This window comes from Dermochelys coriacea, chromosome 23 (assembly GCF_009764565.3).
Source record: "Dermochelys coriacea isolate rDerCor1 chromosome 23, rDerCor1.pri.v4, whole genome shotgun sequence".
Classification (NCBI taxonomy): Eukaryota; Metazoa; Chordata; order Testudines; family Dermochelyidae; genus Dermochelys; species Dermochelys coriacea.
The window spans coordinates 11,531,457-12,102,362 of NC_050090.1; the positions used below are offsets into that span (position 1 = coordinate 11,531,457).

The 570,906-nt window shown below is 51.4% G+C and overlaps 11 protein-coding genes, 5 long non-coding RNA genes and 1 pseudogene across 28 annotated transcripts; 6 read left to right on the forward strand and 11 right to left on the reverse strand.

The window, feature by feature from the left end:
• The first annotated feature begins 26,670 nt into the window (after positions 1–26,670).
• Positions 26,671–33,621, forward strand: LOC119846926. The gene is made up of 3 exons (XM_038381170.2): positions 26,671–26,766; positions 27,257–27,378; positions 31,013–33,621. The coding sequence occupies exons 1-3, from the start codon at positions 26,755–26,757 to the stop codon at positions 31,719–31,721; spliced, it is 843 nt and encodes a 280-aa protein (XP_038237098.1). The 5' UTR covers positions 26,671–26,754; the 3' UTR covers positions 31,722–33,621.
• A 14,608-nt stretch (positions 33,622–48,229) lies between these two features.
• On the reverse strand, positions 48,230–89,750 carry LOC122457243. Its single transcript, XM_043501226.1, has 3 exons — positions 89,727–89,750; positions 49,459–49,580; positions 48,230–48,851 (listed from the first exon to the last, which is right to left on the reverse strand). The coding sequence occupies exons 1-3, from the start codon at positions 89,736–89,738 to the stop codon at positions 48,245–48,247; spliced, it is 741 nt and encodes a 246-aa protein (XP_043357161.1). The 5' UTR covers positions 89,739–89,750; the 3' UTR covers positions 48,230–48,244.
• A 15,235-nt stretch (positions 89,751–104,985) lies between these two features.
• CHMP2A (charged multivesicular body protein 2A) lies at positions 104,986–116,596 on the reverse strand. The gene is made up of 7 exons (XM_038381190.2): positions 116,433–116,596; positions 108,674–108,759; positions 107,621–107,816; positions 107,176–107,355; positions 106,803–106,933; positions 106,083–106,144; positions 104,986–105,797 (listed from the first exon to the last, which is right to left on the reverse strand). The coding sequence occupies exons 3-7, from the start codon at positions 107,786–107,788 to the stop codon at positions 105,676–105,678; spliced, it is 663 nt and encodes a 220-aa protein (XP_038237118.1). The 5' UTR covers positions 107,789–107,816; positions 108,674–108,759; positions 116,433–116,596; the 3' UTR covers positions 104,986–105,675.
• Positions 116,597–119,097: 2,501 nt separating this feature from the next.
• On the reverse strand, positions 119,098–130,272 carry UBE2M (ubiquitin conjugating enzyme E2 M). The gene is made up of 6 exons (XM_038381166.2): positions 129,839–130,272; positions 128,168–128,262; positions 127,511–127,549; positions 127,012–127,115; positions 124,479–124,542; positions 119,098–119,929 (listed from the first exon to the last, which is right to left on the reverse strand). Exons 1-6 carry the CDS (start codon positions 129,945–129,947, stop codon positions 119,789–119,791), a joined length of 552 nt encoding a protein of 183 aa, XP_038237094.1. The 5' UTR covers positions 129,948–130,272; the 3' UTR covers positions 119,098–119,788.
• Positions 130,273–139,060: 8,788 nt separating this feature from the next.
• On the reverse strand, positions 139,061–462,894 carry LOC119846933. 3 transcript variants are annotated; one of them, XM_038381181.2, is made up of 4 exons: positions 143,195–143,658; positions 141,542–141,697; positions 140,981–141,102; positions 139,061–140,522 (listed from the first exon to the last, which is right to left on the reverse strand). In XM_038381181.2, exons 2-4 carry the CDS (start codon positions 141,551–141,553, stop codon positions 139,928–139,930), a joined length of 729 nt encoding a protein of 242 aa, XP_038237109.1. In that variant the 5' UTR covers positions 141,554–141,697; positions 143,195–143,658; the 3' UTR covers positions 139,061–139,927. The 3 variants fall into 3 exon arrangements, with proteins under 3 accessions (XP_038237109.1, XP_043357162.1, XP_043357163.1); XM_043501227.1 differs by lacking the exon at positions 143,195–143,658 and adding an exon at positions 142,065–142,630; XM_043501228.1 differs by lacking the exons at positions 141,542–141,697; positions 143,195–143,658 and adding an exon at positions 462,835–462,894.
• TRIM28 (tripartite motif containing 28) lies at positions 160,237–214,929 on the reverse strand. 3 transcript variants are annotated; one of them, XM_038381112.2, is made up of 18 exons: positions 214,494–214,929; positions 183,322–183,434; positions 180,608–180,740; positions 179,671–179,806; positions 178,176–178,292; positions 177,454–177,568; positions 176,780–176,926; positions 174,711–174,825; positions 173,686–173,813; positions 173,139–173,285; positions 165,105–165,141; positions 164,570–164,603; positions 164,159–164,372; positions 163,677–163,978; positions 163,368–163,488; positions 163,000–163,074; positions 162,551–162,685; positions 160,237–161,442 (listed from the first exon to the last, which is right to left on the reverse strand). In XM_038381112.2, the coding sequence occupies exons 1-18, from the start codon at positions 214,714–214,716 to the stop codon at positions 161,221–161,223; spliced, it is 2,514 nt and encodes an 837-aa protein (XP_038237040.1). In that variant the 5' UTR covers positions 214,717–214,929; the 3' UTR covers positions 160,237–161,220. The 3 variants fall into 3 exon arrangements, with proteins under 3 accessions (XP_038237040.1, XP_038237039.1, XP_043357100.1); XM_038381111.2 differs by having other exon boundaries at positions 173,422–173,813; positions 214,494–214,886; XM_043501165.1 differs by having other exon boundaries at positions 164,570–164,606; positions 173,422–173,813; positions 214,494–214,886.
• LOC119846935 (zinc finger protein 391-like) lies at positions 251,953–258,402 on the reverse strand. Of its 4 annotated transcripts, none has more exons than XM_038381186.2 (3): positions 258,291–258,402; positions 255,184–255,257; positions 251,953–254,170 (listed from the first exon to the last, which is right to left on the reverse strand). In XM_038381186.2, the coding sequence occupies exon 3, from the start codon at positions 254,041–254,043 to the stop codon at positions 253,378–253,380; it is 666 nt and encodes a 221-aa protein (XP_038237114.1). In that variant the 5' UTR covers positions 254,044–254,170; positions 255,184–255,257; positions 258,291–258,402; the 3' UTR covers positions 251,953–253,377. The 4 variants fall into 4 exon arrangements, with proteins under 4 accessions (XP_038237114.1, XP_038237116.1, XP_038237112.1 ...); XM_038381188.2 differs by having other exon boundaries at positions 251,953–254,385; XM_038381184.2 differs by having other exon boundaries at positions 255,184–255,260.
• On the forward strand, positions 268,249–295,525 carry LOC119846953 (zinc finger protein 501-like). The gene is made up of 5 exons (XM_043501259.1): positions 268,249–268,557; positions 268,992–269,118; positions 271,250–272,106; positions 278,863–278,871; positions 294,385–295,525. Exons 2-5 carry the CDS (start codon positions 269,019–269,021, stop codon positions 294,892–294,894), a joined length of 1,476 nt encoding a protein of 491 aa, XP_043357194.1. The 5' UTR covers positions 268,249–268,557; positions 268,992–269,018; the 3' UTR covers positions 294,895–295,525.
• Positions 300,607–308,350, forward strand: LOC122457250. Of its 2 annotated transcripts, XR_006276725.1 has the most exons (4): positions 300,607–301,395; positions 301,581–303,289; positions 304,245–304,343; positions 307,815–308,350. It is a non-coding gene; the product is annotated as an uncharacterized LOC122457250 (long non-coding RNA). The 2 variants fall into 2 exon arrangements; XR_006276724.1 differs by having other exon boundaries at positions 301,581–304,343.
• Positions 316,124–324,552, reverse strand: ZBTB45 (zinc finger and BTB domain containing 45). Of its 2 annotated transcripts, none has more exons than XM_038381120.2 (3): positions 324,419–324,552; positions 320,357–322,042; positions 316,124–318,191 (listed from the first exon to the last, which is right to left on the reverse strand). In XM_038381120.2, the coding sequence occupies exons 2-3, from the start codon at positions 321,855–321,857 to the stop codon at positions 317,644–317,646; spliced, it is 2,049 nt and encodes a 682-aa protein (XP_038237048.1). In that variant the 5' UTR covers positions 321,858–322,042; positions 324,419–324,552; the 3' UTR covers positions 316,124–317,643. The 2 variants fall into 2 exon arrangements, with proteins under 2 accessions (XP_038237048.1, XP_038237049.1); XM_038381121.2 differs by lacking the exon at positions 324,419–324,552 and adding an exon at positions 323,555–323,726.
• Positions 324,991–326,526, forward strand: LOC119846960. The gene is made up of 2 exons (XR_005290039.1): positions 324,991–325,323; positions 326,240–326,526. It is a non-coding gene; the product is annotated as an uncharacterized LOC119846960 (long non-coding RNA).
• LOC122457251 lies at positions 337,268–350,026 on the forward strand. The gene is made up of 3 exons (XR_006276726.1): positions 337,268–337,436; positions 346,984–347,140; positions 349,907–350,026. It is a non-coding gene; the product is annotated as an uncharacterized LOC122457251 (long non-coding RNA).
• LOC119846955 lies at positions 374,914–380,522 on the reverse strand. The gene is made up of 3 exons (XR_005290033.2): positions 380,441–380,522; positions 376,248–376,336; positions 374,914–375,039 (listed from the first exon to the last, which is right to left on the reverse strand). It is a non-coding gene; the product is annotated as an uncharacterized LOC119846955 (long non-coding RNA).
• SLC27A5 (solute carrier family 27 member 5) lies at positions 380,108–416,668 on the forward strand. 3 transcript variants are annotated; one of them, XM_038381126.2, is made up of 11 exons: positions 380,452–380,675; positions 388,428–388,480; positions 389,599–389,808; positions 392,385–392,543; positions 395,597–395,721; positions 398,359–398,553; positions 399,168–399,258; positions 406,250–406,448; positions 407,955–408,052; positions 414,397–414,527; positions 415,318–416,668. In XM_038381126.2, the coding sequence occupies exons 1-11, from the start codon at positions 380,593–380,595 to the stop codon at positions 415,492–415,494; spliced, it is 1,521 nt and encodes a 506-aa protein (XP_038237054.1). In that variant the 5' UTR covers positions 380,452–380,592; the 3' UTR covers positions 415,495–416,668. The 3 variants fall into 3 exon arrangements, with proteins under 3 accessions (XP_038237053.1, XP_038237052.1, XP_038237054.1); XM_038381124.2 differs by lacking the exon at positions 388,428–388,480 and having other exon boundaries at positions 380,115–380,675; XM_038381125.2 differs by lacking the exons at positions 388,428–388,480; positions 415,318–416,668 and having other exon boundaries at positions 380,108–380,675; positions 407,955–408,124; positions 414,397–414,452.
• A 16,948-nt stretch (positions 462,895–479,842) lies between the features above and the next one.
• LOC119846944 (epididymal sperm-binding protein 1) lies at positions 479,843–491,651 on the reverse strand. The gene is made up of 5 exons (XM_043501681.1): positions 491,585–491,651; positions 488,785–488,937; positions 486,865–487,257; positions 484,888–485,064; positions 479,843–480,351 (listed from the first exon to the last, which is right to left on the reverse strand). Exons 1-5 carry the CDS (start codon positions 491,649–491,651, stop codon positions 480,197–480,199), a joined length of 945 nt encoding a protein of 314 aa, XP_043357616.1. The 3' UTR covers positions 479,843–480,196.
• A 25,302-nt stretch (positions 491,652–516,953) lies between these two features.
• LOC119846958 lies at positions 516,954–525,381 on the reverse strand. 2 transcript variants are annotated; one of them, XR_005290037.2, is made up of 3 exons: positions 525,227–525,381; positions 521,804–521,843; positions 516,954–519,442 (listed from the first exon to the last, which is right to left on the reverse strand). It is a non-coding gene; the product is annotated as an uncharacterized LOC119846958 (long non-coding RNA). The 2 variants fall into 2 exon arrangements; XR_005290036.1 differs by lacking the exon at positions 516,954–519,442 and having other exon boundaries at positions 521,757–521,843; positions 525,227–525,286.
• A 32,123-nt stretch (positions 525,382–557,504) lies between these two features.
• On the reverse strand, positions 557,505–563,506 carry LOC122457321 (annotated as a pseudogene).
• Positions 563,507–570,906: the final 7,400 nt, after the last annotated feature.

Here is a 570,906-nt window from a genome sequence, read left to right on the forward strand (position 1 = left end):
CCAGTATAGATAAGCCAGGCAAGGCGGATTAGTTTATCTTTTGCTTTATGTGAATTTTCCCTGTGATAAGTGGGAGGTTTATTCCTGTTTTCTGTAACTTTAAGGTTTTGCCCAGAGGGGGATCCTCTGTGTTTTGAATCTGAATACCCTGTAAAGTATTTTCCATCCTGATTTTACAGAGATGATTTTTACCTTTCTTTTTTAAAAAAAAAAAATAAAATCCTTCTTTTAAGAACCTGACTTATTTTTCCATTGTTCCAAGATCCAGGGGTTTGGGTCTTTGACGATTTTGGAACCAATTGGTTAAGATATTATTCTCAAGCCTGCCAGGAAAGAGGGGGTGTAGGGCGTGGGGGGATATTTTGGGGGAAGACGTCTCCAAGTGGTCTCTTTCCCTGTTCTTTGTTTAAAACGCTTGGTGGTGGCAGCATACGGTTCAAGGACAAGGCAAAGTTTGTACCTTGGGGAAGTTTTTAACCTAAGCTGGTAAGAATAAACTTAGGGGGTCTTTCATGAGGGTCCCCACATCAGTACCCTAGAGTTCAGAGTGGGGAAGGAACCCTGACAGGGGGTCATGTTCTTGATTGGAGCTTGACATACACAAAGGGGGCATGGAGGTTTAAAATACAGCTTGTGGTGCCCTGGGGACTGGCAATTCTAGATTGGTGTACACTTGGGGAGAAGAATGGGCTTGTAGGTTGAAGACTGGAGCACACCCCAGGGTGGGTTTCTAGGCTGGAGCACCACCAGAGATGGGGATGGGGTTCTACATTGGAGCACACCCAGAGATGTGGCTCTAGATTGGAGATTTTAGCACATCAAGGGATGGGGTTCTAGACCGGAACACACACTGGGGTTCTAGGTTGGAGTGCACCCATGGATCAGGTCCTATATTGGCACATGCTCATGAATTGGGTTCTAGATTGGAGCACTCCAAATAAATTGGTGTTCTAGACTAGGGCACCCATCAGAATGATGTTCTAGATTGGTGTTTGGTAGCTAGTTGGGACGTGTTTCTGTTACACTCAGCGAGCCAGAAGCGCATGCACTGCAAGAGAGACCAGTGGAAGAGCAAGCCCCACGCAGTTCTCAGCCCGCTTCATCGTGTCTCTTCCCAGCCAGGCAGGGGTTGTTTTCCGGGTCTGTCACAGCGCAGTCCCGGCAGCCGTTGTTGTCGCAGCGCAGCAGGGGCACATTGAGCAGCCAGTGCCAGGCCTGCAGCAGGTCCTGGTGGGTCACGTCACGCTTCATGTCGTAGTCGAAGATCTTCTGGAACACAAAGGCCGTGTAGTTGTTGTCGATGTCCAAGAAAGCAGCACTGGTCATCCCAACAATGTTGGAGATCCCGGCCTCGTGCAGACACTTGGTGGAGCAGAGCGAGTTGAAGGTGAATAAGATCAGGCAGCTGTTCTGGCCGTAGGTCCTGCCATGAGCTGGGTCACAAGGCTGTTTGGGCAGGAGAACACACACCACTCGCTGTGCTCCGTGTATTTCCCACTCGGTGTATTCACATTCAGTGGCCGGTTGGCCACGAAGTTCCCAAGGGGCGGGTTGTACAGGAAAGTGGTGGGGGCTGTTTCTCTGAGCTTCATGCAGTCACAAAACCATGTGTTAGGGCTTGCTCCCCACTTTGAACTCTGGGGTACAGATATAGGGACCCGTATGAGAGACCCCCTAAACTTATTTTTACCAGTTTAGGTTAAAAATTCCCCAAGGCATGAATTTTTCCTTGTCCTTGGACGGTATTCACTGCCACCACCAAGTGAGTTAGACAAAGATTTAAGGAAAAGAACCACTTGGAATTCCCCAAAATATCCCCCCAAGACCCTTTACCCCCTTTCCTGGGGAGACTTGAGAATAATACCCTAACCAATTGGTTACCAAGTGAGCACAGACCCCAAACTCCTGGGTCCTTAGGATACTGAAAATTAATCAGGTCCTAAAAAAAAAATTTTATTATAAAGAAAAAAGTAAAAGAATCACCTTTATAAAATCAGGATGGAAGATAACCTTACAGGGTAACAAAAGATTTAAAAACACAGAGGAACTCCCTCTAGGCTTAGTTTTAAAGTACAAAAAAAAGCAATAAACCTCCCTATAGCAAAGGGAAAATTCACAAGCTAAAATAAAAGATAATCTGCCACCTTTCCTGGCTTTACTTACTATCTTAGGCCTGGTCTACAGTACGCGGTTATTTCGGAATTAGCCGAGTTACTTTGAAATAAAACTGATTCCATCCACACGACCAAACCAGTTTTTTCGATTTAAAGGGCTCTTTAATCTGATTTCTGTACTCCACCTTGGCAAGTGGAGTAGCGCTAAAATCGAGATCGCAGTTCTGGGTTACAGGTACTGTGGACGCAATTCAATGTTATCGGCCTCCGGGAGCTATCCCAGAATGCTCCCTTGTGACCGCTCTGGACAACACTCTCAACTCCGATGCACTAGCCAGGTAGGCAGTAAAAGCCCCAGGAACTTTTGAATTTCCTGTTTGGTCACCATCAGCACAGTCCACCATCACAGGCGACCATGCAGAGTCCACCATCACAAGAGACCACGCAGTCCCGGATTTGCAGACAAGCTCCAGCATGGTCCAAACGGGAGGTACTGGATCTCATTGCATGTTGGGGAGACGAATCTGTTACGGCAGAACTACGTTCCAAAAAAAGAAATGCAAGTACATATGCTAACGTCTCCAGGGCCATGACGGAAAGAGGCTACTCCAGGGACACAGAGCAGTGTCATACAAAAATCAAGGAGTTCAGGCAAGCGTACCAAAAAGCCAGGGAGGCGAACGGGCGCTCTAGGTCACAGCCCCATACATGCCACTTTTACTGTGAGCTGCATGCAATTATGGGAGGTGACGCCACTACTACCTGACCACTGTCCATGGACACCTGCAAGGGGGGAGTTGCACGGAGCGATGAGGATGAGTTTTTGGAGGACAAAGAGGAGAAGGACAGTGCACAGGCGGCAAGTGGCGAATCCGTTTTCCCCCGCAGCCAGAAACTATTCTTAACCCTGGACCCAATAGCTTCCCCCCACTCCCAAGGCAGGCTCCTGGACTATGACCCTGGAGAAGGCACTTCTGGTGAGTGAGAGTTGATCGGAGCCACGCGGTTGGGGGTGGGGGGAAACCCAGCCGCGCTGGGCTGTTCACGTTTAGTTTAAAGGGCTCATCCCTGCTCAGAGCTTCATCGGAGCCACACGGTGGGGGGACAGGGGAGGGTGTTGTGTGAAGCGATCATCCCAGAGAGCCTGCAGGCCCCCTTTTATATGGCAAACCCACCAGGCATTGCTTGCTATGGGAAAGGGGACCCGGCAGTTTTAAAGCATTGAAATGAATGCAGAAGAAGCAGAACCCCGCGTGCCCCTAGGGCTTACCATGGCTGCCTGCCAGCTGAATTCAGTTGCCCGGCCACATGTGATGGCTTACTCACACCAAAGTGGCAGGCACTTCAGTATAAGAGGCAAAATGCGACCTTGTACAAAAAGAACATGTGCTGTGTACTATGAATTGCCTGTTTCACTGAGAAAGTGTTCCCTTTCTTTTCTAAAATGTATCTTTTAAAATACTATCCTCCCTTTTTCTCCTCCTACAGGTGCAAATGTTTCAACGCGGCCCCTATCTACTCTGTCCCAGAGGCTGGTCCAGATTAGAAGGCGGAAAAAATGAACTCGGGACGACATGTTCACCGAGCTCATGCAGTCCTCCGGCACTGATAGGGCCCATTTGAATGCATGGAGGCAAACAATTGCGGAATAGCGTAAAGCACTACATGAATACGAAGAGAGGAGAGACGCACGCGATGAGAGCAGCCAGGATGCTATGGTCAAGCTCATGGGGGAGCAAACTGAAATGCTCCGCTGTATGGTGGATCTAATGTGGGAAAGGCAGCAAGACCACAGACTGTCGCTGCAGCCCCTGTATAACCCTCCCTCCTCCCCAAGTTCCATAGCCTCCTCACCCAGACGCCCAAGAACACAGCGGGGCAGGGGAGGCTACGGGGACCCACACACTTAACCCCAGAGGATTGCACAAGCAGCAGAAAGCTGGCATATCCAAACTTTTGATTTGGTTTTTGGACTTGTCCTTCCCTCCTCCTCCACCCCCCTAACCCAATACCCTCCCTCCCCCGTCTACCTTCTGATTTCTCTCAATGTTTTGTGCAACAAATAATAAAGAATGATTTTTAAACAATTGTGACTTTATTTCCTTTCATATATAGAGGGGACAGGTAGCTTCAAGAGAAACAAGCACAACTGTCACACCGTACCCAGGCCAGTCATGAAATTGGCTTTCAAAGCTTCTCTGATGTGCAGCACACCCTTCTGTGCTCTTCTAATCACTCTGTTGTCTGGCTGGGCGAAATTGGCCACCAGGTGAGTTGCCTCAACCTCCCACCCCACCATAAACATCTCCCCCTTACTTTCACAGATATTGTGGAGCACACAACAAGCAGCAATTACAATTGGAATATTGGTTGTGCTGAGATCTAACCGAGTCAGTAAACCACACCAGCGCGCTTTCAAACATCCAAAAGCACATTCTACCACCATTCTGCACTTTCTCAGCCTATAGTTGAACTGCTCCTTACTACTGTCCAGGGTGACTGTGTATGGCTTCATGAGCCATGGCATTAAGGGGTAGGCTGGGTCCCCGAGGATAACTATAGGCATTTCAACATCCTCAACAGTAATTTTCTGGTCTGGGAAGTAAGTCCCTTCCTGCAGCTGTTCAAACAGACCAGAGTTCCTGAAGATGCAAGTGTCATGCACCTTTCCCGGCGATCCCACATTGATGTCGGTGAAACGTCCCTTGTGATCCACCTGTGCTTGCAGCACCATGGAAAAGTACCCCTTGCGGTTTACGTACTGGCCATCCCAGTGTTCCGGTGCCAAGATGGGGATATGGGTTCCGTCTATCGCCCCGCCGCAATTAGGGAACATCAGCGCATTAAAGCCATCCACAATGGTCTGCACATTTCCCACAGTCACTACCCTTGATAGCAGCTGGTCAATGATTGCGTTGGCTACTTGCAGCACAGCAGCCCCGACAATAAATTTGTCCCACTCCAAACTGATTCCTGACTGACCGAGCATTGCAAGCTTCCACAGGGCAATGGCCACTCGCCTCTCAACTGTGAGAGCTGCTCTCATTTTGGTTTCTTTGCGCTTCAGGGCAGGGGACAGCAAGTCACAAAGTTCCATGAAAGTGGCCTTACGCATATGAAAGTTTTGCAGCCACTGGGAATCATCCCATACCTGCAACACTATGCGGTCCCACCACTCTGTGCTTGTTTCCCGGGCCCAGAATTGGCGTTCCACGGCATGAACCTCACCAACCACCACCGTGATCTCCCAATCGCCACATGCCTTGCTTCTAGGAACGTGTATGTCCATGTCCTCATCACTATCGTAATCATGCTGTTGTCGCTTCCTCGCCCAGTTTTGCAGGTACTGCACATACTGCTCGATAATGCACGAGGTATTTACAATGGTCAAAACTGCAGCGGAGATCTGAGCGGGCTCCATGCTTGCCGCGCTATGGCGTCTGCACGGGTAATCCTGGAAATAGGGCAAGAAACGTAGGAGAGCAGAGTGGCAGCATAAGAGGTGCTGTTCGGTTCACGATAGCCGAAAAAAGGCGGGAAATGGTTGTCTTCTGTAGCTTTCACGGAGGTGGGAGCCCAGGACAGGTAACATGGAGAAACTCGGTATCGCAGCAAAAGTGGGAGAGCAGAGTTGGCGGCAGAAGCTGTGCTGCTTGGTTCACGATGGCCGAGCAGAGTTGGCAGTGGAAGCGTTCGATGAGGACGAGAAAGAGTAGATATTATAGACATTACATAGAAAGACGAGAGGAAATATGAGGTGGATTCAGAGTACCAGGAGAGAGGCGGTGCACCGTCTGCTGAAAGCAGTATGGAGTCTGCACACCAAAAAGGCGCAAAATGACTGTCTGCTGTAGCTTTCACGAAGGGAGGAGCGACTGACGACACACACCCAGAAACACTAGCGAGAATGTTTTTGCCCCATCACGCACTGGGAGCTTAACCGAGAATTCCAATGGGCGTCGGGGACTGTGGGAACTGTGGGATAGCTACCCACAGTGCACAACTCTGACATTCGATGTTAGCCTCGGTACTGTGGATGCACTCCGCCGAATCCACACGCTTTAGTGGGGACACAAAAGACCGAATTTATAAAATCGCTTCCAAAAATTCGAATAGAATAATTTTGAAATAATTTCGTACTGTAGACGTACCTTTAGTAATTCTGGATGCTTTTTTACGTATGACTTTGGAAGATCTATTTTCCCTGTCCTGGTTCCTTGCTGACCCGGAGAGAACAAAAGAACACCAAAACAAACACTTTCCCCCACAAATTTAAAAGTATCTTCTTCCCTTGTTGGTCCTTTTGGTCAGGTGCCAACCAGATATCTAAGCTTTTTAACCCTTTACAGATAAAGGGGGGATTTTATAGTACCCTTAGCTGAATGTTCATAACACCATGGCTTTTGTCTTTTAAAGTATTTATAAGAGCATGCTAATATAGTTTTATTCCTAATAAACATTATTTTGTTGCAGTAGTTAGCAGCTTCAAATAACAAGGGGGGGGCAGGGGTTTACAAATTTTTCCTTTTAAATTTAAAAAAGTGGCCAAATTTTTGTATAAGCTGCTTTCTTAGTTTCGCCCAGTATAAAAGCCTGCTAATATAGCTTTATTGCTATCATGCATTCACATTCACATGTTACAAAGTTCACATTAGAAGAACTCCTTACAGCTAACGTCAAGTTTTGTCTGTCTGGTTTTTGTCCTCTGGTCAAGTCATTTGGGCAAAACTCTGAAAAGCAAACTAGCACTTTTTGAAAGAACTGCTTTAAACATGTCTTTTTATGTTTTATTTGATTATTGTAAAACCCCCTCCTTGCCCATGATGGTGTATCTGAATTTTCACTAGAAAGCACATCTGGTCACTGTTGTTTTTTCATGTTAGCAAAAAAAAAAAAATTCCCAGGCTGGAGGCATAAGGCTTTCTCTTAATCTACAGCATCTCTCTCATGGCTTGTGGTCTGACTGAAGGTTTTTGTTTTTAACCCTGCTATGTCAGTCTTTATCTTTATGTTAGAACAGGTTCCTCTCATTGTAAAAGTTGTATCATTTCTTTACAGAATTTTTTCCTGTTAGCAAACGAATTAAGAAAAGCCTTTGTTTCTTCAGGGTCAGTGTTTATCTTACATCTTCACACTGTTTGAAGGGGTGGGGGTGGGGGGCCCTTGTTGTAAAATGTAAGATGCCATAGTACAGCGATAGCCAATGAAAGTTAGCAAAGGACAGAGCCCCCACCCTGCATCGTCCCAACCCCCGCACCCCAGCCCTGCTCTGAGAACCCCCCAAATTCCCCCTCACTGCTCCAACCCCCACCCGATCCCCAGCTCTGAGTCTGGGCTGGTTGTCACCAACTGGGCCCCGGCCCATTGAGTAGGTCAATGGGGCACGAGCTGGAGCGGGACAGTTTATCAAAGGCAGGGGCCAGGCGCCAGCCTCAGGGCCGTGAGAGGAGGATTTGCCTCTCCGCACACATCCGGGTGGGTGGGACAGAAACGATGTGCAGCCGGGCAGCTGTTAGCAGGTGGATCTGGGGGGGTGGCCCACCTGGCGATTCCATAAGGGGAGAGCAACTCCAAGGGACGCCCAGCGCAAGCCAGGGAGATGCCGTCCAGCAGGAGGCTCCTGGCTTGGGGCTCAGTTGCCCTGGCCCTGTGCATGGCAGCCCCAGGTAATGTTTTCCCCCTGGGTAGCCCCAGGCTGTGCCCCTGGGACCCTCATCTCACTGCTGCCCTGGGTGGGGGCTGGGGGAGAACGAACACACAGGGAATCGCCCAGAAGCTTTTCCTTCTTGTGGAAAAACTTCTGCTCTGATTTATTGATCTGCTGGAAATAACTGAGTGTGTCTGAAAGGCAGCTGCAGAGGGCATCCAGGGGGCAAATACAGGGTCCCTACACAGGACAGGGGGAGCGCAGTGCAGGGCACAGGCACCCCAAGGGTAGTTCAGTTGGTGACATAGCTGCATCCATATCCCACCCCCTCCATCTGTACACAGAAGGGGAGAAGCTGAGAGTACTAATTCCTAGCTGCTATAGAGATGTCTCCTCTGTGGTTTTCAAGAGCTTTACATAGGAGGTAAATAACATTTCCCCCTTTTTACAGATGGTGAAACTGAGGCACAGTTTTGCCTGCAGAACCAGGATTAGAATTCAGGTTACCAGAGTCCCGCAGTAGCACCTTCCCCACAAGCCCCCTTGACCTCTCAAGCACTTACTCCTTCTCCTCTCAGCACATCCTCTTCTTCAGTATGTAGCAACCTCTCTGTTCCTTATCCTCACCCTGTTTCACTTTCAGGCTGAATCACTTCCCCTTTATTTACAAGGGAAGATCACACTGGTCATGCACGGGGGAGCTTTGGCACATGACCACCAGCAAAGGGAAGTCCTGCGATCTGAAGCAGGAGTCCTGGCAGTCTCCACCTCTCACTCCGATCTCATGGATTGCACAGCGGTCATCCAGCTCGATACCAGTTGCTGCAAGGAAATGGCTCCTGCTCCAAATCATAGAATCATAGAACTGGAAGGGACCTCGAGAGGTCATCTAGTCCAGTCCCCTGCACTTATGGCACGACTAAGTATTCTCTACACGATCCCTGACAGGTGTTTCTCTAACCTGCTCTTAAAAATCTCCAGTGATGGAGATTCCATAACCCTTGTCCCTTGTCCAAACTTTTCTGGGACCCTAATTCATTCTCGCTGAGGAACGTTCAATTTAGCGATCACTCACTTTCTCTCGCTGACTCGCTTCCCACTCACAAGAACAGCTATCGCTCCTTCTCCTGCAAAATGCACCACCCCGCTCAGTGCAATGGAACAACAGAGTGCCTATGATTCCACACACACGCATGCACAGAAGGAAGGCAAGCAAGCAAGAGAATGTGTGAAAGCGCTGTGTGGCATAAGACAGTGTTAAGATATTAAGAAATCAGGCTATGTAATACTAGCAGACAGAGCAGAACTAGATCCAGGGGCTGGAAGTTGAAGGGAGACAAATTCCGACTGGAAAAATGAGGCCCGGTAACTGCGTAACCCTTATGCAGCAACCAGGGCCAGGGGCAATGTCTAGGGGTTCCTCTGAACAGGACAAAACAGAACCAGCTCAAGCCCCCACCCAGTAATCTGGGGAAACTAAACCTCACCCTGGGCACCTGGAAGAGGCAATAATTCCCCACTCGCAAGCTCCGAGTCTGTGTGTAACAAAAGAAAACTTATATAGAAAGGGAGAGGGAACCCAGCGTTAATTTGGGAAAACACTGCAGTCGCGATTGAAAAGCCTGCAAACCACAAGTGAATACCTGCCCCCAGTATCTTGGGCAGTGCCCTTTGCCTCAGTTTCCCACCTTGCGGTGTGAAAGTCTGGCCGATGAATATCCTTTTAACACGCCACTCCCCTTTTCCCTCCGCTACGCCCCACTCACTGGGACCTTTGCTTATGCAAAGCCAGCAAGGTCCCAGAATTCAGGGGTGCATTCATGTGGGTTCTCGCCCTACCCCTAAAGGGTAGGAATGCCACTGGTGCTGCCGTTATCTCTGCCGCCACTGGCCACTCACTGGAGCCTTTGCCACTGATCTCTGTCACCTTTCCCGCTGCTCATCACTGCCATCTCTGCGGCTGCCGGCTGCCACCTGTAGAATGCCACCTCCTGAGGGTTCCCCCCTTAGCCCAGCTGTGAGTGATTTCACCTCAGCACTGCTGGATCCTCTGCATTATTTGTCACTGCACCCTATCCCTGCAGGGGGCCTAAGTCTCAGCCCCATAAACCTGTTCACCAGCCATTTCAGCTCTAGTAATCACTAAGCAGAAACAAAGACCCTCCACCAAGTCTGAGTTCCCAACTCCAAACACTAAACAAGCAACTAGGACAGAAAACTCTTAAAACAGAGCCAAGAACATCAACACCCTACAACTCTGACTTTCACATGGCTTTGGCATTACTGTTTCCTGCGTAGCTAGTGATGTTACACTTAGGGTGACTCCCACAATCAGCTGTTGTGTCTGGGATCACCTAAGTCGAGTAGGCATGTCTATGCAAATATGGTCTGCTCCAGAGGTCTTTTCCCCCAGTTCATCACTAGATGTTGGGGGAGAGCTCATTCAGACCCTGCTTACTTCTGTTTTCCAGGAAGAGCAATTAGCCTATGGAACACTTTTCCGCATGATAGAGAATCCACCACAGTCCTAGGTGTCTATACAGGGAGACCGGACGTCTTTCTTAAAGATCTGCTCCAGCTCAACTATAAGCTACAGCCTGAATGCAGGAACCACTGTGTTATTCAGGAGGGCCGACTAGCTGACCAGAATGGTCTCTTCTGGCCTTAACATCTATGAATCTATAAAGGTTTGAGCCACGTGAGTTTGATTTGGCCACGAGTCCAGAAAGAAGAGGCAGGAGTTAATGCTTTTCATCCCAAATCCATGTTGACAAAACCTCACCCACGCAACCCACCCCAGCGTTGAGTATCTACCTGCCATACGTCTGGCGGGAGGTAGGTTAGGCACATTTCAGACAGTTTGTGGGTGTCTTTACCTGGGATTTTGCTGCTCAGTCACAGAGGCACTTTTGAATCTCCCACCCGAAGCTGGTGCGACCCTTTCTATCTCTGCCTGTGAAACCTGCGCGCCATGTGACCAACTGCAGCATGGGGAACAAATACAACGAGTGCATTTAGAGAGGAGATTGGGGGGCAGCATGAGCGGTGTGTGAACCTCCCCTTCGGAGGTTGAGTGAGCCCCCAACAGTTTCAGGAGAAAGGGTGGGGCCTGGGGGTGGAACATGGGCTGGGCCACAGCCTGGGTCTGAGGAGGCTTAGCCTGCCCTGGCCTTTGATACCTGCTGCCCATGGGGGGCAGTGAAGAAGGGGAAGGAGAAAGGAAGAGGCACATGGGGCAGAGAGAAAACAGGAGCGAGAATGGAAAAGGAAAAACAAACCCTGCGAACAAGAGACAGAAAAAGAGAGGAAGGGAAAAAAGACAGAGAAAGCAACAGCTGGGCTGAGGGGCCGTTCTAGCAGCAGAGTCAGGGAAAAGCTCAGATTCTCAGAGCCTGGAGAGTGTCAGGATCCTCAGGGTCTGTTATTTTTAATTGCTGTCAGTCTCTGTCCCTGCATTTGCTGCCGTGACCATGGCTCTGGTCTGGGAGTCAGGACACCTGGGCTTTAGCTCTGACCCAGTCAATGACTTCCTTTGTAAGCCTGGGTGAGTCATGTCCCCACTCTCTCCCTCAGTTTCCCCTCTCACCCCTTGTCTGTCTCATCTATTTAGATTTTGAGCTCTCGGAGTCATCAGCTGTCTTGCACTGTGTGTCTGTGCAGCTCCTAGCACAGGCTTGATCACAGCCAGGGTCTGTGCAGCACCTGGCGTATTGGGCCCTGATCTCGGGCGAGGTCTGGGCAACACCCGGCACACTGGGGACCCCAATCTAATATTACTACTAAATCCTGAGCTCAGAATCTGGGGCCAATTCTAACTGCAGTCATTGGGGTGACCCCAGATTGATTCTGGAGTAACTGCCATCAGGATCAGGCCTGTGTTCCATGCTGCAGGTATGTCCCTTAGCATTTCTGGTGTAAATCCTCTGCACTAACGAAATTGCTCAGAGCCGGTTTGTACGGGACAGGACTGAATGTGGGGATTAGACCAGTCCTGAAATGCAAAGGAAGAATGCCCTGCGTGTGCCCAGGTAGCTGACTGGGGATTTCCCTGCTTCCTCCTTCTCAGGCTTAGGACAAGATGCTCAGCTGGTGTGAACTGGCACCACGCTACTGGCTTCAGTGGATCTGTGCTGATTTACACCTGCTGGGGACATGGCTCATTGACTCCAGCATGGCTTTGGTGGTCCCTTGAAGGGCAGTCTAGTCCCAGGCAACTCCAATGAGCTAATTTAAGGAGATTTAGCCTATCTAGGCAGATCACTGCATCAGACGTCTCTGGGCCTGCTAGAAGGCCATCCGGACGGGCTCCAGGGAGGTGTCGGGAGAAAGGAAAGTTCTGCTAAGGGAAGGCTGCTCCTGGAGAGCCCAGCCCCAAGGCGGAGAAGGGCTGCACGTCTCTGAGCAAAAGGAAGAGGTTTTATTTCAGGGTTATTTGTATGTAATAAAGTAGAACCCCAGCAGGGAGTGTGTTTCTTACTCCCTTTTGGACTGTGTGGCTTTCTTACGGGGCCCTGAGAACAGGGAAACTGAGGCAGGGAGTGCAGGCAGTGCCACCCTAAGTTAGCAGGGCTACTACAGGGCAGCCATTCCCTGAGACAGGCTCCAATAGAGTGGGGCTGACTGGCACCAGCTGGGGGATTGGCCCCCATTGACTCCAGTGGAAGGACCCCAATTTCTGTGTATTTATGCTGCCCATCAAATTGGTATCTGAGGATTTAAGAGCCGAACTCTGTGTCTGGAAACCCGAAACCCTCCGGCTCAGCCGTGAAGGGATCAAATGGTGTGTTGGCTGCATGTGGGTCACGCGAAGACCCGGTGTTTCAAGACAAGGGCAGCTGGAGGAAATGCAGCCATTTCCTCCAGGAAAGGCTGGGGAAGCCCATTAGATCTGCACCTTTTCCCCAGCCTCAGGCAGACGAACAGACACTTCCGGCCCCTCACATCGTCACCTTGGGGCAATCATGGAGAATGCAGATCCCCCATAATGTCACCCCAGGGCAGTCATGGGGAATGCAGGGCCCCTCACATCGTCACTCCGGGACAAGTCGTTGGGAATGCAGGCCACCCCACAAAGTCAAGAGGGTCCTTACACCTAACGGAGAAACAGTTGAAAACGCTGATTATTTCTTGAGGGGTTTTTTTTTTAAATTTCATTTTCTTCTAAACATCCCAGGAACATTTGTCAGTTCTTGGATGAAAACTCAAAGGTGACTATGATGATACAGTCAGATTTCAAAACTTATGGTTTTCTTTAAAAAACTGGATTTTTGAAAAAAAAATCTGTTTTCAAAAAAAGCTTTTTTTGCTCAAAAAGTTTTGGAGTCCAAGGAAAGTTGTTTTCTTTAACCACCTGCCTTTTTTTTTAACCAACCCCCCAATTGTTTTCCAGCAATAAGTTTTTGATTTTTGGTTTCTGGTTTTTCACAAAAAATTGGAAAATTTTCACTGGATTACAATGTTTGTTTTGATGGATTTTAAGCCAGTCTTGTGATCTGGGGCCTGACCATGGGAGAGCTCGGGGCGGCCAGGCTGCTGGCACTGGCGCAGTGTGGGCTTGACTGGGTACCCATGTAAATCTCAACCAGCACATCTGAGCCGTGGCATTTCTCTGGCAAGCCCATGTTCTCTGAACATGCCACTCCTCTGCAGCATGATCCCCAGAACCCCCCAGTCCCTGCCAGCATGAGGCTGCTGCCCCCCCTCTGCCCTCGGCTGTTCAGTTCTCACTTCCCACAGCGTCCCTGGTGTGGCTGACTCAGGCCGGGCGGCGGCTACTTTCTCCAGCACACAGGTGATGAGCAGGGGTGCTGATTCCTAAGAGCTAGTACAAGGACAGCCTGACCCCTCATAAAGATAAGGAGTGTGGACAGGATAATGGACATGGATGTTTTGTTGAACAAGCAGGTGCAAGGTACAGGACACTAACGCAAAGCATGTGGAGTGACATATGTAACTTGCTTGGATCAATGTATAAAAGGAGATGTCATGGGGGGGCATCTTTGTACTAGTCTAGGGGACGGCATCCTGGTTCGCTGACGGAGCCGGTGTCTTCCCAAACCACCCCGTTACCTTCAGGCTTGGTGTCATGCTCGGTGTCAGCTGTGGAATCTGTAGGGCAAGAATGAGAGTTGTTATGAGGAGTCATGATGGCTAACCTGGGGCAGAGGTTCAGATCCACGCGCTGCGCTTAAGTGTGTTTGAATGAGCAAACAGCCTAGAAATCGTTTTCTGGTGTGTAAGTCCAGACGGGGCCGTTAGCTCGTCTGATCTGACCTCCCGTGTGACATAGGCCAGAGAATTCTCCCCAGTCCCCTCTATCGAACCCCGTAACTTGAGTTTGGCTAAAACATCTTCCACAAAGGCCTCCAGCCCGGATCCAAACCTGTTCCCTCACTGGGAAAAAACTGCCTTGTTTCTAACTGGAACTTGTCCGGTTTCAGCTTCTGGCCATCGGTTCTCGTTTGGCCTTTCACTGCTAGATCAAAGAGCCACAGGTGCCGACTCAGTGGGTGCTCTGGGACTCAAGCACCAACAGAAAAAAGAATAGAGGGTGCACTGCTCACACCCACCAGCCACAGTGGTTCCGGCCCCGGGGGCTGGCTGCCGATCAGCTGTTTGGTGGGAGGGAGATGTTCAGGGGAGGGGAGATGGAGAGAAGAGAGCGACAGGCAGGCGGGAAGCCTCAGGGAAGGGGTGGAACAGGGGCGGGATGAGGCAGAGCGAGGGCGGCACCTTGGGGGAATGGGCGGAACGGGGGTAGGGCCTTGGGGTGAAGCGGGGGTGGAGCACCTACCGGGAAAAATACAAGTCAGTGCCTGTGCAAAGAGCCCTGGAGGCCCCAGTATTTTTTCTTTAGTATTTTCTTTATGCCAATTCCAAAGTGCTCCTACTGACCCCGCAGCGGAGCTGTGTCCCTGCAGCTACTAAACAAGGACAGCGTCTAGTCAATAAATCAGCTGCAGGGGGACTATATGGCTAGAGGCCCTTTGTAACCGAGCTGTAGGTGATTGATCTGCGTCCCTGACACTGACGGGGCAGTACGTTGTGCTGCCCGCATTGGCTGGCTGTGGACTCACCAGTCACATGCAGGAACTGGGGAGGGCTCAGAAGCGAATTCGCCTCTAGGTTCCGATCACCTTTGTGCTGATACAGACAGGCAAAGCTCGCGGAGCTGTTTGCCCTCATGTCATAGCGCAGGTTGTAGGCAAATTTGCCTTCCTGTATTGGCTGGACTGCAAGATCCTTCCCATCTTGACAGAATGTAGCCCGGGTAGAAGGAGAGAAAGCAGGTACTTTACACTTCACCATCACGGTGTCCCCGGGGCGACTGGCCCCCTTGTCTAGAAGTATCTGTGAGGCTGGGAGATCCCCTGGAAAACACAGGAGCAGCTGTTGATAACAGATTGTGTATGGAGGAAGGGTGGCTTTGTGGGTTAAACAGTGGACTCAGGACACCTGGGTTCAATTCTGGGTGCTGTCACAGAGTCGCTGTGTGACCTGGGACCAGTCACTGCATTGCTCTGCCTTCAACTCCCAATCTGTGACATGGGGCTAATCTTCCTTCCTTGGTCTGCCCTGTCTACTTGTTTCCCAACTGGTTAATGACAGTTCACTCAACCCCTGTCTCTGTGTTTCGAGAGATGGCTACAGATTGCAGCAGGCTGCTCACTAGTTAGTGTTATGCTCCCCGCACACGCAGAGGAGTTAGATAAAACCATGATTCCTCTGGCTGGAAGGCTGCAGCACAACATGGCTTCATTGCTTAGAATCCAGGATGATAACACCCAAAACCAAATCCAGAGAGAGACAAAGCAGGCTGCTCCCCCAGGTAGGGGGCCTCAACTCCCCCAACCTCTCTGTCTGCAGAACTCACTCTGCTTCCCTGCAGCAAAAGCAGGACCAGGAACACTGGAGAATTTAAAGAGACAGTTTACACTTTTAACACAGCTTTCTCTACCCCTAGACTGTTAACAGGTCATTCAGGGTTTCCTCTATTTCTGCAGTGACTGGGGTATAGTGGATTTTCTTTGTCTTGGAGGTGAATCTCTGAAGTGGGGCCACCTGCTGTGTGTGTGGAGTCCCAACCTGGCATGTTTCAGGGGCCTTCACTTCACCAGACAACTTCCTCCTGGCTGTGAGGAGCTGCCAGTTCACATCCTGGTCACACTCGTCCTATTGCTGATTGGGAAGTGGATGGGGAGGGAGGGGGCTGTATGGTGAAGGCCTATGGACCTATCTCTGTCTTCCTCCCAGCTCTCTAACCATGGAAGTGTTGGGTCCAGTCCTGCAGGCCAGACAGGCTCAGGATTTCCTGCTCCTGCCTAACCCACTCTGCAATCACTGCTGAGAGCATCTGCTCTCCTCTCTACCTAGTACATCCCCAGCCCTGCCCCCCATGGGACCTCACGGTTTATCTTCTGCTGGCAGGCAGGGGACGCTCCCCCCATTGCACAGAGGGGGCACTGAGATACAGGCTGGATTAAGGGACTTTCCCAGGGGCACACAGGGAATCTGTATCAGGAATTGAACCCAGATCTCCTGAACACAAGTGTAGCACCCTACCCACTAGGCCACCCTCCCCAGCCAGGCCCCACTTGCGCTGCCCTTTCAAAGCCCAGCCCTGCATGTATCCATTTGAGCCAAGGGATGAGTTCCCACTAGCCGCAGCTGGACCCATCACAGGCAGCCGGGCTCCAGAGCGACTCAGGCGAGCAGGGCTCGGCTCCGGCCCTTCCCAGCCAGCCAGCGTCTCTATGGCTGCCTCTCTCCCGGGCTGCAGGTGTGACAGGAACACACTCACCTGGGGAGCTGCAGATCTTGGCCATGGCCAGAGGGAGACCTGTGACAGGAGGGAAGGGAAAGGGGTGAGAATGTGATGAGGGCTGTGTGGGGATCCCAGAGCGGGGTGCATCCCAATGAGAGCACCGCGGCCGTCTTAAGGAAAGTAGGTGAGAGGGCATATCAGGGAGGGTAAATCCCCCGCTGATATCCAGGGCCAGGCCCTACACCGCTGGGTCCCTGAACAGCACTGGGCTCTGGGAGAGCCCCAGTGACCCTGCTCAGGCTACCTGTGAAGTCAAGGGGTCGGCATCTGGCCCCATGTTCGCAAGATCATCCAGGGCTCATCAGAACCAACAGAAAAGCTCCTGCTGCGTCTAACGGACTCTGGATCCAGCCTGTCTCATTGGGGTTGGCTGGAAAATTGCCACTCGGCTTGGTTTTCCGTGCCTCGGAGATGGCCACCCTGGTTACCTGACCAAACATTGGCGTGATTTGTACCTAAAACCAAGGGTTTAAAACCACAGGAACTGCTAGAGTGGGCCAGAACCGAGGTCCACTTACTCCAGCATCCTGTTTCTGACAGGGGCAGCACCAGACACTGCGGAGAAAGGTGCAAGAAATTTGCAGTAGCAGCTGTGGGATAATTTCTGCCACTAAAAGTTCCTTCTGATCCACAATCAGTTACGGGCGGGCTCATACCCTGGCTAGTGTTGCTCAAAAATGCCAAATATTTTTGCAGGAAACATTGAAAAAAAATCATTAAAAAATTTCCACCAAAAAATTCAATTTTGTATTTAAAAAATCCCCAAATCTCGGGCATTTGAAGACCATTTTTTGGGTAGAAATATTCAGCATGCTGCAGAAATGTTTGCGTTTGGAAAGCTGAAGGCTGAAAACTCTTACTGAAAAGTAACATTTTGTACCTTTTGGTAATACATGGTGGGATTTGGGTCACATCTGGGGAAGTCAAATTTTTGGTTGGGGGATTTTCATTTTTAAAAAAATCAAAAATTTGTGCCCAGAGTGGGAATGTTTGGTTTGCTCAGAAAGCCATTTTCCATGGCAACTTTGTTTTGACAGAGAAGCATCCCTCAGCTGGAGACCGAGAGTGGGAGTGGCTGGGGCATTTCTATTGACTTCCCTTTCACAAGTTACGATGTTTGCCTAAAGAAGCAAGCTACCAAGCTTACATCAAGCTAGCAGCATCTCCAGCAGTTCCAGATTCAATGCTCACAGAATCAGCGGGTGCTGCCCCTTTTGCCCCCAAAGCGATGGATAGCTACAATGTTTTTTTTCTCCCTTTATATTTTCCTAAGTCCATTGTCTTTGCCTCCAGAGCCAGGAAGACCTCCTGGGGGTTTCAGACTCCAGTGTGTCCCCCATGGGCTCCCCAAGTGGTTTCCTCCATGGCTGCATCGCTTGATTGCCTTGTTTACCTTATATGTAAATGTACTCTCACTGTCTCTGGCTTATAAAGCTTGATCCCAACAGATACATCCACATTCCTTTGTCATATTTGAGGAACACATTTCCAGAACATGTGTAATACTGTATACACAAGCTGTCCATCCACGATGCAGTGATATTCATGACCAGTGTGTCAGCAGTTTTTCTATCACATTTTACAAGACATGGTTAGGCTCCAGCTGAGGGATGTTTTTCCGTCAAAATAACGCTGCGATGGAAGTCAGTTTTCTGGCCAAACCAAATGTTCCCACTCTGGGAGATTTTGATTTTGATTTTTTTTAAACTGAAATCCCCCCAACCAAAAATTTGACTGCCCCAAAGACAGAAACCATGTTTTATTTGGTTGTGTTGGTAACTATTTTCTCTTTCTGTTCTCTCTGCTTATGCCTCTTAAGTCTCTGTGCTTTCTTAGTCTCCATTTTACCATAAACCATTTCAGTGCTGTGTTCAAGGGGCCAAGTGTGTCTCCCCCACCCCTGAAAAAGCCCCCCCAATCCTAATTAACAGACCCCCACCCCCAACAATGGCCCGCGATCCCGACCTGCAGCCCCAGCCTCATTCATAGGTTTTAAGGCTAGAAGGGAGTATTAAAATCATCTAGTGCAGGGGTACTCAATTAGTTTGTGTCAATGTCCAAATGTCTTGGTCAAGGTATAGCCAAGATCCAGACTCCGGAGATGATAATAGTAATAATAATAATAATAATAACAATAATAATAATAATAAATAAAAAGATGTTGGAGTCTGTTCAAAAGCAGATAGTGGTCCGGATTTGGCCCATGGTCCACCTATTGACTAACCCTGACCTAGCATGACTTCTTGCATCACAAACGCCAGCAAATCTCCTCCAGTGATCCCTGAATCCAACCAGTCCTCACCAAGAGGAGCAATAAACAGTTACACCTGCTCTGGTGGTAGTGCAGAGGGGGCCCTGTGCGTGCTCAGGGTGAACGTCAGGAAGGACGGCTGTTTCACGAATCAAAGGGAGCCTCCGTTGTAAATGCAGCTCGTGCCCCATCACTACCCTTCTCCCAGCAGCTGGGTGTCAGGGATGAAGCCAGTAGCAAATAGCCTACCCCACAACAAACCTGAGAGAGGGGAAACAGCTCCAGCGATGGTTGAAACCAAGGGCCAGATCTCCAGCTGGTGTAAATTGGCCCTGCTCCATTGGAGTTACCCCAGTTTACACTGGCTGAGGAGCTAGCCCAGAAAATCCAGCTGCAATGCAGCCACAGCAGTGGAAAGGTGACAATGCCCAAGCTGCATTATAACCATGAAGACATTCGCTGTATTGGAACGTGCTTGTGCAACTTTACACCGTAATAGCATCGTGTGCAGCCCTGTGTGCATCTTATACAGAACATCCCAGCCTGAGAGATGCTCAGCTGGGGCCTTCATCTCAGTGGGTGCTTTGGCTTTGCTCAGAACACCCCTGCCTTTTAATTGTACCAGGGATGGAGAAATCCCCAGACTGGATGGTCCCGGGGTCCCTCTAGCCCAGGATCCTGTCTCTGACAGCGACAGCACCAGATGTGGTAAAGCAAAGGGCAAAGATCCCTGCAGCCCTGGGCTAACCTGCCCCCAAAGAAAATTCCCACCCAGCGCCCAGCAGCTACCACTCAGCACACCCCTGCAGCAGACAGGCCTTGTGTCCTTTCCCAAACGCCTGGGTATTGTTTTAATCTTCACTGCGCTATCTCTGGACACTCTTGTTCTCCACAGACATAGGGAGAAATGGTGTGATAAATGAAGGGGAGGGGGTAGCTCCCTTTTATGGACACCCAGCCAGCCGCCAGTTAGCTATAAAATTCCTCTTAGTAGCTGTTCTCTACTTGCTTTACCTGTAAAGGGTTTAAAAAGTCCCCAGGTAAGGAAAGGAAGTGGGCACCTGACCAAAAGAGCCAATGGGAAAGCTAGAATTTTTTTAAATGGGGAAAAAAAACAGACACCCTTGGTGTCTGTTGTGGTTCTCCAGGAAAGAGAGACACAGAGCAGCAATGCTGTAAGCAGCTTTAAAACCATGTATGAAAAAGCATCAAATCATACCTCAAACCTACTTACCTGAAACCCCAAATATCTAAGTAAATCAGGGAATGTCTAGAAAGATGCGATTAGGTTTCTCTCTTGTATTTCTTATTGGTTTGTGGACTCCTCTATGCTAACCCCAGATCCTTTTTGTTTTGCTTGTGACCTTTAAACTGGACCTCAAGAAGATTATTCTTGAAGTTTAATTTTTGTAACTGTGTTTTTTAAATCTAATAAAAGCCTAAGATCCAGATGTATTTTCTTTTTTGTTGTTGTCGTTTTTAATAAAATTTACCTTTTTTAAAAACACGATGGGATTATTGTGTATCAAGAGGTCTGTGCACATGTTGTTTAGTTAGCTGGTGGCAACAGCTGATTTCTTTGTTTTCTTTTCTCAGCTCTTCCTCAGAGGGGGAAGGGTGAAAGGGCTTAAGGGTATCCCACAGGAAGGAATTTCCAAGTGCGCCTTCCTGGGTTCCCAGGGGTTTGGCATTTGGGTGGTGGCAGCATCTACCCATCCAAGGTCAGAGAGAAGCTGTAACCTTGGGAGTTTAACACAAGCCTGGAGCGGCCACTATTAATTTTTAGAATCATTGAGGGCCCCCATCTTCCGCACTCAAAGTGCCAGAGAGGAGAATCAGTCTTGACACTCCTGATCACCACGGATCAGCTGTTCAGCAAGTGGGAGGCACTGGGGAGCAGGGGGCGAAGGAAGGGTGGGGCACACTCAGGGGAGGGGTGGAACGGGGCAGGAAGAGGCGGGGCGGGGACAGAGTGAGGGCAGGAGGAGGCGGGCAGGGGTGGAGCCTTGGGGGAAGGGGTGGAGTGGAGACAGAGCCTGGGGCAGAGCGGGGGTCGAGCACCACGGGGGAAATGAGAAAGTCAGTGCCTGTGGTTTTACAGTAATAAAATAAAACGTAAAGACATGTTAAAGCTTTTTAAACAGTTAGCGGGGGTCTTTAAAATAGAGTGGTGGTTTGTTTTTTAAAGTTATGCCTAAACAAAGTGTCCAGAATACAAAAAGATAACCTAACAAAAAACACTCTACCTGTAAATTGTAAAGAAAGCTTTTAAAGTTCAGGATACAGTTAACACCCCACACACACACACACACACACGTGATGGGTTTTACAATAAAAAAAAATTAAAAGTCAAAAGCCACAGCCATAGAGAACAGGACAGGGGGATAAGAGAGCTGTCCTGAGTTTTAGGGGAATATTGATAACTGATTGAAATCTTTTTTTTTAGGTTTTGTAGTTTGTGTACTACAAAAAGTTTTGTAGGCAGTAAAGAGTCTCTATTAGTTGTTAAGTTTTAGCATGGGCAAGCATTTCTCATTCAGAAACACTTTCCCTCTATGAGGAATAATCTCCCCCATCCAACGGACTATCAGAAATAATAAATAGGACCTGAGACATTGCTGAAATCAAAGGTGTCATGATCACTAAAGTCCTAAAGCAGAAGGCCTGGGGGAAAATGAAAAGGTACAGCTGACGCAGAAGATGGTATGATTTAAGGGCAGTTCTGGGGCTACTTTGCAATGGCCCAGATGCTCCAAAGGCCTATATCCCTCATGCACGAGCACCCGGGGCCCTTGTTAGAGGAACAGGCAGTCCATAAACCTTTTGTTGTTGCTGACAAACTGTAACCTAACTACAAGTATACTAGGGGGGCAACTTACTTCCTTTTGACAACCTCCCCGACCCCCTTATGCCCCTTGAGCTCCATAAAAACATGCTTCACACCATCATTTTCAACTGACATTTTATTTAAAGCACTCATCTTTATTTTAAGTTTGCAGAAAAAAAGTTTGCAGAACTACAATTCATTTGCAAACTTAACACCATCAATTTGGGCTTAAATAGGGACTGGGAGTGGCTGGCTCACTACAAAAGCAATTTTCCCTCTCTCGGTATTGACACCTCCTCAGCAATTATTGGGGAGTGAACCACATCGATCCTGACTGAATTGGCCTTCAACATTGGTTCTTCACTTGTAAGGCGAAAAGAAAAGGAGTACTTGTGGCACCTTAGAGACTAACAAATGTATTTGAGCATAAGCTTTCGTGAGCTACAGCTCACTTCATCGGATGCATCCGATGAAGTGAGCTGTAGCTCACGAAAGCTTATGCTCAAATACATTTGTTAGTCTCTAAGGTGCCACAAGTAGTCCTTTTCTTTTTGCGAATACAGACTAACACGGCTGCTACTCTGACACTTGTAATGTAACTCCCTTCTCTTCATATGCCAATATATATTTATGCCTGTATCTGTAATTTTCACTCCATGCATCTGAAGAAGTGGGTTTTTTACCCACAAAAGCTTATGCCCAAATAAATCTGTTAGTCTTTAAGGTGCCACCAGATTCCTTGTTGTTTTGATTATATTTAAAACATTCTCTTTACACAAGCTACCACTAATTTCTTTAATTTTACAGTTTACGTCATCTAAAGACCAGTTCACGCAGTTGTGACTCCTCTGATTGGGGGCATCTATGACACACCCAGGGCAATCCTCAATTTCCTTTTCTCTCGGGCACTGCTTGATGATTTTGTGCACAGGAATTCGTATAATTGCACACGTAACTGTTTTATGAACTAGCACATGCTCAATACCATATTTCTTGCTCAATGTTAGATAGTACAGACCTATTGAATAAGCATCTCCCTCTCTTTCAACATCCTGTTGAGCATCTGTCTTTTGGTCTGGGCAAAAACAGATTGGGCCCAATCTGTTTGTCCCTTCAGAGCTGTCAGTGTCCAGAATCTCCAAATCCTCTGAAGAACCATTGCTCAGCTGCTTAAAAAATTACAGTAAGAAAGACGTATAAGGCATCTTTGTACTTTTTCATAATGTGTTTTTAAAACATTTTAAACTGTGTGTCAAGAGACCCCTTCAGCATGCAGCTTAAAAAAAACCCCAAACAATATGTATCTGTGGAGGCTTGAGCCAAAAGGTTCTAGCCAACCGAGCACCGGTGACCAGGACCCCGCCAAACCCCCCTGAACGTTCTTACATGTAACATACCTGCACCTCGCCTTCGTACATCCCTTTGCTTGAATTGTTTGGGTTCTCCTGGTTGGGGTCCAGAGTCTCAAGCAAAACTTGGCTCAGCGATCTGGCCTCATGTTTCTCCTCCACGTCATTCTTGTGGTCACAGTCGGTGGCAGCTCTCCCTGTTTCCCCACTTCCATGACCCATCTCAAACACCGTTTGCGTCAATAATATGTTTGTTTCTTAAGGTCCCACAACGTCACCATATAACACCTTTTCATGAGCAGTTTGACTGCTGGTGTTGGCCAGGGCCTTGCCATCTTTAATCAACAGTCTTCCTCCTCACCCTCCTTTAAATGGCTCATCCTCTTTCATACAACGGTTAGCCAACAGTTTAGGGCTAACATTTCAGAAGTCCATCTATCTCTTGATATAACTTTTATTGATATAAATTTTATTGTCAATTTTATAAGCTTGATATAACTTTTATTGTCAATGATGGGGATATACATTCACTGTTTCTCCTGTTTTGCAAAAATCTAAACTTTAAAAAGCAACCTTTTTTTGAGAGAAGTAGAACAAATGTTAGCAAAAGAATTAAGAAAAAGGCTTATCTTCAAACCAGTCAGACGGGAGGTGGCGGGTGAGGGAGGCTGGGAGGAGGTGGCTCTTGTTTTAAAATCTTGGTATGATATGATTGTTTCAAGAAGAATGCATCCTATGACGTAGCTGTAGAACAGCTTCTGATTAGTCCAACCAAGAGGCTTGGTTTGCTTCCAAGGCTCACCTATCATTTCACTAGGGGCAGCTGCTAGGGGTAAACTGTTCCTCTCTCTCAGCCAGCCATGGGCTGTCTTTTCTCTCCTTTAAAATCTCTTTGCCCTGCATTTACTAAACTTTATCTCAACCTAAAAAAGAAATCTTTATTTTCTTATTTTTTTAAAGATTCATTTTCTCTCAAAACCCAGCCAAACATGTCAAAACACATGCACACAAGTACCTCTGACATTCCCCAATACAAAAATAAATAAATAAGCTGTTCAAAATGGCCGACAGCACCAAAAGTGTACATGACCAGAAACAGGACGGGGGGGGGGGCATAAACCATTAAAAGTACATGGAAGTCTGTCAAAAATACATGGTGATGAGTGCTATCGAGTGGTTCACTACTCATGGTGCAGGAGGCCAACCAATGGGGAAATGGAGAGGGATTAAGCAGACAGGGCCTGATCCCAGCTGGTGTCATTGGTGTAACCCCCTTGATTTCAGCACCAGCGGGGGGTCTGGCCCGTAATAATCACTCCCCTCACTCCGATCCGAGGGCAGTGACACGAGCTTGGCAGAGTCTGGGGAGTTACTTCAACCCCCACAGGAAATAAATCCCTGAGAATCATTTCCCTGAAGGACTCACACCCAAACTACCCTGCTGGAAGAGAGACCGATGGACCCTCGGGCTCAGGGCCCAAACAACACACGCGACCCACAGACATGGCCTCACTAAGGAGAGTCCATGGATCAAAAGCAAGGCCGGAGTCAATGGCCCCAGTCCAGATCCTAGTGTAAACCAGTGTAACCAGATCCTAGTGTAACCAGATCCTAGCGTAAATCCTGGTGTAAACCAGCCCCACTCCCTTGGAGTCAGTGGATCAGATCCCAGCTGGTATAAACTGGTCACACTCCCTTGGAGTCAATGGGGCCAGCCCCCAGGGTTCTGGGAGGTTTGATGGCACTGTATGATCTACACTTCCCTGGGCTTTACATGATCAACTATAAGGAGCACAAGGAGGTCAGAGTGGACACCATCTGCCCATGTGTTATCTGCTTCACATCAACTGTGGACCCTGAGGGCATGAAACTGGAAACAGCAGCTTCATGCTGGGGGGGCAATTTGGGGAGGGGTGCATGCTGTGCCCAGGGGCTGGGTAGATGGCTGGGTTCCCATGCCCAGAGGGAGGTATCGGGGGGAAGGGCTGCACCCTGAGGGGTGTCTGGACCCTGAGGCTGGGGCAGTGTCTGGCCTCCAGTCAGGCTTCAGGAGCTTCCAGTATCCCTGGGGTGTGACGCACAGAGACTTAGATCCTCTCACAATAGCCCTGCTGGATGGCCAGGGAGGGCGCTGGCTGGGCCCTGTGACAGATGCCCCACCACCATTCCCCAGGGCGCTGGCTGACTGGGGAGGGGCAGGAAATGGTTCCCCTGCTTCTAGCCACCAGCCCTTCTCCCAGGGATGACGGGGCTGTGGGAGGGGCAGGGATGCAGCCAGCCCAGAGCTCAGGGCTGGCCAGCCCGTGGCCTAGCTGGTGGCCCATGTCTCTGCCCTCACTGTACTCTGGCTCCTGGCAGTGCAGGGTTAAAGGGCCATTCTCCAGCCAGCCCCATGCCAGTTGCAGGCAGCCCTGGAAGAAGGGAGGGGGCTCTGTCAGGACCTGGCTGGAAAAGATGCGGAGAGTGCCTGTGGAGCCCGGCTGAAGGGAAGGGAGCAGCCTCCCAGCCCCACTGATCCCAGCCCAGGAATTCCAGTGTTGCCTGCTCCCCAGTGTCCAGAGGGGAGGCAGCTGGCTGGGACCCACAGCCAGAGCAGGTGCCTGATCTGCATCCTCAACTCACCCCGCGTGGGGACGTGTCTGCGGGAGAAGTGGATCTTTCACGTCATGGGGACAGCCAGTGGTGCCTCCCGGGGCAGCAACAACAATGCGGCCTCCATGTTTGAGACAATCTTCCACCCTGACACCCCTGCCCTACTCCTGCCCCATGGAAACCCTGCTGAGTCCCCCTGCCCCCCACCTCTTCGCTGGGCACAGGTGAATAGGGCCAAGGCATTAGCCCCACCCTGGTTCCAACAGTGCACTAAGATAATTCCCAAATCCTGCTCCAATGACCCCTGCCCAGGAAGTGCCCTCAGCTTTCTCCACCACACGCTGCCCGGGGCATTGCTGGGCCACACGCTGCACCCAGGAACCACAGGGTGAAAGGTCCCATTGGTGCTGCTTGGCTAAAGTGCTGACATGTTCTTCAGTCTAACTCAGCCCCAGTCAAAAAAATCCATGCAGCCGGCGAACGGGGTCAGCACCTTCCTCTGCTTTCACTTCTGCAAACTCCAGGGCAATTTGGGCCCCTCGCTGTTTGGATTCAGCTGATTCAGCTTCCTTATTTGGGCCAGATGACACCCACTTAACCCCATAACAGCACTAGTCAGGGTGCGCGCTCCTCAGGCCAGAGATTTTCTGATGGTTGGTGTGATGGGGACCTCTAGCCAGTCCACCCCAAGGTGCAGATGGTCTGGTCTGGTCTGGCCCTGATCCTGGTTTGCTGCTGGGCCCCAGCCCTCCCCCACCCCCGTGAGAGTCTATTCACCTCAGTTGCACTCCCCCCCAACTCCTCGCCCCCCCAGCCCTACTTCCCTAACCCCCCATTAGTGGGCCGGGCCAGCTCAGGAAACAGGTCCATGTTCAGGGCAGGAGCCGAGCTCTGCAGCAAACCAAGGGCCCAGATTGCCCCCCTCTGGCCCAGCCCAGCAGCTGCTGTTGGCACAGCTGGGAATTGGAGGCTGCCTCACCCACCCTCACCCCTCCTGCTCTGCCCCCTGCTCCACAGGGTCAGTGGGGCCAGGGGAGGGGCTGAGCGAACAGTATAAAGAGGAGCTGGGAGGGACTCAGCTGAAAGCCCAGCATTGGGGATCTGTTGTGAGCATCTGTCAGTGAGTGACGGCACCCCCTGCTCCTGCCCCATGGAAACCATGGTGAGTTCCACCCCCGAGCCTCCTCCTGCCCCATGGAAACCCTGGTGAATCCCCCCCCACCTCCTCCTCCCCCATGGAAACCCTGATTTGTTCCCCCCCCCCCAGCCTCCTCTTTCCCCATGGAAACCCTGGTGAGTCCCCCTTGTCCCGCCCCCACCTCCTGGCCCATGGAGCTCCAGGGGTGACCCCTCTTCCCACCTGCCCCCTGCCCCAAGTAATCCCCAGTGGGTCCCCTCTGTCATTGATTTAGTTGGGGATTGGTCCTGCTTTGAGGAGGGGGTTGGACTAGATGATCTCCTGGGGTCCCTTCCAACCTGGATATTCTATGATTCTATGATTCACCTACCCCCCACACCTCATGAAGCTCCAGGGGATTCTTCTCTGCCACATCTCCTGTGGGTAGTACAGCAGGGACTAGGGGATGTGAGTTGGGGGGCTCTGGGTTTGTGTCTTGGGCTCGGGGACACTGACACTTTGGAGTGCTGTGCAGGTGCTGGGATGGATGCCCAGGGCTGGACTCCTGCTGCTGCCCCTTCTCCTCTGCTTCGGGCCAGAGACCGCCAGGAGCATCAACCCAGCTGCGCTCAGAGTGATTGTGAATTATGTTGATAGGTGAGTGAGGCCCCAGTGGGGCATTTCCCATCTGGCTGTGACCCCTCTGTCCTCCCTGGGGGGCAAGCGAAGGGAAAGGGGGGAAGATGCTTCACATTTGCCCTCTGTGGCTTTCTATCTGGCACAGATGGCTCAGTCCATGGTACAGCTGGGAGGGGGTGATTCTAGAGGTACAGGAGGAGATGGAGCCGAGAGCTGGGAAGGGTGATTCTGGAGGAGCAGAGGGGAGATGTGGGTCTCATTACTTGCATGAAGGGCTGGTTAGAAACCGGAATTCCAGTTCCCTCAGAAATTCTGAAATTTCTATTTTTTTTCCCTTATGAATCAGAACTAAAATTTGAAATCTTCCACGGAATGGGAATTCCAAATTTTGTTTTGGAAAAATTGAAAACAGATTTTGATTTGACCATACCTAACTATTTCAATTCAATAAGTTCATAGATTCATAGATACTAAAGTCAGAAGGGACCATTCTGATCATCAAGTCCGACCTCCTGCACAACGCAGGCCACAGAGTTCAAATGTTTCCATTTCAGCTTTAGCAGCTTGACTTTAATATAATATAATATAACAATCCAGATGTTTTCACTGGTATATTATAAACAGTAATATAACATAATATAACAAAAGTTAAAAAAATAAAGTCCTAACCAAATGTTTCAATCTAAACAAATTGTTGTGATTATTTTTCATCAAAAAATTACACAATTCCACCCCCGCCCCACCCCTCCTGCTCCTGCCCCGCCCCCATTCCAACCCTTTCCCCAAAGTCCCCACTCCAACTCCGCCCCCTCCCTGTCCCTATTCCAACCCCTTCCCCAAATCACTGCCCCAGCTCCTCCTCTTCCCTGCCTCCTCCCCTGAGTGCACCGTGTTCCCGCTCCTTCCCCCTCCTCCCGGAGCTTGTTACACCGCGAAACAGCTGGGAAGTAGGCAGAGAAGCAGGGACGTGGTGTGCTCAGGGGAGGAGGCGGAGGTGGGGAGAGGAGGGGGAAAGGAGAGGGGAGCTTGGCTGCTGGTGGGTGCAGAGCACCCCCAAATTTTTCCCCGTGGGTGCTCCAGCCTCGGAGCACCCACAGAGTCGGCGTCTATGCATGAGAGAGGGAGCTGGAGATGGGGCCCATCACAGCTTGGCTGGCTCATTTGGGCACTGGCTTGGCCAGAGTGGACTATGGCTGAACTTCTGCCGCTCTGTGCTAACCTAAGGCCTGTCAGGTTCTGTGGCCAGGTGATTCAGTGGTGCTGAAGGGCTAGTCTTGGATTCGGGGAAGCTGTGGGCCCGCTGCATGGAACAGTTCTTGGGGCCTGGCCAGCCATGGGGGTCACTCCCAGGGGACTGGTTCCAGGCTGTGGCATAGATCAGACCCGGTGACTCCACGACACCATGTAGTCTCCTTAGAGAGAGAAGCGAGGAGGAGCAGTCCTATGGGGATCCAGGCCGTGCTGTGTCTGTGGGCATCTGAAGCGCTTCCTGTTTTCCAATTTTTATCAAAATCAATAGGGTTCTGCCTCTTGAGGCCATGAACAATCCCGTACGCTTTGTAAGGGGTGGGGTGTGTTGTTCAAAAGGGATCACGTGACACCCAGACAGACAGAGAAAGCGAGTAATGCCACCCATGGTGCGTAGGGTCCAGCATCGCTCGGCCAGTAATCCTTGCTGGTAAACTTGGCAGAGGAAGCAAGCACTGGGGAAGTGTAAATAATGGTGGGGACTGGTCAGTTCTACAGAAAAACCCTAGATCACCGGGTAAGTTGGCTTACTCAGACAACAGGTGTTTTAACACAGCCCAGTGCCAGACACCTAGGAGCAAAGAGCGCCGGTCACAGCTGCAGGACTGGGCTTGTCTCCTGGAAAGCAGCAACTCTGCGAAGCATCCAGGAGTCACGGTGGAAGCCAACAGAACATGAGCTCCCAGTGCAATGCTGGAGCTGAGAGGGCAAAAGCAATGCTTGGTTGGATGAACAGGAATATTGGGTAGCAGAGAGGAGGCATCACCTCTGCATACAATGTTAATGACACCATTATGGGATACTGCATCCAGTTCTGGGGTCCACGCTGCAAACAGGATGTTGATTAATTGGAAAGGGATCGGAAAAGATGGATCCAAGTCTCTTTATCTCCTAGAGAGAGACTAAAGGAGCTCAGTTTATTTGGCTTATCACAGAGAAGGCCAAGAGACATGACTTAGAATCATAGAATATCAGGGTTGGAAGGGACCTCAGGAGGTCATCTAGTCCAACCCCCTCCTCAAAGTAGGACCAATCCCCAACTAAATCATCCCAGACAGGGCTTTATCAAGCCTGATCTTAAAAACCTCAAAGGAAGGAGATTCCACCACCTCCTTAGGTAACGCATTCCAGTGCTTCACCACTCTCCTAGTGAAAAAGTTTTTCCTAATATCCAACCTAAACCTCCCCCACGGCAACTTGAGACCATTACTCCCCTTTCTGTCATCTGCTACCAATGAGAACAGTCTCGATCCATCCTCTTTGGAACCCACTTTCAGGTATTTGAAAGTAGCTACAGTCAGCTCTCCTGGATTCCTTTCCCCCTCATATTATTCTCCCAGGGGATCCTGCCCATCAGTTCCCTGAGGGAGTCAAAGTCTGCTTTTCTGAAGTCCAGAGTCTGTATTCTGCTGCTCTCCTTTCTTCCCTGTGTCAGGATCCTGAACTCGACCATCTCATGGTCACTGCCACCCAGGTTCCCATTCACTTTTGCTTCCTCTACTAATTCTTCCCGGTTTGTGAGCAGCAGGTCAAGAAGAGCTCTGCCCCTAGTTGGTTCCTCCAGCACTTGCACCAGGAAATTGTCCCCTACACTTTCCAAAAACTTCCTGGATTGTCTGTGCACCGCTGTATTGCTCTCCCAGCAGATATCAGGGTGATTGAAGTCTCCCATGAGAACCAGGGCCTGCGATCTAGTAACTTCCGTGAGTTGCCGGAAGAAAGCCTCGTCCACCTCATCCCCGTGGTCCGGTGGTCTATAGCAGACTCCCACCATGACATCACCCTTGTTGCTTCAGAAGGGTCTATAAGTATCTACATGGGGAGGAGATTTCTGAGAGCAGAGGGCACCGGCACCGACTTTCATTTTCCCCACTCTGCCTCTTCCGCCAAGGCCCCACCCTTGCTCTGCCTCTTTCCACCCCAGCTCCGCCCCCTCCCCCAGTGCCTCCAACCCACCGCTGAACAGCTGATTGGCAGGTGGCTGATGGGTGGTGAGCACCCACTATTTTCTTCCCATGGGAGCTCCAGCCCCAGAGCACCCATGGTGTCAGTGCCTATGGCAGAGGGCGCTTCGGTCAAGCAGGCAGAGGCAGAACGAGATCCAGTGGCTGGATGCTAAAGCGAGACAATTTCAGAGGGGAAATAAGGTGCAATGTCTAACCCGTAGAACAACTTACTAAGGGACGTGGTGGCTTCTCCATCACGTGGAGTCTTTAAACCATGGCTGGGTGTCTCTTTCTCAAACATCCACCCTAGCTCATACAGGAGTTATGGGCAGGGATCCCTGGGGCAAACTCCCTGGGGCCTGGGCTATGCAGCTCAGACTAGATGTTCACAATGGTCCCTTCTGGCTTTAAACTCTATGAATCTGTGACCCAGATTCTCTCCTCTTTCCCCCTGAAAGGTTTCGCCCCGACAAGGACGGCCAATATGCAGTCGCGGTGAGCCTGCCCCAGGCGGCGTGTAATCTCCTCGAAGAGCAGCAGCTGAGGGTGTACCTGAGTGAGGCAGAGCTGAACGAGATGAAGGCTAAACTCAACAGCAAGGAGCTGTTCGAGGGCCAGAACATCGCAGCCGCCCGGCACAGGTTCCAGAAGAAGAACTCCACCCTGCACTCTGAGTTCCTGCTGCTCAGCCCAGACCAGAACAACGTCAGCGCTGTCTCCCGCCTCCTGGACAAGACCCGGGGCCAGGAGGCCTGCCCAGAAACCCATGTCCCGGGCAAGGAATGCGGCAACAACTGCTACAAGAAGTGGTCCCCAGGCGAACCCTGTAGTTGGAACAGCTGCCTTATCTTCTTCACCAAGAACTCGCCGTGCCTGGGCATCTGCCTTAACGCCTCGAGCTGCTTCTACATCCGGGACCTCATGGATGGGGTCTTCGGTGCCATCAACAACAACTTCCGGGCCTTGGCCTTCCGGCAGGTCTACCAACCAGACAAGGCCCAGAAGCGGAAGGCATTGTGGGAAGCCTGGCAAACCGTCCCAAACGCCCCGATGTACAAGTGTGATAACAATGGCTGCGCCAGCTGTGAGGAGAAGAACCTCAGCCAGAACCCCTGCCTCGAGGGGGTGCCAGAGATGAGAGCCAAGCCACAGAGAGCCCACGGGTGATGGGATCCCAGTGAGGATGAGTTGGCTGGCTGGGACACAACCAGTCAACACACCAGTCAATCCGTCTCCCTAACGTGCCCCTCTGTCTCTCTGGCTAACACACCCGCCTCTCTGTCACACTCCCTATCTAGCCATTGCCATAGATACTGGGGGGGCTGCAATCCCTCCCCTTTGCTCTCATTTCTAGGGTGCCCACCACCCTGGTACAGCAGTCCTGGATTTTCCCTGAAATCTCTCTCGCTCTCTGGGGCCGCAGCCCCATCTGTGTCATGTGGGTGCAATTCCAGTGTGGCGCACTGAGTCCAAACAGGGGTGGCATGGATGGGACAAGTCAGTGGATGAGGCAGACCCGGGGCACAATTGGAAGGGGCGGAGGTGGCAGATGGGAGATGGGATATGGCGAGGGGTGGGCCAGATGGGGGATGGGACATGGTGGGGGGGGGCGGTCAGGTAGGGGATGGGATGTAGCAAGGGATGGAACAGATGGGGGATGGGATGTGAGGTGAGGGGCAGGGCAGGGCAGAGGGGGGATGGGACGTGTGGGGAGGAGCGGGAAATGTGGGATAGAACATGAGGCTGGGCCAGACTGGGGTGGGGGATGGGAGGTGGCGAGGGCTGGGCAGACTCCAGACTCCAGGGTTAGCATATTTGAACTTTCAAAAAAGAGGACACTCCACGGGGGGGGGAGTGTAGCCCCACCCCCTAGCCACTCCCTCCGACTTCCCGCCCCCTGACTGCCCCCCACAGAACCCCCAACCCATCCAACCCCCCCGCTCCTTGTCCCCTGATCGCCCCCTCCCGGGACCCCTGCACCTAACGGCCCCCCGGGACCCCACCCCCTATCTAAGCCGCCCTTCTCCTTGTCCCTGACTGCTCCCTCTTGAGACCCCTCCCCACCCTAACTGCCCCCCTAGGATCCCACTCCATACCTGTCCCCTGACTGTTCTGACTCCTATCCACACCCCCGCCCCTGCCAGATACCCGGGGCTCCACGCCTATCCAACTGCTCCCTGTCCCCTATCTGCCCCCCGGATCCCATGCCCCTTCTCCAATTCCCTGGTCCCCTTTCCGTGCCACTTAAAGCAGAGTGTCCGGCTCCGCACCCAAGGGAGCGCCCAGCCCAGCCCGAACGCTGCCGGCGGCATGCTGAAGCTGCAGGGGAGTGGGGAAGTGGGAGAGGGGCTTTGGCTGCCGGAGAGGCCCCACGCGAGTGGCTCAGTCCAGCGTGGCCACCCTGTCAGCTGCTTTTTGGTCTTTAAATAGCTGTCCGGGGCCTCACGTCTCTATCTATCTGCCCGGCACCCATACCTCTGTCCATGTGTCCGGCTCTCTCCAGCCCTGTAGGGCTAACCAAAAACAGCACAATCAGAGGATGTGGGAGGAGGCAGAACACGTCCGTCTGTACTTCAGCGAGAGTGGATTTCTCTGTCTGTGCCAGCACAATGTGACAAAATGAGACAGCTGGGCTCTGGCCCATTGACTTCAAGGGATCGGGGCCATTGACTCTGGACTTGCTTTTGGCCCATGGACTCTCCCTAGTGAGGCCATGTCTGTGGGCCGTGTGTGGTGTTTGGGTCCGGAGCCCGAGAATCCATCAGTCTGTCTGTCAGCAGGTTATTTTGGGTGTGAGTCTTTCAGGGAAACGATTCTCAGGGGTTTAGTTCCTGTGAGGGGGGTTGAAGTAACTCCCCAGACAGCACCAAGCTCGTGTCACTGCCCTGGGATCGGAGTGAGGGGAGTGACTATTATGGGCCAGACCCCGTGCTGGTGCTGAACTCAAGGGGGTCATGCCGATCACACCAGCTGGGATCTGTCCCTGTCTGCTCAATCTGTCTCCATTTCCCCACTCCAAGGGGGTGAAAAAACAAACCAGCCCCTGACCCGGCCTGCACACACAGCCCTGACCAGCAGGGACCCCAGACCACAGTGCTGCCCCTCCAAACACCCCAAAATAGAGTAAAGCTGGCACAAGCCTTTATCAACAGAAACCTGACTCCTCCCTCTACCCCTGCCCCACAGCCCTTGGTGAGTGCCCCCCACTGCCTTAGGGGAAAGCCTGGCAGTGTGTGACAGAGGAGCACCCCCTCTTGGTCACTCAGCAGATTGCTATGAGGGGATCTGGCCGCTGGATCCTGAATATGAAGAAAGCCCTGACTTTGTCTCTGTCTTGGGGTCCCCAGGCACACTCTTGGGGTGCAGACCCTCTGCCTAGCACCCGCCCTGACAGCTTAGACACATGGTGCCCTGCCCAGTCCCTGGAACTAAAACCATGGGCAGAATCCAAGATTCCTGGTTACCAGTATGCTACTGCTTACAACTGAATAGTTGTGTAACCCAGTGAGACAACATTTGTCAAGTCGTTCTCCTGTGGCTGGTCTAGGAAGATGCTAGTTATTACTCCTTGAGCTCAGATAATAAGGGCCTAAATTAGGGAGCTAAAATATAAGAGGTTCAAATGTTGCTACTGATCTACATAGGGATGAATGTTCTTTTCATTTTACAGCACCGAGCATAATGGTTTTGTACAATGCCTAGCACAATGTGGCCATGGTCCCCCTGCCACCCCACTACCCCAGTGAGTGCACCCCACTTTCCCCAGGTGAGTGTCCCCACTCCCTTAGGGGAATGACAGATGGTGCGTAGCAGATGAGCGCCCCCTCTTGGACACTCCCCAGATTGCTGTGAGGGGACCCAGTTGCTGGATCCCAGAATCTGAACAGACCCCAGGTCTGGGCCTTGTCTTGGGGTCCTCAGGCACACACTTGGGGTGCAGACCCTCTGCCTAGCACCTGCCCTGACAGTGTAGACACACGGAACCCAGCCCAGCACCTACAACTAGCGGTGACCCCTCAAACTCTCCTGTAGCTTAACACCCCCCTGGCTGAACTTCACCCAAAGGTGGGAGCCCCAGAGGGTCCCTCTTCACCAGCCCATCTGAGAGGTGCAGCACTGACACACAGACTCTTTGCACAGATGTCTGACACAGACCTACCCACCCCTCCCAATCTGGCTCAGGGGGCAGGGAATGGGACCCAGAACCTTTCTCCTATGGGGTACAATGTGCCAACCACACCTTCAGCTGCCACATCCCCCTCTCTGCTCCCCAGGATAAGGGGCACAGACCCAGCCCCCAACCCCAGCCTCAGGGGAGAGACGGGGCTTATAAAGCATAGACCTACCCCAAACCAGCCCTGCTAGGAGCTAGCACTGCTCCCATGGGGTCAGTGGGGCTGGGACCCTCACCCCACAGCTGGGCTGGGCCTGGCAGGATCCAGCACCCTCCGAATGGGATCAGTGGGGCTGGGCCTGGGGCTGAGGGCGGGGAGGCACAATTGTTGGTGATTTTATGTGATCAGTGATTTTAAATGTTTAGGATAAGGTTTTTTAATATGGTTTCCCCTCATCCATATGGACTTTTTTCAGAGTAGCAGCCATGTTACTCTGTATTCGCAAAAAGAAAAGGAGTACTTGTGGCACCTTAGAGACTAACAAATTTATTTGAGCATAAGCTTTCGTGACCTACAGCTCACTTCATCGGACTTTGGTACTTTTCAATATGGAGTCAGACTTTCAAAATGGCTCTCAGCCACAGAATCCATTTTGTCCCCAAAGGTGGGAAAATTAAGGCACCAAAGGTGTGGCGCGAGGCGCTGGCTCAAGCCAGTAGGAACTGGCTTGGAACGGCCATCACCTCAGAACTGGCCATCCGGCAGCCGAGACCCAGCGTCCCTCCCCAAAGGCCGGCGTTCGGCCGAGGGTAGCAGGTCCTGGACCCACCGCTCGCTGCCGTCTGCCCTGCCCAGAGATGACACCTGACTAGCAATAGGCTAGACTGGGGATTTGTTATAGTCTTGTTGCCAAGGGAGGGGTATATTGGGTCTGAGCTTCAAACTCCTTTACTGCCGTCCACTGGTTGCTGAGTTTTATGTGTTTACTTGTGGGTTTTCCCCGTACCCTTTCGTGTCACCAGCCCTCCATCCACCGCTTGCTTGTTTCAAACATAACTTCCCGCACCACACGTGGGAGGGAGGGTGGGACACAGGAGCTGCTTCCTCAGGTCATAGGCGCCAACTCCATGGGTGCTCCGGGGCTGGAGCACCCACAGGGAAATATTAGTGGGTGCTCTGCCCCACTGGCAGCCAAGATCCCCGCCCCACCCCACCCCACCTCCTCCTCCTCCCCTGAGTGCGCCACGTCCCCACTCATCTGCCTACCTCCCAGCACTTGCCGCCACCAAACAGCTCTAGCTAGGGAGAGGAGAGGAGCGGGAACATGGTGCGCTCAGGGGAGGAGGCAGGGAAGAAGCAGGGCAGGGATTTGCAGAAGGAGTTGGAATAGGGGCAGGGCTGGGGGCAGAGGGGGGTCGAGCACCCACCAGCGCCAGTAGAAGTCAGCGCCTATGCCTCAGGTGATAGGCCCTGATAACAAGACCAGGAACCCATATCTGTACAAGGGAAACAGAGAGGCATATTGGGGTTCATTTGGTTTTGATTCTTCCCTGGATACACAATCACTGGGAACAGCAAATTCTCACCTAAAACCCTTGCTAGAAACCAAACAACTGAGAAACAACCCAGAAGAGTCTTTTCTTGGGGGGGTGGGGAATAAGCTGGGCTGGGGAAAGGGGGGGATGGGAGGTGGAATAGGTGGGAGGATGGGGGCCGAGGGTGGGAGGGGGATGGGTCGGGTGACAGGGGAGGTCTGACCACAGAGACCGATTACTCGGGCGGCTGGGCTGAGCACCCACCGCACAACTGCAGCCGCCCTGCTGTTTACAGGCACTAGCACGGGTCTGTCTACACGAGCTGCGTCTTGCTTCCCAGTTGCTGTGGAGACAAACTTCCCCGTCGTGTCAGTCACCTGTGGACCCTGGCTCTGTGCACACACTGGTGGGGTGTCGTTTCTGTGGCTGCCTTCAGATTTGGGCTGGCTGTTAACAGCCTTATGAAGCGCACAAATGTTATAGAGCCAGGTTAGAGAGGGGCAAACTGTGGCATCCAGACAGGAGGGGACCTGCCAAAAACAGCGGCAGAACTATGGCTAGAACCCCGGCGTCCTAGCACCCAGACGCCTGCATAGCCCCCAGGATCATTCTTCCCACCCACTTTCTACAGCGGTGTCTGGTCAGTGCCCTGAACAAACGTCAAAAAAGCAAACCGTAACCAGGGGCTGGAATCTGTCTGGGTTAGGTGCAGCGGCAGTGACACCAGAGCTAGGGTTGTGTGCAACACATTTGTGTGGCAAGGATGGTTGAATATCTCGTGTTGCTGAGGGAGTTTTAATAAAAAAAAAAACTTGGGTTGTCATTTTTGGCCCATGATGGACTGTCTGGTGAGTTGATTGTACAATTTGAGGGTCTGGAAAGTTTACGATAAATTATTGAAAAATGGATGTATTGGTGATGTGTGTGCATGTGTATGTGTGTGTGTGTATGAGTGTGCGTGTGTGTGTGTGCGTGCTATGTCATTTTTCTTCATACTCCTTGTAATGAGGTTAGCCGGGGGTCGTCTCTCTCTGGGGCAGCGGGGACCCCCAGCACCTCACTATACTCCTCTAGCAGCAAGATCCCATCATAGATATGGTCCACATTTGCATATAGCATCATTCACATACAAGGTAAAGTACTTTAAAGTGATCATGGTAAATTTTGTACCTCAGTTTGAAGGTGCCAAATTTTAATTTGATGACAAAAATGCAGTGTTGGAAAAATGGCTAAAAATGAGCCAGAGGAGGAGCAGCCCAGGGCCCAGAGCTCTAAAATGACAAAATCTATTTTGATCTGCTACAGGCTTTGTTTAAGTTTGTTAGCATATGTATTGTGCTGTTTTATGTTGGTCAGGAGTCCTCAGGAGGGGCGGGTTGGGGGGACGGAAGGTGTTTAAATAAAAATTTTTATTCTGTTTCTCCCCATTGGTCTGAATTATCCATGACATTCATACTGCATAACATCAAGTCAAAATCTTTAGAGGAATGCCTCTGCTTGCACTGACCAGAGGATGTTTGGATTCTGATATCAGCCCAGTTCTGTCAGGAATCAGGTGTTGTTCCCAGTGTAATTAAACATAAAATTCTTCTTTGCAGCCAAACTAGTCTAACATGCATTTTGTTAACTGGAACTGGAGCAGCAAAACGAAGAAAAAAAATGCCTCATTTTCCAGCTTTGTGGGTGAGAGAACTATAAGTGAAGATTATAATGCCAAGAACTTTGCTGAAAATATGTTCCTCATCTTAGCAATGGAGCTAAGACTTATCACACATCTGGCCACCTTTATTTGAATGAAGCTCCTTCTGATCTGACAGCTCAGGCATTGTCAGTTTCATCCAGAACAATTTACAAACTTGGAACCTAATCCTGTAAACAGTTAATTATTTGATCAATCCCATTGAAGACAATGGGACTATTTGCATGACTATGGACCACTTTTGTGGTAAGAGTTTCAGGAGTCTGTTCCTATAAAGGAAGTTGAATCTCACATTGAAATGCAATGTTTGGGTACAATACCATAATGCAGTTTAGGTTACAGTTCTACTTAAAATTTGTCTTTTAATAAGTCATACATATACTGAAATAGCTCCTCACCCAACTCCCATATTCCATACAAACAGACTGAAATACTACATATTTGGGGGGGAAGTGAGTAGTTAAGCATGTTGATGTTTGTATATACAAACACCCATTTCATCACTGTGCTAGAAAATACAGTGGAACTTAATTTTCTAGGGAATTTGAAGAAAGTTTAACAGCCCCAATTGTTTTCTGTGTTAATCAGTGTGAACCTGAAATAATTACATGGCTTCTAAGAGAAAAGAATCAGTCCACACTTACTGAAAAAAAATACCTTCCACCAGGTGTTCAGAAGAGTGCTACAAGACACATACATAACCTCATGAGCAGAAGGTGGAGAGGAGACCCTCCCACATTATGACCAACAAAAATAAATAAATACATACATATATAAATAAATAAATAAAATCTCAAAGAGGCAGAGGTTCACAGATTTGCAAACCAAAAAACCTGTGTCATGCTTTAAACCACCTCAGCATGTACCAGGTTTATGAATATTAAAAAGTTTACTGCAAAGGAACACAGAAGCCCTGAATGTGTGCCAGTATATCCTCACTGACTAAAGGTGCAGTCACACCTGAACAACTAAAAATCAACTTTGCCCTTTTAGGCTAAACAGAGTCATGTCACTGGCTCCTTTTCCGTTGTTACATAACAGATAAAAAAACTCCAGTGGGACATGGTGCTGGCACACAGGGTCTCAGGTACATGGTGTGATTTTTCAGCACAGGCACTGACTTCCCCGCTTTCCCCTGGGTGCTCGACCCCCACTCTGCCCCTGGCCCTGCACTTGCCCTGCCCCTTCCCACCCCTGCCCTGCCCCCATTCCAACCCCTTCCCCAAAGTCCCCACCCCAACTCCACCCCCTCCCTGCCCCTATTCCAACTCCTTCCCCAAATCCCTGCCTCTTCCCTGCCTCCCGCCCAGAGCGCACCACATTCCCACTCCTCCCTCTCCCTCCCAGCACACTACCAAACAGCCCAACAGGAAGCTCTGGGAGGTAGGCAGAGGAGTGGGGACACAGCGCACTCAGAGGGCAGGAGGGAGCTTGGCTGCAGGTGGGTGTAGAGCACACGCTAATTTTTCCCTGGCCCCAGAGCACCCATGGAGTCAGTGCCTGTGTTTCTCGGAATCATTTTTGGGAATAGTCACGTAGGTGAAATAGCTGGTACTTATGATTATGCTATTTCTGTGCATGTATATTCATCTTGGTAACTGAAGTTATGAATATTAGCTCTGTTTTCTCCGTTTCCTCCTGTGGTAACACCCACAAGGTATTTAGCCAGCACATGAAGGGACAAGTCAAGTTGAATGGCCCATTAAGGAACACTTAGAATCATAGAATATCAGGTTTGGAAGGGACCTCAGGAGGTCATCTAGTCCAACCCCCTGCTCAAAGAAGGACCAATCCCCAACTAAATCATCCCAGCCAGGGCTTTGTCAAGCCGGACCTTAAAAACTTCTCAGGAAGGAGATTCCACCACCTCCCTAGGTAATGCATTCCAGTGTTTCACCACCCTCCTAGTGAAAAAGTTTTACTAATATCCAACCTAAACCTCCCCCACCGCAACTTGAGACCATTACTCCTCATTCTGTCATCTGCTACCACTGAGAACAGTCTAGATCCATCCTCTTTGGAACCCCCTTTCAGATAGTTGAAAGCAGCTATCAAATCCCCCCTCATTCTTCTCTTCCGCAGACTAAACAATACCAGTTCCCTCAGCCTCTCCTCATAAATCATGTATTCCAGTCCCCTAATCATTTTTGTTGCTCTCCGCTGGATGTTTTCCAATTTTTCCACATCTTTCTTGTAGGGTGGGGCCCAAAACTGGACACAGTACTCCAGATGAGGCCTCACCAATGTCGAATAGAGGGGAACAATCACGTCCCTCGATTTGCTGGCAATTCCTCTACTTATACATCTCAAAATGTCATTGGCCTTCTTGGCAACAACAGCACACTGTTGACTCATATCCAGCTTCTAGTCCACTGTAACCCCTAGGTCCTTTTCTGCAGAACTGCTGCCTAGCCATTCGGTCCCTAGTCTGTAGCAGTGCATGGGATTCTTCCATCCTAAGTGCAGGACTCTGCACTTGTCGTTGTTGAACCTCATCAGTTTTCTTTCGGCCCAATCCTTTAATTTGTCTAGTGCCCTCTGTATCCTATCCCTATCCTCCAGCATATCTACCTCTCCTCTCAGTTTAGTGTCATCTGCAAACTTGCTGAGGGTGCAATCCATACCATCCTCCAGATCATTAATGAAGATATTGAACAAAACCAGCCTGAGGACCGACCCTTGGGGCACTCCACTTGATATCAGCTGCCAACTAGACATGGAGCCATTGATCACTACCCGTTGAGCCCGACAATCTAGCCAACTTAGCTCTAAATGGACCCTGGAAAACACCTGTCTAGCCTTAATGGACTTTTCCTGTGAACGTTCTAACTACAATGTGAGTGGGGGTGATGGACATGCGACTTGCCCATGTGACTCCAAATACTAGCTTTCACAGTGAGAACAGATTTTCCTTCACTTGGCAGAAGTTAAAAGGCTTGGAAACATCTCCATTCCATGCTTCTTTCCTGCTCCGGACTCTTTCTTGCTCCAGCTTCTGGACTATGAACATATGCTAATAGGAGCATTCTAACCAAGGGACTGAGGACTTTAAGATAATCTGGAGTCTTCATATTTCCTTTATACTTTGCAGATGGTTTTATGAGTTGGATAGGGTACAACGACTGTTCTAGCCTCATGATTGCTGATTTCTCCCTTGCCTTGCAATGGACAAAGATCAGATGTCTGCTGACTTCTTCACATGAGTCAGCAGCCTTTGATACCTGTGTTATAAGCAACATAGCCCTTGCTTGAGTGGTTTTGTTCTTTCCTCTCCAAATATCAAAGCCTGTTCCCATTGAACTCAATAGCAAAACTCCTTTTGATTTCAATGGAAACAGGATTTGGCCCCCAGAGATCAGAGAATGTGATTTTGATCAATTGCTTATCTGTCCAGAGACAGTTCTCATGAACATTCTGCCAGGCTGATTTTGATTGACCTTCCTGTATGTCATGCTAAGGAAAATAATATAGGGTGATCAGAAAACAAGTGTGAAAAATCGGAACGGGGGTGGGAGGTAATTGGCACCTATATAAGAAAAAGCCCCAAATATCAGGACTGTCCCTATAAAATCAGGACATCTGGTCACCCTAAAATAATAAAAAATTTTGGGCTATAGTTCTATCAAGATGTCCATGGCACACACAGTTCAATGCCTCTTTTCCATCAAACTCAGATGGCGCAACATCTTTGCTTTCCTAGTGCCTGGCGGAGAGCAACACTTAGATAAAGGCAAGCTGGCAGAAGCTTCGTCTGGACATAAGGGAGGCACTGACAGTGTGTTAAGGGAAAGTGGGTAATTGTCCTTCTTATCCTTCTTTCATTTAAGAAGTTTTCAATTTGGGGTGCTGCTGGATCCTCAATGACACCTGGAAATACAGGTGGCACCAAGGGCCCAAAGCATCATTTTACAACTGATGCAGTTGTAAAATTTTAGACAAGTAAGGGGGGGTGCCAGAGGGGAGAGTGTGGGGGAGAGTGTGGGGGCCCTGGGCTGGGGGTGGGGTGGGGCAGGGGGGAGTCACATAGAGGGTTACATGGAGAGGTCACGTGCCCCATCCTTGTGTCCCTCCCATGAGTGCACTACTGGCAAGAAATGATTCCTACTTGCACCACTGGAGCCAGACTCCATGAGGGGCTGCCCTTAGGGAGCCAGCACCTCCAGGGGATGACGTGAGACCCTCCGACGCACGGACGGAGATGGGAGACCTGGATGCATAGACAGAGACATGAGGCCCCAGGATGCTCAGAAGCTTTATTGGCAGCAATCACAGGGCAAAGAATCAGCAAAAAGCATCACCCGCAGAATGGAACAACCTCAAAGTAGCCCCCACTGAGAGAGCCCCACACTCTGAGATTCCCACTGCCTCAGCGTGGCTATGGTCCATGCCCAGGAATCCCCCCACCACCGTTATCTGAGTAAGGGGCTCCCCCCCTCTGATCCAGCCCCACGACACAGTCACCAGACACAAGGTGCCCTGCTCTCGTACAGGGATGGCAGTTGGGTTCTAGAGCAGAGTTCTGAGATCACTGGGTGGATGTGGGTTCTAGACTGCAGCTCGGAGATCACCGAAGGATGGGGGTCATGTTCTTAATTGGAGCTTGATATGCACAAGCAGGTGATAAAGGTTTAGAATGGAGCTTGAGGTTCACTGTGGGGATGGCAATTTTGGATTGGTGCACACTTGGGGAGAAGGACGGGCTTCTAGATTGGGACAAACAAACAGGAATGGGGCTCTAGATTGGCACTTGGTGCCCAGTTGGGACGTGTTTCTGTTATGCTCAGTGAGCCAGAAGCCCATGCAAGGAGGACCAGTGGCAGAGCGAGCCCCATATGCTTCCTGGCTCACCTCCACCATTTACATAGAGTCATAGAATCATAGACTATCAGGGTTGGAAGGGACCTCAGGAGGTCATCTAGTCCAACCCCCTGCTCAAAGAAGGACCAATCCCCAACTAAATCATCCCAGCCATGGCTTTGTCAAGCCTGACCTTAAAAACTTCTAAGGAAGGAGATTCCACCACCTCCCTAGGTAACGCATTCCAGTGCTTCACCACCCTCCTAGTCAAAAAGTTTTTCCTAATATCCAACCTAAACCTCCCCCACCGCAACTTGAGACCATTACTCCTCGTTCTGTCATCTGCTACCACTGAGAACAGTCTAGATCCATCCTCTTTGGAACCCCCTTTCAGATAGTTGAAAGCAGCTATCAAATCCCCCCTCCTTTTTCTCTTCTGCAGACTAAACAATACCAGATTCCTCAGCCTCTCCTCATAAGTCATGTGTTCCAGTCCCCTAATCATTTTTGTTGCTCTCCGCTGGACATTTTCCAATTTTTCCACATCCTTCTTGTAGTGTCGGCCCAAAACTGGACACAGTACTTCAGATGAGGCCTCAACAATGTTGAATAGACAAGGAACGATCACGTCCCTCGAACTGCTGGCAATGCCCCTACTTATACATCTCAAAATGCCATTAGCCTTCTTGGCAACAATGACACACTGTTGACTCATATCCAGTTTCTCGTCCACTGTATTCCCTAGGTCCTTTTCTGCAGAACTTCTGCCTAGGCATTCTGTCCCTAGTCTGTAGCAGTGCATGGGATTCTTCTGTCTAAATACAGGACTCTGCCCTTGTCCTTGTTGAACCTCATCAGATTTCTTTTGGTCCAATCCTCTAATTTGTCTAGGACCCTCTGTATCCTATCCCTACCCTCCAGCATATCTACCTCTTCTCCCAGTTTAGTGTCATCTGCAAACTTGCTGAGGATGCAATCCATGCCATCGTCCAGATCATTAATGAAGATATTGAACAAAACCAGCCCAAGGACCGACCCTTGGGGCACTCCACTTGATATCAGCTGCCAACTAGACATGGAGCCATTGATCACTACCTGTTGAGCCTGACAATCTATCCATCTTATAGTCCATTCATCCAGCCCATACTTCTTTAACTTGCTGGCAAGAATACTGTGGGAGACTGTGTCAAAAGCTTTGCTAAAGTCAAGGAACAACACGTCCACTGCTTTCCCCTCATCCATGGAGCCAGTTATCTCGTCATAGAAAGCAATTAGATTAGTCACGCATGACTTGCCCTTGGTGAATCCATGCTGACTGTTCCTGATCACTTTCCTCTCCTCTAAGTGCTTCAGAATTGATTCCTTGAGGACCTGCTCCATGATTTTTCCAGGACTGAGGTGAGGCTGACTGGCCTGTAGTTCCCAGGATCCTCCTTCTTCCCTTTTTTAAAGATAGGCACTACATTAGCCTTTTTCCAGTCATCCGGGACCTCCCCCGATCACCATGAGTTTTCAAAGATAATGGCCAATGGCTCTGCAATCACATCCGCCAACTCCTTCAGCACTCTCGGATGCAGCACATCCAGCCCCATGGACTTGTGCTCGTCCAGCTTTTCTAAATAGTCCCGAACCACTTCTTTCTCCACAGAGGGCTGAGCACCTCCTCCCCATGCTGTGCTGCCCAGTGCAGTAGTCTGGGAGCTGACCTTGTTCGTGAAGACAGAGGCAAAAAAAGCATTGAGTACATTAGCTTTTTCCACATCCTCTCTCACTAGGTTGCCTCCCTCTTTCAGTAAGGGGCCCACACTTTCTTTGACTTTCTTCTTGTTGCTAACATACCTGAAGAAACCTTTCTTGTTACTCTTAACATCTCTTGCTAGCTGCAACTCCAGGTGTGATTTGGCCTTCCTGATTTCACTCCTGCATGCCCGAGCAATATTTTTATACTCTTCCCTGGTCATTTGTCCAATCTTCCACTTCTTGTAAGCATCTTTTTTGTGTTCAAGATCAGCAAGGATTTCACTGTTAAGCCAAGCTGGTCATCTGCCATATTTACTATTCTTTCTACACATCAGGATGGTTTGTCCCTGTAACCTCAATAAGGATTCTTTAAAATACAGCCAGCTCTCCTGGACTCATTTCCCCCTCATGTTATTCTCTGTCGAGGACTCGAACCCCAGACGGCACGGTTCGTTGTCTGACCGGAGAGAGACAGGCAACACCAGCAAGGTCCGAACACAAAGCTCTTTATTGAAGAGTGAACACAACAATAGAGAGCAGCCTTCTCCAAAGAGAACCAGCAGCCTCTAGGTAAAACTAATACGTTTTTATAGACAGTTCCATCGCGTCACAGATTTATTCATGAAGCAGCCCACCTCCCACCCATGTTAGTTAAAATCCTCTTTCTCTACTATGCATGCATGTTTACCCGCTTATTGTAGATAACTTTTAGCAAATTGTAATGCTTCACTAACTTTCTTATCGGTATGGGTATCGAGGAGTTAAGAACAGACATAACACAAAAACAGGGAGTGGAAACAAACCGTTCCCAAAACATCTGGTACAAAAATGCAGGAATGCAAGCTTCCCCTTTTTTTCTCACTCCCTGCAACTTAAACAAGTATTCCTTCATTCTACTTATCTCCTTCAGGGACTTTCCCAGCAACTTTTATTGACCTGACTTAGGTTCGGTTGGCATAACTGCTTCATGTTCAGTTTCCCTCACCTAACAGTCCCCCCTTTGTCCCCAGAGTGCCATAGGGGAATTCTTAGGACATACTGGCCACTGTGGGTAGTGATTTAGAGCTATTCACTGGTTGTTAGGGCACAGCTTGGTACCCATCCAACAGCCACATCTTAACATAACATACAAAACTATTAGGCCACAAATAATTACAACGACACTGCAAAGCAAGTTATGTAACCAGCCACCTATGTCTGGAACCCAATTGAACAAATTGCTCCACCATGAGTTGACTCGCTCTCCTCCATGGTCTTCTGCAACTTGTATAAGACGGTTTGCTCTTTCCCATGTGGCATTATAAACATCCAGAACATATACAAGGCATTCTTGCCCAATTAACGCACATGTTCCTCCCTGAGAGGCCAGCAAAATATCTAATGCCAAGCGGTTTTGGAGAACCATCTGCCTTAGTTTTTTTTTGTTCGGTTGCCAAATCTACCAAGGCATCGACAGTAGTATTTTCCATTATCTCCAGCACTCCCTGAAGTCTCATGACTCCTTCCCCAATACGCCAGGTGGCACCTCCACAGGCGAAGACAAACCCCGCACAAGCACCCATCCAATCATTTAGGGCACACCACGTAAGGGGGCGAGAGTCCTTAACATCTTCCTCAGCCCCTCTTACATTTCGGATTTTCCCTTTAGGAAGACGTGCACGATATACTACAGGTGGTTCTAATCAAGCCAAATAGCAGGATTCACTCCATGAAGGAGGGAGGGCTAGGTATGCCTTGTTACCACACACCCAGTATACTCCAAAAAGGGTAGGAGTGGCTTTGGACCAGGTATTATTAATAACTTTGTACCATCCGGTCCAAGATGGGAGGACGGAGAATTTAGCCGCGGAGGCGTTAGCAGAACATAAACACATAGTATGAGTTTCAGAGTAGCAGCCGAGTTAGTCTGTATTCGCAAAAAGAAAAGGAATACTTGTGGCACCTTAGAGACTAACAAATTTATTAGAGCATAAGCTTTCGTGCATCCGATGAAGTGAGCTGTAGCTCACGAAAGCTTATGCTCTAATAAATTTGTTAGTCTCTATAGTATGAGTTGGCAGGTTATACTCAAGCGTGCAATTTATAATGTAATGCTCAATCAACTTGCGATCATTATACAAAAAATGTTCTTCCCCATGCAGACTACACTTGTTACCCGTAAATCTATACCACGTGGAGGTGCAAGAGGTTGCCCCATCCAAGAGAGAGATATTAGGACCTCTCTTACTCCCAAAATGAGTGCCATTAAAATAGGCTTTGCACTCACAATTACCTATAGCTATTTTCCTTTCTTTTAAGAGGCACCATTGACCAACTCGTTTCCAAAATATTAGATACCTGCTTTCAGAGATGCCGGTATCAGCCCAGGTAATATTTAAATTGCCTGAAGAATCCTTCCAGGACAGGGTCCAGGTCATATTCATTGCACTAAGGGGAATAGGAACCATAGGAAGACCTTTTTGGCTATCTGCTGGTATTAATGAGCACACCCAGCATGAAGTGTTTTGTAAGGCTGGCATATGAGCTTTCATTTCATAGGCAAGATGTTAAATGTGTTAGGACTGTGTGATTCTATAGTCTCAACTCCCTGTACCACCAGCAAAGAAAGATAACAAATAAAAAACAGATTAAAAAACAAGAACCCAGCCTAGAGAACGGGGCCATCCTTCCCTGAGAGGACACTACCAACTCAAGGTCTTTTTAGCTGCAGTCGGAGTTTCAGGTCGCCCAAAGGGGTGGCAGTCCATTTGTCCTGAGCACAGATGTCGTCTGCTTCTGATTCACCCAGTTCACGGTGGGGGTGAACGTGCGTAGCTCCCTCAAAGTCTGACGCCATCTGCTTGTGGGGAACCTTTTTCCAGGTCAGGTTCTCTAGCGGTGCTCCTCTTGACTCTGGTATGATGGATCCAAGTGGGTAGCTCGTTCACTCGGATAGCTGTAGGGCTCACCAAAAGGGTTTCAAAGGGTCCTAGCCACTGCAGTTGAAGCGGAGTCTTCTTATATGCTTTTACCCACACAGGATCACCTAGTAAAAAAGAATGAACAGCTTCCCACAAAGGTAAGGACTGGGAGTGTGCAGAGTATTGTTGCAATGTCACTAGATGTTTCTGCAAGTCTTTTACATAAGTCTCTGTGGCTTTGGTCATATCAGTATCATTGGGAACTGATATCAAAGGAGCGAAGGTCAGGGATACATGTTCAAACAGGATTTCGTACAGTGCCAGTTTAGTTCTGGCACTCGGAGTTGTTCGAATGGTATAGAGAGCCAGAGGAAGGACTTTAGTCCATCTCATATTGAGTTCCCGGCATAATTTGGTCAAAAGATTTTTTAGAGTTCCGTTCATCCGCTTCACCTGGCCTGAACTCTGGGGATGCCAGGGAGCGTGAAAGGCCCATTTTGTTCCTACCACTTTGGTCAGTTCGTTACAAATCTTTGTGGTGAAATGAGTACCTTGGTCTGAATCAATTATTTCGGGGGGGGCAAATCTTGGTATAACTTCATTAAGTAACACCTTACATACAGTAGTTGCAGTCGCTCGAGCGGTGGGAAAAGCTTCCACCCAGCCAGTGAGCTGGTCTATTATGACTAATAAAAGCTGCTTTCCTTCAGAGGGAGGTAAATCAGTAAAGTCAATCTGTACATGCTGCATAGACCTATGAGCCCACCTGCGCCCCCCAGGTGGCACTTGCTTATTTACACCCCTTGGATTACATTGCTGACACAGAGCACACTTTTCTACTGTCCTTCTAGCTACTTTGTGAAGTTCTGGGGAAACAAACTGTCTTAAAATAATCTGGGCCATTTTATTTGCTCCCAAGTGTGTGAATCTTCCCAGCCAGGCAGGGGTTGTTTTGGGGGGCCACCAAAGCGCAGTCCCGGCAGCTGTTGTTGTCGCAGCATTGTAGGGGCACGTCATGCACCCGGTGCCAGGCATCCCGCAGCTCCTGGGGGGTCACCATGGGCCACGAATCGTTAACAAAGATGCTCTCAAAGACAAAGGCCTGGTAGTTGTTGTCGATGTCCGAGAAGGCAGCGCGGGTCATGCCGAGGATGTTGAAGGGCCCGTTTACCACCAGGCACATGCTCGTGCAGGGCGAGTTGAGGGTGAATAAGATCAGGCAGCAGTTCGGTCTGCAGGTCCTGGCCTTAAGCTGGGCCACCCAGCTGTTCTGGCCCCCAAAGAGCAGACGGCACTCGCTGTGCTGCCAGTGAGTCCTCTGATGTCTAAGCCGGGCCACTACGATAGGCCCGTCATTCCGGGTGTACGGCCTACGTTGCCTAGCAAGCGCCCCATTCATGGCATTCAGCGCTTCCTCGGGCAGCTGCTCCTGCAGATTGGTGGGTTGGTTACACGTCTCATGGGGCAGGCTCACGACGAAGGCGTATTGACATTTACCTAGTGTGAGGGGCCTGAGAGGGAGCAGAGCACAGCGGGGTCAGGGGACCCAGGGCTCCCAGCAGCCAGGAGATGCCAAGTAAAAGGGAGAGAAACAGGGATAGGCCCCCCACATACCCTCCTATCTCAAGGCTCCATCTCCCACTACACCCCAAAATCACCCCTCCCAGCTCAGGTCCCCATCTCCCCCCTGCACCCCCAGAATCACCCTTCCTCTGTTCTGGGCCCCATCTTCTTATACCTCTGAGAATCACCCCTCCCAGCTGTAGGCTCAGTCTCCCCCCTGTACCCCAGAATCAGCCTCTCCCAGCTCTGGGCTCCCTCTCCCTCTGCATACCCCAAATCCCCCTTCTCCCAGCACTGGGCTCAAATTCCCCCCTGCACCTCTGAATCACCCCTCTCCAGGACTAATCTAAGTCAGGGGTGAGTTCATCACTCAGCGTGCTGGGTGCTCTCCAACTACGGTCGGTCTGGGCAGAGCCGGGCACAATGGGCCCCCCTGACCTTGCTGGGTGTCTCTACAAGACAGTGGGATACAACCTGGGCCGTTCTCTGTTGCTTTTCACAGCTGCGCTACAGGGGCAGGGAAGGACAGAGACAAACCCCAGTCCAGTCACTCACCAGTTCATACAATCCATGATCACTCTGAGCGTGGCTGGATCGATGCTCCCGGCGGTCTCTGGCCAGAAGTAGAGGAGAAGGGGCAGCAGCAGGAGTCCAGCCCAGGGCATCTGTCCCAGCACCTGCACAGAACCCCACAGCACCAGGACCCCGAGCCGTGGGCACAAACCCAGAGCCACCAACCCACATCCCCTAACTCCTGCTGTGCTATCGACAGGAGAGGGGGTAGGGGATACACCCCTGGGACTCCATGGGGCAGCAGGCCATGGGGGAAAGAGTGGAGTCATCAGGGTTGCCATGGGCAGGAGGGGAGGCATGAAGCACTCCCCTGGTACTCCGTGTGGCAGGGGATGTGGGGGGCAGAGGGGACTCACCTGGGGCTCCATGGGGTGGGTGTGAAGAGTCCATGTCTCTGCTGACAGATGCTCACACTCACTCCTGGTGCAACAGGCTCCCAGCCCTGCTCTGTGTGGCCCCAGACAGACCAGGCAGAGCACTAGGGCGGGGCTGCTAAAATCTGGGGGCAGGGAACATGGTGAGGAGCTGAACAGGAGCTCTGAAAACTTCCTCCTCATCACAGCTCGACAGCAGCGTGGGACAGGGAGTCATTGCTTGGATCAAACCTTGGCAAGTTATCTCCCTGGGCTGGCACATCCCACACTGCACTGAGGAAACTTTATGGGACCTCTGCAGTCAGCGCCCAGACACTGTATGGAAAGGCAAAGACATGCCCACATCCAGGAAATGTGGGGGCCAGACCCCCACCTGTTGTAAAGCAGGATCGGTGCTTTGCAGTCAATGGGCCCAGGTCCCCAGCTGATGTCAATTAGCCCCACTCTATTGGAGAGAGAATTTTGGTAATATGTGTAGGTGTGCCTCAGTTTCCCTCTGGGCTTTGCCTTGCTCTTCTCGGCCTATAAACAGTTCTTGGGGCAGAGCGAGAGACACTAGGTGTCAGGTCACACCGCTGACTGGAGTGGAGCCAATGGGTCAGTAAAAGGCCTCGCTGAAACCGACCCAGATCAATGAAGAAGCTGGAAAGACAACAGGCTAGCAACCAACAAGCAAGAGGAAGGGGATTTTTCCCACCTCTCTGAAGGGAAGTCGGGCAAAGACCCCAGCTGGAGAACCGAGGGGAAAGGTGCCAGCTGGCTGGGTGAAGAACCAGCCTTTGCAGAGACACACACACACACACCGGGAACTCAGGGCAAAGGGACAGAGACAGAGCCAAGGTGGTTTTGACAGTTGCATGGTTCAAGGCTGCGTGAGCCAGGCTGAACTCTCTCTTAATCTCTGTCTCTGACAGCCTGAACAGTGATTACACTGACCAGGTTGTGTATTGGGGGTGACCTGCTTTTGTCACAGATGACAGGTTCTTTTCCTGGGCAGCTCCTTTACAGTTAACTGAGAAGATGGAAGCTGGTGAAACACACCCAGAAATGGTATTTAATACACACTGTATCCTGGGCAAGGATCAATACACAGAACGGTTAGAATAAGCACAGTAAAGTAGGTTCCTGCATGGCTCGTACTTCCCGTCCTGCATTGCGCATACTTACAACTTATGGAGACTGCTGGAAGCAGGGATGGGGGTGGGGGGAAGAAAGTGACGCCAACCAGAAGGGAGGTCCTGATTCCGTTTACACTGTCTCGGAGACACGACGAAGCCAAAGAAATGGGAAGTGCAGGTGGTATTTTATACCCTTCCTTGTGGTAACAGCATGGCTATGAACCATATTTGATCCTTAACCGTGATTATAATAAGGTTATTAGCTGGCCCGATCCATATGAGGCCTTTGGGGTGTCTGTAATTAAGCATCAAGCATTAATATTCATGATTCGCAACACTTATTTCTTAATTCCTTATTTCTTAATTCCTGTATGTAAATGTGGTCTAATGGCTTAGCCATTGCATGGCAACCTAATTGCTAAAGGGCCCAGCACGCCCGTCTTGCAGAATCCTGTGGTGTACTGGACCCATTCGTGGTTACCTGTTTGTCCCTCAGAAGGAGAGTGAAAATATCTGACCTGGGATAGGTCATCTCCTTAGATCTACAGTATTCAGCTACCTCCCAGCCTTCAGTATAACTCCCCCACTCCAGCCATGGAAAATTGCTCTGCCAGAATTTTTTTGAGCAGCTCTATTATTTATTCTTAATTTTCTAGCAGTGCTTAGAAGCCCCAGACATGGATGAGCACGTCAGCACTAGGCACTGTACATTATTTATTAGGTGTGTTACGGTGTTATGCTTTCTTCCCATTAGGATTTTGGCCTACAATGGCAGCACCTGGGAGCCCCAGGCATGGACCAATGCCCCATTGTTCTAAATAAAATGCTGTACATGATTTATTAACGGTATTACAATAGTGCTAGCAGTCCCAGTCATGCCACGGGACCCCATTGTGTTAGGTGCTATACAAACTCAGAACAGCTCCATCTCACCCCAGGATCTCAATTCCCCCAGCCCTGAGACTGTCAAATACAGAAAAGCAACCCGCAAAGACACGGCAGATGATTCCTCTGTAGCAGGTGTGACGCTGGCAGACCAAGTCCCAGCTTGTGCCAAGGTCCACATGTCTCAGCTGAACTGTGAAGAATACCGAGCTGGGCTCAGTCTGGCTCACCTGTGCATTGGTGCTGATTGTGTAGGTATTAGAATTCCAAACTTCTGTTTGGGGTTTAGACTTTATTGAGTGCTTGTGAGTTGCTGGTGCATTAATCTCACTTATAGCATCTGTACCCATAGTGTACAGGAATATTTGAGCGCAATGGTGCAAATCACCAGACAGGAGAAGTCTCCAGCAGAGGGTGTCACATCCTGCCCAACAAGAAAGGTCCATGGACACCTATGGACCATTGTGGGTCATTAAAAGGGACAAAAGGCATTGGTTGTTCTGCCCTCCCTCCTCCCCCCCACGAAGATGATTCATAAAAGTGAATTCCTCCCATCAGGGGAGTTTGCACAAGGGAGGAAGGGGTTAAAAATCCCTGACAAGAAGTAACTGGATTTCAATGCTGGCAGACAAGGTTTTCATGCCATAAGCAAGATATCTTCAGCTGCTTAGCTCTGGTTCGCCTTAAAGGCAACCTAGAGCTTGCTTTTTATAAAAGCTTCTATTACCTTTGGAAATTTTAGATTGCGACTCCTTTGTGTATCTATGTTCACCTGCTTCAACCTTCAAAATAACTCTCATGTTTCCTGTTCCTAGTTAATCAATCTGTACATAGTTTATTATGGGATTGGCTCACAAGTTTTGTCTTTGGTGTGAGAGCTAAGATGTTCTTGTCACATTCTCTGAGCAGGCCCTGCATCTAGGCACAGCCTGACTTTGCTTTATAGTAACAAAGCTTTGACCACAAGTTTTGCCCAGGCCCCAGGCCTCTGATAGAAGGGCTTATATTTCAGGCTCTCTTTCTATTACACCTATTATGTCAATATCCTCATTTAATGGGAGGCACTCTAGTTCACTCATCTTATTATTTAGACTTCTAGCATTTGTATATAAGCACTTTAAAAAAATTGTCACTTTTTAGCTCTCTGCAATTTCCTGATGTACTCTTTTTCATTTGACTGGTTTGAGAGTCGTAGCCATGTTAGTCTGTATCAGCAAAATCAACGAGGAGTCCTTATGGCACCTTAGAGACTTCAAAGTGGGTTCTAGCCCACAAAAGCTTATGCCCCAATAAATCTGTTAGTCTCTAAGGTGCCACAAGGACTCCTCGTTATTTTTTCATTTGACTGTTTCTCATCAGATCCTCTACCCTACTGTATCATCTTCCATCCTCTCCTCCTTACTAGGACACAGAGAGTCTCCATTAATAGATCCTCCCCTAAGGGACGTCTCTCTCTGAACCACATGCTCCTCCGCTCCTGTTGGCTTCCCCCAGCCCTTAGTTTAAAAACTGTTCTAGAACTTTTTTAATTTGAAGTGCCAGCAATCTGCTTCCATTTCAGGTTAGATGGAACCCATCCTTCCTGTAGAGGCTCCCCCTTTCCCAAAAGTTTCCCCAGTTCCAAAGAAATCTAAACCCTTCCTCCGTACACCATTGTTTCATCCACAAATTGAGACCCTGCAGTTCTGCCTGTCTAACTGGCCCAGCGCGTGGAACTGGAAGCATTTCAGAGAATGCTCCCATGGAGGTCCTGGACTTCAATCTCTTACCTAGCAACCTAAATTTGGCCTCCAGGACCTCTCTCCTACCCTTCCCTATGTCATTGGTATCTAGATTCATAGATTCATAGATACTAAGGTTAGAAGGGACCATTCTGATCATCTAGTCTGACCTCCTGCACAATGCAGGCCACAGAATCTCACCCACCCACTCCTATGAAAAACCTCACTTATGTCTGAGCTATTGAGGTCCTCAAATCGTGGTTTAAAGACTTCAAGGAGCAGAGAATCCTCCCTCAAGTGACCCATGCCCCATGCTACAGAGGAAGGCAAAAAACCTCCAGGGCCTCTTCCAATCTGCCCTGGAGGAAAATTCCTTCCCGACCCCAAATATGGCGATCAGCTAAACCCTGAGCATATGGGCAAGATTCACCAGCCAGATTCTACAGAAAATTCTTTCCTGGGTAACTCAGATCCCATCCATCTAATATCCCATCTCAGGGGATTAGTCCTATTTACCCTGAATATTTAAAGATCAATTACTCACCAAAATCACATTATCCCATCATACCATCTCCTCCATAAACTTATCGAGTAGAATCTTAAAACCAGATAGATCTTTTGCCCCCACTGCTTCCCTTGGAAGGCTATTCCAAAACTTCACTCCTCTGATGGTTAGAAACCTTCGTCTAATTTCAAGTCTAAACTTCCTGGTGGCCAGTTTATACCCATTTGTTCTTGTGTCCACATTGGTGCTGAGCTTAAATAATTCTTCTCCCTCTCCTGTATTTATCCCTCTGATATATTTATAGAGAGCAATCGTATCTCCCCTCAACCTTCTTTTAGTTAGGCTAAACAAGCCAAGCTCCTTAAGTCTCCTTTCATAAGACAAGTTTTCCATTCCTCGGATCATCCTAGTAGCCCTTCTCTGTACCTGCTCCTGTTTGAATTCATCCTTTTTAAACATGGGAGACCAGAACTGCATACGGTATTCCAGGTGAGGTCTCACTAGTGCCTTGTATAATGGTACTAAAACCTCCTTATCCCTACTGGAAATAGCTCTCCTGATGCATCCCAAAACCACATTAGCTTTTTTCACAGCCATATCACATTGGCGGCTCATAGTCATCCTATGATCAACCAATACTCCAAGGTCCTTCTCCTCCTCCGTTACTTCTAATTGATGCGTCCCCAGCTTATAACTAAAATTCTTGTTATTAATCCCTAAATGCATAACCTTACACTTCTCACTATTAAATTTCATCCTATTACTATTACTCCAGTTTATAAGGTCATCCAGAGCCTCCTGTATAATATCCCAATCCTTCTCTGAATTGGCAATACCTCCCAGCTTTGTATCATCCGCAGACTTTATTAGCACACTCCCACTTTTTGTGCCAAGGTCAGTAATAAAGAGATTAAATAAGATTGGTCCCCAAACTGATCCCTGAGGAACTCCACTGGTAACCTCCCTCCAGCCTGACAGTTCACCTTTCAGTATGACCCGCTGTAGTCTCCCCTTTAACCAATTCCTTATCCACCTTTTGATGTTCATACTGATCCCCATCTTTTCCAATTTAACTAATAATTCCCCATGTGGCATGGTATCAAACGTCTTACTGAAATCTAGGTAAATTAGATCCACTGCATTTCCTTTATCTAAAAAATCTGTTACTTTCTCAAAGAAGGAGATCGGGTTGGTTTGGCACAATCTACCTTTTGTAAAACCATGTTGTATTTTGTCCCATTTACCATTGACTTCAATGTCCTTAACTAATTTCTCCTTCAAAATTTTTTCCAGGACCTTGCATACTACAGATGTCAAACTAACTGGCCTGTAGTTACCCGGATCACTTTTTTTCCCCTTTCTTAAAAATAGGAACTATATTAGCAATTCTCCAATCATTCGGTACTACTCCTGAGTTTACAGATTCATTAAAAATTCTTGCTAATGGGCTTGCAATTTCAGGTGCCAATTCCTTTAATATTCTTGGATGAAAATTATCTGGGCCCCCCAATTTAGTCCCATTAAGCTGTTTGAGTTTCGCTTCTACCTCAAATATGGTAATATCTACCTCCATATCCTCATTCCCATTCATCATGCCTCCATTATCCCTAAGATCCTCTTTAGCCTTATTAAAGACTGAGGCAAAGTATTTGTTTAGATATTGGGCCATGCCTAGGTTATCTTTAACCTCCACTTGATCCTCAGTGTTTAGCGGCCCTACTTTTTCTTTCTTAGTTTTCTTCTTATTTATATGGCTATAGAACCTTTTACTATTGGTTTTAATTCCCTTTGCAAGCTCCAACTCTACTCGACTTTTAGCCTGTCTCACTTTATCCCTACATGTTCTGACCTCAATAAGGTAGCTTTCCTTGCTGATCCCTCCCATCTTCTACTCCCTGTATGCTTTCTGCTTCTTCTTAATCACGTCTCTAAGATGCTTGCTCATCCAGCGTGGCCTACAACTCTTGCCTATGAATTTTTTCCCCTTTCTTGGAATACAGGCTTCCGATAGCTTCTGCAGCTTTGATTTAAAGTAATCCCAGGCCTCCTCTACCTTTAGAGACATAAGTTCTTCAGGTTTCAGAGTAGCAGCCGTGTTAGTCTGTATTCGCAAAAAGAAAAGGAGTACTTGTAGCACCTTAGAAACTAAAAAATTTATTAGAGCATAAGCTTTTGTGAGCTACAGCTCACTTCATCGGATGCAACTGATGAAGTGAGCTGTAGCTCATGAAAGCTTATGCTCTAATAAATTTGTTAGTCTCTAAGGTGCCACAAGTACTCCATTTCTTTTTATAAGTTCTTCAGGGCCTCTTCCAATCTGCCCTGGAGGAAAATTCCTTCCCGACCCCAAATATGGTGATCAGCTAAACCCTGAGCATATGGGCAAGATTCACCAGCCAGATACTACAGATAATTCTTTCCTGGGTAACTCAGATCCCATCCATCTAATATCCCATCTCAGGGGATTAGGCCTATTTACTCTGAATATTTAAAGATTAATTAATTACCAAAATCACATTATCCCATCATACCATCTCCTGCATAAACTTATCGAGTAGAATCTTAAAGCCAGATAGATCTTTTGCCCCCACTGCGCCCACTTTTGCCCCCACTTCCCTAACTAATTTCCTTAATTTTTGAACGTCAGCCCTTTTGAAATCAAAAACCCTAGTTGCAGATTTATTTTTGTTAATCCTTCCGTTCAGTTTGAACTGAATTAGCTCATGATCACTTAAACCAAGATTATCCCTGACAACCATTTCTTCTATGAGGTCCTTACTACTCACCAAAACCAAATCTAAAATGGCATCCCCTCTAGTCGGTTCAGCAACTACTTGATGAAGGAATCCATCAGCTATCGCATCTAGGAAAATCTGAGCCCTATTATTATTACTAGCACTGGTCCTCCAGTCTATATCTGGGAAGTTAAAGTCTCCCATGATCATGCAGTTTCCATTAGTATTTACTTTTTTAAAAACATTAAAAAGGGCTCTATCCATATCCAAATTAGATCCCGGCGGTCTATAGCACACCCCAAGCACTATCATAGGAGAGGCTCTACTACCTACATGCACCACAACCACCAACTCCTCCCCAGCATTGCACATCAGTCTATCTAGATGTCTCAAGAGAGGGGTGAGCAAACTTTTTGGCTTGAGGGCCACATCTAGGTGGGAAAATGCAGGGCCATGAATGTAGGGCTGGGGCAAGAGGTTGGGGTGCAGGAGGGGGTTCAGGGCAGGGAGTTGGGGTGCAAGGAGGGATGTGGAGTGCAAGAGGGGGCTCAGGGCAGGGGGTTGGGATGCAGGAGGGGTGCAGGGTGTGGCAGGGGGCTCAGGGCAAGGGGTTGGGGTGCAGGGAGGGGTGCAGAGTGCAGGAAGGGGCTCAGGATAGGGGGCTGAGGGCTCAAGGCAGGAGGTTGGGGTGCAGAAGGGGTGCGGTAGAGTGCTCAGGGTAGGGTGTTGGGGTGTAGGAAGAGTTCAGGGTGCGGGCTCTGGCCTGGTGCCCCTTACCCTGAGCGGCTCCAGGGTGGCAGTGGCGCGCAACAGGGCTAAGGTAGGCTCCCTGCCTGCCCTGGCCCAGCGCTGCTCCCAGAAGTGGCTGGCATCACGTCCCTGCAGCCCCTGAGTGGAGGAGGGCAGAGGGCTCCGCGCACTGTCCTCATCTGAGGGTATCTCCCCCAAAGCTCCCATTTGGTACGGTTCCCTGTTCCCGGCCAATGGGAGCTGCGGGGGGTGGTGCCTGCAGGCGAGGCAATCCCACGGGCCGGATCCAAAGCTCTGACGGGCCAGATCCGGCCCACGGGCCATAGTTTGCCCACCCCTGGTCTATCTAGATGTCTTGAGAGGTCCACAACCTTTGCACCAGGCAGGCAAGTCACTATGCAGTTCTCCTGGTCATCGCAAACCCAGCTATTTATGTTTCTAATGATTAAATCGCCCATAACTATTACCTGTTTCTTGCTAATAACTGGAGTTCCCTTCCCTGGAGAGGTATCCTCAGTGCGAGAGGATACTACAACACTGTCTGGAAGGAGGGTCCCAACTATGGGATCATTTCCTTCTGCTCCAATTGGTTGTTCTCCTTCCCTGAGACTTTCATCCTCCTCAACAGCACAGAGGCTGTCAGACCGGGGGTGGGACTGTTCTACTGTGTCCTGGAAAGTCTCATCTATGTACCTCTCTGTCTCCCTTAGCTCCTCCATTTCAGCCACTCTGGTTTCCAAATCCTGTACACAGTCTCTGAGGATCCAGAGCTCCTTGCACCGAATGCACACTTGCGCCACCTGCCCATGGGGCAGGTAATCATACGTGCTGCATAGGGTGCAATAAACTGGATAGCCCTCACTCTGTTGCAGGACTTCTAAGATAGGAGGGGCCTTGTTAACACATTGGCATCACACCCCCACTTCTAAACCCTCGTATAAACACAGCGTGATCCGCACAAAGCCACTCCAGGGCAGGCAACCATATTGGCTAATTACTTTTGGAAAATCGAGGCCGCCACTCATGGTGGGCAGTGGGGTGAAGGAGCAGGGTTGTTAGATCCAGGGATGGACGATAGCGAGGCTGGGGATGTGAAAGGGACTGCCTCAAGCTGCGAGAGCTCCGAGCATGGAGCAGCGTAGCTCCCAAGGACCGATGTGTCTCTCAGGCAGCCATTGTTCTGCAGTTGGCCGGGAGACCCTGTGCTGAGCAGGCATTTGAGAACAGCCCCCAGCAGAGCACACGGGGCATTCATGGAAGGAGACACGCAGTTGGCGCTCTGGATGGAAAGCAAAGAGCGTCCCTCTATTTCCCTCAGGGGCGATGGGGTAAATCATGCCTTATTTACAGACTTTGACTGCACCAGGGCAGGGTGGCACCCCACAGTCTATCAGGGGTGCATTTCCTCATGGGCAACAAGAGCTGGTTTTCCATGCTGTCCATGCCATAGTATAGTTTGCATTGATGGCAAACCGTGAGATGTGAGGAGGTTGGGTAATTAACCATTGGAGCGATCTGCTGAGGTTCGTGGTGGATTCTCCATCACTGGCAATTTTTAAACCAAGACTGGATGTTTTGCTACCAGCTTTGCTCTAGGAATTGCTGCGGGGCCGCTCTCTGACCTGTGTGATACAGGAGGTCTGACTGGATAATCTCAGTGGACCCTTCTGGCCTCGGGACCTACGACTCTCAGGGTTTGTCTTCACTGCTGAACCAACCCGGGTGGTCGGCCCCTTGCTCCGAGTGCGCAGGTGTGTCCGTGCACACTGCAAAGCCACCTGTGAGTTGCTGCATCTCAGTGGTGCTGTGCTAGCCCAGGGGAGGAGCTGGGCCTTCAAAGGGAGCCTCCGCTGGGTCTTAGTGCTCTGCTGCTCTCTGAACGCTCTCGCAATGACTTGGGGGATAACATCGCTGGCCTTTCTGGGCCCTGTGTGCCCATGCTCTGAGCACCCTTCACTCTGGGCGAACGAAGTTTATGGGCAGTTCATTTCCATGGTTTTCTTGCAAATCGCCCCTCAGCTTCCCCAGGTCCCACACCCCAGCTCTAGCCTGCCCCGGCCTCTGCCTCCTCGGTCACCCCGGGCTCAGCAGGCCCTGACTGCATGAGACTCTTTTTGCTGCCGCAGCACCATCTCCTCATCTCCTGTCTCTGCCTGTCCAGTCCAGCCCACTCTGCCCCCCCCCCAGCCTGCACCCCACCCAGGGGCAGGATCAGCCGGGGTCGCACAGGTCCAGGAGCTGGGGAAGGATGCAGGAGCATGGCAGGGACTGATGTGGAGTCAGCAGGGGGCACCTTTTGGTGGGTCACAAATGGGGGGTACGGAGGTGGGGGTAGGTGGAGCCTAGCTAAAGCCTTCCCCCCATCCCCCACTGCACTGCTCTGACCCCCTTCCCACACATCCCTGCACTGCTCTGACCCCCCTTTACATCCGGGGGTGGGAGAGCCTGGAGCCCCTTCCCTTGGCCTGGGGCAGCAGCGATGGAGAGAAATTGTGGGGGGTATCAGCGGGGAAGGGAAGGGAAAGGCCCCAGCTTCCCCACTTTTGTCTCTGCTCCCTCAGTGAGTTGGGACCCCTGGAGCAAAGGCCCTTTGAGGATGGGCCCTTGTTCACTGAGGGATCATAGGAAAACAGCACTTTTCAAGACTCAGTTCCTGGGCAGCTGTTGAACTGGGATTTTCAGAACCCAGTGGTGCTGGGATGGTCCCTTCCCCTGAATAAGGGTCCTGGTGCCAGAGCATGGCCCGATGGGGTGAAGGTTAGCCCAGGAGGAGAGTCCCCCCCCGCACCAACCCCCACACCCTGAGTGCTGCTCAGCACCCCCCACACACACACACATATCCCTCTTCATTGCCCCCATCCCCATTCCCCAGCTTGGCACCTATAAAGTTACAAGAATCTGAGCATGTGGCTGAGTCTGAGCTGGTTGCCACCATCTGGGCCCTGGCCCATTGAGTGGGTCAAAGGGGCACGAGCTGGAGCAAGGCAGTTTATCAAAGGCAGGGGCCAGGCGCCAGTCTCAGGGCTAGGAAAGGAGGATTTGTCTCTCCCCACATATCTGGGTGGGTGAAGCAGAAACAATGTGAGCCGGGCAGCTGTTAGCAGGTGGCTCTGGGGGGCGGCCCACCTGGTGATTCCATAAGGTGATTCCACCTGGAAAGCGACTCCAAAGGCCATCCAGCACAAGCCAAGGAGATGCCATCCAGCGGGAGGCTCCTGTCTTGGAGTTTGGTCGCCCTGGGCCCTGTGCATGGCAGCTCCAGGTAACGCCTCCCCCCTGGGTAGCCCCAGGCTGGGCTCCCCCGGGACCCTGGTCTCATTGCTGCCCTGGGTGGGGGCTGGGGGAGAACCAAATGCACAGGGGAATTGCCCCGAAGCTTTTCCTTCTTGTGGAAAAACTTATGCTCTGATTTACTGATCTGCTGCAAATAGCTGAGCCTGTCACAAATACAGCTGCAGAGAGTGTCCAGGGGGCAGATACCGGGTCCCCGTGCAGGACTGGGGAAATGCAGCACAGAGCAGGGGCAATAGCTAATGGGTGTGCAGCTCCAGCACCTGAAGGCAGCTCAGTGGGTGAGGCAGCTGCCTCTGCACCAACCCCAAAATGGAGAACATGGGAAATGGAGAGTAAAAACTTCTCATTGCATTATACAGCGATGTCGTAGCCATGTCAGTCCCAGGATAGGGGAGGTAACAGATTTTATTGGACCAGTCTCTGCTGTTGAGAGACACACACTTTGGAGTTTACATGGCCCTCATATTCAAGTCCAACTTGCGCAGCTTGACACTTGTCTCTCTCACCAGCAGAAGCTGGGTCAATAAGAGATGCTACCTCACCCACCTGGCCTCTCTGACTGTTCTATAGACTCTCCTCTGCAGCTTTAAGTCCTTTACACATAGAAGGTAAATAACAGATTTGTCATATAGGGAAACTGAGGTACAGTCTTGCCCAAGGTCAGCAACAGTATTAGAACGCAGGTTCCTAGCCTCCTAGTCTAGCACCATCTCCACTAACCCACTCAAGGGGTCATGGTTTTTCCTCCAGTGCAGCAATGCCCCCCACCCCCTGTGCATAATAATTAAATGGCAAAGAAGTTAGGGACCCACTGGGGTCAGCTGTGCCACTAGGCGGATGCAGGGGCTCCTTGCTGTGAGATTGTCAGCAGTGAAGTGGGAGAGGAGGGCAGCAGGTAAGTGAATGTAAAGTGATGGTCTTGTGTGCCCAAGGGTGAAGGAGCTGCAAAGGGCAGAAGGAGCTGTCACGTTTAGTAGCTGTGATCATCTTTCTGTGGCGCAGGTGAAGGGTTTGAGTGCAGGAAGCTGCTGGTCAACGCTGGACGAGGACGTAGTCTCAACCTACTTACCATGGTGGGCCTCATATGCAACTCTGTGGGTTATCCTGAGCTGGTTTGCCAGTGCCACAGTCCACACCTCCTGCTCTGTTCCCCTGAAGGGCACAGTGTCATTCTGCACTGCGTTAATGCCAGGGAAACAGCCCCACTTGCTGCAAGGAAATGGCCCCAGCTCCAAATGCTTTGGCCAAGCTTTCCCGGGGCACCAGTTAATCCTCTCCTGGGAGCGTTGTGCTTAAAGATCGTTGGCCTTCTTTCCCTCTCTCCATTTGCATGAATATCTGTCGCTCCCACTCAGCACAATCAGACAGTGATTCTCCCACAATTCCATACTGTTCAGATACACACAGAAGAAATGAGATGGGGCGGGGAATGCGTGGTAGTGTCACAGATATCAAGGTATTTAGAAATACAGCTGTCTAATCTAGCAGGCCAAGGTTTAGCCAGATCCACTGGCAGGCAGCTGAAGCTACATAAATTCCAACCGTAAAGGAGGTTTATAAAATGTTTTGCAGGATGGGTAATTAATCACTGGAACAACTTGCCACATGGAGACTCTCTAGGTGTCTTTATCTGGAGACTGGATGTCTTTCTCAAAGATCTGCTCCCGCTTAACTATAAGCTATTGGCTGGATGCAGAAACCACTGTGTTATACAGGAAGGCTGACGAGATGACCAGAATAGTTTCTTCTGGCCTTAACATCTATGAATCTATAAAGGTCTGAGCCACGCAAATTTAATTTGTCTACATTAGTCCATAAAGAAGAGGCAGGAGTTAATGCTTTTCATCCCGAATCCATGTTGACAAAACCTCACCCACACAACCCACCCCCGCCTTGTGTATCTCCCTGCCACACATCCCGTGGGAGGTAGTTTAGCAAAGTTTCAAGGAGTGTGTAATGTTCAGAAGTTGGTGACTTCCCCGGGGACTTGCGCTGCTTAGTCATGGAGATGCTACTGAATCTCCCAACCAGGTCCGATCCTTCCTATCTCTGCCTGAGAAACCTTCCGGTCATTAGACCAACTCCAGCAGCATCCCTGGGGAACCAATGCAGCGGCTGCATTTGGGAAGAGAGGCGGGAGGGAGAGGGAGAGAAAACAGGATTGAGGATGGAAAACAAAGGCTGGGAAAATACCCATGAGTGGAAAAAAAGACAGAAAAGGGGGGGGTGGGGGGGGACAGAGAGAGAGACAGTCAGCCCGGCTGCTGCTAATGGGGGCATCAGGGCAGGGGGAAAGCGCAGATCTTCAGAAACTGGAGAGCATTAGGATCCTCTGGGCTTGTTATTTCTAATTGTCTGTCTCCATCCCTGCTTGCGCTGCCAGGACTAGGGCTCTGCCCTGGGGGTAAGGACACCTGGGGTTCAGCTCTGACCAATCCATGACTTCCTTTGTAACCCTGGCTCAGTCATGTCACCGGCCTGTGCCTCAGTTTCCCCTCCCATGCCTTGTCTATCTCATCTGTTTTGATTTTAATCTCTCTGAGGCATTCCATGTTTTTCCATTGGCACAGTGGGGCCCCGATCTCGGCTGGGGTCTGTGCAGCACCCGGCACAGTGGGGCCCCAATCTTGGTTGGGGTCATTCTAAGAATAAATCCTGAGATGAGAATCTGAGGCTGATTCCAGCTGCAGTCATTGGCATGACTCCAAATCGACTCCGGAATAACTACAATCAGGATCTGGTCCCTATTTTCCAAGATGCAGTTATATCCCTTAGCATTTCTAGTGTAAATAATCTGCAATAACAAACCAGATCAGAGCAAGCATATAAAGAACAGGGGTGAATTTGGACATCAGACCAATTCCTTCATGGGAACAAAGACCTTCCTGTCTGTACCGGTATAGCTGACTACTAGCTGCTTTTCCCCTCTCCAACTTAGGGCTAGATTCGCCACTGGTGTAAATTGGCATCGCTCCGCTGGCTTCAGTGGATCTGTGCTGGTTTACAGCAGCACAGAATCTGGCCTTTTAATTCAAATGAAGCCAGAGCAATTTATACCTTCTGGGGATTCTAGCCTAGTGACTCCAGTGAAGCAAGGTGGATTTACACCACTTGGGGATCTGGTCCATTGACTCCAATAGCACGTGCCAATTTATATCACTCGTGGTTGTGATTTGTCTCTCTCGATCTCTCCCCATTTCACTTTCTGTCTCAGTCTCTCCCCCCTGCGCCTTCCCCTTTATTTACAAGAGATGGGACCAGAAGCAGACTGCGCTGGTGCGTGACTATCACAAACTCCAACACAGACGGCAGGTGGAGGTACTGCAGCATGACGGGTGAGTCCTGGCAGGTTTCACCTCTGTCAAGGTTCCTTCCCCACTCTGAACTCTAGGGTACAGATGTGGGGATCTGCATGAAAAACCCTCTAAGCTTATTTTTACCAGCTTAGGTTAAAACTTCCCCAAGGTACAAACTATTTTACCTTTTGCCCTTGGACTTTATTGCTGCCACCACCAAGCATCTAATAAATATATAACAGGGAAAGAGCCTGCTTGGAAACGTCTTTCCCCCCACAAAATCCTCCCAAACACTACACCTCCTTTCCTGGGGAAGGCTTGATAAAAATCCTCACCAATTTGCATAGGTGAACACAGACCCAAACCCTTGGATCTTAAGAACAATGAAAAAGCAATCAGGTTCTTAAAAGAAGAATTTTAATTGAAGAAAAGTAAAAGAATCACCTCTGTAAAATCAGGATGGTAACTATCTTACAGGGTAATCAGATTCAAAACATAGAGAATCCCTCTAGGCAAAACCTTAAGTTACACAAAAACAGGAATATCCCTTCCATTCAGCACAACCAATCACACATTATTTTCTCAGCCATTTAAACAAACAGAATCTAACACATATCTAGCTAGATTACTTACTAAGTTCTAAGACTCCATTCCTTTCTGTCTGCAGCAAAAACAACACACAGACAGAGCAAGCCTTTGTTTCTCTCCCCCTCCAGCTTTTAAAGTATCTTGTCTCCTCATTGGTCATTTTGGTCAGATGCCAAGGAGGTTATCCTAGCTTCTTAACCCTTTACAGGTGAAAGGGTTTTTCCTCTGGCCAGGAGAGATTTTAAAGGTGTTTACCCTTCCCTTTATATGTATGACATGCCCCCCAAATCACAGGTAGGGTGAAATGCTGGCTGTGATTCTTCCTGGAGCTCTAGGAGAAAACAGAGTTAATAAGACACATGCACCTCTAAATATACTACCAAGTATATAAAGACTAATACTTCTTACCCCATTCCCCTGCGTGATACAGCGGCCTTTCGGCTCAGCCAGGGAAACAGCCCCTGTTCGCTGCAAGGAAATGTCCCAGCTTCAAATCTTCTGGCCAAATTTTTCTGAGACGCCAGTTAATTCCCTCTTGGGAGAGTTTAATTTAACGATTAATCGGTCGCTCTCCCTCTTGCCACTCATGAGGATATCCACTGCTCCTTCGTGTGCAAAAATCTGCTCTGGCTCGGCCCAGTGACAAAACGGTGCTCTCACAATGTCACACACATGTGTCCCGAAAACACACACATGGACACGCGGGGCAGGAATGAGAGAGGACACATGCTGCGAAGACATGTGCTATAAGACAGCGTTAAAATATTGAGAAATAAGGCCCTGGGAGACTAGCAGACAAAGGCAGAGCCAGAGGCTGGAAGTTGAAGCTAGACAAATTCACACTGGAAATAAAATGCCATTGCAGCAGGGGGACTGGACCCTGAGTCTCCCCTGGGAGTGCTCTAACTACAAGGCTACACAGCCCTCCTTCCCCCCGGTTCAGTCCTTTCTTGCTCACACAGAGGGGGGATTGGACCTGGGTCTCCCATGTCCCAGGTGAGCGCTCGAAACCCAGGGCTAAAAGTTATGAGGGAAACACCCACCACCACCTTCTCCAGCTGGGCTCTGAATGGGGCCTTAGCCAGTCCCCATGCTCCCAGCACACCCAGCAGATTGGGCCTGAGGGCAAATCATCCTGGGGCTGGCCCATCTCTCACTGGGGGTTGGGGGGCAACAGGCAGCCAGACATCTGGAGGGAGGTAGCACGTGCAGGCCCAGAGGCAGCCGGGAGGGCCTGGGCAGCCTTCACAGTGCAGATGCTGGGGGCAAGCGAGGCCAGGTGCCTACACCGGTAGGAGGCAGCTGCGGCGGGGGGCCTGCTGTGACACCTAACGCTGGGGTTTAGGTGCCCATGTCCCTTTCTGGATCTGGGCCAATGGCCCCTTCTGGCCTTCAAGTCTAGGGCTCTGTAAAGGCTTCATCCACATGGGTTTGACTCGGCCACTTCTGTGTTTGTGCAGCACAATGGGGTCCTGGGCCATGATGGAGGCTCCCAGTGCTACCGAAATACTCCTAATATATAATGTACAGCACCCAGCACAATGGGGCCCTGGGCCATGACAGGGACTCCCAGTGCTACCGTAATACCCTCATATATAATGTACAGCAACCAGCACAATGGGGTCCTGGGCCATGGCGGGGGGTTCCCAGTGCTACCGTAATACCTCTTGTAAGTCTCTGCTTGCTCAGAGTGGTGCTCTGTCCCCCTCTAGTGGTAGCTAGGCCCCCTGCAGAATGATGAGCCTGCTATTGTCTTGGCTAAGAGACAGGTGTCTTTCAGCTCATGCGATAGAAGGTCCCAGGTTTGATCCCCACTGCCAACACCCTTGGGTGGGTCAGTGTTACACTCTAATATATAACGTACAGTGCCTAGCACAATGGGTCCTGGGCCAAGAGTGGGGCTCCCAGTGCTACCTTAATATACTTGTTCAATAATGTACAGCACCTAGCACAATGAGGTCCTGGCTATGATTGGGATGCCTAGTGCTACCATAATACCCCTAGTAAATAATATACAGCTATTATCATTCCAGAAAGGGGAAAGTGTTTTTCACCCCAAATTCATGCTGACAAAACCTCTCCTCCCAGCCCTGTGTGTCATGTAGGAGCTACACATTTGGTGGGAGGTATTTTAGGAAAGTTTCTGAGAGTTTGTGCTGATCGGGAGGGTGACTTTCCCTGGGATTCTGCTGCTCAGTCATGGAGGCACTTTTGAATCTCCCACCCTAGGCTGGTCCAAACCTTCCTATCTCTGCCTATGAAAACTTCCTGCCCGTAGACCCAACGGCTGCAGTCTGACTACACTGCATATTGGAAGAGAGACCAGAGTGGAGGGTGTAGAAGAGGAGTCTGGGGGTGGGGGGTGGAATTGCTAAAGCAATTCCAGCTGGAGGGCGAGGCGGGGGAAGACCCCCCATCTTCACAGACTGGGGAATGTCAGGATACTCAGGGGTTGGGGTTTTTAAGTTATGTCAGCCCATGTCTCTGAGCACGGCACTGTGGGGAATCACTAGCCACGCTGCATGGTGGAGAGGGAATGATGCGCGGAGGTGACCCCAGGAAACTGACCAACTGCAACCGGGCTGAAGATATTTGCCAGGCACAGGATGTAGGTGATGATGTGCAAGGTGCTGAGCTGCTAACGCATTACGAGAGCTCCAATGAATGACAGAGCCCATTTCCCCCGGCTCCAGTCTGCGACTTTGTGTTCTGTGGCTGAGTTCTTAGCAGGGCCTCTTGGCTCCAAGATCCTGCAGCCGCAGAACTGGGCTCCGGACTCTCAGCTTTCATTTAAAAAGGGGACCCGAGTGTCAGCAGTACAGTGCTGCTTGCCTGCATCTGCAGAGAGCCTGGAACTGTGGCTCTGAAGCGGGAGGGGGAACTGCCCCATCCATCTAAAGGGCAATTGACTCTGAAACCTAATGATGGCATGTTGAAATTGAAGGGGGAGGGATAAAATAAACTCTCCCCCAGCACAGCTCCTTCAGTCAATGAGCAGAACATGTCCTTAGCAGAAAAACACTCTGATTCCTTTCCTAGCCGAGCTGACATCTCCCCCTGGCCGTGGTACCAGTCAGTGTTTCTGTCTCCCTCAGATTACGACAATGGAGAAGCGTGTGTTTTCCCTTTCACCTACAAGGGCAAATGCTTCTCTGCTTGTACCAAGTTTGACAATCTCTTCAGGAGGTTCTGGTGGGCCACCACTGACAGCTAGTGCACGGACCACCAGTGGGTTTTCTATCCTGACTGAGGAGGGAGAAGGAGGAGCCAAAGGGATGGGCAGCGCCAGAGCCATCAATGTCCCGTGACACCATTTCGACGGATGGGGCTCCTGGATAAAAACCCAGGCCGAGAGTCTCAGAAGCGACGAGTGATTTTGGAGGCCCATCTGGAGACACCTTCAAAGGGCAGGTGCTCGGCGCTTGTGGAAGATCAGGCTCCGTTTAAGGTTGTGAGCAGCTGCCCCTTTAAGGCCACACAACTTGGGTGCCCAAAATCCAGACACTGGTTTGCCAACCCTGAGACCCAGCCTGGGCTGTTTTGTGTGATCAGCGCATCACTCTGGCTGGGGCTGGCCAGCCTGGTGCATTTCCCACTTTTCGCTGCCCTTGAAAATAAAGGCTCTTTCCGGGCAGTGTCTTTGCTTTGTTTCTACTAATGGCGGCCTCTGTTCACCATCTCGGCAGGCCCCGCCACCTTCCTTCCACCCTGGGGAGACAGGGCCATGGGCACAGGGCAGTCGCTGCTTAGTAACAGGGGGCAATGGTGTCTGGAAGGGGATCGCTCTGGGCACCAGGGTTTCAAGCCACAGCAACACCCCAGAGCCAAACAGAAAATGAGTCTGATTAAGTCTGAAGAAACAAACCTCCAGGCCGAGCTGTGAGTGCCTGGCCTTTGGCCCAAGCGGTGCACCAATATCCAGGGCACGGCTGGGTGTTTCTGTTAGGAGGAGAAATGGATGTGTGGGAAGATTCTTGGTGTGATCTTGTTTGTTCACCAAAGTGTGCCACGTTCCGTTTCTCTGACCCCAAGGAAAGAAACGGCAGCAGGCAGCTTCCAGGCTGCAAAATCCCCACGCCTGCACCTCCAGCGAGCTCTGTGCCCAAGCAGCTCTGTCTCGGGAACAACCCTGGGCCTGGCACCTGCTGCAGTTGCGACCAAGAGGAGCAGCGTTGGGGCCAGCGACTGCAGGGCAGCAGCCCAGGACACTGTCCTGAGTGGAGAGAGAGATAACGAGAGGGCAGCTGGCGCTGGGGAGGGGGCTCGGGATCTGCCCAAAGGGGCAGTAGAGGAGAAGGAGGCAAAAAAGAGGCGTCATGGGGGTGATAAGGGGGTTTGCTGAGGAAGCTGGACGTTGAAGGGCCACATGCAGGAGCCCGGCCCCGAGGGACTCAGATCCCACTGAGGTTGCCCACTGGGGCGCCAGCAGAGGGACCCAGCCTGGGAGCTGGGGGAGCAGATGCAGGGGAGGCGCTGTTGGTGGCAGGAGAGGGTTGCGCTCAGCATATTATGGGAGCCAAGGAGTGGGGGGAGAAGCCAGACGTTGCAGCCGGGGGGCAGAGCAGCTGATTCCCCCTGGGACAGCAGGGTGGAGGGCCTGAAGAATGTAGTTGATGGGGGTTTCCAGTTGGCTCATCCCCGGAGCAGAGGCTGGTTGGTCCTTGGGCTCTGTGACTCCTGCAGGACATGGGAAATGGACGGTTTGCTCCACTGTGTCCCCTCCACTCTGCCCCTGTGCGCCGTGGGCAGAGCCGGGGGTACCGCGTCCACAGCTCACCACTTGCAGGGAGGGGCGGCTGGAGGAGCCGTGGGCTCAGCTGGGGTCACTCAGGGCAGCGCCCAGGTCTCCTGCCGACTGGCACCAGCTCTGGGTCAGGCCGCCTGTTCCACTGGTGGGGATGGGTACGGGCTCTAAAGGAGACCTCCCCATAGGATCCCTAGGGAATGGTGCCCCCTATAGGATCCATCGGAATTTGTGCCCCCGTTAAAGGATCCCATAGGAAAGGGGCTCCCAAACTGTGGGCTGCGACACAGTCCTGGCTAGTCCCCTGTGGGCAGAGTTGGGGGGCACATGGGGGACATTGGCACATGTTGGCAGAGTGGCAGTTGGCGATGGTCCCCTCTCAGGGCTGGAGGAGCCCAGCGCCCCCGGTGGGTGACAGAGGGCGAAGCGGAGCTACCAGGCGATGGGCGGAGGGTGAGGAGAAGGAGCCAGCCGGGAGAGGCAGCTGCTTCTAGCGTGGCGGGATGGTTCACAGCCGTTCCTGCTCTGATCCAATGCACCCCGCAATCCGTGGCCGTCAGGCCACCCTGGAGTATCAGGCCCCCCAGGGATCAGGGCTCGGTGGTGGGTGATCAGGACCAACAAGGAAATGGCCAGGCCCAGCCTTAGCATCGGCTGCTGCCCGGCACCAAGGCCAGCCTTAGGATATGGCAGCCTAGCCGGGGAGGAGACTGTGAAGCATCCTGCAGCCAGGGGAGGTTCCCGGGGGTGGGTCTGACCCGGCTCCGGGAGCGGCCGCACAGGGGAAGGGGGAGCCCGTCCCGCCCCAGCCCAACCAGAACTAGCAGCTGGAGCCCGGCGCACAATAGGGGCCCCCAGCCAGGGTGTCCCAGGCTTGGGAACTAGGGGTGTGGCAGGAGCTACAGTGCCCCCAGGTTTCACTGGGCTTTTGTGGGTGCTGTCAGAAGGATGCGAGAGTCCTGGAGCTCGGCTGCACCCGGGTGATGAGAGCGGGAACTGTGCTTTTTCACACGGCTTTTGAACACACGTGGATGGTTTTCAGTTTCCTTAGCTAGGGGGGAAAGTTTGGGAACCCCTGTCATTGGATGCCATAGAGAATGGTGCCCCCTATAGGGGCCCCCAAGCCCTTGAGCAAGGACCCCGCACTCACTCTCTCTGAAGTCTCAGGGGTGGGGTCTTATTCCCAGTGAGCCCCATTCATGTGCCATTGCTCCCCATGGATCATTCCCGGGCTGGGTCAATGGTGACTCCCACTGACCTGCGCCAATTCCTCAAGCGCAGGATCAGGGCCCAGAGTCTGAACCCGTCACACTTGCAGGATGGGCCCTCAGCTCCCCACCACATGGCATCATCCGTGCGGTGTGGGGAGGGGCTGCACTAGAGACTGGGGCCCCTGCAGGCCGGGACTGTGTCTGTGTTCAATTCACACCCCCTTGGCGTGGGGAGAAGCGGAGGTATTGCATAGACAGGGGCAGAGCCCCTGCAGGTGTCAATCAGCCCCGCTCCACTGGATTGAACCCCGCCCCCCATGTCCAGGAGGCCCCCTAGTGGCCACGTGCGATAGGGTGAAGCGACACAGGGGGTGAGGAACGCACGGTTCCGTGGGCAAGTCTCCGATGCCAGATCCCCCATCTGATGGGAGCTGGGCCAGTCCACAGGTTGCTCACCATCCTGCTCCTGAAACGGGTGCGGGGCACGCGGTGCTGGGCAGACGCTGCCAACATGGAGCCTCAGGTGCCGCTTGCTTAACTGTGTGCAAGACGGGGCTGCCTGTGCCCCAGGGCCAGGCCAGAGGGCAGTGAGGCAGAGACACCGTTCAGGGGACGTCCTGGCCCAGACAAGCAGTTAAAACCAAAAGGTTAATTTGGAGGCGAGCTGGGGGGAAATCTCTGCAACGTGCCAAAGATTCTCTCTAGTTCCAACCCGAATTGCTTATGAAGCCAAGCGGCGCCGTGTGCACTGAAGATTTTATTCAGCTAACAAGCAAAGAAAAACCAAATCAGAAGGACACGGCGTGGAGAGGAAACTCCTGCAAACCCTCTCCAGCTAACGAAGGGTCCAACCAGCCCTGCCCCAAACCAAGGGCAGAGCACGGCTGGTGACGCAAGCACACGGCAACGCTCGCGTTAAATCGTCTGCAGCGTCAAACCACGGGGCGAACACGGCCCAGGGCCAGTCCCTTAATGGGCAAACGGGCAACCAAAGGGGGCTGGCCACACACCAAAGCAGTGACACTGGCAGCCGTGGGGGAGACAGACTAGCACAGAAACCACATTGGGTTTCGCCTGTCTACACAACAATCCCAGAGGGCAGTTGTTGCTTCCTCCGTCCCTGTTAGCCGGGGGGCTGATTGGTCCCCCCCAGACACAGGACAGGCTTCACCCATCGGGGCCTCTCTCTCCCCTTGGTCACCACAGGGGACTCAATCTGTGTCTGGGCCCAGCTTGGTGCCTCACTCTCTCCCCTCTGGCGACTGGTCTCTTGGTAGGAGCTGGCTGCCGGCTGGCTCCATCTCTGTGCAGGATTGGGGCCAACACCAGCAGGGGCTGGAACAAAGGGGCTGCCAGCCAGAGACCTTTGCTGTGAATGGCCAAGGGAAGCAGAGGCAGAGATGTGCAAGCGCCACTGGCCCCGAGCGTGACACAGCCACCAGTGACTCGAAGCTCCCTCCAGCCCAGGGCAGGTGAATTCCCAGGACAAGCTCCGGGGCTTGGGGGAGCTGGGATGATCAGCCGGGCCCTCGCCATGGCAGTGCCAGTGCAGCAGCAGAGTTCACAATTCAGTCCACGCCAGTCCCTCACAGTGCCCTCGGGTCTGCCCAGGCAGAGCCACATCCCCAGACAACCAGGCAGCAGGGCCCAGCTCTCCATAGAGGGGGGCACTGTGGGTCTGTGTGAGTGCAGGAGCTGGAAGTAGGAGGCGTGTGGCTGCCAGGGGGAGCAGGACTGGGATGTGCGGGATGTAGGCAAGGGGACAGAGACAGGAACAAAGCCCAGCAATATACAGGCTGCGAGGGGCTGGATTTTAACACCCTTTTCTCTAGGCTTTTGCAGCTCCGGGTGCAGGGGGAGCTCTGGAGTAGCCACACAGCCACGTCACGCATGTTAATGGCTGGATCTTGACTGGCCCATGGATCTTCTCGCCCAGTGTCTCTTCCTCTCCGTCCAGCCCTGCTCTGCTCCCCGCCTGCCAGCTCTGGAGAAAGGCGGGGGGGGGCAAGGCCAGGGCTGGGGTCTCTCTTGTGTCTGCTGATCGCCCATCTGTAACAAGCCAGAGCAAAGGGAGGCTGGATTAGTGCAACCATTCGGCCTGTCCGGGGAGCCCCAGCCCCAGGGGAATTACAGCCCCATACCAGGGGCTACAGCCGAGACTTGGGATCCTGGGAGCCCAGCATGAGACACGGCAGCATTTATATCAGGGCAGCGCCCAGGGCTCCAACCAAGATCCAGGACCCACAACGCCAGGCGCTGCACAGACCCATGACAACAGACAGGCCTGGACCAAGCAGCTCAGAATCCAAATCGACCAGACTGATACCAGGGAGGAGGGGAAACTGAGGCACCGCTGGGGCAGGGACATGCCCTTGTTCATCCAGTGGGGGCAGGTGGAAAAGCTGGGAACAGAACCCAGGTGTCCTGCATCACAGGCCAGGGCAATGCTTTCTGTCAATCCAGCCTTGCTGAGGCATCTCAAATTGGGCGCCCATGATCCCGGGTCATTTGGGGGAAATATCGTCAAAGTTACAACAGGTCAAAGGGAGCTGGGCAAGGGGGTCCCTAATCAATGACATCCCCCCAGAGCATACTGCGCCCCCTCACCAACACACCTAGCCCCTGGAGCTCCCATCAACCCCCTAATCTACAACACTCCCCGCAAATAGCTGGGACCCCACAGAGTCATGCAGGGCCCGCTGTGGGTCACCCAGCCCAGCTCCCACATGCCATGGGGCCCGGGCTGTATCAGAGCCCTTCCGTAGCCTGCCCTGCCACTGGGCCACACCCTGGGGGGAGAGGTCAGCAGGGCTGAGGGAGCTGCACCCCCCATCCAGACCCATAGCCCCCTCCCCTAGTGCCTCAGGGTTTGCTCCCCTCCACTGGGGTCGGCAGTGGGGACATTGGGTCTTGTGAGTGATGGCAACAAAGATGGCCACCACCTCCCGCTGACAGGGACAGACTGTGCAGGACCCACCTAAGGGGCTCTGTGACCCCCATAGTGTGGGGAAGGGGACACGGGGGATGTGCTGACCCCTTGGGCCCACAAGCAGGGAGGCCCCGACCCCGCACAGGCCGGACATCAGTGGCCAAGCAGGTGGTGCTGGGCCAGTCACCTCCATGGACTCTGGCCCAGGCCTCCCCAGCCCCACAGGGGATCCTTGCACCTCCCCGGCACTGTTTACATGTCCCCCCACAGAGCAGCAAGGGGCACAGCATGGTGCTCATGCTGCCCCAAAGTGGGTTTTGCTGCCCCAGATGTTGCAATGAAGGGCCCATGGAGCGGCAAAGGGGGGGTCTGTTAACTCCCCACTTCTGTCTAAAGATCTGGCTACACTAGGGGATCCCAGGGGCTGGGAAGACTCACTCCATGGGCTGTGGAAATGCTGGAGCTCAGTGGGGGATGTTTGTCAAACAAAAGGGGTTTCCCCCCTCAAAAATGGCCTTTTTCTGCCCCCAAAATGGCTATTTTCACAAGACACCTGGGCCTGTCCAAAGTTTCCTTTTCTGCAAAAACTTCGGTGACTTTTGCCATCAAGATTCCGACAGAAGACATTCCCAGGATCCCACAGTTATCGGAAACCGGGACATGGATCTTTTTCACGGGCCAGAAAGCCCGGCATTTGGTAAATGGCGAGAACCATTCCTGGGAACATTCTGATGAAAACATTTTGCAAAAACTTTTGGGGGAACCTCCCCCCTCCAAAGTCGGCCCATTTTCACCTTGCAAAACAGGAACAACAGGAAAACATCTGCATTTTTTTCCACCCCACCCCCAAGGCTGGGCCTGTTGTGTTTAACAGCTCAGTTCTCAGCCACCCAAATGTCCTGGGATGTGACACTCCCCAGTTGCACTTTCCAGTCTTTCTACTTACCGTACTGCTCTGGCCCCATTGCCACAGCTCACAAGGTATTTCACCTCCTAACTCCCTGTGAGGCAGGACAATTAACCTCATTACACAGGTGGGGAAACTGAGGCACATAGCTGCTATGTGACTTCTCCGCATTTGCACAGGAAGGGTGCAGCAGAGCAGGGAATTCATCTCATAGTGACCAAGTCCCAGGCTAGTACGTAACCACTGGGCCACCCTTCCATGCAAGATGCCAACTGCAGTTCTGTGCAGAAACTCTACTGAACTCAGAGCTGGGCATCTCACTCCCTATGGACACCCCGGCCAAGTGTTGCCAAGGGCTGACCAGCCCTAGAGGGTGCTGGGTCCCCATAGGCCAAGCCAGGCAGAAAAGCCCCATGTAGCTCTGCTGTGCTTCTCCCTGGCCCCTACCTGAGTCCAGACAGTACATGCGTTTCTGGTCCACATCGTAGTTTCTGGTCAGAGAGCACCAGGGCCTCCCACTGGCATCCCCATCTGCCGTGCAGCCCAGGTAGGTCCGGTTCTGATAGGTGAACGGGAAGGCGCAGAGAGCCGTGGAATTGCCAGCCAGTACTGGGAAGATAGAGAGGGGAGGGGGCAGTGTGGTGCAGTGGTTAAGTCACCGCATTCAGAGCCAGGACTCCTGGGTTCCCTGCTGGGGACCTTGGGAAAGTGACTTCCCCTTTCTGTGCCTGTCACCTCTCCTGCCTGTAGGTCAATTAGACTGTGAGCTCTTTGTGGCAGGGACTGGCACTCACTCTGTGTCTGTGCAGCAATGGGGCCCCGACCTCGGTCGGAGTCTGTGCAGCACCTGGCACAATGAGACCCAGTGACATAGAGGCCCATCAGGGACGCACTGCCGTGGGTCAGCAGTGCCTGTCAGGCCTAGTGTACTCACTACACCTCACACACCTGGCAGAATCTATAGCTAACCAGTGTCACGGGCGGATCACATACAAACAGGCAACATGCTGATCCTGAAAATCGTTGCATGGGCTGTGTACAAAAAGTTATAAAGAGGGGCTGGAATGATGTTCCTCAGATGTGTTTGGCAAGCAATGAATAAGCCCTAGAGTAAGGAACGGGCATTTGCTTCTCTGGCCAGCCTGCTCCTCAGGCAGAGACAATGACGGTCCATTTACATATAAGGTAAACAAAGCCATCAAGCTACCAAGCCGGGGAGAAAACAGCCCAGCCTCTGCAGGAGAGAGAAACTGGCTGGGCCCACATTGCACAGAATACATTGCAAAGATTTTCAGGACTATAAAAAGAAGGGGAAAGAACCCCATGGGGTTATCCGTGACTGGGCAGACACAAGAGGCTGGGGCTCCTGAGTCCTTCAGCTAAAGGGGTAACATCTCTGGGAACTGAGCACAGATGAGAAACTTGCTTAGGAAAAGATCATAACTGGCTGACATTCGGTTCTAGCCTGAGAAGAATGTTTCTACTGGTGTTTGTTCATGAACGTTTCTGTCCTTATTCTTTCAGCTTGCCACCACTTAAACCCATGTCCTTTACTTCATAAACTTGTTTTACTCTTACCACAGAACAGCTTGGTGTTTGGATTGACTCAGAGGGTTTGTCAGTCCCAGTTAAGCCAATAAGCGGCTGGGTGCTGTCTCTTTGATGGAGCAGCGAATCTGATCAGATTTCGTGTGTGCTACCATGAGAGGCTGTGAGATTTGGACTGGCAGAGTCCTGAAGAGTTTGCTGGCAGGGCAGATAAGCCGGTTGGGGAGCTGACACACAGCTTAGCCACAGCAGAGTAGGGTAACAGAGAGGCTCACAGTTCTGGGAATCCCAGTTGGTTGTCAGAGGCCCTGAATTCGATCAGGGTCTGTGTAGGGCCTGGCACAATAGGGGTCCCTGATTTCTGTCAGGGTCTGGATGGCACCTGGCACAATGGGGCCCCTGTTCTCAGTCAAGGTGCGTGCAGCGCCTGGCACAATGGGGTCCCTGATCTCTGGTTTCAGGTGCTTCTGCACAGTAAGTTACCAGACAAATACTACATCAGTGTGAACATGCAAGGTTGTACCAGCCTGTCCGCAACCCCAGATCCCTGTCTGTCTAGTGCAAACCCTGCTCCGGGAGGGACCCTTGTGCTGTTACACCTATAACACCCCAGAGCCGCCCTACATGCCATGCCTAGGGCAACGGATCTGCCTCACCCCGCTGAGCTCCTGGGCACGGTTTGGGATAGGGGGCCGTATTGTGTCAGGCAGATTCAGTGTCACCAGACCCACACATTCAGCAATGGGGACTCTGGCCCCCAAAATTACAAGGTTGTTAACAATCAGTGGGAGTGTCTTTTCCTTTCCTGACTGGTTCCTGGGCTGTTCTTCCAGTGCCAGCTTCTCCCTGCAGCCCCAAGGGACAGAAACCTCATTTCTATGTTTAAACTGAAAGTTGAGCTTCCCCCATAGTCACAGGATTCCAGGATCTGGGGTTTGACAAACACATATGGCTGCCTTTATATTCTGGGTTTGCCCAGCGCCAAGCATAGTGGGGTTCTGGGCCATGGCTGGGGCTCCCTGTGCTACCGTAACACCCCAAATAAATAATGTACAGCGCCCAGCACAATGGCGTCTTGGGCTGAAATGTCCCCGACAGCCTTGCCCAGCACCCAGGCACACCTGTACCAGGAGGAGGGTGTGGTGGGGTTCCCAGCTGGGATTCTACCTGGGGTGGCTGTGAGGTGAGTGGCCCCTGACCTCCCTGCACTGATCCCCTCCTTTCCACCCCACTGCCCATCCTTACAGGTATCAGTGCAGTAGCTCCAGCGCCGGTCCCGGTCATAATTCCCAGTTGTGGCACACCAGAACCTGCGTGGCTTGGCAGCCTCATCGGTGCAGGTGTAGAACACTCGGCCCCGGTACACAAAGGGGAAGACACAGGGCTGGCCACCCGTGTTGCCTCCGGAGAGATAAGCACTGTCATAAACATACAGCTAATGATAACATAAAATCCTTCCTGAGCAGCTGTATTGAATCCTTACCTACAAAGGGTTAAGAAGCTCAAATAACCTGGTTGGCACCTGACCAAAAGGACCAATAAGGAAAGAAGATACTTTCAAATCTGGGGGGGAGGTTTTGTTTGTGCTCTCTTTTGTTGTTTCCGCTTTGTATGGAGAGAGATACCAGGCAGGAAAAACATCTCCTGAAAACATACCTGAAATGAGCGTCTAAGATTAGAAAAATTGTAAGTAAGGGCAAGGCAATGCATAAAATTATCTTTTGTTTTAGCTTGTGAATTTTCCCTATGCTAAGAAGGAGTTTTATTCCTGATTTGTAACTGGGAAGCAGAGTCAGAGGGGAATACTCTGTGTTTTAAATATTTTTAGTTACCTGTAAAGTTACCTTCCATCTGGATCTTGCAGGTGTGATTCTCTTACTTTTTTTATAAATAAAATTCTTCTTTTAAGAGCCTGATTGATTTTCAGTGTCCTAAAAGCCAAGAGGTTTGGTCTGTGCTCATATTGTAACCAATTAGTTGGTATATTATTCTCAAGACTCCCCAGGAAAAGGGATGAAGAGGCTTGGGGGATAGGCTCCAATTGACCCTTCCCTGAATTTTTGTCTAAATCACTTGGTGGTGGCAGCAATACCGTCCAAGGACAAGAAAAGGAATTTGTGCCTTGGGGAAGTTTTTAACCTAAGCTGGTAGAAATAAGCTTAGTGGTCTTTCATGCGGGTCCCCACATCTGTACCCCAGAATTCAGAGTGGGGAAGAAATCCTGACAGGGACAAAGAGGTGTCACTGCTGCGTGGGGGGGCTCTGCAGGGCTGCTTTCAGTGCTACGCCTCTGGGGAACCCTGCAGAGATCAGGGCCGCACTATGCAGATACAAAGCCAGAGACTGTCCCAGAGAGCTTGCAGACAAAGGGCAGGAGAAGAAACTGAGGCATGGAGACGGGAAGAGCCTTCATCCCCAACCCACCCTCCCCTCCATTAGCACAGCAGTGCTCACCTGGAGGGACTGGAGCATCCCTATCAGAGCTACTCTGCCACTGATCCACATCCCCTCACATGTGTCCCCTCCATGACAGCAGCTTCACGTCACCTGATCCCAGCCCTGGCAGGATCTGAGAACAGCCCATCGCCTGGGGATCCTGGGGCTCTGGGGATGCTCTCTGAGGTCACTGCTGAGATTCCTAAGCAACATCCCCTCTATTGCCCCCCTGCCCAGCCAGCCTCTGGGCATTGCAGGCTGAGGCTGGGCAGGGCTGTGCTCGTTCCATTACCTGCAGCACGTTCCCACCTTGCGAGAGCTGCTGCCCTCAGCTGCATGGCACAAGCAGGACACACGGCGCCAGGGACCGATGCACACGGTTATTACAGATGTGCATTGCTGCAGTGTCCAGAGGCCCGGCCAAGATCAGGCCCCACGCTGCTGGCCGCGGCACGGACATTGTGGAAGTGGATCTGGGTAAAATACCTTTGACCGAATCTTTTTTTCTGCGAAAAATGCCAATTAGGGTCGACCAAAATGTTTCACGAATCCATGTCCACCTTGGCAGGTTGTTTCCATCAGGCAAAAGACTCTAAAAGATTTCCCCTGAGAAATGTCTTTTCATTTTAGTTTTTAATTTCAAAATGCTTGAAATTGAAAAGAAACAATTTGTTCGACCCAACAGGATTTTTTTTTTAACTTTTTGATTCACCAAAACTTTCAAACATTTATTTTTTTGGATGGACCGAGAGAAATTGTTTGTTGAGTTTGGGATGAGGAAGGAACAACAGATGCTCCTGTGCGTGGGAAGACAGAGAGCAACCGAGTGATCACTGAGTCCAGCATCTCTAGGAAACAGCGAATGATTGTCCGAGAAAAATGTGGCTGAGTTTCCTGGAGCTGAGACAATTTCCTTGTAGGACATAGGTTTCTTTGGCCTAGAGCCTGAGCGGGAGGTGGAGGGACACAGGGGTCACACCCAGGGACATCTCCACTCGCTTTGTTTCTCTCTGCTTCTCACCTTTTGATTTCAACAAAAAAATCCCGCCTTCCACCCTTACGGGTGTGGAGAGAACCTCCAAATAATGAACTGAGTGTGACCAGTGCAGAAACTCTGCCTGAGTCTGCTGAGAGCCTGAGCCCCTCGCTGTGAGAGGGGGGAGCTGCCCTGAGTGCGACTGACACAGCGACGCTGCCTGAGTCTGCAGAGAGACTGAGCCTGTCGCTCCGAGGAAGGGGAGCTACCTCCAGCGTAACTGATGCTGCCTGAATCTGCAGGGAGCCTGAAACCACAGCTGGGAGAGGTGCAAACAGCCCCGTTCCCCTCAGTCCAGCCCCCTGGGCTCTGCAATTGATGCATCTCCCACCATGCTTTGTGTCAGCTGGGGGTTCTGGCCCTGCAGAGGGAGCCGGGGAGCCAGAGGGTGCCCCCCACCTCAGGACGAAGGGGGAACGTCCCAGCCCTCACCCGTTTTATAGCAGTGCTTCCAGTGGGAGTCCTGGTCGTAGCTGGCGGTGGTGGCGCACCACAGTGTCCTCCTGGCCCAGCTTCCGTCCCGGGTGCACGTGGGGTACGATCGCCCCCAGTAGATGAAGGGGAAGACGCAGGCGGCGCAGTCTGAAATGGGGAGAGGAAGCAGGTCAGAGACATGGACACAGAGTGGCAGGAAGCACCGAGCACTGGGGGTGCGGGGCTGGTCTCTGCTGCAGGGAACACGAGGTGGGGGCTAATCTGTGCCAGGGGGAGCATGGGGGGGCGGGGGTCTAGATGGCGCCAGGTGGATCTCGGAGGACAGGGCAGGATGCTCCTTCGGTGCCTGGTGGAAGATGCAGGCAGGGGGTCCGGATGCAACTGGCAGTTGCGCCCAGTGGCCCTACATTGCCCATGCCCAGCATCCAGGCACTGTGCCCATCCCCTGCACCCCCCGCTCAAACATGCTCCAGGATCCCGTGTCTGCCAGTGAAACACGCTTGCTCCCAGTCCTGCCTCCATGGGAGGTACCCGGATGCCAGGGTCTCCCACACCGGAGCGATGGCCAATGAAGGGCAGGCCTCCCCGCCCCCATGTTACCCCCCACCACCACCCAACCGCACCCAGGTGGCTCCATTGCGGGCGCCGCATCACGCAGCTCCAAGGAGCCGGGTCTCACCTTCCAGCGCCCTACAGACGGGCAGGAGCAGCCAGCCACAGGCCAGAAGCCTGACACCAGAAGGCATCATCCCAGCCTGCACGGAGCCTGTTAGAGCCAGAGACACTCCCCCTGCAACCTGCTAGAGCCAGAGATGCTGCCCCCACGAGCCTGCTAGAGACAGAGATGCTGCTCCTCCCCAGAGCCTGCTACAGCCTCCCCAGTGCCACCGTCTCTATCGCTCCCAGCCGCATGGCACAGGGCGTCAGCCCCTGAACCCGCTGAGCAGGTTCTACCAGGAGGGCGGCTCCTTCTCCCTGCCCGAGTCCCATGCTCACTGCAGCCACAGCTAGAGGCAGAGCTGGGGAGCCAGCCAGGGGCAGGAGGGATGCAGGGAGCCCAGCGACTGCCCTAGAGACCAGAGGGGCCCAGACACCTCCACTGAGTCAGCCCCCCAATTCACCGCCCTGGCCCTGACTGCCCTGGGGTCACAGCCAGAGCCTGATCTCTGTGCCCCCAGAGTTAATCCAGAGCAGGCTCAAGGATGTGGGGTGGCCTGGTGACGAGGGAGGGCACAAGACCTGGGGTCTGCTTCAGGACCCTGCCTCAGTTTCCCCATCTGCACATTGGGGATTGTGACCCTGACCTCCTTTGCAAAGAGCCTGGAGATCTACTGCATACGAGCAAGGGATTATTATTGTTTAGCCGAAGGATCAAAGCGGGAAAGATGCCCTACCATAGGAGCCAACTCTGAGTAATACTTTGTAATTATTGGACTGAAACATTTTACTGTATTACAAAATACTAATCAGAACGTTTCCTTCCAAGGAGGGGGAAATGTTTTAGTTTGAATTTAGCATTTCGATTCTTGTCATTTCAACTCTTACATTATATTGAAATCTGAATTTTAATATGACAGCTAGATATTACTGTATATTACAGTTTAATCTTCAAAATTATCAGAACGCAACATTTTGTTAATTTAATTACTGTGATATTTGTATTTTAAATTATGAGAAAGCCCTATTTTGATCACATAGAAATAGATTTCTGTGCCATTCTTGACACAATCCAACATTATCCAAATGTTTCACTGCTTCTGCTTTGACATCTTTCAGCATTTCCATTCCAAGAGATTTCTGAAACATCGATTTTTCGTTGGCATTCGTGCTGACAACAGATTTCTGAAATGTCACATTTCCCTTGAAGTGGCCATTCTGCTTTCCGTCTTTCTCTGCACGTAGAGTCATAGATCCCAAGGCCAGAAGGGTGATCTAGGCTGAGCCCTGTACAGCACATAACAGGGAACGCCCCCAAAATCATTCCCAGAGCAGATCTTTTAGAAAAACATCCAATCTTGGTTTTAAAATTGCCAGTGATGGAGAATCTATGACTGGCGCTGGGTGCATGGGGTGGCCCTGTTCCTCTTGCTGTCCTGAAGCCAGCCCTGGTTGGTAGAGGTGCCTGTATCTGGCCCATCCGGCAGCACGGTAACTGACCTGCTCCTGTTGCACCCCCTTAAAGCCAATTGTGACACCACACGTGGGGCCTGCCTCAGTTTCCCCTCACTTGTGAAGCAGACTTTCAGGTACCAAAAAGTGACCCCTTTGGAGGGGACCAATGCAAACAAAACTTTCATCCCAATGTCCCTAGGAGGTTGTGACAGGGGGAAGGGGAGACTCTGCAGGCGTGGGGCTGTCAGTTACATTTCCCTGTCCCAGACGGTCCACCCTAAGGCCCCTTCACTCCTGGATCCTGGTGACAGATAAACACCGGCTGGTTTGGCAAAGGCTGTGCTGTGTTTCTTCCAATCCCTGCAGAGCGCGGTGTACTTTCCAGAGGGAAAATCTGCCCCTGCTGAGCACCAGTATGGAATCCACACATATGTGCCAGGCTCCAGTCTAGAACCCTCTCCCCCTACCGAGTGTGTAAGCTTCCAGTCTAGAACCCGCCCCTCCTGAGTGTGTGCCGGGCTCCTTTCTAGAACCCCAGCCCAGCCCAGCCCAGCCCATCCCTGCGTATGCTCTAAGCTGCCCGCTAGAACCTCTCCCCAGCCCAGAGTGAGCTTGGAGTGAGGATTCCCAGCTGGAGCAGCTCCATTGACATCAGGGCCAATTGTCATCCTCTGGGACCTGCCCAATGTCCCATTTCATTGCTTGGTGCTGCTGGTGCAAACAGTGGCAACGCAATCTTGCTGAGCAACAGATGGGCGCATTTGACCTCCTGTCCTAACCCCAGCTATCTGTGGCCGGCCCGACAGGCTGGGAGAGAGCCGGACACATGGACAGAGATGGGGGTACTGGACACATGGACAGAGATGTGAGGCCCCAGGATGGTCTGGAGCTTTATGACCCTTGCTCATGAGGCACAGAATTGGCAACTTGACTCCATCACCCCCAGCATGAGACAAAACAACCCCATCCGGACCTGGCCAACGCTCCAGCCTGGAGTCTGCCCCGGCCCTTGCCACCTCCTATCTCCCACCCCATCTTCCCCGCCCCTCGCCACCTCCCATCCCATTCCTCATCTGCCCCAGCCCTCTTGGGACTGGGAGTGGCTGTCGCACTACAAAACCAATTTTCCCTCTTTTGGTATTGACACCACGTCATCAATTATTGGGAGTGGACCACATCCACCCTGACTGAATTGGCCCTGTCAACACAGGTTCTCCACTTGTAAAGTAACTCCCTTCTCTTCATGTGCCAATACATATTGATGCCTGTATCTGCAATTTCCACTCCATGCATGCATAAAAAACCGGGTTTTTTACCCATGAAAGCTTATGCCCAAATAAATCTGTTAGTCTTTAACGTGCCACTGGACTCCTCGTTTTTGCGGTTACAGACTAACATGGCTACCCCCTGATACTTAGAGGATGAAGGTCTACAGAGCTAACTCTGCCCCCGCAGGTGACACCTGTGCTCCCCCAAGCCCATGTTGTGTCTGCCCCGAGCAAGATTCCTTCCCAGTACATGGTAGCTAAGGCGAAGGTGCAGTGGGCTGGGAGCCAGGAGCTCTACTCCCATGTCTGCAGTCTAGTGCACATCATAGACCTTGGTAAATAGCAGGGCCCTGTTTCTCAGTCCTGGTTGGCAGGCAGCTATGAGCCCCCAACCGTCTCCAAATCAGCTGCATAAGGCCACTTCAGGCAAAAGTGGGATGAGAACCCAGCTCTCTAGCGTGGCAGACTCCAGCCTCAGACACAGCCTTTCACAGTGAATGTGCCATGTATATGTGCTGTTGTTAGCCTTTTTAACCACAATCACAGTCCCCTCCCACAGCCAGAGGAAGAACCGAGGAGCCCCAATCACCAGTATTCTTCAGCTCTCCAGCAAATCGCTGTCTATCCCAGGGGCCAACTGTGTGTCACATCCCCCTCTGGGGGTGACTCCACATAAAAGCTCCGGATTGCTCTAGTGGTAACGCTCAGTCCTGCAGAGCTGATGGACCAAAGCTCACACCAGGCTGATGATCCCCAGGGGCACCTGTGTCAGTCTCTGATCTTCTTAAACCCACCCTCCAAGTGTATTTCATTCTCCCAGGGCTCAAAAATCCCCTTACCCAGGCTGGAGCCCTGAGAGCCTAGAACCGGCCAGTGATGGCACCATGTGTGACCCAGCCCAAGTGTCCTGCACTGCAGCCGTTTGCTGCTCAGGGTTCGGGGGCAGGGTGGTCCGGAGCCCCGTGTCCCCTCACTGCCCTTTGCTTTGCCTTTTCTTAGGCCTGGGGGGAGGGCTCACCTCTCAAAGCTTATTGCACTCTGCCAGCAAAGCTGATTCGGCAGCTGCCCAAGTCCAGCTGCAAAACATGCAGAAGGCCATTAATAATCCCGGCAGCCCGTACAACCCAGGCCAGGGGAACATCCCGGCTGCCGCGGTGAACGGTCTGCCCAGCACCGTGTGGCGCTGGCTCCAGGGCAGCTGGAAGAGCCCCTTGCGGAAGCTCCTGGCCTGGACCTACGAGAATAGCAGCTGCCTGATTTTCTTCACCCTCGACTCGCCCTGCGCAGGGAGATGCCTGCGGAAGAACGGGCCCTACAGCATCATAGATATGGTGAGCGACACCTTCCGCCCCCTTGACAACAACTCCAAGGCCTCTGTCTTCCAGCAGATCCACAAGGAGGCCATGACACCCCAAAGGCTGGCACTGGCTGCAATGCGTGCCCCTGCTGCGCTGAGACAACAACAGCTGCTGGGACTGTGGCGGAATGAGGCCACCGCTTGCCTGGACAGGAGGTGAGCCATGGGGCAGCAACTGCACCAACATGCGGCTTCCCTGCCAGCAGCCTCCATCATGTCACAGAGGAGTGGGGGTGCCAGGGCAGGCAGCGCGGGTGGGGGGGGATTGCTGGAAGATGGGGTACAGTTGGGTGGGGATGGCAGGGCATGGGGCATCGTCAGGGGGATGGCAGGGCAGGGAGCACAGTTGAGGGGATGGGAGATGGCAGGGGGGCACTGTCGGGGGGATTGGGGATGGCAGGCCAGGGGCACCATTGAGGGGATGGCAGTGGGGGGGGCACCATCAGGGGGATGGGGGTATGGCAAGGTAGGGGGAACCATTTGGGCATGATGGGGTATAGCAGGATGGGGGGACACCGTTGGAGAGTTTAGGGTGATCCAGAGGTGGAGGTGGTGGCACTTTTCTTCTTACAACCTGTGATTTTGTTGAGTTGAGCCACTCCAATCTCCCCTCCGTTTTGATTAACACCAATAAAGTGTCCGAGCATCTTGGGCCCTCGCATCTCTGGCCGTGTGTCTCGGCTTTCCAAGGCGCGCGAGGACTCCCATTCTCCCTGGCAGTGCCCCCTTCCTCAGGCCAGGCCTGGGCCCCCATTTTTTGCCTGGGGCTCTCCCTGAGCCCAGGCCCCCGAAGCCAGCTGTCATTTATCAGTCGCCAGGATCCAGGACTGAAGGGGGCTTGGGGTGGGTCTGGGACAGGGACATGTAAGTGAGACCCCCATGCCAAGTGGGCACACTATTGTTCTAACGCAGGTCTAATGCAGGGCAGGTTGTAAGTGCCAGGAAGGGTAAGAATACAGGAAGGGCCAGTCTGGGTAACAGCTGGGGCCGGGCCCCCAGGCACCACCCTGTCCTTCGGGGCTGTGACATACCAAAGTACAATCCAGACTAATGAGCAGCTGTGTCACCCCTGTCCTGCACCCTTGGGTGCCTTACAATGCCTTGCTGAAATAGCTCCCACGCAGGCCACTCACGAACAGCCTCCAATATGCAAGCCCCACCTTGAGTGTCCGTGTGTAACTACAGCCTGCCAGCAACACCCTGGCTCTCACCAGCCCTGGTTATACTGCAGGGTGACCCCGACGCACCCCCAGTGCCATATTTCCCCCAGAAAGCTATGTCTTGTGCTGTCCAGCCCTCTCCTGGACAGCACAAGTTCTATTCAGTCCATTGTTCCTTTCAGAGAATAATATGCACACAACTCGTCACCCTCAATGGAGTTTCCCAAACACTTCAATTTAAACACACCGGATCAGCTAAAACAATAACGTTTATTAACTACAAAGAGCGAGATGGTAAGTGAGTACAAGTCAGACATGGATACCAGAAAACTAAAGATAAGACGTTTACTAATCCCTAACATAACAAACTACATCCGGTTCAAGCAGAGTTTCTCCCCGCATGCGTTCGGCAGTCTTACTGACCCAAACCCCGGTCAGGAGCCCTCTCCCAGAGTCCAACAGACGCTTCCTTTGTTCCTACCGGTGCCGTGAATGTGCTAGGCAGGGAGAGAGAGTGGGGTCCTTGGGGTGTTTGTCCCTCTTTTTTATACTTTCTGTCCCCCTCTTGAAAAACATTCGCAGCTGGGCACGAGGAGACGAAAAATCTGTGTGGAAGGATGTTCCCTGCTGGGGGGGGGGGGGTTCACCTGTTTGGCCTGCCTTTGCCTTCCCTTCCTGCTTGCTGACTCTGTTTACTGCTTAAGTGCAAATTAAGCAGCACACACATACCTTTGCTGAGGACAGACTTGTTTGCCTATCTCTGTCTGGGACTCTGTGGTCTGGCACATGTGTTAGTAACGCCATACAGGCCTGACTTCACATGCCATGTTCCCACACGTACTTTCCCAGGGCAATAATGACCAACAACTTACGAATGTTTACAGGACTCCTTACAAGCCAGACTTGGGACAAAGATGGTTACAGTTGTGTGTAGGGTGTGAATACAGCGGTGTAGTGTCACCAGAGCTCCTGGTGCTGCCCAGTGACTGATGGCCCCATAGCAAAGGTGCTGAACATGTGGCTGGGGGTGGTGGGTTTTGGGGGGTCACACAGCATCAGGGACCCACTGAGTGTCTGACACACCTGGGGAGACCGTCGGTCTGCATGCCCCTTCTGCGCCCAGGTAGTGCCCCCGGGGACAATGGGGTTGGATAGGTCATGCCCCTTGGTGGCTGTGTTGGTGCCTGGGCCCTGTGGATGCTCACCCAGGGAAGGGGTTTATAGCCCAGCCCGGCTGAGCCGAATGCTCCATCCCGCACCGAGCTGCCAATGTCCCCAGCCCACTTCTCCCACTGGCGCAACTGCGGCTTCAGAAAAACACAGCCCCATGCGGCCATGAAGGTGGCAGAAGAGCCATGGGACCGGCAGCCTCCAGCCCAGGAGGGACCATCCTCTGGTGGCCTTGTCTGTGGCAGGGAGCTGGAAGTGAGCAAGGGCCTCCCTCTTGAGCTCTTCACCCTTCCTCTGGGGGCAAAGGGACCTCCCTGCCCCTGGTCCCAGCCGTGTGACCCCCTGGGAATCTAGCTGGGATCCGGGTTACAAGGAGGGAGCAGGGTGGAGCAGAGGTCCCCAGCAGGGCAGGAGGGGGTAGAGCAGCACAGCAAGGGTGTCTACGGGGGGATGCGGAGAGGGTATCTGTGGCAGGTGGGAGAGAGCAGGGGCAGAGGGGAGAACAGGAGGGTGGGCAAGGGGCATGGGCGGTGCACACTCTGCCCTGCAAGGGAAGGTCAAGAGATGCCGGTGTGGTGCTCTATATCCCTTTATTCACCAGTGCACACTATTACAATAATCTTTGTACAAAGATGCCTTGGGAAGTATCATGTGGAAATTCATAACCGACTGGTTAATAGTGTCCTGATAAAATATGTGTGGCCACATTGTATGTGAAGTTATCAGATTGCACCGTATAATGTGACTGAGACATATTCCAAGACTGGGGAGTGGCCAGACCAGTTCCTCAGGAACAAAGGACAAGCTGACGCCTCAACCAGGTGTAAACAAGGTCAATGGGTCATCACCTGCTAAATGGCTCTTCATTGGCAGGAGAAGGGACATGGGCAAAAAATGTCCATCTTAAAAAGATACACTTGGGGTTCCCATCCATACAGACGTGGTGTCTCCTAGACCTCAGCTGGAGCTTCTCGAAGAAGGGAAAGAGCTGTAAGAAGGAAGGGTCGAAGCCCCCAAATAATTCCTCCCTTTCACTCCTCCCACAGCAAGAGGGATTTTGCAGCTAACTGGCTGGCTCGGTGTCCATCAAAGGGAGCTATCCGCCACTTTATTTATCACAGATGGGTTCATAGATGGACGGATGGATGGATGGGTTCATGGACGGACAGATGGATTTACGGATGGATGGGTTGACAGACCGATGGGTTCATGGATAGACGGTTGGATGGACAGACAGATGGACGGATGGGTTGATGGATGGATGGGTTGATGGATGGATGGGTTGAAGGACAGATGGGTTGACGGAAGGATGGGTTGGTTGTTGATTGATTGCATTGCAGCTTACATTCTCCTCCCACCTTGATGCCCTCCCCCATGGGCTGTGTTTGGGGCTGGGTTTTTCACTGATGTTAGAGAGAGGTTCCTGTTGACATTCTTCTCCTCGCAACTGTGGTTGCTCTTGTCATCGCACTGGTACAGGGGCAGGTTACAGAGCGTGCACCATGCGCTCCATACAAACTGCTTCCCCCTGTATCTGTCCTGACTGAACATCTCCTGGAAGGCCAAAGTGCGGCGGTCACTGTCTATGGCGCCAAAGATCCTGTCCATGAGTTCCTGGATGTGATTGTCATCCTTCAGGTCCTTCCAAGGCGTGGGTCACCTGGCACTTGATCTGACCCTGGGCCTTGTCCAGGAGGTGAGAGACGGGGCTCATCCCATTCTGGTCCAGGCGGACCATCAGCCACTCGGAGTGCAGGGAACGTTGGCCACTTTTGTCAGGTTTGGAAGTGACAATGTGATCCCCCTCATACAGAAGGTCCATCTCCAGCTTGGATTTCATCGCCTGGAGCTCTGCCATGGGCAGGTATTTCTGCAGCTCACTCGGGCTGGTGCCTTTGCACATGGATTGCAGCAAGGAGATGGCCACCGCATACTGAACAGTGGTGAGGGATGGTGACGGGGCGATACCTGGGGGAGAGGGGGGTTGGGGGAGTCTGAGCCCAGGGGTAATCACATACCAAGCACAAAGCTAATTAACAGGAACTGTACAGACACCTCCATGGACCCCAGACATTCATCCTCCCCCTGCAACCCCAGAAACTCTCCCTCCCAGCTCTGGCTCCCATCTCCCTCTGCACCCCCAGAATCACCCTTCCCAGCTCAGGGCCCCATCTCCCCCTGCACCCCCATAAACTCTCCCTCTGGGCTCAGGCTCCATCTCCCCCCTGCACCCCCAGAATCACTGGTTCTGAGGCAGTGGCTCTAGGTAACCCTCTGATTCCAGCAGACACAAGGGGTCCCTGCTGCTCCCTTTGTGGCTAGGGGAGCGGGGCAGGACCGAGACATGCCCCCCTCAGGCTGGTCACTCACTGATGGACGTGATCCACGATGGCTTTGAGTGTGGCTGAGTCGATGCTCCCGGCGGTCTCTGGCCCGAAGCAGAGGAGAAGGGGCAGCAGCAGGAGTCCAGCCCTGGGCATCCACCCCGACACCTGCACAGACCCCCAAGGGGTTAGCACCCCCAAACCTGGGGCACAAAACCAGACCCCCGACCCACATCCCCTAGCCCCTGTTGTGCTACTGACAGGAGAGGGGGCAGGGAAGTGTCCCTGGGCAGGAAGGAGATACCAGGGTTTCCATGGGGCAAGAGACGGTGCAGGGAGGGACTCACTAGGGTTTCCATGGGGCAGGAGCAAGGGGACAGGGGGACTTATGAGGTTTTCCATGGGACAGGAGAAGGTGGGGGACTCACCAGGGTTTCCATGGGGCAGGAGCAGGAAGTGCCATCAGGAGAGTACTTACAGAGGCTCACACCAGATTCCCAGTGATGGGCTCTCAGCTCTCAGCCCCTCTCTTTATAGACCCATTCTCCCTCCCCCCACCCCAATTCTGGAGGGGGCGGTGCCCACTCCGGCTGTCCCTGTGCCCATCCCAGGGGAGGCAGCCCCAGGCGCCACTCATCTGCTTTATTCAATATTGCCTTTAAAGGAAACCCCATGGGGCTGAGCCAGGAGCGATGGAGTACGCAGCAGGGACACACCCCCCCCCCAGAATGACGGTGGGGCCTTAGCATTATCCCCAGCTGCCAGGCTGTAACTACTGGGGTGGGGCCAGCAGACAGCGCCCCACTTAAATGTAGGGGGCAGCTCACCTCTTTCCCAGCAACCGGCTCAGGCTCTCTGCAGACTCCGGCAGCTTCACTGCATCCATCACACACAGGGGATTTGACTAGTCTTGGAGTGATTGTCTCAGCCAACGAACGGGGATGGCAGGTGGCGAGGGCCGGGGTAGATGTGGGATGGGGGACGGGGCGTGGGGGCATGGCGAGGGCCAGGGCAGACGGGGCCTGGGAGATGAGAGGTGGCAAGGGCCAGGGCAGATGGGGGATGGGGCATGGTAAGGACCAGGCAGACAGGGGATAGGAGCTGGTGAGGGCCAGGCAGGCTCATTGGCCCCAGCCAGGTGGGTCTGGTTTGTCTCATGCTGGGGTGAAGGGTGAAGTTGCTGATTTTCCACCATGTGAGCAAGGACCACAAAACTTCAGCACATCCTGGGGCCTCACATCTCTGTCCATGTGTCTGGCGCCCACATCTCTGTCCGTGTGTCTGGCTCTCTCGCAGCCTGTCCAGTCGGGCACAGATGGCTGGGGACAGGGCAGGAAGCCGAATGTGCCCATCTGTCACTCAGCAAGATCAGGTTGCCGCTGTCTGTGCCAGCAGCACTGTGCAATAAAATCGGATGTCGGGCAGGTCCTAGTGGGTGTCAATCGGCCCCGAGCCATTGGAGTGAATGGGGCAGGTCCCAGCGGGTGCCAATCGGCCCCGAGCCATTGGAGTGAATGGGGCAGGTCCCAGCGGGTGCCAATCGGCCCCGAGCCACTGGAGTGAATGGGGCAGGTCCCAGCGGGTGCCAATCGGCCCCGAGCCATTGGAGTGAATGGGGCAGGTCCCAGCGGGTGCCAATCGGCCCCAAGCCATTGGAGTGAATGGGGCAGGTCCCAGTCGGTGCCAATTGGCCCCGAGCCATTGGAGTGAATGGGGCAGGTCCTAGTGGGTGCCAATCGGCCCCGAGCCACTGGAGTGAATGGGGCAGGTCCCAGCGGGTGCCAATCGGCCCCGAGCCATTGGAGTGAATGGGGAGGTCCCAGCAGGTGCCAATTGGGCCTGAGTCATTGGAGTGAATGGGGCAGGTCCCAGCGGGTGCCAATCGGCCCTGACATCAGTGGACCTGCTCCAGCTGAGAAGACGCCAAGCTCACCCTGGGCTGGGGACAGGTTTTAGATGGGAACTTAGAGCAAACGCAGGGATGGGGGTTCTCGACTGGAGTCCAGTTCTCGCTCAAGGACTGGACAGAGGTTCTAGGCTGAAGCCAGGTCCCCATGCCAGGATGGGTGGTGTTCTAGATCTGAGGCTGTTACATATGGGCATTGGCGGGGTTCTAGCGCCAAGGCTGACACACACTTGGGAATGGAGGGAGCTCTAGATTAGAGGCTGTCACACACTCAGGAGGGGGCGGGGTTCTAGATCCAAGGTTGCCACCTACTCAGGGGGGCGTTTTAGATCCAAGGCTGTCTCACACTCGGGGGGGCAGGGGTTCTAGATCAGAGGCTGCTACACACTTGGGAGGGGTGGGTGGGTGGGTGGGAGGTGGTGGGCGTTTCTTCTTGCAACACATATCATTTTGCTTAGTCCCTCCCACCCCGTACGATTAACACCAATAAAGTGTCAGAGCATCCTGGGTCCTCCGGTCTCTGTCCGTGCATCTGGCGCCCTCGTCTCTGCCCGTGTGTCTCGCCTTTCCAGGGCACGCAAGGCCTCCCAGTCTCCCTGGCAGTGCCCCCTTCATTGGGCCAAGCCTGGGCCCCCTTCTTTTTGTCAGGGTGACCCCCGTGGCTCCCCTTCTCCAGACAGGAACCTCTGGCACCATCCCCCCCCTTGTTCTCTCCGGGGCTCCCCATGAGCCCAGGCACAGATGTCCCCCCTCAGCAGCCAGGTGCCCAGCAGGGACTGGCAGAGACGGAGCACAGCCTTTGCCAAACCAGCTGGCGTTTATCAGTCACCAGGATCCAGGCCGCACCCTGGGAAGGGGGTTCATAGCCCAGCCCGGCTGAGCGGGATGCTGCCACCCCACCCCCCGCCCACCCCGAGCTGCCAACAGCTCCAGCCCAACTTTCCCCACTACTGCAACCACAGCTTGAGAAATAAATGGCCCTTGCAGCCATGGTGGCCTTGTCCCTGGCAGGGAGTGGGGGGGCAAGCGGAGGCCTCCCTCCCAATCCCCTCACCCTTCCTCTGGGGGTGAAGGCACCTCCCGGCTCAGCCCTGTGACTCACGGGGAATCTGGCCAGGATCCGGGTTAGAATGAGGAGCAGGGCAAAGTGGGGGTTCCCAGCAGCACAGGAGGGCAGGAGAGAGTGACTCTGGGGCAAATGTAGAGCAGATGTCTCTGGCGGATGGGTGGAAGTAGGGGGCAATGGGAGAGTGTCCAACATGCGGGACGGGGAGCTCAGGATTTGGGGCAAGATCCTTGTCGGGAAACAATCCTTGTCCCACGGATCACAGATAAGTCCAGTGGAAAGGTCTGGCAGGGCCGCGACTGCCCTCGGGGCGTATCTGCTACATGGGTGGGTCCCCTGGGGCATATGGCTCCAACCACCAGTCATCAGCAATGTCGCCTTTCCCCTGCCAGCCACAATCCCAACCCACGCTCAGTGGCCGAGCCTCGCCCGCCAGTCACATCGGGGTTTGGCCTGCTGGTTCAGGTGACCCGAGGCTCATTTCGTCCCATTTGCCTCCTTCGGTCGATCCCTCAGGCCAGTCCCATGCCCCATATACGGCTTCTGGGAGCTGAAGACACTTGCAACAGAGATCAACCGGGAATCGGGATCTTGCCCAAACTTCAGCCTCTGTGTCACAGACTCGGCCAGCTGCCCACAGGCTGGCTCCAGCATCTTCTCCGCAGAGGCTCCGGGGTTCCCAGTGTGCTGAGAAGCGCATGGGTGACTGCTCCTGGCAGCCGGCGGTGAGGGCTGGTTGGTGGCTTTTTGATGCCCAGAATCGTGCACAGATCTTGAGGGGCCGACTCTCATAGGGCCCAGTGAGTGAGTCATCGACTGATTTTCCAGAAAGTTTCTTCGCTCTCAGCAGTCCACGGCTTCCTGAAAGCTGTGCCCGCATGGGAGTCCTGATCCCGGGGGGGGGGGTTCCCCTGCTGGGGTATCCGCAGGACGTGGGGAAAATACCTTATGAACCTGCGGTGACAGCTGCAGAATCCCAGAAACGACGGTGATCCCTGTTCTTCAGGGGCTCCCGGTGCTGCCCAGAGAGCAACGGCCCCATAGTGAGGGGCTGAAGGCACAGCCAGGGGGAGGAGTTGGGGGTCACACAGCCATCAGAGGAGACCACGGTCTGCACACCCCTTCTGTGCCCAAGTGGTGCCCCTGAAGACTATGGGGCAGGGCAGGTCTTGCCCCTTGGTGGCTGTGCTGGTGCCTGGGTCCTGCAGGTGCTCTCCCCAGGGAGGGGGTTTATAGCCCAGCCTGGCTGAGCATGACACTCCCCCTTCCTCCCCTGCCCCTCCCCCATCGGGCTGGCACAATCATGGCTTGAAAAATAAGCGGCTCCTTGTGGCCTTGATGGTGGCGCAAGAGCCGTGAATCGGCAGCCTCCAGCCCCCACGGGAGCAGCCTCTGGCGGCTTCAACTCCAGCAGGGAGTGGGGAGCAGGCGAAGGCCTCCTTCCTGAGCCCTTCCGGCACCTTTCTTTGGCCCCAGCCCTGTGAGCCCCCAGGAGAATCCGGCTGGCACCCAGGTTAGAACGAGGCACCAAGCAGGGTGGAGCTGGAGGGAGGTGGAGCAGCAGGGCGAGGGCACCTCCGGGAGGGATGTGGAGAGGGTGTCTCTGGTGGGTGGGGGAGAGCAGGGCTCACCGGGTAGGCCAGGGTCAGGGGGAAGAGCAGGGGGCAAAAGGAGAGCGGGTGGCATGAGGCAAGGCAGGGGGCAGAGCAGGGGCGCAGGGGAGAGGAGGGGGCACAGGGGCTGTGCAGGTGTTGCTCAGTCTGCCCTGCAGCCCCCCAACTTGACCCAGGGAAGGTTGGGAGATGCCAAGCATCCAGACACCCCTCCCTTAACCCCTGAGGGACCCTTCCCCCAGCCGGCTGGAGCAGGGCCACAGCCACTGGCCAGGGCTCCAGAGTGCTTGAGTCCTTGGGGAGCCAGGTGCCCAGGGGCCAGCAGGGGGAATCGGGGCTGGGGCGGCTCCCCGGAGGGATGGGGTGATTCCCCATCGCTGGGGCTCCGTCTTGCTCTCACTACAGCTACACCCAAGGCCTGGGCTGGACACTGGGGGGACAGGCCCTGGACACAGGAGTCCGGCTGGATGGTCTCAGCCTCATCCTGGCTGTAGACCCCGCGCTGAAGGCAGGATGCTGGCTGGGCTCCCCACCAGCCCCCCACCCTCCAGGAGCTCCCGGTGCCATCCCTGCCAGCGACGGCCTCATGGGGACGGGCTGGACGTGTGACTGAGGGGAGGCCATTTGGGGTCAGGCCTTGGGAGGGAGGCAGTGAGCCCCTAACAACCAGGGAGCCATCAGGCTGCGTGTCCCATCTGCACCCAACCAGCACCCCCACCCCAGGGAGACTGCGAGTGGGAGCCAGGTCCCCACTGGGGCCAATGGGGCAGGGTGGGTCATGTCACTGAGGGGGCAGGGCTGGGGCCTGTCCTTGTGGGGTGCTTACTCTGGCAAAGGGGTTCAGGGCGTCCCCGCTGGTCGAGCTTCCCCCACTGTCACAAATGCAGCTTGGGAAATAAACAGCTCCTTGCGGTGGTGATGGTGGATCAAGAACTGTGGGGCCGGAAGGCCTCACTCCTGAGTCTCACACCCATGTCTGGGGGCACACAGCACCCCCCCCTCCCATCCACAGCCTCAGCCCTGGGACCCCTTCCAGGGGAATCCAGCTCAAATGGGCTTTAGCCTGGATCAGAACTAGGGAACAAGCCAAGCACCTCACACGCCACGTACCCAGCATGGCCACTGGGGGCACTACTGCCCCCTCCCCCGTTAGCACAAACATTCACACTGCATGTACCCAGCATGGCCACTGGGGGGCACTGCAGCTCCCCATCAGCACACGCAGCATTCACACTGCACGTACCCAGCATGGCCACTGGGGGGCACTGCAGCTCCCCATCAGCACACGCAGCATTCACACTGCACGTACCCAGCATGGCCACTGGGGGGCACTGCAGCTCCCCATCAGCACACGCAGCATTCACACTGCACGTATCCAGCATGGCCACTGGGGGGCACTGCAGCTCCCCATCAGCACACGCAGCATTCACACTGCACGTACCCAGCATGGCCACTGGGGGGCACTGCAGCTCCCCATCAGCACACGCAGCATTCACACTGCACGTATCCAGCATGGCCACTGGGGGGCACTGCAGCTCCCCATCAGCACACGCAGCATTCACACTGCACGTATCCAGCATGGCCACTGGGGGGCACTGCACCCCACATTAGCTGTGGCTGTGTGGATGGCAGTGTTGCATAATCCCCAAATGACTCAGCTGTTCATTCTGCCCTGGGGGCGCCAAGGCCTTTCCTGTCTGTGCCAGGATCGCTCCCCTGCTGCGCCTGGCTCTGGGGGTGTGGCGTGCCTGTGCCATGGCCCCACCTGGGATGCAGGGCAGGGGGGAGCAGGGCAGAGGGGGTGGCGTTGGGCAGCATGGCCATCCTGCCCTGAATCTCGCTGGCTGGGCACAGCTGGGGCTGGTAGGGTGTGGGAGGGGTCTGGTTTTGGGGGCTGGTTGTGGGCACCCTGCTGTCCCTGGTGGAGCAGGGGAGGTGTCCCAGGATCAGAGACAGGGGTGGGCAGCAGCTCCCTGGGGAGTACGGGAGGGAGCCCCAGTGCAAGGGGTCCGTGAGCCAGCAAATCCCAGCTCACTGGAGCGTGCAGCCCCACAGCCACACATGGCCCTTTCTGTGACCAACCCAGCCCCAGTGAGTTGGGCTGAATCCCCCAGAGCTCACCGAGAGCCATCCAGGCCCTATCACACCTCGCCAAAACCCGGCCTTCCCTGCCATCTAGACCCTCCTGCACACATCAGACAATCTGCTGCACACACACACACACACCCAACACCCCCTGCACACACACCCTGCAACACCCTCTATGCACATACACACACACTTGAAACTCCCTGCACACAGACACACACACCAACCCGCTGCACACATCACAATGCCCTCTTGCACACACACACACAAACACTCCCTGCACATACATGCTGCAACACCCTCTATGCACACACACACCAACATCCCTGCACACATGTTCACAAACCCCTGCACTGCCTACACTCCCACACACAAACCCCCCACAACACCCTCTGCTCACGCACAGCCCAACACTCCACACACACCCCAATACCCTCTGCACACACACTCACACATTCCCCCACAACACCCCCTGCACACACACCAACACACATGCACACCCTCTGATGAGGAGGGTGCCCTTTCCAGCCCCCTCCCCACCACACACCCCATCAGTCCCTGTTCCCACAATGCAGAGGCTGCCCCACTTCAACCCAGCAAGTCCGGCCCCGCCATGGCCTGCAGGGCTCTGTGTTTCCAAGGGAGGGGAGATGGGGGGGTGGCCTCTGCGCCATGGAGGGGGAAGGAGTATCTGGGGGTCAGGGCCCCAGAGAGCCGTTGGGGTCGCCACCCTCCAGGATTGTCCTGGAGTCTCCAGGAATTAAAGATTAATCTTTAATTAAAGATCATGTGGCGTGATGAAACCTCCAGCCCAGGTCCCAGCTAGGTTCAGCTGGCGGTGAGAGGGGAGGGCAGGGTGTGGGGGGAGGCGTCTGGCCCAGGCTAAGCTGCTGTGCATTAACCCCGGAGCAGTTATGACATATCTCAAATACCCGAGCACGATCCTCCACCCCCTGCCGCTGCCCGGGTACCGCTCCCACCCTGCACCCAGACGGACGGACAGACACACGACTCAGCATGTCCGACAGCCCCAGCCCAGGAGGGGCCCCCGAGGGGGGAGCTCCCAATGAACCCGAGGGGCAGCCCCCCTGCGCCGAGCTCAAAGCGGCCGTGGAGAAATGGTGAGTCCCAGAGCAGCTGCCACAATGCGGGGTTGTGTTCAGGGGGGAGCACTGCCGGGCAGGGAGGGAGGGGGCTGGCACCCTGTCCAACCTGATCCACGGGGAGCCACTGCAAGGAATGGGGGGCAGGGGCTCCATGCAATGGGGGCAGGGGGGATTAATAGGGGTAGGAGTGGCAGGGCTCAGTGGGTCTGTGATCAGTGGGGCAGCAGGGTGGCTCAGTGGAGTGGAGCCAGGGAGCTCAGTGGGGCAGAGGGGCTCAGTGGGTTAGGGGATGGAGGCCTTAGTGGGGCAAGTGGGGCAGGGAGGGTTCAGTGGGGTGAAGGTTCAGGGTTTTAGTGAGGCAGGTGACTCAGTGGGGTGGGGGAGGTAGAGCTCATTGGGGTAGAGGTTGGGGGCATTTGTGGGGCTGAGGGGCTCAGTGGGGTGGGGAGATTCATTGGAGCTTACTTAGGAGCTGGTGGGGGCAGGGGAGCTTAGTGGGGTAGGGGTCTCACTGGATTGGGCACAGGGGGTCTCAGTGGGGTGGGGGCAGAGGTCAGTGGGGGCTCAGTAGGGCGGGGGCCTCAGTGGGGCAGAGCATCTCAGTGGATTGGGCACAGGGGGGCTCAGTGGGGTTTGGGCAGGGAAACTCTATGGGGGTCTCAGGGAGGTGGGGATTTCAGTGGGGAGGGCACAGGGAGCTCTGCCATGCACTTCATGCCCAGTGCCCTGGTGTGTGGGGCGGGGGCCCAGCCCAGGGGATGCAGACGGGTGGGAGTTGGTGGGGTCCTGGCTCTGCGGTTCCCCAGGCCGGGATAGGCAGAGCTGGGCCCTTGGCTCAGGCCATGTGGTGCACAGACCGGAAGGGAACGGCAGGACCTGGCCTCGGGCGGCCGGCCTGGAGGCAGCTCTGTGGCCCCAGGCCTCCCCCGCACCCCAGGAAGCAGCCAGCCCATCACCCCTCTCAGCATGACCAACCCCACAGGGAACGTGGGGGCTTCCGTGGGGCAAAGGCCCTTCCACTCGGGAAATTGAGCCCCAGCCACCCAGCAGCCTCAGGCCCCAACCCCACCCCACCAGGCCCCACCCATCCAGCCCCAGACATACGGGGTACGAGGGGTGTAAGAGAGATGTGTAGTGACATAGACAGATTGGTTGGGGGGGGGTTAGTGAAGGGGGCTGACAGAGGGGAGTGAATGAGGGGTGTGAATGGGGAGCCAGTGCCATGGGTGTGCATTGGGAGCGGTGCTTTGTCAGAAGGTGTGAATGTGGGGGCCTCGTGGGGAGGGGAATAGAGGCAGCTAGAGGCAGCAATAGACCCAGTGGGGTATTTGGGGTTGGATGACTGGAGGGGTGTATATGGGGATGGAGGGAGGGTGTGTATGGAGATGGATGAAAAGGAGGGCTGTGTATGGGGATGGAGGGAGGGATAGAGGAAGGGCTGTGTATGTGGATGGAGGGTTGGCAGCGGGATGGTGTCTATAGGGAGGGATGGGTGTGTATGGGGATGGAGGGGGGTGTATGGGGATGGATGGCAGGATGTGTATGGGATGGTGGGGTGAGTATGGGGATGGATGGCGGGATGTGTATGGGGATGGATGATAGGGTATCTATGGGGATAGACGGCAGGGTGTGTATAGGTAGGGCAGGATGTGTATAGGAAGGGATGGTGGGGTGTCTATGGGGATGGATGGCGGGCTGTGTATGGGGATGGATGGTGGGGTATCTATGGGGATTGATGGTGGGGTGCATATAGGGATGGGTGTGTCCCCCCCCCAGGTGCATCCCCCCCTGGTGCTGTCAGTCCCATCACCCCCTTCTGCTTCCCACCACACTGTCAACTAGAGACGGGGGTGGGGCTCAGTGGGGAGCGGCTCAGCGATGGCTGGACTGGGGCTCAGTGGGGCTGGGAGTTCAGTAGGGATTGGACAGGGGCTCAGGGGGCCGGGGTCTCAGCAGGGGTTGGACCAGGGACTTGCGGGGGGAGGCAGGGGTCTCAGTGTGGCAGGAGGCTTGAACAAGGGCTCAGTGAGGGGCAGGGGGCTCAATCGGGATTGGGCAGGGGGCTCAGTGGGGGTGAGGCAGGGGGAAGGGGGCTCAGTGGGGAAGGGGGTTCAGTGGGGGTGTGGCAGGGCACAAGGGGCTCAGTGGGGGTTGGCGGGGGCTCAGTGAATGTTGGGCAGGGGGCTCACTGGGGGCTGGCAGGGGGCTCACTGGGAATGGAGCAGGGGGCTCAGTGGGGGTGAGGCAGGGGGCAGGGGGCTCAGTGGGGGTTGGCAGAGGGCTCAGACAGTTCCCACCCCCCTGGAGTCAGTCCCTCGGGGTCACAGGCCTAGGGCAGTGGCTGTATCACTAAGCCCCCTCCCGCCCCCCACCCAGCCATGCCCTGTCCCCATTCACCCCACTCCCCACCCCCACAACTGGCCTTGGGCTGCCGTGCCCATCTCTGGCCCCAGAATGTCCCTGCTCCCCCCTCCCCCCGCAGGGGAGCAGACCCCGTTGCCGGATCCTCATCCCCAAATAACTCCACAGCTAATGCTGCCATGGGGGGTTACAGCAGGGACACACTGACCCTATGAGCGCCAGGAAAGTGGGTAACAGAGCCCAGGGCTTCACGGGGAATGGGGGCATCACAGCAGATGGGGATGCCCCCCTCCAGGCCCCAGAGTAAGACTGGAGACCCCCAGGGGGACAAGCCAGGACTCCTGGGTTCTATCCCTATCTGAGGGCAGTGGGGGTCTAGTGGTTAGAGCAGGGAGAGCTGGGAGCCAGGACTCCTGGGTTCTCTCCCCAGCTCTGGGAAGGGAATGGGGGCTAGTGGTTAAAACTGGGGGGCTGGGAGCCAGGACTTCTGAGTTCTCTCCCGGGCTCTGGGAGGGGAGTGAGGGCTAGTGGTTAGAGATCGGGGGCTGGGAGCCAGGACTCCTGGGTTCTCTCCCCAGCTCGGGGAGGGTTCCAGTGGTTAGAGTGGAGAGGGGGGAGGCTGGGAGCCAAGACACCTGGCTTCTCTCCCTATCTCTGCCCCCATGTGACGTTGGGCACATGCATGCCCCCCCTTTGGGTTGTAATTGGGGCTGAGCCCCCCGCAGGGTAAGGCGCTTTGCTCGCGGCGCTGCCAGGAGTTATTACTATGATTTATAAATCCCCCGCTCGCGTCTCCTACAGCCGGGCTGATCCAGCCGGCGGGCTGAACACAACCCCCGGGTGCTCCCTGGTCTGGCCCAGGCCACACTCCACCCTCCCCCATGGGGTGTCCCCAGCCAACTCCATCACACTGAGCCCCGCTGCGCCCCACCCCGCATTGGCACGCAGGCCACAGAGCCAGCTGGGCGATGCCTCCCCCAGCAGCACCTTCCATCTCCCAGGCCCGGCTAATGTGCTCGACAGGGGCGTGCCGTGACCCAGCACCAGGCACCATCTGCTCTGCAGGGCCAGGGGGAGCGAGCGGGTGGCACTGAGGAGGCTAGTTAATTGGTGTGATGGGGTTAACGTGGCCACCGCACCCTCCCCCATCCGGCAGCTCCACCTGGGATGCACCCAAGGTCACAGGGGGGACGGGGGCACCATAGACCCCAGGAGTCGGGCCTTCCACTTGCTAGATTCCCTCCTCTCCCCAAGCTAGGGAGAGAACCCAGGTGTCCTGGCTGCCAGCCTTCCTGCCTCTAACCACTAGACCGCACTCCCCAAGCCAGAGATTGAACCCAGGCCTCCTGACTCCCAGCCCACCACCCATGGCCGCTCCTGCTCACACACACACTGCTTCCACCCCATCCCCCAGTGTCAGCCACCCCCCAACCCTGGCGCAGTGGCTGCGCTGAGACACGGCCCCACAGGGCAGATGCCCCCCATGGCTGGCACCCGCTAGGACACGTGGGGACAGCTAAACTGCTACCAGCACGGCCGCCAATGACCTACATTCAGCTCTGCCACCCTGTTCCCATGGCAGCAGGGAGCGGGCATGCCAGAGGAGGGGGAGGGAATGGAGGCTTGCCCCACGGGGCCCCCGAGAGACCCCTCTTCCACCCCCACCTGCCCCACAGTGACCCCTCAGGACACCCCCTCCACCCCCGCCTGCCCCCCAGTGCCTCGCACAGACACCTCCTTCACCTCCTACCCCTGCAGAGCGACTGGAGCCCTCGCCAGCCCCCCAGGTACGGGCTGGTGGGGCCAAGCAGAGCTGGGGAGTGTGGGCCAGGTGGCAGGAGGGCGCGGTGCTGCTGACTCAGCCCCGGCCTCATTAGCTCCGGAGAAAGGAGCCGCCGGGGGCAGCCAGGCGGGAGTAACGGGGAGGCCAGAAAGGGGGTGAGGGCACATGGGCATTAACTCCTCAGTGGCCACACTGTTCCTCCCCCACCACTAACCCCTCACTCCCCCACCACCCTCCATTAACCCCTCCCTCACTGTCCCTCTCCTAACCAAGACCCTGGCAATCCAGGCCTGTAGCCCACCCAGCCCCAGAGGTGGTGGCAACTGGATACCTCCTGTCTCCCACCTGGGGCCATGCCCCACACACATGCCCCAAACCAGCAGCCACCGGGTTTTCTGGGCCTCAAATGACCACTGTGGTATAGTGGGGCTCAATCCATGGTGTCCTGAGCCCCCGCTCACGGCTTTAACAGCTTAGCCTGTCTCATGGCTGAGTGGAGGAGGAGGCCACGGTGGGGGGGGGGGGCATTTGCATCAGCTCCATAGAGTGCCAGGCTCCAGCCCCAAACAGTTGTGGCTCATCAGCACCCCGCCCCTGCCCTGTGAATTCCCTTCCCCCTTCCCGCAGCTCTGCAGCTGCCCCTTATCTGCAACCTGCAGCCCTAACACGGGAGGTCCACTACCTCCCAAGCAGCCTGATTTTGGGATGAGAGGGATCCCAGCCTGCCTCCCCCCCCACCCAACCTGCAGGTCTGGATCCTCTCTTATCAGCCCTAGAGCTCACTCAGCACCGTCCACCAGACCTCAGAGCACTTTACAGAGGTCGGTTATTCCGCATTGTACAGATGGGAAAACTGAGGCAGGACTGTTTATCCGCTGTCACCCAGCAGGTTAATCCCAGTCCTGTGCTCTCTCCACTAGGCCACTTGCTTCCCACTAAACTATTATTATTATTATTCTGTATTTGGTGTATCATGGTAGCATCTAGGGGCCCCAGTCATGGCCCCCTGGTGCTGGGCACTGTACATTATTTATTAGGTGTATTATGGTAGTTCTAAGAGCTCCAGTCATGGCCCAGCACCCCCGCTGTGATAGACACTGTACATTATTTATTAGATGTATTATGGTAGAAGTAGGATCTCGCCTCTCCCTCCCCCCCCCACCCTGATCATGGCCCAGGATCTCATAGTAAGGGATCAGGGGCACAGGGAGGGACCCCGCTGCACGGGGTGATAAGTTCCTATATGAGGTACCCCTTGCAGTGCCAGGCTCCCCATTCCCACCAGCCCCAGCAATGGGGCGTCTCCAGCTTCGCTGAGCACCAGCCCTCTGCTGCTCTCGCGTAGCCCTGGCCTGCTCTGAGCGCAGCACCCTAAGCCTGTCGCCCTCCCTGTGCCACGGCTCCCCCAGCCCCATATGGACACCATGCCACACCCCCGGACAGGCTGCAGGGGGTGGGGTGTGTCTGGCTAATCTAACCCACCCGCCAGCCCTCCCCCTTCGCACACCCTGCAACTCTCCACATAGACACCCCTTGCAGATAAGGGTTTGGTTGGAGGGAGGGTGGGGATGAGACAGGAGGGGGTGGGGGTCATCGGTTTCCCAGCTTCTTGGTTCAGCTTTTAGGTAGTTGGATACAAAGGATACTGGGCTACAGGGGCCCTGGGTCTGATCTGGAGGTCAGGGAGGGAGCAGGATACCAGGGTAGATGGGCCCATGGCTCTGATCCAGGGGGCAGGATACTGGGATAGATTGGTCCATAGATGTGAACTAGGCAAGTCCCCCCCCCATTTAATGACACCCCACCCCCCATTTCTTCACAGCGTGAGGGAGAACGGGGAGGAGTCGTGCAAGGAGCTAATGGAATCGTACCATAAGTGTCTCCGTGCCCTGGGCATCAAGGTCTAGCAGCCCCTCCCCCCCACGGTGAGTTCCCCTGCCCCAGCCACATGGGGAGGGCAGGGGGAGCCCAGGGCTGGGATAGCAGGGGGGGTAGTGCTGTGCCCCCCCCCGCACCACTCCCCTAAGCCCCTGCTTTTTCTCAGATGCCTCCCTGGGCAGCCCCAGAGGGGCACAGCACCAGCCCAGAGCCACATGCCCACAGCTGAGGCTGCTCTGGAGCTGAGAGGAGACTATGCTTGAGTTTGGCTTGGCCTCCCCAAAGCAACCCCCCACCCCCGGAGATGCAGGACAGCTTCCACATCCCAGTGCATTTGAGCCCCCAGCAACAGTTGCCAGGTGACCATCTCCCCAGTGATGGCATTGGAGGTACCCAGGTGCTAGAGCTGGTTGGCATGTGGCTGCTGATCCCACTGGCCGCACAGAGCGAGCGCCAGGTTTGCAAGAGAACATTTTTGAGTTAAAGGGACATTCTGCTTTTGACTTACAACTGAAAAAGTTAAGAGGCAGCTAGTCACACCCGCTCATTCACATCAACACCCCCAGCTTGACTTTACATGCCTGGTTCACATCCACACCCCGTCATTCACATACACAATTCCTGGTTCACACCTACTACCTTCCCTGGTTCTCTCTCTCTCACACACACACACATCACATTTATACCCCTTGGTTCACATTCACATGGTGTGGAACTGCAGAGAAGGAATAGACAGTTGAAGTCCTCATGCACCTGAATAAGGTGTTCAGCATACTCAGAGCAACCCCACTGTCCATCTCCAGCTTCCAGCGACAGATTTCTGTGCCTTTACAGAGACTCGTTTGGGGGCAGAAGTGGATGTTTTAAGATCACGTCTCACACTTTATATTATTTTGTTCCCCCATTTTCCATCCCAAGCTCCTTCTGATGCGGAGCATCTCCATGTTTCCATTTTTGCCCTGCTGTGCTTAAAGGGAGTTTGGAAATGGAGTACCAGGCTTGGGGCGGTGGGGAGCAGGAGGCTTGGTGGAGTGGGAGGGCGCTGCCCTGCCCTGATGGCCGCTCCAGGCAAGTGGCAGTCAGAGACGGAGAACATGAAGGGACAAGGGTCTTTCCCCTCCCCTCACTAGGCTCAGCAGTTGCTCCTCTCTTGCAGGTGCTTGCGTGGCCAATGGGCGCAGGGTCACCCGGGGGAGGCTGGCTGTGAGGGCGAAGAGCCACCAAGACACGCCAGCGGCCGTGGAGGGGGCAGCCGCTCCAGAGTCGGGGGGGCATGGGGGGCAGGGCAATAAACTGGCAACATTTTACCTAGGCTGGATGTGCGTGATCAATAAGCGCCAGCTGTATCCCCCCCACATGCACAAACTCCCCACTCAGCACTCCCCCTGTAACATGCCTCCAGTGCCACCCCCAACCTCCTACCCCCACTCAGCCCACCCCAGACACTACTCCTGACCCATCCCCATCAGTCGCTTCCTACCCAGCACTAGGCAAGGGGCACCAACCTCCCCCCAGGAACAATGATGCATCCAGGTGGGGGAGGGGGGGAGAAGCTGGATTCCAGGGTCCCCTGGAAAAGGGAGAGGTGGGGAGGTCAGCAGCAAAGGGGGCGGGAGGCAGAGTGCTCAGAGGAGGTGGGGAGGGATCGCCCTGGCCCCTCTCCAGCTCCAACACAGGGGGAGGCAGCCACATAGGACAGCTCCCCCTCAGGCCTCAGCTCACTGCAGAGTAGATTGCGTGGGGCTCTGCCCTGTCAGCCCCCGCCCCAATCTATGGGGCAAGAATCAGCCAACAGGCACCATGGATACAAATCTACAGCCTTTATTATAGCCCCTCCCCCCCAGCCAGCCAGCCAGATGGAGGCAGGAGGGCCTCAGCGCAGCCCCCTCTCCCTGAGCACAGGATGGAGAGCTCTGTGCCGGGGTGGGAGGCTCCCAACCTGTGCCCCCCAGATCCAGGTTCTAGTGGGTGTGCCCAGCTGCCCCCATCCTATAATCCCAGGCCCCCCCCACACCACAACCTAGGCTGGTGCAGCATCTGCCGATCTGCTTCTCCCCAGAGCCAGTCTCCCCCTCTCTATGGGGGGATGAATCCAGCCTGAGCTGGCAGCTCCTGGGGGTTGATTGCCATTACAGAAAAGAACCCCCGCCCCTTGTAGTGTACTTGAGCTGGAAGCTAAAGAGTTAAGAGCCCCCCAGCCCACAGAAATGATTCCCCCACCCCCGGGACAGCTGCCGCAGCCCCACAGCCAAACCCCCCGCCCCATTACTTTGGGGTAGGGGACTTGCTCCCCAAAACTGGCAGGGACCTTCCACCCCACCACCTAGTCCCCCCACATAGGCAGAGAGGTGGCTAGCCGGGGGGGGGGGGGGAAGCACGCAGAGAAGGGCAGAGGCAGCAGTCGCAGCCCTGGGGCTGTTGAGAGCAGAGGCCAGCAATGGGTGGGGTGCCCAGGGTAGCACGGCCTGGGGAGGGAGGGGGGCAGCCCCAGCCCCTCAGTCCCGGCGCAGGTTCTTCAGCCGCTCTTCCAGGTCGGCATCGGCATCCGCCAGCGCCGCGGAGGGCTCAGCCTTCTTCCCGGCCGTCACACTGAGCGAGGCCCCGGTTGAGGGCAGGTCTGCGAGAACAGGGGGTTCAGGACACCCAGAGCACCCCACAGCCCCCACTGAGCAAGGGCCCCATCGAGGACAGGTCTGCCTACCCAAAGCACTCCACAGCCCCCCATCTCCCAGGCACTGGCAGGGTCAGGCAGCAAAGGCCTCCTGCGCACTGCCCAGTGCCCCCGGCAGCTGTGCTGCCCCATGACCCAACCACAGGGGGACTTGGCTCCCAGCCCCCCCACCCTGTGAGTGCCTCCTGTCAGGGCCCCCTTTGCTCCATCCCCCGCTGCTGGGATACTCACTGGAGAGCTCATCCGTCAGGGTCAGGCCCAGCTCGTCCAGCACCTGGGACACGACAGCATCGCTGTGGGGCAGAGATGAACAGATGAGAGCAGGGACACAGGCTGGACCCCCCCAAACCCAGAGAGGAAAGAGCCATGCCCCCAGATAACTGGCCTGGAGAGGAGGAGCCAGCACCCCACACACGCAGCAGCTCAGGTCCTCTCACACCTGGGGAAATTTAGTTGGGGATTGGTCCTGCTTTGAGCAGGGGGTTGGACTAGATGACCTCCCGCAGTCCCTTCCAAGCCTGATATTCTATGATTCCATGAAAGGTGCCAGGACAATGAGCTGAGTGCATCCCTGGAGAGGGCACCAGCTGCGTGAGCTCATCCTCACCCCAAGGGTGTTGCTCGGCCTAGAGAACCCCTCTGGGGGGCTTAGTCTGTCACCTGTCCTGCTGATGGGCCCTGGGGCCAGATGGGAGCCTGCATCCCATAGGGGGAAAGGCCCCATGTCCCATTCCCCACCCCCCTGATCCAGCCAGTCCCCCCAACCCCAGGGCCAGATGAGAACTAGCACTCCCTAGAGGAGAAAGGCCCCGGGTGCCATTCCCCACCCCCCTAAGCCAGCCAAATCCCCATCCTGGGGCCGGATGGGAGCAGGCAGCCACTAGGGGGGAAAAGACCGCATGCCCATTCCCCACCCGAGCCAGCCAGACTCCCCAGCCCTGCCCCCCACACCTCTCCTCCTCATCATCCTCATCCCCCATGGCGTCATCGATGGCGTCATTCATCATCTCCTCCTTCATGTCCATGATCTCTGACTGCTTCTCAAACTCCATCATGATCTTCTGGATCTGGGGCAGCTTCAGCTGGAGGGGAAGGGGAATATACAGTCACTGCCTTGGGGAAATCGAGTGGACTGGCCCTACAGTGCCCCCTGCTGGGAGAGGCCAGACTGAAGTAGCCGGGAGCCCCCCTACCATGGCCAGCATCCTGCCCTGCTCCCCCAGTACCCGTTGCTGGGAGAGGCCAGGCTGGAGTAGCCAGGAGCACCCCCAATGGCCAGCAATCCTGCCCCCCTGCCCAGCCCGGCTGGCAGAAGCCCACGTACCTGTCTGTTCATGGTGGCCATGGCCTTAGTGACACCCTTCATGGCCTGGGCCATGGAGTTGTTGGACTTGAGGGTCTGGATCTTGAGTGACACGGCCTGAATGTTCGCTCGCATCATGATGAATTTCTTGACGTAGCGCCGGGTTCGCACCAGGTCCTTGGCCATGATCTTCACCGCGTCCTGCCGGGGGGATGGGTTACAGCCAGAGACACCACCTCCCCCATAGCCCTCATCCCCCCTGCTCTTCACCACGTCCTGCTGGGGGGATGGGTTACAGCAAGGAACACCCCCATGTACCCTTCCTTCCCCAGGCTCTTCACTGTGTCCTCCCTGTGGGTGGGTTACAACTGGAAACACCCCTGCCCCCCATGAACTTCACCCCATCCTGAGGGGACAGGTTGGGCTCAAGCTGGAGACGTTCCTCCTGGCCCTGCCCCTCGCTCACCATCTGCCCCTGCTTTGCCATCTTCTTGATGTCAGCGATGATCTTCTTCTCCTGTGTCTCCAGCTTCTGCCGCTCGCGGTCCATATCCCGCATGGCCCGGTTCAGGGCCCGCTGGTTCTGCCGCAGCATCTCCTCCGGCGTCTTCCGGCGCCCGAACAGCAGGTCCATCTTGAGCGGGACAAGGGGCGGCCTGCGGCTGTGGGGGACAGCAGCAGCTCTAGAATTTGCAGGGAGGGGAACAGCTAGGGGAGCCCTGGTCAGCCCAGGCTGGGAGATGGGGAGCGAATGCTCTGGATCTGACAGTGAGTGGGGCAGGCAGCTGGTCAGGGCTAGTCTCCACCCCACCCCCCAGGGGGCAGGGCAGCTCTACCTCCTTGTGGGCTCAGAGCTGGGTTCTCTGGAACCAGGCTCTTCCCCGCAAAGCTGGCTGGGCCAGGCTGTCCCCCTCCAGGCCATGCTATGATAACAAGGCAGAAGTATCTGGGGGCTGTCTTGGGTGCACAGGGGGCTCCCTCTGTCTGTCCCCTCTCCCCGCAGCACTTCTCTGGGTGCACCACCCCCCACAACCTCTGTGCTCTTCCCACCAGCAGCCCAGCCTGTCCCGACACACACACGGCACTGCTGTGCCAGTATCGGTGTCAGGCCCAGCCCAGTCCTGAGCGAGGCGCCAGAGTGGGTCAGACCCAACTCCAGGCTGCACACACAATAGGGACCTGCCTGGTGACCCCGCAAGGCAAGGCACAACTCCGGGCAGGGGAGGCACAGTGAAGGGGGCTGGCTCCCTCTAAGGAAGGAGAGGTGTCACAGCAGCAGGCAGTTCCTTTGGAGGGAGGGAAGCCCCTGGACCCCATCCCAGGGAGACCGTCCCCCACCATGCTCTATTCACGCACCTCCACAGACAGGACAACCTGCTCAGCAGGAGCCGAACCGGGCACAGACCCCTCCCCATTGATTTGGGGCCACAGCTGATCCCAGCTGCTGGCAGCGCTGCCCCTGAGAAAGAAGGGGAAACGCTATTCCCAACCCCGGCCAGCCAACCAGCACAGTACTCACCCAAGGGAGAGAGCAGGCTCGTTACAGGGGGTGGCAGCTGGAGGAGGCAGGAAATGCTGGAGTCAGGTGCACGCACACAGAGCGAGCTACAGAGACAGGAGGGGGAGGTTAGTGGTGTGGAAATGTCTCTGTGAGGCCTGGGTTTGAGGCACTGCTCTGACCGGACACGCTGCCAGAGGGGAATGGAGCCCAGTGCCACTGCAGGAGAGGGCACAGCCCTGGTGGCCTAGGAAGGCTATGCCCCCAAGACCCCCTGCTCCCACCACAGTGGAGCAAATGCCCCAAAGGTAAGGCCCCAAAGCCCCACGCCAGGCTGGATAAAAATCAATTTCTGCTGAAGTCAGATTTATTTATTTTTTTAATTTAAACCAGAATTTGTTTTATTTTGCAAATTAATTCAGATTTTGTTTTAAAAAGAAAAACATATTATAATTTAATACAAAGTATGTTAAAGCCTAAATTTATGATAATCTCTTCAAATGCTTAAACATAAAGTAAATATGCTGAATCCATGAGCCTTTAACCAAAACGCTGCATTCAAGGCGGTTTTTCTACACAAAGAATTAGGGGGTGGGGGACGTGGAGGAAAGAGATATTGAACACCTGAGGTCAAGTTTTATAAATACAGCCCAGTAGCTCAGCCAAAATAATTATAGACTCAGACTTCAAGGTCAAAAGGAACCATTGCAAGCCACAGAACCTCACCTACCCACTCCTGTAATATACCCTAGCCTCTGCCTGAGTTACTGAAGTCCTGAAATCGTGATTTAGAGACTTCAGGTTCCAGAGAATTCACCATTTACACTAGTTTAACTCTGCAAGTGACCCATGCCACTGAGGAAGGCAAAAAAACCCCAGGGTCTCTGCCAATCCAGCCCCGGGGGGAAATTACTTCCCGACCCCAAATATGCCTATCAGTTAGACCCTGAGTATATAGGCAAGACCCACCAGCCAGACACCTGGGAAAGAATTGGTTATAGTAACTCCCTGCCCATGTAGTGTCCCATCACCAGCCATTGGAGATATTTGCAGCTTGCTATTTAGGAGACTCTCATTTTCAAGAAAGGTAAGTAGGAACTTAACCTCAGTCACATTCATTTGGGCACATCTGAAAATTTTCTCCCAGGCTGATTTGAAATAATCAATTTAATTCACTGAGGACAGTTAAACCCTCTGGTTAAAAATAAATCATTTTGCTATAAACATGAAAACTGTTCTGATATGAAAAGTTTATGGATCTAAAACATTTAGGGTTGTTTGGTTAATAAAAGTATATTTTAAATATACAGTTTTGTGCTGTCAGTTAAACAGTTACCATCCAAATGCAGTTTGACACAAAACCACAGTGAACAGTTAATTCTCTAAGGGATAGCAAATGTCAAATTGCTTATTTGCTAACTTAGTGAAAAAGGCCAGTTAATTCATAAGAATTTGAGAGTATTAAGCTACATAGTTACTTAAACGTATATAATTATAGGAACCCTCCTACGTAGCACAAAGATGTCCCACTTCCGGTATCCAAACTCTGTTATTAGCTGTAAATCGATAGGCGTGAATGGGTCTAGTGATCCCACAGATGGGGGGAGGGGTGAAATGCCCCTTTATTGGAAAATAACTGGCACCCAAAGAGAAAAGCTGATTAAAATCAATGATTTTATAGAGGCTTCACATGAAGTGATTAATCCACCCAGCCCCGGCTGGGCCCCCAGAGCTCTCCTCCCAGCCCCTCTACTCCTCCCTGAACCCAGCCTCTCCCTACCACCAGCACCCCCACCCCGTAACCCACCCCACCATGCCCCGTACGCCCACCACCTGCCCCGCAACCCGCCCCACCATGCCCCGCACGCCCACCACCTGCCCCGCAACCCGCCCCACCACGCCCCGCACGCCCACCACCTGCCCCGCAACCCGCCCTACCACGCCCCGCACGCCCACCACCTGCCCCGCAACCCGCCCCACCATGCCCCGCACGCCCACCACCTGCCCCGCAACCCGCCCCACCATGCCCCACCCCCACCACCTGCCCCGCAACCCCCCCCCCCCAGCCCCGCCCGCCCACCACCTGCCCCGCAACCCGCCCCACCATGCCCCGCACGCCCACCACGCCCCGCACGCCCACCACCTGCCCCGCAACCCGCCCCACCATGTCCCGTACGCCCACCACCTGCCCCCTAACCCGCCCCACCATGCCCCGCACGCCCACCACCTGCCCCGCAACCCGCCCCACCATGCCCCGCACGCCCACCACCTCCCCCCAACCCCCCCCACCATGCCCCGCACGCCCACCACCTGCCCCGCAACCCGCCCCACCATGCCCCGCACGCCCACCACCTGCCCCGCAACCCGCCCCACCATGCCCCGCACGCCCACCACCTGCCCCCTAACCCGCCCCACCATGCCCCGCACGCCCACCACCTGCCCCGCAACCCGCCCCACCATGCCCCGCACGCCCACCACCTGCCCCGCACCCCCCCCACCATGCCCCGCACGCCCACCACCTGCCCCCCAACCCGCCCCACCATGCCCCGCACGCCCACCACCTGCCCCGCAACCCGCCCCACCATGCCCCGCACGCCCACCACCTGCCCCGCAAACCCCCCCACCATGCCCCGCACGCCCACCACCTGCCCCGCAACCCGCCCCACCATGCCCCGCACGCCCACCTGCCCCGCAACCCGCCCCACCATGCCCCGCACGCCCACCACCTGCCCCGCAACCCGCCCCACCATGCCCCGCACGCCCACCACCTGCCCCGCAACCCGCCCCACCATGCCCCGCACGCCCACCACCTGCCCCGCACGCCGCCCCACCATGCCCCGCACGCCCACCACCTGCCCCGCAACCTGCCCCACCATGCCCCGCACGCCCACCACCTGCCCCCTAACCCGCCCCACCTTCCCCACACGCCCACCACCTGCCCCGCAACCCGCCCCACCATGCCCCGCACGCCCACCACCTGCCCCGCAACCCGCCCCACCATGCCCCGCACGCCCACCACCTGCCCCGCAACCAGCCCCACCATGCCCCGCACGCCCACCACCTGCCCCTAACCCGCCCCACCATGCCCCGTACGCCCACCACCTGCCCCGCACCCCGCCCCACATGCCCCGCACGCCCACCACCTGCCCCCCAACACCCCCCACCATGCCCCGCACGCCCACCACCTGCCCCAACCCGCCCCACCATGCCCCGCACGCCCACCACCTGCCCCCGCAACCAGCCCCACCATGCCCCGCACGCCCACCACCTGCCCCCTAACCCGCCCCACCTGCCCCGCACGCCCACCACCTGCCCCGCAACCCGCCCCACCATGCCCCGCACGCCCACCACCTGCCCCGCAACCCGCCCCACCATGCCCCGCACGCCCACCACCTGCCCCGCAACCCGCCCCACCATGCCCCGCACACCCACCACCTGCCCCGCAACCCGCCCCACCATGCCCCGCAACCCGCCCCACCATGCCCCGCAACCCGCCCCACCATGCCCCGCACGCCCACCACCTGCCCCGCAACCAGCCCCACCATGCCCCGCACGCCCACCACCCCCCCTAACCCCCCCCCTGCCCCGCACCCCACCACCTGCCCCGCAACCCGCCCCACCATGCCCCGCACGCCCACCACCTGCCCCCCAACCCCCCCCCCTGCCCCGCACGCCCACCACCTGCCCCGCACCCCGCCCCACCATGCCCGCACGCCCACCACCTGCCCGCAACCCCAACCGCCCCACCATGCCCCGACGCCCACCACCTGCCCCCCAACCCCCCCACCTGCCCCGCACCCCACCACCTGCCCCGCAACCCCCCCCCCCAATGCCCCCACGCCCACCACCTCCCGCAACCCGCCCCACCATGCGACCGCACGCCCACCACCTGCCCCTAACCAGCCCCACCATGCCCCGCACGCGCACCACCTGCCCCCGAACCCGACCCACCATGCCCCGCACGCCCACCCCCTGCCCCCCAACCCGCCCCACCAAGCCCCGCACGCCACCACCTGCCCCCTAACCCCCCCCCCCCAGCCCCCCCCCCCCACCACCAGCCCCCCCAACCCGCCCCACCATGCCCCGCACGCCCACCACCTGCCCCGCAACCCGCCCCACCATGCCCCGCACGCCCACCACCTGCCCCGCAACCAGCCCCACCATGCCCCCCACGCCCACCACCTGCCCCCTAACCCGCCCCACCTGCCCCGTACGCCCACCACCTGCCCCGCAACCCGCCCCACCATGCCCCGCACGCCCACCACCTGCCCCCTAACCCGCCCCACCATGCCCCGCACGCCCACCACCTGCCCAGCAACCCGCCCCACCATGCCCCGCACGCCCACCACCTGCCCCGCACGCCGCCCCACCATGCCCCGCACGCCCACCACCTGCCCCGCAACCCGCCCCACCATGCGCCGCACGCCCACCACCTGCCCCCTAACCCGCCCCACCATGCCCCGCACGCTCACCACCTGCCCCCTAACCCGACCCACCATGCCCCGCACCCACCACCTGCCCCGCAACCCGCCCCACCATGCCCCGCCCGCCCACCACCTGCCCCCTAACCCGCCCCACCTGCCCCGCACGCCCACCACCTGCCCCGCAACCCGCCCCACCATGCCCCCCCCCCCCCCCACCAGCCCCCCAAACCCCCCCACCATGCCCCGCACGCCCACCACCTGCCCCTCAACCGCCCCACCATGCCCCGCACGCCCCCCACCTCCCCGCAACCACCCCACCATGCCCCTCACGCCCACCACCTGCCCCGCAACCCGCCCCACCGCCCCGCACGCCCACCACCTGCCCCGCAACCCCGCCCCACCATGCCCCCACTCCCACCACCTGCCCCCTAAACCCCCCCACCTGCCCCGCACGCCCCCACCTGCCCCCACCCCCGCCCCCACCATGCCCCGCACGCCCACCACCTGCCCCGCAACCCCCCCCACCATGCCCCGCACGCCCCCCCTGCCCCCCACCCCGCCCCACCTGCCCCGCACGCCCACCACCTGCCCCGCAACCCGCCCCACCATGCCCCGCACCCCCACCTGCCCCAACCCAACCCGCCCCACCATGCCCCGCACTCCCACCACCTGCCCCGCAAACCCCCCCCACATTGCCCCGCCACTTGCCCACCACCTGCCCCCTAACCCGCCCCACCTGCCCCGCACAGCGCCCACCCCTTCCCCGCACCCGCCCCACCATCCCCACGCCCACCACCTGCCCGCGCACCCGCCCCACCATGCCCCAACACCCCACCACCTTCCCCGCACCCCCCCAAACCCTGCCCCACCTACCGCGCCTCACCCACCATGCCCCCAACCCCCCCCACCATGCCCGCACTGCCCCCACTGCCCCCTAACCCGACCCACCATGCCCCGCACGCCCACCACCTGCCCCGCAACCCGCCCCACCATGCCCCGCCCGCCCACCACCTGCCCCTACCCGCCCCACCTCCCCCGCACGCCCACCACCTGCCCCGCAACCCGCCCCACCATGCCCCGCACGCCCCCCCCCTGCCCCGCAACCCGCCCCACCCTGCCCCGCACGCCCACCACCTGCCCCCTAACCCGCCCCACCTGCCCCGCACGCCCACCACCTGCCCCGCAACCCCCCCCCACCATGCCCCGCACGCCCCACACCTGCCCCGCAACCCGCCCCACCACCTGCCGCACTCCCACCCACCTGCCCCCTAACCGCCCCACCATGCCCCGCACGCTCACCACCTGCCCCCTAACCCGACCCACCATGCCCCGCACGCCCCCCACCTGCCCCCCAAACCCGCCCCACCATGCCGCACGCCCACCTCCCCCTACCCGCCCCACCTGCCCGCACCCCCCACTCCCCAACCCCCCCACCATGCCCCACGCCGCCCACCACCTTCCCCGCACCCGCCCCACCATGCCCCGCCCTCCCACCACCTTCCCCGCAACCACCCCACCATGCCCCGCACCGCCACCACCTTCTGCCCCCTAACCCCGCCCCACCTGCCCCTACCCCCCACCCCTGCCCCGCAACCCCCCTCCCCACCATGCCCCGCACGCCCACCACCTGCCCCCACCCCCCCCCACCTGCCCCGCACGCCACCACCTCCCCTCAACCCGCCCCACCATGCCCCGCCACGCCCACCACCTGCCCGCAACACCCGCCCCACCTGCCCCGCACGCCCACCACCTGCCCCCTAACCCGCCCCACCTGCCCCGCACGCCCACCACCTGCCCCGCAACCCGCCCCACCATGCCCCGCACGCCCACCACCTGCCCCGCAACCCGCCCCACCATGCGCCGCACGCCCCCCCCCCGCCCCCTAACCCCCCCCACCTGCCCCGCACGCTCACCACCTGCCCCCTAACCCGACCCACCATGCCCCGCACGCCCACCACCTGCCCCGCAACCCGCCCCACCATGCCCCGCACGCCCACCACCTGCCCCCTAACCCGCCCCCCCCTGCCCCGCACGCCCACCACCTGCCCCGCAACCCGCCCCCACCAGCCCCGCCCGCCCACCACCTGCCCCGCAACCCGCCCCACCATGCCCCGCACGCCCACCACCTGCCCCGCAACCAGCCCCACCATGCCCCGCACGCCCACCACCTGCCCCCTAACCCGCCCCACCTGCCCCGTACGCCCACCACCTGCCCCGCAACCCGCCCCACCATGCCCCGCACGCCCACCACCTGCCCCCTAACCCGCCCCACCATGCCCCCCACCCCCACCACCTGCCCCCTAACCCGCCCCACCATGCCCCGCACGCACACCACCTGCCCCGCAACCCGCCCAACCATGCCCCGCCCGCCCACCAACTGCCCCGCAACCCGCCCCACCATGCGCCGCACGCCCACCACCTGCCCCCTAACCCGCCCCACCATGCCCCGCACGCTCACCACCTGCCCCCTAACCCGACCCACCATGCCCCGCACGCCCACCCCCTGCCCCGCAACCCGCCCCACCATGCCCCGCACGCCCACCACCTGCCCCTAACCCGCCCCACCTGCCCCGCACGCCCACCACCTGCCCCGCAACCCGCCCCACCATGCCCCGCACGCCCACCACCTGCCCCGCAACCCGCCCCACCATGCCCCGCACGCCCACCACCTGCCCCGCAACCCGCCCCACCATGCCCCGCACGCCCACCACCTGCCCCCTAACCCGCCCCACCATGCCCCGCACGCCCCACCTGCCCCGCAACCCGCCCCACCATGCCCCGCACGCCCACCACCTGCCCCCCCACCCGCCCCCCCATGCGCCGCACGCCCACCACCTGCCCCCTAACCCGCCCCACCATGCCCCGCACGCTCACCACCTGCCCCCTAACCCGACCCACCATGCCCCGCACGCCCACCACCTGCCCCGCAACCCGCCCCACCATGCCCCGCACGCCCACCACCTGCCCCCTAACCCGCCCCACCTGCCCCGCACGCCCACCACCTGCCCCGCAACCCGCCCCCACCATGCCCCGCACGCCCACCACCTGCCCCGCAACCCGCCCCACCATGCCCCGCACGCCCACCACCTGCCCCGCAACCCGCCCCACCATGCCCCGCACCCACCACCTGCCCCCTAACCCGCCCCACCATGCCCCGCACGCCCACCACCTGCCCCGCAACCCGCCCCACCATGCCCCGCACGCCCACCACCTGCCCCCTAACCCGCCCCACCATGCCCCGCACGCCCACCACCTGCCCCACCCCGCACCCCTAGCCCCAGGCGCTACACAGACCCCGCCCGCCCCACGGCAATGAGGGAGGCGGACACAACCCCTAGAGCCCCCCAGGGTCTCACCCGCCGCCGCTCTGTTAATCTGTTTCCTCCTCTCACTTCCGCCTTCGCCGCGCTGACGTCACAGAACACGTGAGGGGCGGGACGTCAAGTGAGGGTGGTGGGCGGAGCCCGCCCCTGCCCTTACCACGGAGAGCGCGTCCCCGCCCCACCTTCGCCCGGAAGTCACCATCGAGAGGAAGGGCAGAGCGACACCCCCTCCCCCCGCGCGGCGGACCACAGAGAGGAGGGCTAGAGGGGCACCCCCGAGCTCCTCCCCTCCCCCTCTAGGGCCCCGCCCCCAGCAGGAGAGACACGGGGGCGGGGCCGGGGGCAGATGGCGGGTGGGCAGGGGGCGGGGCTGGGAGGGGAGGGTTCCAGCTTTCTAATGGCTGAAAAACCGGACACTTTGCCCCACCCCCTTCCCGAGGCCCCGCCCCTTTCCCGAGGCCTCGCCCCCCCACCCCCTCCCTCCCACCCTTCCCCCCCCGCTCGCTTTCACGGGGCTGCTTGGGGTGCAGGAGGAGGTGGGGGTGCAGGGTGCGCGAGGGGGCTCTGGGCTGGGGGAGGGGGAGGGCTCCGGGGGGCACGGACCCCAGGCAGCCCCCGGGAGGCGGGGCCACGTCCCCCCGGGCCCCAGCTCCCAGGCCTAGGGGCAGCCAAGGGGCTCGGCGCCGCCGCCTCCGCTCCCATTGGCCGTGGTTCCCCGCCCATGGCCCCTGCAGGCGGGAGCAGCGCACGGAGCCCCTGGGGCCGCCCCTACGCCTAGGAGCCGGAGGGCCATGCCGCCTACTTCCCGCCAGCCCTGCTGCACCGCCAGCTGGCCTTTTAAGGGCCCCGCCAGCGGTCCTGAGCGGAGCTGCCAGGGTCCCTTTTTGACTAGGAGATCCTGGTGAAAACCAGACAGCGGGCAAACCTGGATGGGTAGCTTGGTCAGGGAGCTGATAGTGGGCTGAGGGCAGGGGGAGGGGCGGGGATGGGAGGGGGGGAAGGGGGATGTTGGGCAGGGAGTGGGGTGGAGGCTGGGGGATGTTGGGCAGGGAGCGGATAGGAGTCAGCTCAGGGCGGGGCTGGGAGCAGGAGGGGAGGGAGGTGGGGGCAGGGGCTGTGTTGGAGGGGGCTGGGGTGGTTGGAGTGGGCTGGAGTCAGTCTGGGAGGCAAGTTGAGCAGGGGTTGAAATAGATGGAGGAGCTGGGGCTGCATGGGGCTAAGATGCAGGGGGAGGTTGGGGGCAGGGAGAAGAGAGCTCAGTTGAGGTGCTGTGGGAAGCAGGAGGCTGGTTAGTGCTGGTGGGAGGGGAAGGAGGAGCCCAACTGATTCCCCCCTTACCTCTGGGGGGTAGATAGTGGGGGGGAAGGGGACAAGTGGGGGTTAGGCTATGGGTAGGGGTGGGCTGCAGGAATCAAATGCTGTTATTGCAGGGACACCACTGGCTCAAAATTCAGATGCTCCACTCCCCTGGTTCTCACCTCATGATCGTTGTACCTGCCTAAGGGGGGCTTATAAACCTCATTTCCTCTCCCCAGTGGGTCATCCCCTGGCAGGGCCCTTCCCCCCACAGCTCTCTGAAGCATGCAGCTCCCTACCAGGTCCTGGCATCCCTCTGGGACGCTCATACTCCCGCTCACCCAACTTGGCCTTGGGCTGCTATATGGCCCCATAGAGCTGGAAGCCCCTCCAGGCAGGCACTGGCATCAGTGGGGTGGCTTAGGGGGCAGGTGGGGGGGGAGGGCTGGGTGTATACAAGCAGTACACTACCCATAGCAATGCAAGGGCCAACCCCATATCCCCAGAGGCCACCCAGGGGAGTGACTGGGTGTCCCTGCAGAAATGGCAGGGTGAGAGCCTGGGACGGCCAGCGCAGGGACTAGATGATCAGTCATTCCTTCCAGCCTTAGCACCCATGAAGCCCCAGTCCAGTGAGGCCCTGGGCCCCCAGCCCTTTCCCTGCTCCTGGGCAGGAAATAGCCCCCACCCTTCCGTCTCATCTGCCTGCCCTGCTCCATGTGGAACCGAGCCCCCTGCCACCATGGCTCAGCCCCTGTGGGACACAGGGAAGACATTTCACACTACCTCAGGCCTGCCAACAAGGCCCAGCTTTGGCTGCCCCCCATTCCTTCTGATGGGGAATTCTCCTTCCACGCTGAGCCTCAGCCAGCTCTGCTGCCGGGGAAGAGGCAGCTGCTGACTCAGCCAGAGGCTGGATGCCCATCCCCCACTTCCAGGCAGCTGGGCCCCCCATGGCCACTTGATTCGCACCCCAGCAGCTGAGATCAGCCCTTCCTTTCCTAGCCCAGAGGGGGCAGCAGTTGCATCTCATCAGCCCGTATTATGGCTTTACCCTGCAACCATCGCACATCTGCCCTTCTCTCAGGCCTGCTTGGGCAGGAAGTGCCCGCTAACAAGGCTTGGAGGTTTCTAAGCCAGCCGCAGAAGTGAGCAGTGAGGGAGCAGCTACCCGCTGTGCTGGGGAGCAGGAGGGTCAACCCCCACGCCACTTCCAACAGCACAGCCAGAGGCCTGGGCAATGGGCTGGGGCCCACCTTGCTGCTGGGGTGAGATATGGACTCCTGTGGCCATTGCTGGGGCAGCTGGGTGGGCAGCCCCTCGAGGAGAGACACCCCTCCACCCCATCTGAAAGGGAGGAGGGGGGCGGCGGAGCAATAAGGCACAGACAGGCCCTGGGCAGTGAGGTGCGCTAACATTCCCCTTTAATAACCCGACACACTAGAGTACAGTGGCTTCATGGCCCCGGGGCCGGCAGGAGGCCCCAGCATGGCAAAGAACCAGTTCATTGGGGGGTGAGGCCTGGGGCAGAAGAGGGCAGGGTTCAATCAGCCCAGGCCCCACCTCCAGCCCAGTCCCATTGAATAATCAGCCTTCGCTTTGCTGTAAGTGGGGCGCTGTGTTTTTAAAAACCAGACACACGAGGGATGTAAAAGGGGAGGGCGGGCCTGGCCCCCCACGGCAAGACTGCATGCACCCCCAGCCTGCCCTACACCCCGGCTGCAGCCCCCTGCCTAATAAATAGATACGCTCTGCAAAGCCAGGGGGAGGAGCCAGTGCGCTCACACTGGCCACGTCTAGGGGGCGCTCTGCTCAGGGCCTGAGCATGCTGGGAAACCAGCAAGAGAGCGACCAATAGGGAAGATGGGGCTGCGTGGGTGGGGCAGGGGATTCCAATGTAAGCCCTGCCCCATCCCTCAGCAGCCACCTCCCCTCCAGCCAGGGGGCAGGAGTGGGGGGAAAGGCTGCCAGGGGCAGAGGCCGTGAGCAGCGAGGGGGGCCCTGCCAGTGCCAGGCTCCCGTGCCCCCCGGTGGCTGAAGGCAGCGGTGTTGGCAGAGTCCCTTGTGGGAGGGGTGGGGGCAGCTGGTCAGTTCTATTTGAGGCAACGCTCGAAGTAGGTGGAGCCGATGTAGCCGCCCCGCATGGAGCGCTGCACGTTCTGCTCAAACAGGCGTCTGTTGTTCTGAAGGACCTCAGCAGCCTCTTTGTTCAGGGGGTCTTCGGGGTTTGGCTCCTGCGGGCAGGGAGGAGATATGGTTAGAGGCTGGCCATGCCCCTGATCACCCCCACCCAAATCAGGGCTGCATCCCCCTGCCACACGCGACCCCCACTGTCCTTCCCTGAGACCACTTGCAAAACAATCCTTAGCCCCTCTTCTGAGGGCCCCTCGCTGCGTCCCCCACCTCCAGTCACTTTAACCAAAGGAGACTCTGTGACCTAGTGGACAGAGCACTGAACCGGGCACCAGGACACCTAGTTCTATTCCTGGTTTGCCACCACCCCTGTCTGTGTCTCATTTTCCCCACCTGTAAAATGGGGAGTGGATACTGACCTCCTTTGTCAAGTTCTAGATCAGAGCTAGTGTAGTAACAGAACGTTGTATCACCAACTACCCCGCTATAGTTAACGCAGTACACCACATACAGCGGAAGCAATTAAAGTAGTTTAAGGCATTTTTATACTGGTATAACTGCAGCCAGGCTAAGGTCATACCAGTATAAGTACGTGGTAACACATCACTCCTCTAACCAATGGAGTCACAGTGGTACAATCTCTGTATGTAGCCCAGGCCACTGTAAGCTTGTTTGAAATCCCTGCAGCGTTACCTCCAGCTGTGTTGTAAGAGACCGTTCAAGGTGAAGTGAGCACTTAACACACCTCTGCAGGCATAGGACAAAGGAGGGTTAGCACCATAGGTTGCTGTAATAAACCATAAATCCAGCATCTTTATTGATTTTCAGTGTCTAACAAAAACAAAAAGACACTCCTACGATACACCCCTGGTTGTCACCTACCACTCCAGGGCCCAAACGGGATTATCAGGTAACAATTACAACCCATACTGGATGGGGACCACATCCAGAAAGAAATCTTTCCCGAACCCCCTCCCCTGGTCTTCAAACAGACCCCCACATCCCCATATTCATCAGAAGCAGGCTCCCAGACCCTCCCAGAACAACTGATGCAAAACTTGCAGCTATATCTTCACTGCTAGGAGGATCAATACCCACACACCTGTCAAGATCCATGGGTTGTACACATGCCTATCACGTGATGTACCTCATCCAGTGCACTGCATACCCCAACAACAACTGCATGGGCGAAACAGGACAATCACTACAATCGCTAATGAACTCGCACAGAAAAATGATGAGACAAGAGAACCTCCTTATCACCTGTGGGTGAACACTTTTCACAAAGCCATCATTCTGTATCTGGCCTCTTGGTTCTTGTCCTCTAAGGAAACCTCTCCAACACCTTCAAAAGATGAGCCTGGGAGCTTAAATTCATAACTCCGCCAGACACGAAAAATCAGACTCAAAGATACTGGATTTATGGCTCAATCTGCTACCCACTACACCCCCCTTTTTTGTCCTATGACTGAAGGGGTGTTAAGACTTTCACTATGAATGGGTCCCTTGAAACATGTTAATTCCTTAAAATGTGTGTTAATTCTTTATGCTATACAATCTGTTCCAGCTTGTATTGAGCTGTTACACCCGAGAACCTTTCCCAGACCTGAAGAAGAGCTCTGTGTACGCTTGCGAGTTTGTCTCTCTCACCGACAGAGAAGTGGGTCCAGTAAAACAATGATTCTCAGCGAGGGGTACGTGCACCCTTGGAGGTACGCAGAAGTCTTCCTGGGGTACATCAACTTATCTATACATTGGCCTAGTTTTACAACATGCTACATCAAAAGCGATAGCAAAATCAGTACAAACTAAAATTTCATACGATGACTTGTTTATACTTCTCTATATACTATACACTGACATGCAAGTACAATATTTGTATTCCAATTTTACTACGTGGTAAAAATGAGAAAGGAAGCAATTTGTCAGTACTATTGGCTGTGACACTTATATTTTTAGGTCTGATTTTGTAAGCAAGTCGTTTTTAAATGAGGTGAAACTGGGGGTACTCAAGACAAATCAGACTGCTGAAAGGGGTATAGTAGTCTGGAAAAGTTGAGAGCCACTGCAATAAAAGATATTAATTAACCTGCCTTGTCTCTAATACCCTGGACCAACACAGCTACCACAACATGGCAAACAACCCATAGTTATGTCAAATATTTAAGATCCATTTAACTCCAATGACTGATGACCATTTTGGAGAAAGGACAGCACTGTTAAAATGTCAGCACCACCACAGAAGAAACATCCCAAGATCTTCCCATAGACCCTCCAGCTACATCAGGAAAGACAAGATCTGACATTCCCAACCTTTTTAAGGTGGAAAAAACGTGGAGAAAAAAATCACAAAAATTCACTGTAAATGTGTGCGTGTGTGACAAGCCCCATTTCTGGTTTATAAACCCCTTTGCAGGTCACTTTGAAAGGGGAAGGTTCTTCTAGCCAGGCTCACACCCGGAATCAGACTCCAAACAGCTGCTGAGGCAGAGGGAGTGTTGGCTGTGACCCACTGAGGTGCAGATTCAGAAACAAGGCCAAGCCCAGGGAACGTTGAAGGCTGTTTCCATGGACCCCCTCCCTAAAACCATCACGCTGTGAAAAGACTAGATTCCAGCGCACACCCTAAAAGGTTCTAACCTAGCAGGGAAAAGCAGAACAAGAAGCAAGATTTGGAAGCAGAGGCCAGACAAATTCCAATTAGAAATAAGGCACAAAACTTTAACAGTGAGGGTCATTAACCACTGGAACCAACTACCAAGGGAAGTGATGGATTCTCTATCTCCTGATGGCTTCAAATCCAGACCCGATCCCTTTCCTGGGAGATGCTTTCGCCAAACTCAAGTTATTGGGCTCAGTGCAGGGGAGAGGGGATGGAATTTACCAGCTCGGCAGATCACATTGTAATCGGCAAATGTCAGTAAACGTCATTTTCACCACGCATCCACCAACCAATGAAAAACATTTCCACTCATCATCAAAATTTACAGAGGGAAAGAAAGAAAAATGTTGCTTCAGACTCACTGGAGTTTGATTTAAGGCTATTCACTTTGTATCATTTGACATATGTGGACAACTGGGTTTTAACAGTGATAAAACTAACCGAGTCTCAGCATCTACCGTCACCACATAATTGTCTGCCCTCCCTCCCCCATCCTTTCCTGCACATGTGAAAATTGAAAATGATAAAAATGAGGGAGAAATGCCTAAACCCCGTCATTTTGGGAGTGTAAACATTTAAATAGATAAAAACTGAAAAAAAGCATAAAAAAAACAAATATGATTCATCCAAATGACAAAAAACCAACAACGGAGGCCCTGCCAAACCTTGCTATATGGGAGGTCAGGCCAGAAGATCTAATGGTCTCTTCCTGGCCTTGAACTCCAGGAGGAGCATTGGTTTCTTCTGAAGGAAGTCAAAGGGGGTCTTTACAAGCTCGCAGGTCACAGGACAGCGGCTTCACTTTTATCCTGGCGCCCGCTCGGAATGCATGCGACAGGGCAGAGTTCAGACCTAATCCCCTTATGCTCTGCAGGGTAAATTGTGCTACTACTGTCACTTAAAGAGGCTGGATGGCCCAATGGTTAGAGCGCTTGGGAGCTGCACCTTCTCTTCCCTGCGTTGTCACTGACAATGGGTATAACGGCCCGGCCCTGCCCCACAAGGCTGCATAACGATAAATCCATGGAAGATTGTGAGGCACCCAACTACTACGGGGGACCTCGTAAAGAGGGGAATAGACGGGAATGCGGGTATTGATTTCCACCTGCAGGATGTATTTTAACGTTACATTGGACTCCATTGATTCTGCCCCTGGGTATTTTGATCAACTGTAGAACTGCCTCAAGAAGGGGACAGAAAAGGGATTGTAAAAAGCAGCACATTTGCTGAACGCATCTGTTCACGATGCTACCATTTAAAGCTGCCCATCATTCAGGTTCAGGGTTAACAGTCCACCGAGCTGACCCATTTCAGGCTGCTGGCAGATGCTGCTTGGCCCATTGCTCCTTGTCCCCTTTTCAGCGGCTCTCTGCATCCCTCAGGTTGACCAGAGTCTTTAGGGGAAGCCTCAGGACCCCCCAAAGGCTCCATCAATTGTCCCAGCGGTGTCTCTGCAATATGTTAAACCAGCCATGCCCATGGGAAGAGCCATGGGGCACCCAGCCTGCGCAGGGCTGAGCAGAGTACCAGGGACCCGCAGAGATGGAAACACACCGGAGAGCTGGCCCCAGGCCCTCCGCAGGTCATGCAGACTGAAGCATGGCACTGCAGGCAGCTTAGCACGCGGCCACGCCAACACCCCGAGCCCTCGCAGAGTAACCTGCCAATGCCTCCCTCAGCTCCGAGGGCACTGCCCCCTCGCTAGAGTGTGTCATAGCCTGCCCAGAGACTCTAGGTAGCAATCACCCTGCCCCACCGCTCCCCTAAACTGCAAGGGGACAAGGAGAGCAGCACCCCACAACCAGCCCCCAAACACACATGGCAGGAGGAAACCACTGCCCCCCCGAGCCCTGCTGAAACACCAGGGCTACCTCCACCCCGAACAGTGCAGGGGACACGGGTCCCTCCCACCTCCTGCCCCACAGCCCTCCCAAAACGGCCACCCACCCCCAACGGTGCAGGTGAAACCTTCCCTCCCTGGTACTCACCAAGAAGAGGTACTGCAGACCATAAATTATAGAGTTTATTGTTAGTACAGGTTTCCAGTCCTCTCTGCGGGGCAGAAAAGAACCATGAGTGAGGACCCTGCAGCCAAGCCCATGAGAGGAGCAACACCACACTCAGGTGGCAAAGGATCATCCCAGGTTCTGACTGAGGAGGAGAGCCAGACAGATGGTATTGGGGGGGGGGAGCGTGGGGATATGAGACTCAAGGTGGAGGTTTTGGGGTGGGGATCACATCAGATGACTAGGGGAACGGGGATCATGGAGATTATGGGAGGAGGGATTGCCCCTAGACCTGTATGTAAGGAGAAGGGCAGTGCTGCTGGAGGGGGATCCCCCATATCCCTCCCCCCCCCGAGCTCCATGGGGGTGGGCCACGGTGGATCCTCCATATCTCTCCCTCTTGCCCCCCCGCACCCCAGAGATGGGCCACAGGGGATTCCCCGTGATGCTGTATGATTGAAGAGGACCATTTGTAGCAGTTGCTACCACTGTTATATAATTGTAACAAATCTTATACAAAGTCTATCAGGTGAGGTGTCAATGAAAAGTCAAATACAATTATCCTGGTAAAATCCATGGATCACTCCGGCATCTGAAGGTGTGAAGGTTGGCTAGGTCTCTGTATCTCACATGCATTTGTCCCTGGGGTAACACCCACAAGGTACCTTAGAGACTAACAAATTTATTTGAGCATAAGCTTTTGTGAGCTACAGCTCACTTCATCAGATGTAGCTCACGAAAGCTTATGCTCAAATAAATTTGTTAGTCCCTAAGGTGCCACAAGTACTCTTTCTTTTTGCGAATACAGACTAACACGGCCGCTACTCTGAAACCCACAAGGTAGTTAACATTCAGTCTCCCCAGCCCATTGTGAATTGACTACACAGAAGAATCAACTCTCTTCCAGAGGACACCTGAGAGAGCCAGGAGCCAGTGGTCACCTCTGTGATTCAGTAAAACATGTAAGGGCATGTGATGTGGACATGTGACCTCAGACTCCATCTTTGCCAATACACAGGCTGTGGGCTTTGTTTGGGACAGTAACTTCCCATCCACATGGCAGAGGATATAAAAGGCACCCGAGACATCTCCAATTTGCCTCTTTCCCCTAAGACGGAGCTGGGCAAACTACGGCCCGCAGGACCGTCCTGTCCAGCCCTTGAGCTTCCGGCCAGGGAGACTAGCCCCTGGCCCCTCTCCTGCTGTCCCCCCCCCCCCTTACAGCCTCATCTCGCCACGCCACCAGCGCTCGTCTGCCACATCTGCAGGGCAGCGCAGTGGCGTGGCTGGCTCCAGCCGGGTGGCAGGGCTGCAAGCTCCTGCCACTCTGAGCAGCGTGGTAAGGGAGCGGGGAGCAGGATAAGGGGCAGTGGGTCCCAGGGGGCAGTCATGGAGCAGTTGGATGGGGCGGAGGCGATCGGGGGTCAGGGAGGGTTGAACAAGCATGGGAGTCCCAGGGGGGGCCTGTCTGGGGTGTGGATGGGCAGTCAGGGGGACAGGAAGAAGGGGGGGTTGGATGGAGGGGTCCCAGGACGGGAAGTCAGGGGACAAGGAACAGGGTGGGTTGGATGGGTCGGGAGGGGGCAGATAGGGGCGGGGGCCAGGCTGTTTGGGGAGGCACAGCCTTCCCTACCCGGCCCTCCATACAGTTTCGCAACCCAGATGTGGCCCTCAGGTCAAAACAAAAGAGGAACATTTTGAACAATGGACTGAGAACCGTCCAATCTTTTGGAAGTTAGCAAAGAGACTTTACAAGCCAGCAGTCTATTCCATCACTGCTACAAGCCTGACGTAAGAACTTTGCAATCATTTGTATGTATATGATCTTTTAACCATTTATAACTATTCTTTTTATTAATACATTTTTGTATTAATACAAATGAATACATTTATTAATACATTTACTGAAGATTGGCTGACAGAGTGATAACTGGGTAAAATCAGACAAGGATTTTGACCTGGTGGTAAGCATTTGATCCTTTGGGAATAGTGGAACCTCACATATGGTGAACCTCACATATGGGTTTTCAGTAACCTCTCACTACTTTAGACCAGTTTGTTGGGATGGGAACCAATGGCTGGAAAGCCTATAAGAGGCCTGTGTTTGGCTTCTTATTAACCAGTGTGGTACCAGTGCAGCTCTTCTGCTACTGGTTTGGTGAATCTTATTGTAGTTAAAACCACCAGTTTTTGGCATGTGCCTGCCCTGTTTCTTGCAGTCTGTCCTGAGTGTGCATTCTCAGTGAGGTCCATTCTAGGCACCAGATCATAGAATCATAGAAGGTCAGGGTTGGAAGGGACCTCAGGAGATCATCTAGTCCAACCTGCTGCTCAAAGCAGGACCAATCCCCAACTAAATCACACCCCATTCCCCCCTGATCTGTGTGGGCAGGGCAGGGAAGGATTCTGGTGCTGGAGAGAGGCCGTCCCCCTTCCCGATCTGCATGGGTGGGCAATCCCTCAGATCGGCAGGGGATAGCAGTGATAAAGCGTGGTGGCTGGGTGCGCTCCCTACCTGAGGATATTTAGGCAGACGTTTCCCTCTAGGTCTATGTTGGGGTGGTACACCATGGTCTCACACTTCACCTTGGGAGGGTCATGAGGGTAGCCTTGGCCTACCTGCAGACAGACAGATGGGAGAGTCATTCCCAAGGCTCCCCCCATGGCAGAGCAGCTGGGCCAAGACTCCCTGACCCCGCCGACTCAGAGGAGCTCCAGATTCCTGCCCCGCCACCTGTAGTGCTGCTCCCCCCTGGGCCGCTTGTGCCTTCCTGCTGCAGACTCCTGGATCCTCTTGCCAGCTCTGGGCATGTCCCCGGCTTCCTTAGCAGTCACAGCACCTTTCTCCCCCCCAGGAGAGGGGACACCAGATTCGTGGGGCTGACACTCCCTCCTTGGCTCAGACACAGCGAAGAGAGTCCAACATGGGGAAGCCCCGAGATCCCCGCCCCTCCCAGCCGGGCAAGGCTCCGGTGCAAATTGAGCTCCATCCCAGGGGTGGGGAAGGGACTTACCTTAAAACTGAAGACAAACTTCCCCCCTTTATAGAAACCCTGAAAGAGAAAACACCTTCAGTGAGGGAGGGATCCTCAGGGGGTACCCCAGCACCCCAAGGGGCCTGGGCTCAGCCCCAACCCATGGATCCAAGTGCAGGGGACCAGAGACACAGCAGCTAGGGGCTGTGATCACACCCCCTCCCCAGGCATTTCAGCTCAGCTGGCATTGTGGGGCCTGATGCAGGGCGGGGTTGAGGGGCACCAGCAGCGCTGTGGTGGGCGAGCTGGGATAGCGGGGGGGATAGTCAGGATTATGGGGCACTGGCAGGGCTGGATCTGGGGCTGGGACAGCAGGGGCATGGGCAAAGCCATGAATCTTTTGCACCCCTTGCCCCCATCTCCCTCCCCGGCATACTGGCTTGGGCTCCAGCACCCCTCTCACCCTACGCACATGGAGGTGCCTTCCAACTGCACCCCCACACACACACACAGCACAAGCAGGGCCCCCTGCAGCCTGGCACCACCCAGCAGGGAGCAACAACTGAAGTCTGGGCACAGGCTGAGCCCATCAGCTGAGGCTTCCCCAGGGGCAGGAAGAGAAAGGCAAGTCCAGGAATGCAGGACTCCCTGCTCCCCACCCACGTGCCAGACCCCTTCCCTGCCCCCCCCCCTCACCTCGTCAGGGCAGATAACTAGCTTGAAGTTGAGGAGGTCGTCCTGGTCGGAGAAATCTATTTCGCATGTTTTCGGCAAATTCAGTTCGTTAATATCTGGGAGGCAGGAGGAAAGCAGGGAGAGATGGGTCAGTTCGGAGGATAACCCCAGATCCCTCCCACCATAGAGGAGCCCCACCGCACTCTCCATAGGGGGTAAATCTCTGGATCAGAAAGGGGCATTTCAAAAGTGGGTAGGACAATCCTGGTCTGTCCTGGCCCCCCACACACACAGGAGGGAGACAAACATGGGGGCCTCCTACTAAGTTCTTTTCACTGGAGGTCCAGGATACTCTGGCTGGGGTCAGGGCACTGGCTCTCAGGGGGCAGGTTGGGGGAAAATGCCATATTTAGAGAAGCCCCCAGGAGGTACTCGCCCCACAGCCCTGCCCAGGCACCATTCACACAACAGGACACGGTAAGGCTGAGTCCCAGCTCAGCCTGGCGCTGGGTCTCCAACTGCCCTCCCTCATGGGGCGAGGCCCCAGCAGAATTGAGCCCGTGGTGAAGAGCACTGCACAGAAATGTGCCAGGGAGGGGGTACACGTTCCCAACAGGACATAGGCTGAGCCACTCCAGGTACATTCCCAGAGCGCGGCCAGGATCCCCCCCCATCAGTTCACGATGGGGCAGAGTGTGTCAAGGGCATTGACTTGCCACCTCTGGAAAACTGGATTGGAGCACCACACTGGGACACAAACGGATGGGGATGGAACCTGGTATCTTTCTGGGCACAGCCAGAAGTGGGGAGAACCCAGGTTTCTGCCCTTTGCGGACACTTGCACAGCTGGCACTGCCTGTAGGGATGTCTGATTTGTTGCATGGTGGGGTTTGCATCAGACGCCCCCAGTGGGGTGCACTTCCCTCATCCCCCGTGAACATGGGTTCCCATTGGGTGGGGCTCCCACCCCCACCGGGGAAACCCCAGAAGACCCCCCCCCGCGCACACACGTGCGCACACTGGGGGGTCCCCCTTCCCTGCTGGGGTCGGGGGGTACCGGGCCGGGAAGGGGGGGGAAGGGGGGGGCTGGGCCGGGCGGTACCGGGCCGGGAAGGGGGGGGGAAGGGGGGGGCTGGGCCGGGCGGTACCGGGCCGGGAAGGGGGGGGGAAGGGGGGGGCTGGGCCGGGCGGTACCGGGCCGGGAAGGGGGGAGGGAGGGAAGGGGGGGGGCTGGGCCGGGCGGTACCGGGCCGGGGGGGGAGGGAGGAAGGGGGGGGCTGGGCCGGGCGGTACCGGGCCGGGGGGGGAGGGAGGGAAGGGGGGGGCTGGGCCGGGCGGTACCGGGCCGGGGAGGGAGGGGGGGGGCTGGGCCGGGCGGTACCGGGCCGGGGAGGGAGGGGGGGGGCTGGGCCGGGCGGTACCGGGCCGGGGAGGGCGGGGGGGGGCTGGGTCGGGCGGTACCGGGCCGAGGGGGGGAGGGAGGGAGAGAAGGGGGGGGCTGGGCCGGGCGGTACCGGGCCGGGGAGGGAGGGGGGGGGCTGGGTCGGGCGGTACCGGGCCGAGGGAGGGAGAGAAGGGGGGGGCTGGGCCGGGCGGTACCGGGCCGGGGAGGGAGGGGGGGGCTGGGTCGGGCGGTACCGGGCCGAGGGGGGGGAGGGAGGGAGAGAAGGGGGGGGCTGGGCCGGGCGGTACCTTTCTGGATGCGGAGCTGCGCGGCCGACGCCTTCTTGCTGCTGCCCTTGGTGCCTCCGGCCGATTCCTCCTCCTTCTTCTGCTGCTTCAGCGAGAACAGCTTGATCATCCTGCCGGGCGGCCGGGCCGGGCCGGGCCGGGCCGGGAGCCGAACCGGGCCGGGCCGGGCGGGCCCGGGGGGCGGGGCTCGGCGCGGCCTGTGCGGAGTCCCGGCGCTGGGCCGGGTCAGTCGCTCGCTGCTGCCGGGCCCGGGGGGGAAGCGGAGCGGGGCCGCCCAGGCTACTGCCGCTGCGGGTGCGTCGGCAACGGCCGGCCCGCTCGGCTCCTTCCGGAAGGGCTTCGGCCCTTTCCGGAACCGCTTCGGCTGCTTCCGTCGCCGATGGATTGGACCTCGCTGCTTTCCGTCCCGGGTCTGAGCACCGCCCACTCCCAGCCTCGCCACTTTCCGCCGCATCATCGGCACTTTCCGCCGGAGGCCCGGCAGCCTACGTCACACGCTCGGCCCCGCCCACTCAGGGCTCGGCACTTTCCGCCGCACGCTCGGCACTTGACGCCGGGCCCTCGCCTACCCGGCGCGGGGAAGACGCTGCGTTCCAAAGGGCTGGGGGAGGGACCCGCGGGTCGGGTATGACTCAGGGCGGAAGTCAGCCGGCCGCCATCTTTAGTGAGGGTAGAATGACTTCCGGTCCTTGCAGTTTTTAGAGAAGCTGACGCCTCTGCGAGGGGAATTTGGAAGAGCCACGGTCACAAACGTGCCTCAGCCTGCTGGGAACCCAACCCCTGTTTTATTGGCGTATGGGGTCCTCTGGCCATTGTACCACCAAGGCTGGGGTCAGAGGTCACCAAACTCACGCCAACTGGCCGCCCACGCCAGGCCCGCCAAGCCCGTTACATGGCTGGATGGCGCTGTGGCTATCGGGGGAGGGGGTGGCCCTTGGGATGACACAGCTGGATGGCGCTGTGGCTATCGGGGGAGGGGGTGGCCCTTGGGATGACACAGCTGGACGGCGCTGTGGCCGTCGGGGGAGGGGGCGGCCCTGGGGATGACACGGCTGGTCGGCGCTGTGGCCGTCGGGGGAGGGGGCGGCTCTGGGGATGACACGGCTGGTCGGCGCTGTGGCCGTCGGGGGAGGGGGCGGCTCTGGGGATGACACGGCTGGTCGGCGCTGTGGCCGTCGGGGGGAGGGGGCGGCTCTGGGGATGACACGGCTGGTCGGCGCTGTGGCCGTCGGGGGAGGGGGCGGCTCTGGGGATGACACGGCTGGTCGGCGCTGTGGCCGTCGGGGGAGGGAGCGGCCCTGGGGATGACACGGCTGGTCGGCGCTGTGGCCGTCGGGGGAGGGGGGCGGCTCTGGGGATGACACGGCTGGTCGGCGCTGTGGCCGTCGGGGGAGGGGGCGGCTCTCGGGATGACACAGCTGGACGGCGCTGTGGCCATTGGGGGAGGGGGCGGCCCTTGGGATGACACAGCTGGAAGGTGCTGTGGCCGTCGGGGGAGGGGGTGGCCCTGGGGGGCGGCCCTTGGGATGACACAGCTGGAAGGTGCTGTGGCCGTCGGGGGAGGGGGTGGCCCTGGGGATGACACGGCTGCTCGGCGCTGTGGCCGTCAGGGGAGGGGGCGGCTCTGGGGATGACATAGCTGGACGGCGCTGTGGCCGTCGGGGGAGGGGGTGGCCCTTGGGATGACACAGCTGGACGGCGCTGTGGCCGTCGGGGGAGGGGGTGGCCCTTGGGATGACACAGCTGGACGGCGCTGTGGCCGTCGGGGGAGGGGGCGGCTCTGGGGATGACACAGCTGGACGGCGCTGTGGCCGTTGGGGGAGGGGGCGGCCCTGGGGATGACACAGCTGGTCGGCGCTGTGGCCGTCGGGGGAGGGGGCGGCTCTGGGGATGACACAGCTGGTCGGCGCTGTGGCCGTCGGGGGAGGGAGTGGCCCTTGGGATGACACAGCTGTAAGGCGCTGTGGCCATCGGGGGAGGGGGCGGCTCTCGGGATGACACAGCTGGACGGCGCTGTCGCCATTGGGGGAGGGGGCGGCCCTGGGGATGACACAGCTGGAAGGTGCTGTGGCCATCGGGGGAGGGGGCGGCCCTTGGGATGACACAGCTGGAAGGTGCTGTGGCCATCGGGGGAGGGGGCGGCCCTTGGGATGACACAGCTGGAAGGGGCTGTGGCCATCGGGGGAGGGGGTGGCCCTTGGGATGACACAGCTGGATGGCGCTGTGGCCATCGGGGGAGGGGGCGGCCCTTGGGATGACACAGCTGGAAGGTGCTGTGTCCATCGGGGGAGGGGGCGGCCCTTGGGATGACACAGCTGGAAGGCGCTGTGGTCATCGGGGGAGGGGGCGGCCCTGGGGATGACAGCACTGGACGGTACTGTGGCCATCGGGGGAGGGGGCGGCCCTGGGGATGACACAGCTGTAAGGCGCTGTGGCCGTCGGGGGAGGGGGCGGCTCTCGGGATGACACAGCTGGAAGGTGCTGTGGCCATCGGGGGAGGGGGCGGCCCTTGGGACGACACAGCTGGAAGGTGCTGTGGCCATCGGGGGAGGGGGCGGCCCTTGGGATGACACAGCTGGAAGGTGCTGTGGCCATCGGGGGAGGGGGCGGCCCTTGGGATGACACAGCTGGAAGGTGCTGTGGCCATCGGGGGAGGGGGCGGCCCTTGGGATGACACAGCTGGAAGGTGCTGTGGCCATCGGTGGAGGGGGCGGCCCTTGGGATGACACAGCTGGAAGGCGCTGTGGCCATTGGGGGAGGGGGCGGCCCTGGGGATGACACAGCTGGAAGGCACTGTGGCCATTGGGGGAGGGGGCGGCCCTGGGGATGACACAGCTGGAAGGCGCTGTGGCCATTGGGGGAGGGGGCGGCCCTTGGGATGACACAGCTGGAAGGCGCTGTGGCCATTGGGGGAGGGGGCGGCCCTGGGGATGACACAGCTGGAAGGCGCTGTGGCCATTGGGGGAGGGGGCGGCCCTTGGGATGACACAGCTGGAAGGCGCTGTGGCCATTGGGGGAGGGGGCGGCCCTGGGGATGACACAGCTGGAAGGCCCTGTGGCCATCGGGGGAGCGGGCAGCCTTGGGGATCACACGGCTGGACGGCGCTGTGGCCATTGCGGGAGGGGGCGGCCATGGGGATGACATAGCTGGAAGGCCCTGTGGCCGTTGGAGGAGGAGGTGGCCGTGGGGAGACACAGCTGGAAGGCGCTGTAGCAGTCAGGGGATAGAGAGGGAAGGGGGTGGCAGTGGGGGTTGCACAGCCAGGTGTGCTATGGTCATCGGGGGTGGCAGGAGGGAAGGAGGTGGCCACGGGGATGACCCAGGAACCACTTTGTGGCCCCTGGCAGAGGGCACAAGGGAGGCATAAAGTTCTACAGGGATCCCCTGGGTCAGGTAAATACATATTAGCCCAACAAGGGGTGGCATGTGAAGTATCACTTGGGAGCCAGTAGCTCACTGGTCATCACAATCATTCCAAAATGTACCCTAAGATGATCATTTCCGTATCTGTCCTGGCAATGATGTTCGAGTGCGGGTAGAGCAGTGACAGGCCTGGTGCGGCAGGCTTGGAGGAGCTGGCACCCGGGGCTGACATAAATCAGGGTGGCAGGTTTACCCCCCACCCTCCCTAAATGGAGCTCCACCCCTGAGGGACTGACAGTGGGAGCCCTAGCAGGCACCAGGGCTGACTTGTAACTCAGGGTGGGGCAGGTATCCCTGCAGACCTCCCTAAATGGAGCCCCGTCAGGTGTAGGACGCACAGGGGCTCGGGGCTTCACCTCCATGGAGCACACTGGAGCTTGGGGCTTCAGCCCCATGGAGGTCAGTGGGGCCTGGGGCTTCAGCCCCACCCAGGCATGCCCAGACTCGGGGCTTCAGCCCTGACCCCAGCATGCCTGGCAGGGGCTAAAGCCCCAAGCCCCAGCACCTTTGGCATGCCTGGCAGGACAGCCAGGGCTCCATTTAGGGAGGGCTTGGGGAGACACCTTTTCCCCCAGTTATGAGTTAGCCCCAGGCACCAGCTTCCCCAAGCCTGTCAGCCCGCAGCCAATCACTCCTCTACCCACACTAGACCCTGCCCCCCCATTCGCAGGCACTGCCCCCACAACTCCCATTGGCTACGGTTCCCGGCCTATGGGAGCTGCGGAGCTGGTGTTGTGGGGGGGGAGGGGGACAGGGCAGGGCAGCGCGCCCCTGGCCACCCCTGTGCCTAGGAGCCGGAGGGACAAGCCGGTCGCTGCCAGGAGTTGGCCGCTGCAGCCAACCAGACTTTTAAGAGCCCAGTCGGCGGTGCTGACTGGAGCCACCGGGGTCCCTTTGCAACCGGGCATTAGGGTCGAAAAGCGGACACCTGGCAACCCGAGCTGTTGTCTGCGGTCGCTCAGCCCCCGTTACAATAAAAAGGCCTGGTTTGATTCCCTGTTTGTGGGTGTAACCCAAAAGCTTTGCCTTTGAATGGCTGCTGCCGGGATTTGCCCAGGAGCCAAGTAAAACCAGGGGCTCGGTTTGAAACAAGCCCCCTCGGCCCCCCGGCTGTGTAACACTGCAAGGGAGAGGGTTTCCAAACCCCTTGGACCCTCTAGGCCTGAGAGACCATCAGCAGCAGTGTTTGGGAGGACAGGCTGAGAGCGGTGGACAGGGGGAGGATGGGGGTTTGAGGGGAGATGGGCTGAGGCTGGGGCAGGGGGGTGGGGTGATAGGACGGGAGATGGGAGGGGACAGTGGTTGGAGAGGGGTCGGCAGATGGGGTGTGGAGGGTATTTGTTTTCCTGCCAAAATTCTGGCTGAGCTGGGGCACCTCTGGCTGGCTGGGGGTGGGGGAACGAGGGACAGGCGCAGCCCCCCAGCACCAACCATGGCCATGGGGCAGATTCACCCTGAAAAGCTCATGAGGAAGGAACCCAGGTGCTCCTCAACCCCTTGGGGCAGCTTTCATTGTGCCCCCTTCACCCCCCCGCACCGCTCTTTTCCCCCCCAGCTCCTAACACCTCAACCCTCCCTGGCCCTCAATGTTCCTCCCATATTCTCCCACCCACCCCTGTATTCCCCAGACCCCCACACTGCCCCCCTCCAGCCCAGGTGGCCGCCATTTCCCAGAGGGCAGCCTGGCGCCAAGCCCACTGGGGACACTGGGAGATGGCGGCCATCTTAACTGAGGGGGGGATGGGCATTTGAGGGGAAACGGGGCTGGGGGTCAGGTGATGGGGTTGTGAGGGGGGATGTGTGGGGGGATGGGCGGTGGTGGTAGGGAGGGTTTCAGGGGGTCCAGTCCAGCAGATCCCTCCTTCCAGCCGATCACCCTATATCACCTTCCCCAACAGCCCCTCCCTGGGCGGCGCATGAACCCCCCCCTTCGGGGAGGCCAGCCCCACCATCCCCCGCTGTTCTGCCTGAGGCCCCGCCGCCCTCCTCACCCACTGGAGCCCGAGCGTCTCCCCCCAGCCCCCCACTGTGGCCGGAGAAGCACCGGCGCCCATCCACCCCAGCTGCCCTGACCCCCAGGCCGGCCCGAGCACTGGCCCGAGCTGAGCCCCCGCCGGCCTCGGGGGAGACAGGGAGTGTGGGCGGAGCCTCAGGGCGGAGCGTGGGCGGGGCCACAGCCTGCGTTAGGGAGGCTTAGCCACCCCTGGCCTATTTAACCCTCCGCCCCCTGAGCCCCTCCCCCGTCCTTTCTTCCCCGACTGGCTGGTCAGGCCACCGGGGTCCTCTCTCCTCAGCCCTTTGTCCTCCCACTGGTCAGAACCGGCTGCCTGCCAAGCTGGGGGGGCCTCCCAGTCACCAGGCCGTTGTCCGGGGTCCCAGCTCCTTGGCGAGCTCACACCTGGTCCTCTGCAACAACAAACCCTCTCCCACCACCTCCTCCCCAACACAGCACACAGAGGAAACTAACTAACACGACTGCTTGACTTGACTAACGAGGCTGCTACTCTGAAAGAGGAAACTAAGGCACACATTGCAGTCGTGCAAACCATTAAGAAAATCCCTCCCCTCCCTTTGTCACAGGGGGTGACTCTGCTAGGCAGCAAATCTGCTGCTGGTCCCTCCCCTGCTCCATGCAGCTGGAGGCAGCCTAGGGGGAAGGCTCCAGAGTGGTTGGGGAGCAGCTGGTGAGCGGTGGGGTCAGGGATTTAAGAAGGTCCATCGGGACCATCCGGCTAGGCGGCTGAAGCACCTTTAATGCTGCCCACAAGTCGCACTGCCCCTGGTGTTACCCAGCGGTGTGTCCCCCCCCCATGCTCTAACCACTAGACTGCACTCCCCTCCCCGGGCCAGGAATAGAGTTCCCTGATCCACAACTTTCTATTGCCCTCTATCCCAGTGGTTTTCAAACTGCAGGTCACAGCCCAGTACTGAATCACGGTGCCTCTGGTCCGCATCGCCAATCAGGATGTTAAAAGTCCCATCTGTGATGCTGCCCAGCTAAGGCAGGCTCGTTCCTCTGTTCTGACACCCCGCTGTGCCCCGGAAGTGGCTAGCAGCAGGTCCGGCTCCTAGGCAGGAGGGCCACGGGGCTCCATGCACCACCCCCACCCCAAGCACCAGCTCCGCACTCCCATTGGCCGAGAACCAGCCAATAGAAGCTGGGTGGGTGGTGCCCACAGGTGAGAGCTGTGCGGAGCTGCTTGTGCACCTCTGCCTACGAGTTGGACCTGCTGCTGGCCACTTCCAGGGTGCAGCACAGTCCACAGTGCCAGGACAAGCAGGAAGCCTGCCTTAGCACCCACACTGCAGCGCTGACCAGGAGCCACCCAAAGTAAGTCCATGCACTAACCCTGTGCCCCAATCCTCTGCCTCAGCCCTGAGCACCCCCCAACCCTCATCCCCAGCCCCAGCCCAGAGGCCCCCAAACCTGAAGCCCCTTTCTGCACCCCAAACCCCTCATCCCTGGCCTCACACCAGAGCCTGCACCCCCAGCCCAGAGCCCGCACTGCACTCCAAGCCCCTGCCCCAGCCCTGAGCCCGCAAACCCAGAGCCCCCTTACATTATGACTCCATCCTTTAATTGCATGATCTCATTAATTTTACCTACATGGGTTGCCTGTAAAAGGTGGGGAGGGGGGGCTAGAATCTGCATGGAAATAGTGGTCAGTTGAAGATTGAAGACCAGACCCTGTGGCCTTCTGGCTCCCAGCCTGGTGCACCTTCCCCAAGGCTGCAGGGTACATCAAGGGTGACCTGTCTCCCCTCCCTACAGAGACACAGACAAGCTATGAGCTGCACGATGCTTGGCCAGGCTGATGATTCCAGGGTTTTGCAGGGACCTCTGCTTACTTTGGCCACATTAGATTTCACCTGCAGATTACAGACAAGGTGTGATGGACGCAGGAAGAGACGCGACATCGTCGGCTTCCTGTAGTTGGAGCCGCCAGCTGAGTTCCTTGCTCGGGGCTTGGTGGAACTGTACATCGGGGTGTTGGTGGCAGCACTGAGGGACCCCTTGCTGCCCCCATCATGGCGTCTGCTCTCACCATCCTCTTCCTCGGTGAGTATCAGAGACAAACAGGGTGTGTCCATGGGGGGCGGGGGTTGAGATGAGGGTGTGTGCCCATGTGGGGAGGGATCTGAGAACAGAGCGTGTGTCCATGGGGGGGATCTGATACAAGGGTGCAGGATCCAATTGCTCTAGGATCTGGTCCCTAATGAGTCATTTCCTTTCCAGGCTGCTGGCTGGCTGGGTGAAGCAGGGTGTCGGGCTGTGAATATCTGTGGGACTGGGGAAACTTTACTATTAAGGACAGGATGGGTGGGGGGGAGGAGGGGAAAAGACGCACTGAGCCCTGAATCTTCACACCAAAATTCACTTCAGCCTCCTGGTATTGCCCTCAGTGCAGTCAGGGGTGACTCCAGAGTGACCCCGGAGGCTGAGATCAAAACCGAGCCCACAGGTTCCCTGTGGATGCAGTGAGGTGTCTGTTAGCCCTGGCGCTGTCCCTGGGTCTGGGCACTAAGGGTAGGTTACAGACACACAGGGAGGGGTTTGTGTCTCCCTTTCTCACTCCTGTTTGTGTGTCAACTCAGAGCTCCCTGTGCCCGGAACCTCCATCTCCATCAGCCCCAACAGTGTGGGGGGAGCTGTTATCCTCCGCTGTCAGTGTTGGTGCGAGGCCAGGAGGTTATTTCTGTATAAAGATGGAATCCAAATCTGGAACCTGGATGCACCATCCCCAGTGCCAGATGGGCAGATGTAAGGTTCTACAACTCCCAATCTTGCTCCAGATCGGAGCCAACCAACTGGTCGGATCCCAGTGATTCTGTGGAGATCATTGTTGCAGATTTGGGGCCTGGCTCGGCATCCCCGCTCCAGCCCCACACCCAGCCAGACCCACAGAGGGTCTCCATGCCAATGGGACACTCAGAGCCAGGCTCTGCCCTGAGCGCTGGGCCCAGCAGAGGGTTCACCCAGCCAGGAAGCAGGGATGGAGTCACTGGGGGGTTCCCAGCTGCTGGAGATTCAGGGCCAAGGGGAGGGGATCCCTGCCCCCAGGGGACCTTGGGTTGTCACTTAACCTGCCTGTGTCTCCATTTCCCCTTGTATGAACGGGGGATAATCATACTCCCTTGTGTCTGGTTAGAGAGTCAGGGTTGGCTTTAGGCCATCAGCTTTTTCTCACCGTGTCTGTGCAGCACCCAGCACCTCTCACTCCCAGTCTCCCTCCTCACGCTCTAACCACTAGACCACAGTCCCATCCCAGAGCCAGAGATAGAACCCAGTAGTCCTGGCTCCCAGGCTGTGGTGCCCCATTAAATGGATAGATGGGTACAGAGTGCTCTGGATTTACGTCCTCGGGCAGTTTTGGTTGTAGCTCCCAGGAATCTCTGGGATCTTGAAGAGGTTCCTCTGGCTGAATTTTCTCCCAGGGGCCCCGGTGAGGACGGGGCACAGTGACTGTGCCGGGGTCTGTCCCACGTCCTGTCTCCTTCTCATTACAGAGCTCAGCTACCCCAAACCATGACAGGGTATTGCTTTGGGGTACAGAGTCACAACCCCCTATTCCCGGGGTATCGGGATTGTCTGCTCAGGGGATCCCCGCCCAAGGAGCAGGGGATGGGGGTTCTGGACCCAGTAAAACCCAATCTGCCTTGCAGGCTGCCAGCTGGGAGCCAGGCTTGACGAGGTGCGGCCCATGGGGACCCAGCACCTCCAGGGGCAATGTGAGACCCTCGACGCACAGATGGAGATGGGAGACCAGGACGCACGGACAGAGATGTGAGGCCCCAGGATGCTCAGAAGCTTTATTGGCGGCAATCGCACATCAGAGAATCAGCAAAAAGCATCACCTGCAGAATGGAACAACCCCAAAGCAGCCCCCCATTGACGGACCCCGCGCTCCGAGATCCCCACTGCCCCACTGTGGCTATGGTCCATGCCCAGGAATCCCCCCACCACCATCTGTCTAAGGGGCTTCCCCCTCTGATCCAGCCCCATCATATTATCATCGGGCCCAATGTGCCCTGCTCCCATCCACTGCCCCCTCCCCCGGGCCTTGTGCAGGGTTGGAGGCTGGGTTCTAGATCAGAGTTCTGAGCTCACTGGGTGAATGTGGGTTCTAGACTGCAGCTCAGAGACACCGAGTGATGGGAGCTATGTTCTCGACTGGAGCTTGACGCACTGTGGGGGATGAAGGTTTAGAACAGAGCTTGAGGCCCACTGTGGGGGTGGCAATTCTGGGTTGGTGCACACTTGGGGAGAGGGAAGGGCTTTTAGATCACAGATTGGAGCACACCCAGGGATGGGAATGGGGTACTGCATTGGAGCACACCCAGCAATGGGGCTCTAAATTGCTGATTTTAGCACGTCCATGCATGGGGTTCTAGATGGGAACACACTCTAGAAGGGGTTCTAGGTTGGCACATACCTGTCAATCACGTTCTAAACCAGCGCATGCCCGGGAATAGGGTTCTAGATTGGAGCACTCCTGTGGGTTGGGTTCTAGATTGGAGAACACATTGGAATGGGGTTCTGGCTTGCAGCTTAGTGCCCGGTTGGGATGTGTTTCTGTTACACTCAGCGAGCCAGAAGTGCATGGGCAGCGAGGGAGGCCAGTGGCACAAAGAGCCACACACGGCTTACGGCTCCGCTCTGTCATCTATGTCTTCCCAGCCAGGCAGGGGTTGTTTCGGGGGTCCACCGGAGCACAGTCCTGGCAGCCGTTGTTGTCGCAGCGCAGCAGGGGCACGTCACGCAGCCGGTGCCAGGCCTGCAGCAGGTCCTGGCGGGTCACGACAGGCCTCAAGTCATAGCTGAAGATCTTCTGGAACACGAAGGCCTTGTAGTTGTTGTCGATGGCCGAGAAGGCAGCGCTGGTCATCCCCACAATGTTGGAGCGCCCAGCCTTGCGCAGACACTTGGTGGAGCAGGGCGAGTTGAAGGTGAATAAGATCAGGCAGCTGTTCTGGCCGTAGGTCCTGGCCTTGAGCTGGGCCACAAGGCTGTTTGGGCCGGAGAGAAGACGCCACTCGCTGTGCTCTGTGTATGACCCACTCGGTGTAATCACTTCCTTTGGCCGGGCGGCCACGATGTTCCCGCTGGGCGGGTTGTACAGGGCACCAAACGGGCCAATCTTCTTTCTCATGTCTGCTAGCTGGGTCATGGGCAGATAGGTGGCCACATGCTGGGGGTTGCTGCAGGTGGCATGGGGCAGTGTGGTGGCAAAGGCGTATTGCTTGTTGACTCCGCCGTTACTGAAAGAGGGCAGGAGACAGAGGGGTCAGGACGCACCAGGCTCCTGGGACTGAGCCAAGAGACGCCAAGTGAAAGGGAGAGAAAGGGGAATAGGCCTGAAAAACCAACCCAGCTCTGGACTCCACCTACCCCTGCAGCCCCAGAATCGCCCCTCCTAGCTGTGGGCTCCACCTCCCCCCTCGCCCCCAGAATCGGTGTATGATCTAATGCAGGGCTCAGTGCATCCCTGGCATGCTGGGTGCTCTCTGCCCTCAGGTGTATCTAGTGCCTGGCACAATAGCAGCCCCCTGCTCTCAGGTGGGGTCTGGGCAGAGCTGGGCCCACTGGGGCCCCCCTGACCTTTGCTGGGCATCCCTACAAATCGGTGAGATTGAACCAGGGCCATTCTCTGCTGCCCTTTGCAGCTGGGCTACAGAGGCAGGGAAGGACAGAGACAAACCCCAGGCTGGTCACTCACTTGTTCACATGATCCACGATTTTTTGGAGCGCGGTCGGGTCAATGCTCCTGGCGGTCTCTGGCCCGAAGCAGAGGAGAAGGGGCAGCAGCAGGAGTCCAGCCCTGGGCATCTGTCCCTGCATCTGAACAGGACTCCACAGCGTCAGCACCCCCGAGCCCTGGGCACAACCCAGAGCCCCTCGACCCACAACCACTAGCCCCTGCTGGGCTACCGACAGGAGAGGGGGCAGGGGATACCCCCATGGGGCTCAATAGGTCAGCAAACAGTGGGGCATAGGGGGGTGTCATCAGGGTTTCTGTGGGCAGGAGAAGGTGGGGGAAGGGAGGACTTCCCTGGGGCTTCATGGGACATGGATGGTGGGGAGCAGAGGAGACTCCCCGGGGCTCTATGGGGCAGGAGCGTTGGAGGAAGGGGGGCTCACCTGGGGGTCCAAGGGGAAGGGGTAGTTAGAGGGCAGAAGGGGGACTCCCCTGAGGCTCCATGGGGCAGAGGTAGGTGTGGGTCAAGGGGCTCCCCTGGGCTCCATGAGGCAGGGGTGGTGGGGAAAAGGTGGGACTCACCTGGGGCTCCATGGTGCACGGTTAAGGGTCCGTGTCTCTGCTGACAGATGCTCACACCCGCTCCCGGTGCGACAGGCTTCCAGCCCTGCTCTGTTTGGCCCCTGGCAGACCGGGAGGGGCTGTAGGGTTGGAGCTGCTGGCCACAGACACTGGGATCTGGGGGCAGGGAACAGGGTGGGGAGCTGAACAGGGGCTTTGAAAACTTCCTCCTGCTCCCGGCCGGACAGCAGCGTGGGGCAGGTGAGTCACTGCTCGGCTCAAACCTGGGCAAGTTACCTCCCTGGGCCGGCACGTCCCACACCACCCTCAGGAAACTTTATGAGGCCTCTGCGGTCAGTGCCCAGATAAATACACGTCCCCATCAAGGAAATGTGGGGCCAGACCCCCACATGGTGTAAAGCAGGATCGCCGCATTGCAGTCAGTGGGCCCTGGTCCCCAGCTGGTGTCAGTTGGCCCTGCTCTATTGGAAAGGGAATTTTGGTAATATGTGTAGGCATTCCTCAGTTTCCCTCTTTGCTTTACCTTGCTCTGTAATGTACACGGCCTATAACCAGTTCTTGGGGCAGAGCGAGAAACTCGGGGTGTCAGGTCATGCCGCTGTCTGGGATGGAACCAATGGGTCAGTAAAAGGCCTGGCTGAAACCGACCCAGATCAATGAAGAAGCTGGAAAGACAATGAGCTAGCAACCAACAAGCAAGAGGAAGTGGATTTTTTCCCCATGTCTCTGCAGGGAAGCCGAGCAAAGGCCCCAGCTGGAGAACCGAGGGGAAAGATGCCAGCTGGCTGATTGAAGAACCTGCCTTTGCAGAGAGAGACACGCACCGGGAACTCAGGGCAAAGGGACAGAGACAGAGCCACAGTGGTTTCTAGGGTCACATGGTTCAAAGTAGGGTCGGCCAGGCAGAACTCTCTCTTATCTCTGCCTCTGACAGCCTGAACACTGACCGGGTTGTGTATTGGGGGGTGACCTGCCCCTATCACAAATGACAGGTTCTTTTCCTGGGCGGCTACTTTATAGTTTCAGAGTAGCAGCCGTGTTAGTCTGTATCCACAAAAAGAAAAGGGGTCCTTGTGGCACCTTAGAGACTAACAAATTTATTAGAGCTTAAGCTTTCGTGGGCTACAGCTCACTTCATTGGATGCATAGAATGGAACATATAGTAAGAAGATATATATATATATATATATATATATATATACTTACAGAGAAGGTGGAAGTTGCCATACAAACTGTAAGAGGCTAATTAATTAAGATGAGCTATTATCAGCAAGAGAAAAAAACTTCTGTAGCCATCTTGATTATCACTACAAAAGTTTTTTTTTTATGTATGGCAACTTCCACCTTCTCTGTATGTATATATATATATCTTCTTACTATATGTTCCATTCTATGCATCCGATGAAGTGGGCTGTAGCCCACAAAAGCTTATGCTCTAATAAATTTGTTAGTCTCTAAGGTGCCACAAGGACTCCTGTTCTTCTTACTTTACAGTTAACTGAGAAGATGGCAGCTGGTGAAACACACCCAGAAACGGTATTTAATTCGCACAATATCCTGGGCAAGGATCAATACACAGAACGGTTAGAATAAGCACAGTAAAGTAGGCTCCGGCATGGCTCATACTTCCTGTCCTGCATTGCGCATACTTACAGCTTACGGGGACCACTGGAAGCAGAGATGGAGGGGGAAGAAAGCGGTGCCAACCAGAAGGGAGGTCCTGATTCCGTTTACACTGTCTCTGGGATCTGACAAAGCCAAAGAAATGGGAAGTGGGGGTGGTATTTTATATCCTTCCTTGTTGTAACAGCACGGCTATGAACCGTATTTGATCCTTAACCCTGATTATAATAAGGTCATTAGCTGGCCCGATCCATATGATGCTTTTGGGAAGTCCACAATATTAAGCATTAATATTCATGATTTGCACCATATATTTCTTAATTCCTGTATGTAAACGCGGTCTAACCGCTTAGGCATTGCATGACAACTTAATTGCTAAAGGCCCCCAGCACTCCCGTCTCACAGAATTTTGTGGTGTACTGGAGCAGTTCATGGTTCTCTGTTGGTAGCTGATGAGGAAAGTGCAAAATATCTGACAGAGGACAGGTCATCTCCTTAGATTTACAGTATTCAGCTGCCTCCCAGCCTTCAGCATAACTCCCCCCCGCCCCACCGGGCCTCGTGCTAACATGACAAGCCTTTAATCCTAGCAAGTTTAAGAACCATTTCCTTAAATCAGCCCCCACGCCAGGATCCTGTTGTGCTCAGCGCTGTACATTAGGCTCTAGACAGGTGGGCAAAGTATTTGGCCTGAAGGCCATGAATGCTCACGAAATTGGGGTTGGGGTGTGGGAGGGGGTGAGGGCTCTGGCTGGGGGATGCAGGCTCTGGGGTGGGGCCAGAAATGAGGAGTTCAGGATGCAGGAGGGGGCTCCAGGCTTGGGCAGGGGCTTGGGATGTGGGAGATGGATCAGGGCTGGGGCAGGATGTTGGAGCATGGGAGGGGGTCAGGGGTGCAGGCTCCAGGTGGCGCTTACCTCAAGCAGCTCCTGGAAGCAGCAGCATGTCCCCCCTCCAGCTCCTACGCAGGGGTGCGGCCAGGCGGGTCTGTGCACTGCCCTGTCCTCAGGCACCGCCCCTGCAGCTCCCAGCCAAAGGTCAGAAGACAGGACACTGGGCTAGATGGACTGTTGGTCTCACCCAGTATGGCCGTTCTTATGTTCTTATAAATAGACTAGTGAATGAATAGTAAGGTATGAGTTGTTGATTGAGAGAAAGTTAGTTTATATTTTGACATGTGATGTTGATAACTTGTCTTTTAATGGTTTCTAAAGCATTAACTTTTTGAATCTCAGCATGTACTGATGTTAAGTAATGGTCTGACTCCCTCCCCCTCCCCCACCCGCACCCCAACCCCATCATAATTTCCTGCAACTCTGAACATTCAAACAAATAAAAATCTAAAACTAGTTTAAAATAAACATGGATCTCTGTCAAAACTGTAACCAAAAAAATCAAATGGTTTGGGGGATCTCTAGCCAACCCCAATAGTCGCCCATCTTGTGTGTTACCTTTTAGGACATTGATCCATAAGCATTTAAGATAAATTGCTTCTGAGTTGCCAGTAACTCAGAAACAAGTAATGCCATTTTTGACATTCCTTCCCCCTTTGCGCTCCTGAACCTTCCTCAATAGGTTCTCACCACTGATTTTTAACATGCCAGTCACGGGAATCCTCTCACCAGATTTCAGTATCCAGCTGGCGAGGTGCAGAATTTCCTACTTACTTCTGTGTCTGTCCCTTGTTGCTTTAGAGCAGTCAATGAGTCAGTCACTTGGGCACACCTCTGAGAGCCACCTCTCCCCTGCCCTGTTTTTCCTGAAAGGCTGTATGGTTTGTGACCAGGGAAATGGCATCTGATTAACTGAGACAGGATCTGATTTGGTTTTAGGCTGTTTGAAACCTTGGATTGTTTTTCACTAAACACTCATTGAACTCCAACACCTGAGCCACTGTAGGGAGAAAAGATGTCTTTGTTAAAGGTTCTTTGTAAAGCTCTAACTTGCAGATCCCCCAGCCCTTGCTCCTTGGATGAAGGGCTAAGAAAATATCTGCTTCCGTAGCTCTTCCAAGGGAGGCTTCAAGAAAAGCAAGGAAGAAAAGACCCATTAAGCCTGATATTCCTAAAATAAAACCAAGCTGTGAAATGGTCATGCTCTCTGTAACCTAAGCCCTCCTGCAGGGCAGAGAGTCCAGCAGTCACTCTGCGGGCATTGCTCCGGGCACAGGGACATACACACTCTCTGATCTCAAAAAGAAAAGGAGTACTTGTGGCACCTTAGAGACTAACAAATTTATTAGAGCATAAGCTTTCGTGAGCTACAGCTCACTTCATCGGATGCATTTGGTGGAAAAAAGTGATTTCCATACCTGGATCAGATGGCCACAAGACTGCCATGGACCCTTCCCCTTGTGCCTTACCTGGTGACACAGGACATGGGATGCCTCTGCTACCCCAATATTCAGATTCTCCATCTCAAGGCGTGGCTAATCCATGGATGACAAACCAGGGAAGTACAGGATATCTTACTGAACAGCCGATGACTCACTATATGGAAAACGTACGGGCACAAGTGGAAACATATGTCCCTGCACGGTATGGGAAAACAAGTTTCCCCACAATCAGCACTACTACCCACAATATCGAATACATGCTGATGCTTTCCATTAGTTTACTCAGGCCTTGTCTCTACTAAAAGGAAAAGTCTGTCTAAGCTACACAATTTGCATTACGTGACTAGCATAACTCAAATCGACATAACTTAGATCTACTTACTGAGGGGTCCACACTACGCAACACTGACAGGAGATGCTCTCCCATCGACTCCCCTTACTCTTCTTGATCCGGTGGAATACAGGAGAGCGATTGCCAGTCGATTTTAGTGGGTCTTCAGTAGACCCGCTAAATCGACCACCAATGCATCAATCGCCGCAGCATCAATCCTCTGGTAAGTGTAGACAAGGCCTCAGAGTGCACTTATTTGCCATTTCCACTTACCACTCTTAAGATAGATGAACTCACTGTCTTTGCCCACCCTCTGAACGCTTTCTCAAAGGCATACAGAATACTTATCCCACACTAAGATTTCCCCCCACCCCTCCATGTGGGACCTCAGCTGTGTTTTCCGTACTCTCATGGACAAACCCTTCGAGCCACTAGCTAACTGTTCACTGTTACACTTATCCATGAAGGTCGTCTTACTAGTGGCAATCACATTGGCAAGGAGGGTGGGAGAGCTGGGTGCCCTAATGGTAAACCCACCCATACCATATTCCTCACAGACAAGGTAATCTTAGGTCCACAGCTATAACTTATATCCATGGTTGCTGCCGCCTTTCATCTCAACCAACCCATCTGCTTATCTGTATTCTTCCCAAAGCCACATGCCGACAGCAGGGAAGTGTTCCTTCACATGCTGGATGTTCGTAGAGCGCTTGCGTTTTATATAGGAAGAACAGGCATTCAGAAAATCATCCCAATTTATATCTACAACAGAACGTTCCCAAGACCAAACCATTTCCAGACAGCTACTCTTGAAATGCATCCGATGAAGTGAGCTGTAGCTCACGAAAGCTTATGCTCTAATAAATTTGTTAGTCTCTAAGGTGCCACAAGTACTCCTTTTCTTTTTGCGAATACAGACTAACACGGCTGCTACTCTGAAATCTCTGATCTCATTCATGGATACTCGGCTTTGGGTCTCGCTTAGTTTATCCTTTCTTTTCCTGCAAGGTACAGTGCTTCTCCAAGCATCTCCATTGCTGCAGTGGAGGCCAAGGAATAGCAGGACAGCACAGAACTTGGAAGCACTGTGACGGGTTGGGTCACAGAGAAGCCCTTGGGACGGCCACCTGATGTGCTGGGACTACCTCTGAGCCCACTTTCCCTGCCAGCTTGGGACTTCAGTACCTTGCCTTGTTGAGCCAGACACAGTAGCCTGCTACAAACACAGACCTAGGTCTGAACCACATCCCCCACAAGCTGCAGGCTTAACTGAAAACAGCTTAAGGAGCGTTCCTGTCTCCAGCACTCAAATAGCCAGCTCCCCATGGGGTCCAAATACCAAATAAATCCGTTTTACTCTGGATAAAGCTTATACAGGGTAAACTCGTCAATTGTTCACTGATAGAGAGTTATGCACAGCTGTTTGCTCCCCCAGATATTAATATTTGCTCCGAGTTAATTAATAAGTAAAAAGTGATTTTATTAAGTATCAAGAGTAGGATTTAAGTGGTTCCAAGTAATAACAGACAGAACAAAGTAAATTACCAAGCAAAATAAAACAAAAACACGCACGTCTAAGCCTAATACAGTAGGAAACTAAATGCAGGTAAATCTCACCATCAGAGATGTTCCAATAAACTTCTTTGACAGACTAGCCTCCTTCCTAGTCTGGGTCTAGCAATCACTCACACCCCCGCAGTTACTGTCCTTTGTTCCAGTTTCTTTCAGGCATCTCTTTGGGATGGAGAGGCTATCTCTTGAACCAACTGAAGACAAAATAGAGGGTTTCCAGGGGCTTATATAGTCTCTCTCTTGTGGATGGAAACCCCTCTCTTCTTCTGTGTAAAATGCCCTCAACAAGATGGAGTTTTGCAGTCACCTGGACAAGTCACATGTCTATGAATGATTCAGCTTTTTGCAGGCCAACACCATTGTTTCATGTTAGTTTGAGCATTCCCAGGAAAGCTCAGATGTGGATTGGCCTCTCCCAAGGTCCCTTGTTAGTTAAGTACTCCCCATTACTTGAATAAGCCTTCACAAGCTGTTAACCAAATCTGCCTTATGTGATTCCTACAGCAAACACTTTAAATGCAAGCATAGAGCCAACGCTCATAACTTCAGATATAAAAATGATCCATGCATATGAATAGGATGGATACATTCAGTAGAACATAACCTTTGCAAAGATATGTTACATGGCATATCTAGCATAAAACATATTCCAGTTATGTCATATTTGCACTCATAAGCATATTTCTATAAAGCATTATGGGGTGCAACGTCACAAGCACCATCTAGGACAGGGATCTCAAACTCAAATGACCATGAGGGCCACGTGAGGACTAATACTTCCAGCCATTGGTCATTTTTCTCCGCTAGCTTCAAGAGCCAGTTAGCCCCTGAGATTTTCCTCCGGTGCTTATCAGCCCCTCTCGAGCTTTCTGATCAGCGACGCTGAGTGAGCCCTGTAAATCCAATGGGAGTTGGGTACCTCTGAGGATCAGCACCTCACAGTCTTTGTAACAGGACAGCTGCTACCTGAGCAACTTCTCTTGGCAGCCTCCCCCCATTTTTCTTCTCTTCAGGGCCCTTTAAAACCCCCAAAGGCTTTCCCTGGTGAATGATACCCCAGCCGGGGGCTGGTTTAATATCGGGACCAGTTTATGAGAATCCAGAGTCCCAAGCTCAATCCATGCCAATGATACAAAAAGTCCATGCTTAGCTCTGGCATCAACTTCTTCCACACCAGCATCTGTCGTCCATTTCCCACCTTCCCCAAACCCCCAGGGGTTCTGTGTGTCCCATCCTCCCCATTCACACCTCACCCGGACCTGGCTCTCCCAGTCTCCATGGCTCAGTGTCTGACGCTGCCACTCTGGTGGAAAAACCCTGGAGGGAGGTCGATCCCCTCACTCCATATTCGGGCTTTCCCTGAGGCGCCGGTTCCCCGTTTAAAAACAGTTAGTTGGGAAAATGTCCAGCCCCCCCCCCCCCCCCGCCCCCAGCCTTGACATAGACTCACAGACTTTAAGGCCAGAAGAGTCCATGGTGATCACCCAGTCTGACCTCCTGCATCATTGCAGGCCACAGAACCTCACCCACCCACTCCTGTAACAGACCCCTCACCTCTGGCTGAGTTACTGAAGTCCTCAAATCAGGGTTTAAAGACCTCAAGTTACAGAAAATCCACCATATGCACTCGTTTAAAGCACCTCTTCCCAGCCCTGCTCCTGTTCTGGGACAGGAAGCCTGCTGGGGCTGGGGCGGCTGGGACATGGGGTAGCTGGGACTGCCCAGTGCTGGGGGGGGGTGCTCTTGGCACTGGGGCAGTGCTGCCAGCGCTCCGGGGCAGGGGGGACTGCGAGCCACCAGCCACTCCGGTGCTGGGAAGGGAGGGTCTGCGTGCCACCCGCCTGCCTGCCCTGTGCTCTGCGGCTGGGGGCCACATGCCCGCCCGGTGCTCTGGGGATTGGGGGAGGGCCACCCGCCTGCCCACCCTGTGCTCTGCAGCTGGGGGCTACATGCCCGCCCGGTGCTCTGGGGTTGGGGTGGGGGGGCTGGCTGCTGCGTGGGAGTCTGGGTTTGGAGGGAAGGGTGTGGGAGGGGCAGCGCCTCAGGAGAAAGGGGTGCACCAGCCCTGGGACTAGCCTGCCCGAGCCAGTGGTTCACCCACTAGGCCTTATTCCCTTGCTAACAGGGGCGAATCTATTGACGCTGGCCATTGGGCCGTATTACCCTGTCTCACTGGAGCGAACTTACGGACTGTAGCCACTGGGTTTTACTGCCCTGCCGACTGGGGCCAATTTATTGACTTTGGCCATTGGGCTGCACTCCCCTACTAAGAAGGGAGAGCATATAGACTGGGGTTAGGAGCGTGACGGGGTGCACTCGTCCCGCACTGGACAGGGTTTTCCCCAACCCTGTCACAGAGGGCCACTTGCGCCCGCTGTTTTCCTTGTATGTACAAGCCTCAGGCATTGGCTGCGCTTTGTGGTGGGGGAGCTGGCTGATCAGGTGATCAGCTCCTCCCATTGTGTAGTGCAGCCCCTGCCAGTAGTGCCAGGCTTTTCCCAGTGGAGGGTGGCTGAGGAGGCCCTTAGCCCCCCCACCCCTTTGCCACAGGGCCCCACCCCTTGGCCAAGCTGGAAGCCAGTGCTGGGCTGTGGTAAGAGCAGCCCTGGGAGCCCTGGACCATCCACCTGCCCTGGGGGGCAGGCTGGGAGCTGCTCTCGGCCCCCCGGTCCCCTAACCCAGGGCAGCTGGAGGGTCCGGGGCTCCCTAGAGCACCCTGGACATCCTGGGTGGCTCTTACCATGGCCTGGCTCTAGCTTCTGGCCTGACCAGGGGGCAAGGCTTTAGGGGGAGATGTGGAGCAGGGGGTGGAGTCACAGTTCCAGCACCAGTGGTCCCCCAACTTCTACACAGGTTCTGGTGCTCCTGCCCAGGACCTGGATGTGTTAGGTGCAGTACAAACACGGAACAAAGAGATGGTCCCTGCCCCAAAGAGCCGACAATCTGAGTATAAGCCAAGAGACACCAGGTGGAGACAGGCAGACGGAAGGGACAGGGAGACAATATTGGTCCGCGTGGCGGCAGGGGTCTCAGTTCATCAGCCCCCTACCCAGTGTTGAGTTATCTGTTGACACAGCAGCAAAGGGGAGTTTTAGGGTGGAGTTGGGCGGCGGATGAGGCGGCTTTGTGGGGGTTCAGGGAGAGCTCCTCCCAAGTGTGATGGGCAGCGGGGAGACAGCACCCTGGGGAGGGAGCGTCCCTAGTGACCCCTGGAGTGGCACCGCCATGGCATGGTGCGCTCCCCTATAGGTACTGCTAGGGGAAAAACTTCCAGCACCGGTGCACATGTTGAACACGCACACCTATTCTGAAATGAACATGAGCAACATATCTCGAAGAACACCAGTTACAGAAAAGGTAACTGTCTTATCCCCACCCAAGCGACTCTCCCTCATTCGCTATCGAGATGTCGGCTTCCACCTCCAGCTGGCCTGTGATCCCTGCCTGCATCACCCCCTTGGCACCTTTCTTGAGTGATTGCTCATGTGTATTCCACAATAGGTGATTTCAAGCTATATCTGTTGGAGGTGGGTAGGAGTTCACAGACTCTCTGGACGGAGCACAGCCCTGCCGAACCCGGCATCCTCCCTGGTCTGGGAGATTATCGCATAATGTGAGGTGAACCTGTGAACCAAAGACCATGTGGCAGCCCTACAAATGTCCTGGATAGGGACATGGGCCACAAACGCAGCCGACGAGGCTTGCGCCCTAGTCGAGTGCACCCTCACAATTGGCAGCAGGGGGACTCCCTCCAGGTCGTAACAGATACAAATACACAAGGTGATCCCATTGGAGAGCCGCTGAGCAGAGATCGACCGACCTCTCATGCGCTCGGCTGAGGCGATGAACAGCTGCGAAGACTTCCTGAACGGCTTTGTACCATCCAGGTGAAAGGCCAGAGCCCATCTCACATACAGCATGTAGAGGTGGCGCTCCTCACTGGACCCACTGGGTGTGGGACAGAGCACCAGCAGGAAAATGTCCTGACCCATGTGATAGGCAGAGATCACCTTGGGGAGGAACGAAGGATGTGTTGGAGCTGGACCTTATCTTTATGGAATACCACGTACGGGGGCTCAGAGATCAAGGCCTGGAGCTCTGAGACCCACCTCGCCACCGTGATCGCCACCAGGAAGGCTACATTCCACGAGAGGTGCGACCAGGAGCATGTAGCTAGTGGCTCAAACTGGGGGCCCATCAAACTGGTCAGCACCAAATTCAGGTCCCACTGGAGGACTGGGGGCCTAACATATGGGAAGAGATGATCCAATCCCTTAAGGAATCTGCCAGTAGCGTGGGAGAACACTGTGTGTCCCTGCACCGGTGGGTAGAAGGCCGATATGGCCGCCAAGTGCATCTTGACGGACGAGGGTGCTAGGCCTTGGGCTCTAAGGTGAAGGAGTTAGCCTAAAATGAGCTGAATTGGAGCAGCCACAGGCGAAACGCCCTGATCAGTTGCCCAGCCAGAAAACCGAGACCACTTAACCAGATAGGCCCGACGTGTAGAGGGACCTCTACTTTCCAGCAGGACACGCTGAACCCCTTCCGAGCACGTCCTTTCCTCCTGGCCTAACCACTGAGCAGCCACTCTGTGAGTTAGAGTGCCGCTAGGTTGGGGTGGAGGAGGCAGCCCTGGTCCTGGAAGAGCAGGTCTGGGTGGGACGGTAACAGCCATGGCAAGACAACTGCCAGGCTCATGAGAGTCCCGTACCAATGTTGCCTGGGCCATGCCAGGGCAATCAGGAGGATCCAGGCCCTGTCCGTTTTTATTTTCTCCAAGACCTTGCCGATCAGCGGGATCAGGGGAAAGGCATAGAGCAGCTGGCCCGAGCAGGACAGGAGGAAGGCATCAGAGATGGCGCACATGCCCAATGCCCCCCTGGAGCAGAAGCGGGGACCCCGGTAATTCTGCCTTGTCATGAACAGGTCCACCTGGGGAGTGCCCCACTTTTGGAAAATCCACCTCTAGGTGTAGACCACTTGGGCTGAGAGGAGAAGGCACCCGGTAAGCGGTGGTAAATGTCGTGGGCTATGCAGAAGTCCCACAGCCTGAGGGCTTCCTGGCAGAGGAACGGGCCCCGCCTTGCCTGTTGATGTAGAACATCGAGGCCGTGTTGTCCGTGAGAATCCTGACCACCCGGCCCTCCAGGTGTGAGCGGAAGGCCATGCATGCCAGCCGTACCGCCTGAGCTCCTAGGTGTTTATATGCAGGGCAAGGTCCTATACGGACCACAGACCTTGGGTCTGAACGTCTTCCACATGGGTTCCCCACCCCAGGTCCGAAGCATTGGACACCAGCTCCATGGATGGGGGCCTGCCCCTGAATGGGACCCCGTGAAGCATGTTCCCCAGGGAGAACCACCATCACAGAGAGGACTTTGTCCATCCTGTCTCTGGACTGGGAGAATACCAAGGCCAACCAGAGCTGGGGGGGGGCCGCATCCTGAGTCTGGTGTGACGAACCACATACGTGCACGCCGACATATGACCCAGGAGCTGGAGGCACGCTCTGGCTGTGGTCACGGGGAACCTTGTGACTGTGCTGATGATCTCCCTCAGGGTCTTGAACCTGTCCGGTGAGAGGGACGCCCTGGCCCACACCGCGTCCAGAACTGCCCCGATACACTCTATGCACTGCATGGGGACTAACGTGGACATGGTGTTGTTTACCAACAGGCCCAGAGTGGTGCACATGGACAGAAGGAGTGCCACATAGTCCCGCATCTGCAACCTGAAGCTGCCCTTGGCCAGCCAGTCATCAAGATAGGGGAAGATCTGGACACCCACCCGCCAACATCTGAGATAAGCTGCCACCACAGACATACACTTTGTGAATACCCTAGGAGCCGTAGACAGGCCAAACGGGAGGACTGTAAACTGGTGTTCCTGCCAAACAGTGAAACGGATGAAATGTCTGTGTCCCTCAAATATATGAGTATGGAAGTACGCATCCTGCAGATCGAGGGTGGAGTACCAGTCCCTGGGATCCAGGGAGAGGATATTGGAGGCAAGAGAGACCATGCGAAACTTGAGCTTTAAAGTGTACTGGTTCAGGCCTCGCAGGTCGAGGATGGGTCTGAGCTCCCCTTTGACCTTCAGGATAAGGAAGTAGCGGGAGTAGAAACCCTTGTGTCTGAACTCCACTGGTACCACCTCCCCTGCTCCTAAGTGTTTCTTATAGGCCCTTGACTTTTTATAAGGGGGCTCATATTTGGAGTGGGTGACCTGGGTGGGAGCCTGCTGCGGCTAAAATTTCGTCCTGGCCAGAGCTGGGACATAGAGGCCGAGGGTCTTTAGCATTGTATGGGAATCTTTCAGGCCGTGCAATTTCACATCCATCTGTTCCGCAAACAGGGCCTTGCCATCAAACGGAAGGTCCTGTAATGAGTTCTGCGCCTCGCTGGACAACCCAGACAGCAGGAGCTACGATGCCCTCCTCATGGATACTGCAGAGGTCATGGACCTTGCAGCCGAATCTGCAGCATTGGAGGCTGCCTGAAGGGCTGCCCTGGCAGCAGCCGTACCCTCTTCTACCAGAGCCCTGAACTCCTTTTTGTCACACTCTTGGAGGGAGTCCTCGAATTTGGGCAGAGAGCCCCACAAATTGAACTCATACCTCCCCAGGAGGGCCTGGTGGTTCACCACTCTTAATTGGAAACTGGAGAACGAATAAACTTTTCTGCCAAGTAGATTCAGCCTCCCTGTGTCCTTATTTTTGGGAGTAGTGGCTGGTTGACCTTGCCTCTCCCTGTGGTTGACCGACTCCACCACGAGGGAGCGATGCCGTGGTGGGGACCTCAAGTGAAGAGGACAGCATCTATGCCAGTACCGCAACGGGTTACAGTAGCCTCCAGGAGACTAGAACCTCCAGTGCTGACTGTCCCGGTGTTGACAGGACACATTCTTCTCATGGGTTCTATGATCCCTTGAGGCGGAGTGATGCCTGGAACCCCTGCCAGACAACCTGGTGGGGGTCGACGGTAACAGGCGCAAACTGCACACGGGGCAGTTGCTGAGTGGGGAATGGCATCAGGTACCTTCCCTAGACCGTGACCGGTACCGTCCAGATGGCAACTGCGGGGCTTACCTCTGGACCGGGGAGCCAATGGTGGCGGTGCCTCTGGTACCGGCAGAGACATAAAGTCCCAGGCCGCCTGCAGGGCCTCCAGCATGGATGGCATCCGGCTGGCCGGGGAGGGAGCCTCAGAGTGGGCCGGGCTACTCCGCTCAACTTGAGTAGGAGGCCGGGAGGTCGATGGGGACCTAGAACTGCCCAACGTGGGCCTAGTCTCTCCCCTAGTCTTGCTCCGGTGTCTTGGTGGAGACAACCACTTCTTAGCCTTCTTGGAGTCTCCCGTGGACAGGGAGCGGTGCGGGCTGGTGGAGGGGACCGAAGGGTTGCCGCGCACTGATGCTGCGGTGCTCGGTGCCAACTCGGAGTGGCGCAACGGTGCCGGGGTCAAGGCTGACTCCATCAAAATGACTCAGAGCCGAATGTCCCTTTTGGTCCAAGGCTTGAAGGATCTGCAAACCTTACAGCAATCGCTGAAATCGGCCTCTCCCAGAGAGCGAAAACAGTCCGCATGTGGATTACTCACTGGCATCAGCAGCTTGCAAGTGTCACATGACTTAAAGCCTGGGGCACGGGGCATGCCCCGACCTGGGTACACTAACTAACTACAAACTACTTCAACTACAGGTACTACTAGCTATGAACTAACAAAGCCGAAGAGGGAAGCTACAGCAAAGCTGGAGCAGAGCAGTTCCTACACACCTTCACTAACAGCAAGAAGGAATTGAGGGTGGGGGGAGTGCAGCCCCTCCTTATACCATGCCATGGTGGCGCCACTCCCAGGGGGGCACTCCCCCCTACGGGTACTGCTAGGGGAAAACTTCCCGCACTGGTGCACGGGGCGAGCACGCACACCTATTGTAGAATACACATGAGCAATCACTTGAAGAACTTAGGGGAGCTGATAGGGTGGCTGCCGGCCCACCCTGGTTCCAAGCCCTCGCCAGCTTGCTCCAACAGGCTGCTCTTCCTGCAAGCAGTGGACAAAGCAGGCAGCTGCCAAACAAGTTATAAAGGAGCATGGTGCAACTTTAAATGAGCCTGTTCCCTAACTGATCAGCAACGTAACAACGAAACATTAACCAAATGATGTTTTAAGTGAGTTACTATATCAGGTCCATTATGGTAGTTTTAGGCCCCCTCCTCTCACTCATGGCACTAGACCCCGTTGTGCTAGGCTAGAGCAAAGAGACAGGTGGTCAGCTCTTTGGGGGCACAGACTAAGCGCAAGGAGAAAGGACTCCCTGGTCCTTCCTGTTGAGCTAGACATCTCTGCCACCAGCACCCCACAGAGTCCCATCAGCCAGGGGGTGCAGCCAGCAGCACGGGGAGCCCGCTGTGGTCAAAGGAAACATCCCAGATTGCAGATAGAGCTGGATACTTGGCCTCAATGGGTGAACAATGGATGCTCTACGCCAGTAATGGAAAAGGATAGCAAAGGGGACAGGTTAGCCACCCTGGCCATTCCTACCATACCTTGGACAAACCTTGTTCAGTTTTAGTCTCTCAGGAGCGCATTGTATTAAAAATTCAAAATGAGGTGTTATTGGGGGGAGTTTATGCCACATCTCTAGGGGGAGACCTAGCTAGGAAGCATTCTGAGCTTCAGAGGACTCTTTGGACCAATAGTTTAGACCAGCAGGAACTTTTAGTTGAATGGCTCTCCTAGGAAATAAGTGGGAGGAGGCAAACAAAAGTTACCCACTTCCAGACCACCCTTTGGATGCTCTACCCAGAAAAATCTAGTGTTTGGCTAATTAGCTACTCATGGTTGTGACACTGCTTCCCGTGAGGTATCATTGAAAAGGTTATGAGTTGCTAGATTTGATTATCCTATTCATACGCATGTATCATTTTTGCATCTAAAGTTAGGAATATTAACTATACATCTGTACTGCAAGCGTTTGCACTTGTGGAATGCCCACCAGACAGAATGCAATCAGGCTAACTGGGAACCATCAATGGGAGAATACGTCTTTGAAGATGCTAATCTCTCAGCTTCCTTTGAAGATGCTGCAAATAAACTTTTTGGTTATGGTTGCAGGGTCATGTGATCAAGTCCCCTGGTACTGGAATCCATCTTGGAATACCAGTGTTTTTCCACTGACTGGCATGGGAACTAAGTTTGAAAACAAAAGGTTCCTGCCCCATGCAAAACCTATTTAAGGCTGGGGAGTGACATAATCAGGATCATTTGTCACTGAATCCCCACCCAGGATGACTGGAAAAATCAGAAACAAGGGGGGGGGGGGGAAGAGAGGAGAAGATAAAGAGCTGAGCCCAGGCTGGAAGGGCATCAGGTCTGTGAAAGAAATACCTGGAATTTTAAGCTGCAAGCAAGAGCAGCTCGCTTCCAAGAATCTGCAATCTGCCTAAAACAGCATTTAGCAAATTCTGATCCTATCTGTATTGCTTTCTTTAGTACCTTGAACTTAGTTTACGTGGTTTATTTGCTCCGTAATCAACTTGGATTTGTTTACTATCCCTCTATTATAATATACAATTTAGCTTTTGTAGTTAATCAACTTTGTTTTCTCAAACCAGGTTGTGGAATTCATAACTGGGACAGAAAGCTGTATACATCTTCCTCCACCTTGAGGGAGGGGGAAAAATTTCATATGCTTACGCTGTAGTTCTCTGTGCAGCACAAGACAATACAAGTTTACACTCCAGGGAAGGGGTGCACTTGAGTGCTGGGCAATTGCTTAGCTGAGCACTCCCACACAGAGCTGATCTTAGCATCTGTGTGAAACTGCAGTTAGATGTGTCCCTACCTGTGTGTGTGCTGGAAGGCTGGTAGGTCAGGGGAGCTCAGTGGTACCCTAGTTCTAAGTGGCAACCTAGGGGGAACCCATCACAATGGTCTCTGGGGCTCAGAGAGCCACACTGGATAAAAGAGGGAGCCGGCCATGCAGCAGGATGCTTGTTCCAAGCCAAGGCCTGGATGAACATGTAACCACAGAAAAACTCCCTGGTGTGGGTTGGGGGACTGACTGCCCCAGACAGAACCCTTGCTGATCTCTGGTAAGAGGTCCGGTTGTAGGTTCTTTGGTTTAAAATGTTTTGTGCAATGCTTTCACCTTAAGCATAAATATATTTGCTTAGAAAGAGCTAGGGGGTAGCTATCTGCTTTCTCCTCAGAGGCTATAAACACAAAGTGCAGGCACTGGGCCATTAGGCCATCCAACTTGCCGAGGAATTCACACTGGAGCCCAGTAACTGTGCAGCTTAGAAATACTCTGGCCAGGAGAGAGAGACCCTATGGTCTGGTGAAGAGCAGGGAGCCTGACAGGAGCAGCTGGCCTGAACTGATACACACCCTTGTAAGCTCTCTGGAGAAGGCTCCAGTTCTTTGCTATACAGACAGCACCAACCCCAGGGGACTGCAGTACAGCGGATTACAGCAGCAACGCCCAATTTGAAGTTCTGGCCCAAAGCATGAATATGGTGCCCTGCCTTTCCCGTCACCAGCAGGGGGCATCCACTGAGCCCACTTGTGGCAGCTGTAGGAAATCACCATTAAACCTGCACAGGTTGGAGCTAGACATTCACACTCTTCATTGTGCCATCAGCCACCCTGACACCAGAGTATCATACAGCTGGTAGGGGTAGATGCAGGCAAAGTAAAGACAGCTGCTCTGAGGGGGAAGGTGGCGAAGGGGAAATTGGGGCCCATGGCAGGATCACTTATGTCTCAAGACCCAGAACTATGCCAGGGAGATGGGAGCATGGCCGACGCTTCAGAGCTCTACTTAGAAATTCACAGAGGGGACCATGCTCTTGGGAGGAGCCAGTTTAAATCCTCTTCAAAATCCTGTCTGCACTTGTCCTTTCTGCTACCTGTAACTCCTAAAACTAAAATCCCTGAGTTACCTATTTCTATACCAGCACGATCTTAATTTCACTCTTTCCCTGCTACAGAATTACTTGTTTTGGGAAGGTCTGTCCAGCAGAAGCTCAGGGGTTTGAAACATTTAAAGACTAGAGCCAGCATGCTTCCCCAGCAGCATGGCCTGTTTACACAGCACAGCTTTGGCCATGGCTGGTGTGCACACCAACCCTGTTTAGGAGGAATTTCAATCCTTCACACACTGCATTATGGCAGAGCTGGCTGCAAAATTAAAAAATCCTCCCCTTCATTTCTGTCAATGTCTAAAATACCATGGAGAAAGTTCTTTTGTTTTAGTGTGGTAGCCATTAGTCTGTATCAGCAAAAACAATGAGGAGTCCTTGTGGCACCTTAGAGACTAACAAATTTATTTGGGCATAAGCTTCTGTGGGCTAGAATCCACTTCATCAGATGCATGGAATGGAAAATACAGGAGCAGGTATAAATACATGAAAGTATGAGAGTTGCCTTGCCAAATTAAGGTCAGTCTAACGAGACAATTAACAGCAGGATACCAAGGGAGGAAAAAATTTTTGAAGTGGTAATAGGTTTCAGAGTAGCAGCTTTGTTAGTCTGTATTCGCAAAAAGAAAAGGAGTACTTGTGGCACCTTAGACACTAAAATTTGAGCATAAGCTTTCGTGAGCTACAGCTCAAATAAATTTGTTAGTCTCTAAAGGTGCCACAAGTACTCCTTTTCTTTTTTGAAGTGATAATGAGTGGCCCATTAACAGACAGTTAATAAGGAGAGAGTAACAGTAGGGAGAAATTAGGTTTAGGTTTTATAATGACCCAACCACTCCAAGTCTTTATTCAGGCCTAATCTGATAGTGTCCAGTTTGCAAATTAATTCCAGTTCTGCAGTTTCACACTGGGGTCTGTTTTTGAAGGTTTTTTTGTAGAAGAATTTCCTGATGTCAGATGTGTGTATTCTTTTGCATAGAAACTGTCCGGTTTGGCCAATGTACATGGCAGAGGGGCATTGCATACCTGCTCCTGTATTTTCCACTCCATGTATCTGATGAAGTGGGTTCTAGCACACGAAAGCTTATGCCCAAATACATTTGTTAGTCTCTAAGGTGCCACAAGGACTCTTTTTTAGCAAATTGTTTCAGCAGAAGATTAGACTGCGGGACACTTGCCCCCACAGAGCCAGATGGGAGTTGTAGACTGGTAAGCATTTTCCACTACATTTCTGTTCCGAGGTGACTGAAGTTCTGGACACTTCACAACCACAGCGGTTTCAACAGAATATTGTGGACCAGTTTCAGCTGCTGCACAACTGGGGGGTTCAGAGGAGTGGGTTTAAAAATGGTATTTGGGTGCCTCAACTCCAGCCCCAGAGCAGGCTCCAGAGCACCCAACAATTACTAGTTCTTTGCAGCCAGTCTCCAAGCACTTGACCAAGGTCCTCACTGCACAGCTGGGGAAACTGAGGCAGGAGTCTGGACACTCAGCGGGTAAAGAGGCCCCACCATTCTACCCACTAGATCAGCTGCCCCCCTCCCCCAGCTATGGTTGGGAGCCAAGGCCACAGTTGGGGCTGGGAGCAGAGTCACCGTTGGGGGTCCAAGGCAGGACCAAAAGTGGAGCCACAGCCAGGAGCTGCGGCAGATGAGGGCTGGATGGGGCTCCCTCTTCCCCACCACATGCGGGCTGCCACAGGCTCCTCCATGCTCTCCTAAGGGGGCATACACCAACAGTTTGGGAGCCACTGCACTAGGTCACGCTGCCTCTCTGGGCACACCCGCAATGCAAGTGTTCTGTTTGCGGTACAGCCCTTGGGGGAAAGGACAGGGGGCGGTACTGGTCAGCAGGGAGCGTGTACGAACCGTGGGCCGGCCCCAGGAAGGACGAGGCACCAGGCAGAGTAGTACATAAAACTCAAGATTTATTCCGTTCTCAGAGAAACAAGTTTCCATCGCACAGGTCGCAAACAGTTATCGGGGACACGAAAGAAGCCATCTAAAATATACAAGCAAAGCCCAGCCTGGGATCCTGTTGCACGCTGGAGAGAGACAAAGAACCAGGCCAGAAAGTGGCTGCCCTGCAGGACAAGTAGAGGACTCGGAATGGTCCCACCTCGGGCATCAGTTACAAAACCACTGAACCGCAGCTTCCCCTGGCACGGGTGAGGGGAGGGAGCACACTGGCATTGCAAGCAGGGGGAGGGGAGAGAAGGGACACAGCTAGAGCGCCGACAGTGGCTTGGAATAGCTTTGAAGGGAAAGGCTTGTGCAGGGGATGTTGAGATGAACATGGAGCACGAGGGCAAACCCAGGGAGCTTCCCAGCAAGACAAACTGTTGGGAACCAACGCCGCCAGCCTTTTCCTCACTGAGCCCCCTGCCCCCACAGAGCCCCCCCTACAATCACCCCAAGATCCCATGCACCTCTGCCAAGCACCCCACAATCAGGGCAGGTGAGCCCAGGTGCTGGGCTAGGTCCCCAGCACGGGCAAGGATGAGGGCCCAATGCCTAGCACTCCACCAAACCCAGCCATGACCCCCCAGCCTGACCCTGCCTGCAGATAGCTCCCCCCACCCACCCTGGCCTGAAAGAGGAAAGATGGGGGAGCCTGTGTGCATGCCGCCCACCTGCAGTCAAGGCAGAGGGCAGTGCCGGAGCAGGAGGCAGGTGTGTGACCCTCAATGCAAACCATGTGTGACGACTTCCTGGCAGAGAGGAACGGGCATGGGGAGGAGAGGGCTCCCCATCAACAAAACAATTTCAACTGGAGTGGGGGGCAGGACATCCCGCTGCTGCCATGCGACCAGGGGCAATGGGCGAGTCCCAGGCGCTTTTGGTCATTGCCTGTGGGACACTGGGCGGCTGCTCCGGTCAATGCAGGCCAGCCCCTCACTCCTCCTCCCCAGCACCTGCCGAGACAGCGGGGGCCTCGCCCAGGGAGCCGGCAGGGGAGCTGCGATGGGTGAAGCTGCTGCCACTCTCACTCCGCTGCTCATCCAGCGGGATGGGCTCCACCAGCGCAGAGGAGAACTTCCGGTCACCGAAGGAGGCGCTCCACTTGGCCTCAAAGAAGCGCTGCAGCCCGATGATGGACTGGACATCCTCCTTGTCCTGGTGGAGGGGAGCACAGAGAGGCGGGGGATCAGGAACCACAGCTGGAGGCACCCACCATCACCTCCAGATCTGGGATATGGCCCCCATTATCCAAAATGGCCTGTGGCCAGAGTTTCCCCTAGAACCAGGGCACTCCTCTACTGGGACCCATGAACCTGCTAGTGCTAACTAGCAGAGAGCAGCGTTTGACAGGATCCCCTGAGGCACATGCGCAACAATTCACCCAAGGGTGGGGTCTCTACCAAGAGGCAGTAGCCCCAGCAACCTGCTGGCCCCCGGTTACAGTGAGATGTATGTATGGACTTGTGTTTACAGTGGAAACTGTGCACTCAAGGTTTGGGGGTGAAGGTAGGTCACCAGAAGGGAGTGAACATGCTCCCCTCAGGTAGGAGAGGAGAGATGCTGCTTCTCTCCTGGCCACGTGCTTCACTGATAAGGCCCAGCTACCTTATGGGCTGAAAGCCAATGGAGACGGGGAAGTTACAGGAAGAAACAAAACAGAAGGAAGGGAGGCTGTTTCGGGGTAAAGGTGAAGGATGTAGTACCCCCTCACTCCCCACTTGAAGGGGGCATGAACAGAATCACAGCCAAGCCAGGCTGTAATACACTGGAAGGACTTTGGAGGAGAGACTTGCTCTTATAAGAATGGACAGGAACGAGCAGAGTCCAGGCTCCACTAGGAAACACTGTTCCCAACATTTCCACCTGCTTTCATTTGAAGCCCTTCTCTTCCAAGATCCTGGCAGCCTTGTGTTGTGCGACAAACCGGTGGGTGATCTGTAGCTGGCTGGGGGTGCTAGCGGCAGATCTGAGAACAGTGGGTATTTAGGGGGACACTGGCCTGAAGAGAGTTAGCAGGGCCCATACAGGCAGAGAGAAGAGCTGGGGTGGCCTGTGGAGTTGAGCCTCACTCAGGTACACACGAAGCACAGCTGGTAGCAAGGTGCCTCAGCTCTGGCCACCCTCGGGGTGCACCCCATACCCACCCTGCCTGATGCATTATGATCAGGACGTACCCCTGCCTGCCCCCTGGCCCAGCCCGAGAGGGGACGTGCCTCTCCCCCCATTGCCAACAAGGGAAGGAGAGTCCCAGGTCACCCCTCACCTCCGTCAGCTTGTTAAACTGCTTGATCATCCGCCAGACATCCTGGGCAAACTCCTCGGAGGAGCTGTAGGGTGGGGAGAGCTTCTCCTGCAGCTTGGCTCGGATCAGAGTCAGGTCGATGGTGTCCTGACCCTCCTGAGGGAAAATGGCAGGGATCAGGCCTGGCCCTATCGGCCAGAGGCCCCTGCCCTCCCTTTCTCCCATGGACCCTCTCCCCACCAGCCTCCATGCCAGAAACCTCCCCAGAACAGGGTGCCAGCACTCAAGTACTAGTGAGACTGCCTCATGCCTGGGGATCTCCACAACCCATGCATCAAGGGAAGCTCCCCACCTTCAGCACCTCCCACATGCCCCATGAAGTGAGCATATCCCCAACACAGCATCAAGTACCCCCCCAACCCCCAGTGAATCAAGCACAGCCCCCCACCCACACCACATCCCCGACTCACAGTGGCGGTCGAAAGCCGGTGGAGAGGCCGGCACGGCTCATGGCACAGCAGCTCCAGCAGGACACGCTCACACTTCTGCCAGGCCAAGGGGGACACAGCAGAGTTAGGAGCAGAGACCCCATGACCTCCCCTCCCACTCAGGGCCAGGCTAGATGCCCCCCAGCATCCCAACCCTGGCTGTGGCTCCATGGAATCACACAAGAGCAAGGCCTGGCCCAGTCATGTGACCCCACAGACAGCACAGGGCTGGCCAGCTCAGAGAGCAGAGGATGAGCGCTCTGCCCATACGCCCGCACGGTGCTCTGAGGCAGGGAGAGACTCTCTCCAAACAAATCCCTGTCATTTGGACCCCATCCCGACACACGAACCCTCTGCTCCAAGGGGGAGAGTTTATTGGGGCCCTCGTCATCTTCTGAGGTGGAGAAGTTGGTGCCGTCCTCCTCACCAGGCGCCGGCAGTTCCTGGCACAGCAGGCACTTCCACTCCTGACTGGGGAGCAAATGAGAGGAGTGAGCATTGCCCCCCACACTCCCAGCCAGACAGCAGGGGACTCCAGTTGCAAGAGTACATCAATAGTAGAGCTGGGGATAGAACCCCAGAGTCCTGGCTCCCAGACCCTCCCTTCCCCAACCACTAGACCTCACTCCCCTTCCAGGGTTAGGGAAGTGGATAGGTACCTGGGGATCTCCTGAAGCACCGGGAGGTGGCAGTCCAAATGGTAGCACTGCTCACACTGGTTACACATCACAACGGAGCCCGCCTTCCGGCACACTCTGCAGTGGGCAGCATTGGCCGACTCCAGGGCCCCCTCCTGGCTCTGGCCTGGCGTCACATCCAGACTGGAGCCGATGCTGCCACTGGGGGAGATGAGGCGGGATACGGAGCCCTCTGCGGCCAGGACATCCTGGGGCAGGACAATGGGCTTGGTGTCTCTGGGCTCCTCTGCTGGACAGTCTATTGCTGCCTCCATCTGCTCCTCCTGGGGGGACAGCACGAGTTTAGTGTTGGCTCCCAGCAGTCCAGCAACACACTACCAGTGGGACAGGGACACCCCCAGGGCTGGTGTCCACATGGCCAGGAGCCCAGCACTACCCACCAGGACATAGCCCCACCCTGGCCCCCTAGAGAAGCCGACCGAGTACCCCAAAGCGGCACCTACCTTGACTATGGCTCCGGGCAGGGTGGTGCTGGGGGCCTGGGCGGCAGCCTGCTGGGCCCCACGCTCAATGACGATCAGGTTGTAGTCCTCGTTACTGTTGCCGGGGAAGACCTTGAAGACAGGCGGCTGGCTGTCGGCAGTCAGGTCCAGGTCCAGCCGCTCCAGGCTCACCCGCGGCACCTTGCGCATGACATTGCCGTCCGAAGGCCTGGGCCTGCAATGCAGCACAGTGGGCTCAAGGCATGACCACTGCCCCACACCTGGGTGAAGATGGTCACAGCAACAGGGGATCCACAGGAGGAAGGGGGACAGACAGCATGCAGGAGGTGACAAATACAGCCCCACTCCCCCCACCATGACAAGGACCCCACTCCTTCCCCAGATACCAGGGCAAGGACTCTGCTGACTTACCTCTTCATTCCCGATACGTGGGCCTCAGTGCTGTCTGTTGAGGAGAGAAGCCAGACACGAGTCAGACAGCCTCTCTCCCCCCAGCCTGGTGCCCCCCCTATCTCCCTCAGGGGATGGATGCCCAGCTCCAGCCATGCTGCCAAGGGAAATCCCAAAGGAGCCAGAAGAGGCAGCCTGTTTCTACCCCTGGCATGGGTGGGAAGGCAGCCTTCCAGCAGCATGCCACCTGCCGGAGTCTGCAGAGAATAATGGCTGGTGGGTCTCTCCAATTAATCTCAGTGAGGCATCAATGCTCAGCCCTGACGAGTCACTTTAACCGCATCCCTGTGGAGGGTGTGGGCCACTGGAAGGGCAACAGGACTTGCAGCTGCCCGTGGGGGAGCTACTCCCACATGGTGCCATGCCACACGCTCTGTTGAGCCCCCAGCACCTCGCTCTGGGGCCAGCCAGGATATCCAAGGGCAGGATGATACCCTGCTCCCTCCCCTCCCTCCCCCCCAAGCACTCCCCGGCCCTAGGCTTCCCAGAGCCTTACCCAGGTCTCCAATGCCTTCCTCCTGGGTGTCCATGGGCTGCAAAGGAATGAAAGGGGGAACAGGTCAAGGGGAACTCAACCAGACCCCCCCACCCTGGGAGACCCCAATCCCCCCCATTCCCAGCTGCCGGCCAGCCTCTTCCCAAGAGCCTCTTAATGCCAACTGACAAAGGGGTGCAGTGATTCTGGTGCATGCATCTGAGGTCTCAAATGAAAACTGGTGTCAGCACTGGTGCTCAATATCTCAGTGAACAAATGCACAAGTACTATGAATGCCTGCTGAAAATATATTCCTGAAGTCTGCACTGAGATATCAGTCCGCAGCAAAAAGTGACAAAGAGGCTGTCTCAATCAAGTAGTTGTCTGTTTAAACGTAAATTAAGTATTGCGTATCTCACAATAGTCTGGACTGGATGCAAGTGAAGGCTTGTGAGAATTTCAAAGAGAAACTAAACCGGAAGGAAGCAGCTGCCAGGGTTTCCCGTCTGCAGGCGTACATCAAAAGTTTGTGATCTCTGGGAGGCAGAGAAGACACTTCCCGAAGAGGCGGGTAGCTACATCAGCAGAAGCCCTCCCATAGTACCCCATCTACACTGAGGGGTTAGGTTGGTATAACTACATCACTCAGGTGTGTGTATTTTTCACACCCGAGTGACGTAGTTAGACGGATACAGATCTGTAGTGTAGACCCGGCCTACATGCCATGATGGTAAGCGAAGGGCTGGCCCTGAGAGCTGCATCCTACAAGCTGGTGGATGGTACTAGCAGGCCTGGTGATTTGATGAGTGTTCAGTGGATAAAGGACTGAACATGCCCAGTGTCTGGGGGTTGGTGTGAGCCCATCGCTATCTGGACAGCAGTAGGTTGCCAAACGCTAGCGGTTTCAGGGGGGCGTGTTCTATAGCAAGCACAGACAAACCTCTCACTCTTGACAAGTAGTGCCGAGGGGCCACATAACCCTTGGTACCAGCATATACCTATCCTCAGCACCCCACAGGGAGTAGACAAGTTACAGGAATCTCCTGCGTCTGCTATCTATACTCTAGCTTGCCAGAGTCATGTCAGGTTAATACTGGGAGCCTGTCTCCCACTGCTCAGCTTGTCGTATGCAGTGCTACTATAGCAGTGTTGGTGTCCCAGGATATCAGAAACTCAAGCTGGGTGAGGTCATATCTTGGATTGGACAAACTTCTGTTAGACAGACAAGCTTACAAGAAGCTTTGTTTATTGGACGAAAGATTAACTCTATCATCTTGTCTCACCTTAAATGAGACGATAGGTATGTGCACAAGTGAAGAGTTGTCTGTAGACTCAAATTACTCCCTGTGGGAAATTCTGCACATCTGAGGACGCACAGAATTAATGTGTCACATAATTTTGCATTTTCCCACCTAAAATTTTTTGCCTAAGTGCTGCAGTTCCACCTTTTGCCCACCAGAGGCCGATGTGGCGCCAGAACAGCCAGTGCATTCATGCCAGTTGTTCTAGCACTACAGTGGCCTCTGGTGAGCAAAAGGCAGAACTGCAGCCCTTAGGCAAAAATTTTTATGCAGGAAAATACAAAATTCTATGCCCAGTGCCGCAGAATTCCCCAGGAGTAAAAGTTCATCACAGCACCCTGCCCACAGAGCCAGTTTAGAACAGAATGGGGAACACAGGGCTGCTTGGGGTGTCACAGACTGGGGTTCAGAATGGCTAGTGGAGGGGGGAAGACAGACTGGAGCATGGTCTCAGGAGCTAGTGGGGTGACAGCATTGAGCCTGGGGATGAGGGCTGCAGACACCCAGTGGGAGAGGCTTGGGTCAACAGAGACTGCCTGGGGGAGGTCTCCCAACACCCTAAGAATCCCCCTTCTCCCAAGAAAAACCTCTCACCCACACCCAACACCTTCTAGGTTCACTCCTAGGCTGCTTCCCTCTCTCAGCGCTCCTGTTACCCCTGCCCACGCCCCCACCCCTTACACTGCTTCTGACAGGTGCAGGAAGAAGTTATTCACTTTGTGCAGTAATTGAGGTTCGAGATGGCTGTCCCTGTGGGTGCTCCACTTTAGGTGATTGTGTGCCCCTGGACTTCTAGTCAGACATTTGTAGCAGCAGTGTCCTGGTAGGCGGTGTACACGCAGCCACCATCTCACGCCACTCAGAGCAGCTATCCAGCACGCACAGCCACCCACCCCCCAGTTACTTCTCTGCCAGAGAGGATTGAAGAGAAACTCCAAAGCACAGGGGAGGAGGGGGGTAGTGGAGCACCCACAGGAACCACCATCTCGAAGAACTGCACAAGGTGAGTAACCTTTTCTTCGAGGAGCGTCCCTATGAGACTTCCACTTTAGGTGACCGTAGAGCAGTGCCCCTCTTTGGAGGGGACTGGGCTTCGGAGTTACTGAATGCTGAAGCGAGCATCAGCAGCTGAATGTTGCTCTAAAGTGCAACATTTGGTAAATGTTTGGGACTGATGCCCAGGTAGCTGCTCTACAAATGTTAATGATAGCTTTTCTCAAAGACATACCTATTGATGTGGATATAGTTCTGGCAGAGAGGGTGCACGAAGTCTGGAAGGAGGTTCCAGATCGTGTTTTTGATAGGATAATCTGATCAGTCAGAGATCCATTTCAAGAGTAGGTATCAGAATAGTAGCCGTGTTAGTCTGTATTCGCAAAAAGAAAAGGAGTACTTGTGGCACCTTAGAGACTAACAAATTTATTAGAGCATAAGCTTTCGTGAGCTACAGCTCACTTCATCGGATGCATTTCAAGAGTAGCTGTCTGGAAATGGTTTGGTCTTGGGAACGTTCTGTTGTGGATATAAATTGGGATGATTTTCTGAATGCCTGTTCTTCCTATATAAAACGCAAGCGCTCTACGAACATCCAGCATGTGAAGGAACACTTCCCTGCCGTCGGCATGTGGCTTTGGGAAGAATACAGATAAGCAGATGGGTTGGTTGAGATGAAAGGCGGCAGCAACCATGGATATAAGTTATAGCTGTGGACCTAAGATTACCTTGTCTGTGAGGAATATGGTAAGGGTGGGTTTACCATTAGGGCACCCAGCTCTCCCACCCTCCTTGCCAATGTGATTGCCACTAGTAAGACGACCTTCATGGATAAGTGTAACAGTGAACAGTTAGCTAGTGGCTCGAAGGGTTTGTCCATGAGAGTACGGAAAACACAGCTGAGGTCCCACATGGAGGGGTGGGGGGAAATCTTAGTGTGGGATAAGTATTCTGTATGCCTTTGAGAAAGCGTTCAGAGGGTGGGCAAAGACAGTGAGTTCATCTATCTTAAGAGTGGTAAGTGGAAATGGCAAATAAGTGCACTCTGAGGCCTTGTCTACACTTACCAGAGGATTGATGCTGCGGCGATTGATGCATTGGTGGTCGATTTAGCGGGTCTACTGAAGACCCACTAAAATCGACTGGCAATCGCTCTCCTGTATTCCACCGGATCAAGAAGAGTAAGGGGAGTCGATGGGAGAGCATCTCCTGTCAGTGTTGCGTAGTGTGGACCCCTCAGTAAGTAGATCTAAGTTATGTCGATTTGAGTTATGCTAGTCACGTAATGCAAATTGTGTAGCTTAGACAGACTTTTCCTTTTAGTAGAGACAAGGCCTGAGTAAACTAATGGAAAGCATCAGCATGTATTCGATATTGTGGGTAGTAGTGCTGATTGTGGGGAAACTTGTTTTCCCATACCGTGCAGGGACATATGTTTCCACTTGTGCCCGTACGTTTTCCATATAGTGAGTCATCGGCTGTTCAGTAAGATATCCTGTACTTCCCTGGTTTGTCATCCATGGATTAGCCACGCCTTGAGATGGAGAATCTGAATATTGGGGTAGCAGAGGCATCCCATGTCCTGTGTCACCAGGTAAGGCACAAGGGGAAGGGTCCATGGCAGTCTTGTGGCCATCTGATCCAGGTATGGAAATCACGTTTGTCTGGGGCTATGTTGGTGCAGTTAGGATTACTCTGGATTTGTTCTTTATCTTGAGAAGTACGCAGCTCAATAGCAGAGTTGAGGGGGAAGGCATACACCAAGGGGGCTTCCCGTTTCATGACAAAGGCATCCCCCCAGAGAATTGTGTCCAAGTCCTGCCCGGGAGCAGTATTGTGGCCATTTGGCATTGTAATATGTTGCAAGGCAGTCTACTGAAGGAAAACCACATTGGAGGAACACAGTTTTCAGGATTTCTGGGGCCAGTTCCCATTTGTGTATTTGCGAGAAGTGTCTGCTAAGGTTGTCTGCTGTGACATTCTGGCTTCCCGGTAAGTAGGCTGCAATGAGATCTATGTTGCTGGAGATGCACCATTCCCAAAGGTGAAATGCTTCTGCACCGAGTGGGTAAGATTGGGCCCTGCCGTGGCGATTTATGTAGAACACAGTGGCCAAGTTATCCATGAAGATCTGGACAGTCTTGTTGCGCATCAGTGGCAGCAAACATTTCAAAACACCTTGAGTTCCAATGGATTTATGTGGAGGGTGGATTCCGCAAGGGATCACCGGCCCTGGATAGTATTCTTGGACAAGAGTGCTCCCCCCCATCCCACGAGGGAGGTGTCCGTGGCGATCATTACCAATGGGGTGTGTCATTAGAACAGAACATCGATACAAATGTTTGTTTTGTCCACCATGTGAATGAGTCTTACCTCGCTGGGCACCGTCAGTCTGCGTATAGAGTGCTTGTGGGGGAGTTTAGACAGTAAGAAGCCAGATTTGTAGACACCTCATACGAAGCTTGGCGTGCTTCACAACAAACATGGTGGCCTGGCACGTGCCCTAGGAGTTGTAGGCACATTCTGGAGGACATTTGTGGGATGCTTTTTACCGTTGTAATGAGTTCGTTAGGGCAACGAAGCATCGTTGAGGCAGTCGTGCTGATGCTGTGGTGCAGTCTAGGTGAGCACCTATAAAGTCCAACTGTTGGGTTGGAATTAGGATAGATTTCTGAATGTTTATTTGTAATCTTAAATTTACAAACAGGGTTATGATGTGAAGGACACTGACTGCAGCCTGATACGTGGAAGCTTTTAGGAGGCAGTCTCAGTAGGGAAATATCACAACCTGTTTGCAAAGACATGCAATGACAGTGAGGACCTTGGAGAATACCCGTGGGCCTGTGGATAATCTGAATGGGAGCACTCTGTACTGGTAGTGGAGGTTCCCAAGCATGAATTGGAGGAAACTGTGCGCTGGATGAATAGTGATGTGAAAATAGGCATCTTGTAGGTCAAGGGCTGACAACCAATCTCCTTTCTCCAATGCTGGAATTATGGTTGCTAGGGGAATCATCTTGAAGCACTGTGTTCTGACAAATTGTTTAGCTTGCACAAATCCAAGATGGGCCTCCATCCACTGGTTTTCTTCTGGGTGAGAAAGTATGACTATAACTTGCTACGCCGGTGCTTGGCAAGTACGGGTTCTACAGCACCTAGTTGCAGGAGGTGGTTTACTTCCTACTTTAACAGGTGCTCGTGAGATGAGTCACTGAAGGACGGGGAAAGGAGGTGGGTAGGCGGGATAGAATAGCCCTTGTGTATAATTTCCAGAATGCACTTCTCTGATGTAATGGTTGCCCAGAAGGGTACAAGGGTGTTGGGTGGTCCCCAAATGGGCAGGAGGTTATGAGGAACTTTGGCAGTGGAGTATGTGGGGCTCTCGTGCCGTCAACCAATACGTCAAGATGTTCGTCTGGATGTCGATGGCTGAGACGTCGCTGACTGCTCTGGGGCTTGTCAGCATCTCATCTGATGTTGTTTGTGGTGCTGGTCATAATGTCTCTGAGGTTGGGCATTCGGGGCAGTGCAGAAGCGTTGGGTATAAAATCTGTCCTGTTTCTTTTTGTTCACAGGGCCACATATTCCTAGGGTTTTCAATGTGGCACAGGAATCCTAGAGAGTAAGGCTGCAGCTGTGCCTTCTGTGAACAGTTTTTGACCTCTAAAAGGTTAAGTCCTCTACTGTCACCTGAACTTCCTTGGGGAAGCCTGAAAGGTGGAGCAAGGACGCCCTCTGCATGACTATGGAGGTGGTGATGGGGCAAGCCACCATGTCAGCGGAGTCCAGGGAAACCTGTAAGGCCATTCTGGCAATGAGGGAGCTTTCTGGTAGGTTAGATTTATACTGTTCTTTATCTGTTGGAAGATGTTCAATAGAAGTTGTCATTTGTGCAAAAATGTTGTGTGTACATGGCCAGCAATACAGAATGGTTTGCTCTGCGAAACTGGAGGGTCGCTGAGGAACAGGCCTTTTTGCCAAAGAGGTCTAGGCGCTTCCAGTCTTTATCATAAGGGGTCGTCCTAGCCAGATGTTGCTCTTCCCTTTGATTAAGTGCCTCCACCACCAACAAATTAGGGGTGGGGGAAGCAGGGGTGAACAAAAACTTGGCTCCCTTAGCTGGGACATAGTAGTACTTATCTGATTTTACAAGAAGGTGGAGCTGTAGCTAGTGTCTGCCAGACCATTTTTGTCAGGTCCATGATGGCAGCATTGATGGGTAGTGCAATCTTGGCAGTAGGAGAGGTATGGAGAATATCCATCAGCTTATGCTGTGCCTGCCAAGGAAATGTTGAGGGAGTCAGCCACTCATTTAAATAATTCCTGGAAGGATTTAACGTCATCGCCTGATGTGGGAGGAGGCGGCACTATTGTTGCATCAGGAGACAAAGAAGAGATGTGGGTGGGTAGGATGGCGCCACCCTGTGGTGGCTCTTCAGTTGCTTCTGCTTCCTCCTCAAGAGCTTCTGGGGGGTAACATCAGTACTGAAGAGAAAAGGAGTACTTGTAGCACCTTAGAGACTAACAAATTTATTTGAGCATAAGCTTTCATGAGCTACAGCTCACTTCATCGGATGCATCCGATGAAGTGAGCTGTAGCTCACGAAAGCTTATGCTCTAATAAATTTGTTAGTCTCTAAGGTGCCACAAGTACTCCTTTTCTTTTTGAAAAAATATGCAGAATTTTGCAGACTTTTCAAAGATTGTGTGCATAATCTTAAATTATTTGGTGCAGATTTTCCTCACAAGTAAAATTATGGTCTTAAGGTCTAAGTTAATAAGCTGAAAACGTTTCTCTCCATCTGCCTACACACAAGTGAACTGTTGCACACTTCACAATGAATGCTTATTTACCATCTGAGCAAAATATTAGAGTGACTGCAAACTTGGGGAGAGATTTTAGACAGGAAAATACAAGCAGCTGGGGTTACCCTGTTTGCAAGTGATGACAATGGATTTTTGTACCAAGAGACTCACTTTGCATTCTTCACCTAGGAAGTAAGCAAGCCCACTGCCAGCTTCTGGGAAAACAAAGATCACAGCACCAAGCTGTTAAATACTGGGAGAAGAACTTGCGTGAGAGACCCTCCTGTCTAATAAACTTCATCATGTTAGTTAAGTTTAGGCCCTAGAATGTGTTTTGTGACTTAACTTCACATGTAACCCTTCGTTTCCCACAGTTCTCTAGCATTTGAATCACTTGTGTTAAATGAACTGGTACTTGCTTTCTCTAAAGCACAAATTTTGTTGCTGTGTGTTAAGTGGAGCTGCCTTTGAAGGTGGAACCAGTAAGTTGTGGTCTACTATGCCTTTGGGAAGAGAGGATCCAGGAATTCTGTGAGTGTCCAATGGACATGGGGCAGAACACCAAAGAGGAACCCTCTGGGTATGTCTACACAGACAAGAAAAACCCACAGCTGGCCAGGGCCAGCAGACTTGGGCTCTCAGGACTGTTTCTTGCAATGTAGATGTGCAGGCTTGGACTGGAGCCTGAGCTTTGGGACCCTCCCAACCCACAAGGTCCTAGAACCTGGGCTCCAGTCCAAACCTGAAAGTCTACACAGCAATGAAACAGCCCTGCAGCCCAAGCTGGATGGCTGGCATGGGCCAGTTACAGTGTTTACCGTCTAGACACTCTCCAAGTACCTTGGGGGGTTGGAATGTGCTTAGCACAAGCCTGCAGAGTGACGAAGCCAGCGTAGGCACCAGGCCCTGGCACACCCCTTGCCGTGCCGGTCTGGCTTCTCCTGACCCTGCTCACCTGCACAGCGGAGGATGCTGGGGCGCTACCCTCACTGATGAAGCAGTCTGCCTGGCTGTTGGGAGAGACTATGGGCTGCAGCAGGGCTCCTGGGGCCAGCTGTCCCTTGCTGACGATGGTGGACTGCACCGAGACTTGTTGCACGCCCTACGGGGAGAGGGAGAAGTGCCTGTTACCCCCATGGGAAGGGCAGAGCCTGGTGCATGGGCCACCCCACTGCCGCTACCATCGGAGAGAGGCTCCCCCACCATCAGCCAGGTAGCCGCCGGAGCGTGGCACCCACCTGAGTCCCATTGACCTGAGGCAGGAGTACCAGCTGGCCCATGACTTGCTGCTGGCCGTTCATCTGTAGGAGACCGCGGGGTTGCACCAACTGGAGCTGCATGGGCTGTACGTAGGTGCTGCCGGCACCACTCTTAACCACGGGGTCCGTGAGGATCCGGGTGGGCTGCACTGGCGGCTGCAGAGGCGGAGGCTGGCTCTGGGAGACAGCAGCCTCGGGCCGGTTCGGGACCATGGAAGGGGCATTCGTAAGAGGAGCCAGTACCTGAGGAGTGCCGGAGACCGGTTTCACCCCTCCTCCTGCAGCCGCCGGGCCGGTGGCGTTAGCACGCTGGATCTGCGCGTTGGGGGCTGTGGCCTGCAGGGTGCCGCTCCGCTCCGAGACTATTGTTCCTGAAGAGAGGATGGGCATGTTAGGGTGCATTTAAACAGAAGTACCCGATAAGGGAACAGGGCACCCAGGCCTGAGTTAGGTTCACCTCGGGGTTTCCACAGCCCTTTGTGTACCCAGTCCCAGCTCCCAGCCACACACGTCTAAGCTACAACAAGCAGGGTGTGTCCCATGACAGCTCCTGGAAATACAGATGTTAAAAGGACCCACTGAGGCAGGCTGGCCATTTGGGATCTGCTCTCATGGCACAGTGGGGTGCCCCATGCACTAGCTTAATGCCCACATCCCACTACAGCACTCCCCACCCTTGGCTGGTCCTGCTGGGGGGAGCACAGACTTCAGGTAGATCCCAATGCTCAGAAAGCAGCTGCAGGACTGAGCTCTGCAGTCCAGCTACAAGGAGCCCGATTCCTCTCCACACAGGATCCACTCAGCTGTGCCCAACAAGGCAGGGGTCATTTGGTTGGCAAAGTGGGGGCAGTACCTGGGTGTTGGCTGAACCCAGATGTCAGACTACCCAGGTGCACTGACATGTCCCTGACATCTGCAGTCAGCCAGCCACTTCTGCACCATCCCTGGCTCTGACATTATGGGACAGGAAGGCTCATGTCACTAGGCTTGTGTCCTGCATACAGAGTGGTCCCCTACTGTCCTACCAAAAGCCACTCACTGGTGAAGACCCAGCCCCCCGAGAGGAGGGACAGCCAGGGCACTGGGCTCCCAGCACAGACAGCGCATGACTTATGCCCTGTGCAGCGCCCGGGGAGGGAGGGGGGGTGAGAGCGAGAAGGATGTTACAGAGGCCAACATGGTCTGGGATCTCTGCAATCCCCTTCCCTCCATGACACATGCCCGCATCTTCTCAAAGCCAGTGACTCTCCCAGACACCCCCAGCTCACCGAAGGTCTCCGCACTCTTGGTCCAGGCATTAAGATCCCACTGGAACTTCATGTCCCCCTGGGGTTCCACAGGGTCTACAATCATCTTGAGGGCACGATGCAGCTGGAAGTAGATCTTTGGGGGGGGAGAGGAACGACAGTCACACCCAGGGTAACAATGCTGCTGAAACCCAGGAACCTGGATCCACTCATCCTGTCCTCTCCTCCCATGTAACCATGGTGTGGCCAGGAAACCCAGACACCTCAAAGCAACTGGACTCTGGATCTCCATGCAGCGTCCAGGAGAACCCACCCTCGCAAGCTTTGCGTGCACACGCGGGGGGGCACGGCGGTAGGGGGGAGTGGCGGGTGGCGCAATGCTGGTCCCAGGCTCCCACTCATCGTCACAGGTTGGTGCACCAATGAGACAATGCTATGGAAACAGGGAAGCTCCAATGGTGTTGGTTTTGTGAATGTTGTGCGTATGTTTACAGACTGGCCAGCGATTGTGTTCTGGGTGAATGGGTCAGATAGGGATGTTTCCTCCTGTAGGAGTCAACAAGGGTAATTAATGCCACCCCTGCCAACACCACAAGTAACAGCTCTGCTTGGTCTGACCTGGCTCAGAACTGCATCAACTATCAGCTCTGTGCTGGGGAGGGGGCGGTTACTCACTTAATCCAAGACCTGACAGAAGACTGACAGGCTAGGGTGCATTTAAACAGAAGCACCCAAAACAGCCACCCCCGCAGCTGGGAGCTCCAGGGCCACTGCCCCAGCAGCTGAAGCAGAAAATGTCAGGTTTCTGTAAGTCCCAGTTTCCATGCCTTCCATGACTTCTGACACAATCTTAGCCTTAGGCATGAGCTTCAAAGGGCTCCTAAACAATGTAAATCCCCCTCCTGCAGTTATGCAAATACCCAGCCTTCTGAACAGAAGTGGGGCCAGACTAGGTCAGATCAATGGTCCATCTAGCCCAGTGTCCTGCCTTCTGCCAGTGATCAATGCCAGGTGCTTCAGAATGAACAGAACAGGCAATTAATGAGTGATCTACTATCATCCAGTCCCAGTTTCCAGCAATCAGAGGTTAGGAGCACCCAGTGCACGGGGTTACGTCCCTGACCATCTTGGCCAATAGTCATTGATGGACCTATTCTACATGAACTTAGAATCATAGGGCTGGAAGGAGCGAGAGAGGTCATCTAGTCCAGTCCCCTGCACTCATGGCAGGATTAAATATTATCTATCCTAGACTATCCCTGACATGGGTTTGTCTAACCTGCTCTTAAAAATCTCCAATGATGGAGATTCCACAACCTCCCTAGGCAATTTATTCCAGTGCTTAATCACCCTGACAACTTATCTAGCTATGCCCTGAGGAAAGTACAAGTCTACTGATTGTCTGCTCATGGAATCTCAGGGTCGAAGACCGTAGCTGTAGAAAGGACTGTGAGTTATTCATAGAGGTACCTGTTCTCAGCAGAAGCGGTTATGAACTTGTAACCCCAAAATACCCCTTTGTTGGGGTTTGAAGGACTAATCACCAGCAAGAACCCTTCCCAGATGATCTCTACTAAGCTTAATCAGCACACCTGCAGGTTTTTGTATCGCTTTCACATGTTTTCTACAATGCCTTCACCTTAGGAATAACTGTGCTTCCTCAGAGCTGACTGCTAACTAACCAGGGACAACCACACTGAGAATAAAAGTGCAGGTGTTGGCCTGTTTAGGGCATTTTACTTGCCGGGGGATTTACAGTGTAGGCTGGCTGTGCAGACTGGCAATATCCCAAGCAGGAGGAGAGACATGGGTCTTCGCCCAAAAGAGTAGACAGCTGTGGAGCCTGGAGCGAGTGTCCCTGCTGGACCATGGAGGAGGAATGCAGGTGCAGTGACCCTGAGCTGTGACGTGATGCCAGACACCTGCAAGAGCCTCACCCCTTTCAGAAAGCCAAGTGGAGAGAAGATCTCCACCAGAACCGAGCCTGGAGAGCACCCTGCAGCAAGTATATCTGAGCCAGAGATCAGGGTCTGTGTCCTGGCACTAGATGGGCCCCATTGTGCATGCCCCCCTCCCCCATAGTCACTCACCAGTTTCTTGGAAAGCAGCAGGGCAGTGTTGTTGTCACTCTCCAGGGCCCAGGAGGCGAAACGCAGGATGTGCTCCTGATGGCGCTGCAACTTTGTCATGGCCCAGTGCTGGCGCTCCAGCTTCTCCTGCTGCCCCTCGGTCACTTTCTGCAACACAGCCAGGTGCCAGCACCCCATCAGCAACAGCACAGAGACCTGCCTGCCCCCCCAGCAGATGCTGCCACGTGTCCCGGGCTGCAGTGCAGACTGTGTGGACAAGTGGGAACTGCCTAATATTTTAACGAATTATATGCACGGCTGTGAACTGAGTAGGGATTGGTGCCGATGCAGGACAGACTCCTGCTTGGAAACTTCTCAGCTGGATGTGCTGGGCACAGCTCATGGGGTGGAACGGAGGGCAAGAGTCAGACACCTTGGGGGCTGGCACAAGGGAAGGGTTCCTCCAAAGGACTGTTTAAGAGCGGAGAGGGAGCCACAATAGGGGAAGCCAAGGGGGACAGCTTCCTTACTCCCTAGGAGTAGGGAGAGAGCAGGTTTCAGTGCTAAGATCCACATGTGCTCAGAGGAACTCCTTGCACACCTGTGTTCAAGGCCCCTGCCAGGGCAGCAGGAGGATGAGTCAGGGGTTTGCTCCACAGGTGGGTTGGGAGGGCCCCCCCACAATATGCACTCACCTGTGCGTCATTGACCAGCACCTTGCCCCGCTTGTTGAGCTCCTTCATGATTTGCAGGATGGCCATCTTCACATCCACCTGCACCCGCTTCTGCACATCCGTCACCTGCCGGATCCTGCGTAGCCAGCCAGAGCCACATGCTGAGTATACCATACACTCACACCCACTGCCCTCCCCAGGGCTTTCTGCATCTCAGCCAGCCAAGGCGCGAGGCTGGGAGAGGTTCTGCAATAGCACAGCTCCCCGTCCCATCCCTTGGGCTGGTTAGACACAGATGTGATCCCGTGCAGCTGTTGTTAAGGCAGGAGTGCTTCTGACACAGGCCTAGGACCAAGCCCAAACATCTGCCAACCCCAACTGCTTCCTCCTCAGCAAACAGCAGCCCCGGAGGCCTCTGTCTTGACCGTGCCTGCCAGTTAGGACCCCCTCTTTGGCTCTTGGGGAATGCAGAAAGCCTAACAGGAGTCTGTTCGGCGACGCAGGCATGGACACTGGTGGCAAAGATACTCTGGTCTTAGGCACATGCATACCCACAGTGGAACACATAGGGACCAGCACTCAAAGAAAAGATCTCAATGTCATCCTGCTCCCCTGCCAAAAGGAAGGGCTTCCCTATGCATCTTGGGGGGGGGGGGGAGGGAAATCCCTCCTTGGGGCTCAGCAGCTTGGACAGGGACCCTCTTCTCCCCCCCATGGTTGGGATGCTCAGCAGGGCTACATACGAGGTGCGCACTTCCTTGGTGGATTTCTGCAGGTTGGCGTGCTTGTCCCCCAGACGCTTCACCAGCGCAGCCAGCATCTTACGCTGATTCCTGACAGCATCCTCCAAGAACTGGTATCTGTGGAGATGCAAGTGGAGAGCGACACTCAGAGCTGGCCAGGCAGAGAACAGGTGCAGGGGCTGTGACCCATGAACCCCTCAATGCCAGCTGGCCAAGGGGTTGCAGTGATCTCCTGGATCTGGTGTTCACATTTTGGCTCACCTAAGTACATCATGGGAAGTCTCAAACAAAAGCCAGGGCCACATTGATTATTAATGTTGTTGTGAAGTGTACACACACAAAAAAAATACGTTCTTATATTCTGTATCACAGCAGCGGCAGAGAAAACAGGTTTCCTGCCAGAAAAGGGACCTTAATTGGCTGCCTCTTGACCAGCAAGTAAATTAAGCACTGTAAGCTAAACACAGGCATGCTTACATAGAATCACAGAATATCAGGGTTGGAAGGGACCTCAGGGGGTCATCTAGTCCAACCCCCTGCTCAAAGCAGGGCCAATCCCCAACTAAATAGGCAGTCAGCAGGGAAGAATACAGAGCAAGGGAAGGAAACCTCATCTTGAGATACACATCAAAGGCTCGCTGGACTACATTTGGGGAACAGAAGACAACCCCGGTTGTGGGAAGACAAGATGGGGGAATTAAGCGGGCACTGTGTTCACTTTCATGAAAATGGAAGCCCAGCCCACCTCTGTTGGAACGGACATCTGGGGCAAGATGAACTTTTGAGAGGAAGTCAGCAGTCTCTAGAAAGCGTGTTCGTATTTTGCTGAGTGCGTAACCTTGTGTGTTCATTTCTTCACTATCTCCTGACTCGGATAATAAATTTGCTTTCACTAGAAACATCTCAGGGGTGTAGAACTACGTAAGGCACTGATCCTGAGTTGAATCACATGAGCTGGGGTACCCCTTATTGCACTAAGCGCAGGCACGTACAGCCCAGAGGAGATTGCTTGGGTGGCTGACAGGCTAGTGGTAACAGAGATGAGGTAGGAGTGTAAAATGACTCAGTTCTGGCTACTCTGAGAACCATCACAGGGGCCCAGGTGAGAACAGGTCAAGGAACACCAGGATCCAACCTACCCACAGCACAAAGTGCTGGTCTAGCTGCCTCAACCCCACCAGCAGCCAGGAAACATGGCAGAGGCCAGCAGTGCCTAGCAGAGAGGTCTGGCACAGCCGACCCAGCCATGCCATCCAGGAGAAAAGATGCACAGGCTAGAAGAGAGGTCTGCTACAGCCGTCTCATCTGGAAGAAAGCACGGCACAGACTGGCAGTGGGTGGCCACATCTCCAGCCCAGTGGAGGAGAGCGCACGAGCCTGGCCCAGGCCAGCCACACCATTAGGAACCCAGGCAGAAGTAGGGGCAGCACAACCCTGCTCCAGAACGGACAGGGAAGCTCAGAGCAGAGTACAGCCAGCAGGTGTGCATGCTTACTGGTGATCCTTGTGGGCATTGAGCTGGCAGTCCCGACAGGTCAGAGTGTCACAGGTATCACAGAACAGCACCAGGGGCTCATGCTTGTGCACGGAGCAGTAGACTGTGCGCTCACCCTCTTTTGACTTCGAAGGGCCTAGAACAGAATGTGAGCATTACCCTTCTCCTCCAGCCAGGGCCCCAGGGGCACCCCAACCACAGCAGCCAGCCACCAGCCTAGAGTGGCCTGCAGGTTGGGAGTTAGGGGCACTGGCAGAGCAGGACAGTGCGAGGGGGAGGAGAGAAGAGAGAGAGACAGGGCTGGGACTGAGGGATAATGGCAGAGCTGTGCATTGGGGTGGATCCAGGGGGGCTGTAGGTCTGGATTATGGAGCACTGGCAAAGCTGAAGGAGAAGCCTGCTCAGCTGTCATGTGCAACATGCCCGACTACAGCCTGCATGTCCAGATCCCCTCTTCAAGGCCTCCAGTGCTGGCCATGAGCAGCTGAGCCCATACTGCCAGAAAGTGGGCACTGCATGGAGCCTCAGATCGAAGTCCTCTCCCTCACCAGTTGGGACCTAGCTTTCTGCCTCTGGAGCCTTGTCTACATGAAGAAGTTGTATACTGCCCAAAGGGAAGAATTCAAACTGATTCAGTTAAGCAGTACAACCCCAGATGGATGCTCTCATTCCATTTGAAGAGTGGATGGTATCACTCAGAAGAGGCGAGTTGAACAGAACATAGATAGCACAAACAGGGGTTTGCACTGATTTAGCCAAATAAGTTTAAACCGGCTCTCTTGTGTAGATACGCAAGTGCAGTACTCTGGGTGGGCAAGGAGAAGTGGTTACACTCCATGACCTCAGCCCCCACCCTACCCCTCTTCAAGGGGCAAGTGATACCAGGCTAGCTCAGCATTCCCTTGCCAGGAGTGGGGCAGGGTGGTGGGGCACTGACCTGTGGATCTGACTGTGTGGTCCTTGGTGTACTTCACCCTCTGGTGGGCTTCCACACACGTCTCACACAGCGGCTCTGAGCACTCCACACAGTAGCTGGTAGCAGGGGCGTTGTCATCACAGCTGGTGCAGCACTGGGGGACAGGAGAAAGAGTGAGCACCAAGGAACACACCTGCCCCACAACAATCTCAGCCTAGTGCCTCAAATTACACCAAGACCTTGTAGAGACAAGCCTAGGCACAGGGCAAGGACAGACACCAGGGCTCGTTTCCAAGGGTGTCCAGCATCCCTGGCCCCCAGTGCATTTATGGGCACCCGTGGTATTGCACGGAGCAGATGACCCTTGGAGCACAACACTGAGGTCCTCCAACTCAGACTGAAAGGAAGGAGACGGGCTGCAGATTTGCAATAGTCTTAAGGCAGAGCATAAGTTATAGTACAGGCTAGCTCCAAACCTATTTAAACTACATCATTTATAGAGGTGCAGCTGCACCAATGCCACGATGCTTCTGGTGAAGACACTTTAAGCTCAGAGCACTCTCCCATCTGCAAGAGGCAGAGATCGCACAGTCTACACTGGCCCTTCAGTTGGTATAACTTGCATCACATGGGGATGTGGACATTTGTAGTGTAGACTGCTTAAGAGGGTGACACAAGGACTTCATTCAAGCAGGCAGGCCTTGTAATGAGAGAATTGAATGAGAGAATTGAGACCTAACTGCAGCCATTGTGTGTGTCCAGCCACCTTTATTTGAAAAGCAAATACACTACATAGATAGGACTTTGAGAGGCAAGGCCAAACGGCTGCATGTTTGCAGTGTTGCTCAGCAGAATGGGAGCATGGAACAGAGTTAATGGACTATGAGAATGGAAGGGGGTGAGTGAATAGCCAACCTCGGTTCTGAGTGCCCCTGACAAGTTGTATTATGACTAGCAATGCTTTGTTGATAAGGGATAATGAGCAATTTACTGAAGCTAGGAGAATTGGTGACCCACTAGGGGTTATTATGGTGACCCAATAGGAGTCACTGAGTTATGTGATTTGTTGTTAAGTTAACAGCTATAAAAGATTTAGTAAAAGAACACACTTTGGAGCGGTTTGAGGGAGCTTTTATTTGAGCGGCAACTAACATCTTCTCCCCAGCAGCTGGACTAGGGTTGCCAACCCTTCAGGATTGTCCTGGAGTCTCCAAGAATTAAAGATTAATCTTTAATTTAAAGATTATGTCAGGTGATGAAACCTCCAGGAATATGTCCAACCAAAACTAGCAACCCTAAGCTGGATGGAAGGAGGGCCCTCAGAACCCCGGCTACTGATCACTCAAAACCATCTCAGACTTTGGGTAAACTACTTGGGTGTGCTCTAAAACTATTGCTATGGCATGTGCTGGCCCGAGACTCAAAAAGGGAGCTTTGGATGAAAGCAGTCATTTGTCCCCCATCAATTTCATCCTGACAGTGCCTGGAGAAAACCAACTAAGTTACCACAGTTTTGAGTTCTGAAATCCCTGGGTAATGGCCTGACAACTGCTCCAGAAAACACCTAGGCTATTTACTTTCAAGTTCTGGTTTCCGCCACCTGAGGAGCTGGCCACGCTTAACGAACAGCCTTCGGTTGGATAAAAAGACAGGCCCTCAGATGAGAGAGGTCAGGGTAAGACAAGCCTCACCTGAGCTTTTATTTAAGACAGACATGTACCTAATGGCTAGTCTACACGGGCAGCACTTTAAGGTGCCTTGTGTGGTCACGGTGCAGCTCTCCCAGCGCTCTAAAAAAAACCACTTCAACAAGGGGCGTAGCACAGTGCTGGTGCCCTGTCTACACTGGCGCTTTACAGTGCTGGAACTTGCTGCGCTCAGGGGGGGGTTTTTTCACACCCCTGAACAAGGAAGTTTCAGCACTGTAAATTGCAGGTGTAGACAAGCCTTAAAACAGCCTCTCTTGTGCTTTGCTGTGTTCCCACTGCTGCACTTCGTTCTAAAGCGGCTCTTTTCTTTTAGTCACTATTCACCGCACAAAACAGAAGAACTGCAGGCAGTGGTCTGTTTGGACCTGCTGGGTAAGCACAGCTGGTACACAGGAGTGGGGAAGTCGGGGAGATGAGGCCTGAAGCTGGACGCCCGAGGGGGTGCTCTCAGAGAGGGGATCCAGGGGCAGCTAGACAGGTAACAGTGATTAGCATGACACATGCGTCATCTTAGAAAGAGCAAGTGTCAAAGAATCAAGGCCCAGGACCAAGTCCTGCTATGACACATCAAGAGTCTTGTCCCATCTCCTCCCTACCCCCGTCTGGTCTATTTATAGGACCAAGCTTGTGTCTTTACTGTGTCTGCACAGCACCCAGCACAGCAGAGCCTATAGGTGCTACCGTAACAAATCACCACCTCCAAAAGGGGCCTGACAAAGCACCCATGAGTGCACTGCCTGCCCTGGGCAAGGCATACACTGCGGGTCCCCGATGATACAGCCCCATCCGACCTCAGCAGCCAGGATCAGCGTGGAGCACGGTGTCAGGAAAGGAAGGGCCAGGTGCTCTGCACTGCTGCCTTTTACCAGGAGAATTGAGCTCATCTATGGCAGGAGGGACTGCAAGCCACCCCCATCAAAGCATGGCAAGCTGGGAATAACAGGGTGGGGAGCAGAACTGTATTCTGCTGAGGGGGTCAATCAGAGCCCTTCTGGGGAGGAAGGGATAGGAAGGTTACACCCCTACCTGGTTGGCATCCTTGCTGTCTGTGGCTGCATCCGCCCCGCTGTCTCTCAGGAAGTAGTTCTCCACGATGTCCTTGAGGTAACACTGGTGTTTGCACACAGGGCAGTCCACTACTGCAAGGGAAAAGGAGCAGAAGAGAGCATCATGCACACAGGATGCAGCAGCAGATATGTAACTAATCCTTGGGGGGGGCACCCTGGTGTAGTTAATCCTCTTCCTTGAGAAGCGGGGGGAGAGAAGCCCTCCTGTCAACATAGCTCTGTCTACACTGGGAGTTTGGTTGATATAACTGTCAGTCACCCTCGAAAATCCGCACCCCGAGTGACCTGGTTTTTTCAACACACATCTGTAGACCAGGGCTAAGATACTGAAACTTAGCACCATCTCTGAATGGCCACTGCAGGCATGGACATGGGACGCAAGGCCTGTCTGGTAGGGTCTCCGCATCATGCACTGAAAATCTTTTGTAGCTGCTCACGCTCCACGAGTGGAACAGTCAGTGGGCTCTCCCCTATCCAGTTAGGTCCCTCCAGTCTAAAAGTGCCACAACATTAGGGGGCCTCCATACTCGCCAAACACCAGCCACAGGGACCCTACACATCTTACAGCAAGAGTATGTGGAGATGGAGCCATTTCCCTCCCCCCCAAAACAGTCTGCTATGTCAGAAAGCACAGTCCATGCCCACAGCACCTGAGCAAAAGACAGCAGAGGAGCACAATGTGACAGGTAGAGAGGCAGGCCTTTCAAGTGCCCAGAACTCAGCAGAATTTCTCCCAGTGAGCAGGAAGACCCCACATGTGTGTCTGCCTCCCAGGGGAGCAGCCATTAAAATGGAGAGGTTATAGGGTTACTCATGAGGAACTGGAGAGCTGGTTCTGCCTGGAGTTTGGGCTCATGGAACATTGAGGTGCTTCTGTATTTAGGGCTCAGTTTATTAACTGAAGATCAATCAGCACAGCACAGAAAGCTAACTACATTACCAATCTGGGAAACAGTCTTGCAGCTGTTACATCCTCACTGTTGCTCATTTATATTCCCCTTGCTTACGGCACATTACATTCCATAACCCTTACACACCTTCTCTTATCTATTTCTGCAGAAAACATTCCAGATATTAGCAGACCAGAGACATCTATTTACAACACGTTTGGCAAACCTCACAAGAATATACATCTGATATATTCTGCCTGTACAAAACAGGTTACAGCAATTTAATTACTAGTAAGTTTCCACAATGTTTAGCATGAGTATAAAGCATCATCAGCAATTTAGATGCATGGAGGTAAGCCCATTTTTAAAACTGCAGAGAGGCACAAAAAACCCCAAGTGTACACTATGCCATTTGTTTCCACAGCACCCATCATCACAGCATGTAAGCACCTGTAGTGGCTCCGTCATGTGTCATGAACAGTGTTGACCTGCTTATTGGAATGTTTATGGTACAAAGATGTTTAATACAATGGGGGACGTCAGGAAAAACAAGCAGGAACAACTATACTCCCAGGATGACTTGCATTTATGCAAACAGATTTCCCACAATACAACAGATAAACTCTCAATCTCTACAGGTTTGCAGTTTAAGCAGGTGTTAATCCCTTTTAGCTAGGAGATCCTGCATCTTTCATGAGTGGGCTGAAAAACCAGCTCTCAGAACCTCCATCACACTCCAATGGGCCACCTAGCCAGACCCCTCTGCCTAACAAAGTATTTAAGAGCCATGCTCTTTGCATAGTTAAGTTTAGTCACAAGAGTCTAATCTCAGCCATTTCCATTGACTGCATCCACATAGCAAGCCAAATGGCCCAGGCAGGTTTCCATGGGAACAGGCAGACATAGCCTAAATGCTCCTTTGCCTGGATCTACTATGGGCCACTCCACAACCAACCCCAGCCTGCTACACAGCCAATCCCCCAAGCAGCAGTTCTGCTATTTTGCCTGGGAAAGGCTCCAAAGCTTCAAGAGTCTAGAGTCTACACATTTCAGCACAGTGCAGACTTAGCATGTGTTAAAAGGGACCAGGCCTCAACTTCTCAACATTGCACCTTGTCCTATAATGGAAGCTCCTCCACTGAGCAGCATAAAACTTTCCCCCTTAGGGGAGATGACAGGAAGGGAGTGCCAAGATTATGGAGAAAGTAGTGGCAAGTACTACACAACAGCAGTGGCATGTCCATTACAACTATTTTCCAGCCTGTGCATTATCCTGCTTGGCTCTGCTGCCTAGCCAGCCCGGTGTGGGTGGCTGAATTGGATGCAGAAGGAACAGCTCATCTGCCACAAATCAACTCAGTATGTGGCATGAATCCTATGCCTTGGGAAGTACCCATCCAGAACACTCAGTTCCTAGTTTATCTAGGAAAGTGCCCCGATGGGAAAGGACACGGGGAAGGAGAGCCACCAAATAAAGAGATGCCGAGAGGCAGAGTTCTTCAGCGCATTCATGTTGAAACTGTGAAGGCTACAGGTGCTGTGTAACCCAGTTACAGCAATTGGAGTATAGAATGTAAGGTATTCTGGCTAATCCTTCCCCTATTTTATCTAGCTACCACAGTAGAAGGATAATTTCAGCCTGAGTGGGATGGGCAACTTCCAGACATTATCATAGCATCTAAGCAAAACAAACAATCCATGAGCTGTGGATGTGGCAGCCATGGAGACACAATTCCAGAGAAATTCAGGTGGGAAGAAGGCCTTGAATTTAGTCTCTAGATTCTGAAGGGAATGATTTCTGCTGAAAACAGCAGTAGTAATGCCAACTAGGAACAATACAAACCCTTCAGAGAGGCCAAAACACCTGAAGTGGTCATCACTTTGTCCCACGATAATCATACCAAGCCAGAAACAGACTGAATGCAGCAATTTGTATGGGGTCCTTTGTAAGCACTGCAACCCAAAAAGCTTCCTTTTCCTTACAAAGTTACATTCAAAAGGATGGGCAGGTGTTAAAGCTGAAACATCTCCCCCACCATGGACTTTAAGTTCCCATTTCAAGACACTTTGAACTAAGTATTACGCTAGAGCAGAAAGTCTATACACAAGACTTCTAACAAAGTAATCTGACGATAAGTTTGTCAGCATCCCATTTCCAAGTCTGGGAGCTAGCTGCCAGTGGTAACATGCCCAACTCACACTCTGAAACACAGCATTCAACTTGTCTTAGATTGTTGAGCATGGAACCAAAGTGAGTGCCATTCCGCTTTTTCACAATTTTAGTTTGATTTTTCATATACATCAGAACCAGTGGAAGTTTTATCCCCTGCTCATACAAGGAGCTGCCCCACCTTTGAGTTTACTCTTCAGATCATTAGAGCTTAGGATCGCATGGGGTCTGTGTGTGAAAAGCAAAGAAACTCATTATCTTGCCAAAGATTACAATGGCATAAGAGGATTTCAATCGCTCTTTTTAAAAACCTAAATCCTCAAACTTGTACAATGCTACATGAGAGAGTGTTTAGCCCCTACCAAGTTTGATGCAGTGTTGTAGCCATGTGGGCCCCAGGATGTTGAGACACACAGTGGGTGAGGTAACATCTTTTATTGGACCAACTTCTGTGAGTGACACACAAGCTTTGGAGCTTACTGAAGAAGAGCTGTGTAAGCTCATAAGCTTGTCTCACCCACAGAAGTTAGTTCAACAACAGCTATAACCCTCACCCACCTTGGGTCTCTAATAATCACATGAAAGTCAGCTGCCAGTAGCAAGGCTAGCTGCACCCAATCCTTTCATTCATTCAGATTCTAAGGCCAGGAGGAACCTGACACTGGCACCCCAATATTCCCCACTGCCATGTAATTAGGGTAGGTTTTGTATAAAGTATGCCTTGTGAAGTATTCTAAAAGTCTTTATTTACTAGACATTAATATCTTTGATTGTATGCGCTAGCGTCATATGAAGTTTGGCTGTGTGTGCGTTACTGAAACATGTTGTAGGATGAAAACAACCACAAGCAGCCTTTCAGGTACAATAAAAAGGCCAAAAAACGTTAATGGCTTATTGAGGAAATGCACACAAGCACAAGGATTACCCTGGGAACTGTGTACCATAGAAACCTCTCAGATAGCACTACACAATGGAAACTGTATGACCCAAGTCACAGCAAAAGAGCTTTTCAGCAAGTGGGAAGAAGATATAAAAGGGGGGAAATGACATCATGAGGGGACCTCATTCTCCCTGCAACATCACACCTGGAAACACTTGACGAATAAGACTGAAGGTGGGGGAGGGGAAGTGATGGACCCAGGCTAAGGGATTGCTAGCCTGTGTATGAAAACCTGGGAATCCCAAGCTGCAAAGCCAAGGCAGCTTATGCCTTAAGAATCTGTCAGCCTGTTTATCACTCAGGTTGAGAATTTGCTAATTCATATCCTACCTCTCTAGTACATTAAGATCAGTCTGAGGTTGTGTTTATTAACTAGGTAATCTGCTTTCATCTGTTTGCTATCACTTATAATCACTTAAAAAAAAAATCTATCCTTTTGTAGTTAAACTTATTTTGTTTTAATCCAAACCAGTGTGCATTTGATTAAGGCCTCTAGGGAAAAATCTCAGTTTGGTTACTGTAAGTGTGCATGGTCCTCTTCACATTGAGGGAGAGGCAGACCAGGTGTTAAACCCATATACTGGCCAGATTTGAAAGACAGGACAGTACTGCTCTGGGACCCCAGGCTGGTGGTTAGAGAGCCTGCATGTGACTACAGCTGGGTGTGTCCCTACCTGCATGAATGCTGGTGAAAGTGCAAGCTTGGAGGGCTTTGTAACTTGTCACAGCAGCACAGTGTGAGGGTGGGTCAGAGGGCTCAGTGGTACCCCAGTTTCAGGTGGCACCCTGGGGGAAACCAGTCATGGAACCATTATGATCATCTAGCCTGACCCCCTGTATGATACCAGACATAGAACTTCCCCAAAATAATTCCTAGAGCAGATCCTTTTGGCCTCATGCCTTTATCCCCTCTGGAGTGGGATTCCACAATTCTACCACTCAGTCCCTAGGCCTCCACATCCTATATATCAACTATGCTTACCGCAGGTCAACTGGGCTTGGACATTTGTACTACTTCTATTCTGTACATAGTGAACAGGAGCATCCAGTGAAGAAACATACCAAATGTTCATTTTAATAGCAGGAACTTCAGAGCAAGACTATTTAAAAAAACCCAGCAGCCTTACCCCAAGCCTTACTAATCCCGCCATCCTGAGCTAGGCAGGCTTAACCTCTTCAGTCACTCCAAGGAGATCCTGCTTGCCAGTCTAGTTTCCTCAAACTTCCCTCCCTCTCCAGTGTGTTGCTTTTTCAAACTGCTGCAGTCTTTTGGATTACCCAGGCTTGACATCAAGTGTTTCCTGAGACGCGGTTTACCTAGAGCAATTCTTCCCTTCCTGCTTGTTGTTACTGACAATTCCTGCATTAAACTAAACCATGCAAGTACCAGGGTCATAATAAATTACAGAGCAGTTCCACTTCTTCAGCACCAGTGCCTCGCATTTCACCTTTCATCCAAAGATCTCTACTTTTTTTTTTTTTTAAACAGTGAAATTAAGTGCCACTTTCACTATATGAAGACCTGATCCATAGAAGAGATGACTAGGTGGATTTGTGCCCCCTTGTTTCTTTGATGTATAAGAGTACGGGGTGTTGGGGTTTTAGTTAATTAAGATGGCCCAGTCTGAAAAATTCTTAAATGTTTTGGAGGTATAAAGGCACAATGAGAGGAACCTGGTCTGCCTTCACAGGTTTCAAGGCTAAAATGGACCATCTAGTCTGACCCTTTGTGCAACACAACAGATTTCTCCTAGTGTTCACTAATCTGAGCTCATTCACATGGTTGAATCAGAGCTTTTTTTATTTTTATTATTATTATTATTAAGACTTCTGGTTTCAAGGAACAGAATCCATCATATCCCTTAAACAGGTTTCATTGAGACATACATATGCTAAGCATCTTCACACATTAGTTACAGGAGGGAGAAAGTTATTTTAGTTCAGACAGTAAAGGTGCTGGGATTAAAAAACAAGCAGAAACTTGAACCACCCTTACAAAGCAGGGGAAGAAAATAAATCACTTCCTTCAATACAAGGTAGCAGACAGGCTCAGAGGACAGCAACACACCAAGTCTGCTTGGTTTTAGCATTAAAATAGACTTGAAAGCTCAAGTATTTGAACAAATCCAGTTCTCCATTAAAAAAAGAAACTGCCATGCAGGCAGGAAGCCTCAGCATCACTGGTGCCCTAGGAATTTGTGTTTCCTCTGCAACACACCCACCAGCAGAAGCATCATCACTGTTCAAGGAGCATTTCCTGCTACAGGCTCAAAGGCAGATGTTAAGATCTTGACAAACAGGGCCCCCAGGCGTTCACCTGTTTAAGGGCACTACTCTCGGAGTACAATGGGACTGACAAGCAGGTGATCAAGGTAACCAGGTGTGCCTCATTGCAACTCCCACTGCTAAGCAATGCCTGTGGCTTGCACCCAGATCAGGCGGAGATATAGCCAGCACCTCATGAAGGTCACATTCTTTCCCTCTGGTCAGTGTGGTAATAAGAAAAGGAGTACTGGTGGCACCTTAGAGACTAACAAATTTATTAGAGCATAAGCTTTCGTGAGCTACAGCTCACTTCATCGGATGCATTTGGTGGAAAAAAATGCATCCAATGCATCGATGCATCCGATGAAGTGAGCTGTAGCTCACGAAAGCTTATGCTCTAATAAATTTGTTAGTCTCTAAGGTGCCACCAGTACTCCTTTTCTTTTTGCGAATACAGACTAACACGGCTGCTACTCTGAAACCTGTGGTAATAAGGGTGGGGGAAGCACTGCAGTTCAAGAACTGGGAGTCAGGAGACCCTGCCACAACTACCGCTCTGCAAAATATGGATATTGGTGTCCCCCTCCCAGATCAGCTTTGGCATTGACACATGGCAAGTGTTTACATCTTACCCCTTTAGGACAAGCCAGGGTCTCACTGGAAATCCCCCACTCAGAATTAAAGCTTCCACCATTAAGAGCTAGGCCATTGCTCTCCAGACCGCTGACTCACCTCCACCCCAGCTTCCCCACATTGCTCCACTTTCACTTGCATCTCCTCTCAAGGGTCATCACCAACTTGTAAACAGCCTACATATGTTAATCTACATCTGTGGCTGTGTCTTCACTGACATAAAAAGGTGCATTTACAACAGGATAATTAATTCCCATTAAGCATCTCACTGAGTCCTCCTAGTGGAGACAAGCGCTGCATCTAATGGACAACATTGACAAGGGACTACCTTTGTTCTAGGTTTGTACAGTGCCCAGTGCAGTGGGGCCCTAGTCCATGACAGGGGCTCCTATGTGCTACTAGTAACACTGCAAGTTTAGCTACAGGAAGGGGCATTAAGCACTACAGTGCGGTCTCTCCACTATGATTTTACAGAGACACTTAACAGGTGTTTCGCTGCTGTAAAAAAGGGAAGGGAAGATGTGGTCTGGGTGTGTATCAGCAGCTCCCTGTGATCCCAAGATCAGCTGCAGCATGACCATGGTGTCACAGCAGAACTGCCTACCACTCAGCTTCTCAATGCAAAGGGAGCATGGTTACTGGCAGAAAATAGAGAGCCAGGACAGAAAGGGAGCATATGGACTGTGGCACTGAGCCAGCTACCATGTAAGAAGTGCTCTGCACTCTAGAGAAGAGTTACCCTGGACTTCCCAGCCACTGCTCTCACCCCATCACAGCATCCACCAGTAGTTGGATAGTAGACTCTACTTCTATCACTCCACTTTCCCTTCCTCTCCACCCCGCATTTTAGACTTGCAAGGAATAAGCACAGCAACTAAACAGAGAAGGGTTACAATATCCTAGATCCTCCCCCAAAAGATTTTTGGGAAGAAACGAGCCAGACTGTCTAATTGGGAAAGTGGGATTTGGAATTAAACACACATCAAGTTGCCTACTTTGGAATTACTGTAGACAGGGAGGGAAGAGACGGCAGGGAAGGTACAGGGAATGGCCAGTTTCCAGTGGTATGGCAAACTTCCTGCCTGCAGCTATGCAGGAATGCTGCTCAGCCACAGCAACCGAGTTATATGGAGGAAGCAGGCCAGCTGCCCAGGCTAGCAGGTGGCTTAGTGAGCTAACAGATTCCTGAGTGCAGGCTGGATTTGCAAGTCTCCTAGAGGAACGGGGAGCTAGTTAGGGCTACTGGCGATAGATCCCTTCACACTTATGGCTCTCCCAGAATTCCTAATTTAAGTTCAGACAGAAGAGTGGATGTTTTCCATGGAGAAGGGGATGAGCGAGAAAGGTTTATGGTTGTATTTAAATGGCAGTTAACCTCTGAGCTCTTTCTCCCCCATTTCCCCCAAACTACACTATGAAGCATAAAAGCTAACATCAGCACTCCTGGGGACAGCAGACAAAAGATTATACAAGTTAGAGGATACACTCGGCTACAGGTGTCCAGGTGACTGGACGTCTCTCCTCCAAAGACCTGTCCCTCCTAAATCCCCCTCATAAGAGGATGCTGCTCTAGCCCATTAGCAAGACTGTTCCATGGCATGGCTAAGCCAGATGCCAGGACTCTGCTTGTATCCAGAAGTCCCCCTCACTGCAGGGGAAGAGGAGGTCTTGAGGCCCAGCAGCAAATGGGAAAGAGCTGGCTTGAAATGCACTCCCCCTCAGGCCTTAAGCCTTGTCTATAATCAGTGCTGCATGAGTTTGATGACACTGGTGGTTTTAAACAGATTTACTCACACAAACCAGCACAGAGCATGGTGTAGACACTTAATCCTATTTCAACCAGGCCTGTATTAAGTTAGTTTAAGTAGATCCTGAAGCTAAATCAATACAAATAAGGTTTAAATCAGATTAAGAGTACCTACAGTGCTTTGCACCAGTTTAACTAAATTGGTTTAGAATCAGCCCTTTAGTCTAACCAGCAGAACTGTGAATGAAGATAAGGCCTTAGGCCGGCTTCTATTTACCCCAACAATACCAATTCATTCCAAAACCCAACACAAGGAAGCAGTCACAAAAGCCAGCCCGAAAAGCTGTGTCTGAGTGCTAGAGTCAGTGCATTTAACAGATCTTTAGTGCACAAAGCACCTTAAAACAGCCTCCAGCCTCTCAGCAAGAACTCTGTATGTCCCAAGACTCTTCCAGTTTCAACACCACAAAACTATTTCCATCCCTGTAGGTAGCTAGATGAGCACCAATTACCCACTCCAACCTCAAAAAACTGACACTAAGCCAGGCTGAAAACCCATGTAGCGTTTAGCTTCCAGACTTTCCCACAAGGAAATGAATCCAAGTAACAGAAGAATACAGCTCAGAGCACTGATGTAACTGCACTGGAACAAACCCCTCTCATGCACACGTGCAGCACCAGTGCAACTAGTGACTCAAGCCACAGTAAGCTGCAGATGCAAGCTTTTTACACTGATGCACCATGTTTAAATGAAGGGTTTCCACTAGTGCAGTTACAATGGTGCAAAAATAAACCCAGTGCAACAAGCCCTTATACTAAGTTGCAGTAGGAAACCCAGGGCAACCCACACCAAACCCTAGGAAGGGCCATGCATGTACGCAGTGTTCAGTTTGGCTGTCTAGAGCTGGAGGGCTGCACTTCATCTGCAAACTCATTTATACAGATTAATCCACAACTGCAGGTGTTGGTGCCTCTCACTCACAACTTAGTCAACTCCACCAGCAACCCACCTTATCCTCACCCAGCAGCTGAAGCAGTCATCACCTGGCTGCTGACCTGCTCATCAGCTGACCTCAGGGCGTCACATGACTTGGCAGTTCTTTACCCCTATCCTGCAGAGCACTTTACTTTCCCTGAGTATAGGCATGCCCTAAGTAGTCCAAGCAAAGAAACAATGCCCAGGCTACATTCGTGGAGTTAAAGCATAGGGAAGGACCTAGGCCAGTGATACTCAGACTGAGGCTCACAAGCTGCAAATGTCTCTTTAATGTGTCTACTGATTTAATTAACAACAAATGTAAATTGATAATAGTAATACTGATCATTTTGCTGTGATCATATAATTATTTCTCATCATGCTATTTAAATATGAATATATAGTACTATAGTAAACGAAACCATGAATTCACACAACTGTGGCTCTTTTGTGTAGTGCTAATTTGGCTCCTGAACCACTGCGGTCTGAGAATCAACTGATCTAGGCTATAGTTTAACAATCCAAAATAGATGCCAGGGTAACCGTGCCCACACTGATATTAAATGGGATTTTCAATCAAGTTAACACACACCCACCCCTTTCCTAGTATACATAAGTTCTAAGAGATTCAATCTAGTCAATCACAAGTTACTGGGCTCAAAACCACTGAGAGGTTCTCCGGCCTGTTATGCAAGAGATCAGGCTAAGGTCAATTCTGTACTACAGACCTGTGTCAGTATGTTACTCAGAGGTGTGAAAACTCCACACCTGACTTGCGTATTAACCCCATGTAGACAGAGGTATGGCAAAAGGAGAACTCCTCCCATTGACAAACCTACCACTTTTCAGGGACATTGATTAAGGGGCTCTCCCCCAATGGCACAGAAGCATATTCATTTAAGTACTACAGCAGCTGCCCGCTTACCATGAGGTGGTGGAGACCGAGGTGAGGCACGGAGGGCTGCCTGGGACGGGGCCCCTCACAGCTGCCGTGGCTCCCGGGCGAGCGGAGCGCTGTCAGCCGGTGCCGGGCTGCGCCTAACAGACTGGCTGGTGTCACCTCATCCCTGGGTTAACAGGCTGATCCCCCGCAGGGGCCCGGCCTGGCCCGGGAGGGCGACCCTGCTAGCAGAGCCCGTCCGCTCTGCTCAGCTCCCACTGCTCGCCTGGCAGCATTGCGGGCTGCTCGGCCACCTCCCAGCCCTGGTGCAAAAAATACCTGGCCGGGGCCCCAGCATCTTGGTGTAAGGGTGCCAGTCTCTAACTTCACCCAACCTGGGTGATTGGGCTACTGGGCCGAAGGCATCGGGGAGCTGGTAGGTTTCCAGCGCTGTGTTGGGGCGGTTCCAAAACTCAGTGGGTGCACGGGTGAGTGCTGCTCCCTGATGTGCTGGCAGAGCACAGTCTGATGGTAGCTTTAGCTTCTCTCACAATATGGATCCTGTTGTAGGTTGCCCCCAAAATGGAGCAGCTCTACCCTGGGCATGTGGTAGCCAGTTTCAGCCATCATCAGCTCAATGAATTCAAGGTATCGCTGCCACCGCCCCACTAAAGCGTGTTTCTCCTCTTTGGTGATTGTGGAGAAAATATGCCGTATTTATATATTTCAGTTACTGGAAAGTGAAGTGCTTGCCCTTCGCTCTAAGCATTTTAGGAACACAGCATTATCTGGCTTTGCCAGGCTTATTTTTTTTCTTTGCCTCATTGCATCAGCCAGGTGGCTCTACACTGTAATGTTCTTTTATTATTATTATTTTATTTGGTTAAAAGAAAGGAAAAAGAAAAATTACAGTGTGATTACCTTGATTTATTTTGCACAAATCAAAATAGAGTTGATTTGTTACTGGATGCTAGGTTAATACAGATAGAAGTAATGGGAATAAGAATAAATGACAACTTAAAAGATGGTGGACTGAAATAAAAATCCTTTCAAATATTTTTTTCAAACATTATAATTTAAGCTTATCTGTATTTCAGAATAGCTTTTTGATAAAGGTGCTGAAGAATATTGCCCCTTCACAACTTTGCCTCTTCCTGCTGGTCTGCTTTTGTCTCTTCTCTCATCTCTGAGAGTTATGCCAGCCTTGTCGTCAACCCTTATGCCAGCTTCTCATGCAAACCTCTTCATGCCTCCTATGCTGCCTCTCGTGTGGATGCCTTCTCTGACCTTGCGTGTAAGGCCATTACCCTTTCTTCCTTCAAATCTGAATTCAAAACTCACCTTTCCCATGATGCCTTTCAGAAATGAGGCAATTAATGTCTAGATTGTTGAATATAGGGGGATGGCTGGTGCTTATCTGTATTTTTTAATGTTGCTATTATATGTGTAGAAGTGCGTGTGCATATACACAAGCTGTACCCCTACTTTCACTGCATCACTTTACTTAGGTAAATCTTAGGAACGTGAATAGCCCTGTTGTCTTATGAAAGGAGACTTAAGGAGCTTGGCTTGTTTAGCCTAACTAAAAGAAGGTTATGGGGAGATATGATTGCTCTCTATAAATATATCAGAGGGATAAATACAGGAGAGGGAGAGGAATTATTTAAGCTCAGCACCAATGTGGACACAAGAACAAATGGGTATAAACTGGCCACCAGGAAGTTTAGACTTGAAATTAGACGAAGGTTTCTAACCATCAGAGGAGTGAAGTTTTGGAATAGCCTTCCAAGGGAAGCAGTGGGGGCAAAAGATTTATCTGGTTTTAAGATTCTACTTGATAAGTTTATGGAGGAGATGGTATGATGGGATAATGGGATTTTGGTAAGTAATTGATCTTTAAATATTCAGGGTAAATAGGCCTAATCCCCTGAGATGGGATATTAGATGGATGGGATCTGAGTTACCCAGGAAAGAATTTTCTGTAGTATCTGGCTGGTGAATCTTGCCCATATGCTCAAGGTTTAGCTGATTGCCATATTTGGGGTCGGGAAGGAATTTTCCTCCAGGGCAGATTGGAGAGGCCCTGGAGGTTTTTCGCCTTCCTCTGTAGCATGGGGCACGGGTCACTTGAGGGAGGCTTCTCTGCTCCTTGAAATCCTTAAATCATGGTTTAAAGACTTCAAGAGCTCAGACATAGGTGAGGTTTTTCATAGGAGTGGGTGGGCGAGATTCTGTGGCCTGCGCTGTGCAGGAGGTCGGACTAGATGATCAGAATGGTCCCTTCTGACCTTAGTATCTATGAATCTATTTTAAGTGGAGACTTGCCGTAAATGACAGTGGTCCTTCCTTTCTGGCCTTGACATTGCCTTTTTGCACCCACATTTTAAATCTAGATGTTCCCTGCTCCATGTGACTCATTTAGTGCCTACACCTAAGTCACTGAGTCTGTACCACTATGTTCACCTGTGTTACAAGACTGAAATTTTGTACAAAGGATGTCTTGAGATATAATTTGAAAACTCAGTATTGCCATACGTTATCAGGACAATCAGCAAATTAAAGTTACAATAAAATTCTACTACATGAAACTGCTGAGATGTTCCAAGTTTAGAAAACCAAGCACAAACCAGTTCCTCAGAGACAAACGGCAAACCGAGGCCTCAGGTAGGTGCCCCCCCCCCCCAAAAAAAGTAAAATGGATCATGTGGTTAAGCGGCCATTCTTTGGCAGAAAAAAAAAGGGTGTGACCTAGACACCTCCACTTTTTCTTTGCCAAAAATGTAGATTCCCAACCCCCCCCCCACACACACACACACTCTTGTGGTCTCCAGAACCTCAGCTGGAAATGATTTTCAAAGAAAAAGGGGACACCCCAAAAGATCTCTCCCATCATCTCTACTCATAGCACTGACAACACCTGAAGGATAAAAAAGTATTACTGGACTAGGGAGGGATCCTGGCAGAAAGGAATTCATCCGGTAAGACTGCTAAAACATGTGGTGAGAGACTTTTGCTTTGAAATCACAGCTTGGTAAGTTAGATGTTGGTTACAAAGAAAAAAGGTAAAATGCAGCTAATTCTGACTTCTTTACCTCATTACTTGTAATCACCAAACCTATTTTCTGTAGTGAAACTTGTCTAATTGTTTTATCTAAACCAGTGTGCTTGGACTGAAGTGTTTGGGAAACTCCATTTGGGATAAAATTTGTGCATATCATTTTCTATTAAGAAAACGACAAACTTCATATGAGCTTGTGTTGTCCAGGAGAGGGCTGGGCAGTACAAGATACAAATTCCTGTGGGGGGGGGGGGGGGGGAGAGTCTGGGACTGGGAATTTGCTGGTGTTGCTCTGCAATATAATTCAAGAGTGGCTGGCCACAGCACTCAAAGTACAGCTGGGAATCCTTTACGTGCTGGAGGCTGAGAGAGCAGACCAGGAGTTGTTACTCTCACAGCAGTGTAAAAGGCATCCCAAGTTGCAGAACTATGAGGACACAGCTGTTCAGTCCAGATTTAATTCTAAAATCCAACTGCAACCAATAATTTTATTCAATACTACTGGTGATCATAACTGCATGCAGGTATTTCATAGCTACATATAAACAAAAATGACAAACCTATGTTCATGTGATTTAAGCAGTGAAAATTTGGATAAAGTAATTTCATTTTGAATTTAAGGGTCACCCATCAGTTGCAACTCTTATAAGTGCATAGAGCAATACAGTGGGACTGGGATCCCACAGGTCCTGCTGCCATACTAGCAGGAGCAGGTAAAACTCACTTTGTTGTGGTATGGATTGGGTGGACCAAAAAAACCCAGACTGCAGTACTTGTGGGAAAACAAAATCTCTCATAAATTTATCAGGGAAACTGCTATTTATTTATTTCATGCTTTAAGCAAAATGCGTTTTATTTTTAATGGTAAAAATTGTGCCTGAATTCCATTTATATATAAAATATACTAACCAACCTTTTTTTGTTTTTTTAGTAGCATGGGGAAATATGTTGCGGGATCTAAAGTTTGTGGGTGGGAGCAGGATAAAAATGGAAGAAACAATGAAGGAGCAGTTTCAGAGTAGCAGCCGTATTAGTCTGTATTCGCAAAAAGAAAAGGACTACTTGTGGCACCTTAGAGACTAACAAATTTATTTGAGCATAAGCTTTTGTGAGCTACAGCTCACTTTGGATGCATTTGGTGGAAAATACAGTGGGGAGATTTATATACACACACAGAGAACATGAAACAATGGGTTTTATCTGTATTTATTTATATGTAGGAGCGGGTATTGTGGGGTGGGATAGGAGCAGGTTAAAAATAGTTCCCAGGCAGGACTCTATAAGTGAAGTGTTTTATATGGTGTTCGCAGAGAGTCGAGCAGACATCAAAGTGAAAAGGGAAGATTTGTAACAGCATGACAAGAGTTGTTTGCAGTGTTGGTCCCATGAAATGAGAGAAAAGGTGGGCAAGGTAACATCTTTTATTGGACCAACCTCTGTTGGTGAGAAGTTTTAGAGCTTACATAGAGCTCTTCTTCAGCTGAACACAAAGTGGAACAAATTGTTACATCTCTGCAGCTGTAGGACAGTTAGTGGTTCTCAACCTGGGATGTGTACACCCCGGGGGTACATCAACTCATCTAGAAAGATGCCTAGTTTTACAACAGGCTACATAAAATGCACTAGAGAAGTCAGTACAAAGTCTTCTTTATACTTCTCTATATACTATACACTGACAAATACAATATTTATATTCCAATCTATTTGTTTTATATTATATGGTAATGAGAAAGTCAGCAATTTTTCAGCAATAGTGTGCTGTGACAATATCAGAAATAAAAATATAAAAGCAAGCAAGCAGTTTTTCAATGAAGTGAAACTTGAGTGTATGCAAGACTAATCAGACTCCTGAAAGGGTTACTGTAGTCTGGAAAGGTTGAGAGCCACTGGAATAGTGGGTTATAGATTGTTGTACTGAGCCATAAATCCAGAGTCTTTAAGTTCATGATTTTTAGGGTCTAACAAAGTTAGAATTTAAGCTCCCAGGTTTGTCTTAGGAAGGTGTTGTGTGGGTTTTTCCTTTGAGCAGGATACAGATGTTATGCTTGTGGGGAAGTAGGGCATATAGTTGCTCAGTGCCCTAATGTGGAGGAGCCCATGCCGTGCAACCTTGGGGGGGGGGGGGGGGGGAAGGAATGATCATTAAGATCTTTGTGGCTTGATAAACCTTGTGGGAGTCACAATGGCTCCACATAGATACACAAGGCCAGTTAGGATGAATGACATCAGACCATTATTGCATTAGTGGACTCCAGAAGTGCTGCCATGCTGGTCTCAGGGAAACTAGTGGGGTGGGACCAGCTGCGGCGCACCAGAATAACCTGTGTACATGGTGCTGTCTATTATCCCACCATCCCTATACAAATTGAGGTCCAGGGGAATACCACAAGGGTGACAGCAGAGGTGGTTCCGGAACTCCCATCTCTGGTCCTTATAAAATGAGACTTCCCAGGGTTTGAAGGCCTACTCCCCAGGAGTCAGAGGAGGATAGTACCCTGGGATTGATACAATCACCCCAGGAACTAGCTCTCTCCTGGAATTCTGTGAATTAACCGAGGACTTGTTCTCTACACCTGGGAAGCCCCAGAAGACTAGGCAAGAAAGGAGGGCAGACAAGATGATGGGAACCAGGATTTTGGTCCAGAACCAAAAGGCTGCACTTGTAGGGAAGAAATTGTGTCCAGCTGGCAGGGGAACGACGCAGAGGGTTGATGAGCCAGAAGCTGGACCCAGTTCCAGAGACCAACCCTGAGAGGGAAGGAGAAGTAGGTCCCTCCGAGTTTGGGCATACTGGACCCTCATTTGAGAATTTTGGGTAGGATCAGGCCAATGATCTGCTATATGATAATATTAGATAAAAAGGAACCTATTATACAGAGTAGTTCAAATGCAAGAGCAAAAAGTGGAGCAACTCTTGGTACCTCAAAGGCACCACCAAAGGGCATTGTTGGACATAGATCAGTCATTTGTATGGAGTACACCTAGAGATAGACAAGACCCTCCATCAAATCCTACAGAGGTTCTTTTGGCCAGGAGTTTATATGGAGGTCCAACGATATTGTGCCTCCTGCCAGAGTGCCAATTACGTGGCCCGACCACGCTTAAGGGTCCCTTTAGTACCTCTGTCAATTATTGAAGTCCCATTTGAGAGGATAGTCATGAACCTACTGAAGCCCTGGCAAGACAGGGAGGTTCATCTGATCACACTGGAGATGCCACCCCAAGAAAACAGACATCAGGGACAGGTGAGAATATCCCCGGAATTGACCCCCCTGAACAACAAGCAGAAGGTATCAATATAATTGAACGGAATCCCAATGTGTTCTCAGAGAAGCCAAGCAGGATCACAGAGGTTATCACAGATCCTGGAGTAAAGATGAACGTTAAGCCCTACCGGATCCCAGAGGCAAAAAGAGGATATCAGGACTAAAGTTAGGAGAATGCTAGAGCTAGGAGTCATTGAGGAATCCCGTAGTCAATGGTCCAGTCCAACCATCCTCGTACCTAAACAAGATGGCAGCATGAGGTTCTGCAATGACTTCAGAAAATTAAATAAGGTGTCCCAGTTCGATACCTCGGGCAGACAAGCTAATCAACCAGTTGGAAAAGGCCGATTTTTGTCCACCCTTCACCTGACCAAAGGTTATTGGCAAATCCCTCTGGCCAAGGAAGCCAAAGAGAAGACTGCATTTTCTACACCAGAAGGACTGTACCAGTACACGGTCCTCCTCCCTTTTGGACTACATGGGGCTCATGCAACCTTCCAGCGGCTCATGAATAACCTGTTGCATCCACGTGGCAAGTATGCGGCTGCTTACCTGGATGATGTCATTATCCATAGCACAGACTGGGAGAAGTACCTAGAGAAGGTGGAAGCAGTATTGGATACCCTGAGGAAGGCAGGTCTCACTGTGAATCCCTCCAAATGTGCAGTAGGGCTAGGAGAAGCCAAATACATCAGGTACATCGTGGGGAGGGGTGTAGTGAAGCCCCAACTGAACAAGTTAAAGGCTATACAAAGTTGGCCCCAACTAATCCAAAAGAAACAACTCAGAGCATTCCCGGGGATAACTGGGTACTATAGATGATTCATTCCCTACTTTGCTACCAGAGCATACCTATTGATGGATCTGATAAAAGCCCAGGGCCCAGACAGTGAAATGCACTGGCACAGCTGAAGCAGCTTTTACAGACCCGAGGACCACCCTTTGCAGTAACCCAGTACTAGTAGCCCCAGACTTTGAGAAAGAGTTTATACTGCAAACCGATGCCGCCGCGGTAGGGTTGGGAGCTGTGCTGTCTCAAATAGTAGGAGAGGAAGAACACCCAATCCTATTCCTTAGTAGGAAACTCCTGCCCATAGAACAAAAGTATACTGTGGTAGAGAAAGAATCCCTTGTGGTAAAGTGGGCCATGGAAAACCTCCGTTACAATCTTCTTGGACAGAGGTTTGCCCTTATCACTGATCATGCCCCCCTGAAATAGATGCACTGGAACAAAGAAAAATGCAAGGGTAACAAGATGGTTCCTGTCATTAGAACCCTTCCACTTCAGAATGCAACACAGGTCAGGGACCGTGCAACACTGATGGCCTGTCAAGGGTGCACTATTTTTCAACCCAAGTAGCCCAACCCCAGTGTTGAGCGGGGGGGGGGGGGGGGGGAGAAATGTGACAAAATCAGGCCAGATTGCTGCAAGAGGGTCCTTGAAGGCCAATATATTAGCCCTAGAATGTTAAAGGCAGGGCTTTGGAGTGGAGTCTGGAGCTGGAGCAGCTCCAGAACAGTAGAGCTGCAGGTTTTTGCCTAGAGCTGGAGCACAGCTCCAAAGCCCTGGTTAAAGGCCCTTTTTCCTACAAGCTGAAAAGAGGTTATGTCAGGTCAATTAAGGACACCTGAATCCAATTAAGGGCTGCCTGAGGCCTTTAAAAACCCCTCCCCTGGGGAGAGCAAAGGAGAGAGACAGACACACACAAGCTGCTGCCAGGCTAGTGGCAGCAGGGAAATAGGCTGTTCCAGGCTGAGAGACTGTTTCTTCTCATAGGAGCAACAGCCAAACCCGAGTGCCTGCTAGGGGAAGGACTGACACTCCAGGACAACCAACTGGATGACATCTTGCCCCAGTGAGGGGGGCAGCAAAAGGTACCCCCCATGCGTTTGTTTGGTGGAGGATCACTCCTTAGGCCAACCCTCAGGCCTACCCAGAAAATATGACCAAGGGAGCACAGAAGGGGGAAGGCAAACCCTGCTTGAGTGGGGCTGATTACCACAGGCCCACCATCAGAGGGGGAAATGCTAAGTCTGCTGAGAGAAAACAGGTGCCTTGCCACAGTATGTTTACATTGCAATTAGATACCCACAGCTGGCCTGTGCCAGCTGGCCTGTGCCAGCTGGCCTGTGCCAGCTGGCCTGTGCCAGCTGGCCCAGACTATGGGACTCTAATTGCAGTGTAGATGTTTGGGCTCAAGAGCTTTGGAACCCTCCTACCTCACCAGTTCCTAGAGCCCGGCTCCAGGCCAAGCCCGAATATCTACACCACAAACAGCCCTTTTACTCAAGTCAGCTGACACATGCCAACTGCAGTGTAGACATACCTTTTGAGTACCTTTCCCAGACTTGAATTCTGTGTAAGCTCGAAAACATCTTTCACCAGAAGTTCATCCAATAGAGAGATATTACCTCACTCAACTTGTCTGTAAACATGAAAGCTGAGATTTTCAGGCCTTCTGCCCTTGATGCAAAAGTTTGCAAGTTTAACATTTTTGCCGAAGTATTTAAGGGAGGAATCCAATTGCAGACTGCTGAGATCATATCACATGTATCTATTTCAATGGAAGATGATGTAGGGCAGAGCTGAGATTGCATTACTGGAATAAGCAGATATTCACTATGATTTTTAGTATAGAATTGTAGAGTCCATGCATCTGGAAGTCTGTTCAATGACAAAGGAAGACCTCCATTATAGTGTCTCTGGGCGACGGCATGCATGAGTCCAATGACCTCTCTCCAATGCCAAATGCACTGGACCTATACAAGCTGTAATTTTTAGCTACTTCCAGTCAGGAACCTTCCACATATATATTTTACAGAAGCAGCTACAGGAAAGCCAGACTGGACACCATTGTTAGGTGCAATGCAGAATCCTAAAGCTCTTGTTGAGGCCTAAAACTTAAGGCAAGATTCAGGAGAGAGTGGACATCTATGCCCTGGTCTACACTGGGGGGAGAAATCGATCTAAGTTACGTAACTTCAGCTATGTGAATAACATTACTGAAGTCTATGTACTCAGATCGACTTACCATGGTATCTTTACCGTGGTGAGTCAACTGCTGCCGCTCCCAGTCAACTCTGCCTGGATCTCTCACAACAGCAGTGGCGTAGAGGAACAAACAGGAGAGCGCTCAGGGGTCGATCTATCATGTTTAGACTAGACACATGAAATCGATCCCCGCTGGATCGATCGCTGCCCACCGATCCAGTGGGTAGTGTAGACATACCCTATATGATTAAGAATACCCAGTTAGACTAACATTTGTGAAGAGATATTAAGCCTCAAGGTTTAAGCTCATTTAACTATCAAGGTTTAGGAGGTTTCACACCTTCTGAAGCATCTTCTGCCAGCCACTGTCAGAAACAGGAACTTGACAAAATGGACCATGGAGCTGATCCAATCTGGCACTTCCTATGATCATAGCGAGTTTTCAAACTAGACCAATGTCTAGATTTTCTTCCCAAACTCACCAAAGTGCACATTCCTCATTAAAGGAAAGGCGCAAATGCGGATTGGATGTGGATACATATTTTTGTATCAGCACAGGGCTCTATATATCTAGATCAGTGTTTAGAATTTTCCCCACCAGCACCTGAAAAAAAAAAAGCCACCCTGGTTCTCTCATGGCAATTCACCCTAATCCCTTAATACTTCAAGGGCAGGAAGGTTTATCATGGTAGGACATCACAGGTAATTTCAGGATGATGGGAGATGGTGGTCTGAGTTTGGTACTGCCTATATATGGGGTAGCTTCCCTTAGCACAGCCATCTTGTCTGTCATATCACAGTCTCATATCACCACATCACAGTTCAGGCTCTGCAGAAGCAGTGCATGAAGCACCAAAACAAGCTCTACAGCACAGATTATCCCCCAGAGCTCTGCAGGCAGGCAGAACTTGCAGAGACATATTGCTCCTTTCCCAGCTCAGTACAACTGCATTTTCTTCCCCTACATCCATGGGACACAACACAGCCAGTGCCCCCTTACAGGCCACAGTTCAGAAACACAGCTCTAGGGTAGTCACCAGAACAGCTAATCTACACAATTACAAAGCAATTCACAATCCTAATTCTGGATCTATTAGTGACCAGAATACACATTGATGCTTGCAGCCAGACAAGCAATTACATGCCAACATACAAGATCTTTAAAACTTATTCCACAACTGCTACAGATTTGAGGGAAAGAGGTTTACATGCCACAAAACAGGACTAAATGACTTTCCACCAAGTATAGCCCTTCCATGTTCCACTTCATGCAGGGGACCTTTGTCCTTCCCTCCTCCACTACCTGCCACAAAATACAAAATCAGGGGATTTCCTCTGCAACTTGATCATCAGACTCTAAACATTTTTCACTACTTCTTGTTACAAGAAACATTTCTATTTACCAGGACTGGAAAGTTAGAAAAATGCAATACTTTCCTATTCTTCCCAATGTGTAGACTTCGTGCATTTGACATCACTGTGTAGAAACTTCCAGAGTTTCCCATTTGTGGGACTGTCAAACAGCAACAAACGGAACAAGAAACATTTTTAACAGGCAAGTTTGATTCCAGTCACCCAAAAAAAAAAACCCACCACCCCACCAAGGGAGCGCAGAGGCCTTATTTATTTTGAATTCAAAGTTAAACCCATCTAAGCAACCCAATGAAAATGGGACCAAAATACCTCCTAAATCAATTTAAGCTTGGCTTGCATTGATTTCTCTCAATTCATGGCTAAACCAACTGAAAGCCAAGTTTAAGTCAAATAAGAGATTTACATTGTTTTAACTAGGGCCTTGTCTACACAATTTTCACCCCAGTTTAACTGTTAAATCTTTATAGCCCTTAGTGTGGAAGCAGGTGTATCTGTATACAGGTGCCTTATTCCCTGTAGAGCTTAGTCTCTTTCCTTAAAGGTGTAGCTATACCAGAATACTGTGCCTTTATGTGGATATAACTGCATTCACATTAGGACAGTTGAAAACAGGTATGGTAATTTCCTGGACATGCCTTACTGAATTCAGTTTAAGGGCACATCTACACTTAAAACACTGCATCCATGCAGTCGCTGAAGTGCTTTTATGAAGACACTCTAAGCCAATGCCCACCTACAGGCCCGATCTTTTCACTCTGTGGAAACCTTTGTCTACAAATTACCTACTCTCAAGATCAAAAGGCCTGAACAACATAAGGAGCAGCTCTCAGATTCACGGGAGGTTCTTGTGCTGAACAAAAAAAAAAGTTCACACTTTATGGACTTGTAAACACAAACTACTGGTGAGTTTGAAGGACTGCTCACCAGCCAGAGCCCTTGCTGGAATCAAACTTTACAATCTCTAGCTCATTGGTTCCCAAACTGGGGGGCATGAAGAAATTCAAGGGGGGGGAGAGAGGCTGCCTGGCCCTTGAACTCCTGGCCAGGGAGGCTAGCCCCTGGCCCCTCCCCTGCACAGGCAGCACAGCTTGCACCCACCCACCTCCCAGGCTTTCCAATAAGCCAGACCTGCTGCTCTGAGCAGGGGAGGCTGGATAAGTGGCAGGAGGTCTGGGGGTGGTCAGGGAACAGGGGGGTTGGATAGGGGGTGGGATCCTGGGGGGTGGGGGGTCCTAGAAGGGGGCGGTCATGGGACAAGGAGCGGGGGGGGGGAGTTGGATGATGGTAAAGGAGAGGTGGGGGCATGAGGGTTTCTTGAAAAAATTAAAAAGGGGGCATGATGCCAAAAAATTTGGGAACCACTGCTCTAGCTATTTTCCAGCTCACAGTTTCAATCTAAAGCACTCCTTTTGAAGGAGGGTGGACAAGGTTCCTAAGCACTTCAAAAAGAGGATTGTTAACTCTTCCTCTTATCTTAGCCCATTCCACTCTGCCAGGTACATCTCCTCCCCTACATCTCCAAAAACAGAGCGATTAGCAGGAGACATCTGCTCCCAAGTGAGGAATGAAGCCGGCCTCTCCTCCATAAAGCCATGGAGGCCACAGGATATCAGAAGGGTTGGTTTGGGGACCTTGGAGGAATTGCATCACAGCCCAAGAAAGGCAGTCTATTAATCTCCTCTGTATAACCAAAATATGCTTGTTTCTCTCTTATCTAGCTGTACCCAAGAAGCACATGCAGCACTTTCAGGAACTGCTGAATGTGAGCACAATCAAGTCACTGGGACTTGGTCAAATTCAGCTTTTCTTGTCCAGTTGAGCACTACACATCCCCTCACAGGGAACAAAAACAGCAGGGTACCGTAAATAAAAGTAGCTGTAACCCAGCAACAGTTTACTACTACTCCCTTTGCTCTGCCAGACCCTCTCAACTCCCCCTCCTCCACAAGCTCCCCACCTCACCCCAGCACTTTAAAAGGTGACAAAAATGGTTTTATGATGCACAAAGGCCTCAAGATGTGATGTTTTGAGTGTTTAGCCTATTTGTTCTTTGTTAGAAATAGCCAAGCTTCCCCTGTCATGGATTCCTCAAGTTAGGCTCCTAAAACACAAAAGAAATCTGAAATGCAAGAGACTATACCTCCCCCTGAAGCAGAAAGCAGCACCTCAGGGAAAGGGGGCAGACAAACCAGGCCACTTCTATCTAGCCACAAGAATATAGTTTTAAAACATTAAAAATTCACATTTTGAAAAAGCGTTGGGCACAGGAATAAGGCCCGATATGGCGCTTCCTGAGTGGAGAGATTCCATGAACCGTTTGCTCACTGTTTACATTAAAAAGGCAGAAAAGTTGGGAAGTTTAAGGGCTTTATTCTCACAGAAGTCCCAGTGGTTTAGGTTAAACAGGTTTAAATCCTGACTCAGTTAAAACAATGCCATCTGCTGTGAGGACAACTGTACAGTTGTAGTTTACCAATACAAGCTAAACCATGTTTGAATAGATTTAAGCATCCACATAGTTACATAGGTTTAACTAAATTGATTTAAACATGCCTTTAGTTCACAGGCTCTCAAACTGGGGGTTTCAGAGTAGCAGCTGTGTTAGTCTGTATTCGCAAAAAGAAAAGGAGTACTTGTGGCACCTTAGAGACTAACAAATTTATTAGAGCATAAGCTTTCGTGAGCTACAGCTCACTTCATCAGATGCATTCGGTGGAAAATACAGAGGGGAGATTAATGAGGTTATTATATGGGGTCACAAACTCTCAGCCTCCACCTCCAAACCCTGCTTTGCCTCCAGCATTTATAATAGTGTTAAATATAAAACTGTTTTTAATTTATATGGGGGGGGCACACTCAGAGGCTTGCTGTGTGAAAGGGGTCACCAATACAAAAGTTTGAGATCTGCTTTAGTTATATTGGTGCTGGCCTTGAACAACTTGAAAGAGATCAGGGCTTTACTGGATCTAAATAGTGAGACACAAAAGTAGACAAGATACCTGAATTTGTAGGGCGTTTTTTTAAATGCATTCAAGAATATTTTGATAAGCAACACAGGGCACAGCCATCCCAGTTTTCTTGGCATGTATCAGCTTTAAAAAATGGTGCCACTGAACTTAACTCCATGTGCCCATATGCCCCCATCCCTCCTCCCCTTCAACCTTCACTCACAGCCCCCATGTTCTACAGTTTATGTTGCAAAAGCCACTCCATGCACTAAAGCCACATTTCTCTAACTTCTCAAGCCATTCTTTCTGCCTTATCTCCCTCAAGATTTCAACATGATCTTCACCCCACCAAAAAGCATTTCCTTTTGGCAAGTTTGAAGTCACTCAAAAAATTCTCATCTCAGATAGTTTTAACCATGTTTAAAAGTTTCAAAAAACTCCACATGCTGGACATGTAATCAGAAACAGACAGTATTTCAATAGCAGTATCACTTCAGAGAGGTGCCAGGAGTAGAGAGACTCCCTGAGCCTGTGCAATTTCCATGTGAATCAAAGCAATATCCTGTTACCTTATCTCTTTTCTCCAAGCTTCTTTTGCTACTCTCAAAGCTGTGATCTTCGAAACAAAGCAAAAATGTATGCCTGCCCTTCAGTCACTTACCCACTTCCTAAACACGATCTCTATTCTTTCCTGTTAGCCCAAGGTTTGGATTTTCACCATAACTGTTTTAAATCTTGGATTAGACTTGATATGATTATACCCTACTGGCCTCCTCTTAGGAAGGAGACTGCTGTTCCATCTGACCACTGGATGGAAGGAGGAAGAAATATGAACCAACCCCTGACTATTACAGGACATCTCTGAACATGTCCTGCTCAGACTGACACTCTCCCAGTATTAACCCTGAGACTTTTTTTTCCATGTAAAGCATGACCTCTGTTCAGTAAGGAAGAATGGCCCATCATCATCCCCACCTAGGGTGACCAGATAAGGGTGAAAAATCAGGGGATTGATAAAATTGAGAATTGACACCTATATAAGACAAAGCCCCAAATATCAGGACCATCCCTTAAAATCAGGAGATCTGTTGACACTATCCCCCACCTGCCTTCAGTAGTGAATGGAGGACTCAGATCGCTCACCATTACATTACACAGCTGCTTCTTTCCCCCCAAGCTATCCTTCCTTTACAGCCACTTTCGGGTAGTGTTTCCATTTGTGCTTTGTAACTTGTGCAGGAAGCTCCAGTAAACGTGTCACCAATTTGCATTTGCATCTTGTTCACATTTTGAGGGGAGAATCTTGGCAGACCAGTACACAAATAACGCTTCAAACCCTGCCAATGGGACGCTACCAGCAGCTTACCTGGGAGCAGCAGCACCTGAATACTACATGCAGGGTGAAATTTGCACCAATGAAGCTTCCCCTACACACACACACACACACACACACACACACACACACAAAAACTGTACCAGACGTGAATGGGACGTTTAGGCATGAATCAGTCAACACCAGTCACAGGACCCACACCGGCTATTTCTCAGAAGCACTAACCCCCCACCTTTCAACTAAACTAACACCTTGCCTTTGCACAAATGCCTAAGAGGGCTTTTTGTTGAATGACTGCATCATTGGAAACTCCACTTGCTATTCAGTACATGTCCTTTGACAATAACCACTCACCATTGGGCTGTAAATATAGTTTAAAAAGGAACCTGTTTAAACTATTAGAATTATATCCAGGGCTTTGGAGCTGTACTCTGGCGCCTCTCCAACTCCAGGCAAAAACCTGCAGCTCCACTGCTCTGGAGCTGCTCCGTGCTCCAGGCACCACTCCAAAGCCCTGATTACATCTGTTAACCATTTAATTGTTAACACGACAGGGGTCCCGTTCAGGGCTGCCGCCAATCTGTTTTAAACATTAACTGCAATACGTTAAACAGTAAGACTAATACTTATTGGTTAACCAGTTAATATTTTATATCCCTACTCACCACCCAAGCAGTGATCAACAAGGATACATGCCATCAGATATAAGGAAGAGTTAAGATAGCGTCATCCTTTATACAGTACAGAGAAAGAAACCCTAATATTGTTGGTTTTGACCTAACAGCTTGGGGATTTTGCAACAATATCCACAAACCAATTCACCTTCAAGGACTCCATCCAGAGCCTGTTACAGTAAACACCCACTTACTGTATACCTAGGACTTGAAACTTGCAAAGAAAGCCAGCTAAAAGCAGCTACAGAAGAGGATAAAAACTATTACTGAGTACTCCACTCAGCATCCGGATATGCACATGCCAATACTCAGGCATATGCACTTCTCACTTGTGTTAAATGGAGGGAGGAAATGGGTAAATGACCCCAAAATGGTTCAGTAAAAGAATCTGATTTGTACTTTAGAAAGGCCACTTAAAGCCTGTGTTTTCAAAAGTATGATGCCCGTGAGCTCCTCTGGACACTAAAGGAGTCCTATTTTTCAGAAAGCCCTCACCCACCCTCTGGAAACCAGGCATCTTCAGAAATGTGTCATCAAGATAGGCACTCAAGATTTTAAAACATTTAAACTGCTATTTTGCTTGGGAAAGCCTAGGCCTTAGGCACCCAAATACGGACTTTAGAGGCTAATCTATGGTCAAAAAATGGATGCCTAGGGGGTATCTAAGATCAAGGCTTCATCTACACACAAGAGTGGTGCTGCTTTAGCTATTTGATGGACATGGAGCTGCTCTGTAATTATTTATATACAGTGTATGCTAGACTGGTTACTAGGGCACTTTCTGAATGACTACACTAGTTTAACTCAACAAGAGTGTCTGGAAGCAGGAAAGAAAAGAAATGCTCAAGATAAGCATTTGCTGAGAGGTGGTTTAAGAGTTGTTAAGGGACAATGCCAGAACAATTAGCTTTGATGATTTTGCTGCCAGCCAACCTACAAAATTGGCTTTAAAAAGGCCAACCTAAGCTTTGCCAACTCCTGATATATTATGTTAAAAGAAGATAAACTGGTAAGAACTGGAACCTTGAGTATTCTGGAAGGAGTGTTCTACCAATATCACACACACACACAGATTTTGTGCTCACAGTTTGGGAAAGACTGAACACTTAGATGAGAAACAAGGTAGGTGAGAAGAAAAGGAGTACTTGTGGCACCTTAGAGACTAAAATTTATTAGAGCATAAGCTTTCGTGAGCTACAGCTCACTTCATCGGATGCATGTAGCTCACGAAAGCTTATGCTCTAATAAATTTGTTAGTCTCTAAGGTGCCACAAGTACTCCTTTTTCTTTTTGCGAATACAGACTAACACGGCTGCTACTCTGAAAGGTAGGTGAGGTAATACATTTTATTAGACCAACTTCTGTTGCAAGAAACTTTTGAGCAGACAGAAGAATACAAGCTCGAAATTTTTTATTGGACCAGCTTCTGTTGGTGACAGAAAAGCTAATATCTCACTTTGTGTCTCCAATTCCAGGGACCAACACGACTACAACACTGCATGAATGCTTATATGACCGTCTTCCAAGCTGATTGGTAATGTACTGGCCTTTCTGTATTGTGCTGATCTCTGATTAATAAACTAATTGAGCTTGGACTACCTAACTTATCCATAAAATTAACTGAATCCTAATAAGGGAAAGAATGGTAGACACACACAAGGTTACTGTAGCCCAGGACCGGATCCAGGAGGGGAGCATTGCAAAAATTCCATCCCAAGATAAGTAACCTAAAGGAGGTGTTGTAATGGGGTCTTACAGACCTACCCCTAAGTGTGAGCCTGACAGTGGAAAGTAGAAATAGCTGATTGGAACATTTTATAAACTTACAACAAATGTTGATGGGAAAAGGCACTAAAGGAGATGCTTTGTCTACTGCTGTAACTCAAAGACTGTGTTAAAGATCACCTCTGATAAACTAGTATGGGACTGAAAATCAAACCAAAATTGGCATGTTGGAAATCAGGTCTAACTAGTGACAAAAGAGAAGATAGGATATTGCATCCATCACTCCATTTTGGGGTCCTTAAAAAAAGGATTTGGGGAGGGAAAAGTCAGATAGCTAGCTGAGAGATGGAATGGAAGGGGCAAACTTTACCATCACAGCTGCTACTCCCAGTGTCTCCTGGGCCCCAGGATCCACTCTGATCCACACATTGGGCCTTCAATGTCCAATGGCCAAGACCAGGCCAGAGAATGTGACCAAAATGACATCCCCACCTCCAACTATTTCAACCCAAGCATCATTTGAGTTGTAAGACTTGTTATTGCTCTCCCCCCTTCCCACTCGTGTTCTTTTCGTTCCCCACCTTATTTCCTTCTCTTTCCTTTTGCCTTCTGTTTTAGGCAGTCTGGCTTAGCCAAGGCTACATATGCTGTAGGCCTGTGACCAGACAGGCAGCCAAAAGCAATGCCATGTCCTACCTGACTAGTCCGATTCTCATACAAGTTTGCCAGTTCTCAAAGTGGCTGATCAGACAGCAGAGTGAGCCTGTGTTTCTCCAGCAGTGAGGTTGCAAATAAAAGTCAGTCCCAAAGAGAAGCTGAATTTTCTATCTTTGCTTTTCTTTTCTCTCCCATGCATTTATCTTGTATTAAAGGAAGCAGGATCAGACTTTACCAACAGCTCCAACCTAGCAAATAACTGCCCCCAAGGACAGTTACCATCTTTAATACCATCTAAAAGATGGTTTTTGTTATCAAAACTCTACAGCTTAAGGGAACAAGGAATTTTGTTAATACAGACTTAATACTTTACATTTCAAATGCTTTAGCAATTTTTCCTCCTCCTGCTTAAAAATAATTTAATGGAGTGTTTGCAATAGAAATAAGCAGTCCCAGGGTCTCTCTGTACACAAGCACCCAAACCACATTTACTGTTGGACAGGGATATGATCATTTTAACACCATTAACACAGAGTCCATTTATTCTGTCCATATAAATACAACAGGTGCACTCAGATGCCAAAAAGGAGCCAGAGATGCTATAACCATGACATGATACCACTACAATCCCCCATAGCGTGGATGCAGTTATACCCAGTGTGAAGATGCTTTATACACGCACAGCTTATTCCCATCCATGAAGGTGAATACACTGTGGCAGGATAAGGCACCATTATACTGGTATAACTGGATCCAGACCAGGGGATCGTACCAGTTATTTATTTCAGAAAAACCACCCCCCAAGTTACCCTGATACAAAACATGTGCATATATCAGGCCTAAATCACCTCTTCTCATTTTTACAGGCAATCTCCTTGGAAAACAGATACAAAGAAAAGGTGTTGAATTTTTCCTTTCCATTATCTACAGCAGAACGGCTAGCACATTTTGGGTGCAATCTCCAATCCCACTGAGGCCAGGTCCAGAGTAGAAACCTTTTCCAGTATAGTAATGTTGGTTGGGGGGGTATGATTTCTGTACTGGCAAAACCCCTGGTGCAGTTATGTAGTTATAATGGGTATCAACTGCACCTATAATAGTAGGGTTTGCCAGTACAATAGAACCTCAGAGTTACAAACACCAGTCAACCACACACCTCATTTGGAACCGGAAGTATGCAATCAGGCAGCAGAGACAAAAAAAGCAAATGCAGTACAGTAGTGTTAAATGTAAACTACCAAAAAAATAAAGGGAAAGTTTTAAAAAAGATTGGACAAGGTAAGGAAACTGTTTCTGTGCTTGTTTAATTTAAATTAAGATGGTTAAAAATCAGTATTTTTCTTCTGCATAGGAAAGTTTCAAAGCTGTATTAAGTCAATGTTCAGTTGTGAACTTTTGAAAGAACCATAACTGTTTTGTCCAGAGTTAGGAACAATCTCCACTCCCTAGGTGTTCATAACCAAGGTTCTACGTATAGCTATACCAGCCAACCCTTCCCAGTGTAGACTAGGCCTGAAAACCTATGGGATTTTAGCTTCTAAATCTTTGTGGCATTTTGGAAAACTCCTCCCTCCTTCATGGAAATCTACTTGAGTCACTGTGTGCTACTGGAAGCACAAGGGGCAGGGCAAGTCCTGGCTCCCTCCCCAAAAGCAGACACGTGAACCCCCCTGGTGCTCTACTTTTTTCACCCAGCACTTATCAGGGCCCCTGTGCCCAAATGCCAGGGCCCAGCCACTGGCCATCCCCCCACATCCTTGCCCCACACTCTGTATCTCTAGTCTGAATCCTGTAAGCACTGGGATAACGGACACAAGTGGGGCGTAGGGGGAACAGAGCTAGGGAGGTCGAGAAGCAAAAGGGCGGTGGAGCTGAGGGCCAGTCTGGGGGCACTGAGGGGGTGATTGGGAGGCAGGGCCACAGTTCAAGGGCACTGAGAGGGACTGGGAGTCAGTGTGGGGTCACTGAGGGAACAGGTTCGGGGGCACTCCTCTGAGCACTGAGAGGGCAGGCTGGGGGCACTGTTACAAGGCACTACGGGAGGGGGCTCGCTGTAGTCAGTGTGGGGAGCACAGTTTGGGGGTGAGGCTGGGGAGAGAATAAGGGCACTTGCTGGGGACCTGTTCAAGCAGTGGTTTGAGGAAAGATGCTGTCCTGGGGAGGGAAATGAAAGAGCAGCTGGGTGAGGCTGCCACAGGCAGAGCCCCTCTGGCAGGCCTCCCCTCCCCCACCCAGCTCACTCCAGGGGCCTCCCTAGGCTGGAGGGAAGTGCCACACCTCCACCTCCTACACAGGTCTCCTGGCCTCACACCATCCCCCCCAGCCTGGCCTCCCACACTGGCTCCACACCGCCTAGGCCTTGCCCCCACTGCACAGCCCCCTCCCTCCCCACGGCACATCCAGCCTGTCCACCTCGTGTACAGAACTGGTTTTGCTCCCCACTCCGCTTACACCCGTGGGCCCAGCGCCCCTCCTGCCTGAGCCTGGCACGTCCTCCTCTCCGCCCCATTGCACAGCCCCCCGAATACCCGGTCCCGCCGGCCCGGCACCCCTTCCCCCAGGGCCCAAGGCATCCCACGCACACCCCCGCCCGCCTCGCTTACCTTGTCCCTCTTTGTTGTTGGCGGCCTCCCCGTCGGCGGCGGCGGCCGGCTCGGCCCGCAGGCACTCCCGGCAGACGGAGTGGAGGCAGGGCAGCAGGCGGGGCTCCCGCTCGGCCCGCAGCCGCTCGCGGCACACGCCGCACTTCTCCAGCAGCTCCAGCGCCTCGGGCCGCTTCTCCCCGCCGGGGCCGCCCGCCTCGGCCGAGGCCGCCGAGCCCGACATGGCGGCCGCTCCCCCCTTCCCGCTCCTCGCTTCTCCCGGCTCCAGCTGCACGCGGGGCCCGCGCGCCGCTGGTGTAACGTTCCCCGGGAGGGCCGCGCGCGCCGCTGGGGACGGAACGTTCGCCGGGAGGGCCGCGCGCGCGCGCCGCTGCTGCTAACGGCAATGGAGCGTTCAGGGCCCCGCTGCACAAAGCCTGAGAGACAAGGGGAGCTGCGCGCGCGCACGCTGCGAGAGAGAGAGAGAGAGAGAGAGTTAGAGAGGGACAAGGCCCCCCCAGCTGCGCGTCCTTCGCCGTCGCTTCTCGGGGGGGGGGGGGGGGAGGACGGCTGCCGCAGCCGAGCCAATCAGCGCTCAGATACTCACCGTGGGCGGGCCTGGGACGGGGAGGGTCAGACCAGCCGGCCAATCCATCCGCCTGGGGGGGGGGGGGGAAGAGGATGTCACCTTATGTTTCTGCGTAGGGCGGGAAAAGAACGATCGACTGGGGATTGCGCCAATCGCGGGACTTGGAGGCCGGTGGAACGGGAAGGGGAGGCGTGGAGAATGACAGGAAGGCAGGCCAATCCGCTCCCTCGTTTGCCCGATGGCGGCAGGATAGGCAGAGACTGACAGGAGATGAGAGCGAATCCGCTTTCGGCGAGGCATGCCTGCCTCTGTAGAGTATGAAAGGCGCTTGAGAATGATCCGTTACAAAGGTTCCGCCCCTCCGCATGGCAACGGAAACATCAGTGATTGACGGGTCTGGAGGCCAATCACCCACCGAAGCTATCCCCCAAGGGCGGGAACTTACTTGATTAACATTCGGCAGACCCTGTAGGTTTCCAAGTTCCGAGAGGAGGCGTGAGGAATACTGGGACGGACAGGAGAGAGAACCAATCAGATCATGAATTACCTCAGCATAGACTCAATGAATGGCAGGAGATGAAGCCAATTACCTTCTCCTAAATTCCCGCGGCCCTGCTCCTTTCTCCTCCTGGAGGGGGGGGGAGGGGCTGCATCCTCCCCCTCCCAAAAAAACTTGAGGGCTCCCTTGCTCGCTGTCTGTAACGGAAAGCAAAACCCAGTTCCCTCACCGGGAGGTGGAGGCAAATGATGAGTCAATCCGGAGTGACTCCAGAGTGATTCTAATGAATCTGCTGAGCTCAATGAAGTCACTCCAGATTCATCTGGACTGACCCAGAGCAGGTTCAGCCCCACCGAGCTCATTGGAATTGCTCTGCCTTCGCTCTGGACTGACCCAACACAGGGCTGCACCCCGCTGAGCTTAGTGGAGTTGCTCCAGAATCACTCCAATCTGACCCAACACAGAGTCCCACCCTACTGAGCTCAGTGGAGACCTTCCAGGTTCACTCTGGTTTGACCCAGAGCAGGATTCAGCCCTGATGAGCTTAGTGGAGTCACTCCAGATTCACTCCAGATTCAGCCAGAGCAAAGTCTGCCCCCCCCTCGAATTCAACACTCTCCCCAAAAGCAGAACTTTGATTTACAAATAATGAAAGGGCAGTTGTGAAGCAGACCATTGGCAATCATTTAAAAAAAGCCACAAGAATGATTCTAGGTCTTTAAAACCTGCCTCACTGTGAGAGATTAAAGATGCTTTATCTATTTAACTAACTTTGGGGAAGGGTACCAGGTGAGGGTGACTTGATCATGGCCTAAAAGTACTTACCAATGTTGCCAACTCTCATGATTTTGTCATGAGTCTCATGATAATGATTGTTTTCCTTAAAGGCCCAGCTCCTGGAGTCAAGTGGAGACATGATGATTTCAGACTTCATTCTTAAAGAAAAATGAAGTATCTAGCCCTCGTGGTTGTAGAGAAAGCTTCAAAATGTGACCCCAGTGCACCCTAAGGGCTCAAATAGCAGAAGGCAAATTAAAAGAACACCAATATTTATTATTTGTACATAATCTAATGATTTTAAAGCCAATCTCATGATTTTTGGTGAGCCTGACTCATGATTTTTGAACATTTTGGGTTGGCAATACAGTCTACCTGGGAGATTTCTGGCTTTTCAGTCTGGCCCACAAAAGTTTAACAAGATCAAACAGCTGGAAGAGAAAGCTAGATAAACTGAGACAAGGAATAATGCTTGGGTTTTTAACAGTGAGTGTCATTAACCACAGAAACATCTCACAAAGGGGTGAGCGTCCCTATCCGTTGAGAGATGGGGTCTCCATCACTTGGAGTCTTTAAACCCAGACCAGGTGTCTCTTTCTAACAGATCTGCTCTAGCTTAGCCAGAAAGCATGTGCTGGATGCAGGCACCACTGATGTGCTATACTGGAAGTCAGACTAGATGATCAGAATGGTCCCCTCTGGCCTTGAAATCTAGGAGCAATCATATTTTTCAAAACAAAACTCTGTCCCTGGGTTCCCCTGCAATTATTAAAGCTAATGGGGCTTTTTAAAATCTTGGTGATCCACCACCACACACACCTCATTTCTGCCCTTTAATTTCTGTACAATGCAAAAAGATGAGTCAGTTTAACCCCTGTTTCACTCCCTGACTCCCAGGGTACATCTACATGGCAATAAAAGACACAGAGCTGGCCCACGTCAGCTGACTTGGCCTGCAAGGCTATAAAATTGCTGTGTAATTGTAGACAGTGGGGTTGGGCTGGGATAGGGTTCTTCACTCTGAACATTTACATTGCAATTTTATAGCTCTGCAGCCCCAGATGCAAGCTTGAATCAGCTGACCTGGACTCAGGTTTTTTTTATCGCAGTGTAGACATACTGCCAGCATCCAGGCTCTTAATACTGTAGGGGATGGTTAAATCCAAAGAAAGGCGTCCCACCTGCTAATACTAATAGTGTCACAAATGCCAAACATTGAAAAATCAGGAATCAGGCCTCAAAGAAGTCACGGGACTTAAACTCATGATTTAAAAAAAAAATTAGCTTGGGGCTCATATTATTTGCCTCCTGGTTTGAGCCCTTAGTGGGCACTTTGGGTCATGTTCTAAAGCCTTCCTCAGCAACTCTAAGGGTAAAAAAATTGCTTTCTAAAAAATTCAAATTGAGTCTGACCTAATCCCAGGACTCCAGGTGCTGGAGCTTTCAGAAAAACATCCAGGGTGAGGGTCACTTATGCACATGCTTAATTTAATCTCTCTCACATACACATACATACACAGAGTAGTAAAATTTAGCACATTTCTCCAGGATTAGGGACCTTGTGCTTTGTTTTTAATGTTCTGGCATGGAAGGTAGAAATGGAGGACCCTGGTAATGGGGGAATGAGAGGCACACACAGCTACTGCCATGGGGGAAGAATGGGCGACCCTGGTAGGGGAGACAAGGGAAATGGGGGGCATACATAGCCATTGGAGGGTGGGGAGAACGGGGGGGACGCTGGTATGGGAGAAGAGGGGAATAAGGGGGCAAACACAACCCCTGCCATGGGAGGAGAATGGGAGAGACTGCTGCAGATAAGGGAAATGGGGGACACACAGAGCCCCTAGTAGGTGGGGACAATGTGGGATGCTGGTATGGGAGATTAGGGGGCACACACAGCCCCTGCCATTGGGGGAGAATGGGGGACCCTGGTATGGGGAGAATGAGACGGTACGTAGAGCCCAGGGGTGGTGAGGGAAAGGTGGGAATGGGGGGCACACAGGGCTACTGGCAAGGAGTAGGTGGGATGCAGAGGGTCCCTGAAATCCAGGGAGCTGGGGGTGGGGTGGGGGGGAGGATGGAGGGATGCAAGAAGCCGCTGGGGCTTCAAGGAGCTCGGCCTGCACGAGCTATGAAGCATGTGATTCCTGTTGTATGTGAAAGCCGCAGGCCCTGGGGCCCAGACTCCCCTGGCTTCCAACTCAAGGTGCAGTGCATCCGAAGCTCGTTAAAGTCAATGGGAGTTTCCCCATTGATTCCCAGATTCCCATTGACTTCTGGGGTGGGGTTGGATCATCCCAGACCTGTAGGGAACAATGGGGCCCATCCAGCTGAGAGAAATGCTAAGGGCACAGCCCATTTGGATGCTAAAGCAGTTAAGTGGAGCAAGACAAAGGCACTCATCTCTCTCTTCACCCCAACCCCCCTTCCCTCTCCACTGTGCCATGGCCCCAGGGTCCCTGGCCTGGCGTCCCTCTGCTCCTGCACCCCTCCCTATCCGCCTCTCTCCCTAGCCTGTGTAAACTCTCCTCTGAGGAAGGGAGGAGAGCAATCAGAAGTATTGTTTGCCATTATAAACAGTCAGAGATAAGAGGGAAGGTCCCCTCATGGATCAGAAACTGGTTAAAAGACAGGAAGCAATGGGTAAGAATAAATGTTCATTTTTCACAGGGGAGAGAGGTAAATAGCGGAGTGCCCCAGGGATCTGTACTGGGGGGACCAGTGCTGTTCAACATATTCATCCATGGTCTGGGAAAAGGGGTAAATAGTGAGGTGGCAAAGTTTCCAGATGATACAAAATTAGTGTCAAGACAATTAAGTCCAAAGCAGACTGCAAAGAGTTACAAAGGGATCTCACAAAACTGGGTGGCTGAGCAACAAAATGGCTGATGAAATTCAATGTTGATAAATGGAAAGCAATGCACATTGGAAAACATAATCCCAACTATACATACAAAATGATGGGGTCTAAATTAGCTGTTACCACACAAGAAGGAGATCTTGGAGTCATTGTGGATAGTTCTCTGAAAACATCCACTCAATCTGCAGTAACAGTCAAAAAAGCTCACAAAATATCATAATGCCACTATATAAATCCATGGTGTGCTCACATCGTGAATACTGATGTGGTTGCCCCATCTCAAAAAAGATATATTAGAATTGGAAAAGGTACAGAGAAGGGCAGCAAAAATGATTAGGGGTATGGAGAGATTAATAAGACTGGGACTTTTCAGCTTGGAAAAGAGATGAATAAGGGGGTGTATGATGGAGGTCTATAAAATCATGACTGGTGTGGAGAAAGTGAATAAGGAAGTGTTATTTACTCCTTCACATAACACAAGAACCAGGGATCACCCAAAGAAATTAATAGGCAGCAGGTTTAAAACAAACAAAAGGAAATACTTCTTCACATAATGCACAGTCAACCTGTGGAACTCATTGCCAGGGGATGTTTTGAATGCCAAAACTATAACGGGGTTCACAAAAGAATTAGATTGGTTCATGGAGGATAGGTCCATCAATAGCTATTAGCCAAGATGGACAGGATACAACCCCATGCTCTGGGTGTCCCTAAAGGTCTGATGGCCAGAAGCCAGGACTGGACAACAGGGGATGGATCACTGGATAATTGCCCTGTTCTGTTCATTTCCTCTGAAGCACCTGGCACGGGCCACTGTCGGAAAACAGGATACTGAGCTAGACGGACCATTGGTCTGACCTAGTGTGGCCATTTTTATGTTCGTGCTGCAGCCCCCAACAGCCCGGCTGGAATGTTCCAAAGGACTCAGCGTCCGCTGAGGGGCCGAATTTGCACAGTGGCCCAGAATGCTGAGTGCAGAGCAATCCAGACCATCCATCTCGGAGTCTCTGTCCACCCCCTTCCCTATCCACCCCCACCCTGTCCAGCCATCCCCCAATTCCCATCCCCTCCTCTGCTCACCCTCTATCCCCACCCCCTCCCTCCCTCCATCCTCACCCTGCTTCATCTACTCTCTCATCTCCACCCCCTAAATCCCCACGCATATCTACCTACCTGCCATCCACTCCCACACATATCTATCCACCAGACATCCATTCAGACATCCCTCTGCTCATACACCCCTCCATTCATCCCCCCATCCCCACACATATTTGTTTACCTCCCTACCTTAGCATTATCTCCTGCCACTCATCACTGTAACATCTGAGCATCTCCCATGTAAAAATCGCTAGCATCAGCAAAATGCCTAGTTGACTTCATGGAGCATCCAGCCTCAAGGGTACTGAGCACTTGAAAGCCAGGCTCCATGGGTCTCATTTTCCAAATGGCTCAGCTCCCATTCAGGCCTGCTCTACATGGGAAAGTGTTTTTTGGTATACCTGTGGATGAATTTAAACTGAATGCAATAATCCTTTTTGTTGGACCATCTTCTGTGGGTGAAGGAGACAAGCTGACACTCTGAGAACCTTTCCTGGCCTTGAAGACAAGTTCTGTGTAAGCTTGAAAGCTTGTCTCTCTCATCCACAGAAGTTGGTCCAGTAAAATTATATTACCTCACCTGCCATGTCTCTCTCATACCCTGGGACTGACACGGCTACAGCAACACACTGCAAATAATAACTCCTAGCTCTCATCATCGGTAGATCTCAAAGCACTTCACAAGGCAGTTCAGTCTCATGATCGCCATTGCATAGCTGGAGAAACTGAGGCAGGCAGATGGGATCGGACTCGCCCAAGGTCACACAGCAGCAGATCCAGGATGAGAACTCCAGCCTCCTGAGTCTGGTCCTCTATTCGCTAGGCAACATTTCTCTAGTCAGCGCTCTATTCTTGCTCCAGGGATCTGCAACCGTGCCAGCACACCAGGGTGCACTACTGGGAAGCTTTAGGGTAAGAGTGGGAACATCGGTCAACTGGATGGTGAAGTGGGTCAAGTGTAGGCCAGGCATAGCCAGCTGGGGTTCCCTAAGCCAATTCTAGAAGTCACTGTATTTTAGTAATGACATGGTCTGACATTGTCTCCTGTTGGGCTAACTCAGCACCCTCTCCACCAGTACCGATTCACTGGGACTGCATTGGTCAGACAATTGGCAGAGGAGGCCAGTTAATGGAGGAGAGATACAGTGAGTGAGGGGTTATCCCAAGCCACTAGGATTGTGTAAGCAAACAGGAAGGAAGTGCTGGGGGGCGGGGGAAGAGTAGGGAGTCAGAAGGAGAGCAGCTGCAGGCAGGGCCTGCTGCAGCCTTCCCCAGTCGCCAGTTGGGCTGGGAAGCTGGCTACAGACTGTAAATATAACGTCTGATAAAGCAGGGTGTGGAGTGGGAGTGATCAGTTATTGAGGTTGGAAAGGACTCTTGGGACCACCCAGTGTCACATCCCATGTGCTCTGTCTCCCCCTTAGCTTCCCATGTCACCTGAAAGGGTCGAGGGCTGTGATGTCTGTTGGGGGCAGGCTGGGATACCATTCAAAGAAGGCAGAGTTCAGGCTATGGGGCAGGGCCGGCAGACGTCTTAGCTGTGCATTTCCTAGCCTTCAGTGCATTTTACCATAGCTCTGCCTGTCCTGGACTGTGTGGTTTTACAGGCCCAGATCCTCGACAGGTATTTAGGCTGCTAATTTCCATTGATTTCAGCCTCTGAGGATCTGGGTCATAGAGTTTAAGGCCAGAAGGGACTATATGATCATGTACCTCACAGGCTATTAAACTTGACCGCAGATACCCCTATATTAAGCCCAGGAATCGAGGTGCACTCGCTATTCTGGAAGGACACGGGGGCCCTGCTGTTAGCACTTAACTGCAATAACAAAGTTTTGGGGCAGTGAATTTCCATTGTTTTTGGAGGAAGCAGTTGGCAGTGGGGGGAGGCGCAAGGAGGGTTCAGCACCACTAAGCTATCATCTGTGCCCTCCTCTTTGCTCCTCCTGCCCCAGGTTAGGCTGATCTTCTATCCAGGAGGCAACATTTCTAGAATAGAGGTGATAACCAAAGGGCTGTGAGCAGCACATCTGGAAGGCGGAGTTAGCATAGGGGGAAGGGGCTCTGCTTCATAGGAGGAAGGCAGAGGTGTGAAGTGGCCCATTCAGTTCAATGTGATGTTCTCAGGTGAATGAGAACACCCCATATACAGCCTGACACAGGAGCTAAGAGGTGTATGAACTGCTCCATTCCTCTCTGTGAGTGCTCTCCTCCCCTAGTCTCTACCCCACACCTCGGGCAGCCCACTAGATTTCATGACAGTCTCCCTGAGACCCTGGGGTTTAGAGCAATTTAAAAATTAAAATCAGCTCCGTAGCGGGTTCTGAGGAGCCCTTGACCAACTAACTTCACGGTGGCCCCAAGAAGTCTCCCCTGGCTCCTCTTGTGGTATGCCAACATTCAAGAGAATCCCACTAGGCCCCTGGATTTTCGGGATTGCTCATAACACAGCAGGCTATATAGTGAGAACCCCTTGATCCAGCAACCCCAAATTGAAACCACAGCCCAGCCCTTGTTGTGCCGTACCAGTTTGCAAGGCAACCTGCCTCCATACAAATGCGAGGCGTTGTTTTGACTGAGTCCTTGAGTAACTGGAATCAGTCATCTTCCCTCTATTTAATAACAACAGGTAGAACTTTTCCTTGGTAGATCCCAAAGCATTTTCCAAAGCGGGGGTCAGATGGGGAAACTGAGGCACGGGGAAAGGCAGCCTCTTGGCCAGTGGCAGGAATTGAGCCTGTTACCCACCTCACTGAGTGGCCTGTCCCCCCAGCCCAGGCAAGTATGACACCTCATCTTGACAGGTTTCATAGTAGCAGCCATGTTAGTCTGTATTCACAAAAAGAAAAGGAGTACTTGTGGCACCTTAGAGACTAACAAATTTATTTGAGCATAAGCTTTCGTGAGCTACAGCTCACTTCACCAAATGCATCCGATGAAGTGAGCTGTAGCTAACGAAAGCTTATGCTCAAATAAATTTGTTAGTCTCTAAGGTGCCACAAGTACCTCATCTTGAGGCTGAGTCGTACCCTTTTTCTCAGAGCTTCAGCTTTATTTCCTCCATCTGGCACAAAATCAGTGCATCAACCCTCTCTTCCCCCAACTTGGAGTCTTCTGTTCTCTACAGATCCTGCTGCTACAGGCCACTAGCCCTCGAGTGACCCTGTTTTCTGCAGCTCTCCTCTTGACCCAGGACTTCTCTGTTGCTGGCAGCTCTCTGCCCCAACTCAGCCACCGGGTGTGCTCACTGCATGGAAGAAGGCAAGGACCCGTGGGATGGGTTTTAACCAGGCTGTGATTTTATTACTCAAAGGACATCCCAGGGTCCCATCGAGAACAACGACACAGCCCAATGCAGTCACTCACACACCCTGGATCCTTTGTTCTTGGGGGGCTCCCATGGCAGGGGGGAGCCAAACATCACATTGGGAGGTTCTCCGGGCGCCTCTGCCCACCTACCTGTCTTTTGCGGGTTGAGGTGAGAGTGGGCTTCAACCCCCAGCCAGCGCTGCTATCAGATGTGTTGGCAGAGCAGTCCCCCTGAATAGAGCCCTAAATGGATACAAAACTGATATCCATAGATGCAGATATCTGCAGATAGAAAGCAGATGCCCATTTTGCCGCAGGGCTCTGCCCGGAGCTGCAGCTGAGAAAGCAGGCAGCTCCTCCAGCGTGGCTGTACCACCCCCAGCCCCGCCCACTGAGGTGGGCCCCAGGCTCACCAGCAGCTGTCCATGGTTGCACTACCATGTGCAAGGGGCTCACATGCTCCCAGACAGGAGTCCCTTCCATGAAGCACTCTGCATCTCCCATCTGGGAGCGTGCAAGGCACTTGCACACAGTATAAATTTTGTATCCATGCAGGGCTCTATCTTGGGGACAGTGTCCTGCCCCATTTGCCTCCATCGGGGTTAGACATGCTGCCCCATTTCTTAAAGGGAAGCCCGCTATGTTACCTTTTTTGGGTCTGGAGCCTAAATCAGTGAGATCCTGCTCTAGGCATCTGCCACAAGGATGGGTCAACATCAGCCCAGCTGCCTCCAACCCACCTTGCATGGGCTATGGAGAAGTTCAGCCAGCCCCCTACAGAGACCCTTCAGGACCAAAGCGGCACCTAGATCAGAGAGCTGCATTCCGTCCTCTTGATAAAGTTCAGCCTTCCAAATTAGCTCGAGCCCGGAGCACATCCCTAGGTCTTTCCCCTGCTAGGTGGATAACAACCATGCCTGGTGTGCGCTCTCGGGTGCCAGCCTTGGCAAAAGCAGAGCATGAGCTGCCCCCAGCGCCCACCCCGTCTGCTGTGCCAAAGCAAAATCACATCCCGCCCCGAGCCCAGCTCCAAGTCCCTGACTGAAGTAGATGCTGTCTTGCAAGCCCAAAGCACAATGCTGAGCCTGCAAATCCACATCCCCAGCCATGGGCACGCTCTAATACATTCCGTATAGACGTGGAGATAGGTGTCATGTTTAAAACATGCAGTGCTTACAGCCTACCACCTGCGACATCTTCCTTCAGGTGGCTCCACGTACCACTTATAAGCCCTGGATCACCTGCGTCCTGTCGCCTGGACTTCTGATTTCCCCAGACCAGCTGGGTGGCCCTAAGCGGGAGCCATGTTCTCCTTGTGGCTAGCCTGAGTGACAGCCCCTTCCTAAGCACTGCCAGAAACTGGAATTTGGTTAGGAAGGAACGGTCCCTGAGCAGGAATAGGGGACCCTCATGTACCTGTGGTGCCCGTTCAGGACATGGGTCCATTTCACCAGAGCGGAGCATGTCATGTAGTTCCAGTGCCTGCCCCAAAGAGCCCCCTGGGCTAAAGGCACTGCTCACTGACCCAGAAGAAAGCCAAGAGAAAGGCTGCCTTGAAGAGAACAGCTTCACCCTGACAAATGGCAGATCTGAGGAAGAACCTTGGCTAATTGCCTTTGGATCTACAAAGTCACTGGCTTCCTGTCCCAGGAGCTTGGGTCTGACCCTCCAGGATCCTGCCGACCGTGAATCCCTGACCGGGATCCGGATAACCCTCAGACCTGGAGTAAAAGGCCACCCCGCATAACTCATTAGCTATTGTCATCTTCCATTAGGCTTTACGGAGCCCTGGCTCTCCCCCTGGTGCAGCCTACAGGGTTAACTGACCTAACTTAACCTGCTCGGCCTTCTGCGGGGTGGACACCTCATCCCAAAGATACAGATAGAGGAGGCTCCGTTGGGAGCACAACGCGCAGCTCCCATGAAGCACGGCCCATTTGGGGCAAGTCAAACTCCATGGAGAGAGCTGTGCATCCCATGCCCACGGAGAGGTGGGGAAGAAACCCCCAAGTAGAGCCATCTCCCCCAATTCAGCAGTCTGGTAATGAGAGTTCAGTTCATCCAGCAAGCGATGGGCGCATTCGCGCTGGAGCTGGCCAGGAAACACCCAGCTGGCTGGAAGGATTCTGTCCTGGCCCTGATGTGCGTGAGCCCAGCTGGCATGAAGCGAGGTGGGTACATGGAAAACCGTTCCTGGCAGAGGCTAGTAATCCAGGCGCTGCCTGGGTTGAAGTCCCTGGGATTCAGGCACCCCATTGAACATGGGGTTCAGGAAAGCTGCCGTCCAATTCCCCGTTTACACTAAAACCAGAGCTGAAGGCTGTGTCGTACTTTGGGAACATGGCGCCATCTTGTGAGTGCTAGGGAGAGAGGGACACGAGGCCCCCTGGGTGATCCATCTTTGGGCATGGCAGAAATTCGAGCAAGAGAGCAGCTTCAGCTCTATAAAAGAGGGGTCACTGAGGGACGGGGGAAGGTCTCTGCTGAGGCATGCCCATCAGAAATAAGATATCACACCAAGATCAGTTCTGCTCCTGCACAGCCTGGGATACACAAGTTTGCACACTGCCCACCCCCATCCCAGTGTTTGCACAATGCCAGGGCTGGGCCTGGCTTGTCTTTTCAACAAGCACCTTTCACAGGAGGACTCCATGGGGAGGAGTAGACATAAAGAGGAGACACTATTTTGTCAGGGGAGAAAACGGCTTTTTATTAAAAAAATGCCCATGCCCTGTAAACGTGCTGGGGTTGTGGGACTTTTGAGCAGGGACAGCCAAGATCTCCAGAACTCAGTGGGAAGTTATGAACACAGTATGCTTAGGGGTGGAAATGTCCCCATCTTAGATTCATAGGATCATGGTGTGAGAAGTGACTGCACGGGTCACCTAGTCTAACCCCCTGCCAAAAGGCAGGATTTGTTAGGTCTAAACCATCCAAGACAGATGGCTCCAGCCTCCTTTGGAAAACCTCCAGTGAAGGAGCTTCCAGGATCTCCCTAGGCCACCTGTTCCATTGTTTTACTGCTCTTGCAATTTGGAAGTTTTTCCTGAGATTTAATCTCAATCTGGTAGGCTGTAGTTAAAGCCCATTGCCTCTTGTCCTGCCCTCTGTGGCAAAAGAGACCACTTTTCTCCATCTTTTTTGTGTCAGCCTTTCAAGTATTTGAAGACAGTTCTCTCCCCCCTCAATCACTTCTATTCCAAGTTAAACATACCCAGTTTCTTTGCTCCTATGGCTGGCATTCCATCCCTTTGATCGTCTTTGTCGCTTGCCTCTGGATCCTTCCCTGTTTCGCTACATCCTTTCTGTACACTGGTGACCAAAATTGGACACAGTCCTCCAGCTGAGGCCTACCCAGCGCCAAGTAGAGGGGTACTATCACCTCCCATGACTTGCATGCTATGCCTCTGTTAACTCAACTCAAAACTGCATTTGCTTTTGTGGTATTGCCAACCTCAAAGGTTCAAAAATCATGAGTCAGGCTCCCCAAAAATCATGTGATTGGCTTTAAAAGAATGAGATTATGTAAAAATAATAGACGTGGTGTTCTTTTTATTTGCCTTCTGCTTTTTGAGCCTTTTGGATGCACGGGGGTCTCATTTTAAAGCTTTCCCCACATCCACAAAGGCTAAAAACTTCATTTTTCTTTAAAAATGAAGGCTGAAATCAGCACATATCCACTTGACTCCAGGAGCTGGGGCTTTAAGAAAAACAATTATTATCATGAGAATCATGACAAAATCATGAGAGTTGGCAACAGCACCGCATTGCTGACTCATGTCGAGGTTGTGATCCACCACATCTTCCAGATCCTTCTCAGCAGTGCTGCTGCCAGGCCAGTGATTCTCCATTCACGGTGGGATAGATGCGAGAGGGTCTCCGCAGTCTAAGGTCCTAACTCAGCAGCTCCCAAACGGTGGGTCATGGCAAAACAGCATCCTCCACACCGCATGCGAGGTCACGCTGTGTGGAACATCCTCTGTGCTGTCTGGAGCTGCAGGAAATGGGGTCAAGCCGAGAAAAAGTTTGGGGACCACTGACCTAACTATGTTGAGGGTGTCTGCACTAATGTATCTATGTAAATGTGCAAACTCCCAGCTAAAGTGGCATCAGGCTGAAGCAGGATTTTAACCCATCTCACTGCTGGAGGAAAGGATCCCGCATCTATACTTGGCCTGGAAAGCTCATTCAGTCTTGCTCACATCTCAGAGAGACAAAAGTCACCTCCAGCATCAGCCCCAGATGTGCAACCCATTGCCAGCATAGGCGCAGGAAATAAGGGTGTGGGGGGTGCTGCAGCACCCTCGGGCTCCCAGCTGCCAGCCCTGTGCCCTGGGTCCCAGCTGCCACCCTGCACCTGGGGTCCTGGCTACCACCCTGCGCCCAAGACTTTGATCCTGGCCTCAGCTCTGAGGGGGGAGGGATGGATAGGGATAAGGGGGCTGGCTTTCAGAACTCCCACAATTAAAAATGTTCCAGTGCCACTGATTGCCAGTGCCCAGGGGGTTCCATTTTCATTTCCCAAAGTGCCAGTTTCCATGCCATGTCAGCACCGCAGCTCCCCATCTCATCCCAGAGGAAGCCAGATTATGGATGACGGCCATGTGGATCAGTGAAGCATTGTCCAAAGGCAACAGACTGAAAGCACCCCAAGAGACACTCGCCCCAGTGTGATTTGGGGAGGAAGCCTAAAGAAATTGACTTTAATCCTCCACTTGAGAGGAAGTTTTGAACCCTGCCAGCAGCATGGGGGGCTCTGGGGCAGAAGGGGCGGGGCCAGCAGGCTAGCCTCCCCGAAGTGGGGGTTCACCCACTGCCCATGCCTTTGATGTAAGCAAACCATCTTCTCTGTTAGAAAAAAAGGCATTTTTTTCTCTCCCAGCAGCGGCAAAGGGGCAGATAGAGCTGGGTGGGAAGACTGTGATTTCCCTGCCCCCGTCAGAGGCAGGAGTGGAAGCCCGGTCGAGTTGGGAGTACCGCAGTCCCCAGTCCTGGGCCTGCAAGGGGTGGCACTGGGAAGGGAGGTACTGACGGCTGGGAGAATGAAATCTCCAGCTCTACACTGCCACAAAACCCTCGGGCTGCGGGACGATGAAATTGCAGGGTAGATATTAGGGCTCAGGTTGGAGGGGGACGGTCCCAGACCCCCGGCTCCAGCCTGAGCCCAAATGTCTAAGCTGCAGTTTTGTAGCCCCACAGCCCGAGCCTGAATCAGCTGGCACGGGCCAGCCACGGGGGTTTCGTTGCAGTGTAGGCTCCTGCAGGGGCCAGCTGATACCCAGAGGCAGCTTTTCCCAGGTGGAGGCCCTCATGCCCTGTTCAGTTCCAGGTCCTTCCATGAGGTCCCCTGGAACGGTTACTTCTCCCTCTGGTTCTGAGGGAAGGGGCGTCCTAGATTACATGCCAGGCCCCTGTCCTCTGCAGGCCATGCTGGGACTCACTGGGACTTTTCCCTTGCAATTGGATGGGGGGAGAGAGGGAATGAAAAAATTAGTTTGACAACTCTACGAATATATCCCTGGCCAGTGGCTCCTCTCCTGGAAAAATTTGCTTTTTGCTGGAAACTGAAAATTGGAAGCGGGGAAAAAATCAGTTTTTGGTTTAAAAGAATCAGTTTTCAGCAGGTTTCCTCCCCCCCCCCCCCAAAAAAAGAAAAAAGGGCAGTTTTGAGTGGGCATGAACTTGTTGGTTGTAGTTATTTAACAGAAAGTCAACATTTTCTGCTGAAAATTTACACCAAAAAACTCCCCCACTAACAAACCCTAGACATTCTCTGCCTTTTCATTGTTACCAACTCCTGTGACTTTGTTACGAGTCTTGCCAGATTTAGCATTGTCCTTTAACCCCCAGCTGCTGCAATCATGAGAGAATCCGCTTTCTTTTAAAAAGAAAAAAATGTCTAGCCCTCAGGTCTGCAGAGAATAGCTTAAGAGGTGACCCACTTATAACCCTAAAGGCAAAGAACCCAGCGTTTATTAGGAAAAAATCGCATGCGGTTTTTATGAGCCCATCTCGTGGGTTTCTTTTGGAACTGGTTTCCAAGCGCATGGGGACAGGTTTCAGAGTAGCAGCCGTGTTAGTCTGTATTCGCAAAAAGAAAAGGAGTACTTGTGGCACCTTAGAGACTAACAAATTTATTAGAGCATAAGCTTTCGTGAGCTACAGCTCACTTCATCGGATGCATGGGGTTGCTCATTGTGCTGGACTACAACTCCCAGCATGCCCTGCTCTCTGGGTTGGGGGGGAGAGAGAGAGAGAGAGAGAAGCTGGCAGGGTGCTGGTTTTGATGCCTTAGCAGGGCAGGGGGAGGATTGTTCCAGGCCAGGCTGCCTATGGGTCATGCATGGGCAAGCAGCGCCAGACATTCCTGTCTCCCACTGATCACCCCTTTGTCTGACAGGCAGGGCTTTGGAGCACCCCCACCAGTGCTCATTCTCAGCATCTGGCATTGCTGCTCGCGCTCAGCCCAGCTTGGGGGCTGCTTCCATGTTGTGGTGGCGAGGCCGATCTGTGGGGTTGGGACTGTCAAAAGGTGCACACAAGAATCATAGGATATCCCACCCTCTAGGATTGTCCTAGGGTCTGTCTCTGGGAATTAAAGATGAATCTTTAATTCAAGACTATGTCATGTGACGAAACCTCCAGGAATACATCCAACCAAAATTGGCAACCCTAAGGAATCAGGCATTGAGCTTTGTGGAAGTCACGTATCTCAAAATCTCTCTCCCGGTAGTAGGGCTGGATAATTGCAATGCCGCTCTGTGCCTCAGTTTCCCCCTTCCATATAACAGGGATAACAAAACTGATCTTCTTTGTAAAGCACTTTCAATCTACGGATGACAAGTGCTCCAGAAGAGTGAGAGAAGTGATGTTATTATAGTTAGAGCTTGTCTAGACTTGGAAATTTACCCAAATAGTTCTTCTGGAATAGTTATATGCCCTGGAATAAAAGCGTCTACATAGGGGGCTTGTACCAAAATAACTATTTTGAAATAGCTGTTTTGGTATATTCCCAAGCATAGAAGGGCCCTAAATGAACTTCTTTCTCCCAATACTCCATGCTGATTAGGCCTCAACTGGAGTATTGTGTCCTGTTCTGAGCGCCACATTTCAGGAAAGATGGGGACAAATTGGAGAAAGTCCAGAGAAGAGCAACAAAAATGATTTGAAGTCTAGAAAACATGACCTATGAGGGAAGATTGAAAAAAATGGGTTTGTCTAGTCTGGAGAAGAGACGACTGAAAGGAGATACGATAACAGTTTTCAAGTACATAAAAGGTTGTTACAAAGAGGAGGGAGAAAAATTGTTCTCATTAACCTCTAAGGATCGGACAAGAAGCAATGGGCTTAAATTGCAGCAAGGCCGATTAGGTTGGACATTAGGAAAAATTACCTAACTGTCACAGTGGTTAAGCACCTGAATAACTTGCCTTGGGAGGTTGTGGAATCTCCATCACTGGAGATTTTTAAGACCAGGTTAGATAAACACCTGTCAGGAATGGTCTAAATAATACTTAGTCCTGCAATGAGTGCAGGGGACTGGACTAGATGATCTCTCGAGGTCCCTTCCAGGCCTACGATTCTATAAATCTATGAGTCAGAGGAGACGATTTTGACCCTTTTAAAATAATTTAGAATTAAGAAAAACTAAAAGGGAAGGACATTTTTAGACAAAAAGCTGCTTCGAAGCAAAAAAATTGTAAATGCTTTGATTTTCTGTGGATTTTTTTAAGGTTTTGATTTACTGGCTGGATGGACCCATGGGGCAGGGATGGGAAGGGGGACACTGGTAGATAAGCAGGTACAGAGGGGTGCTCTTGGTTTAGGTCCTCAGGCAGTTTCAATCATAGCTCTCAGGAATTTCTGGGATCTCGAGGAGGTTCTTCTGGCTGGGGATTCTCCCGGGGCCCCATCTCTGGGACTGTTTGATGAAGACGGGGTGCAGCAACCGTGCTGAGATCTGTCTCATGGCCTGTCTCCTTTTCACTGCAGAGCTCAGCTACCCCAAACCCTCCAGCTCCCTGCGCCCCAGCGGGGGGTGGGGTAGGTGTCACTCTGTGGGGAGCCATGACAATCCAATGTCAGGGTTGGCACCAGAACATGAGGTTCCTTCTGTACAAAGTTGGAAACCTGAACGTGCTGCAGGATGAGGCTGAGAACGTGGGGACGTGGCTGAATTTCCCATTCACAACCTGAGCCAGAGAGAGCGAGTGAGCTACAGCTGCCAATATAGCACCAAATCCGACCCGTCCGTCTGGTCAGAGCCTAACAACCCTGTGGAGCTGGTGGTAGCACATGAGGGGCCCAGCTCGGTGTCCCCGCTCCCAGCCCCACACCCAGCTGGATCCTCGGGGGGGCTCTGCGTCAATGGGATGTTCAGAGCCAGGCTCTGTCCTGAGCTGTGGGGCCCAGCAGAGGAGATGCCCAGCCAGGGAGAGGGGACAGAGTCACCCAGCCACTTGAGATTTGAGGCAGAGGGAAGGGGGATTCCTGCCCCCAGGGGGAGCTGCAGAGCAGGGGGCCTTTCCCAGGGGGATGCTCCTCCAGGCTGCCCTTGTTCTGGGGATGCACAGACCAGTCAGGGCCCAGGGGTTGCCCAGCCAGCACTGCCCCCCAGCCACAAGAAATTCCCCCCGTCCCAGGAATGACAGTGATGATTGATGCAGAATCGTGGGAGGGGCCAATCACTGAGTTGCTGTTCAGATCCCCCCACAAGAGCACACGCCCTGGTCTCAGATCCCGTCCCCATGGGCACACGCCCTGGTCTCAGATCCCCACCCATGCACACATGCCCTGGTCTCAGATCACGCCCCACGGGCACACGCCCTGGTCTCAGATCCCCACCCATGCACACATGCCCTGGTCTCAGATCCCCCCACCCCACCCATAGGTACACACCCTGGCTTTCTCACCGAGGAAGAGGACAGCGAGAGCAGATGCCATGATGGGGCAGCAAGGGACCCCTTAGCGCTGCCACCAACGCCCCGATGCCCAGCTTCACTGAGCCCCAAATGAGGCACTGAGCCTGAGGCTGCACGTATCAGAAGCTAGCAATGGCTCATCTCTTCCTGTGGTCCATCACACATTGTCTAATTTGCCGGCCAAATCTAATGCCGCCAAAGTAAGCAGAGGGTCCCTGCAATACCCAGGAAACCTGATCACTGTCAGCCTGGCCAAGCATCATGCAGCTTGCAGCTTGTCTATGTCTCTGTGGGGATGGGGGACAGGTCACCCTCAATGTACCCTGCACACTTGGGGACGGTGCACCAGGCTGGGAGTCAGGAGACCCACAGGGTCTGGTCTTCAATCTTCGACTGACCACTATTTCCACGCAGATTAGTCTCCTCCTTTTTTTAAATGCTGGGTTCAAACCAGGCTGGGAGCCATGTAGGTAAAATTAATACGTGACTATGTAATTAAAGGATGGTGTTGTAATGCACGTGCACAAGCGGGCAGAGTTAAGGGTGTTTGAGAAACCGTAAATGTGGCATTTTCCGGTGCTGAAGGGTTTGACTCTGCAGCCTTCCCTCTCAGCCTTCAAACCTGCCCATGTGTGACACGAGCCGTTTCACCACATGAGGAGCGGGCGCAACAGGGAATACCTGGGTTTGCTGCCCCTTGCACCATAGCTGAGCGGTGATGGCGGCTTTACACTGTAATACCTGGTTCAAAGGGTCTTTTCTCAGCATGTGAATTAAATAAACCAGGTTCAAAAGAAATTTAGAAAAAGAGAAATTCCATACCGTGCCCACAACAGGTCACCAGCTGGGAGAGACCCAGGGACCTTCTAATGCTCCTGCAGGGACCCTGCCCCCAAGCTGGAGGAGACACTGTCAGTGGTTATGTAGCCAGGCCTTAGAGACAGATGTGACACAGGCTTTATTTATACAGCCATTGGCTAGAGGGCAGGAGAAAGCTGAGGATCAGGAAGCTTTGACTCTGTTCCTGGCTCTCAGAGGGGAGTGGGGTCTAGAGGTTACAGTAGGGGGCGATGGGAGCTGTGGTGAAATAGGAATTTCTGTAATTTATTTTATGAAGCTGTCAAGGCTGAATCTCTACTCCGTCACTCTGAGTGCAGGAAGTAGGGGCTCGCAAGGATTCTAAAAATTAATTCTTGCCACTCCAGGCTTATATTAAACTTCCAAGGTTACAGGTTCTCTCTGACCTTGGCTTAGTAAACGCTGACACCCAATGCAAAAAACCGGAACCCAGGGAGGAGCACTTGGGAATTCCTCCCTGTGGGGTACCTTAAAGCCCTTTCACCCCCCCTCCCCAGGGAAGAGCTGAGAAAGAAAACAAAGGAAATTAGCTGTGGCTATAAGCTAATCAAACAACATGCACAAACCTCTTAGGACACCAAAAATCCAATTCGGTTCTTAAAAAAAGGTAAATTTTATTAAAAAGAAAAAGGAAAAAAATACATTTGGAACTTAGGCTTTTTGCTAGATCTTAAAAGAAACAATTACAAAAATAAAATACCCAAAACAGCATTCTTGGGGGTTCAGCTTAAAGATTAGAAGCAAACAAAAGGATCAGGGGTTAGCACAGAAGAGACCCACAAGCTTTAAAAGATAAACAGAAATTAACCCGATTGCATCTAGCTAAACATTTTGATTTACTTACACCTTGGAGTTGTTAAAAGTAGTTCTAGATATGATCAGATGATTTTTATATCTGATTCAAACTTTACACAGCATACCTGCTGCCCCGTCTCTTCAGCCCAGAGAGCGACAAAGGGAAAGTTTCTTTCCCCATTTTAAAAAGTTCTAGCCTTCCCATTGGCTCTTTTGGTCAGGTACCCACTTTTTTTTTCTTTACCTGGGGGACTTTTTAACCCCTTACAGGTAAAGCAAGTAAAGAACAGCTACCAAGGGGGATTTTACAGCTAACTGGCTGGATGGGTGTCCATCAAAGGGAGCTATCCCCCCACTTTATTTATCACAGAAGCCTATGTGTGCCTCAGTTTTGTTAGTCTCTAAGGTGCCACAAGTACTCCTTTTCTTTTTGTGAATACAGACTAACACGGCTGCTACTCTGAAATCAGTTTACCCTATGTGCTGCAGAGTTATGTTGGGGGCAGAGAGGGCTGTTTGTTCTCTGCAGAGGCCCAGAGACTCAGCTGTCTAGGGCTAGGCCAGTGGTTCTCAACTCTGGTCCACTGCTTGTTCAGAGAAAGCCCCTAGCGCGCTGGGCCGGTTTGTTTACCTGCCGTGTCCGCAGGTTCAGCCGATTGCAGCTCCCACTGGCTGCAGTTCACTGCTCCATGCCAATGGGGGCTGCGGGAAGGGCGGCCAGCATGTCCCTTGGCCCATGCCACTTTCTGCAGGGGGTGAGGGATAGCTCAGTGGTTTGAACATTGGCCTGATTAAACCCAGGGTTGTGAGTTCAATCCTTGAGAGGGCCATTTAGGGATCTGGGGCAAAAATTGGGGATTGGTTCTGCTTTGAGCAGGGGGTTGGACTAGATGACCTCCTGAGGTCCCTTGTAACCCTAATATTCTATGATTTGATAGCAGCCTTCAACTATCTAAATCGGGGGTTCCAAAGAGGATGGAGCTTGGATGTTCTCAGGGGTAGCAGATGACAGAACAAGGAGTAATGGCCTCAAATTGCAGTGGGGGAGGTTTAGGTTTGATATTAGGAAAAACTTTTTCACTAGGAGGCTGGTGAAGCACTGGAATGGGTTACCTAGGGAGGTGGTGGAATCTCCTTCCTTAGAGGTTTTTATGGTCAGGCTTGACAAAGCCCTGGCTGGGATGATTTAGTTGGGGATTAGGTCCTGCTTTGAGCAGGGGGTTGGACTAGATGACCTCCTGAGGTCCCTTCCAACCCTGATCTTCTATGATTCTATGATTCTATGGCCTATGTAGTAGGAAGAGAGCCTGAAACATAAGTTCCTGTATCAGAGGCCTGGTACGAGGCAGGCCCTGTTCACAGAATCTGGCAAGAACGGGGCTAATAATGCAGAAATACACATTCCTAAGAAGTGCTAGTCACAGAGTGCTCATGCAAACACATCCCGACGTTATCAAGTGGTACCAGAACATCCCGATATAACAAATGGTACAAAAACATTCCCCAAGGTTAACAGGAACACACTGAGCCCTCCTGAAAAATAAGGTCAGAATGACAGTACATAATAAAAATGTTGTAATAATCAAACCAACATGTACAAGGTAATGGGTAATAACTAGCCACATCATTGCCCTTCCCTCATGCTGGGGCTGCCAGGCTGGAGTGGGTGGAGGATACTTGGTGGGTGTCACCTCATCTAGCCTCTGCCCCTCCTCCGTCTGTGGGCAGCCTCGGCCAGGATCAGCACCAAGGCCAGCAGGACCCCGGTGCCCAGGGCCAGACAGACGATGTTGCCCCAGGTGTAATCTGGGGGTGACAAAGAAGGAGTGAGGCATCAGCAGCTGATCTCAGGGGGTGGGGTGAGGAGTCACCCTCCAGCTAGAGCCACAGGGACACCCATCCCTTTTCTGCCCCCCAGAGCAGAAATCCACCATGGTCCCGTATGCCCATCTACCCCCTCTATCTAATCTATCTATTGCACCACTCACACACTTCTATATCCATCCATCCATCCATAGCGACCGGAGACTGCTCTAGGTGGACACTGGCTCTGACCAGTCCCAGGCTCCTCCACCGTCTGTCTGTCTGTTTCTTACATGGATAACTGGTTAGAGCATCAAGTGACCTTAAAACAGCTCGGTGAGGGGGTGTGCTGACCCCATGTGGCCCTGGGAAGGGCCAATCAACCCTGACACCTGTTGTGAGCGCTAAGTTGGAAGCGGGGAGGCTAAAAGAGGGAGCAATCGCTCTGTAGGAGGCTGGCTCAGGGGAAACACAGAGTAAGCTGGGGGAGAGCAGCTGCTTGGGAGTCTAGGTGAGGAAGACTGCTCCCTGGTCAAGCCTCCATGGAGAGAAAATAGACCGGGGACCTGTGGATGGTCTCAAGCAGCGGGTACCCAAGAACCCCAGAGGAGCTAAGGATTAAGCCCAGCTGAGGCAAATATTCCTTTCTGTAGTGTTTTGGGCTGTGACTTTGGTCTCTGCTACCCCACAAGGGGATTAGACTTTTATAGTGACCTTCCCGGGGGGTGGGGGGAGCCACATCAGCCATCACAGAAGGCCGGAACACAGTTGGGGAAACCGAGGCAGAGTGTCTCTCGCCACAAGCAGGTGCACGGAGGGCAGGGCGGAGCTTATCACAGTCTAGTCGCATAACAATGGGCTTTGAAAGTTATAATATTAGGCTTGCACCGAGATACAAAATATTTGTAAATAAACATCACATGCTTAAGGAATATTCAGAGTGACACAGAGAGAGGAAACAGGAGTTGGTTAGAAGCTAACCAACATCTGCTACAAAACACTTACCCTTCCAGCAATCCACCTTCTTCTTAATGTTTCAAGAACAAAGACGTTAGAGTGTTTGTAGAAGAAAATATTTTAAGTGAGAATATTTCTAACAACTTTTGAATAGGTTTAAACCCAGAGACTTTTTCTTGCAAAGAGGGTAAAATGAAACTATTTTACAACTGAGTTTATGGCTCTGGTAGCATTCATAGCATCGCTCCTTATTGCATATTTACATTCTTCTAAAGATAGGACTTTTCTAAAACAAACATTTTGCAAAGGCTGTTACTTGAGATAAAACCTTGATAGCTTATCACAGGCAGCTGTGTTGTGGGTTATTGGTCTTTTTTTAACCATTCTGCCCTAAATTACAAACCTTACAACTTGCAATTACAACATCATCCGTTAACTATGTTCTACAAAGCGCAGATTGCAATAACCGATGCTTTTATACAGTTTTCAAACCGCACAGCGTAAAAGAAAACAGTATAGAAAGTTGGATCAAGGGAGAAGTTATAAAGACTGCATTTAATGCTCTGAGGTTTTATGGCTCAGGAAGGTTTATCCTCTTTTGACACTAGTTGAAAGAAGGCAGATTTCTTAAGAATCACCTTAGCTTGAACATTTCATATAATTAAGCAAGCAACTGAAAACCTGTGTGGTTGTTGTGATGAAGTGGGGGGTTTTCTTGGTTTTTTCAATGGTTTGCATGCAGAGGTGGGGTAGGACGCAGTTTCCCTGGGTGCTACAGGTTTAACAAGGTGGTGGGAGAGGGAGTTTGTTGTTACAGAGGGCCAGCAATGGAACTTGGGACCCCAGCCAATGGCCTGGAGAATGGAGACCCCAGAGACTGGTGGCCTGGTGACCGGGAGGCCCAGCTCGGGAGTCACAGCCGGTTCTGGCCAGTGGGAGGACAATGGGCTGCGGAGAGAGGACCTGGGTGACCGACCAGCTGGTTCCAGCCAGAGGGGTACAAAGGTCGGCTGAGAGGAGAGGGGGCCCAGGAGACCCTGTTTACTTGGAGAGAAGACAATGGACAGAGGTGGGGCTTGGGGCTGGTGAGATCAGATGCCCAGCTGGGAAGCAGGGGGCTCGGGGCTGGAAGGAGGGAGCAGGCAGAGCCCACCTGGATGCAGGGGAGACTTGGATGTACGGTGCTGAAGGAGGCCAGGCCTGAGGCCCTGAGAGTTTCCTGTGCTGGGTTCAGACGCTCAGTAAACCCTCCTGTGTTACGCTGGCTGAGAGTCGCTCTGGGTTAGAGATCAGGGGGGCATTATTCCCTCTGGGAGTGGAGGCCCCGGGGGTCCAGAGTGAGTGGACTCCCTGATGGGGCCCACAGCGAGAGACAGGCGTGCTAAGGCTCAGAGAGGTGCGGTTCTAGGAGGTGGAGGGGCTTAACTCCTGAGAGAGAGTGGACCCCCGAGAAGGGCTGTTACACTGAAGGGGGTTCCCCTCAGGGACCGTAGAGTGAGCACAACCTGTGAGTCCGTGGCAGTTATATCCTCCAAGCATTGTTGATATAAAAATAATTGTAGGTATCTCTTAAAATGAAGGCTCCGGCATGTTTGGAATGGCCTAACATCAGAATAAATTATAATAATTGTATCAACAACCATTTCTGTATCAATACCGACGTCTAGCGCCTACAAGTGTCCATTTGATGTGTCTATCTGCAAAAGCATTTATCTGTCACACAAAGGGAGGGAGTGGATTCGCCAGCCCTTGAAATCTTTAACTCAAGACTGGATGTCTTTCGACCACAAGTTCTTGCACTGGATGAAGACCACATTGTGGGAGGGTCTCAGGCCTGTGTTATACAGGGGATCAAACTAGATCAGTGGCACTCGACCTTTCCCAGCTACTGGACCCCTTTCAGGAGGCTGATTTGTCTTGTGTACCCCCAAGTTTCATCTCCCTTAAAAACTACTTGCTTCCAAAATCAGACATAAAAATACAAATGTGTCACAGCTCACTAGTACTGACAAATTGTCTGTATGAAATGTTAGTTTGTCCTGACTTCGCTAGGGCTTTTTATGTGACCTGTTTTAAAAGGAGACAAATATCTAGATGGGTTGAGTACCCCCTGGAAGACCCTGGACTAGATAATCACAGTGGTCCCTTCTGGCCTGGGAATCTATGAATCTAAGAAAGGTATCCTGTTTGGTTGATGTGTTGAAGTTCCTTGTGAAAATCCTCTGCTTGGTGTCTGCTGCATAAGTATATAAGAGCAGCCATACTGGGTCAGACCAATGATCCTTCCAGCCCAGTATCCTGCCTTCTGACAGGGGCCAATGCCAGCTGCTTCATAGGGACTGAACAGAATAGGGTGATTATTGACAGGTTTCAGAGTAGCAGCCATGTTAGTCTGTATTCGCAAAAAGAAAAGGAGTACTTGTGGCACCTTAGAGACTAACAAATTTATTTGAGCATAAGCTTTTGTGAGCTACAGCTAGCTAGGGTGACCAGATAGCAATTGTGAAAAAATGGGATGGGGGTGGGGTGTAATAGATGCCTATATAAGAAAAAGTCCCCAAAAATGGTACTGTCCCTTTAAAAATGGGACATCTGGTCACCCTGCTTCTGGCAGTCAGCATGGGGTTCCATCCCTGACCAGCTTGGCTAATAGGCGTTGATGGACCTATTCTCCATGAACTTATCTAATTTTTTTTTAACCCCATTATAATTTTGGCCTTTACAACATCCCCTGGCAAGAAGTTCCACAGGTTGCCTGTGCGTTGGGTGAAGAAATACTTCCTTGTGTTTGTTTTAAACCCGCTGCCTATTAATTTCATCAGGTGATCCCTAGTTCTTGTGTTAGGAGAAGGAGTAAATAACACTTCCTTATTCACTTTCTTCACACCAGTCATGATTTTATAGACCTTGATCATATCCCCTCATAGTCATCTCTTTTCCAAGCTGAGCAGTCTCAGTCTTATAAATCTCTCCTCATACGTAAACCGTTCCATACCCTAATCATTTTTGTTGCCCTTCTCTGTACCTTTTCCAGTTCCAATATATCTTTTTTGAGATGGGGCGACTACATCTGCATGCAGTATTCATGATGTAGTCGTACCATGGATTTATATAGTGGCATTGTGACATTTTCTGTCTTATCATCTATCCCTTTCCTAATGGTTCCTTACACTCTGTTAGCTTTCTGACTGCCGCTGCACATTGAGAGGACGTTTTGAGAGAACTAGCCACAGTGACTGCAGATAGTTGCGGCTTGTAACAGCTAATATCTTCCATGGCTCTGGACAGAAAGCCTGAAATGAACCACGGAAACCTTGTCTCCGGGTCTCTCACCCTTTCATGTGCCCGCTTGTGGGCAGGCATGGTGCCGCAGGTGAGTCTGGCTCGATTTCCCCCTCACCTGGCATATATAAAGATCCAAGCAGGCTTTCCGGTATTAAAGAGCACCCTGCTGTGGAGAGGCTCATTTATTAACGGAAAAGGCCAACAGAAAATATCAGCAAAAGCTGCCTCCCAGCATCCCAGCTGGGAGAGCAAGCCAGTCCCATTCCATCCATCCCCCATCCAAGTCCCCGGCTTGCCTGCATCCAGACTCCTCACCGGGCTTCTCTCGACTCTTGGGGTCAGGTCTCTGGCTGCTACCTGGGTAGATTCCTGACCCGGAGTCTATGGAGATCAGTCTGGTTCCTGTCAGGCTGGGCTTCCTGCCACTGTCTGGGAAAGCCCCTGCTGAGACCTGGCCCGGCTGGACGTCTGCCCTCTGAGTTTCTTGCTCTAGGGCAGTAGCTCTCAATCTTTCCAGGCTACTGTACCCCTGTCAGGAGTCTGATTTGTCTTGCGTACTCATAAGTTTCACCTCACTTGGAGACATGGGGCTTGCAGTGTGGGGAAATTGGGAGAAAGGTCTGCAACCAGCGGTAACTGCCCCCCATAGGGATCCCCTGTTACCCCCGCCCAAGGGCCCTGCCAGGCCCCAGGGGATTGGGGGGATCCTGTTGCTGCTAGCAGGCTGGCTTACAAGACAACTGACACAGTTGCTGGTAAAAAGCACTTTATTTCCCTTCCCACAGCAATATATATACAGCACTTGTTTATTCCTTTTCTGTTGTTTATCACCCAATGTTCTCATCATTCTTATCTTTGGGTTCCATTATCTTGTGGTAGTAAAGACTCTCAGGTGCTGCTTATATCATTAGTCCTTAGTTCAGCCAAAGTTTAGTCCTCAGTCCAGCCAAAATCTTCTGGCCTTGTCCTTTATCTCTTGTACTGTTATTTTCCATTACTTGGCACACATTTCTAAAACACCTGATACTCAGCATTTCCCACATCTCCCCCCTTTTGTTAAAAAGCAGCTTGAATCATCCGTGACATTCCCCAACGCATACATTGAACTATATATGGACCACACAAACAAATTATACCAATACAGATACCAATTAATAAAAGAGTGTGCTATAATGATAAGGAGTACTTGTGGCACCTTAGAGACTAACAAATTTATTAGAGCATAAGCTTTCGTGAGCTACAGCTCACTTCATCGGATGCATATGCTCTAATAAATTTGTTAGTCTCTAAGGTGCCACAAGTACTCCTTTTCTTTTTGCGAATACAGACTAACACGGCTGCTACTCTGAAACCTGCTATAATGATGTTATTCATATTTTGTTCTAATTTTGCAAGTAACTCATGAACAGAGTGAGAATGATCTGACAAATTAACACAACACATACCCTCAAAATCTTCACATCCGTGTCCATGTGCTAATAACAAAAATTCACTCGCAGCACTATTATATAAAACTGCATGGCAAATGCTATCTACATCGATTAATAACTCAGTTAATATTTCAAAAATTAGATTAAACTGTTTAATACTCCAACACACTAATTTCTCTAAATTAAAAGCAGTTTCCATAATAGCAACACCAGGGATGCTTAAGCAATAGAAAATCAATCGCAGCTCGATTATCTAAAATGGCATCTCTTAATTCCTGTTGTTCCATACTTAAAAGAGCAATTGCCTGTGATGTAGCATTAAGCGCTTTAACAGCAAAACAAGCTAATGCATTCAAAGTTTGCACCGTATAATAAATTGCAAAGCCAGGAATGCCTGCAACGGCATTCAGCAAAGCCAAATATTCTAAGTGACTATATAAGATAACGTCGGCGGAACACGTATTTTGCAGGGCCGTGCTTCGCCGATTTCGCTGCTGATTCTTTCCGGGCAACAAAAGGGTCATTCGGCTAAGACAGCACAAGGTATTACGACTTAGATTGGCAGGAATATAACTAAAGGTTCGTTCGCCGCAGGTAAAAAACCAACCAGACGGCAAAATAATATGTCCATAATTAAAAGAAACATTAACCGCATTAGTACAATTCAAAAGGGGGGCACTTATGGTTTGGCAGCCCATGGGTACCTTTGCACGTGTGCAATTAACCACTCGCGCACACGTTACATTATCTGCCCCGGCTGGGTACGGGGTATGTAAAGATAGGGCCCCTGGGGGCAAGGAGTAATTGGCGGGGCCCCAATTTGCCATATTCGAATACTGTGAAGACAAATTGGCATAAGCTGCAAGCATGGTGTGACTGCCAATTTCTTCGGGATGATGACATATGGGCACAAGACAAGTGCCCAGTAGTTCCCCGGCTGCCACAGAATCAGACAAACAAAAGTATGTGACATTGGCTATCAATGCTAGACGTTCCCATAGGTTATACGTCATTCGCACACGTAGGGGTACAAGGAGTCCCCCCTGTAACCCAAGCAATAGCACTATAACAATATCGATAACCCACATCCTCATTCTGGAAATAAACAGGATATGGCCACAAGCACAACCTCCTCTGATGCAGATCAATTCCTGTCATTACAGTTACTCTTTTCCGAGCTTGCACTATTAGCATGGCTATTGCTTCAATTCTGGAAGTTACCGTACGCACATTTTTACACGGTGGGAATATCCATTCCAAACCGACTAGGGGGTCTTTATCCCTTGTATCCCACTGAAATAATAGCGTTTCCAATACTGCATCTAGGCTAAAGACCGCTACCACGAAGGGTAAGTTTTCCCGATATCTCCCGGAATAACCCTCTCCCACCTTCTGTCCTATTCCTTGTAATGCTTGCTTCTGTAGTACCGACAGTTGTCATTTATCTCCAGGGGCTCTCCCCCCTTCTAATAAAGGAAGAAGAGGAATTATATCCTGATTTGTGATGCCACAAAGGCCATTGCAGTTCACCTAGCAGTTTCTGTGCATCATACAGTGTGCGCACATGAGGAGAGATTTTCAACTGCTGGGGGCGTACGGTGCAGTCAGTGATCCGAAGTCCCAAATACGAAAAAGGGGCTTTAGTCTGACCTCTTTTCTTGGGGCAATCCCGTTTTAAATGACCCATCTTTCTACACTAATAACACGCCCCCTCCCTTTCTCTACGCCAATTTGACTTGGAGGTATTTAAGGCTACCGCCAAGGCGCGTGCATGAATCTTTGCCTTATCCTCCTCCTCCACCAAGGGGGCACGAGTGCAGGCTTCAATCATGTCGACTAGAGAGGCCGATTTTGGTAAAGTCACCAAAATCTTCTTACACGTGGGGTTAGCATTTTGAAGGGCTAAATCTACCCCCAATGCCGATCTGGCGTCTGGTGTTAAATTAGGGGCCCTATCCAATGCCGTCCTTAGGCGGTCCAAAAAGAGGGCAAAAGATTCGCCCACTCCCTGCATGACTTTTAAATAGGGAGGTGAAGGGGTGCCCAAATCAGGGAGCTCTTTGAATGCCTCCAATGCTAGAAGCTGAGACTGTTGTAATATTTGGGGTACCAATCGCGCCTGTAGCTGAGGCTCTTCAAATCGCCCCTGTCCCAACAACATGTCTATTGATGCTACCTGGAGAGGGTCGTCCCGGGGTCTATCTAAATTAAGCACTGCCGCGTGCTCAGCCTTTTTTCTCCATGAATCCTTCCATAATAATCTCTGTGTGGGTGTTAACAACATGTCTGCAAATTTCTGGGCGTCAAAGGGACACATCGCTTGCCCCGAGAATATTTGTTCTAATAACGCTTGTACATACGGATTTTTCAAGCCATACGCCACAATAGCTTTCTGAGCCTCCCTCATCAATTTCCAGTCTAACGGCACCCAAGATTTAACCCCCTCCCTTGATACCGATACCGGGAAAGTAGCCGGCATGGCATCCAAAAATTCCCCTTCAATTATAGCATCCTTTATCAATCCATGCCAGCACTTAATTGGGTCAGGAGATCCCACTCCTCCCCCCCCATCCCTCCAAATCACCCCCGTCCCCCGTTCTTCTTGCCCTCGTCCAATTGAAGAACACGTAGGTGGCGGAGGTTTCACTTTTGGTTGAATCGGTTGCGTAGCGGGGGCATAAATTTTGCGATATTCTTCCTCTGCTGTCGGTCGCAACTCTCCCTCGGGAGTGAGGTGCTCCGTACAACCATAATACCCACACAACCTACAAATATGGGGCAAACGTGAGGGGTCAGGTATGCTGTGCTCTTGAAGCTGTTGCAGCAAATGCGATCGCGACGATCCTTGCGGTCTGTTTTCCTTTCTATCCAGCTCATCCATCATCTGTTGAGCTGCAATACCTTCCTTATATAACCACCGAATTATCTGGTCCTGCGTCAAGTTATCAAACTCTCCAGTTTTAGGCAAGTCAATAATCCGAACGTGTCGGGGAGGGGCTGATGGCACAACCGCGGGCGGCAATCCTGACCCCCCTTGTAATGGGTTCTCTGGATTGCCCGATGACGATTCCCCCGACACAGGCTGATCCACGGCCATCGGTTCGCCCCGATCTGAGTCGTCATCCTTCAAAGGCAACGGTACCTCACTGGGGTCCAATGGCGCCAAAGGAATCATAGGCATTGTTTTACCAAAAAAGTCTTTCGCTCCCACCGTGAAGGCCTCTTTTGCTGATGATTCTAATGCCTCGCGTAAGGCAATACGCGCCCCTGCCTGAGCAGCTGCGGTGGTTACGGCTCGATGAACAGTCTGCCAGATAGGGCTCAAGGCAGCAGCTTCTTTATTTCTGACCCCCACAAAGTCCCACAGGTCTTCCCCCACTGTTTTCCACACCGAGGAGTCAAACACATTCTTTGCATTAACCAGGACACCCCGTCGCTTTCCCCACCGAAGCAATTTTTGAAGAGCTTCTGGGGAAAATTTTTCTCCCTGGTTATTAAGCAGATTGCTTAAGACCTTAAACACGGCCTGCTCATCTGCTGATGCTGCCGCTCCCATTATGAGAGATATTCCCTGCCGCTCACCTTTCAGTGGGAGCTCCCCCGCCTCTTGGGCGTCCCGGTTCCTCACCCGAACGGAGGACACCGGCAGCGGTGGTCCCTGCTATTTCTTCCTCTGTCCGTGGTATCAAATTCACAGAATTCTATCACGTCGGGGGTCACCATTTGTTGCTGCTAGCAGGCTGGCTTACAGGACAACTGACACAGTTGCTGGTAAAAAGCACTTTATTTCCCTTCCCACAGCAATATATATACAGCACTTGTTTATTCCTTTTCTGTTGTTTATCACCCAATGTTCTCATCATTCTTATCTTTGGGTTCCATTATCTTGTGGTAGTAAAGACTCTCAGGTGCTGCTTATATCATTAGTCCTTAGTTCAGCCAAAGTTTAGTCCTCAGTCCAGCCAAAATCTTCTGGCCTTGTCCTTTATCTCTTGTACTGTTATTTTCCATTACTTGGCACGCATTTCTAAAACATCTGATACTCAGCATTTCCCACAGGATCCCTTCTCCTGCAGGCTGGGGGGACGGGGAGTGTCCTTCCTGAGGGCGTCTCTCTAACCCCAGAAATTCCCTCCCTTGCCCAGAGACAAGGACCTGGAGGCCAGAGCTGCCAGAATCAGGTGAACTGGAGATCAGTGGGGAGGGAGTGGGCTTTGATTCTGAAATAGACTGCAGACAGATAGATAGATAGATAGATAGATAGATAGATTATATGGGGTATATGGGGATGGATAGATGGGGGTGACCCAGCGGCCAAGCACAGAGCCCTGACACACTCAGTGGTTTGAACAGGGAAGGGGCTGGAAGCCAGGACTCCTGGGTTCTCTCCCTGTCTCTGGAAGTGGAGTATGGTCTAGTGGTTAGACCGGGGTGGGGGTGGGGGGCGGCTAGGAGCCTGGACTCCTGGGTTATCTCCCTGGCTCTGGGCGGGTGCTGATCTAGTGGTTTGAATGAGGAAGAGGCTGGAAGCCAGGACTCCTGGGTTCCCGCCCTGGCTCTGAGAGGGGAATGGAATCTAGTGGTTAGAGCAAGTGGGGGGAGGGGGCTGGGACTTGGAAGCTCTTGTTTCAGCTCTGAGGCCCTTGGGGGATGGGCCATGAACAGGCACTGGCAAAAGACCCAGGGGTAAATGCCCCACAGGCTTCGCCCTGAAGCGGTGCTGCCCCTTTCCCCGCCCTGGTGATGGATGTAGGCCCTGTTTTGCTTCCTCCCAGCTCCATCAATCTATGACTCCTCCCTGTCCGTCTCTGCCCTCGCCCCCCCCCACTTCCATCACCTGAGTGTCTGTGGCCTCCCCCCACGCAAGCCGGGGTGGGTTAAGGGGCTTGTGGCCCTGCATGAGCACTGAGTCAGCACTGCTGAGCTGTGTGTCATGGCCTCCGTACTGCTCTGAGCTGGGGGGTGGAGGTGGATTGCCTATAGTGTTGGGGAGGATGGGGCTGAGATCACTTCTGCTGCACCCCCAGACTTTGCGTTGAGTGTAACCAGCTCTGCCCAGGTCCCAGCTCGGCTTCCCACCTCTCTCCAAAACCACCCTGCCCCAAACCCACCCACTCCCCAACACATGCCCTCCAACTCCATCACCACCACCTCAGCCCCACTGGATCACCCAAACGTTCTCTCCTGCACCCTTCCCCATCCCTCCCGACCTGGGCCTGATATAGTCGGGGTGATCACCTGGCCATTGGAGGCCAGGCTGAGAAGCCCAGAGGCCCTTTCTTGTCACTGGGGGCCAGCAGGGTTCTGGGACTCAGATCTAGGAGATGGGTCCTGGCCTAGATCGGCTGGAGATGAGGGGCCCAATTCCAAGCTATGCTTGGCCCAGGGATGGGGGAGCTTTAATATGCTGTTGCACACACCCCCCATCCTGAGGTAAGAGCCTGCCTCGTTGTACTACCTTATGCCCGGCTGCCTGGGGCCATAAGGAATTCCCTCACCCCCACCCTGGCCCATCCCCTATGCTGAGTCCAGGCAATGGATCTAATTACAGGGGTCAATCCGGTTCCGCCAGCTCCCTGCCCCCAGGCTGGGCTGCTGGGCTGGGTCCTACACGTAACTGAGCACCGGGATTCATCTCCGGGCATCTAAAAAGACACCCCCCAGCTCCTGGCTTCGAACCGGGGCAGGAGCTCCCCTGGGCAAAGGCCTTCGGGGAAATATCCAGCGCCCCAGAGCCTCAGCCGGGAGCTTGCAATGGCAGCTGGCGGCAAAGATAGGCCAGGGCCAGGCTGGGCAGAGTGGGGTGCTGCAGAACCTGTCCTGTGGCAGTGAGGTGAGGGAGGGGCCCTCCATCTGGACCTGGGGAGACCCTAGCCAGGTGCCAGAAGCTGGTGCCAAACAGGGGGCAACTGAGTGAAGCCCCAGCCCACAAAAGCTTCCAGGGAAAGGTGAAGAGCTAAACTGATGGGCTGGGGGATGGGTTATAATTCTGTCCCCAGCTGCCAGGGTGGGGGAGGGGAGTCAGGGTGATTTCCCTGCCTCTGCCAGAGCCCCCCACCCCAGATCCTGCAAAACTGGACGGCTGATCCCCAATGCCTCTTGACATGCATAATCTCAGGGTTTCCCCAAAGCCATGGGATCAGTGAGGTGAGCAGGTTGGACAGGGCTTCCCCATTGCTCTCCAGCAGCTCAGCTTTCTTTGAGTCGGAGTGGGGATGTCAATCTTTACCTCTTGTTAAGGCTGGGAAGGAAACCTACAAAAAGTGAGCCAATGCACCGGCACTGCCTGGGCTTGCAGAGAGCCTGAGCACAACACTGTGTGGGGGAGGAGGGGAATCTTCCCAAGCGTGACCAACACAGCGATGCTGCCTGAGGCTGCCAAGAGCCTGAGCCATGAGCCCTGTGAACTGCTCCATATCCGGGTCACAGGGCTGAGGCTGTGGGGGGATTGGCCATGCTGGGGGTTGCTCCTGCCCATGCGGGGGCAGCTGGGCCCTGCAGACTTTGCCTCTGGCCTTGCTGGGGCCTGAATCATGCTGAGATTTGGGGGCTTGGCCTCATTGGGGTTTGGCCGCTCCCTCGTCCTGGCTTGGCCCTCCGGGCTATTGTGTTTTCCCCCTTCCAGGCTAGCAAAATCTCTCCAGACCAACTATCCATCTGCCTTTCCAGGCTGCTCTCTAACCTAAGACTATGCCCCTTTCCCAGTAGTGGGCAGGGGAACCCGAGCCCATGCATGACTCCAGGGTCCAGCCCAGGGACCCTCTATCCAGCAACCCTGGTCTGCTCACTCCCAGACCCCACTGCTATTTTCCTGTGCTCCTTCCTATGTCCCTCTTTCTTGGTGTTCTGGCTCAGCTACGTGGGTCCAACTCAAGCTCCGAACTCCCATGGGGTGATTGCAGCCTACTTCCCCTGCAGCCTGTTTCTGCTGGCAGCTTCCTGGCTTTATACCAGCCCTGCCTGTTCCTTCTCAGATGGGCTCCACCATCAACCCAGGGTCACTTAGCAAGGGCGTGAGGGGGGAAATGTTCCCTGGACCCTGGTAGCTCTTCCAGGCTGCTCCTGCTCCAGACTTGGGCAGCCAATCAGCTGCCCTGACACCCCCCATCCACATGCAACCCCTCTCAAGTTGCTTTTAAGATGGGCTAGTTGTGGAATGGGGAGGAGACAGCAGAACCAGCCAGGCTAGTAGCAGTGGGGAGTTCATCCCCACCCCACCCCCCAATCCACGTCCACCAAATTGGACTGGAGATACCACCAAGCCATCGGTATCTGCGGCATCTCGCCTCTGCCTGAGGGAAATCCCCGTTCCCCCGGCCGGCCTGCTGGATTTCTCAGCAGCTCCAGTGCTGTAGCATGGGGGGGGGTGGTTTCAGCCATCAGCTCTGCTGGAGGAGCTCCGTGGAGTGATGCTTGTAGGGAATCTGGCCTGGGGGCCATGGGAAAGACGATGGGGCTACGAGGCGGGTTGGGCAAAGAGCATTTATTTCAGATCAAGACAGACATCATTAGCACGATTAGAAAATAGAGGATAACCCCCAAAAAACACGGTGCCAGGAAAACAGGGGGAGGCTGTAGGAAAGGGAGGGAGCACTAGGAGGCCACTCCCATTTCAGCCAGTTGCCCACTGTGCCCCTGGCACTGGAGTGGGGCCACTAACAATACAATCTACCGAAGACAAATGTGGTAAAGTACCTGGCACTGCACGTCTCCCCCATCCTGCCCCAGCATGTCCCCGTGCCACGGCAGCGTGACGGAGCCCGTCCTTAGAGATTGGTCCCCCCTTGCTCTCTGTGCCCTGTGGAGCAGGTGCCATGTTGTAAGGAGAGAGGGGACGGCGACCAGGCGCGAACCCCAGTATCCCCCTTGTGGCATCCATCGGCGAGGAGGCCACAACAGCCCCAAGATACAGTGGGCACAGCTCTCCATGGGGCCCAAAGGCTCCTGGGACAGTCCCGCGAAGTCATGGCCAAGCCACTTGGGATGCCAGTTCTACCCCACTGCATGGCCCCGTGCGTGTGCCAGCTGCCCTCTTGTTGAGTGGCACATTGGGGACTGGCCACAATCACACCCCCAGGAAGAGGTGGCTGGGAGCTGCTGGAAGGTGACCTGTGGCTGGAGATGCTGCCAGCCCCAAGGGGCCAAGCTCCGGTGCCTGGCTGAAAAATCAGATTTGTCAAAGAATAATTAGGGGGCACGGTCAGGGGGGACGGGACCCACCCTGTGGTTCTGAGCTTGGCTGGGGAAAGCACCGGCTCCCGACGGGTGTGAGAGATCTGGGGTTCAGCCTGGAATGCACCCCGCCTCCTAGGGCTGGGGGCTGCCTCTCTCCCCACACCGCCCAGCCTCTCCGCCGTCTGCCCCTGGTTTCCCTGCTTTTTCCTTTGCAACCCTCCACCTGTTCCTTCCTGCCCCCCCAGCGCTCCCCTCACTCTCCTGCCCCTCATCCCACCCTGAGCCATTCCTCAGCCTCTCTCTGCCCCCCACCCCCATGTCCCTCTGAGCCCTGCCTCCTGCCCCTACACCCCCATATCTCTCTGTCCCCCTCCTGCCCCATGTCCCCTCACGCCCTGCCTCAGCCTTTCCTCCTACCCCTCTTCCAGCCCCTCCCCCCTCCTCCTCCTGCGATCTCCCTCCTGTCCTTCAGGCTGCCCCCACCTTCCCCTGTGACCTCTCAGCTCTCCACATTTCCCTGCAACCCCCTCCTGCCCTTTATACCCCACATCCCTGCCCCCCCAGATCCCTGTGACCCTTCAACTTTTCTGCTCCCCACATCCCCTGCCCTAGTTTCCTGCCCCTGGCCCCCTCAATGGGTTGTTGTAGGGAGGGGGCATGCTCTACAGCACAGGCTGGTTTCATTCGTGCCCCCTCCCCCTCATAAACAGGAGAGAGCAGCCATTTTGACTGAGGGAAAATGGCCAGCTCCCTCAGGGTGTGTCTACACTGCACACTAAACCTGGCTCTGACTCAGGTTTGAGCCCCAGGCCCCTCTGCCGTCCACACACGTTGGTCTGACTTGGTTCAGCAAGGGCCCTGCTGGGGTGGGGCAGGTCCTAGCCCCGGCATCATGCAGTGTGGATGCAGCTCAAGCTGCAGCCTCAAGGCAGAAGGGCCACGCAGTGCAGTGTGGACGCGCTAGCCCAGCTGGGGGACCGGGGCCAGCATTTGTAAACTCAGGTTTACAATGCAGACGGCATGGGCTTGGACACACGGAGTTCACAGGCCCGGCTCCTCCAGACCCGGTTTTACAATGCAGTGTGCACACAACCTCCATGCGGAGATGGGGCAGAGGCCAGAAATATCCTCCTGCAGCCTCTGTGCTCCTCTCACAACCCCACAGAGACCTGCTGGTCCCACAGCAAGTGCATCCCTCCTCCAAGGTTCGGGAACAAAACCTCCTCCCTCACATGTGCGTGTCTGTGTTTGTATCTCTGTCTCTCTCACATACACACACACACACACACACAAGGAGGGTTCTCTCTCTCACACACATGCACGAGGAGGGTTCTCACATGCACATGCACGAGGAGGGTTCTCTCTCACACGCATGCAAACGAGGAGGGTTCTCTCTCACACACACATGCACGAAGATTCTCTCTCACACACACACACACAAGGAGGTTTCCCTCTCATACACACACGGGACACACAGAAGGAGGTTTCTCTCTCTCTCTCTCTCACACACACACACACACACACACACACACACACACACACACGTTTCACACTAGGGTTGCCAACCCTTCAGGACTGTCCTGGAGTATCCAGAAATTAAAGATCAATCTTTAATTAAAGATTATGTCATGTAATGAAACCTCCAGGAATATGTCCAGCCAAAATGGGCAACCCTATTTCACACACACACACGCGGAAGTTTCAGAAACACACACACAGGAGGCGGTTTCACACATACACAAGGTTTCATACAGACACATGCACATAGGAAGTTTCACACACACACAGGAGAGGCGACTTCACATACACATGCACACACAGAGGTTTCACATCCCCACACCTGCAGGAAGTGGCAGGAAGGAATGGCAGGAAGTCTCTCACACACACTTGAGGAGGTTTCACACACACATAAGAACGACCACACTGGTTTGGACCAAAGGTTCATCTAGCCCAGTATCCTGTCTCCTGACAGTGGCCAGTGCCAGGTGCCCCAGAGGGAACAAACAGAACAGGGAATCATCAAGTGATCCATCCCGTTACCCATTCCCAGCTTCTGGCAAACAGAGGCTCAGGACACCATCCCTGCCCATCCTGGCTAATAGCCATTGATGGACCTATCCTCCATGAATGTATCTAACTCTTTTTTTAACCCTGTTATAATCTTGGCCTTCACAACATCCTCTGGCAGAGTTCCACACACACATGCATATATACACATAAGGAAGTTTATCACACACACACTCACATGGATAAGTAGGAGGAAGTTTCACACATGACATTTCACACACACGGATGGACGGACATCCACATGAGGTTTCACACACACACACACGGACACACAAGGAGGTTTCTCACACACATACACAAGACGAGGTTTCTCACACACACATACGGACACACAAGGTTTCTCACATGAAAGAGGTTTCTCATACAGACACACAAGATTTCTCACACACACACGAGAAGAGGTTTCTCACACACTCACACACAAGGAGGTTTCTCTCTCTCTCTCTCTCTCTCTCTCACACACACACACACACACACAGGCACATGAAGTTTCGCACACGAACATGCTGTTCTTGTCTTGGCACGCTGCCTGTGCGCGCTCTCACACCATGTCTACACTGAGGGAAGCAACCCGGCCTGGCTGTTCCAGACTAACTTCTCCACGCTGGCTAGTGCCGTCTGTCAGAGCTATTCCGGATTCACTCCCTGGACCAGGTTGGCCTGCTCCTTTGAGGGCCAGCATCTTGGGGTTCGCTCGCCCTGCTGGGAAGGTGTGAGGCCAAGCCTGGCAAGGGCTGAGGGGGCTAGCGCCTGTGACAGGCCTGGGAGAGCAGAAGGCATCTGAGCGTGCCGCCAGGGGGGTTGCTTTGGGGGCAGAGTGATTGTCCCGGGATTGAGTCCCTTTTCCCTCGGAAGAGTGCGCCCACCTGGGGCTGCAGTTTCAGTCAATCTCTCTGTCCGGACGAGGTTTTAGATAGGGCTGGATCATCGTCCGTTTGCAGGGCAGACTGGCTGCGGGGTCGGTGATACTGTGTGCTCCCCAGGGGGCCCGTGTTACCATCCACGCCCCAAGGATGCCCGGAGCCCAACTCTGGGCCAGATCCTCCTGTACAGTCGTTGAAGCCGCTTGGATGTGGGCACAGAGAACGCTGCCCCCCTCTCGGTTCCCACGCCCAGCCCAGGGGGGTAGGAGCATGTCAGTGTGTGTCAGCAGGGGCACTAGCTCTCCCTCTGGGGGACGAGCAACCCAGAGGGTGGCAGTGTGGGAACTGCTGCCCCCTTGGTTTCCATGCCCCCTCCAGAGGATGGCGCACTCTGAGAAGAGGTGAGTCCCACACCCTCCCATGGGCGAGGAGTGCCCCAGCAGGAGAGGGCATGACAGCTGGCACTCCCTCAGTTCCCCATACGGGAGAGACACCCCAGAGGGTGACAGTGCAGGAACTGGTGCCCCCGATTCCCATGCCCTCTCCTCCCATGATGGAGGAGGGCACTGGGGGCGTGGGAACCACTGTCCCTTGGTTCCCACGCTCCACACCGGGGCAGCTACTCCTGGTGGGTCCTCTGGTGGCGGAGGAGGTGGGAGGTGGCTCCGAAGCCCTTTCCGCAGTCGGCGCACTTGTAGGGGCGCTCGCTGGTGTGAGTGGCCCGGTGTCGGGCCAGGTGGGCATCGCGGGTAAAGGCTTTGCCGCAGACCCGGCACTCAAAGGGCTTCTCGCCTGTGTGGGTGCCCTGGTGCCGGGCCAGGTGGGCGCTGCGGGTGAAGGCTTTGCCACAGACGCCACACTGGAATGGCTTCTCGCCGGTGTGGACGAGCTGGTGCCGGGTCAGGTGGGCATCGCGGGTGAAGGCCCTGCCACAGATGCCGCACTGGTAGGGACGCTCGCCAGTATGGGTGCCATGGTGCCGGGTCAGGTGGGCGTTGCGTCCGAAGGCTTTCCCGCAGTAGGTGCACTTGTAGGGGCGTTCGCCAGAGTGGGTCTCCTGGTGCCGGGCCAGGTGCGCGCTGCGCCCAAAGGCTTTCCCGCAGTGGGTGCAGGCGTAGGGGCGCTCGCCCGCTGGTGGCGGAGCCAGGACCGGGCCCTTGCCACGGTGGCTGCAGGCATAGGGGCGCTGCTCTCCGCCAGAGTGGGTGCCCAGGTGCCGGGTCAGGTGGGAGCTGCGCCGGAAGCCCTTGCCGCAGTACGGGCACGTGTTGGCCTTCTCACCCATGGGCGTGGCCAGTGGGGGGCTCCAGCAGCCTGGGGTTATGGGCGTGGTCAATCCTCCAACGAGCCTATGTGCAGCCTGGCTTCGCTACCAGGCAGCTTCGGGGATCCCCTTCCTTCTTCCCTGCTTCCTGTGAGGATAGAGAATCCAGCCGTGAGTTGCTCCTGCTGCCCCATTTCTGATGAGAGGCAGCGTGGCCTAGCGGATAGAGCACCGGGACTCAGGGCACCTGGCTTCTATTCCCGGCTCTGGTCTCCTGGGCGACCATCCTGCTCCATGCCTCAGTTTCCCCACTTGTACAATGGGGATTACATTACTGAGCTCCATCATCAAGGGCTTTGAACTCTATGGATGGAAAGCACTGGGCATTATTATTAATATAGGACCAAGGCCTAGCAGCTGAGCCTGGAATCAGCTGTCTCCAGGCTGTCTCACGAGTACATCTGAGTGCCAGCAGAGCTGCTTGATGGGAAGCCAGTGGGCCCTTGCTTTGAAGCTCAAAAGCAGGTTGCTGGCTACTTAACGCTTATGCCCGCCACTGTGACTGCTCTTGCCCCAGCTTTGCCTCCCAGCCTTCTTCCTGTCCTGCTCTGGTCTGCTCCTTGCCTGGTTTCTGCTCGGATGGGTGACAGCACAGGAACCAGCACCCCCCACATTCCCACCATGACAATCAGCTGTGTGAAACTTCGGTTGACTGGCAGTTCCAAAAACGTTGGTGAATCTTTTAAAAGTCGAAACAATAATTGTTTTGGGTCAAATGAAAACTTTCAGTCAATCCAAAACATTTTGAGTCACTTTCAAGATTTTTTAAAAAAATGCATTTGCCTTTTAAAAATAAAATAAAAGGCAGATCCTAACTGAAAAGTCATTTCAGCCAGCAATTCATATAGAAAATGTCATAAGGAAACTTTGGATTTTGGGGGAACTTTTGTTGTTTATTCCCACGTCCCTCCCCCCCACAAATCAGACATGAATTCAGGAAGTGTTTTTGGCCTCACTGAATCTGCGTTTTTTGCTGAAAAAAATGTTCCACTCAAAAAATGACACCGAACTCTAGTTACGTGCTAGAGGGGCTCTGGGCGGCTTTGCTGGGACTCCCGTGCCCCCCTGCAGGGTTCCCAGCTGGTCTAACTCCCTGCTCACCTGGTTTCTCTCCGGTGTTGTCCTTTCCTTCAGGCCCGACTGTGGTCACATCCCCATGCTCACAACAGAAAATCCTACTGAGGGAAAGCATTAGGGTAAGGTCAGGTGTTCCGTGACAGCTCCCAGGATGGTTCTACACTCTCTGCTTCAGGGATCCAGCCAATCTAGAGCTATTTGGGGATGGGATGGGACTAGAACAGGGCAAATAATGGAGTTTTTGGTTAGCCGGCAATTTTGAAAAGTTGGGTGGGAAAAAGAGAGAGTTTCTGGTCAGAGCAAAAATGAACGTTTTCAAAATCATAAAGTTGGACACATCTTTTTCAGAGTCCCTGCTCCCCAGGGTAGAGTCCCCTACCCTGTAAGTATGGCCTGCATTCGGTGTTCCTAGACGGATACATTTTAAATTTAGCTGTACTAAAATGCATATTGTTTGCTTGAGCCTAGTTTACCAAGCAATCCAGATTGCTCTATATCAGTGACCTAAGTGCCCCCTCCCCCAGCCCCAACCCAGCCACGGATCTGCCACAGCTGGGGGACGTGCCCCTCCCCGGCCCCAACCCAGCCCCAGCCCGGACCTGCCGTGGCAGGGAGAGGTGCCTCTCCCGCCCAGCCCACATGCTGCTGCAGGGAGAGAGAGCTGGGGGCAGTTCTCTCTTTCCCACTGTAGCCCTGAGACAGCCTGTACCCTCATTTCTGGCCCCAACCCAGAGCCTGCACCCCCAGCCGGAGGCATCATCCTCTCCCCTTCTCACACCCCAAATCCCTGCCCCAGCCCGGAGCCCCCTTCCACAATCCAAATTCCTTGACCTCACCCCCCAGCCCAGAGCCCCCTCCTACACGCCAAATCTTTCATCCTTGGCCCCACCCCACAGCCCTCACCCCCTGTACTCCAATGTTCTGCCCCAGTCCTGAGCCCCCTCCCACACTCCAAACCCCTCAGCCCCACCCCTGCCAAATGAGTGTCACACATCACCTCCATACTGGTGCACATAACAAAATTCATTCCACACATGGGTGGGAAAAATTAGAGGGAACACTGTCAATGACTCATCCTCTTCATTATTTACCACTCCCCCAATTTTTGGGTTATCTGCAAACTTTATCTGTGATGATTTTATGTTTTCTTCTAGTCATTGACAAAGATGTTAAATAACATAGGGCCAAGAACAGATCCCTGCGGAACCCCCTGGAAAACATATCCACCAAATGTTGTTTCCCCATTTAGAGTTACATTTTTGAGACCTATCAGTTAGCCAGTTTTTACTCCATTTAATGTGGGCCTCATTAAATTTATATTGTTATAGTTTTTAAATCAAAATGTCATGCAGTACCAAGTCAAATGCTTTGCACAAGTCTAAATCTATTACGTCAACACAATTACCTTTATCAACCAAACTTTTAATCTCATCAAAAACATAGCATGTTAATTTGACAGCTCCCAGAGTCTCAGACTTTAAGGCCAGAAGGGACCATCATGATCATCTAGTCTGACCTCCTGCACAACACAGGCCACAGAACCTCACCCAGATACTCCTGTAATAGATCCCTCACCTCTGGCTGAGTTACAGAAGTCCCGAAATCATGATTTAAAGACTTCATGTTATAGAGAAGCCACAATTTACACTAGTTTAAACCTGCAAGTGACCTGTGCCCCATGCTGCAGAGGAAGGCGAAACCCCCCCCCCCCAGGGTCTCTGCCAATCTGACCCAGGGGAAAATTCCTTCCTGACCCCAAATACGCTGATCAGTTGGACCCTGAGCATGTGGGCAAGACCCACCAGTCAGACAGCTGGGAAAGAATTCTCTGCAGTAAGTCAGAGCTCTCCCCATCTAGTGTCCCATCACGGGCCGTTGGAAATATTTGCTACTAGCAGTCACAGATCAGTCGAAGGCAGTCCCATCATACCACACCTCTATAAACTTATCAAGTTCAGTCTTGAAGCCAGTTCGGTTTTTTGCCCCCACTTCTCCTCTTGGAAGATTGTCCCAGAACTTCACTCCTCCGATGGCTAGAAAGCTTCATCTAATTTCAAGCCTAAACCCGTTTATGGCCAGTTTACATCCATTTGTTCTTGTGTCCACATTGGTGCTTGATTTAAATAACTCTTCTCCCTCCCTGGTGTTTATCCCTCTGATGTATTTATAGAGAGCAATCATATCTCCCTTCAGCCTTCTTTTGGTCAGGCTAAACAAGCTAAGGTCAATAAATTTTCTCTCATAAGGTGGGTTCTCCATTCCTCCGATCATCCTAGTAGTAGCCCTTCTCTGAACCTGTTTCAGCTTGAAATCATCTTTCTGAAACATGGGAGACCAGAACCGTGCAGAGAATTCCAGGTGAGGGCTCACCAGCGCCTTGTATAACGGCAATACCACTTCCCTAGCTCTACTGGAGATTGTGGGAGAAGCTCAGCTTTCATTTGTTTATTTTTAAAACTTTTTTAAAAAAATCTCACTTCCCATTTGTGTGTTTCGCTTGTTTGGGGGAGCTGCGGGGGCTAATGGATAAAGCATTGGGCTGGAACTCAGGAGATCTTTGGGTTCTTTGCTACTGGCCTGCTGGGGCCAGTTTCCCCATCTGTAGAATGGGGCTAATGATACTGAGCTCCTCAGTAAAGAGCTTTGAGAGCTGCTGGCTGGCCCCAAACCCCTCCCACCTCAACCTGCAGCCTCCTTCTCCCCCCCCCCACAGATCCCAGCCCCCCACCTCCAGCTGCCAACCCCAGCTTCCCCCTTCCCTCCACCCCAGTTCCCAGCCCCGTCCCCTCACCAGTCCTAGCCCCCTCACTGCCGCCCCTTTTCCCACCCCCAGCTCCCAACCCCCATCTCTCGCAGATCCCAGCCCCCCCCAGTGCCCCTCCCCAGCTGCGGCTCCCTGCCCCTTCTCAGCCCCAGCCGCCGGCCCCCCTTCCCTTACCAGCATTAGTTCCACCCCTTCCCTGCAGCCCCTCTTCCCCCCCATCTTCAGCTCCCAGCCCCCCTCCTCCCCAGCTGCAGATCCCACCCCAGCCCCCCTCCTCCCCAGCTGCAGATCCCAGCTCCCTGCCCAGCCGCTGTAGCCCCCAGGCCCCCCCCCGAGCTGCAGCCCAGCCGCCCCCGCCCGCTCTCACCGGTGCACACGCCGGGCTGGGCGCAGGAAGGTGCCCGGGCCCCTCTCTCGGTCTCTCCTCCCCCAGCCCCGGCTCCGCTCTGCACCGCAGCGGTCTGCCAGCTCGATGGTTGTTAACCCTTCCCCCGCCAGACGACAGGCAGACATCCCCCCCCCAGACTCCCCCTGTCCCGGACGCCTGGGTTCCGCAGGGCGCCCCTGGAGGAGCCGAAGGGCAGCGCCCGGGTCCCCCTGGGGGCTGAGCAGAGCTGGGCACAGCATGGAGTTTCTGGTCCCTGGCTGATTCCCCAAAGTGGGGGGCGATTGGGGAGGGGGGGGGTCATTTCAAGCTGAAAATAGCTGAAATTTTTAGTGTCTTGAAAAGTCTGGAGGAAAAAAAATCATTTTTCCCTTTGACTTCGGGCGGAGAAATGTCCTGTGGGGTCAAATCCTTTAGCTCTTGAGCCGTTTCAAACATTTAAAAATAAAAATAAAACCGGGGGACGTTTCGAAACAAAACGCCCTTTGGAACCAAAAACTAGACACAATCTGCCTCTGGGAGAGACGAATTTGATCTCTTTGTCCTTTGAGATTACAGGTTTGGGGGATAACCGTGACGTAACAGACGTAGACTTCTGCAAGGCGTTTGGCTTGGTCCCGCCTGGCATTCTGCCTAAACAATCTAGAATGCTATAAAATGAACAGGATCCACGTCGAATGAATTAAAAAATGTCGGATAGGTCTCAAAATGTAACTGTAAACAGGGAATCAAGAGGCTGCATTTCCATTGAGTGGGGTCCCGCAGGCATCAGTTCTCGGCCCTCTGCTGTGAAACATTTTTGTCAGTGACCTGGGTGAAAACATAAAATCATCATGGATAACGTCTGCAGATGACACAAAAATTGGGGAAGTGGTAAATAATGCAGAGGACAGATCACTGACTCAGAGCAATTGGATAAACTGAGCGCAAGCAAACAAGAGACTTTTAATGCAGCTAAATGTAAATGTATCCATCTAGGAACAAAGAATGTCGGCCATATAGAGGATGAGATGCTCTATCCTGGGAAGCAGTGACTGGGAAAAGAGATTTGGGGGTTGTGGTGGGGGTTGCGAGAAGCGGAATCTGTCATGCCTCTACATGATTGGCACGCTTGTAGGGTTTCAAGATAAGAACATAGGAATGGCCATATTGGGTCAGACCAATGGCCCCCTAGCCCCATATCTTGTCTTTGACAGTGGCCAGTGCCAGATGCTTCAGAGAGAATGAACAGACCAGGGCAAATGCAAATGATCCATGCCCTGTCATCTAGTCCCAGCTTTCGGCAGTTGGAGGTTTAGGGACACCAGGAGTCTATCTTGGCTACTAGCCAGTGATGGACCTATCTTCCATGAACTTATCTCATTCTTTTTTGAACCCAACTTTTGGCCTTCACAACATCATGTGGCAATGAGTTCCACAAGTTAAGTGTGTGTTGTGTGAAGAAATATTTCAATATTTGGTCCTGCAAAATGTCGACACAAAATGGTTCCCCATTGTCGAAACGTTTCCCCCCCCAAACATTTTGTGAAATAAAATCTTGTCACCATTTCTCTAAATAACTATATAAATAAATACGAATTGGTTATGTCAAAACAGCATTTTCCAATGGAAAACTGTTTAGACAAAATTTTTCCAGTCAGCTGTATTCTTGTCTTACACGTGGATTATAGGTTTCAGAGTAGCAGCTGTGTTAGTCTGTATTCGCAAAAAGAAAAGAATGCATCCGATGAAGTGAGCTGTAGCTCACGAAAGCTTATGCTCAAATAAATTTGTTAGTCTCTAAGGTGCCACAAGTACTCCTTTTCTTTTTACGTGGATTATAAACTCTTTGGGGGCAGGAGCTGTCTCTTTGTACTGCGCCTAGCACAATGAGGCCCTGGGCCATGACTGGGGCTTCTGGGTGCTACCGTAATACATGTAATAAATAATGTACAGAGCTACATTAGTACAGACAACAAATAATATATTCACATATTGTGTACGAGGAGAACAACCAGTTGCCTAACCTCTCTCCAGAAGATTGTAGTAGAGATGGTGAAAAAAAACAGTTGTTCTGGCTTGTGTCCACAAGATCTCCCTTCTTCTCCCATGGCTGACATGTAAATTGGGCTGTAATCTATTCATCCAGTGGACCAGCATATGCCCAATGCTGTTGGCCTGCCCTGCCCTTAGGCATTCTGCCAGCAGAGCTATATTGGCTAGGAGTATGAAACAAATCAGATAAAACTGGTCAAAACTTTTTGACCGACATTCTTTTGCCAGCGAGAAAGGCAAATTTAGCAACGCCGAAACATTTTGCTAAATTGTATCCAAGTTGCCGAATTGCTCGTTTAAAAAAGAAATACCTAAAAAGAAAAAAATTAAAAATAACCCACCCTAAAACACATCCCTAAAATAACATAACTAAAAAGCAATAAAGGAATAATAATAAAATGATAAGAAATACAAAATAAATACCCACAAAAAATAAAAGTATTTCCCCCAAATATCTAAAACAAATACCTAAACACAATTATAATAAATGATTGCTAAGCATTACAATAACTAATAAAGTAATAACAATAAAATGATAAGATATAAAAAACAAATACCTAAAAATATTTCTTAAAAAAAATCAAGAAGTATCTAAAACAAATACTTGCAATAAAATAAATGTTAATAAGAAGGTAATAAGAAGTAATAATAATAAAATGATCAGAAAGAAAAAAACCTAAAAACAATTTTTAAAACATAAAATAATTCCTAAAACAAAGATCAAACCTAAAATAAATAATTAGTGTTAATAATAATATATAATAAAAGAATATTAATAAAATGATAATAAGAAATAAAAATAAATATCTAATTAATTATACCTAAAATAAATACCTCAAATAAAATACATAATTGTTAAAGAATAATAATAAAATAATAAGAAATAAAAAATAAATACAACAAAAATTTAAAAAATCAAAACCTTTTGTTTCGACATTTTCTAACCAAAACATGCTGACATTTCAGTTCAAAACAACTTTTTGCTTTGAAATGTCCTTTACTTTCATCTTTCAAAAAATCCAAAACATTGAAAAATGGTGGAACCCAAAAGGATTCGGGTTGAGCAAAACGATAATTCAATCAGACATGAATATTTTTTTTTAATGAATTTGCCCAAAATCTCAAAAATGTTCACTTTCGGTCTGACCCAAAATGCTTTTTTCACCCTTTTCAAACCAGAAAAATCAGTTATTCTCCCAGCTCTAGCCCTGCCCAAAGAGCTCTGCCAGCGAAAACCCCCAGCGGAAATGCAGTTGTATTAGCAAAAAAGTCCTTTTGCTGGCAGAACTTATTTGGTTCAGGGAACAAAGCTATTTCTGCAAAATATGCATCTCATCTAGGAGCATTTGCCAGGTTAGCTCTGCTGGAATCGCTATACTGGCAAACCCCTTCTAGCGTAGACAAGCCTAAAGGCAGAAGAAGAAAGGAAGCAGAGGTTAGTGGTTAGAGAACCGAGTTCAATTTCCTGCTATGCCACAAACTTCCAGCAGGTCCGTGGTACGTCTACACTGCAATCAAATGCAGGGGTCAGCTGACTCGGGCTCTTGGGGCTGGGAAATTGCAGTGTAGCCATTCAGGCTCTGAGACCCCCGCGAGGTGACGTGGGTCCCAGAGTCTGGGCCCAAGCCTGAATGTCTATACTGCAATTTGACAGTCCTGCGAGCCTCAGCCAGCTGTCCCAGCCCAGCTGCGGGTGTTTTATTGTGGCACAGATGAACTCTTAGCCTCTCTGGGTGCATCTACACAGCAAAAAAAAAAAACCCCAGAAAACCCATGGCAGCAAGTCTCAGAGCCTAGGTTGACTAACTCAGGCTCGTGCGACAGGGTTAAATCTAGCAGTGTTGACTTTCTCACCCAAGCTCTGAGGGCCATCCCCCTTGCTGGGTTTCAGACCCTGGGCTCCAGCCTGAGTCCTCACTGCTAACTGTAGCCCTAGGTGCCGAAGTCAGTTGACCTGGGCTCTGAGCTGCTGCTGGGTTGTTTTTGCTGTGTAGACATACCTGCCGTGCCTCAATTTCCCATCTGTACAAGGCTAATGGCACTTCCCCACCTCCCAGGGCTGATGTGAGGCTAAATGTGTTAAAGCCTGTGAGGGAAAGTGCTAGATAAGAGCCAAGTATTATTACATGTCAATGTTTTACCGAGGGCTGTAGCCGTTAGGGGACTGTTTTCTGCTGACATGGCTACGTTAGCAAAATCCCTGATGTAGCCACAGGCAATTGTTACACTACAGATTTCTGCCAGCACAGCTGTCAGGAGGGGTACAATTGCTGACTTAGAGACCTGTACCAGAAAAGGCTCTCGCAAACGCAGTGACACCAGCAAACCTGAGCCTTACTAATATAGCCCGTTTCACTCATGAGGTGGTTTTACTAACACCGGTACAATCCCTTTCCTGGGTAGATCTCCAAACAATTGACCAAGGAGGGCAATATCTTTACTATGTCATAGATGGAGAAACTGAGGCACAGAGTTACATCCCCCTGCCGATTTGCTTAAGGTCACCCAGAAATGGGAAGAGAAACCAGATGTTCTGCATCCCAAACCAGTGCTCTCTCCATTGGTCCATGCTGCCTGTAGCTGCGCCAGCCTTCCTATACTAGTCAAGGCCTTGTAGTATAGACATGGCCATTGGTATAACTGTGGATGGGTTATGTGTAGGTTGGGGTTTGAGGGGCGTGCAGGGGTCTGTGTGTGGGGCGGGACTGGAAGGGTGTTTGGGAACTGTGTGGGGCAGGAGGGACGTTCAAGGTCCATATGTGGGACAGGAGGGGGGTTCGGGGTCTGTGTGCGGAGTGGGACTGGAAGGGCTTTGAGGATGTGTGTGTGTCAATTGGGGTGGGAGGGGTGTTCGGGGTCTGTGTGTGGGAGTCAGGGCAGGAGGGACGATGCACTCTGGATGTGGGGCAGGGGAGGTGTAGCGGGTTCGGGGGGCAGAAGCGTTGAGGGGTCTATGGGGGGTTGAGCAGGAGAGGCGATGGGATTCGGGTGTGGGGCAGGAGGTGCATTGGGGGTCTGTGTGTGGGATGCGTGGAGTGTTGGGGTCTGGGTATGGGGGGAGGGGCATTGGGGGTCTGTTTGGGGGGGGCAGGAGGGGTGATGTGGTCTGGGTGTGGGGCAGGAGGGGAGTTGGGGTCCCGGGTATGAGGCAGAAGGGTGTTGGGGTCTCTGTGGGGGTTGGGGTGGGAGGGGTGTTGGGGGTCCAGGCATGGGGCAGGAGGGGCATTGGGGGTCCAGGTGTGGAGCAGGAGGGCGGTTGGGGTCTCTATGGGGGTTGGAATGGGAGGGCTGTTGGGGGCCTGTGTGTGGGGCAGGAGGGGTGTTGGGGGTCTGCGTGTGGAAGTCTGTGTGTGGGGTGGGAGGGGGATCCAGGATCTCTGTGGGGGTCCACGTGTGGGGTGGGAGAGGCCATTGGGGGGTTTTCAGGGTGTGGGGAAGGAGTGGGGTCCAGGGTCTCGTGTGGTTGCCGGCTGTGGGGTACGAGGAGGGTTGGGTCTCTGTGAGGTCCAGGGTTGGGCAGGAGGGGCGTTGGGGGTCCAAGTATGGTGCAGGAGGGGGGGTTGGGGTCTCTGTGGGGAAAGGGTGGGAGGGTTGTTGGGGGTAAGGGTGTGGGCAGGAGGGAGGTTGGGGATCTGGCTGAGGGCCAGAAGGACGGTCTGGGGTCTCTGTGGGATCCAGCTGTGGGTCAAGATGGGGGTGGGGGTCCGGCTGGAGGCAGGAGCAGGGGGTTAGGGGGTTTCTGTGGGGTCTGGCTGTGGGGGTGGGAGGGGGGTTGAGGCGTCGGGCGGGGGGCAGGAAGGGGCTTCAGGGTCTCTGTGGGATCCAGCTGTGGGGCAGGAGCGGGGTGTTCGGGGTACGACACCGGCTGTGGAGGCAGGAGAGGAGGTTCAGGGTCTCTGTGGGGTCTGGCTGTGAGGAACAGGAGCGGGGTGTTCGGGGTCTCTGTGGGGTGGGAGGGGGGTTGGGGGTCCAGGTGGGGGGCAGGAGCAGAGGTTCAGGGTCTCTGTGGGGTCCGGCTGTGGGGCGGGAGGGGGGTTGGGGCAGGAGGGGGGTTCAAGGTCCATGTGGGGTCTGGCTGTGGGGCAAGACGGGGGGTGGGGGTCCGGCTGTGAGGCAGGAGCGGGCAGTTAGGGGTCTCTGTGGGGTCCGACTGTGGGGCAGGAGGGGGGTTGAGGGTCCGGGTGGGGGGCAGGAGGGGATTTCGGGTCTCTGTGGGACCCAGCTGTGGGGCCAGGAGCGGGGATTCGGGGTCCAGGTGGGGGGCAGGAGCGGGGTTTTGGGATCCAGCTGTGAGGGCAGGAGGGGGGTTCGTGGGTCTCTGTGGGGTGGAGGGGGGTTGGGGGTCTGGGTGGGGGGCAGAGCGGAGGTTCAGGGTCTCTGTGAGATCCGGCTGTGGGGCAGGAGGGGGATTGGGGGGCGGGAGGGGGTTCAGGGTCCCTGTGGGTCCGGCTGTGGGGCAGGAGGCGAGTTGGGGTCAGGGTGGGGGCAGGAGCGGAGGTTCAAGGGTCTCTGTGAGGTCCGACTGTGGGGCGGGAGGGGATTGGGGCAGGAGGGGGGTTCGGGGTCCCTGTGGGGTCCGGCTGTGGGCAGAGGCGAGTTGGGGGTTGGGGTGGGGGCAGAGCGGGGGTTCAGGGTCTCTGTGGGGTCCGGCTGTGGGCAGAGGGGTGTTGGGGGAAGGAGCGGGGTTCAGGGTCTCTGTGGGGTCCGGCTGTGGGGCGGAGGGGGGTTGGGCAGGAGGGGGGTTCAGGTCTCTGTGGGGTCCGGCTGTGGGGCAGGAGGGGTGTTGGGGGCAGGAGCGGGGTTCAGGTCTCTGTGGGGTCCGGCTGTGGGGCGGGAGGGGTGTTGGGGGCAGGAGCGGGGGTTCAGGGTCTCTGTGGGGTCCGGCTGTGGGCGGAGGGGTGTGGGGCGGAGGAGGGGGTGTCAGGGTCCTCTGTGGGTCCGGCTGTGGGCGGGAGGGGGTGTTGGGGCAGGAGGGGGGTTTCAGGGTCTCTGTGGGGTCCGGCTGTGGGGCGGGTGGGGGGTTGGGGCAGGAGCGGGGGTTCAGGGTCTCTGTGGGTCCGGCTGTGGGGCGGAGGAGCTTGGGGTCGGTTGGGGGCAGGAGGGGGGTTCGGTCTCTGTGGGTCCGGCTGTGGGGCGGGAGAGGTGTTGGGGGCAGGAGCGGGGGTTCAGGGTCTCTGTGGGGTCCGGCTGTGGGGCGGGAGGGGTTGGGGCAGGAGCGGGGGTTCAGGGTCTCTGTGGGGTCCGGCTGTGGGGCGGGAGGGGGGTTGGGGCAGGAGCGGGGGTTCAGGGTCTCTGTGGGTCCGGCTGTGGGGCGGAGGGGTTGGGGCAGGAGCGGGGTTCAGGGTCTCTGTGGGCCGGCTGTGGGGCGGGAGGGAGCTTGGGGCAGGAGGCGGGGGTTCAGGGTCTCTGTGGGGTCCGGCTGTGGGGCGGGAGGGGGTTGGGGCAGGAGGGGGGTTCAGGGTCTCTGTGGGGTCGGTGTGGGGCGGGAGGTGTTGGGGGGCAGGAGCGGGGGTTCAGGGTCTCTTGTGGGTCCGGCTGTGGGGCGGGAGGGGCTTGGGGCAGGAGGGGGTTCAGGGTCTCTGTGGGGTCCGGCTGTGGGGCGGGAGGGGGGTTTGGGGCAGGAGGGGGGTTCAGGGTCTCTGTGGGGTCCGGCTGTGGGGGGGAGGGGGGTTGGGGGGCAGGAGGCGGGGGTTCAGGGTCTCTGTGGGGTCCGGCTGTGGGGCGGGAGGGGGGCTGGGGCAGGAGGGGGGTTCAGGGTCTCTGTGGGGTCCGGCTGGGGGCGGGGAGGGGGGCTGGGGCAGGAGGGGGGTTCAGGGTCTCTGTGGGGTCCGGCTGTGGGGCGGGAGGGGTGTTTGGGGGCAGGAGGGGGGTTCAGGGTCTCTGTGGGGTCCGGCTGTGGGGCGGGAGGGAGCTGTGGGGAGGGGGGTTCAGGGTCTCTGTGGGGTCCGCTGTGGGGCGGGAGGGGGTTGGGGCAGGGGGGGGTTCAGGGTCTCTGTGGGGTAGGCTGTGGGGCGGGAGGGGTGTGGGGGGGCAGGAGCAGGGGGGTTCAGGGTCTCTGTGGGGTCCGGCTGTGGGGGGGAGGGGGGTTGGGGGCAGGGCGGGGGTTCAGGGTCTGTGGGGTCGGCTGTGGGGCGGGAGTGGGGTTTGGGGCAGGAGCGGGGTTCAGGGTCTCTGTGGGTCCGGCTGTGGGGGGGGAGGGGGTGGGGGGGCAGGAGCGGGGGTTCAGGGTCTCTGTGGGGTCCGGCTGTGGGGCGGGAGGGGGGGTTGGGGGCAGGAGCGGGGGTTCAGGGTCTCTGTGGGGTCCGGCTGTGGGGCGGGAGGGGGGTTGGGGGCAGGAGCGGGGGTTCAGGGTCTCTGTGGGGTACGGCTGTGGGGGGGAGGGTGTTGGGGGGCAGGAGCGGGGGTTCAGGGTCTGTGTGGGGTCCGGCTGTGGGGGGGGGAGGGGGGGTTGGGGGCAGGAGCGGGGGTTCGGGTCTCTGTGGGGTCCGGCTGTGGGGCGGGAGGGGGGTTGGGGGCAGGAGCGGGGGTTCAGGGTCTCTGTGGGGTCCGGCTGTGGGGCGGGAGGGGGGTTGGGGGGCAGGAGGGGGTTCAGGGTCTCTGTGGGGTCCGGCTGTGGGGCGGGAGGGGGGTTGGGGCAGGAGCGGGGGTTCAGGGTCTCTGTGGGGTCCGGCTGTGGGGCGGGAGGGGGGTTGGGGGCAGGAGCGGGGGTTCAGGGTCTCTGTGGGGTCCGGCGGTGGGGCGGGAGGGGGGTTGGGGGCAGGAGCGGGGGTTCAGGGTCTCTGTGGGGTCCGGCTGTGGGGCGGGGGTTCAGGGTCTCTGTGGGGTCCGGCTGTGGGGCGGGAGGGGGGTTGGGGCAGGAGGGGGGTTCAGGGTCTCTGTGGGGTCCGGCTGTGGGGCGGGAGGGGGGTTGGGGCAGGAGGGGGGTTCAGGGTCTCTGTGGGGTCCGGCTGTGGGGCGGGAGGGGGGTTGGGGGCGGGAGCGGGGGTTCAGGGTCTCTGTGGGGTCCGGCTGTGGGGCGGGAGGGGGGTTGGGGGCAGGAGGGGGGTTCAGGGTCTCTGTGGGGTCCGGCTGTGGGGCGGGAGGGGGGTTGGGGCAGGAGCGGGGTTCAGGGTCTCTGTGGGGTCCGGCTGTGGGGCGGGAGGGGGGTTGGGGGCAGGAGCGGGGGTTCAGGGTCTCTGTGGGGTCCGGCTGGGGGGCGGGGTGGGGGGGTGGGGCAGGAGGGGGTTCAGGGTCTCTGTGGGGTCCGGCTGTGGGGCGGGAGGGGGGGGGGGCAGGCGGGGGGTTCAGGGTCTCTGTGCGGTCCGGCTGTGGGGCGGGAGGGGGGTTGGGGCAGGAGGGGGGTTCAGGGTCTCTGTGGGGTCCGGCTGTGGGGCGGGAGGGGGGGTTGGGGCAGGAGGGGGGTTCAGGGTCTCTGTGGGGTCCGGCTGTGGGGCGGGAGGGTGGCTGGGGCAGGAGGGGGGTTCAGGGTCTCTGTGGGGTCCGGCTGTGGGGCGGGAGGGGGGGTTGGGGCAGGAGGGGGGTTCAGGGTCTCTGTGGGGTCCGGCTGTGGGGCGGGAGGGGTGTTGGGGGGCAGGAGCGGGGGTTCAGGGTCTCTGTGGGGTCCGGCTGTGGGGCGGGAGGGGGGTTGGGGCAGGAGGGGGGTTCAGGGTCTCTGTGGGGTCCGGCTGTGGGGCGGGAGGGGGGCTGGGGCAGGAGGGGGGTTCAGGGTCTCTGTGGGGTCCGGCTGTGGGGCGGGAGGCCCACCCAGGCTCTGTGTGTGGGGCTGGGTACCGATGGGGCGGGGGCGCTGTGCCGGGAGCTCCGGGGCTCTCAGCGCCGCTCGGCTCTGCCCCGGCCCCCGCACCCGGCGCCCTGCGCCGCCCCGCGGCTCGGTCCTCCCCGCTCACCCCGCCGGGGGCTGAACTTCCCGGGTCAGCGGCGTGCGCAGCGCCGCGTCCCGCCCCGGTCCCGGGCCTCCGCCGCGCCGGCTGGGGCTGCCGGACCGGGCCCAGGTAGGCGGCGGCTGGGCGGGGCAGGGGGCCGGTCCCCCACGGCAGCCAGGCTGGAGGCTCACCGGGGGGGCGCGGCTAGCGCAGGACGCCCGGGTTCTGCTCCCCAGCTCGGCCCCTGGCCCGCGGGGCGACTCGCGGGTCCTTTCCCCGCTCCGTGCCTCAGTTTCCCCCTCTGCGCAAGCGGGCAAAGGAGCCCCGCCGCCCTTTGTAAAGCAAAGCGCTAGGTAAGATGAGAACTCCGCTTTCTTGTTTGTGATCGCAGTCCTGGCTCGGAGACCCCGGCACAGCCCAGGACCCCTGTACATTGTTTATTAGGGTAGCACTAGGCACCTCAGTCATGGCTCAGGACCCCAGTGTGCTAGGCGCTGTAGAGACACAACACAAAGTGAGGGGGCAGGGTTGAGCTGGGGAGGATTTGGGGTTGGGTTGAGTGGGGCAGAGCTGCAGGGATGTGGGGCTGGGGTTAGAGGAGCGGGGCTGAGCTGCAGGGATGTGGGGCTGGAGTTAGGGGCAGGCTGAGCTGGAGGATGTGGGGCTGGACTGAGGGGTGCAGGGCTGATTTGGAGGATGTGGGGCTGGACTGAGGGGCATAGGGCTGAGCTGGGAGATATAGGGCTGGCAACTGGGTTGCCCCAAGCTCAGACCCTTCTCATTCCAGGGCGCTCGGACATTAGAGGCGGGTCCAATGTATTTTGCTGAGATCCAGTGGGCTCTGCTGGACCCTGCTCCGAGGCCCGTCTACAGGGACATGGTTCCAGAGAACTACGGGACGCTCCTCTCTCGGGGTAAGGATCCCCCTGGAAAGTTGGGGCTGGGCAGGCTTTGATGTGCCCGGATTGGCTCTAACTCTGGGTTCTCCCCTTAGATTTGGGGTGTCAGTTCCCCTATCCCCTGAAAGCAAGTGAGAGGGAAGGAGACAATCGCCTTCACACCTGTGATGAGAAAGAAGGGTCAGAAATGCCGCGGCTAGAGCTGAGCTAATAACTGATGTTTTTGGTTACGGGGCAGATCTGGAAAACGGGGGGGGGTGGGAAACCCTTATGGGGTCTTGCAACAAAAATTTTGGGTCAAACATAACATTGTGTTTGATGCAAACCAAAACGTTTCCTTTTGATTTCAGGCATTTTTTTTAACTGTTTTTAAAATTACTCTTTAATAAAAGCAAAGGAAATTTGGAAATGAAAAGTCATTTTGATCCAAACATTTGGATTTGTTCCCCCCCCTTTCTTTTTTTGAGCGACTGAAACAAACTTGACTCTAATTCACACGGCATTCAGGCAACCTGGGCCTGTGTTTTTCGCCGGAAAAAGGCTTTGTCCCAAAGAATTTTGCTGTGGCATTGCTTGCAATATCTGTCTGTTGTATTGCGCTTTCCCTCAGGAGAGCTGTATCCTTATCCCCATGCTATAGATAGGGACACTGAGGTACAGAGAGATGAAGTGATTTACCAAGGTCACCCCTCAGGCCGGTGGCAGAGCTGGGACTAAAATCCAAGTCTCCTGAACCCCAGTCCAGTGCTTTAGCCACTAGCCCATACTGCTTCCCACCCCGTCTCTTCTCCCCCACCCAGCCCTACACACTTGTCCGCTGTCCAATCTCTTCAGCTTTGCGAGAACTAAATTACAGCATTGTTACCCTCATACTCAGAGACTTCGCAGCACACTGTGGTGCCAGGCCCTGTACGTATGCATACTGAGAGACGCTCTCTGCCTCCAAGAGCTCACAGCCTACGTAGCCAAGTCTCATCTCTCCGGCTGGGTGAGCTCAGTCAAATCATGACGCTTCTGCCACAGTCTTTCAGTTTTCCTGAAAAATTAAATTAAATTAAATTCCCCCCAAAGTCAGAGCATTTGATGAAATGTTTCCAGTTTTTCAGTGTGAAATGACTGTTGGTTTCAAAATTTCCTTTATTTTTATGTACAATAACCTACTCCCCTCTCCTTCTCTCGAGAAAATGGCTAAAAAGGGTCAAAATAAAAACAACACGTTCTGATTTTCTCAAAACGAAGCGTTCCATTCCACCCAAATCAATATATAGATGTGTATATATGTGACTTTTTCAATCCCTGAAAACGGTGAAAAATTTTATTTTCGGTTGGACCTGAAATTGATATTTTAAAAAATTTTTCTGACTTGCCAGTGAATCGAAAAAGCCATTATTTGCCCAGCTCTATTCGTGAGTTCTCCCAATTGTACCTCGTACAGGAGGGGATTACAACTATTATTATTATTGTTATTTACTGGGTGTATTATGGTAACCTGTCATGGCTCAGGACCCCATTGTGCTAGGCGCCATAAATTAGGTATATTATGGTAGTGCCTAGGAGCTCTGGTCATGGCCCAGGACCCCGTTGTGCTAGGTGCTGTACAAACCCAGAACAGAAAGACGGTTCCTGCCAAAGGGACATACAATCAGGAGTGGCGGATGCATCACTCGTGGCTTTCCACCCATCCCACCCCACATTGGGCGGTAGCTCCCTCTTCTCCATCACTGCCTGTCCGCGTGCGAGATGGAAGAACAACTGAGGAAGGGTCATTAAGGCAGCTGGGTTTATTTTAATGAGTTCATTTCCACGCCCCTCAGTCGTTCTCCTTTCCTCCCCAGCTCTGGCAGCAAATTGGGTGGGATGGGGGGAAGCCAGTGCTACCCTTCCAAGCTCCACGTGTAAAATGAACTCTGCCAACACTTCTCAGAACACCTCACAGAGCGACAGGCTCAGACTCTCAGCAGACTCAGGCAGCATTGGTTATGCCCTCAATTTGCATTTTCCTGGTTTTCTTCACAACCATAGCAGCTAGAGACTTTTTTTTTTTAAATGAAATTTAAGATTCTGGAAACAAGGAAGCAGAAGGGAAAGGTGCTGATGAGATAACAGCCTGGAAAATCATGTTCGGATTCTCTCTCTATCCTCGCAGATAGCGTCATGATTAACCCAGCCCTCCAGCAGGGAGGCCCCGAGACAGCACAGCCCCACGGGACGTTACCGGGGATGAGATCCGAAGGGAATGTTTACCAGGCCCCAGGCCACGCAGCCACCTGCCAGAGCCAGGCCAGGCCAGTGGGAAAGCCATGGAGCAAAACAGCTGCCGACATTGAGGGCCTGAAGAAACTCAAAGAGGGCAGTGCTGCCGTGCAGCGGGTCCAGGGTCTGCATCTCCCCCAGCCCGGGGGGAGCCAGACTGTGTGCACCCAATGCGGGGGCAGTTTCGGCCAAAGTGTGCGCCCTGCCCAGCTGCCACCCCAGCCACCCCAGCCGCGGGTCCCAGCAGCAGAGAGATTCTACCAGTGCCCTGACTGCGGGAAGAGCTTCTCAGTCAGCTCGCACCTGACCATCCACCGGCGGATCCACACGGGGGAGAAGCCCTACCAGTGCGGTGAGTGCGGGAAGAGCTTCAGCCAAAGCTCCACCCTGGTGCTACACCGGCGCACCCACACCGGGGAGAAGCCCTACAAGTGCACCGAGTGTGGGCGGAGCTTCGCCGTCAGCTCCCACCTGGCCAAGCACCAGCGCACCCACACAGGGGAGAAGCCTTACCAGTGCCACCACTGCGGGAAGCGGTTCAGCCAGAGCTCCACCCTCAACCTCCACCAGCGGACCCACACAGGGGAGCGGCCGTACCGCTGCACCGAGTGTGGCCGGGGCTTCTCGGTCAGCTCCCACCTGACCATTCACCGACGGATCCACACAGGGGAAAAGCCCTACCGGTGCGGCGAGTGCGGCAAGAGCTTCCGGCAGCGATCAGGCCTCATCACCCACCAGAGAAGCCATGCAGCGCAGAGACCCTACAAATAAAGGAGGGTGCAGGCCGCTTTAAGAGGAGGCGGGACCAGTATCAGCTATGCCAGCCTGGTTGTCTGTCACATTCTCTGGGAGCTCTGATGAGGCCATGGCCACTGCCTTTTTAAGGGGCCACTCACCCAGTGACAGACCCAGTCGCATGCGGCGTAGAGACCCTACAAATAAAGGGCGTGCTGGCCCTTTTAAGAGGAGGCAGGGCCTCTCTCAGCTGCGCTGGTCTGCTTGTCCATCACATGTTCTGGGGGCTCCAGTGAAGCCATGCCCACCCTGTCACAGACCCAGTGTTGCCAAATATCACACGGTGGGCTCTCTTCAGAGCAGTCTGGCCTTGAGGGGAGGGCACTGGACTGGACTGGCACTCAGGAGACCTGGGTTCTATTCCTAGCTCTGCCCTGCTGCAAGTCACTTCCCCTTTCTGTGCCTCTTTTTCCCCATCTGCAAAGTGGAGGTAATGATACTAAAGTGCTTTGAGATCTGCTGATGAAAAGCACTAGGTATCATTCTTAATGAATTGATTTTCCTCTGGAAAATTGGGGTTTTGATCCAATAAAATATGTCTGGTTCCTCCAGAAAGTTTCACTTTTTTTGTCAGAAAAACATCAGCCAAAAACTGACATTTTTTTTATTTTGAAATGCTGCCGCACTGCCTCGTGGGAATTGTAGTGCAATTGCTTCGTGCTCTCATTCTCCACTCTAGGCTGAGCTTGGTTGGACTGCATCTCCCATGATTCACCGTGATCTCCCCTGAAAAAACAACGAGGAGTTCAGTGGCACCTTAAAGACTAACAGATTTATTTGGGCATAAGCTTTTGTGGGTAAAAAATCCACTTCTCCCTGATCTCCCCTGTTCCTGAGCCACTTCAGTGAATCATAGGAATTGCACTTTGGTTGCCTCATGCTATAGGCCAGGTTAACCATCAAGACTACATCTCCCATGATGCAATATGGGCATGTGAATGCCATGAGACATCATGATGGGTCATCTACAGGGTGACCCGAATGCATCATGGGAGATGTAATCGAACCAAGGAGGCTGGTGTATAGAGAAGAATGGGAGCATGAGGCTCCTGAACTGCAATTCCCATGAGGCACTGCAGTTGTTTAGAAAGAGGGGAGACTGTTATGCATCATGGGAGATTTAGTCTGATGGAGGAGAACAGGAGCATGAGGTCCCTGAACTACAACTGCTATGAGCACCATCGTGGCATTTCAGAATTGAAATGTTTTTTGATTTGGCCAAAAATATGTCAAGTTTTTGGGAAAACGTGTCAGTTTTCAGGCAAGAGAGGGTTTTTTTGTTTTGTTTTTTTGCCAAAAGCTTGAAATTTCCTGTGGAAAATTTCAACAAAAACTCCTCCCATTTTTCTCTAAATTTTCTGTGGCAAAAAAACCTCATTTTCCTCACCAGCTCTGCATATAGATGTCCTGCCTGAGGCTGAGCAGAAACACCACCTCTCCTTTCTACCAGTGTTCTTTCAAGTCGTGAAATGCTAAAATTACAATTTAGGGTTGTATTTTGCCAATTTCTGACCAGATCAATGGCCTGTTGAAGCAGGAAATGCTAAGTATGGCTTTCTGGATAACCTTAACTCTGCCCCTTTGTGTGTAAGAATCACAAGAGTCTCTAACTACATTGCCACTATTATCTGTGAACCACATCATGTTCCTCTGTGCTCTTTCAACCTAGCGTCTTTGTATGGTATTTTCTAGTTCTTTTCTTACAAAACAAAACAAAAAAAAACACAAAAAGAAAAACAATAGACAAATATAGCCTTTCATGTGGAACTGTTTTCATAACCATATTTTAATGGACAGTCTGCCTTGTGGATGATTTCCTCCCATCAACGATCATGTCATAGCCCTGCAACAGTGAAAGTGGCTCCCTGTTTGACAAAGGGTCATTAGGCCGGGATTTGATTGCATCTTTTTTCACTTCTTTTCATGCAGTTTGGCAGATGAAACAACAGAGGGAAAAGTTTTGTGTTGGAGAGGCTTGAAGATATTAAGATTGGAGCTGGGCAAAATTATTCTGCTGGATTATTGGTGACAAATATAGATTCGCTGGCACCAAAACATTTGGTGACTTTATGCTGGTTTCCAAAAATGTCCAAAAAATATAGATTTTGTTTTGACACTTGCAAAGTGAAACATTTTGATATTTTTTTTTAATTCAAAGTGACTTTTTGTCTCATAAATTCCTTCTGTTTTAGTTTTATAAATTGCTTAGCATTGAAATAAAATGTTTAATTTTGGGTCAAATGAAATGTTGATCCGAAATGACTTTTGCTTTGACTTTGCAATCCACATTTCAAAACATTTCCTTTTAGGGTCACCCTGCAATTCATTATGTTTATTTTATTTTATGTTTTTCAGAACTGTCAGCGAATCGAAAAAAATCCATTCTGTGCCCAATTCTAATTCGGATGTTTTTAAGAACCTTGGCTTTGCAACATTAAGTTCTTTTATCATATTCCAGAGTGTGCTGTGTTGAGTGTCTCTGGCCCGCTTGTGCCATAGGGAGCCTATGATAAAGATGCTTTCAAACCATTATTATGCACAGAAGAAATAACTGCAGAAACATTAAAACACTTTACATTCAAAAGCAAAACGGCTCTTTGCCATTATTTCTATTCCTGTAGGCTTGCTGGAGTCGGCTTTTGGGTCTGTGTTTGTACAGCGCCTTGTGCAGTGAAGTTCATGCCTGGGCCTCCTAGTGCTACTGTACGACACCTAATAAATAACGTACAGCCCCTAGCATAATGGGGTTCTGGCATATGGCTGGTACAACCACAGGAAAAAAGTGACACTTGGGAGGATAAGACAAGAGACACCCCCTGGAGACAGACAGATGTGGAAGAACAAGGAGACAACATTGGGTAGCGTGACAGGCAGTGGTCATAACACACCAGCCACCCAACCATTGTCAAGTTTTCTGTGGGTAGCACAGCAAAGAAGAGCTGTAAGCAGGGGGTTCCCCAAGGGAAACAATCGTGATCCTTTCAATCTCTCAGCGTACGAGTTTTCCCAGGTCTTTGATCAATCTGTCACACTGACTACAAGGCATAAGGAAAAAGCACATGCATAAATGTTACGTTTTTCGCAAGTGCCTAGGTGATTTAGGAGCCTCAGACTTAGGGTCCGAAGTCACTCAGGCTTGTTCTACACTTCAAAGTTTTACCAGCATATCTGTGTCAGTTCAGAGTGTGAAAAAATCACACCCGTGACATTGCCATGCTAGGAAAAGCCCTAGTATAGACGCAGTAATACTGGCAAGCAAGTTATTTCGCTTATTTCATCCAGGAAACCAGTGTAAATTGACTTGTCAGAATTCCGTTATCTAATCAGAATTCTTTTATCTGTCTTTCTATCTATCATTTCAACAAATAATATCAATGCTTATTTTTAAGCGTTTTCTTTATTTTGTAACAATTTAAATTCTCACAGTTGAGCAAAATGATGGGTTTTAAGGTTTTGTTGTTGTATCGATTTTCATTGCTCACAGCTGCAGGAAATTATAGGAGGAGGGAGTCCAGCAATAATGATTTAATGACCGTAGATGTTGATTTCAAAAAGTTGCAGCTTTAGAACTGTCAAAAGGCAAATTGTCAACTCTACCAGTCAAAATGTCTAAAGCAAATAACCTTAAACCAAAATCTACAAAGTTTTTCAGCAACATTCTTCTTACTTGGCCTTGCTGTAAATTTGATTGTTGTGGATGGAAATATTTTGTTGTGTGCAAGGTGAAATCGACATTCACTGAAAAGAATTGAATCCTTCCAACTTTAAATATAAAGTAAGATGGCAAAAGCACTCTTTAGCTGCTATATGCTGCATCTCCACTAGCTGGTGTATAGCTATGCTGGCAAATCCTTTCTAGTGCATAGATTGCCACCTATTTCTCTGCTGTTATGGCAGCCCTTATCCTAGGGTATGTGTCTATTTTGCAACTAGGGTGTGCAATTGCAGCTGGTGTAGGTATACCCAAGCGGGCTTTGATCTTGCTGGCTCCGGTACCAGGACTAGCAATGCTGTGGCAGCACAGACTGCTGTGAGGGCTAGCCATCTAAGTAATTACCTGGGGTCCTAGGTAGGTCAAGCGGTTGTTGCCACAGCTAGCTAGATCAAAGCTAGCTCAGGTGTGTCTACATCTGTTACAACTGTACCTCCGCCAGTGTGGACGCACCCTCTGCGTCTGTGTGCTGCAGGGTCGGGGAGAGAGCATCTGAAAGGGCTGGATCTGCTGCTGGTTATTCCCAGTGTGCATTGCGAGCTGATCCCGCCTCTCTGTGTTAAGGCACAGAACCCCTGCTCTAGTGAATGCCGTTGTTTGGTCTAACAAATTTATTAGAGCATAAGCTTTCGTGAGCTACAGCTCACTTCATCGGATGCATTTGGTGGAAAAAACAGCATCCGATGAAGTGAGCTGTAGCTCACGAAAGCTTATGCTCTAATAAATTTGTTAGTCTCTAAGGTGCCACAAGTACTCCTTTTCTTTTTGCGAATACAGACTAACACGGCTACTACTCTGAAACCTGTTGTTTGGTCTGTGATTCCTTGCAGCAGTTGGCTGGCTTCATGCACCCTCTCTATCACCTGCTCATTCTCTGGGTACGTCTACACAGCGATAAAAAACCTGCTGCTGGACCAGGGCAGCTGAAAAATTGCTGTGTAGACATTCAAGCTTGGGCTCCAGCTGGATTGTCTATACGCAGGGTGACCAGACAGCAAGTGTGAAAAATTGGGACGGAGTGGTGGGTAATAGGAGCCTATATAAGAAAAAGACTCAAAAATCTGGACTCTCTCTCTAAAATCGGGACATCTGGTCACCCTATCTTTATGGCAATTTTTAGCCCCATAGCCTGAGTCCTGTGAGCGCAGTCAGCTGACCCAGGCCAACCCAGGACAGCAGAGCAGCTCACAGCAGGAGTTTGCCTGGGACTGGTAAGTATCCGAGTGTGTGTGTTTGCTTGCTGAGGAAGTATCCGAGCGTGTGTTTGCTGGGAGGGAGCCTGAGTGAGTGTCTGATTGGCTGCTAGCCTGCAGGGGGCGGGCATTAGGGTGTCTGTGTGTTTGCGTCAGGGAAGCCTGGCTGTTTAAAAATAGCCGGAGCCTCGCGAACCAGCTGAGCAGCGGGGACAGCAGAGCAGCTCACAGCAGGAGTTTGCCTGGGAGTTCGCCTGGAGTGAGCCCAGTGAGGCTTACATCTTGCCAACGTCTCTGAGGAAGCTCCGTAGTAGGTAGGTGATATGGAAGGGGGGAATTCAGCTGTTGTGACCTGCACTGGATGTGCCATGTTTGTCTTTCTTCCACAGGACAGAAGCGACTTTGTCTGTACAAAGTGCAAGCTGGTCTCCATATTGGAAGAGAAGATTGAAGGTCTGGAGCAACAGGTAACGACCCTGCGTTGTATACGAGAGACTGAGGATTTTCTGGACCAAACTCAGGATAGCCTTCTAGGGGCACAAAGCTCTAAAGATATAGAGCAGGTTGCACAGAGGAGCCAAGAGGCCAGTGAAGAAGCTTGGCAACATGTGACCTCCAGAAGAGGTAAGCGGAATGTCCGGGTTCCAGTAACACAGACACAGGTAACTAACCGCTTCATGTTCTCTCCACAGGTACCAATGCGGAGAGTGGACCAGATGATAGGTCTGGGGGGAGAAAGCAGAAGGAGACTCCGCTGGTTGGGAGGCATGAGATGCGATGTCCTGAGGTTGGAGGTTCCACGACCACCACTCCCAAGAGGAGAAGGCGGGTGGTGGTGGTCGGGGACTCTCTCCTCCGGGGGACTGAGTCATCTATCTGCCGCCCTGACCGGGAAAACCGAGAAGTCTGCTGCTTGCCAGGGGCTAAGATTCGTGACGTGACGGAGAGACTGCCGAGACTCATCAAGCCCTCGGATCGCTACCCCTTCCTGCTTCTCCACGTGGGCACCAATGATACTGCCAAGAATGACCTTGAGCGGATCACTGCGGACTATGTGGCTCTGGGAAGAAGGATAAAGGAGTTGGAGGCGCAAGTGGTGTTCTCGTCCATCCTCCCCGTGGAAGGAAAAGGCCTGGGTAGGGACCGTCGAATCGTGGAGGTCAACGAATGGCTACGCAGGTGGTGTCGGAGAGAAGGCTTTGGATTCTTTGACCATGGGATGGTGTTCCATGAAGGAGGAGTGCTGGGCAGAGACGGGCTCCATCTTACGAAGAGAGGGAAGAACATCTTTGCCAGCAGGCTGGCTAACCTAGTGAGGAGGGCTTTAAACTAGGTTCACCGGGGGAAGGAGACCAAAGCCCTGAGGTAAGTGGGAAAGCGGGATACCGGGAGGAAGCACAGGCAGGAAGGTCTGTGAGGGGAGGGCTCCTGCCTCATACTGGGAATGAGGGGCGATCAACAGGTTATCTCAAGTGCTTATATACAAATGCACAAAGCCTTGGAAACAAGCAGGGAGAACTGGAGGTCCTGGTGATGTCAAGGAATTATGACGTGATTGGAATAACGGAGACTTGGTGGGATAACTCACATGACTGGAGTACAGTCATGGATGGTTATAAACTGTTCAGGAAGGACAGGCAGGGCAGAAAAGGTGGGGGAGTAGCACTGTATGTAAGGGAGCAGTATGACTGCTCAGAGCTCCGGTACGAAACTGTGGAAAAACCTGAGTGTCTCTGGATTAAGTTTAGAAGTGTGTGCAACAAGAGTGATGTCATGGTGGGAGTCTGCTATAGACCACCGGACCAGGGGGATGAGGTGGATGAGGCTTTCTTCCGGCAACTCACGGAAGCTACTAGATCGCATGCCCTGATTCTCATGGGTGACTTTAATTTTCCTGATATCTGCTGGGAGAGCAATACAGCGGTGCATAGACAATCCAGGAAGTTTTTGGAAAGCGTAGGGGACAATTTCCTGGTGCAAGTGCTAGGGGAGCCAACTAGGGGGAGCGCTTTTCTTGACCTGCTGCTCACAAACCGGGTAGAATTAGTGGGGGAAGCAAAAGTGGATGGGAATCTGGGAGGCAGTGACCATGAGTTGGTTGAGTTCAGGATCCTGACGCAGGGAAGAAAGGTAAGCAGCAGGATACGGACCCTGGACTTCAGGAAAGCAGACTTTGACTCCCTCAGGGAACAGATGGCCAGGATCCCCTGGGGGACTAACATGAAAGGGAAGGGAGTCCAGGAGAGCTGGCTGTATTTCAAGGAATCCCTGTTGAGGTTACAGGGACAAACCATCCCGATGAGTCGAAAGAATAGTAAATATGGCAGGCGACCAGCTTGGCTTAATGGTGAAATCCTAGCGGATCTTAAACATAAAAAAGAAGCTTACAAGAAGTGGAAGCTTGGACATATGACCAGGGAAGAGTATAAAAATATTGCTCGGGCATGTAGGAAAGATATCAGGAGGGCCAAATCGCACCTGGAGCTGCAGCTAGCAAGAGATGTCAAGAGTAACAAGAAGGGTTTCTTCAGGTATGTTGGCAACAAGAAGAAAGCCAAGGAAAGTGTGGGCCCCTTACTGAATGAGAGAGGCAAGCTAGTGACAGAGGATGTGGAAAAAGCTAATGTACTCAATGCTTTTTTTGCCTCTGTTTTCACTAACAAGGTCAGCTCCCAGACTGCTGTGCTGGGCAACACAAAATGGGGAAGAGATGGCCAGCCCTCTGTAGAGATAGAGGTGGTTAGGGACTATTTAGAAAAGCTGGACGTGCACAAGTCCATGGGGCCGGACGAATTGCATCCGAGAGTGCTGAAGGAATTGGCGGCTGTGATTGCAGAGCCCTTGGCCATTATCTTTGAAAACTCGTGGCGAACGGGGGAAGTCCCGGATGACTGGAAAAAGGCTAATGTAGTGCCCATCTTTAAAAAAGGGAAGAAGGAGGATCCTGGGAACTACAGGCCGGTCAGCCTAACCTCAGTCCCTGGAAAAATCATGGAGCAGGTCCTCAAAGAATCAATCCTGAAGCACTTAGAGGAGAGGAAAGTGATCAGGAACAGTCAGCATGGATTCACCAAGGGAAGGTCATGCCTGACTAATCTAATCGCCTTTTATGATGAGATTACTGGTTCTGTGGATGAAGGGAAGCAGTGGATGTATTGTTTCTTGACTTTAGCAAAGCTTTTGACACGGTCTCCCACAGCATTCTTGTCAGCAAGTTAAGGAAGTATGGGCTGGATGAATGCACTATAAGGTGGGTAGAAAGCTGGCTAGATTGTCGGGCTCAACGGGTAGTGATCAATGGCTCCATGTCTAGTTGGCAGCCGGTGTCAAGTGGAGTGCCCCAGGGGTTGGTCCTGGGGCCCGTTTTGTTCAATATCTTCATAAATGATCTGGAGGATGGTGTGGATTGCACTCTCAGCAAATTTGCGGATGATACTAAACTGGGAGGAGTGGTAGATACGCTGGAGGGGAGGGATAGGATACAGAAGGACCTAGACAAATTGGAGGATTGGGCCAAAAGAAATCTAATGAGGTTCAATAAGGATAAATGCAGGGTCCTGCACTTAGGATGGAAGAATCCAATGCACCGCTACAGACTAGGGACCGAATGGCTCGGCAGCAGTTCTGCGGAAAAGGACCTAGGGGTGACAGTGGACGAGAAGCTGGATATGAGTCAGCAGTGTGCCCTTGTTGCCAAGAAGGCCAATGGCATTTTGGGTTGTATAAGTAGGGGCATAGCGAGCAGATCGAGGGACGTGATCGTTCCCCTCTATTCGACACTGGTGAGGCCTCATCTGGAGTACTGTGTCCAGTTTTGGGCCCCACACTACAGGAAGGATGTGGATAAATTGGAAAGAGTACAACGAAGGGCAACAAAAATGATTAGGGGTCTAGAGCACATGACTTATGAGGAGAGGCTGAGGGAACTGGGATTGTTTAGTCTGCAGAAGAGAAGAATGAGGGGGGATTTGATAGCTGCTTTCAACTACCTGAAAGGGGGTTTCAAAGAGGATGGCTCTAGACTGTTCTCAATGGTAGCAGATGACAGAACGAGGAGTAATGGTCTCAAGTTGCAATGGGGGAGGTTTAGATTGGATATTAGGAAAAACTTTTTCACTAAGAGGGTGGTGAAACACTGGAATGCGTTACCTAGGGAGGTGGTAGAATCTCCTTCCTTAGAGGTTTTTAAGGTCAGGCTTGACAAAGCCCTAGCTGGGATGATTTAACTGGGACTTGGTCCTGCTTTGAGCAGGGGGTTGGACTAGATGACCTTCTGGGGTCCCTTCCAACCCTGATATTCTATGATTCTATGATTCTATGATTCTATAAGCCCCTGTGCTGTGGGCCTTTTATCCCTGTGTAAACACCCATATCCCTGCTATGTGTGCAGGTGCTGTGGTTCTGCAAATACCAAAGGATCATTTGACCCGTCCTTAAAATGGACAAGGTTGGTCTGTCAGGCAGCCACATTTCTGGCAGTGAGATGGAAAAATGGCATGAAAAAGAGGAGATCATGGGCCGGAACAGAGGGATTGGTGGAAATTTGACCCCAAATCCACAATTCCCTTTGACGAGTGCTGGTGTCCCAGTCCCACAATATATGGCAGGTGCACCACAGTGTATTGCAAAATGCTCCCCAAACCAGTGCACCAGACGGCAGCGCTGGGGATTCGGGGATGTCTCCTAGACTTGATTGGAGGACAGAGTTTCTGACCTGTCAAAAATTTTGACTTTTTTGGGGGGGGGAGGGGGGAGTCCTCTCAAAGTTTGGATGAAGCGGAATCCCCCAAAATAATTCACGTTGGGTCGATAAAAATGCTTCGTTTTCACCCTTTTTACATTTTTCAAATGAAAAAAAGAAATTTCGAAAGAAAGTCATTTTGAAATGAGAAATTATAACCAAAAAAACCCCAACCCCTCCCAAATTGGGACAAGTGCCAAAATGTTGAACTTTTTCACAAAGCCAAATTCTGACAAATGATTTGTTTTGCGTCAGTTTCATTTTATTTATTTTTTTTTTAAAAAAAAAATATAACCCTAATGTAACTTTCAAAACAAAACATTCATTTTAAGATAAACTATCAAAACGTGTCCTTCCTAATAGAGCCAATATGTGTTCAGTTGAGCAGTTTGGAAAAATTCTCGAGATTTTGACTTTTTCGTGCGGATCCCTCAAAGGCTCACGGGCTGGGAAGGCTTCTTTCCATCCAGACTGACCTCTGACCTTTGGAGCAGTATTGCACCCCTTAAAGAGAAAGCCCTGAGCAGTACCGCCTGGCTTCGTAATCAGTTCTGTGCGTAAAACACACTTTACACCACAAAAAATTGCTCCATTGTTGTGACCACTCACTTGTGGACACTGGTTTATGGACCCCTCGTGGATAATGGTCTGCAAAATGATGGTTCTTCCAGGGGCTGGCCCCTGAAGCTAGTTGCACGGATGTGTCTCCCCAGATGGCAGTGAGGTCTAAGGTCTCCGCTACCAGCGGCCGCTGGACGCGCTTGGATTTTCGTTTTTCATCGATCCCAAGCTCTGAAGGGCCCACTGGATCTCCGGGGTGCCACGGGCCAGAGAACCGCCCCGTCGACCCGGCTAGAGCAGATCTTTCAGGACGAAGAGCCCGTCTTGATTGCCACACGGTCGGGGACGGGGAATCCACCAGGCCCCTGGGCAAATTGTTCCCAGGCTTCGGGAGGCTCGGGGTTAAAGGTTTACACCCGCTGTCCGGTCCCGGCACCTGTCCCGGGCACGGGCCGGCCACGGAGGGGTCTTGGGACCTTGCCGGCTGGCGGGAAACGCTCCTTACTGAAGGTTAGTCTCCCGAGCTCTGCAGCAGACGCTTGTCGCATCACATCAGGCCGACACCGAACTCCCGGGGGGCGTTTCATCGCCGCCGGGGGGCGCAGGCCGAGGCCGGGAGGCTCCAGGCCGATCCCGGAGGGTTGGCAAGCCCAGCACCGCGGCGAGGGGCGGGTTAAAACCAGCGAGCCGGCAGCTGTGGGGCAGAGCGGGCCGTGGGGCGGGGCTGGGGGGGCAGAAGATGCGACTGAGACCGGAGCTTCCTGGTGCTGCAGCCGGGCCGGGACGGCTCCCATCCGGCGGCCTGGGGCCCGGGGCGGCGGCGCGGAGCAGCGCCCGGGGGGGTGAGAGGGGAGCCCGGCGTGGCGGGAGGGGGGTGGGCAGGAGTCTCCCCCCCCCACAGACACCGCCCCGGGGAGTCTGTGTGGGGATCCCCCCGACCCCCCCATTGCCCCCCCCGGGAGTCTGTGCGGGGATCCCCCCACTGCCCCATCCACCCCCCGGGAGTCTGTGCGGGGATCCCCCCGACCCCCCCACTGCCCCCACCCACCCCCCCGGGAGTCTGTGCGGGGATCCCCCCATTCCCCCCACTGCCCCATCCACCCCCCGGGAGTCTGTGCCGGGATCCCCCCGACCCCCCCACTGCCCCCCCCGGGAGTCTGTGCCGGGATCCCCCCATTCCCCCCTCTGCCCCCATCCACCCTCCCAGGGAGTCTGTGTGGGGATCCCCCCCGACCCCCCCACTGCCCCATCCACCCCCCGGGAGTCTGTGCCGGGATCCCCCCGACCCCCCCACTGCCCCCCCCGGGAGTCTGTGCCGGGATCCCCCCATTCCCCCCACTGCCCCCATCCACCCCCCCGGGAGTCTGTGCGGGGATCCCCCCGACCCCCCCCACTGCCCCCCCCGGGAGTCTGTGCCGGGATCCCCCCATTCCCCCCACTGCCCCCCCCGGGAGTCTGTGCCGGGATCCCCCCATTCCCCCCTCTGCCCCCATCCACCCTCCCAGGGAGTCTGTGTGGGGATCCCCTTAACCCCCCCACTGCCCCCCTCAACCCCCTGCCTCATCCGCCCCCCCTGGGGAGTCTGTGAGGGGATCCACCCCCCCTGGGGAGTCTGTGTGGGGATCCCCCCACTGCCCCCCACCCCCCCCCGGGACTCTGTGCAGGGATCCCCCTAACCCCCCCACTACCACTGCATCCCCCCTGGGGAATCTGTGCAGGGATCCCCCTAACCCCCCCCACTACCACATCCACCCCCCCCGGGGAGTCTGTGCAGGGATCCCCCCATTCCCCCCACTGCCCCCACCCACCCCCCCGGGAGTCCGTGCGGGGATCCCCCATTCCCCCCACTGCCCCCCCCCACCCCCCTGGGAGTCCGTGCGGGGATCCCCCATTCCCCCCACCCCCCCGGGAGTCCGTGCCGGGATCCCCCCGACCCCCCCCACTGCCCCCACCCACCCCCCCGGGAGTCCGTGCGGGGATCCCCCATTCCCCCCACTGCCCCCACCCACCCCCCCGGGAGTCCGTGCCGGGATCCCCCCATTCCCCCCACTGCCCCCACCCACCCCCCCGGGAGTCTGTGCGGGGATCCCCCCCGACCCCCCCACTGCCCCCACCCACCCCCCCGGGAGTCTGTGCCGGGATCCCCCCATTCCCCCCACTGCCCCCACCCACCCCCCGGGAGTCTGTGCGGGGATCCCCCCGACCCCCCCACTGCCCCACTGCCCCCCCCGGGAGTCTGTGCTGGGATCCCCCCATTCCCCCCACTGCCCCCCCCCCGGGAGTCTGTGCCGGGATCCCCCCATTCCCCCCACTGCCCCCACTGCCCCCCCCGGGAGTCTGTGCCGGGATTCCCCCATTCCCCCCACTGCCCCCCCCGGGAGTCTGTGCCGGGATCCCCCCATTCCCCCCACTGCCCCATCCACCCCCCCGGGAGTCTGTGCGGGGATCCCCCATTCCCCCCACTGCCCCCCCCGGGAGTCTGTGCCGGGATCCCCCCATTCCCCCCTCTGCCCCCATCCACCCTCCCAGGGAGTCTGTGTGGGGATCCCCTTAACCCCCCCCACTGCCCCCCTCAACCCCCTGCCTCATCTGCCCCCCCTGGGGAGTCTGTGAGGGGATCCACCCCCCCTGGGGAGTCTGTGTGGGGATCCCCCCGACCCCCCACTGCCCCCCCGGGAGTCTGTGCGGGGATCCCCCCCGACCCCCCCACTGCCCCCCCCCACCCCCCCGGGAGTCTGTGCGGGGATCCCGCCATTCCCCCCACTGCCCCATCCACCCCCCCGGGAGTCTGTGCGGGGATCCCCCCCGACCCCCCCACTGCCCCCACCCACCCCCCCGGGAGTCTGTGCGGGGATCCCCCCATTCCCCCCACTGCCCCATCCACCCCCCGGGAGTCTGTGCCGGGATCCCCCCGACCCCCCCACTGCCCCCCCCGGGAGTCTGTGCCGGGATCCCCCCATTCCCCCCTCTGCCCCCATCCACCCTCCCAGGGAGTCTGTGTGGGGATCCCCCCGACCCCCCCACTGCCCCCACCCACCCCCCCGGGAGTCTGTGCGGGGATCCCCCCGACCCCCCCACTGCCCCCACCCACCCCCCCGGGAGTCCGTGCGGGGATCCCCCATTCCCCCCACTGCCCCCACCCACCCCCCCGGGAGTCTGTGCCGGGATCCCCCCATTCCCCCCACTGCCCCCCCACCTCCCCGGGAGTCTGTGCGGGGATCCCCCCATTCCCCCCACTGCCCCATCCACCCCCCGGGAGTCTGTGCGGGGATCCCCCCGACCCCCCCACTGCCCCCGCCGGGAGTCTGTGCTGGGATCCCCCCATTCCCCCCACTGCCCCCCCCCCGGGAGTCTGTGCCGGGATCCCCCCATTCCCTCCACTGCCCCATCCACCCCCCGGGAGTCTGTGCCGGGATCCCCCCATTCCACCCACCCCCCCGGGAGTCTGTGCCGGGATCCCCCCATTCCCCCCACTGCCCCATCCACCCCCCGGGAGTCTGTGCCGGGATCCCCCCATTCCCCCCACTGCCCCATCCACCCCCCGGGAGTCTGTGCCGGGATCCCCCCATTCCCCCCACTGCCCCATCCACCCCCCGGGAGTCTGTGCCGGGATCCCCCCATTCCCCCCACCCCCCCGGGAGTCTGTGCTGGGATCCCCCCATTCCCCCCTCTGCCCCCATCCACCCTCCCAGGGAGTCTGTGTGGGGATCCCCTTAACCCCCCCACTGCCCCCCTCAACCCCCTGCCTCATCCGCCCCCCCTGGGGAGTCTGTGAGGGGATCCACCCCCCCTGGGGAGTCTGTGTGGGGATCCCCCCACTGCCCCCCACCCCACCCAGGGACTCTGTGCAGGGATCCCCCTAACCCCCCCACTACCACTGCATCCTCCCTGGGGAATCTGTGCAGGGATCCCCCTAACCCCCCCCCACTACCACATCCACCCCCCCCGGGGAGTCTGTGCAGGGATCCCCCCATTCCCCCCACTGCCCCCACCCACCCCCCCGGGAGTCCGTGCTGGGATCCCCCATTCCCCCCACTGCCCCCCCCACCCCCCTGGGAGTCCGTGCGGGGATCCCCCATTCCCCCCACTGCCCCCCCACCCCCCCGGGAGTCCGTGCCGGGATCCCCCCGACCCCCCCACTGCCCCCACCCACCCCCCCGGGAGTCCGTGCGGGGATCCCCCATTCCCCCCACTGCCCCCACCCACCCCCCCGGGAGTCCGTGCCGGGATCCCCCCATTCCCCCCACTGCCCCCCCCCCCCCCCCCCGGGAGTCTGTGCGGGGATCCCCCCCGACCCCCCCCCACTGCCCCCACCCACCCCCCCGGGAGTCTGTGCCGGGATCCCCCCATTCCCCCCACTGCCCCCACCCACCCCCCCGGGAGTCTGTGCGGGGATCCCCCCGACCCCCCCACTGCCCCACTGCCCCCCCCGGGAGTCTGTGCTGGGATCCCCCCATTCCCCCCACTGCCCCCCCCCCCGGGAGTCTGTGCCGGGATCCCCCCATTCCCCCCACTGCCCCCACCCACCCCCCCGGGAGTCTGTGCCGGGATTCCCCCATTCCCCCCACTGCCCCCCCCCGGGAGTCTGTGCCGGGATCCCCCCATTCCCCCCACTGCCCCATCCACCCCCCCGGGAGTCTGTGCGGGGATCCCCCATTCCCCCCACTGCCCCCCCCGGGAGTCTGTGCCGGGATCCCCCCATTCCCCCCTCTGCCCCCATCCACCCTCCCAGGGAGTCTGTGTGGGGATCCCCTTAACCCCCCCCACTGCCCCCCTCAACCCCCTGCCTCATCTGCCCCCCCTGGGGAGTCTGTGAGGGGATCCACCCCCCCTGGGGAGTCTGTGTGGGGATCCCCCCGACCCCCCACTGCCCCCCCGGGAGTCTGTGCGGGGATCCCCCCCGACCCCCCCACTGCCCCCCCCCACCCCCCCGGGAGTCTGTGCGGGGATCCCGCCATTCCCCCCACTGCCCCATCCACCCCCCCGGGAGTCTGTGCGGGGATCCCCCCCGACCCCCCCACTGCCCCCACCCACCCCCCCGGGAGTCTGTGCTGGGATCCCCCCATTCCCCCCACTGCCCCCCCCGGGAGTCTGTGCCGGGATCCCCCCATTCCCCCCACTGCCCCCACCCACCCCCCCGGGAGTCTGTGCCGGGATCCCCCCATTCCCCCCACTGCCCCCCCACCCCCCCGGGAGTCTGTGCGGGGATCCCCCATTCCCCCCACTGCCCCCCCACCCCCCCGGGAGTCCGTGCCGGGATCCCCCCATTCCCCCCACTGCCCCATCCACCCCCCCGGGAGTCTGTGCTGGGATCCCCCCATTCCCCCCACTGCCCCCCCCGGGAGTCTGTGCCGGGATCCCCCCATTCCCCCCACTGCCCCCACCCACCCCCCCGGGAGTCTGTGCGGGGATCCCCCCCGACCCCCCCACTGCCCCCACCCACCCCCCCGGGAGTCTGTGCCGGGATCCCCCCATTCCCCCCACTGCCCCCACCCACCCCCCCGGGAGTCTGTGCCGGGATCCCCCCATTCCCCCCACTGCCCCCCCCCCCCCCCCGGGAGTCTGTGCGGGGATCCCCCATTCCCCCCACTGCCCCCCCCGGGAGTCTGTGCCGGGATCCCCCCATTCCCCCCTCTGCCCCCATCCACCCTCCCAGGGAGTCTGTGTGGGGATCCCCTTAACCCCCCCCACTGCCCCCCTCAACCCCCCGCCTCATCCGCCCCCCCTGGGGAGTCTGTGAGGGGATCCACCCCCCCTGGGGAGTCTGTGTGGGGATCCCCCCACTGCCCCCCACCCCACCCAGGGACTCTGTGCAGGGATCCCCCTAACCCCCCCACTACCACTGCATCCCCCCTGGGGAATCTGTGCAGGGATCCCCCTAACCCCCCCCACTACCACATCCACCCCCCCCCGGGGAGTCTGTGCAGGGATCCCCCCATTCCCCCCCACTGCCCTATCCACCCCCCCGGGGAGTCTGAGTGGGCATCCCCCCATTCCCCCCCTCACAGCCCCAGCCACCCAGGGAGTCTATGCGGGGGTCCCCCTATCTCCCTCCCCACTGACCCAGATAGCCCTGGGGAGTCTGTGTGGGGATCCCCCCATTCCCTTCCCGCAACTGACCTAGCCAGACCTGTGGAGTCTGTGCAGAGCTTTCCCTGCCACTTACCAGTCATCCCTCCTCTCCACCTGAGCCTTGATTTCCCTCTCATGAAAGTTAATAAGCAGCCCAAAAGTAAAGCAGCTCAAGCCTGCCGTACTACCCAAGCTCTCCCACTCCCCACCCACCCCGCTCTGCCAGGGCCCCAGTGCTGGGCTTGGCGCTAACGCTGCAGATGCAGAGGGCAGCTTGCCTAGTTGCTAGAGCAGGATTCCTGGGTTCCATTCCTGGCTCTGCCATGTGGCTGTGGGCAAGCGTCTGCACCCCACTGTGCCTCAGTTTCCCTCTCTGTAGAAGGGGGCTAGCAGCCCCGCCTACGCACACAGGCTGAGTGAGCACTGTGGCTGGGGAGCACTCGGTGATAATATTGTGGGTCTGGGGGCATGTGACCTCACTGTGGTGCTGTGCATGTTATGGGCATAATAGGGTCTGGTTGGGGAGGGGGAACTGTACAGGATCATGGGCGGGCCCTGATGAAACTGGGGAAGGCCACATTTCCCTGAGGTATTAGGAGTTGGGTGTCTCTGACATTCTCATCTCATCTCCAGCTGGGCCTCATGGTGGTCCCTTCTGGCCCTGGAATCCCCCTCTTTATTCCTTTCTTTCGGGGAAAAGCAATATTGCCTGTTTGGGGGCCTCCCTATACCCTCCCCCCACTGACCCAGCCAGAACTGGGGTGTCTGTGTGGGGATCCCCCCCACCCCATCACTTCCCCTCAACCTGCTCAGACCACCCCCAACTCTGCCTTAAGACAGTGACTTTAATCCAACCTCATGCTTCAGGGCTTCAGCCAGGCGCCTGCAGGGGTCAGGAAGGATTCTTCCCCTCCTCCCCCCAACCCAGTTAGCCCACTCCCAATACAAAGAGGAGGTGAGTCAAGATCACGCACCTGGCTTCGTTGCATTCCTTTGACCTGTTTCCTTCCCCCATGAACAGGATTCCCAGCCCCCTGCCCCCAGGACGTGCTGTTCCAGATGAGGCGAGGGGAAGGGCCCTACGCCTTGCATCTTCCGGACTCCAAGGAAAGGGTGGTCCTGAGGGGCACCCGTGCAGGTGAGGAATGCGGGAAATCAGTTTGGGCTTTAGAAGGAAGAGTTGCATCCTGAATCGGTCCTAAAAAGCCATAAGTTTTGAAAGTGGCTAAACAAAATCCCAGACACGGCCTAACGTTGGGTCAGCTGAATTGCTTTCTTTTGATTGTCAAGTATTTGCAGTGACACCCGGCAGCCTTTTCACACCAGAACAGGGCTTACTCGTCATCTGAAACCCACCACAGGGAAATCCTTAGGTTAGCACAGAGCCATAAAGGTCAAGACCAGGGGTTCCGAAACTTTTTTTTTTTTTTTCTGGAACTCCCTTTGAAAATATTTCAGGCTTTGACACCCCCCCCCCCCCAAAAAGACTATCTACCCCATCCATACCAGGCCACCCTTACTTCTGCGTGGTTGCTGCCTTCAGAGCTGGGCACCTGGCCAGCCGCCACTGCTGCCTTCAGAGCTGTGAAGATACTGTGACCCCCCCTTACAATAGGCTTTTGAGTCAGGACCCCCAGTTTGAGACATCCTGGTAAAGACATTGTCCGCCCTGGTCACCCCACGCCAGCGCAATCCCAAGCGAGGGCAATTGAGCCTCCCCCAAAAGCCAACGTTTCTCACCTCTCAGTCCATTGTCCTCCGGCAAGGCCAGGTGGAATTCAGCTACCTTGCACGCCCACTGGGTAACAATGCAAAGTCGAAACGGAGGCGGGCATAGGCGTCACGCAGATATCACAGAACGTTCCCACTCCGTCACATTGGTCCCTTGAACAATTGGCCCTTTTCGCAACACGTCAAAAGACGGGCTGTACCATTGTCCTCCTTTTGCACAGACAGGGAAGTGACATGCACAAGGTCACCCAGTGCAGACCTGGAGAGAGAGCCCAGCTGTCCTGTGTCCTGTGCTTTATTCACTAGGCCACACTGCTGTAAAGAGTACCCAGTGTGATATTTGGTGCTGTTGGGTCTCAGGGTGAGCGGCTCCTTTAAGGGGAAATGGACTGAGCCCTGATTTACATCCCAGAGCTCTGTGACTGACAGCCAGGTCTGCAGAGAGATAAAAGGCCCAAGTGGGATTAACTCCGCCTCCTTTTAAAGAGGCCTTGCGGCAGGGCACATGGGTTCTACTCCACTCCAGACCAAAATGAGAGTGGCATGATTCTCCGCAGGAGCATCTCATACCTCACCACCTTCCGCTCCAAGTGCAAAGCCTCCCTTCTCGAACTGTGTAGCAACACGTTTGGGTCGGTGGGTATCCAGACCAAACCAGGCCACTACACACTTCTCCTCCTGGGGAGAGAACAAAGACCATGTGACAGTTGTTAGCTACCTTGCTGGCTGCATGACTGAAAGAGACTCCAATATTCTGGGGTAGGCACGGTGTGCAGACTCGAATATAATAGAACGATAGTTACAAAATGAATGACAACTGGAATGTCCATCCAGTTGGAAATGTGACATTTCAACGTTTGTTTTAGTCCTGAATGGGGTGAAAAGTTGAAATGTTGCATATTTTTTTTCCTGTGGAACAAAAAGTTTTAATTAGGAACTGGTGAGATGTTTTGTTTCAGCGTTTTTGGTTTTTTTTCCTTGATGTGGAACATTTTGCTATCCCTGAATGGAAATGCTTCATTGGGGAGCAGTGAGGTGACCCCAAAATGCTTTGTTTTCAGTTGGCTTTGAAGGGGTTTTCTCGGTAAACGTTGATTTCACTGTGCACACACACAAACCCACAAAACAACGTTTCCATTGCTAAAAATTGAAATTTATAGATATGCAAAGTAAGAAAAATGCTGCTCATCAGCGTTTGAGCGAAGGATATTTCCTTTGCTCATTTTGACCTGACGTTGGCCATTTGTGTTTTAATGATTATCAAGCTTTAACTTTTTGAATCTCTAAATCTACTGTCATAAAATGATTATTGTCTGATCCTCCCCCATTATCTGATCCAATTTCCCACAACTGTGAAAATTTAAATTGATAAAAATCAAAAAAATTACTTAAACCCCATAATTTTACGCAACTGTGAAAATTTAAATCGATAAAAACCAGAAAAAATGCTGAAAAATAAACAGTGATATAATCCATTAAAATTATACATATTAAAAATTGAATTCTGCCAAGCCTAGTTTTGAGTTAGTTCAGTATTCAACTTTCATCATGGTGCATCATGGGAATTGTAGTTCATGTACCTCATGCCTCCCTTCTCGCCTATGGGCTGAGGTGCTTGGCCGAACTGCATCTCCCATGATGCACTACATGCCTCAATGAGAGGGTAGACTACCTTGCATCATGGGAGATGTAGTCCAACCAGGGAGCCCAGCCCATATGAGAGAATGGGGACCTGGAACACAACTCCCATGAGGCAATGCACCACAATATGGAAATAAAAATAATACCTAGTTCTTTTTCATCAGTAGCTCTCTAAGTGCCTCACAGTCCTTAATGTGTTTATCCTGTGAGGGAGAGAAGAGCTATAAGCCCTGTTGTACAGATGCATTTGACATGAAATGCTGATTAAAGCTGAACTGTTTGCAACTAAATGTTTCAGACCAGTTGAGCAATCCAAAATACTTCGATTTGGGTCAAACTGACCTGGAACAAAATCTTCTGTTTCTGTTTCCCAATGGAAAATTGAAAAGATTTGGCAAAATTAAAATTTCCACCTGGAAAATTCTGAATGTGATTTGGGGTGGACTCATGGGTCTGCAGGATCCGTGATACCCCCTGGCTTTTGAACAGCCCCTGGGAAGAACCCCATTTGTGTGGTGGACCCCAAGGGGTCCCACTCTTCCTTCACGTGGGCCACACGGCATCAATGCCTCTTGAGACTGATCTTTTGAGCTCCAGCATTCCTGCTTCACACTCAGCTCTGCCCCGTGAGTCCAACCAAGCTAGGCTCCTGGTCAGAGACTTGTACGCCCTTCAGGGACCCATGTACTTCAGCGAGTATTTGCAGTGACATCTGGAAGCATTTGCAAAGCAGAGCAGGGTTTATTAGTCACCTAGAACCCAGCATCGGGAAGTCGTAAGATAGAGAACTAAAGGTTAAGATGTAGTTCTTTCTGGGTAAGCCAGTGGTCTACGCAGCCAAGCTTCTGTGGAATCCCTTTCTTGATCTCTGTCTCTCTGTTAGTCTCAGAGCGGCTGTCTCTTTCCCAAAAGCCACGCTTTATTCCAGCCACCTGATGCCTTTCATAGACCATAAGGTCAGAAGGGACCATCATCATCATCTAGTCTGACCTCCTTCACATTGCAGGCCACAGAACCTCACCCACCCACTCCTGTAACAGACCCCTAATCTCTGGCTGAGTTACGGAAGTCCTCAAATCATGAAGACTTCAAGTTACAGAGACTCCACCGTTAACACTAGTTTAAGTCTGCAAGTGACCCATGCCGCAGAGAAAGACAAAAACATCCCATGGTCTCTGCCAATCTGACCTGGGGAAAAATTCCTTCCCAACCCCAAATATGGTGATCAGTTAGACCCTGAGCATGTGGGCAACACCCACCAGCCAGGTACCTGGGAAAAAATTTGCTGTAGTAATTCAGAGCCCTCCCCATGCAGTGTCCCACCACAGGCCGGTGGGGGTATTTGCTGCGAGCAGTCACAAATTGGCTACATGCCATCGTAGGCAATGTCACCATATTATCCCCTCCCTAAACTTACCAAGCTCAGTCTGGAAGCCTGTTAGGATTTTTGGCCCCCACTCCTCTGGAACATCACTCCTCCGATGGTTAGAAAGCTTCATCTAATTTCTAGCCTAAACTTGTTGATAGCCGGTTTACATCCATTTGTTCTTGTGTCCAGTTTGGTGCTTAACTTAAGTAACTCCTTTCCCTCCCTGGTGTTTATCCCTCTGATGTGGAGTAGAGCTCTGTTTATCCAACCCTCCCTTAACTGGCTCGCTGCGTTTACCGAACAGCCAGGACTCCAGGGCCAGAAGTAGGTGATCTCTCCGGTGGCCACTAGATGGTGCTGCAGTATCACATTTTGTCATTCTCCGATTTATCCGTTTTTGATGATCTGATCTGGCCCCGATCCCAGTTAGAGCGGATAACCGGGGTTCTCCTGTGCTGATAAAGAGCGATCATATCTCTCCTCAGCCTTCTTTCGCTGGGGCTACACAAGCCAAGCTCTTTGAGTCTCCTCTCCTTATCCAGCTCCTGCAGACCAATGCTGAATTCCCCAGTTCAGCTTGCCAGAGATTCCCGAGGATAAGCATCAGTTGCTCTATCCCTGGAGTTCCCATGGTCTTCGTGGAGCCTCCACTGATATGGGTTAATTTCAGCCTTTCTCCGGCTCTGCCCCAGGAGCGGGTCTTTAACCCGCAAAGCACCAGGCATCGGAATCGTTGGAATGTTACAGAAAATTCCCCCTTCCTCACAGGAGGAGAGTGCGTTGTCCTTTGAAATATCGTCCCCATGAGAAATTCCCAACCGGCTGCAATGAGCAGCCCCTTGCGTCTGCCTTGGCCCAGGGTGTGACTCACCCCTCTCTTATCTCCACAGGAGGCGGGAGTGAGCCTGAGGTGGGAGATCCCTGGCAGGAGGCAGCACAGCCACACAGGATGTCCACGAGAGGCTCCGCTGGGAACGATCCCCAGGGCCCGGACCCAGACCTAGCCTGGGGGGCCGAGGCCGGGGGGCAGCAGGAGGACTCTGAAGTGGAGTGTCTGGGCCCAGCCTGGAGGGATGAGGCTGAGGCCGGGGGCCAGGAGGGAAACTCCCCAGTGGAGCGGCTTGGCCAGGCCTGGAGGAGCGAGCCAGAGGACCAGCCAGGCCAGGCCCCTCCCTATGCTGGTGCCTCGGCCCCCCGCCCGTCGCTGGGGAAGCCCTACAAGTGCATGGAGTGTGGCAAGGGTTTCAGCCAGAGCTCCCACCTGATGCGCCACCTGGGCACCCACACAGGGGAGAAGCCCTACAAGTGCGGGGCCTGCGCCAAGAGCTTCACCCAGAACTCCAACCTGCTGCAGCACCAGCGCATGCACACAGGCGAGAAGCCCTATCACTGCCCACAGTGCGGCAAACGCTTCTCCTGGAGCTCCAACCTCATCCAGCACCAGCGCCTCCATACCGGCCAGAAGCCCTTCCAGTGCGCCCAGTGCGGCAAGCGCTTCTGCGAGAGCTCCCGCCTGCTGGAGCACCAGCGCATCCACACCGGCGAGAAGCCCTACCGCTGCCCGCAGTGCGCCAAGAGCTTCAGCCGCAGCTCCCACCTCATCCGCCACCAGCGCATCCACACCGGCGAGCGCCCCTACAAGTGCACCCAGTGCGGGAAAAGCTTCAGCCAGAGCTCGGCGCTCATCCTACACCACAGGACCCACGCAGCCAACCCGCTATGAGCAGCCTGCCAGGGGAGGGGCGGGGGGGAGGGTTTTGCACACTGCTCATGCCTTATTAGAGACCCATGCTTGGAGTAAGGACATGCCGGGCACGTGGGCAAAGGGTTCCCGTTGGAGTGCAGTGCTTGTTCTGCCTTGGACACAGGTGAGCTCAGGGCTTATTATACCTGGGAGAATCTACAGGGGACACGTGGACAAAGGTCTTCTGTGGGAGGTCAGTGCTTATTAGATCTTGGAGGATCCATATGGGATGGTGACCACGGAGACGGGGGAGCTCAGCGCTTGTGACGCCTCGGAGGGTCCACGTGGGATGGTGACCGAGGACACGGGGGAGCTCAGCGCTTATAACACCTTGGAGAGTCCCTGGGGGACAGGGGAGGGGAAAGAGATTCTCTGTCCACCTGGGGGAAAGATTCCTTTTGAATTCACAACATATTGCACGTGTCCCAGCAAAAAGAAACCTGGAGCAAGGAGTTTAATCATAGTGGACATGTCCTCTGTGGATCTGTGTTGCGCTCGTTGGTACCTTAGCTGCCTACAGAGTGGAAACCACGGGAGAAAAGTGTATGTGGGGGGAGAAGGAGGTGTGGTTACACCTGGCAGAGACTCCGCTCGGGGAGAAATCACTAAACTGGAGGAAAAATCAAGAAATTCGACTTCTTCACCTGACGCTCACCAGTGCGTCCAGTTCTGGTGCTCACCATTCAAGAAGGACGTTGGTGAATTGGAGAGGGTTCAGAGAAGAGCCACGAGATGATGAAAGGATACGTTTTAGTCACGGAGGTCATAGATGCCGTTATGTTTTAACGGACGTCTGTAACTTCTTCGGCTTCAACCCCCGCACTGCAGCAGTGGTGGGGGCTGGAGCTGCCTCCTGCCACGCTGCCAAGGTGGTCAGCGGCTGGGGTGGTTAGTGGCTGTGGCCGGAGCAGTCAGCAGATGGGCCTGGAGCTGTCCCCCATCTGTCCCCGCACAGCAGCTGTGGCCGTCCTCCCTTGCCACTGGCTGGGGCCAGGGCTGTCCCTTCCTTCCCCCCCACCCCAGCAGCTCGGGCTGGAGCTGTCCCTTGCCCATTGTCCCAATGGCTGTAGCTGGTCCTGGAGTTGGAGCTGTTTCCTCTCCCCCCCCCCCCCAGTTATTTTTAGTAAAAGTCTCAGACAGGTTTCAGGCTTCCATGAATTTGTGTTAAGTGCCTGCGACCTGTCTGTGACTTTTACTAAAAATAACTGTAACAAAATCTTAACCTCCACAATGATTAAAGGATCCTAAATCCTGCCTCATAGTGAGAGACCCCATGAGCTCAGTCTGTTCAGCTTAATATGGAGAAGATTGAGGGATGACTTGGTCACAGCCTGATCCAACGGCTGGAAGATGAAGCCAGACCAATTCAGACTAGCAGTAACATTTTAACCGTGAGGGTGATGAACGATGGGAACAAGGTTGGTGGTGGATTCTCCATGGCTGGCCATTTTAAAATCAAGATTGAATGGTTCCCCACCCCCCAAAAGATCTGCGCTAATTCAAACAGGGATTCTCTGGCCTGTGCTACGCAGGAGGTCAGACTAGATGATCCCCGTGGTCCCTTCTGGCCTTGGGATCGATGACCCTAGGAAAGTCCATCCCGGCACCACTGGCTCTGAGATGGTGCTGATGGCAGCGGGCGAAATTCCACCTGCATGCTGAGAGGCAGCAACCTAATGACGTTGCCCTGTCTGAGTCTTAGTCTGAAGGTGTAAGCTGGATTTACCTGGAGGACAGGCCTTTTTTAAAATTAATTAGTTTATTAGGGTAGTGCCCACTGGCCAGCTGAGAATGGGGACCCAGTGTGTGACACAGACACTGAGTAGTAGAAGAGCTGTCCCGAACAGCTGATGATCTGAACAGACAGGACAGGCACTGGGTGGGGGCGGGGGGGAGGATACTGCACTAGCAGAGCGAAGAACAGGAAGGCTGGTGCATCGCACTTCAAGAATCCCCTATGGAAATTGTACATATTAAGGGCAAAGCAAATGTGGGCTCTGATACACGGCCCAGGCAAAATAGCTCTGAATGGATGCTTATTAACAGCCAGTGGCTGCCCATACTGTAAGAAGGGAGGTGTGACCCAGAGAAGAGAGGTGTGACCCAGAGACCCCTTGAGGCAAACAGCCAGAGGGTATAAGGGGACACGCGGGGTTTCCAGGGATCTCCTGGGTCTATCGTCTATCTAATAGTGCACCAAAGCGTGGTGCGTGAGGTCTCTGCAAAGAGCCAGTGATGCTCTGGTCATCTTACATTTTGTGAAATGGATGATATGTAAGGAGATCTGTCTCTAGACTGACAGGTTTCAGAGTAGCAGCCGTGTTAGTCTGTATTTGCAAAAAGAAAAGGAGTACTTGTGGCACCTTAGAGACTAACAAATTTATTTGAGCATAAGCTTTCGTGAGCTACAGTTCACTTCCGATGCATCCGATGAAGTGCACTGTAGCTCACGAAAGCTTATGCTCAAATAAATTTGTTAGTCTCTAAGGTGCCACAAGTACTCCTTTTCTTTTTGTCTCTATACTGAGGTTCTTAAGGTGCATTAGTTAAGAGTGGACATCAGAAGGTGATAAACAGGTTTTGTTCAGGCAGTGGGTAGGAGACATTTGGCTCCCTGGCTGACCATTGTGTGTCTCAGAAGTTTGCAAAATCTACAAGAAAGATGCCTACAAGGGTGTGTGTGTGTGGCGGGGGGGGGGTTTCCATGATTTTTTGGGAGGGAGGTTGGAGGGGATCAATTGAAAGGAAGGGAAGGAGGGGCAAGTATGGACTGAAGATGAGGTGAAGAGACTGTGAGAAGGGAGGAGGAGGCAGCCTGGAGTAAAAGCTGATCAGCAGAGGGCAGGGACAGGCCGGTTAAAGCTGTAGATTGTTCTCTGAAGGACCAGAAGTCCTGGCTTTGGCTGGTGTTGCCCCCTGCTGGCTGGCTCCTCTCTGCAGTTTTCCTCTAAGGCCACGTGGATGGTGGGGGGCAGAGGGGGGTGGAGGCCAAGTTCCCCTAGAACAGGAATTGTCCATTTATTTTGTCAAGGTCCATATTTCCTGGTCAAGGTCCAGACTCCAGAGAAGAAAATAAAAAAAAATCAGTAATGATAATGGTAAAGTAAATTAAAATATTTCAGGGTCCGTTCAAAAGTGTCTGATGGTCTGGATTTGGCCCACAATCTGCCTATTGTCCTGCCCTAGAGTGCGCGTGTGTGTGTGTGTGTTTCCCCTGCGTAGGTCTGGGTCCAGCCAGATGCTGGGGCTCGTACTGGTTTCTCCACACAGAGGTGGATTTTGCTTACTGCTACCAGCACTGTCTATCTCAGTGATCCAATTCTAGCCTTGTTTTTCGGCTGGAGGAGCGCTGGAGTCTGCAATAAAAGAAGTTGCAGATACGAGATTATTATCAGCATTTGTGGAAGAAGAAAGGTCGGAGCCTCTTTTCCCCATTGGCTCTGAGTGTGATGGGCTGGAGAGGAAATCCATGGACTAGAGATCAGGGACACAATAATACACCAAAGGTACTGACCAAAGCCAGCTGTGTGATGAATGGATGAGTGGAACCCATGGCAGACCAGCCTGAATGTTCAGAGTCCTGGGAAATGATGCGATGGGCACGTGTTGCTGAAAACATGCTGGTGAAATTGTTGGGCTCTGAAAGAGCCACCTGTTTGTGGAGGTAAGAGCAATGGGGCTCTCTCTGACCCCAATATCTAAGTGGGGAGGACTGACCAAAACACTTGCTAATGGCAGACAAAGAATCCTTGAGGGAAAGCCATAGCCAGCCGGCAAGAAACTGCTCTATGAAAGGGATGAGGAGCTGGATTTCTAACCAAAGACCGCTGCAGTCAATCACCAGTCACCCGTTTGAAGTCAACAGATTCTGGATCAGGCTCTAGTTATGTGGCTCAGACACATGGAAAATCAAGGGGAGGTTTCATTACTGCTTCCTGTGAAATGGAGAGTCTGAACGTGTCTCTCTGGGGAGGTCAGAGCAGCATGGATGCTGCTGGAGGACATACAGAGCCCCCGGGCTCTCATCCCGTCTCTGGAGTGCACTCTGGGCAAAGTGGAATGAGAGAGCTGAAGACCCTGCTACAGCAGATGAATTTATTACACTAGCCTGTTTGGGATGTAATTCTCTGCATTGAAGTCTGGGAATTGCTTCTCTTTATGTTGTCCCCCCCCCCCCCCCCCCGTGTGTGTGTACCTGAGTGCATGGCTCAGTGAGGGGGATTCGGTACTGAGGTAGCTGGGATCCAGAATTTATAGAGGGGAATGTAAATATCCCTAGCTAATATTTCTTTGATTTTTTTTTTTTGGGTGGGGGTGGGGGGAAGGTTTAAGTACCCAGTGATCATTCCTGGTCTCAGCCAATGATTATGAAATGGTGATTTTTACAATTCAACCCCAGGTAGATTGTGTAAAGTGAAAACTTCTTTTGTGCATTAAGCTCGGGTTTATCCAAGAGTGGTTCTCCATTTCTTCGATATCCTTTCTCCTATACCTCCTGGCTCATGACCCCAGATACTAAAAGGCATTTGACTGGGTAAAGTGGACTATGGTACAGAGCTTCTATGGCAAAATAGCTTCAGAATGAATCTCATGAGCTGGTTAAATTCCCCAGATAAACTCTGCAAATGTCAAAATCTCAAGGGGAGTGAAAGTTTCAACTAGAGCTAGGTGAAGTTTTGGATGAGACTTTTTTTTTTTTTGCTAACAAATGCAGATTTTGGTTGACTGAAACATTTTAGGCATTTGGTTTGAGTTTGTTGTTTTGGTAAAAAAATAAAAAAAAACCCTCCAAAAAAAAAACAACCCCTCCAAACATTCAGAATAAAAATATTTTGTTTCAATATTTTTTAAATAGTGTTTTGATTCAAAATGATTTTTTTTTTTTTAGAAATTTCCTTCACTCTTTTATTTATTGTTTTTTAAAGGGCTTAAAATCAAAACAAAATGTTTCATTTTGGGTCAAACTATTTTTTGAACGTTTTTGCTGAAATTAAAAAAAAAATTGTTTCTGGTCAGCTCCGAATGATTTAAAAAATTGAGGTTAATTTTTGGAACTGCCAGTGAACCAAAAAAAGTTATTCACACAGCTCTAATTTTAACTTTGTTATGTATTGCAGGGATGCATCTAACATTGTCTGCAACTTTCACACCTATCTGCCCTTTTTCTCAAGCCCTTAGCTACTAAAGCTGTGTCTGCATTGGGAGAAAAAAGGTGTGTTCTTAACTCAAATTAAATAACATGATGTAAAATCCTTGTGAACTTCTGTTAGCTAAATTAAGGACACATTTTTTTTTCCTCATGAAGATGCGCCCTTGGTTTGGAGAATTCAGGGATCTTTAAAGGTATCTTCCAACCTTAATCGTCTATGATTCTATGAATCTTCTCTGTGCAAGAACATGGTAAAGTATATGTCTTCACTTGTGTAAAGAGAAAACTTTCTTTGTGCATTAAGCTCAAACTGGGTTTATCCAAGAGCGGTTCTCTGTTCCTCAATATCCTTTCTCCTATAGTTCCTGGCTTATTTCCCTGGACGGTAACAGGTATTTGACTGGTTAAAGTGGACTATGGTACAGAACTCCAATGGCGAAAGAACTATTTATCAGGAACTCACCCTCTCCCTGCCAAAGTCCTCTCTGTCTTGTCCTGGTTCTGTTTCAGTCAGTTGCTTTTGAGCTGGGCGCTGATTCAGATCAAGACTGGATGCCTTTCTGGAAGATATACTTTAGTGAAACAGGAGTTATTGGACGCAATGCTGGGGTGACATAGTGAAATTTAATGGCCTGTGATATCCAGGGGCTCAGGCTAGATGCACTAATGATCCCTTTCAGCTTTAAAGTCTGTTAATTCAGAAAAAATGGTATGTATCTTCAGGTCTCAGATGCAATGGTGATGGGGAACTTCGTTGGCCCCTTTACCGCAGTATCTGAGAACCCTACGTTTTTAAATGTATTTATCCTTCGGTATAGATACTAGCTATGCTGCCAGGAGGGTCTGTCCCATCAGCGTTGGCAATCCACCTCCCTGAAAGGCAGGAGCTAAGTCGACAGGAAACCTTCGTGATCATCTCATCTCTCCTGCGTAGCACCAGCCAGAGAATTTGCCACAAAGCTTCGCTACCCTCACTGTTACACATGCATGCCTTATTTTAGTTTGAATTTGTCTGGCTTCTTCTCCCAGCCATTGGATCTTGTTATGCCTCATTGATAGGACGGCACAGTGTGGAGATGCCTCCGCCCAGATTGGGCCTCCGTTGTGCCAGGTGCTGTACAAACATACAACAAGAGACAGTCCCTACCCCAAAGGACTTACGGAGAACTGATTGCTCTCCATAAATACATTAGGGGCTGAACAATAGGGCGGCAGAAGAGTTATGGAAGCTGAAGGACAATGTTGGTGTCATGGAGTCCCTGGGTGATGCTCCGGAACTGCTCCCTACAAAGCCAGGCAGGACTCTGGTGAAGTCTCCTCTCTGTGAGCAGGTTTCAGAGTAGCAGCCGTGTTAGTCTGTACTTGCAAAAAAGAAAAAGGAGTACTTGTGGCATCTTAGAGACTAACAAATTTATTTGAGCATAAGCTTTCGTGAGCTTCACGAAAGCTTATGCTCAAATTTGTTAGTCTCTAAGGTGACACAAATACTCCTTTTTCTTTTTTTCTCTGTGAGCAGACTGCCTTCAGGGCAAAAAGCTTACACGGCTTCCACCTTTCTGGGTCTGATCTCAGAACATTTAGCATCCTCTGCCCCTCTGTGCGCTTCCCACAGCGAGTCTGCCCAGGAGGGGTCCTGGGAAGCCAGAGGGTCCTGCACCCCAACTTTGCAGTCAGACGTGACTTTTAGCCAGCCAGTAAAACAGAGGTTTATTAGATGACAGGAACATGGTCTAAGACAGAGCTTGTAGGTACAGAGAACAGGACCCCTCAGCCGGGTTCATTTTGGGGGGCAGTGAGCCAGACAACCACGTCTGCACTTTACTTCTTGTTCCCAGCCAGCCCCAAACTGACTCACCCTCCAGCCCCTCCTCCTCTCCTGGGCTTTGTCCCTTTTCCGGGCCAGGAAGTCACTTGATTCCTTTGTTCTCCAACCCTTTAGCTCTCACCTTGCAGGGATGAAGGGCCCAGGCCATCAGTTGCCAGGAGACAGAGTGTCGGCCATTTATGTACCCTGGCCCTTTGCTCTGCAACAATTACACTCCCTTATCCCACCACCTAGAGACTTAAGAAATGCATAGGGGAAACTGAGGCACCCCTACAGTATTTAGAGGAAACATTAAGAACGTCCCACTTTGTCACAGTTGGTACAGGAACAAATGGGGATAAATGGGCCATGGGTAAACTGAGGCTGGACATGAGAAGGACCCTCAGGGAAGGGAGGTTCTGAAATAGCCACCAAATAGGAGGAGTGGGGGGAAAACAGGCTAACTGCTTTGAAGATGGAGTTTAATAGTTTCTGAAAGGAATTATATGATGGGATTGTCTTCACTAGCAAGGGCTAGACTCAGTGACCCAATGGGTCACTTCCAATCTATTGGACTTTGGGTCAGTAACATTTTGCTTTTAAACCATCCAAAGACCTTAATGTGGGGCCACGTTGCCAGGAGACCGTCTCTTCAATCAGAAGAGCAGATGGGGGAGGGGGACCCATAAAATGCTTCTTCAGCACAATTATTCTTCGGGGCAGAAAGTTTGCAGATGGGGCCTCCTTGAAGCAGGGGAGCTATGCACCACTAGCCACTTACTGAGTACTTGGAGAGGCCCCTTTGGCCCAGTGGCTAATCGGCTACTGTTGCTTGTGCCTCATTAATTACACTTCAACTTACATTAAAATACTGATTTTAATCATACGCCTGTTTTGAATTTTATCATTTTGCTTCATTTTCTTTCAACATTTATATTCTAGTAAAATACTAATTTTAATCTTATATTTATATATACAAATATTTTTGTCAGCATTCCTTCCATTTGTTTGCTATTCTATTACAATTAATATTTTAATATTATATGTTCACATAGGTTATCCAATCTATTATATTTAACGCTTTACTGTCATATAAACGTCAACAAAATGACACCGCAACAAAATGTTTTTATCTCACTGAAATGATTCGCTGCTGTCACCGTGATGGTTCTGAATGGAAATTCTTCTGAATTTTTCGGCCGTGAGAAATCTTAAAATTTTGGCTTTTCGTTCAGTTTGGAATGGGGAAAATAGAAACGTCAGATTTCCTGCAGGATGGAATTCCCAGTTTCTGACCATCCTGACTCACCAGCAACACCTGCTGTAAGGCAGGCCACAAAATACACTGTATAGAGGCCCAGCTATGAAAATGCCTCTTGCGATCTGGATTCACTGCAAACATGAGGAAGCCTTCCTGCTGGGTAAGACACTACGCTAAGCCTGGAGAGGCGGATTCAGTTCCCAGCTCTTCCACACTTTCCCTGTGTCAACTTGGGACTCCATAAACCTATGACTCACTTTCCCCAGCCTTCCTGACTGCTTGTTGTGGGATAAATTCATTGACATTTATGAGGTGCCTAGATAACGTGGCGAAGGAGGCCATGTAGGAGGAGGCCCATCTGGCCTCTGGTGAACGTGAGAACAGCTTCAACTCAGCTTCCCCATAATCAGGGGAATACACATGATGGGGTGGGTGTGAAAGTGGCAGGTTCCACACATAGAGGTCAGAGGACTAGTGGTGAAATCCGACCTGGGCAGCTTTCTGTTCCCTTTGCTGGTGACGTGACCTGTTTGCTTGTTGCTATAAACATTAAGGGTCCAGGTTCCCAGGTAGTGTAAATCGGCCACCACTCTATGGGGCCAGATCCCAGCTGGGGTAAATCAGCAATAGCTCCATTGAAATGAAAAGTGGTAAACTGATTTACACCAGCTGAAGAGCTGTCTTGAAAACCTAGCTAACTTGACCTACATTTTTTTCACCGAATCACTCCCCCGGTCTTTTCATACATGTCTTCGATTCACAATAACACAGCCTAAACCCACCTTGATCCAAGCCCCGGCTCCAGCCCACTGAGAATAGACATTTGGAATGGAGAGTGTTTGGATTTCATCATCTCTTTGGCATATCACCAACTTCTCTGCGCAGAGACGTTTCCCTGTGGGGGAACAGCACACTGGCACACCAGGAACAATGATGCAAGATTGCAGCCACTTGCACCGGGATTTATTAAAACACGAGTCGTCCCCAGCCATTTCATGATGGGAAGCGTAAATAAACATCAAGGGGATGAGCAAGGCCTTTGGAGACTCCCAGAGAAGCAGCCAGCAAATTAGCTACATCAGGGGCTATTAAAAGTTTCTTGTATGAAATTGCAGTTACACGCCAAGTGGTGGTTATAATGGCCCTGGGGAAGTTCCACTCTGATTGGTCTCCATGGGACTGACTTTTCTTAGTCACATGTTGCCTTGTGCAAGGTGAATGTAAAATATTCCCAAAGTATTTATTCTGCACACTTTGGTCTCAGGTAAATGACTGCACAACGTAGGGGGCATAGATTCACCAATGGTTTTAAGGCCAGAGAGAACTCTTTGGGCAGCCAGTCAGACGGCCTACATACAGGCCAGAGAATTTCACCCAGTTATCCGTGCATTAATTCCAATAACTTGTGTTCGGCTAAAGCAGAGGTGGGCAAACTAGGGCCCGCGGGACCTTCCTGCCCGACCCCTGAGCTCCTGGCCCAGGAGGCTTGCCCCCGGCCCCTCCCCTGCTGTTCTCCCTCTCCCACATCCTCAGTGCGCCATGTTGCCGGTGTAATGTATTAAACTGCTCCGCGTAGGAACTTGTTACTGGCAGCAGTTACAGAGAGCAATTTACTACACTACACAGCTGCGATGCTCTGGGCGGCGTGGCTGTAGTACCACCAGCCACCAGTGCTCTGTGCTGTGCTGCAAGGGGGCAGAGACCGGGGGGGGGTTAGATAGAGGGCAGGGGAGTTTGGGGTGGTGGTCAGGGAGTGGGGCTGTGGATGGGGTCGGGGCAGTCAGAGGGTAGGGAACGCGGGGGGGGTTGAATGGGGGCAGGGGTCCAGGGGGAGTAGTCAGGAAGGAGGGAGGGTTGGATGGTGTGGAGGAGGGCAGTCAGGGGCAGGGGTTCAGGGGGCAGTCAGGGGACAGGAAGCGGTGGGGTGTGGATAGGGCAGGGGTCCTGGGAGGACCGTCAGGGAACACGGGGGTTGGATGGGGCAGGAGCCCTGGCGGGGGGGGCCATCAGGGGGCGAGAAGCAAGGTGGGGCAGATACACAGCCTGGCACAGCCTCCCCGAAACCAGCCCTCCATACAATATCCGAAACCCGATGTGGCCCTCAGGCCAAAAGGTTTGCCCGCTCCTGGGCTAAAGCATCTTCCAGAAGGGTACCCTCTGATGCATAAACGGGGATTTAAGTAGGGAGTAAAGAAGTTTGTTTACTCGGTATTTGGCACTGGTGTGATTCCTTTTGGATGACTGTACCCAGTTCTCATGCCGACAATTCAAAGAGCATCTTTATAAATTGGAGAGGGTTCAAAGAAGAGCCATGAGAATGATTAAAGGACTGGAAAACATGAGTCAAGGAGCTCAATCTATTTTGCTTAACAAAGAGATGGTTGAGGGATGACTTGATCCCTGTCAATACTTACCTAGAAGACAAGGTCAAACAAGATCCAATAGTTGAAAGTTGAAGCTAGACAAATTCAGATGGGAAATAAGGTATAAGTTTTTTTAACAGTGAGTGTAATTCACCAATGGAACAATTTACCAAGGGCTGTGGTTGATTCTCCATCACTGGCAATTTTTAAATCAAGACTGGGTGCTTTTCTAGGAGATCAACTCCAATTCAAACAAAAACTCAAAGATTCGAAGGCCAGAAGGGACCATTGTGATGATCTGGTCTGACCTCCTGTATAACACAGACCAGAGAATGTTCCCAAAATAATTCCTAGAGCAGATGTTTTAGAGAAACATCCAATTATTTTGGGGCAGTTCTCTGGCCTGTGCTATACAGGAGGTTAAACTAGATGGTCACTGTGACGGTGCCCCCTATAAGGCTTTATGGAAATATGCTTATGAATATATATGACATAACTGGAATTTCATGTTCTATGCTACATATGCCATGTAACATATCTATGTAAAGGTTATGATCTACTGAATCTATTAATCTATTTGTATGCATGTATCAGTTTTGTATTCGAAGTTATGAATATTGGCCATGTACTGGCTTGATTTCTAAATAACCTTAGTAGAGCATTTGGTCAGTTCCTGGAGAAAGGAATTTGCAAAGTTAAGTGCCCAATCAAGAAGCACTTAAGGAACAATGCATCTTGGATTGCTCCAATCCACATAAGACGTATTCCTGGAGACATTCAAGTTACCATGTGGGCAATGGCTTCAGTCTGAGCCTGAATGTCTACACTGGTAGACATGATCCAGGTAGCATGATCCCTGCGATCCTGAGTCAGTTGACCCAGGCTGCATTGGGTCTTTATTTGTGGTGTAGTCGTAACCTTACTGTCTGTGAAGTTTTACGATCTTCGCTTCACAATCAAAACCTCCTGCTGCCAACATACCGCTCCCACGGAATCACAGAAATGTCGGGCTGGAAGGGACCTGGAGAGGTCATCGTGTCCATCCCCTTCCTTTCCTAACCACCAACATCCAGTGCTTTATTTACTAGACTACTCCAAGTCACATAACTTCAGTTGCAGTTACATTCCCAGTGGTGGATATAATATCCCTGGGGAAGTTCTCACCAGCGGTCATGGATCATGGTGGATTCTCCATCACTGTCCATTTTAAAATCAAGAGTGGATGTTTTTTTTCGAGATCTGCTCTAGTTCAAACAGGAATTATTTGGGGGCAGTTCTCTGGCCTGTGTTACACTGGAGGTCAGACTGGATGATCACAGTGGTCACTTCTGGCCCCCAAATCTAGGAATAAACTAAAAGGATGATTTTTAAACCAGAGCAAAGCCAGTTTCAGAGGATCTTATTACAGTTTATAGAGTCAAAGATTCCAAAGCCACAAGGGACCATTGCGGTCATCAAGTCTGACCTCCTGTGTGACACAGGCCAGAGAACGTCCCCCAAATAATTCTGTTGATCTAGATCAATTAAAAAACAAGAGAAAACAACAAAAAACATTCAATCTTGAGTTAATAATGGCACCGATGGAGAATCTATCACAACTCCTGGCAAGTTGTTCCAATGATTAATTCCCCTCACTGTTAAAAATTTCTAGTTTGAATGTGTTCCACTGCCAGCCATTGGATCTTCTTAGACCTTGTCTGCTAGATTGAAGAACCCATTGTCAAATATTTGTTCCCCATGCAGGTACTTAAAGACTGGGATCATGTCACCCCTTCTCTTTGTTCAGCTAAATAGATTAAGCTCCATGAATCTGTTACTACACAACCTGCTTTCTACTCCTTTAATCATTAAGTTTAGGTTAGGCTGATTCCTAACTGAATATGCCTCATTTAAACCAATATCAGAATGTCTGGTCCAGTTGGAAAATGGGGTTTTGTTGTGATGGTTTTTGTAGAAAAACCAAAAGCCTCAAAACTGAAATATTTTCCAGCAACAAAACAAACAACAAAAACACAACAAAACAAACTCACAACCAAAAACTGTTGAGGAAATCTGACTTTCCACAGGGAGAAAATAATTCTGTCAAAAATGCAATTTGGGAATTTTTCAACCACGCTCTAATGGGGTAATATTTTCTAAAGTGCCCAAGTGGCTTGAACCTGGCCTACAGCCAGATTATGTGCTAGTAAAAAATATCGTCTGCAATATTGCTGTAGCCGTGTTGGCCCCAGAATATGAGAGAAACAAGGTGGGTGATATAATAGCATTTGGTGAAATTGACGATTTTGAGCTTATACAATGTCTTCTTTTTCTTCTGAACAGCTCCGTGAAAGGGTATGTCTACACTTACCGAGAATCGACGCTGTGGCAATCGATGCACCGGAGGTCAATTTAGCGGGTCTAGTGAAGTCCCGCTAAATCGACCGCAGATAGCTCTCCTGTCGACTCCAGTACTCCACATGAACGAGAAGTGTAAGGTATGTCGACAGGAGAGTTTCTCACATCAACCCAGCGCGATGTAGACACCGCAGTAAGTCAACCTGTAGCTGGAGTTGCGTAACTTAGGTTTACTTAACCCCATAGTGTAGACCTGCCCAAAGCTCGAAAGCTTATCTCTCACCAACAGAAGTTGGTTTAATCAAAGATATTACCTCAAGCATCTTCTCCCGCTAGTAAAAATTATGCCAGTTGGGGGAGGGGCATGGCGTGATTTTTTAAAACTGAAATAGCGATCCCAGTGCAACCCCTGGTGTGCGTGCAGTTAGACAGGTATAAAGATGCATTATGCCATTATAGCTTATTTCCCTTCCAATGTGGGTATAAGAACCTTTATACTGCTTTAATTACACCAGTCCTGGAGAGGAATCATAGAATCATAGAATCATAGAATATCAGGGTTGGAAGGGACCCCAGAAGGTCATCTAGTCCAACCCCCTGCTCAAAGCAGGACCAAGTCCCAGTTAAATCATCCCAGCTAGGGCTTTGTCAAGCCTGACCTTAAAAACCTCTAAGGAAGGAGATTCTACCACCTCCCTAGGTAACGCATTCCAGTGTTTCACCACCCTCTTAGTGAAAAAGTTTTTCCTAATATCCAATCTAAACCTCCCCCATTGCAACTTGAGACCATTACTCCTCGTTCTGTCATCTGCTACCATTGAGAACAGTCTAGAGCCATCCTCTTTGAAACCCCCTTTCAGGTAGTTGAAAGCAGCTATCAAATCCCCCCTCATTCTTCTCTTCTGCAGACTAAACAATCCCAGCTCCCTCAGCCTCTCCTCATAAGTCATGTGCTCTAGACCCCTAATCATTTTCGTTGCCCTTCGTTGTACTCTTTCCAATTTATCCACATCCTTCCTGTAGTGTGGGGCCCAAAACTGGACACAGTACTCCAGATGAGGCCTCACCAGTGTCGAATAGAGGGGAACGATCACGTCCCTCGATCTGCTCGCTATGCCCCTACTTATACATCCCAAAATGCCATTGGCCTTCTTGGCAACAAGGGCACACTGCTGACTCATATCCAGCTTCTCGTCCACTGTCACCCCTAGGTCCTTTTCCGCAGAACTGCTGCCGAGCCATTCGGTCCCTAGTCTGTAGCGGTGCATTGGATTCTTCCATCCTAAGTGCAGGACCCTGCATTTATCCTTATTGAACCTCATTAGATTTCTTTTGGCCCAATCCTCCAATTTGTCTAGGTCCTTCTGTATCCTATCCCTCCCCTCCAGCGTATCTACCACTCCTCCCAGTTTATACAGTTTATACAGTTTATCCCAGGAGATGTGCACCGCCACAATGAAAGCAACTCTTCAGCAATATGTCATGAAAATGACACTCCTATAACTGAGTCAGTCAAGGGATGCCCAGGCATAAGGAAAGCATAGGAACACTATGTATAAAAGATACTACTTTTATGTGTAGACAAGGGCTTAAGGGAGCCTAAGCCACTTAGATGCAGATTTTAGAAGTATTAAGGTATTGCTGTGCTCAGCATTGCAATGCCTAATTGATTTAGGAGCCTAAGTCTAATTTTCAAAAGGGATTTAGGCATGTTGGAGCCAAAATCCAATTACCAGTCACGGGCAAGGCCTTACAGAGCAGATCTGAGAAAGAGATACAGAATAATGCGGCATTCTGCGGCCATGAAAAGGCTAATGCAATTCTGGGATGTATTTCCAGTAGAGAGATAGGGAAGTGTTGGTACCATTATACAAGGCACTGGTGAGACCTCACCCTGGAATAGTGTGCACAGTTTTGGGCTCCCATGTTTCAGAAAGATGAATTCAAACTAGAGCACGTGCAGGGAAGGGCTATTAGGATGATCAGAGGAATGGAAATCCTACTTTGGGACAGGAGACTTAAGGAGCTTGGCTTGTTTAGTATAACCAAATGCAGGCTGAGGGGAGATATGATTACCTTCTATAACTACATCAGAGGGATAAACACCAGGGAGGGAGAGGAGTTATTTAAGTTAAACACCAATCCTGGAACAAGAACAAATGGATGTAAACTGGCCAACAACACATTTAGGCTTGAAATTAGATGAAAGTTTCTATCAGAGGAGTGAAGTTCTGAAACAGCCTCCCAAGGGGAGCAGTGAGGGCCAAAAACATAACTGGCTTCAAGCTTGAGCTTGATAAGTTTATGCAGGGGATGGTGTGATGAGATTGCCTATGACATCTGGCCCAAATGCAAGTGCTAGTAGCAAATATCTCCAATGACCAGAAACAGGACACTAGATGGGTCAGGCTCTGACTTACTACAGAGAATTCTTTCTCAGGTGTCTCGCTGGTGGGTCTTGCCCACATGCTCAGGGTCCAACTGATTGGGGTATTTGGAGTTGGGAAGGAATTTTCTCCCAGGTCAGATTGGCAGAGCCCCTGGGGGGGGGGGTGCCTTCATCTGCAGCATGGGGCACGGGTCACTTGCTGTTTGAACTAGTGTAAATGGTGGAGTCTCTGTAACTTGAAGTTTTTAAATCATGATTTGGGGACTTCGGTAACTCAGCCAGAGGTTAGGGGTCCGTTACAGGAGTGGGTGGGTGAGGTTCTGTGACTAGATGATCACAATGGTCCCTTCTAGCCTTAAAGTCTATGACTTGCAACTGTCGAGCCCCCTATCTGAGTCTAGACTTCCCTGACTGGCAAAGGGAGCTCAGATCCTGCCATTCAATAATCCTGACTCTCTTCAGCCCCACAGCGCAGCCTGTGGCCTGTCCAGACCCGCTGCCCAGGAAGCGTGTGTGTGAATTGGGACAGGAGAGGATGGACAGGAAGGAATCAGTTAGAACCTTGCAGGGTCATTCCCTGCTGCTAGGAAAGCCACCTGCATGGGCAGTGCTGCGGCTAATTGAATGCTCTGTATCTGCAGCCAACTCCGGGCTCATACTTTTAACTCCCTGAACCAACTGTGGTCCCATGAAGCGGGGCACTCACCCTGCCCCGCATCCCACATAGACAAACCCAAAAGACATGGGCTCCAATGAAGTTCAATGAAGAACACCTTATCTTCAGATCCACGCCGAATGCTAAAATCTAGAGCCTGTTAACAGAAACACCTCCCCTGATTTCAAGTAGGGTACATGGGACACTGAGAGGGGCTGTCTTCACTACAGTTCACCCTCAGTCCTCAGCAAGTATGTTGATCAACTGGAGAGGGGTCAGAGAAGAGCCACATAATTGATTAAAGGATTAGAAAACACACCCTACAGTGATAGACTCAAAGAGCTCAAGCTATTTAGCTTTACAAAGAGAAGGTTCAGAGGTGCCTTTATCCCATCTATAAGTACCTACATGGGGAACAAATATTTAATAACGGGCTCTTCAATCCAGCAGAGAAAGGTCTAACACGCTCCAATGGCTAGAAGTTGAAACTAGACAAATTCAGACTCGAAATACATTTTTGACAGTGACGGTAATTGAACATTGGAACAATTTCCCAAGGATGGTGATGGATTCTCCATCACTTGAGCACTGATATCCTCCAACACCTTTCCCTGAAGGACAGATGAGTTCTTCCACAACTGATGGGGAAAGAATCCTAGAGTGTGCATGAAGAAATACTAACATGGGCACAGGGCTTTGCTGTGAGGATGCTCACTCTTGGGCTAGCTTAACCTGGGTGCGAATCACCAGGGTTAACGGTGTAGCAAAGACATACCCAAAGTCATGGAAAAAACTCGGCTTTACAACCTCACTATGCCACACGGCCAGAGACAGCAGTGAGCTCAACAAGCCCAGATCATGTCCCACACCAAATAGGGGTGGGATCCATTCCTTCTCCTCGGCTGACTCCAATCTCCTGCCCCTGAACCGGTGGGGCTTCTTCAGTACCCCCAGCTGGGAAGTTCCTCTTTTCCCCAGAATTTGCTACCAAGTTAGGCCCACCCCCACACAGGGGTTCAGAAAGTGACTCTCTTGCTCTCGGGTATATTGAGCAGGGCTCTGGATGGCTGTTGTGGACGGTGCTATACGTAGGCTTGGAAGGATTAGATTTTTATCAGTAAACATCGATGAACATCTATTTCACCAGACAACCACAAAGTCAAGATAAAATATTTCCATTGATAATAACTGAAATTCACAGCGAGGCAAAGTAAGAAAAATGCTGCTGGAGAATTTCCTAGAGTCTGATTTAAGGCTATTTCGTTTGTTCATTTGACATAGGATGTTGCAATTTGCGTTTTCATGGTTAAAAAGTTTTAACTTTTTAATCTCAACATCTATGGTAGATAAAAACTGAAAAACAAAATGCTTAAAATAAACATTGATATTATCCATCGAAATTATAACAAAATAAAAATCGAATTTTGCCAAGCCTAGCTAGAGAGAAGGTTAGACAGATGATCTAATGGTCCCTTCTGGCCTTGACCTCTGTGATGCTAAGGGGGTTCCCTCAGTGTTTCCATGGTAGAGGGGATTCTTTCCCAGACCCCAGTCAGCAGCAGTCTAAACTGTTGTGTCCTGGTCAATGCCCTCTTGTTGTGACTGAGGCAGAATATATGTGTGAGAGAACTTTGCCCAAGGAGCTGGGAAAGTTTCAGGTCCAGCCAAGGTCTCTCTGCCTGGAGCAGCGAATGAACGAGGCATTCATGGCAACACGACAGGAACTGAATCAGACCAGCCACAGCACTATTGATTACTGCAGAGGGGACGCTGGGTATTGAAGGCATATAGTAGTTTTATCACATTATGAATGAGGACGTCAAGTGTTGGGCCCAACCGGCCTCCAATGTTTTCCCAAGGGACTCAGGTGGCTTGTCCATCTGCTCAGTACATCATAGTCCATAGTAGCCCACCAGCTTTATGCATGATCCAACAAAAGCTGGATGGAGAAGACCTCATGGACAACCTTACACATGCTGGAGGAAGGTCGTGGCTTCCAACCTTAATATAGAGCAGGCCACAGAATTGGCAGGAAACCGGGCTCTTTGGAAAGGGGCAATCCAAAGTGTTCAATCTATGCTCCACCAGCAGGAGAATGAATGAATGAATGAATGAATCATAGAATCATAGAATATCAGGGTTGGAAGGGACCCCAGAAGGTCATCTAGTCCAACCCCCTGCTCAAAGCAGGACCAAGTCCCAGTTAAATCATCCCAGCCAGGGCTTTGTCAAGCCTGACCTTAAAAACCTCCAAGGAAGGAGATTCTACCACCTCCCTAGGTAACGCATTCCAGTGTTTCACCACCCTCTTAGTGAAAAAGTTTTTCCTAATATCCAATCTAAACCTCCCCCATTGCAACTTGAGACCATTACTCCTCGTTCTGTCATCTGCTACCATTGAGAACAGTCTAGAGCCATCCTCTTTGAAACCCCCTTTCAGGTAGTTGAAAGCAGCTATCAAATCCCCCCTCATTCTTCTCTTCTGCAGACTAAACAATCCCAGCTCCCTCAGCCTCTCCTCATAAGTCATGTGCTCTAGACCCCTAATCATTTTCGTTGCCCTTCGTTGTACTCTTTCCAATTTATCCACATCCTTCCTGTAGTGTGGGGCCCAAAACTGGACACAGTACTCCAGATGAGGCCTCACCAGTGTCGAATAGAGGGGAACGATCACGTCCCTCGATCTGCTCGCTATGCCCCTACTTATACATCCCAAAATGCCATTGGCCTTCTTGGCAACAAGGGCACACTGCTGACTCATATCCAGCTTCTCGTCCACTGTCACCCCTAGGTCCTTTTCCGCAGAACTGCTGCCGAGCCATTCGGTCCCTAGTCTGTAGCGGTGCATTGGATTCTTCCATCCTAAGTGCAGGACCCTGCACTTATCCTTATTGAACCTCATTAGATTTCTTTTGGCCCAATCCTCCAATTTGTCTAGGTCCTTCTGTATCCTATCCCTCCCCTCCAGCGTATCTACCACTCCTCCCAGTTTAGTATCATCCGCAAATTTGCTGAGAGTGCAATCCACACCATCCTCCAGATCATTTATGAAGATATTGAACAAAACGGGCCCCAGGACCGACCCCTGGGGCACTCCACTTGACACCGGCTGCCAACTAGACATGGAGCCATTGATCACTACCCGTTGAGCCCGACAATCTAGCCAGCTTTCTACCCACCTTATAGTGCATTCATCCAGCCCATACTTCCTTAACTTGCTGACAAGAATGCTGTGGGAGACCGTGTCAAAAGCTTTGCTAAAGTCAAGAAACAATACATCCACTGCTTTCCCTTCATCCACAGAACCAGTAATCTCATCATAAAAGGCGATTAGATTAGTCAGGCATGACCTTCCCTTGGTGAATCCATGCTGACTGTTCCTGATCACTTTCCTCTCCTCTAAGTGCTTCAGGATTGATTCTTTGAGGACCTGCTCCATGATTTTTCCAGGGACTGAGGTGAGGCTGACCGGCCTGTAGTTCCCAGGATCCTCCTTCTTCCCTTTTTTAAAGATGGGCACTACATTAGCCTTTTTCCAGTCATCCGGGACTTCCCCCGTTCGCCACGAGTTTTCAAAGATAATGGCCAAGGGCTCTGCAATCACAGCCGCCAATTCCTTCAGCACTCTCGGATGCAATTCGTCCGGCCCCATGGACTTGTGCACGTCCAGCTTTTCTAAATAGTCCCTAACCACCTCTATCTCTACAGAGGGCTGGCCATCTCTTCCCCATTTTGTGTTGCCCAGCACAGCAGTCTGGGAGCTGACCTTGTTAGTGAAAACAGAGGCAAAAAAAGCATTGAGTACATTAGCTTTTTCCACATCCTCTGTCACTAGCTTGCCTCCCTCATTCAGTAAGGGGCCCACACTTTCCTTGGCTTTCTTCTTGTTGCCAACATACCTGAAGAAACCCTTCTTGTTACTCTTGACATCTCTTGCTAGCTGCAGCTCCAGGTGCGATTTGGCCCTCCTGATATCTTTCCTACATGCCCGAGCAATATTTTTATACTCTTCCCTGGTCATATGTCCAACCTTCCACTTCTTGTAAGCTTCTTTTTTATGTTTAAGATCCGCTAGGATTTCACCATTAAGCCAAGCTGGTCGCCTGCCATATTTACTATTCTTTCGACTCATCGGGATGGTTTGTCCCTGTAACCTCAACAGGGATTCCTTGAAATACAGCCAGCTCTCCTGGACTCCCTTCCCTTTCATGTTAGTCCCCCAGGGGATCCTGGCCATCTGTTCCCTGAGGGAGTCAAAGTCTGCTTTCCTGAAGTCCAGGGTCCGTATCCTGCTGCTTACCTTTCTTCCCTGCGTCAGGATCCTGAACTCAACCAACTCATGGTCACTGCCTCCCAGATTCCCATCCACTTTGCTTCCCCCACTAATTCTACCCGGTTTGTGAGCAGCAGGTCAAGAAAAGCGCTCCCCCTAGTTGGCTCCCCTAGCACTTGCACCAGGAAATTGTCCCCTACGCTTTCCAAAAACTTCCTGGATTGTCTATGCACCGCTGTATTGCTCTCCCAGCAGATATCAGGAAAATTAAAGTCACCCATGAGAATCAGGGCATGCGATCTAGTAGCTTCCGTGAGTTGCCGGAAGAAAGCCTCATCCACCTCATCCCCCTGGTCCGGTGGTCTATAGCAGACTCCCACCATGACATCACTCTTGTTGCACACACTTCTAAACTTAATCCAGAGACACTCAGGTTTTTCCACAGTTTCGTACCGGAGCTCTGAGCAGTCATACTGCTCCCTTACATACAGTGCTACTCCCCCACCTTTTCTGCCCTGCCTGTCCTTCCTGAACAGTTTATAACCATCCATGACTGTACTCCAGTCATGTGAGTTATCCCACCAAGTCTCTGTTATTCCAATCACGTCATAATTCCTTGACATCACCAGGACCTCCAGTTCTCCCTGCTTGTTTCCAAGGCTTTGTGCATTTGTATATAAGCACTTGAGATAACCTGTTGATCGCCCCTCATTCCCAGTATGAGGCAGGAGCCCTCCCCTCACAGACATTCCTGCCTGTGCTTCCTCCCGGTATCCCGCTTTCCCACTTACCTCAGGGCTTTGAATGGATGGACATTGGGAAAACAGGAGAAAGTGACTCTCTAATCTTGTGGGACTAAGAACAGGTCTTTTTGGTTCCTTGGAGATTTTAAAAATCGTGAAAAAAAATAATTTTGGGTTGGACTGAAAAGGAAAATTTTCAGCAAATCAAAATTAAAACAATTCATTTTCGGTTGAAACATTTAGATATTGAGTATTTTAAACCTTTATTTTGTAAAAAGTAAAATTAAAGGACATTTCTAAACACAGTAATTTTGAAACAAAATATCTAAATATATTGGCTTGATTTTGAGCATTTTTAAACATGTGACTTTTTTTTTTTTTAAATAAAAGGAAATTTTGAAACAAGACTTTTGATCCCCAAAAAAGGGATATGTTTTGTTTTGAGCATTTTTATTTTTAAAATATAAAATTCAAGGAGACTTCAAATTGAAGAACCAAAAGGATTTCCCCCCCAGAAAAGTCTGAATTAAACATTTTGATTTTTTCAGAATATTATTTTTAACTTTTTCCCCTCAAAACCATTTGGCAAAACCGACACGAATTTGTGAAACTTTGTGGCATTGCCAAATCTGCATTTTACATTGAAAAAAGGTTCGGTTAAAAATTTTTCACCCACTTCTGCTCTTTAATCTCCTTCCATATAAGTGTTCTCAGGCGTGACTTATGGGTGCAATATTTTTAGACAGAAGGTGGGATTCACCAGCTGCTGGCAACCCCTTCATCAGCGCAATCAGTGCCTCGTCAGTGTGTTATTTATTTTATATTGAACTCTAGTTACTCTGGCCTTACATTTTCTGTGCACCACTGCTCTTCAAACCCTGTCTTATACACGTTCTCAGGGGACAATGGGGGTGTGAGTGGGGAGATGTGAGAATTGGGGAATTGTTTGGCATTGTGGGACAAGTACATTAGCTGGATGTTGCTGCTAAAGCTACTGGGAGAGCAGCAGTTAGTGATGCCGACATTTACACAGTCATTGTTAAGTTTCAGGGTTAATAGCCAAAGGGGTAGTTTGAGCCTCTCCCAGGGCCTGTTTCAGGCTGTCCGCGGACTCAGAAAGATGTTGAGAAGTTCCTTTTTGTAATGACGAGGGCTGCTGGAGTATGCTGATGGCAAGTGAGGGATTCTGTAGCCAGGGAGTAGCTAGAACTCTGATCCACCGCTGAACTCCTGAAGATGGAGAAATAACTGCTCACAAAGGAAGGTTTAGGGGCTCCACAGCTGTGCAGTTCCTTTCTGTCCCTTCCCCAGGGAGCTGGACAGACTCTTTGGTCACTGCTAGGGCTTCTGTTGGTTTCTACCCATGTCGTTACATGGCTCAGAGATGGTCTGCTGGAGGCGATGGTACTGCTCCCAACCAGTGTGACTGGGAGGAGGGAGTGCGCACAGGGCATGGCCCATTGGGAGGCTCGGAAAGGAGTTGAGCCCAGAGAGAGAACTCAACTTGGAGATCAAAACAGGACTTGCCCAAGCCAGTCAGTCCTGAGTGCACGTCGTACCGGCTGGGATGGGGGGCATCAGGAAAGTAACTGGTACCCCAGATGCCTCTCTGAGCCAAGTGGGTTACTCTAGGGCTTCTCTTTCCAGGGCACATGGGTTGTGCTAGGCCTGGGCCCCTTTCCAGGCTGGCTAGGCTGAGATGGGCCCACTTTGGTCCCCTCTTCACCTATGCCCACTCTAGCCAGGCCACTCTCTCAGGCCGTGTGGGTTGGCATGGTGCCCTCTCCAGCAGGGTCCCCTTTCCATGTGGGCTGGGTGGGGAGAGCGCCCTCTGCAACAGAGTCCCCCTTCCAGGCCGCGATGGTGCCTTCCCCGCCTGGGTCCCCTTTCCACGCCACCATGGCGCCTTCCCCGCCCGGGTCCCCTTTCCACGCCACCATAGCACCCTCCGTGGCTGGGTCCCCTTTCCAGGCGGCAATGCTGGCACCCTCTCCTGGGTCAGGCTTCTCCTTCCAGGAGCCCCCGGCCACGTTGGGCTCGCCAGCTTTCCAAGCGGTGTGAGTGGCCACGTGGCGCTCGAGCAGGGTGCGGTGGGAGAAGTACTTGTTGCAGATACAGCACTGGAAGCGCTCGGGGCGGTGCGTGCGCATGTGGACATTGAGGGAGCTCTTCTGGGTGAAGCGCTTGCAGCAGATGGAGCACTGGAAGGCCCGCACGCCCGTGTGCGTCACCATGTGCTTCAGCAGATAGTCCCGCAGCGAGAAGGAGCGCCAGCAGATGCTGCACTGGTGGGGCTTTTCGCCTGCAAGACAGTAGCACAGGAGGATGTAGGAGTGGAAGGGTCAGTGAGCCCAGACCCCGTCATCTGCAGCAGATCAGCTTCCCAGATACCCCTGGGTCAGCCCCAGCCCTGACCCCCCAGGTTCTGGCTTTCCAGGGCGCAGCACCAGACTTGACACCGCTTGGTCCCAGCTTTCAAGGGCAGAGGCCCAGCCCTGATCCACCCTCACATCCCACCCTGGCCTTGACTCCCCACTCCCATCCTGGCTTCCTAGGCTCAGCCCCAGTCCCGACACACTGCCCCCCATCACTCAAATCCCAGCTTCCTAGCTGACAGCTCCTGGGGAAGAAACAGACCATCCATTGGAAACTGGCCTCTGTATATAGGTGCATTTTCTCCCTGGGAGCAGAGGGGTCCCTCTTCTGCAGTTCTGGGGAGACCCTTCACTCACACTGAGCACCCCAATCCCAGAGGCCTACTGTCCCCGAGAGGGGAGGAGAGAGCCCCTTTCTACACAGCTTGGTGTAACCCCAGCTGGGGTGAACAAGAGGTGGCCAGCATGCTCTGGCCAAGGGCAGACTGGCTCTCAGCCATAGGGGATGGAGGTGGGGATCATCTCACTTCTGGGGAAGACTCTCTAGGAGGGGACAGCGCAGAGCCCCGGCCAGAGGGGAGTACCTGGGGCAGAGACCCTCAGCCAAGTGGGATGGAGGGGTGGAGAGTCACCAGGGGCGATCCAGATCAGGGAGCAAAAGCCCTCTACTTCTTCCCCACACATAGTGATTGAATGCCCTCCTACACTGCACAACGTGACCCCAACTCCCTGCTAGACATGGGGCCTCACCACCACCCCAGTGTCATCCTGTGCTTCTGTGGCTGTGTCTATCTCGGTGTCTTGCAGCATGTCTCAGGGCACCTGGTGGGTGGTCAGGCTCTGCTAGAGAGTGAGTCGGGCCAGATCCATCTGGGGAGAATGGCTTCCTAAGTAGCTGGGTCATGGTTAATTAGTTAGGGAACACCTGGGCCTTACACAGGGTTATGAGGGCTCAGGCAGGAGAGTAAACAGATACGAGAAGCGCTTGGGGAAAGAACTCCTCAGGGGACCTGGCTAAGAAGCTACCACCAGTGTTCTCCCTAGAGAACAGTCCCCAGAACACAGAGAGAGACACCTCCTAAGGGGAGAATGTCTCGGGGCAGCTGGCCGGGGATCTCCCCAGGAAAGGAAACTGAGGAAGAGTACTCCTCGACCGAGGAGGCAGAGTAAAGGACGCAGAGTCTCAGAGGAACCTGCTCATCGGGGAACAAGAGAAGCACCCAAGGAAAGGAATTCTGTCCGAGGAAGGGTCACTGCGGTTCGACCTCTGTGGGGACTTTGACCCAAGAGGAGAGACCTTTCCCCACCTGCTGACAAGAGGCCCTGATTCTGGAAGAGGGCTCCAGATCAAGAGGGCTCACTGGTAAGGGACCTGGGGGGGCTGGACTACAGTTAGCTCAGCCCCTTCCCCCTCCAGCGAGAGCGCTAGGGCGCAGACCAATCTGTGTAATGTTCTGTCTTTGGGTTAAATAAACAAAGCTACCGAAGGCTGCTGTTCAATATACATAAATCTCCTTGGATTCATAGAAAGCCCAGTAAGTGAAACTGAGGCAGAAACGTAACGGCGGTGCTGCACCAGACCACCAGAGGGCGCACCGCGGCGAGGGCTCCCGCTACACAACACTTCCCTCACCTGGGACTGCTGGCCCTGCTTTACAGACTGGAGACATGACTCTGGGAGGAGACATGACTCATCCCAAGGACCCTGGACCCCAGTCCCACCAGTGATGGTCCCTGGAACAGCCCTCCTGCCCATATAACCCACTGGTGTGCGTGTGTCCTGGGTCCCCGTCTCTGCCGACCCCCCAGCTGCTACAGCCCCCAACTCCTCAGCCCTAGCCTTTTAGCTTAGGAGGCCCCTGGTTCGACCCTGGGGATGTCAGCTGTGAGGGCGGTCGTCACACTTGCTCTCCATAAGCGCCCCGACATCACCCAGAGCAGGAGAACAGGAGGCTATTCATTGGCTCAGCCTCCAGTGCCACCCCTGCTGAGGCTCTTCCAGCCAATCACAGTGAGAGAATTCACCCTCCAGCTTATACCAGCTGCGGAGGGAGCAAAGGGCATCTGCCCCCAGCGCTCCACACCCCCTCACCTGAGTGGATGAACATGTGCTTGGTGTAGTTCTTGCGGGAGCTGAAGGTCTTCTGGCAGTGGCTGCACTGGTAGGATGGCTCGGAGCAGCGGGAAGGCCCTGGGCGCTGGGCCTGCTCGCTGTGCAGGGAGCCCGTCACCATGGCGCCGGGGCTGAGCTGTACCATGTTGGCGGCTCCAGGCTCCTGCTGGACACTGTAGAAGCTCTGGGCCACGCCGGGCTGCGGCAGGTGGAACTGGAATATGCTGGTGGTGGTGGTGGTGCCGGGTCCGGCGGCGCTCACCTCTGCTTTCAGCTCCCGCTGGATGCCCAGGGAGGAGACGAACGCCAGGCCACGGGGTTCGGGCGCCTGGGCCGGGAAGCTGGCCGGGGCTGGCTTGAAGTCTCCAGCCAGCGTCCTCATGTTGGAGGCCTCCAGGCTGCAATCGGCGCGGAACTTCTCGCCCTCCCGGGCCGCCCCGTGGCCGCCCTCCTCGTTCTGCCAGGCCGGGATGAAGGACTCAGAGAAGACGTCCTGCCCGCTGAAGAAATCTTGCCCCTCCACAGCGGGATAGTCTAGCTGGACGCCATCCTTCCTGCCCGCCCCGCCTGCGCCGCTCCCACCCCCGGTGTCTTTGGCCTTACTGCAGCTGCGGAAGGCTCCCCCACCACATTCCCCGAAGCAGCTCAGCTTTCCCCCGTCCTCCTCCTCTTCCTCGTCTTCCTCCTCCTCCTCCTCATCTTTGATGATGACAGGCAAGGTGTCAGAAAGCTGGAGCCGCACCGGCTGGCGCTGCTTACGGCTGTGGCAGCTGGGCTGAGCCTCGGCCGGGTGCAGCCCGCCATAGAGCCCCTCACCGTCGCTGCCGGCGGTTACCAGTTCCCCCTCAGATGCTGTCCTCTCCCTGGCCTCCCCCAGCTGCCTTTGCTGGGAGGAGAGCAGGTCGCGGAGCTTATAGCGCACCTCCGAGGCACACAGCAGCTTGGGGGCCTCCAGCTGGGCAGTGCCGGGGGGCTCCATCTCACCAGGCCGGGAGGCCGGGATACCGACAGCACCTGGGCTCTCCTTGGTTTGCTCCTGGGGCTTGACAGCCAGCGGCCTGGGGACAGCAAGGGACACGGAGGAGGCAGCGGTGGGCGGCTTGGGGCTGCGGCTCTGGGAGATGATCTGGGTGCACTCGTCGATGACTGTCTTGATCTGGAGGATGGAAGCGGCCGTCAGGATCTGCAAGGCCTCAGACTGGGCCACTACCAGGGAGCCGCTGTACATGAACTCCACCAGCTGCTGCACCACCTGGCTGGGCACCACGGCAGGCACCTCGATCTCCGAGTAGCCCAGCAGCAGCTTGTCGTGGAAGAAGGGGCTGCCGGCGGCCAGCACGCACCGGTGGGCCCGCAGGGTGGCCTCATGGATGTGCACGGTCACATCGCAGAAGTGCCCACCCAGGCGCTGCCCGTTCAGCGTCTCCAGCAGGGACTTGCTGAAGTTCTGCAGGTGGATGTAATGGACAGCCTCAGCCATGGCTGCTTCGTTCCGGACCGAGTGGGCAAGCGGGGGGACGTATCTCCGTGCCAAAGGCAGGGGGAGTGCTCAGGGCTCACTGGAGGGCTGGGTACGCATCAGTGCCACGTGGAGGAGCCTGGGGGTTGGAAACATCACAAGATGCTGCTTTGAGCAGGGCTGCAGGGACGTGCTTCATGCAAAATCTGAAACAGAGAGACAAGGAACGGCAGCTGCTGGGTGGTTGTTGGTGGCTTGTGATATCAGACTAGATGATCTGAGGTCTTAACCTCCATGAATCTAAATAGCACAGATGCCTCAAGCCCAAGTAGTCCCTTCTCTGCCTACCACCCTAAGCGCCTCTTCTCCTTACGGGGACCTCCCTGCCCTCAGCTGACATGGAGCATGGACAGGAGCGTTGGAAGAGCAAGGATGTTTGTGGGAAGGGGAAGCAAGGTGTAGAAAGGGGAGGGATTTGAAAGGGCGGCGCCCGGAGTGTGTGCTGGGTAGGGGGTGGCTAGTATCCATACCAACCCTTAGCTTAGTTACACTGCTATGGGCTCAGGTGGGAGTTTAAAGTGCTAGAGTTTTACTGGTCTGAGTCTCTGGATAGATGCTCTTCTAATATAGGCCGCACAGTTTGGCTGGTATAAGCTGCATCCATGCTAGGCACGCTTTGCTGGTACAGAAGGCTGTGGGGCCTAGCCGAGAGACACCGGGACTCAGGACACCTGGGTTCTATTCCCAGCTTTTCCCTGCTGGGTGACCTTAGGCAAGACAATTCCCCTCTACCGCCGGCTCCTATGCCACAGATGGGGGATAATGATACTATCTTCCTTTGTAAAGCTTTAAGACCGGGTTAAAAGCACTAGATAAGAGGGAGGTATTAGTATTATGCTAGCAAAGTGTGCCAAGTGTCGACGTGACAATGCCTTGTTTGGGTTAGTTTATGTTGCTTTGGAAGGGGTTTAAGTTAACCAAAAGGAGGTGCTCCTATACCAGAATCATATCCCACCCCCGGAAAACCCTATGATGCCTAAACTCACTCAGCAGCTAGGTGCCTATTGTTTCTGCCTCTGGGGATGCACACAGCAGCCCCGCGCCAGATGTCCGGATGCCTCTTTCTTGCCTAGAGCTCAGAGTGATTCACAGATCCAGGGAAGATAGTGGTTTGCCTGCCTTTATCACATGTGGGGCCTGATCTGGTAAGCAGGTTCATGTGGGCCTCTCAGGTGAGTTCACACAAAGCAACCATGAGGGAGGGAGTGAATTATAATTACATAATAATTAAAGGTTTCAGAGTAGCAGCCGTGTTAGTCTGTATTCGCAAAAAGAAAAGGAGTACTTGTGGCACCTTAGAGACTAACACATTTATTTGAGCATAAGCTTTCGTGAGCTACAGCTCACTTCATCGGATGCATTCGGTGGGGGTTGCCAGCTCTTCTAGGCTTTACGGTGGCTGCAGGGTGTTTCTTCCAGCCCCGGCTCCTGGAGCGAGACTCTCGGCTTCCCCTTATAAAACATGAAGGGGAGGGTCGACCCCCAACGGCTACCGTACAAAGCTGGGGAGCGAACACGCCCCGAAAGCATCACGGCAAAGAAACGAGCCCAACACGTATTGCAAGAATCATTAAATCTCGTGGGTTTTAAGCCAAATGCGGGCTGTGGAGGGCAGGACAGGTGGGGTCCCAGGGCTGGGGGTTGCAGCAGTGACTCACCTTCCTCGTGCCAGAGGGGGAAATGGACACGTGGGTGGGGTTTGCTCCAGGTCACTCAGGGCGTCAGGAGCAGAGCTGGGGAGAGAACCCAGGAGTCCGGGCTCCCGCCCACCTGCTCTCATCACTGGCCCCCTCTCCCCTCCCAGAGCCAGGGAGAGAACCCAGGAGTCCGGGCTCCCGCCCCCCCCGCTCTCATCACTGGCCCCCTCTCCCCTCCCAGAGCCAGGGAGAGAACCCAGGAGTCCGGGCTCCCGCCCCCCCCCGCTCTCATCACTGGCCCCCACTCCCCTCCCAGAGCCGGGGAGAGAACCCAGGAGTCCGGGCTCCCGCCCCCCCCGCTCTCATCACTGGCCCCCACTCCCCTCCCAGAGCCGGGGAGAGAACCCAGGAGTCCGGGCTCCCGCCCCCCCCCGCTCTCATCACTGGCCCCCACTCCCCTCCCAGAGCCAGGGAGAGAACCCAGGAGTCCGGGCTCCCGCTCTCATCACTGGCCCCCTCTCCCCTCCCAGAGCCGGGGAGAGAACCCAGGAGTCCGGGCTCCCGCCCCCCCTCCCCTCCCAGAGCCGGGGAGAGAACCCAGGAGTCCGGGCTCCCGCCCCCCCTCCCAGAGCCGGGGAGAGAACCCAGGAGTCCGGGCTCCCCTCCCAGAGCCGGGGAGAGAACCCAGGAGTCCGGGCTCCCGCCCCCCCTCCCCTCCCAGAGCCGGGGAGAGAACCCAGGAGTCCGGGCTCCCGCCCCCAAGCAGACAAGGGCTCGCTGAGGTGAGGGGCGGGGCTTAGCGGCCCTGTGGGGGCCTCAGAGGACAGAAGGCTCCTGGCTGAGGGCGGGGCGAGGGTTCCGTGAGCGGGGCGGGGCCTCACTCACCTCCTCGGGGCCCCTCCGTGACCCGCGGGGCCGTTTCCCTCCGTGACCCGGAACCGCATTTCCGACAGTAGAGTCACTTCCGGGTCCTGGCGGGCATCAACCATAGAGTGAGCGGCGGAGAGGCGGCACGGCAGGCCACTCCCAAGCCGGAAGTGGTTGGGGAAAACCATAGAGACCGGAAGTGCAATGGTAGCCGGCCGACCATAGAGAGGCAGAGAGCGGCCACATTAGGTGTAACCTCCGCAGCGTGCCCCCGCTCCGGGGCCGTGGCTCAGCCTGGAGGGGGGAGAGGGGCTGGATTTCCCTCCCCCCCCCCCGGTAAGCCTCCTCCAGTGGAGGGAGGGAGCTGTGGGTGTGGGTATGGGTGGGTGTGGGGGGGGAGGGTTTGTGTGTGGGGTGTGTGTGTGTGTGGGGGGGGTGTGTGTGTGAGGGGGGGAGGGTTTGTGTGTGTGTGTGTGTGAGGGGGGGAGGGTTTGTGTGGGTGGGGGTGTGTGGGTGTGTGTGTGTGTGGGGGGGGTGTACACACACACAATTATCGACGACTAAACCTAAAGGACTTGAAGAACATTTATTTATTTCATTTTTTGCAAAAAAAAGTAAAAATAAAAATAGATTTTTTAAAAATGATCTGCAATTTAGTTTAAAATTAAAGATAATTTTTTGCAATTAATAGACTAATTAACACACTTGCTTTACTTACAGGAATTTATATTTTTTGGTGGGCAGCCGGTTGGAGAAAATCTGAAAATATTTTTAAAGAAATTCTCTGCTCGTTTGTGGTATTATGGGTTTAGTTTTGCAGAAATATTTTACACTTTTAAAAAAATTACAGGCATTTATTCTGTTTTTGGCAGTAATTTTGAGGAAAATGCAATATTTTTTTGAGAAATTCTCTATATTTCCAGGTACATTTACTGACATAATTTTTGTTTGTTTATTTATTTATTTTTATATGTATTGCACAGAAATATTTAAAACATGGATTTTTTTTTTAAAAAAATAGACATTTAATTTCTGTGGCAGTAATTTTGAAACATCTGCAGAATTTTTTGAAAGAAATTCTCTGTATTTTCATTTAAATTTGCAGACAACTTTATTTATGTATTTATTTTTCCAGAACTGGGAGGGGTTGATTCTGCAGGTGCAGTGGGGAGATGAAGCCCACAGCTAGGAGGGATGATTCTGAGGATCCAGTAGGGGAGATGGGGCCCATAGTTCGGAGAGGGGTGATTTTGGGAGCTCAAGAGTAGTCATGGACCAGAGGAGGGATGGCTGACTCTGGGGGTGCAACGGGGGAGCTGGGGCCTGGAGCTGGGAGAGGGGATATTTTGGGGTATAGAGTAGAGATGGGGCCCCAAGCTGGTAGGGGGTGATTCAGTGGGTGCAGGGGGAGGGGGAGATGGAGCCCAGAGCAGGGGGGGTGGTGAGGCTGGGAGTACAGGGGGGATGTGGAGTCGAGTGGGGAGGTGATTTTGGAAGGGCACAGGGAAGTGTGAGTGAGGCTGATACACATTGCAGTGGTTCTCAAACTTTTGCACTCGTGAGCCCTTTCACATAGCAAGCCTCTGAGTGCAACCCCCGCTTATAAATTAAAATCACTTTTTATATATTTAATACCATTATAAATGCTGGAGGCAAAGCGGGATTTGGGGTAGAGTTTGACAGCTCAGGACTCACCATGTAATAGCCTTGTGACCCCCTGAGGGGTCCCAACCCCCAGTTTGAGAACCCCTGTGTTACTGCATAGTTCATGCTCATTAACCTTGTGTATAACTCCTCCGCCTCCTGGGATCATGCTCGCCCTCCCCTCTTTCCTCACAGGTATCCCCCTAGCTTTGCTAATCCATACACACTGGTGGCTGCTCCGCTGTAGTCTGTGCGCTAAGGCACCAACCAGGAGGAGCTGGGAAACCACCGGTCTGAGGCTGAGCTCCAGATGATGTGAGCTGAGCCGTATGGTAGAAAAGTTCTCCAGGGGCTACCCTTCGTGGCTGCCAAGTCAGCACCAGTTTGAAGCCCAGCCTGCACCCCAAGTGGTAGTTGATCAGCCCTGACCAGAATAAGATCAGCCCTGTCTTGATCCCTCGGGACCAGTGCATAATTTATAATGAAAGAGATGCCAGGGCTCAAGCAATTTTTTTATATTCATAACTGATGCAGCAAGCCCAGAGGTGCTGCGGCTAGGAACTTCCAAACCCTGGCACAAATTAAGCCCTGCCCTGGACAAGGCCCAGACTGAGAGCAGCTGCCTTGGGTAAAAGCTACAGTCACTATTGCAACCTCCTGCAGACTGAGAAGAAGCTGGAAGGGCTGCTTCATCTTCTTCACCAGTTTCCCCTCTTGCTTGAGCCCTTGCCTGGACTTGAAGGATGCCCACCACCTGCACGATCTCCTGGAAGCAGTATTCAGGACCATACAAAACGACTTTCGAGTCTTGGTCTGCAGGCCAATCACCCTTCAGGATATTGGTATGGGGAAGCAAGCAGTGCGGAATGGCTGGCTCTCACTCTGTAATGTACCTGTGTGGCCATGACACCTGCCCCAGCTGAGAGAAGATGAATGTCAACAAGAACATCTGCCTAGAGAAAGTGAAAGACAAATCAGCACTAGCACCGAACACAGCCCTTGGATGATTGAGCAGAAGGAAAGTGCCAGCTGCAGTATAATAAATCAGTCACCCCATTCATCCATCCGTCAGCTAACTCATCCATCAACCAAACAATCCATCCATCCATCTTTCACCCAGCCTATCCATTGGTCATCCATCCATCTGCCAGCCAGCCAACCAACCCATCCATCCATCCATCTCCAGCCAGCCAACCAACCCATCCATCCATGTTTCACCCAACCTATCCATTGGTCATCCAAACAGTCCATCCACCAGCCAACCAACCCATCCATCCACCACCAAACCGCCTATTCATCCATCCGTCAGCTAACTCATCCATCAACCAAACAGTCCATCCCTCCATCTTTCACCCAACCTATCCATTGGTCATCCATCCATCCATCCACCAGCCATCCAACATCCATCCATGTATCCATCCACCACCAAACAGCCCATCCATCCATCTGCCAACCAACCAACCAATGCATTAATCCATCAACCAAACAGCCCAGTCTGCTACCCGCACAAAATTCTCTGTTACTCGCATGTTCTAGGGGCACCCACCTTTACCCAGTTTCTAGGGCTCAAGATGTAGCCTTCTTAATTTAGATACCCACCCCTTACCCAATTCCTGGGGCTTAGGGCATGCTCTTGCGGGTTTGCAGGACCTTTTACCAGTGACAGAGCCTTACACAGTAATATCCTTAGTTTCTATTTATTGACAATTACCAAGCAGACTCCACGTGCTAAACGTACAATGCTGTGCTCACCAATCCTGATCAGGCAGGCGGACTTTGCCCGTTGGCCGGGCAAGGTCAATCTCGTCTGGATTCTGGTTGCTGCAGAGGATTCGTAGCAGCTCTGATCTTAGGCTGTGTCTTGGAGGTGAGTTCTTCTTCTTCTTCCAGGTCTTTCCTTCTTGTTCTTCTGTTCCCTCTCTGCTGGTCTCCTTCTTGGACCCCATAGTGACACTTGACTCCTGCTTAGCTGTACCTTAGCCAATCATTTTACTAAAATTTTACTAACCAATCCTAACATATTGTAACAGAATTCTCTAACCAAGCCTACCCCACCACCTTAATTTACACCGAGCAAAATTAATTATGTAACAGACAGAATAATCAAAGAACCAGACAGACATCATACAGACAAACAATAGGGAAGTGGGGACCATAATGACAGAACAATAAAGAAGTGAGGAGTTCACAACCACAGCTATTGATAAGTGATTTCTTGCCAGACAGGATGCTATCAAACTAAGTTTTCTTTAACCATCTTAAGATCTGTTTCTTTATCTGGTGATAGTGGGGGCCGTTAGGACAGGGTCCCCTTCTTAACAGCCTGATATTACATTGTTTTAATGTAATTCAGATGGAATGTGAGGATGTGACTTCCTGCTTCTTAGCTAATGGCTGCTGCTCTCCTAATCTGGCTGCAGACAAAGGCCTTAGGCCTTACAATATGGCTACAGGAAAAGGCCTTAGCCTTACAAATCATCCATCCATCCATCTAGTTCACATACCCCTCTTTCCATTTTTCTGTCTTATTAGGGTGCCCATTACCCTGGTGTCTTGGCCCTGGATTTGCCTTGCAATCCTTCAGTCCCTGGTGTAGCACCTCCAGGGCCCGGTGCTCTCATGGAGTACCTGTAGCGACCCCAGGCAGCCTCTCCAAAACAAGGAACCATTTATTAGTCACTGTGATAAATGAAGTGTGTGTGTGTGTGGGGGGGGGGGGGGAACGTAGCTTCCTTTTATGGACACCCAGCCAGCCAGTTAGCTATAAAATCCCCCTTAGTAGCTGTTCTCTACTTGCTTTATCTGTAAAAGGTTAAAAAAGTCCACAAGTAAAAGGAAGGGAGTGGGCACCTGACCAAAAGAGCCAATGGGAAGACTAGAACTTTTTAAAATTGGAAAAAAAACTTTTCCTTTGTCTGTCTGTGGTTGTTGTCCAGAGAGAGGAGACACAGAGCAGTAATGCTATATGTAACTTTAAACCAGGTATGAAAAATAATCAAATCACCCCTAGGAATTACTTATCTGAAACCCCAGATAGGTAAGTAGATAAGGGAATGTCTAGGAAGCCGCGATTAGGGTTATTTCTTTTATTTCTTATTGGCTTGTGGACTCCTCTGTGCTAATCCCCAAATGCTTTTGCTTTGCTGATAACCAATAAGCTGGACCTCAAGAAAACCATTCTTGATGCTTAATTATTATAGTTGCTCTTTTAAAATCTAGCAATAGCCTAAATTCCAGATGTATTTTCTTTCTGTTTAGTTTTTAATAAAATTTACCTTTCCTAAGAACAGGATTTTTTTTTTTGGTGTCCTAAGAGGTTGTTTAATTAGCTGGTGTCAACAGCTGATTTCCTTTGTTTTCTTTCTCAGATCTTCCCCGGAGGTGGGGTGAAAGGGCTTGAGGGTACCCCACTGGGAGGAATTCCCAAGTGCTCCTTCCTGGGTCTAAAGGGTTTTTTTTGCCCTTTGGTTGTGGCAGCGTCTACCCATCCAAGGTCAGAGAGAAGCTGTGACCTTGGGAGTTTAATACAGGCCTAGAGTGGCCAGTATTAATTTTTAAAATCCTTGCAAACCCCCAGCTTCTGTACTCAAAGTTCCAGAGTGGGGAATCAGCCTTGACATTCACCTTATCTGAAAGTCTTTGGTTTAGTGTGAGACAGGCAGGTCTAGGATGCAGCTTGTGTGAGAGGAAGCCAGAACCTCTCTATGCCCTATTTTCCCTGAGCCCAATTGCAACCTGCAGACCCCTGCTAGCCTAGCCTCTCCCCTTCCCCACAGCTCTGTGATGCCCCTCAATCCCAACCCACAGCCCTCTGCTATCCTAGCCCTGGTCTGCCCCTTAACTACCTCCACGTTCCACTCCCGCTGGGGGTCAGATGAGTCTGAGCCCAGGAGAGTACAACAGGACATGTGCACCAGTGCCTGGAGTGGGAACCCATCCCCCAGCACACCCCAATGCTCCAGAGGGGCTGGCTGTGTGACTGGGTTCCTCTAAAAGTTCAGTCACGTGGTTGACATGATGAGTTTGAGATGCAGGTGGCCTTCCTGTAAGGGCAGAGGGGGGTGAGCCCCTCGGTCCTGGACAAACTCCAAGTCCTCGAGCCTCGGGGAGTACACCCACTTATGTCAGGTCCTGCTGCAGATGTTGCACCTCAGGTCTTTGGGGTCCCTTGGTGTGGGGGTCTAACAGGATCAGTTGCTCCCACACATACTTTGAATTCCATTTCTAGGGAGCCTCCCCTGCTTCCTCCTTCCGGGACCCATGTTTTTGCCAGTCGCCTTTGGGTCCCTCTCTGTAGCTATCCACAAACTGATCTGCCCATCAGCCCACGCTACATGTATCCTTAGGCACTCGATCCACTAACCACATTGTAAGCTCAAGGGGACATATTTCCTAGAATTGCTCTAAACACCACTACACAATGGGGAATAACTGGCTAGGCGGCAGTACTGCTGAAAAGGAGCCAGAGATTGGAGTGGATCATGAACTGAATCTTCGTCATCAATGTGCCGCAGCTACAAAAAAGGCTGATATTATTCTGGGGTATATTAACAGGAGTGTTGTATGTAAGGCACGGAAGGGCATTGTCCTGCTCTGCTTGGCACTGGTGAGGCCTTTAGCTGGAGGACTGTGTCCAGTTCTGGGTCCCACACTTTAGGAAAGACGTGGGCAAAGTGGAGAGAGTCCAGAGGAGAGCAACAAAAATGATCCAAGGTTTAAAAAACCCGACATAGGAGGAAAGGTTGAAAAACCTGGGCATGATGAGTCCGGAGGGGCAACATGACAACAGTCTTCCAGTGTGTTCAGGGCTGTTATAAAGAGGATGGGGATCAATTGTTATCCATGTCCACTGAAGGTAGGATAAGAATTAATCGGCTTAATCTGCTGCCAGGGAAGTCAAGGTTAGACAATAACCAAACTTTCTAACGATAAGGGATGTTAAGCTCTGGAATAGTTTCCAGGGGAGGTTGTGGAATCTCCATTGTTGGAGGTTATTAAGAACAGGTTGGACAAACCCCCATCAGGCTTGCTCGGGATTTACTAGATTGCCTCAGTGCAGGGGGCTGGACTTGATGACTTCTCGAGGTTACTTCCAGCCCGACATTTCTGTGATTCTGTGATTAAACCCCTACAATTCCAGGGTAGTGACACTGGCCCCTCTCCCCACTTGTGGGAGCACTTGTCTATCTGGTGCCATCCTCTGTCTACGTCACACCCTTGTTCTTTTGCACACCCTGAAACCTTTTCCCGTAAGCCTCAAGTGTTAGCTCAGACTCAACCAATCAAACTGTTCTGAATGGTCCATAGTTCCCAGTCCTGATCTCATCCAGTCATCTTGGAGGCACAATGGCTCAGGGACCGCGTAAGGGAGGGAGACTACACAGCCAGTCTTCAGGCGTGGATTTGGTTCAGCTCCCAAACCTTCTCCAAGGTGGTGAGGGAAACATCTAGATCTCCCATCTCCTGGAAAGGGGCTACCACCTACCATATATGCCCCCCACAGGGTGGGCACCCTGCCATCTCTCCCCAGCTACTGTTCCTTGTTATCTCTCATCTCTCTGCTTCTCCATGTCCCATTCATGCTGTCGCTGCTTTTCACGATCCTCTCGTTCTTTGTGAGTTTCCGCTAGTCTCCGGGCATCAGTCTCCTGCCTCTGCATCTCCACATGGTGCCTCTGCATCCAGCTTTCTCCTCCACCGCTTCAACTCTCGAGATGGGGCGTGGAGTCCAGGATCTGCCCTGTTGCTGCTGCGGCTGCTACAGGGGGGCTGGGGATGCTGCCCCTGCCAACTCAAGAACCTCCCCCTGGATCTCCCTTGGCTAATGTTGGCAAGCTGGGGCACGCATCTGGAGCCCTATCCGGGACTCTGGTTCTTATCCTTTCTTGAGCAGTTCCAGCGGGTGCACCTTCCTCGACTTTCCAACCTTTCACCGCCTTGTCTCCCACCAGCTGCTTCCTCTGGAGGTGACCAGACGCCGTTTCTCTCTGCTGCTCCCTTGGGGTGACCTTGTTTCTACCGCTACGCATTGCTCATTGCAAAATACTCCTGATTCAGTCAGGAAATGCCCTCTGCTACCATGGTCACAGATCCAAAGGGGCTTGTCTATGCCCCAGCCTGGACCCAGTCCCGAGAGAGTGACCCCTTTAATGGGCTGGTCCCCAAGGACCCACACACTTCCACAGCATAGGCCCATGGCCTCTGAGACTGGGCCTTCGGCATCAGCCTCCCCTGTTTATATTCGCGGCTACCTGCAGTGACTCCAGCCCAGCCAGACTCCTGCAGGAAGCTTGTACTGTCCTGCAGGGCTCAATGCTCCCAGGGAATATTTGCAGCAACTGCACTGTGATGCTGGCAGACCAGGTGCCAGCTCATGGCAGAGTGCCAGGCCAAGTCACTTGTGTATTAGTATAGATCAAAGTGATTGTTAAATGTATACAAGCATGTTTCATGTTTAAATCATGAAAATGCATGGGATGTTACCTGCATTATTTTCACTTATCTGTATCCCGTTATAATTCAGTAGCAAATATTTACATTGTGTGTGCCCATGTTACGAAATAACCCATCAAACAAAGCCTTGTGGAATGCAAATGAACAACTTGAACAGAAAGATGCTAGGTTCAAGGCGGGTGGTCTTTGTGTATGATGATGGGAGGTCAAAGGCTTAAAATGCATTCCTCATGCTTCATCATCAAAGGAAAAGCTATGCAGATAGTGACCCTGTCAGCTCGTTTTCTATGAGAAGAAGCTATAAAGATGGATTCAAGGAAAAAATCCTGTATCTCTGGACTGCTTGGACTCTTACAGGGAAGTGCACCAGATGCAAAGTGGAGATCCCCAGAGACGATCTGGGTACCCTGAAAAGATTTTTGAGAAACTGGCAGTTTATTACATCACTGCTACTATTTGGAATTACAAACTGTGGCTCATCTGTACATATATTTTATCTGGTATTCCTCTCAGTAACTATCACTCCCTTTTCTTAGCTAATAAACCTTTAGTTAGTTTACTGCCAGTGTTGTCTTTGGTGTCAGATTTGGAGTACCTGTTGATCTGGGGTAAGCGACTGGTCTCTTGGGAATGGGAGCAACTTGATGTGGTGTGGTTTTTCGTGTAAGTGACCATTTTATCACAAAGCCCAGTTTGTATGGGTGGCAAGATAGACTGGAGAGGCTAAGGCGACTGTCTGTGACTCCATGGTAAGATGGTCACAGCGATCCAGGAGTTCACATTTGTTACTGGCTTGGTGAAATCTGATTATAGATCACACCACCAGCTTGAGGTGCCTGCCCTCCTTTCTGGCAGTCTGCCCTGAAGTCGGCATTCACAGTCGTGAGCCGCTCCAGGCAGCGTGACACCCAGGGCGCCTTTTCAAGCAATGAAACAATTGATTAGTCACCTGCTACAGAATCCTAATGTCCTCGAGTGAGAGGGTGTTGAGCCCTGACCTGATCTTATGATCTATGACCCTGTCTCATGGGCACATTTAACTCGCTAGAGGTAAAATGGCATTGATGTATAAGATTTACAAGGGGTGCGTTGCTTCTTAGCTTGGAACGTACCTGGAGGGCTAATAGGTGTTCATACAGAAATGGGTTCTTAAGCTTGCTAGGATTAAAGGCCTGTTGCATCAGCACGAGGGCTGGTGGGGGGAAGATGAAACGGGTCCAGTACACCACAGGATTCTGCAATATGGGAGTGCTGGGGACCTTTAGCAATTAGATTGCCATGCAATGGCTAAGCCGTTAGACCGCATTTACATACAGGAATTAAGAAATGAATAAGTGCTTAAAATCCTGAATATTAATGCTTGATGCTTAATTATGGACACCCCATAGCCCTCTGAAGATCGTTGGCAGTGTTGTGGCCAGGTTGGTCTGTAATGCTGCCTGCACTGGCTGAAGACCGTGAGTGCCAATCTCCGTACAGACTGTCAGGAAGCAAAACACAAACCCTGAGTTGGCTGGGAGCTTTATAATTAGCTGTCCCCAACCAATTACCCTGTGTAACCTCTTCAGGCATGTGCCAGCCTTAACATGGAGCCACCGATATTCCCCCGGGTCCTCCGATCTGCCTGCCACCCAGGTCAGCCTGTCTTGGGGACAGAAGTTTCTTTACACCAAGAATCACACTATTCAGGTTACTCCCAGTCCCAAATGGCCAGTCACTTACCCTACGTCAATTGCACCTTAGATCTCACATCAAAGACAATGCTTGTAGCCAATTCTATAATAAACTATGTACAGATTTATTAATTAGGAACGGGAAACACAAGAGTTATTTTGAAGGTTAAAGCAGGTGAACATAGATACACAAAGGAGTTACAATCTTACATTTCCAAAGATAACAGCAGCTTCTATAATAAGCAAGCTTTTTGTCACCTTTAAGGCTAACCCAAGCTAAGCAGCTGGGGATCTCTTGTGAAAATCTTGTTCCCCAGAGTCCAAGCAGCATAGAGATCCAGTTGCTTCTTGTTAGGGATTTTCATCCCCTTCCTCCCTTGTGCAAACTTCACTGATGGGAAGAATGCACTTTTATGAGTTGTCTTCGTGAGGGAGGAGAGACAGCAGAACAACCAATAGCTTTTGTCCTCTTTATCGACCCACAATGGTCTATTGGTGTCAATGGATCTTTCTTGTTGGGTAGGATGTGACACCTTCTGATGGAGATCAGCCCTTCCCACTAGTTAATGTCTCTCTCCTCTCTGGTGTTTCGCACTGGGATGCTCAACTATTCCTGTACACTATGGATACAGATGCTATAAGTGAGATTAATGTGCCCAGCAACTCACAAGCACTCGATAAAGTCTAAACCCCAAACAGAAGTTTGGAATTCTAATACCTACGTGACCACCACCAATGCACAGTTGAGCCAGACTGAGCTCAGCTCGGTAGTCGTCACAGTTCAGCTGAGACACGCGGACCTTGGCACGAGCTGGGACCTGGTCTGCCCGCGTCACACCTGCTACCAAGGAATCATCTGCCGTGTCTTTGCAGGTTGCTCTGCTGTGTTGGATGCTCTCAGGCCTGGGGGAAGGGAGATCCTGGGGTGAGATGGAGCTGTTCTGAGTCTGTACAGCACCTAACACAATGGGGTCTCAGGGTTATGACTGGTTCTCCTTGGCGCTACCGTAATACACCTAATAAATAACATAGAGCACGTAGCACAATCGGATCCTGGCCCGTGACTGGGGGTTCCCAGGCATTACCATTGGTTTTGGATTCTCCCATAACTTGGATGGATGAGTGTTTAGCTAGTGTTGCCCTGTGTTCTAGGTGTCTTTGTTTTTATGGCTTCTCACATGGGAAGCAAGTCCGATCCTGGGATTGCAAATGCAACTGTCTGTCTCGCAGGCGCAGCCATGGCTGGAGGGAGGGTTTGAGGCATTGGCCTCACGACGTTGTTTCCTCTCCTGCAGAGACCTCACATGCCACTCCTCAGAACTGGAGCCAGCACAATGGGGGCCTAGCTCATGCCTGGGGCTCCCAGATGCTATGGTCCCCTACCTCATAGAGCCTTAGCTGAGCCCCCTCTGCCCCTCACTTCCCCTGCCCCATGGAAGCCTAGGGGAGTCCTGTGCCCCCTATGTCCCCTGCCCCATGGAACCCAAGAGAAGTCACCCATGACTCCCACTTTCCCTGACCCATGGAGCATCAGGGGAGTGCTTCATGCCCCCCTCTTTCTGCCCATGAAACCCTGATGACTCTCCCTTTCCCAGCCACTGCCTGCTGTCCCATGGAGCCTCAGGGGGCTCCCCCTGACCCCTCTACTGTTGGTAGCCTAGCAGGGGTTAGGGGATGTCGGTTGAGGGGCTCTGGGTTTGTGCCCAGGCTCGGGGGTGCTGATGCTTTGGGGTCCGGTGCAGGTAACAGGATGGATGCCCAGGGCTGGACTCCTACTGCTGTCCCTTCTCCTCTGCTTCGGGCCAGAGACTACCAGGAGCATTGACCCAGCTGTGCTCAGGGTGATTGTGGATCATGTGAACTGGTGAGTGACCAGCCTGGGGTTTGTCTCTGACCTTCCCTACCCTGTACCCAGCTGTGAAGAGCAGCAGAGAATGTCCCTGGTTGTATCCCACCGGCTTGTAGGGATGCCCAGCAAGGTCAGGGGGCCTCCACTCTACTCAGCTCTGCTGAGACACCTCCTGAGAGCAGGGTGCTGCTATTGTGCCAGGCACTAGAGACACCTAACTGAGGGCCGAGAGCACCCAGCATGCCAGGGATGCACTGAGTCCTGCATTAGATTATGCAACATCTTGATTCTGCAGGTGCAGGGAGAGATGGGGCCCAGAGGAAGGAGGGTATTTTTGGTTCCTATTCCCCTTTCTCTCCCTTTTACTTGGCATCTCCTGGCTCAGTTCCAGGAGCCCGGTGCCCCCCCCCCGATCCCTCTGTGTCCTGCCCTCTTTCAGTAACGGTGGAGTCAACAGTCAGTACACCTTCACCACCACGCTGCCCCATGCCATCTGCAGCAACCCCCAGAATTTGTCCACCTGTCTGCCCACGACCCAGCTAGCAGACATGAGAGATACGATTGGCCGGCCGGTGCCCTGTACCACCCGCCCAGCAGGAACATCATGGCCGCCCGGACAAATGAAGTGATTATGCCGAATGGGAAATACACGGAGCACAGCGAGTGGCATCTGCTTTCCGGCCAGAACAGCCTTGTGGCCCAGCTCACGGCCAGGACCTATGGCCAGGACAGCTGCCTGATCTTATTCACCTTGAACACTATGAAGCTGTTCTGAGTTTGTACAGCACCTAACACAATGGGGCATTGGTCCACTCCTGGGGCTCCCAGGTGCTGCTGTAAAACACCTAATAAATAATGTACAGCACCTAGCACTATGAGGTGTTTGTCCATGCCTGGGGCTCCTAAGCACTGCTAGAAAATTAAGAATAAATAATAGAGCTACACCAAAAATTCTGGCAGAGCAATTTTCCATGACTGGCGGGAGGAGTTATGCCGAAGGCTGGGAGGTAGCTGAATACTGTAGATCTAAGGAGATGACCTACCCCAGGTCAGATATTTTGCACTTTCCTTCTGAGAGACAAAATAGTAGTCATGAATGGATCCAGTACACCACAGGATTCTGCAAGACGGGAGGGCTGGGGGCCTTTAGCAATTAGGTTGCCATACAATAGCTAAGCCATTAGACCCCATTTACATACAGGAATTAAGAAATAAGTGCTGCAAATCAGGGTTAAGGATCTAATACGGTTCATAGCCGTTCTGTTACCATAAGGAAGGGTATAAAATACCACCCCCACTTCCCATTTCTTTGGCTTCGTCAGATCCCTGAGACAGTGTAAATGGAATCAGGACCTTCCTTCTGGTTGGCACCGCTTTCTTCCCCCTCCATCTCTGCTTCCAGTGGTCCCTGTAAGCTGTAAGTATGTGCAATGCAGGACGGGAAGTATGAGCCATGCTGGAACCTACTTTACTGTGCTTATTCTAACCATTCTGTGCATTGATCCTTGCCCAGGATATTGTGTGTATTAAATACCGTTTCTAGGTGTGTTTCACCAGCTGCCATCTTCTCAGTTAACTGTAAAGAAGCCGCCCAGGAAAAGAACCTGTTATCTGTGATAGGGGCAGGTCAGCCCCCAATACACAACCATTGTAATCACTATTCAGGCTGTCAGAGGCAGAGATTAAGAAAGAGTTCGCCTGGCCTGGGCTGCCTTGAACCATGCAACTGTCGAAACCACCTTGGCTCTGTCCCTGTCTCTGTCCCTTTGCCCTGAGTTCCTAGCGTGTGTGTGTATATGTGTGTGTGTCTCCAGCTGGAGTCTTTGCCTGGATTCCCTGCAGAGAGGTGGGAAAATCCCCTTCCTCTTGCTTGTTGGTCGCTAGCCTGTTGTCTTTCCAGCTTCTTCATTGATCTGGGTCGGTTTCAGCCGGGCCTTTACTGACCCATTGGTTCCACCCCGGACAGCGGCATGACCTGACACCCCGTGTCTCTTGCTCTGCCCCAAGAACTGTTGAAACTCAATGCAAAGCAAGGCAAATCCCAGAGGGAAACTGAGGCACACCTACGCATATTATCAAAATTCCCTCTCCAGTAGAGCAGGGCCAATTGACACCAGCTGGGGACCAGGGCCCATTGACTGCAATTCAGAGATCCTGCTTTATGCCAGCTGGGGGGTCTGGCCTCACATTTCCTTGATGGGGACGTGTCTTTGTCTGGGCACTGACTGCAGAGGCCCCATGAAGTTTCCTTGGGGTTTCCAAAATGAGGTGCTGGTCCATGAGTGGAGCTCCCAGATGCTACCATAAAATGAATACTAAATGATAGAGCTGCTCAAAAAATGTCTCCTAGTGCAGTTTTGAATTGGAAAATGCAGTCTCGTTGGAATGGAACCTGGAATTGTGTCGATTTTTTTGTGTCGTTTCCTTTTTCCTTCCAAAAATACTTTTTCTTTCCCAATTTATTTTCCAGTTTATTCTATTATAAAGACATTTGCTATGATGCTATATGATTATACTTACATATTAAGTTCTAAGTTACACAGAAAACAACCGGAACAACACAATTCTTCAATAATTTTATGGAGGAGATGGTATGATGGGATAATGTGATTTTGATCTTTAAATATTCAGGGTAAATAGGACTAATCCCCTGAGATGGGATATTAGATGGATGGGATCTGAGTTACCCAGGAAAGAATTTTCTGTAGTATCTGGCTGGTGAATCTTGCCCATATGCTCAGGGTTTAGCTGATCGCCATATTTGGGGTCAGGAAGGAATTTTCCTCCGGGGCAGATTGGAGAGGCCCTGGAGGTTTTTCGCCTTCCTCTGTAGCATGGGGCACGGGTCACTTGAGGGAGGCTTCTCTGCTCCTTGAAGTCTTTAAACCATGATTTAAGGACTTCAATAGCTCAGACATAGGTGAGGTTTTTTCGTAGGAGTGGGTGGGTGAGATTCTGTGGCCTGCGCTGTGCAGGAGGTCGGACTAGATGATCAGAATGGTCCCTTCTGACCTTAGTATCTATGAATCTATGAATCTATGAATTCGATGTTACTAAACCCAAACATTCCGACTGACCCGAAAGAAATTTTATTTTGGAATTTTTCATGTTGCCATAAATTTCAAAATTCTCCCAATGTGGATCAAAACCACATTTTGAAATCACAGAATTTCTTGCAAAAGAGACATTTTCCCTTCGGTAGGGCTTTGAGAAATAGCAAACCAGGTACTAATCCATTGCGCCACTAGCAAGAAGCAGCTGCCAGCTAGTGTCCATACACGGTATTGCAGGTGACACTGCATCTCACAGTTTGCGGTCAACACAAACTTTTGGCATGGACAGCATGGAAAACCAGCCCTTGTTGCCCATGAGGAAATGCACCCCTGATAGACTGTGGGATGCCACCCTTCCCTGGTGCCAATTGGAGTCAAAGGCTGTAAATCAAGGCATGATTTACCCCATTGCCCCTGAGGGAAATAGAGGGACGCTCTGATTACAGCTTGCTTTCCATCCAGAGCGCCAACTGCATGTCTCCTTCCATGCATGCCCCGTGTGCTCTGCTGGGGGCTGTTCTCAAACAGCTGCTCAGGACAGGGTCTCCTGGCACACTTTGCGGAACAATGGCTGTCTGAGAGACACATCGGTCCTTGGCAGCTACGCTGCTCCATGCTTGGAGCTCTTGCAGCTTGAGGCAGTCCCTTTCACATCCCCAGCGTCGCTACCATCCATCCCTGCATCTAACAACCCCGCTCCTCCACCCCAAAGCCCACCATGAGTGGCGGTCTCGATTTTCCAAAGTAATTAGCCAATTTGGTTACCTGCCTGAAGCGGCTTTGTGCGGATCAAGCTGTGTCTAGACATGGGTTGGGGGGGGGTAATGCCAATGTGTTAAAATGGCACCTTCCCATCTTAGAAGTCCAGTAATAGAGTGGGGGCTATTGAATTGATTGCACCCAATGCAGCATGTATAATTACCCGCGGTGTAGGTGTGCATTCAGTGCAAGGCACTCCTGGCCCTCAGAGACCATGTACAGGCTTTGGATACCAGAGTGGCTGAACTGGAGGAGCTAAGGGAGACAGAGAGGTACATAGATAAGACTTTCCGGGACACAGTAGACTGGTCCCACCCCTGTCGGACAGCCTCTGTGCTGTTGAGGAGGATGAAAGTCTCAGGGAAGGAGAACCAGGGCCGAATTAACTCGTTGTGTGCCTGGCTCCGAACATAATTGTAGGCCCCTATGGGGGCAATAGAACATGGCACAGGGAGGTCGGTCCTTGGAGCCAGGGGCTGGCCAGGGGCAATGGGGCATGGCATGGCACAGGCCGCCCCACTTCGCCCAGTGCACTGTTTACAAACCAGCAGTCGCCAGAAACACACTGGCCAACCGAGCTCTGTGCCCTTAACGTGCCCCTTCCCTGTGGAGGTGGGTCCATGCCGTGCCACACACACCCCTCCCCCGCACCTTCTGGACCCGCTATGCCCAGCAAACCCCCCCCACAAATGCACAGTGCCATGAACACCACCACACCTGCCCAACACCCCCACGCCCTAAGCCCCACCACAACTGTCCAGTAGCCCCCCACTGCCCAGCATCCCAACAAGCACAGATCTCTCCCAGCCCCACTGCCCAGTACCCTTCCCCACAGCCCCACCACCACAACTACACAGTGCATCACACAGACCCCCCACTGCCTCCCACCCCAAAATACACAAAGCTTCCCCACTGCCCAGTGCCTCCCACCTCTTCACATACCAGCATCCCCCCCACAGATCCTCTCCCCCATGCCCTGCCTTCAGGTTCTGCTGAGCCAGCACAGAGCAGGATCCCCCCTCCCAGCACAGTGCTTGTGGGCAGGACAGCTGAAGCTAGGGAGCACAGAGTGGCCCTGTCCCCCAGGACCCCACCCAGCCCTACCTGCTTGGCGTTGCTGCTACCCGTGGTGGAGGAGGCATTTCCTTGCATGGGCACAGGGTGTGGGAGGCAGCGTCCAACTTGGACAAATTGGAGGATTGGTCCAAAAGAAATCTGATGAGGTTCAACAAGGATAAATGCAGAGTCCTGCACTTAGGACAGAAGAATCCCACGAACCACTACAGGCTGGGGACCGACTGGCTAAGCGGCAGTTCTGCAGAAAAGGACCTGGGGATTACAGGGAACGAGAAGCTGGATATGAGTCAACAGTGTGCCCTTGTTGCCAAGAAGGCTAACGGCATATTGGACTGCATTAGTAGGAGCATTGCCAGCAGATCGAGGGAAGTGATCATTCCCCTCTATTCGGCACTGGTGAGGCCACATGTGAAATATTGCATCCAGTTTTGGGCCCCCCACTACAGAAGGGATGTGGACAAATTGGAGAGAGAGAGGCTGAGGGAACTGGGCTTATTTAGTATGCAGAAGAGAAGAGGTTGGGGGGGGGGATTTGATAGCTTCTTTCTACTACCTGAAGGGGGGTTCCAAAGAGGATGGAGCTCGGCTGCTCTCAATGTTGGCAGATGACAGAACAAGGAGCAGTGGTCTCAAGTTGCAGTGGGGGAGGTCTAGTTTGGATATTAGGAAAAACTATTTCACCAGGAGGGTGGTGAAGCACTGGAATGGGTTACCTAGAGAGGTGGTGGAATTCATCTGTCATAAACATACAGCTAAGGGTACCATAAAATCCCTCCTTTACCTGTAAAGGGTTAAGAAGCTCAGATAACCTGGTTGGCACCTGACAAAAAGGACCAATAAGGGGAGAAGATACTTTCAAATTTATGGGGGAAGGTTTTTGTTTCGTCTTTCTGTGTTCTCTCTGGAGTCAAAGAGAGAGACCAAGCAAGTAATCTAGCTCCTACTGAATGATACATCTAAACTTACAGAAATAGGAAGTAATAGCAAGGAAATGCGTTAGAGTATCTTTTGTTTTAGCTTGTGAATTTTCCCTGTGCTAAGAGGGAGGTTTATCCCCCCCCCCTTTTTTTGGTAACTTTGAAGTTTTGAGGGGAATCCTCTATGTTTTGAATCTGATTACCCTGTAAAGTTACCTTCCATCCTGATTTTACAGAGGTGCTTCTTTTACTTTTTTTCTTTATAATAAAGTTCTGTTTTAAAGAATCTGATTGGGGTTTTTAGGGTCCTAAAAACCCAAGGATCTGGTCTGTGCTCACCTGGTTTACCTATTTGGGTGGTAGATTGTTCTCAAGCTTCCCCAGGAAAGGGGTTGAAGGGGCTTGGGGGGATATTTTAGGGAAACAGGAACTCCATGTGGTCCTTTTCCTGAATCTTTGTCTAGCTCACTTGGAGGTGGCAGCAGTACCATCCAAGGACAAGGAAGGATTTGTGCCTTGGGGAAGTTTTTAACCTAAGCTGGTAGAAATAAGCTTAGGGGATTCATAGATTCATAGATATTAAGGCCAGAAGGGACCATTATGATCATCTAGTCTGACTTCCTGCACAGCGCAGGCCACAGAATCTCACCCACCCACTCCTGCGATAAACCTCTCACTTATGTCTAAGTTTCATGATCTTTCATGCGGGTCCCCACATCTGTACCCCAGAGTTCAGAGTGGAGAGGGAACCCTGACATCACCCCATTAGAGGTTTTTAAGGCCCAGCTTGACAGAGCCTGGCTGAGATGATTAGTTGGGATTGGTCCTGCTTTGAGCAGGAGGTTGGACTAGATGACCTCCTGAGGTCTCTTCCTACCCTAGTCTTCTATGGGTATGTCTACAGTACGAAATTATTCCGAAATTATTCTATTTGAATTTTTGGGAAGTGATTTTATACATTCGGTCTTGTGTGTCCCCACTAAAGTGCGTGAATTCGTCAGAGTGCGTCCACAGTACCGAGGCTAGAATTGAATGTCGGAGCAGTGCACTGTGGGTAGCTATCCCACAGTTCCCGCAGTCCCCGCCGTCCACTGGAATTCTGGGTTAAGCTCCCAGTGCATGATGGGGCAAAAACATTCTTGTGGGTGTTTCTGGGTGTGTGTTGTCAGTCGCTCCTCCCTTCGTGAAAGCTACGGCAGACAATTGTTTCGCGCTTTTTTGGCGTGCAGATGCCACACTGCTTTCAGCAGGCAGTGCACCGCTTCTCTCCTGGTACTATGAATCCACCTCGCATTTCCTCTCGTCTTTCTATGTAATCTCTATAATATCTGCTCTTTCTCTTCCTCATCGAACGCTTCCGCTGCCAACTCTGCTCGGCCATCGTGAACCGAGCAGCACAGCTTCCGCCGCCAACTCTGCTCTACCGCTCTTGCCGTGCTACCGAGCTTCTCCATGTTGTCTGTCCTGGGCTCCCACCTCCGTGAAAGCTACAGAAGACAACCATTTCCCGCCTTTTTTCGGTTATCGTGAACCGACGACCTCTTTTGCTGCCACTCTGCTCTCCTACTTTTCGCGCCCTTTTTCCAGGATTACCCGTGCAGGCGCCATAGCGCGGAAAGCATGGAGCCCGCTCAGATCTCCGCTGAAGTTTTGACCATTGTAAATACCTCATGCATTATCCAGCAGTATGTGCAGTACCTGCAAAACCAGGCGAGGAAGCAACAACAGTGTGATTACGATAGTGATGAGGACATGGACACTGATGTTCCCAGAAGCATGGCATGTGGCGATTGGGAGATCATGGTGGTGCTGGGCCAGGTTCATGCCATGGAATGCTGATTCTGGGCCTTGGAAACAAGCACAGAGTGGTGGGACCACATAGTGTTGCAGGTATGGGATGATTCCCAGTGGCTGCAAAACTTTCGTATGTGTAGGGCCACTTTCATGGAACTTTGTGAAGTTGAAGCTCAAAGACACCCTGCCCTGAAGCTCAAAGACACCAAAATGAGAGCAGCCCTCACAGTTGAGAAGCGAGTGGCCATAGCCCTTTGGAAGCTTGCAACGCCCGGTCGGTCGGGAATCAGTTTGGAGTGGGGGAAATCTACTGTGGGGGCTGCTGTGCTACAAGTAGCCAATGCAATCATTGACCAGTTGCTATCAAGGATAGTGACTTTGGGAAATGTGCAGACCATTGTGGATGGCTTTAATGCGCTGGTGTTCCCTAACTGTGGCAGGGCGATAGATGGAATCCATATCCCCATCTTGGCCCTGGAACAATGGGGTGGCCAGTACGTAAACTGCAAGGGGTACTTTTCCACGGTGCTGCAAGCACTGGTGGATCACAAGGGACGTTTCACCGACATCAATGGGATTGCCAGGAAAGGTGCATGACGCTCGCATCTTCAGGAACTCTGGTCTATTTGAACAGCTGCAGGAAGGGATTTACTTCCCAGACCAGAAAATTACTGTTGGGGATGTTGAAATGCCTATAGTTATCCTCTGGGACCCAGCCTACCCCTTAATGCCATGATCATGAAGCCATACACAGGCACCCTGGACAGTAGTAAGGAGCAGTTCAACTGTAGGTTGAGCAAATGCAGAATGGTGGTAGAATGTACTTTTGGATGTTTGAAAGTGCGCTGGTGCAGTTTACTGACTCGGTTAGATCTCAGCACAACCAATATTCCAATTGTAATTGCTGCTTGTTGTGTGCTCCACAGTATCTGTGAGAGTAAGGGGGAGATGTTTATGGCAGGGTGGGAGGTTGAGGCAACTTGCCTGGTGGCCAATTTTGCACAGCCAGACAACAGGGCGATTAGAAGAGCGCAGCAGGGTGTGTTGTGCATCAGAGAAGCTTTGAAAGCCAGTTTCATGACTGGCCAGGGTACGGTGTGACAGTTGTGTTTGTTTCTCTTGAACTTAGCCGCCCTCATATATATGAAAGGAAATAAAGTCACAATTGTTTAAAATCCATTCTTTATTATTTGTTGCACAACACATTGAGAGAAATCAGAAGCTAGATGGGGGGGGGGGCTACCGGGGGAGGAGGGTGGAGGAGGAGGAAAGGACAAGTCCAGAAACCAAATCAAAATTTCGGATATGCCATCTTTCTGCTTCTTGTGAAATCCTCTGGGGTTGAGTGTGTGGGTCCCTGTAGTTTCCCCCCTGTGCCCTGTGTTCTGGGTGAGGAGGCTATGGAACTTGGGGAGGAGGGAGAGCGGTTATACAGGGGCTGCAGCAGCAGTCTGTGGTCTTGCTGCCTTTCCCGCATTAGATCCACCATACAGCGGAGCATGTCAGTTTGCTCCCCCCTGAGCTTGACCATAGCATCATGGCTGCTCTCATCATGTGCGTCCCTCCTCTCTTTATATTCATGTAACACTTTACGGGACTCTGCAATGTTTGCCTCCACGCATTCAGCTGGGCCCTATCAGTGTGGGAGGACTGCATGAGCTCCGCGAACATGTCGTCCCGAGTTCGTTTTTTCCGCCTTCTAATCTGGACCAGTCTCTGGGACGGAGTAGATAGGGCCGCATTAGGTGAAACATTTGCACCTGTGGGAGAAGAAAAAGGGAGGGTAGTATTTTAAAAGATACATTTTAGAGAACAAAGGGGACACTCTTTCTCAGTGAAACAGGCAATTCATAGTGCACAGCACATGTTCTTTCTGTACAAGGTCGCATTTTGCTTCTTATACTGAAGTGCCTGCCACTTTGGTGTGAGTAAGCCATCACATCTGGCCGGGCAACAGAATTCAGCTGGCAGGCAGCCATGGTAAGCCCTAGGGGCATGCAGGGTTCTGCTTCTTCTGCATTCATTTCAATGCTTTCAAACTGCCAGGCACCCTTTCCCATAGCAAGCAATGCCTGGTGGGTTTCCCATATAAAAGGAGGGCCTGTTTGGTGGGGCAGTGGAGATCTTGGAGCCTGGGGCTCTGTCAGTGGGCGCTACTTTGGGGTTGTTCCATTCTGTGGGTGATGCTTTTTCCTGATTCTCTGATGTGCGATTGCCTCCAATAAAGCTTCTGAGCATCCTGGGGGCGTTTCTGTCCGTGCGTCCAGGTCTCCCATCTCCGTCTGTGTGACTTCACGACTAAAAGTGCTCTGAAATCTCTATGCTTCCTCAGATGACCTTGAAATCTGCTGTGATACAAGGGGGATTGGGGTCAAGTGAGTGACCCTAATTTGGAGCCATTTCACCAAGGGGTTCCCCAGATACAGCTCCCCCCAACACCAGCTTCTCTGAAGATTGTTTGCGGTGTTGTGGCCGGGTTGGTCTGTAACGCTGCTGCCTGCCCTGGCTGAAGAGAGTGAGCACTGATCTCCGGACAGACTATCAGGAAGCATGGCTCAAAACCCACAGTGACTGTGAGCTCTGGACTTCCATGTCCCCAACCAATTATCCCCCCATGTAACCTCTTCAGGCATGTACCAGCCTTAACAGGGAGCCAGCAATAGTCCCCCGGGTGCTGCGATCTGTCTGCCACCCAGGTCAGCCTGCCTTGGGGACAGAGGGTCCTTTACACCAGGTGCTGTCCATAGGCAGATGACAGGCCAAAGCCTGGACCGCGAAACTCTGGGGGATGGTGGGCAGTTAGCGCAGGGGGGCTAGTGCGGTAGAGGAGTGAGTGGCTGCAGGCTGACAGGCTTGGGGGAGCTGGTGCCGGGGCTGACTTGTAAGTGGGGAACAGGCATCCATACTGCTCCCTGTTCGCCTCCAGACCGGCCTGGGGCTGGCCGGGGCAGCGCAGCAAGGAGGGGCAAGGCAAGTGTCCGGGAGGAGCACTCATCCCAGCAGCGGGGGCTCCCCGCCGGGGCAGAGGGGACCCAGAGCCAGGAGACAGGGGGGAGGGGACTGTCCCGCCGGGGCTGAGTCGAGGAGGAGGGAGCCGCACCCCTGCTGGAGAGCGGAACGCGGGGCCCAGCAGAACAGCACCCCCCGCAGCACCAGTCCCACGGGTCCCTCTTCTCCGGGCCGCCCTGCCCCAGCCCCAGCACCCTTCGGGCTCGCCCTCCGCATGGGAGCGGTTCTGGCCGCTTTGGCGCCGCTGCAAGCCCGACACTGCAGTGACCGCCCCACGCTGCTGTCGAGCTGCTGTCGATGAGGAGGAAGTTCTCAGAGCCCCTGTTCAACTCCCCGTCCTGTCATCTGCCCCCAGATTCCGGTGTCTGTGGCCAGCAGCCCCCACCCACGCTCGCCAGTCTGCCTGGGGCAGCGCTGCACAGAGCAGGGCTGGGAGCCTGTCACACCAGGAGTGGGTGTGAGCATCTCTCAGCAGAGACACGGACCCTTCAGCGCCTACCATGGAGTCCCAGGTGAGTTCCCGCGCCTCCACCAACTCTACCCCATGGAGCCCCAGGGGAGAGAGGTAAATAGCAGCATCCCCCGCCCAGGGATCGGTACTGGGACCAGTGCTATCCAAAATATTGATAAATGATCTGTTAAACGGGGTAAACAGTGTGGTGGCAAAATTTGCAGATGATACAGAACTACTCAAGAGAGTTAAATCCAAAGCAGACTGCGAAGAGTTACGAAGGAATCTCAACAAACTGGGTGTCTGGGCAACAAAACAGCAGATGAAATGCGATGTTGATAAATGAAAAGTAATGCACATTGGGAAATAAAATCCCAACTCTACCTACAAAACCATGGGGCCTAAATTAGCTGTTAGCATGCAAGAAAGAGATCTTGGAGTCATCTGGATGAAAATATCCACTCTAAGTGCAGCCACAGTCATATCATGTTGCCTCTCTATAAATCCATGGCACACCCACATCATCAGAATAAACATCAAAATAAATTGCCAATGGAGGCTGTGGAATCTCCATCACTGGGGATTTTTAAGACCAGGCTAGACAAACACCCGCCAGGGATGGTGTAGATAAAACAATAGTCCTGCCATGAGTGCAGGGGACTGGACTAGATGCCCTCTCCAGGTCCCCTCCAGTCCTGTAGTCTAGGATTCTATGATCATGAATGCTGCATGCAGATCTGGTGGCCCCATCTCAAAAAAGATACATTGGAATTGGAAAAGGTTCTGAAAAGGGCAACAAAAATGATCAGGGGTATAGAACAGCTTCTCTATGAGAAGAGATTAATCAGACTGGGACTTTTCATCTTGGAAAAGAGACGACTAAGGGGGGATATGATAGAGGGCTATAAAATCATGACTCTGTGGAGATAGTAAATAAGGAAGTGTTATTTACTCCTTCTCATAACATGCATCTGATGGGTTGGCCCCCCTGAAGGTGCCACCTAATGTACTGAGTTACCACTGAGCCTGCCTGTTCTGCCAGCCTGGGCCTCCTTTACACTGTCTTGGTGAGCCAGGCTCTTAAACCTCCTCTAGCACACACACAGGCAGGGTCACACCCAGCTGCAGAAAGACACAGACACTGAGATGGGCTATGGGAAGACTCAGCTGAAAGGACTTGCCCCGCACTCAGGTTCCCATTTCCCTGGAGTGCAGACCCAAAGATATATTGTCTTGCTCTGTATAGAAAGATCTGCACAGTGCAAGCTCCTAAAAATTCGCCCTCTTCCTCAATGTGAAGAGAGATATGCACAATTTCTTGCCCCCCCCGCCCCAGATAGAAATTGCACAAAGTGGGTTTAATAATAAAGGAAACTAATTTAGTAACTATAAAAGGCAGATTTTAAGTGATTGTAAGTGATAGCAAACAGAACAAAGCAGATTACTAAGCAAATAAAATAAAACATACAAACTAAGCTTGATTCACTAAAGAAAAAGGTTACCAAGTGTAATTTCTCACTCTAAATGATGAATTAAGCAGGATTCAGAGTTTCTGTAGCTCAGAGTTCCAGTTATTTCTTCTTACAGACTGGACCCCTGTCTCAGTCTGGACTCACCCCAGCCCTTCCTTTCAGGTAGTTCCTTTATCCCTTCAGGTTCTTCCAGCAGTCCTTCTTCTTGGGTAGGCAATGGAGGAGAGTCCACATCAACCCCCACCCCAGCCCTTTAAAAGGATTGACCTAAAGCGGGAATCCATTGTTTGATCTCCATCCCCCTACAGAGGAAAAGTACCAGCAGCGTCCAAGGTGGTATTTTGTATCAGGTGACAGGACTACCTGCCCTGGTAGTGTCACAGCTGGGTCCCACGAAGCCTCTCAGGAAGGAGAGTGATTAGTATCTTCACAGTTCTATTATCCTTCTTAAATGGCTCATTTAGGATGATTACTTACTTTACTGTCTGGTGGGCATTTTCCCAAGTACACACCCAGTTGTAATTGTTACATTGTCAATATTCCTAACTTCAGATACAGAAATGATACATGCATACAAATTGGATAATCACATGCAGTAAATCATAATCTTTTCAATGATATCTTACATGAGTCATCTTGCCTAAAGTATATCTTAGTTATACCATATTTTTACGAAGAATATGGGGTGTAATGTCACAACACGAACTAGGGTTCACCCAATGAAATTAATAGGCAGCAGGTTTAAAACAAAGAAAAGGAAGTATTTCTTCACCCAACGCATAGTCAACCTGTGGAACTCCTTGCCAGAGGATGTGGGAAGGCCAAGACTATAACAGGTTTCAAAAAAGAGCTAGATACATTCATGGAGGATAGGTCCATCAATGGCTGTTAGCCAGGATGGGCAGGGATGGTGTCCCTAGCCTCTTTTTGCCAGAAGCTGGAAATGGGCGACAAGGGATGGATCACTTGATGATTCCCTGTTCTGTTCATTCCCTCTGGGGCACCTGTCCTTGACCACTGTTGGAAGACAGGATACTTGGCTAGCTGGACCATTGGTCTGATCCAGTATGGTTGTTTTTATGAGTCTCCTCTACCCCCCACCTTCCCTGCCCCATGGAGCCCAAGGGAAGTCCCCCATGACCCCTGCCTTCACTACCCCATGGAGTACCAGGGGTACTTTCTGCCCCCCTCCTCCTCCTCCCCATGGAAACTCTGATGACTTCCCCATGTCCCGCTCCTCCTCCTCCTCCCCCATGTAGCCCCACAAGGTCCCACGGCCCCCTCTCCTGTTGGTAGCACAGCAGGCCTAGGAGATGTGGGTTGGGGGGGCTCTGAGTCTGTGGAGTCCTGTGCAGGTACCGGGATGGATGCCCACGGCTAGACTCCTGCTGCTGCTCCTTCTCCTCTGCTTCGGGCCAGAGACCTCCAGGAGCATCAGACCAGATGCACTCAAAGAGATCGTGGATTATGTGAACCAGTGAGTGACCGGCCTGGGGTTTGTCTCTGTCCTTCCCTGCCCCTGTAGCCCAGCTGCAAAGAGCAGCACAGAATGGCCCTGGTTGGATCCCACTGGCTTGTAGGGATGCCCAGGAAGGTCAGGGGGCCCCATTGTGCCCGGCTCTGCTCAGACATTGACCGTAGTTGGAAAGCACCCAGCATGCTGGGTGATGAACTCACCCCTGATTTGGATGACTAGAGTCTTGGAGAGAGGTGATTCTGGGAGTGCAGAGGGGAAATTGAGCCCAGAGCTGGGAGAGGGTTGATTCTGGAGGTCCAGAGGGAGGTGGAGCCCAAAACTGGGAGGGACTGATAATGGGGGTGGAAGGGGAGATGAAGCTCAGAGGTGGGGTGTTTTTGGGCTGCGGGGGGGAGATGGAGCCCATAGCTAGGAGGTGGTGATAATGGGGTTGCAGGGGGAAGACTGAGCCCACACCTGGGAGGGGTGATTCTCAGGGTGTAGGAGGTGGTGCCCAGATATAAGGAACGGTGATTCTGGGGGTTCAGTGGGGAGATGGAACCTGTGGTGGGGAGGGGAGATTATGGGGCAGCTGAGGGAGATTGGGCCCAGATCTGGGAGTTGCTGATTGTGGGGGATCTGGAAGGAGATGGGAGAGATAATTTTAGGGGCACAGAGAGAGCTGTAGCCTGGACATAGAGGGGGTGATTATTGGTTTACAAGGGGGAGATGGGGCCCGAGCTGGGAGGGGTGATTCTGGGGGTTCAGGGGTAGATGTGGAAAAGAGCTTGGAGGGGTGATTCTGAGAATCCAGGCAAAGATGGGGTCCAGAGTCTGGAGGGGTGATTTGGGATGCATGGGGGAGATGGAGCCTTGAGATAGGAGGATATTTGGGGGGCCTATTTCTATTTCTCTCCCTTTTAATTGGCATCCCCGGCTGAGTCCCGAGTCCCTGACCCTGCTGTGCTCTGATCCCTCTCAGGCCCCTCAGACTAAATGGATGTCAATATGCCTTTGTCGTGAGCCTGCCCCGTGAGAAGTGTGACCAACCCACCAACTTGCATGAGCAGCTGCCCAAGGAAGCGCTGAATGCTGTGAATAAGGCGCTCGCTAATCGAAATGGCCAGTACACCTCGAATATGTGGCCTATTGTAGCTGCCAAGCCTAGACGTAAGAAAACTCACTGGCAGCACAGTGAGTGGCGTCTGCTCCATGGGGGCCAGAACAGCTGGGTGGCCCAGCTCAAGGCCAGGACATGCAGACTGAACTGCTGCCTGATCTTATTCACCCTTAACTCGCCCTGCACGAGCATGTGCCTGGTGGTAAACGGGCCCTACAACATCCTCAACATGACCAGCGATGCCTTCTCGACCATCGACAACAACTACAAGGCCTTCGTCTTCCAGCGTATCTTCCGCAACGATACGGAGCCCGTGGTGACCCGCCAGGATCTACTGAACGCCTGGCACCAGCTGCACGATGTGCCCCTGTTGCGCTGTGACAACAACTGCTGCCAGGACTGCGCTGCGATGGACCCTGAAAACAACCCCTGCCTGCCTGGGAAGAGGTAGACAGTGGAGGGGGCCAGGAACCACACGTGGCTCTTTCTGCCACTGGCCTCTCTCGCTGCCCATGCGCTTCTGGCTCGCTGAGTGTCACAGAAACACATCCCAATCAGGCACCAAGCTCCAATCTAGAACCCCATTCTAACGTGTGCCCCAATCTAGAACCCCAATCCATGGATGAAGTCCAATCCAGAACCCCATTCCCGGGCATGCACTGATTTAGAACCCCTTCCAGAGTGTGTCCCCATCTAGAACCCCATCCCTGTATGCTGAAATCTGCAATCTAGAGCCCCATCGCTGGGAGTGCTCCAATGTAAAACCCCATCACCATCTCTGGTTGTGCTCCAGCCTACAAGCCCATCCCTGTGTGGGCTCCAATCTGTGATCTAGAAGCCTGTCCCACTCTCCAAGTGTGTACCAATCTAGAATTGCCATCCCCCCAGCGCACCTAAAAGCTGCGTTCTAAACCTTCATCCCCCCGCAGTGTGTCAAGCTTCAACCTATCCCCAGGTTGTCTCTGAGCTGCAGACCAGATCCCACATTCACTCAGTGAGGTCGGAATTCAGATCTAGAACTCAGCCTCCAACCCTGCATGAGGCCGGGGGGAGGAGGCAGTGGATGGGAGCAGGGCACATTGGGCCTGGTGAGAGTATGATGGGGCTGGATCAGGCGGGGGGAGCTCCTTATTCAGATGTTGGTGGTTGGGAGGATTCCTGGGCTTGGACCATAGCCACGGTGGGGCAGTAGGGATCTCGGAGCGCAGGGCTCTGTCAGTGGGGGCTGCTTTGGGATTGTTCCCGTCTGTGGGTGATGCTTTTTGCTGATTCTCTGATGTGTGATTGCTGCCAATAAAGCTTCTGAGCATCCTGAGGCCTCACGTCTCTGTCCATGCATCCAGGTCTCCCATCTCCATCCGTGCGTTGAGGTCTCATGTTGTCCCCTGGAGTTGCTGGGTCCCCAAGGGCAGCACCTTGTCGCGCCTGGCTCCCAACTGGCAGCCTGTGTGGAAGCTTGGGTTTTACTAGGTCCAGAGCCCCTGAATGTTCCCCTCCCCCTCCCTAGAACCCCCGTCCCCTGCTCCCTGGGCGGGGATCCCCTGAGCTAACAGCCCCACTCCCCCGGGATGGGGGGCACCTAGCACACAATGGGGGACAGAGCTCCCAGCCCCGCTCTCTGCTCCCGCGGCTGACAGGAGCTGCACCTGGGAACCAAACTCCCGGTTTACATCCCCTGAAGGCAGCTCCCATTGCAAACTCCTTGGTTCCCAGAAGGGACTGTTATAGCAGAGCAAGATTGAGATGACACTTCCCTTGTAAGTGCTCTGAAATCTCCATGCTTCCTGGAACTAGCTTGAAATTTGCTGTGATACAAATCGGTGGTCTGGGGTCAGGTGAGTGACCCAAATTTGGAGCCATTTAACGAAAGGGGTCACAAGATACAGCTCCCCCAAACCACCAGCTTCTCTGAAGATTGTTTGCAGTGCTGTTGTAGTAGGGCTGCTCCATGTCGGTGTCCGCACTGGCTGAAGAGCATGAGTGCCGATCTCCGAACAGACTGTCAAGAAGCAGGGAGCAAACCCTGAGTTGGCTGGGAGCTCTATCAGTAGCTGTTCCCAACCAATTATCCCACATAACCTCTTCAGGTGCTGTACCAGCCTTAACGTGGAGTGTTGCATGATTTTAGGAGGTTAATATTATTAATTTGGATAATATGAATTATAGGCTTACCAATTAATTTGATCAGAAGAAAATAAGGTTCTTGTCCCAGAATTAGACCACACAGAATTTGTAAAGGACCCTTGGGGGTATGGCAGGATGCTTACACTGAGACAAATATAGCCTTAAAGACTGCAGAGGGGCAACGAGGGATAGGCAAAGGCAGCAGGTCCTAACCCCCTTGCCAATGACGAGTGGCCATTACAGATTGCAGTCTGCCCCGGGGAAAGGGGGCTGGATAATGACTGGCAGTAGTCACTGAGGCAAGGTGGGCTTAGAGGGTTGAAGGTTCCCCTGGGAGGGGAGACCCAGCATGTAGAGTACTGCGGTGGGCAGAACTCCAGGGTAAAGGGCACCAGGGTCCAGGAGGGACTCAGGGGCCCTAAATCAGGTGAGACACCAGCCTGCAGAAGGCGCTCCGGGCTGGACAAGAGCTAATTCCCAAGACAACCAGCAGGAGGCGTCACACCGGTGGGTCTTTGCTTTGTTACAGGTGGTGGAGAATGTGGGCACGTGCGGTTCACCCCTGATACAAGGGGCAGGGCAGGACAGTGGAACTATTGCCCAGATCGGAGACTTGAGAGACCGATTATGGACTATTACTGGAGGGCTTGTGTGGCCTGGCTTGCTGAGCAGCATTGGTGTCCGTGTAAGCCGCTGCCGGAGCGGGCCCATAGACCCCATGTACCTTATAAACCAGGCACCTGTGGTTGGAGGCTGACGCCAAGGCACAAAAACTGCCACGCCTGTGGTCGAAAAGGACACTACAGACAGGAGTGCCCCACCGGAATGGGGCAAAGAGGCTCCACTTGGGGAAATGGGGAACTGGGAGAGCACCCCCTGAGAAGTCAACAGGGGGGCTCCAAATGTGTTGGGCCTGTGGAAAGCCAGGGCACAGGAAGAGGGGGTGCCCCATGGGACTCGCAGGGCCCAGGCTAGCCCTGAGGTGGTCAAAGGAAGGCACTGGAGATACTTCCTGTGGCACAAGGGGGGCCAGTTAAGATGGCGTTGCCCCCAGAGAAGGAGGGGGGTGGCGGGAGGATCGGGCTCGGTCTGACACTGGCCAAAGGGAAGTGGGAGTGCGGACTGAGACCCCCAGAGAGAAAGGGGATGGGGCAGAGAGGTCCCAGCTAAACCTGGGAACCCACGCAGGAGTGGGATGATCTATGGTGGGGACCCAGACAGACAAGGGAACCACGAAGGAATGGGACCGACTACGGTGGGGACCCAGACGGTAGAAGAGGGAAGCAGATTGCTCCTTTTAATAGAAAACCTGCAGCAGGAGAGAGACCTCCTGTGGGCCCAGCTGAGAGGGAAGCTGGGGATATGGAGGGCCCCCCCGCCCAAGCAGTCTTAAGGGGGAGGGTGTGTGGGGCGTCTGCCCCACTCCAGTAAAACAGGGGTTAAAAGCAGCCAAGCTAGGCTGACTGGGGAAGCAGCCACAGCTGTGGCCACCTCAATCAGAGCCCAGCTGGCCCTGATAAGAAGTCTGGGGCCAGGAGTTGCCTGGGACAAGGTAGCCCTGGAGTGGGAAGGATCTAGCTGCCTGGGACAAGGTACCAAAGCAGAGCAGTACTGGGGAAAAGGACAAGAGGAGTTGGGGGAGCTCCAGCCTCGTAAACTCCCAGGTTGCAGGCCTTGTTGAAGGCCTAGAAAGGTACTGGGGCAGCCCGAGGATAGGGAAAGGCAGCAGGTCCTACCCGCTTGCCAATGATGAGTGGCCATTACAGGCTGCAGTCTGCCCCACGGAGAGGGGGCTAGATGATGACTGGCAGTAGCCACTGAGGCAAATTGGACCCTTCCAAATCATGAGTAAACTCAGCTCAGCAGTGTACAAAAGTAAAATAACAGAAGGCAAGTGTAATAGAAAGAAAATCTACCAGGCTAATCAGTTAAAGCTGAATCGATCATCCAGGGCACAGAAGCAACTTCCTCCTCAGGACCTAGGTAAAGAACACCCAGAGGAATCGCGACGGCTGAAGTCCAGCAGATCACAACCATGAAATGGACACTGGTATGTCTGATTTACTAAACCGTTATTGTTGCTCTAAGGGTAAGACTGAGCCAAAAATCAAGAATTTGGGACTAAACGGTTACAAAAGATGCAGACCCATGAAACCCGATGGCACGAACACCGCTCAATTGTTTGACCATCTGAAGCAGAACGCACCAATGAAAGGGATGAAAAGGACTATTCTACTCAATCCAGAACTTATCCACAGTCCTATTCAATAGGTTAAGGGAAGTAGAGGAGAAGATGTCACCTTTAAATATAAATTGGATGGAGTAGTCCCACTGCCATCCAGTGACTAGAAAAAGATTTGCAAACATATAGATTATGTGCTACAGGAAAAAGTAAACTGGGTGGCCAACCCGATGTTACAGGAAATAAGAAAATCGTCACAGGAAAAGCAATTTACTGTTTACAACATGCATAATGTAACCCAACCATTTAATAAAACCCAACTTAAAATGAATCAGCTGGTCATTTTAAATAGTGATAAACATGAGAATCAATATTTAGGAAAGAAAATGATCTGCTTTGCGCATGAAAAGTATGTTGTAAATACAATCACTGATGGATTAGAATCTCTAAGATTGGAAAAGATTCCTAACCTAGTCAAAGATAAGCAATTATTAAATTGATATTGTCCCAAATGTTTTCAAATACGGAAAAAGAAGCAATCCACATGTGTGAAGTCATGCTAGCATTTATCAGTAGGTACAATAAAAAAGATGGAAGCTGTAACACCTCACCCCAATCCAGACAGTTATTCTTTTTCTCAAGATTGTACAATGGCATTATCCTTGTATGTCTCATTCATAATCTCGTTACCAGTGTTTAACCCAGACAAGAATGTGTACAGGCAATTGGCGGCTGTTCATTCTAAATGTCACCTCAAAGATGACATCTACAGAAAACGCGCCAATGTGCCTCCCTTGGTGTCTGTCACATTCCAACTCAAACCTGGAAAGTGCCACAGATGGCCTGTTGCTCTAAAAAAGGGCCTCAGAACATCTGTAGATGTAAGGTGGTTAAAACAGACACTGTTCTGTGTGAACTACAGGAAAAGAAGTTACAAAATAAATCATCATCATTGTCATGCCTGATAAGGCTAACCAAGTAAAAAACTCCAAAGAAAAGGGTAACCTGAGCTAAAAATAGCCAATTTGGCATGGTAACCAACCAAAAAAGGTACCAATATGGTCCCTTGGAGTGTCCTGTCAGAAACTCCGATTTTTCTTTTACTCCAAATAAGTCTACTTTAATAGGGTGTTACCAGCTTTGTCTGTTACTTTGGGGTATGCTCATTTATTAGGGTTACTCTTCTAGGGAGCGAGGGTTCTGTACTTCTATCAATGTACTGCTTGTGTCACTTGTGTTCTCATATGGAGCTCTGTTTCTCCCTGCTGCAAGTTCCCTCCCAATGGAGCTATCCTGCAGGATCTAGGTTCCCTCCCAATGGAGCTTTCCTGAAGGATCTAGGTTCCCCAGCGCTGGGTTCTTCCAGCCCCAGAATCAAACACCCCCCCCCCACATTAACAGAGTGTGTCTGAGATGACTGGGTTAATCAGCACTCTCAAGCTGACCCCTTGTATGTCCCTGTGATGCTCTGTACCTCGGGGGAACACCCGGCACACCCATGTCCTTGCAAAATGTCAGTGTGGTATCCAATGCAAAGTTTGCCATGTTGGCTGTCTTCAGAAGGCTCATGATGCACTGAGCATTGTTGTTATGGTGATGGTATAGTAATCATTGTTACAGTAATTGTTATATGTGCCTTGGGCACTGCACTGGAATAGAGCCTGCCTGAGCAGGCTGGGTCGAGCAGCCCTTTCAATCTGCCACCTTCATATGTCTCAGGTTCAGCAAGTCTCTATCCCCACTTTCACATTTCAATTCTTCTGGTAGTAACCCACTTGATGAGCAAACCCCACAGGATTATTGGGTGCTATCGGGATCTTTAGCTTAGATACGAGGAATGTTGCCGCAGAGCGAATGAGGTGGTGACCGATTTCATAGAATCATAGAATCATAGAATCATAGAATATCAGGGTTGGAAGGGACCCCAGAAGGTCATCTAGTCCAACCCCCTGCTCAAAGCAGGACCAAGTCCCAGTTAAATCATCCCAGCTAGGGCTTTGTCAAGCCTGACCTTAAAAACCTCTAAGGAAGGAGATTCTACCACCTCCCTAGGTAACGCATTCCAGTGTTTCACCACCCTCTTAGTGAAAAAGTTTTTCCTAATATCCAATCTAAACCTCCCCCATTGCAACTTGAGACCATTACTCCTCGTTCTGTCATCTGCTACCATTGAGAACAGTCTAGAGCCATCCTCTTTGAAACCCCCTTTCAGGTAGTTGAAAGCAGCTATCAAATCCCCCCTCATTCTTCTCTTCTCCAGACTAAACAATCCCAGCTCCCTCAGCCTCTCCTCATAAGTCATGTGCTCTAGACCCCTAATCATTTTCGTTGCCCTTCGTTGTACTCTTTCCAATTTATCCACATCCTTCCTGTAGTGTGGGGCCCAAAACTGGACACAGTACTCCAGATGAGGCCTCACCAGTGTCGAATAGAGGGGAACGATCACGTCCCTCGATCTGCTCGCTATGCCCCTACTTATACAACCCAAAATGCCATTGGCCTTCTTGGCAACAAGGGCACACTGCTGACTCATATACAGGATTTGTTAACTCCTTAATAGCCTTTTCTTTTTCCTTCAAAGTTTGCTGGGTTTTTTGAGTAATTTTAATTTTTTATTTAATTTCCCCCCCAGTGAGCTACAAGACACAAGCAAACATTCAACAGCTATTCCTTCACCAGCTTAGCCTTTCTTTTCTTCTGCTCTGTTTTTACATTAAACACCTGACTTACAAATCTTTATGGATTACAATGTTCAGAGATCATTTTGCTATTTCTTAGTTGTACAAAACCTCCCTCATGTTTGTGAATGTATTTTCTGGCAAAGTTTTTTAAAGCCAAACTGCGAGCAGTTCTTGCCCTTCTTTTACTGATCTTCACACTTAAGGCAAGCTTGGTATTCATCACAGTTCAGCTGAGACACGCCGACCTTGGCACGACCTGGGACCTGCTCTGCCAGCGTCAAACCTGCTACCGAGGAATCATCTGCCATGTCTTGGCAGGTTGCTCCATTGCATTAGACGTTCTCAGGGCTGGGGGAAGGGAGATCCTGGGGTGAGATGGAACTGTTCTGAGTTTGTACAGCACCTAACACAATGGGCTCCTCGGGCATGACTGGGACTCCTAGGACTACCGTAATGCACCTACTAAATCTAGTACAGCACCTAGAACAATGGGGCATTGGTCCATGCCTGGGGTTCCCAGGGGCTGTCAAAACACATCTAATAAATAATATACAGCACCTAGCACTATGAGGTACTTGTCCAGCCCTGGGGCTCCTAAGCGCAACTAGAAGATTAATAATAAACAATAGGGCTGCTCAAAAATTTCTGATTGCACAATTTTCAACTGGAAAATGCAGTTTCCTTGAAATGGAAACTGGGTTTGTGTTGAACTGGATAAAATTTTGTGTCGTTTCCTTTTCCTTCTGAAAAGACTTTTTTTGTTTTCCAGTTTATTTTATAGTCTATTCTATTATAAAGGACATTAGCTATGATGATATATAATTATACTTATATATTGGCCTCCCTTGCTGCCCATGCGCTTCTGGGTCACTGAGTGTAAAAGAAACACGTCCCCACCAGGCACCAAGCTCCAATCCAGAACCCCTCTGATGTGTGCCCCGTTCTAGAAGCCCATTGCTGGGTGTGCTCCAATGTAAATCCCCATCCCTATCTCTGTTTGTGCTCCAGCCTAGAATCCCATCCCCAGGTGTGCTCTAATCTGTGATCTAGAAGCCCATCCCTCTCCCCATTGTGCACCAATCCAGAATTGCCACCCCGCACAGTGCACCTCAAACTCCGTCCTAAACCTTCACCCCCTGCAATGCATGTCAAGCTCCAATTGAGAACATGACCCCCATCCCTGGAGGTGTCTGAGTCCACAGAGGCAGGGGGGCATTGGGAGTCTCACGTCGTCCCCTGGAGGTGCTGTGTCCCCAAGGGCAGCCCCTCATCGAGTCTGGCTCCCAGCTGGCGGCCTGAGTGGCAGCTTGAGTTTTACTGGGTCCAGAGCCCCGAGTGTTCCCATCCCTAGAACCCCTGCTCCCTGGGCGGGGATCCCCTGAGCGGACAGCCCCGATCCACCGTGGATGGGGGGCATCTGGTGCACGACGGAGGACAGAGCTCCCAGCCCCGCTCTCTGCTCCCCCAGCTGACAGGAGCTGCACCTGGGAACCAAACACCAGGGTTACAACCGCAAAAGGCAGCTCCCATTGCAAACCCCTTGGTCCCCAGAAGGGACCATTATTGCAGGGCAAGATTGAGACAACATTTCACGTCTAAAAGTGCTCTGAAATCTCTATGCTTCCTCAGATGACCTTGAAAGCTGCTGTGATACAAGGGGGCCTGGGGTCAAGTGAGTGACCCTAATTTGGAGCCATTTCACCAAGAGGTTCCCCCAACGCCGGCTTCTCTGAAGATTGTTTGTGGTGTTGTGGCCGGGTTGGTCTGTAACGCTGCTGCCTGCCCTAGCTGAAGAGCATGAGCGCCGATCTCCGGACAGACTATCAGGAAGCAGGGCTTAAACCCCCCAGTGACTGTGAGCTCTGGACTTCCATGTCCCCAACCAATTATCCCCCCATGTAACCTCTTCAGGCATGTACCAGCCTTAACAGGGAACCAGCAATAGTCCCCCGGGTGCTGCGATCTGTCTGCCACCCAGGTCAGCCTGCCTTGGGGACAGAGGGTCCTTTACACCAGGTGCTGTCCATAGGCAGACTACAGGCCAAAGCCTGGACCGCGAAACTCTGGGGGGCCATGGGCAGTTAATGAGGGGGGCTTGTGCAGTAGAGGAGTGAGTGGCTGCAGGCTGACAGGCTTGGGGGAGCTGGTGCCGGGGGCTGACTTGTAACTGGGGAACAGGCGTCCGGGCTGCTCCCCGTTTGCCTTCAGTCTGGCCCGGGACTGGCAGGGGCAGCGCAGCAGGGAGGGTCAGGGCAAGTGTCCGGGCAGAGCACTCACCCCAGCAGCGGGGGCTCCCCGCCAGGGCAGGGGGACCCAAAGCCAAGGGGCGGGGGGGAGGAGACCATCCCGCCAGGGGCTGAGTTGCGGAGGAGGGAGCTGCACCCCTGCCGGAGAGCGGAACACGGGGCCCGGCAGAGCTGTGCCCCCCACAGCACCAGTCGCATGGGTCCCGCTTCTCTGGGACACCCTGCCCCAGCCGCAGCGCCCTCCGGGCTCGCCCTCCGCATGGGAGCGGTTCTGGCCCCTTGGGCGCCACTGCAAGCCTGACATAGAGGGGGTGATTATTGGTTTACAAGGGGGAGATGGAGCCCAGACCTGGGAGGGTTGATTCTGGGGGTTCAGGGGGAGATGTGGAAAAGAACTTGGAGGGGTGATTCTGAGAATCCAGGCAGAGATGGGGTCCAGAGTCTGGAGCGCTGATTTGGGGTGCACGGGCGAGATGGAGTCTTGAGATAGGAGGGTATTTGGGGGGCCTATTTCCATTTCTCTCCCTTTTAATTGGCATGTCCTGGCTGAGTCCCGGGTCCCTGACCCTGCTGTGCTCTGATCCCTCTCAGGCCCCTCACACTAGATGGATCTCAATATGCCTTCGTCATGAGCCTGCACTGTGAGACATATAACCAACCCACCAACCTGCAGGAGCAGCTGCCCAAGACAGTGCTGAATGACATGAATCAGAAGCTCGCTAGGCAATGTAGGCCGTACACCTGGAATGACGGGCCTATTGTAGCTGCCCGGCTTAGACGTCGGAGGACTCACTGGCAGCACAGCAAGTGGCGTCTGCTCCATGGGGGCCAGAACAGCTGGGTGGCCCAGCTCAAGGCCAGGACCTGCAGACTGAACTGCTGCTTGATCTTATTCACCCTCAACTCGCCATGCAAGAGTATGTGCCTGGTGGAAAACGGGCCCTACAACATCCTCAGCATGACCAGCGATGCCTTCTCGGACATCGACAGAAACTACAAGGCCTTCATCTTCCAGCGCATCTTCCGCAACGATACGTGGCCTATGGTGACCCGCCAGCTGTGCTGTGACAACAACTTTTGCCAGGACTGCGCTGCGATGGACCCCGAAAACAACCCCTGCCTGGCTGGGAAGATATAGACAGTGGAGCAGAGCCAGGAATCACTCTCGGCTCTTTCTGCCACTGGCCTCTCTCGCTGCCCATGTGCTTCTGGCTCACTGAGTGTCAAAGAAACACGTCCCAACCAGGCAGCAAGCTCCAATCCAGAACCCCATTCTGATGTGTAGCCCAATGTAGAGCGCTAATCCATGGGTGTGCTCCAATCTAGAACCCCATTCCTGGGCACACACCGATCTAGAACCCGATACATGGGTATGTGTCAAGCTAGAACCCCTTCCAGTGTGTGTTCCCATCTAGAATCCCATCCCTGGATGTGCTAAAATCTCCATTCTAGAGCCCCATTGCTAGGTGTGCTGCAGTGTAAAACCCCATCCCCGGCTCTGGTTGTACTCCAGCCTAGAACCGCATCCCTGGGTGTGCTCCAATCTGTGCTCTGGAAGCCTGTCCCTTTCCCAATGTGCTCTAATCTGTGATCTAGAAGCCCATCCCTCTCCCCATTGTGCACCAATCCAGAATTGCCACCCCCACAGTGCATCTCAAGCTCCGTGCTAAACCTTCACCCCCTGCAGTGCATGTGAAGCTCCAATCAAGAACATGATCCCCATCCCTGGGGGCGTCTCTGAATTGAAGTCTAGAACCCACATCCACCCAGTAAGCTCAGAACTCCAATCTAGAACCCAGCCTCCATCCCTGCAAGAGGCGGAGGGGAGGGGGCAGTGGATGGGAGAAGGACATATTGTGCCCAGTGACAGTATGATGGGGCTGGATCGCTGGGGGAGCCCCTTACTCAGATGGTGGTGGGAGGATTCCTGGGCATGGATCATAGCCACGGTGGGGCAATGGGGATCTCGGAGTGCAGGGCTCCATCAGTGGGGGGCTGCTTTGGGGTTGTTCCAGTCTGCAGGTGATGCTTTTTGCTGAGTCTTTGCCCTGCGATTGCTGCCAATAAAGCTTCAGAGCATCCTGGGGCCTCAGGTCTCTGTCCATGAATCTGGGTCTCCCATCTCCGTCCATGTGTTGGGAGTCTCACGTCGTCCCCTGGACGTGCTGGGTCCCCACGGGCAGCCCCTTGTCGAGCTGGCTCCAAACTGGCAGGCTGGGAGGCAGCTTGGGTTTAACTGGAGCCAGAGCCCCGAGTGTTCCCCTCCCCATCCCTAGAACCACCATCCCCTGCTCCCTGGGCAGGGATCCCCTGAGCAGACAGACCCTATCCCCCGGGGATGGGGGGCACCTGGCGCACGAGGGTGGACAGAGCTCCCAGCTCCGCTCTCTGCTCCCCCGGCTGACAGGAGCTGCACCTGGGAACCAAACACCAGGGTTACAGCCGCAGAAGGCAGCTCCTATTGCAAACTCCTTGGTTCCCAGAAGGGACCATTATTGCAGGGCAAGATTGAAACAACTCTTCCAGTCTAAGTGCTTTGAAATCTCCATGCTTCCTTAGATGATCTTGAAATTTGCTGTGGCACATGGGGGCCTGAGACCAGGTGAGTGACCCTAATTTGAAGCCATTTCACTAAGGGGTTCCCCAGATACAGCTCCCCCCTAACACCAGCTTCTGCAGTGTTGTGACCATGTTGGTCTGTAAGGCTGCCAGCCCTGGCTGAAGAGCTTTCGTGCCGATCTCCAGACAGACTGTCAGGAAGCAGGACACAAACCCTGAGTTGGCTGGGAGCTCTATAATTAGCTGTCCCCAACCAATTATCCCATGTAACCTCTTCAGGCATGTAGCAACCTTAACATGGAGCCACCGATAGGCCCCCGGGTCCACTGATCTGTCTGCCACCCAGGTCAGCCTGTCTTGGTGACATATAGTTGTTTACACCAAGCATCATAACAATATTCAGAAAAGGAGTACTTGTGGCACCTTAGAGACTAACAAATTTATTTGAGCATAAGCTTTCGTGAGCTACAGCTCACTTCATCGGACAGATGAAGTGAGCTGTAGCTCACGAAAGCTTATGCTCAAATAAATTTGTTAGTCTCTAAGGTGCCACAAGTACTCCTTTTCTTTTTGCGAATACAGACTAACACGGCTGCTACTCTGAAACCTAACAATATTCAGGTTACTCCCAGTCCCAAAGGGCCAGTCACTTACCCTAAGTCAATTGCACCTTAGATCTCACACCGAAGACAACGCTTGTAGCCAATTGATTAACTAGGAACAGGAAACATGAGTTATTTGAAGGTTAAAGCAAGTTATAATCATAAGTTTCCAAAGGTAATAGAGGCTTTTCTAATAAGCAAGCTGTATGTCGCCTTTAAGGCTAACCAAAGCTAAGCAGTTGGGGATCTCTTACTTATGGCTTGAAAACCTTGCCCCCCCAGAGTCCAAGCAGCATAGAGATCCAGTTGCTTCTTGTCAGGGATTTTTAGCCCCTTCCTCCCTTGTGCAAACTCCACTTATGGGAGGAATCCACTTACATGACTCATCTTCATGAGGGAGGAGGGAGGGCAGAACAACCAATGGCTTTTGTCCTCGTTAATGACCCACAGTGGTCCATTGTGGTAAATAGACCCTTCTTGTTGGGCAGGATGTGACGCCTTCTGATTTAGATCAGCCCTTCCCACTAGTTAATGTCTCTCTCCTGTCTGGTGATTTGCACTGTGATGCTCAAATATAGATTCTGTACCCCAGAGTGTACAGGAATAAGTGAGATTAATGCGCCCAGCAACTCACAAGCACTCGATAACGTTTAAACCCCAAACAGATGTTTGGATTTCTAATACCTACGTGACCAGCACCAACACACAGGCGAGCCAGACTGAGCCCAGCTAGGTATTGGTCACAGTTCAGCTGAGACACGCGGTCCTTGGCACGAGCTGGGATCTGCTTTGTCAGCATTACACCTCCAACACAGGAATCATGTGCCGTGTCTTGGCAGGTTGCTCTGCTGTATTGGATGTTCTCAGGGCTGGGGGGACGGAAATCCTGGGGTGAGATGGAGCTTGTCTGAGTTTGTACAGCACCTAACACAATGGAGTCTCAGGGGATGACTGGTTTTCCTAGGCACTACTGTAATACATCTAATAAATAACATACATCAGGGAACGCAATGGGTCCCGGGGCATGAGAGGGGCTCCTTCATGCTACCGTAATACACCTAATAAATAACATACAGCATGTAGCACAATCAGGTCCTGGCCCATGACTGTGGGCTCCCAGGCATTACCATTGTTTTGGGATTCTCCCATCACTTCGACGGACAAGTGTTCAGCTAGCGTTGCCCCATGTTCTGGGTGTATTTGTTTTATGGTTTCTCACGTGGGAAACAAGTCCGATCCTGGGTTTGCAAATGGGACTGCATGTCTCGCAGGTGTAGCCCTGGTTGGGGGGAGGGTTTGAGGGGTTGGCCTTACGATGTTCTCTCCTTTCCGGCAGAGACCTCACACGCCACTCCTCAGAAGTGGAGCCAGCACAATGGGATCCTGGTTCATGCCTGGGGCTCCCAGATGCTATGGTAACACACTTAATATACACTGTACAGCGCCTAGCACAATGAGGTGCTGGTCCATGACTGGGGCTCCCAGGTGCTACCATAAAATTAATACTAAAAATACAGCTGCTCAAAAAATGTCTCATGGTGCAGTTTTCAATTGGAAAATGCAGTTTTGTTGAAACGGAAACTGGGATTGTGTCAATTTGGATTAAATTTTGTGTCGTTTCCTTTTTCCTTCCAAAAATACTTTTTCTTTCCCAATTTATTTTCCAGCCTATTCTATTACAAAGGATATTAGCTATGATGCTATATGATTATACTTACATATTAAGCTTTAAGTTACATATAAAATAAAACATTCTGAAACGGAACAACACAATTCAATGTTACTAAACCAGAACATTCAGACTGACCTGAAAGAAATTTTGTTTTGTAAATTTTTGTTACGGGGCTTATTCCTTCACCCACTTACTTCCCTGGTCCTTCTCGCATGAACAGAGAGCAACAATACCCGAAGTCCAAAGGTACAAACAATTCGATGTTTATTGGGGTGAACTTCCAGCAAGCATGATTCCAGTTTCCTTCCTTAGTGTCCCCCTTCCCAGCTCTCACACCACAGAGCCTTACCTGTGTCCCTGTTCTCATTCCCCCCTTAGCAAAACAGGATTCCAATTCCCCCACCCCATTCCCATTCCCCCCACCCCTTACTTCTTGATTGACTGCAGACTATATAGTAAAACTTGAGTTCTGCTTAGCTATACCTTAACCAATCATTTTACTGACATTTAACTAACCAGTCCTAACATATTGTAACATGATTATTTAACCAATTATATCCCACCACCTTAATTAGTTTACACCCAGCAAAATTAATTATACAGCAGACAGGAACAATCACAGAACCAGACAGAGATTATACAGACAAACAATAGCAAAGTGGGAACTATAATGACAAAACAATACAGAAGTGAGGATTTCACATCCCAGCTATTGATAAGTGAGTTCTTGCCAGACAGGATGCTATCAAACTAAGTTTCCTTTTAAATTTTCTAGGCACTTCTCTTTCTCTGGAGGTGATGGGCATTATCAGGACTGTACTGTATTCCTAACAGCCCAATAGCGCCTTCTTTCAATGGGACTGGTTTGGAATGTGAGGAGGTGACCAGTCGCTTCCCAGCTTATGGCTGCCTCTGTTGCTTAGCCAAGGGCCTTAGCCTAAGAACAGGGCCTCAGACTGTCACAGTGAGAGAAGGCCCTTACACCGGCAGACAGTGATTTTGATTCTTTCTTTTATACCTCTATAACTAGCTAAGTGATAAGAATACACCTAAATTCTTAGAGTATAGGCCTTTACAGACAGGCCTGAATATCTATATCCTAACAATTTTCAAGTTGCTGGAAATTTCAAAATTCTCCCAATTTGGAACAAAAGCATATTTTGAAATTGCAGAATTTCCTGCGAAAGAGACATTTTCCTTCCGGTAGGGCTCTGAGAAATAGCAAACCAGTTAAAAATCCATTGCACCACTAGCAAGAAGCAGCTGCCATCTAGCCGACTACAAGCCATCAGGAACAGTATCCCCGATAATGTCATGGCGAACCTGGTGGCTGAACTTTGTGACTTTGTCCTCACCCATAACTATTTCACATTTGGGGACAATGTATACCTTCAAATCAGCGGCACTGCGATGGGTACCCGAATGGCCCCACAGTATGCTAACATTTTTATGGCTGACTTAGAACAACGCTTCCTCAGCTCTCCTCCCCTAATGCCCCTACTCTACTTGCGCTACATTGATGACATCTTCACCATCTGGACCCATGGAAAAGAAGCCCTTGAGGAATTCCACCATGATTTCAACAATTTCCATCCCACCATCATAGAATCATAGAATCATAGAATATCAGGGTTGGAAGGGACCCCAGAAGGTCATCTAGTCCAACCCCCTGCTCAAAGCAGGACCAAGTCCCAGTTAAATCATCCTAGCCAGGGCTTTGTCAAGCCTGACCTTAAAAACCTCTAAGGAAGGAGATTCTACCACCTCCCTAGGTAACGCATTCCAGTGTTTCACCACCCTCTTAGTGAAAAAGTTTTTCCTAATATCCAATCTAAACCTCCCCCATTGCAACTTGAGACCATTACTCCTCGTTCTGTCATCTGCTACCATTGAGAACAGTCTAGAGCCATCCTCTTTGAAACCCCCTTTCAGGTAGTTGAAAGCAGCTATCAAATCCCCCCTCATTCTTCTCTTCTGCAGACTAAACAATCCCAGCTCCCTCGGCCTCTCCTCATAAGTCATGTGCTCTAGACCCCTAATCATTTTTGTTGCCCTTCGCTGTACTCTTTCCAATTTATCCACATCCTTCTTGTAGTGTGGGGCCCAAAACTGGACACAGTACTCCAGATGAGGCCTCACCAGTGTCGAATAGAGGGGAACGATCACGTCCCTCGATCTGCTCGCTATGCCCCTACTTATACATCCCAAAATGCCATTGGCCTTCTTGGCAACAAGGGCACACTGCTGACTCATATCCAGCTTCTCATCCACTGTCACCCCTAGGTCCTTTTCCGCAGAACTGCTGCCGAGCCATTCGGTCCCTAGTCTGTAGCGGTGCATTGGATTCTTCCATCCTAAGTGCAGGACCCTGCACTTATCCTTATTGAACCTCATTAGATTTCTTTTGGCCCAATCTTCCAATTTGTCTAGGTCCTTCTGTATCCTATCCCTCCCCTCAGCGTATCTACCACTCCTCCCAGTTTAGTATCATCCGCAAATTTGCTGAGAGTGCAATCCACACCATCCTCCAGATCATTTATGAAGATATTGAACAAAACGGGCCCCAGGACCGACCCCTGGGGCACTCCACTTGACACCGGCTGCCAACTAGACATGGAGCCATTGATCACTACCCGTTGAGCCCGACAATCTAGCCAGCTTTCTACCCACCTTATAGTGCATTCATCCAGCCCATACTTCCTTAACTTGCTGACAAGAATGCTGTGGGAGACCGTGTCAAAAGCTTTGCTAAAGTCAAGAAACAATACATCCACTGCTTTCCCTTCATCCACAGAACCAGTAATCTCATCATAAAAGGCGATTAGATTAGTCAGGCATGACCTTCCCTTGGTGAATCCATGCTGACTGTTCCTGATCACTTTCCTCTCCTCTAAGTGCTTCAGGATTGATTCTTTGAGGACCTGCTCCATGATTTTTCCAGGGACTGAGGTGAGGCTGACCGGCCTGTAGTTCCCAGGATCCTCCTTCTTCCCTTTTTTAAAGATGGGCACTACATTAGCCTTTTTCCAGTCATCCGGGACTTCCCCCGTTCGCCACGAGTTTTCAAAGATAATGGCCAAGGGCTCTGCAATCACAGCCGCCAATTCCCTCAGCACTCTCGGATGCAATTCGTCCGGCCCCATGGACTTGTGCACGTCCAGCTTTTCTAAATAGTCCCTAACCACCTCTATCTCTACAGAGGGCTGGCCATCTCTTCCCCATTTTGTGATGCCCAGCACAGCAGTCTGGGAGCTGACCTTGTTAGTGAAAACAGAGGCAAAAAAAGCATTGAGTACATTAGCTTTTTCCACATCCTCTGTCACTAGCTTGCCTCCCTCATTCAGTAAGGGGCCCACACTTTCCTTGGCTTTCTTCTTGTTGCCAACATACCTGAAGAAACCCTTCTTGTTACTCTTGACATCTCTTGCTAGCTGCAGCTCCAGGTGCGATTTGGCCCTCCTGATATCTTTCCTACATGACCGAGCAATATTTTATACTCTTCCCTGGTCATATGTCCAACCTTCCACTTCTTGTAAGCTTCTTTTTTATGTTTAAGATCCGCTAGGATTTCACCATTAAGCCAAGCTGGTCGCCTGCCATATTTACTATTCTTTCGACTCATCGGGATGGTTTGTCCCTGTAACCTCAACAGGGATTCCTTGAAATACAGCCAGCTCTCCTGGACTCCCTTCCCTTTCATGTTAGTCCCCCAGGGGATCCTGGCCATCTGTTCCCTGAGGGAGTCAAAGTCTGCTTTCCTGAAGTCCAGGGTCCGTATCCTGCTGCTTACCTTTCTTCCCTGCGTCAGGATCCTGAACTCAACCAACTCATGGTCACTGCCTCCCAGATTCCCATCCACTTTTGCTTCCCCCACTAATTCTACCCGGTTTGTGAGCAGCAGGTCAAGAAAAGCGCTCCCCCTAGTTGGCTCCCCTAGCACTTGCACCAGGAAATTGTCCCCTACGCTTTCCAAAAACTTCCTGGATTGTCTATGCACCGCTGTATTGCTCTCCCAGCAGATATCAGGAAAATTAAAGTCACCCATGAGAATCAGGGCATGCGATCTAGTAGCTTCCGTGAGTTGCCGGAAGAAAGCCTCATCCACCTCATCCCCCTGGTCCGGTGGTCTATAGCAGACTCCCACCATGACATCACTCTTGTTGCACACACTTCTAAACTTAATCCAGAGACACTCAGGTTTTTCCACAGTTTCGTACCGGAGCTCTGAGCAGTCATACTGCTCCCTTACATACAGTGCTACTCCCCCACCTTTTCTGCCCTGCCTGTCCTTCCTGAACAGTTTATAACCATCCATGACTGTACTCCAGTCATGTGAGTTATCCCACCAAGTCTCTGTTATTCCAATCACGTCATAATTCCTTGACATCACCAGGACCTCCAGTTCTCCCTGCTTGTTTCCAAGGCTTTGTGCATTTGTATATAAGCACTTGAGATAACCTGTTGATCGCCCCTCATTCCCAGTATGAGGCAGGAGCCCTCCCCTCACAGACATTCCTGCCTGTGCTTCCTCCCGGTATCCCGCTTTCCCACTTACCTCAGGGCTTTGGTCTCCTTCCCCCGGTGAACCTAGTTTAAAGCCCTCCTCACTAGGTTAGCCAGCCTGCTGGCAAAGATGTTCTTCCCTCTCTTCGTAAGATGGAGCCCGTCTCTGCCCAGCACTCCTCCTTCATGGAACACCATCCCATGGTCAAAGAATCCAAAGCCTTCTCTCCGACACCACCTGCGTAGCCATTCGTTGACCTCCACGATTCGACGGTCCCTACCCAGGCCTTTTCCTTCCACGGGGAGGATGGACGAGAACACCACTTGCGCCTCCAACTCCTTTATCCTTCTTCCCAGAGCCACGTAGTCCGCAGTGATCCGCTCAAGGTCATTCTTGGCAGTATCATTGGTGCCCACGTGGAGAAGCAGGAAGGGGTAGCGATCCGAGGGCTTGATGAGTCTCGGCAGTCTCTCCGTCACATCACGAATCTTAGCCCCTGGCAAGCAGCAGACTTCTCGGTTTTCCCGGTCAGGGCGGCAGATAGATGACTCAGTCCCCCGGAGGAGAGAGTCCCCGACCACCACCACCCGCCTTCTCCTCTTGGGAGTGGTGGTCGTGGAACCCCCAACCTCAGGACATCGCATCTCATGCCTCCCAACCAGCGGAGTCTCCTTCTGCTTTCTTCCCCCAGACATATCATCTGGTCCACTCTCCGCATTGGTACCTGTGGAGAGAACATGAAAGCGGTTAGTTACCTGTGTCTGTGTTACTGGAACCCGGACATTCCGCTTACCTCTTCTGGAGGTCACATGTTGCCAAGCTTCTTCACTGGCCTCTTGGCTCCTCTGTGCAACCTGCTCTATATCTTTAGAGCTTTGTGCCCCTAGAAGGCTATCCTGAGTTTGGTCCAGAAAATCCTCAGTCTCTTGTATACAACGCAGGGTCGTTACCTGTTGCTCCAGACCTTCAATCTTCTCTTCCAATATGGAGACCAGCTTGCACTTTGTACAGACAAAGTCGCTTCTGTCCTGTGGAAGAAAGACAAACATGGCACATCCAGTGCAGGTCACAACAGCTGAACCCCCCCCTTCCATATCACCTACCTACTATGAGCTTCCTCAGAGACGTTGGCAAGATGTAAGCCTCACTGGGCTCACTCCAGGCGAACTCCCAGGCAAACTCCTGCTGTGAGCTGCTCTGCTGTCCCCGCTGCTCAGCTGGTTCGCTGCCGCTCAGCTGGTATCAACCTCAGCCTGGACCAGTCCACACAAGAGATCCACTTCCTGGACACCACGGTGCTAATAAGCGATGGTCACATAAACACCACCCTATACCCGAAACCTACTGACCGCTATTCCTACCTACATGCCTCTAGCTTTCATCCAGATCATACCACACGATCCATTGTCTACAGCCAAGCTCTACGATACAACCGCATTTGCTCCAACCCCTCAGACAGAGACAAACACCTACAAGATCTCTATCAAGCATTCTTACAACTACAATACGCACCTGCTGAAGTGAAGAAACAGATTGACAGAGCCAGAAGAGTACCCAGAAGTCACCTACTACAGGACAGGCCCAACAAAGAAAATAACAGAACGCCAGTAGCCATCACCTTCAGCCCCCAACTAAAAGCTCTCCAACGCATCATCAGGGATCTACAACCTATCCTGAAGGATGACCCATCACTCTCACAGATCTTGGGAGACAGGCCAGTCCTTGCTTACAGACAGCCCCCCAACCTGAAGCAAATACTCACCAGCAACCACACACCACACAACAGAACCACTAACCCAGGAACCTACCCTTGAAACAAAGCCTGTTGCCAATTGTGTCCACATATCTATTCAGGGGACACCATCATAGGGCCTAATCACATCAGCCACACTATCAGAAGCTCGTTCACCTGCACATCTACCAATGTGATATATGCCATCATGTGTCAGCAATGCCCCTCTGCCATGAACATTAGTCAAACTGGACAGTCTCTACTTAAAAGAATAAATGGACACAAATCAGACGTCAAGAATTATAACGTTCAAAAACCAGTTGGAGAACACTTCAATCTCTCTGGTCACTCGATTACAGACCTAAAAGTTGCAATGCTTCAATAAAAAACTTCAAAAACAGACTCCAATGAGAGACTGCTGAATTGGAATTAATTTGCAAACTGGATACAATTAACTTAGGCTTGAATAGAGACTGGGAGTGGATGGGCCATTACACAAAATAAAACTGTTCCCCCATGTTTATTTCTCCCCCCTCCACTCCCCACTGTTCCTCAGACGTTCTTGTCAACTGCTGGAAATGGCCCACCGTGATTATCACTACAAAAGGATTTTCCTCCCCGCTCTCCTGCTGGTAATAGCTCACCTTAAGTGTGTATGGTAACACCCATTGTTTCATGTTCTCTGTGTATATAAATCTCCCCACTGTATTTTCCACTGAATGCATCCGATGAAGTGAGCTGTAGCTCACAAAAGCTTATGCTCAAATAAATTTGTTAGTCTCTAAGGTGCCACAAGTACTCCTTTTCTTTCTGCCATCTCGTGTCCATACAAGGCTATTGCAGGTGACACATTGCATCCTGCTGTTTGCAGTCAACACAAACTTTTGGCATGGGCAGCATGAAAAACCAGCTCTTGTTGCCCATGAGGAAATGCACCCCTAATAGACTGTGGGGTGCCACCCTGACCTGGTGCTAACTGCAGTCAAAGTGGTAAATCAAGGCATGATTAACCCCATCACCCCCAGGGGAAATGGAGGGATGCTCTGATTACAGCTTGCTTTCCATCCATAGCACAAACTGCGTGTCTCCTTCCATGAATGCCCCGTGTGCTCTACTGGGGGCTGTTCTCAACCCCTGATCAACCTAGGGTCTCTTGGCTTACTCTTCAGAACAATGGTGGTCTGCCAGTTTTGGTTGGATGTATTCCTGGAGGTTTCATCACATGACTTTATCTTTAATTCAAGATTAATTTTTAATTCTTGGCAACTCCAGAACAATCCTGGAGGGTTGGCAACCCCACAGCTGCTCCATCAAAATATTTCACAATCCGCAGGCTGATTTTCTTTGTCCTCTGGACAGTGAAGTTTGGTGGACAGTCAGGGTCTCCCACACTGCACCATGAGCAAAGGGCTGGAATAGCCACATTTTGGGAGGGCGGTAGGAAGTCTGGGATACGGGTGGTTGGACTTGGGCCCACGGAATGCAGTGTAGATGCTCAAGCCCTAGGTTAACAAACTCCGGTCTGCTAACTCGAGTCCTACTAACCCTGGGCTTACACTGCAGGGTAGACAGACCCCTTCCTGCCCAGCATGCTGGCTTTTGTGGAGCCCATTCTCAGGTGCCCTTCTCTCCCTTTTCATTAGATAGGGAGTGTAGGCGCTATGTGAAAGTTAGACACTGCAATGCCTGCGTTTTCATCCTGATTGGGGATGGGAACATTTTTCAAAATGTCCAACGTTTTCACGGGACAGGAATGCCACCCCGACCTAGTACTGAGTACTCTTGAAAAGCCAGCTACTTCATTTAGGCCCCTTAATGAGAGTTGAGCTCTTTGGAAAACCTGGTGCTTTGCACCTCCGACTCTGAAATGCTTCAAAGATGAAGGCCCCAGGGCTTGTAAAGCAAATACAAACACAGTCCCCTTCCAAATTTTTCATTTTGATATTCATCTCGGTCGACACCACGCTGCCCACAGGTGCTGACTTTTGGTTTTGCCGGTGGGTGTCCCATCTCTGCCCCGCCCCTTCCCCCTGACGCTCTGCCCCCTCTCCACTTCTTCCTGCCCCCTCCCCCAAGAGCGCCTGCCCTGAGTTCCTCCCGCCTGCTCCTCTCTGCCCCCTTCCCCAAGGCCGCCGTGCCCGCTCACCTGCTGCTCGCTCCTTTCTGCCCCCTCCTGCCTTAAGGGGGGATGATGGGGGGAGGGGGCACAGAGGACTTAGTGGCAGGAGCTGCCCAACATCTGCTGGGTGGGGCCACAGAACAGCTGATCGGTCAGGCCGTGGAACAGCTGATCAGCAGGTGGGGCCTCCTAACAGCTGGTCTGAGGCCTGCCCCGAGCCAGAGGCGCAACCACTGTTGCCGGTGGGTGCTGAGCACCCTGTATTTTTTTTCCCTTGGGTGCTTGAGCCCCAGAGCACCCACAGAGTCAGCACCTATGACACTGCCACTAATTTTTCAGCTTTTGTTCTGCTTCCGCAGAAGTTGTTGGCTGGAGGTTCGGCGTGGGTGCATTTGGGGGTTGTAGTGTACCAGAATTGGGGCAGAATCTCTCTAAGCAGTTTGAGCTCCCTTCGGGGCCATTCCTCTCCTCGGGGGGAGGGGAGGGGCGGAAGCCACCCGACCCAACCAATCAGCAGTGGGTGTACGTAGCCAGGCCTTGTATGTCTCTAATAAGATTCCAGGATGCTTGTCGAGTCTAGCTGTGCTGCAGTCGCATTTCAGATTGCAGTGTAGACATTCCCTTAAAATGACAGCACTTTAAACAACGAGATTTATCATTGTGGAACATTGTTAAGCTGGAGGGTATTCATGCCTGCCATCAAGTGGGTCTTTGATTTACAGGCAACCACAAACCTTGTTAAAGCTCAAGCTGTGCACCCTTCTTTCAGGCTAAAAGGAAGGGGCAATTAAATGCCCCTGTGTGTAGTGATAGCTGGAACAATAGGAGGCTACCGCCCAAGGCACTGGGCCACAGAGGTGAGACACTTGGTCTGAGGGGTTTCCCTGATTGCAAAAGCAGGAGCGTGGGGAACAATTGATTGTGTTTGTGTGAGAGAGAGGCAGAAAGCCAGCAGACAGCCAGAGAAGCCGTCGTGAACATGGCCCTGGAAGAAAGTCTGGACAGAGATCTTCTGGCATTCAGGACTGGCTGGCGAGGCAGACGTGGATTTCTGAGCAAGAAAGCTGCCTGTTCTTTGTTCCTACTGTATTTGGGGAAACAAGGCCCTTGTGTCTACCATCTATAAACAAACAAGGAAATACCTGACCCGCTGTGATGTTCTGGGGACTTTCCATACTAGTAAGGGGGTCTGTCACTGCCTGCGCTGTAAGCCTTTGTGCCATGGGGCTCTGCTGCAGATCTCCAACACCAGTAGCCAGCCCACAAGCCAAGGTCTCCCCCTGGCTCTCCCCAGCCCTGTTAATCTTTGTAGGGGGACAACAACAGCCCCTCTAGTGCTGTCTCCCCAAATCCATCCTCCTTGAGGTTTTACTTACCAGACATTTGGACTGTTCCCCTCCTGTTTGTCACTTCTGAAGACGTGAAACCAGTCTCCCAGCCACCAGCTTACTTTGCGCACCCAGGCCATGCCGTTTGCCCCTCAGAGATCCACTTGGGATGAAAATAAACAACATTTATAGAATAGAGAATTCCCAGATTCAGAGACAGGAAAGCAACCACATACAGGTGACATAGAACATAAACTGAAAGCTGCAGCCTCAGGCATGACACTTTCCTATTAGATGAAATCCCATTTCTCGTGATATCTATGGCCTGAAATGACTTTCCCAGCTTACCCCGAAAGGATTCAGCATTCACGGGCGCCCTCCCATCTCGAGACTGTCCCTCAAGTTCTGGATCCAAACCCTCCATCCCAAGGTTGTTTTAAAAAGTCTTAGGATTTGGGGTTTTTTTTTATTATCTCAACCCACGGTGATGCCTGGTTAATCAAAATGGGAAAACTCTCTCCTGACTCGGTGCGCTTTGCAATTTCGAGATGTCTCCCATGGTTTTCTGTTTGGTCTAATGGCCCACCATTGTCTTACCCTGGGACTGGGTGACAGAGAGAAACTCAAAACCGATTTTGCGTAAACGACAGGGTTGGGAAGTACCTGTGTCTGCTTGCCCCAGTGAGCAGCAAAGCTCACAGATTCTGAGCCCCGTTTTCTATATGCACAAAGACATACATTCATAGCCCCAACATAGCTCATACGGACCATCAAATGCAGAGCATGACAAGTTTTCCTATAGGACCTCACCCCATATAGTTTTATGTATAACACAGACAACCAGTTAAACTGCTCCTTCGGGGCGGGGGGGGGGGGTGTTAAACCTGCTGTCCTCCCCTTGGGACGTCTACATCCTGATGGTCACTCTCACATCATCAGTTTCTCCTCTGAATGGCAAGACCCTGCCAAAACCCAAATATTGGCTCTCTGCTCGGGCCTGCGGGGTGGCAATATAATAACAGAGCTTGGCTGTGTTCCTACTCCCTGTGATCAAAAAAGAGAGGCTGAGCTCAAAAATGATCCTTAATCTAATTATTATAATTACTACCAAAAACATGGTAGCACCCAGGGGAGACATTGTACAAGCATATGGTAACACACTGGGCCATGTGCCAAATAGCTCAGCATAAAACCAGAGCTAGGATCTGTCTGGCTATGAGCGACAGACAGAGGGGAGCCTAGTGGCTGGAGAACTGTGCAAGAAGATCCCATTTCTATTCCCAGGTCTGCCCTGTGGCTGATGTTGGCCACTCCCCCCTCGCCCCTGTGCTCCAGCTTTCCTATCTGTAAAATGGGAATAATGACACTGACCTCCGGTGTAAAGCACTTTGAGATCTACAGATGAAAATCTCCAGATAAGAGCTTGGCATTCCCGTTGCTCCGGCATGACCTCAATGTCCCTATGCAAAGCAAAAAACAACAACAACAAGGAGTCTGGTGGCAAGTTAAAGACTAGCAGATTTATTTGGGCATAAGCTTTCATGAAGCAAGATGTTAACATGACCCTGAGAACCCCTCAAAGCCAACTGGGGTCCCGGTTGTAGATCAGCAGCTCCTCACAGGCCTGACAAACTCCTCACTGCACCTAACACCCCACTTTCACGGTCTTTATCTGTGAATGGTGTCGTGTGAGGTGTCAGATGAAAGCCAGCAACGCCCAGGTTGTTCACGTCCTTGTGCAATGCGTGTACTGACCCTCTACAAGGAGTTATGTGCATTCACTGAAAAATAGATTGTAATGTCTGTAACCACACAGAGGTGACAAGCTGGTTTTCCGCCAGACAAAGCTTTTCTATTCATCTAGCCCTCTCCCCAGTGTAAATTAAGCACCATGGGTTAATACAATAGCAGCCCCATCTGCATACAGAATCGACAGAAGGACGTGAAATCAACAGAGAAGAGCTCCCCCCCCACCTACCCCAACCTCAATGGCATGAAGACATGAATATTCTGCCGTGGGAGAGCACAACTGGCTCTGTGTAGAGACACACCATGGGTGGCTGTGACAATGCCCACACCACAATAAATTCATCTGGCCCCGAGGTCTATTTCACCCACCCTCTGGCCCCAGTGTCACCCTCTGGCCCATATTCCAACCTTCCAAATGGTGGAGCAGTCACAAAGTGCTCCCCGTTATTAAAACAATAACCTGCTTCCTCTCTCACCCCCACAACAACACATACACGCCTTCAAAATTACCCCAGGGTCAGGGACAGGCAAGTAGGGTTCACCAAGAACAATCAGCTTTGGCAACCACAGTGGCCCTGTGGGGAAGAACGCAGAAAGCCCAGCTCTGGGGTGCTAGTGGTGAGGTGTACCTCAGCAACACCCCCAGCTTAACAACTGTGCCAGGATGCAGCTGCTGGATGCTCTCCAAATGACCTTCCTAGACCAAGGAAGTGATCTATAGTAGACACCTTCCCAGGCTGACCTAATCTACTGGGATGTACAGAGATACCACAGTGATGGGCAATATAGAAATTCTATCTAGCTAGCTAGATGGATGGGTATATGGGGATGGATAGATAGATAGATAGATAGATACAGGGGTGAAAGACGGATGGATAGAGGGGTATGTATGGAAATAGACAGATAAATATATTGGTGTTTTGGGGAATGGATGGATGGATGGATGGATAAAGAGGGGTGTGTATTTAGATGGATGGAAGTAGAGGGATGTGTACGGAACTAGATATGTAGGATGGATGGATGGATGGAAAAGGGTGTGTATGGGTTTAGATGTGTAGATGCGTGGATGGATACAGGGGTGTGTATGTGGATGGATGGAGGGGTTGAGTGGAGGGATGGATGGATGGATAGATAGAAAGGTATGTATTTGGATGTATATATGTATGTATGGATGGAGAAAGGGTTGTGTATTTGGGTGAATGGATGGATGGATAGAGGGATTGGGTGGAGGGATGGATGGATAAAGACTTGTGTATTTGGATGGATGGATGGAGGGGTTCGATGGATGGATGGATGGATGGATGGATGGATGGATGGATGGAGGTTGGGTGAAAGGATGGATGGATGGATGGATAGAGGTTGGGTGAAAGGATGGATTGATGGATGGATGGATGGATGGATAAAGGCTTGTGTATTTGGATGTATGTATGTATGTATGGATGGATGGATGGATGGAGGAGTTGGGTGGAGGGATGGACAGAGGGGTCAAGTGGAGGGATGGAGGGATGGATAGAGGGGTGTATATTTGGATGGCTGGATAAAGGAATGGATGGATAGAGGGGTTGGGTGGAGGGATGGATGGACAGAAAGAAGGTTGTGTATTCATTGTATCTACTAACAACGTCACCGCCCTAGCTAGCTACACACACGCTGTTCCTCCGCCTGGTTTCTGGCAGCGTCTTCAGCACAGAACACCATGAGCACCAGAGGGCTCACAGACTATCTAAACAGTGGTTCTCAGCTAGGAGTACACATACCCCCTGGGGTATGCAGAGGTCTTCCAGGGGGTACATCAACCCATCTAGCTATTTACCTAGTTTTAGAACAGGCTATACAAAAAGCACTGGCAAGTTAGCACAAACTAAAATTTCATACAGACAATGACTTGTTTATACCATTCTATATACTATCCACTGAAATGTAAGTACAATATATATATTCCGATTGATTTATTTGCTAACAAATATGGTAAAAATGAGAAAGTCAGCGATTTATCAGTACTAGTGTGGCTGTGACACTTTTGTATTTTTATGTCTGATTTTGTTCCTACTGTACTCCTGAAAGGAGTACAGTAGTGGGGAAAGGTTGAGAGTCACTTCGTAGACACAGGAGAGCTAGCTGGACACTAGGAGAAGCACATTAGCCTTGCTCCAGGGGAGTTCAGGAAGATTCAGCCAGAATTCCCTCCAAGGGAGTCCATGCCACCCCCAACCTCCCTTTTTGGTGGTGTAGCAGCTGGCTTACTGCTCCACGCCCAGCCAGTGCAGAAAGGGCAAAAGTCTGCCCGAGAATGTGTACGTCAAAGCAGAGGGAGTGTGTTGCATGTGAGAGAGAGAGAATCTTCAGGAAACTGTGCGAGACAAAAAAGGGGCAGAGAGAGAACAATAGCGAGATAATGTGGTGGAGTACTAGAGAAAGAGAGAGTTTGCAAGATCGTGTGTGAATGTCTGTGCAAAAGAAAACTTGCAGGAGATTGTGTACGTGTGTGTATGAGAGAGAGAGAATGTGCAGGACATTTTGTGTGTGTGTGTGAGTCACTGCAAGAGAGAGAATGTACAGGATGTGGGTATGTGTCCGTGCAAAGGAGAATTTGCAGGCAGTTGTGTGTATCTGTGCAAAGGAGAATTTGCAGGTGGTTGTGTGTCTGTGCAAAGGAGAATTTGAGGAGGTTGTGTGTGTGTGCAAAGGAGACACACACATTTGCAGGAGGTTGTATATTTGGGGGCGGGGGGGAGAGAAGGGGGTGAAATTGAGCTTGAGACTTTTCAAACTGCCAATTCCTATTTGAATTTGTGAGGACCGCACATCCTCATTCACTAGACATCTCGGAAAAAAGTCTCCCCTTTGCGGCAGCCCAGATACCCCTTGCTGGCGGGAGAGCGACCCACAAGGTGCCCCTTGGCCCAACACCAGCTCTGGAACGCCCCACCCTGCTCCCGGCCTGACTTGGGTATCAGGAGCAGTCAGCTAGAGGGACTTTTTTCAGAGTAGCAGCCGTGTTAGTCTGTATTCGCAAAAAGAAAAGGAGTACTTGTGGCACCTTAGAGATTAACAAGTTTATTAGAGCATAAGCTTTCATGAGCTACAGCTCACTTCATCGGATGCATTTGCTGGAAAAAACAGAGGGGAGATTGATATACACACAGAGAGAACATGAAACAATGGGTTTATCATACACACTGTAAGGAGAAAGAAAAGGAGTACTTGTGGCACCTTAGAGACTAACAAATTTATTAGAGCATAAGCTTTCGTGAGCTACAGCTCACTTCATCGGATGCATCCGATTATCTGAGGAATATCTGAGGAACAGTGGGAGGTGGGGGGGGGGAGAAATAACATGGGGAAATAGTTTTACTTTGTGTAATGACTCATCCAAGGCAGCTCTCCCACCCCGTCTGCTGTGAATAACCCAAGGCCTTGACTCCCTGCCAGGCCATTCTCGAATCAGCCTCACGGGAAGGCGGGGAGGGGAAAACTGGCAACTCCCAGCACTTTATCAGTTTTATGCACATGCACAGCAGAGCTTCTGGGAAGTTGGAGTGGAGGCCTGGGTCCCAGAGGTCAGCCGAACCATGCTTGCTCTGTGCACAGCCCTAGCCGGGCTGCTGCTCCTGCTGCCCCTGCTGGGGAACCTGCTATTCCCCTACTGGTGGCAGGATCTGGTCATATCGCTGTCCATCATCCACAGGGGATACAGATGTCTGCGTCGGCTCCAACGCCACCCTCCCCTCACCCTGCTCGATACCTTCTTGGAGAAAGTGCAGAGCCACCCTGAGAAAGCCCTGCTGCTTTTCGGGGAGCAGGTCTACACCTACCGGGACATAGACCGGCGCAGCAGCCAGGTGGCTCGGGTCCTGCGGGACGGCGTGGGGCTGCAGGAAGGGGACTCGGTGGCCGTCTTCCTGCTGAACATCCCCGCCTATCTCTGGGTGTGGCTGGGGCTGGCGAAGATCGGCTGCGCCATGGCATGCCTGAACAGCAACATACGCGCCAAGTCCCTGCTGCATTCGCTCGACACCTGCAGGGCCACGGTGCTGCTGACCACCCCAGGTGAGTGGGGAGGCTGCTTCCACCTTGGATCACAAAAAGAAAAGGAGTACTTGTGGCACCTTAGCGACTAACAAATTTATTAGAGCATAAGCTTTCGTGAGCTACAGCTCACTTCATCGGATGCATTTTTGTAGCTCACGAAAGCTTATGCTCTAATAAATTTGTTAGTCTCTAAGGTGCCACAAGTACTCCTTTTCTTTTTGCGAATACAGACTAACACGGCTGCTACTCTGAAACCTTGGATCACGTCTCCTGGTGAGCTGGGACCAGCTGCATCCCGGGGATGCGCTCCACAGTGAGCTCCATCGCAGTGCAAGGTGTTCCTGCGGCAAGGGGGCAGGAGACTGCCCCTGCTGATTGGGTCTCTGATCCACCCCAGGGGCAGAGGCATGGGACCGCCACCAGATTAGGGGCAATTCACAACTTCACTGCCTTAGGGGATCTGACCTCTCATCTCAGCTTGGTGTAGTGGTTAGAGCCCAGGGCGCTAGGAACCAGGACACCTGCATTCTATCTTGGCTCTGGGAGGGGAGTGGGGCAGGGGTGAAAGTAACTTAAGGGACTTAACCAGTATGCAGGGCTGCAGGGGTCCTGAACAGGGCAGGCGGCTCAACTGGGTGGGGATGGGGGCAGACTTCCCCAGCCAGCCTGCCCTTCAGCGTGGCCCAGCAGTGATTTAAAGGGCTTGGGCCACTGCCGGGAGCCCCAGCCCTTTTAAATTGCCGGGTCCCTGGGAAGCTGCCCCTTTTGGCCCCCCCCGCAACAGCGGCCCTGCTGATAGGGGGCCCTGCTGATATGGTTGGGTGTGTATCGGCTCTTACTGGTACGCCATACCATACCAGCTTACGTTCACCTCTGGGGTGGGCTACAGTGATTACAGCAGGGGGTTGAGAGCCAGGACTACTGGGTTTTGTCCCCAGCTCTGGGAGGGGAGACGGCACTAGTGGTTAGAGCAGAGTGGGGCTGGGAGCCAGGACTCCTGGATTGTTCGCACAGGGGTCAACGACTGACTGCAGCGTGAGGGTGGTGAGTGGGGTCCCGACTGCACACAGGGCATTTGTTCTGCTCCTTACATCAAAGCCCTGCCAGTTGGGGGAGCGGGAGGCACCCATCTGTGGGTGTGCCTGGATCACAGCTGCATGACGCGGGTACCAGCATTTTGGAGACAACTAAAGCAAGAGCAGGCACTGTGCTCTGTGGGAAACCTGGCATGGATTTGGGGGCAGTCCTCCTTTGCCTCCTGTTCTAAACTGCTAGACCCCCAGAGCCAGGGATAGAACCCAGGAGTCCTGGCTCCCAGCCCCCCTGCTCTAACCACTAGCCCCCACTCCCCTCCCAGAGCCAGGGATAGAATCCAGAAGTCCTGGCTCCCAGCCCTCCCTCTGCTCTAGGTCAATGCCAGGTCCCCAGTTGCAGTCTCTCTCCATAAGGTAATTTTCTCAGGCCTGTGACCATTCTCAGCGTACCTGAATTTCCTGTCCCAGCTTGCCAGCAAAGGAGTTAAGTTGCCTGTTTACTCAGTTTCTAGGGTATAGTGCAGAGAGATTACGCACAGACTGAATCAAGGCCAAGGCTCAGCCAGTCAGGATTAAGAGGACAAGGGAAAGGTTCGGCAGTTCAAACCACTTGCCACGGTGCTGCTTTCCATTGTGTGTGCGCACTCACGTGTTTGTGTGTGGCTGTTTGCAGCTGTGTGTGCAGACGGGGGTTTGGAAGCATGTGTGCGTGTGGTTTGTGTGTGTGGCTGTGCCCTGCATGTGTGTTTGGGCAGGGGTGTGTGCACATTTGTCTAGGAGTATGTGCATGTAAGCATGGATGTGTATATTTGTGTGTCTGTGTGCTGGTCTAGGTGTGCATGGTAGTGTGTGTTTGTGTGTGGGTGTTTGTGTGTATTTATATACATGTGTGCTGGTCTAGAGGTGCGTGTTAGTGTGTGTTTGCATGTGTGTGTGCATGCATTTGTGTGTGTGTGTGGTTGTTTATGTGCATGTGTGCTGGTTTAGGTGTGTATGTTTAGTGTGTGTTTGTGTATGTGTGCGTGAATGCATTTGTGTGTGCATTTGTGGGGATTTATATGCATGTGTGCTGGTCTAGAGGTGTGTGCTGGTGTTTGTGTATGTGCGTGTGTGCATGCATTTGTGTATGTGTTCTTTTTTAATGCCTGTGCGTGCTTGATTGGTGATATTTGGCCAGTCCTGTCCTGTCTCTGTTTCTACAGATGAAAAGTGATTCACCAGGGATTCCTATTATTGTTCTGTGCGTGTGTATGGATACATCTATTTGTTCTGTGTATGTGTGAGAAAGTAAATGTGCATTTGTGTGCGCCGTTGGGTGCCTGTGTGTGTTTGAATGTGTGTGTTCTTCTGTGTGTGTGTAGGCATTGGTGTGTGTGCATTTGTTCATGGGTGTGTGCACCTGAATGTTTTTGTGGGTCTCTCTGCAAGTGCACCTGCATGGGTATGTATTTGTGTGTATGCCTGTGTGTGTCTATTGTTGTGTGTCTCTGTCTACGTGTGTTTTTGTGCATGTGTGTATACATTAGTTTGTGTGTCTGTATTTGTGTGTGTCTCTTGTGTGTGTATTTGTGTGCACCTATTTATATACCTGTGTGTGTGTCTGTGTGTGCGTGTGTTTGGCGGGGACTATCTAGCTCAGGGGTTTTCAGACTTTTGTACTGGTGACCCCTCTCACACAGCAAACCTTTGAGTGCAACCCTCCCTTATACATTAAAAACACTTTTTTATATATTTAACACCATTATAAATCCTGGAGGCAAAGCAGGGTTTGAGTTGGAGGCTGACAGCTCACGACTCCCCCATGTAATAACTTCATGATCCCCTGAGGGGTCCCGACCCCCAGTTTGAGAACCCCTGATCTAGCTCATGCTAAAGTCCCCTAGGAGTGTAATGCCTCTCTCAGAGTTTGAGGACAGAGTTATGATGACAGCCACACCCCAGCATACACATACATATCCAGCTTTGGCACCTAATAGAGGCAATAAAACTCCACAGCTATTAAGGTTAATCCCAGGCTACCAGGAGGGCATTGACAGGGGGAAACTGAAGCACACAGTGGGTCAGCGACTTGCCCAAGGCTGCACAGCCATTAAACCCTGCCTCTCCTGGCTCCAGTTGCTTGTCCTAATTGGGTCCTGTAGCCTTGAATGCTTTTAACTATACTCACGTGCGATGGTTGTTTTATAAATTCACGGGTTCCAGCCAGAAGGGACCATTGTCATTATCTGGTCTTAGCACAGGTCCAAGAACACAGGCCTAGAACTCCCCTGATCTAATCCCTGCGTGAACTAGAACGTATCTTTTAAAAAAACTTCCAATCCTGATTTAAAAACTGCCAGTGACAGAGCATTTCCCACCTCCCCTCGGTAAGTTACTCCAATGCTTAATCACTCTCCTTGGTAAAGGTGCAGAAGCCTTCTTTCCAGTCTGATTTTGTCTAGTTTCAACTTTGCCCAAACATTTCTGCTCTACTCCTCGCTGATTAGGCCGCAACTGGAGTATTGTGTCCCGTTCTGGGCACCATGTTTCAGGGCAGATGTGGACAAATTGGAGAAAGTCCAAAAAAGAGCAACAAAAAAAATATTAAAGATCTAGAAAACACGAATTATGAGGGAAGATTGAAAAAACAGGGTTTGTTTAGTCTGGAGGAGAGGGGACATGATGACAGATTTCAATTACATAAAAGACAGTTAAAAAGAAGAGGGTGAAAAATTGTTCTCGTTAACCTCTGAGGATAAGACAGAAAGCAAAATGCTTAAAATGCAGCAAGGATGGTTTAGGTTGGACATTAGGAAAAACTTCCTGTCACGGTGGTTAAGCACCGGAATAAATTGCCTAGGGAGGTTGTGGAATTTTCATCACTGGAGGTTTTTAAAAGCAGGTTAGACAAACACCTGTCAGGGATGGTCTAGTTACTACTTAGTCCTGCCTTGAGTGCAGGGGACTGGGCTAGATGACCTATTGAAGTCCCTAACAGTCCTACATTTCTATGACTCTGTGACTACAGGAATTTGTTTTGATTTCATCAACTTGCTTCTTTTTTGTGGTGGGGGGGGAAGCATTCTGAAAAAAATTGAGACATACAATTAAAAGGAAAGGAAGTTTTGAGATGAAAAAGTCATTCCAGCCCAACAAATTGCAATGTTTTGTTTGGAAAAGGTTCAAACGAACTGTTTTGAGCGTTTGGTTGGAAACGACTTTTTGCTTCCAAATTGTCTTTCGTTTTCATTTTGTTTGTTGAAAGCCTAAAAGCGCTTCAGATTGAGACTAAACCTTTCATCCCACTTGAAACGATTTTTGCCTCTGCTTTCGTGTCATCTAAAACTTTGAAAACTTTTTGCTTTGGGCTGATCCCAAATGATTTTCTTTCTCCCTTCGACTTTCCAAAATTGCCAAAGAACCGAAAAATTGGTTATTCGCCCAGCTCTAGTTAAAGTATTAGGCTGGGATCTGGAAAACTCCCGTCTGATTCCTAGCTCTTGCTCAGATTCTGGAGAGGGGCAAAATTTCACAAAGGACCCAGAGCCTCAAAGGCTGAAACTGACAGGAGTTAGGTGTCTGAAATATCTTTGGGAATCTGAGCTTTGGCATCTCAGCAAGGGTGTTTTTTCTCATATGCATCTAGCAGAGCTCCCAGTTGTGAGACTCATGAGCAGATTTTTACACTAATCCCACCATTGAAAATTTGGCCTCTTATCTTTGAGGCCTAAATTACAATTGTTATGGTAGCAGGTAGAGGGTCCCGTCAAGATCAGGGTCCTGTTGGGCTATGTAGCCTAGTGGCCTGAATTCTGATCTGGGGTCTACAGTGGCTTGCTGGTTGACCCTGGGCTTCCACACGCTGTGCCTCAGTTTCCCAAAGTGTGGAATGGGGATAAAGATATCTTTGTGAAGTGCTTTGAGACTGCTTGATGAATGGACCTAGATAGTATATTTTATTATGCTGGGCACTGCATGGGTACATAATTAGAGGCAGTTCCTGTCTTAAAGAGCTCCCAGTCTAGAGAGACAAAGGGCAGAAGGGGAAACAGCTCATCCACATTTGTCCAGCTTCATGCAGCAGGTCCAGGGCAAAGTTGGGGGATAGAACCCAGGTGTCCTGACCCCTCCTCCCCCTGCCTGGTGCAGTGTGCTGTTCATAGATGGGAGGGGATCTGTTTTGGAAATTCTGGCCTTGATCTTGCAGCATGCCTCAGTTTCCCTGCTGCAAAACAGCAATGAAAAGCCATTTCCCTGCCTCACGGGAGGTCCAAGTATCAAGCTAAACAGATGCGCTCTCCACCCAGCATGCTGGGATCCTGCTCGCAGAGACAGGGAGGTGGCCACTGGGTGCCTGAAGTTTGCCAGAATTCCAGCATGTGGCCAAGGCAGCATAAAACGGGATTTGCTGTCAAACTCCAGGGCCACTGGACTGATAGCTTTAAATTCCTATTGAGTTTGGTGAAAGCCTCATTACAGTGAAACTGCTGCTGAACCTCCAGCCTGGTTTACAACCCCCTTGGCCTGAAGGAGCCACTAGATCAACCCTGACCTCTTACACAACATGGGGCCAGATAATAATCCAAGTTAACCTCTGGCCAGCACTTTCCAAGTATTCCCCACCCCAGGCTCTCCTAACCTTGGTGGAATACAATTAATCATACACCCAGAGGCTGTAAATCTGTTCCCATGCGTTTTTAATCCTTGGCTGTCTGACACCAGCAATGAGGGTTCTAATCTCCCCGTGATCTGTAGGTCCCCGACAGCTATCTGCCCCATCTGAAGTCAGTGGGAGACCTATAATAGGCCCCTCGTGAATTAGCGCCATATAAATGCCTAAGGACAAGTTCTGTGAAAGGTTTCTCTGTGTGTTTGCAAGATCAGCAGGGAGAAACGACCTCTAGTTAATCATCCTCAGGCTCAAATGAGAGGTGGTGCTGATAAGGATCGGGTTAATGGGACAACTATAAAAGAAGGATCATAAAGTGATAAGCGGACACCCTCTTCCCTAGTTAACAGGGACTTAGGACACTCCCCTGCCAGAATCCTCCTGGTGTAGTTAGAATCAACAGTAAAAGGCAGAGGGCAAATCTAATGCTGGCTTTGATCTGGGAATTAGCCATGTGCAATAGAGAAAAAAGCTACTTTTTCTTCCTCCCATGGTTGTTATCTCAGGAGCCCCCAGAGAGACTCCAGATGAGATCAAGCCTGCATGCATGGATTGCAAGGCCAGGTGGGACCATTGTGAGCCTCTAGTCTGGCCTCTTGTCTAGCACGGGCCGGAGAACGTCCCCACAGTACCCCTGGAGCAGATCTTTCAGAAAAACATTCCAGCTTGATTTAAAAATTGTCAGTGATGGAGACTCCACAGGGACAGTCCCCGCCCCAAACAGCTGACACTCTACATAGACAAGAGGTGGGAGGGGAAGATGAGGCCCAGAGAGGGAACATTGTTATGTTCACAGCACAGACACTGAGAAGTTAGATAAAAGTATAAAATTCTTTTTGCTGGAAGGTTGCTATGTAACACAACTTTTATTTCTTAGAAGCCAGAATGATAACTCACAAGAACCAAAAAATAGGTACACCCCGGGATGGATGCAAATGGATCCCTTCTTCCCCCTTATCACGAACTGATCATGGATGCAGCGCCTGTAACCATTGGCTCAATAATTTAGAGCCATAATTTTCAACCCCGAAGGTCTCAATTTAGTATCTATGAATTTAGGCCTTTACATCTATCTATAGATGCCTGCACAGGGACAGGGCCTCAGAGCCCTGGATTCTATCACAGTTCTAGCCCTGACTTGCTGTGTGGTTTGGGATGACTCATGTCCCTGCTCTGTGCCTCAGTTTCCCTATCAATAAAATGAGCTAGATCCCTAAGTGGTGTAAATCAGTGTCACTCCATTGGCATGAATTGGCCCTGCTCCCTTGGAGTCAACATGCTTGACTTGGTGTATTTTTCTGGTACCCTTGTGTATGTGTCTGTGCCTGAATTAGGTATAGATGCGTGTTGAACTTTGTATCTGCGTGTGTGTGACATGCCCCTGGACTGTGGAACCCCTGTGCACCACTTTAACTCTCCTGGCCAGGGTGTCTTCTATGCTGCTATGCTACTGAACAGCAAATCCTACGAGGCTCTGTTCACTCAGAGATAGAGATCAGCATGCAAACACACACCCAGCAAAGTTACATGAAAGCACGTCCAGCCACTCATCAACTGCACTATAGGGAGCAAGTTCCCCCAGCCTTGCCCCCCAGAAATGCGTGACTTACACTGCTCAAGACTTCCTTGATCAATGCAAGCTCATTCATTAGTTCGCTACTTCTTCAAAGGGTAGTGGACATGCCCCAGCCTCTGTAATCTGAGCAAATCCCCCAAACACTTAGAAAAACTCACTGGTTTAGATTCGACATCAAAAGAAGTGAATTAACTAGAGAAACAGGGATTTTAAGTTTTTAAGGGCAGTGGCATAGAAGATTAGAGCTGGTTACAAAAGGAAATAAAATAGCAAAACTGCAGCCTAAAGCCTAAACTTTACCAGGCTTATCATTCTAAAAGCAAGAGGATTTCTCTCCCCCAAAACGTCACACCAGTCCATGCGAAGTGGAACGCCTTCCACGTAGGTCCAGCCCCTACCAAGTCTCAATGGGGAGCTCTTTGTTTTCCAGGTGATCTTGCTTCCCTATGTAGAGATGGGGGAAGAGGCAGGCCACGGTGATGTCGCTGTCCCTCATTTATGTTTTTCTCCAGGTGCTGGAAAAATCCATGCGGTGTCATGGGGTTGGGCAAGCCTCGTGGGGGATGTGAGCTGCTGACCATTTTCTTCATTATGAATTGCACTTTGTTGCTTGCATCTTTTGTCTACTCAGGGGCACCAGAATGTGGGGGGGGGGCAGGGCCCCATCACTTTTTACGGGGCCATAAGAGTGAGCGACGGGATGGGGAGGGTTGGACAGGAGCGAACAGGGGCGGGTAAAGGGGTGGTGCAGGGGACAGGGCTCAGGGAGAAGGGGCAGTGCAGAAGCAGTCCTTGGGGAAGGAGGGGTAGGGTGGGGCCTTGGGGGGAGGGGTGGGTGCAGGTGGGGGCTCGGGGGGGGAATGGGAAGTGTGAGGGTGAGGCCTCAGGGAGAGGGGTGGTGTGGGGGGCAGGGCTCAGGGAGAAGGGGCAGTGCAGAAGCAGTCCTTGGGGAAGGAGGGGTGGGGTGGGGCCTTGGGGGGAGGGGTGGGTGCAGGTAGGGGCTCGGGGGGGGAATGGGAAGTGTGAGGGTGAGGCCTCAGGGAGAGGGGTGGTGTGGGGGGCAGGGCTCAGGGAGAAGGGGCAGTGCAGGGACAGACCTTGGGGGAGGAGGGCTGGGGTGTGGCAGGGCCTTGGGGGTAGGGGTGGTGTGGGGGGCAGGACTCAGGGAGATGGGGTGGCATGAGGATGGAGATGGGGTTCAGGCGACGGTGGCTCCCCACTTTTAGGGAGCTTCCTCCACTCCTGGTCAACATGAGCTTTGGCATGTATGGCCTCTGTGTTTGCCGCTTCTCTGTCCTCTCCAAGGGGCTGGTCCGTGGGCGTTTCTCACAGCTTCATGCCCCAAGGATGACACACACACCTTTCAACAGGGAAATAAGGGTCATTCAGTTCAGGCTTTGCCCATGATGCCTCACGAGGCATGCTCTGTACAAACCATCCCCTAGCCATCTCGCGGTGGTGAACACGTGGGTACAGGGGGGAACGTGGGGTACAGTGTGTCAGTGAGCCTCTGCATGCGTGTGCTGTGTCTGTCTGCCTGTTCCCACGTTTGTGTGTGTATTGGTGTGTGCCTGCATTGGCGTGCACATCTGAGTCTGTGTCTCCATATGCCTCTGTGTGCATGTGATGCAGTGATCCGCGTTCCTCAATGCGGGAAAAACGCCTTTCTCACCCCCTCTTCAGACCTCAAAGCCGCTATTGAGGACATTCTGCCCAGCCTGCAACAGAAAGGGCTCCGGGTTTTCTACCTGAGCGCCGAGTCCCCCACCACTGGTGTGGAGCCTCTCCAGGGCCAGATAGATGCCGCATCCGAGGAGCCGATCCCTGTCGCTTTCCGAGCCAACATTACCGGCAAATCCACTGCACTCTACATTTACACCTCGGGCACCACAGGTGAGGAGGGGACTTGTGATGAGAGTGCTGAGCAGCTGTACCTGGCTGTTAAGTAGGCTTGGAAAGATTGTTGTTATAAAGAGGAGTGTGATACATTTGTTACCTTTATCCTCTGAGGATAGGACCATAAGCAATGGGCTTAAATTGCAGCAAGGGAGGTTTAGATTGGACATTAGGGAAATCTTCCTAACTGTCAGGGTAGTTACACACTGGAATGAATTACCTAGGGAGGTTGTAGAATCCGAATATCCATTGTTGGAGGATTTTAAGGACAGGTTGGACAAACGCCTCTCAGGGATGGGCTAGATAATACTTAGTCCTTCCTCAGCACAGGGGACTGGACTATCGAGGTCCCTTCCAATCAATCATTTCTATGATTAGATGTTTATTGGAAAATGTCGACAAACGTCAATTTCATCATGCAGGCCCAAGGCGAGGAAACAATACTTCCATTGATAATTGTCAGATTGGCAAAGTATGAAAAATGCTGCTTGACAATGCAGTCGAGTTTGATTTAAGGATATTTCCTTTGTGCATGTTGACATGTGATGCTGACATGGTTGAATGGTTATAAAGCTTTAAAGTTTTTGAATCTTAGCATCCGTTTCCAATAAATAATTGTGGTCTGACCTGCCTTTTGTCTGACCGCCCATATGTGCTGACTCTGTGGGTGCTCCTGGGTTCAAGCACCCATCTAAGAAAATAGGGGGTGCTCAGCACTCCCCGGGCTGGATTAATCTTTTGTGGGCCCCGGCGCGGGGCCACGCCCACTGCTCCTCTTGCGCTCAGCCCCAAAGCCCCACCCCTGCTCGGCTTCTTCCCCCCGAGGCCCTGCCCACTGCTCTCACAGGGGGAGGGGGCGGAGAGGAGCACCCACTGGCAAAAACAAAAGTCAGCCCCTAATTTCCCACAACTGTGAAAATTTAAATCAATAAAAAAATCAAATGAAGATGCTTAAAACCCATAATTTTTGTGCAACTGTGAAAATTTAAATCAATAAAAAAAATTTAAAAATGCTTAAAATAAACCTCTGTCAACATGATTAAAAAAAATCAAACAAATTTTGCCAAGCCTATTAATAGGGAAGGGGACAAGAGATGGCATTCAAGATTCTCTTAATAGGAAAAGTGCAGCCATCTTGGAAGAGGGCGGCTGTCCCTGGATGTAAAATGTCGATTGGCACTCGAGATGGTTGGGAAATGTGCAGCATCACACAACGTTATTTCGTAGAATGCAGACCAAGAACACGCAAGAACCAAAAGCAGAGAGAGACAGAGGAAGAGAGGCCCAGCTCATCTCACCTGGCTTTAATCTGGCTTTTTGCAGGCTGATTGCTCAAGCTCCAAATTGCACACTTCCTTATAGACCCCCCTACACTGCAAGCAGGAAACCCCGTAACACTTAAAGAGAGAGTTTGCAATTTTAACACAATTTTCAATACGCCACAGGAACAACTTTTTCTCCCGGTACATTCCTTACTTTGCACACACACAAAAGGTTAAGGTGCCACAAGTACTCCTTTTCTTTTTACAAAAGGTTAAGAAAAGGTCAACATCAGAATGAAACGTTTTGAAATGATCAAGATGGAATTTTGATTTGATTTGAACCAATTTTTTAAAATTTTTGGTTCATAATTTTTTGTTGATATTTTGAAAGTTTGGGACAGGAATACTTATCAAATTGCTGACAGTTTTCATGGGAGGAAAAATGTGTTTCCCCTCAGCCCTAAACAGGAGTCTTCTGCATCCGTAAACTTTGTATGCTACCTAAGGGACCAGGAGATGCTTTAATAGGAATAAGTGCTGTCATCTTGGGAAATGGCATCCATTTCCAGTTTCAAAATATGGATGTGCACTAGAGAAGGTTGGAAAATGGAATTTTTTTGGGATGAAAACAAAAAAAATTGTTTTCCTCTAAATTGTTCATGATTTTTGGCAAAAAAAAAAAAGTCAAATTTTGATTTTGACCAATGAAAATTCAAATACTGAAATATTTTGGCCAAAGCACCAAAAAATTTTATTCTGAAATACCAGCATGATGCCTCATGGGAGTTGTAGTTCAGGCCGCCACTTGCATAAGCGCTGACTCCATGGGTGCTCCGGGGCTCAAGCACACACAGAAAAAACATAGTGGGTGCTCAGCACCCACCAGCCACAGCTGTCTAGTGGTGCTGCCGATCAGCTGTTTTGCCACACCACTGATCAGCTGTTTGGTGGCTAGCAGGAGACGCTTGGGGGAGGGTGGAGAGCAGTGAGTGGGTGGGGCACCTTAGGGGAGGGGGTGGAGCAGGGGAAGGAAGAAGTGGAGCGAGGGTAGGGCCTCAGGGGAAGGGGTGGAAAGGGGGTGGGGCCTCAGGGCGGAGCAGGGGTGGAGCACCCACAGGGAAAAATAAAAGTCAGCACCTATGCCCTCTTGGACAGGGGAAGTGGTGCACCATGGGAATGCCTGGCTGTGGTGCATCATGGGGGATATAGTTCAACCACGGAGCCTGGCTCATAAAGGAGAAGGGGTCCATGAGGTAACTGCACTACAAAACCCACGAGGCATCACTAAATACAATCCCTTTGTCCTACAAGGACTCCCGAAAGCTGCCATCATCACCCACTTGAGGCTGTGCAACATGGTGACCATGTTATACATAAGTGGCGTCACAGCCGAGGACGTGATCTACACCCCTCTGCCGCTGTACCATTCGGCTGCGCTGCTCATCGGACTTGGAGGATGTTTGGAGGTTGGTATGTACAGAGTGTTGTCACGGGTCTAAAGACACAGACAGTGCAGGGGTGCATGACTGGGAGAGGTGGATGGATGGAGAGGTGGTTGGGGATGGAGATAGATAGATGGGGTGGATGGGGATAGATAGATAGATAGAAAGGTAGATAGATAAATATGCAAAAAAGTGCATTTTTCCCATGTCAGGTCATCTTTAAGGAAACATCATTCTTAATTCTTAATTCTTCTTCTTCTTATTATCTAGATATGGATATAAACTGGCCTTGAACAAATTTGGGCTGGAAATTAGAAGATGGTTTCTAACCATCAGAGGGGTGAGGTTCTGGGACAGCCACCCAGAAGGAGTTGTGGCTCACTGCCAGTTTATGTTTTATGCTCCTGAAAGGTCATGCTTCAGGGTCTGAACCGACCAGCGGCAGGGGTCAGGAAAGGATACCCCCCCCAGTGTATTCTGTTTTTTGTTGCTGTTGTTTTGTTTTTATTGCCTTCCTCTGAAGCAGCAGGGATGGTTGCAGCTGGTGATGGGACACAGGACAGGTGTCTGAGGTGGCACTGAGTATTCTCTCTCTCAGGTACTTGGCTGGATGGTTCTTGCTCATGTGCTCAGGGATAAACTGATCGCATTACATGGGGTGGGGAAGGAGTTTTTCCCCAGCTCAGATTGGCAGGGACCTTAGGGGTTTTTTGCCTTCCACTGCAGCGTGTGGGTTACATGCCAGGATTATCTGGGTGTATCTCACTTAACCATTTCACTGCCATTGTGGGGCCTTGCATAGGGTCCCTCCTGTTCTCTGCCTGTGGCACACACCATGTCTCCTGTGGGCTGTTATATACTGGTCCCATTTTAGTTGTTGGGTTTAGTGGGCAGGTGCTTGGTGGAGTGGGTGGCCCTGTGACATACAGGAGCTCAGAGAGATGATCATATGGTCCTTTCTAGCTTAAAACTCTATGACCCTGAGCCCCAGCCGTGGCCCAGAATCCCGCTGGGCTGGGTGCTGTACAGTCACGGAACAAAGAGACGGGCTCTTCCCTTCCCACCTAAGTTATTGCTAATTCTGCCGAGCTGGGCTCTAAAACTCTTCTCTGAGCGTGAAGACTAAACCACGTGGAATTTAGCTCCTGTGAAACCCATTTGTTCAGGTTATTGTCACCCCTTTGCCAAGTACTCCTTCACACAATGCAGTTGTCAACCTGTGGAACTCACTGCCAAGGGATGGCCAAAGGCATAAATGGATTAAAAAAAGAATTAGATAAGTTCACGGAGGAGAGGTCCATCAGTGGCTATTAGCCAGGATGGCTAAGACTGTCACGACCAGATGCTGGGATTGGACAACAAGGGATGGATCAGTCAATAGTTGCCCTGTTCTGTTTATTCCCTCGAAGCATCTGGCACTGGCCACTGAGGACAGGGCTTGATGGACCAATAGTTTGACCCAGGATGGCCATATTTATGTTCCTTAAGTTCCTTAAGCTGTAGAGGATACCCAGAGCCTCACAGCTTGGCTTTCCACTGGAGGAGATACATTCTTAAAGGCATGTTGTTTATTTTTACATAATATGTGCCAGGCCTTGCACAGAGATCGTGTTGTGTTTATTTAGATGGAATATGTGTGCCAAAGGTGTTAACACAACCCAGTCGCTGTCCAACATTAAACAGTGCTAAACAAGATTCAGGGTTTGGCATCCAGAGAGCTCAGCCTGCTTAGGGCCATAGCAAATGCACCGTCAATTTTTTTTAACCTTCTATTAAAGATACAGAAAAAAAGGAAAACGGGCTAACGCCTTTGAAATGTGAAGTATTGAGTAGGGCTTCCACATGAACACGTCCTGTCCCCTTTCCCTTTATCTGGAGAGTTTTAAAGGAGAACACTCCTTGTTTGACAGTCTCTCCGATAGTTCCAAAGAAGGTAACGATCCTTCTGGGGAAAAGAGATGACGTTAGCTGAGGTGGACTGGAGTTGTGGTTGTTGCCGCTGATGTTTGAATCTGATCCCGTTTCATCTCAGGTTGTGTGTGGGGTTCAGCAGCAGCCAGTATGGGTGGTGATATCATCTGGGTTCCTCTCTCTGATCCGGACATCTTTGAGGATTAAGGCAGAGGCCAGATGTCCTAGGAGATGGTGGGAGTGGCAGCCATGATGATGAAGCTTTCTACATAGCCTCCATCCGTTCTTTTTCTATTCCCCCACCACAAATCTCTTTCTTTAAGGACCCACAAAGGGAGTCATGAGTGGAACAGCCAGTCCCCTCATTATTTTGACCACCAATTAGGCCTAGTTTCTGACACACAATTTTGGTTCATTAATTGACAGTTCCACATCTTCTGGGTTTACCAAACATGACTTTAAGACCGTCCTTGAGTTATCTCCATGGGACTTTTTGTTTAGACTACCTCAGTTTTCCTTTTCCCACTGACATTTGTTATTGTAGGTTATTGTGACATTTTATGAACTTCTACATACTTTTTACAGTTGGGCTTAAAAACAGGGCAAATTTATAGTCCCAATTATTACAACAGTGGTCAGCATGCAGGGGAAATCCTTTCTTTCAGAAATCTCAGCCTGCCACCAATGATCGGTGCACTGGGAGCAACTAACTATGCCTCAAAAATCAGCTCTAGTCAGAAAGAAACTCACGGCTCCCCATAAAAAGAAACTGCTTCACAAAACTAACCATAATTCAAACATGTCTCCAAAGACTGACCATTTGCTCTAACATCAAGAAAAAAGCCTATACACAGCAGTGCCACCTGGTGACTCCTGCCATATTATTATAATTGTTTGTTTTATGATGTCACCTAGGTGTTGTAGCTCTGTTGTGCTAGGCACTGTACAAACACAGAACAAAGAGATGGTCCCAGCCCCAAGGAGTATAAGAGGAGATACAACAAGTGGATTTAACAAATTGTCAGGCAGAACATAAGGCAATAGCTGGACTATTCAAATCAGTGGGATAAGCAATGCACCAGTTGCCTCTTCAGTGCCATTATTGGGTTAGGGTAGACTGGAAAGTGGGGCTCACATGCCCCCTATCACCTCTCCTTCCCTCTCCCCTAGGAGCCACCTGCGTCTTGCGTCCCAAGTTCTCCGTCTCCCAGTTCTGGGATGATTGCCGGCGATACCATGTCTCTGTGATCCAGTACATAGGGGAGGTGATGCGCTACTTGTGCAACACACCCAAGGTAACCCAACGCCTTTCTTGGGGATGGAGGGATGCTAGATGATCCTTGGTTGCTAATCCCAATGTGGGAGGTGGGGTGAAGCAGTATGGAGTCCGCTATGTTGTGTTGTTATTATTATTATTAATACAGGATACCAGCACGGCACCAATTTAACCACAGAATCTTTTATTAAATCCAGAAGGCCAAGTGGTATTTACACAACTGCTCCAAACTAACCTTAAATGCCTAGGCAGTCATCACCTCCATACAATAACATGCAGTGATAAGTTTTGATCGGCAACTTATAACAGAATTAGTTTAAACCCACGTTGGCTGGCGCCAACTGGTCAGACAGATACCAGCAACAAATGTTTTAAGAGTTCACCCTTTTATGCCTTGTCTACTGGAACCAGGGGTGCTGGAACGGGGGGGCCAGGAGCCATGGCCCCATCCTTCCCACTGGCCACAAAGGCAAGCGATCGGGTGGAGGGGGCAAAGAGGAGTGAGCAGGGGGTGAGACCTTGGGGGGAAGAGGTGGTGTGGAGGCGGGGCCATGGTTCGGGTGGCAGTGGGTCCCCCACTTGCAGGGAGCTTCCACCGCTCCTGACTGGAACCTACATGACTATTGTCACTGCTCCTTGAATTCCGTTCTTTGCTAAAACTGGTTAGAACCATCCCTGGTAATTGGGGCTTTTTAAGCTCAGTATTTCCAACACGATTTCTCCAGGCCTTCCCAGAACTTCTCAACACAAATTGGCAAGGGTGATATAGTCATTAGCCAAGCTAATTTAACCCTTTATATACCTATCCAAGCCTTCACCTGAGGGTAAAATTCAGAGATGATTTCAAGGCCTATGATGGCCACCATCTTGACCAACTACAGAGAATGAACCATTGTTAGGCCTAGTCCAAAATGTTCTCTCTAAACTGTTTTTTGATGGAAAAAATTTGTTTTTTTGACTAAGCAAATTTTTTTCACAGAAAGTGTCTACTTTCTATGGAAAATTGGGATTTTTTATCAAAAAAACCAAGCCCCAAAATCGAAAAATTTCAGCTGAAAACTGAAATATTTTGATTCTGAAATGCTTCCACGGTGCCACATGGGAGTTATAGTTTAGTTGCTTCTTGTTCCAATTTTCCTCTATAGGTCAGGTTCCCCAGTGGACTACATCTCCCATGATACATTACAACCAGGAATCCCATGATGCACCTACTGCCTCCCCTCTCCAAGAGGGGTATCATGGTGCATCATCAGAGACGTAGTCTAACCAAGGAGCCCAACCTGTGGAGGAGAATGGGAGTATCAGGCACCTGGACTATGTTTCTCATGATGCACAACAACCAGGGACTCCCATGATGCACCTACTGTCTCTTCTCTGTCATCATGGTGCATTATGGGAGATGTAGTCCAGCTAGAGGCAGCTGGATGACCAGTTCTATGAACATCACAGCAAAATTTCAGAACTGAAGTATTTGGGCTTGCACTGAAATTTTTCAGTAGTCACATTTTTTGCCATTTTTCCAACAGGAAACAAACGAACAAACATTTTTCAACCAACTCCACTGGGATTTTTCAGAGCTAAAAATCAGAATCCCCTAGAGCTTGAGCGAAAGGGGCCAGACTCTGGAAGCTGTAATAGGCCCGTTGTGAATCAGACATAGATGTAGATCGGGCCACATATGTCCCACCTGAATGGTTAAAATAGTAGTTTAAGAGGTATCGATGCCTTATGGTGGCAGTTCTCTGTTTAATCACTGGTGAGTGTATGTTACAAGTCCCGCCCCCCCATACTAACCTACAATGGCTATGAGTCTGTTACAATCTTAAGCTGTAGCAGCTCCTGCTTTTAGTGCCGAGGTCGCTGGTTCAGTCTCTGGTGTGTCAGCCAAGAGGGTAGCTGTCAAATGTGCATGGGGAGACTTCACCTGTAAGGCCCTCTATGTTCTTAGCTAAGGTCCCTTGTCCTATGCAGCACACTGGAGCTCTGGCTTGTGTTGGCCTCAAAATAGGGTTTCTGTGGCACCGTTGCTACTTTAGCCACTGTCCGGGGTCTTACAGGGGTGTTTCCGCAAGGATGATAAATCAATGAGTCGAGTCAGGGATATTCTCAGTGTGATCTTGTTTATTCACCAACCCCACCCTCCCACAACAAACAAGCATGCCAAATCCTGTTTCCCTGAGCATCGTGGGAACATACAGCAGCAGGCAGCTTCCTGACTGCAAGATCCCCATGTCTGCCCCTCCAGCGAGCTCTGTGCCCAAGAAGCTCCATCCCTGCTTTGTCCCAGAGTCACATTTGCTCTTTTCCTCCTGGCCTTTTGCTCCCACAGCCCAGCCCCCATGTTTGCAACCAGGGAACCTCCCTCTCATTGCCCCCCATCCTAGCTCTGCCCTGCCACGTGGCCTGCTGCCTTGGGTGGTTGCCCCACAGCTGTTATTGCCATATAAAGGGGCTGGGTTTCTCCTTCTTTTGATATTGAAAGTGAATGTTCAGTGCCCACTCCCTGTATGGCTGCCACTGGCCCCTTACAGCACAACATGGGGGCATATATGGTGCATGGACCCCTTGGTAGCTGCCTGAACTAGCGAGAGACCCAGGGAGAGACCTGGCCTCCTCTCTGTGCCTCTCCTGGACCCCCGTCCTGTTTGCCTTGCAGAGGGAGAATGAACGAGAGCACCAAGTGCGGCTGGCTGTGGGTAACGGCCTGAGGTTGGAGGTCTGGAAGGAATTCCTCCAGCGCTTTGGGCCCATCCGCATCTGCGAGTTCTATGGGGCCACGGAGGGGAACACTGGGTTCGTTAATTACACGGGGAAGATTGGAGCTGTGGGAAGGGTCAACTTCATCCACAAGGTGAGGAATGCTATTCTGCCTGTCCCTACCACGGTCAACCCATGCGAATCACTGTGGTTCATTGGCCATAGACCATAGTCAATGACGTATTAGTGTTCATCTCCATGGAGGCATGTAATTTGAATGAAAGTTGGTTAGTTAAACCAGATTAAGACACTGTGTAGACACTTTCATTCAGAATTAAAGTACTGTAGCCTTAATTTGTCTTGCCTTTATTCACTTTGGAAGGGAATTAAACTAAACTTAGGGCTCGCCTACACATGGACATCCAGGAAAATTAATCCAAACTAACTAGAGGTGTGAATTTGATGTGGATTAGTTAAACCACATTAAATCCCTGTGAGGGTGCTGTTATTCAGAATGAAAGTGGCCTTAATTAGGTTTAGTTTAATTCACTTTGGAAGTTTTACAGTACGCTCTAAATCAAAACACAACATTTTGATAGCTGCAGTCTCACAGCTGTGGGGCTGCGTGCAGGTGAAAATCACTCGAGGACCAGATGGAATCACTGGCGGGGGGGAGGGAAGGTGGCAGATGCTGATAGTGGGCACACGAGGGATGCTGGTGTCATTTTTCCAGTTGATTTCCATCTTTGTTGCCCCGTTGCTCTCCAGATGCTCGCACCCTTCGAGTTGATCCAGTACAATGTGGAGTGGGATGAACCCGTGCGAGATGAGAGAGGGTGCTGCATCCGAGTCCCCCCTGGTAAGAATACAAAGTTGGCCATCAGGAGGTGCTGATGGGGGGAGCGGGCCTCTTGGGGAGGAAGCATGGTGCAGCGGTTACAGTCTTGGCCTGGCACTTCAGAGACCTGAATTCAACTCCCAACCTCAGGTGAGTCACCTAGGCCCAGATCCTTTGAGCATAAGGGAAACTCAGTGCCTAAATACCATTGAGGATCTGTGCCTTGGTTGTTCTTTAGTGAAATGCAGCTAATAGCCTAGCCCTACCTTACAGGGGGAAATTGTAAGAATCAGAGCATTAAAAGACTGTGAGACACTCCAGTACTCACAGCAGCCATATAAGTCCCCTAACTAGAGAGTGGAATAGTTGATAGCAGGAACGAATAAGAGCTATGGAGCTGGAGAATCTGCAAAACTCATGCCCTGTTTTTTTCAGAGAGGGGATGGCAAAATTACTTCAACGTCACCAGCCCTGTCCTCAGGGGTTTTAAGCCATTGCACGCACACATCAAATAGACAAGGTTTTCATAGATTTCCTGGCGCGTTCGGATTTAATACAATGTGATGTCAAATAGCTAATTCGTTTGAAGTGTCATTTAAGAGAGTCAATCAAATACTTGATACAGCACTGTACAGAATACAGAAAGGAAACGTACATACCAATCCGAAACTGGAGAAATTAGGCATCGCGTTTCACTTCTCTTTGCTTCTAACTCCCCCAAAGTCATGCCTTATATACCGGTTCTGGAGAAAGAAAATCCTTCAAAATCTTTCTTTCTCATGCTCTGATCTTATTTGGAAAATAATCAATTTACTGAATCAATAAGCCAATGACAGCTATAACTACTGTATCTGTACTGAGACCATCTGTCTCCATAATTAGCTCTTAATGACTCAGACATCAGTCAATACATTACTCAGTGCTGTGACATTCATTATAGAACACGTCTGCTGTACCAAACGTGCCCTGTGCGTTTTATCAATTACATGTTGTCATTTATAGCCATCCTTCATCAATTACGCCATCTTGTCCATACAACACACATCAAAGGTAATAGGCATGTGGACTAGGTCAGCAAGGTCAGGAGAAAAGCAGATGAGATGGTTAAATACAGTCCTACTTTAAATTAGAGACATCCATTAGTCTAAAACAAAACAGTCTTCGGCATTAGAGTTGGTAATATTTAAAAACCGGACACTCCAGCAGGAGTGCTGGAACCTCCCCTGCCCTGCCTTTTCCCCTGTGAGATCCCACCCCGTCCCACCTATTCCCCCCAAAGCCCTGCCCCTGCCCCGCTTTTTCTCCTGAGGCCCTACCCTCGCCCACTCCTCTTCCTCCCTCCCCCCTGTCGCTCGTCATTTTTCCCCTCCTATTCCCTACCCCTACCCGGGTCAGGAGGGATTTGCCTGTGGAGCCGGGGCTGGGAGCTGAAGCCGCCTGATGAAGGTAGGAGACGGCCCTGGCTGAATAGGGGCTGGCACGGATGATGACCCAGTGCCTACCCAGCTCTCCTGCTTGCAGTAACTAGACTTTGGGTGTCCAGTCAGTAGATCTGACTGGACACTGTCAGGTCCCCTTTTCAACCGGACTTTCCGGACTAAAACCAGCACCTGGCCACACTAGAGTTTAGACAGCATTTTGGTTTAACACAGAAAAGATTCCAGAATTTTTTGATCAAAGAATCTCGAGAGTTAAATAGAGAAGAAGCATACAATATTAACATAGGTTTCAGAGTAGCAGCCGTGTTAGTCTGTATTCGCAAAAAGAAAAGGAGTACTTGTGGCACCTTATAGACTAACAAATTTGTTAGAGCATAAGCTTTCGTGAGCTACAGCTCACTTCATCGGATGCATTTGGTGGAAAAAAAAACAAAACAAAAAAAAAACAAAATTTTTTTTTCCACCAAATGCATCCGATGAAGTGAGCTGTAGCTCACGAAAGCTTATGCTCTAATAAATTTGTTAGTCTCTAAGGTGCCACAAGTACTCCTTTTCTTTTTGTTAATATTAACATAGTCTAGTCTGACCTCTTCCATATCACAGGCCAGAGATCATCACCAAGTAATTCCTTCATCAAGCCCAGAACTTCTGATTGAGTTACAGGATGACATTATAGACAACCATCCAGGGTATGTCTGCACGGCAACTAGACACCCGCTGCTGGCCCATGGCAGCTGACTCCGGCTCATGGGGCTCGGGCTGCGGGGCGGTTTCATTGCTGTGAGGAGGGTGGGTCCCAGAGCCCAGGCTCCAGGCTGAGCCCGGAAATCTACAAAACAATAAAACAGCCTGCAGCCCGAGCCAACTGGAACGGGCCAGCCATAGGTATCTAGTTGTCATGAAGACATACCCCCAGTCTTGATTAAGAGACTCCAAGGGTAGATCTAGGCTGCAGGCTGGAGGGGTGTTCGCAGTATGTGTAGACACCTCCGGGCTAGCTTTGATCTGGTGACACACAATCCACTTTACCTCCCATGGCAAGTTGCTCCTGTTGTGTCTGTTGTTCTTTACACGACAACGCAATAGGAAGACAGGATCTTGGCAGAGTTGAACTTCCACACAATGGTGTTGTCAAGCTGTACACAACCATGCTGGGCCTAGTTACTCCCACACTGCTACAGAACACAGCGAGTGCTGTCCTGGAGCCACAGGACCAAGGCTGCGTCCCCGCTTTTAAACACTCCCTTGGTGGATCCCCTCAGTGCCCCCGGGTAGCTCCTTCCATCAGGCCAGGCCTCACCCTCTCCTAGACTGAGTCTCTGCGCTTCGGCCCTCCTGCTTCACGTCATGAGCTCTGCCCAGCATGTCCAACTGAGGCACGAAGAGGGGAAAAATCTCTCAGCTGGAGTCTAGGCAACTCAGCAAGTATCTGCAGTGACACCAGGCAGCGTTTCCAAAGCTGTTGGGTTCACTGGCGAACTGGATCTCAGTCCTTGAGTCAGCACAGGGAAACAACGATTAAGTCATCGTCCCTCTGGCCAAGTCAAGCTTCTACAGGCTCCATTCCAGGCTCCGCGCTCAGCCGCTCCCGAAAGCCGATTCCTCCTCCCCAGCCTGCCACTGGTCCTTTGCTCTCAAGCTGGGGCTTCTGCTCAGCTTCCCTGCTGGGGGTGGGAACCCAGCTCCCTCTGGCCAGTTGGTTTCCTTAATGGTCCTGTTGATTGTATCCTGGGCAGTGAGGGGGTCACAAACACCTTACATCTCCTGTGCTTCTCCCAGAGTACCCTTTTGCCCCTCCAGAGAGCAGTACAAAATAGAGGGGAAACTGAGGCATACATGGGCATCATAAAAACATGACTGAAAATTACCTCTTTGTCATGAGTGCCCCTACCAGACTCAGATGCTATTGAAAGGGGTACACTGCTCTATATTTGCTATGCTGCCAGTGGCTAATTAACTTTGCTTCAGATTTTATGCCTCATTCTAGCCTGAATTTGTCTGGGTTCAGTTTCCAGACATTGGATTTCATTCTGCCTGTGTCCACTCAGTCAAATTTCCCAGCTAATGGGCAGGATAGAACATCTAGCACAAGTTCTTTAGTCCCCATTACTTGTATCTGACCACCTCATGGGCTTTGATGCATTTATCCAAACGCACCCCTGTGAGGTAGGGAAGTCTTATTAGGGTGACCATATTTCCCCAAGGGAAAACAGGACACCGTGTGGGGTGTTAATTTTGGGTTAATCTTAGAGGTGAGAGCAACAAGGGTGATGTCGTGGTGGGCATCTGCTATAGACCACCGGACCAGGGGGATGAGGTAGATGAGGCTTTCTTCGGACAATTAACTGAAGTTTCCAGAACACAGGCCCTGGTTCTCATGGGGGACTTCAATCACCCTGACATCTGCTGGGGGAGCAATCCAGCAATGCAAGACAATCCAGGAAGTTTTTGGAGAATGCTGGGGACAACTTCCTGGTGTGAGTACTGGAGGAAACAACCAGGGGCTGTTTTCCTCTTGACCTGCTGCTTACAAACAGGGAAGAATTGGTGGGGGAAGTAGAAGTGGGTGGCAACCTGGGCAGCAGTGACCATGAGATGGTTGAGCTCAGGATCCTCACAAAAGGAAGAAAGGAAAGTAGCAAAATACGGACCCTGGACTTCAGAAAAGCAGACTTTGACTCACTTAGGGAACTGATGGGCAGGACCCCTGGGAGGCTAATATGGGGGGGGAAAGGAGTCCAGGAAAGCTGACTGTATTTTAAAGAAGCCTTATAGAGCGTGCAGGAACAAACCATCCCAATGTGCAGAAAGAACAGCAAATATGGCAGGCGACCAGCTTGGCTTAACAGAGAAATCTTCTGTGAGCTTAAACACAAAAAGGAAGTTTACAAGAAGTGGAAACTTGGTCAGATGACTAGGGAGGAGAATAAAAATATTGCTTGAGCATGCAGGCGTGTAATCAGGAAGGCCAAAACACAACTGGAGTTGCAGCTAGCAAGGGATGTGAAGGGTAACAGGAAGGGTTTCTACAGGTATGGTAGCAACAAGAAAAAGGTGAGGGAAAGTGTGGGACCCTTACTGAATGGGGGAGGCAACCTAGTGACAGATGACGTGAAAAAAGCTGAAGTACTCAATGCTTTTTTGCCTCGGTCCTCACAGACAAGGTCAGCTCCCACACTGCTGTCCTGAGCAACACAGTATGGGGAGGAGGTGAGCAGCCCTCAGTGGTGAAAGAACAGGTTAAGGACTATTTAGAAAAGCTGGACATGCACAAGTCCATTGGTCCAGATCTAATGCATCCAAGTGTGCTGAGGGAGTTGGCTGATGTGATTGCAGAGCCATTGGCCATTATCTTTGAAAACTCGTGGCGATTGGGGGAGGTCCCAGACGATTGGAAAAAGGCAAATATAGTGCTCATCTTTAAAAAAGGGAAGGAGAACCCGGGAAACTACAGACTGGTCAGCCTCACCTCAGTCCCGGAAAAATCATGGAGCAGGTCCTCAAGGAGTCCATTTTGGAGCACTTAGAGGAGAGGAAGGTGATCAGGAACAATCAACATGTATTCAGCAAGGGCAAATTATGCCTACCAACCTGATTGCCTTCTATGATGAGATAACTGGCTCTGTGGCTATGGGGAAAGCGGTGGACGTGACATATCTGGACTTTAGCAAAGCTTTTGATATGACCTCCCACAGTATTCTTGCCACCAAGTTAAAAAAATATGGATTGAATGAATGGACTATAAGGTGGATAGAAAGCTGGCAGATTGTCAGGCTCAACGGATAGTGATCAATGGCTCGATGTCTAGTTGGCAGCCGGTATCAAGCCTGTTTTGTTCAACATCTTTATTAATGATCTGGATGATGGGATGGATTGCTCTCTCAGCAAGTTTGCGGATGATACTAAGCTGGAGGAGAGATAGATATGCTGGAGGGTCGGGATATGGACCAGAGTGACCTAGTCCATATTGTTGGAGGATTGGGCCAAAAGAAATCTGATAAGGTTCAACAAGGACAAGTGCAGAGTCCTGCACTTAGGACAGAAGAATCCCATGCACTGCTACAGGCTGGGGACCAACTGGCTAAGCAGCAGTTCTGCAGAAAAGGACCTGGGGATTACAGTGGATGAGAAGCTGGATATGATCAGCAGTTTGCCCTTGGTGCCAAGAAGGCTAACAGCATATTGGACTGCATTAGTAGGAGCATTGCCAGCTGATCAAGGGAAGTGATTATTCCCCTCTATTCGGCACTAGTGAGGACACATCTGGAATATTGCATCCAATTTTGGGCCCCCCACTAGAGAAAGGATGTGGACAAATTGGAGAGTCCAGCGGAGGGCAATAAAAATTATCAGGGGGCTGGAGCAGATGACTTATGAGGAGAGGCTGAGGGAACTGTGCTTGTTTAGTCTGCAGAAGAGAAGAGTGAGGGGGGATTTGATAGAAGCCTTCAATTACCTGAAAGGGGGATCCAAAGAGGATGGAGCTAGGCTATTCTCAGTGGTGGCAGATGACAGAACAAGGAGCAGCGGTCTCAAGTTGCAGTGGGGGAGGTCTAGGTTGGTTATTAGGAAACACTATTTCACTAGGAGGGTGGTGAAGCACTGGATTGGGTTACCTAGGGAGGCAGGGGAATCTCTATCCTTAGAAGTTTCTAAGTCCCGGCTTGACAAAGCCCTGGATGATTTAGTTGGGGTTGGTCCTGCTTTAAGCAGGGGGTTGAACTTGATGACCCCCTGTGGTCTCTTCTAACCCTAATCTTCTATGATTCTTTGATTATATGGAGGGAAAGAGGGCCCCTTGGAAGTCCAGCTGGTGATTACTCAAAACCATCTCAGACTGTGGGTAACTATATCTGGGATGTCCTATACCTATTGCCTATGTGTGCATGTATGTGTGCTTAATAGCTAGTAAATAGTAGTTTTAGATAAGAGCATGCTCACTTGTATCAATCATTTATCAGACGGAAATTGCTGTGTCCCCACTCATTTGTTCCTGACACCTCCTGGAGTAAAGACAGTTAAGTTACTCCTGGGAGACCCCGGGTAACAGTTACACCAAAAATAAACATCAGGATGCACCTTCAGGTTTTATGCTTCTATATTAGCTAAATTCTCTTTTCTTGCAGACGTTACCTATTGCCTCTGAATGGGTTCCCAGCATACCCCCGTCATCATTGAAGGGATCCAGTGTTTCATGGGCAGCTTCCTGCTTAGGCTGCCCCCCAGTTTCTGGACAAAAAAACCTTAGGCACAGCTGTCCCCCCCATTTTTGTTTCTTTCTACTGGCATGATGATTCATGTTTATTCAGAGTCGGTGAAACTCCCTCCTTTCTTCGGCCAGGCCTACACTAATACGTTAGGTTGACCCAGCTACATTGGTCAGTGGTGTGAAAAAGCCACACCCCCTCCCCCCCGAGCGACATAGTTAAGCCGGTGTAGACCCTTCCATCACACTAGATACCTCCTCTCATGGAGGTGGATTACCTATGCCAATTGAAGGACTACAAAAGCTGGCCGGGATGGGCTGTGCTACGTAGGGGGATATCCACCGGGATTCTCATTCTCCCTTCCAGGCAAGGCGGGGCTGCTGGTGGCGAAGATCACAAAGAGTGCCCCATTCAACGGCTATGCGGGCAACCGCCAGAAGTCGGAGAAGAAGGTCCTGAGGGACGTGATGAAGAAGGGAGACCTCTATTTCAACAGTGGAGACCTCCTCATGATAGACCATGAGGGCTTCTTATATTTCCAGGACCGCGTGGGAGACACATTCCGGTAGGTTCCACGGCAAGCCATTAACCTCCTTTGATCCAGCCGCTATCCCCTCACGGGTGGGATGAACTGGGGAGCCCGATGCTGGTAGCACCTATAAAACCCTACAAGGGGCTGGGACCCTATTGTGTGATGTGCTGTACACACAGATATAACAGTAACTAGTTCTCACAGAGAAATTTACAATGGTGATAGGGCTCATTGCCTCCATTTTATAGATGGGGAAACTGAGGCACAGAGAGGGGACGCGACAGGTCCAATGTCACCCAGCAGCAGACTTGGGAACAAAACCCAGGTCTTCTCAGTCCCAGTAGGGTGCTACATCTGCTAGGCCACATTACCTCCCCTCAACTACAAAAAGATCGTCCAGGAGCCAAAGAATTTACTGTCTGGGTCTGGCTGGGTTTTCAAGGAGCCTAACTTGGATTGCTCTTGTGTGCCTGACCCCTATGCAAGTGCAAGCAGGGGGTGGAAGAATCAGCCATAGAAAATAAAATAAAGCCCGTGGGAAAAACTGTCAAAAGCACTAAAGTAACTTAGGAGGGACTTATGTCTGCACAGCAAAAATAAAGAAAGAAATAATTGAATAAATAAATAAAATAACACCCCATGGCATTGAGTTTAGAGCCCAGATCAACTGGTTTGGGCTTTCAGGGCTAGTGCTGCCAGGCTAAAATGAGCAGTGTAGACATTTGGCCTCGGGCTGGAACCCAGACTCTGAGATCCTAGCCTCTCGCCCCATTCCAGCCGAGTGCAAATATCTACACAGCTATGTTTAGCCCCATGAAACTGAATCAGTTGACCTGGGCTTCAAAACTTGCTGCTGTGGGTCTCTATGCTTGTGTAGACGTACCCTACGTGTTATTTGGAAAAGCGATCTAGAGCTTGTCTACAATACACTACACATGCTTTACTGGTATAGCCATGAGAGCAGAGCCCGCTGGTGGAGACACAGTGTATGTCGACAGAAGGTGTTAAACCATAGTGGGGCCTGGCAGAATTCGATTCTTATTTTTTTATTATTTCAACAGATGATTGCAATATTTCTTTTAAAGACTTTTTTTTAGATGTTTATCCATTGAAATTTTCACAGCTGTACAAAATCCTGCAGGGGGGAGGGTCTGACAATTATTTAGTGTCAGTAGATGTTGAGGTTCAAAAAGTTAAAAGCTTTATAAATCACTAAAAAACAAATGATCAACATTGCATGTCAAAATCGACAAAGTAACTATCCTTAAATCAACAAAAAATACCTGGTTTTATTGTTCATCCATTTCAACAGGCTACGTCACTGGATTGTGATTCTAATGAGCAGCATTTTTCTTACTTTGCCGATCTGTAAATTTAGATTATTATTGATAGAAATATTTTTTCGTCGGTTTGTGTACAATCACTTATCTTCTAAGCCTAGAGGAGGCTAGCCTAGATGATCACAGTGGTCTCTTCTGGCCTTGAAATCTATTAATCCATATGGATGGAAAAATAGATTCCTCTGTTCTCTCTCTTCAGCTGGAAAGGAGAGAACGTTGCCACGACGGAGGTGGAGACGACGCTGGCGGCAGTGCAGTTCATTCAGGAAGTCAACGTCTACGGGGTGCCGGTCCCAGGTGCATACCCAGCAGCAGGACATCTCATGTCACCTTGACACTGTGGCTCACCACAGGAGCATCCATGCTGAGGTGGCTTTTAAAAGCCGTTGCATAGTGTGTCTGTGTTGGGGCCTGTGTCTTTCTTTGGGTGGGGAGGGACCCTGGGATTGAAGAAAGCCATTCAAAGCCTGGAGGAATAGTTCTCTCCACTGCAGATATCACTGAGTTATTCAGGAGGTGAGGCCTGATGCTCAGAGTGGCCTGTAAAATCTACAGATCCTTCCATGAACAATCTATGCCCAGGTTCATAGATTCATAGATTCATAGATACTAAGGTCAGAAGGGACCATTCTGATCATCTAGTCCGACCTCCTGCACAGCGCAGGCCACAGAATCTCACCCACCCACTCCTACGAAAAACCTCTCCTATGTCTGAGCTATTGAAGTCCTTAAATCATGGTTTAAAGACTTCAAGGAGCAGAGAAGCCTCCCTCAAGTCAACCATGTCCCATGCTACAGAGGAAGGCGAAAAACCTCCAGGGCCTCTCCAGTCTGCCCTGGAGGAAAATTCCTTCCCGACCCCAAATATGGCGATCAGCTAAACCCTGAGCATATGGGCAAGATTCACCAGCCAGATACTATAGAAAATTCTTTCCTGGGTAACTCAGATCCCATCCATCTAATATCCCATCTCAGGGGATTAGTCCTATTTACCCTGAATATTTAAAGATCAATTACTCACCAAAATCACATTATCCCATCATACCATCTCCTCCATAAACTTATCAAGTAGAATCTTAAAACCAGATAGATCTTTTGCCCCCAATGCTTCCCTTGGAAGGTTATTCCAAAACTTCACTCCTCTGATGGTTAAAAACCTTCGTCTGATTTCAAGTCTAAACTTCCTGGTGGCCAGTTTATACCCATTTGTTCTGTGTCCACATTGGTGCTGAGCTTAAATAATTCCTCTCCCTCTCCTGTATTTATCCCTCTGATATATTTATAGAGAGCAATCGTATCTCCCCTCAACCTTCTTTTAGTTAGGCTAAACAAGCCAAGCTCCTTAAGTCTCCTTTCATAAGACAAGTTTTCCATTCCTCAGATCATCCTAGTAGCCCTTCTCTGTACCTGCTGCAGTTTGAATTCATCCTTTTTAAACATGGGAGACCAGAACTGCACACAGTATTCTAGGTGAGGTCTCACCAGTGCCTTGTATAATGGTACTAAAACCTCCTTATCCCTACTGGAAATACTTCTCCTGATGCATCCCAAAACTGCATTAGCTTTTTTCACAGCCATATCACATTGGCAGCTCATAGTCATCCTATGATCAACCAATACTCCAAGGTCCTTCTCCTCTTCCGTTACTTCTAATTGATGCATCCCCAACTTATAACTAAAATTCTTGTTATTAATCCCTAAATGCATAACCTTACACTTCTCACTATTAAATTTCATCCTATTATTATTACTCCAGTTTACAAGGTCATCCAGATCCTCCTGTATAATATCCCGATCCTTCTCTGAATTGGCAATACCTTCCAGCTTTGTATCATCTGCAAACTTTATTAGCACACTCCCACTTTTTGTGCCAAGGTCAGTAATAAAAAGATTAAATAAGATTGGTCCCAAAACCGATCCCTGAGGAACTCCACTGGTAACCTCCCTCCAACCTGACAGTTCGCCTTTCAGTAGGACCCGTTGCAGTCTCCCCTTTAACCAATTCCTTATCCACCTTTTGATGTTCATATTGATCCCCATCTTCTCCAATTTAACTAATAATTCCCCATGTGGCACGGTATCAAATGCCTTACTGAAATCTAGGTAAATTAGATCCACTGCATTTCCTTTATCTAAAAAATCTGTTACTTTTTCAAAAAAGGAGATTAGGTTGGTTTGGCATGATCTACCTTTTGTAAAACCATATTGTATTTTGTCCCATTTACCATTGACTTCAATGTCCTTAACTAATTTCTCCTTCAAAATTTTTTCCAGGACCTTGCATACTACAGATGTCAAACTAACTGGCCTGTAGTTACCCGGATCACTTTTTTTCCCTTTCTTAAAAATAGGAACTATATTAGCAATTCTCCAATCATGCGGTACTACTCCTGAGTTTACAGATTCATTAAAAATTCTTGCTAATGGGCTTGCAATTTCAGGTACCAATTTATTCTTGGATGAAGATTATCTGGGCCCCCCGATTTAGTCCCATTAAGCTGTTTCAGTTTCGCTTCTACCTCAGATATGGTAATATCTACCTCCATATCCTCATTCCCATTTGTCATGCTACCATTATCCCTAAGATCCTCTTTAGCCTTATTAAAGACTGAGGCAAAGTATTTGTTTAGATATTGGGCCATGCCTAGATTATCTTTAACCTCCACTCCATCCTCAGTGTTTAGCGGCCCCACTTCTTCTTTCTTAGTTTTCTTCTTATTTATATGGCTATAGAACCTTTTACTATTGGTTTTAATTCCCTTTGCTAGGTCCAACTCTACTCAACTTTTAGCCTGTCTCACTTTATCCCTACATGTTCTGACCTCAATTAGGTATCTTTCCTTGCTGATCCCTCCCATCTTCCACTCCCTGTATGCTTTCTGCTTCTTCTTAATCACCTCTCTAAGATGCTTGCTCATCCAGCTTGGTCTACAACTCCTTCCTATGAATTTTTTCCCCCTTCTTGGGATACAGGCTTCCGATAGCTTCTGCAGCTTTGATTTAAAGTATTCCCAGGCCTCCTCTACCTTTAGATCCATAAATTCTTCAGTCCAATTCACTTCCCTAACTAATTTCCTTAATTTTTGAAAGTCAGCTCTTTTGAAATCAAAAACCCTAGTTGCAGATTTATTTTTGTTAATTCTTCCATTTAGTTTGAACTGAATTAGCTCATGATCACTTGAGCCAAGGTTGTCCCCTACAACCATTTCTTCTATGAGGTCCTCGCTACTCACCAAAATTAAATCTAAAATGGCATCCCATCTAGTTGGTTCAGCAACTACTTGATGAAGGAATCCATCAGCTATCGCATCTAGGAAAATCTGAGCCCTATTATTATTACTAGCACTGGTCCTCCAGTTTATATCTGGGAAGTTAAAGTCTCCCATGATCACGCAGTTTCCATTAGTATTTACTTTATTAAAAACATTAAAAAGGGCTCTATCCATATCCAAATTAGATCCCGGAGGTCTATAGCACACCCCAAGCACTATCGTAGGAGAGGCTTTACTAGTTTTCTTCCCCAATGTAATTTTTGCCCAGACGGACTCTGTCTTATTCATTGCATCGCTTCTTATTTCTTTACATTCTACTTCATCATTGATATACAATGCTACTCCACCACCTTTACCTTTGTTTCTGTTTTTCCTAAACAGCACATACCCTTCAATACCTGTAGTCCAGTCGTGACTACTATTCCACCATGTTTCTGTTATCCCTATAATACCTGGTTTCACTTCCTGCACCAGTAGCTCTAGTTCCTCCATTTTGTTACCTAGGCTCCTTGCATTGGTGTACAAACATCTTAATTTTTGCTGTTTGGCCTCGCTCACATTTTGTACCCTATTAGGCACAGTCATTCTACAGCCAGTATAACCTGTTAGACTAGTATCCACACTGCCCTCGCTCCTTATATACATTCTCCTACCCACGGCAGTATCCTTTCTTACTGCGTCTTCTTCCCTCTCAATGCTAAAATCTGGCGTGGAGATTTCCTGGACATCTCCCAACCATCTCCCCCTAATTCCTAGTTTAAAGCTCTCTTTATCAGTTGTGCCAGCCTTGATCCTAGAAGTCTATTTCCTTCCCTACTCAGGGAGGGATAGCTCAGTGGTTTGAGCATTGGCCTGCTAAACCCAGGGTTGTGAGTTCAAACCTTGAGGGGGCCATTTAGGGATCTGGGGCAAAAATTGGGGATTGGTCCTGCTTTGAGCAGGGGGTTGGACTAGATGACCTCCTCGGGTCCCTTCCAACTCTGATATTCTATGATTATGATTCTATGAAGTCCATCCCGAGAGAACTGTCCTCTGTCCGTGAACGCCTCCCAGTGGCCATACATCCCAAAGCCCTCCTTATAGCACCACTGCCTAAGCCATCTGTTGACAGTCATAATCTTGTCACACCTTTGTTTCCCTTCTCTAGGAACAGGAAGGATCCCACTAAAGATCACCTGAGCCTCGATTTCCTTAAGCGTCTTCCCCAGCCTAGCATAGTCTCCCTTAATACTTTCCAGCGAGAATCTAGCCGTATCATTTGTTCCCACATGAAGGATAATTAGGGGATTCTTTCCCGCTCCCTTTAGGATCCTTTTCAACCTCAGGTCTACATCCCGTATCTTAGCACCCGGAAGACAGCACACCCTTCTATTCTCTGGATCAGCTCTAGTTACAGGCCTGTCTATTCTTCTCAATAAAGAGTCCCCGATCACATAGACCTGCCTTTTCCTGGTGACAGTGCTATTCTCCAGTCTCTCCTCTGTTCCCTCTGGCTGCAAGTTCTTTCCATTCCTATTTTCCCTTATAATCCTCTTCAACCCATCCTGTATCCTCCTGGGGCTCATATTTGGTGTAGTCTCCCTTGACTCTTCCGCTTTTCCTATAGGACTAGCCTCTCTTCTCTTCTTCCTTACCCTTCCACCTTCAACAAGTATCTGCTGAGCCCCTTCATTTTCCAACTCTGCAAACCTGTTCCTAAGCTCTATTTCTCCTTCACTAGCCCGTCTTTTCCTCTGCCTGGTTCTTTTAGTCACATGCTTCCACTGACCACTTTCCTCCCCCAGTCTCCCCTCAAAATTCCCCAGCCCTGCTTCCATCTGTGAGTCTGAGCTTTTCCCTTCAGATACCTCATATCTTTGCTCCATCATCTGCTCAAACCCCTTCCTGAACTCAACGAGACTTTCCACCTGCATCTCCAAACCTCGGATCTTTTCCTCCATCAGCTCTATCAGACGGCATTTCATGCAGAAAAAACTCTTACCGGTTCCCCCCTCCAGGATCATGTACATACCACAGCTTCCACATCCAGTCATCCTCAATGTGTCTTCCACTACAGGAGTCACTCCCACAGCTGCCTCTGTATCTGTCATCGCCTTCCCACCTAAATCCTGTTAATCTGGGAAACACAAGCCACACCAAAAAGACCACCCCCCCAGCAAAAGCAAACCCCAAACAAGCACCACAATACAAACTCCCCTTGCAAACTCCCACTCAAACTCCCCTGTTTAGAGCTCTGTTTGCTAGCTCCTGTGCCGCTGCAGCTGTCTGTGCAGATCTCAGCATATGGTCATTAGAGCTGTGCAAATAGTGGAGATTTTAGTTCACTGGCAGTTCTGAAAAATACAATTAAAATATTGTTTCTGGTTAAACCCAGTGATCTGAGGTCTGGAAAACCAGCCTTATAGTGAGAGACGAAAACAACTCCATTTGCTGAGTTTATCCAAGAGATTAGGTGCCATGAGCAAAGCCTACAACTTCCTACATGATATGGCTCTTTCATCTAGCACCAAAAGACTACTCCGATGGCTGGATTCTAGACAAAGTCAGGCTAGTGATAAGATGCAAGTGTTTAAGAGTGAGGGGAATTTACCAATGGAGCAACTGGTCTAGGGACGTGGTAGATTCTCCATCACTTGAAGTCTAAATGTCTCTTTCTAAAGGATCTGCTGTAGCTTGAACAGAAGTTGTAGACTTCATGCAGGGATGGTGGGTAAAATTCTCTGGCCTGGTTTCTCAGGAGATCAGACTAGATGGTCATAATGTTCGTTCTGAGCTTAAAATTGATCAGCCGGCCTCGCCTAGGCTAGGATACCCAAGTGTTATGTTAGCACTTCACAGGATATGTCTACACTGTCCAGCTAACCTGGGCTCTCAAAAGTTTCTCCAGTTCACACAGAAAAAATCTCTGGCCTGGGTCCGGAAGTGCTTTCAGTCTGGGCCCACTGACCCAGCTGCAGGGTCGGGTTAGAGCCCAGGCTCTGCTTTAACTCAGGCTGGAACCTGCCTGCTTTACAGTGAGGCTAAATCACTTGAATATGGATAGTCCTCCAATGCCCTTCCCACAATTCCCCCCGAAGGACAGACGACCTCTCCTGCCACTGATGCTATAGACTGTGAAAGAAGCCTAGAGCGTCTGAGCGCAAAGAACCATGGGCTGTGCCCCCAGACACAGATGTGAGTGAGTGCAGAGACAGTAACTCCAGTAGGGCTTTGCCGTGGAGAGGCTAGGCTAACCCAGGTGCTCAGACCCGGGATAACTGTGCAGTGTAGAGAGAGCCAAAGGTAACCTGGGCCAGCTAATGCCTGCTTCACATAATGCCTTAAAACACCTAGTCTGGACAAAGCTGACGCTTTATGCGTGTGTTTCAGGACACGAAGGCAAGATTGGAATGGCAGCAATACGACTGAAGGAGGGGATGGTTTTTGATGGTGAAAAACTCTACACACACGCCAAGGATTTCTTGCCAAATTACGCCATTCCTCGCTTTGTCCGCCTGCAGGTAAGAGATCCTTTTGCCTGGCCATTTAAGCCTGGGGGGCTGAAGAACCTTGACTCAGTAGGTAAATTGTATGGCCAAAGGCTTGACCACACTGTGGTTCATTATGAAATGTACTCAAGAGGCCAAATAACCAATGTCAGTCAGGTTTATTGCTATAAGCCAACAGTACCACAGTATAAGGAAAAGGTTCGGTGTGATACCAGTCTCCGGAAAACCATCTCATGCCGCATTGTTAGAACCTAAACATAAGAACGGCCACACTGGGTCAGACCAGTGGTGCATCTAGCCCAGTATCCTGTCTTCCGACAGTGGCCAGTGCCAGATGGTTCAGAGGAAATGAACAGAACAGGGCAATTTATCGCATGATCCATCCCCTCTTACATTCACCTTACACAGAAATTGTGTTCCTCAGTTACCCCCGTAAAGCTGTCTTTGTATACCCTGCCTCTTTTCAAGTAAAAGGTACTTCTGTGTATGTCATGTGAGACTAGATTTAATCAATCAGCTTTCTACCTACGTAACCTAGTCCAGCACTGGCAGAACTTCTTCTGTTGCATCTCCACTTGGGAGCTGTGCTAGCATAGCTAAACCAGCCAATGCTCTGAGTAATCCTTCCTCCATGGGGGATGACCAGAGACAAAGCTAAAATTCTAGAGCTAAAAGCAACAGCCTCCACCTCTTTGAGCTTAAGGAGCAACTCCACTAGCAGGCTGCTGCAGTAGACTCTTATCCTTTTATGTGGCAAAGAGTGAGGCAGCTCCTGCAGCACTTTGTGTGTTTTGTTACATAGGACGCTCTGGAGGTCACAGGGACGTTCAAGCAGTGCAAAGGACAGCTGGTGAAAGAGGGGTTCAATCCAGCTCTCATCAAGGACCCCCTGTTCTTCCTGGATGAATCGGAGAAGCGTTTTGTGCCCATGAGCCCTCAGATCTACAGCTCCATCCTGGACATGAAACTGAAACTCTAAGGGTCTTGCTGCTGCCTTCTGTAACTAATGTGTTAACGGGCCTAGCAATGAAGCCAGGATGCCCCCAATTTGGTTTTCTCAGGATCCATCCAAGGAGGGGTAATTGCCTCCAGTTCTGTTCTAATCTGGTGATAATCTCATGATTTTGTAATGATGGCTTTGTGCATCATTCTGCTCTCTGAGAATCTTGCAGAAAATATAGGGGTTTTTTTGGCGGGTGGGAGGTTCTTTACATGTGAATTTCACCCTTGAAACCTCTCACCCTCTGTTGTAGCTCATATTGAACTCCATGATGTGGAAAAGATTTGTGATTATAGAAGTGAGAATTTTTTTGGGGGCGGATAGTAAATGTGCCCCCCATGCATTTTTCAGGGCACTGAAACTAATTGCAAATTCCATTCAAGTTCGTAGAAAAGTAGGGGAGGAAAGACCTCAAGACGCCATCAGGTCCAGCCCTCCACGCTGAGGTAGGATCAAGTAAACCTAGATCACCCCTGACAGTTGTTTGTCCAACCCATTCTTAATAACCTCCAATGACAGGGATTCTACAACCTGTTCCACGGCTTAACTACCCTTTCAATTAGAAAGTTTTTCCTAATAACTAACCTAAACCTCCCTTGCTGCAGATTAAGTTCTTATTAGTTCTTATCCTACCTTCAGTGGACAAGCAGAACAACCAATCCCCGTCCTCTTTATAATAGTCCTTAGCATATTTGGAGACTGTTATCTGGTCCCCCCTTCAGACTTCTTTTCTCAAGACCAAACATGTCCAGTTATTTCAACCTTTCCTCCTAGGTCAGATGTTCTCAACCTTTGATCATTTTTGTTCCTCTCCTTGGGACTCTCTCCGATTTGTCCACAAATTCAGTGAATAGTTTTGGCCAAAAAAAATCCCCGAAAACCAACATTTCAGAATGGTTAAAAAGGTTCATTTTGAGCTGTGCCACCCGGAGTACCTTTCCCAGACCTGAAGAAGCACTCTGTGTGGCTCGAAAACGTGTCTCTCTCACTGGCAGAAACGGTCCAATAAAAGATATTACCTCACCCATCTGGTATCTTCATGTGGAATCGATAGTTAATGTCATTTTGAATTCATTTGAAATGTTCTGACCTGAATGGAGTTTTTGGAGGTTTGTTTTGATGAGCCAAAAAAAACATCAGTTTCGGTTTGAACCAAACCCAGTTTTGTTTTGTTTATTTTTAATTTCCGGTTTGGACACCTGGCAGGAGTAAGAACCCACAGCTAGTCAGGTTACCAGCATCAGCGTCAGCCCCAGGTGGTGGGGCTCAGGGCTCCGGGCTTCAGCCCCATGCGGTGGGTTTCAGCTTTCTGCCCTGGGCCCCAGCAAGTCTAATGCTGGTCCTGCTCAGAGGCCCCAGTGAAACCTGATCCCCCTCCTGCCCTCCAAACCCCTCAGTCCCAGCCTGGAGCACCCTCCTGCACCCCTGACCTCCTCCCACACCCCAACCCCCTGCCCAGCCCTGATCCCCCTCCTGCCCTCCGAACCCCTTGGTCCCAGCCCGGAGCACCCTTTTGCACCCCAACCCCTCATCCCCAGCCCCACCCCAGAGACCGATCCCCCAGCCGGAGCCCTCCATCCCCCCACCCCAACTCCCTGCCCCAGCCCAGAGCCCCCTCCCACACCCTGAATTCCTCATTTCTTGCCCCACCCCAGAGTCCGCACCCACAGCCGAAGCCCTCACATCCTCCCACCCCTCAACCCCCAATTTTGTGAGCGTTCATGGCCCACCATACAATTTCCATACCCCAATGGATAATAAAGGGCTGTATAATCTAGTGCAGAAAGGCAGAGCAAGAACCAATGGGCAGAAGATGGAAAATCCAGATTAGAAATTAGGCACAAGTTTGTAACGGTGAGGGTGATTAACCCTTGGAAGTGGATTTGCCATTGCTTGATGTCCTCAGATCAGTACTGGATGCCTTTCGGGAAGACATATTTCAGTTAAACACAAGTGACTGGGCTTGATACAGGGTAATTGGGTGAAATTCACTGGTCTGTGCTGTACAACTAGTTAGACTGGATCATCTAAAGGACTCTCCTGGCCTTAAAAATCTATAAGTCTGGGAAGAGAGTTACAATACTGAATTGAAACATGTACAGAATGACCTTGTTCTCTGCACTAGAGTGGCTCAGAAGATGGTTATACTTTTCCGCAAGGAAAATTTCAATTTTCCATTGAACAATCACATTTTCTGGAGGGGAGGGATGGCCAAAAACTTTTGTTTTTTTCAACAAAACAAAATGTTTCATTTAGTCAAAAACACCGGCAAAATGTTTCAGTGGAGAGTTTCACGCACTCTGCACTAACCTCTCCTACCTAGAGTGTCTCTGCAACGTAAACCTCAGGTTTATTTCCATCAGTACTGATGGTTCCCCAGCATCGTGTGTGTTGAAAAATGAAAGCATGTTAATTCCCAGGACAATCAAGCCAGCACTGTTACTATCTCTGAATCTGCTTTAGCCAGACATATTGGGAACACAATGCCAGAGCTCTGTTTTGTGTGATTTCATCACAATTTCCGCGGAATTTGTTTTTCTCTCACCATTTGCCTTTGAACTATCTTTTTGAATCCAAACTGTCACCAATATATATTTCCATCCTTTGTGGCGGTGAAAGTAATTTTGAGACAACCAATGCAGTGAATCCGCAGACAGCCTGAAAGCATAACTCTGAGGAAAAGGAATGGTCTCTATGCAGTTCAAACAGATGTTAACTCTGAAACCTAATGATGATTATTTAAATTTCAGTGCTGTTCTACAACATTACGGATCACTTTTCAAGAAACAGCTGGTGACTATGCATATCCCAATCAGCTCCTATGTCTCACCAGCAGTACTGGATTTACCATGGTGCCGGGCCCTCAGTCCAAAGGGGCCCCGGCCTGACCCGCTCTTCTCTGCCCCCCGCTCTCTCCTGTGGGGGCAGAAGCTTGTTGCTGCCGGCTCCTGCTGCAGCAGGGCAGGCTCCACTGGCAGCCAAGCTCCTCTCCCACCTCTTCTCCTAGCATGCTGCGTTCCCTCTCCTCCCCCTTTCCCTGCCACCGATCAGCTGTTTGCCGGCAGGAGGGAGGGGGAAGAGCAGAGCCTCAGCATGCTCACTGCTCCAGGGAGGAGGAGGAGGTGGAGAAGGGGGGGGTGGGACCTTGGGGAAGGGGCTGGAATCAGGGCTACCCCCTCCAGCCCCTTGCTGTGAGCACCCCCACAACCCCAGCCCACACCCCCAGCCCCCTGCCCTGACCCCTGCACCCCCTCACACCTCCCCAGCCCCTTGTCCTGACTCCTGCACCCCCCCACATACCCAGCCCCCCCTCACACTCCATGCCCTGACTCCTGCACCCTCCCCCACCCTGAGCACCAAACGGGAGCTCCTGCACACACCCCCATTCCCACCTGCACCCCTCACACCAAACAGGAGCTGCCCCAGGTAAGTGCTCCATACCCCAACCCTGAGCTCCCTCCCTCACCCTAGCTCCTGGCCGACCCCGCACCCCAATGTTTTTTACATTTTTTTTCTAAAACGCTCTTATCCAAAGCGCTTTACAATAGTTAGCTAACGGTACAAACAATATGTGGAAAGATTATTAAATGGTCCGTTGAGACCCCCAGTGATCTGTGGAAAAATATGCGAGACTACAGGAACAACCAAGCTACCTCACTTTATTTTCATTTACTTGCTATTACTTATAGGAGGAGGATGAAGAAAAAAAGAATGAAAAATGGGGGCGAGGGGAGATCAGAGAGAATGTTCTTTTTCTTGGCTGGGTCCCACGGAGGGGCCCCAAAAATGAAGCTGAGCACAAGGCCGGGGGCCCCCACTAACTCTAAATCCACCCCTGGCGGTCACATCACGTGGGCTGGGGATACTGTGTCAGCTGATCCGCAGTCTCCAACCTACCTGGGCAGTGCAGCAGACATGGCCCTGCCCACTAGCTCCTCTCCACTCCCTAGCCCACACACCACTTGCTTCCTCCCCCCCGCCCGCTTAAAAATGATTGCTTGCCTCTCCCCCCTCCCCCTCGGGCTTTTCTGGCAGCCCTGTTGCCCGGTATCCAGTTTTAGACTGAAAACTCCAGTAGAAAACGGGACCTGAGTGTCCGGTTAGTAGCACTGACTGGAAACTAAAAGTCCGGTTATAGGAGTAACCACATTAACCTCCGCTCCTCCCACTCCCAACACCCATTCCAGAGGGCTGGAAGAGAACCGGTCCTGCTGCTGCGGGAGGGGGGCAGCTCAGTGCAGAGAGAGACAGAGACTGGTCTAGAACCAGGTAGGTACCCGCTCTATGTGGGCACAGGCGCGGGGGAGGGATCCTGTTTACCCCCTCCCCAGCCTTGCTGTGCTTGCAGTTTACCCCTGGCCCCTCCCTTGCTCCAGGGACCAACCCTAGCTCCCGCCCCGCTGTGTTTTTGCCCCTGGCCCCTTTTACAATCATTCCCCGGGGGCCCACAATTATGTCTGGTGCCGGGCCCACAAAAAGTTAATCCGGCCCTGCTCACCTGGTGACAAAAGCCACATGTGTTACCTACCCAGCTGCCACAGTCCCTGGCTTCCACCACATGCCTTCTAGTTATGCCTTCTCAATACAGGGTTCTGCAGCACCCTACAAATGTGAAGACCATGTGAAATGAATGGAACATCACAATAAATAAGGCAACCCACTGTGCCAATCTCCTATTTATTTTGCGACATTCCTCCACCGAAAAGAATTTAAATATTGCTGCCCATTTGGCCGGAGCGCTTAGCCAAAACTTGAGGCCTTGTTTCCGTCAGGGAGAGAAATGGATGAGATGAGTCAGGGATATTCATGGTGTAATCTCTATTTACTGAAAAAAAAGTCCTGTGTCCTTGAAGAGAGTAGAAACAAACCACAGCAGGCAGGTTCCTGGCTGCGAAATCCCCATGTCTGCCCCTCCAGCAAGCTCTGTCCCCAAGAAGCTCCATCCCTGCTCCCTCTCGGACTCACACTCCACCTCCCGGCTTCCTGCTCCCAAGCCCCACAGCCTGCGCCTCATATCCCAGGCCCCATATCTGCAAGCAGGGACAGCCCTCCATCTGCACGACCTAGCTCCACCCTGCCATACGGCCTGGTGCCTTGGATGGTTGCTACCCAACTCTTTCCCCTGCCCACCCCAGCTGTTTTTAACCACATAAAGGGACTAGACTGAGCCTTCTGATGGGCTGTGATTGTTCTTGGACTGGAGACCTACCTATTGGCAGCCACTAGCTCCCTCCAGCACAAAGGAAAAGCTGATGCAAAATTTCCAGCCTGTCACACCGGATTGCTGCAGAATCCAGGCGACCAGGCTACAGAAGCCATGTGACTATGCGGCAGAATCGGGATGCCGCTCGGCGTGGAATACATGAATCCTTGCTAATGGTAAGAAATTAACTGCAACAGTGATATCCGGTAATAGTATGCACCCAAGAGGGTGACCACATGTCCTTTATTTTAAGGGACCGTCCCTGGTTTAATTGATTTGTCTCTTAGAGAGATCACCTTCCTTTATGATAAGATGTATTAAAATGTATTAAATATGATAAAGTACCATTTAAACATTAAATAGAAGCTTATGCTAATTGCATTGGACAGAAGAAATGTACGTGTGAGAGAAAAAATATGATATGCCAAGAGAAATGGTGTTTCCCTAAGACATCCCTTCAAATATTGTCCCTTGTTTCTCATGTGGTTTTCCCCTATTTCCATCCAGGAAAGGTGGTCACTCTCCACCCAAAAGGATGCTGTTTTCTGACTGGTTTCAGAGTAGCAGCCGTGTTAGTCTGTATTCGCAAAAAGAAAAGGAGTACTTGTGGCACCTTAGAGACGAAGAAATTTATTAGAGCATAAGCTTTCTAATAAATTTGTTAGTCTCTAAGGCGCCACAAGTACTCCTTTTCTTTTTGTTTTCTGACTGTGTGGTTAGCATGGAAGAATTTTGCACCTGGAGCGGAGCCTGAGGTTTTACTAGCCCTTGAAACAAGCCATCATGAGTAGCCTGGGGCTGTTAGCACAGGTTTCACATGTGGCCTTTATTTAAGTTGAATTTAAGGAATTTTCTCTGTATTATAAGCTTCATTGTGCAGATAATTCAGGTTACAATCACAAACACATATACAAAACTTGAGAGGGCCCATATAATAGCCAGCAGTGTATTCATACTCACATCCCCAAAGATATTATAGAGTCAGGTGAATCTCTCAACAGGTTGTCATCAGTGGAAGTGTGTGTGGGGGTCTCCTGATGGAGTCTTCCTACCCTATCTGGATCAGGGAACTGTTTTTATCCTGTGTTATGGCCACTCCTACCATACTTATACATAGGGCCCTACCAAATCCACAGTCCATTCTGGTCAATTTCACTGCCATAGGATTTGAAAATTGGCAGATTTCACATTTTCAGATGTTTAAATCTGAAATTTCATGGTGGTGTAACTGTGGGGGTCCAGACCCAAAAGGGATGGGGCAGGGTTTTTTTCCCCACTAATCTGTTGTATGGGGGTCATGGGATTGCCACCATCACTTCTGTGCTGCCTTCAGAGCTTCCTGCAGCACGGGGAGGCACCCAGAGATGGGTCTAATCTCCCTCTGAGAGCGACCATGCAGGGGAAGGACAAGTCCTGTCCCTCCCCAGCTCAGCTAGGACTCACAGCTAGGAGCCCCTGGCTGGGGTGCTCCCAGCAATATGGGGGAGATCAGATTTCATGGGGAAGGGCTTATTTCACGGTCTGTGACACATTTTTCATGGCTGTGAAATTGGTAGGGCCCTACTTATACATATGCATGACAGTTCCCCCCGCCCCCTTTCCTCTTCTGTACTTCTACACCCATCAACTTCAGGGTGCCCCGTTTTTCATAGGTTATCCTCTTTGTTCCCCTTAGTCTCATTAGCATCGATGTACACACATCCCCATGGTAATCTGCGGTGAGAGCGGAATTTCCCATGATGGTATAATCAGGTGTCTTGTGGTCTAGATGGATACACTGTGATGTACCTTCCCGGACATCACCTATTGGCACATTCTTTACAGCCATCTTGTAACTTTACTCATACAGGGTAATTCCTGGGTCACCTACTTATGTCAACCCGCCATAGGCCTGAGGCCTAGTGTGGCTAAACTGAAATCTTACAGGCCTTAGCCTGTAGGCCTTGAACGACAACATTACTTGGTTTATATACTTAATATCAGGTTTTAGAGTAGCAGCCGTGTTAGTCTGTATTTGCAAAAAAGAAAAGGAGTACTTGTGGCACCTTAGAGACTAACAAATTTATTTGAGCATAAGCTTTCGTGAGCTACAGCTCACTTCATCGGAGTTAATATCATCACTCATTAATTGATTATACCTAACCAAAACAATAAATCCATTAAATTAAATTATTGCTTTGATGGGGTGAACACTATTGAAAATTAAGAACCCCCCATCACATACTAATTATACATTAATACACAGCTAACATTGTAATTCAATACAAATGTAACTTAAAACATAAGTATACTTAAAACCTATTAGGGACTGAAATAATTGGCTGCACACGTCTTAGATTGGATAATGTTATTTATAGTGCAGTAGCACCCCCAGCCAAGTTCATTGCCCTGGGGTGCGATAATACAGCTAACTCTTAAACAGCACTTTTTGTCAGAAGAGCCCAAACTGCTTGACCAAGGAGGTCAGTATCATTAGCCGCATTTTACAGATGGGTAAACTGAGGCACAGAGCAGTGCCTTGACTTGCACTCAGAGGCAGAGCTGGGACTAGGTCCCAGGTTTGCTGAGTCCCAGGATGTTGTGCTAGCCACTAGGCTGCACTGCCTGCCCTCTCCCTAGTACTGCCAACTCTGAATGTTCAAAAACAATGTGTGAGGTGGGCAAAAAAACCCCACAAGACTGGCTAAAACCATCCTGAGATTAATAAATAAATAAATTTCTTCACCTTCCTGGTTTCTAAGTTTCAGGTGCTCGCTCAGGTCATGGTTTCAAGGTTTTCTCTGCAGCCCCCAGGGCGAGGAACTTCCTCTTTTGTAAACCAGCAGCTCCCAAATGCCTTCATGCTGTGCCCCCATCTTTGGGCTTACCTCTGTTCACACAACTCCTGGGGGTACTAGACAGAGCCCTGCAGCCCAATGGGACCTGAGTACATGAGCTGGTTTTGGCTCGGGTCAGCCCCCCTTCTCCTGTACTTTGGTGAAAATGTGCCGACAGGTCGCAGCGCTGCATGGCAGATGCTGTGCAGTGAGGTGGTGGCAGGCAGCAGGGGTGGGGCCCACATGTCTTGTGACCACCAGTAAAAGGGTTCACTCACTCACAATTGGGGATACCCCCTTGTGGCTGGGTCTGGGGATCAGCTCTTGCCTGGTCTTGCACCCCCTTCCTTTGCTCACTCACCCCATGGCCCCTCTCACTCTCTGGGACTCAGGGTGTTCTCTCTTTGTGACTCGGCCCTCCGGCCTGGTCACTATGTAGTTTTCCCTTTCCAGGATATCAAAGTCTCACTGGACCAGCTCTCTGAGTGACTTTCACAAGTCCTGCGTCACTTCCCAACTGCTCGTAGGGAAACCCGAGTCCTCCCACTATCCCAGGTTCCAATCAACTTGTGGAACTCCTTGCGAGGGGACGATGGGAAGGCCAAAACTATAACTGGGTTCAGAAAAGAACGAGATAAGTTCTTGGAGGATCAGTCCATCAATAGCTATTAGCCAAGATGATCTAGGACCAACCCCATGCTCTGGGTGTCCCTAAACCTCTGACTGCCAGAGGCTGGGACTGGACGATCACTCGATAGTCGCCCTGTTCTGTTCATTCCCTCTGAAGCACCTGACAGTGGCCACTGTCGGAAGACAGGACACTGGGCTGGAGGGACCATTGGTCTGACCCAGTCTGGCTGCTTTTATGTTTCAGCCCAGGGACCCTATAGTCAGCAGACAAGGTCTCCACTGTCTCAGCTCTCACTGCTCTTTCCCTGGTCTGGGCTTCTAGGAGGCCCCACCAAAAAAGGATGACAATTCAGATGCCCCCCCTTCCCAACTCATTCCAGTTCCCAGCATGAAGGGTTGAGTGTGGATGCTGGGAGAGTGACACCACAGCTCGGCGAGTCCCTGCTGAATTCCCCCTTCTCCCCGAAGCGAGGTTGCCCTGCTCTAGTTTCTAGATTCTAGTTGTACAGATCCGGCAGCTCCAGCACTGTCGTCGCCAGCATCCAGCATCCGACCAGCACTATCTACTGAGAGTCCACTGAGACCCCAAAAGGAATCCATATTGGGGGAACCAGTGAGCCTGGCTGGAGTCAGAAGAGGACCTCACCCCAGGGTGGAGATAAAGAAAGGTGGGTGAGGAAATGGGAATTTTCTGTAGTATTTTAATGTGAAGTATGCATGGCAGGGAAGGAATTGCTACAAAATGGGGTGCTAAAGGATTAAAGAGCCGCTCGTGGGGCAGAGTGGGAGGTTTGAGGATGTCCAGGTCACATGACTGTCTGGGGTGGAATGATCGGGTCATTAAAGGACTGGCTAAAAGTCCGATGAAGACAACGGAAGCCCCAGTGACTGCACAATTGACACCTAGCAATGGGACGCTCCGGGCAGGCGGAGCGTGTGGACTCAGCAGGGGTCTGCAGGAGGACAATGGACCAAAGGGTGACAGGAGGCTACAATAAGACCTAGCTTTTGTAGAGACTGGGGAGCTCCCCTGGGATTGGGCAACAAAGGGAGGAAGCCAAGACAGTTTAATCAGTGGCACGGCTCAAGGGAGCCCTGACTTGGCTGATATGGATGATAGTTTAAGCTCCTCTGTGCTAAATTACAGACTTCCCAATGCTGGGTTCCGGCTGAGTAACAAATCCCGCTCTGCTTGGAAGAGCTGCCTGGTGTCTCTGCAAATACTCATGGAGTAGGGTGACCAGACAGCAAATATGAAAAATCGGGATGGGGGTAGAGGGTAATAGGAGCCTATATAAGAAAAAGACCCACAAATCAGGACTGTCCCTATAAAATTGGGACATCTGGTCACCCTATGGAGGTGCAACGAGCCCTGAAGAGGGAACAAGTCTCTGAGCAGCCATCTATCTCAGGAGGATTCGCTGAGCAGGAGGGTAGGAGCCATGGGGCTCAATCTCGGAGGCCTTGAGGCCACGGGGTCCTGCCCTGAAGGAAGAGTAGGACTCCTTCTGGGGCTGGCCCACTGAAGGAGCTTTGGAAAAGCTGGGAGGTAACCCGAATCCTGTGGATCCGTGACAAGAAGTCTTTTAAGCCGGCCGGCACCACAACGCACCATCTCAGGACACGCAGCGTCAGCGTACCATCTGCCTCAGCAAGGCGATGGCGAGGGAGCTGGGATGGGAGGAGTTTGTGCATGTTAGATGGCAGGGGACTGGTGTATTTATCAATGATTAATGAACCTTATATCCTGCCTTCCCCAGATCCTATTTTCCTGTTCCCCACCCACCCCCTTCTCCCAAGGTCCTCCCTCCTCTTCCTGCCCCCACTTGGCCCCAGACCCCCGCTTCTTCCAAAACCCCAACCCTGCCCCGCCTCTTCCTGCCCAATTCTGCCCCTCTCCCAAATGTCCCTGCTCCTCTCCCTGCCCCCCCCAGCACCTCCTGCTGGCCAGGGAACAGCTGATCGTGGCAAGCAGGAGGTGCTGGGAGGGACGGGGGAGGAGCTGATTGGCAGGGCTGCTGGCAGATGGGAGGCACTGGGGTGGGAAGACGGGGAGCTGGCTGCCGGTGGGTGCTGAGCACCCATTATTTTTTTTCCATGGGTGCTACATAGTTGGTGTCCATGCCACAGTGTTATAAAAGGGCACTTTGCAGAATCACAGAAATGTAAGATTTGAAGGCACCTTGAGAGATCCTCTAGTCCAGCCCCTTGCATTCAAACCCTTTCTTCTCCCCTCAGGTGGAGCAGGGACTTGAGCCAGCCCTAACCATTGGGCTGCAAGTTATGAGGCAGGGACTCCCCACCCCAGCCTTGCATTTTGTGTAGGCTCGCCTATGGGGGCCTGATCCGGTAGGCGAGCTCAGCGCACACTTACAGGGTTGTGCCCCTCCAGTGTGTTAGGAAGAGGAATGCCCATCTGCCCCCAGTTTGTGAATCGTTCTGGGGCCTAGGCAGCTGGACACCTGGCATGGGGCTGCCATGCGTAGTCTCGAAGGCAGGGGCAGGGAGGTCTGACTGCAAGAATTTTGGTGTCAGGAAAGTTTTAGCACCTGTGGAGTTCAGTGGCTACTGTGCGGGGGACTTTGTGAATTGCATTGGGGCCTGAGTCTGGGATTTAGGTGTTTCAAGAGGGCAGCTAGGTGCCTAAATCCTTTGGCGAATCCAGCCTTAAGTGACTGGCCCACGGTCATACATGAAGTTTGTGTCAGAGCAGTGACTTAAACCCAGAACCCTAGGTTTGGGCCCTCTACTACATGCCTCCCACACCCTAACCCACATAGAACAGGCCAGGGCTGTTCACCCTGCACTGAAGTCAGCTATGCAGATGAGTTAGTGTCCAGGGAAGCAGTGTGAACTAGTAGATAATGTACTGAAGTGGGACGCAGCAGACCAGGGGTCTATTCTAGTGCTCTTGGGACAGTCACGTCCCCTTGCTGTGCCTCAGTTTCCCATCTATATAAAGGGCAATATGATACTCACTTCCTTGGTCAAGCGCTTTGAGATCTGTGGATGAAAGATCTGTATATTATTAGCATCAGTCCAGTCCAGATTTTTAACACCATGTAAAATGAATCTCATAATTTAGAAGGGGGAAAAAAAGAATTAAGGGACTGCATTTTTTTTCCTGCTCTTCACCTTCTGTAGTCTTTACATGTGTGCAAAGGGGTGGCATTTTACACTAGTGCAAATGATCACACAAAGTGCAAAGCAGAGGAGCCAGATGCCCCACAGTTATTCATAGATTCCAAGGCCAGAAAGGACCACTGTGGTCATCTAGACTCACCCCTGGTGTAACACAGGCTAGAGAACTGCCCCATGATAATCTCTCGAGCAGAAAAACATCCCATCTTGATTTTAAAATGGTCAGGGATGAAGAATCCACCACAACCCTTGGTAAGTTGTCCCAATTGTTAATTACTCTCACAGTTAAAAATGTGTGCTTTATTTCCAGTCTGAATTTGTCTAGCTTCAACTTCCATCCATTGGATCAGGTTCGACCTTTCTATGCCAGATTGAAGAGCCCATTGTTAAATATTTGTTCCCCGCGGAGGTAGTGAGAAACTGGGATGAAGTCACCTTTGCTTTGTTAAGCTAAATAGATGGAGCTCCTTGAGTCTGTCACTCTCAGGCAGGTTTTCTAACCATTTAATCATTCTCGTGGCTCTTCTCTGAACCTTCTCCAATTTATCAACATCCTTCTTGAATGGTGGGCACCAGAACTGGACACAGGATTCCAGCAGCAGTCGCACGAGTGACAAATGCAGAGGTAGAATAACCTCTCGTGCCTACTCCAGATTCCCCTGCTCATGCATCCCAGGATTGCATTCGTTCTTTTGGCCACAGTGTCACACTGGGAGCTTGTGTTCAGCTGATTATCCACCATGAGCCTCCCAACTTTTTCAGAGTCGCTGCTCCCCAGGATGAAGTCCCCTATGCTGTACCTATAGCGTGCATTCTGGGTTCCTAGATGTATAGATTTGCATTTAGCCAGATTAAAACGCACATCATTTGCTTGCTCCCAGTTTACCAAGTGATCCGGATCACTCTGAATCAGTGACTCATCTGCTTCATTATTTACCACTTCCCCAAGTCATGTGTCATCCGCAGACCTTTTCAGTGATGATTTTATGGATTCTTCCTGGTCATTGATAAAAATGTTTATGTTAATGATGCTCAGTCTCAGGCCATAAACGAACTATCACCAAGGGCCCCAAAAGGTTTTGTGTTTTCACCCTCTTCCAATGCACCTGGGCATAGGACCGGGTCTGTTCCAGCACTGAAGTCCCTATGAGTGTGTCTGCACAGTGAAGGAAAAGCTGCGGCTGGCCCGTGCCAGCCAACTCGGGCTTGCAGGGCTTGGGCTGTGGGACTGTTTTATTGCTGTGTAGACTTCCAGGCTCGGGCTGGAGCTTGGGCTGTAGGACCCTGCCGAGTGGGAGGTTCCCAGAGCTCAGGCTCCAGCCCCAAATCCGGAAATCTACACAGCAATGAAACAGCCCTGCAGCTTGAGTCCCATGAACCCGAGTCAGCTGGCAAGGGCCAGCCATGGGTGTCTAGTTGCAGTGTAGATGTACCCTATGTTACCAGTAAAGAAAGCTTGAATAGAAAGGAAGAGAAAGCCTACCACACTGTCTTCTATTTTTCTGACCCCTTTTCACATTGTCCCTTACCCCTGAGTTCCTGTGATGGGATGTAGTTGCCACCCCAGCCCTGAACAAGTAGAATGATGCCAGGTGGGCCAAATCAGCCAAACAAAGCTGCAATCGGAGATGATGTGTGGACAGCGCTAAAGAGAAGCACTCACCTATGAGGGGACAGGAAAGATTCTTTAAAACCAGGAGGCTGGTAACACTGTCATGGGGGGAAGCAGGGAGGAAGCCTGCAGTCTATGCGGTAAGGGAGAAGGAAGAGGGGATAGGAATCCATGAGGAAAGGTTAAGAGAGAGGAGCCCGATTAGGAAGGCTGGTGAAGGAGACGCTCAAAGAAGTATGGTAGGAAGTAGTCCAGGGAAGAGAGCAGTAAGATTCAGAAAAGGGCAACAAAAATTATGAGGGGTATGGAACGGCTTCTGTATGAGAAGAGATTAATAAAACTGGGACTTTTCAGCTTGGAAAAGAGACAGCTAAGGGGGGATATGGTTGAGGTCTATAAAATCATGACTGGTGTAGAGAAAGTAGATTAGGAAGTGTTGTTTACTGCTTCTCATAACACAAAAACTAGGGGTGACCAAATGAAATTAATAGGCATCAGGTTTAAAACAAATAAAAGGAAGTATTTCTTCACACAATGCACAGTCAACCTGTGGAACTCCTTGCCACAGAATGTTGTGAAGGCCAAGACCAAAACAGGGTTAAAAAAAAAACTAGGTAAATTCATGGAAGATAGGTCCATCAATGGCTATTAGCCAGGATGGGCAGGAATGGGTGTCCCTAGCCTGTTTCCCAGAAGCTGGGAGTGAGCAACAGGGGATGGATCACTTGAATTACCTGTTCTGTTCATTCCTTCTGGGGCACCTGACACTGTCCACTGTCGGAAGACTGGATACTGGGCTAGATGGACCTTTGGTCTGACCCAGTAGGGCCATTCTTATGTTCTTTTTTTGGGAAGAACCAGATCTTATCTGCTCACTGTAGAGCTTTAGACTGGATCCCAGAGTAGAGGATGGGCCGGGGTTCCCCTTCCATACACTGCAGAGCGGCAGTGAATGGGAAGACCGCCTGAGTCATGGCAGGAGTGAAATAGTCAGGGCAGCGGGTGTGAGGACTGCCCCACCCCTGAGAGAGACTTTGAGAGCTTGAAGGGAAGGGAAAACACAGAAGAGACCTGGCAGGAGTACCGAGTCCTGAGAGGCTATACGATGCCTCTGTTAGTGGAAGAAAAGGTGCAAGGCAGCATTGAACCATGCTGGGCTAATCCCCAGAATCACCAGAAGGGGGCATCACCCAGGTAAGTAAGAGTACACCACCAGCACAGTTCCCCATATCTAATAAAGTTCCGGTTGCTGGGTTATTCCTCTGGGAATTGTAATATCTATTTTACTTTTGTGTGCTCTCACTTACATTCCTCTGTGCAAGGAGATCGGGTGTTGAATATTTTCCAAAGGGATAAGGCCCTGTAATGGGGTGTTCACCCCACACTTTCCCTGAAACAGTTAAGTCAGACTGAGAAGGGGGCTAATTGATCCAACAAGCCACAGCTGAGGGGAATCAGGTGAAGAAGTAACCCCCTGCCTGATTGAGAGGGCCCAGCTGAGGGGGAACAAGCTGGGCTAAGGCTACAAAAGACAGGAAATTGGCTGCAGAAGGGGGCTGCTGGGAAAGTCTGCAGTCACTCCCTGGGAGAAGGGAGGTGTGTTTGGACTGGCAAAGCCAGGAAGGTAGGACAGGGCTCAAGGCAGCAAGGTCTTGAAAGGAATAGTCCTTGATTGCTGGCTAGAGGGTCCCTGAGCCAGAACCTGGAGTAGAGTGACACTGAGGGAGTGAACAGGAGCCTGTTTGTGGGAAGATACTTTTCTTCCTCAGAAGGGGAAGACATTTGGTGCCTAGCAGCTCGTGGGGCAAGAAAGGGGCAGTAGACCCAGAGAGAAAGGTGGAGAGATGGCATGCAACTGCAAGAAGGGAGCATTGACCTTGTGTGCTATTCCCCAGAGTGACCAAAGGAGGCACCATTTTAGCAGTGAATGGAGCACCCATGTCACAGGCCCTCTGGGTTCTCAGCATTAGGAAAGGTTTGCTTGGGTGGAGGCCCCAGCTGCCTTTATAAATGAATCCAGGACCAGTCCCCCTGAGGAGAAAAAAAGAGAAGGGTGCAGCCACGCCTCAGCATTCGATTATATGAATAATTCTTTAAGGTTTAACAGAGAAAGCACGGGAATACGAGGTAGAGTCCCTGATATTGGCCTTGGGTGATGCTGCTGAGGATGTCCGGCATGCCCTGCCCCTTATTGTTGAGAAGAATAGATGGAGCAGGCTTTTGATGCCCATTTCATAGGCAGACAGAATATTTTATATGAAAAGGCCAAAATGTCATGGTTAGAGGTCGCTCCACATTCACTGCTGGAGTACAGGTGCAGTTCTTTCTCCTATCTTAGGGCCACTTTACCTGCAGTTCATAATGATAATTGAATATAAAGATTCAGTGGATGGAGAAGAGGAAATCAAAAGAGAGAGAGAGAGAAAACATCAGAATAAGCATTATGGATTTCTGCTGTGTAGAAAACATACTATATTTTTTCCCTTAAACCTATGCCTCGAAAGGAGTTACCTGTTTCCTCAACAGCACTTAGCCAGCAAGTGCTCCCATTGGGGTGGTAGGTGAGTGCTGCACCATTCGGGTGAGTTGGATTCCTCTTTCCATCGATGAGAAATGCTCTCCAGAAAACTATTGGAGATTTGAAGAATTCGACAGGTGGGACCCCAAAGGACCCAACACGATCCAAACAGAGCAGCACTTTCTTATTTAGTTCTTTAGAGAGTACCAGCTGTGTTTGGCTACTGTTCCTGAGACTGTCTGGGGAAATGGGGGCAGACAACCAGCAATTTCCTGACAAATATTCCTCTAGGGAAAGAGAGAATAAGCTTGTGGGTTTGTTTGTTTGTTCTGTAAAAAAGAGTTAAAGATGGTAACCCAGCAGTGTGCCTGTTTCTCTCAAGAAACCAGATCCAAACCAGGCAGCACTATCCTACAGAACGATCAGAGGGTGCAGTGGTTTAGATATGATTGGTTGGAATTTCCCCAGTGGAGGTTGCAAATCATTCAAGACTGGAGTACAGTTGCGTTCTTTATGCTGTCTCTGGGTAGAACTACTTGTAGTTCACAATGATCATTCAATTTAAACAGTCGATTGAAAAGGGAAAACAGCGAGAAAACACAAGAGGGAGAGGAAACATATGAATGAGAGTCCCCGTTTTCTGCTGTGTAGTGAAAATGCTGAGTTTTTCACTTTCTTATTTAGCTCTTCAGAAAGAACATCCAAACACACTGGCACTTTCTTATAGAGTTATTCAAAAACCCCACTTGTGTTTGGCTATTGTTCCTGGGAGTTGTCTAATGAAATGGTGGTAGCCAGCCAGCCTCTGCCTGGGAAAACATCCTCTAGGGAAAAAGAGCATTAGTCTGTGCCAAAAAATATAAATAAATAAAATAAACAACCAACCGGAGTTCTGTTTTGAAACCCAGCAATGTGCTTGTTCTCTCAGGAAACCAGATCCAAACCAGGAAGTGTTATCCTACAGGATGACGAGAGTGCTGTGGTTAAGACAGGACTGGTCAGAATTTCCTATTTTGAAGTTGTTCTGCATTCAGCACTGGGGGGCAGGTGCAGTTCTTTGTCCTATCTTAGAGTGAGACAAGGATAACTGCATTGAAACATCAGTGACTGGAGAAGAGGAAACAGAGAGCAAGACAAAGCCTGAAAACATACAAATAAGCCTTGTGGGTTTGTGCTGTCTGTAGAAAATGCTGTAGTTTTCCACTAGACCTATGCCTCAACAGGGGAGCACTTACCTTTCTCAATATTCTAGTAAGTGCTTCCGTTGGGGCGGTAGGTCAGTGATGGTCAATATGGGTGGCTTCTTCTTACCAATAGGAAAAGTTCTCAACAATGAGAGTCTTTTGCAGGTTTGAGGCAGAGATGACCCATGCCTGCCTATAGTGGGGGACTGAGTGAAGTCAGCTGGCTTCAGCAGTGTCCCCAAAGATGCCCGTTCAGGTGTCAGCTGTTTGAGGAAGGAAAGCGGTGGAATTCCATAAGAAGTCAACTCCAGGAAGAACATCCAAACACACTGGCACTTTCTTATAGAGTTATTCAAAAAGCCCCATCGTTGTTTGGCTGTTGTTCCTGGGAATGTCTGGTGAAATGGTGGCAGGCAGCCAGTCTCTGCCCGGGAAAACTTCCTCTAGGGGAAAAAGAGCATTAGTCTGAGCAAAAAAAAAATAAAAAAGAAACTGGAGTTCTGCCTGGAAACCCAGCAATGTGATTGTTCTCTCAAGAAACCAGACCTAAACCAGGCAGCACTATCCTACAGAATGACTGGAGGGTGCAGTGGTTTAGATATGATTGGTTGGAATTTTCCCCAGTGGAGGTTGCAAATCACTCAATGCTGAGTTGCAGTTTTTTATCCTGTCTTAGGATAAGACTCCCTGCAGATCACAGTGATCTTGAATTTAAACAGTTGATGGAAAAGGAAATACAGCGAGATAACACTAGGGAGAGGGGAAACATCTGACTGAGAGTCATCTTTTTGCGCTGTGCGGAGAAAACTTTGTTTTTTTCACTTAACTTAGGCCTCAACTGGGGGCACTCACCCTCATCAACATTCCAGCCAGTACTCCTGTTGGGGTGCAAAGTCAGTGAAGCTGCATTGTGATTCTGTGCTTTTCTCTTCTGACCACTGGGAAATGTTCTCAGAAATCAGGGACTCTCTTGGAGGTTCAAAGCATCTGACAGATAGGACCCTATATGGACTCGACTGCAGGAACAATGCCCAGACAGAGTAGCACTTTCTTATTTTAGCTCTTCAGAGAGTGCCAGCTGTGTTTGGATACTGTTCCCGGGAATTTGGGGGGGAAATGGTGGCTGTCAGCCAGCCACGTACAGGTCAATGTTCTTGTAGAAAAAGAAAACTATTAGTCTTTGTAAACCTAAGTGAGAAGTTCTTCAGGGATACCCAGCAATGTGCTTGTTCTCTAAAGAAACCAGATCCAAACCAGGCAGCACTATCCTACAGAATGATCAGAATGCTGTGGTTAAGACAGGATTGGTTAGAATTTCCTATTTTGAAGTTGTTCTGCATTCAGCACTGGGGGGGCAGGTGCAGTTCTTTGTCATATCTTAGAGTGAGACAGCCTGCAGTTCACAAGGATCATTGCGTTTAAACAATCAGTGATTGGAGAAGAGAATATTGAGAGTGAGACAGAGGCTGAAACAAAATTAAACAATTTTGTGGATTTGAGCTGGGCACCGGGGGGTGGGGAGGACACACTGTACTTTTTCACTTGACCTATGCCTCAACAGGGGAGCACTTACCTTTCTCAATATTCCAGCAAGTGCTCCCATTGAGGTGGTAGGGCAGTGATGGTCCATTGGGATGGTTTAGATTTGACTTTTCACCAAGATGACCACAGATCCTACTGGAGGCTGGAGGAAGTGAGAGGTGGAAACCCATAAGGAGTCTCTAATGGTAAGAGTACCTGCAGTTCACAATCATCATTGAATTTAAACTGTTGATGGAAAAGGAATACAGTGAGGAAAGAGTTGAGGGAGAGGAAAAGTATGAGTGAGAGTCACCGTTGTGCTGTGTGGAGAAAATGCTGTATTTTTTTACTTGACCTAGGCCTCAACAGGGGAGCACTTACTCCTGTAAATATTCCAGCTAATGCTCCTGTTGGGGTGCAAAGTCAGTGAAGCTCCATTGTGATTCTGTGGGTTCCTCTTCTGACCATAGCAAAATGTTCTCCAAAATAAGGGTCTCTCTTGGAGGTTTGAAGCATCTGACAGACTTCAAAGCAGAAACTATGCCCAGACAGAACTGCACTTTCTTCTATAGCTCTTCAGAGAGTGCCAGCTGTGTTTGGCTATTGTTCCAGGGAATGTTTGGGGTAAATGTTGGGAGCCAGCCAGTCCCTGCCTGGGAAATCATTCTCCGGAGAAAAATTTGTGCAAAAACCCCAAAATCAACAAATTGGAATTCTGCCTTGAAACCCAGCAATGTGCTTGTTCTCTCAAGAAACCAGATCTAAACTAGGCAGCACTATCCTACAGAAAAAAAAAGACAGTGGAGTGGTTTAGATATTTAGATTTGGTGGGAATTTCCCAGTGGAGATTGCTGATCATTCTACGCTGAAGTTCAGGTGCAGTTCTTCAACTTGTCTTTGGATAAGACTACCTGCAATTCACAATGGTTACTGAATTTAAACATACAATCAATGGAAAAGAGAACAGTGAGAGAAAAAACATTCGAGAGAAAGGAAACATATAAATTAGAATCTCCATTTTATGCTGTTCAGAGAAAATGCTGTATTTTGTCACTTAACCTAGGCCTCAACAGGAGAGCGCTTACCCTTGTCAATATTCCAACAAGTGCTCCTGTAGGGTGCAAAGTCAGTGAAGCTCCATTGTGATTCTGTGGGTCTTTCTCTGACCATTGGGAAATGCTCTCAGGAACCAGGGACTCTCTTGGTGGTATGAAGCATCTGATGGACTCCGCTGCAGAAAAATGCCCAGACAGAGCAGCACTTTTGCTTTACCTCTTCAGAGTGCCAGCTGTGTTTGGATATTGTTCTTGGGAATTTTTGGGGGAAATGGTGGCTATAGGTTTTCACTTGTCCTGTGCCTCAACAGAGGAGCACTTACCATTGTCAATATTCCAGCAAGCGCTCCTGTTGGGGCGGTAGGTCAGTGACGAATCATTTGGATGCTTTGTATTTGACTTCTCATGAATGGGAAAAGTTCACTGAAACCAGAGTGCCTCCTGGGGCATGGGGGCAGAGGGAGAGAGTGAAAAGGGAGAGAGTGAAAAGAGAGAGAATGTCTCTGATTTTCAAAGGAAACCCAAGAAGAAAATATTCTACACACAGATGTAAGTATACAACTAATGTACTTCCAGTCTGGCTGAAACATGCTTCTTTGGAGAAAGGTGACCTCCTGTACTGGCTTTTCTATCAAAAGTAGAAAAGCTATTTGTGAGGGCAATTTTGAGTAGAAGCCACTAACAGGAAAACTGAGGAAAACCGAGCAATGTGCTTTTAAGTTTCTCTATCAACAAGATCCAAACTAAGCAGCACCTTCCATTTAAAAACTATTGCTAAACACATACAGCAAAATAGTCAGAAACAGACAGGGAAAGAGTGAAAGGAGGACAGGCAGAAGGCTGTATGGAGAGAAAGCAAAAGACAAAGAAAGACATGAGTGAGATATAAGGAGAGAGATGCTGAGAGAAAAGATGGGGAACAAACAAATAGAAATTACCAGACACAAACAAATCTATAGTCCATCTAGTCTAATTCCCTGCTTACAGTGGCCAGCATCAGATAAATAGATCTATCCTGTGGCTTCCTTTTCCCAGGAGAAGCACCAGTGTTCCAAACTGTGCTGCTAAGGTTCAAATACTCAAGTGTCAGGTCTGCAAGGCAGAGCAGGACTTACCCATCAGTGTGTGAGTCTCATTCTCTCCAGGTCCAGGCTGGCTGGGATGTCTCCATGCAAAGCATCATCTCGTCAGGGGCTCCGGCAGAGCCGAGCCTTAGAGGCAGCATGGTCTCTCCCAGGGCTTGTGGTGTCTCCTGGTCTTGAGCCTTTCCAGCCTCTTATATGCTGGGGCCCCGGCTCAGTGTCTCCCTCCCAAGTCCCTCCCCACCCTTTAATCATCAGAGGGAGTCGACAGGTAGTCTTCAGGGACTTGCAGGGAACAATAGCCAGGCACATCAAAGGAGCATTAGGCTGAGCTGCTGATTAAATCAGTTGTTTGCAAATGTCCAAGAAAACCCCCACTTTGCATGGACACAAGCCTCACTTACAGAAAACCTTATGGGATGGGGCTGGCAAATGGTTTCCAAAACCAGCAGAAAGAGAAGCCACGTGGATAGGAATTTGGGGTCCTGTTCCGAGCTCTGGGCACACACTTCTGGAGTTTTTGACATAAACCAGACTCCAACAGGGGCTATTCCAGCTCATTGGGTTTTTAGCCTCCCATTCCCCCAGTCTGGCCTTGAAGTTGTAGACTCATATCCATGCTAGAACTTAATATAGTTTAGCTGCTGAGCTGGGGAAGGGGTTTAGAGTCCAAAAATGTAATGGCAGAAGGCCATACACATCTCTGGGTGGTATTTTAGTGTCTATTCATGCAAGTGTGTCCTTGATTCTATGTGGGAGCATATATGTTTCCGCACTAGAGCATCATGCACAACTGAGCACATTTTTGTGTGATTGTATCTGCCTGCTGGACTAGGGTAGTTTTCTGGTTCATTCATTTGTCTGTTGGGGAAAAGGTGTATGTGCTATTGTGTTCATGTTTGTGTATGGGCGTGCCGCACTCTGTGCATCTATAGGCCATGTTGCACCAGATTATGATGGTGCAAGAGTAACTGAGATACATTTGATTTAAGCCTATATGATATTAGCCTCATCCGCTGGGATATTGTTGTACAGGGTTATCAGCTTGGTTGCAAAGTCAGCAGAGAAAGAAGCCATGTGACTAGGAATTTGGGGTCCTGTTCTGCACTCTGTATATAGATTGCTGTACGTTTACACATCTACCAGCCTTCAACATGGGGCTGCTCTGTTCTGCATCTGTAATAATGTTCTCCACCGGAAAACAGCAGGAATAAGAGCACTGACCCCTCTAACACCCCAAACACTTCACTGGGGTGTCAACCCCTCGCCAGCTCCCCTATTCCATCACTACTAGTTTAGACTGAACCCCATACTTGAAAAGGATGCATTTTACAGATTGAGGACTTGTCTGCACTAGGAAAGTTTGCTGGTACAGCTATACAAGCAAATACTCATAATGTTGATGCAGCTTGTAATGGCATTATAGTTATTCTGCTGGCCCAGTTTAAACCAGTTACTGAAGAGATATAGGCTACAGTGACTAATTCACACACCTCTCAGGAGTCCCAACCTGGGTTGCCACTGTGATACTGATGTCAAGCTACAAGCCTCTGACAGGCACTTCCACAGACTTCCACATGTAAGCTCATTACCTAGTTTGCCACTACAACAAAAGGGTAGTGGACCTGCAACAGCCCTTGTTAACCTGAGCTGAGATTTCCCAGGCACTTCAACCAAAACACATGGCTTTAGATAAAATATAAAACAGATTTATTAACTCCAGAAAGATTTTAAGTGATATAAGTGGTAGGCAGAATGGTCAGAGGTAGTGACCTTAAGAAAATGAAAACTAAACATGCATTCTAAAGCCTAAACTTTTAGTCTAAGGAAGTGTTGAATCAAACAATATCTCACCCTGACGGATGGTTCAAGCAGGTGACAGTTCCTCAATATATAGGCTGGGACTGCCTTCCAGGCTGGGACCACCCTTCCCCAGTTCAAAGTCTTTTTCCTCCAGATGTTCTTCCAGGTGTTGAGTTGTGGGAGGAGGGATTTTACTTATAAAGAAATACAGATAAGTGCAAAAATGACAGCTCCTGTATTTATACACATGTTTAGTCATGACAGAAAAAGAACTTTAATATTATTTAGATCATGGATTTCAAATTAGAGTTCAGCAATGAAATGATGCATGTATATGTGTGTTAAAAATAATATTTTATAATATTTGCAGAAAGCTAAGAGGGGATCTGATTCTTATCTGTAAATACATAAAAGGGATAAACACCAGGCTGTAAGAAGAGCTCTTATCAAACACTCCAAAGGGACCAAGGCCATGTCTACACCACAAAATTAAGTTGTCCTAACTTACATCGGCATACATCCGCCTCGGTAATTACATCATTTCTGCGGGTCCACACTTTGCTTCTTATGTTGGTGGTGTATGTCCTCACCAGAGGCTGTTGTATCGATTGTACTGTCAGTGTGGGGGCACTGTGGGAAGGCTTCTGAAAGCCAGTAACAGTCAATATAAGTAATGTTGTGTCTACATTGACACTGCATCGACCTAACTACGTCAAGCTTCACCTTTGGAGGAAGAGTTATTAAGTTGGTGTAGCTGGGCAGTTACATCAGCAGGAGCAAAATTTAAGTGTAGACACTTCCATAGTTAGGTCAATGTAAGTTGCCTTGCATCGACCTAACTCTGCAGTGTAGACCAAGCCTAAGGAGTCTAAGGGCCTGTCTAAAAAAGGAAAATTGGCCAGCAGAACTAAAGCAGAATAATTATTATGCTGGTGTAACTCCCCACATGGACACACTATTCCTGAATAAAAGAACTTCGTCCTGAAATAATACTTTGCTTCACTTTTGTTCCAGAATAGAGGGTCCACATGGGCTATTATGACATCATAGCTATACAGTGAGTAGTTCTGGACCTGGTCCCCATTGAACCATAACAGTATTATATTACCACTATAGTTATAGAATCATAGCATCATAGGACAGGAAGGGACCTCGAGAGGTCATCTAGTGCAGTCCCCTGCACTCATGGCAGCACTAAGTATTATCTAGAGCATCCCTGACAGGTGTTTTATCTAACCTGCTCTTAAAAATCTCCAATGATGGAGATTCCACAACCTCCCTAGGCAACTTATTCCTGTTTTTAACAACCCTGACTGTTAGGAAGTTTTTCCTAATGTCCAACCTAAACTGTCCTTGCTGCAATTTAAGCCCATTGTTTCTTGTCCTATCCTAAAAGGTTAAGAAGAACAATTTTTCTCCCTCCTCCTTGTAACAACCTTTTATGTTCTGCCAGTCAATTTCCTTATGTAGGAAGCAGGCCTTTGTTTCTACATGTGGGAGTACATACATCTCTCTGTGTGTTTGACTGTGTATTTATGTAGGAGCATATGATTGGGTGTGATTATTTGGATATAGTTCCTGGGGATCTCTGGGGTGAGGATAGCAACATGACATCAGCTTCCTACAAGTACTGGTACAAAATCTGTGAGTAAACCAAGCCTAAAGAGTAAAAAGAAAAGGAGTACTTGTGGCACCTTAGAGACTAACAAATTTATTAGAGCATAAGCTTTCGTGAGCTACAGCTCACTTCATCGGTGCATCCAATGAAGTGAGCTGTAGCTCACGAAAGCTTATGCTCTAATAAATTTGTTAGTCTCTAAGGTGCCACAAGTACTCCTTTTCTTTTTGCGAATACAGACTAACACGGCTGCTACTCTGAAACAAGCCTAAAGAGTGTGTCTGTTCTAACTCCCCCGGGGGCCTTTAATCACTAGAGGCAGTTGACAAATGCTCTTCTTAGCCTGGACAGGAACAATAGCTCTGACTCTATCCAGCCATTTTAAAGGAGTGTGAAACTGAACTGCTGATTAATCCACCTCAATGGGGTGTTAACTCCCTCTCCCTCAGCTTCTTCAATCACTGGGGGAATGGACTCAAATCCTTGTTAGAATTAGATGCAATTTAGAGACTGGAATGGGGAAGAGGGGTTGAGACTCCAAAATGTGATGCCACAAATACAAACCCATGTCAATAACACAATTTTGAACCACCAAAAAACAAACAACCCCCCCAGTTGTTTTCACTGACTTACTTTCCTAAAAAATTATAAGTGACACTATTTTTACTTAAAAAGAAACAAACTCAGCATTCTACATGACAGATCCTGTATTTATAGACTGTTTATTTAGGATATAAACGTAACTTCAAAATCATTATGATTTGAATTACAAGTTCAGAAATGAAACAATCCAAATATAGGTGTGTGAGTTTCAAAAGTAACATCAATGTTTGCAAATCTTCCTCTTAACATCTCACTACTATCCCTACAGAAATATTAACCTATTATTAAACCTTGCAGAAATATCACTGATTAATTCTCAAATGAGGTTGTTCTGTACATATTATGATCTCTCTATTTTCCGCATGGAAAACTGTCCGCAGAGAAGGAAAGTAACTTGCCCAAAGTCACAAAAAAGCCACTGGTAAAGCCTGAATTACAACTTGGAGTTGTGACCCAATTCCTATCCTGTACACCCCAAATTTCTCCTGGAACCAGGAATAGAATCCAGGATTCTTAACTCCCCTTCTAATCAATTAAACACCATTCCTCACCAAGAGCCAGAACTCAGGAGCCCTAGCTCCCAGCTGCCTCCATCTAACCAGTAGAGCCTATTCCCGTCCCAGAACTAGTGATAGAACCTAAGACCATGCCATAGAGCCCCCTATGCTGGTAACCCACACTCCACCAACAGATACGGAATAGAATCCAGGAGTCCTAGCTCCCAGACACCTCAATCTGACCACTAGATTCCACTTCCTTCCCAGAGTTGGATAGAACCCAGGAGTCCTAATGCCTGCTCTTATTTCCAGTGTCCTGGTACCATACCAATTACACATCTCCAGAAACAGAATCCAAACAGAGCTGTGTTTTCTTGTTTAGCCACTCAGCGAGTGCCTGTTTCTGTGTCAGTGTGTGGTAAATGGTGTTTAGTGTGTGAGCAAGTTTATTTGCTTTTCTGCTTTTCTGTATGGTTGTGTGTTAGTGGATGTGCATTCTCTGTGTGTGTCTTTTAGACCTGGCCCATGTAGCTCTCACTTTGTCTGAGTGGGTCCAGCAGTCAAGAAAAAGGGAAGAGATAAGATGTGTAAAAACAAGTTCAAGCAATAATTGGGTCACAAGCTCTGGCTAAGATCATGTGGAAGGAGATTTAGCAGACAGGGAGGAAACTTACAAAATAAAGAAGGGAACTAATCAAATATGCTTTGTTTAGGTTTAGATATTGGACATTAGAAGTAACTTTCTAACTTTCAGGATTGCTAAGAAACTGGAATAAATTGCTTAGAGAGTGGAATCTCTATGATTGAAGATTTTTAAGAACAAGTTAGACAAACAACTGTCACGGATGGTCTAGATAAAACTTAATCATGCTTTGAGTGAAGGAGACTGTACTAGCTAACCTCATGAGGTCCCTTCCAGTCCTGTGATTCTAGTTTCATGAGTGAATTTTGCTTGAGGAACAGTATCAAAACAGGGCAGCCCTTTCTTAGACACTCAAGAGTATATGATTGTGTGTTTGTATCTGAGTGTTTGGATGCTGTTGGTAGGATATAGAGTGTGTGAGTGCATCTCTGTGCATTGTGTGTTTGTATGTGTTTCTACAAATGGGAGTGCATGATTCAATGTTTGTTTCACTGTGTATTTTTTATGAGCACATGGCTGTGTGTTGTTGTTTGTATATAGTTCTTGGGGATCTCTGGGGTGAGGATGGCAACCTGAGATCAGCTTCCAACCTGTTCTTGCACAAAATCTGTGAGAAAACCAGGCCTAATGTGTGTTTCTGTTCTAGCTCCCATGGGGTCTTTAATCACCAGAGGCAGTTGCCAGATGCTCTTTTTTGCCTGGAGGGGGACAATAGCTCTGTCTCTATTCAGCCTCATCAAAGGAGTGTGAAACTGAACTGCTGATTAATCCACCTCAATGGGGTGTTAACTCCCACTCAGTCAGATGCTTCAATCACTGAGGGATGGAATCAAATCCATGTTAGAATGGATGCAATTTACAGACTGGTTTGGGAATGAGGGGTTAGACTTCAAAATGTGATTCCACAAATGCAAATACATCTGTATAACAGAATTTTGAAGTTAAAGATTTTCCTGTCTAGGTAAGGTTTCAGGTAGAAACCCTCCTTTATATTTGTTTCTCAAGATGAATGCCAAATACCATATAAACAAGCAGTTTATTCTGAATTACTTTACTAAAAAATCATAAATGACACTATTTTTACTTAGAAACACAGACAACATCCTACATGAAAGATCCTATATTTATAGACAGATTGTTTATTTAGGACATAAACATAACTTGAAAATCATTGTGATTTTATATACAAGATCAGCAATGAAACAATCCAAATATAGGGGTGTGTGCATAAAAAAGTAATAACAATCTCACCTCTATCTCGACAGAACTATTAACCTATTATTAAACTTTTCACAAATATAAACTATTAATTCTCAGATGAGGTTGCTCTGTACATATTATTATTCCTCTATTTTCTAAATGAAAATCTGTGGCACAGAGAAGGAAAGTAACTTGCCCAACCTTACACGCACAAAAAAAACCCAAAAACCAAAAAACCCAAAACCCAAAAAAACGAAAACAAACCAAAAACAGTGGCATAACTTGAATTATAACCTTGTAGTTGTGATCCAAAGTCCTATCCATTACACCCAACACTCCTCCCAGAACCAGGAATCCTAACTCCCAACCCTTGCATTCTAACTCATTAAACATCACTCCCCACCCAGAGCTAGGGATATAACTCAGGAGCCCTACCTCCCAGCCCCCCTCCATCTAACTAGCAGAGCCTACTCCCCTCCCGGAACCAGTTATACAATGCAAATCCTGGCTCCCAGCCTCCTCTGCTCTAACCCACAGGGCCCACACAGTGATAGGTATAGAACCCAGAAGTCCTTCCTGGACACCACAGTTTAACCACTAGACCCCCATGTCACTCCCAGAACTGGGATAGAACTCAGGAGTCATAATGCCTGCTCTTATTTTCAGTGTCCTGGTACCACCCCAATTACACAGCTCTAGGAAAAGAATCCAAACCAAGCTGTGTTTTCCTCTTTAGCCACAGTGAGTGCGTGTTTCTGTGTCCGTGTTTGATTCATGGTGTTTAATGTGTGAGCATGTTTATTTGGTTTTCTGCTTTTCTGCATGGTTGTGTGTGAATGCTGTGTGTGTGTCTTTTAGACCTGGCCCATGTAGGCCTCACTTGAACTCAGTGGGTCCAGCAGTAAAGGACAAGGCAAGAGATAAGCTATGTAAAGACAAGTTGAAGAAATAATTGAGTCAGCAGCTATGGCAAAGATCATGTGGAAGGAGACTTAGCAGTCAGAGAGGAAACTAACAGAACACAAGGAGGGAACTAATCAAATATGCTCTGTTTAGGTTTAGATTGGACATTAGGAAAAATTCCTAACTGTCACGGTGGTTAAGCACTGGAATAAATTGCTTATGGGGTTGTGGAATCTCTGTCATTGGAGATTTTTAAAAGCAGGTTAGACAAACACTTGTCAGGGATGGTCTAGATCAAGGGTTCTCAAACTGGGAATTGTGACCCCCTCAGGAGGGTCACAAGGTTATTACATAAGGGGTTGTGAGCTGTCAGCCTCAACCCCAAACCCTGCATCACCTCCAGCATTTACAATAGTGTTAAATATAAAAAAAGTGTTTTTAATTTATAAGGGGTGTCACACACAGAGGCTTGTTGTGTGAAAGAGGTCACTCAGTACAAAAGTTTGAGATCCAGTGGTCTAGATAATACTAAGTCCCACCTTGAGTGCAGGCAACTGGACTAAATGATCTTTTGAGGTCCCCTCCAGTCCTACAACTCTATAATTCTAGTTTCACGGGGTGAATTTTGCTCCAGGAACAGTATGCAAACAGGGCAGTTTTTTCTTATTCAGACTCTCAACAGTACACATTTGTGCATTTGTATCTGAGTGTTTGGATGCTGTTTTGGATATCGAGTGTGCCTCTCTGTGTTTTGTGCGTTTGTATATGAGAGCCTGTGTACTCTTTGGACATTAATTGTGTGAGTCTGTGTTTGTGGGCTGTGTGTTTCTTTGATTGATAAGCATGTTTGTTTTACTCTGTGTTTCTACATGTAGGAGTGCATGATTCTTGTGTGACTGCCTATTTGTGTATGAGTTCACAGTTGTGTCTGGTTGTTTAGATATAGTTCCTGGGGACCTTTGGGGTGAGGATGGCAGCCTGACATCAGCTTCCTATCTGTACTGGTATAAAATATGTGAGTAGTCTATCCTTTTCTGTTCCAGCTCCCCTGGGGTCTTTAATCACCAGAGGCAGTTGCCAAATCCTCTTCAGTGCCTGCAGGGGAACAATAGCTCTCTCTCTCTCTCTCTCTCCAGCCATATCAAATGAGTGTGAAACTGAACTGATGAATAATCCACTTCAATGGGGTGTTAACTCCCTCTCAGCTAGCACTTACTGGGGGATGGACTCAAATCCATGTTGAAATTAGATGTAATTTAGAGACTGGGCTAGGTAAAAGATGTTAAGATTCCAAAATATGATGCCACAGGGACCAATCCACTCGAACAACACAATTCTGAGCCTAAGGTATGGCTACACTTGCAGATGTAGAATGCTTTGAGTTAAACCAGCCTTCATAGAGCACAGTGGGGAAAGCGCTGCAATCTGTCCACACTGACAGCTGCAAGCACACTGGCGTGGCCACATTAGCAGCTCTTGCAACAGCCACAGAGAGCAGTGCTATGTATGGAAGGTTTCATGTAGAAATACTCTTGAATATGTGTGCATGAAGGTGTATCCAAATGCCAAATAACCAGCAGTTTTCACTGACTTACTTTTTATATAATGATAAATGACACTATTTTTACTTAATGACAGGTTTCAAAGTCGCTGACGAAGTGAGCTGTAGCTCACGAAAGCTTATGCTCAAATAAATTTGTTAGTCTCTAAGGTGCCACAAGTACTCCTTTTCTTTTTCTTTTTCCTTAAAAAGGTATACAGACAATATCCCACGTGATGGATCCCATATTTATAAGAGGTTGTTTATTTATGACATAAACATCAGTTGAAAATCCTTGTGGATTTTAAATACAAGTTCAGCAATGAAACTACCCTAATAAAACTGTGGGTGTGTAGGTGTGCACGTGTGTTAAAAATAATAACAATGTTTTAAAATCTTGCTCTGAACATCTCACCCCACTAACCCTACAGAAATATTACCAATTATGAAACTTTGCAGAAATCTAACCTATTAATTCCTTATGAGGTTGCTCTGTGCACATTATTATCCCTCTATTTTCCAGATGGAAAACTGTGGCCCAGAGAAGGAAAGTAACTTGCCCAAGGTCACACAAAGAACCAATGGCATACCTTGAATTATAACCTTGGTGTTGTGATCCAAAGTCCTATCCATTACACCTCACACTCCTCCCAGAACCAGGAGCAGAGCCTAGGATTCCTAACTCCCAGCCCTTTCATTCTAACCCATTAAATACCCCTTGTCACCCTGAGCCAGGAATAGAACTCAGGAGCCCTGGCTCCCAGCCCCCCTCCATCTAACCATTAGAGCCTACTCCCCTCCCACAACCAGTGATACAATGCAAGTCCTGGCTTCAAGACGGCTCTGTGATAACACATAAGACCCCACACCCCATTCAGAAATAGACATAGAACCCAGGAGTCCTGGCACCCAGGTGCCCTCAATCTACCCACTAGATCCCACTTCCCTTCCAGAGCTTGGATAGAATCCAGGAGTCGTATTTTCAGCTTCCTGGTAGCACCCCAATTACACAGCTCCAGGAACAGAATCCAAACCCAGTTGTGTTTACTTCTTTAGCCACTCAGTGAGTGGATGATTCTGAGTCAGTGTGTGGTTCATGGTGTTTAGTGTGTGAGCATGTTTATTAAATTTCTGCTTTTATGCATGGTTGTATGTTAGTGTATCTCAAAGCTGTGTGTCTGTGTGTCTTTTAGACCTGGCCCATGTAGGTCTCACTTGGTCTGAGTGGGCCAGCAGTAAAGGACAAGGCAAGAGATGAGCTATGTAAAAACAAGTTGAAAAAATAATTGGGTCAACAGCTATGGCTAAGATTATGTGGAAGGAGACTTAAAAGGCAGGGAGAAAACTAACAAAATACAAGAAGGGGACTAAGCAAATATGCTCTGTACATGTGGCATATCAACAGAGCATGATACAAACAGGAACTGGGCCTAACGTAACCTGAGCTCTCCTAAAATGCATGAAATGTCATAGATTGGAAGACTCACACACAGGGTCACACTTGTATATAAAATAACCAATATTTTTTGAATTTGTGTTATACCTCCCATCCATCCCCTACACATGAGTTTGATCAGTTCTGTGTAAGTGTTAATATACACCAATAAAGAAACCTGAGTGACGAGTCTGAATTAGAGCTGAGTTCCTGGGATCCACAAGGCTAAGGGCTAGAGAGGAATTCCAACAGCCTATACACAAAGATCCACCTATTTAATTAAAGGTGTGATTTTAAACTAGTTTAGATCCCACAGGAAGCAGCTCTGTGTCCAGTTCTGTTCAGTATCTTCATCAATGATTTAGATAATGGTCTAGATAGTACACTTATAGAGTTATCGGGTGATACCAAGCTGGGAGGGTTTGCAAGAGCTTTGGAGAATAGGATTCAAATTCAAAATGATCTGGACAATCTGGAGAAATCATCTGAAGTAAATAGGATGAAATTGAATAAGGACGAATGCAAAGTACTCCACTTAGGAAAGAACAATCAGTTGTACACATGCAAAATGGGAAATGACTGCCTAGGAAGGAGTACTGCAGAAAAGGATCTGGGGGTCACAGTGGATCAGAAGCTGAATATGGGTCAACAGTGTGCTTATATCTGTGTGTTTGGATGCTGTTGGTTGGATATTGAATGTGTGAAAATGCCTCTTTGTGTATTATCTGTTTGTGCATGAGAACTCATGTACTCTTTGGACATTGATTGTGTGAGCCTCTGGTTGTGGGTGGTGTGTTTCTTTGATTGCGTGTATAAATGAGTTTGCATTACTCTGTGTTTCTACATGAGGGAGTTCATGATTCTGTGTGTATTTGACTGCATATGTGTATAAGCACACTGTGGTGTGTAACTGTTTAGATATAGTTCCTGGGGATCTCTGGAGTGAGGATGGCAGCCTGACATCAGATTCCTATCTATACAGGTACAAAATCTGTGAGCAGACTAACCAGACTAACTAACTCTGTCTAACTCCCCTGGGGTCATTATTCACCACAGGCAGTTGCCAAAAGCTCTTCTTTGCCTGGAGGGGAACAATAGCTCTTTCTCTATCCAGCCATATCAAAATAGTGTGAAAGTGATTAATCCACTTCAATGGGGTGTTAACTCCCTCTCAGTCAACTCCTTCAGTCACTGGGGGATGGACTCAAATCCATGTTAGAATTGGATGCAATTTAGAGACTGAGGTGGGTAAAAGAAGTTAAGATTCCAAAATTTGATTCCACGGGGATGAACCCATTTGAACAGCACAATTGTGAGCCAAAGTCTTTCCTGTGTATGGGAGGTTTCTGAATATGTGTGTGTGTGTGAAGGTGAAAGCCAAATGCCAAATAACTAGCAGATTTCACTGACTTACTTTTCTAAATAATGATAAATGTCACTACTTTTATTTAAAAAGAAATAGAGACAACTTTCTGTGTGACAGATCCTGTATTTATAACAGGTTGTTTATTTATGACATATACATAAATTGAAAATCCTTGTGGATTTTAAATACAAATTCAATGAATGCAACTATCCTAATAAAATTGTGCGTGTGCATGTTAAAAATAATAACAATGTTATAAAATCTTGCTCTGAACAGCTCACTCCACTAAGCCTACAGAAACATTACCAATTATTAAACTTTGCAGAAATCTGTCCTGACTATTAATTCCATATGAGTTGTCTCTATACCTATTATATTTCCCTCTATTTTCCAGATGGAAAATTCTGGCCCAGAGAAGGAAAGTAACTTGTCCAGGGTCATAGAAAGAGCGAGTGGCATAACTGGAATTTGGACCCTGGAATCCTGATACCTAGTCCTCTGCTCTAACCCACTAGATCCCACTCCCCTCCCAGAGCTAGGAATAGAACCCAGGAGTCCTAGCTCCCAATTCTGTAACCCACTAAACCCCACTCCTCCACCAGAGATGGCAATAGAACCCAGTAGTATTGACTCCCAGCACTCCCACTTTAATCATTAGATACCACTGTCCTCCCAGAGCCAGGGACAGAACCCAGGAGTCCTGATGCACACTTCTCCTATGTTTTGTCTCCTAGTACCAGCCTAATTAAATACCATATTTCTAACACCTAACCACTTTCAGTAACAAAGTGCTCACTCCCACACTCCTTAGACCAACAGGTACAAGATCATAGCATTGCCAGACTGGACCAGACCCAAGGTACATATAGCCTAGGATCCTGTCTATGATAGGGAGCAGCCCCTGGTGCTGCAGAGAAAGGTGTAAGAGCCATCTATTAGCAGATGGAGGATAGTCTGCCTCCCATATTAGGTCTCACTTTGGTCTTGAATAGAAAGAGATCAGCTTCAGCCCTGAAGTTATTGTCTGACTTCCTCTTGTTCACCGCTCACATAATTTCCCGCCACTGTGAAAATTTAGATCAATAAATGTTGATTAAAAATAGCTTAAAAATCAGTACCCATCAAAATTATACAAATTAAAAATCAAATTCTACCAAGTCCAGCCATCATCCCTCTAGTTTCCACATGGAAACCTGTGTTCCCAGAACCAATGATAGAACCTAAGCCCAAGCCATATAGCCCCCTCTGCTGTAACCCACACTGCACCAAGAGATATGGAATAGAACGCAGGAGTCCTAGCTCCCAGACATCTCAATCTCTAGACTCCACTTCCTTCCCAGATCTAGTATAGACCCCAAGAGTCCTATTGTCTACTCTTATTTCCAGTGTCCTGGTACCACCCCAAAGACACATCTCCAGAAATGGAATCCAAACCGAGCTGTGTTTTCTTGTTTAGCCATTCAGCGAGTGCCTGTTTCTGTGTCAGTGTGGTACATGGTGTTTAGTGTGTGAGCAAGTTTATTTGCTTTTCTGCATTTCTGCATGGTTGTGTGTTAGTGGATGTGAATTCTCTGTGTGTGTCTTTTAGACCTGGCCCATGTAGCTCTCACTTGGTCTGAGTGGGTCCAGCAGTAAAGGACAAGGCAAGAGATAAGCAGTGTAAAAACAAGTTCAAGCAATAATTGGGTCACAAGTTATGGCTAAGATCATGTGTAAGGAGACTTAGCAGACAGGGAGGAAACTTACAAAATACAGGAGGGAACTAATCAAATATACTCTGTTTGGGTTTAGATTGGACATTAGGAAAAATTTCCTAAGGGCTTGTCTACATGGCACTTTACAGCGCTGCAACTTTCTTGCTCAGGGGTGTGAAAAAACACCCCCCGGAGCACTGCAAGTTCAGCGCTGTAATGTGCCAGTGTAGACAGTGCACCAGCACTGGGAGCTGTTCTGGTAGCTATTCCCCTTGTGGAGGTAGTTTTCTTAAAGCACTGGGAGAGGTCTCTCCCAGTGCTCTGCTGTGACTATACAAGCCACATTAAAGCCGAAGCAGTGCTTTAATGTTGCCAGTGTAGACTAGTCCTAACTGTCAGAGTTGCTAAGAACTGGAATAAATTGCCTAGGAAAGTTGTGGAATCTCCATCATTGAAGATTTTTAAGAACAGGTTAGACAAACACCTGTCAGGGGTGGACTAGGGCTAATACTTCGTCCCACCTTGAGTGTAGGGGACTGGAATAGATGACCTTGTGAGGTCCCTTCCAGTCCTGTGATTCTGTGATTCTAGTTTCATTGGGTGAATTTTGCTCAAGGAACAGTATCAAAAGAGGGAAGCCCTGTCTTATTTAGACACTCAAGAGTACATGTTTGTGTGTTTGTATCTGAGTGGGGGTTGAACTACATGACCTCCTGAGGTCCCTTCCTACCCTGATATTCTATGATTCTATGTTTGGATGCTGTTATTTGGAAATAGAGTGTGTGAGTGTCTCTCTTGGTATTTTGTGTTTGTATGTGAGACACTGTGTACTCTTTGGATATTGATTGTGTGAGCCTGTGTTTTTGGGCTGTGTGTTTCTCTGATTGCATATATAAGTGAGTTATGTTACTCTGTGTTTCTACAAGTGGGAGTGCATGATTCAATGTTTATTTCACTGTGTATTTTTTATGAGCGCATGGCTGTGTGTTATTGTTTGTATATTGTTCTTGGGGATCTCCGGGGTGAGGATGGCAGCTGGACATCAGCTTCCTACCTGTACTGGCACAAAATCTGTGAGAAAACCAGGCCTAATGAGTGTCTCTGTTCCAGCTCCCCTGGGGTCTTTGATCACCAGAGGCAGTTGCCATATGCTCTTTTTTGCCTGTAGGGGAAGAATAGCTCTGTCTCTATTCAGCCTCATCAAAGGAGTGTGAAACTGAACTGCTGATTAATCCACCTCAATGGGGTGTTAACTTACTCAGTCACCTCCTTCAATCACTGAGCGATGGAATCAAATCCATGTTAGAACTGAATGCAATTTACAGACTGGTATGGGGATGAAGGGTTAAGACGTCAAACTATGATTCTACAAATACAAATACATCTTAATAACAGAATTTTGAAGCCAAATACTTTCCTGTCTTGGGAAGGTTTCAGGTAGAAACCCTCCTTTATATTTGTTTCTCAAGATGAATGCAAATACCATGTAAACAAGCAGGTTTCAGAGTACAAGCAGTTTGTACTGAATTACTTTACTAAAAAATGAAATATGCCACTATTTTTACTTAGAAATACAGACAATATCCTACATGAGAGATACTGTATTTATAGACAGATTTTTTATTTAGGACATAAGCAAAACTTGAAAATTGTTGTTATTTTATATACAAGATCAGCAATGAAACAATCCAAATATAGGGGTGTGTGTATAAAAAAGTAATAACAATCTCACCTCTATCTCTACAGAACTATTAACTGATTATTAAACCATGCAGAAATATGACCTATTAATTCTCAGATGAGGTTGCTCTCTACATATTATTATTCCTCTATTTTCTAGATGAAAATCTGTGGCACAGAGACACAGAAACTTGCCTGAGATCACACAAAGAACCAGTGGCATAGCTTGAATTATAACCTTGGTGTTGTGATCCCAAGTCCTATCCTTTGCACCCCAGACTTCTCCCAGAACCAGGAATAGAACCCAAGATACCTAACTCCCAGCCCTTGTATTCTAACCCATTAAACATCAATCCCCACCCAGAGCCACGGATAGAACTCAGCAGCCCTAGCTCCCAGCCCTTCCTCCATCAAACCAGTGAAGATTACTCCCCTCCCAAAACGAGTGATAGAACCCAAGCCCCAGCTCCCAGACCCCGCTGCTCTAACCCACAGGGCCCCACCTAGAGATAGACATAGAACCCTGAAGTCCTGGTTCCCAGGCACCTTGATCTAGCTACTAGACTCCTCTTCCCTCCCGGTGCTGGGATAGAACCCAGGAGTCCTGATGCCTGCTCCCATTTTCAGTCTTCGGGTACCGCCCCAATTACACAACTCCAGGAACAGAATCCAAACCAAGCTGTGTTTTCTTCTTTAGCCACTCAGCAAGTGCATGTTTCTGTGTCAGCGCGTGATTCATGGTGTTTAGTGTGTGAGCATGTTTATTTACTTTTCTGCATGGTTGTGTGATAGTGTATCTGAGTGCTGTGTGTCTGTGTGTCTTTTAGACCTGGCCCATGTAGGCCTTACTTGGTCTAAGTGGGCACAGAAGTAAAGGACAAGGCAAGAGATAAGCTTTGTAAAAACAAGTTGAAGAAATAATTGAGTCAGCAGCTATGATTGAGTGGGTCAGTGGGGCACTTCTGGAGTGGGGCAGTTTACCAAAGGCAGAGGCACCAGCCTCAGGGCTGGTGGAGGAGGATTTGCCTCTCCCCACATCCGGGTGGGTGGAACAGAAACAATGTGCAGCTGGGCAGCTGTGAAATATCCTTGTTAGCAGGTGGCTCTTGGGGGGCGGCCCACCTGGCAACTCCATAAGGGGAGAGCAGCTCTGAGGGATGCCCAGAGCAAGCCAGGGAGATGCCGTCCAGCAGGAAGCTCCTGGCTTGGGGCTTGGTCGCCCTGGCCCTGTGCGTGGCAGCCCCAGATAACGCCTTCCCCCTGGTAGCCCCACGCTGTGCCCCCTGGGACCGCATCTCACTGCTCCCCTGGCTGGGGGCAGGGGGAGAACTGAATGCACAGAGGAATCGCTCAGAAGCTTTTCCTTCTTCTGGACTAACTTCTGCTCTGATTTATTGATCTGCTGCAAGTGGCTGAGCCTGTCCCAAACGCAGCTGCAGAGAGTGTCCGGGGGGCAGATACAGGGTCCCTCCGCAGGGCATGGGGAGTGTAGCACAGAGCACAGGCAATAGCTAATGGGTGTGGGGCTCAGGCACCCGAGGGCAGCTCAGTGGGCGAGGCAGCTGCCTCTGCACCACCCCCAAAACGGAGAACAGGGGAAGTGGAGAGTAAAAACTTCTCACTGTACTATACAGCGATGTCGTAGCCATGTCAGTTCTGGGGTACTGAAGAACTGATTTGGGCGAGGTAACGTATTTTATTGGACCAGCCTCTGCTGGTGAGAGAGACATGCTTTGGCGTTTACACGGTGCTCATTTTCAGGTCCGACCTGCACAACTTGATAGCTTGTAGTCTCTCACCAGCAGAAGCTGGGTCAATTGAAGAGATTACCTCACACAGCTTGCCTCTCTGAATGTACATAGACCTCTCCTCCACAGTTTTAAGCCCTTTACATAGGGAGGGTAAACAACAGATTTGTCATATGGGCTAACTGAGGCACAGCCGTGCCAAAGTTCAGTGAAGAGATTAGAACACAGGTTGCTAGTCTCCTACTCTAGCACCATCTCCACTAAACTACTCAAGGGATCATGGCTTCCCTCTCCCCCAGTGCAGCGATTCCCCCCACCCCGATGCATAATAATTACATGGCAAAGAAGTTGGGGACCCAGTGGGGTCAGCTTTGCCACTAGCCAGATGCAGGGGCTCCTTGCCGTGGGGACTGTCAGCAGTGAGGTGGGAGAGGAGGGCAGCGGGTAAGTGAATGTAGCGTGATGATCTCGTGTGCCCAAGGGTGAAGGGGCTGCAAAGGGCGGAAGGAACTGTCACATTTAATAGCTGTGGTCTTCTTTCTGTGGCATAGGTGAAGGGTTTGCGTACAGGGAGCTCCTCGTCAGTGCCAGACAAGGACGGGGTGCGGGTTCATTGGGGCACCGCTCCAAGAGGGCAGAGTTTCAGTGGTGTGGGCTCTTACCTTCACTCCGTGCTGCTTGGTGCTCACCAGTTTGAGTTTTGCTGAATTTGACGTCCTGGAAGGACACAAACCATTGCTGGGCAACATTAACTGCAAGTTAACAGAGCTTTTTGCTATTTAATTTCCCAGCTTTTGAAACAGAAAGAGAAAGCTGTTAGTGGTCTCGTGGGTTGTTGTAATTATCACCTAGGTGTGCAGTTCAGATGCCCCTGCAGACAGATAATGACAACACCTAGATCTTACCAAGTGCTTTCCCTCTGTAGCGCTTCAGCAGGGGAAACATCAGTATTCACCTAGTCATAGGCGCTTACTTTCCCTCTTTCCCATGGGTGCTTGAGCCCCCTCTGCACCCGGCCCTGCCCTCACTCCATCCCTTCCATGAGGCCCCACCCCTGCTCTGCCCCCATTCCAACCCCTTCTCCAAAGTCCTCACCCCAACTCCACCCCCTCCCTGCCCCTATTCCAACTCCTTCCCCAAATCCCTGCCCTGGCCCCGCCTTTTCCCCGCTTCCTCCCCTGAGCGCACCACATTGCTACTCCTCCCCTCCCCCGGGAGCGTGCTAACACTGCCAAACAGCTGTTTGGCAGCAGCCGGGCAGGAAGTGCTGGGAGGTAGGCAGAGAAGTGGGGATATGGCGTGCTCAGGTGGGGAGGAGGAGGTTGGGCGGGAGGTGAGAGGAGCTTGGCTGCTGATGGGTGCAGAGCACACACTAATTTTTCCCTGTGGGTGCTCCAGCCCCAGAGCACCCACAGAGTTCGTACCTATGCACCTAGTTTACATGGGGAAACTGAGGCACAATGTCACTCTGCAGGCCAGTGGCAGAGTCCCAGGCTTTCTGAGTCCCAGTGCACTGTTCTCCGCACTAGGCCATACTGCTGCTGAGTGATTTCTAAATACTCTCCACCCTCTGTACAAGTTATGGTAGTGGACTGGGGAGAATGGTCATGCTTTTAAATGGTTGGAGTCTGTAGCTGCTAACAGAGCCGGTGAGAGAAACCTCCAACATTGTCTGTGTCCCAAGAACTCAACATTTGTATTACATAGTGGTTACAGTCACTTTACATCTGTCTCTCTTCTCCCCGCATTATTCCTCACCCCCACCATCACTTCCAGTTCAGCCCTCTCCCTCCCCCTTCGCATTAACCATTCATATTTGGGAAGCCAGGTGTGCCCTCCAAAATGCTGTATGAATCTGTGAACTTTAAGCCAAGCTATTTTTTTTTGGGCATTGTCTCAGGAACTTCTTGCTCAAATGACCCCAGATTTGGATCTCTAGCCAAGCCCCCAGATTCCTTAGCCCCATGCCTTTGGTTCCTTAGCCACTGGTATCAGCTATTTCTTTTTTTGCTAGTGGCAAAGGGGGCACAGGAGGCACAGAATGGGGGTGCAGGGGTTGGGGAGCCCATGGGTGCCAGGGAAAATGGGGGGGTGCCAGGCCAATGGGGGCCAAGCCATCAAAATACAAGTTTGCCCAGGGTGCCATTTTCCCTAAGGCTGGCCCTGGGTGGTAAGGTGTTGTTCTGGACTTCTTAATTCCTGCCATCCTTAGCACTTCCTGCAGGAGGTGACTCTCAAAGTGCCATCCCTGGTCAGAGTGTATCCGAGCCAGAAATCCATACACTGAAAAATATTTCTCCCACAACACTCAAGCAATGGTGGTGGCCCTCTGGTCATGTGTGGGACATGTCTGGGCACGCTGGGTAAAATGGTCAGTCACTACGAAAATGTTCCCACATTCCTACTGTCCACTTCTAAAGACAAGAAATCAATTCATATGAGCTCCAAAGGTTTGCTGCTGGTGATATGCTTCAGATATGCTGCTCTAGTGGGCAGAGTTTTCCTTTGAACACACTAGGTGCATGTCTTGCATTTCTTGAGTACATCCTCAGCCATCCGGGGCCAGTAAAACCTACTATGGTTAAGTTCCAGGGTTCTCTCCATTCCCAAATGTCCAAAGTCATCATGCAGGGCCCAGGGCCAGGGCTCTGTATCCTTTTGGTAGCACGGGTTGTGTTAGTTGATTCTGTAAAGGGTCTATTACTGTGATCTGGTGCAGCACTCCCTGTATTAGTCTTAGTTTGCTCCATTCCCTCAACCGCAGTCTACCCTCGGGGGAAGATGGAATAATTGCAACAGGGTTTCGCCCCTCTCTTTTTGCAAGTCGTGTGTCAAGAATGTCAATACCTTGCCCTTGGGCTTTTTGCCAGTCAGCGGCATTGAGCATGGGCAATGGAGATTGGTCCAACACCGTATAGTTCACTGAGGCAGAAGGCACACTCTAAGGGGGCAGGCCCAGAGTTTCTGCAACACAACCATGAAAGCTCTCATGAACCTCTGGCTCTCGATGACTCACACTGCAAATTGCTCTCACTCCATCCATAAGAATCACAGCAACTTCCGATGGCCAGGACAATGCATCTGCATCTACATTGCTTCTCCCTGATTGGTACTGAATGCTGAACTCATAGCTAGTCAAGGCAGCCACCCATCTCTGCTCTGTAGCTTCCAGTTTAGCATTTGTCAACATGGAAGTCAGCGGATTGTTGTCCGTCCACACTTGAAACCTAGCACGATACAAGCAGTCACAAAACTTCTCATTGATGGGGCAATTCAAGGACAAGAACTCCAGCTTGTGGATGGGGTAGCAAGTTTCACTGTCACACAGCCCTCGGCTTGCAAAGGCCACAGGTTTATGTTTGCCTTCAACTTCCTGGTATTGGACCACTCCTAAACCCTCCAAACCAGCATCTGTATGTAGGATAAATGGCTTGCTCAGGTCAGCAAAGACTAGGACAGGAGCATAAGTTAAGCAGTTAATGATTTCTCAAAAAGTCTTTTCACATCTCTCGTCCCATCATGGTCCAAAGAGCTCTAGGGACCCATTGTGTCTCTGTTCAGGAGGCCTTGGGGACCTCCTCTTACTCTTGGTCTTACATTTGTTCTTGCTGGATGGGTATTCCCTGATAAGACCATTCAGAGGCTTTACAATGAGGAAGTGCGGCTGAGGCAGGTGACAGGGGAGGTCTGACCATGGTGATCGGCTACTTGGGCAGCTAGGTCAAGCGCCCACCGCACAACTGCACCCGCCCTCCTGTTTACAGGCACTAGCACGGGTCCGTCTACATGAGTTGAGAGTGACCCCTCCCACTTTCTGTGCAGACATACTTCCGTGTCACGTCAGTCAGCTGTGGGCCCTGGCTCTGTGCACACACTGGTGAGGTGTCATTTCTGTGGATGCCTTCAGATTTGGGCTGGCTGTTAATACCCTTATGAAGCGAACAAATGTTATAGATCCAGTTTAGAGAGGGGCAAACTGAGGCATCCAGACAGGAGGGGACCTGCTAAAGACAGTGGCAGAACAAAGGCTGGAACCCCAATGGACCAGGCATCACCCCCAGAGTCATTCTTCCCACCTTCTGCAACAGAAGGTCCGGTGTCTGGTCAGTGCCCTGAACAAGCTTCTGATAAATTGTTGAAAAATAGAGGTGTGTGTATGTGTGTGTGTGTGTGTGTGTAAAATAGCATAGTTCACAGACCAAGAATACCATTTTTAGGAACATCCGTATTTTTTTAAAGTACTTTAAAGTGATCATGGTCAATTTTGAAAGAAGACCTCAGGTTTTTGAAGCTGCCAAATTTGAATTTGATGACAAAAATGTGGTGTGGAAAAAAATGTCCAGGACCCAGGTCTCTAAGATGACAAAAGCCACTGCTACAGCCCCATGCTGTTTTCAGAGTGACTAACCCAGGTTAGAGGCTCAGATTTCTAACCACTAAGCCACACTCCCCTCCCAGAGCCGGGGGAAGAATCCAGGATTCCTGGTCACCAATACGCTGCTGACAAGTGAATACTATGGTAACCCACTGAGAAAACATTGCTCATGTCCTTCTCTGGTGGCTGGTTGAGGAAAGGGCTAGTAATTGCTCCTGGAGCTCAGAGAACAAGCTGGGATCTGAAAAATTGAAACCCTGCTGCTGACCTATGTGGGGGTTGAGTGTCTTTTCCTTCTGGGCTTGTACAGCACCTAGCACAATGGGGCCTGTTCCAGGGCTGGGGTCCTAGGCACTACCATGCTCTGGTTTCATGCAATTCAGACAGTGAAAAGCCCCCTTGAAAACAGGTTTGTGCTTCACAACTCTGTCGCTCGCTGGGTCAATTATGGTGTGAATCCCTAACACACGCACGTCAGGTGTTTGTCACACGTTTTGCCTGTGGAACTCTTCTCCTCCAGTGCAGGTGTGTGGTCGGTCTCCCACGTCCTGCCCCACATGCAGACGCTCAGCCTGGGAGTCTGGCACTTTGGCATGAGCTGTAAAGACTTGTGTGTTTAGCTCTGGATTCATTGGTCTCGTCCCCAGCCTTGGCTAAGGTGGCAGCCAGCCCACTGGCAGGTGTCCCTCATTAGCCTGCTCCAAGGGGGTGAAGTTTGGTTCACATGGGAGGGCAGGGGAGAGCCCGGGCAGATTGGCTGGTGCCGCAGAGGCCCGGCTGCTCCTGGCCACAGCCAATTTCCCTGAGCGCTTTGGGAAGTGAGTGATGGTGCACTACGTCCCCCGAACTGCCCCGCTGACACAGCCCCTCAACAGTGACCCCTCTGCTTGTATCTGTGTTACAGCAGCCCGTCCCTTGACCCCATGCTCCCTGCACTGGCGACGTCCTTGCGCCTTGGACCCAGCAGAGGTCACTGTGCCGGTGCTCCCTTCCCTGCAGGTTCGGTGGAGCTGAGGACGGATTGTTCTTGGGTGTCCGTTTGCGAAGGCTGTGAAAGGTGAGTTATGGGAAGCCTTGAGGGCAATGGGAAGGTGGGAGGAAGCACAAGTCTTTCCCTGTCACTTCCTTATTGTGCAATTGAACGATCCTTGTAATTTCCCATTAAATAGAATTCTTTCTGATTGCAACAATCCCATCCCTGCGCATTGTCCAGATTTTAAAGCTTTACTGGGTTTCTCTTGTGTTTAATTGGAGCCGCCGTCCTGAAACAGAAACCTGTTTCTTCTCCTCTGCATTGTCTTATGAAGCTTGGGCTTTAGCAACAGGCACCTGACCCTAGCCGAGGCCTTTACCACCCACCTGTCCACACCAGAGATCCCTGCCTGGTTAACGAGCAGGTGAATCTGGCTCAAGGAGAGAAGCTGGTGAAACGAACAGGCCTGTACGACAAACCAAGCCAGGGCAGGCCCAGGTTTCTGTCTAACTGGTTCTCCTGCCCCCTGTTCCCCACCCCCAGCGCAGCACCTCAGAGCCTCCAGCCACTGACTGGAGCCTCGTCCCGTCAGTCCGGGAGCTGCAGGTCCCTGTGGGGCGATGGGGCACCTACACGTCCCACTGCAGGTGGACGCGCGCCCAGCGCTGGAGCCAGAGCGCTTTGCCCAGCAGTTCTCATGGGGCAGCGCGTGTGCCCTCCATGTCATCATGCTCCCAGCTGAGGGTGTAAGGGCAGGACTGCCCCAATCCCCTCTCAGCCCCTTCCCACGCAGAGTTGGGAAGTGCAGTGGGGGGCTGGCAGGAAATATGCAAACTAGGGTCTGTTCCTTGTGCCCGTCACCTGTCTTCCTCCGGTTCACCAGAAGATGGCAGCAGATGGCCAGGTTAATCCACAGCGAGCTCGGTGTTTGGCAAAGGCCAGCCTGTGTTGCTCCCAGGGGGTGACTCTGCCAGGGGTCTGGGCTCAGGAGGAGCCACAGGCAAAAAGTGAGGGCCCAGGCCTGGCCCAATGAAGGGGGCACTGCCAGGGAGACTGGGAGGCCTCACGTGCCCTGGAAATAGGGTGACCAGGTGGCTGTTTTTTTTGACCAGAACACCGGGGGTCCTGGCAGTTCCGGTCAGCGCCGTTGACCTGGCCATTGACTGTCCAGTTGGTGGTGCAGCGCAGAGGGGCTGGCAGGCTCCCTGCTAGCTTCTGTCCCGTGCGGCTCCTAGAAGCAGCTGCCATGTCCGCCCTCTTCCTTCTACGCATTGGGGCAGCCAGGGGGCTCTACACACTGCCCCCACCCCAAGCACTGCCCCCACTGCTCCCATTGACCAGGAACCTTGGCCAATGGGAGCAGCGGGAGCAGTGCCTGTGGACGGGGGCAGCGTGCAGAGGGGGGGACATGCCGCTGTTTCCAGGAGCTGCTTGAAGTAAGCGCCAACTGGAGCCCACACCCCGGAGCCCCTCCCAGGCCCCAACCCCCTGCTCCAGCCCTGAATCCCCTCCCGGCGGGTGTGGCCCCCCCACCCTCCGAACCCCTCAGTGGAGCCCAGAGCCCCCTCCTGCACCCCAAACCTCTTGTCCCTGGCCCCAACCCAGAGCCTGCACCCCCAGCCAGAGCCCTCACATCCCCCAGTGCCCCAACTTCCTGCCCCAGCCCAGAGCCCCATCCCGCCCTCCAAACCCCTCATCCCTACCCCCACCCCAGAGCCTGAACCCCCAGATGGAGCACTCACCCCCCTTGCATCCCAACCTACTGCCTCAGCCTAGAACCTGATCCTGACCTCCGAAACCCTCATCCCCAACCCTCCCCAGAGCCCGCACCCCGAGCTGGAGCTCTCACCCCTCCCACTACACCTCAGCCACCTGAGCCACCCTGGTGAATGAGGGTGGGGAGAGCGAGTGACAGAGGGAGGCGGGGATGGAGTGAGTGGGGGCGGGGCCTCAGAGAAGGGGCGGGACATAACTATGTAGGAGGGGTGGGTGGGGCAGGGGGAGGGTTGAAGTTGTTCAGTTTTGTGTGTGTAGAAAGTTGGCAACCCTACCTGGAAAGCCGAGACGCATGGATAGAGACGAGGGCGCCAAACGCACGGACAAGACATGAGGCCCCAGGATGCTCCGACACTTTATTGGTGTTAATCATATGGTTGGGGAGGACTGCAAGAAGAAATATCCCCCCACCTCCAAACCTGCATCCCCCCATCAGTGCCCCCCACCCCATAATCCCCCCGCCCCGTCATCCCCCGCAACCCTATGATGGCGTCTCCTGCCCCATCACCACCCCAGCCCTCCGACGGTGCCCCCGTTCCCCTCAACAGTGCCCCCTGCCCCGCCACCTCCCCATCCCTCTGAGAGCGCCTCCTACCCCGCTACCCCCTCCCAATGGTGCCCCCTGCTCTCCCCTGTGTCCCCTGATTTCCCTCCTGTCCCACCGCCCACATCCTCGCCAGGCAGCGATTGGTGTTGGGGTCGTTCCCTCTGCAGTCCTGGCAGCCATTGTTGTCGCAGCGCAGAAGGGGCACTTTGTCCAGCCGGTGCCAGGCCCGCAGCAGGCTCTGGCGCGTCTCATGCTTCCAGTCCCTCTTGTAGATCTTTTGGAAGACGAAGGCTTTGTAGTCCTTGCTGACGCGGCGGAAGGTATCGCTCACCATCTGTAGGATGTTGTAGGGCCTGTTCTTTTGCAGGCACGTCCTCACGCAGGGCGAGTTGAGGGTGAAGAAGATCAGGCAGCTGTTGCTTTTGTAGGTCTGGGCCAGGAGCTTCTGCACGGGGCTCTGCCGGTGACCCCGAAGCAGGCGCCACTCAGTGTGTTGCCCCACCCTGCCCAGGCGGTTCACCCGGGCAGCCACAATGTGCCCTGCCTTTGGGTCATACAGGCCACCCTTTCCTTTAATGGCTTTGTGCATGCTCCTCAGCTCATCCTCAGGCAGCTCCTGCTCCAGACCAGACGGGTTCTCACAATAGGTTCGGTTCAGGCTGACGGCGAAGGCGTATTGCTCATCCACCCCAAACCTAAAGGAAGGCAAAGCAAAGGGCAGTGAGGGCCCGCGGGGCTCCAGACCATCCTATCCCGAGCCCTGAGCGGCAAACGTCTGCAGCGCAGGGCACTTGCGCTGGGTCACACATGGTGCCGTCACTGGCCGGTTCTAGGCTCTCAGGGCTGCAGCCTGGGTCAGGGGATGTTTGCGCCCTGGGAGAATGAAATACACTTGAAGGGCGGTTTTAAGAAGATCAGAAACTGCCACAGGTACCCCCTGGAATCATCAGCCTTGTGTGAGCTTTGATCCATCAGCTCCACCAGGCTGAGTGTTACTACTTGAGCTCCAGGAACAAGAAGGAGCTTTTATGAGGAGCTACCCCAAGAGAGGGACGTGACACACAGTTGGCCCCGGGACACACAGCAATTTGCTGGAGAGTTAAACAATACTGGAGATTGGGACCCCCCATTTTTCCCCCCAGCTCTGGGAGGGGACTGTGACTGTGGTTAAAGGGAGGCTAACAATGGCACCTATATGTGGCACATTCCCTGGGAAAGGCTTTGTGTCTGCCACATTAGAGAGCTGGGTTCTAGTCCCACCTCTGCCTGAAGTGGCCTGTGCAGCTGATTTGGAGAGGTTTGGGGCCTCATAGCTGGCCACCAGCCTGGGGTACAGGGCCCTGCTTAGTAACAAGGGCTGTGATGTGCACTATACAGCAGACAAGGGAGCAGATCTCCTGGCTCCCAGTCCAGTGCACCTTTGCCTTAGCTATGATCTACTGGGAGGGAATCTTCCTCTAGATGGACATAACATGGGCTTGTGGGATTACTGGGGTCACCTCTGGGGGCAGAGTTAGCCCTACAGACCCTTTATCCTCTAAGCTGAGCCCTCCAGCCTTTGGAGCAAGGGGTAGGAATGAAGCTGGGGCCCCTTGCCCCTGTGCTGAAGCTGCCCTGGGAGGGTGTCACTCACCTTGTGATGTAGTTGATGATGGTGTGGAGGTTTTTTCGTCTGATGTCTCCTAGTGTCCCCATCCCCAGCCATAGCAGGAGGGCGGCTGTCCAGAGAGCGCTATGGGGCAGCCGGCCAGGCAGCTGGGGAGAGATGGGGGCATCAGGAGTACCGGCAATGCCCCTCCACGCCCCAGAGCTTGGCTACTGCTGGGGCGTGGGCCCCTCTGGCCCAGGGAGCGGGGTAGAGACAGGGGAAGCGGCTCTAAGCCTTGGAACTGGATCCATGCACCTGGCCGGATGGGAATGGTCTGTCGTCCATGTGATGTGCCCAGGGCAGGGGAGTGTAGGAGACACGACTGCCCCCAGCTGGAGGAGCTGAGCCCTGCTCAGTGTGTATGTGAGATGGGGGCAGAGGGCACCTCCCTGAGCTCCATGGGGCAGGAAGGAAGTGGGGGGCAGAGGGAGCTGCCCTGGAGCTCCATGGAGCACGGTGAAGGTGAGGGTGGGGGAAGAGGGGCAGGAGGCGGGGGCGGGGGACTCACCATTGTTTCCATGGGGCAAGAGCAGGGGCTGCCGTCACTCACTGACAGATGCTCACACTGGATCCCTAGTGATGGGCTCAGCTCCCAGCCCCTCTTCTTGTAGCCCCATTCTCCACCCCCCCCCCCCCACCGCCCCGCACTGACACACTTGCTGTCCCCATGCCCAGCCCAGGGGAGGTGGCACCAGGTGGGACTCAACTGCTTCATTCAATATTGCCTTTAAAGGGAACTCCATGGGGCTGAGCTAGGAGGGCTGGGGCAGACAGTAGACAGGATGGGAGGTGGAGAGAGGCGGGCAGACAGGGGTGGGGGGATGGGAAGTGGCAATGGGTGAGGCAGACAAGGCTGGGGGATGGGAACATGGCGAGGGGTGGGGCAGATGAGGGTGAGGGATCGGGCATGTGGAAGGCCAGGACAGACGGGTGTGGAATGAGAGGTGGCGAGGGCTGGGCAGACTCCAGGCTGGAGCGTTGGCCCTGTCCGGGTGGGGTTGGTTTGTCTCACTCTGGGGGGTGATGGGGTGAAGTTGCCAATTCCCTGCCTCATGAGCAAGGGTCATAAAGCTTCAGACCATCCTGGGGCCTCACATCTCTGTCCGTGTGTCCGGCTCTCTCTCACCCTGAAGTGAGGGGAGGGTTTTAGATTAGAATCGGAGCAGAGTCAGGATGGGGTACAGTTTCTAGATTTGAGCCAGGTGCGTACTCCAGATGGGGCAGAGGTTCTAGGTAGGAGCCACATGCACTTGGAGGCTGGGGTTCCAGATGGGAACCAGGTGCACACTCAGGACGACAGGATTCCGGACTAGCAGCCATGACACACTCGGGCAGGGATGGGGTTCTAGACTGGAGCCTGGCACATACCTTCTGGTTCCGTACTGGTGCTCAGCAGGGGCAGATTTTCCCCCTGGAAAGCACACTGCGCCCTGCAGGGACTGGGCAGAGTCACAGCACTGCCTTTGCCAAACCAGCTGGTGTTTGTCAGTCACCAGGGTCCAGGACTGAAGAGGGCTTGGGGGGTCTGGGACAGGGACAGGTAACTGAGAGCCCCAGGCCAGCAGCGTATCACTCCCTCCCTCCCAGCCTCTTGTGGACATTGGGATGAAGGTCTGGTTTGTGTTAGTCCCCTCCAAGGGGTTGTTGTTTGGTACCTGAAAGTCTGCTTTCCAGGTGAGGGGAAACTGAGGCAGGCCTCACCCACGGTGCCACATCTGGCCTTAAGGGTGTGTGATGGGATGGCCTGCGCTATGACCGAGCTTCTTCTGTCCATTGCTTGGCTGCCCAAGGGGGCTCGGCACGCAGGGATCAGGCCCCAAATGGGCACACTATTGTTCTAATGCAGATTTAACAAGGGTGGGCTGTAGGTGCCAGGAGGGGTGAGAGCATTGGAAGAGCTGGCCTGGGGCCCCATAGCAAGGCACCACTGGGGCGGGGCAGCTTTTGGGGTTCATGCAGCCATCAGGGCTCGGGAGGGATCCACTGAGTATCTAATACAATTGGGGAGACCACTGGGCTGTGCACCCCTTCTGTGCCCAGGTGGTGCCTCTGGGGATCATGGGGCAGGGGCTGGGCATGTTGTGCCCCTTAGTGGCTGTGCTGGTCCTGGGCCCTGTGGGCGCTTGTGGGGTCATAGCCCAGCCTGGCTGAGTGGGATGCTCCTGCCCCGCCCCAATCTACTAACGGCCCCAGCCCAGCTCCCCTTCCTGGAACAACTGTGCCTTGAGAAATAAACGGTCTTTGTGGCTGTGATGGTGGTGCAAGAGCTCTGGGGCCAGCAGCCTCCAGCCCCTGAGGGACCAGCCTCTGGCAGCCTGGTCTGTGGCAGGGAGTGGGGAGCGGGTGCGGGCCTCCCTCCCGAGCGCCTTATCCTTCCTCGGGTCACAGCCCTGTGATTCTCAGGAGAATGCGGCTGGGATCCGAGTTAGAAGGAGGGAGCAGGGGTCCCCAGCGGGCAGGATTGGGGTAGAGTGGCACAGTGAGGGTGTTTCTGGGGGGATGCGAAGAAGGTATTTCTGGCAGGCTGGGGCAGAACAGGGGTGCGGGGGGGGGCATGGGGCAGAACAGGGGACACGGGGGAGAGTTGCAGTGTAGGTGTTGCTCAGTCTGCCCTGCAGTCCATCGCAACCCAGCCCAGGGAAGCTCGGGAGGTGCCAGGCCTCCAGCCTGGACACCCCTCCCCTCGGGGGAGCTGTAACCCCCCAAACCCCGTCCTCAGGCTGTCTGGAGCAGGGCCACAGCTGCTGGCCAGGGCCACAGGGCGCTTGAGTCCTTGGGGAGCCAGTGCAGGGAATTGGGGCTGGGGCGGCTTCCTGGAGGGATGGGGCGATTTCCCATCACTGGGGTTCCATGTTGCTCTCTCTCTGGCTGTGTCCAAGGCCTGGGCTAGATACAGGGGGTGCAGACCTAGGACACATGAGTCCCGCTGGGTGGTCCCAGCCCTGTCCTGGCCGTGGACCCCACACTGAGGGCAGGACATTGGCTGGACTCCCCACCAGCCCCCTGCTCTTCAGGAGCTCCCGGTGCCCTTCCTGCCAGCGACGGCCTCTTGGGGACAGGCTGGATGTGTGACCGAGGGGAAGCCATTGGGGGTCAGGGCTTGGGAGGGAAACACTGAGTCCCTAACAATAGGGGGAGCCATTGGGCTGTGTGTCCCATCTGTGCCCAACCAGCGCCCCCGCCCCAGGGAGGCTGCATGTGGGCGTGGTGCCCTCGCAGGGAACAATGAGGCAGGGCGGGTCATGTCACTCGTTGGCTGGGCTGGGGCCTGTCCCTGTGGGGCGCTCACCTGGGCAAAGGGGTTCATGGCCCAGCCTGGCTGGGCGACACCCCATTCCAACTCCCTGCACCAGGCCAAGCACAGGGCGTCCCCACTGGCTGAGTTCCCCACACTGTCGCAAACGTGGCTTGGGAAACAAACGGCCCTTGTGGCGGTGACGGTGGCGCAAGAACTGTGCGGCCGGGAGGCCTCGCTCCTGAGCCTTACGCCAACCTGGCTGGGCTTCCCCTGCGGCAAAACCACAGCTTGAGAAATAAACAGCCCTTGTGGCCTTGATGGTGGCCGCTGGCAGCCTCATCTCCTGCTGGGAGCGGGTGAGGGCCTCTCTCCCTAGCCCCTCATCTTTTCTACGGGGTGAAGGGACCTCCCTGCCCCCAGCCCCGCCAGGGGAATCCAGCTGGAATGGGCTTTGGCCTGGGTCAGAATTGGGGAACAAGCAAAGCGCATGTCTCAGGGCATGTACCCGGCGTGGCCCCGGGGGCTGAGCTAACCCCAGGAACGAGAGCAGGAGCTGTAAGGCCAGGTGCTGGTGGGCCAGCTGCCAGGGGCTGAGCGGGGGCCTCCTGTGCTACAGGTACGAGCTGCTGCCATTTGGGAGCCAGACGGGAAGGAGTTTTCTGAGCAGAGCTGGATGCGACGTGAGCGCCTGACGTCCAGGCAGAGATGCCAGGTGCCAGGCCCCAGGGGCTTTATTGGCCTCGGTCAACCGGCAGAGAATCAGCAACGTCATCACACGTGTCATGAACAGAGTGAGAAGGAAATTCCTCCTGACACCACCCTGATGGCACCCCCTGACATGGAGACCCACAACCTCAACTGCACCCCCTGCCCTGGGACCCCCAACCCTGATTGCACCCCCTGCCCTTGGACTTCTGCCTCAGGTGCACCTATTTCCCAAAGACCCCCACCCCAATTTCACCCCCCCACCTAGAGACCCCCCCACCCTGATTGTGCCGCCTGCCCCAGGACCCTCATCCCCAATTAGGCCACACCCTCAGGAGGCATCCACCAGGCTCAGGGAGCGGCCACCCCCCATAGCCCCATAACCCTCTCCCCTGCCCTAGCGCTGCAGGATTTGCTTGCCTCCCTTTGCACCAGTGAGGGTGTTACACAGATAAAACTACACAGGATTGTTTCAGGGGACAAGACAAGATGTCACATTTATTATAATAACGCAATTTGATTTAAGACCAATAACTAATATCTAATACCTATGTATACACACACACATACACACACACCCCCAAATGTTCTGCAGCTGCTAAATAGTTACCAGTCCTGAATGTAGCTTGAGTTCGTGGCTTGGGTTCGTAGCTTGTGGCGGCTAACTGGCCAGGAAAGCCGGGCACAAGGAAGGGCTGGGTCTCTGTTGGGCATGCACCGCTGCCCTTCCATGTTGGCAGCAGAATGTTACCCTCCAAAGTCTTCCATCTCACCCATCCTTTTTGTAGACTTTAGTTTGAATCCAGAGTCTATTGGTCTTGCTGTGTCACGCTGCCTCTGGGTTCGGTGTGATTGATCACCCATCAATTGCAGACATGACTTTCAGCCTAGGACTTGGATTTGATGTTTCTTCAATTGTACTTTTGTTCTTTTCTTTTGAGGGTGTGCTCTTCTTGCTTTGTCAGGGCTGTTGTCTGCATCTTCAGCCATTGGTGTTTACACTTTATTTCATCAGGACAGGCTGGGGCTGGAGGTTGATTCCATCATCCATAAATACCTCATTCACACATCTAAACTACATTAATAAGATTACAGCAGGGTTTTGCAAAAATGAAGGTTGCAGCAAGCTTTTACAAAATGGAGTGAGCATTTTAAAATGGAGTTTGGGACAAGTTAAAATGGAGTTTGAGTTACAATATGGACAAGTGTAAGAAATGGCAAACAGGGAACAGAAGTTCTAATATAGACAAGTATAATAAACAGTGAGCAGAAGTTACAATGTTGAAGCAGTGCAAGTTTCAGTGATTTAAGCAGCAGTTGGATTGAAAGTGAAACTCAATTAGCCAGTTATTGGGGTAACCGGCTTTATGAATGAATGTTGTTTCATTCATAAAACTTTGCTTATGAAGTTATATTAATAAAGCGAACAATTAAAAACAATTTCATTGATCAGTTCTACAAAGGTGGCACTGGGTCTTGTGAACAAGGGCAGCAAAGATGGCTGCCCCCTTCCCCTGTGGGAGACAGACTGTTCGTGGCCCACCCATGGGGCTCTGTCACTCCCCAGAGGCTACAGGATCAGCTTCACAGTGTGGGGGAGGACACATGGGGGCTGTTCTAGAATCACAGTGGGAAGCCCAGGGAGCCCCCGGCTTGGCCACAGCCTGAACCCCCGTCCCTGACCCCTTTGGGCCCCCAGCCAGGATGGCTGCATCCCCACATCCCCGCTGGATGTCAGTGCGGCAGGATGAGAGGCACTGGGCCAGTCACCCCCGAAGGGCTCAGGGTCAGGCCGAGCCCTCCTCAGCCCCACAGGTCCGTGACTGGCCCATCTGGCATTGGCAGGGCCTCTCTGTGGGTCCTGTGGGGGCTGGACATTGCTAACGCCCCGGAAATAAGAGCTGTCTGTGAGCCAGCGGGCTCCCTGTGCTGTGCTGGGAGCGATGCACTGGCCAGGGTACAGGCAAGTCTGGGGCTGGCTCTAGGACAGCAAGAGGAACGGAGCCACCCAGTGCACCCAGCTCCAGTCATGGATTCTCCATCACTGGCAATTTTAAAACCAAGTTTGCATGTTTTTCTAAAAGATCTGCTCTGGGAGTTATTTTGCGGCTGTTCCCTGACCTGTGCTGTACAGGGCTCAGCCTAGATCACCCCGGTTCCTTCTGGCCTCGGAATCTATTAATCTACGTGCAGAGATGGACGGAAAGCAGAATGGCTGCTCCGTGGGAAATGCCGACATTTCTGAAATCTGTCGTCAGTCCGAATGCCAGCGAAAAGCATCCCCTGCCCAAAACTGTCTTGGAGAATGGAAATGCTGAAAAATGTCAAAGCAGGAATAGCAAAACATTTGGATAATGTTGGATTGTCTCCAGAACGGCACGGAAATTTGTTTCTACGTGATGAAAATGGGTCCTTCTCGTAATTTCAATATTCAATATTGAAATTTAAAATATAGTTAGAATTAAAATTAACAAAATGTTGCATTAATGTTTTGAAACATTAAATTGTAATATACAGTAACACATATAAAATATGATAGATACCATAATATTAAGATTCAGATTTCAATATAATATTAAAAGTTGAGATGGCAAGAATTGAAATGATAAATTCAAAATGAAATGTTTTCCCCTCCTTAGAAGAAAATGCTTCAAATAATATTTTTCAATAAAGTAAAATGTTTCAGTCCAATATTTAGAAAATATTATATTTTAATAAAAATAAAATATACACTATAATATTAACATTAATATTTTGTTTCAGTAAGGTAAAATGCTTCAGTCTGGTAATTTTGAAACATTAAACTACAATATAAAATAAAATATAGAAAATATAATATATACTATAATATGAAAATACAGATTTTAATATAGAAGTTGAAAAGAATTAAAACAATAAATTCAAAATATAACATTCTCCCTTCATCAGAAGGATATGTTTCAATTATATTTTGAAATAAAGTTACATGTTTCATTTGGATAATTATTATTTCATAATAAAGTATAATGTTTCTGTCCAAGAATTTCAAAACATTATACTCTATTATAAAATAAAATATACACCGTAATATTAACATTAATATTTTGTTTCAGTAAGGTAAAATGCTTCACTCTGACCATCATGTAACCTAGAGGTACTGAGACCACTGAGAGACAGATTAGAGCAGTGGTTCCCAAACTTTTCTGCGTCATGCCCCCTTTTTAATTTTCGAGAAACCCTCACGCCCCTCACCTCTCCTTTACCATCATCCAATGCCCCTCCCAGATCCTTGTCCCCTGACTGCCCCCTCCTGGGACCCCCCCAACTATCTCCCCGGGACCTCACCCCCATCCAGCCCCCCCCGCTCCCTGTCTCCTGACGGCCCTGACCCCAATCCACACCTCCACACCCTGACAGGCCCCCCGGGATTCCCACACCTATCCAACCTAGGGTGACCAGATGTCCCGATTTTATAGGGACAGTCCCGATATTTGGGCCTTTTTCTTATATAGGTGCCAATTACCCCCCACCCACATCATGATTTTTCACACTTGCTATTTGGTCACCCTAATCCAACGCCCCCTGCTCTCTGTCTCCTGCCCTCCCGCACAGACCCTCCGCCCCATCCAACCACTCCCTGTCCCCTGACTGCCCTGACCTGGGACCTCCTGCCCCTTATCCAACCCCACCGCCCCTCACTCCCCGCCCACTTTCCAGGCTGCTTAGAGTGGCAGGACTGGTTTATTGGGAAGCCTGGGAGGTGGGCAGGCGCAAGCAGTGCCCGCGCAGTGGCGTAGCTGCAAGGGAGGGTGGACAGGAGGGGAGGGGCCGGGGGCGAGCCTCCCCGCCCCGGAGCTCAAGAGCCGGGCAGCCTTGTGCCCCCCCTTGGAATTTCTTCATGCCCCCCAGTTTGGGAACCAATGGCTTAGTGAGTCTGCTGTACAGCCTAAGCTGAGCAGCAGTTGGCTTTTAGCTCATGCGGTAAAGGCTCACGCAGTTAGCTCCAAAAGCCCTAGGTTCAGTCCTGCCTGTGGCTTCCAATTATGAAACCTTTAGCTATAAGAGAAAATAAACTGTATAAAACATTATATATCTATACCTACAAACACACACACACCATATTAAAATCCACATTTTAATATAATATAGAAATCAAAATGAAGAGAACTGAAATGATAAATTCAAACTGAAACTTTCCCCCTCATTGCAAGGAAAAGCTCATCAAAATCAACACATTTTGTGGAACCTGCATTTTCCGATGGAAAACTCATTCGGTCGGCAAGTTTACCGACCAGATCTACCGATGTGCATTAACTTCGTCACCCAATACTGGAACGTGACCCCGAGATTGCTCGTTTTGTTGGCGGTTTCTAATATTCATGTGACGGGAACATAGGGACATCCAACGGTGTGCACGGCAGTGTGTACAACACAACACACATAATCGGATGGGGCGCAGCAGACGTGTTGCTTTCCAGGCCCTGTAGCCAAAGCCTGGCTGTGCAGCTCTGGGCACTGATGTGCCCCACTCACTCCAACTCACCCTCCCTGATTCCGCCTGCTCCCCACTGGTTGCCTGACCCACAGCCCTTAAACTGTCCAGTGTGAAACCGGGGCCGGTGCTGGAGGCACTGCTAATGGCATGATCCATCTTATTACAGCCAGGCACGGCCTCAGGCAGCGCTGGAGTGGGAATCATAGAATCACAGAATATCAGGGTAGGAAGAGACCTCAGGAGGTCATCTAGTCCAACCCCCTGCTCAAAGCAGGACCAATCCCCAACTTTGCCCCAGATCCCAAATGGCCCCCTCAAGGATTGAACTCACAACCCTGGGTTTAGCAGGCCAATGCTCAAACCACTGAACTATCCCTCCCCCTAGGGTCATGGGCCTTTAGCTTTTTGTAGGGCTTCTTTCCCTCTTTGATCCTCTGGCGAAACAACAATAATCCCTCACTCTTATGCAGTAGATCTCCAGGTGCAAAGGAGGTCAGGGTCACTATCCCCACAGTACAGATGGGGAAACTGAGGCAAGGTCCCGCAGCAGACCCCAGGTCTTGTGCCCTCCCTTGTCCCCAGGCTGCCCCACATCCCTGCAGTCTGCTCTGGATTAACTCCAGGGGGGCAGAGATCAGGCTCTGGCCCTGACCCCAGTTGGTGGGAGTGAATTGGGGGGTTGATTCAGTAGGGATGAATGGACCCTTCTGGTCTCCAGAGCAGTGGCTGGGCTCCCTGTATCCCTCCTGCCCCTGGCTGGCTCCCCAGCTCTGTCTCCAGCTGCTGCTACAGTGAGCGTGGGACTCGGGCAGGGAGAAGGAGCCGCCCTCCTGGTAGAACCTGCTCAGTGGGTTCCAGAGCTGACGCCCTGCGCACCACATGGCTGGGAGCGATAGAAACGGTGGCACTGGGGAGACTCTAGCAGGCGCGTGGGGGCAGCATCTCTGGCTCTAGCAGGCTCCATGCAGTCTGGGATGATGCCGTCTCGTGTCAGGCTCCTGGCCCGGGGCTGGCTGCTCCTGCCCATCTGCAGGGCGCTGGAAGGGGAGACCCAGCTCCATTGAGCTGTGTGATGCAGGACTGAAGAGGGCTTGGGGTGGGTCTGGGACAGGGACACGTAACTGAGAGCCCCAGGCCAGCAGCGTGTCACCCCCTCCCTCCCAGCCTCTTGTGGACATTGGGATGAAGGTCTGGTTTGTGTTAGTCCCCTTCAAAGGACTCACTGTTTGGTACCTGAAAGTCTGCTTTCCAGGTGAGGGGAAACTGAGGCAGGCCTCGCCCATGGTGCCACATCTGGCCTGAAGGGGGTGTGAGGGGACGGCCTGCGCTATGACCGAGCTGCTTCTGTCCATCGCTCGGTTGCCCAAGGGGGCTCGGCACGCAGGGCTCCGTGCAGGCTGGGATGATGCTGTCTGGTGTCAGGCTCCTGGCCTGGGGCTGGCTGCTCCTGCCCGTCTGCAGGGCGCTGTAAGGGGAGACCCGGCTCCGGGGAGCTGTGTGATGTGGCGCCTGTGTGGAGCACCCGGGGAGTGATTGGGGCGGCGGGGAGGCCAGTATGGGGGGGTGAGGGGGGTGTCCAGCCCTGCATTGCCCATCGTGGGGGGGGGGGGTGCTGGTGCCGAGTGCCTCCCATGGAGGCAGGGCTGGGAGCAAGCACGTTTCACGGGCAGATGGGATCCCGGAGCAGGGCTAAGCGGGAGGTGCTGGGGCTGGACACAGCACACGGGTGATGCTGAAACACTGAGAACAGCTTCTAGCCGCATCTTTCACCAGGGGCGGACAGAGCCTCCCGCCATGTCCTCCGAGATGCCCCGGGCACGGCCCAGACCCCACCTTGTGCTTTTCCTGGCACGGGCCCTGCCCCCAGCCCGTGTTGCCCCCGGCAGAGACCAGCCCCGCACCCCCAGCGCTCGGTGCTTCCTGTCACTCTGGGTCTGTGTCTCTGGCCCTGTCATAAATATAAAGGGAAGGGTAACCACCTTTCTGTGTACAGTGCTATGAAATCCCTCCTGGCCAGAGGTAACATCCTATTACCTGTAAAGGGTTAAGAAGCTCAGCTAACCTGGCTGGCACCTGACCAAAGGACCAATAAAGAGACAAGATATTTTCAAATCTTGGGGGGGGGGAAAGGCTTTTGTTTGTGCTCTTTGTTTGTGTGTGGTTGTTCTCTCTTGGGACTGAGAGAGGCCAGGCAGAAATCCACCTTCTCCAACCCATCCTAATCCAGGTCTTCAATATTGCAATCAGTATAGGTAAGCCAGGCAAGGTGGATTAGTTTAGCTTTTGTTTTATGTGAATTTTCCCTGCGTTAAGAGGGAGGTTTATTCCTGTTTTCTTGTGCTTAACTCTAGCTATACCCAAGGGGGGGGGGGGGAGCTTGTGAATTTCCCTGCAGGAGGTTAACTACCCTGCCTTTAGATAGAGAAAACTCCAGCTCAAAAAAGAAAAATCCCTTTGTAAAAAAACTAACACCTCTGTCTCCGGGCAAATAGACAGAAAACCCTCTAGCTGTTCTCAGCTTAAAACAAAACAAAAAACAAAAAAAAAACCCCTCTTCAGGTCTGTGCTTTTGGTTCAAAATGATCTCTGGTTCAAAATGATCCCACTGCTCTGCCACCATGTCAAGTTTCCTTCCCCACTCTGAACTCTAGGGTACAGATGTGGGGACCCCCATGAAAGACCCCCTAAGCTTATTCTTACCAGCTTAGGTTAAAAACTTCCCCAAAGTACAAACTTTGACTAGGCCTTGAACAGTAAACCATGAAGCGTTTTAAACAAAGAACAGGGAAAGAGCCCACTTGGAGATGACTTCCCCCAAACCCTATATCCCCTTTCCTGGGGTATGCTTGATAATAATCCTCACCAATTTGTACAGGTGAACACAGACCCAAACCTTTGGGGATCTTAAGAACAATGAAAAAATCAATCAGGTTCTTAAAAGAAGAATTTTAATTAAAGAAAAGGTAAAAGAATCACCTCTGTAAAATCAGGATGGAAAATACTTTACAGGGTATTCAGATTCAAAATACAGAGGATCCCCCTCTGTACAAAACCTTAAAGTTACAGAAAACAGGAATAAACCTCCCTCTTAACACAGGGAAAATTCACATAAAACAAAAGATAAACTAATCCGCCTTGCCTTTGATTTCTGGTGAATCAAAAAGTAAAACAAAAAAAAAAAAAGCCTTTCAGGTTGAAAAATTTGTTTCATTTCAAGCATTTTAAAAACTTTTTACTTTAAAAAATAAAATAAAAGGAAATTTCAGCTTGGAAAAAAGATGATGGGGGGATATGAATGAGGTCTATAAAATCATGACTGTTGTAGAAAAAGTGAATAAGGAAGTGTTGTTTACTACTTCTCATAACACAAGAACTAGGGGTCACCCAATGAAATTAATATTCAGCAGGTTTAAAACAAATAAAAGGAAGTATTTCTTCATACAATGGACAGTCAACCTGGGGAACTCCTTGCCAGAGGATGTTGTGAAGGCCAAGACTATAACAGGGTTCAAAAAAGAACTAGATAAATTAATGGAGGATAGGTCCATCAGTAGCTATTAGCCAGGATGGGCAGGGAAGGTGACCCTAGTCTCTGTTTGCCAAAAGCTGGGAATGGGTGACAGGGGATGCATCATTTGATGATTCCCTGTTCTGTTCATTCCCTCTGGGGCACCTGGCATTGGCCACTGTGGGAAGACAGGATACTGGGCTAGATGGACCTTTGGTCTGACCTAGTCCGGCCGTGCTTATGTTCTAAAGGGAAATTTTGTAGGGTTTTTTTGCCCAAAAGAAACAACCTGCTGAGATAGACACAAAGTTGTAAAACATTTTGGTTGACCCGAATTAGCATTTTTCACTGAAAAAAAAGATTTGCTCAAAGATATTTTACCCAGATCCACTTCCAATACGTCTGTGCCGCGGCCAGCAGCGTGGGGCCTGATCTCAGCTGGGTCTCTGGTCACTACAACAAAGCTCGTCTGTAATAACCGTGTGCATCGTTCCCCGGTGCCGTGTGTCCTGCCTGTGCCATGCAGCTGAGGGCAGCAGCTCTCGCAAGGTGGGAACGTGCTGCAGGTAATGGAACGAGCACAGCCCTGCCCAGCCTCAGCCTGCGATGCCCAGAGGCCGGCTGGGCAGGGGGGCAATAAAGGGGATGTTGCTTAGGAATCTCAGCAAAGACCTCAGCGAGCATCCCCAGAGCCCAGGGATCCCCGGGCGATGGGCTGTTCTCAGATCCTGCCAGGGCTAGGATCAGGTGAGATGCAGCCACTGTCATGGAGGGGACACGCGTGGGAGGCATGGGGGTAATTGGCACAGCCAGCCCCCCATGGAGATGCTCCAATCCCACAGTGGGCACTGTGTTAGGATATAGATATTCAGGCCTGTCTGCAAAGGCCTATACTCTAAGAATTTAGGTGTATTCTTATCACTTAGCTAGTTATAGAGATATAAAAGAGAGAATCAAAATCACTGTCTGCCGGTGTAAGGGCCTTCTCTTACCGAGACCGTCTGAGGCCCTGTTCTTAGGCTCAGGCCCTTGGCTAAGCCGCAGAGGCAGCCCATAAACTGGGAAGCGACCGGTCACCTCCTCACGTTCCAAACTAGTCCCATTGAAAGAAGGCGCTATTGGGCTGTTAGGATACAATCCTGTCCTGATAATGCCCATCGCCTCTAGAGAAAGAAAATGTAAAAGGAAACTTAGTTTGGCAGCATCCTGTCTGGCAAGAACTCACTTATCAATAGATGTAGTTGTGAAATCCTCACTCCTGTATTGTTTTGTCATTATAGTTCCCACTTTGCTATTGTTTATTTGCATGGTCTCTGTCTGGTTCTGTAATTGTTTCTGTCTGCTGTATAATTAATTTTGCTGGGTGTAAACTAATTAAGGTGGTGGGATATAAATGGTTAAATAATCATGTTACAATATGTTAGGACTGGTTAGTTAAATGTCAGTAAAATGATTGGTTAAGGTATAGCTAAGCAGAACTCAAGTTTTACTATATAGTCTGCAGTCAATCAGGAAGTAAGGGGTGGGGGGAATGGGAACAGGGAATAGGGGTGGGGGAATTGGAATCATGTTTTGCTAAGGGGGGAATGAGAACAGGGACACAGGTAAGGCTCTGTGGTGTGAGAGCTGGGAAGGGGGACACTAAGGAAGGAAACTGGAATCATGCTTGCTGGAAATTCACCCCAATAAACATTGAATTGTTTGCACCTTTGGACTTCGGGTATTGTTGCTCTCTGTTCATGCAAGAAGGATCAGGGAAGTAAGTGGGTGAAGGAATAAGCCCTCTAACACACCACTGTGCTAATGGAGGGTGAGTTGGGGATGAAAGCCCACTCCTTTCACCTCACTGTGCCTCAGTTTCCCCTCCTGCCTTTTGTTTGCAAGCTCTCTGGGGCGGGGACAATCTCTGGCTCCCCAGGGGCATAGCAATGGGAACAGCCTGCAGAGCTCACCACACATCGGTGACACCTCTTTGTCCCTGTCTCTCCCCTCCCAGAATATGGAAGCAACACAGGTGGCCAGCCCTGCGTCTTCCCCTTTGTGTACTGGGGCCGGGCGTTCTACACCTGCAACGACGAGGCTGCCAAGCCATGCAGGTTCTGGTGTGCCACCACTGGGAACTACGACTGGGACCAGCTCTGGAGCTACTGCCCTGACACCCATAAAGATAGGCAGCATGGGGTGCAGGGTGGGAAGGGCGTCAGTGCAGGATGGTCAGGGACCACTCACCTCTTAGCCTCCCTGAGTGGAATCCCAACTGGGATCCCTACTGCACCCTCCTCCCGGTGCAGGCATGTCTGGTCACAGGGTGACACTGCTGGGGATATTTCAGCCTGAGATGCTTGAGCAGAGATGCCAGACCCCATTCCCAGCCCTGGTAGCTGTAGCAGGTTTATCCCAAGTCTCCCCACATTTATCATTATTCTTATTATTTATTAGGTGTGCTATGGTAGGGCCTAGAAACCCCACTCATGGCCAGGATCCCAATGTGCTAGGTGCTGTACATTATTTATTAGGTGTATTATAGTAGCACTAGGTGCCCCAGCCACGGCTTGGAACCACACTATGCTCGGGGCTGGGCAAACCCGGAACATAAAGGCAGCCCCATGTGCTTGTCAAACCCCAGCTCCTGGAGTCTTGTGACGGAAATTCAGGTTTTGGTTTAAAAGGAGAAGGGAGGTTTCTGCCCCTTGGGGCTGCAGGGACAAGCTGGGATTGGGAGAATGGTGTGGGAACCAGCCAGGGAATGAGAAGACCCTCCCGCTGTTTGTTAGCAACCTCCTGATTTTGGGGGCCAGAGTCCCCATTGCTGAATGTGTGGGGCTGGCAATACTGAATCTGCCCATACATCTTCCGACTCCAAACCGTGCCTGGGAGCTCAGCAGGACCCATGTCCCAGGCATGGCTTATAAGGCGGCTCAGAGGTTTTATAAATATAACAGCACAGGGGTCCCTCCCAGAGAAGGATTTGAACTAGACAGTCAGGGGGCTGGGGCTGGGAGCAAGCCGGTTTCCCCTCCACGCCGTGTCCTTCTGATTTGGTTTTTCTTTGCTCGTTACCTGAATAAACTCTGCAGCGCACACGGCGCCGCTTGGCTTCATAAGCAATTTGGGTTGGAACCAGACAGAATCTTCGGCACATTGCAGCTGACTCGGGAGCCCAGAGATTTCACCATTTGATTTTAACTGCTTGTCCGGGCCAGGATGTCCCCTGAAGGACACTTATGCCCCAGTGCCCTCTGGCCTGGCCCCGGGCCACAGGCAGCCCCGTCTTGCACACACTTAAGCAAGTGGCACCCGAGACTCAGTTCTATGTTGGCAGCGTCTGCCCAGCGCCGAGTGCCCCACACCTGTTTCAGGAGCAGGATGTTGAGCGACCTGGGGACTGGCCCAGCTCCCGTCAGACAGGGGATCTGGCGTCACGGCTCCGTGTGTTCCTCCCCCTCTCCCGCCGTGTTGCTTTGATTTGTTGCATGTGGCCACTAGGGGGCCTCCTGGGCGCGGGGGGTTCACTCCAGTGGAGCAGGGCTGATTGACACCCATAGGGGCTCTGGCCCTGGCTATCTAATACCTCTGCTTCTCCCCACGCCAAGGGGGTGCGAACTGAACACAGACACAGCCCCAGCCTGCAGGGACCCCAGTCCCCAGTGCTGCCCCTCCCCACACCGCACGGATGATGCCATGAGGCGGGGACTGGGCGGCCCATCCCGCAGGAACCGCACTTTGCCCCCTGCTGCTCTGGATGGGGTCCGTACCACAGGGAGCGATGGCGAGCAAACGGGGCTTGCTGAGAATGAGACCCTACCCCTGGGCATGCAGAAAGTGGGGTCCATGCTCAGGGGTTCAGGGGGCCCCTATGGGGGCACCATTCCCTATGACGGGGCTCCCCCCCAGCTAATGAAACTGTTCAAAAGCCGGGTGAAAAAGCGCAATTCCCATTCTCACCACATGGGTGCAGCCCAGCTCCGGCACCCAGGTCATGCTCGCGTTGTTCTGAGAGCGCAGGCAAACTTTGCCCAGTGAAACCGGGGGATGCTCAGCACCCACCACCCCCCCAGTTCCCGCACCTCTGGCGCCCTGGCTGCAGGCTCCGATGGTGCGCTGGGTTCCAGCTGCTGGTCCTGGCTGGGCTGGGGAGGGACAGGACGTCTCCTCTTCCCTGGGATGGGCTGCACCTGGAGCTGGGTCAGACTCACCCCCGGGGACCTTCCTCCAATTGCAGGATGCTCCGCAGCTCCCATCCAGGCTGCCACTTTCCCTCAGGCCAGGCTGAGGCAGATGCTTGGCCAGGCCCAGCCATCATCTTGATGGTCCTGATCACCCACCGCCAAGTCCCGATCCCAGGGGCCCTGACAGCGATGGCTCCTGGAGTGTGGCAGTTTGGAGCGGGAATGGCTGTGAATGAGCCAGCCTCCTCCAGCCACCCTGGGAGCAGCCGCCTCTCAAGGCCTGGCCTCTTCTCCTCGCCCTCTGCCCATCACTCGGAAGCTCTGCTTTGCCCTCTGCCACCCGCTGGGGGCACTGGGCTCCTCCAGCCCTGGGTGGGGACTGTTGCCAGTCACCACTCTGCCCATGTATACAGTTCTGGGGGTGTTGATACTCCCCATGTAGCCCCCAACTACACGGGGGACCAGCCAGGACTGCGTAGCAGCCTACCTTTGGGCCACGGCCCACAGTTTGGGAACTCCTGCCACGTGGGATCCTATAACGGGGGCACAATTCCCTACAGCTCCTCTAGGGGGCACCATTCTCAGTGGGATCCTGTAATGGGGGCCCCATTCCCTTGCGATCCCATGGGGAGGTCTCCCTTAGAGCCCGTTCCCACCGTGGAACAGGCTGCTGGACCCAAAGCTGGTGCCGGCCGGCTGGAGACCTGGGCGCTGCCCTGAGTGACCCCAGCTGAGCCGAGCCTTGGGAGTGGTACAACCCCACGGCTCCTCCAGCTGCCCTTGCCCCCAGGGTGTGAGCTCTGGGTACGTATCGGTCTCTCCACTCAGGACAGCATCCTGGGGTGCTGCACTGCAGCCGCTGGCCCCAACGCTGCCCCTCTTGGTCGCAACTGCAGCAGGTTCCAGGCCCAGGGTTGTTCCCAAGACAGAGCTGCTTGGGCACAGAGCTCGCTGGACGTGCAGGCGTGGGGATTTTGCAGCCAGGAAGCTGCCTGCTGCCTTTCATCTCTTTGGGGTCAGGCAAACGGGACGTGGCACGCTTTTGTGAGCGAGCACAATCGCACTGAGAATCTCCCTGACACATTTCTCCTCCTAACAGAAACACCCAGCAGTGCCCTGGATATCAGTGCACCGCTCGGGCCAAAGGCCAGGTGCTCTCAGCTCAGTCCGGAGGTTTGTTTCTTCAGACTTAATCAGACTCTTTCTGTCTGTGTGTTGCTGTGGCTTGAAACCCTTGTGCCCAGAGAAATCCCCTTCCAGACACCATCACCCTTGTTACTGAGCAGCGACTGCCCTGTGCCTGTGGCCCTGTCTCCCTGGGTGGAAAGAAGGTGGCGGAGCCTGCCAAGATGGTGAACAGAAGCTGCCCTGGGTAGAACAAAGCAAAGACACTGCCTGGAAAGAGCCTTTATTTTCAAGGGCAGCGAAAAATGGGAAATGCACCAGGCCGGCCAGCCCCAACCAGCATGAAGCGCTGATCACAGAAAACAGCCCAGGATGGGTCTCAGGATTTGCAAGCCAGCGTCGAGATTTTGGGCACCCATGTTGTGTCGCCTTAAAGGGGCAGTTGCTCAGCACCTTAAATGGAGCGTGATCTTCCACAAGGGCCGAGCACCTGCCCTTTGAAGGCGTCTCAAGCTGGACACCCAAAATCACTCGTCGCTTCTGAGAATCTTGGCCTCGGTTTTTATCCAGGAGCCCCCTCCGTCGAAGTGGTGTCACGGGACATCGACAGCTCTGGCACTACCTGTCCCTTCGGCTCCTCCTTCTCCCTCCTCAGTCGGGACAGAAAACCCACTGGCGGTCCATGTGGTAGCTGTCAGTGGTGGCACACCAAAACCTCCCGAAGAGATTGTCAAACTTGGTACAAGCAGAGAAGCGTTTGCCCTTGTAGGTGAAAGGGAAAACACACGCTTCTCCATTGTCGTAATCTGAGGGAGACAGAAACACTGACTGGTACCACGGCCAGGGGGAGATTTCAGCTCAGCTAGGAGAGGAATCAATGTTTTTTTTTCTTCAAAGGACATGTTCTGTTAACTGATTGCGAAGGAGCTGTGCTGGGGGAGAGTTTCTTTTCCCCCCTCTCCCTTCAATTTCAACATGCCGTTATTAGGTTTCAGAGTCAACTACCCTTTAGATGGATGGGGCATTCCCCCTTCAGAGCTACAGTTCCAGGCTCTCTGCAGACACAGGCAAGCAGCACTGTATTGCTGACATGCAGGTCCCCTTTTTAAATGAGAGCTGAGAGTCTGGCGCACAGTTCTGCAGCTGTGGGATCTTGCAGCCAGGAGGCCCTGCTAATAATTCAGCCTCACAATGCAAAGCCACTGGGTTCCACACTGACCGGAGCTGGGGGAAATGGGCTGTGTCCTTCACTGCACTCTTAATGCTTTAGCTCCAGCATCTCAGCACCTTGACATCATCACCTACATCCTGCCCCAGGCAAATGTCTCTGTGCACGGTCGCACTTGATCAGTTTCCCTGGGTCACCTCCCCGCATCAGGATCCTGATGTTCCCAGTCTCTGAAGGTTCTACCCTGCCCTGCCCTCCAGCTGGAATCGCTTCAGCGATTTCATCTCCCTTCCCAACTCCTTCTCCCACACTCTCTGGTCTCTCTTCTAAAATGCAGTCAGTGTAGTCATTCCCCAGGGAAGCTGCAGCCGTTGGGTCTAAGGGAAGGAAGGTTTCACAAGCAGAGATAGGAAGGATTGGACCAGCTTAGGGTGAGAGATTCAAAAGTGCCTCAACAACTGAGCATCAAAATCCCGGTGAAAATCACCTACCCGGATCAGTACAAACTCTCGGAATCTTTCATAAATACCTTCCACCAAGTGTGTAGTTCCTAAATGCCACACAGTGCTGGGGCAGAGGTTCTATCAGCATGAATTTGGGGTGATTAACACCTTTCCGGAATAATAATAATGTTTAAGTGTATTACAGGAGTGCCTTGTAACATCAGTAACGATCCAGAGCTCCATTATATGCTAGGTGCTGAACGTTACTAATTAGGGGTATTATAGTAGCACTGGGAGCCCCACTCACAGTCCAGGGTAACACCGATAGACCTCGGTTGTCAGCAGGTGGGATTGAACCTGGGATCTCGGGAGCTTAGTGCATGAGCCTCTACTGCATGAGCTTTAAAGCTACCTGGCTCTGAGCTAAGGCTAGAGAGCAGATTCATTTTCTCTCTCTTTCTAACTGGTCTCGGTGCCACTAGATTGGACAGATCATCACACCCAGGAGGTGTGTGGGTTACACCAGGACCCCATTGTCCTAGGCGCTGTACATTATTGATTAGGGGTATTATGTTAGCACTGGCAGCCCTGCTCATGGGCCAAGACCTCATTGTACTAGGTGCAGTACGTCTATATTAGGATGTAATGCTAACCCACTCAAAGGTGTCAGCAGGCGGGATCGAACCCAGATCCTCTTGAGCTTAATGCAGGAACTTCTACTGCGTGAGCTAAAAGACTCTTCTCTCTTAACCAAGGTGTAGCAGGCTCATCATTCTCTAGGGGGCCTAGCCACACAAGAGGGGGACAGAGCGCCACTCCGAGCAAGCGGAGGGTTACAAGGGGTATTATGGTAGCAGCGGGAGCCCCCGTCATGGCCCAGGACCACATTGTGCTAGGCACTGTACATTATATATTAGGGGTATTACGGTAGACCCAGGAGACTCCACTGAGTCTCCCACAGCATTCTTGTCAGCAAGTTAAGGAAGTATGGGCTGGATGAATGCACTATAAGGTGGGTAGAAAGCTGGCTAGATTGTCGGGCTCAACGGGTAGTGATCAATGGCTCCATGTCTAGTTGGCAGCCGGTGTCAAGTGGAGTGCCCCAGGGGTCGGTCCTGGGGCCCGTTTTGTTCAATATCTTCATAAATGATCTGGAGGATGGTGTGGATTGCACTCTCAGCAAATTTGCGGATGATACTAAACTGGGAGGAGTGGTAGATACGCTGGAGGGGAGGGATAGGATACAGAAGGACCTAGACAAATTGGAGGATTGGGCCAAAAGAAATCTAATGAGGTTCAATAAGGATAAATGCAGGGTCCTGCACTTAGGATGGAAGAATCCAATGCACCGCTACAGACTAGGGACCGAATGGCTCGGCAGCAGTTCTGCGGAAAAGGACCTAGGGGTGACAGTGGACGAGAAGCTGGATATGAGTCAGCAGTGTGCCCTTGTTGCCAAGAAGGCCAATGGCATTTTGGGTTGTATAAGTAGGGGCATAGCGAGCAGATCGAGGGACGTGATCGTTCCCCTCTATTCGACACTGGTGAGGCCTCATCTGGAGTACTGTGTCCAGTTTTGGGCCCCACACTACAGGAAGGATGTGGATAAATTGGAAAGAGTACAACGAAGGGCAACAAAAATGATTAGGGGTCTAGAGCACATGACTTATGAGGAGAGGCTGAGGGAGCTGGGATTGTTTAGTCTGCAGAAGAGAAGAATGAGGGGGGATTTGATAGCTGCTTTCAACTACCTGAAAGGGGGTTTCAAAGAGGATGGCTCTAGACTGTTCTCAATGGTAGCAGATGACAGAACGAGGAGTAATGGTCTCAAGTTGCAATGGGGGAGGTTTAGATTGGATATTAGGAAAAACTTTTTCACTAAGAGGGTGGTGAAACACTGGAATGCGTTACCTAGGGAGGTGGTAGAATCTCCTTCCTTAGAGGTTTTTAAGGTCAGGCTTGACAAAGCCCTGGCTGGGATGATTTAACTGGGACTTGGTCCTGCTTTGAGCAGGGGGTTGGACTAGATGACCTTCTGGGGTCCCTTCCAACCCTGATATTCTATGATTCTATGATTCTATGATTCCTGGCCCAGGACCCCATTGTGCTAGGCACTGTACATTATATATTAGGGTGTAACACTGACCCACCCAAGGGTGTTGACAGTGGGGATCAAACCTGGGACCTTCTATCGCATGAGCTGAAAGACACCTGTCTCTTAGCCAAGACAATAGCAGGCTCATCATTCTGCAGGGGGCCTAGCTACCACTAGAGGGGGACAGAGCACCACTCTGAGCAAGCAGAGACTTACAAGGGGTATTACGGTAGCACTGGGACCCCATTGTGCTGGGTGCTGTACATTATATATGAGGGTATTACGGTAGCACTGGGAGCCCCCGCCATGGCCCAGGACCCCATTGTGCTGGGTGCTGTACATTATATATTAGGAGTATTTCGGTAGCACTGGGAGCCCCCATCATGGCCCAGGACCCCATTGTGCTGCACAAACACAGAAGTGGCCGAGTCAAACCCATGTGGATGAAGCCTTTACAGAGCCCTAGACTTGAAGGCCAGAAGGGGCCATTGGCCCAGATCCAGAAAGGGACATGGGCACCTAAACCCCAGCGTTAGGTGTCACAGCAGCCCCCCTGTCGCAGCTGCCTCCTACCGGTGTAGGCACCTGGCCTCGCTTGCCCCCAGCATCTGCACTGTGAAGGCTGCCCAGGCCCTCCCGGCTGCCTCTGGGCCTGCACGTGCTGCCTCCCTCCAGGCCCCCGGCTGCCTGTCACCCATCTCCTCCCCCAGGCCCCAGTGGGAGATGGGCCAGCCCAAGGCTGATTTGCCCAGGCCCGATCCGCTGGGTGTGCTGGGAGCACGGTGGCTGGCTTAGGCCCCATTCAGAGCCCAGCTGCAGAAGGTGGTGTGGGTGTGTGTCTCCCTTATAATGTGTAGCCCTGGATTTCGAGCGCTCACCTGGGCCGTGGGAGACTCAGGCCCAATCCGTCCTCGGAGTGAGCGAGAAAGGACTGAACCGGGGGCCTCCCATCGCTCCAGGGCGGGCTTGAACCGCTGGGCTAGGGGACGTTCTGATCTGCAGCGCCGCAGTCGCTCCTGCTGAAGCACTTTGGATACCAACTTAAAGAGTCATTGGGCCAAAGAGAGGAGGAAGAAGAAGAAGGGCTGTGTAGCCTGGTGGTTAGAGCACCCCATGACAGACGCAGGGTCCGGTCCCACTGCTGCAATAGCTGGACCAACCCAGTCTGGATTGGTCCAGCGTCACCTTCCAGCCGTTGGCTTTGGCTCTGCTTTGGTCTGCTGGACTCCAAGGGCCTTATTTTTTAACATTTGAATGCTGTCTTGTGTGCTATAAGATGTCATCGCAGCACAGGTGCTGTCTCATTCCCGCCCTGCGTGCACGTGTGTGTGTTTTTGGGACACGCGTGTGTGGCATTGTGAGAGCACCGTTGTGTCACTGGGCCGAGCCACAGTGAATTTTTGCACACGAAGGAGCAGTGGATATCCTCACGAGTGGCAAGAGGGAAGGTGACAACTGATCGTTAAATCAAATGCTCCCAGGAGGGAATTAACTGTCGTCTTGGAAAAGTTTGGCCAGCGAATTTGGAGCTGGGTCATTCCCTTGCAGCAAGCGGGGGCTGCTTCCCGGGCCAAGCTGAACCACCACTGTGCCACGCAGGGGAACGGGGTAAGAGACGAAGCCTGCCAGGACTCACCCATCACGCTGCAGTACCTCCACCTGCCGTCCGTGTCGTAGTTCATGGTGGTCGCGCACCAGCGCAGCCTGCTTCTGGTCCCATCCCGGGTGCAGGCTGTGTACGATTTCCCCTTGTAAATAAAGGGGAAGGCGCAGGGGGGAGAGACTGAGAAGTGAAACGGAGAGAGATCGAGAGAGACAAATCACAATCACAAGCAAAATAAATTGGCACGTGCCATTGGAGTCAATGGACCAGATCCCCAGGAAGGTGTAAATTGGCCTGGCTCCATTTGAATTAAAAGGCCAGATTCTGAGCCCGCTGTAAATCGGTACGGATCCACTGAAGCCAGTGGAGTGATGCCAATTTACACCAGTGGCAAATCTGGCCCTGTGATAGGGGGAAAGCAGCCAATAGCTACACCAGCACTGACAGGGAGGTCTTTGTTCACATTAAGGAACTGGTCTGATGTGCAGCTTCACCCCTGTTCTTTTCGTGCTTGCTCTGATCTGGTTTGTTATTGCAGATTATTTACACTAGAAATGCTAAGGGATATAACTGCATCTTGGACCTAGGGACCAGATCCGGACTGTAGTTACTCTGGAGTGGATTTGGAGTCATGCCAATGACTGCAGGTAGAATTAGCCTCAGAGTCTCATCTCAGGATTTATTCTTAGAATGACCCCAACTGCACAGACCCCAGCCAAGATCAGAGCCCCATTGTGCCAGGCACTGCACAGACCCCAACTGAGATCGGGGCCCCACTGCGCCAGTGGAGAAACATGGAATGCCTCACAGAGATTAAAATCAAAACAGATGAGATAGACAAAGGGTGGGAAGGGAAACTGAGGCACAGGGCAGGGTTGTGACTGACCCAAAGGTTACAAAGGAAGCCATGAATTGGTCAGAGCTAAACCCTGACCCCCAGGTGTCCTGACCCCCAGGGCAGAGCACTAGTCCTGACAGCAAAAGCAGGGATGGAGACTGATGATTGTTACAAATGACAAACCCGGAGGATCTCCAGTCTCTGGAGAGCTGAGCTCGTTAGCAGCAGCCAGGCTGAGCATCTCTCTCTCTTTATTTCCTCTCCTCTTTTTTTCTGTCTCTTTTTTCCCATTCATGTGTATTTTCCCAGCTTTTGTTTTCCATCCTCAGTCCTGTTTTCTCTCCCCCTCCCTCCCGCCGCCCGACTCTCTCTTCCCAAATGCATCCGTCGCTTTGGTTCCCCAGGGATGCTGCTGGAGTTGGTCTAATGGCTGGAAGGTTTCCCAGGCAGAGATAGGAAGGGTTGGACCTGGCCAGGGTGGGAGATTCAGCAGCAGTTCCGTGACTGAGCAGACATGTCCCAAGGGAAGTCACTCACCCCATTAGACGCTCTTTGAAACTTTGCTAAACTACCTCCCGCCAGACGTGTGGCAGGTAGATACACAAGGCTGGGGTGGGTTGTGTGGGGGAGGTTTTGTTGGCATGAATTCGGGCTGAAAAGCACTAACTCCTGCCATGTCTTCCTGGACAAATGTGGCCCAGTCAAACTCATGTGGCTCAAACCTTTTTAGATTCATAGATGTTAAAGCCAGAAGAGACCACTCTGGTCATCTCATCGGCCCTCCTGTATAACACAGTGGTTCCCACATCCAGCCAATAGTTTATAGTTGAGCTGGAGCAGATCTTTGAGAAAGACATCCAGTCTCCAGATAGACACCGAGGGTTCCTCCATCTTGTGGCAAGTTGTTCCAGTGGCTAATTATCCATCCGGTTGGAATTTGTGCAGCTTCAGCTGCCTGCCAGTGGATCTGGCTAAATGTTGGCCTGATGGATTAGAGAGCCATGTTTCTTAATACCTGAATATCTGTGACACCACCACACATTCCCTGCCCTGTCTCATTCCTTCTGTGTGTGTGTCTGAATGGTACGGCATCGTGGTAGTGCCATCATCTGATTGCGCTGGGTGGGGGTACAGTAGCCTGGAAACGTTGAGAGCCACGACCTTACATCATAAAGTCCAGTTGGCCTGGGTGATAAACAGGGGCTGGAATGTCAAGGGATTGTCTGTATTCCATGGTAAAACTAGCCTAGTGATCCAGGCATGCTCCGTTATTACTGGCTTGGTGAATCTAATGATAGAATATCCCCTCAGTTTGGGGGTGTCTGCTCTGTTCTCTGGCGATCTGTCCTGAGTCTGAGCGTTCTCAGCTGCAACCCATTCTAGACAGCGTGACACAGAGCTCAAGGACTCACCCTTCTGGGTGCAGAACTTCCATTTGCCGTCCTTGTCGTAGTCACTGGTGGTCGCGCACCAGAGCTGCTTGTCGGTGCTTCCGTCCCTGGTGCAGGCTGAGTATGATTTCCCCTTGTACTTAAAGGGGAAGGTGCAGGGCACAGAGTCTGGACCTGAGAGTGAAATGGGGAGAGAGCAAGGAAAGGCAAGTGACAATCAGCAGTGGCCACTGAGGCCAGTGGCCAGATCCCAGCTGGCATAAAGCAGCGCGGATCCAAATGAGGGTCTGGTCCTAGGTAACACACGGGTGGGGATGCGTGTGTGGAGGAGGCGGGGGAGAGGAACCAGCTCGATCCCCAGAGACAGCTACACTGCCACTCACAGGGGAGTTCTCCATTCTCATTTAAGAATTGATCTGACTCCCAAGTCCTCTCTGTCCTGTAGCAACTGGCTTTGATCTGATTTAACTGCAGCTCGGCACAAGGGGCCAGATGATGAGAGCAGTGAATCTTGAATCTAGAATCTAGAATCAGTTTGCAGACACCCCTGACTACAATGGAGTCAGACCCACATTCGCATCTCAGGATTTATTAGTAGTAAGGCCCCTCCTCCCCCCACAGCGGGGCCAACAATGAATTTTTGGTTCACTGGCAGTTCTGAAAATGTGTCAGAAAAGTTTCACTTTGGGTCGCACCCAAACCAACATGTTTCAGATTTTTTGTCAGCCTGAAGTGGAGAAAGTGAACGGGAATGAATAGCCAGAGCATGGCCTCGAGTCTCCCGCAGCCTCAGCGAGCGCCCTGGCACCAGAGTCATTCTCTGGAGCTGGTCACAAATTCATTAAATGGTTTTGGGTCATCTGATGTTGCTTTTTTTTTTTTTTAGAAACTAAATTATTTACCAGGAAACTCATTCAGCTCTGTCACCAGCCAAGATCAGGGTCCCACTGTGCCAGGCGTTGCCCAGACATGCAGGGAGAGACAGTCAAAGCTCACAATCAAATTAGGTTTGACAGACAAAGGGTGGGATGGGAAACTGAGGCACCGGATGGGGAGGTGACTTACCCAGGGTTAGAAAGGAAGCCATTGTGTCAGTTGACCTGGGTCCTGAGACTTGCTGCTGTGTTTTTGGGGTTTTTTTTTTTTTTGCTGTGTAGACGTACCCACAGCGTCTTAGGTGTGTAAGTCCCATTCTTCAAGTCATTTAGTCCCAGATCTTTAAAGGCATTCAGGAGTTGATGCACTCAGCATTGCAAAGCCAACTGTGGTGAGAGACTAAACCTTGTTTTCCAAAGGGATGTAGGCACTTAGTAGATGAAAATCACATAGGAGCCAAAATCTCATTGACAAAGGAACTAAATACATTTTGAAAATGACATTTAGGCTCTTAAATTAGTTGGTTTTGCAACACCAAGGCAGCAACCGCTAAATACCTTTGAAAATCCAGGCGTTAGGCACCTGGGGCTAAATTTTCAAAGGTTTTTAGGCTCACAGAGATGCAGGCAGGTGTCTAAGGGGCGTTTCCCAAGGCACCTCGCTCCAGCTGGAAGCTATGGTCTCAGAAAAGTCTGACCAGTGGATTTAGAGCCAGGATGTTTCCTTGCAGCAAGTGGGCCTGTGTCCCTGGCGTTAGGGCCCAGAGGAACGGCTGCTGTGCCGGGCAGGGGAATGGAGTGAGAAGCGAAGGCAGCCAGGCCTCACCCATGGGAGAGCAGAACCTCCACCGGCCGTCCTTGGCGTAGCTGTCGGTAGTTGCGCACCAGAGCTTCTTGTCCCTTCGTCCGTCTGTGGTGCACGAGGAGTACGATCTCCCCTTGTAAATAAAGGGGAAGGTGCAGCGGGGGGAGCCTGAGCCTGTGAGGGAAGCGGAGAGAGATGGAGAAACAGACAAACGAGGCACTCTGCTCTTGTGAAGGCTCAGACCAGCTTTCTGTCTAAAGCTTGACTCTAAGTACACTAAAATCTAAGTACACGATTACTCTGATTGCCTTGAAACTTGGTGTGTTTCATGGAGGCAGGGGGTTTGATTTCTGATCCAAATTTGGTCCCATTTGACTAAGGGGTTCCCAAGTTACAGCCCCCCTGAAAAAACCAGCTTGGCTTAAAGTTGACTTTTTTTTTTGCATGCGGCTAGAGATGAAGCTGGGGCTCAGACCATTGCGCCGGGGCCTCAACCGCTTGAAGCGCACTCCCAAACGAGGGCATGGCACCAATTAGCCCTCTGGGGAGAAATCTAATTCCAGTGTCATTAGCCGAAGTTTGGGTCTTCAGTTAGGCGCATGGCGAGCAGTTTTAAGGCTCATGCAAGGAGCACTGTGCATGGGGCGCGATTCACTCAGTATGGACTATCACAGCCTCTGGATCCGCGCAACAGAGAGCTAGCACCGTGAGCTCAAACCCTTCCCCAGGCAAAAATCAGAAATTAAACAAGGGGGCATCTTGCTACGTTCTGCCTCTGTCACAGGGGAAATGAAATCTGAGCATAGCTGAATATCCAGGCAGTGCTGTACTGAGTTCTGAACAAAGAATAAATTACACATGCAAATTCCCACTGGGAAGGGAGGGTGATTGCGGTGGAAAAGTAGGTGGGAATAGGGAGTGGAGGGGGGATTATGGGGAGGGGTGGGTAGGAGAGAGTTGGAGGGTCAGGTGGAGTGGGACACTGGGAAGTGGGACATGGTGTTTGAGGGACTGGGGGAGAATAGGGGCTATCTGCCAAGATCTGGAGGGAGGGTTCCTGATCCTCTTTCCCTACCTTTGTATGCATGTGTTTGAACATGGGGGCCTCCTGTCCCTCTAGGTGAGTCTGAGCCCCACTACCTTCCCCCTTTTGTGTGCCAGGCTCTGGAGCACCCCTGTCCATCTATTGGAGTATAACCCCCCCACTCTTCCTCCCCGCTCATGTGAGCAGGTTCTGGTTGGCTTGCCCTTCTTGGGGTGGCCCCCCTCTCCCTCATGTGATCTGGGATCTAGGGGTTCCTGCCCCTCTGGGGGTATCTGAGCTCCTCTCCTTGCCCCCATGTGAACCAGTATGTGGGGGAGCCCCAGCCCTCTGCATGGGGAGCTGAGAACAGCCATCCTGGTATCATGCCCCGAGAACACACAGCTGAGTCGGGGTGAGAAGCTGAGGATGGGCAGGCTTGGTGCATCTCACAGGTTCCCCAGCACTGGGGAGGGAGTGGGGGACTACCCACAGAGATGAATGGAGCAGCCACATCTTAGGGCCCTGGTGTCCACCTGTGTTCATCTACAGGGGACATTCTCCTGCTGACAACACCTCTCTGCTCCAAAAGGGTTGGAAATTAAATAGCAACAAGCTTTGTTAACGCTGAATTCAGCAAAACCCAAACTAGTGAGCACCAGAAAGTACAGAGTGAAGGTATGTGCCCACGCCACCTAAATTCTGCACTCTTAGAGCGATGCCCCAATGAGCCTGCACCACGTCCTCACCCGGCACTGACCAGCAGCTCCCTACACTCAAATCCTTCGCATGCACGACAGAAAGATGACCACAGCTACTGAATGTGACAGCCCCTTCATCCTTGGGCACACGAGATCATCATTCTGCTTTCACCTACCCATCATTTAACTCATTGGCCGCCCTCTCCCACCCCACTGCTGACAATCCCCATGCAAGGTGCCCCTGCACCCAACTAGTGGCACAGCCGTGGGGGGAAACCGCTGCTCTGAGGGGAGAAGCTGTGACCCCATGAGTGGACTAGTGGAGATGGTGCTAGATTTGAAGTCTGGCAGCCACCTGTCTTCTAATCCTGCTGCTGATCCCGGGCAAGGTTATGTCTCAGTTTTCCCATATGACAAATCTGTCATTTACCTTCCCTATCTAAAAGTCTTAAAGCTGCAGAGGAGAGGTCTATGTACACAGAAGCAAGGTGGGTGAGGTAACATTTTTTATTGACCCAGCCTCTGCTGGTGAGAGAGAAAAGCTATCAAATGGCAAAGGTTGGACCCGAAGATGAGCGCTTTGTACACTCCAAAGTGTGTCTCTCTTCCCAACAGAAGCTGATCCAATAAAAGGTGTTACTGCCCCCACCTCATCTCACCATATCCCAGGATTGACCTGGCTACAACATCACTGTATAATACAGTGAGTAGCTGATACTCTCCGCTTCCCCTGTTCCCTATTTGCGGGGGGGGGGGGGGAGAGAAGAGGTGTACAGGCAGCTACCTCACCCACTGATCTGCCCTCGGGTACCGGAGCCGCACACCCATTAGCTATTGCCAGTGCTCTGTGCGGCACCCCCCCTGCCCTGCGCAGGGACCCTGTATCTGCCCCCAGGACGCTCTCTGCAACCGTGTTTGGGACACGCTCTGCCACTTGCAGCAGATCAATAAATCAGAGCAGAAGTTAGTCCACAAGAAAGAAAATCTTCCAAGCCATTCTCCTGTGTATTCGGTTCTCCCCCAGCCCCCACCCAGGGGACCAGTGAGATGAGGGTCCTGGGGGACACAGCCTGGGGCTACCCGGGGGGGAAGGCATTACCTGGGGCTGCCATGCACAGGGCCAGGGCGACCAAGCCCCAGGCCAAGAGCTTCCTGCTGGACGACATCTCCCTGGCTTGTGCTGGGCATCCCTCAGAGTCGCTCTCCCCTTATGGAGTTGCCAGGGGGGCCGCCCCCCAAGAGCCACCTGCTAACAAGGAGATTTCACAGCTGCCCGGCTGCACATTGTTTCTGTTCCACCCACCCGGATGTGCGGGGAGAGGCAAATCCTCCTGAGGCTGGCATCTGGCCCTGGCCCCTGCCTTCGATAAACTGCCCTGCTCCAGCTGTGCAGCCCAGACTCAGCCACATGCTCTGATTCTTGTAACTTTGGAGATGCTGAGCTGGGGAATGGGAGGTGGGGGGGCTCTGGAACAGTGCTCAGGTGTGGAGGTTGATGCAGGGTGGAGTCTCTCCCACTTGCTCAACCTTCACCCCACCAGGCTGTGCTCTGGCACCAGGACCCTTATTCAGCAGATGGGACCATCCCAGCAGCTCAGTTCTGAAACACCCAGTTCGACGGCTGCAGCTTTGCCCAGGAACTGGGTTTCCAAAACTGCCGTTTTTCTACAATCCCTCGGTGAACAAGGGCCCATCCTCAAAGAGCCCTTTGCTCCATGTGCTCTGACGTGCTGATGGAGCAGAGCCAAAAGGGGGGAAGACAGGCCCTTTGCCTGCATGGGAAGGATTTGGGGGAAGGGAGATGGAGCCAGCTCAGACCCCTCACCCATCTCACTCCCTCCCCATCGCCCCACAATTCCTCTCCATCGCTGCTGCCCCAGGCCAAGGGTGGGGGCTCCAGGCTCCCCCACCCCCGGATGGAAAACGGGGGTCAGCAGTGCAGGGATGTGTGGGGCGGGGGTCAGAGCATTGCAGTGGGGAAGCGGGGGGAGGCTTTGGCTCAGCTCCACCTACCCCCACCTCCGCACCCCCCATTTGTGACTCCCCTAAAAGGTGCCCCCCACTGACTCCACATCAGTCCCAGCCCTGCTCCTGCATCTTCCCCCAGCGGAGCTCCACTCCAGGGTGGGGCGCAGGCTGGGGAGGGCAGAGTGGGCTGGCTGGATAGGCAGAGATGGGACACAAGGAGATGGTGTCGGGGGAGCAAAGGGACTCGCGTGCAACCAGGGTCTGCTGAGCCCGGGGTGACCCTTGCCAAGGAGGCAGAGGGCAGGGTGGGTGAGAGCTGGGCTGTGGGACCTGGGGGAGCCGAGGAAATGAACTGCCCATAAACTTCGTTCACCCAGAGTGAAGGGCGCCCGACGCGAACTCGTGCCGACCCAGAATGTTGAGTGCAGAGACACCCAGATCCCTGCAGGGAATACGGCGCTGAGGGCCACCCCCCCCCCCCCACAACACCAGCCACCCCCACACCAGTGCTCTGCCCTCACTGGGGCTACAGATCACGCAGGGGAGGGAGCGCACGGCTCCGCCTAGCACCTTTGCTTTGCCAAGGCAAAACATGGGTTTGGAGCAGGCGCAGCAACTAGGAGCCCCCTCCAGCTGCCAGTACACCCAAGCCTGCCCCACGCAGCCCGGTCCCGACTGGCCCAGCATCCCCCGGGCCCCGAGTCAGTTCACTCTGCCCTGGAGGGGGCAGGGCCGTGCGCTGCCAGCCTGTGAACCATCCCCCTGGCCAGGGGACCCTGCCAGAGATGCAAGTGGCAGAAGGCAGCATTGGCATGAGGCTTCCTGGGGCTCCCAGGTGACACATGTTCCTCTCTGGCCAGCTGCTGCCCCCCGCCATGTGGCACGGCCCACCTGAACCCAGCGAGGGCAGCTGGAGAGTCGGCTGCTGAACGTTGCAATTCACAGCGCTGCCTCCCAGCACGACCGCTGGCACGTTTAGAATTGTTCTTCCGTCAATTCACGCTGGTGTCCTGCCCCCCCTGGCTGAACCGTTCATGCTGCTGCCTTCTCTGGGCAACAGGCTGCTGCTGGTGTGCCCTTCCCTATCACCTCCCCCCACCCCATGTCTGCCCCCTCGTCCTGGTGTGTGTTGCATTGATGCCTAAGGCAGGAGCAGGCCATGGCTCAGAGCTGGCTCCATGCCTGGGCGCTGGCTGGAATGGAGGCCACAGGCCGAGACAGAGCACACTGAGCCGGGTTACTTTTCTGGGCTGCCAGGCTCAGAGCACAGGCCCAGAAAGGCCAGTGACGTTCTCCCACAAGTCACTGCGAGAGCGTTCAGAGAGTAACGCAGCACTAAGAGCCAGTGGAGGCTTCCTTTGAAGGCCCAAGGCCTCCTCCGGGCTAGTGCAGCGCCACTGGGATGCAGCAACTCATGCGTTGCTTTGCAGTCAGCACGGTCCCACCTGGGCACTCAGACCTGGGGGCCGATCACCTGGGTTAGCTCAGCAGTGAAGACAAACCCAGCTATTCATAGGTCCCAAGGCCAGAAGGGTCCACTGAGATCATCCACTCGGACCTTCTGTATCACGCAGGCCGGAGAACGGCCCGGCAGCAATTCCTAGAGCAGAGCTGGTAGAAAAAACATCCAATCTTGATTTAAAAAATTGCCAGTGATGGAGAATCCACCATGACCCTCGGCGGATTGTTCCAATGGTTAATTACCCCTCCCCCCTGTTAGACAAAAAAAAAAAAACCGCTTAGAGCAGGGACTGCTGGGATATGACCCCAGGACCTCTTGTTTCGTAGGGAGAAACCACAACCACCAACACTGTGCCAACCCTCTTTGAAAGAGCATTCTTGGAACTACACGTCAACCAACTCAAGAGAAAAGGGTCAATGGACCAGCTCCCCAGCTGCTGAAAAATCAGCCCAGGTCTATTGGCGTCAATGGGCCATGTCCCCAGCTGGTGTGAATGGGTGCAGCTCAGCTGAATCATAGATGGTAAATTCCCACACAACTATGCCAGCCCTATACGGGAGATCTTCGCTGCCGTCCTCTACAAACTGGCCCTGAACTGGTTTTTGCATATTATTCACCCCAGAAATGCTGAGGCCTCTAACTGCAGTGGGGCTCAATGGGCTACGTTCTGACCCCAGATTCTGGGCTGTGTTGGGGTGAATCCAAAGTCAACCCCAACATTGACAGAGTGAGGCTCTGAACTTCTATTAATTAACCTGGCCACTTGCTGCCATCTGCTGGTGAACAGGAGGAAGACATGTGATGAATGCAAGGAGCAGACCCTAGTTTGCATGTTCCCTGCCAGCCCCGCATTGGCTGGATCAGAAGATGGAAGCTCACAGAGTAGCACCTCCAGTCCGGATCCTAGTTTCACACTGGACAATTTAAGGGCTATGGGCAGGGCTGTGAGTCAGGAAACCAGTGGGGAGCAGGCAGAGTCAGGGATGGTGAGTTGGAGTGAGTGGGGCATGTCAGGGTCCGGAGCTGCACTACCAGGCTCCAGCTACAGGGCCTGGAAAGCAACATGTCTGCTGCGCCCCATCCGATTACGTGTGTCGTGTTGTACACACTGCCATGCACATGGCTGGGAGTCCCTGTGTCCCCCACCCCCCGTCACATTAATAGTGGAAACCTCCATGAAAACAAGCAATCTCGTGATCGCATTCCAGCATCAAGTGACAAAGTTAATTTACATTGGTAGATCTGGTTGGTAAAATTGCTGACTGAATAAGTTTTCCATCAGAAAATGCAGGTTCGGCAAAATGTGGTGTTTTCAAGGTGTTGATTTCGATGAGATTTTACATGGGAAAAGTTGGAAACAAGTTGTTTGGAGGTTCTCAATTCACTGCAATAATGCTGAAAAGTTTCCTTCCCATGAGGGAAAAACATTTCAGTTTGAATTTATCGTTTCAGTTCATTTCATTTTGACTTTACATTATAATATTACAGTGTGAATTTTAATATGTTATATCTATCTATCTCATGTTTTATATAGTTTATTTGATATTATATTTTAAAGTTTCAAAATGATCAGAGCAAAGTATTTTACCTTCAACAAAATATTAACATTAATATTATACTATATATTTTATTTTATAATATAGTATAATGTTTTGTAATTATTGGACAGAAACATTATAGATACTAAGGTCAGAAGGGACCATTCTGATCATTTAGTCCGACCTCCTGCACAACGCAGGCCACAGAATCTCACCCACCCACTCCTACAAAAAACCTCACCCATGTCTGAGCTATTGAAGTCCTCAAATCGTGGTTTAAAGACTTCAAGGAGCAGAGAATCCTCCCTCAAGTGACCTGTGCCCCATGCCACAGAGGAAGGCGAAAAACCTTCAGGGCCTCTTCCAATCTGCCCTGGAGGAAAATTCCTTCCCCACCCCAAATATGGTGATCAGCTAAACCCTGAGCATATGGGCAAGATTCACCAGCCAGATACATTATTGCAAAATATTGATTAATTATCCAAACGAAACATGTCACTTTATGTCAAGCTATTAATTGAAATGTTTCCTGATGAAGGGAAAACGATACATTTTGAATTTATCATTTCAATTCTTTTCAACTTTTATATTGAAATCTGGATTTTATTATTGTAAATATATTTTATTTTATATTGTAGTTTAATGTTTCAAAATGGTCAGAATGAAGCATTTTACTGTACTGAAACAAAATATTAATGGTATATACTAGATATTTCACTTTTTATTAAAGTATAATGTCTTGTAAATATTGGACTGAAACATTTCATTACAAATGTTACTTTATTACAAAATATTAATTGAAACCGTTCCTTCTAAGAAGGGGGAAATGTTTCATTTTGAATTTATTGTTTCAATTCTTGTCATTTCAACTTTATATTATATTGAAATCTGAATTTTAGTGTTATGATTATAAATATAAATAAATATTATAGATATAACAAATCAGAATGCAACATTTGAAACAATTTGAGACCCGTTGGCAGTTTTTCAAAGAGACATTATTAAGGGCACAAGTCCAAACTATTCCACTGTGTAGGAAAGATAGGAAGTATGGCAAGAGACCACCCTGGCTTAACCAGGAGGTCTTGAATGATCTAAAAATCAAAAAGAGTCCTACAAAAAGTGGAAACTAGATCAAATTACAAAGGATGAATATAAACAAATAATAGAAGTATGTAGAGGCAAAATTAGAAAGGCCAATGGACAAAATGAGATCAAACTAGCTAGAGACATAAAGGGTAACAAGAAAACAAACATTCTACAAACACATTAGAAGCAAGCGGAAGACCAAGGACAGGATAGGTCTGTTACTCAATGAAAAGGGAAAAACAATAACAGAAAATGTGGAAACGGCAGAGGTGCTTAATGACTTCTTTGTTTCGGTTTTCACCAAGAAGTTTTGTTGCAATTGGACGCCTAACAGAGAATGCCAATGAAAATGGGGCAAGTTCGGAAGCTAAAATAGAGAAAGATCAAATTAAAAATTACTTAGACAAGTTAGGTTTCAGAGGGGTAGCCGTGTTAGTCTGTATCAGCAAAAACAAAGAGGAGACCTGTGGCACCTTAGAGTAACAAATTTATTTGGCCATAAGCTTTCGTGGGCTATAACCCACTTCGTCAGATGCATGTCATGTTATAGCCCACGAAAGCTTATGGCCAAATAAATTTGTTAGACTCTAAGGTGCCACAGGTCTCCTCGTTGTTTTAGACAAGTTACATGTCTTCAAGTCACCAGGGCCTGATGAAATGCATCCTAGAATACTCAAGGAACTGATTGAGGAGATATCTGAGCCATTAGCTATTATCTTTGAAAAGTCATGGAAGACAGAAGAGATTCCAGAAGACTGGAAAAGGGCACATATAGTGCCAAACTATAACAAGGGAAATAAGGGCAACCCAGGGAGTTACAGATCAGTCAGCTTAACTTCTGTACCAGGAAAGATAACGGAGCAAATAATTAAGAAATCCATTTGTAAACATCTAGAAGATAATAAAGTGATAAGTAATAGTCAACATGGATTTGTCAAGAAGAAATCCTGTCAAACCAACCAGATAGCTTTCTTTGACAGGGTAACAAGCCTTGTGTATAGGGGGGAAGTGGTAGATGTGGTATATCTAGACTTTAGTAAGGCTTTTAATGCAGTCTCGCATGACCTTCTCATTAACAAATAGGGAAATACAACCTAGATGGAGCTACTGTAAGGTGGGTGCATAACTGGTTGGATAACCATTCTCCGAGAGTAGTTATCAACAGTTCACAGTCATGCTGGAAGGGCATATCCAGTGGGGTTCCACAGGGATCTGTTCTGAGTCTGGTTCTGTTCAATATCTTCATCACTGATTTAGATAGTGGCATAGAGCAGGGGTGGCCAACCTGACCCTGAAAAGGAGCCAGAATTTAAGAATGTGCATTGCCAAAGAGCCACAGCAATACGTCAGCAGCCCCCCATCAGCTCCCCGCCCTGCTCCCAGAGCCTCCAACCCACCGGCAGCCCTGCCAGTCAGTGCCTCTCCCTCCCCGCACCTCCCGATCAGCTGTTTTGTGGCATACAGGAGGCTCTGGAGGGGGAGTGGTGAGGGCACAGCAGGCTCAATGGAGGGGGTGGGAAGGGGTGGAGTGGGGACAGGGCCTGTAGAAGAGCCAGGGGTTGAGCAGTGAACACCCCCTGGGACATTGGAAAGTTGTCACTTTAGCTCCGGCCCCGGAGTCGGTGCCTATTCAAGGAGCCACATATTAACTTCTGAAAAGCCGCATGTGGCTCCAGAGCCACAGGTTGGCCACCCTTGGCATAGAGAGTACACCTGGCGGATGTACCAGTCTGGGAGGGTTGAAAGTGCTTTGGAGGATAGGATGAAAATTCAAAATGATCTGGACAATCTGAGGTAAATAGGATGAAATTGAATAAGGAGAAATGCAAGTATTCCACTTAGGAAGGAACAATCAGTTGCACACATACAGAATGGGAAATGACTGCCTTGGAAGGAGTACTGCAGAAAGGGATCTGGGGGTCAGAGTGGATCACAAGCTAAATATGAGTCCACAGTGTAACACTGTTGCAAAAAAAGCAAACATCATTCTGGGCTGTATTAGCAAGAGTGTTGCAAGCAAGACAGGAGAAGTAATTCTTCCACTCTGCTCCATGCTGATTAGGCCTCAACTGGAGTATTGTGTCCAGTTCTGGATGTCACATTTCAGGAAAGATGTGGACAAATTGGAAAGAGTCCAGAGAAGAGCAACGAAAATGATTAAAGGTCTAGAAAACATGACCTACAGGGGAAGATTGAAAGAATTGGGTTTGTTTAGTCTGGAAAAGAGAAGGCTGAGAAGGGACATGATAACAGTTTTCAAGTACTGTGGCAGAGCTTCGACCGTGTCCCCGTGGGTCCCGTGCTTCCAGGCGGTTTATGCTAGCCTCAGAGGCTCACTGCAACCCTCCACATAGCCCTTCTCTCTCTAGGGCCAGGGTTACAGTCAGTCTACTGAGCCCTTTTCATCATAAGCCAGCAGGAAGGTTGGTAAGAGAACTCCCACAGTCTCTGTTGTCCCTATGGGCTTATTTCATAATAGTTTAGCCTCCTGTCCTGACAGAGGCCTATCTTCCCCTCCCAGGAGGTGTTTCTGTAGTGGCAGGTTGGGGGGAATCCTGGGCCCGCCCTCTACTCTGGGTTCCGGCCCTGGGACCCTTATGGCAGCAGCTTTTGGTAGCTGACCTTTCACTGCCAGAGTTGCTACATTTCCCTGGGCCACTTCACCACAGCTCTCCCGCATCTCTCTTCTTCACCCTTACCTTATGGCTCCCTTACCGATGGCTTGAAGGTGTCTTCATTACTCAGCCTTTCATCCATACTTCCTCTCCTTTGGCTCCCTGGCTCTCTTCAGCCTGACTGGAGTGAGCCTTTTTATAGTATCAGAAGGGCCTTAATTAAAGTCAGTTGTTCACATTAACTTAATGGCCTCACCTGACTCTTTGCAGGTTAATAGGAGTCAGGTGTTCTCATTAGTCTGGAGCAGCCCTGCTCTGGTCAGTCAGGGAACAGAAAACTGCTAATCCAGTGGCCAGTATATCTGTCTTCTACTACTCTGTTGTACGGGCTTCGCCCGCCCACTTCCCGGATCCCAATAAGACTACTCTGTTGTACCCAACTGGCCTGGGTCTATCACAGTATCTAAAACGTTGTTACAAGGAGGAGGGAGAAAAATTATTCTCCTTAACCTCTGAGGATGGGACAAAAAGCAATGGGCTTAAATTGCAGCAAGAGAGGTTTAGGCTGGACATTAGGAAAAACTTCCTAACAGTCAAGGTGGTTAAGCACTGGAATAAATTGCCTAGGGAGGTAGTGAAATCTCCACCATTGGAGATAGAGCAGGTTAGACAAACCCCTGTCAGCGATGGTCTAGATGGTGATGTTTCAAACTTGTCTTGGAATGGAAATGCTGAAAAATGTCAAAGCAGGAGCAGTGAAATGTTTGGATAATGTCAGATTGTCTCGAGAATGGCACAGAAATTCATTTCTATACAATCAAAATGGATCCTTCTCATAATTTTGAAGCATTATACTGCAATTTAAATTACAGATAACACAGCAATCGAAATTAACAAAATCATAGAATTATAGGACTGGAAGGGACCTCAAAAGGTCATCAAGTCCAGTCCCCTGCACTCATGGAAGGACCAAACACCATCTTTAGACCATCCCTGACAGGTGTCTGTTTAACCTGCTCTGAAATATCTCCAATGATGGAGAGTCCACAACTCCCCTAGGCAACTTATTCCAGTGCCTAACCACCCTGACAGTTAGGAAATGTTTCCTAATGTCCAATCTAAACCTCTCTTGCTGCAATTTAAGCCCATTGCTTCTTGTCCTATCCTCAGAGGTTAAGGGGAACAATTTTCTCCCTCCTCCTTGTAACAACCTTTTAGGTATTTGAAAACTGTTATCATGTCCCCTCTCGGTCTTCTCTTCTCCAGACTAAACAAAACTAATTCTTTCAATGATTATTGTACATTTTTAAGCCCAAATTAGCTATATCCTGCACCCATTGTTGATAAGCAGTAATCTTATCCTGAAGGAGTACTGAGAAGAAAGATGCCACTTTGGTGTCTCTGCAATAACTGAATTAGCTCATTTGCCAATTAGACAAATTTAACACAACAGGGAATTGTATGAATTGTACCTGATTAATTAATACCCGTGGCACAGGTGTGGCAGTGAGACCACTGACAGGGCCTTCTTGCAATTTACTGAGTATTGGGGCTTATGGTTCTTTTTAACTATTATTGTCTGTACCTTTACCTTGAAGTATTTGTTACTAACTTTGGTTTTATCCAAAACTTTAATTTGGATGCAGCCTTTATATTTTTCCTTATTTTTATGCTTTAAATAATAAATAGTCATTGCTTCATCTTTTACTGAGTGTTGACATTTAGTTTTGTTTTTCCATAATTTCACAGAATCATAGAAGATTAGGGTTGGAAGAGACCTCAGGAGGACATCTAGTCTGACTCCCTGCTCAAAGCGGGACCAACCCCAACTATAGCGTGTGCTGTAGACCACCAGATCAGAAGGATGAGATAGACAGGGCTTTCTTAGGACAACTAACTGAAGTTTCCAGATCACAGACCCTGGTTCTCATGGGGGACTTCAATCACCCTGATATCTGCTGGAAAAGCAATACAGCGGTGCACAGACAATCCAGGAAGTTTTTGGAGAGTGGTGGGGACAATTTCCTGGTACAGGTGCTGGAGGAACCAACTAGGGGCTGTGCTCCTCTTGACCTGCTGCTTACAAACAGGGAAGAATTGGTAGGGGAAGTAGAAGTGGGTGGTAACCTAGGCAGCAGTGACCTTGAAATGGTTGACTTCAGGATCCTGACAAAAGGAAGAAAGGAGAGTAGCAAGTGGACTTCAGAAAAGCAGACTTTGACTCACTTAGGGAACTGATGGGCAGGATCCCCTGGGAGGCTAATATGAGGGGGAAAGGAGTCCAGGAGAGCTGGTTGTATTTTAAAGAAGCCTTATTGAGGGTGCAAGAACAAACCATCCCGATGTGCAGAAAGAATAGCAAATATGGCAGGCGACCAGCATGGCTTAACAGTGAAATCTTGGATGAGCTTAAACACAAAAAGGAAGCTTACAAGAAGTGGAAACTTGGACAGATGACAAGGGAGGAGTATAAAAATATTGCTTGAGCATGCAGGGGTATAATCAGGAAGGCCAAAACACAATTGAAGTTGCAGCTAGCAAGGGATGTGAAGGGTCACAAGAAGGGTTTCTACAGGTATGTTAGCAACAAGAAGAAGGTCAGGGAAAATATGGGACCCTTACTGAATGGGGGAGGCAACCTAGTGACAGATGATGTGAAAAAGCTGAAGTACTCAATGCTTTTTTTGCCTCAGCCTTCACAGACAAGGTCAGCTTCCAGACTGCTGTCTTGGGCAACACAGTATGGGGAGGAGGTGAACAGCCTTCAATGGTGAAAGAACAAGTTAAGGACTACTTAGAAAAGCTGGATATGCACAAGTCCATGGGTCCAGATCTAATGATCCAAGCATGCTGAGGGAGTTGGCTGATGTGATTGCAGAGCCATTGGCCATTATCTTTGAAAACTCGTGGTGATCAGGGGAAGTCCTGGACAATTGGAAAAAGGCAAATATAGTGCCCATATTTTAAAAACGGGAAGGAGGAGAACCCAGGGAACTACAGACTGGTGAGGCTCACTTCAGTCCCCAGCAAAATCATGAAGCAGGTCCTCAAGGAATCCATTTTGAAGCACTTGGAGGAGAGGAAGGTGATCAGGAACAGTCAAAATGAATTCACCAAGGGCAAGCCATGCCTGACCAACCTGATTACCTTATATGATGGGATAACTGGCTCTGTGGATATGGGGAAAGTGGTGGACATATTATTCCTTGACTTTAGCAAAGCGTTTGATACGGTCTTCCACAGTATTCTTGCCAGCAAGTTAATGAAGTATGGGCTGGATGAATGGACTATAAGGTGGATAGAAAACTGGCTAGATTGTCGGGCTCAGCAGATAGTGATCAATGGCTCCATGTCTAGTTGGCAGCCGGTATCAAGCAGAGTGCCCCAAGGGTTGGTCCTGGGGCCGGTTTTGTTCAATATCTTTATTAATGATCTGGAGGATGGCGTGGATTGCACCGGCAGCAAGTTTGCAGATGACACTAAACAGCAGGAAGAGGTAGATAGATACGCTGGAGGGTAGGGATAGGGTCCAGAGTGACCTAGACAAATTGAAGGATTGGGCCAAAAGAAATCTGATGAGGTTCAACAAGAACAAGTGCAGAGTCTTGCACTTAGGACAAAAGAATCCCATTCACCACAACAGGCTGGGGACCGACTGGCTAAGCAGCAGTTCTGCAGATAAGGACCTGGGGATTACAGTGGACGAGAAGCTGGATATGAGTCAGCAGTGTGCCCTTGTTGCCAAGAAGGCCAACAGCATATTGGGCTGTATTAGTAGGAGCACTGTCAACAGATCAACGGAAGTGATTATTCCCCTCTATTCGGCACTGGTGAGACCACATCTGGAGCACTGTGTCCAGTTTTGGTCCCCTCACTACAGAAAGGATGTGGACAAATTGGAGAGAGTCCAGTGGAGGGCAACAAAAATGATTACGGGGCTGGGGCACATGACTTACAAGGAGAGGCTGAGAGAACTGGGGTTATTTAGTCTGCGGAAGAAAAGTGTGAGGGGGGATTTGATAGAAGCCTTCAACTACCTGAATGGGGGTTTCATAGAGGATGGAGCTTGGCTGTTCTCAGTGGTGGCAGATGACAGAACAAGGAGCAATGGTCTCAAGTTGCAGTGCGGGAAGTCTAGGTTGGATATTAGGAAACACTATTTCACTAGGAAGGTGGTGAAGCACTGGAATGGGTTACCTAGGGAGGTGGTGGAATCTCCATCCTTAGAGGTTTTTAAGGCCCGGCTTGACAAAGCCCTGGCTGGGATGATTTAGTTGGTGTTGATCCTGCTTTGAGCATGGAATTGGACTAGATGACCTCCTGAGGTCTCTTCCAACCCTTATCTTCTATGATTCTAAATCATCCCAGGTTAGTGAAACAGAAATTAAAAGGTATAGGCCAAAAGTAAAATCCCTGCGAGCTGCATGGAAACTTTTTAAAGACATCATAATAGATGCTCAACTTAAATGTATACCCCAATTTAAAAAACACAGTAAGAGAACCAAAAAAGAGCCACCATTGTTAAACAACAAAGTAAAAGAAGCAGTGAGAGGCAAAAAGGCATCCTTTAAAAAGTGGAAGATAAATCCTAATGAGGAAAATAGAAAAGAACATAAACACTGGCAAATGAAGTGTAAAAATATAATTAGAAAACCAAAAAAGAATTTGAAGAACAGCTAGCCAAAGATTCCAAAAGTAATAGCAATTATTTTTTTAAAATACATCAGAAGCAGAAAGCCTGCTAAACAACCAGTGGGGCCCCTGGATGATTGAGATGCTAAAGGAGCACTCAAAGATGATAAAGCCATTGCGGAGAAACTAAATGAATTCTTTGCATTGGTCTTCACTGTTGAGGATGTGAGGGAGATTCCCAAACCTGAGCCATTCTTTTTGAGTGACAGATCTGAGGAACTGTCCCAAATTGAGGTGTCATTAGAGGAGGTTTTGGAACAAATTGATAAACTAAACAGTAATAAGTCTCCAGGACCTGATGGTATTCACCCAAGAGTTCTGAAGGAACTCAAATGTGAAATTGCAGGACTACTAACTGTCATTTAAATCAGCTTCTGTATCAAATGACTGGAGGATAGCTAATGTGAGGCCAATTTTTAAGAAGGGCTCCAGAGGTGACCCTGGCAACTACAGGTCAGTAAGCCTCACTTCAGTACCAGGCAAACTGGTTGAAACGATCATAAAGAACAAAATTGTGAGACACATAGATTTGTTGGGAAATAGTCAACATGGAATAAATGGTCAGTTTTCAGAATGGAGAGAGGTAAACAGTGGTGTCCCCCAGGGATCTGTACTGGGCCCAGTCCTATTTAACATATTCATAAACGATCTGGAAAAAGGGGTAAACAGTGAGGTGGCAAGATGTGCAGATGATACAAAACTACTCAAGATAGTTAAGTCCCAGGCAGACTGTGAGGAGCTACAAAAAGATCTCACAAAACTGGGTGACTAGGCAACAAAATGGCAGATGAAATTTAATGTTGACAAATGCAAAGTAATGCACATTGGAAAACATAATCCTAACTATAAATTACAATGTTGGGGTCTAAATTAGCTGTTAACACTCAAGAAAGAGATCTTGGAGTAATTGTTGTTAGTTTTCTGAAATCATCCACTCAATCTGCAGCGGCAGTCAAAAAGCCAGCAGAATGTTGGGAAAAGCGAACAGACTGTTGGGATGATCAAGAAAGGGATAGATAATAAGACAGAGGCTGATGTGAAGGTCAATACTATAATGGGGTTCAAAAGGGAGCTAGATTAATGGAAGATAGGTCCATCAATGGCTATTAGCCAGTATGGGCAGGAATGGTGTCCCTAGCCTCTCTTTGCCAGAAGCTGGGATTGGGTGACAGGACATAGATCACTTGATGATAACCTGTCTGTTCATTCCCTCTGGGGCACCTGCCATTGGTCACTGTCAGAGGACAGGATATTGGGCTAGATGGACCTTTGGTCTGACCCAGTATGGCCGTTCTTATGTTCTGATAAGTGGGGGTGAGATTCTCCCTCCGCTTGCTGTGGGTTGGTCATTCCCAGGTTCCACCATAGCTACTGGAATATCTGGAATTATATTTACAACATATACAGGTGACAACTTCATCTCCATGCAATTATCCTACACATTTACTTGAGGGATCTGTCCATTTTCACCTTCAATATCTATTACCTGTTGATACATATCTTCCAGAATGTCACAAGTTTGCTTTAGTGCCTGCATTTTGTGAGCTAGCTCTGCTATTTTTACTTCTTGCCCAAACAAATGTTCCTGCCCCATGGCTTCTTTTTTCACATCATCATTTCTTTTGGAAAAGTGGCAGGCGTCCCTTCCTTGCTCCTAAAATGTTTACAGGGATTTTATTTTATTTTTTAAATTGAGAAGAGCTTGTGGTGCTTTCTTCTCCTTCAGCTGTATTACAGCTGGAGTACATCAAGAGGAGGGGCAGTGACAAGGCAACCCCACAAAGTTTTCCTTGATCCTCCATCGGTGGTGTGGTCCAGAGGAGTTTAAAGTTTGGGGAGCTTATTAACTAATATGGGGGGAGGGGCTTGTTGCTTATTATTGACAAATGATGGTGAACCATCTGACCCACTCTGCCACACCTGATAGGGGGCTTTTACCCATACGTGAGTTCAAGGATCCGTTACACAATTGCAATTCCTATTTTCTTCCCCTGAGCTCAGTTTTTACAACATTACACAGACAGACAAACATAGAATGCAAGCAGGTGTAAGCAAAAGCAGGAAGTCTCCCGGTATGACTTTTCACCTACATATATATTTTTTTTCTTAAAACCTTTGTTTCTTATTGGGTTTCTGTGTTTACTATGGTTCCACATGTTCTTTATGGTTTCATGTGTTTTCTATGGTCCTGGGTTTCGGCATCAAATCTGTAGCCTTTCATTCTCTTTAATGTCAATCACATTTCCCTGGGTTCAGCTCTGGTGGCTACAGTCTCAAGTTCAACAGAGTTGTCTCTGTTCTAGATCTGGGGCCCACAGGATCACAGGAAATCATAGGTAAGTAACACATACAATTACAATTACAATTTTTTAGTAGTTTTATTAAAGTTGCCAATAAAATCATAAAAGTTACAGGACATATAATTCATAGAATAAAATATCAGGGTTCGAAGGGACCTCAGGAGGTCATGTAGTCCAACCCCCTGCTCAAAGCAGGACCAATCCCCAACTAAATTCCAAATAAAGATATGTGCCATGCACTAATTATAACTATAAACATACTTACATCCTCCTAGATGGCGTTAGAGTCTGTTGGCCTTCTCAAACTCCATCAGCCCTCGCATGGATTGATTGTCAATATGGGAGTGGTTCCTGCTGGAGTTTCCCAAAGGAAGCTCAATTTTCCTACTTTGGGCACCTTTTTGATACTGGGATTATGTCTACACTTACATTCTGCACATGTAGATGACAGCATCGTCCCTCTCTTTCTTATCGGTCTGTATTCCCTGGAGACACGAAGGACCCCGAATTCTATAGGCTGGGTAGGTTGATATACCGCCTTTGTCTTGTGGTTTAAGGCACATGTTATAAGCACATTTTGTTATAGCATTTTTATGATTTAAATTTAACTTTCCCACTTCTACTTTCTCAACATTACCAGTTTCTGCCTCTTTTCTTAGAATTTTAGGGCATCAGGTCATTTTTAGGTCGCCAACTTGTATCCAAGGCCTAAAATAGCTAAGCTAAAGTCTTTCAGCAGGCCTCAGCCTACAGTTTTCTTGTGTTTCAGCTTGTCTGACTTATTATCTAGTTCCTCAAAATATTGCTTAATCTTATACTATTATAATCCTATAAATCAATTCTGATTTGAGGATTTGAGTATATAGAATGTAATCATAACATCACACAATAAATGAATACCAAACTAAAATCATTGGCTACACCCGATAGATGGTCGAGTTCTTTAGTACATAGGCTGGGATTCTCCTTTGCAGCCTGGAACCACCTCCCCTGTTCACAGTCTTTGTTCTCCAGACGTGCTTCCAGGTGTTGAACTGTGGGGGGGTGAGAGGCCAAAAGTCATGTCCCTTTCTTTATAGGGTCTTCCAGCTTGCTGGAAAGATCTTTTGCTATGACATGAGTCAAGCTGTGTCCATCGTTTATGGGCTCCCTCTGAGAAGCCTTCATTGTACACACGTGATAGTCCTTGGGAGTGTGCATTTCCCTTAATGGGCCATCAGCACTGTCTGGCTTCTTCACTGCTCCCAACCTCACAACATCTTCCAGTGACACACACAGAGGAAAACTTTATAACTGCCCATACAATGACAGCACAATCAATGCACCAGGACATTATTGTTCAACAGATCAAGCCTTTTAGAATGATACCTCACAAGGCACATTGTGTACACAACATAGACGAATTATATCACCATGGTAAATATGGGGATGGCAGGGTACTGCTTTGGAGCACAGAGGGCCACAGCACCAGACACAGGGACAGAGATGTGAGGCACTGGGATGCTCTGAAACTTTATTGGCCTTGCTCATGAGGAGGAGAATCAGGACCTTCACCCTGTCACCACCAGCATGAGACAAACCAACCCCACCTGGACGGGGCCAACGCTCCAGCCTGGAGTCTGCCTGGCTGGCCTTCACCACCTCCCATCCCCCACTGCTGTGTGCCCTGGCCCTCACCAGGCCCCATCCCTCACCCCCATCTGCCCTGGCCTTCACCACCTCCCATCCCCCATCATGTCTGCCCCACACCTCCTGGTTCAGCCCCATGGAGTTTCCTTTCAAGGCAATATTGAATGAAATAGCTGAGACCCACCTCCTCTACCCCTGGGCTGGTCACGGGGACATCAGGAGTGAGTACCACCCCTCTGCTGCATGGGAGGTGTGGGGAAGTATGGGGCTATAAGAAGAGGGGCTGGGAGCTGGGAGCCCATCACTGGGGATATGGTGTGAGCATCTGTCAGTGAGTGACGGCACCTCCTGCTCCGGCACCATGGAAACCCTGGTGAGTCCCCCACCTCCTCCTGCCCCATGGAAACCCTGGTGAATCGCCACTGCCCCTCACCTCCTGCCCCATGGGAATCCCTGTGAGTCCTTCCCGCCTCCTCCTGCCCCACGGAAACCCTGGTGAAGCGTCCCTCTCACCTCCTGCTCCATGTAAATCCTGTTGAGTCACCCCTGCCTCCTGCCCCATGGAAACCCTGGTGAATCCCCACTGCCTCCTCTTGCCCTATGGAATCCCAGGTGAGTCCCCCTTTTCTCCCCCTCCTGGCCCATAGAGCCCCACGGAAGACCTGTCTGCCATTCACACCCCACCCCATTAATCTCCAGGGGGTTATCCCCTGACTCCTCTCCTGTCTGTGGCACATCAGGGTTAGGAGATGTGGGTTGGGGGGCTCTGGATCTGTGCCCAGGCTCAGGGGTGCTGATGCTGTGGGGGTCTGGGCAGGTGCTGGGACGGATGCCCAGGGCTGGACTCCTGCTGCTGCCCCTTCTCCTCTGCTTCGGACCAGAGATTGTCGGGAGCATGAACCCCGTGGCGCTCAGAGAGATTGTGGATCATGTAGATAAGTGAGTGAGTCCCCAGTGGGGCATTTCCCATCTGGCTGTGACCACTCTGCCCTCCCGTGGGGGAAATGGCATAGGTGGCTCAGTGCATGGCAGAGCTGGGAGGGGTGATTCTAGGATGCAGGGGGAGCTGGGGCTTGGAGCTGGGAGGGGTGATTCTGGGGTGCTTGGGTCAGAGCTGGGAGGGGTGATTCTGGGGTACAGGGGTGTGGGGGTCTCTTTACTATTGTGAAAAACTGGTTGGAAATTGGAATTCCAATTCCCTCCGAAATTCTGAAATTTCTATTTTCTTTTCAGTCTGAATTAGTACTAAAATTTGAAAACTTCCATGGATTGGGAATTCCAAATTTTGTTTTGGAAAAATTAAAAATAGATTTCAGTTGGACCATATCTGAATATATCATTTCAGTAAGATCAAAATATTTCCATTTCAGCTTCAGCAACTTGAGTTTCCTGCTATATAATATGATATAACATAATATAATATAAAAGTCCAGATGTTTTCACCTGTATATTATAAACAGCAATATAATATAACAAAAGTAAAAAAAAATAAAGTCATAACCAAATGTTTCAATCTAAACAAATTGTTCTGATAATTTTTCATCCAAAAATTACACAAAATCGATGTATTCGCTTGGAAGGTTCAGATTTGTGTGAATCAGCCCTTCCCTAAGGAAAACTGTTCTGTAAGAAAAATTTTGAGCAGCAGTAGTCATGTGCTTGCTGTACACTCCCTTTCGAATAAATGAGGACCAGATACCTTGCACCCAAGACTCTTTAAAGAACTGGCCTGTAGGATAAGTGCCCCCCAGTATTATCAGGTTGAGGAGGTTAGATTTGGACATGGGAGGCTGAGCATTAGCATGAATATTCATGATAGTGCTCAGGCCCTCTAATAGGACAAACCACCATGAATCTGGCTTCATTCCCATCCCCTGCTCTGGAAGCTGGGGGCTGCAGAAGGGGGGGGGTGGGGGCTCAGCTTAGAGGATGAAGGTCTGCAGGGCTAACCCTGCCCCACTGGTGACACCTGTGCTCGCCCAAGCCCATGCTGTGTCCACCCAGAGCAAGATTCCCTCCCAGTAGATGGTAGCTAAGGCGAAGGTGCACTGGGCTGGGAACCAGGAGCTCTGCTCCCAAGTCTGCTGTCTAGCGCACATCATAGCCCTTGTTACTCATTTGTTACCTGCACACTCCACCCACCTTTACCCTTCTGTGGGCTCAAGGCATAACCTGGTTAATTTAGGCACCCCCGTGCTTTCCCAGTTCCTAGGGCTCAGGGAGTAATTTTCTCCAGGTTTGCGGGGCCTTTTACCAGTGAAAGAGCCTTGCACAGTAATATCCTTAACGTCTGTTTATGAACAGGTACCAAAACAGAATACACAGGGGAAGCAGACGATGCTCACCACTCCCAATAAGGAAGAGGAACTTTTCCTGGTGGCCAGTCAGTGTCAGGTCATCTGGGGCTCCAGCTGCTGCATTGTGGACTGGCAGGGTGCTGAGGGCTGGCAGCTCTGATCTGGGCTGTGCCCTGGAGTTAGCGTCCAAAGAACTTCCTTCCTTTTGGACCCCAGTTTATATAGTGAAACTTGAGTCCTGCTTAGCTGTACCTTACCCAATGGTAAACTAAAATACTACAAAATCTTGTTTTTCACCAATCCTAGCCCATTACAAAACAATTTTTTACCCAAACAGACCCCACCAGCTTCGTTGATTTAAATTTGCAAAATTAGTTATGTACCAGACAGAAACAATCAAAGAACCAGACAGAGACCATATAGATAAACAATAGAGAAGTAGGGGACTATAAGGGCAAAACAATAGAAATATCGATTGAACAATGACAGCTGCTGATAAATGGTTTCTTGCCAGACTGCTGAATGCTGTCAAACAAAGTTTTCTTTAAAGATCTTAAGAGCTGGTGATGGTGGGGACTATTAGGACAGAAATGCCTCCTTAACAGCCCAATGTTACATTGTTATTTTATAATGTAGAGGGGATGTGAGGACGTGACTCTCTGTTTGCTGGCTGCTCCCGCCGCTAATTGCCGAAAAAGGCTTCAGACCTTACAGATTTGTGCCCTCTCCTCAACCAGCCATGAGCCCCCCCGACCCTCCCCAGTCCAGCTGCTCAAGGTCACTTCAGGCAGAGGTGGGACGAGAACCCAGCTCTCTAACAGGGCAGACACAGAGCTTTTCACAGGGAATGTGCCACACATAGGTGCCATTGTTAGCCTCCCTTTAACCACAGTCCCAGTTCCCTCCCAGAGCTGGGGGAAGAAATCGGGAGCCCCGATCTCCAGTATTCTTCAGCTCTCCAGCAAATCACTGTGTGTCCCGGGGCCAACTGTGTGTCATGTCCCTCTCTTGCGGTGGCTCCGCATAAAAGCTCCGGTTTGCTCCTGGACGTCAAGCGGTAACGCTCAGCCCTGGGGAGCTGACTAACCAAAGCTCACAACTTGGTGATGAACCCTGGCGACACCTGTGGCAGTTTCTTCTTAAAACCACCCTCCAAGTTTATTTCATTCTCCCAGGGAGCAAACATCCCTTGACCCAGGCTGGAGCCCTGAGAGCTAGAAGCGGCCAGTGATGGCGCCATGTGCGACCCATTCAAGTTTGCCGCTCAGGGCTGGGGGCAGAGCTGTTCAGAGCCCCAGGTCTCCTCACTGCCCTTCGCTTTGCCTTCCCTTAGGGATGGGTTGGCTGTTGAATACGCCTTCGTGGTCAGCCTGGGGAAAGCCTGTTGCGAGAACACATCTAGTCTGGAACAGGTGCTGCCCAGGAACAAGCTGCGGGACCTGCAAGTGGCCATTAACCAAGAGGGCGGCCTGCACGACACAGACGAAGGGCACATTGTGGCTGCCTGGATGAAGCACCTGGGCAGGGCGGGTGAGCACGCCGAGAGGCACCTGCTCCAGGGCAACCAGAACAGCCCTGTGCAGAAGGTCCTGGCCTGGAACTAAAATGAGAGAAGCTGCCTGATCTTCTTCACCATCCACTCGCCCTGCGCAGGGACATGCCAGCTGGTGCAGAGGCCCCACAACATCCTACGGCTGGTGAGCGACACCCTCCCCCCCATCGACAACAACTACAAGGCCTTCATCTTCCGGCAGATCTACCGGCAGGACCAGGACATGGGTCCCAAAAGCCTGCTGGAGGCCTGGCACTGGCTGCCCAATGTGGCCCTGCTGTGCTGCGACACCAAGGGCTGCAGGGACTGCAGAGGAAACGACCCCAACACTGACACCAACGCCTGCCTGGACGAGATGCGAGCCATGAGGCAGCTGCTGCACCCACCTGGCAGGGGGCAGGAGAGAGAGCAGGGGGGAGGGGGGAGAGCAAAGGATGTAGGGAAGAGCAGGGGGCACCTTTGGAGGGCTGGGGAGATGGCAGGGCAGAAGACGCTGTTGTAACATTGGGGGGATGGCCGGACATTGTGCTCCGTCGGAAACATAGGAAATGGTGGGGCTGGGGGCAACAAGGGCAGCAAGGGAAATAGTGTGGTGGGAGCAGAAAGGGAAATGGTGGGGTAGGAGGCGTCGTTGGAGACTTGGGGTGATGGTGGGGCAGGGAGCACCACTGGAGGGTTCGGTGGATGGCAGGGCAGAGGACGCTGTTGTGAATTGGGAGGACGGCTGGACATTGCGCGCCATCAGAAGCATTGGAGATGGGGAGGCGTGGGGCAACAAGGGCAGCGAGGGAAATGGTGGGGTGGGGGGCAACAAGGGCAGCATGGGAAATGGTGGGGTGGGGGACAGCATTGGGGGCGTTGGGGACGGCATGGCTGAGAGTGCCGCTGGAGGGTTGGGGAGATGGCGGGCCATGGGGTGCCGTCGAGGGGAGGGGGGATGGAGGGTTAGGAGGTTTCATTGGAGGGGTGGGGGGGGTTACGGGGCAGGGGGCACTGTCAGGGTTTGGGGCTCCCGGCACCGTTGGAGTGTTCGGGGACATGGGTGGGATGCAGGGGATTGGGGGACGGGGTGGGACATTTCTTCTCTCAAGGCCTGTACTTTTGAGGCGTCCCCCCGACCCTGAATGATTAACCCCAATAAAGTGTCAGAGCATCTTGGGGCCTCCTGTCTCTGTCCATGTGTCTGTCTCCCTCCTCTCTGAGTGTCTGGACTTTACACAGCATGGGAGGCCTCCCTGGCAGTGCCCCCTTCATCGGGCCAGGCCTGGGCCCCCACTTTTTGCCTGGGGCTCCCCCTGAGCCCAGACCCTGGCACAGAGCTCACCCCTTTGGGAGCGAGGCAGGGCAGCCTTTGCCAGACGCCCAGCTCGCTATGGATCACCCTGGCCATCTGCTGCCATCTGCTGGTGATGTGAGGTAGACCCATGAAAAACACGATGGGCAGACCCCAGTTTGCACGTTTCCTGCCAGCCCCCCGCTGGCTGGATCCGACGGGAGGGCAGCTCAGCGGGGGCTGAGAGGGGATCGGGGCAGATCTGCCCTGTGGGCTCTGGGCGGGTCCATGAGATTGGCTGGCACGTGCCACACCACGAAAACTGCTGGGCAAAGCGCTCTGGTTCCAGCGCTGGGCGCGCGTCCACCTGCAGTGGGACGTGTAGGTGCCCCATCGCCCCACGGGGACCTGCAGCTCCCGGACTGACGGGACGAGGCTCCAGTCAGTGGCTGGAGGCTCTGAGGTGCTGCGCTGGGGGAGGGGGACGGAAACAGGAGGCAGGAAAACCAGTTAGACAGAAGCTGGGGCCTGCCCTGGCTTGGTGAGTCGTACAGGCCTGTTCGTTTCATCAGCTTCTCTCCTTGAGCCAGATTCACCTGCTCATTAACCAGGCAGGGATCCTCTGGTGTGGACAGGTGAGTGGTAAAGGCCTCAGCTAGGGTCAGGTGCCTGTTACTAAAGCCCGAGCTTCATAAGACAAATCAGAGGAGAAGAAACAGGTTTCTGTTCCTGAACGGCGAGTCCAATCAAACACAAGAGAAACCCAATAAAGCTTTAAAATCTGGGCAATGCACAGGGAAGGGATTGTAGCAATCAGAAGGAAATCTATTTAATGGAAAATTACAAGGATCGTTCAATCCCACAATCAGGAAGTGACAGGGAAAGACTTGCGCTTCCTCTCCCCTTCCCATTGCCCACAATACTGCCCAAAACTCTCCTTTCACGGCCTTTCCTGACAGACACCCAAGAACAATCCGTCCCCAGCTCCACCGAACCTGCAAGGAAGGCAGAACCGACAGGGACCTCTACTGGGTCCGGGCACGAGGATGGTTCCAGTGCATGCAGTGTGTGACCGTGGGACGGGCTGCTGTAACAGAGATACAAGAAGAGGGGTCACTGCTCAGGAGCTGCGTTAGCAGGGCAGTTCGGGGCACGTAGTGCACAATCTTCACTCACCTCCCAAAGCGCTCAGGGAAATTGGCTGTGGCCAGGAGCAGCCAGGCCTGCGCAGCCCCAGCCGATCTGCCCGGGCTCTCCCCTGACCTCCCGTGTGAGCCAAACCTCACCGCCGTGGAGCAGGCTGACGAGGGACACCTGCCCGTGGGCTGGCTGCTACTGTGGCCAAAGCTAGGGACTGGACCAGCAACGCCAGACTCCCAGGCTGAGTCTTGTCATAGACTCCCCGGGTCTGTGTGTGAGGCAGGGGGCAGGAGGCCTACCACACACAGAGCCGGGTAAGGAGCCTCTCTGCACCACCAACCGGACTTTTAACCGAGCCACCAGGGTCCCTATTCGACCAGGTGTCCCAGTTGAAAACCAGACACCTGGCATTGAGCAGCCCTAACTGGGAGGCGTGACTCTCAGCTCATGTAGAGGGACCTGTGCTTCTGCCTGTAAACATCAGGGCAGCACCAGCTGTGTGGTGGGTGCTTGGCCCAGCCGCCCAAGTAATCGATCACTGTGGTCAGACATCCCCTGTCAACAGACACATCCCCCTCCTACTCTCCCCTGTTGCATCCCCCTCTTCTTCCAGCCCAGGTTATTCCGCATCCCCCCCTTCCAGAAGAAAAGACTTTCCTGGTTGTCTCAGGTGTTTGGTTTCTAACAAGGGTTTTAGGTGAGACTTTCCCACTCACAGTGATGGGGCTTCCCCCACCCCCAGGCCCGGCCCCATGGTTCAGATCACAAGCCATGAATGGCAGCAGAAGGCCTCTGGGTGTCTCCAGTCCAGAGCAGGGAAGAAACTGAGGCAGGGGTCGAGTAGGGAAGGGTGTGTAGATGTGTCAGGCATCTGTGCACAGTGTCTGTGTGTCTGTGCTGCACCTCCCAGGGGGGCCAATGAAGGGGACCCCCCCGGGGCTCCCATCTTTTGGTGGAGTTCTGCCAGGGGGGTGTTTAAGCTACAGGAGAGTCTGAGGGGTCACCCCTGGTTGCAGGGGCTGGGCAGGGCGCTGTGTCTCTAAGCTGTCAGGGCGGGGGCTAGGCAGAGGGTCTGCACCCTGAGAGTGTGCCCAGGGACCCCAAGACAGAGCCCGGGCCTGGGCTTTGTTCAGGCTCCCAGATCCAGCATTCTGGTGAGTGGCCAAGAGAGGGCACTTGTCTTCCACTCGCTGCTAGGCTAAGGGAGCGGGGCGCTCACCCAGGGATGTGGGGTAGTAGGAGGAGAAGCCAGGTCTCTGTTGACACAGCCTGGCGCCAGCCCTAAATCAACTTCACTCCGTTCAGTTACTGTTTAACCTCAGGCCCGTCTGACTTCTGGAGAGCTCTATCTGGCTGTGGAACTGGTCCAACAAGCCAGAGGGGTTTTACTGCCTGGTTCCTCCCGCTCTGTCCCCCACAAGGGTGAGGGCCCAAAGCCTAGCACTGGCAAGGCGATGTTTGCAGAGCAGGGCAATAGCACAGGTAGAAATCCAGGGCACCCAGCTCAGCCTGCATTCTGGAGAACACTGTCTGCTTGTGGGTCCAGTCCAGAGACAACAGAGAATTGGCTTTTGCCCAGTGAATGCCTGGGGAAATTGCAAGGGCTTTGCTGAGTAACTCTGAAAAAAAACCCCAGTGGTCCTGGGCAGCAGCCAGCAGGAGGGATGGGCCCAGGCATGGAGAACGGAGAGGAAGGGGGTGAACTGTTTCTCTCTGTCACGGCCTGGGCCGGGCCTGGGCCAAGCATCCTGACCCCAGGATGTGTTGTGTGTTGGAAGGGAGTTTGACTGTGTCTGAGCAGCCTGCCAGGGGGCAATCCCAGACGCCGCCCTGCCAGAGGTGCTTGGCATCTCAGCAAGACTAGCATGGGGAGGGCCATCCAGCTGGCACGCATTGGCCATGGCTCTGGAGGGGCTCAGCTGCTGGCCCAACCCTGGTGGAACGAGGGTGTCTGCATGTGAGACTGGCCTAGCCAGGGGCATGGATCTTCTGAGTAGGGCCATGGGGCAGAGACAGACCCCTATTCGTGGGGGTGTTCTGCTTTAGGGGGGCCAAACACCCCCCCCCCAAGCCAGAAGGCCATGTTGGGGAGACCGAGGCAGCGGCAGGGAAGCTGCATGTCCTGAACATGGGCAGACTTGAGTTCACCGAAGTGGGAGCTCAGTGGGATAAAGGGGAGGAAAATCCCAGTTGTGTACTCACTGCTGATCAGATAATGTCAGCCCGGGGCCTGGCCTGCTGCCAGGAGTCAGACGCCCCTTCCCAGCTCCTGCTGGTGTGTGCCACTTCGACAGGCACAACCAGGACCAACCCGCTGCAGTCGTTGTCAGACACGGGACTGTCAGGACGTGCCCCGCTTTGCATGTTTCCTGGGGAGATGGGGTGCACGGAAGTCTGTTCGTTCTGCCTGTCCTGGGCCATCAATGCATCCGCACTGGGGAGAGAAGGCCCTCCAGGGTTGAGCACCTTGTGTCTGAATGATGGGCTTTGGAAACATGGGAGATCCTGGACCTCTCAGCCAGAGAAGCACAGAGACAGCATGGGATAGCAAGAGCTGGGAGGGGACTCAAGGGCTGGTGTAGACCCCAAACACGCTGGGTTGGGGGTCAGGACACCTGGGTTCTTTCCTCAGTTCTGCCTCTGACCAGCTCTGGGCCCCTGGGCCAGACCCTTTCCCGGTCTCTTCTTGCCACCTGCCTATTTCCTGTATCAAAGCAGTCCCAGCATCTTGTCCCCTGTCTCACACAGTCCCAGCCTGTCTGGGGAGTCACTGACACAGTGCACTGCGAGGGCCTGCAGAGATACCAGGTGTTGTCAGACCTCACTGGTGTGGTGCTCTGCTCTATCCAATGTTGATAACATTAGGCTGCATGCATGTGCTCCCTCTGTGTGCTGCCCCGGCTCTGTGCAGATCACTGACACAGCTGACCCCGAGAGAACCCGCAGTGACCACAGACTCCGATAAGGTACGAAGGCACCCGGCCAGGTTTATTTTGCCTAACGAAACACAGTCTCCAGCTCCCCGGATCAGATGTCTGCAGTTCTGCTAGTACATATAGATTCATAGATACTAAGGTCAGAAGGGACCATTCTGATCATCTAGTCCGACCTCCTGCACAATGCAGGCCACAGAATCTCACCCACCCACTCCAACGAAAAACCTCACCTATGTCTGAGCTATTGAAGTCCTCAAATCGTGGTTTAAAGACTTCAAGGAGCAGAGAAGCCTCCCTCAAGTGACCCATGCCCCATGCTACAGAGGAAGGTGAAAAACCTCCAGGGCCTCTCCAATCTGCCCTGGAGGAAGATTCCTTCCCGACCCCAAATATGGTGACCAGCTAAACCCTTAGCATATGGGCAAGATTCACCAGCCAGATACTATAGAAAATTCTTTCCTGGGTAACTCAGATCCCATCCATCTAATATCTCATCTCAGGGGATTAGTCCTATTTACCCACATACCTATTTAAAGTGTATGTGCTCCTTGACAATGGACCGGCTCAGTCAGTGGCGGGATTCTCCACTGACCCCTAGGCCAGACAGAGACAACCGCTCAGGGGTGCATTCTTATACAGAGGGCCAAACAAGTTACATCTCACTCCTGACACATTGAGGTCCAGCCCCTCTATGCGTTAGGGTGCCGCCTCTCTCCTGGTTATCTGTGTGGAATGTGCAAGTATCGGAGTGTTCTGGTACCAGCCTGGCACATGTTTCTATCTCTCGTGTCCAGTCCCTTTCTGGAATGTGTATTTTTGCAACATCAGCCCTTTCCTTGCCAGACTCTGAGCAGGGCCTGCCTCTTGCTCACAGCTTAACTTGGCTTTATGTTAACAAAGTCTTGACCGTTACTGTAGTTCAGGCCTTACGCCTCATACCAGGCCTCTGATACAAGGGTTTATGTTTCAGGGCCTCATCTTACTACATTCCCCCATTTTTTGTCTTTTATGGGGAGGATGTTTACCCATCGTCCCAGAAAAGAATAGTGCATGGACTAAATATAACTCAGTGGGCTAAACACTGTTATGTGGTTACCTTATGTTACCATCCATACACTCATGCCTCATCTGTCTTTTTAGTCCACATTCCCTCGTACGACTGATGGACTGATTTTATTATCCAATTAGTTTTTAGTCCCTTATGGTGGGCCTGGGAATGTTAGGTCTGGGACCATGACTGAGGAATGTAGTATTATGATTGAGCCTTATTCTCCCAAGTAATTAATATAAATGAATAATATGGATATGGCGTATATATTTGTAGCGTAAATGGGCATCTATGTATAGTATGTATGTTTACATATAACAGCACTTTATGTCCAAGCATAACAATTCTTTTCCAATCTGGTGGTGTAGTTTGGTCCTTGTGGTACTGCAGATAGCAACCCACTTTTATTTGGGCAATTACAGTTACCCTCTGTATCATTATTAGCAGTACGTTGAGTGTTTTGAAATACTTGGATAGGGATTGTGATAATGTGTCCCACAGTGCTATGTAAAGGGGAAGTAAAAGAGAAATTTGGAGTAGTGACACTACCCCTGAGGCCTTTATATATAAATATATTGTAATTAATTACTACACAGGACTGTCCATTCATGTTATAGGTTACCCTTACTGCTGGTTGTCACCCTGTGGTAAGCATCACTGGGCAGGAAACAGAAGTGGCCAACTTCTCTGTTCCATTGGTTGAACTGCTCTGTGATACACCAGTAGATGATGTAGATCCAGTTGTTTCTTATGGATGCTGTCTTTCAGATAAACCTACTGCATGGACAGTAACCAATTAAGCAAGTATTGCAGTGTCAGGATGGAGTACTGGTGTCCAGACACTGATCAGGATTGTTTTGAATAACATGTGCCTCAGTTAGGTTGCAGTGTCACTGACCCAAATTATGACAGGTACTAATAGGCAATTTGTTTACCCAATTTGTAGTTACCGTGTAACTTAATTTCTTTGCCAATTTTTTTTTTTTCCTTGCCTTCATGTTGTTTGCTGCCGTTCATTTGTTAATTTTTACATGTGTGTTGGCTAAACAGTTTAGCAATGTTATGCACATTGTAAATGATATAGAGCAATAATACAACAATAATACAGTAATACAACAATAAGACAACACTACAACAATAATACAGTAATACAGCAATAATAGTTGCTTTTACACAGTAGCCAAAGTGAAATTAACTGTCAGTGATTTCTAGCTGATTGCCAACTTAATTGTTCATATATGGTAGACTGAAGTGTATTTGGTCAGTCTCTTATTTATAAAGTACTACATTTTTCTTTTCTTGATGCTTGGGGGGCTTCTTCACTGTATACTGATATCATCTGGTATTTTGTGGTGTGATATCTTCTGGTGTCTTTGTGGTGAGATATCTTCTGGTGTGTTTGGTCTGTGGGATGCAACCTTAAACAGCTTAAGTTAGTTAACATAATACATTTTTTGTTTTTTTTTTTTTTACATTTCTCTTGTTTTTAGTAACAAAAATTTAATACACTGATTAATTTAGTGTGTTTACAATGTAATAGGGACCAAGTCTTTTATTACAGTAGCTAGACTTTGCAATTGTTGTGTAGACATTCATTTTCACTTGAGGTGCCTTACTAATATTTTATAAAAACAAGGAGGAGTCCTTGCGGCACCGTAGAGACTAACAAATTTATTTGGGCATAAGCTTTCGTGGGCTAGAATCCACTTCATCAACTGCATGGAGTGAAAAATACACTAGTAGGTATAAATATACAGCACATGAAAAGACGGGAGTTGCCTTACCAAGTGGGAGGTCAGTCTAATGAGACAATTCAATTAACAGTAGGATACCAAGGGAGGACAAATCACTTTTGTGGTGGTAATGAGAATGGCCCATTTCAAACAGTTGACAAGAAGGTGTGAGTAACAGTAGGGGGAAATTAGGTTTTGTAATGACCCGACCCCTCCCAGTCTTTATTCAGGCCTAATTTGATGGTGTCCAGTTTGCAAATTAATTCCAGTTCTGCAGTTTCACATTGAAATCTGGTTTTGAAGTTTTTTTTGTTGAAGAATTGCCCATTTTAGGTCGGTTACTGAGTGACCAGGGAGATTGAAGTGTTCTCCTATTAGCCACTATGGATGTAGAAGCTCTCTACATTAACATAAATGGCATTCTATTAAATTTCTATTTCTGCCAATTGTTCAGACAAACAAGCTTGTTTATCATAGAATATCAGGGTTAGAAGGGACCTCAGGAGGTCATCTAATCCAACCCCCTGCTCAAAGCAGGACCAATCCCCAATTTTTGCCCCAGATCCCTAAATAGCCCCCTCAAGGATTGAACTCACAACCCTGGGTGTAGCAGGCCAATGCTCAAAACAGTGAACTATCCTTCCCCCCTCCCCCCCATTTGCAGGAGATAATGCTGCCCACTTCTTGTTTTCAATGTCACCTAAAAGTGAGAACAGGTGTTCACATGACACTCTTGTAGCTAGTATCGCAAGATATTTACCTGCCAGAGGTGCTAAAGATTTATATGTTCCTTCATACTTCAACCACCATTCCAGAGGACATGTGAACATGCTGATGACGGGTTCTGCTGGTTAACAATCCAAAGCAGAGCAGCCCAACGCATGATCCTTTTCATCATCTGAGTCAACTGCCACCAGCAGAAGGTTGATTTTCTTTTTTGGTGGTTTGAGTTCTGTAGTTTCCCCATCAGAGTGTTGCTCAGCCTGAAAGCACGCTCCGCACCCCGTCCCGATCAGATTTTGGAAGGCACTTCAGATTCTTAAACCTGAGGTCGAGTGCTGAAGCTATTTTTAGAAATTTCACATTGGTACTGTTTGCGTTTTGTCAAATCTGGAGTGAAAGTGTTCTTAAATGACCAACATGTGCTGGGTCATCATCTGAGACTGCTATAACATGAAATATATGCGAGAATGTGGGTAAAACAGAGCAGGATACATATAATTCTCCCCCAAGAAGTTCAGTCACAAATTTAATTAACACATTTTTTTATAAGCATCATCAGCATGGAAGCTTGTCCTCTGGATTGGTGGGTGAAGCATGAAGGGGCAAACGAACGTTTAGCATATTTGGATGTAAATATCTTGCAACACTAGCTACAAAAACGCCATGCGAATGCCTGTTCTCACTTTCAGATGACATTGTAAATAAGAAGTAGGCAGCAGTATCTCCCGTAAATGTAAACAAATTTGTTTGTTTTAGTGATTGGCTGAACAAGAAGTAGGACTGAGTGTACTTATAGGCTCTAAAGTTTTACATTGTTTTGTTTTTAAGTGCAGTTATGTAACAACTCCCCCCCTACATTTCTAAGTTACACTTTCATGATAAAGAGATTGCACTACAGATGCTCCATGGGTTACACAGGACCCGACTTACACAAATTCATACTTACGGAAAAAGCTCCGTAAGCCAGAAATAGGATTTTCAAGTTGCGGAAATTTGTGTAACTTACAGGTATATGTTTCTGACTTACGAAAAATTTGAGTTACGCAAGGCTTGTTTGAGGTGAACTGAAAAATTCTATTTCTTTGTTTATCATTTTTATAGTAAAAATATTTGAAATAAAAATAATAATATAAAGTGAGCGCTGTACACTCTGTATTGTGTGTTGAAATAGAAATCAATATATTTGAAAATGTAGAAAAACATCCAAAAATATTTAATAAATTTGAATTGATATTCTATTGTTTAGTAGCAAGTTTATTTACAATTCATTTTTTTCATTGCTTTTTTTTTTTGAGTTAATCACGTGAGTTTTCTGCGCATTACCTCAATACGGTGCTCATGACAAAGTTCATTCCGCACAAGTCTGGAAAAAATTAGAGGGAAAATTGCTGATAGTACTGGTACTTCAAACGAGGTCCCACTCCACCTGACCCCACCACCCCTCTCCTACCCACACCTACCCATTTATCCCCCATCCATAATCCCCACTCCCATCACTGTGCCCTATCCCCACTGTGATGGGTTATCACCCCCAGGGTGCAGTCTGGGAGGTGCAGGAACCACTGTGGGCTTTGCTGGAGATAACAGGGCCTGGGGAGCTGAGTGTATCACCCAACATGATAGCAGGTGGTGCCACAAGCCCAACTGAGTTAACTGAGTGCTTTACCTGAGCCACTCCAGGACATACAGCCAAGCTTCCCAGCCTGGCACCCCTACTGGAATATAAACCCAGAATTATACTGTCTTGCACTGAACAAGGATCTGTACAATGTGGTGAATTAATATAGTTTTCTCTATAGTTCCCTCAGTGTGGGAAAGCTATACACAACAAGCTTGCATTAACCAAGCTGAGATTTTCCCCAGACACTTCATTCAAAACACATCGATAAAAAGAAAACATAAAACAAGTTTATTAACTACAGAAAAATAGATTTTAAGGGATTGTAAGCAATAGCAAACAGATCAAAGCAGATTATCTTGCAAAAAAACAAAAATGCCAAGTAAGCTTAACATACGTAACTAGATGAATAGGATCTGAATTAGCAATTTCTCATCCTGACTAATGATACAAGCAGTCCACCAAGTTTTCATACACAGGCTAGAAATTCCTTTAGCCTATGACCAGCAGGTTTCCCCGTTCAGTCTTTGATCCTCAAGTGTTTCCAGGAGTTCTTGTGTGTGGGGAGTGAGGCCCTGAGATAATGTCACATCCTGCCTTCTATCGTTTTTCCATATGGCAGGAACCCTTTGTTTCAAACTCAGTTCCCAGGCCAGTTTGTGGAAAAATACAGGTACCAAAATGGAGTTTAGTGTCATATGGTCTGGTCACATGCCCTTGCATGTCATAGCAGCCATTATCCACAGGCTATCTGGAGCGTTTTCAGGAAGGCTCACCAGCTGTGGGATAAGCTTCTTCAAAGGCCTATTGTTTCCCCTAATGGGCCATTACCTTGAATAGGTCCTTCACAGCCAGCTGTCTAGACTGGAAGCATCTTGCCTAGTGTCTACATGTGACATACAGATAGATAGTCAATATTCATAACTTTTGAAACAAAATGGATACATGCACACAAATAGGATAATCATATTCAGCAAATCGTATCTTTTTCCATAGACACCTAACAAGACATACCTTGTACAAGATGCAAAATATTGATGTCAGAATTATATCATAATCATACCACTGTGAGGAATATGGTGTGTAGTGTCACAGGGCTGTAACACCTTTCGTTTTGTGTAATTTTTATCCCTTACAATTTCCCGATTCAGCTCTCTTGCAGAAGTAAAACCCAAACCAAAACAAGTTATGTGATAAAAAGGTCGTTTTTACTTTGCACGCTACATTTATAAGTAGCACAATAAACAATGGGAATCACTTTTTAACTTTCCCTCTTAGAAATGTACCGGCTGAAAAAAGAAGGCCCAAGTGGTTAAACGTGTAAATAAAAGACTTGAACAAAAATCAATGTGTGCTTTATTGATGCACATTTTAAACTCATGGCAAGACAGATGTGTCTGGATTACTGTGTGGTCTGAAGGGGCCTGTGGCCAGGGGCCCCAACCAATTGGGTACTCCCACAGATTGGAACTCCAGCCCCACCACCTTGCTCCTCCCCTGTGATAGACTGAGAATATTCCCCCTGCCTTCCCATGTGGCACTGGCCCCCCGAGTCCCTCCCCCCCCGACATTGTAAACCTGGGTAGAGTGAAACACCCAGCGGCCAAGTGAATTTCTTTCAGTCATGCACAAAGTAAATCAAGTATCACTGCTAGTTAGAGAATTCAAGAGTCCCAACTGCCAGCCTCCAACACTGACCAATAAACAAATATTTTTTTTAATGTTTTAATACAAAACCTCATGTCTCGTCTGCAGCAATATTTGGCACATAGGCAGAGTTCTCTGGCATAATGCTGTGTTAGGCCGGCCTGCAAGATCTCTTGGCTGGGGGATTCAGAGTAGCAGCCATGGGAGTCTCCCTGCACTGGGCCTTCTGCTCCGTGTCCCCCGTGCTCTCCCCAGCTGCTCCCTGCATCCGGCTCTGGACTGCTCCAGCCCCAGAAGTGCTGCAGCTCTCCTCCCAGCCCGGATCTGCTCACAGGCCGGCTTCTCTGGTTCTCCCTGGCCACCTGTCCCAGACCAAGGCTAACGATAAAACCCTATCGCATACCAGAAGCAAAAAGAGAAGAAATTAGGGCGGAAGTAAGGAAGATGCTGGAGCTCAGGGTGATTGAGGAATCCCACAGCCAGTGGTCCAGCCCTGTCGTCTTAGTCCCCAAGCCTGATGGCATCCTGTGATTCTGTACTGACTTCCGGTAGTTAAATGAAGTATCTCAGTTCGATGCCTACCTGATACCACATATCGATAAGCTGGTGGATTGGTTAGGCAAGACCAGATACTTGACCACCTTGGACTTAACAAAAGACTATTGGCAGATCCCCCTGGATGAGGATGCCATGGGAAAAAAGCCTCCTCTACACCTGATGGTTTCTTCCAATATACCGTCCCCTCTTTCGGGCTCCAAGGGGCCCCCGCGACTTTCCAACGGCTGATGGACAGATTACTTTGACCCCATGCCAAGTATGCGCCACCTATTTAAACGTTGTGGTAATCCATAGCCCTGACTGGGAGACGCACATGGGGAAATTGGAAGCGGCAATAGACACTCTTATACAAGCCAACTTCACCGCTATTGTGACGGGTTGGATCACAGAAACCCCCTGGGGGCTGCCAGCTGATGTGCCAAGACTGCTTCTGCCCCTGCTTTCCTGCCCTGGCAGTTTTGGACTTCAGTGCCCTGCCTGGTTTAAGCCAGACCCACTAGCCTGCCGCAAACCCAGACCCAGGTCTGAGCTACGTCCCCTAACAGCTTTAGGCTTAAACTGAAAGCAGCTTAAGAAGTGTTCCTGTCTTTAACACTCAGATGTCCAACTCCCAGTGGGGTCCAAACCCCAAATAAATCTGTTTTACCCTGTATAAAACTTATACAGGGTATACTCATAAATTGTTCGCCCTCTATAACACTGATAGAAAGGTATGCACAGTTCTCCCCCCCCCCCCAAGATATTAATACAGATTCTGGTTTAATTAATAAGTAAAAAGTGATTTTATTAAATACAGAAAGTAGCATTTAAGTGGTTCCAAGTAATAGCAGACAGAATAAAGTGAATTACCAAGCAAAATGGAATAGAACACGCAAGTCTATGTCTGATATTGTAAGAAAATTGAATACAAATAAAAACCTCACCCAGTCAGCTTCCTTTTAGTCTCCTTCTAGTCTAGGTTCAGCAATCACTCACAGCCCCTGTAGTTACTCTCCTTTGTTCCAGTTTTTTTCAGGTATCCTTGGGGGTGGAGAGGCTATCTCTTTATCCAGCTGAAGACAAAATGGAGGGGTCTCCCACAGGCTTAAATAGGCTTCCTCTTGTGGATGGAGACCCCCTCCTCTCTCCTATGCAAAGTCCAGCTCCAAGATGGAGTTTTGGAGTCACCTGGGCAAGTCATATGTCCATGCATGACTCAGTTTTTACAGGCAGCAGCCATTGTTTGCATGCTACCTTGAACGTCCTCATGTAGATTTCTGATGTGGATTGGAGCCTTCCAAGATCCATTGTGCGTTAAGTGCTTCTTGACTGGGCACTTAATTTGCACATTCCTATCTCAAGAAGCTGACGAAATGCTTTACAAAGGCTACTTAAAAATCAAGTCAGTACCCAGCCAATATTCATAACTTTGAATACAAAGATGATACATGCATACAGATAGGATGAATAGATTCAGTAGTTCATAACCTTTACAGAAACATGTTACATGGCATATGTAGCATAAAACATATTCCAGTTATGTTATATATATACATTCATAAGCATAAAGAAAAGGAGTACTTGTGGCACCTTAGAGACTAACAAATTTATTAGAGCATAAGCTTTCGTGAGCTACAGCTCACTTCATCGGATGCATTTGGTGGAAAAAACAGAGGAGAGATTTATATACACACACACACAGAGAACATGAAACAATGGGTTTATCATACACACTGTAAGGAGAGTGATCACTTAAGATAAGCCATCACCAGCAGCGGGGGGGGGGGGGGGGGGGGAAGAGGAAAACCTTTCATGGTGACAAGCAAGGTAGGCTAATTCCAGCAGTTAACAAGAATATCAGAGGAACAGTGGGGGAAGGGGTGGGAGGGAGAAATACCATGGGGAAATAGTTTTACTTTGTGTAATGACTCATCCCTTCCCAGTCTCTATTCAAGCCTAAGTTAATTGTATCCAGTTTGCAAATTAATTCCAATTGAGCAGTCTCTCGTTGGAGTCTGTTTTTGAAGCTTTTTTGTTGAAGGATAGCCACTCTTAGGTGTGCGATCGAGTGACCAGAGAGATTGAAGTGTTCTCCAACTGGTTTTTGAATGTTATAATTCTTGACGTCTGATTTGTGTCCATTCATTCTTTTATGTAGAGACTGTCCAGTTTGGCCAATGTACATGGCAGAGGGGCATTGCTGGCACATGATGGCATATATCACATTGGTAGATGCGCAGGTGAACGAGCCTCTGATAGTGTGGCTGATGTGATTAGGCCCTATGATGGTATCCCCTGAAGAGATATGTGGACATAATTCTAAAAGAACATTCTAAAAGAATTGTAACATTCAAAAACCAGTTGGAGAACACTTCAATCTCTCTGGTCACTCGATCACAGACCTAAGAGTGGCTATCCTTCAACAGAAAAGCTTCAAAAACAGACTCCAACGAGAGACTGCTGAATTGGAATTAATTTGCAAACTGGATACAATTAACTTAGGCTTGAATAGAGACTGGGAATGGATGAGTCATTACACAAAGTAAAATTATTTCCCCATGGTATTTCTCCCCCCCACCCCACCCCCCACTGTTCCTCTGATATTCTTGTTAACTGCTGGAATTAGCCTACCTTGCTTGTCACCATGAAAGGTTTTCCTCCTTTCCCCCCCCTGCTGCTAGTGATGGCTTATCTTAAGTGATCACTCTCCTTACAGTGTGTATGATAAACCCATTGTTTCATGTTCTCTGTGTGTGTGTATATAAATCTCTCCTCTGTTTTTTCCACCAAATGCATCCGATGAAGTGAGCTGTAGCTCACGAAAGCTTATGCTCTAATAAATTTGTTAGTCTCTAAGGTGCCACAAGTACTCCTTTTCTTTTTGCGAATACAGACTAACACGGCTGCTACTCTGAAACCATTCATAAGCATATTTCCCTAAAGCTTTATGGGGTTCACCATCACAGCTATCCCTTCCAAATGTGTAATAGGGCTAGCTGAGGCCAGATACCTCCGGTATGTAGTTGGAAGGGACCTGGTGAAACTCCAGTGGAACAAAGTGGAGGCAATACAGGAATGGCCCTGACCAATCCTCAAGAAGCAAGGCAGAGTGTTCTTAGGGATAGTGGGGTACTATTGCCAGTTCATCCCTCACTTCGCCACGAGGGCAGACGCCTCGGAGGTAGACCTTGGGGCCGTCCTTTCACAGATGGTGGAGGATGAGGAGTACCTGATCCTTTACCTGAGCCGGAAGCTCCTGCCCAGGGAGCAATGGTATGCCATAGTAGGAAAGGAATTCCTAGCGGTTAAATGGGCCATGGAGATGCTATGGTACTACCTACTGGGGCAGCGGTTCACCCTTGTGACGCCCCACTCCAACAGATGCACAAAAACAAGGAGAGAAATACACAAGTGACTAGATGGTTCCTATCCCTACAACCTTTCTCTTCCGGATACAGCACAGAGTCGGAAGCCAACACGGTAATGCGGACGGCCTGTCACGACAATACTGTCTCTTGTCCCAAGTAGCCCAACCCAGTGTTGTTGTTGGGGGGTGGAGGGGGAATGGGAGAGGGAGATATGTGATACAGCAGGGCCAGAGAGCAGTGGGAGAGTGCTAGAGGGGAGATTAAGGGTGGTTCCCTGGAGACTAGGGAAGGCTACTACAGCTGTACCCAAGTAAGATCCAGTCAGGAACCTAATGTCACACAGCTGCCTAGTTAAGGCATGGTTCCCTGTAGGTGAATTGAAGTGTCTGTAGCAAATTAAGGCCCTGTCAGGAACCTAATTAACCCCCTTTCCCCTCTGTTTCAGGCAGACGGGAGAGTGAGGAAGGAGAGAGGACTGGAGTTTGGAGATGTGTTGCTGAGATTTGAAAGACCAGAGAATTGGAGGAAGGGAGACCCCATCCCAGCAGAGCAGGGAGACTCCCTCCCACAGCATCAAGGACCGAGGATAACCCTAATCGGGGGGGGGGGGGGGGGGGGAAGAGGGTTAGAAACCTGCAAGGGGAGAGGGGCTGGGGCTCAGACCCTGTTTCCCTTCTCTACCACCTTCCTGGGCTACTAGCAGGGCCCTTGGCGCCCTAAGAGCAGGGACAAGGAATTATGTCCTAGCCCTGTGCCAAGAAAAGCGCGGGGCCCACCACACCAACATCAGCCATTTTGTCACAGTGCTTTTAGTAAAAGTCACGCACAGGTCATGGGGAATTAACAAAAATGTATGGTCCGTGACCTATCTATGACCTTTATTATAAATACCCCTGACTAAACCTTATCTGGGGGATCCCTGGGGCTGCTGCTCCGGTCGGCTTGTGTGGGGCCTCCGGGTGCTGCTGCTCCAGGGCGCCTGGGGGCAGCCCCACTGGCCACTGCTCCATCCGTCCATGGGGCTAGCGGCATCAGTTGCTACTGGGCATTGCCCAGCAGCAGCTGCTCCGGCCACGCAAGCCACTGCTCACCATCTTTGTTGCAAGACCAGTGTCCCTTCCACTGGTGCAAAGGGAGGTGATCAAACCCTGCAGCGCTAGGGCAGGGGAGAGGGTTATGAATCTGGATTTGGGGAGTTGCTCCCTGAGCCCGGTGGATGACACCTGAGGGTGAGGCCATGTTGGGGATGAGGGTTCTGGGGTGGGGGGTACAGTCAGGTTGGGGGGGTCCTGGGGAAGCAGCTGAAGTTGAGGTGGGCATCTCAGGCAGGGGTCAGAGTCTGCGTGGGGATAGTTAGAGTGGGGAGTGATCTCCAGACAAGTGGATGGAATTGGGGTGCGGGTCCTGGGGAAGGAGGTGCACCTGAGGCAGAAGTCCAAGGGCAGGGGGTGCAGTTGCCATGGGGGGTCTCTGGGGCGGGGGGTGCAGTCAGGGTTGGGGTCCACACCTGTGTCCATCTCTTGGCTTTTACACGTGTTCCCCGTGGGGGCTCATAAATATGTTTGGTGCCAGGCCAACAAAAGGTTAATCCAGCCCTAGCCAGAGGCAGGGAGGTCCCTTTGCCCACAGAGAAACGGTGAGGGGCTCGGGAGGGAGGCCCTCGCCTGCTCCCTGCCAGAGATGAGGCTGCCAGCGGCTGCTCCCTCGGGGGCTGGAGGCCGGTGGCCCTGCAGCCCTTGTGCCACTATCAAGGCCGCAAGGGCCATTTATTTCTGAATCCGCGGTTGTGCCCACGGGGGAAGCCCAGCCAGGGCTGAGGTGACTGGTAGGTGTGAGATTCAGGAGTGAGGCCTCCCGTCCCCTCCACACAGTTCTTGTGCCTCCACCACAAGGGGCAATTTATTTTCCAAGCTGCATTTGCGACAGCGGGGGGAACTCAGCCAGCAGGGACGCCCTGTGCCTGGCCATGTATGGGGAGTTCAGGGGGTGTCACCCAGCCAGGCTGGGCCATCAACCCCTTTGCCAGGGCAAGCACCCCACAGGGACAGGCCCAAGCCCAGCCAATGAGTGACATGACCTGTTACCAGCGGGGTTCTGGCTCCCACACGCAGCCTTCCTGGGGCGGTGGCACCAGTTGGGTGAAGACAGCACACGCAGCGCGATGGCTCCCCCGATTGTGAGGGGCTCAGTGCCTCCCTCCCAAGCCCTGACCTCAAATGGCCTCCCCTCAGCCACACGTCCAGCCCATCCCCATGAGGCCGTCGCTGGCAGGGACGGCACCGGGAGCTCCTGGAGGACAGGGGACTGGGGGGAGCCCAGCCAGTGTCCTGCTCTCAGTGCGTGGTCCACAGCCAGGACAAGCCTGAGACCATCCAGCTGGAATCCTGCATCCCGGGCCTGCAACCCCTGCATCCAGCCCAGGCCTTGGACACACCCAGAGCAAGAGCAACATGGAGCCCCAGCAACAGGGCATCACCCCATTCCTTTGGGGAGCTGCCCCAGCCCCGATTCCCCCCACTGGCCCCTGGGGACCTGGCTCCCCAAGGACTCGAGTACCCTGGAGCCCTGGCCAGCAGCTGTGGCCCTGCTCCAACTGGATGAGGGAAAGGACCCTCATGGGTCTTGGCTCCCTCCTGGGGAGGTCCAGGCTAGAAGTACCCCACCTCATAGACACCCTCGCTGTCTAGATCCCCCACTGTGAGCTTGGTCGAAGTTCCCCACTAGAACCTCTCCCCACCCCAGGGTGACCTTGGAGAAAGGATTCCCAGCTGGAGCAGCTCCATTGATGTCAGGGCTGATTGGCACCAGCTGGGACCTGCCTCACTGACTCCAATGGTGGCTCGGGGCCTATTAGCACATGCTGGGACCTGACAACATCCAATTTCATTGCACAATGCTGCCGGCACTGACAGCAATCTTGCTGAGCGACAGATGGGCATGTTCGGCCTCAATCCCCAGCCATCTGTGACAGGTCTGACAGGGTAGAAGAGAGCTGGACACACGGACAGAGACGCGGGAGCCTGTGATGGTTTTCCTGGGGTGCAACCTGGAACTAGTGTAACTCTAAGCCCTGTGTGCCACCAACCTGGGCTCCCTCTCACACTGTGATGCTGTGACAAGCTGCAAAACCCTCCAGGCCCTACACTTACACAACCAACCAGAGGCAGGGACATCCCCAGCCAAGTTACATGAATTCTTCTCCCAGCCGCTCATGAACCAACAACAGAGAGGATCCAGCCAATTCCCCCAGCTCCACAGCCTTGGACCCCAGGACTGTACCATCCTGTGTACATTTATAATCCAGTCCATTCCTCCCTTAATATGGAGAGAACATGTTTTTGTACACTGATCAGATTTCTCAAGCACTTCAAAGCAAAACACACTCTCTTAGGTAAAATATAAAACATATTTATTAACTGCAGAAAGACAGATTATAAGTGATTATAAGTGATTTATTTAAGTGATTATAAGTAGTGAGCATAGAGATCAAAGTTAGTCACCTAAGAAATAAAACAAATTTGCAGTCTGAGTTCTATAAACTAAAATGAATTTGAACCAGGCAGTGTCTCCCCCGATTGATGGTAGAGTTCCTTAATACACAGGCTGGGATTCTTCTTTGCAGGACCACCTTTCCTGTTCACAATCTTTTCTCTACAAACGTGCTTCCAGGTGTTGAGTTGTGGGGGATGAGAGGCCAAAAGTCATGTCCCTTCCTTTATCGGGTCTTCCAGCTTGCAGGAAAGATCTTTTGCTATGACATGAGTCAAGCCATGTCCATCATCTACAGGCTCCCTCTGAGAAGCCTTCATTGTACACAGATCCTGAGATGGTCCTTGGGAGTCATGGATTCCCCTTAATGGGCCATCAGTGCTGTCCAGCTTCTCCATTGTTGTACCTGAAAGGCTGGTTGTGGGTGTTCCCAACCTCACAACATCTTCCAGTGACACACACTGAGCCAAACTTCATCACTTCCCATATAATACATTGATAGCGCATGCAATCCAACAGGTTATTAATGTTCAACAGAGCAAGGCTTTTCCAATGATGCCTAACAAGGCATGCTGGGTACAAAACATAGCATAATGATATCACCATGTAAATATGGGGATGCTAGGGTACTGCTTTGGAGCACTGAGGGCCACAGTACCAGACACAGGGACAGAGGTGTGAGGCCCTGGGATGCTCTGAAGCTTTATTGGCTTTGCTCATGAGGCAGAGAATCGGGAACCTCATCCCATCACCCTCAGCGTGAGACAAACCAACCCCACCTGGACAGGGCTAACGCTACTGCCAGGGGTCTGCCTAGCCTTCGCCACCTCCCATCCCCCACTGCTGTCTGCCCTGGCCCTCACCACCTCCTATCCTCTCCCCAACTGCCCACCCCTTGCAACCTCCCATCCCATTTCCCCATCTGCCCCACCCATCTTGGCTCAGTCCCATGGAGTTTCCTTTCATGGCAATATTGAATGAAGTAGCTGAGACCCACCTCCCCTGCCACTGGCCTGGTCATGGGGACAGCAGGAGTGAGCACCACCCTCTGCAGCATGGGAGGGGGAAGAGAGGGGAAAGGAGCTATAAGAAGAGGGGCTGGGAGCTGAGAGCCCATCACTGGGGATCCGGTGTGAACATCTGTCAGTGAGTGATGGTACCCACTGCTCTTGCCCCATAGAAACCCTGGTGAGTCCCCCACCTCCTCCTGCCCCATGGAAACTCTGGTGAGTCCCCGTTGCCCCCCCACCTCCTCCCATATGGCAAACCTGGTGAGTCCTTTCTGCCCCATTGAAACCCCTAGTGAGTCACCCCTGCCTCTTCCTGCCCTATGGAAAACCAGGTGAGTCCCCATTTGTCAGGGCTGAATCCCCACTTTGGCACTTCAAGTGCGGAAGGTGGGGGCCCACAAGGATTCTAAAAATTAATACTGGCCACTCCAGGCTTGTATTAAACTCCCAAGGTTACAGCTTCTCTCTGACCTTGGCTTGATAAACGCTGCTGCCACCCAAATGCAAAAAAAGCCCCTTGGACCTAGGAAGGAGCACTTGGGAATTGCTCCTAGGAAGGAGCACCCTCAAGCCCTTTCACACCCCCTCTGGGGAAGAGCTGAGAAAGAAAACAAAGGAAACTAAGTGGTTGCCACCAGCTAATTAAACAACATATGCACAAACCTCTGAGAACACCAAAAATCCAATCCTATTCTTAAAAAAGGTAAATTTTATTAAAAATAGAAAGAAAGAAAATACATTTGGAACTTAGGCTTTTTGCTCGATCTTAAAAGAAACAATTATAAAAATTAAGCACCCAAACTAGCTTTCTTGGGGATTCAGTTTAAAGGTTCCAAGCAAACAAAAGCATTTGGGGTTAACACAGACAAGATCCACCAGCCAAAATAAAGAAATAAACCTGATTGTGTCTAACTAAACATTCCTAATTTACTTATATATTTGGGGGGTTTCAAATAAGTAATTCTAGGTATGATCTGTTGAATTTTCATACCTGGTTCAAGTTTTACACAGCACTGCTGCTTACAGCATTACTGCTCCATGCCCCCTTCTCCAGAGAACAACAGACAAAGGGAAAGGTTTTATTTCCCCAATTTTAAAAAGTTCTACCTTCCCATTGGCTCTTTTGGTCAGGTGCCCACTTCCTTTTCTTTTACCTGTGGGACTGTTAACCCTTTACAGGTAAAGCAAGTAGAGAACAGCTACTAAGAGGAATTTTACAGCTAACTGGATGGCTGGGTGTCCATCAAAGGGAGGTACATACTTCATTTATCACACACACCCCAAATCACAGATGGTGCTGGCCAGCCTTGTTCAGGTTGGGTCCACACCAGCTGGGATTTCTTCCTGGAGGTTTAGGAAACAGAGTTAATAAGATACATGCACCTCTAATTTCACTCATAATTTCACGAAGAAGTAAATAGTACTTTTTACATTTCAAGGACTACAATGACTTAGAATGCAGGGACATTTTTACCCAGCTGATTCTGGGAAACCTTCCCGGGAGAGTGCATCAGCCACTTTGTGAGAGGCTCCTGAAATGTGTTATATTTCAAAATCAAAGTCTTGAAGAGCTAAACTCCACCAAAGAAGTTTTTTGTTAGTCTCTTTGACTGTGTGAAGCCACTTCAGTGCAGCATGATCAGTCTGCAGGTGGAACTGTCATCCCTAAATGTGTGGGCGTAGCTTCTCCAGAGCATACACAATGGTGTAACATTCTTTTTCTGAGACTAACCAGTGGCTTTCCCTCTCAGAAAGTTTTTTGTTGAGAAACATGACAGGATGGAATTGCTGATCTGGTCCTTCCTGCATTAAAACTGCTCCTACACCATGCTTGGACGCATCTGTGGTTACAACAAACGGTTGAAGTCCAGGGCCCTCAGTCCAGGGTCAGACATAAGGGCTGTCTTAAGCTGGTTAAAGGCTTTCTGACACTTCTCAGTCCACTGAACTTCATTTGGCTGTTTTTTTTCTGGTTAGGTCTGTCAGTGGGGTGGCAATTTGGCTGTAGTGTGGTACAAATTGTCGGTAATACCCGGCCAAGCCCAAGAAGAATTGAACCTGCTTCTTTGACATAGGGACAGGTCAATTTTGGATAGCATTTACCTTAGCCTGTAGGGGGTTGATAGTACCTTGGCCCACCTGGTGTCCAAGGTACGTTACCCTGTTTAGGCCTATTTGACAATATTTGGCCTTCACAGTTAATCCTGCCTCCCTTATGCACTGGAGGACAGCTTGGAGGTGTTCTGCCCATGAATCTGAGAATATAGCCACATCGTCGAGGTAGGCGACTGCAAATTCCCCAAATCCAGCCAGAAGATTATCTACCAGTCTCTGGAAGGTGGTGGGTTCATTTTGAAGTCTGAAAGGGAGCACATTAAATTCATACAGCCCTACATGGGTGATGAAGGCTGACCTTTTCTTGGCGGGGTCATCTAGTGGCACTTGCCAGTACCCTTAATTAAGTCTAATGTGGAGATGAACTGGGCATGTCTCAGTTTCTCCAATAGCTCATCTGTGCGTGGCATTGGATAGTTTTCTGGGTGAGTAACAGCATTTAGTTTACGGTAGTCCACACAAAAGCAGATTTCCCCATCTTGTTTGGGAACCAGAACCTCTGGAGAGGCCCATGCACTCTCAGAGGGGCGGATTATACCCATCGGTAAAATGTCTTTGATCTCCCTTTCTATTGCGGTTTTGGCTTCAGGAGCCATCCAGTAGGGTTGGGCTCTAACTGGGCAAGCATCACCTGTGTCAATGGGCCCTATGGGGCTAATCCACCCTTATATAGCACATCTGTGAATGAATCTGAAGAGGAAGACACTCCCATGGAGTATTCTAGAATGGAGATCAGATTCTGGACTCCATCAGCTGAACATGGGGAGAGCTCCACTCCTTCGGCTCTAAATCCCATGACAGTAGCATTTAGGTCTGTGGCTGGCAACCCTCTGTCAATGACAAGACCAGCCTGGGATAATGAACTTGTCCCATCCATATTCCCAGACCTTCTGTAAGAAAAAGCAGACCAGTGAAGACACACCTAGGTTGGTGGACAGAAGGTATGCACAAGTGGAAGGTGTCCCCGGTGCCCTGGACATCCCGGTACCTGAACAAGAGATGCAGGAGCCTGTGCCAGTAGAGGGGGTACCCTCAAGAAAACCCTCATCATTCCTATCCCCAGAGGAAGTGTCCACAGCCCCTGCCATGCCCACCCTCAATAAGCGCAACAGGGTTATTAGGCCAGTAAACAGGCTAACTTACGAAGCACCTGGAGGGTTAGTGAGGCAGTGATACACTTAGCTCACAGGCCTGGGGAAGTGGGTTTCCGCAGATTCTTTGAGGAGAACTCATGTAGCTGGTATAATCTGGAACGTGATTTGCTGGGACAACAAATTCTCAGCTCCGGGGAGGGTGTAAGCAGTGTCTGAATGAATGCTTCCCTGACAGCTAGCTGGAAGGAGGGAGAGACCCTGGGTGTGTCTATGTAAGTACAGTTTGCTCCTGCTTTGCTTAGGCTTTGTCTACACTATGAAATTAGGTCGAATTTATAGCAGTTCATTTTGTAGAAAGCATGTTTATACAGGTTTCAGAGTAGCAGCCGTGTTATTCTGTATTTGCAAAAAGAAAAGGAGTACTTGTGGCACCTTAGAGACTAACAAATTTATTAGAGCATAAGCTTTCGTGAGCTACAGCTCACTTCATCGGATGCATTTGGTGGAAAAAACAGAGGAGAGATTTATATACACACACACAGAGAGCATGAAACAATGGGTTTATCATACACACTGTAAGGAGAGTGATCACTTAAGATAAGCCATCACCAGCAGCAGGGGGGGGAAAGGAGGAAAACCTTTCATGGTGACAAGCAAGGTAGGCTATTTCCAGCAGTTAACAAGAATATCAGAGGAACAGTGGGGGGTAGGGTGGGGGGGGGAGAAATACCATGGGGAAATAGTTTAAAAATAGCCAGAGCCTCGCGAACCAGCTGAGCGGCAGCGGAGCAGCGGGGACAGCAGAGCAGCTCACAGCAGGAGTTTGCCTGGGACTGGTAAGTATCCGAGTGTGTATGTTTGCTTGCTGAGGAAGTATCCGAGCGTGTGTTTGCTGGGAGGGCAGGGAGAGAGCCTGAGTGAGTGTCTGATTGGCTGCTAGCCTGCAGGGGGCGGGCATTAGGGTGTCTGTGTGTTTGCGTCAGGGAAGCCTGGCTGTTTAAAAATAGCCAGAGCCTCGCGAACCAGCTGAGCAGCGGGGACAGCAGAGCAGCTCACAGCAGGAGTTTGCCTGGGAGTTCGCCTGGAGTGAGCCCAGTGAGGCTTACATCTTGCCAACGTCTCTGAGGAAGCTCATAGTAGGTAGGTGATATGGAAGGGGGGGGTTCAGCTGTTGTGACCTGCACTGGATGTGCCATGTTTGTCTTTCTTCCACAGGACAGAAGCGACTTTGTCTGTACAAAGTGCAAGCTGGTCTCCATATTGGAAGAAAAGATTGAAGGTCTGGAGCAACAGGTAACGACCCTGCGTTGTATACGAGAGACTGAGGATTTTCTGGACCAAACTCAGGATAGCCTTCTAGGGGCACAAAGCTCTAAAGATATAGAGCAGGTTGCACAGAGGAGCCAAGAGGCCAGTGAAGAAGCTTGGCAACATGTGACCTCCAGAAGAGGTAAGCGGAATGTCCGGGTTCCAGTAACACAGACACAGGTAACTAACCGCTTTCATGTTCTCTCCACAGGTACCAATGCGGAGAGTGGACCAGATGATATGTCTGGGGGGAGAAAGCAGAAGGAGACTCCGCTGGTTGGGAGGCATGAGATGCGATGTCCTGAGGTTGGGGGTTCCACGACCACCACTCCCAAGAGGAGAAGGCGGGTGGTGGTGGTCGGGGACTCTCTCCTCCGGGGGACTGAGTCATCTATCTGCCGCCCTGACCGGGAAAACCGAGAAGTCTGCTGCTTGCCAGGGGCTAAGATTCGTGATGTGACGGAGAGACTGCCGAGACTCATCAAGCCCTCGGATCGCTACCCCTTCCTGCTTCTCCACGTGGGCACCAATGATACTGCCAAGAATGACCTTGAGCGGATCACTGCGGACTACGTGGCTCTGGGAAGAAGGATAAAGGAGTTGGAGGCGCAAGTGGTGTTCTCGTCCATCCTCCCCGTGGAAGGAAAAGGCCTGGGTAGGGACCGTCGAATCGTGGAGGTCAACGAATGGCTACGCAGGTGGTGTCGGAGAGAAGGCTTTGGATTCTTTGACCATGGGATGGAGTTCCATGAAGGAGGAGTGCTGGGCAGAGACGGGCTCCATCTTACGAAGAGAGGGAAGAACATCTTTGCCAGCAGGCTGGCTAACCTAGTGAGGAGGGCTTTAAACTAGGTTCACCGGGGGAAGGAGACCAAAGCCCTGAGGTAAGTGGGAAAGCGGGATACCGGGAGGAAGCACAGGCAGGAATGTCTGTGAGGGGAGGGCTCCTGCCTCATACTGGGAATGAGGGGCGATCAACAGGTTATCTCAAGTGCTTATATACAAATGCACAAAGCCTTGGAAACAAGCAGGGAGAACTGGAGGTCCTGGTGATGTCAAGGAATTATGATGTGATTGGAATAACAGAGACTTGGTGGGATAACTCACATGACTGGAGTACAGTCATGGATGGTTATAAACTGTTCAGGAAGGACAGGCAGGGCAGAAAAGGTGGGGGAGTAGCACTATATGTAAGGGAGCAGTATGACTGCTCAGAGCTCCGGTACGAAACTGTGGAAAAACCTGAGTGTCTCTGGATTAAGTTTAGAAGTGTGTGCAACAAGAGTGATGTCATGGTGGGAGTCTGCTATAGACCACCGGACCAGGGGGATGAGGTGGATGAGGCTTTCTTCCGGCAACTCACGGAAGCTACTAGATCGCATGCCCTGATTCTCATGGGTGACTTTAATTTTCCTGATATCTGCTGGGAGAGCAATACAGCGGTGCATAGACAATCCAGGAAGTTTTTGGAAAGCGTAGGGGACAATTTCCTGGTGCAAGTGCTAGGGGAGCCAACTAGGGGGAGCGCTTTTCTTGACCTGCTGCTCACAAACCGGGTAGAATTAGTGGGGGAAGCAAAAGTGGATGGGAATCTGGGAGGCAGTGACCATGAGTTGGTTGAGTTCAGGATCCTGACGCAGGGAAGAAAGGTAAGCAGCAGGATACGGACCCTGGACTTCAGGAAAGCAGACTTTGACTCCCTCAGGGAACAGATGGCCAGGATCCCCTGGGGGACTAACATGAAAGGGAAGGGAGTCCAGGAGAGCTGGCTGTATTTCAAGGAATCCCTGTTGAGGTTACAGGGACAAACCATCCCGATGAGTCGAAAGAATAGTAAATATGGCAGGCGACCAGCTTGGCTTAATGGTGAAATCTTAGCGGATCTTAAACATAAAAAAGAAGCTTACAAGAAGTGGAAGGTTGGACATATGACCAGGGAAGAGTATAAAAATATTGCTCGGGCATGTAGGAAAGATATCAGGAGGGCCAAATCGCACCTGGAGCTGCAGCTAGCAAGAGATGTCAAGAGTAACAAGAAGGGTTTCTTCAGGTATGTTGGCAACAAGAAGAAAGCCAAGGAAAGTGTGGGCCCCTTACTGAATGAGGGAGGCAAGCTAGTGACAGAGGATGTGGAAAAAGCTAATGTACTCAATGCTTTTTTTGCCTCTGTTTTCACTAACAAGGTCAGCTCCCAGACTGCTGTGCTGGGCATCACAAAATGGGGAAGAGATGGCCAGCCCTCTGTAGAGATAGAGGTGGTTAGGGACTATTTAGAAAAGCTGGACGTGCACAAGTCCATGGGGCCGGACGAATTGCATCCGAGAGTGCTGAGGGAATTGGCGGCTGTGATTGCAGAGCCCTTGGCCATTATCTTTGAAAACTAGTGGCGAACGGGGGAAGTCCTGGATGACTGGAAAAAGGCTAATGTAGTGCCCATCTTTAAAAAAGGGAAGAAGGAGGATCCTGGGAACTACAGGCCGGTCAGCCTCACCTCAGTCCCTGGAAAAATCATGGAGCAGGTCCTCAAAGAATCAATCCTGAAGCACTTAGAGGAGAGGAAAGTGATCAGGAACAGTCAGCATGGATTCACCAAGGGAAGGTCATGCCTGACTAATCTAATCGCCTTTTATGATGAGATTACTGGTTCTGTGGATGAAGGGAAAGCAGTGGATGTATTGTTTCTTGACTTTAGCAAAGCTTTTGACACGGTCTCCCACAGCATTCTTGTCAGCAAGTTAAGGAAGTATGGGCTGGATGAATGCACTATAAGGTGGGTAGAAAGCTGGCTAGATTGTCGGGCTCAACGGGTAGTGATCAATGGCTCCATGTCTAGTTGGCAGCCGGTGTCAAGTGGAGTGCCCCAGGGGTCGGTCCTGGGGCCCGTTTTGTTCAATATCTTCATAAATGATCTGGAGGATGGTGTGGATTGCACTCTCAGCAAATTTGCGGATGATACTAAACTGGGAGGAGTGGTAGATACGCTGGAGGGGAGGGATAGGATACAGAAGGACCTAGACAAATTGGAGGATTGGGCCAAAAGAAATCTAATGAGGTTCAATAAGGATAAGTGCAGGGTCCTGCACTTAGGATGGAAGAATCCAATGCACCGCTACAGACTAGGGACCGAATGGCTCGGCAGCAGTTCTGCGGAAAAGGACCTAGGGGTGACAGTGGACGAGAAGCTGGATATGAGTCAGCAGTGTGCCCTTGTTGCCAAGAAGGCCAATGGCATTTTGGGATGTATAAGTAGGGGCATAGCGAGCAGATCGAGGGACGTGATCGTTCCCCTCTATTCGACACTGGTGAGGCCTCATCTGGAGTACTGTGTCCAGTTTTGGGCCCCACACTACAAGAAGGATGTGGATAAATTGGAAAGAGTACAGCGAAGGGCAACAAAAATGATTAGGGGTCTAGAGCACATGACTTATGAGGAGAGGCTGAGGGAGCTGGGATTGTTTAGTCTGCAGAAGAGAAGAATGAGGGGGGATTTGATAGCTGCTTTCAACTACCTGAAAGGGGGTTTCAAAGAGGATGGCTCTAGACTGTTCTCAATGGTAGCAGATGACAGAACGAGGAGTAATGGTCTCAAGTTGCAATGGGGGAGGTTTAGATTGGATATTAGGAAAAACTTTTTCACTAAGAGGGTGGTGAAACACTGGAATGCGTTACCTAGGGAGGTGGTAGAATCTCCTTCCTTAGAGGTTTTTAAGGTCAGGCTTGACAAAGCCCTGGCTAGGATGATTTAACTGGGACTTGGTCCTGCTTTGAGCAGGGGGTTGGACTAGATGACCTTCTGGGGTCCCTTCCAACCCTGATAATCTATGATTCTATGATTCTATGATTTTACTTTGTGTAATGACTCATCCATTCCCAGTCTCTATTCAAGCCTAAGTTAATTGTATCCAGTTTGCAGATTAATTCCAATTGAGCAGTCTCTCGTTGGAGTCTGTTTCTGAAGCTTTTTTGTTGAAGGATAGCCACTCTTAGGTCTGTGATCGAGTGACCAGAGAGATTGAAGTGTTCTTCAACTGGTTTTTGAATGTTTTAATTCTTGACGTCTGATTTGTGTCCATTCATTCTTTTACGTAGAGACTGTCCAGTTTGGCCAATGTACATGGCAGAGGGGCATTGCTGGCACATGATGGCATATATCACATTGGTAGATGCGCAGGTGAACGAGCCTCTGATAGTGTGGCTGATGTGATTAGGCCCTATGATGGTATCCCCTGAAGAGATATGTGGACAGAGTTGGCAACGGGCTTTGTTGCAAGGATAGGTTCCTGGGTTAGTGGTTCTGTTGTGTGGTGTGTGGTTGCTGGTGAGTATTTGCTTCAGATTGGGGTGCTGTCTGTAAGCAAGGACTGGCCTGTCTCCCAAGATCTGTGAGAGTGATGCGTCGTCCTTCAGGATAGGTTGTAGATCCTTGATGATGCGTTGGAGAGGTTTTAGTTGGGGGCTGAAGGTGATGGCTAGTGGCGTTCTGTTACCATGAAAGGTTTTCCTCCTTTCCCCCCCCCGCTGCTGGTGATGGCTTATCTTAAGGATCACTCTCCTTACAGTGTGTATGATAAACCCATTGTTTCATGTTCTCTGTGTGTGTGTGTATATAAATCTCTCCTCTGTTTTTTCCACCAAATGCATCCGATGAAGTGAGCTGTAGCTCACGAAAGATTATGTTCTATTAAATTTGTTAGTCTCTAAGGTGCCACAAGTACTCCTTTTCTTTTTGCATGTTTATACAGTCAGTTGTGTGTGTCCCCACACAAATGCTCTAAGTGCATTTAGTCGGCAGAGTGCATCCACAGTACTGAGGCAACCGTCGACTTCCGGAGCATTGCACTGTGGGTAGCTATCCCACAGTTCCCACAATCTCTGCCGCCCATTTGAATTCTGGGTAGAAATCCCAATACCTGATGGGGCAAAAACATGGTCGCTGGTGGTTCTGGGTACATATCGTCAGGCCCCCCCTTCCCTCCCTCCCTCCCTCCCTCCGTGAAAGCAATGGCAGACAATCATTTTGCGCCTTTTTTCTGAGCCCGCTCATCTCACTGTCACCGTATGTCTCCTGGGTGCTGTCAGAAGCGGTACTGCATGCTACTCAGCAGCAGCTCACTGCCTTTTGGCAGCAGACAGTGCAATATGACTGGTAGCCATCATCGCCATACTCCAGGGTTCTCTTTTAGCCGACCTTGGTGAGGTTGGTCAGGGTGCCTGGGCAAATATGGGAGTGACTCAGCCAGGTCATTTCCCTTTTAAGTTTCGTCTCATGGCAATTCAGTCCTGCCGGCAGTTGTACGGCACCGTCTTCTGGTGAGCAGCCAGGAGACGATGATGGCCAGCAGTCATACTGCACTGTTTTCTGCCGAGCACCCAGGAGGTGACGATGGCTAGCAGTCGTACTGCACCGTCTGCTGCCAGCAAGATGTATAAAGATAGATGAAGTGGATCAAAACAAGAAATAGACCAGATTTGTTTTATATTCATTTTCTCCTCCCTTCCTCCCTCCCTCCGTGAAATCAACGGCCTGCTAAACCCAGGGTTTTGAGTTCTATCCTTGAGGGGGCCATTCTGTTTCTCCTTGATGCAAAGCCACCCCCTTTGTTGATTTTAATTCCCTGTAAACCAATGGCAGACAATCGTTTCGCGCCTTTTTTCAGCACAGACGCCATAGCACTGGGAACATGGAGCCTGCTCAGATCATTGCAGCAATTATGAGCACTATAAACACCTCGCGCATTATCCAGCAGGATATGCAGAACCATAACCTGCAAGAAAAGCGAAACCAGGTGAGGAGGAGGCGACTGCCACGCAGTGACGAGAGTGATGAGGACATGGACATCAACTTCTCACAAAGTATTGGCCCCTGCAATGTGCACATCATGGAGTCAATTGGGCAGGTTCATGGCATGGAACACCGATTCTGGGCCCGGGAAACAAGCATAGAGTGGTGGGACCGAATAGTGTTGCAGGTCTGGGATGATTCCCAGTGGCTGCAAAACTTTCGCATGCGTATGGGCACTTTCATGGAATTTTGTGATTTGCTTTCCCCTGCCCTGAAGCGCAAAAATACCAAGATGAGAGCAGACCTCACAATTGAGAAGCGAGTGGCAATAGCCCTGTGGAAGCTTGCAATGCCAGACAGCTACCAGTCAGGCGGGAATCAATTTGGAGTGGGCAAATCTACTGTGGGGGCTGCTGTGATGCAAGTAGCCAACGTTATCACTGAGCTGCTGATATCAAGGCTAGTGACCCTGGGAAATGTGCAGGTCATAGTGGATGGCTTTACTGCAATGGGATTTCCTAACTGTGGTGAGGCGATAGATGGAACCCATATCTCTATCTTGGCACCGGAGCACCAAAGAAGCAAGTACATAAACCGCAAGGGGTACTTTTCAATGGTGCTGCAAGCACTGGTGGATCACAAGGGACGTTTCACCAACATCAACATGGGATGGCCGGGAAAGGTACATGACACTCGCATCTTCAGGAACTCTGGTCTGTTTCAACAGCTGCAGCAAGGGACTTACTTTCCAGACCAGAAAATAACCGTTGGGGATGTTGAAATGCCTATAGTTATCCTTGGGGACCCAGCCAACCCCTTAATGCCATGGCTCATGAATCCATACATAGGCAGCCTGGACAGTAATCAGGAGTTGTTCAACTATAGGCTGAGCAAGTGCAGAATGATGGTAGAATGTGTATTTGGGCATTTAAAAGCACGCTGGCACAGTTTACTGACTCGGTTGGACCTCAGAGAAACCAATATTCTCATTGTTATTACTGCTTGCTGTGCGCTCCACAATATCTGTGAGAGTAAGGGGAAGACGTTTATGGTGGGGTGGGAGGTTGAGGCAAATTGCCTGGCCGCTGATTATGCGCAGCGAGACACCAGGCGGTTAGAAGAGTACAGAAGGGTGCGGTGCGCATCAGAGAAGCTTTAAAAACCAGTTTCAGGAATGGCCAGGCTACGGTGTGAAAGTTCTGTTTGTTTCTCCTTGATGGAAACCCCCCTCCTCCGCCCCCCTGGGTTCATTCTACTTTCCTATAAGCTAAACACCCTCCCTTCCCCCCTTTGATCACTGCTTGCAGAAACAATAAAGTCATTGTTGTTTCACATTCTTGCATTCTTTATTTATTCATTACACAAATAGGGGGATAACTACCAAGGTAGCCCGGGAGGGGTTGTGGAGGAGGGAAGGACAACGCCACACAGCACTTTAAACTTTAAAACTTATTGAATGCCAGCCTTCTGTTGCTTGGGCAATCCTCTGGGGTGGAGTATCTGGGTGGCCAGAGGCCCCTCAACCGCGTTCTTGGGTGTCTGGGTGAGGAGGCTATGGAACTTGGGGAGGAAGCTGGTTGGTTACACAGGGGCTGTAGCGGTGGTCTGTGCTCCTCCTGCCTTTCCTACAGCTCAGCCATATGCTGGAGCATATGAGTTTGACCTTCCAGCAGCCTGAGCATTGACTCCTGCTTTCTTTCAGCAAGCTGACGCCACCTACCATCATCAGCCCGCCACCTCTCCTCGCAGTCATATTGTGTTTTCCTGCACTCTGAGATTGTCTGCCTTCATGTTTTTTGCTGTGTTCAGTCAGTGTGGGAGGACATCATGATATCAGAGAACATTTCATCGCGAGTGCGGTTTTTTTGCCTTCTAATCCTCGCTCGCCTCTGGGAAGGAGAAACATATGCAGCTGGTGGAGCAAAAAAAAAGGGAGAGTGGTAGTTAAAAAGACACATTTTATAGAACAATGGGTACACTCTTTCACGGTAAACCTTGCTGTTAACGTTACATAGCACATGTGCTTTTGTTACAAGGTCATATTTTGCCTTTTATTGAGGGTATGCCGGTTTGGTGTGAGAGATCACTCACGCAGGGCCGGGCAGCAGAATTTGACTTGCAGGCAGCCATGGTAAGCCACAGTCTTTTGGCTTCTTTAACCTTCATAACATTTGGGAATGGCTTCAACAGCAGCGCCCTCATTTCCCATATGAAGTAGCCGTTGGGTTGGCCATTAAAAATGGGTTGGCAATTTAAAAGGAGGGGCTGCGGTTTCCGGGTTCACATGCAGCAGAAACCCAACTAACCCCCCCTCCCGCCACACACACACCCAATTCTCTGGGATGATGGCTTCACCCCTCCCCCCACCACGTGGCTAACAGCAGGGAAGATTTCTTTTCAGCCACAGGCAAAGAGCCCAGCAGGAACGGGCACCTCTGAATGTCCACTTACTAAAACCACCCTATTTCAACCAGGTGACCATGAAAGATATCACTCTCCTGAGGGTAACACAGAGAGATAAAGAATGGATGTTGTTTGAATGCCAGCAAACACTGGGACCATACGCTGCAATGCTTTGTTCTGCAATGATTCCCGACTACGTGCTACTGGCCTGGCGTGGTAAAATGTCCTACCAGGGAGGACGGAATAAGGCTGCCCTCCCCAGAAACCTTTTGCAAAGACTTTGGGAGTACATCCAGGAGAGGTTTATGAAGATGTCCCTGGAGGATTTCCACTCCATTCCCAGACATGTTAACAGACTTTTCCAGTAGCTGTACTGGCCGTGAATGCCAGGGCAAATTAATCATTAAATACGCTTGCTTTTAAACCATGTATAATATTTACAAAGGTACATGCACCAGAGGTCCCTTCTCCACCTTCAGGATCCGGGAGCCCGCCTGGGTTGGGTTCGGGGGGTACTGGGTCCAGGTCCAGGGTGATAAACAGATTCTGGCTGTTGGGGAAACCAGTTTCTCCGCTTTCTTGCTGTGAGCTATCTACAACCTCCCCCTCATCATCATCTTCCTCGCCCCCAAAACCTGCTTCTGTGTTGCCTCCCACTCTTTGGACTGAGTGAAAGCACAGGGTTGGGGTAGTAGTGGCTGCACCCCCTAGAATGTCATGCAGCTCATCATAGAAGCGGCATGTCTGGGGCTCTGAACCGGAGTGGCTGTTTGCCTCTCTGTTTTTTGGTAGGCTTGCCTGAGTGCCTTAAGTTTCATGTGGCACTGCTTCGGGTCCCTGTTATAGCCTCTGTCCTTCATGCCATTGGAGATTTTTTCAAATATTGTGACATTTTGTCTTTTTGAATGGAGTTCTGCCAGCACGGATTCATCTCACCCTACAGCGATCAGATTCCATATCTCCTGTTTGGTCCATGCTGGAGCTCTTTGGCGATTCTGGGACTGCATGGTCTCCTGTGATGAGGAGCTCTGCATGGTGACCTGTGCAGGTGAGCTTGCCACGCTGGCCAAATAGGAAATGAGAGTGAAAAGTTCGCGGGCATTTTCCGGTCTACCTGGTCAGTGCATCTGAGTTGAGAGTGCTGTCCAGAGTGGTCACAACTGAATGCTCTGGGATAGCTCCCGGAGGCCAATACCGTCGAATTGCGCCCACAGTACCCCAAATTCGACCCAGCAAGGCCGATTTCAGTGCTAATCCCCTCGTCGGGGGTGGAGTAAAGAAATAGATTTTAAGAACCCTTTAAGTAGAAAAAAAGGGCTTCGTCGTGTGGACGGGTGCAGGGTTAAATCGAGGTAACGCTACTAAATTTGACCTCAATTCATAGTGTAGACTAGGCCTAAGAAGGGTGGGGGCAGGTATTCTGGTCAGGAGAGTGTAGGCCCTTCCCAGGGGCATTCCCTAGACCGGTTTGATCTGTTCTACTTAGTGTTCTAAGAATAGAGCTAAATAGGGCTCCCTTAGGAGCTGCTTTGTTATTTTAATTGTGGTAAGGCTGTGTATGCCCTGCCTGCTAAGAGCTAAAATCACTGCGAGCTGAAATCCCTTGAGTTGGGGCCAGCTTGTTTCTGTCCAGCCTGCAACAGAGCTGAAAGTTACTAAGACACTGATGTGCAGAGGTCATAGCTGAGAGACGGATGGCAGCAGATGGTTACTGAGGGCCAGCAGGGCAGCGGCAGAGAGGTGTGATGAGTGGCTAGCAGGGCAGTGGTGGAGAGGTGGCTAGCAGAGCGAATAAGATGCCTCTTTACCCCCCAACTAGGGTGGGAGGTGAACTCTGCAGATGCACCTCTGAACTCTGGGGCTGCATTGATTAAGGGCAGCAACTGTGAGTGGGGTACAGAGAAGGGTCAGGCATGTGAAGTGGACTTTTGGTTGCTGGATTTAAGAACCCGATGGGAAAAAGACACTGCCCAACCTACTTGGGGTGGTTCTTTAACTTATGGTTTAAGTTTATCAACCCTGTTTGGGGTTTTTTCCCTAATTAATTCTGAGTTACTTCCCTCTTTTATTAAAAGTTTCTTTTCTACACTCAGACTCCATGCTTGCAAGCGGGGAAGTATTGCCTCTCAGAGGCACCCAGGGGTGATGTGTAAATTTCCCAGATTACTGGGTGAGAGCTCAAGATGGTTTTGTGTTGGATCGATGGAAAGGAGCCCCTAGATATTGAACCTGGCTCTGGCTGCTGCTGGCTCCACCTGGTAGAAGGGTTACACATGTATTATTTCTGTATCTGAAGTTAGAAATGTGAGGTATAAACTTGTATTACTTATGTAATTATGCAAAGTGAGGTCCCTTAAGGGTACTTCAGAAACCTGATGACTCTTAAGCAAGAAACCATGAGCTGTGAATGGTTTTGTTTTCCTGTAAGCCTTCCTATGGACATGTGGGCCAACCCATGAAGTATGGAGACGGGGGTCACACAGAGACATATGTTAGTCTCTAAGGTGCCACAAGGACTCCTCGTTGTTTTTACAGAGACATGTGACCATGTCACCCGATCCTGGAATCCATCTTAAACTTTGTACTTTTCCATGAGAAATTGGGAAGGGGGTCAAACTGAGCCAAAGGACTCCTGCCTTTTGCCAAATCTATATAAGGGTGTGAAACAAAACAAAGGGGGCTGCTGCAAGTCGTGAGGAAACCCCCTGCTTACCACCCAGGCTGTCTTTGGAACTAACAAAGATTGAACCAGGGGGAAAGATTAGGCCCAGACTAGGAATGAGCCTAGTCTGTGAAAGAAGTTTATTGGAACATAGTTGAGGGTGAGATATTACATGTAACCAGTCTCTTAGTGTATTGATCTTAGCCTTGCATGTTTGTTTTATTTTGCTTAGTGATTAATTTTTTTCCATCTGTAATCCTTTATGATCACTTAAACCTACCTTTTATACTTAATAAAATCATTTTTGTTTGTTAAAAAACCCAGTCGACGTAACTTAGATTGATTTAATTTTGTAGTATAGATTTGCCCTGAATTTGAAGTGGATTCGCTAAACTGTATTCGCAAAAAGAAAAGGAGTACCGGTGGCACCTTAGAGACTAACAAATTTATTAGAGCATAAGCTTTCGTGAGCTACAGCTCACTTCATCGGATGCATTCGATGAAGTGAGCTGTAGCTCACGAAAGCTTATGCTCTAATAAATTTGTTAGTCTCTAAGGTGCCACAAGTACTCCTTTTCTTTTTGCGAATACAGACTAACACGGCTGCTACTCTGAAACCTGTGGCTAAACTGTATTGACGTCCCCCTGTGTGAACACACTTATTTAGAGCTGAAGTGGCTTGAATTTGATTTACTTTGGAAGTGAATTAAGCTAAATTGAATTCAGGCCACTTTAATCTTGAAGGAGAGTGTCCACACAGGGGTTTAATGCTGTTAAAAGTTAATTTGGATTAGTTTTCCTGAGTGGCCCTGTATAGACAAGCACACTCGTTACTTGTGTCTTTAGCATGTTGAGAACATATATTCACCACGTACGAACGCTTTATAAACCAGCTATCAAGTGAACCTTAATTTAAAGTGTATGGTGCCTAGCAGGCCCAGTCATGGCCCAGCACTCCACAGCGCTAGGCGCTGTACATTATTGATTGGGTGTGTTGTGGTAGCAGCTCTGAACCCAGGGAAATCGGCAAACCCACGATTAGCCGGGGACTGCAGAGCATCTCGAACCAGAAAACCCTTTCTGTGCACACCAGAGTGGAACGTTTAGCACGGTAGAGAGGCTGTATTGCAGAGGCTGTGGTGCTGGTGGTGGGGTCAGTGGTGGTGTTGGTGATGGTAGCGGCGCTGCTGATATGGCAGAAAAATAATATTGCTTGCTACATGTGTTCGTTCTGCAGCTGTCTTGGCTTCCCTGCCAGGGCTGCCCCATCCCAGCGAAACAGGCCCCATACAGGAAATGTGGAGCCGGCAGAGCTGAGGCAGCCGGAGGACACTAGCAGTGCAGACTGGCCGGCCGCGCTGAATGTGGAAACTTCTCTGCAGCACTGAAATGCTAAACACTGGGGATGAGCCCCATCCCTAAACAGCTCCACTGGAACTGGGGTGACCAGACGTCATGATTTCTAGGGGCTGTCTCGATATTCGGGGCTTTGTCTTAGCTAGGCGCCAATAACCCCCATCCCCTGTCCCGCCTGCAGCAATGACGCATAACGGTTGAGAGCAGGGGGCACAATGGAAAGGTGCTGGTGTATTTAGCGGGGCTCAGGGCAGTGCATATAAACCCTTGCAGAAATCAGGGGGTGGGGGCGATGTGACACCCTCCCCACCCCACCTGAGTACCACATGCCGCCCCTGGACCATGGCCACCCTGACGGGGTTCTGAACATAGGGATCCACCTTCACCCAGCAGCCCGGCCTGTCTCTCTGCACAGGCTGGCTCAGAGCTCTCGGTTCCAGACCCAGAGTCGGCTCAGGCTTTTGATGCCAGAAGTTGAGGGGTCTGGTTTGCAGGCCCTGCATTTGAAAGCTCCCCGCCCCCAAGTGTGATCTTGCCTGGCTGGTGCTCCAGCTCCTCCATGGAGGAGGTGAGCTCCACGCTGACCCCATTGTCCACGTCTCTGGCTTTGACCTGAGCCACTAGGGAACTGGGGGTAGGGGTAGGCCTTGCTGGACACCCCTGTCTCCAGAGCCCCCTTTGGTGAGCACAGGGTGTGTGAGGACTGGAGCGGATGCACTCAGTAATGGCATGTGTATATTTGTTACTGTAGATCTGTGATTCAGGAAATAAAGACTCATTGAAAGAGGTTTCAGAGTAGCAGCAGTGTTAGTCTGTATTCGCAAAAAGAAAAGGAGTACTTGTGGCACCTTAGAGACTAACAAATTTATTAGAGCATAAGCTTTCGTGAGCTACAGCTCACTTCATCAGACACTCATTGGGAATTGCGTGTTGCCACAGCCGGTCCCAGCAATACGGAGTGGGGTAGAAACCCCATTAGCCATTCCATCACGGAAACCGAAGTACCGTCAAATCCATTCCAGGCATCATAAGGTAAATGGAGATATTGAAAAGAGAACACAGAGCGGGATCGACTGTGGAAAAATAGTTTTTTTTTCCCCATAAAGGAAATTCTCTGGGCTGGCAGCCCATCAGCGCTGGGGACTGGGCTAGATGAGGACAGGTGGATAAATGCAAAGTAACGCACATTGAAAAACATAATCCCAACTGTACATGTAGAATGATGGGGTCTAAATGAGCTGTTATCACTAAAGAGAGAGATCTTGGAATCATTGTGGAGAGTTCTCTGAAAACATCCACTCCATGTACAGCGGCTGTCAAAAAAACCAACAGACTGTTGGGAATCATTAAGAAGGGATAGATAATAGGACAGAAAATATCATATTGCCTCTATATAAATCCATGGTACGCCCACATCATGCATACTGGGTTCAGATGTGGTCGCCCCATCTCCAAAAAGAGATATTGGAATTGGAAAAGGTTCAGAAAAGGGTAACAAAAATGATTAGGGGCTGGAAAGGCTTCCATAGGGGAGAGATTAATAAACCTGGGACTTTTCAGTTTGGCAAAGAGACGACTGAGGGGGGATCTGATCACGTAACACCAGAATCAGGGGGCACCCGATGAAATTAACATGCAGCAGGTTTAAAACAAAGGAAAGGAAGCATTTCTTCACCCAACGCACAGTCAATCTGTGGAACTCCTTGCCAGGGGATGTTGTGAGGCCAAAACTATAACGGGATTCAAAAGAGAATGAGAGAAGTTCCTGGCTATTAACCAGGATGGTCAGGGACACAACCCCATGTTCTGGGTGTCCCTAGCCTCTGACTGCTACGAGCTGGGAGTCGATGATAGCGGATGGATCACTCAATAATTGCCCTGTTCTGTTCATTCCTTCTGAAGCTCCTGGCCCCAGTCACTGTCAAAAGCCAGGACACTGGGCTAGATGGACCATTGCTCTGGCCCAGTGTGGCTGTTCTTATATTCTTATGAACTCACAAGGCTCCTTCCTGCCCAACATCTCGATGACTCCCACAAAATAACATGACTCCAGGAGGTGGGGATTTTAGTAAAGCACCAAACAGCAAGAGACTTGTAATAAAGTCACAAGAGTTCCAAATCCTGTAATACCAAAAAGCAGTAACAAGCCACATTTATATCCAGAAGCGCCAGGCATTTTGCCTTCTCCTCAGTCCTGTTCATAATGTTTGCCTTTCAGCATCGAAAGGCCAGTCTGTTACAATACTCTCAGTGTTTATTTCAGATTGCAAGTGCTTCAGGGCCTGGACGGCTGCCTTGCTGGTTTTTACAGCACTTACCCTACAGAGACGGGCATTATTATCCACAGCGGTGCATCAACTCATGGCTACCATTCAGCAGCGCCTGGCCTTATTTTCCAGCTCTGGATTCATCCTGAGTGAATTGCACCCAGCTGAGGGCAAGGTGAGATGGGATGGGGGGAAACAGGTCAGGTTCTCCCCAGAAGGGGGCAATAAAGAAACCAATACATGTATAAAGTCTAAGGGGTGAAACTACTGAGCAGTCGGGCAACGAGCACAGGAGAGACGCCCAATTGTGAGCTGCTATAAGGCTGGGTGCAGGCGGGTCCCACCTCCGGAGGCTGACCAGGAATTTATTCTGAGCACCAAACACATGCAGGAGAATGAAGAATTTGTTAGGCCGAGGGGTGTGGGTGTGAGCCCGCTGCCTCCTGCTGGCTGCAATCGGACATGCATGGAATATTTCTGGGGGTTAGGGTGCCTTCAGCCGCTCGATATGTCCGCTCGGACCGCTGGGCATCGGGTTCCCCCCAGCTCCACTCCCCTCTCCGGTACCCACCCCTTCCGCTCTGCCCCTCCTCTGGGCATGGCTTGGTCCACCCCACCCCCTCTGTGCTGCCCCCTCTGTCCCACCTCCAGCCCTGGTGGGAGCAGGGCATGGGGTCTGAGGGTGTCGCTCCCCCCATCCTGGATCAGACTGTGCTGGGGGACAGTGTATGTCGCAGGCCGCTGGGATCTGCCCCACATGCGGGTGCTCACATGCTGCCCCACCAGGGCATCTGTGGACTGGGCCCTAGACCACGGCAACAGCGTCTTCCTCTTGCTGAGCCCCCTGTGGCCTTGGGGGACAGCCCGGGGTCGGATCAGCCGAGGCTATGCCAGGCAGCATGATCCAGTGGCTGGAAGTTGAAGCGAAACAAGTTCAGACTGGCAATAAGTAAATTATTAACAGCGAGGGTAATTAACCATTAGAACAATTTACCAAGTGCTAGGCAGGGGAATTTTCTATCGATGGTCATTTGGAAAGCTTGACAGGCTGTTTTTCTAAACAATCTGCTCTCGGTCAAATGGGAATTAATTCAGGGAAGTTCTAAAGCCTGTGGTCAGAGTGGATGATCACAATGATCCACTTACTTTATAGTCTCCGATTCTGCAGGCACTCGAGGCCCACGCCGAGGGCTGGATTAAGGGCTAGGCACTATGGGCCTGGATGCACAGAGGGATTTAACGGTTGCAATGCTGAGCGTTGCAGGATCTACGCAGTGGGCCCCAGAAGATCACAGGAACGCGCTGCGATTCACAAAGCCCGAGCACTGCGCCTAGGTGGCTGCACAATGAATGCGGGGAGAAAGGAGCCGGAGAATAAGAGTGGCCAGAGCCAGCACGCTAGGCGGGGAGCTGCCTAAACTAGCCGATGGGAGCTGCCGATCAGAGGGGGCGTGTGCTAAGCCCCCACCCTTCTCTCAGAGGGAGGGGCCGAAGGCCAGAGAGCAGGGAGGTGCCCTTTTCTCCTTGGAATCCACAACCAGGAGCTTTCTCTGGAGCTCGGTACCTCTGGTGTTTCGGCGAGCAGGGGCCCTCTCATAACTGTGAGCCTAGAGATTGGAGAATCCCCCTGGAAGCCATGTTCCCATTCCCCCCTGGAACAATGTTTTGGTTCCATGAGGCATTGCAAGCCCTTCCCAAAATGCCCTGCGGCTAGTTGCACTGTGGGAGAGCTTTACAGGAGCTTCTCCTTGCACGAACTTGCCCGAGATTCCCGAGCCAGTGGGCGGCCTTTGCACATGCCCACCGCATCGGGCCCTGCAAGGCTGTGAATAGCTCTTGGAGACAGGCATCCTGGTGCGAGGGGCTGCAGAGCACAGGCCCGGAGGCAGAAACATAGGCACCGAAGGAAATTTTTGCTGCAACGAACCCCCCTGCTGGAATGTGGTCTCACCCAGCCCAGACACATCTGTGACATGGTGCCACCCAACTCCCCCAGTGACCGGGATATTTGCAGCGTCCCCCGAAAACAAATCAAATCACCTTCGCCTCACTCTCAGCCAACCCCCACTTTTTTCCAATTAATTTAATTGTTGTCTATCTGCTGCCTGCGTCTCCTCACAATCCCATGGGCACAACCATTATCGATGCCCAGCAGAGCCACTTCACGCTTCCTTTTTAACAAGCCCCGGTGGAATTCGCTTCGGTTACCTGCCTTTAATGAGGCAGCCAAGGCTCACGTCTTCCCCCATGGGGAGGGAGTTGTGGGTCTGCTTCTAAACTCTACATTGAGCCTGGCATCAGTGTGGCCAGATGTGGCCTCTGGGTTTGGCTGGTGTTTTGGTGCCCACTTCCAGACATCTCAGCCCTGATTTTCAGCACCCAGGATGCCAATTCAAGCAAAGAGATCACCCCTCTCCCTCAATTTTGAATCCCTCCACTGGCTGCCCCTTCTCTAGCACATCAGACTTCCATGGTCTTCACTTTCAAGGCCCTTCCTGGAGTATTCCCCTCCCCACCCTGGGCCAAGACCACCACGCTGACCACTGAGAATAACTAACAGGCTAATGTGATCCTGGGAGATGTAAACATGGGAATCTCGAGGAGGAGCAGAGAGGTTACGTGCTCTCTGCATTTGGCCCGGGGCGACCGCTGCTGGGATCCTGTGTCCAGTCCTGGTGGCAACCATTCAAAAAAGGATGCTGAGAAATTGGAAAGGGTTCAGAGAAGAGCTGCAAGCATGACGAAAGGATTGGAAAACTTGGACTCCAGGAGCTGAGTTGGTTTATTTTAACACAGAGGAGGTGGAGGGGGGAGGATCAGGACCTACACGAGGAACAAATGTTAAATAATGGACTTGCCAGTCTAGCCGACAAAGCTCTAACAAGATCCAATGGCCGGAAGTTAAATTAAACGAATTCAGACTGGAAATAAGGCACATGTTTTTTTAAAGGGAGGGTAATTAAGCATAGGAATGATTTACCAGGAGTCATGGTGGGTTCCCCATCACTGGGGATTTTTATATCAAACCTGAATGTTTTTCTAAAAGATCTGCTCTAGCTCAGGCAGGAATTGTTTTGGGGAAGTTCTCTGGCCTGTGTTATACAGGAGGTCAGACTAGATGATCACAATGGCCCCTTCTAGCCTTCAAATCTATTGGCTCTATGAACTTTTGCACTTAAACCAGCTGCAGCTGCATTGGAGTCAAAAGGGCCAGACCCCCCTGGCTGGTGTCATCAGAGTGAATGGGGAGAGCCCCCAGCTGGTGTGAATCAGCCATCGCTCCATTGGAGTCAATGGGGCAGGCCCCCAGCTGGTGTCAATGGGTGCTGTTCCATTACTGCCATCAAGTTAACATCACTCAATCATTTAAATACTGACCCACACCCACTGAGGCCAGCTGGGGATCTGGCCCCCTTGCCATTCGCAAGCACGGAAATGGTCAGTTAAGGCACCTAAAGATTCATGACAGGACCTGAGCGCTGCTGAAAATTCAGATCATGTATTATTGCCACCTTCAAAATAAGAAGTGAAAACTTGACCAGAGCTTTGCCGTTGATGTCACTGGAGCCAGGACTTCACTCAACCTCAGGAAGTACACGGAGCCATTTCCACTGGGCTTTTTGGGTCATTTCCCTTCAACACATCAACCATGAACATAAAACTGGTCAGGCCAGGCCAGACCCAAGATCTGTCTAGTTCAGTATCTCTGGCAACAGAAACATGACAAGCTTCAGAGAAAGCACTGGAGAAATGTGGGGTAATCTGTCTCCCTTCCTGGTCACTAAGAGCAATAATCTTCAACCTCGAAGCATGAGGATTTATAATCCTTCCAATAAGCCACATTCATTGGGAAGTGCCCAATATGCATCAGAGCCTCAGGGAAAAGAGTCGTTTCCTGCCCTCTGCCTGGACACAGAACTTACTGATGCCATGTTTCAAAAGATGCTTTCTATGAATATACTAAAATCAACTAGAGAAATGAGCCCATTTGGGTTTAGATTCAAGACTGATTATGCCACCAGCATCTGTTGATCAGAAGCGATCTTTGTTGGGAGAGCAGAGGTGTCCAGAGTGGGGCTCAGTCCTTTCATTTAATTTCAAATGTCATCATTTTGTCTCCTCCCAGCACTGGGGCTGTCACCTGAAAAGGACAGATCTTCAGTGCCACTTCACTGGCTAGGCAGCAGTATGGTAGAAAAAAATCTGAGGGTTGGAGTGGAGCACAAATTGAGTATGAGTCGACAATGTAGTGAAATTGTGAAAAAGACAAATATAATTTGGAGGTGTATTAACAGGACTGTTGTATGTCAGACATGGAAGGTCTTTGTCCTGGTCTAAGTGGTATAGGTGAGGTCTCAGCTGGAGGATAGTGTTCAGTTTCGGGTACTGCACTTTAGGAAAGATGTGGGCAAAATGGAGAGAGTCAGGAGAAGAGCAACCAAAAATGATCAGAGGTTTAGAAAACCTGACATAGGCAGGAAGGTTGAAAAACTTGGGCATGTTGAATCTTGAGAAGAGAAGGCTGAGGGGGACCTGATAACAGTCTTCAAATATGCCAAAGGTTGCTAGAAAAAGGTTGGAGATCAGTTGTTCTTCACAGCCACCAAGGGAAGGACAAAAAGGAATTGGCTGAATTTGCAGCTACGGGGAGTTAGGTTAGATACTAGGAAAAACTTGCTAGCTCTATGGATAGTTCTGCCTTGTATCAGGTTAACTAGGGGAGGTTGTGGCATCCCCATCATTGGAGGCTTTTAAAAACAAGTTGGACAAACACCTGTCAGGGATGGTCTAGGTATATTTGGTCCTGCCTCAGTGTGGGGCAGGAGGGGTGTGCGTGGGTGAATGAGATGACCTCTTGAGGTCTCTTCCAGCCTTATATCACTATGACTCCATACTTGGGTGGCTGGTTGCATGTGTATGGGGATGGTTGGATGGATGGCTGTGGATAGGGATGTATGAGTGGCTGCATTGAGGTGTACGGGAAAGGATGGATGGATAGATGTGTGTGGTGACAGATGCATGGACACAGAGTCACCGAGATGGGAGCCCCATCACATCAGGCGCCGCCCAGACACAGAGTCACAGAGATCAGGGCTCCCTTGTACTGGGTGCTGCAGATGATCCCTGCCCAGAAGAGTTCCCCTTGTAAATAGAGAAAAGGAGGATCTCCCCCCGGTCCAGATGGAGATGCTGTAAACAGAGGCCATCCCATCGCCCTGTTCTACCTGTCTCAGGCAGGGCAGTAGCCCACTGATGGTCCCGGTCATAGTTGTCTGTGCTGGAAGACCAGAGCTTCCCACTGGCCTCCCCCAGGTTGGTGCACGTGTGGAATTTAAACTTCTTGTAGATGAAGGGGAAGACAGAGGGCTTACCATGGGAGGGGCTATCATAGTCTGCAGACCAAACACAGGCAGTGTTGGCAGTGGTTGAACACCATAGCCAAGATCACAGGCAATGCATAGCAAATGTAGGTGGCATCAGACCACGAGCAAATACTTTGTTAGATAGTTCTCTCCCCAGCTTAGGGCTAGAGGGGAGAGCGCAGCCCTGCGACAGGGGCAGAGCAATGGGAGACTTAGGTGCTATGCCTGGCTCTGCTGTGTGCCCTTTAGCAAGGCACAACCCAACTCCATGCCTCAGTTTCCCCACTTCTGCAACGTGGAGCAAATGAGCTAAAGATGCCAAAGGGATAGGCAAAAAATGTCTGTGCTGTCAGGGGTTGTGTGAAATGTGTTCATCATCTGTGGGTCCGTGGGGGAGTGCATTTAGCCAGTTTATACACACACCGGTGGTTAGATACAGCCACACCCCAGATGTGTTTTAGGGGTACATCCTCTGTGGTTATTATGTGCATTAGTCAAGGACTCTAGATACTCATGTGAGATCTGGGGATCCTTTTGCTGAGCGCTGCCCAGGTAAAGAGTTGCTGAGATTGTACCACTGAGTGCCACTCAGACAAAGAGTCACTGAGATCAGGGCCCCATCATGCCGGCCGCTGCCCAGACACAGAGTCACTGAGATTGGGGCCCCATCGTGCTGGATGCTGCCTGGATACACAGTCACTGAGATCGAGGTTGTGCCAGGCGCTGCCCAGACAGACAGAGATGGCAAATCCCTGTCTCAAAGCGCTGCCAATCTGAACAGCCAATAGAAGGAGCCCCACCACTCTAGGGCAATTTGGGGGATGGTTTTAAGAACTGTTGAACAGTTGCTACCCATGAACTTCAGCTTGCTCAGCTTTTCCTAAGGAGTGGGGGATGGGGACCAAAAAGCAACCAACCAGTTCCTAACTGACTGACCGAAGGCGTCTATGCCCAAGTCGGGAATTGAACCAGGCCTCAGTGAGCTGAACACCTTAACCGCAAGGCTCAGCTTCCTCCATCCCCTGTTCTACCTGGTGTGGAGCAGTAAGTCCACCTTTTGTCCACCTCGTAATTCCTGGTGGTGCTGCACCACAGGTGTCCCGAGCTCTCCCCGTCGCTGGTGCAGGTGTAATGCATTTGTTTGTTGTAGAGGAAGGGGAGTGCACAGCTCTTTCCTGCCATGTTCCCACCCAGGACTAGGGAGGCAAAGGGAGGTGGTTATAGACACTGCCAACACATCCACCTGCCTATGGACTAATGGATGCCACATCCCACTATGAACCGGCCACCCATCACGAACAGCCAAGAAATCTCAGGTAGGCTTTCATGGATTCATAGATCCCAAGGCCAGACAGGACCACTGGGATCATTTAGTCTGAAGTCATGTAGAAAGCAGGCCAGTGAGTGTCCCCCGGTTCTCTCTGTGTTGAACCCAATGACTTGGGTTTCACTAAAGTATCTTCTAGAACGGCGTCCAGTTTGGGATTTGAAGACATCATCATGGCTAAAGCATCTTCCAGGAAAGCTAACAGGAACCTGGCTTCCCAAATCCCACTGACCCCATCGGTTCTAGATCTAATTTTCTGGCTTCTCCTAGACCCTGGCCTTGAACTTTCCCTGAAAGAATCCTTAGAGGCTCATTCAGGTGCTGGGAAGGGCATGTTGCAAGCCACAATCCCAACCATCAATCAGGTAGACTCCAATGGCATCCAAGTGTCACAACTCCTCACTGGCTCAGGAGCACAGCAGAGATTCAGTGAAACCAAAACGTGCTGTGAATTTCTGTCAGTTTTGTCAGATTGTTCGTGTCGGAAAAATGACGAGAAACATTCAGAAAAAGTCTATACTTCAATTTGAAATTACTTTTGCTTTCAAAATTACCTTCTATTCTCTTATACCCCAAATGTAGAAAGTTTTAAAAATGCTCCAATTTGAAATGAAATGTTCTGTTCAACCTAAAGGGATTTTTTCTCTTAAATTTTCAGTTCAATGAAAATTTAAAAAAAAAATCATTTTCTGGATAACCCAAAGCAAACATTTTTGTAATTTTTTGACTTGCTGAAAATTTCAGACATTTCGTTTTAGGCATCCACTCAAAACCATTTCCCTGACTTTGCAATGGAATGACAATTAAAAAAAAAAAGAACTTTCATGATCCACCTGAAATGATTTTTTCCCTCTGGCTTTTGGATTCATTGATAATTTCAAAAACATTCATTTTCATTGCAACCCACAAGTTCCCCCCCTCCCCCCGATTTTTCAGAATCATCATCAAGCCACAGATTAGTTATTTTCCCAACTGAGAGAACATATGAAGCGGATTGGATACATTACTGGTATTGGGGCAGTAGCTCCACAGCTTATTCCGGTCATAGTTATGGGTTGTGGTGTACCAGAAATGTCCCATCTTGTCTCCAGCGTTGGTGCAGGTGTAAAATAGCTGTTTTTTGTAGACAAAAGGAAACGTGCAGCGCTGGCCATTGGAGTTCCCCCCGTAGGCTGCAAAGGCAATGAGCAAAGCAGAGTGAATGCCAAAAAGTTTTCTTAGCAAAAAAGAAAAGCTGGTGTCTGGGGGTGTGTGTATGTGTGTCTCATCTCACTGCTGCAGTGAAAGCCAAAGATAATTTTTTACAATGGATGAATGGCATTGTGGTCAGCCCAGGCGTTCATCTAGCCTGCTCTCCCATCTCTGGTGGCCACATTACAATGAGGTACTAGGCAATTTAGCTACACAGGGGAAGCCATTTGTAGCACACAACCCCTCCAGCGAGCTCCATTTGGCCTGCAAGTCCGGGTGACAGCATTCCCTGTGCTAGGGGAGGGAGATGGGACATACCAGCACGTCCTCCACAAACTCTTACCTCTGTGCCGACACAGAGTGCTCTGATTGCAGCTGGGACTCACCCTCACTAAAGCAGAAGTGCCGGAGATGGTCTTTGTCGGGGGTTGGGAGTGGTAGCACACCAGGGCCTTCCCATCTGGTCATCGACAGCCGTACAGCTATGGTGGGTCTTACCCTTATAGATGAAAGGGAAGACACAAGGGGAGCTGTCCGAACTGCCCCCCCACCGTTGGTGGAGAAAGAGGCAAGGGAGGAGAGGGTTAAAACAGGGCAGAAGGCAGGACGCAGGGTGGGCAATTTGCTGGGAGAACTGAGTGCAAATTTCCCCAACAAAACGATTTTTTAATGTGGAAAAATGCCAATTGCTGGGGTGGGTTCCAGGAAGACTGTGGCCGAATGCCTGGACATGGACCAGACCTACCAGCTCCGGGTGTGTGGGATCATAAGTGGGAACACAACGTCGTCTGTGCTTCCTGGCACTGCCCCCTGTCCCCATCCCGTTCCCCGGCTTCTTCCCCATCCCCATCCTGCCCCCTGGCTGCCCCCCATCCCATCCCCCAGCCACAGCTTCCCCCGTCTCCATCCCAAACCCTGGCTGCCTCTGTCCTGTCCCTGTTCCCACGCCTGGATACTCCCACCCCTGGCTGCTCCTTGCCCCATCCCACCCCCCAGCTGCCCTCCATCCTGTCCCACCCCAGGCACTCACCCTCCTAGGAGCAGAACTTCTTGGCCCTGTCCCGATCGTAGCTGGTGGTGGTGGAACACCAGGGCCGGTCGCTGTCCTCGGTTGTGCAGGCCGTGTAGACCTTACCATTGTAAGTGAAGGAGAAGACGCAGGGGGCAGAGTCAGAGCCTGGCCATGAACAAGGGGCAGAGATCAGAAAAGGGGGAGACGGCCACCAGGCGGCCCCTCAAAGACTAGCAGGGAGACCCCGGGCTGCGGGTCAGGAGGCCTCGAAGGAGAGGGGAGGGGAGTGTAGTGGTTAGAGCAGGGGGGCTGGAATCCAGGACTCCTGGGTTCTCTCCCCGGCTCTGGGAAGGGAGTGGAGTGTAGTGGTCAGAGCAGGGCGGGCTGAGAAATTCTTGCTGTCCTTCTCTGACACCCTGGTATGTCACACACTACTTCACAAAACACAGTTTCAGAGTAGCAGCCGTGTTAGTCTGTATTCGCAAAAAGAAAAGGAGTACTTGTGGCACCTTAGAGACTAACTAATTTATCTGAGCATAAGCTTTCGTGAGCTACAGCTCACTTCATCGAAAGCTTATGCTCAAATAAATTTGTTAGTCTCTAAGGTGCCACAAGTACTCCTTTTCTTTTTGCAAAAACACACTGTGCTACTCTACACAACGACAACATGACCCACTGCATTACACATGCATACTGCCACATGGCATCCACTACACCACAGCCCCCACGCCATGCCACTAATCAGCAACACACTGCTCCACTAGACACAGTGTATTACACTCTGCAACTCAGCAGTACCCTGAAGAACACCACACTGCACAATGCGCTGCTCCACAACAGATTGTTACACTTCACACCACACAGTTAGACAGCCACAGTCTGCTCCTCAGTTCACACTCTCCTACACTGCTCCACATCACAGAATCTACTACACAACACAACAGCCAGCTCCACAACACAACAGCACACTACTCCAGAACATGCACTCTGCTGTACACCAACACCCTGCTGCAATGCCACACACTCTACCACACTACACACCAACACACACTGACCCGAGATAGCCCCTGCCTCTTTTACCCTGGGTTCCTTTGCAGAGCAGTGCCAGGCCAGGATGCATGTGGCTGGGAACGAAGCCATTGTCCCGTCCTCACTGTCCCGGCCCTGGAGCTCCAGCCCCATATATACAGCCTCCCTTGGGGGCTCCTCCCCTTAGCTGCTCCCCAGGGGATTCTCTGTTCATCAGATGGTTTGCCACCTCACCACCCTACCCTGTCCATGGCATATCATGGACCCTCTATTTCCTGAAACCTGAGCCCCCCTTGCCCACAGTTCACTCCTTGGCCAGACTGTCTCATTGTCCTCCCAAAGGCCACCTCCAAAGCCCAGGGGACCAGATCCATAAAGAGATTCGAAATCAGTGGAAATTAGTTGCTTAAATACCCACATGGATCCATGGAAGGGGGAGATTCAATCCCTCCAGGATACGGCAGCAGGGAATTTTTGCCGCAAATCTCCAGCTGGAAATACAGCTCCCGTGCAAGAGAAACAGCACAGGAGAAATAGTCAAGATTTCAGTTTTTTAGGATGGAAATTGTTCTCAGATGGTGACTTTGCAGGATGGGGTATTTGGGAAATTTCCTCAAAATATCGACAATTTTCACAGCAGGGGAAATCCATTGCCTTCCCACCACTACTCCTGCACCACATCTATATAGCAACCATGGCTCCCCACCCCCTCCCTGGTCCTCAGCAGTTTTACACTGAGCCATGTCTCCCTCCCCAGTGAACTACAGGAGCAAGCATGGTTAGCTTTCTGTTGTAGTAGGTTGTTATCCTCTCTCCAGCCCTAAAGGAGGAATGCCACCCACTGTCCATACCTCTGCATGAAAACAGCAGCTTGTCAAAGTCAACTGATGCTGCTCTAAGCATCTCTGGCAATCAGTTTATCACCAGGAGCCACTCCTTCTTGGATCACACCCATTTCACAGATTCCTTGCCAGAATTTGGGGCCTTGGTGCAGTTCGCACCATTCCACGGCAAACAGGCAATTCTGAGGAAGATTAGCACTACTTAGGTCTGTTTACATGCCCACCCACTAATTCCTGAATATATTTACTTTCCACCAAGTAAACCTGGCAGCTGGTGTCTGGCAGCTGGTGCTTAGGAGGAAAGCATCCGTGACAATGAATTCATCACAGTGTACGGTTCCTGCCCCAAGGGCTGGGAAAAACAGTGTGAGGGGGCTGTGGGTCGGGATTGAGGAGCACCGATGGAGTTGGGGGAGAGGAAGGAGACCAGGACCAGGTTACCAGGGGTGTTACAAGATAGAATGAGAGACATTGCAACAGCTGGGGGTGTGGGGAGCAGGGCTGGGATAGCAGGGGCTGTAGGTTGGAATTGAAGGGCACTGGTTGTAGAGATGGCGGGGAGGGAGCAGCCCAGACACAGAGTTACTGAGATCGGGGCCCCTTCATGCCAGGCGCTGCCCAGATACAGAGTCACCGAGATTGGGGCCCTGTCGCACCAGGGGCTGCCCAGACACAGAGTCACCGAGATTGGGGCCCTGTCGCACTGGGGGCTGCCCAGACACAGAGTCACTGAGATCTGGGCCCCCTCGCACTTGGGTGCTGCCTAGACACAGAGTCACCGAGATCAGGGCCCCATAAGGCGGGCTCTGCCCAGACACAGTCACTGAGATCGGGGCCCCCTCATGCTGGGTGCTGCCCAGACACAGAGTCACCAAGATTGGGGCCCTCTCGTGCCGGGCGCTGCCCAGACACAGAGTCACCAAGATCGGGGCCCCATCAGGCCAGGCACTGCCCAGACACAGAGTCACTGAGATCGGGGCCCCGTCAGGCCAGGCACCGCCCAGACATAGTCACTGAGATTGGGGCCCCTTTGTGCAAGGCACTGCCCAGACACAGAGTCACTGAGATCGGGGCCCCATCAGGCCAGGCACTGCCCAGACACAGAGTCACTGTGATCGGGGTCTCATCACACTAAGTGCTGTACAGACACAGAATAAGAGACAGTCCCTGACCCCAGAAGTTCACAGTTTTAATGGTCAGCACGTAGGATGAAAGGAAAACTCTCCTCCCCCTACTACAGTTGAAGAACAGGGGCTATGGGGACGTGGAGGGACTTGCCCAGGTCTTGTGGTGCTGGGAGCTGAGTCTTGATCTTCTACATCAGAAACCAAGAAGCCAATTCTTCCTGTGGGGAAAACTGAGGCACACTGTTGCCTCGACCCTCAACGGCACTTAGGTATCTAAATCCCATTGGTTTCCATGGAATCCAGGTGGCCTAATTCCCTTTGGGGATCTGCAGTCTGCTCACAGTCAGACAGTGACTTGCTAGAAGAGTAGAATCAGCTGTCTTAAAGCCCACCCACATAGGGGGAGAACTGCGGGGACTGATGGGATATATGTACTGCCCCTACCTGAAGAACCTGACAGAGAACCTAGCCAGATCCATGCGGGAGGAATGGGAGGGTGATAAAATGGAGATTTCTTGTAATATTTTGTATGAATAGCCTGTCTGCCTCAGTTTCCCTTGTATGAGGCATTAACTAGGTGGTGGGAAAAGGTTGGTTACTCTCTGCAGAGACCCAGGTGTGCCGGAAACCCAGATAGCTGGGGCCTGGGCCCTAAGGTCATGGAGAGTAAGCGAAGACAGTGGTCAGGCTGACTGCCCGGACATTTGGTACCTAGCAACTAAGGACCATGGCTGGCCCATCCCTCTGCAGGAAGCCGGACAGGTTTCAACGGAAGACCAAAGGACTGAGGAGGGGTCAGGTGGGGGCTGTTACATGTGGGGCAGCTGGCAGATGGAGACTTTCCTGAACGTTGAGTCTCGCTTGCCTATTTGATTTTTTGCATGCTTACTAATATATACAAACTAAGGACAAAGAGACTGTGTATGTTGATTCTGCCTGGCTAGATTAGTTTGTTACAGATAAGAGCAGTTAAAGAGTTACTGGGCATGGTGGGAGTGTAATATATGAGCACACACTTGCAGATTGCCTCAGCTCTTATTTCAAGGCAAGATCAAACTAGCTAGGGACATAAAGGGTAACAAGAAAACAGTCTACAAATACATTAGAAGCAAGAGGAAATCCAAGGACAGAGTTACTCAGTGAGGGGGGAAAGACAATAACAGAAAATGTGGAAATGGCAGAGGTGCTAAATGACTTCTTTGTTTTGGTTTTCACCAAGAAGGTTTGGTGGTGACTGGACATCTAACATAGTGAATGCCAGTGAAAATGAGGTAGGATCAGAGTCTAAAATAGGGGAAGAACAAGTCAAAAATTACTTAGTCAAGTTAGATGTCTTCAAATCATCAGGGCCTGATGAAATCCATCCTAGAATCCTCAAGGAGCTGACTGAGGAGATATCTGAGCAATTAGCAATTATCTTTGAAAAGTCATGGAAGATGGGAGACATTCCAGAAGACTGGAAAAGGGCAAATATAGTGCCCATCTATAACAAGGGAAATAAGGACAACCTGGGGAATTACAGACCAGTCAGCTTAACTTCTGTACTCGGAAAGATAATGACGCAAATAATTAAGAAATCAGTTTACAAACACCTAGAAGATAATGAGATGATAAGTAACTGTCAGCTTGGATTTGTCAAGAACAAATCATATCAGACCAACCTGATAGCTTTCTTTGACAGGGTAACCAGCCTTGTGGATGGGGGGAAACAGTAGATGGGGTATATCTTGACTTTAGTAAGGCTTTTGATATTGTCTTACATGACCTTCTCATAAACAAACTAGGAAAATACAACCTAGATGGAGCTACTATAAGGTGGGTGCATAACTAGTTGGAAAATCGTTCCCAGAGAGTAGTTATCAATGGTTCGCAGTCATGCTGGAAGGGCATAACGAGTGGGGTCCCACAGGGATCGGTTCTGAGTCTGGTTCTGTTCAATATCTTCATCAATGATTTAGATAATGGCATAGAGTACACTTATAAAGTCTGTGGATGATACCAAGCTGGGAGGGGTTGCAAGGAGGATAGGATTATAATTAAAAATTATCTGGACAAACTGGAGAAATGGTCTGAAGTAAATAGGATGAAATTCAGTAAGGACAAATGCAAAGTACTCCACTTAGGAAGGAGCAACCAGTTGCACACATACAAAATGGGAAATGACTGCCTAGGAAGGAGTACTGTGGAAAGGGATCTGGGGGTCATCGTGGATCACAAGCTAAATATGAGTCAACAGTGTAACACTGTTGCAAAAAAAGCAAACATCATTCTGGGATGTATTAGCAGGAGTACTGCAAGCAAGACACAAACACTGATTAGGCCTCAACTGGAGTATTGTGTCCAGTTCTGGGCACCACATTTCAGGAAAGATGTGGACAAATTGGAGAAAGTCCAGAGAAGAGCAACAAAAATTATTAAAGGTCTAGAAAACATGACCTATGAGGGAAGATTGAAAAAATTGGGTTTGTTTAGTCTGGAGAAGAGAAGACTGAGAGGCGACATGATAACAGTTTTCAAGTACCTAAAAGGTTGTTACAAGAAGGAGGGAGAAAAATTGTTCCCCTTAACTTCTGAGGATAGGACAAGAAGCAATGGACTTAAATTGCAGCAAGGGAGGTTTAGGTTGCACATTAGGAAAAACTTCCTAACTGTCAGGGTGGTTAAGCACTGGAATAAATTGCCTATGGAGGTTGTGGAATCTCCATCCTTGGAGATTTTTAAGAGCAGGTTAGACAAACACCTGTCAGGGATAGTCTAGATAATACTTAGTCCTGCCTTGAGTTCAGGGGACTGGACTCTCGAGGTCCCTTCCAGTTCTATGATTCTATGATTCTAAGATCAAGCAATGAGTCGGGATGGGCAAGGGGAGATTGGGGGGAAGGTAAAAAACTAAAAGGCCAGATAAATGCCTGCCCCTGACCGTAGCACAACCTCCTTCCTTACCCCTCCAATGGGGTACAAAAGAGGTGGGACAAAGAGGACCCCAGACCCACTACCCCCCAAAATGGAACATGACCATAAGTTGTAAGGGTGGGACCAAGGGCGGGTGACATTCCCCTCTGGTGTTATCTAGACCAGTGATCTGCTAGGTCACTCCAATCCTTGACTCTTGGAGCCAGCCTTGCCCTGCTCTGCTGTGATAACCCCCATTCCTGGGCTGTTCATGCACAGCCTCTGGCATGTAAGCTGCTCCTTGGATTGTGCAACTGAATGACACTAGCCAATATCTCCGGTCTCAGACACAACCCTAGGAACCTCCATCTTGCAGTGTCCAGTTATGCCTGCTGGACGCTGCAAGCTTATACGAGTTTGTCAATTTAACAAACAAATTGATATGTACCGGGCTTGTTATCCCAAGGGGAGTCTCTGACATGCTTCAAACCAAACACACTGCTTCAGGTAGAATAAACAGATTAATTAAGTATAAGAAAAAATTAAGTGATTATGAGTCAAAGCATAACAAGTCAGATTTGGTCAAATGAAATAAAAGCAAAACATATTCTAAGCTGATCTTAACACTTTCATTGCCCTTCCAAACTTAGATGCTTCTTGCCACAGGCTGGCTGGTTGCCCTTCAGTAAGGCTCTCCCCTTTGATCAGCGCTTCAGTCGCTTGGTGGTGATGTCTGTAGATAGAGGTGGAGGTGATGAGAGAGAAAGAGCATAGCAAATGCCTCTCCCTCATTAAAGCAGCCCTGGGTGCTCTAACTCCTGATGCATCCTCACTGGCAAGAAACATAGAGTGCCTGGATTCCGCTGCTGGAGCATTCTTGGTAATCCACCTCCACGAGGAGCATAACACTTGCTGCGCCCTAGCTGGGGCACCATGGCACCCGTGTGGATGCCCTGGTCTACTAATGTGCTCTGATTGGCCTCCAGAAGTGTCCCACAATGCCTGTTCTAGCCACTCTGGTCATCACTTTGAACTCTACTGCCCTGCCCTCAGGTGACCAACCATCAGACCCACCTTTTAAATTCTCTGGGAATCTTGAAAATCCTCTTCCCATTTGCTCAGCAAAGCGTGGAGTGCTCTCAGCGAATCTTTCCAGGTGACCATGCCTCCATGTGCCAGGTGATCCCCAGTATGGAGCAATGGTGAGGTGCTGGATCTCATCCGTGTTTGAGGGGAGGAAGCTGTCCAGTCCCAGTTGTGCTCCAGCCATAAGAATTATGATACCTTCAGGCAGATATCAAGGGACATGATGGAAAAGGGCCATGATCGGGATGAACTGCAGTGCAGAGTTAAAGTGAAGGAGCTGCGGAATGCCTACTGCAAAGCCCGCAAGCAAACAGCCGCTCCGGTGCTGCTCCCGCAACCTGCCATTTCTACAAAGAGCTGGAATCAATACTTGGAGGCGACGCCACCTCTACTGCTGGGACCACCATGGAAACTTCAGAGCCCAGTGCAACAAGGCAGGAGGAGGAGGAAAGCGGGAGTGAGGGTACTGAGGAGGAGGGAGACAGTCCGGCATCCTAGATGCATGCAGCCAGGAGCTGTTTTCAAGCCAGGAGGAAGGTAGCCAGTCACAGCGGACAGTGCTTGGGGAAGAACAGACACCAGAGGAGGTGCCCGGTAAGCAGCTTTTATTTTGGGAAGGAAGTTGTTCGGTGCAGGCTCTTGGGACGAGAAGGGTTAGGGCTGCATGCATGCCTAGATGCGATTACAGGCATAATCGCGGTATAGGGCATAATCATATCTAGGGCATAATCGCGGTAATCGGCCTCAGTGAACTCTTCAAAGATTTCATGCAGAAGCTGGGCAACCTGCTTGTGCAGGTTCCTTGGCAGAGCTACTGTGCTCCTTGTCCCAGTTAGGCTAACATGTCCGTGCCACTGTGCTGTGACAGGCGGGGGACCATTGCTGCACACGGCAAGCTGCATATGGGCCAGGGCAGAAGCTGCATTGTAGTAGAAGACCTTCCCTTGCTTCCCAGGTCACCCTCAGCAGCAAGATATCTTCCAGGACAAAGTCATCCTGTGGAAAATGTGGGGACAATGTTCAGTATAGATGCCCCCTGCAGCTGTTTTCCCAAGGCACAGATCCCCAGAGGACAGTACGGCCGTAAAACAATCAGTCCCCCTTGCCTCTGTGCTTACTCACCATTTTGGGGTTCCTGTGGGTTATGTGTGCTCGCTTTGGGGCGGGATATTTCTGCTATTATGTACACTGTGCTTGTCTTTAAGTATGGCTGAATCAATGCTGCCCCTGTTAAGTGTTGCATTTTGGCTTTACAGATGCAACCTTGAGATCCCAGACATCCTCATTATCACCGGCCGAAAGATTCCAAAGAATCAGGAAGCAGCTGCGTAGAAGCAAAGAGGACTTGCTGCATGAAGTAATGCAGCAGTCCCTTAATGAAAATCAAAAAGTCCAGGAGTGGCGGGAAAGTGAAAGGAGGATCCACCAGCAGAATACGGATCACTGGCACCAAAGCACAGAGCAGCTGCTAAGCATCATGGAGCGCCAAGCAAACTCGATATAGATGCTTGTAGTAATGCAGGCAGAGCACTTCCGCACCTCCCCCCCCGCCCCACAGCCCTTGTCCCAAAACTCTTTCCCTTGTGCCCCCATGTCATTGCCAAGCCACTTTCCCCAACATCCAGGTTCTTATTGCCACCAGCTGCCTCCAACACCTGTAGCTTCACCACCCAGCCCTGCAAACTATGACTCTTACCCAGTGCACTCAACCCCTATCACCATGCATTGTAGCCCGCCTGAAGTGCAGTACTCATTGCACAGCACTCCAGACAGGAAGGCTGAGTATGATAACAGGACATACGCAAATCTGTGATTGTCCCGTTCCCCACCCTACCCCCTTCCCTCATCCCAAACAGCCCGATTTGTCATGCCCTTTCTGTTTCCCAAGCAACTGTGTTTCTTTTCATTAAATGAATTTTCTTTTCAATAAATAAATTTTTTGGCTTTGAAAACATTCTTTTTTATTGCATTAAATAAAAGATACAGTAGCTGAGGAAAGCAACAGGCACTGCAAATCAGTGCATCATAAGTAGCAAACACAGATTCCTACTAACATTGGAACCACTTCACTTCACTCCCATGCAGGGCACCAAACATTATTGGTGGCTTTCAGCCTCAAATTGCTCCCTCAAGGCATCCCTAATCCTTGCAGCCCCACGCTGGGCCCCTCTAATAGCCCAGTTCTCTGGCTGTTCAAATTCAGCCTCCAGGTGTTGAACCTCCAAGGTCCATGCTTGAATGATTCTTTCACCCTTCCCTTCACAAATGTTATGGAGGGTACAGCACATGGATATAACCATGAGGATGTTGTCATCGGCCAGGTCCAACTTCCCATACAGACAGCAGCAGCGGCCCTTTAAACAGACAAAAGCACACTCCACAGTCATTCTGCATCGACTCAGCCTGTTGTTGAACCACTCCTTGCTGCTGCCAAGGCTCCCTGCTTAGGATTTCATGAGCCACGGCATTAAAGGGTAAGCGGGGTCTCCAAGGATCACAATGGGTATTTTAACTTCCCCTATGGTGATCTTCTGGTCCGGGAAGAAAGTCCCAGCTTGCAGCTTCCTGAACAGGCCAGTGTTCCGAAAGATGCGTACGTCATGCACCTTTCCAGACCAGCCTGTGTTAATGTCAATGAAACACCCATAGTGATCCACAAGCACTTGGAAAACCATAGAGAAATGCCCCTTCCGATTTATGTGCTCTGAGGCTAGGTGGGCTGGTACCAGCATTGGAATATGTGTCCCATCTATCACCCCTCCACAGTTAGGGAAACCCATTTGTGCAAAGTCATCCACAATGTCATGCATATTACGCAGAGTCACGGTTCTTCTGAACAGGATGTGATTAATGGCCCTGCAAACTTGCATCAACATGATTCCAACAGTCGACTTTCCCACTCCAAACTGGTTAGCAACTGATCAGTAGCTGTCTGGAGTGGCCAGCTTCCAGATTGCAATAGCCACCCGCTTCTCCATCATCAGGGCAGCTCTCAATCTCGTGTCCTTGCGACACAGGGTGGGGACAAACTCCTCACACAGTCCCATGGAAGTGCCTTTTCTCATCCGAAAGTTCTGCAGCCACTGATCATCATCCCAGATTTGCATGACGATGTGATCTCACCACTCAGTGCTTGTTTCCCAATCCCAAAAGCAGCGTTCCATCATAGTGAGCATGTCCGTGAATGCCACAAGAAATCTCATGTCGTATGCGTTATGCGAGTCAACATCATCGTCAGACTCCTCACTGTCAATTTGTAGATTAAGGAGTAACCCGACTGCAATTCGTGACGTGCTGGTGAGACCCATCAGCATCTTACTCAGCAGTTTGGGATCCATTCTCGCAGACTGAAAGGGAAGACAGAGTGTGCAGTACAAAAAACGTTGAAAGATGGTGCCAAATGTGGATGGAAGCACAGGGATTGCTGGGATGCAAAGTGATGCATCATGGGGCATTGGGGCAGGACCCAGAATGCCCTGCACTCCCCCACCCCCTTCCCACAAGCCACAGCACCAGAATGGGAAGAGGTGCTCTGTGGGATAGCTGCCCATAATGCACTGCTCCCAGTGCCGCTGCAACTGCCGCAAATGTGGCCACACCAGGGCAATTGCAGCTGAGAGTGTGGACACACGACAGCACTTTCCCTGCTGCGGTCTCTGAGGGCTGGTTTAACTCACAGTGCTCTACATCTGCAAGTGTAGCCAGGCCCTCACTCGAGAGTCATAGAATCATAGAATCATAGAATATCAGGGTTGGAAGGGACCCCAGAAGGTCATCTAGTCCAACCCCCTGCTCAAAGCAGGACCAAGTCCCAGTTAAATCATCCCAGCTAGGGCTTTGTCAAGCCTGACCTTAAAAACCTCTAAGGAAGGAGATTCTACCACCTCCCTAGGTAACGCAT

What these genes read in the sequence shown, in the direction of transcription:
- LOC119846926 (XM_038381170.2), top strand. An exon ending in ATTGTGAATTATGTTGATAG is followed by an intron (nt 27,379 to 31,012) that starts GTGAGTGAGGCC and finishes TCCCCCTGAAAG; the next exon opens with GTTTCGCCCCGACAAGGACG.
- LOC122457243 (XM_043501226.1), bottom strand. An exon ending in ATCATGGATTGTATGAACTG is followed by an intron (nt 48,852 to 49,458) that starts GTGAGTGACTGG and finishes GCTCCCTCTCAG; the next exon opens with GCCCCTCACACTAGGTAAAT.
- CHMP2A (XM_038381190.2), bottom strand. Translation starts at nt 107,788, where the DNA reads ATGGACCTGCTGTTCGGGCGCCGGAAGACGCCGGAGGAGATGCTGCGG. An exon ending in GAGGATGATGAGGAGGAGAG is followed by an intron (nt 106,145 to 106,802) that starts GTGTGGGGGGCA and finishes TCTGCCCCACAG; the next exon opens with CGATGCTGTCGTGTCCCAGG. An exon ending in CCTGACGGATGAGCTCTCCA is followed by an intron (nt 105,798 to 106,082) that starts GTGAGTATCCCA and finishes CTGTTCTCGCAG; the next exon opens with ACCTGCCCTCAACCGGGGCC.
- UBE2M (XM_038381166.2), bottom strand. Translation starts at nt 129,947, where the DNA reads ATGATCAAGCTGTTCTCGCTGAAGCAGCAGAAGAAGGAGGAGGAATCG. An exon ending in GTCTGCCTAAATATCCTCAG is followed by an intron (nt 124,543 to 127,011) that starts GTAGGGAGCGCA and finishes TCTGCCCCGCAG; the next exon opens with AGAGGACTGGAAACCTGTAC. An exon ending in GTCTGCAGTACCTCTTCTTG is followed by an intron (nt 119,930 to 124,478) that starts GTGAGTACCAGG and finishes CCCTGCCCGCAG; the next exon opens with GAGCCAAACCCCGAAGACCC.
- TRIM28 (XM_043501165.1), bottom strand. Translation starts at nt 214,716, where the DNA reads ATGTCGGGCTCGGCGGCCTCGGCCGAGGCGGGCGGCCCCGGCGGGGAG. An exon ending in CCACACAGTCAGATCCACAG is followed by an intron (nt 179,807 to 180,607) that starts GTCAGTGCCCCA and finishes ATTCTGTTCTAG; the next exon opens with GCCCTTCGAAGTCAAAAGAG. An exon ending in CACGTATCGGGAATGAAGAG is followed by an intron (nt 164,373 to 164,569) that starts GTAAGTCAGCAG and finishes GCTGCATTGCAG; the next exon opens with GCCCAGGCCTTCGGACGGCA.
- LOC119846935 (XM_038381186.2), bottom strand. Translation starts at nt 254,043, where the DNA reads ATGGGTGAGAAGGCCAACACGTGCCCGTACTGCGGCAAGGGCTTCCGG.
- LOC119846953 (XM_043501259.1), top strand. Translation starts at nt 269,019, where the DNA reads ATGTATTTTGCTGAGATCCAGTGGGCTCTGCTGGACCCTGCTCCGAGG. An exon ending in CGGGACGCTCCTCTCTCGGG is followed by an intron (nt 269,119 to 271,249) that starts GTAAGGATCCCC and finishes CTATCCTCGCAG; the next exon opens with ATAGCGTCATGATTAACCCA.
- ZBTB45 (XM_038381120.2), bottom strand. Translation starts at nt 321,857, where the DNA reads ATGGCTGAGGCTGTCCATTACATCCACCTGCAGAACTTCAGCAAGTCC. An exon ending in GCACATGTTCATCCACTCAG is followed by an intron (nt 318,192 to 320,356) that starts GTGAGGGGGTGT and finishes ACTGTCTTGCAG; the next exon opens with GCGAAAAGCCCCACCAGTGC.
- SLC27A5 (XM_038381124.2), top strand. Translation starts at nt 380,198, where the DNA reads ATGCTTGCTCTGTGCACAGCCCTAGCCGGGCTGCTGCTCCTGCTGCCC. An exon ending in ACTTGTGCAACACACCCAAG is followed by an intron (nt 395,722 to 398,358) that starts GTAACCCAACGC and finishes TTTGCCTTGCAG; the next exon opens with AGGGAGAATGAACGAGAGCA. An exon ending in CTACGGGGTGCCGGTCCCAG is followed by an intron (nt 408,053 to 414,396) that starts GTGCATACCCAG and finishes CGTGTGTTTCAG; the next exon opens with GACACGAAGGCAAGATTGGA.
- LOC119846933 (XM_043501228.1), bottom strand. An exon ending in ATCGTGGATCATGTGAACAA is followed by an intron (nt 140,523 to 140,980) that starts GTGAGTGACCAG and finishes GCCCTCTTTCAG; the next exon opens with TAACGGCGGAGTCAACAAGC.
- LOC119846944 (XM_043501681.1), bottom strand. Translation starts at nt 491,651, where the DNA reads ATGTCGTCCAGCAGGAAGCTCTTGGCCTGGGGCTTGGTCGCCCTGGCC. An exon ending in CCTGTGCATGGCAGCCCCAG is followed by an intron (nt 488,938 to 491,584) that starts GTAATGCCTTCC and finishes CTTCCCTCACAG; the next exon opens with GCTCAGGCTCCCCCCGCTGC. An exon ending in GAGGTACTGCAGCGTGATGG is followed by an intron (nt 480,352 to 484,887) that starts GTGAGTCCTGGC and finishes TGTCTCCCTCAG; the next exon opens with ATTACGACAATGGAGAAGCG.